At 46.6% G+C, this 551,936-nt stretch overlaps 3 protein-coding genes, 1 long non-coding RNA gene and 3 pseudogenes across 17 annotated transcripts; 3 read left to right on the forward strand and 4 right to left on the reverse strand.

Moving 5' to 3' along the window:
* The first annotated feature begins 32,923 nt into the window (after positions 1-32,923).
* Positions 32,924-321,826, forward strand: SH3RF3 (SH3 domain containing ring finger 3). 4 transcript variants are annotated; one of them, XM_081146033.1, is made up of 10 exons: positions 32,924-33,747; positions 207,967-208,242; positions 230,223-230,318; positions 258,867-259,220; positions 275,756-275,829; positions 286,511-286,681; positions 288,737-288,984; positions 295,012-295,346; positions 310,358-310,686; positions 318,878-321,826. In XM_081146033.1, the coding sequence occupies exons 1-10, from the start codon at positions 33,187-33,189 to the stop codon at positions 319,044-319,046; spliced, it is 2,613 nt and encodes an 870-aa protein (XP_081002159.1). In that variant the 5' UTR covers positions 32,924-33,186; the 3' UTR covers positions 319,047-321,826. The 4 variants fall into 4 exon arrangements, with proteins under 4 accessions (XP_081002159.1, XP_081002161.1, XP_081002160.1 ...); XM_081146035.1 differs by lacking the exon at positions 258,867-259,220; XM_081146034.1 differs by lacking the exon at positions 230,223-230,318.
* Positions 321,827-333,754: 11,928 nt separating this feature from the next.
* On the reverse strand, positions 333,755-334,548 carry LOC308560357 (large ribosomal subunit protein eL8 pseudogene; annotated as a pseudogene). Its single transcript has one exon. The product of its transcript is annotated as a large ribosomal subunit protein eL8 pseudogene (transcript).
* Positions 334,549-355,747: 21,199 nt separating this feature from the next.
* Positions 355,748-404,195, reverse strand: SEPTIN10 (septin 10; the record flags this gene model as incomplete). 8 transcript variants are annotated; one of them, XM_081143849.1, is made up of 13 exons in its annotated part: positions 403,841-404,195; positions 387,438-387,503; positions 383,641-383,761; positions 383,048-383,243; positions 376,809-376,995; positions 372,057-372,218; positions 370,424-370,520; positions 369,178-369,346; positions 363,467-363,599; positions 359,010-359,197; positions 358,385-358,467; positions 357,248-357,314; positions 355,748-355,983 (listed from the first exon to the last, which is right to left on the reverse strand). In XM_081143849.1, exons 1-13 carry the CDS (start codon positions 403,865-403,867, stop codon positions 355,881-355,883), a joined length of 1,599 nt encoding a protein of 532 aa, XP_080999975.1. In that variant the 5' UTR covers positions 403,868-404,195. The 8 variants fall into 8 exon arrangements, with proteins under 8 accessions (XP_080999975.1, XP_080999972.1, XP_080999971.1 ...); XM_081143846.1 differs by lacking the exon at positions 358,385-358,467 and adding an exon at positions 388,137-388,226 and having other exon boundaries at positions 355,748-357,314; positions 403,841-404,176; XM_081143845.1 differs by lacking the exon at positions 358,385-358,467 and adding an exon at positions 388,137-388,231 and having other exon boundaries at positions 355,748-357,314; positions 403,841-404,176.
* LOC308560387 (large ribosomal subunit protein uL4 pseudogene) lies at positions 384,209-385,901 on the reverse strand (annotated as a pseudogene). The gene is made up of 2 exons: positions 385,878-385,901; positions 384,209-385,400 (listed from the first exon to the last, which is right to left on the reverse strand). The product of its transcript is annotated as a large ribosomal subunit protein uL4 pseudogene (transcript).
* A 143-nt stretch (positions 404,196-404,338) lies between the features above and the next one.
* SOWAHC (sosondowah ankyrin repeat domain family member C) lies at positions 404,339-408,745 on the forward strand. The gene has a single exon (XM_081143841.1). It carries the CDS (start codon positions 404,522-404,524, stop codon positions 406,130-406,132), a length of 1,611 nt encoding a protein of 536 aa, XP_080999967.1. The 5' UTR covers positions 404,339-404,521; the 3' UTR covers positions 406,133-408,745.
* An 81,338-nt stretch (positions 408,746-490,083) lies between these two features.
* Positions 490,084-497,693, forward strand: LOC308560158. The gene is made up of 4 exons (XR_013999265.1): positions 490,084-490,136; positions 492,415-492,538; positions 496,166-496,303; positions 497,239-497,693. It is a non-coding gene; the product is annotated as an uncharacterized lncRNA (long non-coding RNA).
* Positions 497,694-511,122: 13,429 nt separating this feature from the next.
* On the reverse strand, positions 511,123-512,292 carry LOC308560985 (small ribosomal subunit protein eS25 pseudogene; annotated as a pseudogene). The gene is made up of 2 exons: positions 512,287-512,292; positions 511,123-511,527 (listed from the first exon to the last, which is right to left on the reverse strand). The product of its transcript is annotated as a small ribosomal subunit protein eS25 pseudogene (transcript).
* Between the last annotated feature and the right edge of the window lie 39,644 nt (positions 512,293-551,936).

Here is a 551,936-nt window from a genome sequence, read left to right on the forward strand (position 1 = left end):
TATCTTTGAGAATGACCCATGTGTATTTGAGAGGAATGTATATTATGCAACTTTGAGGTGAAATGTTCTGTAAATATCAATCAAATCCATCTGATCTAGTATGCCATTTAGAGTCACTGTTTCTATGTTGACTTTTTGTCTGGAAGATCTATGCAGTGAAGTCAGTGGGATGTTTAAAGTCCACAATTATCACTATTTCTGTTGATCACTCCCTTAAAGTCCTTAGGGTTATTATTGATAGGTCTTATTTATTGCCATTTTAATTCTTTATGCCTATGTTTCTCTGTTTCTTCTTATTATTACAGCAGTCCCTTTAACATTTCTTGCAATGCTGGTTTGGTGATGATAAACTCCTTTAGCCTTTTTTTGTCTGGGAAGCTCTTTATTTCACCTTCAATTTTGAATGATAGCCTTGCTGGATAGAGTAGTCTTGGTTTCAGATCCTTGTTTTGCATTACCTTTAATACTTCATGCCATTCCCTTCTGGTCTGTAGAGTTTCTGATGAGAAGTCAGCTGACAGCCTTATGGGGGCTCTTTTGTAGGTAACAGATTGCTTTTCTCTTGCTGCCTTTAAGATTCTCTTTGTCTTGAATTTTTGGCATTTTAATTATAATGTGTCTGGGCTTGGGCCTCTTTGGGTTCTTGCTTGGGACTCTCTGTGCCTCCTGAACTTGTGTGACTTTTTCCTTGACCAAGTTAGGGATGTTTTCTGCCATTATTTCTTCAAACAGTTTCTTTAACCTTTGCTTACTTTTAACCTTCTCTGGCACTTCTATGATGTGAATATTGTTACGTTTCATGTTGCCCCACAGCTTACTTAGACTGTCTTCCTGTTTTTTAATTGTTGTCATTGTTGTTGTTGTTTTTTTTTATCTCTGAGTGATTTTTTTCTACCCTGTCTTCTCATCCACTGATCCGATCCTCAGCTTCCTCTAATCTGCTGTTTATTCCTTCCAATGTATTCTTTGTTTTTGCTATGTTATTCTTAATTTCTCATAGTTTTCATAACTTTCTTCATGCTGTTGAGAACCCTTATAATAAGTATTCTGAACTCTATATCTGATAGATTGCTTATCTCCATTTCATTTAGCTCTTTTCTTGGAGACTTCTCTTGTTCTTTCATTTGGGGCATGTTTTTTTTAATCTCCCCATTTTGGCTGCCTCTTTGGATTTGTTTCTATGTATTAGGTAGCCCTTCTAGGACTCTCAGTCTTTTTGGACGATCTCTGGTGTAGGCTGATGTCAGACACAGTTTGTGACTGGCCGTGAGTACCCTGTTTGGAGCTATTAACAACCATTGGCTTGAGGTCTCCTCTGCTGGGACTGGGTGCATTTGGACAGGACCAAGATGCACACCCAAGTCTGCTTTTCCAAGGCCAGAGTACAGAAGCAGATCAGGCAAAGACTCAGAGGACTGCGAGGTCTGCTTCTGCCTGCAGGCTGATTAATCTGATTCTCTTAATGAGCCTTGGGCTGTAGAAACTCCACATGGTAGGGCAAGAGGTTTTCCAGTAGGTTGGGACAATTGCTTACCCCCCAGGCAAAAGCAGCAAAATGTCTGCCTAAGAAAGACATCCTCTGCAGCATGGGGAATGACTTGGCACAGGAATCCAGAGGAGTGCCCTCTGAGCTCTATCTCCAGAGCCCATAACCCTATATTGTCCTTACACAGCTCCAGTCCACTCTGCCTTCCCTCTGCTGGAGCCCAGGGTGGGTGGCTGCACACCAAACTTTATGTGTTGGCTCTTTAAGGGGGTGCCTGCATTTCCAGCCATCTCTCTCTCGAAGACAGAAACCCTGCTGCTTTTCACAGCCACATGTTATGTGGGCACCTTTCTCAGTTCTGGTGCTCTTGGCTGGGAAGCACAGCCTGGGTTTAGGCCTCAGAGTCCTCAGTGGGAAACCCCCACAGCTGAGATCTCCCTCTGAACCTTCAGCTGCTGCCCGTGGGAGCCCAGCCAGCCCTCTCTTGCTTCCGCACTTCCTGCCTGTCTCTATGTGGCCTCCACTTTTCCTCCTTGGTTGTGAGGGTGCTCTCCAGCTCGTCTTCAGTTGCAGTTGATTATTCAGGATGGTTTTTCTATATTTTAGTTGTAATCCCAGTTTGGTCCAGGGAGAGTATCAGTGTAGCTTCCACTCAGTCCGCCACCATCTTTAATCTCCAGTTTCTTGTGGCTTTTAAGATTCTCTTTTTGTCTTTAACCTTTGCCATTTTCATTATGATGTGTCTTGGTGGGGCCTCTTTGGGTTCATATTGTTTGGGACTCTCTTTGCTTCCTGGGCTTGTGTGTCTTTTTCCTTCTTCGGGTTGGGGACATTGCTGGTCATTATTTCTTCAAATAGGTTCTTCATTCTTTGTTCTCTCTCTTCTCCGTCTGGTACCCCTATGATGTCTCTTTTGTTATATGTCATGTTGTCTCAAACGTCTCTTAAATTGTCCTTATTTTTAAAAATTCTTTGTTCTTTTTGCTACTCTTATTGGCTATTTTTTTCTACCTTGTCTTCCAAATTATTGATTCGATCCTCTGCTTCATCCAACTTACTGTTAATCCTTCCAGTGTATTCTTCATTTCAGATATTGCAGTCTTCATTTTTGCCTGGTCCTTTTATTTGGTTTCTATGTCATTTTTCATGCTGTTGAACATCCTGATAGCCATTATATTGAACTCTATATCTGATAAATTGCTTGCATCCATTTCAATTAACTTTTGTTTGGGAGACTTTTCTATTCTTTTATTTGTGGCTTGTTTCTTTGTCTCCCCATTTTGGCTGCCTCTTTGTGTTTGTTTATATGTATTAGATAGATCTGCTATGACTCCCAGTCTTTGTGGGTTGGCCTTATGTAGTCAGTACCTGGGGATCAAGTAGTGCAGTCTACTTGATCACCTGAGATGGGTGCTCCAGGAATGTGCCTTTTGTGGGTTATGTGGGCCATCGTGTAGTAATTGATTCTGGATTGCAATTGGCCCATTTGTGTGTGACGTCTAACTTCAGGCTGGTTGGCTGTGAGGCTCAGCCCCCCACCATAGCATGTGAGCTGCTGTGCAGGTGGTGACCACATGAAGCAGAATTCACCCCAGCAGGGTTTGGAGCCTTCTGAGGTCTCCCTTTGGATACGCTGCTTGTGAAGCTTATTGGATTCTGCTCTGATGTTGTTTGAAACTCTCCACTGGGTGTGCTGGTTCCGGGTCTCTTGGGAAGGACTCTACTGCAGACAACTGTAAGATGGTGCCTGTGAGTGACCCTGGGGAAGCTATTGGGAGTTATAAGTGATCCATAGTTTGTGGCTACCTCGCTGGCCTGGTGTGTGCTGGAAAGATCAAGCTACACTCCAACACCTACTTTTACCAACACCAGGCCAGGGGCATGTCAACAAAAGTCCCAAGGCACCCCTAGATTTGCCTCTGCCTGCCTCTGCCTGCTGGCTGCCTGTCAGGCTAAGTCACTGAAAGAGCCTCTTGTGGTACTCAAGGTGCATCAGGTAGGTTCACAGTGAGTCACCAGGCAGTGGCCAGTGGTTGTCCAGTGAGGGGGACATGCTGCTCAGGCTTCAAGGAAGGGGGATGTGTGGCCCTGACACCAAAGCCACATAAATCAGTCTGTCTTTCACTTTGCCCAAAGTCGGCAGGGCAGAGCGACTAGGATTTGAGTGGGTGGGGACTCCAGAGCCCTGAAGGTGTGCTTGCCGGAAGCCTGAAAGGTGGTTTTAGTGGATCTCCCATGAGAGGGAAGTCAGGTTTGCAGGAAAGTGGGGGAAATGGTCCCCTCCTCAAAGCCACTCAACTCAGCCACTGACACCCCCAAGTCTGACTAGACCTCTACACCCTGGCCCAGGCAGCTGACTCAACAGGGCATAAGCTCTGCAGAGTGAGTCAAAAGGGAGTTCTGAGGGTGGGGCTTTGCTTTCCTCCAGGCTGATAAAATGCAGAGAAGAGTGCTCCACCCAAGAAAGATGGCATCTGTGGTATGAGAGATTGACTCAGCACAGGGATTCTGGCGTCTATCCCTTTAGATCTCTCCCCAGAACCACAAACCTCAGACTCTCCTCACGTGACTCTAGTCTGTTCCACCCTCCCTCTACTGGAGCTCAGAGGGAGTAGCTCTGAATGAAAGTTTGTGCATTGGCCCTTTAAGAAGGTACCTGTGTCTCTAGCTGACTCCTGTTTCTCCCTGGCAGACAGAAACCTTGCTGCTTTTCACAGCTAGATATTATGTGGGCACCTCTTCCTGGCTCTGGTGCTCTGGGCTGGGGAGCTGCTTTGGGAATTGGAACCCACACTTCTCAGGGATAAATCTTCCAGCTGAGGTATGCCTCTAGAACCTCAGCAACCACCCATAGGAGCAAGGCCAGCTTTTTTCACATCTCTGTCCTTCCAATTAATCTAGATGTGGCTGCTTCTGTGAATCGTTGGTTATGAGGCTCCAACTAGCTGTCAGTTGGTTATTCAGAATGATTGTTCTTTAATTTAGCTGTGATTTCAATTTGGTCATTGAAGGAGGTGAGTGTAGCTTCCACTTATTCTACCACCATCTTGGATTTTCCAAAATAAACTAATTTTCTTTTCTGAATACAATCTTCTGAGGAGTTAGACATTTGTGGTGTGGGTCATAGTTGATTGAAAAATGTATCCATAAGGTTATTTGATTGGAGGCCTCTAGTGATGGGCCAGGGGCTCTGTGTTACTCCTTTCCTGATAATACTTTTCAAACAATAATTTTAAGGAAGACGGGATGCCTTAGAAATTACCCAAAATACAAATCTTGGAGGGATAGCTTATGAGATGGAATATAAAATAAAAATTTCAAGAGTTTAAAAGACAGGAGACTGCCCAGCTGGAGGTGGCTCAGCAGTTGAGCATTGGCCTAGGATCCAGGAGATCGAGGTTCGATTCTCAGTCAAAGCACATGCCTGGGTTGCAGGCTCTATCCCCAGTTGGGAGTATGCAGGAAGCAGCCAATCAATGACAACTCTCTCATCACTGATGTTTCTATCTCTCCCTCTCCGTCTCCCTTCCTCTCTCTGAAATCAATAATGATATATTAAAAATAAATAAATAAAAACAGGAACCTTGAGGCTTAAATAAATAAAATGAAATACAATAGAATTTATATAATGTCTAGCACTTGTATTAAAAAAATGAACTGAACTGAGATGCATGGGTTCAGGAACCCTGATTTATCATTAAGCCATAAGGAAGGGTAGAGTTGACCACAAATCAAACACTAGCAAACACTGTGGTCCTGGCTTCCAACAAAGCCAGTGTTAGGAGGCATCTGCTTAAAGATTATATTCTTGTGTGGGCTCTTGGAAGTCTCTGTTCCTTTAGCATGTGGTTAGCTTATAGCTTAACAGAGATTTTTAAAAAACACTCTCTAAGTCACCCTTTTCTGATTCAACATGCACTTATTTGCTATAAATTTTTGCCTATTTTCCAGAGTTACAACAAAGTTGATCCTGACAGTTTTTGCTCACTTTTTAATGTTGTCTGTGTGTGTGTGTGTGTGTATGTGTGTAGGGGCGGGTCCTATGAGCTGCCAATTCTGCAGTCACTCCCACGCTTGTAGCATTCTATTTAGAATGTAGATGTCAGCCCTGCCTTTCTCCCCAGACAGGCCACATCTGCTGTATCATGTGCAGCCCCAAGTGTTGGGGACCAACTGGAAGTGAGCAAGTTGGTGAAGGGTCAGAAGCTGGTGGTATCTGGTCTGGAAAAAAGGAGATATGGTGGACATATGATGGCTGACACCTGTGTAGTTCCAAAAAATAAGGACCAGGTGGGAAGTTGCAGTGATCTGGGAACTGAGCACAGAAATGGAAATAGCCATCTATGAGGCAGCCTCTGCATCTTGGGAGGTATTTGAACAGGTATCCTGACATTGGTCTGAAATGCTGCTCAGGGATTCCTGCATGCAGAGGCAGAAAAGCGGAGGGAGCCTAAGGTCTTTTACATACCAGGACACTATCATTCTTGTCCACTTTAGTGTTCAGCATCTGTCACCATGTTTTGCTTACCGTTCTTTATTAAAGCCTGCCCAGTCTGACCTATCCTCTCCACCCACATGCTTGATCAGGCAGATCCTTACCAACTTCCATAAAGATTGCCAAAACAGTGCTGCAACTGTCTCCACTGCCTCCCATCCCCCCACCTCCAGTGTTGTGGGAACTGGCTCTACAAAACTCAAATCTGATCCTATTTCCTGCTTAAAAGAAAATGGCACTTGCTTCCTCCTGCTCATGGGATCAATTTCAATTCCACTAGGGAAGGTTGTTTATGACTGGTCCCAGCTGCCTTTACAGACCTGGAGCTGAGCTTGCATGTCCTATCCATGCCCCATTGTCACTCATTCTCTGGGGAAATGGTCAGCCATGTGGTGGGTGCCTATCCTGGGCCAGAGGAGCAGCAAGGGTGGGAAGCTGTGGCCAGAACTTTCGGAGATGCACAAGGAGATGACATTAGAAATGAGCCTTAAAAGAAGGAGGGTCACCAGGTAACAAGGAGAGAGACAGCAATCCCAAAGTGGTTTTTGTTTTTTTAAAAAATTGTTTACTGACCTGTTGTTCCCTCCAGAATAGCAGTTCTCAACCACAGGACATTTGACAATGCCTGGAGACATTTTGGGCTCTCATAACTGGTAGTGAGGTGCTACTGGCATCTTGGTGGTTAGAGGCAATGATGCACAAGAGAGTGCTCTGTACCTTTTCTCCCAAAGAACTATCCACCCAATATATCAACAGTGCTCACACTGGGAAATCCTGATCTATAACATAAGGTCTGTGAGGCCAAGGCTACTTTCCTCCCATTCTGGCCACTGTTATAGCTCTAGCAGCCAGAACAGGGCTTAATAGAAGAGATGCTCAATAAATGTTGAAAGAACATGTAGCAAGTAATAAAAGCTTTTTACTATTCTGACTAACCATGAAATGGAATTAGAATAAAATACACTAACAAACCGATAAAAGGAACTCACATACTTATAGTTTCCTTATAAGCATATTGCAGGCATCAGCAGTTCCATTTCCTGCTTATACAAGAAATAGCCTTGACCACGACTTTGGTTGATGCAGATCACCCAATTGCAGGAATTTGGCTAACAGTGACCAATTCCAGTATGCTAACATTAAGGATATGGGACCAACAAGGACACTGCTGGTCCACAGCCCCTTCTCCTGATTTTTTTGTTGTGTTTTTCCTCTCCTTCCCTATAAAAACCCCTGCCTGCACTGAGATTCTGAGATAGGCTTTGGACAAGAGTCCTCCATCTTCTTGAGATGCCAGCACTTAAATAAACCTATTTCCTTTTTTCACCAGCACCTGTCTCATGAGTTTGGTTTTTGCATCAGCAGGCAGTTGAATCTTGGTTTAGGTCACAAACCGAGACTGACACGTACTCATCAAGTGGTAAATATTAGTTATTATTTCTAATGGGTTTGTGTCGTTTTCATGCCTAAGATGTTCAGAAAAGCCTCTGTCCTTCTGGGCAGTGTAACAAAGTAGGAAGGGTGCTGGACTTGAAGTCAAACAACCCTGCTGGAGCCCCAGCTCAGCCATTCTGAGCTAGTTCTCTCTGGATAAGTCACTTAACCTCTTTGAGATTCATTTTCTCATCCATTGGGTTGGAATAAAATTTGTTTCTCTTTTTATTGATCAAACTGTTGGAGTGAGCCGCTATGAAAATGTCAAAGTACAGGTAAGCACTGAATACCTTTCAATTATTGTCATTATGTGGTGCCTCCTGCAAAATAGAAAAACCAATTGATTTTACCCTGGCTGACAATCTTACATTGATTATGAGGAGCCCATTATTTGGACCCTATTTTTCATAATCCGGGAGAGTTTCCATTTCTGCCCATATGGCACTCCTCCCTTAGATAGGTGACTTGAGAAAAGAAAAGGAGCAGACAGCCATTTAAAATACATTTCATGTATCACATATATTTCACTAAACAGCTTTTGCATGTAAAATTCAGATAGTATGCTCAAAATACTAACAAATTTTCTATTTTGAGTAATTTTCTCAGATATGCACTAAAGGAAAATAATTTTTAAAAAACCTTCAATAACATAGAGATTGTAAAATAAAAGGAGGGGATTGTAAATCAAGGGTCTGGACTTCTAGCTGTTAACAAGGCTGCCTTTGGGTTCAAGTACTCTAGATGTTTGATTTGGACACATGTGTTTTTGCAAAATGATCACACTCTTCTTAAGAATGGAACATCAAAAGACACATGGCCATAGATGCCAGCATGAAATAATGTTGGCAAATGTGTGCCTTGGAGACCAGAAATCTCTGGGTTACTGCTTCCTTTATCATTGGGGAAGCTGTTAGAAGCAAAGCCCCAGGGAGTCCATTCTGCCCTTGGGCAATGAAGGACTGCTCCAGACTGAGAAGACAAGGCCTTTGACTAAAGACCTGCAGCTTCCAAGGGTGAGTAGTGTTGCCTGACCAGCCACCTGGGACATTGTTCCTGAGCATGAATCACAATTGTAGCTTTCTGGCTCAGTGGGGATTAAATCTGAAAGAGCCTTTAGAAAATCTGTTAACAAATAAATGTAAATATTATTTACCTAGCAACAACTCACATTTTTATTTTTTCTACTGCTTTCTTTGCTGCTGCTTCTTTCTCTCTCTCCCCCCCCCCCCCCCTTCTTTCCCTTCTCTCCTTCAGGGAGTAATTCTTTCCTTGAGCCATCAGTTTATTTATTGCTCAACAATTATTTATTGAACCCTTGCTTGTGCTGGGCAATGTTCTAAGTCCCAAGGATCTTGTGGGAAACAAGACAGATAGTACTCTGCCCTCATGGAGCTTTATAATCTAGAGACAACAAGCTGATGAACAAATGGATAAGCAGAGTGTAGTAAGTGTTCTAAAGGGAAGAGACCCGACAGAAAAGGTGATGTTTGCTGGCTTTGGGGCTTGAGTGAGAAAGGGAGCCAGCTCGTAACATGCTGAGCAAGGAGTGCTCAGGGAGAGGGGCCTGAGGTATGAAGGAGTTAGCAGAAAGTAGGCCCAGGGCGTGGAGCAGAGTGAGTGAGGGGAGAGGAGGAAGGGAGGGACTGAAGAGGCAAGAGGGGACAGATGTTTTGGAGCATTGAAGGCCATGCTGTGGAGTGAATTTGGATGTTATTTAAGAGAAAGTGGGAGTTGTTGAAGTATTTTAAGCAGAGGAATGAGATGCTCTGATTTACCTATGAAAAGAGAATGGATTACGGTGGTGGAGGGGGAAGCAGGGAGACTAGCATGGCTATCGCACTGCAGCAGCAAGAGTGGGGGAGGCTTGGATCAGAGTGATTACTGGAGAGATGGGAGCATGGGTTTGAGGTATAGTTTGAGGTAGAGAAACAAACCTTCTTGATAGAATGGTCAGCTGTAATAGAAAGGCAAGTCAGGGATGTTTCCTGGGTTTTTGGCTTAACCAACCAGGTACAGAGAAATATCGAAGGCTGGGAAGGAAATGGGCTTGAGGCATATGTGTGTGCAAGCAACAATTTAGTCTTAGATGTTTGAAGTCAGATGACCACTAGATATCAGCAGGTTGGATAAAAGTTTTGAGTTTGGGGGAGAGGTCAGAGGTAGAAATAAAGAGCCTCTTTGGGTTCATCTTGTTTGCAACTCTCTGCTTCCTGGACATGTGTGTCTTTTTTCTTCACCAGGTTTGGTAAGATTTTAGCTATTATTTCTTCAAATAGGTTTTCAAGCTTTTACTCTTTCTCTTCTCCTTCTGGAATCCTGATGATGCAAATGTTGTTATGCATCATGTTGTCCCAGAGGTCCCTAAGACTATCATCATTTTATAAAATTCTTTTTTGTTTTTGCTGCTCTAACAGAATGTTTTCAGCTACCTGGTCTTTCAAATTGCTGATTTGATTGTTTGCTTCATATAGGCTGCTATTGATTCCTTCTAACGTATTCTTCATTTCAGATATTGTTTTCTTTATTTCTTTCTCTGCCCTCATTGTTTGTTTCTGTCTTTTTTCCTTTATTTTTAATTGAATTTATTGGGGTTACATTGGTTAATAAAATTATATAAGTTCCACATGTACAATTTTATAATGCATCATCTGTATATTGTATTGTATGTTTACCATCCAAAGTCTAGTCTCCTTCCATCACCATTTATCCCCCATTTACCCTCTTTTACCTGCCCCACCTCACTTTCCCTCTGGTAATCACCATATTGTTGTCTGAGTCTATGAGTTTCTGTAGTTGTTTTGGTTAATTGCTTCTCTTTTCTTTATTCTGTCTGTTTCTTTTTTATGGTCTCTATGTCCTTTTTATGTTTATTATCTTTTTTTTTTTAAGTTATTCCTTCCTCCCCTAAGTTCTTTGAGCATCTTTATAACCATTGTTTTGGACTTTGTGTCTGGTAGTTGCTTGTTCCATTTAATTTAGTTCTTTTTCTGAAGATTTCTACTGTTCTTTTATTTGGGGCATGTTTCGTTGTCTCCCTATTTTGGCTGCTTCTCTGTGTTTGTTTTTGTGTATTAGGTACATCTGCTGTGTCTCCCAGTCTTGGTAGGGTGGCCTTATGTTACTACATATGTAGATGGCCTGTGGGACCCAGTGGTGAAGTGCCCCTTTTTACTTGGGCTAGGTGCAACAGGAATGTTTTTTGTGTGTGTTAGGTGAACCCTCCTGTTGTAGCTGGGTTTTGATTGCTGTTTGCTGGTCTGTGCATGAGGTTGCCCCTCCAGCTGGCTATGAGGATTAACCCTGATTGCAATATATTAGCTGCAGTGTGGGGGCTGACTCCATGAAGCAGAATTTGTCCCAGTATTTATGATGCTTGCTGAGATCTGCTTTTGGGTGTGCTATTTGTGGAGCTAATTGGTTTATTTTATGATATTGTCTGAATCCCACCACCAGGTGTGTTGGTTCTGGGCCACTTGGGAGGGACTCCAGTGCTGGTGAATGTCAGGTGCTGTCTGTGACTGGCCCCAGCTGACCTGTTGGAACTACAAAGTGATCCACAGTTTGTGGCTGCAACTGCTGGGAATGAGTGTGCATGGAAGGGGCCAAGTTGCTCACCAAGGATAGTTTCCAGCAGCACCAAGCTTAGGGGCAGTCAGTAAAAGGCCCAAGAGTCCCTCAGATCTGCCTCTGCCAGTCTGCTGTAGGCTCAGTCACTGAGAGTTTCTGGTGGTATATGAGTTGCATGAGATATATTCTCAGTGAGTCTCTAGGTAGATGCACGTAGTTTTCACCAGATTGATACAGATTTCAACCCAGCATCAGTGCTGGGTTGGAGGTCACTCAGCAAGAGTGTCAGGATACACCAAAATCAGCTGCCACTTGCCTGTTGCCCACAGACCTTTGTGGTTGGGCAGGGTTTCAGGAAGTTGTCAGGGTTATGCCAGAAGAGTTGAGCAGGCCCAAACAGATTAAGAAGTGGCCCTGGGAAGGGAGGGATCTGCACAGGAACAGTGGAACTGGTCAGGCCTGTCAGGGAAAATGGCCCTTGCCCCAGAGTCACATAATTCTATTTTCTCCAAAGTCTGCCCAGAGCTCCTGGAGAGCCTTCTATACTGTGAACCAGACTGGCCACAGCCTGCTAGTAATATTGTAGAGAACAAGCTTGGCAGGTGCAGATACCAGTGATACCATTGTAATTAGCTAGTTATTAATAATAAGAAAGGAACAAAAAGAAAGCCACACATTATAGGCATGCCATTTGGGCAGCTTCACCAGGAAGCTGCAATTTCACACTCTCCAGGGAACCACAGATCACTGGGGAAGGGATATAACAAAGGGGAGATAGATGCATTCTCAGTACAGTTGGGATGACATAGAGAAGATGCGTGTCAGTCAAACCTGGGAACAGAGATCATGGGCTAGAGGGGCCAGGGCCAATGCAAGCTCATGAAAATCTGGGAATACATAATCACCTAGACAAAGGAACTCTCTCTCTCAGCTCTCTGGTTCCTTTGGTTTTGCTTCTGCTTCCTTGAATTCACCTGTGTTTCCCCCATAGCCACGTGGCCCTGCAGACCCCACACACAATGGACTGATGGATTACAGCTGGAAACATAAACTAAGCTAGCTTAATGCTGTATTGGACTGTGCAGACATAAAATGGAAACTCCGGACACTGGCTTTGATCTTAGCCCTGCTGAAAGCAAAATGGAACTTTTTACTTTGTGGGACAAAGGGAAATGAGACCTTGGAGACTCAGGGGTGTAATTCCACAGAAATAAAGCTTTCTACCATATCTCATCCTCCCGTGTGAGTCTCAAAAAATTTCTTTTCTCAGAATATTGCAAGAAGCCCACTGATAACACTGGGAGTCTGGAGGGTACCTCTAGTGGTTCTCCTGTTGTGGGGCTAGTGATTCTTAGGAGAATGGGGCACTACTGCTCTGGCCTGTGGGGCATCTCTGCTCCAAAGCACAGCCACATGTCACATTTAAAATCTTACCCCCCACACCTCACATCTCCCATTCACATCTCCCACCTCCCACCTCACATCTCACACCTCATAATGCACATCCCACATTTCACACCTCACATCAAATATCCCACATCCCACAACCACATCTCACACCCAAATCACTCTCCAAATCTCACATCACAACCTTACATTTCATAGCCCACATCTCATATCTCACACTTGTAACCAAACTCGCACATTTCATAACATCTCACATCTCACATCTCACGTCCATCATAGCACACGCCACATCGCACATCTCACTCTCCACGCTCACAACTCACACCCCAAATTTATATCCCATATCTTACATCCCCACATCTTATACCCCATATCTTAAACCCTAAGTCTTACTCCCCACATCTTACATTTCACATCTCAAACCCCACATTGACGCCCCACATCCAATATTCCAAACCTTACATCTCACCTCCATATTCTTTGACCCTACACCTAACATCCCACATCTCACACCACACACCTCACACCCCGCATCTCATAAGCCACATCTTACATGCCACAACCCAATTTAAAATTCCACATCTCACATTTCACATCTCACACCCTATACCTCAAAACCAGTATCTTACACACCACATCTCAAATCCCATGTCTCACACTCCACACCTCATATCCCACACCTCACCTCTCACACTTAACGATCTACATTTCATACCCAACATCTCACATTTTATACTCACATCTCACACAATCATCTCATAGCCCACATTTCACACCCCGCATCTCATATCTCACACCCTACATCTCACATTTTACTCTTCACATCTCACACCCCACACCCCACATGTCACACCCTGCATTTCACATCTTACATCCCACATCTCACATCTGGCAATATGCCCAGTGTAGTTTTTCTGGCATTTATTTTCCTTTGTGTTCTCTGAGCTTCCTGGATCTGTGGATTGGTGTCTGACCTAAGTTAGGGGAAATTCTATCATTGTTTCAAACATTTCTTCTTCTCCTGTCATTCCCGTTACGTGTATGTTACACCTTTCAGAGTTGTCACAGAGGCCTTGGATGTTCTGTTCTGTTTTTTTTTCCCCAGTCTTCATTCTCTTTGCTTTTCAGTTTGGGAGGTTTCCATTGATATATCTTCAGTCTCAGAGATGCTTTCCTCAGCTATGTCCAGTCTACTGATAAGCCCCTCAAAGCACTTTTCATTTGTTAGTGGCTTTTAAAATTCTTTCCCTCTAGGATTTATTTTTTGTTGTTTCTTAGGATTTCTGTCTCTCTGCTCACATTGCCCATCTGTTCTTGCACGTGGTCTACTTTATTCATTAGCGTACTTAGTGTAATAATCATAGCTGCTTTAAATTCCCAGTCAGATAATTTTAACATCTCTGCTATGTCTGCTTCTGATCTTGCTCTGTTTCTTCAGATTGTGTTTTTTGCCTTTCAGTATGCTTTGTCATTTTTTTCCTGGTAGCTCTGTATTATGTATCAGGTAAAAAGAGCTGCTGTAAATAGGCCTTTGCAATGTGGTGGTGAGGTGTGGGGGGAGGGGAAGTGTTATATATTTCTATGATTAGGGCTCAGTCTTCATGCAAGCCTATTCCTCTGGACTGTGGACTTCACAAGTGTTTTCCAGTTCTTTTCTCTCCCTTTAGGTGGGAAAGGGTGGCTAGAGCAGGCTGGAGTTAGGTATTTCTGTTCTCCCATCTGGAAGGTAAAGCTGACTGGAGTTGGGTATTTTCCTTCCCCCAGGTCAGCTGGGCTCTGATAATCCTGCAGGAGGGCAGGCTGTGGTTAGTTCCTCCTTAAGGGTAGGCCTTGTTCAGAAGAGGAGAGTAACTACATCTCTGTTACTGTGCTTTTAATTTTTATCACTTCAGCTTCATTCTTTCTAGTTTCCATCTCTCTGATAAAATTACCCACCTGATGTTGCATATTTCAACTTTTCCATTAGATCCTTTAATATTAATCATACTTATTACAATTATTTGTCTTATTGTTCTAAACTCTGTGGCATATACATTGACTTTTTTATCTTTTGGCAATGTGGATCTTTTCTCTTGCTTTTTAGTATGCCTTGTAGTATTTGTTTAGACAGTAAAGACACAAGCAAACGGATTTTGTGGCTGGAAACGGACGACAGAGCCTTTAGGGTGGGAGTGTTAGTCTAGTCGGGAGTTGTGCTGGGTTTGAGGTTTGTTGTCACTGTGGTCACTCTTAGTGCACCTTGAATTCCTCTGCTGTTATCTGGGCTTGGTTTGCCAGAGGGTTATTATCAGTTTCTACTCCTCCCTCAGCTTTAGGCCTCCCTTCTGGGCTGAGCCTCAGAGTGAGTCTCTCTCTCCACACTCTCACCTCCTCCCTCAAGGCCTGTTTCTGTCATTCAGTGCTTCTGGCCTAGTGGTAGATGGGGGATGGTGCTCTTGGCTCTGATTATGCCTCAGTCTTGGGCATGCACTCTGCTGCTGGGTCTCAGCTGTAGTCCTGGGCCCAGCACGGATTCCTAGCCTTTGTCAGGAGAGGGGGGCTTTTTGCTGTTCCCGTCCTAGATATAATGGGGTTTCATCAGTACCAGAAGGGCAATATACTCTGTTCCCCTAGATGTCAAAGCTTTGGTACTGTAGGGATAGGGAGAGGGATTGGACAGGTTTCTGTGCCTTTCCCTCGGTGGCTGCTGTCCTGTCCTCGGACCTGCCACATAGGGACCCCTTCCTCAGGACTCCTGCAGTCACAGTGCTACAACCCTGTGAGGTGGGTTCAGAGGAGCCTTGGAACAGGGCTGAGGCACGTCTACATCTGTGGGCCCTGCGCAGCCCACACTCGGCCTTCAGCAGTGCGTTGCGCATGTTGGCCAAATTCTTCTTACCTTGTCAGGTGGCATCTGCCCCAGATAAGCAAGTGCGCGTGTCCTTGGAAGTGTGTCTTTCCTGAGATTTCGGGTTAGTTGGCTGCCTTGCAACCTCAAATCTCCGATGGGCTCAGGAAAAGCTGTGAAGTGTGTATTGCCTGGTGGTGGTGTTGTAAAGGTGGGAACTATGCTCTTTCCAGCTTCCAAATCCCAGTTGGAGCAGGGAGTCTATGTCCTTTTTTGCACAGCCCTTTTCTCTTCTTTGGGTTTTAATTTCCATGTTTATGTGTTTAATTATACTTACTCTATATTCTCTTTCAGTTGGCTACTCTATTATCCAAAGTATCGAGAGTTCTAACCCTGCTGTCTTCCCATGACCACTACAATTCTTGGTGCCTGGGTTTTTGAGAATTGCCCCATGCCGTGTAAGTTGTCAATATCATTCCATGTGACGCAATGTTACAAAGATAAAATGAAGATATAGAAGCAGAAATGGTGAAAAAAACAAAAAGGAGAGGTGTGATGTAAAAATAGGGTCAAGATGTAGGAGAAAGGACAGATCAAGCAGTAGAGGCACATTCTAAAGACATCTCGGAGAGAGATGGAGCAGGGTGCTGCTTCCTGATGATAAAACTGGCAAATTCAGGACATATTTGTTTCCCTAGAGTGCTTGAGACTGGCTGAGCCCCGTGTGTATCCAGAAGATGACTCACTGGGTGCTCTCGGAGAGTGCGGCCCTGCCCCACCCAGACGGTGGTCCTCTAGCCCCAGCTGGACGCCTGCAACCCTCAGGTTGACCAGGCTGCAGCCTCCACACTCAATTTCTAAAGACTGTAACAAAAAAGTAAAGTATGTATAGAGTAGCAAAAAAGTGCATAATAATGTGTATTTCTAAAGAATCTTCCTTTAAAAAAAAAATAAATAAAAGCATCTCAAAACGTAACTTAAAAAGACTAACTCTGCCAAGTTCTCCTTAACCTTTAATCCAAATACTTAGATCGTGTAATGAGAAAAGAACAGCACTTAAACACTGTTTTCTCTTGACATGGTCTTCGGTAGTTAGGAATAATAATCTTAAAGCACTAGAGCAATTTTCTCAAAAGCCCATCGCCTATCAAAATGGGCCTGACAAAGCCTGTGGGAGAGGGAGGGTGGGGCATGGAGAGCCCCTGGGCCTGCCAGCGGCTCAGTGCAGGCCGAGCCTCCTCTCTCAGCCAGGCAAGAACTTTACATTTCAGGAGAGACCTAAGTAGCAGGGAATGAGGCAAGCTGCTAGGTACTTGTGAGGCAGCAACAGCATCCCAGTAAATTATTTAATGAATTGCTCTAAAAAAAAAATGTGGGAAGGCGGGATGGTGGGTGATGAGAAGCCAGCTGAAAACGGTGAAGTCTCATAAAATCCTCGGGCGAGAACTGACCCACGGTGCATGAAACGGCTTTGACAGAGAACTCTGCAACGTACTGCATGACTAAAGAGGCAAGGAGACTGACATTTACTGAGCACCGCCTGCGTGCCGGAGCTGTGCCGGCCTGTTGGCACAAGCCCTGGCTGAGGGACAGCCCATAGCTTGAGGCAAAGTCAGGTGGCTTGTGTTCCAGCCTCAGAGGGATCCTAAAACTGATCATGATGGTAATAGTAAGCTCAGGGGTTACATGCAGGGGGAGCTTGCTATTGGCCGTCCTGAGTGCTGTACGCACGTTACCTCATCCGGCCTTCTCAACGCACGCATGAGGAAGGCTCTATCATTACTTCATTTCACACATGAAGGACCATGAGATACTAGCTATGAACACAGGCAAGCCACTTAATTTGGTTCTAGAAATGTACTGTGCCTTTCTACGACTGTGGGTCACAACGCTTCTAGGCAAACCTCCCAAAGTGTCCTCACCAAATACAGTGGCCCACCTGGGGATTCATAGTTACCCATTTGGGGAGCATCTTCTCTTTATTTGTCAACTCAGCCTCCAAAATTAGACACTTTTTCAGGAAAAATCATCCTAATCCCCTCCTCTCTTTCTTACTGCTCCTGTTTATAGTTGATGTTCTGTTAGCCTTCTCCATTTTCTGTAGCTGCCAGAGACTTTTAAAGTTCAAAAACTCAGTGGCCACTGAGAGGGGAGGGCGAAGCGAGGGAGGGCAGGCTAGACCTGCCCTGGGGAACAAAAGCAAAGCCTGGAGTCTGACAGGTGGGGGCGGGGGCCGGAGACACAGCGAAAGGCAGGCAGGGTTGCAGAGCAAACCGGGCTTCTCTCCTGCGTGCTGCGGGGTGTGCAGAGCGGGCCGGAGCGCGGCGCCCAGGCTGCAGTCTTGCTACTTGCAGGATCCCTGGAAGTGCCGCAGTGTCTCTGCCCTGAGGGCGTCTGCTGGCGTGGATCCTGCTTCCTCTCTTTGACCTTTATTCAAACATTACTTTCATTGCTCTTTTCTCTGCATGGGTTAAGCTTATACAGCAATGACCCCAATGGGCCAGTCTCAGGAAGACTGGATCAAAGGGACTCAGCCTGGGCCACAGACAGAAATTTCAACCTACTTTCTGGCCTTTAGTTCCATCAGTGGGATATTGAATCCACAGCAACGATTTAAACATTCCCTCATTCCCATCCCTTCGCACTCAGGGGAACACAGAGCTTGTCATTTAAACCAGAAGGGAGCACAGTAAGAACTGCGCTGAGATGACTGTGTGGGTCAGGGCTCGGGTAGAGAAGCAGAACCCCTGTGAGTGAAGCAGGGTGAGGGAAGCGAGCTGGTGAAGTCTGATCGGAGGCGGCTGCCTCTGCTTCTGGTGTTGGCCTGAGGCTGGGGGGACTGGCGGTTGGGAGGAAAGCTGACGGTCATATAAGAGAGAGCAAGGACAAACTGATCCCTCTCTGTCTCTCACCTGCTCCAACCTCAGCGACAGGGCTGGCCTGCAAGAGAAGCCGTCCACACCACGGTGCATACTGGCCAGGACCCAAGCGGCCGGGCTCTGCCCAACCCCAAGACCAGCTCCCAGATCAGGGTGGGTGTGGGGTGGGGCCTGGCCCTCTCCCCACCCTCACAGCATAGAGGGAGAACCTCTAGTTTGCCTCTGCCTTCCGAATCTTGCCCACATTTGTCTTGTGCCAACCGTAACCTAGAGACACGCAGAATTCCGGGGAGCGGAGCTCCTGCTCAGCTGCGTGGACACAGTGCAAAGCACGGGGGAAACGTGCAGGTAGAGAGTGTCCCGGGCAAACCAGCTGTGTGGTTACCCTCCTGATACACCACAGCTCCTTGCCCCCTTCTCTTCTCAACCCAGGACTCCTGCCTGAGTCTTTACTGACCCATCTCTGGTCCTGCCCTTGCGCAGCCTCTGATTCCTCTCTTCCCTCTATTACAAAGCCAAAGAACTGGCCTGGAAATTCTCATCTGTGAGGGCACTGAGGGGCAGAGCCTGCACCCCGCAGTGGCCAGTGAGAGGGAGAGGCTGGGAAGGGTCATCGTTGGCAATTCCAACCCCCTTATACCGGGTACTACTGGAAAATGCAGGGTAAACGTGCTGCCTAATTCTTACTATATGATGGTACTCTTCAAACTTCTACCAATATTTGATTCTTTCATTTAATACATATCTATTTAGTAGCTCCTCTGTGCTGGGCAGCCTGCTTCCTGTGCTGGAGGGGAGGGGTCCTGTCCTATCGGTGGTGTTCCCCTAGCAACTGCCTGACTGTGCTCAGTCTGTCTCTCCAGTGAGGGAACAAATGAATGAATGAACATAACAGAGGGCTCTTGAAAAGTGGGGACCCCTTTCTGAGGAGGTTCAAATTTTATCAGTGAAGAGTGTGGACTGTTCTGGAACTTAAGAGCATACTCCTCCCGCTCCACCCTGCTGGGCAGGGCAGGGCACTGAGACCTGAGGGAGATGCAGAAAGAGTGGGGGCTCGAACGCTGAATTTTATAGCTAATGTGAATTTAATTCAGGACCTTAATGGCATTTTAAAATGGCTTTTGTATTGAATTATAAATAACATAAGTAAGTGTAGCAAGCAACTACTTAAAGGCAGGCAGACACAGGAAATACAAGAGCGTAATAGGTTTTAATGACCAGCAATTTATTTATTGCAAGCTTAATTAAATTGCTTCCTTCAAATGCAACTCATTGTTGATTAATAAAATATATTTTCTATTTATGTGATAAGAATAATTATTATCCCACTGTACTTTACAGGCAAAATAAGACTTCATAAATGGAGTGCAAATTAGATTTGATTTGTCTCAATAGATTAGAGATTCTACTCCACTAATCCTGATGCCATTAGGTGAACTTAAAAGGACATTGAATCAATTTTCTTTTCCTGAAGACAATGGTCTTGGGATGATTCTTCCATTTCCCTACGGTCCGTATGTTTTTATTGTAAAAAGAACTTTTGATCTTAAATTCTGCCACTCCAGATATGGGGAACTGAGCACATGCATCTCAGTCCTTCTTTCCTCTACTTCTGTGTTCAATGTTCAGAATATGCCCTGGAAATAGAAGCCGGCACTTCCGCCGAGCACACAGCACCTCTCTGCTAAGAGTCTGCAGATCCAGGAGGGCCCTGCATCTGCCTCCCTCTGTCCCTGAGTCTTAGTCGTGACAAGGTGCTGGAAGGTAGAGGAAGGGTGCTGGAGTCTAATACACACAGGGGTTTCTGTACAACAGGCACAAACAAAATTCTCCTTGTCCGGGAATGCCTGGGTATCTGTCGTCCTGGAGAGCTTGGTAAGCAGGATTCGTTGCTTGCCTCTCTGGCCAGTAGCAAGAGCTCTGGGAGTGGGTGGAATTGGGATGCTGGGAATCATGATAAGGCTGGATTGACTCTGGACAACTAACACGGGTTGATGGCATTTAGTATCATTGGAACGTCAATGAGGTGGCAAAGCCACTGTATTTGGGAGACGGGATTTTCACAGTAAAAGGGCTACAGTAATATTTTCAATCCCACATTATCCTCTAAAACCTGACTCCCCTCACCCCCCCGCAGAGGGGGCATGTATTTCCCCAGCTCTTCAATCTTGATAAACTCTTGTGACTACCGCCTGTGGCTGTCTGATGAGTGGGAGGCAGAGAAAGTGATCCTCTGAGTGAGGCTTCGCCTGGCTCAATGTCTGTGTACACTTGCCTTGGGACCCAGGCACATTTGTGCTTTTTTACGCGGCAACATGTAACTGGAACATTTCACTCTGACATCCTGTGACACAGCCTACAAATCCTGCTCCTGTCTGGGTGAGCGCAAGCACGAGACAGAGCTCACACCAGTCAGGCACATGAGATGACTTCCTCGCAAAAAACACCCTGACGAGTCATGATTTCTAATATTTGTAGTCATGTGGTCAGGGATGACACTTGTTCCCAGTTGGTTGGAGAAGGGAAAGTAAAAGTTACTGGAAGGAATTTCCAGGCTGTGGTGCCTGCTGATGAAGCAGACAGAGGCTGGCAGCCATCCTCATGGGCATGTCCATGCAGAGGGTTAGAGCCCCATGCTGCAGGCGCAGGGGTGCCAGGCTGATGGCTGGGTGAGGGGACCTTCTAAACTGGAGTCTGTGATCCTGTACCTGAGTCACCTTGGCTGCCTTCATGAGGCTTTCCTTGGCACACATAAGGCTGTGGCCTGGGTTTTCAAGGAATGTCCAAGGCCCTTCTTTCAATGGTAGGTCTGAGTAAATGCCAGAAACAGTGTGTCAGGCCTGAAGTTTCTGGAAGTGATGCCCGTCGAAGCACATGCAAACTTTCACTATATATTTTATTCTAGAAAGATCTATGTGTTTCACCACATAGAATAAAAACAACTCTTGGCTAATTCACAATTTTAATCTTTCCTCAAAAAGAGGTGAATGTTATCAGTGGAAAGATTCCAGTGCTTTTTCTCATGAGATTGATCTTTCTACCTTAGCTTTATGCCATTCAGAAGGTGGTCCACCTTTCTCTAGCAGGCACACCAGTGTTAGTTATAAGGGAGTCTCCCCTGGGATGACTTAGGGTGCCCTTTTGCCAAGACATGAATTCAGATATTAAGCACTATTCAATGTCGATTAGGCTGTGATTATTCTGAAAGCTTTCTATATTCAGTTTCCATTCATTTTGCTTATGCTGTCATGAGCAAATGAGGGGTTTTCTTTGTTGTGCTAAAAGAGCTGCGGTGCAGAGCTCCAGCTCAATAATGGCGCGAGCACCCAAGTTTGAGCATCTTCCAAGAGCTTGAGCCAAACTAGAATAAAGTGTGTTACATATCCTAAGTGGAGGAGAGAATTTGCTATAATTCTTTTGAAGACTGTGAGAGAAAACATAGACAACTACAGGCTTCGAAATGTTCACGTCGCAATGACACGCAGACCAGTCAGTAAAGACGAGACACTGCATCAGAGGAAAACGTTTGACACTTTAGAATTGAATACATTATGATTCATTGACTTAATTGAATGACCTGTTCCATCAGTTTGAACAAATTCATGTTTAAAATGTTGTTAATGTTCTAGGTAATCAGCCAAGCCCCCACCTAATCGAATTCAGTCCAGAGATTGGTCTTGGGATCTCCTCCTGCCTCATCCTAGTCTGAGGGCTGGCTTTGTTTCCAAGGCATGCAAGGAGAGCTGGAGGGCTTGTGTGCCGGCCCCAGAGCCCTGGCACCTGCTACCATTGCTTCCTGTGGTGGCCCCGCTGGCCCTGGACATTCTGCCGAGCCGCAGTGGCCCTGACCCTGCTGGTCTGTGAGAGAAGGGGTGGACCCAAGTCGATGCCCAGTATGACCCGACCTGTCAGGGCCCTGAGCTTACTCTCTTTTATAACTGGGGCAGTGGTGGACTACCACGAAGCATTCCAGGGGCCAGTCCCTCCCCTCAGGCCACCTTCAGCCAGCGGGCTGTCCAGGTAGTACACAGGCAGCCACTGTGCACTGGGAGGTTGGGGCCGGCAGGTCTTCCAGCCTCAGCCACAAGCTCAGCTGGGTCAACTGTCCCCTGACCACCAATACCTGGGCCATCAGACCGACCTCACTTCTTTCTAGATGGGTGACCACTTGTGCTCCGGATGGCCTCTCCTTCCAGCACACTTTGGTCAAAACAGTATCTTGGTGAAGGGCGCAAAGACAATGGAAACTGACTCAAGCCTCTCAGCTTTACACACCAAGAGGTCCAGGGGAGAGGAACAGAAAATGGTCTTATTGAATGCCCCCCCCCCTCCGGCAGAGGACACCTACCTGTCTCACCTGCCCATAACCAAAGGAGACACTCAGGTATTTGTTCCTGGCACAGAGGAGCCCCGACCAGGGTACCTGAAGCCTCACCTGTACAATAAAGAGGCTGCCGGCTTAGGGGGGCAGCTGGCTCAGGGGAAGGAGTTGACCTTCTCCCAACCGGTGTCGAGTTTCTCAGCATTCAGAAGCCAAGGTGAGCAGTGCGCGCCCCACACTTGCACCAATGAGGCCACAATGTAATTACCTACAGTAGCCGCTCCGAAAAGGACCCTAAGTGCATGGCGTCTATTTTGCGAGCTTGAGAACGCTCCCCTTTCGCCCTCTGTAGCGGGTGTGGCAACATTTGTGTAGCACTGAATGGCAGCTGCAGAGTGTTTCTGGGCCTGCAGATGGAGAGTGTTCTGAGGAACTGAGAGTGGCCGAGGAGACGCCCCTGCAGGCCCCTCCGCTTTCCCCTGGCAGGACGTGGGAGAGTCTCGCCGCAGGTCTGAAGGAAGAAAGGCGCTTAGTCTTCTCACCTGCAGCTTCACCCATCACTGCAGGGAAAATGACGCCTGGAGTCACAGCCCCAGCTCGGATCTGCCCCTGCAGCTCCATTTGAACCACACCCCTGACTTCCACACATCTGCACCTGCCTGGCCTGCTAGCACCTCCAACTCACCTGCCTAAAAGAAAACTTGTTACCTGGCCCTTAAACAGGCCCCTCTGCATCCCCTTTTGCGCCGTGAATCATGCTTCCCCCCTGCTCCTCACTGTGTCTCCTCGGCGAGAAGAGGTGTTCCTCTCTCACGAGGTGTGCTCAGCGCGTGTGAACCGAGTCTGCTGTGGGTACGCGCGTGCTCGCTAGCGGGGAGGACACTAACTTAAATTCAGATCCTCAAGGAGCTTAGAGTCAGGACAGAGAGCCAAAGCACCTATGTTCATGCGACAGACGGGTCAAGTCCAAATGAAAAGAACAGATATGCTTTTGAGGGGAAGCGGAGGGGACCAGCCCTTTGGTGAAGGGGTACATGTTTTGAGCGCCACTCTTTGCTTGGCTTGCACGCTGCTTTCGTTGTGTTTCCCCAGAAACAGCCCCTAAAAGAAGGATTTGAGGACAAGCTGTTGATTTGGGAGGGATCCTAGGAAACATCTGGGGGGGGTGGGGAGACATGGAGAGGGCAAGTCAGCCAATAGAGAGTTGGGTAGGCTAAGCTCAACCTTGAGGGGGACTCAGGGAACCCAAGGGGAAAGAGAGCTGTCCTCTGCCATCGATGAAGGTCACCCCTGGCATTTGGGGCCTTTCCCATGTATGCAAGCAGAGCAGGCTCCAGGTGGACAGAGAAAGCTCCCTGGGGCAGAGACCTCAGGTGCTAGGCGCTGGGTGCTGGGTGCTGGACATGGGCTGAGGAGTGAGGGTTGAGAGCAGATGAGCAGGGTTTTGACAGCCCCACCTGCACCCTTTGTTTCACTGAGCCCCTATCAAAATTGTATGACAGGTTTTTTTCAAAACAGCAGCTTTGGGCAGCACAGTGTAACTTGTACAAAGACAATGACCTGATCATGTTGGAAAGAGGCTTGACCTCTAGACTGGTTGACTGCCAGGGGTGGGGGACATCAGGCCCGAGGGCTGTATATAGGACCCTTGAAATCGTTTGGTCTGGCCCTGCCAAGGCAACCGCAGGAGGGACTTGAAATTCAATAAATCTGGGAGCTTTTTTCATAGCTAATTTTTAAGTTGATAATTTTGTATGGCCTGCTAATGATGTTATAAATATCCAAATAGCCCTTGGCAGAAAAAGGTTCCCCACCCCTGTGTAGACCATGGCCTTGGCTGATAGTACGCTCCTGGAGCTGTGGCAGGCTGCATGGAGGGAGAGGCTCCAGGGGCAGCTGTGAATGTGAGAGACCATCGTGAGGCTGCAGGCGGACGCTGCTGGCACCGGGCACGGCGCTGAGTTAGTAGCACCCTCTCACTGGCCTTTCCTCTGTGTGCGGACCAGAGAGGTGACCGAGTGTCCTAACCGTCCTCTCTAGCTCTTCTCCAACCCTCGTGGCGGGTCCGTCTCAGTGCTCCTCACTGTGGCTTCCCCCGCTCCCCTGAAGCACTGTGCTCCCCGCGGCTCCGCCCGAATGAAAACTTCCTCCCCTGGGGCTGCCCACAGCCTGCGAGCCAAGGGTTTCAAGGGCGCATTTTTAGCTTTCCATGAGCTCCAGGGGTTGGGTGGATAGACTCCGGAGCTCCACCCTTTGGATGCAAATCCTGATTCTTCCACTGACCTTGGGCCAGTTACTTCTACTCTCCCTGCCTCAGTTTCCTCCCCCCTAAGATGGAGATGTCGCCCTCACGCCTACCTCACAGGGCCGGGTGGAGGGTTAGGGAGCCCGGCCCCGCGGAGAGCGAGGGTGTGCCTGGCAGCTGGCGCTCCCTCCACCACTGCTCCAGCTTTGCCACATCTTTCCCGCTGCTCCTTGCACACCCTCCCGCAGGCCAGGTCCTCACTTAGCACCGAGTCCCTACTCCTTTGTTATTTTACTTTTTATGCTTATTTTTAAACTTTGGTAAAATGTACCTAACACAGAATTTGCCTCTTTAACCATTGTAAGTGCTCAGTGGCATTAAATACACTCGCATTTTTGGGCACCCTCCATTATTTTTAACCCAATGAGTTCTAATCCTGTGTCTCCCAAGGACCTCTCCTTGCTCACACAGCATCGCCCAGGTAAGCCTTCCTAACGCACTGCAATGCCCCGGGGAGCCTCTCGGTGGCCCTGCAGGGTCTCCAGGGTTTCGCCAATCCACGCAGCTTCACTGTCTGGCGTGTCTCCTCTATGCCTTTGAGTTACCCTTTGAGCCCATTGCTCCCCGTTCTTCTGCCAGTGAGGTCTCTTCTCTGCCTCTCCTGCTGCACCTTTGACCTTGCAGAAGGTCCTCTCCCTGTCCTGGAGGAAGGCCCTCCTGCCTCCTTCCACCCAGGCAAGCCCAGTCATTCCCCAGGCTGCGCTCGGAGCCCTGCTGGCTGACTCTCATTTTTGCCCTGCACAGTAACACGTTTCAGCCCGCAAACAGACCGCAGATCCTGAAGGTGGGCTGGAAACTTTCTTCCTGCTGATTCTGTGGGGCTGAGGACAGTGCCCTACATGCCAAACAGGTGCTCACATATGTGGATGATGGACTTGAAGGGCTCATTAACCCCGGGTGGGGCTGCTCGTGAGAACAGACACGTAGATGAGAATTTGGGGGGAGGGGCTGCTGAATGGAGGGAAGTCCACGTGCTTTGCAGAGAAGAGAGCTGATGTCAAAAGCTGAGCGTTTGCTGGGAAGGTACTAGGACTGTGGATGGAGTGCTGGGTGTACCTCCCTCCCACCTTCCCTCTCGTTACAGATGCAAACAGTCTAGCACTGGAAACAGTGAGATCCTTAGCTGCCAGGAGTCTTGCTGTTATTACCTCATGCCGCACTTACAATACATACTATGTGAAATTATTTTGAGAACTTTATTCCTTTTTATAAGGAGAAAGTGCACTCGAAAGTCCAGAGCACATACGGTTTTGTAGTGAAAGAGAATTTAGAGGTCAGTGGCTTCAGCATCTTCAAACTCAGTTTTTGTCCAACTCTGCAGATGTTTGTTTGTTAAATGCCTACTATACTCGGGGCATTTATTGATGAGTCTTAAAGACCAATAAAACAGTCTTTGCTCTTGAGGAGTTGGTGGGCTGGCAGGGGCTACAAGATCACTACACAATAAATATAAAGTAAGGCAGACTATGAAAGGTGCAAGGAAAAAAGAGCCGAGGGGATTCCAGAGAGGCAGTCAGGAAGGTTTCCTGGAGGAGGTGGTCTGTGGGCCAGATGCGGTTTCCACAAGGAGCCGGAAGATGCAGCAGAGTTTACACACAGAAGTGGGCCAGGAGGGGCGGGTTTGGGAAGGAGCTTGGAAGATGGAGGAAGTCACAGCCGCCAGAGAAACAGCTGGGGAGCACAGCTGGGCCTGCAGTGAGGAGGAGAGGCTGAGGGGAGGAGCCCTAGACCAGCTAGAGGTGAGAGACAGGGCTGGTAGGTAGGGGAATGAAAATGGGAGGCACCTGGGGGATACCAAGTCTATTATGATGTTAGAAAGCTGCAAAAATCAGTAACTAGGCGTACCTGAGGGACTGGGGGAACGCTTTCAAGGTGGCTTCTGTTCTAAACTTGGGCACCTTGCCAACGATGGGGTCAGAGCAGCCACAAGAAGGTGTGCTTTGGTCAAAATTCATTTGGTTGCAAGTGATAGGAGTCCAGCTCAAACCAGCTTAAGCAAAAGGAGGCTTTTAACAGCTTGGCAATTCAGGCACAGGCGCATCCCCGGATTCAAAGGGTCAGACGCATCACTAGGACCCCCTTGCCTCCTCCCTCTCTTCCTCCTCTCTCTCCCTCCCACTCCCCTGCTCCCCCTCCTCCTCTGCTCTCACCTGTGCTCCAGCTTCTTCACATGGCAGCAGAGGTGGCTACTGAAATCCCAGGGTCTACATCTTCAAGGCCCTGAATGAAAAGGAAGAGAGAACTTTCCTCTCCCTTCAGCATCTATATCTATATGTCAAATCTCAGTTCAGATGCTCATTGGTGCTGCTTAGTGACGTGCCTGCCCCCAACTAATCACCTTAAGGGGGAACCATTCCGATTGGCCAGCTGAGGCCACATGGCTTGTTGGGGACACAGGTATAGGGATGTGATTGGCTCTCTTTGAGAGCCATGTGGACTGGGGATGGAGAGATTCTTAAAAAGAGGGGTGACCAGTACCACACACCCACTACAGAGGTGCTCTGTGGGAGGGGAGAGGAGATGAACATCGATCTTTTACAAGATTCCTACAGACATAACTGTGCTTTCTTCCAGTGATGGGGCTCCTACTCCACATGATGGCCAGGGCTTCGTTGGCCAACTTAGCCTAATAAAAAGCTCTTCTCTATGTTTAGCTGAAATCTGCCTCCTGTAACTTTAATTATAGTTCTCCCACTAATAAGGCAACACAAATATACTTTTCCAATGTCTTATTCAATCTGAGAGATTTCAAGGACCTTCCTCCCGCCTATAAGGAGGTGAAATACGTTCATCTTCCATTTTGCAGATGGTGTAATTGAGGCTGACAGAGGTGGTGTCACTGGCCTGGGTTAGGCCAGCAGGGCGCCTTCATCCCCAGGGACAGGCTCTATGCAGAGGCCACACTGCCTGTCTTGGTCCACAGGCTCTGCCCTCACCAGTGCCTAGCATGTAGGACTCGCTCAGGACCTGTTTGTTGAATGAACCAACAGTGCTCCGAGCGGCTCGCTTTGATTCATTCCCAGCATGAAGCCAAGAGGTGTCGCTGGTCAGCATGGTGACAGCTGTCTCATATTATGGGACTTCACTGGTCTCTGATTGATAATAATGAATGTATCACAGAAACTGATGCTGGCTGATTTAACAAAAAAAGAAACTAATTAAATAAAATGGGAAACCCATAGGATTGAAAAGAAAGCTGGCAAAGCAGCAGGGGCCACAGCCCAGGCTCACCACCCCAGTCATGTCTGGTGACAATAGTCAGCCCCTCTCCCTGGACAGAACTTGGGGGCACCAGACTCTGGGCACTGCTGCTGCAGGCCCTGCCACACCTCCCCACCTGCCCCTGCATCTGGAGCTCCAGGGGCTGTATCTGCCACCGTCAGTCCCCTTCTCCGGGCATGGGGCTGGGGACAGCTGTTGATCGGCTGAGCCTGGGTCACATCCCCACTGCCTAGCTAGAAAAAGACATATGACTTTCCCCAAGTGGAGAATCACCCAAATCTAAGAAGGAGCTCAGACCTTGGGCAGCCAAAACCTTGAGCTACAGCCACCCATCCTGTCTCCTCTGGAAAAACATACTCTCTTCCCCCATCCTCAATTCATGGAGAAGGCCTCTAGACCCCGTACCACCCTTTAATATTTACTCCCAGAATTGAAAGTAATCCCACAAATGAGATCTGATAAGCCTGAGGTTCAGTGAGATTACTTCTTTCCATATCTCTATCCTGAACTTCCACTAATGCATCCTGAGATTTCATTACTTTTCTAGGCACCATACTACATGATGACTCATGTTGGCTGATATTAAGCTTGTGGTCACCTAAATTCCCGAGATCTTCATATGAATGACTGTTAAGCCACATCTTCTCAATCATTTACTTATATGATTGACTTATTGAGCATGTGCAAATTGAGCTGAGTAATAGAAAACTGTATTGTAATATTTTGACTATTCAGTTCACACCCTTAAATTCCTTTATGTGTAGTATTTTACTTGGCAACTTCAACCAGAAATGGCAAACTGGTGGCCTGTGGGCCAATTTGGCCATACATTCATTTTATTTGGCTAATATGGTGTTTTCTGAGAGCTGAATTGATTGCCAATTGTTGAACATCAGAAGATCTCATATAAAAAGCAGGCCTTCCAGCTTCTCTTGAAAAGTAGAAAGATCTGCCGGGCCCTCATTTTCTCACGGCAGCATGTGATAGGCTGGGCTGGAGTAGCACTCACCCCTGTGCAAGGTGCGGGCACAGCTCACTGCAGTCCCCCCTGCCCCGTGGCCTAGCCTCACCCTGCCCAGCCTGCCTGTGGGGGAGCAGGTTAAGGCAGGGGCTAACGGAGGAGAGTGGAAGCAGAAGAGGTCTGAGAAAGGTGGGGTCCAGCAATCCTATGTTTGCTCCTGTGGCCCCAGTTGTAGAGAACAGAGAGAAGCTGAAGGCAGGGTGGTTCGGGCCCCCGACATGGGTATGGGCATCTGCTGTTCTGTCTGCCTCGAATGCCACTGGCTCTGCCAACTCTCACTCCTCCTCTGTGTGACTCCTGAAGGTGCTGGCAGTTTTCAGATGATCCTGCTCCTGTGGCCAGCACACACTGGTCCAGAGAGTGACCAAGCTTGGTTGATAGGGTCTTAAAGCTTCCCGCCCCGTGTCAGGGGAGTGCCTCTGTCAGCCGCTGGAGCCATGGATACAGGGCTCTGCAGCTCTAACCGTGTTTCCTATCATGTGGGCAGAAAGCAGAGCCCACTGGTGCTAGAGAGGGAAGGAGCATATCATCACACAGAGGAGGGTGCGGAGCAAGACACACAGGGGTCATCTGCAGTAATTTGGCCCTCAGCCGGGGGTCCTGGTTCTCAGAATCCATTCTGTTCCTTTGAAAACCTAGCTAAAGTTGGTTTCTGTTGCTCGCAACCAAAAGCACCCAGGACATGTGATCGCAGGTGGCTCTGCTCTCTGCCAGCCTTCCCAGTGTCTGGGGCTCCCCCTTCATACTCCTCCTTGTGTCCTGTGTCCCTGCCACCTGCTCCCCCCCCACAAATATTTTTATTTTTATTTATTTCCAACAAATTAACTTTTTTTTACACACTTTTTAAAAAATTGTTCAAAATATTACAAATGTCCCCTTTTTCCCCCATTGACTCCCTCCATCCTGCACCCACTCCCCTCCCCAGGCCTTCGCCACACTATTGTCTGTGTCCATGGGCTATGCATAGATGCATATAAATTCTCTCCCCACCCACCCCCACCTTCCCTCTGAGATCCCTCAGTCTGTTCCATGCTTCTATGCCACTGAATCTATTTTTTTTTTAAAAAAATATCTTTATTGATTTCAGAGAGAGGAAGAGAGAGAGATAGAAACATCAATGCTGAGAGAGTCATTGATCAAGCCTGCAACCTGGCATGTGCCCTGACCGGGAATCGAACCCCGATTGCCTGGATCCTAGGCCAGTGCTCAACCGCTGAGCCATGCCCGGCTGGGCGACACTGAATCTATTTTGTTCATCAGTTTATTATGCTCTTTAGATTCCACATATGAGTGAAATCATGTGATATTTGTCTTTCTCTACCTGGCTATTTCACTTAGCATAATACTCTCCAGGTCCATCCATACTGTCCCAAAGGGTACAAGATCCTTCTTCTTTACATCTGCATAGTATGGGTTATACATCCTGGGTCTCTAGTAGGCAGTTAAGTAGCAGGTGTGAGCAGAGCAGGAACATGGGCCAGGTGCAGAGGTCACCAGGGCAGAGCTCCGGGTGCCTAGCAACAGGCAAAACTACAAGCCTCCACATGACCACTACCTTAAGCATTAACCTCTGGAGATGACATCTAGGTCTCAGCTGTGTTTCAGCTCCAGGACTTGAAAAGCAAGCAAAATCAGGCTGAGCCACCCCATGGCTGATATGAGGACCACCTGTGATAACTAATGACCCTCTCCCCTGGCACTGACCAATCAGCCGAGACCATGACCAGAGGGGCACACCTGGGAAGCTGATGAATATTCTATTGAGACCCTCCCCTGAGACCTCAGATAAAAGCTCTGAGGATGGAGGACCCACTGTGCTCTCTCTCTGGAGCACTCTGTGCTTTTCCCCACCCCCTTCTATCCCCAGGGTGCGCTCCCCCTCTGGCCCTCTCCTCCCCCCCTCACTTCTTCTACCTCTGTGACTTTCTAAATAAACCTCTTATAATTGGAATCTTGGCTCTGAATTCTTCTCTCAGCCAGAACTCAAGGACTGAGATTGCTGGACTGAGGATGACAGCTGGTGCCGTTTTTCCGCCAACAGGTCCTTTGTAAAATTCCCTTTCTTGTTCCTGAGCCAGGGTGAAAGAGAGAAAGGAGGCGGCTGTGAAGGCGTTTCTGTGCCTCCCTTCCTCTGGCCTTCCTGGGAAGTCCACCGCCAGGCTCGGGTGAGCCAGGCCGCTCCCGGATGCCTTCAGCCTCACAGGGTGGTCAGCGCAGATGTGAACAATACGCAGAGCAACCCACACTACTGAGGGACGTCCACCAGACAGGCTGGGAAGGCTTCCTGCTGCCACCAGTGGCAGAGTTTCCAGGAACCAGTAGCCTGATAGGAGCTCAGGGGACCTGGAATTGAGATGCTGAGATCTGAGTGTTCAAATCACCACCAGGTGAGGGATGATTCTGAGAACTTCTTTCATTAACTCATCAAATATTTATTGATAGCCTACTCTGTGCCCAGGCACTGTCCTAGGCGCTGGGGATATTACAGTGTAAAAATACGTAGCTTATAGGGAGCTCATATTCTAATGGAATGTGATCTTTCCTATGTGTTACGTTCTGGAGATTCAAAAACGAACAAAATTCAGCCCCAGTGATTTCCTAATTATAAGTAAGCCTCACCGTCCTCACATGTACAAGAGGTTAAAATAATTATCTCACAGGGCTGTCTAGAGAATGATATAAACTAATCCATAGGCACGTTCTCGGCATTTAAGCCTCAACTAATATTATTTTCTTCCTGAAAAGTTAAAAAGCAAGTTACACTGAACTTTCCAAACCACAGGTTAGCCTGACTGCCAGGTGGGCCCTGAACGCCCCTTTTGACGGTGGCCCCGCGGCACCCGCTGTGTCCGCGCAGCCCCCGCCCCGGCTCGTGCTGGCCGCGCGGGAACACGAAGCGGCCACGAGGGGGCAGCGCGCTGCCGGGAATCCGGGGCCGGCTCCAGCCCGCGGCGAAACTTCCCGGCGGCTCGGGGCCCTCCGTACGCACTTCCGTTCCTCTGACGCTCGCAGAAGCCGGCGCGGGGCAGGAGGCGCGGGTTTCCCCTCCTCCTCCGAGGAGGAGCTGCGGCGCGGTTCACGGGACGGCGCGGGGCTCCCCCGCACTACGCCGGCCGCGGGAGCGGGCGGGCGGGGGGCGCGGAGTCTGGTGCGCCGCGCGAGGGTGTGGGTCTGGCGGGCAGCCGCCCGGAGGAACCGGAGCCCGCCCCGGGCACCCTTGGCCACCCAAGCGCCTTCCCCTCGTGCTTTGCGGGGCGCCCCTGCACCCACACCTGCAGCTCCGGGGTGTCACTTCTGCGCGCCGTCTGAAAGGGGACCGACCGGGGCGCTCCGGGAGCTGACGTGAACGCCCGGGTGTTGGAAATGTCCCCAAGCTGCTCGCGGGCGCGGGCGGAGACGGCAGACGGGACGACACCTACCAAACTTTCCTCCGCGGCAGCGTCGCGCGGAAACGCCCCTGCCTGAGAGCCGAAGGGAAGCCTCGGAGCGCCCGAGGGGACGAGGCCCGGCCTGCGCAGAAGGGCGCTCGGGTGTCCAGGGGGCTGGAGGCGCCCGAACGGCAGGACTGTTGCGGGCGCGCGCCAGTGCGAAGGGAGGTCCAGCCGGCTCGGCGGCTCCTTTCCGGCGCCGCTCGGGCACCGTGACCTCCGCGCGCTCCCCGCGCACGTGCTTGCGGCCGAGGAAGAGACAGGGTCGGGCCCAACCCGCTGGGCGCTGCGGGTCGCCGGCGGGCCCGGGGCGCATGGAGCGTCGCGGGGGCGGTGCGGCTCTGCAGCGGCGCGGGGAGGCGCGCACGCCGCGACCCCGGGACGGGGCCCGCCGCGCCCCTCGCTTCCCGCCGCGGGGCTCCTGGCCGCCGGAGGCCGCTCGGCGCGGAGGCCGCTGAGTGACGCGCCCTGCGGCTCCCCCGTGGCGCTGCGCCGGCCCGCCCGCCGCCGCAGGTGTAGCGGTTGGCCGCGGGCGCCGCGCTCCGGGGAGCGGGAGGCTCCCTGCGGGAGTTGGCTCCTGGCGTGCGAACTCCAGCCCCCGCCGCGCAGGCCGGTCGCTGTGCCACTCCGCGCCGTGGCGGCCGGAGCCTCGGGCCGCCAGCCCCGGTGAAGGAAACGCTGGCGGAGCCCGGCTGCCCCGCGGCTGCGCGGGCGCCATCCTGATGCCGGCTGCCAGCGGTTGGCCGCGCTCCGGCCGCGGGCCCTAGACAGCTGCGCGGCGCGGCGCCTCCCCCATGCTGCTCGGAGCGTCCTGGCTATGCGCGTCCAAGGCGGCGGCCGCTGCGGCGCAGGGCGAGGGCGACGACGACAGGCCTGGCGAGCGGCGGCCGCGGCAGCGGGCCACGGCCACGGGCGCGGCGGCGGGCGCGGACATGGATGAGTCGTCGCTGCTGGATCTGCTGGAGTGCTCCGTGTGCCTGGAGCGCCTGGACACCACGGCCAAGGTGCTGCCGTGCCAGCACACCTTCTGTCGCCGCTGCCTGGAGAGCATCGTGTGCTCGCGCCACGAGCTGCGCTGCCCCGAGTGCCGCATCCTGGTGGGCTGCGGCGTGGACGAGCTGCCCGCCAACATCCTGCTGGTGCGCCTGCTGGATGGCATCCGCCGGAGGCCCCGCGCTGGCACCAGCCCTGGCGGCAGCCCGCCCGCGCGCCCCGTGCCGGGCTCGGGGGCGGCCTCCGAGCTCTCCGGTGGCGGGGGCAGCGCGGTGGGCAGCGCCCCGGGCTCCCCGGGCTTCCCTGCGGAGGCGGGCAGTCTGCGTGAGCTGGCGACCAGCAGGAGCGCGCCCCTCGCAAAGGTAGGTAGCCTTCGCTGCGCCAAGGTGTGTGCGTGCGGACCAGTGGCGAGGGGCAGGGGAGACCAGAGGTGGCTCTACAATGACCTATTTGCTCTCCTTTCTCCAACTCACTTCCCTCCAGGAACTCTGAGTGTAACCCTTCAAGTTCCACTTGGCAACTTCTGTGCACTGTATCCCCCCATCTACCCCCTTTCCTCTGAACTTCTTGTTAGCACCTGCCTCCCACCATCCTCTCCCTCGGAATCCCCTTCCCCACCAGCTGCACTTGCTCTGTGGCGCCATGTGGTCCCGGGAGCCTTGTTATGTTCATAGGTGTGACAACACTCCGTCTTCCCAAGCGGCGGGCACCTCTGTCTTCTTGTCCCTGCCTCACCTCCAGTCCCTCCACTGGCTGCCGCTTTGTGCACCATTCTCCCCCCCCCCCCTAAATTTTGTTCCCCTTCCATCTTTCCGGAAACAGCCTTCTTTCCCTGGACCTACAGGCTATCCTCCTGCACACCTCCACCTGCCTGGGTAAAGTTAGTGCTTAATGTTTCCCAGGTCCTGGTCCCTGGGAAGACTGGGCCTCCTGCCTGCCTGCGTGGCCAGGGAGGATCGGGCAGAGGGATGTGTGTGACCAGGGCTGGAAGAACACAAATTGAGAACTGTTGAACAGGAGGGAAGCGGTTAACCTGCAGAGGAAGGAATGTTTGGCCCATCTCTTCTTGGACTCAGTCTGTCGCCTATTGGAAGCATTGGTCTTCTCTTTGCCTCTTGGGCAGGGTTGCATTCCCATGTGGCCTTTGAATTTTTTTTGTATGCAACTAAATTGTACAGCACCCGCTGCTTCTATTTTAGTCAGAGACCTTATCTTGAGGGTTTTAGTGATTTGGTTTCAAAATCTACTTAGAATGTGTAATTTCACACCCTCTGCCACCTTGGGAAGGGGGGGGGGATGTCCCGTGGGATGCTGGTGTGAGAAACAAGACTCACATTTTATATTTTCTTTCAATGGGGAAAAGCCCACTTAAAGGAAAAAATACATTGTTGATCTGTTGGGATCATTCATTTTTAGAGAACACAAATGTATTCCTGTACCTTTGACCATTTAAGGAGCTGGTGCATAAACCACTTAAATAATCCTTCCAGTGTGTATAATACTGAGATGCTGGGAACACTCTACCACCTGAATCACTCAGTACTGCAGCATCTCTGAGATTAGGAATTTAAACCCTTGGATGTGGAGCTTTAGAGTTAAATGTCATACTTTACCAAATTGGGTTTTCTTTGTGGATCAGGAAGAATGGGCAGTTAAGAATCGTCAAGGCATATTTATACTTGGGATCACTGCTGAAGAGGAGTTAAATTTTTCTTGGGTCTTGATTGTGATGAAATTCAGTTACAAGTATTGTTACATATTTTCAAACTTTTCCTTTCTGTCCTTGCTGTTTTTATCTAAGGTGTTATAATTAAAGATCAGAGAAGTAAATAATTTTTGGAAGGATGCTTCCAATAAAACATTTTGATGATTATGTGTTTACAGATGTCCTCCCAGTTCCTCTTATGGCAGCTATGTTTGATCAGGAGCTTAGGAGGTAACCTCAGCAATTTGAACTCTGGCGGTATTTGTAGAATTAAAAAAAAAGTGTCAAGGGGTTGAACTTAACTTTTAGTAATGCCACTTAGGAGCAGGAGATTAAATTTTTGTTGAGTGGGTTTTGGGATATTGATTGACTTCATAGGCACATGGAGCTCTCAGCCTATATTTATGCTTTCTGAGCTTTAGGGAACTTGCGGCCACATTTTTCTTTCTTTCATTTGCTGTGTTAAATGTGACCTCCAGTCCTTTCTTCTTTGTGGGTCCACCTCATAGGGATAAGTCTGGGTTCTAAGAAGAGTCTGAATTAAACCTAATCTTATATTTGACCACCTTCAGAGAGAAAAAAGTAAAATTTTTTATTTACTGATTTTTGAGTCAGTAGGAGCCTTCTTGGGCAAGCAGAAGGCCTGCATGGAGTCCTGTACATTAGGCCAGCCTACACGTTTGGCGGGCAGACTTTCACTGAAAACTACTTCCAAACAGGCTCACAGTACTTTACTGCCCACCGGACTTGCTCATAGCAAAGCTGGATGTCGCTGCGTGTTGCTTAATAGATAGGCACTTGTGTTATATTATTCAGCAAATACTGCATATGCCTCAGTAGCAGGTGACTGTAAATACAGGATAGTCCCCCTATTTTCCCAATGAGAAGCTACTTAAACCTTCTTTTGGGCCATTTGGGATATGTAAACTTTTTAGGTATGTATAGAAACAAATATCAACTTAGACTGTTCATTAATTCAGTTACAGTTAGACATTAGGAATGAATTGTATAAAATATATCAATTCCTGTTTGGTTCATGAAACAGTTTTCCCCCCACTGTTCCCTGGCATCTTTCGCATCAGGGTTTTGGTTATCACAGAGTTGCATGGAATCCTCTGACCTGGTTAGCAGAGCCTCTCACTTTCACTTGAGCCATTTGAGATGAGGTGTATTTTCAGTCAGTTAATTACGCTGCCCCTGGAAATTTTATACCAGCTTACAAGTACCCACTGCCTGAGGTTAGGAGTGTTGGTCTCTGCATTTGCCTGCTTGCATACTTGTCATGATGTGTTACTTCTTAAAATAACCTTTAAAAAGCCCTGTTTGAACAGCAGTGCTAAGCATTGCAGTTACTAAAATGTGAGCTAAGTTTCTCAGCCTGTTGTTTTTAGTCTTGCAAGGTCACCCCTTTAATACCTCTAGCATTGATCAAGATGTTTCAGGGCAGCATGTCTTTCTAAAAGGGTTTTGTGGGGCTCCAAATTGAGTAATTCAAAGACTACTTCTAAATATACTTTAATGAGGACCCTAATATAAGAAAATGCCTGTTTTGTTTTTTATTCTGAGTGATTTTTTTTGAAACTCCCTCGCCTTATATTTGGGCATACACAGAATTTACTGGGTACCCACCCTGTGCCAGGCACCATTCTAGGTGAACTGAGTGGCATGGGCTCTCGTTATGGAGCTGACTTTGAGGGTTGGAAGCCATTCTACTTTCTGCTCTCAAGAGGTTCCTGTCAATTGATGTCAATCTGGGACTTTCTGAAGATTAGGAGGAAGGACATTATCACCACTTAAAGAACTATAGGAAGCTTGGGTAATGGTTTTGATGATAAAAAACATAGGCATTAGAGCCTAATTAGCTTGTGTTATGTGTCTTACAGTACTTCAGGACATGTTTAAATTGGAAACGTCTTCTGTTTCTTTCAGCCACTGTGACTGGGACCCAGTAATGGGAAAAGTCAAATGGGAGGACCTTACAAGTGAATCTAGCGAATGTTTTATGACTACACATATATGTATGTATTCATTCACCATTTTCTGTCGACCAATGGTCGTTGTCACCAATTCGGTGCCAACAGGAATTCCCAATTTGATGTGGGATGAGGAAGGAAACTTTATTCAGTGTAAAACAGCTCAGTGGTGATAGTGCACGGCTTTGAAAACAGCGCGGTTGTCAGGCGGTCCCGGGCCAGGCGTCTGTTCAGCCAGCACCCTGCCGGGGCTGCTCCCCCTGTCCCCGGAGCCCTCGCTGTCTCAGCGGCCCCGAGGGAAACAGGGCTGCACTCTTCGGTCTTTGGTAGGAAGGGAGAGTGTGCTCGCTGAGCCAGAGGGGAGCTGACTTATGTAGACAGAAGGCCTGCCCCGGGGCCCTACTGGGTCATTCCTCGTTCAAATGAGGACTCTAACTCCTTGCAGTTTGGCTGGTCCAAAAGGCACTGTCCTCCTTGGTCAGAGTGGAGCTGCTCTGGTTGGTCAGTGAAGATACTGCTGGGGATACAGCCGCACGGATCCCGTGGGAAGGGCAAGCTTCAGGCGTGGCTGACATAGGATTCCGGGCGCTCCTCTGTAAGGGCTGCTCAGCTGCAGGGGCACAGTGCAGGCGGGCAGGCAGAGCAGAGGCAGGGAGTTTAGTGCAGTTTGTGTGAGAGACCATTGTCTAGAAATGTGTGCCAGGCTCTGTTTTTTTGTTTTTGTTTTGAATTTAAGCCCAGTGAAGCCACCAGGAGCTCTTCTTGGTAGGCATCTTCTTTCTCAGGGTCCACAGTTCCAAATTCCCCTTCTAGGTTAAGCTACTGCCACAATTTATGATTTTCTATTTGTTTCTTTCAAATGGACTGAGAACTAAGAATTAAAAAAATTCTGAGTGGGGCACCTTCTAAATTTTACATAATTCTCCCTCAGTGTGTGTGTTTCACAATTTTGTTTATTTTTATTTTTTAAATATATCTTTATTGATTTCAGAGAGAGGAAAGGAGAGGGAGAGAGAGACAGAAACATCAATGATGAGAGAGTCATTGATCGAGCCCACAACCCGGGCATGTGCCCTGACCGGGAATCGAACCCTGATCGCCTGGATCCTAGGTCAGCGCTCAACCGCTGAGCCACGCCCTGCCGGGCTGTTTCACAATTTTAAAGCAGTCTGTTTTTGGTGACTCTTTCCTAAGCAGTCACCATGGTTTTTCAAGGAGTAACCTTTTGCACTCAAGCTTCTTTGGTTTGCATAATATTTAATTCAAGTTTATATTTGCTGTTCTGAGTACACTTGCATAAACATGGTTGGGAATCAAGACAATGGATTTCTGGTAAGCACAGGCCTCCTGGGCAGGAATGATGGCTTGGACAGCAGTTGGCCAGGCTTCAGCCTTCTGTGGGGATGGTCATCTTGTGGAAGAAGTGGAGTGTTGGTTGTCCAGCTGGTCAGCTAGCTGGGGGCCAGTGAAGAGAATATCTGAGGTATCTGGAAGCAAACCAACATGTTCCGTAGTCATCCATAGTTAGCAGCTTATGATTGAGATTTTGTATTTTAACAATTCTGAGTGCCTACCATGTACTCACATTTTGACATATATCGCCTTATTAAAAGGTCACAATAATCCTGTAAAGTGGATGACAGTTACTACTTGGAGACCCTTAGAAATTGATATAGGGACAAAGTGGCAAAGTCAGAGGGCCAGGAAGTGATGGGTGAGGAGGTGTTCTCAGGCTCTGTGCCCTGCCCTTTCTTTTCTGTTTAGCTGTGTCTGGTGTTGTGTTGTGTTTGGCCTTGGAGGCAATAAGGACTCTAGAGTAAGAGACCCAGTGCCTGGAAGCCTTTACAAAAAGCCAGACAGCTCACAGGATAGCAGGCAACTGGTTGACTTGTGGTCACCATGATGACAAGGGGCAGACACTAGCCTTTGGAGACATGACAGATGAGTCATAGCAAAGCACCTTTTAGACCTGTTTTCAAAACGCCCCCAGGGGCTGGAAACAGCACCTCTGACACACTAGCTCTGTGCTTCAATTTGTGGCAGTTAGTGAGTAATCTAAAGTTACCATTGAGTGCCTCCTGTGTGCCAGGGTTGAGTATATCTCACTTAAGTGTATCTCATCCATTCTTTAGCTCATCCAGGTCACATAGGTGGAGAAGCTGAGGCCCCAAGGTGTTCTTGCTCAGGGACAAACAGTTAATAAGGATACACTTGAAAGACAGACTTCAGGTTGACTGGCTAACTGGATTTGTGGTTAGAGGAATCCTCTCACTCTATACCAAATCCATTTAATTAGAGCCCAAGGTCCCAAACTTCAGCAGTACCAACCCCATGGATATAGTCTGGCTCAGGGCTGCAGATGCTCTTCTGGCTTGAGGCTGCCGTCTTATAAATGCAGGCTGAGAGTCTCGGAGCACAGTGGTCCTGAGGAAGGAGCAGCATACCAGGTACGGCTGAGGGCAAGTCCTGGGCAGCCCTGTGCAGGCAACATGCACAGTCCATGTGGATGGCAGTGGGCAGATGGCTTTCAACGTGGTGCCAGTCTGTCCTCAGGAATGCATACTGGTCCATCCTTCTGCTCTGCCACCATGTGGGTCTCACCCTTAGCCACACCCACTGGGTCTCAAGATAGATACAGTGGCCTCAGGCACAACACCCACCAGCAGAGAAAGGAGGGTGGTTTCCCCCGGTGTTCATTCTCCAAGTCGGTGAGCAAACTGTGACTTAACCACCCTCACACACTTCCCTCACACCCCATAGGCCAGTGTTGCATCCCGGGCTGGTGCTGGGACCAGCTGCAGCTTGGCCAGGGACTTGGGACATAGGAGGGGTCTCCCCCGTGCATGTGGTTGCAGACAGAGAAGGTCTCTGGGCTTCTCGGGGGTCCTGTGAGGAAGGAGGGCGAGGGGTGGGGACTTGGGTGGCTAAAGTGGCACAGGGTTGGGAATCCCAGCACAGGTAGTTTTAGTCCCGATTTCCACACTTCCTCACCATATGCTGCTGGGCAGAGGGTTTAGCTTTTCTGAGCTGCCTTATCAGTGAGTTAGGGACTCTCCCTGCCTCACTGGGTGGAGGAGGTAATGTACCTGCGGTGCCAGCACCCATAAGCGGCAATGTTTCAGTGCCTACGACTAATACAAAAATCTGGAATTCTTGCATCACCAATGAGGCACACTTTACAGGGTTCACCCTACTGCTAGTGGGTTCATTTTTACTATAGCCTAGTAGAAGGGGGTGTGTGTGTGTGTGTGTGTGTGTGTGTGTGTGTGTGTGAAATCTGATACTATGCTTTGCCTTTAGATTCAAAGTCGGCCTGTGTTATTGTGACTGGGTTGTTGAGCATTAGTGAGCATCTAAACCAAGTGCTTGAACTTGTTTGTTTCACCTTTTAAATTGCTTCCCAGTTTTATCTTTGTTATTTGATTGCTATAAACTTCATTGAAGTGAAAAAGATGTCCAAACTATCACCTGCCTTAAGAAAGGCAGCGGGAGAGAACAGTCCCGCTCAGCTGCTGATACAGCTGGTTGGAGGCTCTCCTGAGAGCAAGGTGTGGCTCCTCCGTTTGCGGGCACAGGAGCTTGTCTGCAGCTGCCGAGACTGCACTGCTCGGTGGCCTGAGCTGAGCACAGTCACAGCCAGTGGTCCCTTCATTCCGGCTTTTCAGAGCCCACGTGCTTGCTGGAGCGTGGTGAAAGCGGGTCTCAGTTATACATCTGTTTCAAGTGTGTATTTCAGTTCAATCTGTATTTAATCTCTCTTTTCCACAGTTAACACATTCTTTTTTGAGTTATAGTCTTGAAATAAAACATCAGAAGGCTTTAGTTAAGGGGAAAAATCTTCATTCCGTCACTTGAAGAGACCAAGGCAATTTTTTATCAGATTGGATGAATTAGAAATGTGTGCTTGATGTGTATCCTATTGGAATTCTAATTAACCATAAAAGACTAGGGTGTCAAACTGAAGGTGTTGGCAGTGATGAACGTTCAGGAATTGTGCTGGCACCCCAAGCGTGGGGCTCCCTTTTCCCATGAGTGAATTTAGAATTCAGAAGTGCATCGGATGGTAGCACAATTTGGGTTCTACTCACTTATTGCTGCCTTCTTTAAAGTTGCTTTTGGCCCTTGATGGCTTATGGACATTGAGATCAGTGGTCCTTTGGGGGATCAGAAAGGAGTGGCCTGGTGGTTGTTTCTCTCTGCCAGTGTTTCTCTTGTTAACTGTTATGATTCTTATCTGCAAGCAGGAAGATATTTTATTTGCATTTCTGTTTAATAGAATGTGTGCGTAGTGCTCAGGTGAATTGATATGAGTTTAAATGAATTAGGATTTAGGTTAGTAGAGGTAGTGGAATGGCTGTCATCTCTGGAGCCAAGAGTGGTGAGAATGGGGTAGTAAGTTTTCCATATCACCCAGATATGGGAGGCCCAGGGACACCAGGGGTCACAGTCAGGCTGTCACACAGTGGTTTGGGAAATGGGATAGGGAGGCATTCCTTGCCTTTGCTTGACCGAACATATATTTGAGTACTTACTATGTACTCAGTAAGCACTACAATAAGTACTTGAGATTAAAATGATACTGATTTTTAGAAAGTGGCCCAATAGTTGATTGCTACTTTGCCAGCATATGAAGCACCAACCTCATTTAAAAAAAAAGATTTTTAGAGAGAGGAAGGGAGAGGGGGAGAGAGAGAGAGAAACATTGATGTGAGAGCACAACATCGATTGGCTGCCTTCTGAAAATCCCCCAGCAGGGATCGAGCCTGCAACAACCCTTTGGTGTACAGGATGATGCCCAATGAACTGAGCCACCGGCTAGGGCTCCAAGCTCATTTTTAAAACAGCATTGAAATCCTTGTGATAGCAGCCACTGTGCCTTCTGTGACAGCTAAACTCTAAGCCTTCATTTCTCCTGCACACAAAATGGAAGCATCACCACCTTATCTCTTTGGATTCCTTAACTCTTGGTACTTATACTTCAAATTCTACATAACTTAAAAATTGCACCTATTCCCCTTTGCCTGGCCCATCATAACTGAAGCCAGCTGTGTCTGTGTGACGAGGCATGTGGAGTGTCAAGGACAGTGCGGGCCTGCAACCTGTGCTAAATTAACATCACCTCAAACAGCCAGTGGATCCACCTTTAGCTACCATGTCTGTGATGCCTGTGGGTTAGTTTTGTCATGAGCAATGATTGTTGGGACTAAGTTTGTAGTCCACATATGCTCAGGATGAGAGTAGATGCTCCTGAGGAAAGGACAGCCCTCTCGTTCCTTCTATTGTGTGGTTCTAATAGATTTGGGAATTTACCTGGTGTCACCTTGGGACAGATTGTGATAGCCGTTTTTCTGGAGCTAAGTTGTTTCCCCACACATCTCAAATGAGGTGACAGATCTTGGATTCAGAGGAGGACTAGCACCTTTTGTCGCACCTCCTGGTGGAGAACACACCTGGCAGGTGTCAGTAGCCTGTTCAACAGTGGGTTGCAGCTTGTCACCTTCCTGCCCTTCCCTGGCAGGTGACACCAGAGCTGTGTAGAGAGGGCCAGTCAGCTGGCAGCCCCGGCGGGGTTGGATGCATGTGCTTTGCATTCACAGACCTGTGCTGGCTGTTTGTCTCACATACTGCTGCTCGGAAGGAATGGAGTGCTTTATTGAGCAGAGGTAGTGACTCATAAACTGATGAAAGGGTGCCCACCTGGTTCAGAGGTTAGCCTGGGGTGTAGAGCACAGGCTGGGCCTTCCTCCCACTGCCTCTCCAGTGCAGTCGTGGCACCCCTAAGGGCATGCGCTCCTCTGCGCCAGCCTCAGTGTCCGACCCCCTCCCTGTTGTATTTGCCCTTTGTGAACCACAATTCTGTTTAAGATCCTTTTACATACTGATGTTCTCCTGTTTTCACCAAACTCCAGCAATTCCTTGCATTTTTCATTTAGGTATTGTAGGAAACAAAATTTTCTTTTGTTCTTTTCAGCACATGTATCCTACATGGAGTTACTAGCTGGTCTGGGAAGTGAGGTTGATATTAGAAGCATTTCCTCCGTGTCTCCAAACTAATCAGTGTATCAGCATTAGCCAGCTAGCACCTACAGCCTAGTATACCAGTTATACCAGTTTTCTGCTTAATGCTTGTCACAAGCAACCCTTTTTTCTGTAACCCCAGCCTGTCCACCTGGTGCTCTCCATCTGAACAACCCCTGAAATATCCCTGACAACCAGACCCTCTGTGGGTGGTACCAGGGGCCATAGGGACTCATATCTTCCAACCCCTGCCCAGGACATCCGGGGAATTAGGTGGCTTCTGGGTTAGGATGGGCAGCTTGCACTGTTTATATTGCAGGGATCAGTCTATACCAGATTGATGATCCAGGTCCCAGTTGACTTCATCCAGGTGACAACCCACCCATCTAAGCCCAGGTCTTTGCGCAGCCCCTTCTTTTATCTCCTCCGTGAATGTTCTGATTTCATTTTTATTTCTCCAGGCCGCTTTCAGTGTTCTTTCTTCACTGTTCCCTTCTGTGGGTGGTGTGTTTTCCCGACATTATTGCTTTGTTGGCCCTTTAAAGTCTGGATCAGCTGGCTTCCAGGAGGCAGCAGGAAGTCGTCTTGCCTCAGTTGCTCTTCCTCCAGCTTTCTTCAGGATTAGCAGCATCCTTCTGCCACACTGAAGAAGGCTCACAGGAGAGGACTGAGTATTCTACAGCTTGAAAGCACTTGGCCTCCTTCCCGAGTGCCCAGGCCCAGGCTTGGACCCAAGACCTGGGACAGCAGAGATCACTGGTTTGCAACTTGTGAATTTAGGGTGCAGGTCCCTAACACTTGGAGATGATAGTGAACCTTGAGAGAAGAGTTAAACTTCTAAGTCAGCAAAAATGTTCATTCCTTGGCTCAGGGGAACAGGACTCCTGAAGGGGCTGTGGGTGGGCAGGCCCAGAATGTGAAGGAGGGCTCAGAGTGGCCGTCAGGACGTGAGGAGCACGTGCTGGCCAGATAATGCAGCTCAGTGAAGCCACGACCTTATCTCCCATGCTTGCCAGGTGACTCTGAGACTGCCCTGTGGCCTCTCCAGGTGTGCTCACACTAAGGAGAGGGCGTTTTGGTCTTCGCAGGGATACTGCCCTGTGACCGAGGATCCTTTCTGATTGCTCTGACCTCACACAGGTGTTCTCGTGGACAGCGGTTTTTTGTCTTTTGCTGAACAGATACATCTGGTGTCCACAGCTGGAAATGTTCCTGACTGTGGCTTGTGGGGGGCACCCAGCAAGGTCATGCCACCCTGAGAGGTGGCTGTGTGCAGCTAGCTGGCTCTTGTCTCTTCAGGATTCCCAGGTTAGCACCAACCTCGCCTGCTCTCACCAGAAGTCACAGAACTTCCTCTGCCTTGTCACCTCTACCTCCAGGGCCTTGCCAGTTTCTTCTCAAGCTCCTTGAGTCTCCTGAGGTGTCCCAGGTGAGTTCCCCAAGGCCATCTCTGATCCCTTCTGGCCTTTTGCCAGTTCTTCCCAGCCCCCACCCCTTGGCTACCCTCCTGGGAAAGCTGCTGCCTGCTGGGTGCTATTTCCCAGCCTGGCAGGGCCCATTGTGTTCCAAGTCCCACCTAGAGGGACTCGGTGCCTTCAGACTGGGTCACCTGTGCCAGCCCCATTTCTTTGCCAGCTGCCCCCTTCCCAGCCGTACCCTTTCTGCTGATGTTCTTCTCAGGAACAGGTGTTTATTTGTGGTCTTATATTTTCGTCTTAGAAATTCACATGAATGTTATTCTAGAATATGATTCCTTAGATTTTCATATAAAACCGAGTTGATTTCCCAAACCTGGAACCAGATGTGTTTCCCGTGACTTCCCACAGCCCTGGCCCACTCCTGCTCCCCTTAAGAGTTTCCCAGCTTGTCAGGCAGTGCACCCCTGAGCAGAGTGGGGTGTGCTGGCTCACACTAGCAAGAGAGGGCTCCGGTGCAGGATGCCCTCTGAAAAGGAGCTGGCAGTCTCTCCCATAACCCAGCAGTGGTGGTCCCTGAAGGAAGGCCTTAGACACGACTGTCCGTGGGCTCCTCCCATTCCCGGAAGCCTCACTTCGCCCTGGTCATGCCACGTGCCTCCTCCTGCTGGAGTTTGGCCCAGGTTAGGCTGAAACTTATTTTCTGGTAGTTGGTGTTCAACTGGCCTCACCTGCTAAGTAATTGAGATGGTTGAGTGAAGAAAGGTCCATGGGCTTGTCAGTAAATGTGGGGAATGGTGGCTATCATTTTCACTCTTTAAATGTTAGTGGGGACAATTTTGTCAGGTTGAGGAGTTTTCAGGGATGTCACTTTCCAAGATGATAGTTGTTATTTGACAAGTGCAGCGAAAGGGTGTTACAGTGGAGTGCTGAGGACTCAGAAGTGGCATCCTGACTGGTGGAGTGTGGCCTGGCTCAGAAGATTGGGGGGGGGGAGTGCCAGTGGGGTGCTGATGTTCCTGGTAGGGACACAGGCACCCTGTATGGGAGCCCAGCACAGTGGCTGCCAGAGGTCCCAGGGGGTAGCTCGTGACATGCTTTATGTTAATGTCTGTGTTTATTGTAATGCTCTCTTCTATTTATATCAGGTAGTTCCTTTAAAAAAATTATGACAGTTACGTGAAGTTTTATTTGGAAACAAATAAACAGTGAGTCAATTTAAAGAAACCCATTAAGTAAACAGTGTGCAGACAAGACATGGATGACTGTAGTTTGGGTAAAAGCTGCCTGAAGTCACAGAGGTAGCCGACTTTGTTTTCCTGGAGCCCTTGACGTTGGCCTTTCAACCTCTGGCTTCCTGTGTGCGAGATGCATGTGGGGCCTGAGCTGTGGGTGGTGCTGAGGCTTATAAGGTGGAGAGGGTCAGATGAGGTGACTATGAGGGATGGGGCAGCATTTAATGCTTGGAGGCCAACTTTTGGAAAAATTGGTTTTGATTTCAAACCAAATAGCAGGTGTGAGAAACCGGCCTTTAGGATTTGTTTTGGGTGGAAAATATAAAGGGGCAAGAAGGGTTAAGAGTGACATGTATCTCTTGACTCCTTATGCTTACTGAGCTGGGGGTCCGGGCTGGGCTGCCTTCATGCCCCTCTGCAGCTCCTGGGACCACCTGGCATGGAGTCGTGCTCACAGCCATCTAAACAGGTCAGCACCAGGCTGGTACTCGAACTTGGCAAAGTGTGACCACAACAGAACAGTGATGCAAAAGTTCAGAACCAAGAGATAGGAAATGGTAAAAGACAGGGTCAGCCTTTGTCCCTGGAGCCTGAGTGCTCTGGTGTGGGGGTGAGACAGGTGAGCTCTAGGGGTGGCCCAGTGCTCATCTTAGGGCAGTGGCTCTACACTCTGGTTCCCAGTCTAAGAAATTTAGGGCGGTCTTGGGTCACGGCAGGGTGTCTGGATAAGCTGGTGACAGAATGCTGAGCTGTGAAGGCCTGACCTAGTATTGACATCTTTTGGGGCTTGGGGCCATCTCTGATTTTCCCTCATCAGCTATGTCTGTGTCACCAAGTTTTATCATTACTCCCTCTTGGAAGAGACAGTTAACTCCTTCCATTCTGCTCCTGAGACAGCAGCAAGCCCAGCTCCTGCTATGTCCAGCTGCATCCCTCATGGCCGTACTCCCTGCCAGCCGTCTGTGCCCATGGCCTGGACGACCATCCTAAAATGCTGTCTGGTTGTCAGAGCTCCCTGGACTCTGCCTTCAGGACAGGTTCTCAGTCCCACAGACTGGCTGCCACCTAACCCACAGCGGCACGGCCCTATAAACTGGGTGTGCTCTTCTATTCCTGCCGAGCATGCTCGTTCCTTCCATTTGCTCTTTGCTTCCCTCCACCATCCCGATGCCTCCTTCCTCTGTTCTCGGGGTGCTGCGGAGAGGCGTGCTCCCTTGCATACCCTCTGCCCACCAGGCTCTCCCGGGGGCTGTGCTGTACGTATCCCCTTTACCTCTGGCACTGACCGTGGGCTGAATGACCCTCTGCACCACTCTAAGCTGCCTCTTTCTACATTCTCATGTCTAGAGCGCTTCTGTGGAACTCCTTCCCTGAGTGTTTTGGGGGTCTCGGGTTTTTTTCACGTATGCAGGGGGCATCAGGGGCAGGACCGTGCCATCCTCTGAGCTGGTACCCTGTGTGGAAGCAGGGCTTTGGTGACCGTGTTGGTGTTGGGTAGTTGGTTCTCATGTGCTCAGGAGTGTGGTGATCAATGGCGATGTTTCCACAGGTGGACGGAGTGGGAGGGAACAGACGAGCCATGGAGGACTCTGGAGGCCATGGGCAGGTTGGAGCCTGGGGGCCCACATGCCTGGGTGCACGTGCCCCTCTTCATACCCTAGTGGTGTGCCCAAAGGCTAGCATTGGGCACAGGACGTGACCTCAGTGCTGCAGTGTCCTCTCTGTAAGGTGGGGACCAAGAAGAGTACCCAGCACCTCAAAGGATAGCAGGCTGATGAGTTCACACCTGAAAGGCGCTGAGACAAGTACTGCAGAATAGCAGGCATTTAATCGGTCCGGACTGTCGTTCCTATTGCTCTTCTGGAGCTTTACTCTTCCATAATAACAAGTATTATTATGGGCTGGGGCCCTGAGAAGGACGTGGGGGCAGGGCATGTGTTGGGGGGCCCTGCAGAACCTACATCTGAGTGTCTGTTTTGAAGTCCTTCCTTTCCAGAATTTCAGATGTTACTTCTGTCTAGCTCCATGCTACCCGCTGGTGCAAAACACTTTAGGATGTTCAAGGGAAAGTCACATTCTTGTTAGGTTCTGCCACACACATTCCCACCATCACCACCCACATGCTCCCACAGGCCCAGCCCAGAGGGGTCGGCTCTGCTATGTGCTTAGCTAGTGGCCTCTGTCTGAGCCCTGGACAGGGCAGGTGTGTCTCCACAGGAGCTGTGTTGTGGCCCTTTAAGGGTCATGTGATGCTGGCTTGAAGCCTTCTGCAGTGCAGGGGGAGACCCAGTGTTCCCCTCCCAGGCTCTGGAGGTCTTGGGCGGCTGTATGTTCTCTCAGGCCTCCTATGGCCGAGGGTCTCCAGTGCCACTGAGTTAGTTCACCTCCTGTGGTCCTGCTAGATGCCCTCCAGAGACTCCTCCCAAAGACCTGGGCTCAGAGCTTTACTGAGGACCATGGGCACTGGAGAGGCCTCGTGCCACCTCACACCAGCCTTCACAGTCCTTCAGCACCACCACCCTCCCCATCAGTGTCTCCTGGTTCCTCTGCCACAGGGTCCCTGGTCCAGGGAGCCCTCTGCTCTGGCTGTCCCTGCCCTTCTTTCTCCCTCCCCCTCCCCCCTCCTCCGTCTTCCTCCTTTCTTCCCTCCTCTCCCCTCCCCTCTCTCACTCTTCTATGCCATTCTCAAAACTCTATCTTCTCTCCTCCTGGAGTCATCCCTGGGGCCTCATCTTACAACCCAGTGGCCTTTCAGGTTTTCTCCTAAGCAGAGGCTCTCACGTTCCTGACACCTTTTCAAACAAGTTCTTTCCCTCCCTGTCTCTATTCCCTTTCCCCTCGTGGTGACTCTGGAGTGAGTCAGAGAATGGGTTTTCTCTTTGTCCGAGAGAGAGAGGTGTTGGCTGGTACCTTACTAGAGGTGCCTGGAAGAAATGGTCAAAATGCCTCCTTCTTGGGATTCCAACTGTCAGTTGCTCCTGAGGTTTGCTAGAAGGAAAAGGTATGGGGCGGGGCGTTTGTGTGTGTGTGCGCTCCATCAGAGGGCACGTCAGCAGAGCCTGCACACTCTCATGGCCAGTATTGGATCTGTGTGTTGACAAGTAGCCTCGCTGTCCTGAATGTCACTTCAGCATGCTGCTTTCACATAAACACAGCATCTGTGTGTATTTATTGTTTTCCATGTGTTGCTTGGCCAACAGATCTGATAAGAAGCCAGCACTTGAGTGAATTACCCTGCAGCACTAAATGGAATTCTAAACGTAGTCCTGTAAATCATAAACGTAGTCCTGTAGTCCAAATTATGCCTCTTCAGTTATTCAGCAGGGACAGATCTTGGTCACATAGCTTGGCACTGATTCTTATTTCTTTTTAAATGATATATGTGTTAATTGTCCATCAGGTGATTTTTCTCAGTATATTTTTCTGCTCCTAGGTCTTAGAGCACTTGGTTTAGTAATTTGAGTTCCTCTTACCAGTACGCAAAAGTTAATCATCTGCTGTTTAGATAAAATGTTTGGAATTTGGCCTGACCTGTTCATTTTTCACTCAATAATTAATATATTACAATATGTGTAAACACATACACATATATGTATATGTTAACATATAGAAAATATGCGTGTATTTATAGTTTTCACAAATCATGCATTTGCAATTACTAATTTGGTTGGCAATTCATCTCTTTGAATGAAAACTGATTTCTGCTGATCTTTAAGTTTGCTTGAGGTTACTTGGTCCCTCAAACTGTATGGTGTGATGAAAAAGTTGTCTAAGTGGATTGTCGTGTGGTGCCTGAGGGAGTCAAGTTGAGGAAAGGTCCCGCCATGCTGCGCTGTCTTTCCAGTCTTACCTAGGGCCTTTTGAGTTTGTCTCCTCTTAGCCTCTTGCTGTGTGTTGTCCTGAGGGTGCAATCCTGGCTGTCACCTGCTTGCTGTGGGACTTGGGCAAGTTGCTTACCTTCCAGAGTATTCCTTCCCTTTCCTTGTCCTGCCGTGTGCAGAGCATGTGCCGGGACGGACACGGTGTATGTGCTACGCCAGGCGAGGTCAGATTCGTCCCCAGTAGTGTTGCTGTGAGGGGCTCACTCGAAAGCTAGAGGGGGATGGGTTCTTAAAAGATAGTCTCATCATTTTGGAAAAATTGGTCAGATGCTGTGGCTCAAACTGTACAGATTTCTGCATGTGCAGGCTGGTGCTTTTGAAAAATGAAAGAGGGGTTGAGTAATTAGCTCTGGAGAATGTGATTGCTGATTGGGGCCATTCTGATGAGTTGTAGACCCCATTAGATCTCAGTAAAGTGCTCGATGATATATAATTAAAGATGGCATTAGGCAGAAGCCACAGCGTTTAGAAATGTGAAAGGGATAATTTCTAATCCTGAAAAGTACATTCATGACTTAGGAAGCAGAACATAATGGGGGTGCATTTGAATCGTGAAGTCACTAAGACGTGGCTATAGACAGCTGCTTGTTTGGCAGGACACCTGGGGTTCTTTCAAGTTCAGATACTTGTAGTGACAGCAACCCTAGTGCTTCTTAAAGAGTATTTTAGGTGAATTAACAGCTTGTGGAACAGTTCTGATTCTACCAAAAAAAAAAAAAAAATTGTAGTACTATTTTTGTTCTTTGCAGAGTAGTCAGCGCCCGGGTTAGCTTTGGCTCCGCTTTCCCGTTTGCACTTTCTGGCTTTCAATCTCAGAGCCCTTCCTTCCTCCCTCTCTCCCTTCTCTCCTTGTTCCTTTGTTATTTTCCTCACTCAGAAGCTTTGCTGGAGCACCCTGTGCCAGCCAGATCCCCCCCCCCCCAGGCTGTGGGGAGGGAGCAGCAGCCCGGCTCAGCGCTCCCTACAGAGCTCACCCCCAGGGGACAGAAAGCAGGGCACTCGTGCCCTGACAAGGAGCAGCAGTACGTGGTCCTTGGCCTCGCTCACAGCAGGTGCCCACCTGGCTTTATTCAGACTCCCTGTCACACCTGGAGAGTGGTCTCTGTCCCCTTGGGACTGGTGCTCCTGCATGTCCTTGGGCTCTGAACTGAGCTGCCTTTGGCTTGGCTTCAGCTTTTTCACTCCGTTTAATCAAGTCAAGTGTCTGGCAGACAACTTCAGTGATTAATAACACTGCTCTATTATTCACGTGACACACTTTGCACCTCTCAACCTCTTGATCTTAAAGGTTACCCAGCATTTCCTAAACCACAGGTGCAGGGCTGCAGACGCAGGTGCAGGGCCCTCTCCTGCCCTGAGCGGGTGGCTGGCACGCCTGGCACAGGGAAGCCACCGGGAGTTCATTGTTCAACTGAGCAAGTACTAGTAGCCCCTGTGCCGGTCTCTCTGTCTCTGTGCTAGGTGTGCTCGGGCCTGTGTTCCTGTCACCTGCAGTCTGGTGAGAGGAGGACTGCACATCCCATCGAGTGTCTGTGCGGCACCTGTGTTTGCTGGGCACAGTCCTGTGTGCTGCTGCGTCGCAGAGAACAAGGTGAAGTGTGTGGCCTCTGGGAGCTTACCTTCAGTTGGTGTTATGGGGGTGCTGCCAAGAGTCTGTGACTAGAATGCCAATTGAAAGATTTCAGATATAATGGACATGTTTTGTAATGCATGTATTTTTATACTCTAATTGGACTTAGTTATTTTTAAAAAATCAGTGAATTCTCTGCAGATGATAGGTGATATTTTTATCCAGTTGGGAGATTGAGATCATCTTTGAAAATACTGCAGCTGTGTCTTTGTATTAACCCAGTGTTTCTGCACTTGGGCTGCATGTTGAAACCTCCTGAGGAATTTTCCCAAATACTGGAGTGTGGTCTCAGCCCAGAGGTTCTGATGTGACTCTGGGTGCAGCCTGACATTGGCTTGTCAAAGGTCCCCAGGTGGTGCTAATGCTGGGTTTGAGCAGGACCACTGGTCTAAACCACAGAAGGCCTGGAAAAGTTGATGGAGTACAGGAAACTTCGTGGAAGCCCATTCCCAGCTTGCAGAGAAGCGTAAAGGCCTGGAGAATCCTGCCAGACCTGGCCTGGGAGGGACGGAGTAGTCCAACAGAGGGGATAGCAGGCGTGGGGGCCCAGCGCCCTAAGGAGCTTGGAGCAAGTGTGGAGCTGAAAGGAAGTGATTGGGGGCCCAGCGAGGGATCGTGACACCAGCTTGAGTTAAGGTTGGAGAGGGAGGCAGAGACAGATGGTAGAAGACAGTCCTAGGGATTTGGGTCTTTTTTAAAATCCTCACCTGAGGATATTTTTTCCATTGATTTTTTTTCTAGGGAGAGTGGAGGGGAGAGAGGAGGGAGGGAGAGGGAGGGGAGAAAGAGAGAGAGAGAGAAACATTGATGTGAGAGAGACACATTGATGGGTTGCCTCCCACATGTGTCCAACTGGGATCAAGCTTACAACTGAGGTACGTGCCCTTGACCAGGAATCGAACCCTTCACCCTTTGGTCAGTGGGCTGACATTCTAACCACTGAGCCAAACCGCCAGGGAGAGATTTGGGTCTTTTATCTGTTGGCAGTTGGATCATAATACTCTATTTAAGAGCCTAGCACTATCCTGCTCATTAATTCACTTTAAAAGAATTCCTTAGAAAAATAATTTTATGCAAAAAAATAAATTCAGTTCATTAATTCACTTAGCTGTTATAACCACTTAGTGAAATAGGTACTATGATTATCCCCATTTTGCAGATGGGGATAGTGAAGCCCAGAGAAGCCAAGTAGCTTGTCACACAGCTGCTGGGTGGCAGAGTTGGGATCTGAGCACAGACTGACTCTGGTTTTTACTTTGGGCTCCGAATGTTTGTGGGATTGGTGCCGTGAGCCTCATCTCAGTATAGGAAACGAGGGTGTGGGCTGGAATTTGAATTCAGTTACGATCGCCTCAAAGTTCACATTATTTCTTCCTTACCAGGCTGCCCAGACTCAGGGAGAAATTAAAATATTTTGCTATCTTTTACCATATTAAAAAGTGCATGTATAACAATGCAAGTAAATGGGAGAACTTCATAGCTGGACATAAAGAGCATATATAAGAAGAGCTGATGGGAGAAGGGGGGAAGAGGAAGATCCTGTCTTTTCCATCACTGTGATGTTGGTGACTGTGAGCCCTGCTTTTGGGACCTAATGCGGGAAGAGGCTTTCAAAGGTAATCTTGCACCATTGCACAGAAGCCAGTGTGACATGGGGTGTAGAGCTGTACTTGCCCTGTATTTGGGGAGGTTGAGTCCTTGGGTTCTTGCTTATGTTTGGAGGGTTCTTGATTCACACAATGAAATGGACATTATGGGAAACGTGTGCACAGTGAACCAGGATACCCTGAAGTGTTAATGCTATCTTTTGTTAACAGTTTTCTTACACACACAGCTTCTCGCTGCCATCTGAGTCTTCTTCCCTCTGGATTGTTGTTAAAATCAGGCCCAGATGTTCATGGGCTCCACATTTGTGGTCATGGAGACAGACTGAATACAGAATGTTTCCCCCCTGGACAGCTGCGCTTACATGTCTCAAAAACATTTACAAAAAGCGATTCGATCAACACGTGTTCAGACAAATTGTTTTGATGGCTTGAATGCTGAATTTAAAATTTTCTAGTGGCTAAATTACAGAAGGTAAAAAGCATGATGTGAAATTAGTTTTAATATTATACCTTATTTAACTCAATATTTAAGATATTAGCATGTAAGCATTAATCGCTATAAAATCATTAATGTTTTGCGTTTTTTCCATGCCCAGTCTGAAGCCTGGTGTGCCTTCCACACTCACTCCACGTCTCCGTTCTGCTTGCCCATTTCAAGCGTGTGGTCTCTACATGTGGCTGGTGACAGTGTGTTGGACAGGTGGGCTCTGGTGGATCAGAGCACTTAGGTTCTGTGATAAAAGTTCTGATGCTGACATTCTTTTTATGCCTCTAACAGATCTGTATCCACATAATGTACTTTCAGAGGTTTATAGGCACCAACATGAAGTTTGCTGATTCCTGAATTGTCCTTGTGATAGAATCTGCAAACCACTGCGGGAATTTTGGGTCTGAACTTAATGTAGTAACAGCCTGGAGGGCTTACACAAGGCATGCTGAGAGATTGGTCTGAAACCCAGAATGTGCATACTTTTCATACTCAACTGATTATTTAAATTTCCCAGTGGGAAGTTGTTCTCTGACAAATCTCCTCATCAGCAATCTCTTTTCAGTGGTCTTGATGGACGCGGAGTCTAATTTTTTCTCCCAGTCCCTTTTGGAGGGATTGAAATCCAGAGTCTGCATTTATATTCCTTCGTGGAGTGCTCAGTGTTTTAGAAGTAAGTGATTACAAAACTGTCACCCGCCAGGCTGTCCATTTTCTGAGGTGACAGCCAGTAAGGGCAGGTGGGTATTTTCCTGTCGTCATCATCTTAGAGCTTCATGGTTTGGGAATGTGTGTGGGGGTGGCCCACGCTTTCCCTGGAGCATCTGTCATATCCTTCATGCAATGGTTTCGTTAGCTGACACGCATGCTGCAGTGAGTGAGTAATTCTGGGCTCACATCTCAAGTGGGGAGCAAGTGTGTGGAGGCCTGGCGAGCCTAAGTGGCACGGCAGTGCTGGGAGGGGCACAGTGCCGTGTTCGGAAGTTCAGTACAGAGACATTAGGTTTTTGCTTTTTATTATTTACGTTGTGTATTATCAGACATATATTTAAGGCTGTGGGGATTATCATCTCTTTAAATGGTATTGTTTAATAAAGAGGTAGCATTTTATTGGAGATACAGTTGGCAGGTTCTGGCTTGACGTGGGTGTGGGGGATGTGGGGTGTCCCCTAGTGCCCTGTCTAGGCTGCTGGAGGTGCTGTTCACTGTCCCCTGTACAGCCACCTCTCAGTGTTGTATTGCTCATAGCAAATCACCTTGTCTTTCAAAGTTGAAGAGTAAATCTTAGCACATGCTCCCCTTCCTTCCCAATGGAAGCCTAAGCGACCTGTTTAAAGCTTTAATCTCCGGGGTGAAACCCCCTGGCAAAGGTGGCTCTCAAACCTGCACCACTCATCTGATGAAGCGGCTGAGTCTGAGCCCCTGTTGGGCGTAGGCTCTGATGGGCTGGGATAGACACCCACAGACGGCAGTGCAAGGCTCTGTTAGGAAGCCTGTTCCTAGCAGAGAGGAATGTAGCGCTGGGGCTAATGTTTCATAGAACAGAAATAACGTCAGTCAAACCCACGTTAGCCCTCAACCCTGCCTGTGAGTGAGGCCAACAACATTCCTTTCTGATAAAAGAAATGAAATCCATCCTGGATGGTAATGTGGGCGTTTAAGGAGTAACCCAGAATCCATTACTGAGAAAAAGCTAAATTGTATGTTTTTTCTACCTTTTTAGTGATTTTTTATTTTAAATTTTTATACAACAATTTGTATTTTTCCTGGGGTTTAGAAAGGCAATTATACTGATTTTGGCTGAAATTTGGACAGATTGGCTCTGCTGAGAAGGAAATAATGAGGGTATTAAAAGGGCAGAAAATTTCCATTGATTTGTTGAAAGAAATATTAAGGTCATGAGTCGATGAACACTCCACTGAGCCCAGAGTGATACGCTCGGTTAGTTACTTGCCTGCTCCCACAGACTGAGCCAGCCGATGCTGTTTCTGTGTGTATGGAAGTCACTGCAATGCCTGGGCATGTCATAGAAAAAAGTTACCCAAAGGAATGCTTCTGACACACTGCAAATGAATTGTGACTCGACCCCACAGAGCATGTACTTCTCGCTGTGCTTTGATTGGATTGAGCTGTGACTTCCTGCAGACCTGCTCCCTTGGTGCCCCTGCTGATGGGACACTTGCAGATGGGACGACCTACATCATTTGTGGGGCCCAGTGCACAATGAAATTCAGGACCCCTTTTATTAGGAGCGTCATGATGTAACTGCAGAGCAGGTGAAGGGGCCCAGTGCACGGCACCTATGGTTCTGGTGCATACCTGGAGACTCCAGCCTTCTGTGTTGACACATCAAAGAATGGCCGCTGCAGTATGCTGTGGTTCCCACACTGGGATCTCACAGGGATCTGTCTGTTCTTAGGGTTCAGAATGTGTGCCCTGCGTGGGGTGTGGCTGATGGCTCTGGCCAGCTGCACTGCTTACTGGTGTGGGTGGTATGGGTCCCATGCGGTGCTTTCTGTTGTTGCGGGGCTTACCTGGATGACCAGCTTGATCCGAAGGTGGGAATTGTAGGGAACCCGGGACGAGAGTACCCGCACTTTTGCAATAGGGAGGTTGCTGTCGTCCTAGTGGAGGTGGCTTTGGGGATGATTCGGGGCAGGTGGCATAGATGAGGTGGAGAGCGTTTTGCCAGCCCTGCTGCCTCTGTTCTCCAGTGATGAGACAGAGGCGTTGCTGGGCAGGACTCCTGGGGTGGGACCATCAGCTGCTCTTGGGGCTTGAAGGGACAGGGCTTTGAAGGCCCCCTCAGCCGGTTCAAATTCTTCATCAGTGGGAAAGAAGGGCTTGATCTTGAAGTTAGAATTGGCCCTAGGTCACGGCGAGACAGCTCAGCTAAAGCTAGCAGGCTCCAGGGGGACGCCTCCTCTTTGTCTTAGCTCTCCTGGCTTCCGGATGACATTTTTGGCCTCGTGGTTGAGCCACCTAGTGTTTGGACAGGGTCAGCGTGGGACCAGTTGGGGCTGGGCTCTTGCTGAGCAGTAGTAGAGCCCGTCTTTTTGAGCGTAGACTTTACTCCCAGGCTGGGAGCAGCCGCTGAAGCATGGGAATAGATGTGCACTGTGGGACAGTTGTATCACCTGTAGTGGGCAGGGGCTGGTGGGAGGGGGCAGGGCTGCAGGTGGCCCACAATGTCAGTCTTTCAGGGCAAGGGACGATGAGGTTAGCCTCAGCAATGGGGTGAGGCCAGGGGAAGAGAGGTGGGTGGGTCCCAGGAGGCAGGGCTAGCTGGGAGAACTGAGCCTGGGTCTGACAAGGTTGCAGAAGCCTATGAACTTGGAGAGGGATGGAGGGGCAGGTGCCCATGAGCATAAAACGGGGGGCTGTTTCCTTAGAAGGGAAGCTCTTTGAGGCTTCCTGATGTGGTCTTTGCTTTCTCTGCAGTACATCATGGTTAATGCCAGGGAACTGGTTCTTTTGGCCGTGGAATAGCAGTTAAATAACACAGGCAATTGAAAGGCATGGAGATTCTCACCCTCTGAGTCACGGATGAATCCTGGGTGTTCAACTTAGGTGAGTCTTGGCCATGGGGCCGAATGTCAGGACACTGCAGAAGTTAGGAGTATGGGAGGAGCACAGAGGTGGCCCAGCTTCAAGCTCATCTCTCCCACCCGCCACGCCAGCTGTATGACCTGGGAGTGAGTTGCAGCCTCACTGAGCCTCCCTTTCTTTTCTCTCCTGTGGGTTATGAAGCTTCCTAGAGGGGGGTATGAGGATTAGTGCTGTGCATTGGGTGTCACAAGGTGCTTAATGCATAAAAGGTATCAGTAAGTACTGCTCCTGCTCCAGCCCTCTCCCGGGGCTGTATCTTCAAGATGTGGAGGAAATGTATGGATGCTGGTTCAGGATTCTGCTGGCTGTCAGAGATGGGACTGGCATAACAACACCTCTTATTTTTCCTCTACAAATGCCTTTGCTCTAAAGTGGACTTTGGAGGGACCATGGCCATGTGCCCTGGAGCTTGCCTTATGTGTGTACCTAGTCTGGACCCTGAGAAAGAAGAGATCTCCTGAGAGGAGCTCAAGGTGACTAACTGGGCTCAAACTTAAAAGCAGAGCCTAGCAGCTATGTCTAAATAGGGACCTTGCTCACAAGCCCACACCTCATGTGGAAGCCTTCTCTAAACTACCTGCCTCCTGCACTGCCTGCCTGCGCTGCGTTCCTGCCCTGAGCCAGCCCATATAAAGGAGCTCCTGGAGTAGTACTACAGCCAGTAGGACTGAGGCTTTTCCCATCCAGTCAGAGCTGTACAGCTATATCCCTCATCAACATTTTCACTGACCTATCATTTTGGCTTCATTTTGACCAATCAAGACACTGCCTTTTGGACCAGTCAAACTGTGAGGACTTGGAGTCCTCATTTGCATGAGGACAGACCAGTCAGGGACCAGGAGCAGGGACTTCTGTCCATAATTCAGCTTCTCTGTTTCCACTGAAGGCTGTTTCCCTGGCTGGAGCTGTCCCCCCTGGGCAGAGCAGACTGCTGCAGGGCAGAGTAGAACAGAGCTGTCTAGCCAGAGAGGGGCCTTGCCCCAGGGCTGCCTTGCCCCAGGGCCACCCCACAGCCATCCTGTGCTGCTTCATAATTGCACTGTAACACTATTGAGCTGTTTTCGCGGAATATAGTTTTCTTCCTCACCATACGCCAAATTGGGGATTCCTGCTGATGTTGAATTGATGCCATCACCATTGGTCGACACTGGGGACACAGACCATTTCAGCTTAACTGTTAAAAATCTCTGCAAGGTGCTGGCATAAATAAAACTGCAAGAAGTTACTCTGACAACTTAGAAGCACTCACAAAGCTAGGGCCGCTCTCACTTTCCCTCCTGATGACTCTCCTGGCCTTTAGCATGAGAGGACCGGTTAGTTCCTTGACCAGGTCCTTCTTAATTTGGTGCCCATGGACTGCAGACCATTTTAGAAAAAACTTCTTCCTTTGGCATGGTTGTGAGAGCCTCTTGTCTTCCATCTTTTAAGGTGACTGAAGATGTCACCTGTCTTAGAGATTTACAGCCTCTCTTGGACTGAGAGGCTCCTTTGATTTGGAGGGAAAAAGCCCAGGAAACAGAGTGATAGCCAGGGCTTGACACACGGGTTCTGCCAAACAGCAGGCTGAAGTGGAGCACACTGTGGCGGCCACCTTTCTTTCCTTTGGCACTCTGGGTGCATCATGGGGCCCATGGAGTCTGAAGGCCCTGTCACCCTGGAAGCACTGGCAGCTTTGGGTCCAACAGAGTTATTTTTGGTGTGTGATGTGTTGACTTTAGGGCCTTACCTTTGGTTTTTCTCCAGTGGAACAGGTGAAAGAAACAGTGTTGAGAGAAAGAAGTTGCAGTGGATTTGTAAAGGCAATTGGAGGGCAGACGGGCTCTTCCTAGATTCACAAAGCACAGATGTTCTGAAGTTGGAAGTTTTGAGGCTCCTTAGCTGGTGCCTGATACCACAGACCTATCAGATACATAGTCAGCAGCTCAGTGTAAGAATGAAGCATCTTAGTCAATGCTCTGCTTTTTTCCTGAACAATGTGTTTTCTGTGATCTCTCTGGTCTATCACCAACTCTCTGTGATTGGACCAAGTATAAATGAAAAAATGCACTTAGAGTTTGATAGATGGGCTAGGTCTGATTTCAGTTTTGCGATCTGGACATGTTACTTCTCAAAGTTTTCCCCTTACCCCCTGCACCCTCCTTGGGCTTTTAATTTGTTCAATACAATTTGAGGTTCTACGTGATCCTTGTGTTTATACATTTGCCTCCAAGGTGAACCCCCCTGGCTGTGGGTGGATGAGGGATCACTCTTCTTCCATTGGTGTTAAATCCTCAAGGAATTCTTGGTCTGGGACAACTCTTAGGTGCCGCCACCCCTTTATTTATTTTCCATGGACTCTGTGGCCAAACCTGGCTCTTTCCCAGTTTGCTACTAGTGTTCAGTTCTGCCTACCCAGCTTCTTTTCCAGGACCTTCCCAGGCAGTGGTGTGCTGGTCAAGTTTTAAAAACTGAGTCCCTGGGAGGGGAAAAAAAAGAGTACTGATTTGTAGCATTTGCCAATTTTCAAGGTGTAAATACTCTCACCACAGTTAATTTCAAGCTACCAATGTGATGTTTACTGGTTTGTAAAACCTCAGAAAATGTAGCAGCCAGGCCTGGAGCTGGTAGAGGCTGGCTCCAGCACCTTGCTGTGCTAGGACAGAGGTTTCTGTCTTTTTTTCCTTCCCTCCTTTCCTAACTAATATGGTAAGCTACTTTAAGGTTTAAAGGGGTGGACTGATGATGGTCACTACACTGGACCATTGCACATGAAAACAGTAAGCAACGGGAAGACTGTAATTGTTTTTCTTTTCAAAGCCTCCTAGTCAGATCTTCACTGGGGTATAAATGAAATGGCCGGTTCCTTCTGGGATCATTTTCTGTTTCTGTTGGTAGTGGGCCTGCACAGAACTCTGTGTTTCCCTCCTGGGGCTGGGTTCTGGAGTCACTTCGGTGCACCTCACTGCTCCTGCAGGAGAAAATGAGGCCGAGGGAAGGGGCGTAGGAAACAGCCTTAGAACAGGCTGTTGGCCAACTCCAGCCTCCCCCACTCTTCGCTTACTGTCTAGGCTGTTTTCCCATCCCAGAGGGGAGTAGTGGTGACAGGGACGTGGGACCTGCAAAGCCTGGACTATTGACTCTCTGGCCTTTGACAGGAAATGTTGCTGACCTGCCTTAAAACAGCCTTTCTGCGGACTGGGATGGAAACCTCACAAGGGGACCCTGTCTGGCAGGTCTCCCTTGCCCCAGTGACACTGCAGGGTGGGAGTCGTTCACCTCTGGAATGCCCCTGCACAGTCTCTCTTTTACACAAGAACCCTCACCTGTCATGAGAGAGACACACACATTTATTTTAGCACCTTTCTGTGTGTCTGTGACTCATCATAGACATTCAGTGCTTGCACATGTCCCCTTGGCTCGGCGCCTGTGCCATGTTGTTTGAGAAATGGACAGTGACTAGCTTTATGTTTTAGATATCTGACTTTAGCCCTGTCTCCCTTTCCTCTTTTCCTTTATTATTGGGCTACTCATTTCCCTTCCTCCCATTTCCTGCTCATTCTGTATATAAATGCGCGTGCAAGCTCCATAGGCAAGATCGCAGGCTGTTCAGAGCCAAGGCCAGGCACCAAGAACTGGACTAAACACCTTTATCTGGTTGCTTTTGTCCTAAGTTCTAACGTTAAAGGAAAATACACTCTTTTCCTATTATACCGAGTTTGCTTGTAGTGTTAAATTTTCCCCGACTGAGACATCATCACCGTGGCTGAATCCTAGCACAGTCAGGAAGAAAAGATTATTCGGGAGGAAAATTATTCAGAGTACTTATTTTGAGGGAATTCCAGCGGGGGGAGTGAAGGGGAGAAGTCTTGAGCAGGAGGAATTTAGGGAACAAAAAATAAAGAGAAAACCCTTTAATCCTTGCTCAAAGCAATATGGAATGCCTTTTCCCCCTCATCTTATTTCCAAGTGCTGTGAGTTCTGACATGACCTGAGGCTATAGCTTTAGTTTTTAACTATGTATGTTAATTACAAATGAAACTGCACTTCGTCATAAAATAAAACTCTGCCCCTTCATACATGATTTTTAAAAGACTTTTTAAAGCTATAAATTATGCTTAGGGATTATTACTTAAGCAAAAATAACATCACTGTGTTTATGCATTGAAAATGATGTATAAATCTGCCTTCTTGTAAAATCCCTGTTTCCTCAATCTGTTATCAGAGACAAGCGTGGGTGGTCTTTCTCTGTTGCTAGTGGGAGTGGGGTTCTTGGGGTACTGCTGGAAGAAGCATTTCCAGAGGCCCCCCACGGGAGGAAGAAATATGGTAGAAAGCTTTGTTTTTGTGAAAATACATTCTTGGGTTCCCAAAGTCCCATCTCCTTCAGTCCCATTGTAGAAGAAGTGTAGCTGGGGTTTCAGTAGAGCTAGAAACAAAGCCAGTGTCTAGAGTTTTCTTTCCATGTAGAACTGGGTTCACTTTAGCATCAGGCTAGCAGCAGTCCATCAGTCCACTGTGTGTGGGGTCCACATGGCCATGTGGGTGAATACAGGAGAGAGCATCCTAAGCAGTGAGTCCCAAGAACATAAGAGCAAACAAGAGAGTGAACTCTTGTTAAGGGGATTAAATATCCCAAATTTCATGCCCTTGTAGTGGCCATGCCCATTCTGGCCAGTGCCCTCTTCCCAGGTATGACTAACAGGCAAGCACTCTGTCTGTGTCATTTAGACTTAACTGGACATCCGTCTGTCTCCCCCCTGTCCAGTCCCTTCCCCCAGCGATCAGCAGGGAATATACCAGTGGCTCCCTGGGGAGTGTGAAGCTGTAGCTTCCTGGTGAAGCTGCCCAAATGACATGCCTATAATATTTAGCCTTCCCTTTGCTCCTTTCCTGTTATTAATAATTAGGTTAATTACAACGATATCTAATCTAGCCTGCAGCGAGCTGACAGCAGGAGCAGTGCCTGCAGCGCAGTGCCAGGTGCATGGCATCCCATGGAGGCCAGAGTAATCCGGAGTTGAATTAACAGCGGAATTGGGTCTGCAGTAGGTCTGAGTATTCCTGTATAAGGTGGTTCCTGGCATTTGGATTTTATTATCCCACTTTTCTAGAATCAGTGTGGCCTCAAAAAAAGGAGAGAAGCAGCATTGTAGTCTAAAACATGGCTGCCAGTTTATTTAGATACTTAAGAGAAATCACAGGGGCCGGGGCTGGGGGACAGCCATTGACACAAGATGACGTCCCTGCGTTGGCAGCCCATCACATGATTTGAATTATTAGCTGTCTCTAATCTTGTTGCCGGTGGAAATCATGTTTTCGGCATTGTGAGGAAAGCATTCCATGGACCCAGGCATGGGAGATTGTGGTGTGGCAAGACTTATTCAGGTAGAAACAGAAGACTGCCCCTCCAGAGTCCCATTTCCGTCCGGCCCGCCTTGGAAAGTCCAGAGTTTCTGTGTCATGTGAGAGCTGCTCCAGTTCAGCCCTTTCACCACCGGCTGGCTTAGCTTGTGTTCCTTCCTGCAGGCCGTTGCTGAGCTGCGGTATCCAGGCTCCTGCCTGCAGCCTGTGTTTGGAGTCCATGAGTCAGTCGGCCACGTGGCTGCTCAGGCCACATGGTTACTATGGAGAAAATGCATGAACGAGCTGGGCGAGTGTGTGTGGGTGTGTGTGTGTGTGAGAGAGAGAGGAAGAAATCTTCTTTGTTCCCCTGGGGTTATATCATCTCAGGCTTGGGAAAGACCAAGAGTTTTTTCAAAACCAATCAACTTCTCAAGCTTTTGCAGGCTTCTGATGGATCCACCCCTGACCAATCGATTATTTTCCCAGGCTAGGCTGCTAGACCGATGGGCCTCTACGGTCAAGCACCTCCCCCTTCGCCGTTTTCAGTTCTATGGCTCATGTGCTTACCTCTTCCTGCCCCCCCCCCCCCCAATCCAGTATGAAGTGGGGAAGGGAGGGGTGTTAATCCTTGCTGGGGCAATGCTGTGACCCCTGGAGTGCGAAGTTGTAGCTTCCTGCTGAAGCAAACAGGCTCAGTGTCTGAGTCAGCTCCCTACTTGATTATACTTAATAATGTCTGATGCCCTTTGCTTCCTTTTTTCAAGTTAATAACTAGCTACCTACACTAACGATCTTGGCCTATATTTGATTGGATAATATTGTGCAAAGCAGATGGCTTACAGCCTGCTGGGAGGTGGTCCGTGGGTAGGAGGTCCCCGTCTTGCCCTTGCCTGCCTGCTGTCACCTCTGGGCTTCCCCGGCCTGCTCCTGCACATCCGTGGTGCCCCATGTCTGAACTCCCCACTTGACTAAGGAAAGGAGCTGTGGTCTCGTTTATTCTTGTATCTCATATCTGCCGCAGGAACAGTTTTTCCATGGATGAGCACGTACTGCAGGGTGGTCCCTCTAAAACGTGACTGGGGAGAAGCCTTTGCGTTACCGAGCAAGGGCTCACTCCCGATGCACACAGAAGCCAACGCCGTGGCGCCAGCTTTTGAGAAGCAGCTTTATGGCAAGGCCGCTGGCCTGGATGTAGGGGACGTAGCTCAGGTCTGTCTCCTGACCGGGGTCAGACGAAGTTTAAGGGGCCGAGGGGAACGGGCTGGCACGTGGAAGCATTGGTGGGAGTGAATTCCACTTGGAGAGCTTTGGAACTTGGCTACTTATGGTAAGATATAGTCAGGGGCTTTAGCACTGGATCTTTCTGGACAACACACCCCTTCCTTCTGAAGGAGCTCTGTTGTTTAAGCTCTGGTCCTGTCCTGGGCGTTTGGTTCTGTTGGGGAGGGGGCTTGAAACTTTGTTTCCAGGCATTACTGGAGGTCAGACTTTGGTTCCAAGTATTACTAGAGGTCAAACTTTGGTTCCAGATGTTGGAGGTCAAAATTTGGTTCCAGGTGTTATTGGCGGTCAAAATGCTCCCCTCTGCCCACGCTTTGGGTGTGTGTGGTTTTGTTCTGTTGGCCCCCCAAAAACAACTCAGTGTTCTTGTTAGAAACAGGATAGGACCACTTTAAGCTGGGTGTGCAGTTACATCTGTGAGACTTTCATTTGCTAAAATGAAATCATACTACAAACCCAAATAAGATGGGCCTTTTATTTATGCTTAGCATACCTCCTTGTTAGGCTTAAAACGGCTGCTTTCAAGGAGTCAAAACAGTGATAAATACTCTGATTTGCAAACATTCATCACCGGTTACAAATTCAGAGCCTTTCTGGAGGGATTGAAAGTTCATGATTTCACCATCTGGATGTCGGGAAATGACATTCCTGTTCTCACTTTAGTTTTGGCCACTTGGAGGTTGATCTCAGAGCACAGTGCTGGGAAGCGTTGGCCTAGGTTGTCCTGCCTTTGTTTAGAGCCAGCTCTGTGGAGTGACATGAATGGGAGCTTTGCTAATACTGGTAGATCCTAGCACTTGGGAGATGGTTCTGGACAGGAGGGAGGGGGCTCCCTGTTTAGAGGGGACCACCTGCAGTAAATCCTTATGCTTGACTGTCACCTTCTCTCACTGCTGGTGCTTTGTGAGCTTAGCCAGGCCTGACACTCCGAGGTGGGGACGGGTCAGGTGGAGCCCCTTTGTTAGTGTGGCACAGCTGCATCTGAACAGGCTCACGAGAGTCTCTGTGAGGTTGTCCAGACTTTTTTTTTAAAATATATATCTTTATTGATACCAGAGAGAGGAAGGGAGAGGGAGAGAGAGACAGAACATTAATGGTGAGAGAGTCATTGATCAAGCCCACAACCGGGCATGTGCCCTGACCGGGAATCGAACCCTGATCGCTTGGATCCTAGGTTGACGCTCAACCACTGAGCCACGCTCGGCCGGGCCAGTCCAGACTATTTTTTATGATCACTGAATGAAGTTTCCTTCTTCAACACACCCCAAATTGGGGATTCCTGTTGGTATTAAATCGGTGCAAATGACAAATTTTCACATTAAATTTTATAGGTAAGAAGAGTTGATTATAGATCCTTATGAAGATATGTTTAGATTTTATCTCCAGCAAAGATGAGGGTCTGTGCTTTCCAGCCATGGACTGGCAGCTGCTCAAACTGAAACCAGTTAGTTCAGGAGTGAGTTGTCTTTTTTTTTGACTCCCTTCACACATTTTATCCCCTCAACCCCTGCCTCTGATAACCACCAATCTGAATGTATCTCTGACCTTATTTTTTTTGTAAGATTACACATATAAGTGAGATTATATGGTATTTGTCTTTCTCTGCCTGACTCATTTCACTTAGCATAATGTCCTAAAAATCCATCCATGTTGTTGCAGATGGCAAGCATTCATTCTTTTTTAGGGCTGAATAATATTCCATTGTATATATGCACCACAGCTTCTTTATCCATGCATCTGTTGATAGACACTTAGTTTGTTTCTGTATCTTGGCTATTGTGTATAATGCTGCAGTGAGCATGGGGCTACAGATATCTCTTCCAGTTAGTGTTTTCATCTTTTTTCTTAAGCAATACCCAGAAGTGGGATTGCTGGATCATGTGTTAGTTCTATTTAAAAAAATATTTTTACTTATTTTTTTAGAGAGAGGAAGGGAGAGGGAGAGAGAAAGACAAACATTGATGTGAGAGTGTAACATGGATCGGCTGCCTCCTGCATGCCCACCACCAGGGATTGAGCCTGCAACCCTGACATGTGCCCTAAGAATCAAACAGGCAACCTTTCCATGCATGGGAAGATACCAGACCAACTGACCCACACCAGCCAGGACTGGCAGTTCTATTTTTAATTTTTTGAGGAACCTCCATACTGTTTCCATGAGGGTTCCCTTTTCTCCACATCTTTGCCAACACTTACCATGTCTTCTTGAGGACAGCCATTCTAACCAGTGAGAGGTGATATTTCATTGTGGTTTTGATTTGTATTTATCTTATGATTAGTGCTGTTGTGCACCTTTTCAAGTTCGTGTTGTATGTTTCCTTTGGAAAAGTGTCTATTCAGGTCCTCTGCCCTTTTAAAGATCATATTGTTCATTTTTGCTATTAAGTTGTATATGTTCTTTATATTTTTTGGATATTAATCCCTTATCAGATTTATAGTTTACAAATATTTCTTCCATTTGGGAGGTTGCCTTTTCATTTTGTTAATAGTGTCCTTTGCTGTGCAGTGAGTCCCCTTCTTTTTGGCCTGCTGTGACGCCTTTTGGGACTGACTTGATAAGGGCCCATCAGCACCGGAAACCTTCCTCAGGGCCTGCTTCATAGTAGAAATTAGGCCTGGAAAGGGCGGCTCTGTCTTTCCAGTGGGAATGAGCTTTGCCAACAAATGATGCTGGCACACCCTCCTGGGCCCTCAACTGTGTATCTCCAGGGCTCTTTCCCAACCCCAAGCTTCCTCACCTCTTTGAGGGGTCAACAGGGTTTGAGCACCTGGAAAAAGGGCGGTGTGTGAGTCTGTGTAAGGGGACTCTCTCTGAGTCACGGGGGGCTGCTCCTCACCACCTGTGGCCACGGAGGAGCCTGTGCTCAGTCAGCTTTTTCCATGGAGCAACATTGCTGGGACCTCTGCAAATGTGCTATCTAATGATACCAAGTTATAACTTTTTTTAATGATGAAAAATCAGCCGTGGACTATGCTGGTCTGTCTACAAGAATTTAACATCATTTGGGATGTATTTGTACTTACGGGAAGCTAGGTACATTGTTTTTGCTAAGTTTCCTAGTGCCTTCCATTGGTCTGAAATTAATTTCAGGAAGGGTTCCTTTCTTGTGCTGTGGGGACAGTGATGTAGATAATGATGGTGATGATGTAAAGATCAACACAGCCCAGCTCCCTGAAGTGGAGGAAGGGTGTCAGGGAAGGAAGCTGCAGGGGGCTTCCTGTCTGCTCTGTGCTAAACTTGCTCACCAGTCCATTTTCTTTCATGCTTCCTCTGAAGAGTCCAGACTGAAGGCATGAAATTACTTGTGCTGAACAAACTGACCTACCTTTAGGAAGTAGGGCCGCTCTCTGTAAATGTAATAGAGTTGGGAACATGTCTGAACATAGTAGGTGTTTTATTGTTTCTGTGACTCCTCATTTAAGTGGCAAAGTATGTGATTTTCTTGAACTTAGAGACCTTCATGTATTAACTAATCATGAAAGAAACATCATGTACTATTTCCTTGGCGCTATTGAACTTACGCCTTTATTTCCATATAGCCCATAGCTGTCACAGTTTTGATAAACATAGCATTTGGTAAAAACACTTTACTAGCAATTACAGTTCACATGTATCTATTTCCTTCAAACAAATGGGCTGCCAGATATTTCTCCAGCAAAGTAGGATGAATTGGAAACAACAAAGAACTGTAATTTGGGATGTGGTCTAATGGAGAACCACACTCAAGTGCAAAGAACAAAGGAGAGGAAAGTTCTTTATTGAGGAAAAGGGGAGTTCAGAGGGGCTGTTGTAAACAGAGTCCACTGGAGGAAGCTGGGAGTTGAAGTGCAGTGGCTTCTCGTTGGCCGAGCCATTGCCAGACCAGGAGGACATCCCCCCTTCCTGCGGGGGCAGGAGAGTAGAAACGCAGCTCCTGCTGGAGGTGGAGAGCGTGTCTCTTCCTGCGTAGGGTAACTGACAGTGAGGGGTAGGGTGTGAGAGCCCCCCTTACAGGCCCCCACAATGTGGTTTCTGTTTAGTAAACTTCACACATTTTAAAAAGTTTCCTTAGGATATAAGGAGTTCTAGAGTGTGGCTCAGAGATGACAGTGGGGTAAAGCAGGCAGGACTTAATGCAGAACACCTGGATTCTAGGACAGGGTTTGCCATTAACAAGTGTTGTAACTTTAAACACACCTGTTACCATGGCTGGCCCTTACTTTGTTTTCTGCAGATGAGTGGGGTGATATTTTCTGAGGATTGGTCCTGCTCCAAATCGGAGGTAATTCAATAAACAAATAGTTGTTGAGCACTAACTGTGTGTCAGGCACTGGGGTGAAAGAAGTGAAGGTGCCCAACCTGCTGCCCTCAGGAAGTACACATTCAGTTTCCACGTCGGCAGGGAGACGGTGTGTTCCTGCCCTCAGAAGGCTGGCTGGGTCTCCTGTCAAGTTCAGAGAGGAGCGATGAGACGCATTCTCTCGTCAGACCCCAGCCCCTGCCTGCTGTAGCCCACACTGGGTGTGGGGCTCAGAGGCACCCAGACAAACAGCGTGTGCCTCCCAGGATCACTGAGCCTGGGCCACTGATGTCATGTGGTGAGTTCAACAACCTGCCTCAGCTCATTGAAGTCACACTGTTATGTAGCCTGTTTCCTAGTTATCTTTTCCTGAGTTTAAACAGCTCATCAGATTTTTGTTGGTTGCATATTTTTCTGGCTGAATACCTTGTATCTCCTTGCCATATTTATGTCTTGTCTATGGTCTGTTAAGAATTCAGAGTTCTTGTCATTCTTAAACAAAATGATGCAGTTTGCCCTTAGTCATGTGTGTGTGCAGAGAAAATTAGAAGTGTATTGAACTTCATTACTCTTTCCTACCAAAGCTGATTCGCCCATGCTCCATACTGTGCTGCTTGATTTCTGTCTTTTTGATAAGGACACTTTGTGCCTGGGCTTGCGGGCACTGTTGTGCCTGGTGCCCATGGTTGATAGTAAAGTGCATTACTACACAGGATAGATGGTGTCATTTTTTTCTCACCATCTATTTTCTGTACCAAACTGCATGGGAGGTATTTCCTGTTGGGAAATAACATCCAGGGCTCTGCAGGCTTGTTTTGTCTGGGCCCGTGGGAGTTTGGGTCTGGTGATGCCTTCTGCAGGCTCTGCCCTCAGAGTGCCCACCCAGGCTCAGGCCCCTGCCCCCAGATGGCTCTTCAGGGCACCTGGGGCTCAAACACACTCCATATTGGGAGGAAAAGAGTGGATTGCTTGCCTTGAGCTGGCATCTCTCTCACAGAATGGACACATTTTATTCTTGTTTTCTAAGGATTCATTTGTGAAAATCTCGTTTTGTAATCCCATAAAATACATGAACATGCACAGAACTGAATAGTAACTCCTTCCTTTGGTTGTGCCAAAACTGTGCCCTTCCAGGGTGATTTTGAGCTGACTTGCCCCTGTTTCTCAATCAAAGGCAGCATCTAGGACTGTGGGCTTTCTTATGGCCTGATTGCTCGTATGGTTTGCAGCAAGAGGAAAACTTGTTATGGACGGCATTTCCAATGAAATGATTGGAGGCAGAGTTAGGATGGAGAGTGCTTCTCTCCCTCAGCCATCTGGATACGCTGGTGAGTCAGCTGGCAGTTAGTGCCAAGTGGCAGGTTCGCAGGCATCCGAGTTTCTTGAGCACATCTGCTGATGCATTGACTCATCAAACATCTCATCTGCAGGAAAGGCCACTCATGCCACTGTCCTCAGGGCTGGGCATGTGCATTCCTAAAAAACACCTCTCATATGTCCCTCTGATTCAAATTAGCAAACGCGTCCAGCTCCCTGTTCATTATGCACATATCGTAACTGTCCTTTCTTCCTGTTTATGGTGGTCTCTCTCTTGCTGTGACTGTTTGTAACTTAAAAGCATTTAAAAATATTTATTGCAAATCACATGTTTATCTTCCTTGGTGAATGAAATATGTGAAAAATACCTTTACTTGTGTAACTTTCCCCTTCTCCATGTGGATCCTAAGAAAGAAGATACCTACTAAGAAGGACTCTCAATGGCTTAACTCAGCTTAAATTTAAAACACAGAGTCCTAGCAGCTGTTTCTACACAGGGGCCTCTCACACAAGCCACACTTCAGGGCGAAGTCTGCACTGAGCTGCCTGCCTACACTGTGTTCCTGCATCTGAGTCAGTTCTTACAAAGGAGCTCCTGGAATCCCATTTTGACCAATAGGACTGAAGCTTTCCTCATCTGATAGGAGCTGTGCACGTATATCCCCATCAGCATTTTCACTGACCAATCAGAGTGGCTCCATTCTGACCAATCAGAGTTGGGACAGTGCTTTTTGGCCCTATCAAACTGTGAAGATTTGGAGTCCTCATTTGCATGAGGACGGACCAATCAGGGACCAGAGGCAGAGACTTCTGTCTATATAAGTCAACTCCCCTCTGGCTCAGAGAACATAATTTCTCTTTCCACCAAAGATTTAAGACTGTTTCTCTGGCTGGAGCTGAAACACAGAAGATGAAACACCAGAGCTATCTCGTGGAACCAGAGCAGAGAAGAGCAGGCAGAGTGGAGCAGACCTGGCTGGATCAGAGCAGAGCAGATCTGTAACTGGAGAGGGGCCTGGGCCCAGAACCACCTGGGCCCAGAGGATTATAGCCATGCTGTGCTGCTTCATAATTGGGCTGTAACACTCTCGATCTACCCCATAGCCATACTGTTCTCACAGCCATGCTGAATCACAGTCGAGCTGTGTGTACTGAATAAAGTTTCTTTCTTCACTGCACCCCAGATTGGGGATTCCTGTTGGTGTTGAGTTGGTGCCATTGACCATCAGTTGACACTCCCGTCTTAGTGTTATTCTAAATAAGGTGAACTGCTCCACAGCTACTAGAGCGTGTGGATAGGGAAGTAGCCGTTTGGAGTCTGGGGTGGCTTTTCTCCATGCAAAGGCTCTTCCTTTCCTCTCTTTTGCTTGTAATGATGAGGCACATCTGCTCAGGTAATACTCTGGCTGGGGTGCGGGACCACACATGGACTGCAGAGTGGTCTCCTTAGTTTCCTAGTCCCAGCGCTGAACCTTCGTTGGTGTATATTATATAAGAGTACTGCCTTGGGGGAGGCTAGTATTTCTTTTATAAAAATCATGTGCAAATTCAAAGTCATTGCTTGGCTGTGGATATAACTGTGGCTACTGTGCTTGTCATATATAATGTTATGTGTCTCTTTATACACATGTCGGCAAGACTTCACTAAAATGCCATCATCGCTGGTGGTGGGACGTCAGTTGGAAATTATGTGGTAGAGGTCCTTGGGGTTGTGAGATGCAGAGATTACCACTTTGTGCTGCCCTAGATAGGGAATTAAGTGCAATCAGGGTTCCGAGACATGGGGACAACTAAAGTGTCCTTTGATAGGTGATTGGGTAAAGAAGATGTGGTACGTACATACAGTGGAATGCTACTCAGCCATAAGCAAGGATGGAATACTACCATCTGTGACATCATGGATGGATCTTGAGAGTATCATGCTAAGCGAACAAAATGAGTCAGACAGAAAAATTCAAGAACCATCTGATTTCACTCATGTGGGATATAAAACTGAAAGCAACAAGTGAACAAACAGGACAAAAGCTCATAGACACGATGACAGTATGGTGGTTACCAGAGGGGAGAGAGAGAAGGGGGGTAGTAAAGGGTAAAGAGGGTCAAATATATGGTGACGGAAGATTGTTTTACTTTGAATGGTGAGCACACAATGCAATATGCAGATGATGTGTCATAGACTTGTACACTTGAAAACTATATAATTTTATGAACCAATGTCACCGCAATAAATTTAATTTTAAAATCAGGCTTAAAAAAATATAATCAGGGCACTTTTACACAAATTAAGAACATTATTCAAATAATTATATATGGACTATCTAATAAGGAAGTAGACTATGTTGGTCATAGTTGGTCATCCTGGGTGGTAGGATGTAAGTGGAATTTTAGTTTTCTTCTTCATGGTTCTTTGGGGTCTGGTTTAAGTTTCCACAGTGAGCATGTATTACTTTTTGAATTCAGATTTAAAAAATGTTCTGTCAGAGTTGTAGAATTTCTTTTTTCTTCATGGAAATCAAGTACAGATTGAGTCACAGGTTTCAGAATTATAGAATTAATTGTAGAATTATGGAATTATAGGATTGGAAAGAACCCTGAAGATTGCCAAATTTAAAAGCCATAATTCATGTGAGAGGTGGCAGAGCCCACACTTGAATTCTCTCTTTGATTCCAGCTCCTGTGCCCTTTCATCCACTCTTGACCTGGTTATCTGTTTTGTGACTATTTCAGATAAAGGGGCATTATTGTGATTTGGAATAATTTGGACAAATGCCATAGTTCTTCATTTCCTTTACAGTTAAGGCCATACTCACAGAAAATGTTTCAGACCAGAGCTTGGCGAACTAGGGCCCATGGTCCAGCCTCTTGTTTTGGAAATAAAGGTTATTATTTCTGGGACACAGCCACACTCCTTCATCTGTCATCTGTGGCTGCTTTAGGGCTACACAGCAGAGGTTGCTCCAAAGACCAGGTGGCCTGGACAGCTGAAAGTGTTTTACTACCTGGACCTTTCAGGACGGTTTGTGGGTGCCTGTTAAGGCTCATAAGGTAGTAGAATGTTAACCGGAGGCCTGTGACAAGGACCTTAGAAGAAGAAGGGGAAGCTACTCATTGGAGTAAAATTGTCCAGGTAAAAGCTGAGTCGAGTGCTTGCTTGCCTGTGCTGTTTGGGATGATCTCAGTATAGGCCCCCTGATCGGAGGCATGAGATGGGGCTGGGAGGCTACTATAGTCCTTGGGAGTGGATATTAAAGCTCAGCTCTTTTGATCTATTGCTTCATCTGGAGTGTTCTCATTAGAAAAGTGGAGTCTGGCGTGGGCCAGTTCTTATGCCCTTTAAAACAGATGTCAAGTTCAGGCTGAGGGTGCTGAGTACTGGGCTCTGGCATCTGCACTAGAAAATCATTTGGGCCTAATTCAGATGAAATGTCAGAAGAGGCCAAGTAGTGCAGACTGGTAGGTTGTCCCTGCAGTATCCCTACTACCTTCTGCGTGTGCGCTGTGGTCCCAGGCACCCTCAGTGTAGGAGGGCCACGCACGTGGCAGGGCCTCCCAACCAGAGGCTGCTGGATGCGGAGTTCGCCCGGCTATTTTAGCGTTTCCAGCTATTTAGTGTACCTCTGACACGGCAGCCCGGGCAGAGAGAAAGATCAGGTTCCTTTGTTTCAGCAAAGGGAGGAAAAGAGCGAACATTTGGGTCTAGTTCCTGTGGACCAGTCGGGGTGCTGGATATTTTATATTCCATTTCATTCCTTTCTTCAGAGGACCTCATTGCAATTGGTAGCTCATATGGGCTCTTTTAGCTGGGGTGCTGGTGGGGGCAGAGCAGTGTGAGTGGCTTAGCGTGGACTTAACCCAGTCCTGTGGTCTCTCCATCGCATGCCACCTGGAATTCCCCTGTGTGGCAACAATATTCATAACCGGAGGGCAGAGGCCGTGATTAGGAATTGTTTGATCACTGACAGGAAGATGCAATTTATTTGGAAGATAAAATTTTTCCAAGATGGGGGAATTTTAGTGGGATTTTCAGAGGAAAAACCGAGCACTTTGCCTTCCTCTGTAGAATAACTCCCGGGAGACGTGCTGGGCAGACCCTGTGAGGGCAGGGCTCAGAGGGCACGTGTCAGGACTGGCAAGAACATTGGCAAGTTCTCTCTTTCTCACCATGTATTGTGGATTTTCTTTTGGGCTTGTTCAACACTGGTGTCATCTAATGAGTGGGGAGATTCCTTCCACTTGTCTAAAATGGGCTATTTTAGAAGGTGGTTGCAATCTTTTCCCAAAAAACATATTGTGCAGTTGCCTGTAGGTTTCCTTGAGTATGGCAATAAAAACCCAAACTTAAAGTATTGTGAGATGCTGCTAAGAAATGCAATGTGCCTGCTTGTAGTCCTGGTCCCAGTCAATCCTGTTAAAGCCCTGGGACCTATTCACAGTCCAGACTGGGAAACAGAGTGCTCGGTTTCGGAGTAGGCACTGAGGTCAGGGTGGTGCCATGGACTGTGGGACTTCTGTATTGCTTCAGCATTCCACCCCATGCTTGCATTCTACCATCTCCCCTTTCCTCCCTCCTTTTGGCACTCTGATCTTCACACACCTTAATCTTGATGAAATCTCTTGAGGGATATGTATGCCATCCTGTGTCTCGGAAACAAAGAAGGTTAGTTTACTGAGAAGTCAGTGCTGGTGAAGTTAGGCCCCCTTGAAAGCAAATACAGATTTCTTGGCAGTTGTCTCTTTAATCAGGAAACATCATGAATTGGCAGGTGGTTGGTATTTAGTTTGTTTATTTACTCCGCAAGTGTTCACTGAGAGCAAACATGGGTGAACTCATAGCTCCCTTAAAACTAGTCCTGTGACTGTCCTTAGTGAGCAGCGATCTGAAATCTTACGTTATTGCTTTGGTTGAAAAGTGAGATCTGAGCAGAAACTTTGTTTTTAAGGATTCCCAGAATCAGCAAAAGTGCACATTTTGAATTGCCTTTACTAAGGGGTTTTTCTAGGTAGAGTGAACTTAAACCAAATCGAGTAATTTTGAACAGTGGTACCTATCGGCTTTGATAGAAAGATAACCTGAAGTAGGGGATAATTCACTTTTTACTAACTTTAAGCTGTCATGCCAGTAGCAGTAGGTTCATTTTTTAACATGCATTTTAGTTTTGTATTTTAATTATTTATTGAGCTGATTTGTTTTTCTTGGGAGTTCTTTGAAGATTTTATGGTAATGCAGTACTTCATTTATCTGGATCACTTACATTGAAGCCAATCAGAGAGCAAGCAGAAAAGCTTCGTGCGGTCCATGGGATACTCTGTTTATATCCGAGAGAGACCCTCTGTCTTCGCTTTTGGTCAGCATACTGGACGGCTTCACTTAGTCAACCTGCATTTCCTAGGTGCCTGCTCTTTGCTTGGCACAGTGCTAAATGTTGAGAATTCAGAGTAATGGCCAAAATACAACCCAGTGTGTATGGGGGGAAGACAGTACAGTAATTATTTTGTAATGCTTTAGTTAAGTGCTAATTGCAGAGGTTCATAAAATACATGTAAGTCCAAAGAAGAAAGTCAGTTGATTGAAAGGTCATTTGAGAGAGGGCTGGGTGGAGGTCCTTTGAAAGAAAGATGAGTAGCAATGAAAGAGATGCTTCAAATAGAAAGAACACCACTTGCAAAGATGTTATATTTTTAGGAAAGCAATAATTGCTCACAATTTCTGGGTCAACAGACATAGGGGCATAGAAGCAAGAAAGAAGGCATTAGTGGGCAGAAGCCATCCCAGCTGGAATTCTGTTTATGGGGACAGGGCAGTGTCGACTGGCATTTAGCAGAGACTATGTGTATTCAGGGGACACAGATGCCTGTGGCTGGCAGGCGATAGATTTGTTGGGTGAAGCTGGTGGGAGGAGATCGCTTAGGAGGTTTCGTATTCTAATTGAGACACGACAGACTCCACGAAGGTCCTGGAGGGGAAGAGAAGATCAATGAGGACCAGAATTAGGTGTGGTGGACAGAGCCTCTCCTGGGGTCCAGTTTTTCAGGCTGCTGCCAGCTTTGTTGCTCATTTGCCATGTGACCTGGGGGCAGTTATTTTTAAGTGTTCTGAAGTCTGAGATGAAAACTCTGTTTACTGGGAAAGGCCACTCATGTGGTGACGTATTTGTCAGGGATGGTGAGATTAATCTCAAGGAGAGGTCCTTTCCTTAAAGACACACACAGTGTTTTCTCAGATGTAAAAACAGGAGGCGTGATAGCCCTTTGCAGGATTATTTATTATGCAGGAAGACTGAATGCCTAGCCCAGGGCTGGTGTGTGGAAGGGGCCCAATGAATGGTGATTTTCTTTCATATCTATAAAGGATACTTGTGGAACCAATGAATGTAGCCAACCAACCTGCATCCCCCCACCCCTGGCATGAATTAATTGGACATGAACTAGGAGGGTCAGAGATCTGGAGAACAAGGGTCACAAGGTATGTGGAGCGGAGTGGCAGGAGAGATGACTAGATACCTGGATCACTCTGAGATCCTGCTCTTGTACAGGAATCCAAAAACTAGAAATACTCCAGAGGAAGAGTACAGGAATTCCCCTTCCACATGATCCTTTAGTTGGTTTTAGGCGTAAGGAATATCAAAGCCTATCAGGCCAACTTGTTTGATTTATTTCAGTTGACAGCCTGATGACTTGGTCACAAGCAGGTGAGCCTGTGTGTTTAATCCACCCTCCTCCCTTGGGGTAGTATTTCATTACTAGGTTGGAAGTTTCTAGGGAGCAGAAGTCTCACTTGATTTGTCTTTCTATTTCCAAAAGCAGCTAAAATAACTGGAAAGCCAGAAGCCCTAATGACCTAAATCATTTCTTCTGATTGTTCAAGTATGTGTCTATGTTAAAGTGTAAGTCAAATAAATAAGCACATCATAAAACAGAAGAACACTTTGCCTTCCTCTGTCTAAACAAAACGTGTCCGCTGCAGCATGAGTCCAGTGCTTCTCTGGGTGAGAAAAAATACGAGGCACCACTCTGCAAAGCAGAATACCTTCATATGTACTTCTTACATGGCAAAGTCATCTTCTGTAGCTTCTTCAGCAATGTAAGGGCCATGTTTTTACTTTGTCGCTTTAACTTTTAGGGCTATTTATTTATTTACTTTTAAAATATATCTTTATTGATTTCAGAGAGAGGAAAGGAGAGGGAGAGAGAGATAGGAACATCAATGATGAGAGAGCCATTGATCGACTGCCTCCTGCACGCCCCCGACTGGGGATCAAGCCCGCAACCCAGGTATGTGCCCTGCCCGGGAATTGAACCCCGATCGCCTGGATCCTAGGTCGATGCTCAACCGCTGAGCCACGCCCTGCTGGCTTAATTTTTAGGGCTTTTTAAACAATGTTTTCTATTCCAGTTTGAAGGATGCAGATGAGTATGTGGTGCCTGTACTGGGTGTGACCGGCACTGAGCGTGTTGGAGGGATGCCGTGTGCCATCTTCCCTCCGCCTGTTCTGAAGCGGTGGGCTGTGGCTGCGCGAGTCCTGGGTCATCTCTGTAGGGGGTGCTCTAGAGGCATTATGTGTATTATATGCATTCTCTACGTGTATTGCTGCAAATTATGTCAGCATTTAGACCCAAGATCTAATTGGTATTTTTTTAGAATCAAAAGAGTCCGTGGTGAGAGTAAGGCAGAGCTGATGGAGTGACTGTTGGCTTACTTAACATATCATGCTTTTCTCTTTCCCTCCCTAGAATTCACTTTGTTAAATTTCTTGTGCTGTTCACTGGATCTAATTAACATTTTAAATTGGCATGCTGTGTAGTTCCGGAAATCACTTATGAGATTTCATAGGTGTCTCTGGCAGCACAGAGTGTTTAATGAGCAAAATAATTGTGTTACAGTAAAATAAATATGTGCATATTCACTGAATTAATAAATGAATTAAATGATGACTTCATGGAAACCTCCCGAGAAGGTGGTTATGGACTATCTTTTCAGAGTAGGATATTGAAATTGACTTTATATGCTTGGAGATTTTGGAGAAAATAAATGCGCTTTTTGTTTTAGATTGTAATAGTATTGTGTGTGTGCACGTGTGTTTAACTAGAATGGGATTCCGGCCTTTGACTGAACCTCAGGAGAGTCTGTAGAGTGTCTCGGCAGCTGAAAGGAGGTGGGTAGGATGTGCAGGGCCTCTCACCAGGGAAACAGATCTCACAGCTCTGCAGGAATGGAGACAATCAGAATTCGGCTCTCCTTTCCATTACTGGGCAGCCCTTTTCATTCTCTGGAGGTGATGTCCAAGGAGTAGGAAGGGGATGCAAAGGAAAGGTGGGCAAGAGACTTTTAGAGCTGCTGAGACCAAGTCTAAAAGTCTTCCTGCAGCAGATGAAGCAGAATCCTAGAGTCAGGGTCCCTGAGCTGGGGGGAGCCCCAGGTGCTCTTACCACCAGCCCAGAGCCCTCTTGGCTGAACCATGCTGTCTCCTACCCTTCAAAGTATCTCCCACAGGAGGAGAATAGAGGGACCAAGAAATCATGGAAGAAAGAACTAGAACTCTTAAACAAGCCAGAGGCTGGGTCCTTCTGGCACAAAGGTATTTTTAAAAGACTCTTTTCATTGCCAGAACCAGACTCACTTAAATCCCTCAAGTGGTGGGAGCTTATTGTAAGGGTTTCCCTGCACAGGGACCCAGGCACAGCTGGGTCTCATGAGGAGCAGGAACCACAAGAGAGCCTGGCTGAAGGGGCTACGGTTCCACTGGGCTGTGAGGTTCTCTGTTTCGCTGAGCTGGGCCCCATCTGTCAGCTTCCCTCTTTACCTGTCCTACTGCTGATCACTCTCCATCTCTGTTCTGTTCCCTCTGCTTCCTGCCCACAGTCTCTGCTTCTCTCTGCCTCTGGCTTATGTCACCTTTCCTGGTTCGGCAGGTAGTGTCAGTGGCTATCCTTTGTATGTTTCCTGATTCCCATTCAGTAAAGGGACCATCATAATGGCCCCAGAATCATTCCACAACGGGTGCCCCAGAGGCCATTAGCCAGCCAATAAAGTGCTCCTCTGGGGCCAGGTCCATTCAGCTGACAGGGAAGTCCCATGGGCCTTGGTGGCTGAGTGTGTGGCAGGCTTACTGGGAAGGGACTGCAGGGCACATGCCGAGAGCACCTACAGTGGGCTGTGTTACTGGACTCCTCAGGCACGGTTGGTTTCTTTGAGGCAGGCTTCTCAGGTGGACAGAGTTCTAATCCCACTTGTCTCACTATTTGTCCCCTCTTGACAAGGCCCCCCTCTGATGGGTGTCCTGCATGCTCACACTGTGCTCAGTGGGACCCTCCATGGGCATAGGCAGGTGGAGGCAGTGAGAGGGAGGAGGGGGCTCATCTGTTCTCAGTGCTGGACTTGTGTGTCGGATTTTTTTGAATAAACTTGTTATTTTGGAATAATTTTAGATTTATGGAAAGTTAACAAGACAGTGCAGAGAATTCCCTCCGTGTACCCATCACCCAGTTCCCCCTTATGTTTAACATCTTATATTACCATAGTTGCACTTGTCACAACTAAGAAATTGACATGGCTACATCACTGTTAACTAAATTATAGTAGTCGCTCTTTATCCATGGTTTCACTTTTTGTGGTTTCAATTACACAGTCAGTCGTGATCCAAAAATATTAAATGGAAAATTCTAGAAATAAACAATTCATCAGTTTTAAACTGTATACTGTTCTGTGTAGTGTAATGAAATCTTGTGCCTTCTGGCTCCATCCCACCTGGGACGTGAATCATCTCTTTGTCCAGTGTCTCCAGCTGTAAACACTGCCTGCCCAGTTGTGTCTTAGTGGCCTCAGCCACTTAGTAGCATCTCAGTTACCAGATGGACTGTTGTAGTATTGCGGTGCTTGTGTCCAAGTCACCTCTATTTTACTTAATAATGGCCCCAAAGCCATTCATATAACTTTCGTATTGTTATAATTGTTCTATTTTATTATTACTGTTAATTTCATATTCTGCCTAGTTTATAAATGAAACTTTATCATCAGTATGTACGTACGTATATGTATACATAGGGCTCAGGACCATGCCTGGTTTCAGGCATTCACTGAGGGTCTTGGAACGTCTCCCCCACAGATAAGGGGAACTACTGGACAGACTTGATTCCGGTTTCAGCATTTTTTCCACTCATGTATTTTTTCTGTTCCAGGATTCAGTCCAGAATACCACATTACATTCAGCTGTGCAAAATTTTGTTTGAAGAAAGGATTCCACTGCTAAACTCAACACATGTACACACAGACCAGCACCACCAGCCAAGAACCTGAGTCTGTAGCCCTTTGCACTTCCAGCCCATATGATACCACATGCTTTTACTAGGCTCTATTTAGAGTTGCTTTTATTATGTGTCTCTGTGGCTTAGAACCTGCAGTAGATGCCAGGGGCTGAATTCATCAAATCCAAACTCCTCCCCTGGCCACCCCGACCTCCCTTTGTTCCACACCCTTTGATCCACGCTCTCCCCACCTCCTCTTTCTTACCCAAGTGGGGGGTCTGGGATTCCCCCATCCGGCCTCTGTTGTTGCTGCTTGTTTCTTTGCATCCCTGAGCATACTTCCTTCCTGCTGCTTTCTGAAGACCATTTCTCCATGACCTGCAACCCTTCTTTATGTCCTACAGGTATTGACTTTATGTTGGTACATTTTTATATATTCTCTGGTTTTCCTTTTAGATCTTAGTCCAGCTATATTGTTGTGATTGTAAGGGACTTGAGTGGGTCCCCCAAGACCTCCGTGCTTGACAGTGACAGGAACCATGAGCCGGTTCAGTGATGTTCACTCTTTCCCAGGGAAGGAGGAGCCTGATTTTGGATAAAAAAATAATTCTCCATGTGGTAAACATGTATGTGCTGCACGCCAGAATAATGTTTAAAAGTGGGTTGAAAGCCAAACCTGTTGCAGCATGGATAAGTCCAGAAGGTTCTACCTAGTGTCATCTCACATGGCTGGGTGTTTCTCGTGGTTGTGATTGTGACATGAAGGCACAGGGAAATTGCACCGAAATAGGTGTTGAATGAACCAATGAATGAGGGGATGAATGTTTGGATAAATGATGGCACCAGTTAAATTTTAATACTTTAAGACTAGGCTGCTCATCCTTTATATCATCTACCATATTTGTCTAAATATAAAGTGACTCTCAATTTAAATTATTTCCATTTTTTTCTATGTGAAGATTAGAAAAGTGTCAGGCCAACTTGGACATTTGAATTTCTAGGAATTTAAATGAAATACTCAAGCATCTGCTTCTAATATTTAGTGTAATTACTCATATTAAAATCACATACAATTATATTAATTTGAAAATATATTTTTACCCTCATGTTTCATAAAGTAATTTAATTAAAAAATTTCCCATTGGTGGCTTCGTCATCACAGAGGCCCTTTCTGGGTCTCCTAACAGGCCTTGGAGAACATCATCCTTATGCATGATCATGTGGTAGGATGTATTTTACTTTTTAAAAAAAATGAATTTATTTTATTTATAAAACTGCATCCATTTAAAACCTCTGGGAAGTTTGAAAAATAAAATACAAAACAACGATGGAATACAGAAAGACAATGTCAGATTTTATCACCAGTCAAGAACTTCTAATCCGGTGTGATGTCAAGTTAATTAAATGGCTACTCCTTGAGTTATAGCTCTTATACCAGGATGGTACTTTCCAAAAACTGAGACTTTTCATTCTAGTGTTGTAGATCAGTGCTGCCCAAGAGAATTATAATCTAAACCATGAATAAGGGGCATATATATACTTAAAATTTTTCTGGTAGTCACACTTAAAAAAAATAAAAAGAAACAGGAGAAATCAATATTAATGTATTTTATTTAATCCAGTATAGCCAAAATGTTATAATTTCAGCATAGTATCAATGTAAAAATCATTGGGATATTTTCTATTTTTTTTTTTAAAGTAACCTTCAAAATTTGGTGTGTGTTTTGCCCTTCCTTCCCATCTCAGCTGAACTGGCTCGTTCATGTGTGCCAGGTGTGGTGGCTACTGCATGGACAGGGCAGCTCTAGATTTCACTGACGAGCATTTTTGGTTTCAGAGAGACCTGAGTTTGAATACCTGCTCCATCACTTATTTCCTCTGTGATTTTGAATAAGTTACGTCCTGCAGAGCCACCGTGAGACTTAAATGAGATGAGTGACGTGAAAGCGCACCTCTGTGAGCATCTGGCCCTTAGTAGGTGGTCAGTAGATGTTGGTTCTCTCCCCAGCTTTTCAAAATGGATGTGGAGGGTGGGGTGGGAGAAAGGCAGAGGCAAAGGCAGTGGGGAACTTGGCTGGATCTTCTCGCTGCAGGGAGCTGAGCACAGACGCAGGGAGCGGTGCTTAGAGAAGGGGCAGGCGGGACGGGGCGGGCAGCTGGAGGCCTGGCAGGCGTTTCCAGGTGCGCGCTGCATGGCTGCGGGGAAAGCTGGAGCTCCTGTCTTCTCTCTGCTGATCTAGAACCTCAGGCAGCGAAACCCTGGACAGAGTACAGCTATCAACTCAGAGTCATGCCCTGGGAAGAAAGGTTTGAAGGAGGTGGTTATGTTTCCATTGAGAGAGAGAGAGAGAGAGGGAGAGAGGGAGGCAGGGAAGGAGGGAGGCAGGGAGGGAGGGAGGGGAGGCAGAGAGGGAGGGTGGGCTAGAGGAGAGCAGAACATGGTGTTTATCTTTAGATGCAGCTTTGTCTGGCCTTAAGAGGCAGAACTCGTTCTGGCTACAGGAAGGAAGAGTCCAGTTCAACAGGATTGGACTTTCACAGATGTGTTTTGAGTGCGGAATGGGTTGCTTTGTGACATAGTGAGCGTTTGATCAGATGAACTCTCACGGTACCACCCAGTAGGCATGCTGTGAGGAGGGTCAAGTCAGGCCGCTCATGTGACACTGATGCGCTAAATGTCGTTCCATTGCTATGGATGTGAGGTCTGATGAATTCAGTGACCACCTCACACCGGTGTGATAGACCTAGATGAGCTCTGAGGCCCTTTCAGTCCTTAGGGTCTGTAGCTCACTACTGCTCTCTCGGGACTATTGCCAACTGGCCGACACTGGACTCTACACTCCTCTTTAAAGACGTGACACACAAGGACCTTTCTCGTCTTTCCCCGACTCTGTGAACATTACCTACCCAGCGACCACATGACTCACCTTCCTCTCGCCGTGACCTTGTAGCTCCGGCCACACAGGCATCGGCTTGGCTCTGAGAATGCTGGGCCCTGGAGGAGTGGAGTGCTGTCACAGTGTGGGGCCTCACATGTCCATTCAGTACCCCAAGATTCTCACACTGTGGTTCCCAAGGGCCCCTTTCTCCTCTCTTGTCCCTCCTTCTGACCCCATCTTTTCTCATTTCAGCTCCTCAGCTACAGGGGTCTCTGAGGGATCCTGCTCAGGCCCTATTCTCTTCTCTCGCCCCTGTTGTTTCAGCCCTCCTTTCATTCCTGTATCGCTCTCTCCAGCTCAGTTTCCCCCCGTAGCTGCCCACCCAGTGTCCTTACCCAGGTGTCACAGGTGTCTCTCAGCCAGTGTGCCACGCCTGGACTCCCTGTCCCACAAACCTGCCCGCCCTGCTCAGCAGCAAGGGGCCCTATCACCCGCTCAGCTTGGGACACATTCTCTAATCACATCTATCCCAAGCCACAATGGCTCATTCACCCAGCCCTGGGACAGGTAACCTTTTCTTTTAAAATGAGCATTGAAGGGTTGTTTATGTCATCCTGCCATTGGAATCCCCAGCCATTCCTTCCTGGACAATTGCTGACTCTGGTAAGGCCGTCTCTTGGGGTAGTAATTCTCAGAAAGCGCATCCCGAGACCACTGTCCAGGAAGTTACTCTCAGACTTGTGCATTTCCTCCAGATAGGACTTTGGTGTTGCTAATAAAGTAATTGGTAGAGTGCATTGCAATCTGAGAGTCTGGTAGGAAACTGAGGAGGAGGTGGCTCCCTCTTGCTGCCTGGTGATTTTGGAAACAAAGCTTTGGCCTGTATCCAGGCACATAGAGTGGCTCAACTCCCACCTGAACGGTCAGGAAACTGAAGCTGGGGAGGTTGCCATGGCCTTCTGAAGGGTGTGCCTTTGCACGTAAACTGGGACTAGAGCATTTGAGATGTACACCCAAAAGCTCTTCACGTCTCAATCTTACTTTTTTGAAAATAGAAGAACCTAGACATTCACTTCTTCCTATCCTGCCTAGTCATGTAACTCTTTGATTCTGAAAATGTGTAGTTCACCCTCCAAACAAAACCCAAACCTATGCAGCCTCCCAAAACTTTCCCACATGATATATTTGATCCTTACAGCACTCTGTCAGGTCTGGAAGAATTTATCCATTTTACAGATAAGGAGGTAAGGCCCAGAGAGGTTAAATTACATGTCCAAGGTCACACAGCTAATAAAGAGTGGAGTCTAGGGGCCACACTCTCCCTGTGTGGCATCATCGTGAAGAATGTGGGCTCTGGAACCACAGAGCCCTGATTTTTAACCCTAGCTCTCACCTACAAGCTGTAAGTGGGCTCCTCAGCATTTCAAAGCCTCAGTTTTTCTCATCAGTAGAATGCAGATACAGCAGTCCTTAGTGGGGTTAAGTGCCATGTGTGTTTTGAGCCCTGGGTGGAGTCCTGGGGTATCATGATCTCTGTGTGTGTGGTGTGTGTCTGAGGTTGCATGGTGGTATCCCGTGTAAGGCATCAGTCAACTGCTGGGCCTGCCTGCTGGCACCTCACTGGCATTTGGGTAGATCCAAAGCTCCTTCTAGGGTGGTCATTATTTCTGTTCTCTCCCTTGGGAGGTTTGGGCACCTCCTGGATTGATCAAACCATTCTTAAACTCTCTCTCTTGCCCCGTTTTCAAATGGGCTTGTTCAGGTTGTTTATAAAAAACAGACATTTATCACATAAAGGTCTGGAGTTTCCTGGCAGAATGAAACACAGAAAGGTAGTTTTTCAGGGGATGAAGGCAGATAATAGCAGGTGTGGCCTGTGCTGTGGTCAGCAGGCCCCTGAGGGAAGCTATGGTCTCCCATCTGCCCCAGCCCAGGAGCTCCACTCAGAGTCCTGGGGGGCAGAGGTGGGGGTTTTAAACCATCACTAAGCCTTAGGCCCCTCCTTCCTAGGTTGTGTGGACCCCAAGAAAGAAGATGCCTACTAAGAAGGGCTCTGGGTGGCTCATTAGGCAAAAAAAAAAAAAAAGCCTAGGGGCCATTTCTGCACAGGACCCTTTCAAACTGCACTTCAGGGAGAAGCCTGCCTGCCCGCCTGCACTGTGTCCCTGCACCTGAGCAGCCCTTAGAAGGAGTTCCTGGACTCCTGTTTCAGCCTGGAGGGCTCAGGCTTTCCCCATTCATTCTGAGCTGCAGGATATCCCCATCAGCTTCTTCACCAACCAATCAGAGCGGCTCCATTCTAACCAATCAGGACAGTGGCTTTTGGACCAATCACACTGAGAATTTGGAGTCCTCATTTGCATGAGGCCAGACCAATCAGGGACCAGGGGTGGGGCTGCTTTCTCTACAGCCAGCTCCCCTCTGGCTCTGGGAGGGCGCTTTCCTTTCTTACCTGAGGCTGGGTTTTGCTGGCTGGAGCTGAAACACCACAGCTGTCTCGCCAGGGCAGACTGGCAGGGAACAGACTGTACCAAAGCAGAGTGGAGCAGGCAGAGCTGGCAAGCCAGTGAGAGAGAGGCCTGGCCTCGGGGCGGCCTCACAGCCTGCTGTTTTCACAGCCCTGCTGTGTCATAATTGAGCTGTTTTGCACTAAATAAAGTTTTTCCACTTCACCCCAAAATGGAGATTCCTGTTGGCGTTGAACTGGTGCCAATAGTCATCTGCTGACAGTTGTTTGTGCATGTCCACCCCACCCTGGGGGGCTCATGTACCTTCAAAGCAAACATCCCCTTCAGCTCCCAGCCCGCACTGGGATAGGTCCCTCCTGCCACCTGCAGGCACTTTCTTCATCTTTGTTCTTCACTTTCTGGTTGGGGTTTGCAGAGTTGGGGAGTTGGGAAGTTGGGCCGCATTCAAGAGAGTGCAATAAAACCTCAATATAACGGACCAATTCGGGTGAGGGGGCGTCCAGTAAAGCCAAAAGCCTGTTATATAGTAAAGTAGGTTTTCTGAATGAGTCTGTTAAAAAATTGACAAATTAGTTTACCAGTTTTTACTTATGTAGACACATTTGTATAATTAAAATTATGTATGAAAAGTTTAATGTCATAGAAAAGTTTTCTATGTGTATTACAGTAATTTTAAATTTATACTGAATAGGTCTAGTAAATGTGTGTAAACATGCACATGGCTGGGGTGTGGCTTAGCACATGTGGGAACATCGGGAGCAGGAGCTAAAACTGCTGCAGAAAGTCACACCACGTGACAACAGAACCAATTACCACACACGATGCAGTGTGATCACATGCCAATCATTTGCCGAACATTGTTTACAAGCAGCAACTCTTGGATTTAAATATGTAGACTATAGTTGTAGATATGTAATATTTATTAATAAATAAATTAATAAATTTATTAATTTAAATTAATATGGGAAATTACTATGGTGTTTTTTTCCAACATACGATCTATTTGTTAAAATTTGTTAAAAATAAGTAAATTAATAACAACAGCAAAATAACCTGTTAATTTAATTATAAGCAAATCTTGGTTAAAAGCATTATAAAAATAACAGGGTGTTAATTTTCACATATGACATACAGACCAGAAATTTTGTCTGTTAAATCCGAAGTCCATTAAACAGAGGTCCGCAAAAGCAAGGGTTTGCTGTATTTATTACCAAGCCAATGAGGCAGTTGACTGGTTGTCCAGAAACCTGAGCAAAGGTTGATGTTGTCAAGGCGAGTCCCTGGGAGACAATGGCCTCATCAAACAACAGTGAGTATAAGAAAATATTTACATTGTCCATTTATTTCCATTCGGAAAACATGAAGAGAACTGTAGGTGTCTGTGAATCATGCATTGCAGCCATAGTTTGTGCTCCTCCGCGTCCTCTGTTTGGGGCTGAGGTCTGCCTTCTGTATAAGAGGTGATCAGAGCTTCTACCCCGTAGAGTCGAATCTGGAATGTTTTCCTGACTGCTGAAAGTTCCCTCCTGTTGGGGATTTGAAAGCTGATTATTTTTTTGTATATTGACCAGGATAATTTGACAGGAATACATTGTCAGGTAAATGGTTCTGTCCGAATCGATGTGAATAAAATCCCACGTGAGACAAGTTCACCGTGTGTGCATTTTTTTAAAACAATCAAACATTGGATTGTTACTGCTTTGGAGATGAATGAACACATCTGTGTTTGTTTTCTTTGGGAGCTTCAATACACAGTTTTGTTTTAAATCCTTGATCTGAAGAGGCGAATTAATTTAACAGAATAGAGGGAGGACATCACATTTACTTGAGTAGCAAAGCAGGTTGAGAAGTGCAGCGTCATGAGGCAGAGATTGTTGGCTGTGGAGCTTGTCCCCCTCCGTGGCTGGCAGAGAAGCCCAAGCAGGGCCCGGGATGGGACAGCAAGGCTACTCCTAGTAACGCTAGTTCACTGGGCACAGGGCTGTAGGTGGAAAAGACATGTCCTAGACAGGAAGTGGGGAGCTTAATAACTTTTACCCATCTAGGAGTTGATGTGATTTTAGATGATTAAATTGGCACATTAATAATTTTGTGATTAATCTGTACTGCAGTAGGGGAAATGGGGCAATGGTCTCCTGTAATTTCAAGGAATTCTTGTGTCCCTGGAAGTGGCCAAATCACTCATTAGTGTAGATACGGGCTGTTCTGTTGTTCGTCATGGTCCCCACTGGCTTCATTAAGGCTGGCTCGGCGCCCCGTCCTTGGCCAGCATGGCCTGGCCCTGGCTGCTGTTAGCATGTTTCATACCATTCTGTGTGTGGTTTTTATTTCCTCGGTCACTGGGATGGCTCTTTTGTGCACTTAACCCAGTGTTGTTGCCTGTGTTTTACATTCCCAGAGTGACTTGAACGTCAGAAGAGGACAGGTCATGTCTCTGTATCCTTGAAATGCCTCTTTCAGTAATTTTCCTGGTGTTTCAAAATGTCATTACTGATGACTCACATTTTGAGTCATCGCCTCACTGAAAGGAAGATGACTGGAGTGCTTGCTGCATTCTTATATTCTTAGTATTTACACAGATTAAAGTCATATAATCCTCTCAACAACCCTAGAGGTGGTACTGCCAACGTCTCCATCCTGCAGATGAAGATACTGAAGCACAGAGAGGTTTAGTATCTTTGTGAGGTCACACAGGTGGAGCCAGGATTTGAACCCAGGGAGTGAGGCATCAGAGTGCATGCTCTTCAGCACCACACTGGATCACCCTGTGTAAGTTCAAGTTGCATGTAAAGGTATGTAGGGGCAGAAACTCAGACTTTAATTTAGGAACTCATTTGTGTTTCACATTTCCAACAACTGCTAAAACAAATAAAATTTCCCTTGCCCCCAAATGATTCCTGAGCCAGTTTATATTGTGAATGAGGTTTTAAGCTGGGGTAGAGAATCCTATGGTGTCACTGCAGGAGGTCTATCTTCCTGGCCTTTCTCCTGACAAATAACCCCATACATGACTTCTGAGGTGAGCACTTTCCTTCCTGGACACTTGTGAGGACTTAGGAATGTGGGGGAGGGGGAGAGCGAGCCCTGTGAACATGATTTGCAATATATTGGACCTACTACTAATCTTGCATCTGTCTGTCTTTGTAGTTGTTGGGCTGGAGGGTAGTTTCATAGTTGTATATACATGATTCTGTGGGTGTACTTATTTCCCCAGTTTATAACATAAAAGAATGCTATAACTGGGTGGAAACTTAAAAGCCACTTAGTTGCTTCCCTGGTTATGGACCGAGGAAGTTGGCCTGACTCCCTCCCACAGGCCGCGCTGGGCCCTCTCCCTGGGCCCTTGCCCTGGTGCCCGCTCCCCATAGGCCCAGCCTCTCAGATCAGTCACGCACTGTTTGCTGAGCACCATGCCCACACTCTCCTGTCCCTGCAGTGCTCACTACTTTATCATCACATAGACTACTCCCAAAGGCATTTTTACTTTTATTGTCTTAGGTTGAGAGTTTCAAATCTACTTGAAATTCCAGTGGTTTCCCAATTTAAGAAATGCATCATTCTGATTTAACTCAAGTTAGTTGCCTCTGTCTAGACTGACTAGTGAATTTTTTTGTTATAGAGTGTAAAAGATAATCATAGACTTTAAAAAATACAATGTGTTGAAAAACTGGAGATGGTGCTTAAGGCCACACTCAGGTAAGTATATATGTACATATGTTAAATTTATATGTGTGCACACAGCCCACATGCGTGCTGTGCACACAGGCATGCACCAGAGAGGCTTGCTTCACACTTCCCTCTGAGTCTTCCTCCATGGGGACAAGGGCATAGTTCTAGGCTTACTCAGCCTAGAACTTTGTGTGTGCTGCTCTCCCCCTGGCGTGGTTTGCCCAGAACTTCTGTGAATATTAAATCTTTGTAGCCGATGCCTCTTGAGACTCTCATGACCCGTCAGCAAAGCCTGTCTTTCCAAGGTTCTGGCCTATTGCAGTGGAGGTGCAAGGTGGGGACTCCCTTCCCTCTGCTCCCCTCCTTAGGTAGAGATTGCACCCCATGAGGGCAGCGAGTGACCTCCCCTTGCAGCTGTGTGCTGCCTGCAGACTCTAGGGGTCTGAGGGATGGGAAATCAGTACGGATTTGCCACAGTCCAGGGCCCTTTTGAGAGCCAGACTTGCCCCCAGGAAGACTTCCCTGGTGTTAGCATCACAGAGCTCCCACCTGCCACCAGCTGACTTCTGTGCTCTTTTTGGTGTAAGATCTGTAATAGAAAAACTGTTTGATGTGGAGCATGGTTTCCTCTGTGCTCTCTCCTGGAAGGGTCACTGTCTGCTTAGTTCCAAGGGAGCTGCTGCTCTCCCCCAGGGCTGACACCGTGGCCACCCCACTTACACATCAGGGCTGGGCAGCGTATCCTGTGGGGCTTGTGCTCTCACTGTCTGGGTGACAGATCAGGTCCAGAGAAAGAGCTCACTGCTGCGTCTGGAAGGGGAGTCGGGTGGTCCTTTCCCCCCTTGGATAAGTCAGTGTGGAGAGGAGGAAGCCACACCTGCCCTGCTGCCTGGGGAAGGACTGGATGCCCAGGGGTCAGGCCTTCTGGGTTTCTCACCATTGCACTATGTGGTGCTGCTGTCACTGTGACTTCTGTGACCTTCTGAGAGACCATCTTCGCAGAATCAGAACGTCGCAGTTGGGTTATTTATTGACATCCATGAGTAGAATAAAAATGGTTCCTGTTTTCAAGGTTGCTTCTTCAAGTGCAGTTGAAAGGAGACAGTATTTGCTTTTCTGGGGCATTGTACAGCAACTGGTGTTTATTCTGACACTTTTTAAATAACAGAATCTGGAAATGTTTCCAGTGCTCTTTTCAGTCTGAAAACAGAAGCTTCGCCTGAGGAAAGGAGGCAGCTTTATTCCAGGCGGGACATGAGGGAGGTTGTAGGTGGTGACTCTAATAGAGACCTGCGGCTCACCTGGAGCCCCTGGGGGCTCACAGATTTGGGGGGAGATGCTTCCATGTCCCTGTTAGCAGAGGTGGCTGGTGGACTCCGTGACCTCAATGACAGTGTTGTGTTTCTTCTGGGATGGAAAATGCTGCTTACGATACCCCACAGTGATAGAGAAGCCTCAGTGTTGTAAGAAGGACATGGTGTGAATTTGGCCAAGAGCGAGCTGAGTTACCTGTCCTGGGAGAGCCGTGGCAGCAGCTGCTGCTTTTATCATCAGGCTTCATCCGATACCTCGCCACCCAACAGGTGGTGAGTGTATGTGTTCAGTGTTTCTTGCTTTCTGTGTCACACCTCTTAGAGAAAAACGACCATCTCCACCAGCTTATAATTTCTCCCCGCAGAGTTTTAGCAAAATTAAAACACCATGTTATTTATCTCAGTATTCCGTTTTTCATACTCTCCCACCAAAAGACTCCCTAGGCTTACCACAAGTATATACCAACTTGATTTCTTATGTAGTAATCAAAGATGAAATTAAGAACCCAGTAAAAATAGTTTCAATGTTTGCATTGCCGTAGGGTCCTTGTCTGGAGCTTCTAGCAGTTCTGTCTTTTAGGAAGTCCCCAAGAGTTGATATTCACTTTGCAACACTGGTCAGCATTCTTAGGCTGACAGTGACAGAGGTCATGGTGCGAGGCCCATCCAGTGTGGCATAGGCTGGAAGTCATACTCTGTACGTAGGTGCACACTGGAGGCCTCCATGGAGTTGGAAACAAGCTGGTTGTGTGAAATGGTGTCATGGTGTTTCATTGACAAATCTGATCTCTGCTTTTGATGAAGGAAGTTGGCAGAACTAACAAGGAGAGGAGACTTCCAAGTGCTCTTAAGCACGGTAGCCGTTGCTGCCTTAACTTTCCTGTTACCAGGTGGGGTAATTTTGTGTCTGTGAGCTTTAACAAAAACTGTGATGAAAATTGTACCCCCTATTACAATCAGATTGGTGTCTTATTTTTATAGGTTGTAGCTGATGGGTTGTAAACTTCCAAAATGTTGATTCATTTTCCTGTGGGGTTGTATAACACCTGAATGAACAGGTTGTTAATAGAGATGGGAAAATTCCCAAACTCCCATTGTACCTAATTATGTTGAGGTGACTTAGTGCAATTTTTTTTTTTTAATTCTATTTCACAGCCTATATATCCTTAAAACCATCTGCAAATTATTTTTAAAAATCTACTAGGTGTCTGGTTTCTCTTTTCCTTTTCTAGTCAAATGCCCCACACCCATCAGATGGATTAACCAGTGGATGTAAACTCAACACTGACTCTCAAATTAATCACTTTTAAAGAGAGTGTTTGACTTAGAAAACATTTGCTTGAACACTTACAGTATACAAAGCTCTGTGCTTCATATAATGAGAAAATATAAAGAGTAGCATGCAATTTTGCCCATTAGGAGCAAACATTTGTGGGGCGATAACTCCAATTTTAGTGATCGCTTTAATACAGGAGTCAGCAAATCTTTTCTGTAAAAGACCAGATAGTAAATATTTTCAGCCTTGTGGACCACATATAGTCTAATCTCTGTTGTTGTAGCAGGAAAGCAGCCATAGACAATATGAAAACGAATGTGGAAAAAGACAAGGAGAGACTGCACGTGTGGAGGATTCCCTGTGTCCCATTGGCAGGATAGGAGGACAGGTAATGACAGTGCCACTTGAAGGGGAGAATTTATGTGGAACCAAAAATTACCCTGAATAGCCTCAGCAATCTTGAGAAAGAAGAACAAAGTTGGAGGGATCACAATACCGGATATCAAGCTATACTACAAAGTCATAGTAATCAAAACAGCCTGATACTGGCACAAGAACAGGCATATATATCAATGGAACAGAATAGAGAGCCCAGAAATCAACCCAAACCTTTATTATGGTCAGTTAATACTTGACATAGGAGGCAAGAGCATATAATGGAGTAAAAACAGTCTCTTCAATAAACAGTGTTCGGAAATTTGGACAGGTAGGTGCAAAAATATGAAACTAGACCACCAACTTACACCATCCACAAGAATAAACTCAAAATGGATAAAAGACTTTAATGCAAGCCATGCAACCATAAAAATACTAGAAGAAAACATAGGCAATAAAATCTCAGATGTCTTGCATAGCAATATTTTTGCTGATATGTCTCCTATGGCAAGGGAAACAAAAAATAAACAAGTGGGACCACATCAAACTAAAAAGCTTCTGCACAGCAAAAGAAACCATCAACAAAATGAAAAGGGAACCCACTCTATGAGAGAACATATTAGCCAATGATACACCTGATAAGGGGTTAATCTCCAAAATATATAAAGAACTTATACAACTCAACAGCAGGAAGACAAACAGTCCAACTAAAAAATGTACAAAGGACCTGAATAGACACTTCTTTAAAGAGGACATGCAGATGGCCAGTAGACATATGAGAAAATGCTCAAAGTCACTAATCAGAGATGCAAATTAAAACCACGAGGTATCACTTCACACCTGTCAGAATGGCTCGATCAACAAATCAACAAACGGCAAGTGCTGGCGAGGGTGTGGGGAAAGGGGAACCCTGTGCACTCCTGGTGGGAATGCAGACTGGGGCAGCCACTGTGGAAGACAGTATGGAGGTTCCTAAAAAAGTTAAAAATGGACCTGCTTTTTGACCCAGTGGTCCCACATCTGGGAATATATTTTAAGAAACCCGAAACACTAGTCAGAATATATGTGCCCCTATGTTCATAGCAGCACAATTTATAATAGCTAAGATCTGGAAACAGCCCAAGTGCCCATCAGTAGATGAGTGGATAAAAAAGCTGTGGGACATTTACACCATGGAATACTATGCAGCTGTAAAGAAGAAGGATGTTACCCTTTGTGAGAGCATGGAGGGACCTGGAGATTATAATGCTAAGCGAAATAAACCAGTCAGAGAAATACAAATATCACATAATCTCACTTATATGTGGAACCTAATGAACAAAATAAACTGATGAACAAAATAGATCTAGAAGCATGGATACATGGAACAGACAGACCTCAGAGAGGAGAGGTTGGGGCGGACTGGATGAAAAAAGGTGAAGAGATTAGCCAAAGAACATACATACATACATAGCCCATGGACACAGACACAGAATGGTGATGCTGGGGGAGAGGTAGTGGGGGCTGAGGAGCAGTGGGAAAAGTGGGGGAAATGTGAGACAACTGTAATAGTGTCAGCTGTGAAAAAAAGCACCATTGGCCTGGTCTATCCATGCTTTCATTTTGCAAGTGAGGAAACTCATCGACAGGAGTCCAGATGGGTTAATTTTGGACTAAGGGTTCTTATCACCACTCCATATTGGTTCCTGGAGAGTGGTTTGGCAAAGGCACTGACCTGTGTGTTCAATAGGCTACTTAAGTTTTTTATGGTATATCTGTACCTCTAAAGGGAGCCTGTCCCAGGCACTCAGTCACATGGGCATGTTTGGGGAAATCATGCCTTCCTAGACAGTGATTTGAAATGTTTGGATATGAAAGTGAGCTTTTAAAAAAGTCTTTGCTTGGAGCAGACATCATTTAAAAAATGTGGAATATTTGTGGCATATGTTGCCCAGTGGGAAAAAGAGTCTCCATTATTGGGAATTTAATTTTCATTAGCCTAGCACACATTTGTGTTGGATTGGATTAAGTCATTTGAATAGACATTTGGTGATTTCTGCCACTGGCAGCGTGTTTCCAAGTTCGATTTTTATTTTGAAACAGGACATGGAGTCTGTGTGAGACGGGAGGAAAGCCATAACTACCTACAAGAAATGATTCAAATATGCATTCCAGCTGCTGAGCAAGACTTTATGTATTGAACTGTATTTTCTAAGGACTTATGTCAAAATCTGAAAGCTTATTTAATCCCTGGGGCTTTTAGTGCTGCCACCATGATGGAGGTGATGGTGACAGTTGAGCTCAGACTTTGTCAAATATAAATGGACATCAGCATTAATTCAAGTCACCACCTGGTTACCGAGCACCTGCTTATGTTCCCTGGCTTTATGAATCTTGAATTTATGAATTACTTTGGCGAGATGCCAGACCCTACTGAGGTAGCCATGGTTAAATTAGGGCAATCCACAAAAACAAGAGGATGACTCGGAAACGCATAGCCTAGGAAAGTTATAATATAGATCTATTGACATCTAAAATGTCGGTGGGAAAGAATTAATGTGGTTCAAATGTGAATAGAGGTAATAGATTAAATTATGAAGAAAATTGTTTTTTAATTATGTAAACTTCAGGTGTGCAAGATTGTAATTCAACATCTGTATACACTACAAAGTGATCACCCCCAAAAGTCTAGTGTCCATCCATCACCATACTGTTGACTCTTTTCACCTCTTTTGACCACCCCCAACCTCCTCTCTCTCTGATGATCACCAGTCTGTTCTCTGTATCTATAAGTTTGTTTTTGTTTTATTTTTTGTTCATTTTATGTCTGTCTGTCTGTATTTATTTAATCATCATTGATTCTAGAGAGAGAGGAAAGGAGAGGGAGAAAGAGAAACATCAGTCAGTTGTCTCTGTGATTGGGGATCGAACCCACAACCTGGGTGTGTGCCCTGACCAGGAGTTGAGCCTGTGACCCTTCGGCACACAGGATGACGCTCTAACCACTGAGCAACACCAGCCAGGGCCATTTTATTTTTTTTTACATTTCACATGTAAGTGAAATTTCACTGTTTATCTTCCTTTCGTCTTATTTCACTTAGCAGTGTATCCGCAGGGTCCATCCAGGTTGTCGCACTGGAAGGATTTCGTTCTTATGACGGGTGACATTCCATTGTGTGCACGTGGCGCATATTTGTCCTTTCACCCGTTGCGGGGCACTTACGTCGTTTCTGTATCTTGGCTGCTGTAAGTCAGGTGGCAGTGGACATAGCGGTGCAGAGGTCATTTCAGTCAGTTTCTTACCCTTCAGGCAGGTAGCCAGACGTGACAGAGCCGGATCCCGTGGTAGTTCTCTTCTTAATTTTTTGAGGCACCGCCATACTGTTTCTCGTGGCTGCAGCGATTTACATTCCTGCCAGCAATGGATGAGGGCTCCCTTTTCTCCACATTCTCAACAACAGTGGTTACCTCTGGCCTTTTTGATGGTAGCCACTCTGACAGGCGTGAGGTGATAGCTCATCGCGGTTTTGATCTGCATTTTCCTGGTGATTAGTGATGTTCAGCACCTTTGCATGTCTCTCGGCCGTCTGCATGTCCTCTTTGAGAAGTGTCTATTCAGGCCCCTTGCTCATTTTTTAATCAGATCGTGTGTGTGTGTTTTATATTGTTAAGTTCTTATAGATTTTGGCTATTAACTCCTAACTGGATGTATGATCTGCAGATATTTTCTCCTATTCAGTAGGTTGCCTTTTTGTTTTACCAGTGGTTCCCTTCACGGTGCAGAAGCTTTTTAGTTTGATGTAGTCAGTTTGTTTTTGCTTTTGTTTCCCGTGCTTTTGGAGTCAGATCCATGGCTAGACATCTTCCATTGTACGTGTCTGCCACATTTTGTTTATCTGTTTATCCACCGATGGACGTTGGGGCTGTTTCTACCTCTACATTTACTTGTGATGATTGAGTAGGAAGATAGGTATACATTGTTCTTTTCTCACATGTGAAGGAGCTTACCTCCTGTGTTTTCTTCTAGGACTTTTATGATTTTAGTTTAAGTGTTTATGGTCTTAAGTTCAAGTCTTTAATCCATTTTGAGTTAATTTTTGTGTGTGGTATAAGAGAGTGGTCCAGTTTCATTCTTTTGCATGTAGCTGTCCAGTTTTCCAGCACCATTTATTGATGAGACTATCCTTTCCTCACTGCATATTCTTGGCTCCTTTGTCGTTAAATTAATTGACCCTATATGTGTGGGTTTATTTCTGGGCTCTCTATTCTGTTCCATTGATCTGGGAAAAATTTCATAATATTTATAACTATTGGGTTTTGGATCCTGAAGGAAATCCCAGAGGTCTCATATTTTAAGAGAGCTGGAATTAGATTAAACAGTTTGTACTCCCAGGAGGATAAGCTGAGGGAGTGAACAGTGCATTCCTGGTCATTTTATCTACATTTACTTTTTTTTCCTTTTAATAGTTTTATTGAGATAGAATTCACATACCATTCAAAGTGTACAATTCAGTGGTTTTTAGTATACTCACAGACATGTGCAATCATCACCACAGTCAGTGTGAGAACATCTTCATCACCTCAAAAAGCGCATACCCTTTACTGTCACTCCCCCACCCCCACCTTCCACCTCCATCCCTGGGCAACCACTGTGCACTTTATGCCTCCATGAGATGTTCCTCCTCCAGGCTTTCATGGGAATGGGATTGTGAAGGTTGTGGCCTTCTGTGACAGGCTTCTTTCACTCAGCATAATGTTTTCAAAATTTATTCATTATTGTAGCATGAGTTAGTACTCCATCCCTGTTTATGGCTGAGTAATATTCCATTTATGTGTCTACCACATTTTATTTATCTATTCATCTACCGATGGACATTTGGGTTGTGTCTACCTCTACATTTATTTGTGATGATTGTGTAGAAAGATAGATATACACTATACTTTTCTCACATGAGAACTAGCTGGCAGTTAAGGGAAAATATTGGTAAAAAGCTCAGTGCCTTACAGAGACTATTTCCTACAAAGCCCTTCATAAACTACTCACCTGACCCTGGGTTACACAAGGGGTTTGGCAGATTACAGACTTTCCCAGGGGTCCTGGCCTGGGAACGGTGATGGCAGTTTGGAGTCTGAACACCATGCTCCTCTGGTGCACCCCGTGGGCTCAGGTTGATCCTGAAGTGAGCTCTGAAAGTTTTAGAACATTTATTCAGCTTGTGCATCTACACAACATGCCAAATCTCCATGTTAGGATATTCTAATAAAAATTCCCAAGGACACTGGACTCATGGATGGTTGCTGTGATGACTGGTCTGAGAGCTCCCCACTCTCTTGCCAGTTGTTGGAGGAACTTCAAAGTGTGGCTCAAGTGTGTTTGTCACAGAGCACTCTGGGGACTGAACACTGTCCTCCTCTGAGCACGGTGGACACTGAGAGCTGGAGATGCTGGGTCCTGCACTCCTCTCTCCAGGAAGACTTTCTAAGCCCAGGCTCTGGTCACCCTTGCACGTGACCCTTTCCATGTGCCCAGGACCCCGGCCACCCCAGCGGTGGTGACCCTGCTCTACCCCGTGCGCAGGCCCCGGTGAGCCTTCCCCCTGCCGCCCCCTCCTAGCGTGAGGGGCAGGCCACTTGCTTCCCAGTGGTCCGTTCTGGTGCCACCTCAGCTCCCTGCCAGCCCTGGCCGGCTGATGGTGGCGTGTCACAGCTCCCTGTGCTGGAGAAGCCCGTCAACATGCTGGTTCTGTGTGTCTGGAAAGGGGCTTAGCCTCACTGGCCAGGATCCCCGTTTGAAGTTGCCAAGTGTCCCATCGGCAGAGGGGCTGTGCCAGGTGAGGCAGTACCCGGACGCACAGGCGAGGCTGTGTCCTTCCCACCCACCGAAACAGACGTGGGCTTGGCGATTGCTGGAATTGAGGTGTCCTTAGGGCGGGCGATGCGCTTCCTTCCCTCCGCCCGAGACTGCCCGACACGCCTGAGCTCTGCCAGGGTGCACAGCGCCCTCGATGCTAAACGGACACCGTCTAGCTTATTCCAGACTCATTTTTTAAATGCTGGTTGGAAAACAGGAGGAGCCGAAATCCAAGAGAGGGAGAAAGAAGAGGCGCCTGTGGAGTAAGGCTCGTGGCCCACAGATCTGAAGACACAGCTTTTTAGAAGTAGGGGGAAATGAGAATGGGAGGTGATTTGTTAAAGAGACCCTAATATTTTGGCTCCATAACTGAAAAGGAAAGCACTTTATAAATATATTTGCAGCTGGCAGATGGTTAAAAAAAAAAGACTAATGTGATTCTTTCTGAAGTGAGGAAGCTCATTGGAAAGGGGAATGGGTAGGTAACAGCTGTCCTCATGTGCCCACCACCCCAGACCTCAGGAGGCGGGAGGAAGGACATGCTGGTGTCTTCAAGCTGGGGTCCTGGGGCAGCCAGTGGGTGGGGGGCATCCTCCAGGGCCCAGGGAGGGAGGGAGGGAGGGGTGTCAGCCAGGAGAAGGAAGGAGCCAGAGGAGCCAGCCAGGGCTTCCCTGCCCCTTGTCTAGGTGGGGCCCTGAAGACACCAGTGGCTGCTGTTCACTGCGTGTCCCTCCCCCTTTTCAGGCTGTCTAAAGAGCTGCTGGCTTTATTGGGAAACCCAAGTTCCCTGGAGGCCTGTTTAATTAAGTCCTCACTGCACCTAACCCTTGCAAGCCGATGGGTTTCTCTCCTTGGATCTGTTTTTAGGTCATTTTCTGGAGAGATGCCTCTCCCCCCAGGCAGTCTGGCTGGGTGCCAGATAGCTCAGCTTCTGCCTTGTATTTTTCTGAGCACTGACTATTTTTGGGTTTTTTGGTACTACTCACTTGACCTGGACTTCTGATAAGGTGTTTTAAAATAGTCTTTAGTTGGGAAAATTGGACAAGTACATGCAAAAAAATAAAACTAGACCACCAACTTACACTGTACACAAAAATAAACTCAAAATGTATAAAAGACTTAAATGTAAGACATGAAACCATAAAAACCCTAGAAGAAAACGTAGGAAGCAAAATCTCAGACATCTCTCATAGCAATATGTTTGCTGATACATCTCCTAAAACAAGAGAAAGGAGAAAATAAACAAATGGGACTGCATCAAAATAAAAAGCTTCTGCACAGCAAAAGAAACCATCAACAAAATGAAAAGGGAGCCCACTCTATGGGAGAACATATTTGCCAATGACACATCTGATAAGTGGTTAATTTTCAAAATGTATAAGGAACTCATACAACTTAATAAAAGGAAGACAATCTAATTAAAAAATGAGGAAAGGACCTAACTAGACACTTCTCCAAAGAGGACATAGAGATGGCCAAGAGACATGCAAAAATGCTCAAAGTCACTAATCATCAGAGATGCAAATGAAACCACAATGAGGTATCACTTCACACCTGTCAGAATGGCTCCATCAACAAATGACACATGCTGGTGAGGGTGTGGAGAAAGGGGAACCTGGTACACTGCTGGTGGGAATGCAGACTGGTGCAGCCACTATGGAAAGCAGTGTGGAGGTTCCTCAAAAAATTAAAAATTAAACTGCCATATGACCCAGTGATCCCACTCCTAGGAATATATTCTAAGAAACCTGAAACACTAATCAGAAAGAACTTATGCACCCACATGTTCATAGCAGCACAATTTACAATAGCTAAGATCTGGCAACAGCCCAAGTGCCCATCAGTAGATGAGTGGATAAAAAGCTGTGGGACATTTACACCATGGAATACTAGGCAGTGGTAAAAAAGAAAGATCTCTTACCCTTTGGTGCAGCATGGATGGACCTGGAGAGTATTATGCTAAGCGAAATAAGCCCGTCAGAGAAAGACAAGTACCACATGATCTCACTCATATGTGGAATATAATAAACAAAATAAACTGATAAACAGAATAGATCCAGAGACATAGAAGCATGGAACAGACTGAGGGATCTCAGAGGGAAGGGGAGGGTAGGGGAGTGGGTGGGGAGAGATTAATCAAAGAACTTACATGTTTATATGCATAACCCATGGACACAGACATTGGTGTGGGGAAGGCCTGGGGGTGGGGTGGATGTGAGGCGGAGGGGATCAATGGGGGAAAACGGGGGACATCTGTAATACTTTAAACAATAAAGATAATTAAAAAATAAAAATAACAAAACAAAATACAAGAGTCTTTAGACCTCTTGTGAGCTATTGGCCTTTTAAATTCCTCTTCCACTTAAAAATACCAGCTTTTTAGCATTGCTTTTTTCTGAAATGGAGTAAGTCCAGGTATTTGGGAGGTTTCTCTAATTTCCCTTTCGCCTCTGGGTGCTAGGCTGCCTTGTTAGCTCGTACCTGTCCCACAGTGGAAAAGGCAGGGTGACATGCGTGTCTTGAGGCCTTCAGGACCCTGGCGCGGGCCCCTCTGGGTGCCGTGAGTCTCGGTGGCAGGCGCAGGCCCGCCGGGGACAGGGATGCCGTCAGGCTGTCTTGTTCAGCGCCTCTGTGGGATGTGGGACAGAGGCTGCGGGGTTGGGGCTCATTCAGGGTCACTCAAGGTCACACAGCCCGTCAGTTGAGGCCGAATTGGCTCCTGTTCACCCTAGAGGCCGTGTCGGGGCAGCATAAGGGGCATCGAAGTGAGAAAGGGGCTGTTAGGTGGGCAGAAGTCGCGCTTCTGGGGCGGTCAGTCACTGAGACCGTCACGAGGCCACCTCTGTGAGGGCTGATGGTAGAGCCTATCCCAAGGCTGCGGACACCCCCGCTCTTCCTGCACCCAGTGCCTCCCTGATTGCCTGAGCCAGCTCACAGTCTCTGCACCCAGACCTAAACTGCCAGGGTCAGGGAACAGCCTTCAGTCACGCACAGCAACACTCCTGGCGCTTCAAGGCTGGGTGCTCTAAGCAGTGTCTGCATCCGGTCCCACTCTCATACAACTTAATAAAAGGAAGACAAACAGTCTAATTAAAAAATGGGCAAAGGACCTAAATAGACACTTCTCCAAAGAGAACATACAGATGGCCAAGAGGAATACGAAAAAGTGCTCAAAGCAGAGGGCAGGTGGTTGGAAGGCACGGCCAGGCCAGCGTGTTCTCAGTGTTGCCTGTGCCGTCCGCAGGCTCATTGTCCTTGGGCAGGTGGCATAATCGCTCAGACCCTGTTTCTTTATCAGCAAAGGGGAAGATGAGGCACAAATGAGACCCTGCTCACGAAGGTGCCCGTAGGCACAGGCGCTCCTGGAAGCAGAAGCAGCTGCCTGCGGCTGGTGCCTGAGCAGCGGGCCTCGTGGGGACCCTGATGTCTCCTTCAGCTTAAATGCTCAGCAGTTGCTGTCTTAATTGTCTCAATAATCCTATCTTTGATTTATGCTTTTTGTGGTACAGCAGGACAGGGAGTTGGCACCTGGGCTCCCGTGTGGTCCTGCCACCCCAGGATGGCCGTTCCCTGCTGTTGTGGACACCACAGGACCCCTGCCCAAAGACCAAGGGCGGCTGGCACTTTCTAGGCTCTGCACTGGCCCACTCAGATCTCCTGCCCGGGGAAGCCTGGCACGGGGCGGCGAGGAGACACGTTGTGAAGGAAGCGTGAGAGCGCAGAAGGAGGCCGCGGCCTGTTCCTGCTTCTGCACAGACGACTGGCCCTTGGTTTGCTCTGGGTCCCACAGATGATGTAGGTGCCCCAGCTGACAGCCTCCGTTAGGCGGCTGATAGGGAAGGCTGAGGATTTTCGTGGAGTTGGACCTGTACTGAGTGAGGGACAGGTTTCCTAGTGGCTGTGTGAAGCGTAGGTCCCCTGCCCTATTAGCATTCCTGGCAGGCAGGCTGTGGGGGTCAGCGCCCCTCTCAGGGCATGCGCAGGGGTGGGGAGCCCTGTGGCTGTCACTCGTCTCTGTGCCTTGAACAGCACACTTGGAGGTATCTCCCAGATGCCAGGGATGGTCACCTCAGGGACCTTCTGGGACTGAAAATGACATTGACTGCATGTGTTGTGAATGAAAAAATGAAAGCCACCTGTGACGGGCGCCCTGCGCAGTTGCAGCTGGAGGGTAGTGTACCCGGCAGTAAACTGACGGCTCTTAGGAATCAGTTCTCAACAGTGCAAGACGGGGATTACTTTAAACACCGTTGTGACAGATGATCTAAAAATAACACTCAGAGCTAGGGTGTGTGGGAGGAGGGACAAGGTGGGTTGCCTCACAGAGTAGGGGGACCAGCTTTCAGCCTGTTCCCCGGGACGTCTGGCAGGATCAGCAGACAGTCACAGCTAAGAGGGCTGCTGCTGGCATCTAGTGGGTGCTGCTAAGCACCCTGCGGCCCTCAGGACAGCTCCCACCACAGAGAAGTGTCTTCAGAGTAGAGGCTGAGAACCAGTCTCTCTTTGAAGAGACTGCGGGACAGTTGCCCAGGCCAGCTGGGGAGAATGTTACATGTCTCCACGTGCTCTTCAGAGCCCTGTGCATACAGCATTTCCAGTGGGTGAGAGCACCGCGTCTGCAGATGAGCTCTGTGGTCCTGTGAGAGGAGTTGGGGTTTTCAGAAAGACTGCTGGTGGTGTGAGTGGGCTCAGTTAGAGGCCCACAGACACCTATGGCAGAGAACAGTCCGCCTTTCCCCATAGGCCTTTCCTCAAGTGCTGGGGAGCTGGTGAGTGCTTCGCATCACCCGTTACTCCCCCAGCCCCTCCTCTGCCTCTTCCTCCCTCCCTCCTCGCAGTCAGCAGGGATTGTTCTTAGAAATCTGAGCATCCTGGCTATAGAGCCTAGAAAAGGGAGCATGGGGCCAGGCCCTGTGACCCTGGGTCCTGGGCCTTAGGTGAGCATGCTTCCTCCGGGCTCGATATCCCCACGTGCACCAGCCACAGGGCAGCACCTGCTCTGGGCTGCTGAAGGCCCTTTCCAGTGCAGCAGGGCTCTTGCCCCTGCATACGTTCCGGTGAACAGGGGGAGCCCCACTCTGGGGATGTGCCAGATTTTAAGACTGTGTTGCAGAATTCATAGAAATAACAGCTGCTTGGCTCACGAGCACATTTCCTAGTCTTGATAGTATTATTTTAGGGTGTAGTTACGTGGAAGAAATGAGAACACAATTTTACTGTGATGTGTAATGGGCGTCCCATCTTGTCCTACCTGGTGTCTTGGGGGGCACAGACCCTAGCCATAGCCTTGCAGTGATCGCAAAGGAAGAGACTCTGGGCTGCATTACTCTAGTAGGGAGCCCAGTGTCGGGCTCTGTCCCACCCCTGACCCTTTGTGCCCTGATCCTTTCCCCCACTGTGACAGCCAGCGTCTTCTCCAGAGAGTGCCATGTGCCCGCTGACAGACTGAATTTCTTGTTTGAGTACCACTGTTCTAGAACAGTCTCCAAAACTTTGTTTTCCAAGCACTGACCTTTAGAAGACACCAGGTCAGGTGTTTTGTAAAACGCCCCACATTCTGGATTTGTCAGGTTGTCTTCTGGGGGTGTCATTTAACTTGTTTCTCAATCCCCTGTGTTTTCTCTAAACTGGGAGTGGGGGCCAAACTAAAGGCTTTATGATGTCCCAATGAAATAATTTTGGAAGCTTAACATTTAAAATAGAGCAACTTCTGTGACTGTTTTTACTTACAACAAAAATAACTTTTGGGGTTAGAGAAGGGCGAGTTTCTCACCCGTGGGAGGGAGCAGCTGTGGCAGGTGCTGTCGTGAAACCAGCTCTCCTTGGGCTGTCTGGATGGGGCGTGTAGCCTCCTAGGAAGCCCACCTGCGACAGGTGAAATGCTCTGTGTATATGTGTAAAGCTGAAATTTTCCTGTCCTTCCTGTTTTTCCATAAAAAACAACTGTAGGATTATGTATTATTTGTTTACTTAAAAGAAAAAAATAGGTGTGTCTTTCTCTCAGCTCCCTGTAATACTGAGATGATCATGTTTGCTCTTTAGAAAGTGTTTGAAGGCCACGCCATAGGGAGGTTGCCCTTTAGGCCTTTACTGTGGCTCTTTGGGCATTTTATGAACTGCACGTGTGTGAATGGCAGGGCAGGGTAGGTCTTCTCTCTCTGGAGATCATGCTCCATATTGTATATCATTACTGGGTGTTTTAACTTGGGTCACCAGGTAGAGGATTTGTGAAAAGAGGGACCAAGAGTTAGGTAACTCTTGCATGCATTGTCCTAGTAGCAATCACCAAAGTTGACAGATAATTATTAATACCTTTTTTGCTCCCTTCTGGACCACGAGCTTTCGTTTGGGTTAGTTAAGTCTGTTTCATGACTGAAATCCACCTGGGCGCACCTGTACTTGGCTGAGCTCTGCCTTTGCAAGAGCTGAGTTGCCCAACAGCACCCTCAGCAGGAGCTGTCCTAGATCATTTTAGGGAAGGGCGTGGGGGCTCATGCACTGTGAGGGGGGCGGTGACAGAGGATGATAAAGGGGGTTAAGGGTGCAATGGTGAGAAACTGTGACTGCATGCCGTAGTTTATAATTAGGCTGTTATCGGGTGTAAACAGAGAGGTCTGTTTCCAGTGGTTCATGTCTAGGAACTACATTATTATTTCTGGGTAATTCTTGTGTGTGGTAATCATTAGAGTAAGCCGTGTATCTGATTAAATAAGGAATTTGTCTCTAATTTATGCCAATTTAAACATGTCTTCTGTGTTCTCTTTGTCTCTGGGGAAGGGGAAGCAGGTTGCTATGGAGATAGGGTAGGAAAAAGTGACAGGCAAGAAAGCTTAGCAGTTTCGATTTTGAAAATATTTGTGATGTAGGTAATTATTTATGTAATAATGTCATGTAGCAGAGCCATCTGCCTTTGCAAAGCTGTGCATCATGGACTCTTACAGTAAAACAGTGTTTCTATAAGGAACAGAATGCCATTTGTGTGTTACTAGGATATTGAAATTGTAAACAATAAAGATACAATGGAGCCCTAAGATCGTTTCCTGGGTGCAGCTGCTGCATGATATAATGGGTCATGTATAGCATTTGGAAAGGTATTTTCACTTAGAAATAAAATGTTTATATAGTAAGACTTACCTGAGACTAAATTGAGTATGTGATTTTATAAGTAGCTGAAATCAGTTTTGTTGCAGAATTTGGTTAATAACTGATTTTGATCTGTTTAAATGGCACCATTTTCTGTCTTTTTAAAAATTAAACTATATCTCATATTGTTTGGGGAACAATTTAACAAGTTGACACATGGCTGTTTCCCTCTATGGTAATTTTCTCAGGCATTCCAGTTTAGTTTTTCTCTAATTTGAAATTCTTTCTTTTACTCAATACACTTGATAATATCTACATCCCTTCCCACCTCGTCCCTACCCTGGGATTTAAAAGAAAAAGAAACTTTAGAATGGGACTTGTTAGATTTAACAATTCAGCAAGAATTTATTGAGTGCCTGTGCTAGGCACTGTGCTGGCCAATCGGTCAGTCTTTATGGAGCTTATATTCTAAGTGTAAACTCTGCTGAGACATGATGTAACTGGCCTGTGGTTCCTAAGTGACCCAGCAGAGCCCAGATTTTAGTTCACACCTTGCTGTGGTCATGACAGTGCTACCATCTAGAGGTAGGCACATCCCCTTCCCCGAACCTGACTCTGTGGCTGCTTTGACCAATAGATACAGCAGAAGTGATGTGGTACCAGTTTCTGTGCCCAGGCCTTCAGAGATAGGCAGCTTGCACTAACCATCTCTTGGAACACTTGCTGTTGGAACAGCCATCCTGTGAGGAAGCCCAAGCAGCCCTGTGGAGAGGAGCCAACCATCCCAGCCCACAGTGCCAGCTAAGCTTCAGTAGCCAGTATCACCTTGCCTGTCATGTGAGTGAGTTTCTCGGGCCCCAGTTGAGCCACCCAGCTCCACCTGTGCAGTGGAGACACACTGTTCCTGTTCAAATTAGATATTTGTAAGCAAAACTGACTCTTGTAAGCCACTGAGTTTTGGCTGGTTTGTTATGAGGCTGTGGATTACCAGAACACTTAGTTTTTTCTAGCCTCTGTACTGCTGCTCTGGGAATAGCCCTGTCATAGGGAGTGAGGTAAAGGGACATCTGCCAAGGAAGTACACATGTTGGACAGGTGTCCCAAGGATGAGATGCACAGACATCTCTAAGAAAAGAGGAGTTTAGGGTAATGATCTCTTATCAGAAACATTTGCTTTACTGACCTGTTAGAGAAGATTGTTAAAGAGGGCCAGTGCAAGTGGGTGGAGCAGTTCTGTGGTAGAGGTGACTTTGGCAGGGTCTCCCAGGGGGGCCCAGCATTGATGGGGATGCACTCAGAGTGGACATAGCTGACCCTGGCCACACCAGCTTTCCACAGCAGTGAGTGCTCCAGACCAAACCCACAAATATTGCCCATCTTTTTCTCAGTGCTCCAAGTTATCTGAAGCATTTTTATGAGCACTGCCAGTGTTCTCAGTGTGCAAGTCTACGGTTCTGTGTTTACTCAGCCACCTGCTCTGCTCTGCTCTGCACTGACTGTCCTCAGGATGAGCACGTGGGGCCTTTGGTGGCTAATGCATGCAAACACATGAGAGGACACATCATTTCTGTCTTTACCCCTCTGTGCTGTGGTCTGTCTGGCTTTGTAGTTGAATGGCAGACAGTCTGATATCCTACAGAATCACAACATATTTCTAGGCTGTACAAAAACTGAGAGGTTACCAAATTCAGAATTTCCCTCATGCCAGGTCACAGGCAGGTGACTTCAGCAACCATGACCAAGTTTTTTGGCTTTGGTGGTGGTCTCTGAAAAAACAAGCCATGACTGATAACCAATGCCAATTTCTGGAATGTAAATGTTCCCACCATGGCTGATTTCAAGCTGCCGGCATGATGTCACTGATTTGGGAAGATGTTCACGTGGCTCTTTTGAGCTGGCGACTCTGGCCTGGCACAGAGTGGGGGAATGAGAATGGTGTGAAGGGCTTGTGTTTCTGTGTGATGTATTATCTGAGTAAAGGCACCCGCTGTCCTAGGGAAGATTTTCCCTCCTTTTGAGCTTTCTATCTTTTGGGTGTTAAAAGCCTTTCTTTATGCATTGGTGATGAGAGCAGATGGTTGCTGAATTTCTGTGCTTACTTGGTAGAATGACAGATTGGACATGCCAATATTTAAAGAATTTTAAAAATTGTTATTTTTATTGTGTTAAACTATACTTAACATAAAATTTCCCATTTTAGCCATTTTTAAGTGTACAATTCAGTGGGCCTTAAGGTTCCCAATGTTGAGCATCACTACTGTGCATTTCCAGAGCTTCTTTTTCACCCTAAACTTAAGCCCTGTACCCATTCAGTAGTTACTCCCATTCCCTCCTTACCCAGCCCTTGGTAACCTCTATTTTACTGTCTCTGAATTGGACTACTCATATAAGTGGTATCCTATGCCATGTTGTAGCACGTGTCAGAATTTCCTTCATTTCAAGGTTGAATAATATTCCATTGTCTGTATATACCACATTTTGCTTATCCATTCATCCACTGATGGACACGTGGGTTGTTCCCACCCCGTGGCTCCTGGGAACAGTGCTGCTGTGAACGCTGGGCATGCACATGTCTGTTTCAGTCCCTGCTCTCACTTCCTTTGAGTATATACCTAGAAGTAGTATTTCAAGATTTTTAATTTGCCTGGCTCATTAAGTCCAAAGTGGGAAACTACTGGTCTTATTGAAGTTCTTAATTTTGTTGATGGGATTGAGCCTAGAGAGGCTGCATGGTGCTTTCCAAGTTGCCCAGCTAAAGAGTGGCATGGTGGGTGCTAGAGTGCTGCCGCAGGGGTCAGAGTTGGCTGGAGTAACTGGACAATCAGAGCAGGACGTGTGGTGCTTCCCAGAGCTCAGAACAAATGGGGTGGCAGGCAGGCTTTCCTTGGCCCCTGCAGCCATGGCAGGAGGAGACTATGGGCTGTGGCCCAGCCGGGCTGGGCCTGGATATCGTGGAGGTGAGGTCTGGTGGGCTTCTTCCTGGGCAGTGATGGGAGGAAACTGGGTTCTTACAGCAGTTGTCTGAGTTCAGGCAGGAGAGATACTCTAGAGCTTTTGACTGCCTCTGGCAAGAGTCCCTGTTTTTAAAGCATGAATCACTGCAAAACATAATGTTTTACATTTAAAAATCAATTTACAGACCCTAGATGAGAATTTTTGTTTTTTAATTGAAAAGGAAAAAAGCGCCACTATACCCATGGCAGAGTCTTGCTATCATTCCACATCCTGGGTGTCCCCCAGGCTTGGTTGGATGGCAGGGACAGGCGTGAGCACTTTCGACTCAACTCATTCTCCTCTGCCAGGTCGTGGGCACTGCCCACAGCTCCGAGTTGATCTCTTCTGCTCGGGTCTTCTGTAAAGAACACACCTGCTTTGGTGAGCACACCCATTTATGCACATCTGTGAGGCCTCTATAGAAAACAGTACTTGCTGAATTAAATGCAATTAAAGTGACCTGTAGGCTGGTGGGGACAGCTCCGTGGCAGGGGGAAAGCAAGGAGGCAGCCAGAATGATGGCAGTGAGGGAGGAGGGGTGGAAGTACTTCATCGTCGCAGCAGGCATTGGTTACCAGCCTGAGTTTTGTTTAACATCTTCATTAATGATGCTGGAAGCAACAGTAAACAGTGGTTTCAGGAAATTCACAGATGATGCTAAATCAGGAGGTGTCATAAACAGCAGTGAAGACAGAGCGAAGCCCTGGAGGGGTTAGAAATATGGAGAGGAAATGCTGCGGGCTTTGAGAAAAACACAGGGCACAGCTGCAGCGCAGGGAGCCACCCCCTGCACGGGTGTTCATTAGGAGGGCCAAGGGCCCTCTCGGATGAGGTGAGCTGAGCTGCAACACCACAGCCTTCCCCGCCTCTGTTACCTCTTGCTCCAAACCTGAGCATAACTCTGTCACAGTCGGGAGAGAATCCAGTGAGCATGCGCTTTGGTGCACCTGGGCTTTAGAATTTCTAAGAGAAATGACACCTCCCAGGCCTGTGAGCTGCTCTGTATTTGGTGACCGGGTGATTGATATGGATTGTCTGCTGATGGCTCAGAGTCACACCTTTGGGAGGTGCTTTTGTTCAGCTTCTAGCTGATTTTTCAGGGTCCCAGGCTACCAGGGCCCCTGGAATTTTCTTTCCCTTCTCCTTTGTTCCTCACCTTTCTCCAACCCCATGAAGTGAGGCTCGCAGACAGGGCTGAGGATGGTAAAGTGGTTTAATGTGTGTGTGTGTGGGGGGGACAGTTTTCAGTTAGATTCTAATACAAGTTTCCTGGGCGGGGGGGGGGGGGGTTGCTGCTTTGGTTGATTATAGCTGCTTACAAAATCCCATGTGGACAGCATTTCACTTAGGACCCTGTCAAAGAAAACAATACAAAAGTCTCAAAACAAATCCATTTTTTGTGTGGCAGCTTTTGTGGGGCTTGATCACAGCACAGGGGAAGGTGTGTATTGCTTCACAGGCTGGGTGGAGGAATGGGCGCAGCTGACCAGCCTGTGTGGTGTGGCCAGTGTGCCAGGCTAGGCCCTGGATGAACACTGGCAGAGCAGACGCAGTCTCTGACTTCAGGGAGCTTCTGTCTGTCGGTGAAGAAGATGATTGGAATAGAATGTGATAAATGGTAAGACAGACATCTGCCAGGCTTCCTGGAGGAGGCCCTGCCCTGAGAGGAAATAGAAATGGTATTTGAACAGGCAGAGGACACGGCCTGGGAGAGGCTCGCAGAATGTAGGAACACAGTCAAGTAGACGTCATTTGGATGCTTTTGGCTGCAAGTAACAAAACCCAACTGAAAGTGGTTTAAATCACAGGAAATTCATGAACTCATGTGGCAAAAACTCTGGTAGTAAGTGCTTGCAGGGTTGGTCCTGAGCTCAGAGGTGTCATCAAGGATTCAGGCTCTTCCTACCATATGCAGTGTGAGACTGTGCAAGCACCATGTGTTCCAATGACAATGTCCGGTGATCAGAAGCTCTGTCCTTTCATCAGGGAAGAGAATCTTCCCAGAGTGGCCAGCACATTTCCCCTGTACCTCACGGGTGAGAATGTGGCCATAGGATCTGCAAGGCAGTCTGGGAAAGTGAGTATCTGGCATTTTCAGCCTCTGTTATGGGCACCGGGCCTTTCAAGGAAGGCAGACGGGCAGGGGAGGGAATGGGAGTTGGGTGGAGCGGTGACTATAGACTGTGAGTCTGAACAGGCAGGCTGGGGTCAGACCTATGGGGGTCTCATCTACCACGGTTTGGAGACTGGCTTTATCCGTTTTCCTGAGTAGGAAACCATGGGACAGCTTTAAATAGGAACAGGACACGATCCCCTCGGTGACAGTGTGCAGACTGCTTGGAGGGGGCACGGTTGGAGACCTCGGGTCTGGTCAGGAGGGGTTGGTGACGCAGGTGGGTGAAGATGGAGGCGCGTGGGTGGGTAGCAGTGTGGAGGGGCTGCCTGAGCGACCTCTCCGGGAGCTTGGAGCCAGTCCCCGAGGCCAGATTTGGTGAGTGGGTTGACTGTGGAGACCAGGGGAGGCAGGGAGCCTGAGATGAGCCCGTGTTTGTGTTTGAGAACGGGAAATGGGGAGACCAGGAAGGCGGTCGGGTTTGGGGAGGCAGAAGCGGTGTTTTCCGTGAACTGTCCTAAGGCGCCCTTTGTGCCTGCGCTGCATCGAGGTGCCTGCTGTGCGCAGGCTCATGGGCGTAACACGTTCAGATGTGGGCTGGAAACAGCTCTCCCCACAGTACACAGGCGAACCACAGGAGGAGGCGGGGTCACCCAGCGGGCGATGGGGCAGCAGGGGAAGGGCTCGTGTGTCCCCTGGGAGCATCTGCTGTGCTGGTGGGAGAGAGAGAGCCCGGGGAGGGGAGGCCGCGGCTGTGGGCACCAGAAGTGGGCACCCAGAAAGGAGCAAGGCCCCGGGCCAGCGCTCTGGGGAAGCAGTAAGACAAGGCCTGGGCATTCTGTTGACATGAAGTAAAAGGGTGGCCTCATGTTCTTGCTGACACTTTCGTTGCTTCTATGAGCTCCACAGTCAGAAAGCCGGGGTCTGGTTGCAGCTCTGGGACCTTGATACAGTCACTTCATAGTTTGGCTTCCTTCCTCACCTGTCAGAGGAAAGACCTCACGCACTTCAGAGGGTGAGCTCAGGGCTGCTGGGGGCTTTGGGGAGTGTGCAGGCCAGGGGGGAAGACACGCACACTTGAGGGCAGAGGTCCTCTCAGCCAGGGCTCTGGGGCCTGGCTCCGAGGCCCAGGGACCTTGCTTGGTGAGAAGGACAGGTCTCTGAGTCACACATCTCTTCAGTGGGAGAGTGAGACATCAGATAATCTGGGAAATCAGCTTTTGTACTTCTGACTCTAGTAACACTGATCTTTCCAAAAAAGTGAGCAGCATTAAAATTTCAGCTGAGATTATTAGGTTCCATATGTGTCATAATTTACTGTGCTGAACATTCCACGTCTCTCCTCTCTGTCTCCCCTCTCTGTCTCCCCTCCAGCTCTCCCTCTCTCCCAGAGCATGTCTTGCCTTTGTAAGAAAGACCTCTGTAGTTCAACCTCTCGTGGCACCTTCCCCCTAATGCCAGGCATGGAACTGATGGGGGGAGAGAAGGCAGCTTGGGTCATAGGAGAAGGGAGAATGCATATTCATTATACAGTTGTTTTCAAGGTTAAAATTAGGACAGTCCATTTAACAAGGGGGAAGGGAGGTTACTATATCAAGAAGAAATATTTTGACAAAGACCAATGAACCTAGATGACCTGTAAAATGTGCAGCAGGAGGAAAAGGAGCCCAGTGTAGACGGTGTGTGCTCTGAGTTCTGTGCACGGCTCCAGGGGAGAGCTGCCTGCCCTGCGTGCTGGTCCTTTGCCTCTGGTGAGCGCAGCGCTGGGTCAGGCTCTTCCTTGCCGACTGGGTCCCAGCCACTGAGTCTTGCCTGTGGTGTGGTTGTTGGGGTGCTGCTTCTGGAATCACAGCATGAGCCTCACTCTGTTACCCCTTAATCTCACAGGAGACACTGCACACCGTTTCTCAAGACAGAGGGGCAAGCTAGAATCCGCCCCATGTGCCCACTGCCCTAGTTTGTCCCATTGCCTTCTTCTGACACGGAAGTGTGGTCTTAGGAATCCTGAGGGACCTGCAGTGTGGGGTCTACTCACAGCTGCGAATGTAGACGTGGCTCTTACCTTGCCCAGGCCACGTGGGTGTCCCTGCTGGTGACCGAGTGAGTGCTGATTTCCCAGCTTGTTAACTTCCTGCCTAGCACCCTGCAGTCATGGGGGAGGAGGGGAGTTATAGATAGATGCCAGCTAGTCAGTCCCAAGAACCCAGCATGTCATCAGCCCCCTTAGGGTGAGCCTGGAAAGCATTTGGGGTAGTTGGCTGGGCTGCTGTGGCTTAGCAGAGCCAGGTGGGGGAAGAGCTTGCTGCAGCATGGAGGGGGAGCACAAGGTAGAATCCACCAGGCACAGAAGTACCTGCCCCGATTGCATCTGACCCCCAAAAGAGGAATTACTGCTGCTTAACTGCCTCCCTCCAGATCCCTAGCAAATTCCTACAGGGCCAAGTCTAGCCCCATAATATACAGGAAAGGGGATTCTAGGAAGGGGATTCTAGGGAGCCTGGCTCCCAGGTTAAGGAGCCCAACCGGGCACAGCTTTTATAGGCCTCATCATCTGAGCTAATTTAATGCCCAAAGCAGCCCTTTGTGTTAAAATGATTAGATCCACTCTGCAGAGGAACTTGAGTCCCGGGGAGAGTAAGTCACCTGAGGACAGCCTTTGCAGCAGCTCCGGCTCCTCCCTCCTGGGTTGTCCTGACACAGGAAGTCAGAGCAGAAAGGAACCCCAGTGCCTGAGGGCGGTGCCCATTGCAGGGCACTGGAGCTGCCTGACTGCAGGGCTGTGGGAGCCCTGCCCACACATTTCCTGGGGGCAGCCCCGCCCCGGGCAGGTGTCCTCATTGTCCTCACCTGTGGCAGATGTGGGTGAGAGCTGTGGAGTCACACACTTACCTGGTCATGTGTTAGAACTTTATTTAAATTGGCATGAAAATACTTTTTAATTGTAGTAAAATACAAATACCATTTTAACCATTTTTAAGTGTGCAGTTCAGCGGCATTAAGTACATTCATGTTACTGTGCAACCACCACCACCATCATCTCCAGGACTTGTTCATCCTGCAAAACTGAAACTTTCCCATTACACACCAACTTCCCACCCCCTTCCTCTAGAGCCTGGCACCAACCAGCATTCTGCTTTCTGTATCCACGAATTAAGAGCTCTCTAGGGACCCAATATAAGTGGAATGAGTCAGTATTTGTCCTTTTTGATTAGCTTATTTCACTTAGCATAATACCCTCCAGGTTCACCCATGTGTCAGAATTTCCTTCCTCTTTAAGGCTGAATAATATTCCGTTGTAGGCATATGCCACGTTTTATTGATCTACTCCTCTGCTGATGGGTTGCTTTTGCAAAAATATTTTTGTAGAATGTAAACAAATAACTTTTGGTACAATTTTGTCTTTCATGGAAGCTTTTGAGATTGTTTTATTATTTTTAGTATTCAGAGCATCCTTGGGTGGTTGTATCTGTAGATACATCATTGGGTCTGCAGTTACCATGTCATCAGTGAGGAGACACCTTAAGCTCCCATGTGAACATTAGCAGCTGACGTCTCCTAGATTGCTCTCCTGGGACCACTGCCGTGTCCTCAGGGCCTGGCTGCATAGTTGTCCCTGGTCTTGACCCTGGTTTGCTCATCCATTTCTTTCTTCAGCCCAAGCCTTATAGCCGGGATTGAGAAACAGGCTCCCTCCTCATCTTACTAATAGGAGGAGGTCAGCTTGGCCCCCCCAAACCTTGATTACCTTTAGGGTGTCCAGCCTTGGGGCAGGTTTTTCCCTGCTCTGATCTACCCCATCATGTATGTTGGATAGGCAAAATCAGCCCCACAGCAGGGGAAGAAAGGGCCTGAGATGGGAATGAAATGGACCAATACCAGGAGGAAGCTAGTTAGTAGCAAGGAAGCTGGGTAATCCCAGGCCTTTTGGGGGAGGAGGGCTGGTATTTAACACCAAATAGCTATGACATAGCAATAAACAGATGATTCTTCCCACTCTGTTTAACTAATGCCAGCCTTGCTGTGGTGGTAAGGACGGCTGGGCCTATTTATTGGCACCAGTTGTGGAGGGCCCCTGAGCCGACAGTACACCATCTGCAGCTCTAGGTCATGGATTGGACCCTGCAAAGGGAACATGTCCCAACAGGGCCACTAGGCCACTCTTGATGGTTCTGGGCTACAAGTGGAGCCCATGGCTTTAAGAGAAAAGCCTTTATTTTTGGAAGAAAGCCAGCAGCGGCATTCAGCTGGCCAGGGAGTACCCTGGCTGTGCCTGTGTAGCAATCCAGATGAGAAATACTGGATACCTTTTGCTTCCCAGTTCCTTTGAAGTTGCAGTTCTACACATTCCCTAAATGGCTCTAAGTCCCAGTAGACTTCAGGGGAATCTCAGAAGACCCCTTCTTGATGAGGGCATATGCTTTCTATTTTTAGTAAACACATTCAGCCCCTCATTGGGCACCCCATATCCCAGTCTCCCATGGAGGGAGCCCATGTATTGTGAGAAATTAGTACATGATGGCCCAGTGACCCCAAGGAACCCCGACAGGTGCGCCCTTCATCAAGCAAGCTACAAATGCCTCTGTTGGAGCCAGGACCCCAAACTGTCTCATCAAGGTCATCCCAGGGCTACTTTGGTGCCTCTCACTTTGCCCCAACCCATCAGATGATTCTAAAAAGTTCTACCTGTGAGCTAAAGGCCTTCAAAGAGAGCTAAAAAACAACTGGCTGAGCTAGAGAATCAATTGTAAATATCTAAAATGGAACCATGGGAGTAGAAGGCAGGCTGCTCAGGCCCCCTGCTTCTCTCCCCCCACCCAGACTACCTTTCATCCCCACATACTTTTACTCCCCTTTCCTGCCTGTCCTAATGAGGGGGAGAGGTTGGTGTCTTGTGTTATGTCTTCCTTTGTACAGGCTTGGCTCCTAGCCCTCTTGGCTACATCTGTGGGTTCTTGGCCAGCCATTGCGCCTTCACCCCCATCCAACTTTTGTCACTGCAGTGAATCGCAGTTCTAGGTAGCCCTCTGCAGGTGAATGTCCTGCCTGTCACGTGTATGATTAGTGGGGGCAGAGGATGGGTGAGGGCCAGCAGCAGTGTGCTGGGGACAGGAGCCTTTGGACATTTGCCCTTGGGGCCCAGCCTTCCCTTTGGCCTGTTTTGACTTTCTTGAGGATGTGGCTCAGACAGGCTGGGCACTTGCACACATGACTGTTTGAACTTCCTTCTTGGGCTCCTTTGTTTATAGCTTACCTATTTTCCAACTTTGAAGCTTCTTATAGGAGGGGAAATACAATACAAAAGGAAACATAGGAAATTCTGTTTCCATTGAAAGTGGGAGCCTTAGGGTGGCCTTCAGCAGGTACCTTGATTGGATAGAGCAGGTTCAGCACACACGGTTTAATACAGAGGAGGCCCAGTCACTCCAGAATGACCCACCTGTTGTCCCTATGGTCCCAGTGAGGGTGTTGTCAGTGGAAGTGGGGTCCTTGTGGTGTCTCGAGAAAAAGCATTCTTGGGGACCCATGAGTGAGGGTGAGGTCTGGTGGTAAGATTTATTTGGGTGAAAATAGAAGGCTCCTGGGCTTCCAATGTCCCATCTCTGTCCTTCCCACCATGGAAATCAGGGCCAGAAATAGGGCCAGTGTCCAGAGATTCTGTGCCATATTAAAGCTTAGTCCGTTGGAGCCTGTGCAATCTGCTGCGGGCCCACATGGCCACTAGACTTACATGATTGCATGTGTTCCTGAGCAAAAGAGAGACTGCTTTGTTACCCTGGCGTTATATTATCTTGGGCTTGGGAAAGGCCAGGAACTTTTTCAAAATAACCAATCAACTTCCCAAGCTTTCACACAGGCTTCTGATGGGTCCACCCCCTGATCAGTGATCCTGTTCCCAGGTTAGACTGATAGACCTCTATTGCCATATTGGCTTCTATTCCCCCAGTGATCTGAAGGAAACAGACCAGTGGTTTCCTAGGGAGCGTCTAAAGATGTGACTTCCTGGTGAAACAAGCAGGCTCACGCTCCCCAGTTGATTATACTTACTACTGCCTGATTCCTTTTGCTTCCTCCCTTTATTAATATCTAGCTATCTATGTATGCTTTCCCCCTGAAGACCTTGTACCTTGTAATCTTATAAGGGTAAGTGGATAAAGGTCTCATCTTCTGTAGCTGCCTCTTGCTGCCCAAGGCCATGCTCCTGCCTATTCCCAGTCATAGAGGTTGTTCCTATCTTGCCAAAGGAAGAAAGGAGCAAAAGGGAAGGGGAGTCTTCATGTAAGGAAGAGAGATTTTGCAAAGTTCAGGTCAGTTGGTCCTTAGGAAGTGGCATATGCAATGGCTAGAGGATAACGTTGTTGGACAAGCTGTCATACTTGTTGTATTATAGAGGTGACAAATTTGATAAGGTTAAATGATATAGTCCAAAAATGAAGAGAATTATAACAACTAAAGGACTGGTGAGGTAAGAACCAGGTGATAGAGGGAGGGACTAACTTTACAATGTCCCAGATTAGTCTGAAGGAGTGGCTTCCCTGGACAGAGTGTGTCACACCTCTCTGAAGCTCTTTTGTCCACCACACTTAATTCAAATTAGGCTGAGGGGAACATTCTAAGGTTTCTCCCCTGAAGACTTTGACCCTTTTTTGTTTGAACCATCTGGGTAGAAAAGGGAAAGCAGTTTCAAGTGAAGCTGATAGACTGCCTCATGCTTCACTAACTCAACCATCTAGTCCTGACAAGTCCAGCCAGCCAAACTGTTGAGTCTCATTTCAGGAGGCAGTGATGCAGATGGGCTTCTAAAGTGAGGCCTATAGCATGTAAACAAGCAATCAGTTAAATCAAGTCATAGGCATACACCCTATGAAAATAGAAGGAAAAAACACAAAGGTTAATGAACACAGCAAATCATAAACCAGTTTCTGGGTCTGTAAGACTGTCTGTTGAGGGGACTTCCATATTTAAGGCTTTTGGTAGAATGAAATCAAGCAGTGACAATCTGATAGGCCCTCTTTGTCGGTAGTTTGAACATCTTTGGTGATGTCCTCAGGTGCTGAGGTAAATTCTGTATGGCATATACAGACACAGCCTTAGAGAAAAGCTGTAGTTCCCAGTAATTCCTAGTTCAAAGATGGGAGAAAAATGAAATATTAGCTTGGAGGGTTGAAGAAAACTAGGAGAATTCAGGAACGAGTTCAGCCTACAGGTGAAAAACAAAAGTTTGAAGACAATTAACTGCACTAGAGTCCAATATCTATAATTGGGCACTGTGATTTCCATTGAAACACAAATTTTCTCCCTAAAATTACCCTCATTTTTCATCAAACAGACTGCATTAAGTCCGGTTTTAACTTGGCCTGATTATCTGCATAAATATTACAAGAATAGCAATTGATTACATAGGCTCTTTCAAATCTGCTTTGCTGGAATCTCACAAGGAATATTTAAATTGAGGTTTAGTCATCTCCTCAGGGCGTAGAAGCCCAGCCACACAGTTGCCCTCAGGCTTTGATCACAATACTTACAGATTTGGGTAAATTTCTCAAATTCTTGAGGTTCCCAAAAATGTTTTGACATTCCTTCCTTGACATCTTTCAGGAAAGCGACCTTTGTTCCTTACCTGGGAAGACTGCTGCGAACCATGTGCCCAAGGAAGGTACTAGGCTATTTCTGCAGTCAGCTTTTAATAGCTTTGAAAGTCAATTTCAGTTCTTGAGTTCAAGCATGTCTCTTAGACATGACATTCCAGTCAAAGTCTTGATTAATAAAACCACAATTGGAAACTTGTCTTATTGAATTCATGCAAAGAAATGTATTGACATGACTCACTTGTTAAGAATTTCCAAATTCTGGAGGGACAAAAGGAAAATCATTGTCCCTTTAACAGAGTGAAAAGGACAGAACTCCAACTCTGCATTAGCTAAAAGTAGGCAGTTAGCATTCCCTAGATTGGCAGACACATTCTATACTTCTAGAAACATAGACTCCTTTACTGGCAAACACACTTACAGTCTACGAGACATAATGTCCATGAGACAGGTATCATACAGTAAAACACACTGATCCGAAAAGTTTGAACATTTAAAATAGGTTAAATTGATTTGCTCAGATGGCTAAGGTTTTTTGCTCTTGAAAATATTTACCTCCCAGAAATTTGCATTTTAAAAGAGGGTCCAGAGAAGAGTTCTTGGAGACCAGGTATTTGCATTTTAAAAGCAGACTTTGGTTTCATAAAGCCAATTATCTATAAACCGTTTCCTTGAGTAAAATTTCTGCCAGTTCATGAGTATTCACCCTAAAGGGGTCTCTGGAGGCACTGTGGATGGAGACTGTATTGCTTATTGTCTTTAAAGAGAGAAAACTTTTGTCCTCATAAAAGAGGGAGAGCCCTGGCCAGGTGGCTCAGGTGGTTGGAGTGTTGTCCTGTACACCAAAAGGTTTCAGGTTCGATTCCCTCTCAGGACACATACCTAGGTGACAGGTTTGATCTCTGGTCACGGTGGCACAGATGGGAGGCAACCGATCAATGTTTCTTTCTCACATCGATGCTTCTCTCCCTCTCTCTCTCTCTTAAAAAAATAAAATAAAAATCAATAAACATATCCTCGGGTGAGGATTAAAAACAGGAGAAAAAACTTTTGTTCACATAAAAGAGGGAGATATTTGGGTAGCCGAGGGAGGCATGGGCATCTCAGCACTCTCTAGCGCAGCTATTGTGTTGCCAAAGCCTAGATTGACACACAGCCCCCCACTGCTAGTCTCAGTGTCCTGAGGCTGATGTCTCGCCTCTCCCATGCTGGGGGAGAGACTCTAGAAGGTGGCAGTACAGTATGTTCAGGTGTGGAGTCTTAACAGTTAGTGTTGATCCGAACCTGCTTGTTGGGGTTAACTCCACGTGGTTGATTCTGATGGCCTCTGGCCTTAACTAGCCTTATTGCACGTTCCCACCCTCATGTCTGTCTGTACGAGTGGTGCCTACTACCTCTGCTGCCTTGGTTAGAAAAACTCCGCCTATAACTTTGGCCTTTAATAGTGGACTAGTAACCTGTTTCCCTGCCTCTCAGATTTTTAGCAGCTTCGGTCCTTTAAGATGCCTAGTCAGGTTAGGGCAGCCTCCTCCAGGAGGGGAGAGAGCATTCCTGTTAAGCTGCAGGAGATGAACACCTCGGGGTGATTCCTATTAGCCTTCTCTAGAGAGAGATTAACAAACATTTAATTAGTCTCCAGATTAGTTAATATAAACATTCCATTTCTGTGAGGCTTATTTCCTTATTTCGAACCATAGAAGAATCAGTGAGGATTGGGAGTTTCCGCCCCAGGGGTACAGACAAGTAGCTGCATATGCAGCAGGAGCCAAAGCACAGCAGTGGCTACAAGCCCCAGGTGGGAGCTCTGGCTGTGGCAGCAGCTCCCTCTGCCTTAGCAACTCCTGGTTGCTTGGGGTGGTACCTGGGAATGGAGGCTGGGGCCCGAGAGTGCTGCTTTTGGGCCATGCTGCTGAAAGGATCCCAGGACAGGTTGACAAAAAGTGGGCCCTGCCCTCACTGCCTGCTGGTCCATGGATGGCTGCAGCTGGGCCCACTCCACAAAGTTGGGGACGAGGGGAATTCTGGATTTGTGTGTGAAGTGGCAGTGACAGAGGACAGAGAAAAGCCAAGAGAAAGCCCACCCAGGCAGCAGGGGGAGGAGGGAGGGCAGCGAGGGAAGGAGGGATGGACAGAGAGAGAGATGGATGAAGAATAGAACTCCCAGCACAGGGAGGCCTCTTCATCTCTTTTCCAAATTTGAAGCTTTTTACAGGAGGGGAAAATACAATAGAAAAGAAAACATAGGAAATAAAGTTTCCATTGAAAGTGGGAGCCTCAGGATGGCCTTCAGCAGGTACCTTGATTAGATAGAGCAGGCTCAGCACACACGTTAATACAGAGGAGGCCCAGTCACTCCAGAATGACCCACCTGTGGTCCCCATTGTCCCAGTGAGGGAGTGGACATTCCTCCTGGCTGGAGGTCACTCTCTCCCACTCAGGGAGATCTCAGTAGTGGCCTGACACAAGGGAAGCTGCTGGGTGGCTGGAGGCTTTCAAGGGCTGCTCAGCCAGGAACATATACTATGGCCCTTGTCTTCCAGGGTTTCTGCTATTACTCCTGTCACCCGCCTCCCCTGGGGCCTGTGGACTGTGCAGAGAATGAGGTATGAATTAACTTGTGACCATGACTATGGGAGTTGGATTAGAGGTTTTTGGATACTGGGTTGAGACAGAAATTTGCTTTAATCTCCTTTTCTGCCCTAAAAATCAAAACACAGCTTCATCACCTCCCCTCTTAGTCAAAAAACAAACAAACAAAAACTCATCTGGCCTTATCAGCTTTCTGAGGAGCGTGACAAAACCTAGTTTTAATCAGGGATTGTTCATATGACATGGCACAAACAAGGATGTTTCTGTGGTATTTTAAACTTCTTGGCTCTCTTACACTCATTTTTGTTACTTAAGGGAAGGTATGGATTTATTCTTCTTCACTAGAAGTTGTCCCTCTTTTGACTTGAAATATGAGCTTCTGAGTTGCTGCCTGAAATGTTCTAGAAATAGCCTATGAGAGAAAAACTGGGCTTTGATTTCTACTTCCTTTCTGCCATATGAACCTATAAGGTTCTGCTTATTAGGCAGAAACATAAGAGCAGATGAAAGGGTGAATGTTACTGATGCCTTCTGACCACAGAATCAAACAATAGACCTTTTTATCTCCTGGTCAAAACACAGCTTCATCACCTCCCCTCTTAGTCAGAAAGCAACAGAAAACTGCAATTTGGGTGTCGGCGTGGTAGTGCCAGCTGGTAGGGGTGACTAGTGTTTTCTTACTCTCACAGTAGCTGTCTCTAAATGAAAACAAAAAGAGCTACTTACTTGGGTTCTGACTATATTTGTTTTGTGCTTCTCTGTCTGGTAAAAATAAATGAGGTGATTTATTAAAGAAAAACCATGATTAATACAATTAGAAAAATATAGGTGAAGAGATTAGATCACAGAGGAAAACAAGCCCCATGTGCCAGTGAAGAGTTTGGTTAAGATTCTACATGTTTTCTAAATTTCAAGTTTAGAGTTTCTCAGTGTCCAGAGGAAAGGGAGGGATGACAGTCCCAGGGTACCATGTGCCTACCAAGTGGAGGCATACCATCTTCAGCAACAGGAGGATGTGCGGGAGCACTCAGGGTAGAAGGACCATTTCTGTTTTGATCCTATGAGAGCCTGTGGAGTTGGCCACATGGAGGTGTGATCTCCAGTTACATGGAGGAGATGGACACAGGAGCAAGGGAGTGTAGTGCTGATGGCTGGTGGTTCTCAAAGGCCAGCTCTATGCTAAATCCATGGGCATGGCCTCTTCTCAACAATCTTGAGATATAGGGGATGTTTTGTCCCTATATTACACTTGAGAAAATTGAGGTTCAGTGAGATTAAGCAACCTGCCCATGAAGTCACAGTGTAAAACACAGCAGAGATTTTATCCCAGAAACAGCATCCTTTACCTGAGGTTATAGAGCTTGTTTTCACACCTGTAAGCCAGAATGAAAACCCATGCATGTGTGCCCATGTATACCTGTGTATATGCCTGTGTGTGTTCCAAGTGGGGCTTCTCAAATTTGCAGATGCATCAGGATCACCTGGGGTTAAAAATACAGATTGTTGCCCTCCTCCACCCCTGAGTTTCTGAGGCAGCAGTTGGGGTGGGGCCTGGCTGAAACCTGTACTTCAAACAAATTCCAAGTTGCTGGCCCAGGGACCCCACTCTGAGAGCCACTGGTGTGATGTGCCCTCTTTCCTTGGTACCCATTACTCCCCTTCTGTCTTTGTTGGCGTTGTCATGTGTTTTGTGTGTTCTCCTAGATGGGGGTCACTGATACTGACTGACCCTTCCTTTACAGATGGTGGGACTGAGCACCAAGGCAAAAAGGGTTCTGTCCAGAGACACCGGGTGAAAACATGCAGAGCTGGGATAAGTGCCCCAGACCTCTGATTCATGTCCAGGATTCTTACTGAACCACAGTGATCAGGATGTCTTTCTGCTCTGGAAGGAAGTCCTAGCCTCACCTGGGTGCTGTAGGAGCAGGGCATAGTCCACCCAAGGACATAGACAGGCATCAGTAGGGTCCTGCTCACCATAGGCTTTAATTCAGGTCTCATGTCCCACAGCTGTCCATGGTGCCACTATATTGTAGAGCATCGGAGCTCTCCAGGCCTTCACACGCACTGCCTTATTTATCCTCAGAACACTCCTGTGGGTGAGCTGTGTGGGCCAGACGTTAGCCCCACTGTGGACATAAGAAGGCAGAGGTCAGGACGCTGAATGGGAGCTGGGCTCCTGGTTCAGTGCTGTTTTTACTCCAGCTCCTTTCTGTGCATCCTAGGGCCTCCATCCTGGCCTCAGCCTTCCAACTAACCGCTGACCTCCTGAACTTGGCTCCTTCCCCTTCACACTGTTGCCTTCTTGCCCTCCAAGTCTCTCTCTCTTGCGATTACTGCCTGCCCCTGATCATGTTTCTCTGGAGTGTGTCACAGATGAGGGATTGAGGATGGAAAGCAAGGGGGTGTGCCAGGGCCAGGGTGACTAAGGGACAGGAGGGGGGATGGCATGGTCAGAATGTTCATCCTTCACCTGGCCGGGCGTGGCTCAGCGGTTGAGCGTCGACCTAGGATCCAGGCGATCAGGGTTCGATTCCCGGTCAGGGCACATGCCCGGGTTGCGGGCTCGATCAATGACTTTCTCATCATTGATGTTTCTATCTCTCTCTCCCTCTCCTTTCCTCTCTCTGAAATCAATAAAGATATATTTAAAAAAAAGAAAAAAAAGAATGTTCATCCTTCTGGGTGGGAAGGGGCCACATGCCAGCCTCTTCAGAGCCCTGTGTGCTTCCACCTCGTTTATTCCACCAGGACCAGGGGAGAGCTCTGCCTTCTCTGCTGGCTGCTAAACTCATGGACAGTGTCTCTCTTCCTATCTTTCTGGGATTGTGCCCTTTGTGGGAACTGGCCTTTCTTGCTTGGTCAGAGTGCTATTCAGGGCTTGAGTCCCCAGTTAACTGACCTCGATTTGGATGATTTCCAACTTGCCTTCAACTGACATCCCATTGGATGGCCTTGCGGAGTCCCAAGCCCCAGCCTCCCATGTCCCATGCCTCACCCACAGCTGGGCTTTTGGGGGGCACCATCTTCTGGAGAATCAGAGGGCCTTGGGCTTTGGGTGGGGGCTCCTCAAGGATCTAGCAGAGTCGTTATTAGACGTTCGCTTTAGATTAGTATTGGGTTTGGGGTCAATATAATTTCTAAAATGTTTTGTGTAATTGTATTGTTTTCAGCTCTTTATTTTGCCAAGTAAAACATTAAAAACAATTCACCCTCATTTAATAGTGAACACTTTAATATCTAATTTAAAAAGCAGAAAGGAGAGCCATTTCCATTCAACATAGTAATGGCAGTTTTAGAGAAGGCAGGCAAGACAGGGAACTAAGGCACCAGATGGAAAGGAAGACGTAAAATTGACTCTGCTTGCAGATGACCTGACCTTATGGTGGGCAACCTAAAGAAGCCCCAAAGGTGTTTTTAGAGCTAATAAATGAACTCAGCAAGGTTGCAGGATAAATGGGAGAACTCGGTCCAGGGGCCCCTTGACCAGAGTTAAGGTAGTGCGCTTTGATAGGCAGTCCAGGAGCAGGGCCTGTTTCTCACCCTCCACAATGAGATGGTACAGAAGTTGCAGAGTGTGTGGGAACTCTTAGCATACTCGCCTGCCACACGTCCCCGTGTGGGATCCATGGTCTCTGCTTGGGTGGTGATGAGCCGTGGGAGCTGCATGTGAGTTGTGCACAGCACGATAGAGGACTGGTCTCCAACTGCTCAGAAATAAACAGCTTGGCCCTCAGCACAATGAGTTTTCAAAGCCCAAATTCACTGAGCCACAGCGTTAGACCAGGTGTGGTGAGCAAGCCTAGAAAGCAGGCTGTTCCACTTAATTACCGTCAGCTCATATGTCCTTGGAGGGAGCGGTGCTCACTTAGCTATGGAGGTGGGTTGGGCGATGCCCTGCAGATTGGTGCCAGCCTGCAGTCCCTCCCTGTCCCTGGCCTCAGCCTCTGCTCCCATAAACCCCTGGATTAGTTAGATGGGCTCATCTCTTCACATGCTAACATCCTAATGTTTCTGTGGAATTAGGTGACTTTTCCATCTGCTGAAAATCAAAACAAAACACATAACAACGTGTATTTCCCAATTCTCAGCCACAAACTCCATTTTCCCACAACCACATGGCATTCCCCAAAGATGCCTTGGCCTGTGTGTGTCTCCCACTGAGATTCCGCCAGTGGCCCCACAGAACTCCCTGTCAAGGTGTGGAAGATGCTGTGCCCCAGTATAAAGGGAGGCCCTGCTGTGCGGCGTCAGGTCCTGTGAATGTGTCTGTCCCTCCGGCTCTCAGGTGTCCTGATTCTGTGTGTTGGCAGAGGTGGGCACCTGCCCCTTCACCCCTGGTGCCTCTCTGTCCATAACAGCGTGGAAAGAAGTGGCTGGACAGAGGCTGGAGGACGTGGCTGTCACCTCCTTAGCTAAAAGCAGATGTGGCTGTTGCTGGTGAGGATGGTGGATGCTTTGTCCCCCTTTCCTGCCACCCCACACACAGTCACACGTGTCCTTAGGATGCGAGGCTGGCTATGGCTGTCACTTCAGAGCCCTTGAATGCCCTGCCCACTCCCCAGCCCCTGATGAGCAGCCCTGTGGTCTGTTGCCCAGACCCATGAGGTGTGAGGAGCCTGCTGAAGCCGACGCGGCTGGTTTTGACTGAGTTGTGAAGCGCTCTGATTCCCAAGTTGTTTAAGGCAGCCCACTTTGGGGGAGGGGGGGCTGCTCTGGCCAGCCTCTAGGTCAGCAGCTGGACCTGAGCTCTCGGGAGTCTCCTCTCAGCTGCCTGGAGTGGATTTCTGAAGGGAGGGACGAGGTGCATGGGAACAGCTTGATTAAGAGTCTTCAAGGGGCAGGAGCGCACGTGGAGACAACGTGGTTCCCTCTGGGGCTGTCGGGGCTCTGCTGGTCACTGCTGTCCAGCGTGACAGTGTCCCGTGTGCTTGTATGCTTGTTGCTCCTGGTACACAGTGTGCTCAGTACACGTTTGTGCAACAGTAAGATGGAAGTGTGTCAGCTCCCTCATCGATGGATCGAGTGCCAGAGCTGGAGCAGAGCCTGAGCCCAGCCTCTCGTTTCTGCCTTCTGGTTGGCAGGCCAGTTAAAGTGTGTGGGGCCTGTGGGCGGAGCATGGCTAGTAAGAGCAAACTTTGCTGTACAGCTAATAAAATATATCAGACTTACAATATTACTTAGCAAACCAGACTTGTTCAGTAATATTAGTAGTAACACTCTAACTAGATGCCATATATTCAGTAAATAAGGTTTGTAGGCATGCAGCTGGCCTTTGATTGGATGCTGAGTTTAATCCTTTTGACCTGATTTTCTCATGACGTAATGGGGAGCTGAAGCACCTCTTGGAAGCCTGTGCATGTCAGCGATGCCAATGTTCTGTTCCTGCTCTGTCCCTCACAGTAGCCATGAGCCACATAGGGCTTTTGAGCCTGTGAAATGCAGCTACCAACACTTAGGAACTGGATTTTAATTACATTTACTTTCAGTTAAAATTGAAATAGAAGCAGCCACATGTGGGTCAGGCCTATTCTAATGGACAGTTAGGGAATTATAAAATAATCTTGTCTTGTTATTATTGTATTATTTAATCTAGTTTAGAAAGGAAGTTTGTGGATTTAAAGGAAAGATTAGGTCTAAAAAAAGGTAGTGACTCTTAAATATAAATGGATTAAATGCTCCAATCAATAGACATAGGGGAGCTGAATAGATACGAAAACATGAGCATATATGCAGCATATATGCTGTGTACAAGAGACCCACCTCAGAACAAAAGACTCACATAGGCTGAGAAAAAAAAACAACCCAAAACTTCTGGAGGACTTTAAAGGAGAGATCAACAGAAATACAGTCATAGTAGGGGATTTTAACACCCCACTGACTTTACTGGATAGATCTTCCAGACAAAAAATCAACAAGAAAACAATGACTCTAAATGACACACTAGATCAGATGGATTTAATTTACATTTACAGAATATTTCACTCCATAGCTGCAGAATATGCAATCTCCTCAAGTGCACATGGGATATTCTCAAAGATAGACCACGTGTTAGGACACAAAACAAGTCTCTACAAGTTCAAGAAGATTGAAATCATATCAGTCATCTTCTGGGACATTTACACCATGGAATACTATGCAGCTGTAAAAACGAAGGGTCCCTTACCCTTTCAGACAGCATGGTGGGACCTGGAGAGTGTTTTGCTAAGTGAAATAAGCCAGCCAGAGAAAGACAAGTGTCACATGATCTTACTCATATGTGGAATCTAATGAACAAAATAAACTGATGAACAAAGTAGATCCAGAGACATAGAAGCATGGAACAGACTGATGAATCTCAGGGAAGGCGGGGGTGCAGGGGTGGGTGGGGAGAGAAGAACCTAAGAACTTATATGCATATATGGGTAACCCATGGACACAGACAAGTGTGTGGTGGTGATGGCCTGGAAGGGGGGGGTGCAGGGTGAAGGGGATCAATATGGGGGGGAAGGACATTTGTAATACTTTCAACAATAAACATAAATTGAAACAAAATTAAAGAAGGTAGTGACTGAGCTGGGACTTTCTGACACCTGGCCTGGTGCTTCCTCCTTTGTGTCGCCTGCTGTAGCAACTGACTAAGCTGGATGACGTTTGAATAGTCACTTAACTTCTCTGACTTCAGTTTTCTCACGTGTGAAGTGAGGTTCTAAGACTTTTTCTCTTCTGCTTCTGTCTTATCCTATTCTTGGCTACTGGGGATTCAAAGAGCTCTATTTTAATAGTGAAAAAAAAAACACTTGGGGGCTGGGCTGGGTATTCCTTAAGCATTGGACTCGCAGCTGGGCGGAGAGACGGAAAATGAGGACGATTTGAAACTGCAGGCTTTTGGACTCCACCCAGACCCAGCTCGGAAGCAGGAAATCTGCATTTTTACAAGTTTCCCAGCAGTTCTTATACAAACCACTGCCTTTAAACACCCACCCCAGGCCGACCTCCCACCAGGGATCTTGAGGACCGTCCAGCCTGGTCGGTGCAGAAGCCCGCAGTGTGGAGTCTGCCCTGAAAGTCGGGCCAGAGAGTGGTTTTCCATGTGGGGTGCTCCAAGCTCTCGCCGGGACCAGCCAGTGCAACAGCCCAGCTACCTGCCTGCTTGAATTTAGAACATCAGAGATTACTTCTCTCTTTCCTATAAATATTGCAGATGGGATAAGAGCAGGTCTGTGCCTTTGTCCTTGGCTGGACTTCAGTGTTTATGGGCAAGCGTCAAGTGTGCTTTCAAAGAGACCCCGCTCTAACCTGTTGTTGGAGCTCGCCACCGTGAACCACCACACTGTGCTTTTAATATTAGGATATTACTTAGTCCTGGGAAACAGAACTGAACCTGAGTAATGTTGCTGCCAAATAATCTTGTCATTTTCCATTCAGGACAGACCCCTTCTCATTTCTAGGAGGAGGGAGATAAAGCAGGCAGTTGTTCCCAGGTAGCAGCTGTACCTGTTTCCCCGTTTCATTAACCTGACCCCATATTCTGCTTATGAACATCCGCAGAAGGAACTTAGAGTCATAGCAGCTCTTTTGAAATTTTTAACTATAGTAGTTCACGTAAGAGCAGGCATGTAAACAGATCGTTTGGCTCCTTTTAAACACGACCCTGTAGGCAATTTCAAAGCTAATGTCACACTTAGTTACAAATGGGCAATTGCCTGGATGTGCCTGGGGCCTAGAGGGTGGAGCTGCAGGGCCCGCTGTGAGCAGCCCCTGCCGTCCCTGTGGGTAAGTGCCGCCTGTGACATCTGAAGATGCCTCTCAAAACTGCTGCAGCAGTGGCCTCTGTTAAGCCTTTTAAGGTTTAGTTCCTTCTGTCATTTAGGATGATTTAGTGGCTCTGTTTCTTGTAGTTTTTTCTCATTTCTCCTTTTTGTTTTTAATATGGACATATGTTTTATTCTTTTTTTTTTAGTTTATTTTCCATCACTATGTATCCCTTCTGTACCCTCTTCCACCTCCCCTCCCCCTGTAGTCACCACTCTGTTGTCTGTGTCCATGAGTCTTTCTCTTTTTTTTCTTCTTTGCTCACTTCCTCCACCTCACCCAACACCTCCCTACCCCCAACCCCACCAGAGCTGTCTGCCTGCTTTCTGTCTATGAGTCTGTCTCTATTTTGCTTGATAGTTCAGTTTGTTCATTAAACTCCACATATGCATGAGATCATGTGATACTTATCTTTCTCTGACTGGCTTATTTCAGTTAACAAAATATTCTCCAGGTCCATCCATGCTGTCGCAAACGGTAAAATTTTCTTCCTTTTTAGGGCTGAGTAGTATTCCATTGTGTAAATGTACTACAGCTGTTTTATCCACTCATCTACTGATGGAGACACTTGGGCAGCTTTAAAATCTTGGCTATTGTAAATAACGCTGCAATGAACATCAGGGTGCATATATTCTTTCAAATTAGTGTTTCAGGTTTCTTCGGATAAATTCCCAGGAATTGCTGGGTCCTAAGGCAGTTCCATTTTTAATTTTTTGAGGTATCTCCATACTGTTTCCATACTGGCTGCACCAACCTACATTCTCACCAACAGTACACAAGAGTTCCCTTTTCTCCACATCCTCTGTGTGTCTCATGATTTTCTAAGTCCAGGTCTTTTCCATCCTTGGTTAAGTTTATTCCTAGGTATTCCCAGCCCTTGTTGTTTGTTGATTTATTGATGCTGCCATTCTGACAGGTGTGAGGTTATATCTCATTGTAGTTTTAATTTGCATTTCTCAGATAATTAGTGACCTTGAGCATCTTTTCACGTGTCTCTTGGCCATCTGTATGTCCTCTTTGAGGAAGTGTCTATTCAGGTCCTTTGCCCCTTTTTAAAATGGATTGTTTGTTTTTTGTGTGTGTTGATTTTTATAAGTTCTTTAAAAATTTTGGAAATAAACCCCTTATCAGATGTATCATTAGTGAATATGTTCTCCCATTTAGTGGGTTGTCTTTTCATTTTGTTAATGGTTTCCTTTGCTGTGAAAAAACTTTTTAGTTTGATGTAGTCCCATTTGTTTATTTTCTGTTGCCCAAGGAGATATATCAGAAAAAAATATTGCTATAAGAAATGTCCCAGATTTGAATGCCTATGTTTTCTTCTAGGATTTTAATGGTTTTGAGTCTAACATTTAAGTCTTTAATCCAGTTTGAGTTTATTGTTGTGTACAATGTAATAAGGTAGTCTAGTTCCATTATTTCGCACATATCTGTACAGTTTTCCCAGCACCATTTATTGAATAGACTATCTTTAGCCCATTGTATGTTTTTGCCTCCTTTGTCAAATATTAATTGACTATAAAAGCATGGGTTTATTTCTAGGTCCTCTGTTCTGTTCCATTGATCTATGTCTGATTTTATGCCAGTACGATGCTGTTTTGATTACTATGGCCTTCAAGTATAGTTTGATATCAGGTAGGGTAATTCCTTCAACTTTGTTCTTCTTTCTCAAGATTGCTGTGGTTATTCGAGGCCTTTTGTGGTTCCATATAAATTTTAGAATATTTGTTCTAATTTTGTGAAATACACCATTGGTATCTTGATAGGAATTATATTGAATTTGTACATTGCTTTGGGTAGTATGGACGTTTTAATGATCTTAAGTTTTTCTACCCATGAATATGGCATGTGCTTCCACTTTTGTGTATCTTCTTCAACTTCTTTCTTCTGTGTCTCATGATTTTCTAAGTACAGGTCTTTTACATCCTTGGTTAAGTTTATTCCTAGGTATTTTATTCTTTTTGAAGTAATTGTGAATGGGGTTGTTTTTTTAGTTTCCCTTTCTGATAGTTCATTATTGGTGTATAAAAGTGCAACTGATTTCTAGATATTTATTTTGTATCCTGCTACCTTACTGAATTCATTTATCAGTTCTAGTAATTTTTTGGTGGAATCTCTAGGGTTTTCTGTATAGAATATCATGTCATCTGCAAATAATGACAATTTTATTACCTCTTTCCAATGTTGATGCCTTTTATTTATTCTTTTTGTCTGATTGTTGTGGCTAGTACTTTAAATACTATGTTGAATAAGACAGTGGGCAACCCTATCTTATTTCTGATCTTAAGGGGAATGCTTGTAGTTTTTGCCCATTGAGTATGATGTTGGCTGTAGGTTTGTCTTATATGGCCTTTATTACATTGAGGTACGTTTCCTCTTTTCCCACTTTCCTGAGGGTTTTTATCATAAATGGGTGCTGGATTTTATTAAATGCTTTTTCTTCATCTATTGATATGATCATGGTTTTTGTGTGTGTGTGTGTTTTTAAATAATATGTCTTTATTGATTTCAGAGAGAGGAAGGGAAAGGGATAGAGAGATAGAAACATCAGTGATGAGAGAGAGTCATTGGTCAGCTGCCCCCTGCACGCCCCCTGCTGGGGATCAAGCCCGAAACCCAGGCATGTGCCCTGACCGGGAATCGAACCTCGATCTCCTGGATCATAGGTTGAAACTCAACTGCTGAGCCACGCCGGCCAAGTGATCATATGGTTTTTATCCTTTATTTTGTTTAAGTGCTGTATCACATTTTTTGTTTTGCAAATATTGTACTAACCTTGCATCCCTAAAATGAACCCCACTTGATCCTGGTGTATGATCTTTTTAATGTATTGCTGGATTTGGTTTGCTAATATTTTGTTGAGGATTTTAGCATCTGTGTTCATCAGGGATATTGGCCTATGATTTTCTTGAATCAGTGCTCTTCCCTGAGTCTCCTCCATCTCCCACTATGCTTCTCCTCACTCAGAGGCTCCATACTATCCTGGGTGATTGTAGGATTTGCCACATGGAAGGCATTATACTGGTTCTTTGGGGACACTCAGATGTACATGACATTACTTTGGGAGTTTATGGCCTAGTAAGAGAAATAGTTGGCTATAGAAATGAACCATGAGTCTTACAGTTATAAGAGATAGAAAATCTAACTTGAACCAGCCCAGATGAAGAAGGAGCCCTGGCTGGTTTGGCTCAGTGGTTAGAGCACCAGCCTGTGGACTGAAGGGTTGCAGGTTCAAGTCCTGGTCAAGGGCACATACCTGGGTTGCAGGCTTGATCTCCAGCCCTGGTTGGGGTGCGTGCAGGAGGCAGCCAATTGATGTGTCTCTCTCATGGTGATGTTTCTCTCTCTCTCTGTCTCTCCCCCTCCCTTTCACTCTCTCTTAAAAGCAAAAAAAATCAATGGAAAAAAATTGGGTAAAGATTAACAAAAAAACAAAAAAAAGAAGAAAGAAAGAAAGAAGGCGAGATAGTGGGTTAGGTGACTGGACGCCCTGAGGTAGGTGGCCTCTGTTGGGGCTGGATTTGTGGCCCAGATGATGCCATCAGGACCTGCTTTCTGTCCAACACTGGGCCTCCCCCAAGGCGGCTCCGGGGTCACCCTCCCGGGAGTGGATCGCGCAGGGTCTTCATCTTTTTTCTGGAAGTCTTTCTGGAGTTTCTTCTGGCAGCGTCTGCAGAGCATGTGAATTCACTGGGTTGCTTGTGAACTGGTGGTGTGGCGGCAGGTGGCTTAGTCTTACGTCCTGCGCTCCCTCTGCAGTCGGGGATTCCATCCAGGCCTCAGGAATGACAGTGGGAGAGGAGTGGGTAAGAGAAAACTGGTCACTGTTGCCAGAAAGAGGTGAGTGAATGCAGGCTGGTGCATCACACACATCCACTCCAGGAAATTACTATAGTAAGAACTTTGAACGAGTTACAAGTCAAGTAAAAAACAAATGTAATGGAAGCACCAAGGTTGGAGATGGGGAGAACTCGGGGACTATTTAACATGGGGGTTCCTGGGTTGGACCGGCCCCTGACCTTCATCCATACTTGTTTTCCTGGGAAACCACTTACAGTTCAGGACCATCTCTATGTGGGAGAGCCCCCTTAAGCTAGCCTGGCTGTGCCTTCCAGCTCCGTGGCCTGCTCCGTGGCCTGCTCCATTGCACGCTCCAGCAGCTCCTCCTCTCACCCCACACTGCCCTCCCTGCCTGTCACACTGTTCAGTCCTCTACAGACGTCAGAACTTTACACAGTTCTTCAAGGTCCCGCTGCAACGGCCCTTCTTCTGGGAAGATCATCCCACCTGGGCCAGCTGAAGTCCGCGCTTCCTTCCCTGAATTCCTGCTCACTCTCGGTGGTCACCCTGGCCCTCCCTGTATCTCTTCCTTGAGTCCAGTTATCTGGAAGCTCTCATGGGTGGTGACCTTCACTTGTGATGCTCCTCCAGTTACTCCCCAGGCCAGAGTACAGTGGGCACTGGTTAAATGTTAGTGCTGTCCTGGCTCAGGGGGCATGTGTGGTGGGTGGATAGAGAGTGGGCAGCAGCTCCATGTTGCCCTTTCCTGTAAGAAGGTGGTGTCTGGACACTGGTGTGTGTATCTAGTTTAATACTTAGGCCCCTTCCTGATTTATACAGGTGTCTCTGATGGTTAAAGTTTCATGCTGCGGATTACATACTTGCACCATTTGGCAAACATTGCACCACTTGTTGTGCAGTGTTTGCACAGCAACTGTCAGAAAGTGAATCTTCCACCTTCACAGTCTCCAGAATGTGCCTGGTGGCAGTTGTTACATTGTGCATGTCTGTCCCTCAGGGGCTCTTGTTGTCTCATGAAGGAGCGGGTACAGTGAATTCTGTTGTAGACAGCATGTCCGCTAGTCTGGAGATGTTTGGGATGTATTTTATCTCCATGTGCCACCTCTTTCCTTCCTTTTTGATAACCTCTTTATTTTAGAATATTTGCGAATATCGTAGAGACTTCTTATATACCCCACTTCCCCTACGAACACCTCACATTTCTAAAAAATATGTTTTTATTGATTTTAGAGAAGAAGGGAGAACAATAGATAGAAACATCGATGAGAACCATTGATCAGCTGCGTCCTGCATGCCCCTTCCTGGGGATTGACCCCGCAACCTGGGCATGTGTCCTGACCGGGCATTGAACTGGGCACCTCTTGGTGTGTGATACATTTGACACCATATTATTAACTAACATCTGTACTCCTTTGGATTTCTTTAGCTTTCCCCTAATGTCCTTTTTCTGACCTAGGATCCCATCCAGGAGGCCTCCTTACATTACATTTAGTCATCATATCTCCTTAGGTTCGTTATGGCTGATAGTTTTTCAGACACTCCTTGTTGTTGATGACTTTGATAGTTTTGAGGAGTGTTGGCCAGGTGTTTTGTAGACCGCCCCTCAACTGGGTATGTCTGATGTTTTTTTCATGATTAGACTGGGATTATGGGTTTTGGGGAGGAAGACCACAGAGATGAAGTGTCCTTCTCACCACATGATCTTAGGGTGTGTGCTGTCTTCCTTTTGTTTATTTATTTATTTTTATTTAAAAATATACATACATGTAACATTTACCATTTTAATGATGTTTAGGTGTCCAGTTCAGACATTAAGCGCTTTCACGTGGTTGTGCAACCATTCCCACCATCCATCTCCAAAACTTTTTCATATCCTTACTGAAACTCTGTCCCCAGAAAATATTACCCACCCCCTACCCACTCCCCCAGCCCCTGGCAGCCACCATGCTTTCTTTCTCTATGAATTTGACTGTCCTACTGTTTTAACATAGGTTTTATTATTCTTCATATATAACTTCATATAACTTCCATTGAAAAGGTAGTGTGTTCCAGTTTTCAAAAGGAGGGGGCACCCCAGGCACGGGGGCCACACAGGGTTAGTCAGGAGGCAGAAGCCGTGCGGAGAAGTGAGCAAGAGGCTTGGTTGTGGTTTCCTATGAAGGAGCAACTGAGACGGGTTCAGCAGGCTTAGGACTTTAGTGTGAATGATTTCAGTGGGCTCTGGGTGTAGGACTGTCCCTGGTTGCCTGGTACCTGCCATGGTGTGGTCAGGGCAGGTGGATAGTGGTCCATAGTGTGAGAGCCCCACAGAGGAGGCGGTTGGGGTGTGGACACTGGGTCACACTCATGGGCGAGTTGTGTTCTACCTCTAGACCTTGGCTCACTCTGCAAGGGGCAGTGCCTCCAGGATCAGCAAGGCCCCAGAGGCCAGCTCATCAGAACATAGAAAATAAGACATGGCTAATGCAAGTAGCATAGCACAACTATAACTAGAATCATTCAACGTTTGGCCTTTGGTGTCTGGCTTATTTCACATAGCATAATGTCTTCAGTGTTCATTGTGTTGTGAGCATGTTTTTCCTTTTTAAGGCTGAATAATATTCCATTACATGTCTATACCGCACATTTTATTTAATATATTTACTTTTAAAGAAGATAAGTTCCATTCTCATTTCTAAGTCCCCTGGGAATTTACTCCGTGTGAGGGCTTCTCCCATCTTGGCTACAGGATAGTGCACGCGGAGAGCAGGGACGGTCACAGCCTTCGTGGGGGAGCTGGGCTGAGAGTGCGGGACCGAAGTGCACTGTGCCGTGTCGTTAATCCTCCCATTCCTGACCCTCGGCATTCAGACAGAGCGGGAGAGATGGCTCCTGGGTGCAATTACCGCCCCCGCCCCTGCGCACAGAGAGGCCCCGGGTGGCCTGTCTGTCCCCCGCAGGAGTGGTCTCTCAGAGCGTCTTTGCAGAAGTTTGGGATGGACTGTCAGGCTAGCGCGGCTTTTCATCCAGGGGCTGTTTCTGCTCTAATTACTGCTCTTTCCTGCCCAGCCGAGGAGCTGGTGGGCGGGCACGGGGGAGGCAGGCTGCTGTGATGACACCTGCCACGCGTGTTCCAGTAAGTGGGGCTCCCGGGGGAGGCGGTCAGTGCAGCCATCAGCCGCGGACACCGGCGTCCTTCGCTTTGCTTCTCGTTGGGGCACTAAGCTTTTCTCTCCTCCTGCAGACCAAATCCCGCTGCCATTCCCACATCTAGTGCTTGAATCCTTTTTCCAGAAACATCGATTAGGGGTGAATATCATTATCTGTTCATAGATTTTTCCACGGGGGGTGGGGTTCCTGCTGTATTCCTTTCTCCTGCGGGAGGCTTCTCCTTTCTGCATACGGGTGAAGAAGCTGCTTCCCTCTGCTCTCAGCAGACATGTGGATCAAGAGAGCACATTAATTTCAACATCAGCCTAAGTGAAAATGTAATTAGCATTTTTAGTCTGCTTCCAAATTAAATCTTACCATGTATTCTAGAGGCACCTACAGAGCATTTGGGATTCATTTGTTGTGGTGGATCATCTATTCCTTGTTCCCCTCTTACTAATTTTTAGCAATGTAGAATTTACTGTTGCGGGGATAGGCATGTACCATTTTGAGAAACAGCCTTATTAACATATAATTCATATACCATATAATATGCCCACTTGCACTGCATGATCCAGTGGCTTTTAAGGTATTCACAGAACTGTGCATCGATTGCCATCATCAGTTTTAGAACATTCTTTCTTTTTATCGCCAAATGATATTCCAGTGTATGAATGTACCATATTTTACTCACCCATTCATTAGATGATGGACGTTGGAACTGTGTTTGCTTTTCTGACCATTGTCAATGCTGCTGCTGTGAACGTTCATGCACAAGAGTCTGTATGGACTTAGGTTTTCACTTTTCTTGGGTGTATACTTAGTGGAGTTGCTGGATCATATGATAACTGTTTAGTCGTTTGAAGAACTGGCAGACTGTTTTTCAGATGGCTGTGTCATTTTCCATCCCCGGCAATGCAGGAGAATTCAAATTTTTGCACACCTTCGCCAACACATATTATCTGTCTTGTCGTTTATAGCCATCCCCGTGGTATCATATTTTAGCCTTGGAAAATAATGTAGAGTTGCTAGAAGTATAGACACAGGTTCAAGTTACTGTCCCACTTAGAAGCTGTGTAATCTGGGCGAGTTGCCTAATTTCCCTGAAGCCTCGTCTGCCTGTCTGTAACTAGGAGATAGTTGTCCCCACCTCCCAGTGTGCTTGTGGACCCTGACAGAGGGAACACGGAACAGCGTGGCGCCTCGCATCTGGACACTCAGTAAATGTGAGCCTGTATCGCTGGGCATGACATGATGCCAGCTATGGGCCACTACCCTTTCCTTTTGCTCTGCCTGTCCCTTCTTTCTGGAATGGGCTGATTAACTAACAGTGTGTTTTAGAGAAATGTGGGATCATCCTGGCTGAACAGAGATGAATCGATTGAATATACCGAGGTGATGGAAACGAAGGGCTCTGAGAGCTATTCTGGAATTTTCCTTGATGCTTAAAGGGGTCACTTAATCATATCTGGCCCTTCATTTTATACATGAAACTAAGTTAATAGTGCAGCCTTATTGGGGTTTAACTTATGTATAGTAATTCATACTTTTTGGTTTATAGATCTGTGAGTTTTTTATTTTTTGTTTTTTTTTTAATATATCTTTATTGATTTCAGAGAGAGGAAGGGAGGAGAGAGAGAGAAACATCAGTGATGAGAGAGTCGTCATTGATCGGCTGCCTCCTGCACACCCCATACTAGGGATCGAGCCCGCAACCCGGGCATGTGCCCTGACCGGGAATTGAACCCCGATCGCCTGGATCCTAGGTTGAAGCTCAGCCGCTGAGCCACGCCCGGCCGGGCAGATCTGTGAGTTTTTACAGACACTTGCAGTCAGGAGATCACCACCACAGTCAAGATATAAAATACAAGGTCTATCAACTCCAAACATCTTTCCTGCTGTGTTGTCATATGTTCCCTCCCACCCCCAGCCCTTGTCAGTCGCCAATTTCCTGTTCCTATAGTTTTTATGTTCTGGAATATCATATAAAGGAGATCACATAGTCTGGCTTCTCTCACTTAGCAGGCCACATTTGTAATTATGCATGTTCTTGTGTCTATTTGTTAGCCAGTAAAAAGTTGGTTACTTTTCATTGCTGAATGGTGCTCCACTGTGCAGATGTACCATAGTAGAATGTCCATTTAACACTGAAGGGCATTTGAATTCTTTCTAGCTTTTGACAATTATTAATAAAGTCACAGTAAGCATTAATATAAAAAATTTTGTGTAAACATAACTTTCCATTTCACTTGGATAAAAATTTAGGAGAGGGATCATACAGCAAATGTATTTAATTTTATAAGAAATTGCTGGGTTGTTTTCCAGAGTAGCTATACCATAAAGTTAATATTTTAACGAGGCCGAGGAAACCTCTGAATTGATTACTGATTGGTTACTAAGAATACGCTCCTATCTTGATATCATATATATTTTTCCAAAGTGACTAGAGTTGTGGTTCTCAGGCTGTTGGTAGGTAAGTTGTGAAATGTGTGTTCCATGGACAGATTCAAGCAGGAAAACTTTAGGTTAAATAAAGTTAAACTCTATATTGCAGGATATTTAGTACCTAAACCTTGCGGTGTTTTGGGAGGGAGATGAATAGACAGTTTTTCTAAGTTTATTTGATGACATACGTCTTATGGAGCCCCTGTTCTTTGGAACCAATTTTGGGAAGCACTGGCTGGAGCACGTAAGGCCTCCTCAGTGCAGTTTTATCCGAATGATCTCTGTGGGGTCAGGGTTGGCTCCGCAGTGTTGCGATAACAAACCAACCTTTTCCTCAGCTGCTTCACGCAGTAAAGGCTGATTTCTCACTCAGGCTCTAGGTTTATGTCAGAAGATGAGGGGCTCGATTCCTGTTTCTGTCCCTCAGGGTCAGGCTGCTGAGGGGAAGATGGCAGATAGCACTGCGGCTCTTGGAGTGACACATGCCGTGTCCACTGGAACCACACCTGACCTCCTGGGGAAGGTCACCCCGACGTGTTGCTGGAAGGAGGAATCCTGTTGAGCAGTCCTGTTAGCAGTTCAGATCCTAAAGGGCACGAGGCGAAACGGCCTTGTTCTGCTTTATGTATTTGTGTGATTGAGGAGTTGGTTGCGTGCCCTCCCTCAGCGCCTGTGGTCTCGTGATCCCGAAGCTTCTGAGGCTCTCGGTGTGTGCCTGGCACCCGTGGACGCGCCCAAATTCCTGTAGGCCAGCAGGCCAGCCTTAGGAGGCAGCGCTTTAACCCCAGACCACAGAGTGGTTCAGTTTTGGGGGGTCCCTTGGAGTGTAGCCTGTTATTCCCAAGCACATGCAGCAGGAGAAACCTTTCTTCACGTTCAAGTGACAGCTTATAAGGAAAAACAGAAAAAGAGCGGCTCTGGGAGAAGAGAGGTTGAGAGCACCAAGAACCCTCCCCTCGTTTGCTCTTTCCCCTCCCCCTCCTTGCCCACCCCAGTGCTCCCTGGAGGCCCCAGAGAAGCCAGATTGAGAGACCCAAACCTTCTCCAACCCTTTATCTGGTATCCGAGTAGGGTATGTACCATACAAATCAGGACTCATGCTAGTATTACAGGTGTACATGGTCACCTGGAAATGAGCAGTTAGGCTAGAAGTGACTGGCAGGAGGGCCCACGTGGCATGTGAGAGATGCATTGGGCACCGAGCCCCCAAGGCTATTGTTTGCTTTTGCTGTTTTGTGATGTCAGCAGAGGGTGGGTGGACGTGTCTGCCACTGTAAGGACATAAGCCCTGCAGTTCAGGTGTGCCTGTGGGGAGGGTGAGCTTTGATGGCCACATTTATAAGACCCTTCACCATGCATCTCCCTCTCTATTAATATTGAATCTTCGCATTCACCCTGCCACTGCCTCCTCCCCCATCCACTTGACCTCATTAACCTCTTAGCATGCAGAATTACACTGCACAGAGGAGGGCCTCCGACGTTCACACCCTTACTTTTGGGAGGCTGTGGGGTTTTACTTTGACCTGCAATAATATGCATAAGACCTTATTTAAGCTTTAAACCTCTCCATGATTACTGGTTTGTTTCTAGGGGACATTTTTCAAACTGTTAGGTACTCTGCCACAAAGAAAAATCTCCTCTGGAAGTGGAAACTGGCTTCCACTGACAAGTAACCTTCTAAAAGGTTACTCTGGACCTTTCTTTAATGACCAAACTCCCCTGGGCTGGAGGGTTTGGGTATTTCTGCAGTCATGGGGTGGGTGGGAGGGTTAGGGGGCTGGAGTGGGGGTGTGATGCCTCAGGAAGGTGCCTGCTTTCCCAGCAAAGCTCTCTGGGGACATTCTCTGATGTTCTTTCCTCTTGGTAGCAGGAAGAACCACCAATAAAGAAACCACTTCCCACACCATTCGTGTAAATTGCCCATTACCCTCACTCTCCTCCTCTCTGACATATACCACAGACACGTGCATGTGTGTGTGTGCGTGTGCGTGTGCGTGTGTGTGTTTCTCTAGTCTCTGGAATCTTTCTATTCTGCTTGGTCTCAGCACCAGTGTTTTCAGGGGCTGCCCTCACAGTTGTTTGGCTCTCCACAGTACCCTTGAGCAATTAGACAGAGACTAGAGGATTCCATTTCCCCCTATTTCCTCCAGCAAGTGGCTGACTTTGTATAAAAAGGGGTGTCATATGTAGCCTGTTAAGTGGATGGTTCATTACTCTCTTTCCTTTTAATGTTATTTCTCTTTCCTTCCATTCCCCTAGGCATACACTGCTCCCAGACAGAATCAGTTCTCTCATCCGTGTTGCTGTCCTATCTTGTATGTCCCCTTGTCCTGGTGTTCTCAACTTTGGCAGCAAGTTGGAATTACCTGGGGGAGCTTCAGAAACCCTAGGCCTAGTCACCCAGGAATTTTTCTGTTATTGGTCTGGGGGAAGCTGGACTTGGGTAGTCTGAACGCTCCTAGGTTAGTGGGTTGGCAGCAGTGCTGAGAGCCCCCTCCTGGTGTCTCCCTGTAATGTGGATTGTCACATACATGGTGCGTGTCTGTTTCGGGGTCCTGACCTGTGGACATCAGGAATGCCACCAGGCCTACTGCTTTACAGAGCCCAGTACTGGAAACTGAGTGGTCACTGGGAAAATAGGAGTTAATGGAAATGAGTCCAAGAGAGGAAGTCTGTGTTTAGACATCCAAGTAAAGATGGTAAATAGTCAATTAGTTATACAAACTAGAGACAGCTGTTGGAGTCAGTGGCATTTGGGAAGAGTGGTGTGTGTTAAAGGACCCCTTGCCCTCTCTGCACTCCTGGCTTGCTGTCGTTCATATCACCATCCTTCGCAGAGATGTGTTAATGCCACGGGGCCAGAGTGGTCACTGGAGAGATGATACAAATAAATGCACATGGAGCCTGGGGCACTTCACGTAGATGCAGGAGGAGACTGGGAGCCGCCACTGGGGCCAAGAGGAGGGGGGGTCATCTGAGCCAACAGGGGAGTGTGCTGGAAAAGAGTGGTCATGTGTGAGAGGGCGTGAGGACACACAGGTGACCACTGCAGGATGGTCCCGGGGGTGGGGGAGGTGGACACCCTCGTGGGCTGAGCTGAGGAGTTTGAAGGTGCGATGAACTTGGGGCATCCTCCCTGTTTCCCCGCTTTTCAGACCAAATTCATACCTGTTCTTAAGCAGCTAAGTTAAATGTTACCTCTGGAAGCTTACTTCGGGTTCCAACAATGAGCGGGCTGGAACTGATTGCCCTGGTGTGTTGCCACAGCCCTTTGTTCATGACTTTCATGCGACAGTGCTTTATCGCTCCTGGTGTCTGGTCGGTGTGCTTCACGATGTCTCTTGCTTCACCAGAAGCCCCCCGAGGGTAGGGACTGTTTCTTTTCCACCCCTCTGAGCCCCAGCCTCTCACAGTTCAGCAGCCCTACCAGACATTTGAGAAATGTTGAATGGTTGAGTGAACGGATTTGTGGATGAATGAACGAGTAAATGGATGAGTGAATGTGTGGTTGGATGAGCGAGTGAGCGAGTGAGTGAATGAGCCAGTGAGGGATGGATGAGCGAATGAGTGAACGGGTTAGAACCCAGGAGAGTTGGTACCAAGTACACACGTAACATAACAGCTCTGGGCAGATGGAAGTTCTGTTTTCTCTGCCCAGCTCATTTGTTCATGAGCAAAAGCTTCTGCTGTCAGCAGTGACCTTAAACACTGCAATGGAAAATTGTGCAGAGAGTGTTTTCTATTTGGTTGGTCCTATGCTGCCTATATTCTGTGGAAATAATAGTTACCATGAATTGAAAGTTTAGCCAGTTCTCTTTAGGTATTTTTCGGGTTTCCTTGTACTGTTTGAAGGATATATTTATGGACTTTAAAACAATAGCTTGTAACCTGAACTAGAAATAAAACGTAAGGGGAGTATAAAACATTCAATAAGCACAAATGAATGACAACGGAGTATTATGCAAAAGCTTTCTCAGGAAGTTGTGCATTTAGGGGCAGTCTGCAAAGTGCCATGAAGGTGATTTGTTGTAATACATATACCTCTGGTAGTATTAAGAAAATAAGTATTATGTTAAGTTTTTAGGCAAAGCCATCAGTACTGGTTTTCACCCATGAATGCAATTTTGTCTTCCTGATGTGTTGGAAATACCCCCAAACCAATGCCAAGTGTGATTGAAAATTAAATTTATAGGGCCCTACACTGTATGGAGCTGTTTTTGAGATGAGAACAGTTTGACTGAATAGTTGTTTTAGGACTCACCTGGCAAAATGAGGACAACCCAGGAATGCCAGTTAGTAAGAGATGTTATCAGTATTTCTGTCAGGCAAATACAGGGAGAAAGTCTGGGAATGGAGTTAACTATAGCCCTGAAAACCACAGCCTCCAGAAACTGGAGTCACACAAAGCCTCGACACCAAGGCCCTTGACACCTGTGGCCCAGACAACCCCCTCCCTGCCACTGGCCTCGACGGGGCCTGAGAACAGCCCTCCCAGTTCCCTGTGGTGTCAACACAAAGTCAGAACCAGAACTAAGGTGGTCAGCCCCGGCCCACCCCAGGGTTTCAGTCCTCAGGCAATACCCGCTGGTATGTCTAAGAAAATGAGCACCTTTCTCGCTGTCCTTGCTGCTTGAAGGTGTCCCTTGTTGTCCTGGGCCACCTTCTGCTGAGGGGCGCACTGCCCAGGCACTCAGCATGCCAGGGCAGGGGGGTCTCTGCCTCCCTTGCTACATGCTCCCATTGCCAGGGCACAGTTGCGTGTTAAGGCAGGGTGTCTGCACTCTTGTGGGACCTATACACCCTGGCTTTCTGAGGGTCAGCTTGCTGCTACTCTGAAATTTTCAGACACAAAGATGGTGAGCAGAGCTGCCCCGGCCATGGTCAGAGTGAGGCCTATGCTAGTGGTCACTCCTGTCCCCAGCTCACGGCCAGCATCAGCTCTGCTGTAGCTGGACTCCCTGCTTGGCGCCAGGTATAATTTTGTTTCCTGTGGTGGTTTCAGTCTGGCTACTCAGACCTGCAGCATCTGCCAGAATAACTTGCACATTAGCTCCTCATATGAAAATCAGTAATTTTCTTTTCCAAGGGTCGGCTGGAAATTGAAAGTAAATTAGTTTTGATTTTTCTTGGACAAGCTGCACCTTTAACTGGCGTGTTAGCACAGGAAATTGGGTTTTGAGAGAGACCCATGTGAGGCTCTCTGTAAAATAGCGTCAGGATTTCTGCGCTTGCTTCTTACCCCTTGAACTGAGTCCAGATTCATCAAGAGTTTTCTTTGAAAGTCTCCACAATAAATATACTAACCAATTCAGGAAGTTCATCGGAAATCATTGTTTTTGCTATAATTCCTTGACCTTCAGATTTTTCAGGTAAAGTTGCCTTAAGGGACTCTCAGATCTTTAATGCACTTTACAAACTTCTGATGCTGCGGGCTCTTAGGCTGGAGATCTAGAGCACGGGACATTCCTTACTGGACTCAGGGAGTCTTTGGGGGAGCATAAAAATATGCCCCTATAATGAAAGTTGCTGTTGCACAAAGCGTCCACTTAAAGCCCCATGATGAAGTGAGTTTTGAAATCAGGACACCTGGGGTCAAAGCTGTTTTACACCTAGGACTGCGACAACGTTGGACAAGTCACATGTTCTTCGAGCTTCTGTTTCCTCATTTGTAAGAGGAGGTGATGCCTACTTTGCAAGGTGGTTGTGAGGTCGAAATAGGGCTGACATGCCTCACAGGGCGGCTGGTGTGAACAGACGCTCCGCCACTGTTGTCCCCTCCTCCCCCCTTGCCACGTGAGCAGCTGCAGGTGTCTCATTGAAACTGGCGGAGCTGGCATGGAAGTGCTTTGGCTAACCTCCCAGCCCAGTGCCTGGGGTAGGCCGCCTGGCAGGGCCTCGCTGCTGCTTGTTTCTGTTGTAAACATGGACCTGGGCTCTGATCTGCATGTGTAGGTTCTGACTGTCAGCAGTCCCGTGAGGTCTGTTCCATGTGGTGAGTGACACATGTTCGAGGGCGAGGACAGGAAGCATTGACGTCGGGCAGACTTTCCAGGTCCCCTCTGACTTCCAGTTCCAGGTGAACAGGTGACCGATCGCTGCAGCAGCACCAGAGGAAGGCTCTTCAGGGGATGTGAGGACCATGTTAAAGTTGGTTAGTTTCTTGCTAGTTAGACTTGCCACTGTTTAAGGTGAGGTGACATCTTACCTGGAAGGACAACTACGTTCAACTGTAATACTCGTTTACTTTTTCATTTCCCATTTTTGGAGAGGGCGTCTAAAATTCCATGAGTGCATGGATATTATCCAGAGGCATGACTTGGGGTTTGCGTTGCAGGGGATGAGGGAGCAAGCGGTGGTGAGATAACAGAATAGAGTAGTCACAGCCCCCCCCCCCCATTAAGTGTTGCAGATTTCCCTTTAGTGCCTGGTAGCCAGTGGCATGTCAAGGATGGCTTTGGAGAGCTTTGTCCCTCCCTTTCCCTGCATCTTCTATTAGTCTTCAAATAAGCTTTCCTCCTAAGGAAAGCCAGTGACCTCGCGGGGCCACCTGAGCTCCTCACCCAGCACCTCCTGCGTCTGGCCCTTCCTGCGGGGACCCTTTTGGAAGTGTCAGTGCTAAGACTGGTCCTGCTAGAACAGCAGGGCCCTTGAGGTTCAGTGTCTTTGTGCCTCCAGGCAGAAGCCCTCCCCAGCTGCACTCCCTCCCTCTCCCTTCCTAAGCGCGTGCGTGGTGTCCCCAGCTCCTCTGTCTTGACGGGCTGGCGGCTTAGTCAGCTTTTCATCAGACTCCCCTTTGTGGTCTAGTTTTATTTTCCATATTAGCAAACTGAGCTTTTAGTTACTCTTCATATGTACTTAAAATTTTTAAATCGTGAAATACAGGGTGGGACAAAAGTAAGTTTACAGTTGTGTATGCGAAACACAGAGTTTACTCTTGTATTATTATTTATCAATTATTTTATTTTCCATACAAACAACTGTAAACCTACTTTTGCCCACCCTGTAGAGCATATAACAAAAACACATACAATATTCTGCTAAGTGAAAGAAACCAGTCACAGAAGACTGTCTATTCTATGATCCTATTTATATGAAATGTCCAAAATTAGGAGCCCTTAGGGAGAGAGAGAAGATGGGTGGCTGTTTGGACTGGGGCTGGGGGTGGGGAAGGCCGGGGGGACAGCGAAAGGGTGCCAGGATTCTTTCTGAGGTGATGAAATGTTCCGAAGTTGACGAGGGTGGTGGCTTCACCGCCCGTGACCCACAAAACACTCAGAGTCGCTTCACCGGTGCTTTGTGTGGTCTGTAAACTCTGTCAGTATAAAGCTGTGAAAATGATGGGAAAATGAAGATATTTTATGATAAATGAAAAAGCATACATACAGTTAAGGGACAGTAGTCATATGAACACCATGTACTCACCAGCCAGAACCAAGTGGACCATTGCACAACCCAGAAGTCTCTGGAGCCCGCCCTGGTCTCCGCTGTCGTCCACATGTGTTAAAGGCAGTGTGTCTGTATCTGTCCCTGGCCCAGGTGTAGCTTAGGCAGTGTGTATGTATCTGTCCCCGGCCCAGGTGTAGCTTACTTCCACCTACCGATGGGTTTGTGCCGGGCTCATGCATACAGTGCGACCGTGTGCTTCCAGGCAGGGCTGTGTGGCTCTGTGCTGCGGGGACTGTTCGCACGGCGCTGCGTGGGCCGGCTGTGTGCGTGGCCCCGTCACGCGCCCGGTCCACCACTGCTGGCGGCGGCTCCTGCGCTCTTTGGGGCCGATGTGGCCACTGCTGACATGGACATGATGACATTTACTGCTTGGCGCGCACGTGCAAGGGTTTCCCTGGAAATCCCTTAGTAGCAGAGTTGCTAGTGTAGAGTCTCCCATTTTCATCATTGTTAGATACAACCAATGGTTTTTTTCAAGGAGATGTACCAATTTACGCCCCAGCGGCACGGGTGCGAGTTACAGGCGGTCCGCAGCTTCCACGACGCCCGCTGTTCTTTAGTTACTAATTTCCGCCAGTGTGCGGGTGCGAAGCGTATCCCAGCAGGTGCATTTCCTGGCTGCCGATGAGGTGAAACACCTTTTGTCTGGTTTTCTCTGTCAGTTAGTGTTTGCTGCATAACAAGCCCCTCCAGAATGCAGAAGCTTCAATAACACCCACTGTATTTAGTGACAGCCCTGTGTGTTGGCTGGGATTAAGGGGCCGCTTCCCACGTGACTTGTATCCTCTAGAAGGCCACCCTGGCCTCTGCACGTGGTGGGCTAAGGGCTTTCTAACAAGCAGCAAGTGCAGGCTCTTTTTAAACCTCTGCAAGTCACATGGCCACCAAGGCTGGAGTCAGTGTGGGGCAGAATTACCAGGGGCCTGGGTCCAGGCAGAGGTGAGCCAGCGGGGGGTGGGGGGGAGGCCATTACTGCACAGCCCACCTAGCGGCCGCTGCCCACTTTTCTTCTGCGTTGCTGGTCTTGTATGTTGATCGGTAGCAGTTCTTTATTCTGGATACTGATTCTTTGATAGTTATGTGTGTTGATTTTGGATCAATAAAAGTTCTTAATTTTAATAAATGAGATCAACAAAATAATTATAATAATGATATGTTTTCTGGGCTAAATTTAGAAAACTTTACATTGGTAGAGCAAACATAGAAAACTTTTATAGCAAAGGAGGAAGTGGGAACAAACTACTGAAACTTAGTGTTCAAATAAGAGCAACTCTTAAAATTTCCCTTAAAAACTTTTTAAATTCACCTTGTTTGTTTAGGAATATACCTTGTATTCTGTATAACTTGGTTTTCTTTATAAAATTATGTTTTAATATAGAATTTTATATACTCAGAAAATACGAAATTTCTAAATGCTTTTAAAAATATGTTGAGGTGCTAAGAGGACGACATTAAGATTTTAGATTTGACTTCTCTTTATTCTTAAATAGGCAAAATATACCACCCCCACACACCCCAAAGCAAGGTAAGTATTTCAACATTATAATAAAACAGGATGTTTGGGCTTAATTTAGAAATTTCATAGTGTCCAACAGAAGCAGAGCTTATTTCTTCCAAACGTACTGAATTTAATATTTGCATCTGAAATGATTTGCTTGTGTTCATTTTTGGAGCTTTCACCGTGGCTGCTTTGCCTTCTAGCAAGGCTTCGGCTTTGAGTCCTTCATAGGATTGTGACAGGGACAGGGACAGGGACAGGGACAGGGGCCAGCCCGGAGCGGGCCCGCCTCAGGCTGGTCTGTGGTGTGTGGGTCCTTGACTTCGTGTAGGAAAGACTTCGCAACAGGAGTCCAGATGCACCTGAGAGTATGTTTATTAAGCTGCGGACAGTGAGACAAAGGAAGTCATTAGGGGAGAAGAAACAACAGGGGAGAGCCCAGGCGGTGCTCTGTTTTGTCTCCCTAGAAATGTTACAGGAAAGACGTGAGCCAGGGTGGGGCTGCAGCTAGCTCACTGGAAGTGAAGGTCACAGTGACAGATGTGAGCCAGGGTGGGGCTGCTTTAGCTCACTGAAAAGTCAGAGAAAAAGGGGGCCTTGGAGACAGGACCAGGGGGTAAGCCTGGGTGGAGCTGCAGCTGCCCACCGCTCCCCTAGCTGCAGGTCTCCTGGAGACCCTTAGAAATAAAAAGTTCATGCCCGGGAAGGGGCCTGGGCGTTCTCTAGAGCGAGCCCACATTGAGTCTTTGTCCTGAGGGTTTTTCCCCCCCTTTTTTTTCCCCTGCAGGTGAGAATCTTAGGGGAGGGTTTCAGTTGAATAGTCATCAGCTTTCCAGGTGCATTTTTAATATGCTGGTGCATTAACATGAGTGTATAGGGGAGTTTTGGATTAGTCTTTGGCCTGTTCTGTGTGTGTTTTTTAATCTTAGGTCTGTCTGGTGTTAATGGGGTTTTTGTTATTTATTCTCCAACTTCATCTGTCCTTGGGTTTAGCTGGCACGAATGGCATTAATTGAGCCTTTGCTCTCTATTTTCCAGGCCAAGGTGATTTAAGCTGTGTGTTCTCTGGTTGGAGAGGAGGGTATGAACCATTTGCTTTCAAGTGTCCTTGGTTGGGGAAGATAAGGTCCTGTGATTCACAAGCTGGCTGCAAGCTGCCAACATACTGTTTGGCCTTGTTAATTTTCTGGTCTCAGTTTCCCCATTCCACTTGCCCAGGGATTTTTCTAGTCTTACTGTCCTGCTACAGAATGACCAACCTTTCCAGCTTGCCCGGAACTGAGCAGCTCCCTGGGACACAGGTGCTAAAATTGGCAACATACATACTGGGGCAAACTGCAACTAGGTGGTTACCCTTTTCTACAGGAATTAAAAAAAGACAAAATTCATTGGTTCAGGTTTATACTCATATTTCTGGCCTTTAAATTTGCTTAACTTACTACTTTGATTGATTTGTTGCAAGACACAAATCATTCCTGCCGGCCGCAGGGGTGTTTAGGAAGAAAGAGGCCCAGGATTGGTTCTGTGGAGGTAGTATCAGGCGGGAGGGTGCTGCTTTCCTGGGCGGCCTGGTGAAGGCTGCTTTCCTGGGCCATCTGATAAAGGCTGCTTTCCTGGGCAGCCTGGTGAAGGCTGCTTTCCTGGGCCTTCTGATGAAGGCTGCTTTCCTGGGCAGTCTGGGAAGGCTGCTTTCCTGGGCCATCTGATGAAGGCTGCTTTCCTGGGCAGTCTGGGAAGGCTGCTTTCCTGGGCGGCCTGGTGAAGGCTGCTTTCCTGGGCAGTCTGGTGAAGGCTGCTTTTCTGGGCAGTCTGGTGAAGGCATGCCTTGCCCAACATGTTCTCCGATCCACAGCACAGCAGCATTGCTGACATCCCTGCTTTCCACTGTAGGTCTAAGATTTTGAGGCAGAATGTTCTGACTCTTCTCATTTATTTAATAGCCTCTTGGTGTAGATTCTACTTAGTGTTTTGATAAAAACTGGTCATGTCTGGGTCATTGGAAAGGAATTTGTCTGGAAAATAGAACATAGAACAAGTGGTTACTAAACTATCAGGCCAAATTGGAGGTCATGGTTTCTCTCTGATTTAGATGCAAATATTGCTATGTGGGCTGACATATAAAGATTTATAATACGTAATTTAAGAAAATAATTATTCAGGAAGGAGAGACCTTCAGGAAGTAATATATGAGCATTGTTTCTTACCCTGCATTTTCTTCACTGTGAAACCATCATGTCTCTTAACTCCCTTCCCACAGCTCCTGGGGTAGCCAGGTGAGGTTGTGCAGGCCGTTTACTATACAACTACTTGGAGGTGGGGCATTCCCATTATATTTACCCTAGATTTGTCTGCAGAAAGGGTTGCTGTTTTTGATTGCACAAGCACGCTCCTGGGAAAGTGGAAGCCAGTCTGACTTCTTCCCCCACCCTCCCAGCAAAGGCACTTAAGAGAAACACAGGGAGGAAATCAAGTTTTCTACTGCAACCATTTCGAAGTCTTCCCTACCCCCATTCCAGACCTTCACATCTCTGACCTGAGACACCTGTGTTTCTAGTTGTATTTTTGAAAGAATTACAGATGTCCCCCATTTTTCCCCATTGGCTCCTCCTACCCTGTACCCATCCCCTGCTCCAGTCCTTCACCACACTATTGTCTGTTTCCAGTTTTTAACACACAGTGGCATGGCGGAGGGCACAGACCCAGGAACCAGTGTCATGATCTTCTACCTGCAGAATTCAGGGGACATGACTTGCCCTCTCTCCATGCCTCAGTTTCCTCATCTGTAAAATTAGAGTGGTATTTTTCTCTTTGGGCTATTGACAGGGTCAAATGAACTGAGAGAGTAAAGAGCTCAGGACTGTGGCTGATACATCGTGTGTAAATGCCACCAGCCTGGTTCAGCTTGGTATCCAACAACACCACATCTGAAGCACAAAGCAACCTTTGATTCCATAAGAAGATGGCCAGGTAAACAGTCAGTATCTTGGTCTACTTTCTTCTGGATTGTTCTCCTCCCTGTCCCAGCAGCTCCCCACCTGCTGTGTTACAATCTGTTTCCGTGCCAGCCTCTCTCATGAGGTGGGCCCTCTCCGTGGTGAGAGCTCTGGTTCTCAGCACTTCCCCCAGCACATAGCAGGGCTCTGGGATGTCCAGGTTCAGGGCATGGTCTGGCCCTCCCAGGCTTGGGGAGCACTGCCTCCTCAGGGCGACATTCCCCCTCTGTAAGAGTCACATCCTTGTAGGCAGGCTCGGTGAGCAGCACTCACCCCAGGCCCCATTCCTGTCTCAAAATCCAGAAAAGTGCTCTGGAGTGACACTGCATGCCCACCCAGAGCTCTGTGGTTCTGTTTAGATTAGGTGGTGAGCATCGTTCCCACCAGAGCAGAGAGGGCAGTTATGACCCTGTGTCAGAGCTGAGACCTAAACAGAAGAGGAGATGGGATCTCTGCGACGGGTCCTCGTGAAAGCTCATGGTCCTCGTGAGGCTGAGAGTATGTGTGACCCCTTCACTGTGTGGGATTTTAAAGGTTGGGAGGGGGGTGTGCATGCAGGAGTCTACCTGCCCTTGGGAAGTAGGCTCCTTCTCAGGACTGACTTTCTGATTCAGGCTGAGGGAAGAACCTGGCACTCATCTGGCCAAATGCTAGAAACACTAAAGAGCTAGTGACTGATAAGACGCTTGTCTATCAACCTACACTTATGTAAGAATAAATTTACCTTAATAACCTCTAGAAATAAATGCCTAGGGGCAAGATTTCCAGGAGTCATTTGTAGGGAATGAAACACATATTTATTAGTGAGGACATTGTGCCCTGCTCCCATTTTTGGAGAGTAAGCCGAGGACTTGGGTTTTTGTGTTGTATCCACAAACTCTATGTTGTTGTGGACAAGCTGCTAAACTTCCATGGAGCTTGGTGTTTTCATCTGTAAAGTGGGCACGGAGACATCTTTCGTGTAATGTGCTTAACCAAAGGAGGTGATTGTGGATGAGAGCTGATGGGTCATCTCAGGCCCCAAGAAGCATGCGGGAGAAGCTGCCTGCAGCCTCCCAGAGGGAGGAGAGTGGACTTTTGATCATGTACCATAGTCCCATCTGACCGTCCCAGTGAAAGAATGAACTTAAGCTTCAGGTGATCTTACACTGAGTTTGAACAATGTGCCTAAGTACATGGTCAGAGGGAGGGGCTTTTTTTCTCCTCTCAGAGAACACTGAAGGGAAACGGACTCCACCAGATGGCAGGATGCCTTCCCAGCCCCAACCTGTCTAGCTCTGTGATAGGAAGGTTTGCTTGTGGCTTCCTGAGGCCGGCCCGTGGCCCTCCCGTTAGAGAGTCTGGGCTGCAGGGAGGAGCGCACAGCAGAGGATTGCCTGAAGTGGCTTATCCGTGTCCCCTTTTCTGCCAAGGTGGCCTCCGATGCCCAGTAGCCCCGCACAGGGAGCTAGTTAGTAATCCACTGTGCAGGCCTGTATCCAGGTCCGGTTTAATCAAGCCCAGGCAGCAGCCTTCCATTCGTGGTGGCTCAGATGTGAGGAGAAAACCCCGCAGCTGATGGCTTTTCCTGCCATGTAAACAAAGCATTGATGAGGAGATTGTCCCCTCCCGGGGCCGGGCAGCCTCCCTCCTCCCCTGTGCACACCCACAGCAGGGCGCTGATCCGTCCTGAAAACGGCATCTTGTTGGTTTTCGCTGTGATGACAGCAGAGCAGTGAAAGGTGCTGCCTGTGGACGTGACCTGGCAGAACGCACAGCCAGCGCAGTGACGACGGATGGTCAGGACAAGGGCAATGCCAAGGAAGGGGCACGTCCCGGCTTTGGGAATGTCAGAGGCTGTAAACGTGGTGCTTGTGAGAGATCTTCAGTTGACCACACCCCTGCCTCGCTGCCCTGCGCGTCCCTCGTTGCAGTACCCAGATGCCTCCCAGCCGCCACTGAAGCCGCGAGACACCAACAGGTGTGTTCATGGGGCTGCGAGAAGTCCTGCCTGCTCCGTGACCCTCTCATACTCCGGCTGTGACAGTGTGGTGACAGTGTGCAGAGCCCCTGAGGACACGGCAAGGTTAGGCCCCTGCTGGGTAGACAGGACGCCGTTGCAGCTTCCCTTACTCTACCCACGGCGGGGCCCTGCGCCCCCTTCCCGCCTGCTCCGTGCGGAGGTGCGGGCCGCCCAGGCTGGCTGTGCGGACGTGCGAGGCCCTCACGGGCAGAGAGGGGCTGCTGCGCGTTCAGCCTGTACTCGAGAGTCACGTCTGTGCTGTTGGCTCCACGCCACTGACTGAAACGCACGCCACTTCACGCCGACCTGTGCTGCCCAGGAAACCTGGTGAGGAGGGGGCAGCCCCACTTTGAGCCAATGATGACAGAGCAAGGAAAACACATACCACTGGACAGGGTGGACCCTCCATCCAGGGCCCAGACCAGCTTCTGCGTGGCGGGCACAGAGCGGGCCTGGGTCACGGATGACACCCCTGCGGATACTGTGGAGTGGAATAGGCCTAGGGGCCTGTGGCCTGCCCCACAGGGACCTGCACAGATGTCTCCTGGGGTCGCCACCCTGGCATTCAAGGGACACCCAGAGAGCAGCGGGGGGTCTCTGGTGCCCTATGACAGATACGCAGCATGTTTCCAGGCTGTGCGAGCAGGGCCAGGGGCTGCAGTGGGTTCGGTGCTGGTGAAGTTGTGTGTGGGGCTCATGTTTTAGGTCCATCTGTCACCCTCTTGTGGGGCCGCAGTGAGAGTTTCACGTCTGTGGTGAGAACTGGTGACCACTCTCCTCACACACTCTACCCACCAGCATCTAAATGTTCCCGTAGTGTCCTCTGGCCACCAGCATCTGAATGTTCCCATAGTGTCCTCTGTCTTCCACTGCATCTTTAGAAACCTGCATGGCAGGCAGGTGAACGACCCTGTCCTGGATTGGGGCAGGAGGAGGGGGGCTCCTGGCCTCAGTGTGTGAGGGAGGGGCCTGGGGCTCAGAACAGAGCTAAGATGCTGTGGAAATAAGAAAACAAGACAGAACTGCAAGCTCTATAACTTCATCTGTAAACTCTCCCTGTCCAGCCACTCTTTTGTAATTATCTCCCTGTTAAGTGCCATACTTACTAACTGGGTAATTCAATTTGTCAATGCAAATAAACGACCTTGTGACGTCTGTACTGTTTACTCCGTGACAGTTTAAGTTCTCAAGTATTTACATCCTATTTCTTCCCTTGATTTTAATTGGAAGGCACAGAGAGTTGCCCCCTGCATGTTGAAATCCCCTGAACACTAATGTGATTCTGTTGCTGCCCTGCCTGGAAATTGCCTGGAGCGGATGACAGATCTCACTTTTATGAAAGTACATGCCTTTCGTGCATTTATTAGTTACCAGTCTTGTTGAATGGGCATGTATTTAAAGTTTGGCTCGTTGAGAATTGGTGCAAATGGCAGGCATTTCCAGGCCTTCATCGAGGACTCATACAGTGTTTGGGAGCTGGGGACACCATGTAGACAGTTATGCCAGCCCTTCACTTTGCGCGGAGAGACTGAGGCCCTGGAGGGCCACCTGCCTGCACTTTGTTAAATGTCTCTCTACTCTGCTAACACAAGAGACATTCTGATGATTAAATATCATGTGTATTAAAAATACTTCAATGGATATACAGCATTTTACTTTATTAGATCAGGAGGAAAAGCTAAAGGGTGCTACAAAATCAAGAATCCTAGCAGGACCGGGAAGAGGCCAGCTGGTGAGCCACCCTGACAGGCTAAGGGCACACAAGGCCACAGGGGCCTCTGGGCCTCGGAGCAGGAGATGCCTGGGAGACCACAGCTATGGCTGGGGTCTTTCCACTAGGTTACAGTTGTACTTTTCTAAGGAAGTACTATTTTAGGAGGACAGGCATTAAGACTCTGTGTTTAGACATCTGAGGCTTCTAAGCTTGCAGAGAATCACTTGGCTAATTGGTTTTGTAAATATGAGAGAAATGTCTCAGGTGACCATAATTCAAAAGCAACAGATGACATTATAATGAGAACCTGGAGCTCCTCACACTGCACCGCTGCCAGCCCAGCCTGACTGCAGAAGCTGGGTCACCACCTTCAAACCCTGCTTTTGATGCCCTGGAGGCCTCTCATGGCACCCTGGGGGACCCCAGGCCCAGAGGGCAGCATGTAGGAGTCCCACTGTCTGCAGACAGGTAAACCTGCCCAGGCCCTTCTCTTGCAGCCTGGGCTTGGAGGCTGACTCATGTCTCATTCCTCAGAGATTTATAAAGAGTAAGTAATTATGTGGTTGGAATATGGAAACTTTTAAAAAGTGTCGTGTGGGTCAGGACATGGAAGCGTGGAGAGATCATTCTCTGCGTTTTAGTCATGAGGGGACAGGCAGAAAATTTGCTCAGGATTTTCATTACCTGAGCAAGTCCAACAGATGAACTTATCCCATGGAAGACCCTCTTGAAGGAGACAGCACTGGAGATGGGTATGAGCTGTGACAGGTCAGTGTCCCTGATTGGGAGCATTTAGGACCTTTGTGATCTGTGAGTGCTCCCTGTCCACCTCATTATGGTCATCCCCTGACTCTGTGATTGCTCCCTGTCCCCCTCAACATGATCATCCCCTGAGTCTGTGAGTGCTCCCTGTCCCCCTCAACATGATCATCCCCCGAGTCTGTGAGTGTTCTCCATCTATCTCGGGTGACCACACTGGCTTGTCCTCACACAGTGTCCCAGGATCTGTGAGAACTTGGAATCTTGCGGTTGTATGTGGTGGTTGACACACACGCTGGCCTTAAACAGTTACCCACTTTGAAGTGTGAGGGGAGTTTTGGGCACCCCTTGTCAGGAAAAAACAGCTTGAAAGAGACTAATCCCAGGTTTTGTTTTCCCTGGAACCTTCTCATAGATCTGTCAGTCTTCCCCGCAGCTTGCTGGTTTATAGCACTGCAGACACTGCAGACTCTCTGCAGCTGCACCGTCTCCTAGGGTGGTCAAGAGGGGTGATCAGTCAGCGACTGCACTAGGGGACCCAGAATGTAGGGCCTTCCTCTCTCCTCCTGGCTATCCAAATAAAAACAAACAGCAGCCTTTAGAGGGCAGCAGGTCCAGCTCTCATCCCCTTCACACTCATCTCCTGCCCCAGGGAAACGAAAGTTCTTATCACTGTTCAAAACAGCTAAACACAAGGCCCTAGGGTTTGGTTGTAAAGAAATCTGATCCTTTTTGGACTACCTTGAGGTTAGTTTTATTTTTATTTTAGTGTGTGTTCTGGTTTGCTTAAATGAGCAGGGCTGTTTCGAGGGTGATAAGTTGTAAAATATCTATGTGGCCCCCAGAGAGAGAAGAATGAGGGTTCCTGGGTGGGAGGTGGAGGTTCATGTCTGCAAGTTGGGGTGAGCATCAAGGTCGTTGCACACACATACACACGCCCCTCTTCTGCTCAGCCACTTTGGACGATCCCCCTGGGCGTATACCTCAGCCCTCAGCATGAGTCTCCCTTGCCCTGTTAGGCCCCTGAGCTCAGGTACCTGTGATGCTATCCGAACCCCCAGGCTTTCATTGTCAGAGTGGTGACTCCTTGCCCTTCTTCCAGCATCAGTGGTCACCGTTGGACGAGGCCCTGTCCTGCAACAGTAGGCTCTGAGCATGAGGTGGGGGTTGTGTGGTAGGAGGAGAGACTTCCTGGGCAGAGGTCATGGCCAGCCCACCCACAGGAGCCTCTGCCTATGGGATCAGGAGTCCAAAGAGCACTCCTTAGTGGGCCCCTCCCCGTGTGATCACAGCCAGCCCAGCCCAGCCGCAGTTCTAGCCCTTCGATCCCTTCCCTCTCCCCAGTGGGGATGGGCTTAGTGACCTCAGACTGCCCACACAGACGGCATCTCTAGACCCATTTATCCCCTTTAAGCTACTGGAAGAAATTAAAAGAGGAAGAGAAAATGGTTACTTTTTAAAAATTGGTGTTAATTTTACCAATGGAATAGAGACTGAGACAATGCCCAACAGAAGTTGTCTAATGAGTATTAGGGTTAAAGGATTATTAGCCCGGCCGGGCGTGGCTCAGCGGTTGAACATCGACCTAGGATCCAGGAGATCACGGTTTGATTCCTGGTCAGGGCACATGCCCGGGTTCCAGGCTCAATCCCCAGCACGGGGCGTGTGGGAGGCAGCCGATCGATGACTCTCTCATCATTGATGTTTCTGTCTCTCTCCCCCCTCCCTTCCTCTCTCTGAAATCAATAAAGATATATTTTTTTAAAAAAAGGATTATTAGTTTTTGGTGACTTAGGACAAGTTTTAACATATCTTTTATGAAACACAGAGGCCCTATCCGTCAACCAGCAAGGTCAGAGGCTTGTTCTGAGCATTATTCCTTGCTTGCTTTTACTTGTTGCCAGTAGATGGGCTGGGGATGGCCGGGCACATGTGTCCCTGTAGACAGCATGGCCAGGTGGGCATGGGGTTCTTGAGCCAGAGGCTTTCCCTGGCCTGTTTGGGAGGAGTGTGTCCCTCGGGCAGCCCAGGTGCCATCAATGAAGGAAAGTCCTGAACCACAGATGAGGAGGAACAAGATCATAAAGGGGACGTATGGATCCGTGTCTACCCCTGAGAGGCACATAGGTGCATTGAGAGCCTACGGGATATGCCATTAAAAGAATAGGCTCATGCAGCCCACGCATTGAGCGTGCTCAGTGAATGCATGTGCCGGGCACTTGCTGGTGGGGCAGACACAGGTCCCTGCTCTCCTGGAGCTGATGGTTTCATAGTGATGACAATATCATACATATGCAACAACTGACAGGGATGCTTAAGATCTGTAATGTTGTAGAGTAGACTATCACATTTAGTCATAGATTTTCCTTTTATGTAATGACAGAGGACTGTGGGTTGTGACTTAAGTCCAAAATACTGCCAGAGACTAGGCTCAATATAAATACCTATTACTTATAGGTGGGTTGCTTTACATGGTATGAAAAAAATAGCCTATTAATTTAGAATCTGGGCTCTGGAGTGGTGGGGCTGGGTTTGGGCTGGGTAGGACTGGCTTCATGATTTGTCCATGGAAGTGGGAATAGTGATAGTACTGGCACGTACAATGCTGAGCATAGAGCTTGACTTATAGTGTCAGCTATTTTCTATGTATTATTATTACTATTGTTGTTTTTGTTTTATTGAGTAAAATTGCCATGGTACTGTACCAAAAGCAGTCTTGTAAACCTAGAAATCTAGGACCCTGATTATTAGTTGAAAATTCACCATCCCTGGGAACAAACATTGCATGTTCAAGATCTCAAGTTTATTAGTCCTAATCATATTACAACAGTGGGTATTTTGTATGTCAAAAGCTGTTTCTAGCAATTCCACTTCTAGGTATATGCCCCAAAGAATTGAAAACAGGTGGCCAAACAAATACTTATTCAGCCACGTTCATAGTAGCACTAATCACAGTAGTTAAAAGGTAAAAACAACCCAGTGTCCATCAATGGGTGGATGCATACACTAACCACATATACATACATGGACTGTTCTTCAGCCATGACGAGAAATGGAGTGCTGATACGTGCTACAACTTGGATGAACCTTGAAAACATTATGCTCAAAAAAACCAGTCACAAAAGATCTCATGTCGTGGATTCCATTTGCATGAAATTCCAGAATAGATATCCATGGAAATAGAATGCAGGCTGGTGGTTGCCAGGCGATGGTGGGAAGGAGGGAATGGAGAGTAACTGCTTACTGGGTGTGTGATCTATTTTGGGGTGAAGAAAATGTTTTGGAACTACATATATGTGGTGATTGTACAACACTGTGAATACCTATAATTGTTACCTTTAAAATGGTTAACTTTATGTTAAGTGAATTTCACTTCAATAAAAAGGCTAGTTCTGAGCACCACTTGCATTATAATCATTGTAGATTACCCTGATACCTCCTTTATATAACTTCAACCTTTACAAATAATGAAATATTGCTCTCTCTGAATATCTCACTCAGAAAAACTTCCATCATTAAAAAAAAAGTGTTCTATGTTTGTCTGCCTTTTTCCACCAACAGAAAGGAGCCCGAGTTCAGTCTTTCATGAAGCTCAGAATAATCATCATGAATATGTTTAACACACTTGGCTGCAGTGGGGTGAGGCTGCAGGGGCTGCCAAGTGAGGTGTTCACCCGGCCCTTTCTTCTGACCCCAAATAGGAGAGACCTGTGGCATCCCAGGGAAAATCTGATAACCAGGCTTCACTTTACGTGTTTGTGGTAATGTTGGTAGATTACGTAGAACCAAGCCTTAGGGACAGCGCCCCCTGTGCTTGTTAATGGGATCTGAGGAGGGTCCTGGGACCTTCCATTCAGTTCAGCAGTGAATCTGCTGTGGCCTAGGGACTGTGAGGGGCTGGAACCATGAAGAAATCAACGGCCCTGCCCTCTGGGCTTTCCTGTCCGTGGGCTGTGGGGCAGCAGTTTGCTCACTGATTTGGGTGCTGTTTGTTAATTTTGGGGTTGTAGGTTGTTCCAAATGATTGAGGTGACTAGAGATCTTAATAATAAAGCGTAAATCAGCTGGTAAGTGCTCGAAGTGTATCCTGCACCACCCGGCCCCCATCCTCTCTTCTCTTGTCCGTGGGATATTGCTATTTCCAGGCCCGGGGATTAGCCAAGGTTATCTGTGCACTTGATTAGCAGAGGCATTTTTGCAGACATCCATACTTCATTTCACTTTCTGTTGGCCCCCCTTCCTCTCCAATATCACCGCCTACCTGCTTCCCCTCTACAGAGTTTATGGAGTGAGGCCCCAGTTAGAAGGGTCTCAGGGGTTTAGGGGGAACTAGTAATAGGAGCTAGGCTTTTTCCTTCAAGGTCCATTGGTTTTTCAAGTTCACTCTCAGTTTATGGAGAGTAAAATTCATTATAATCTGACATTCTTTGGCTGCAGTTATGGGATGGATTTATAGCCCGTGTCAGTTACAGCTGGGTTCAGTAAGACAAAGCATACTCCCGTGAGCCTGGTGGCGGGACTCAGTGTTTTCATGCCAGGGGGGACTTCAGGGTTGGGCTATCAGAAAGGACCAAACAGTCGCTAGTTTCCATAGCAGTTGCTCACCCCAGGGGCTGAGTGACTCTGATCTGGAGATGGCTGAGGCCACCCTTTGATTGGACCTGCCAAGGGTTAGGGTTAGGAAGCCCTTTACTCTCCAGGGTCAGCTTCTGACTCTGTAGCTGCAGGCATTCGACCAAAAATCAGAGGAAGCACAAACATTCTCCCGCGTCACCACACGCGCAAGTCTGCGTGTTTTTGGAGGTGGTGAAACTTTCATATCTGGGAAGAATAAAAAGTCATTTGCTCTAGAAAAGGGTCATGGTTAGCCTGCTATGGCATCAGATCTTTGGGACGAGTGGCATTGACAGCAAACATGCATCCCTCAACAAACACAGCGGCTATTGTTGGGCCAAGCCCAGGGGCAGTGGCCTGAGAGTGACCCAGTCAGGGCCCAGGCACATCTGAAGAATCTAAGTGCCCTCCAGGACAGAGAGGGCATGAAGCCTTGGTCCTGTCCTCACTCCATCAGGGCCTTGCTCCAGCCACTTAGTGCTTTATTTTCTTCATCTGTAAAATGGATGCAGGACCTGAAGAAAACTTGCATTTCACACGTATGTTGTGAGGCTAAAGGATACAATTACTATTGTTAGGGCGTGAGAGCTTTGAGCTAAGGTGCTGGATGGGTCAGAGCTGTTACCAGGCAAATAGTCTAAGTCAGAGAGGGCATGCCTTACAAACCTCCTTTAGTCCAGTATCATCGACGTATCAGCTTCCTTGGTGGTTTTGTGTCTAGAGGCCTCAGTTTTTATTTATTTACATCTACCCTACCCTACCCTATAGAAATAATACAGTTAAGCAACAAAGAGTAGAGGTGAAGTATGAAACATTTGGCCAACCTGGGTGTTTGACGCAGAGTTGAAGACGTCATCCAACAGTCTTTAATTGAGCACCCGTCAGGTGCCAATCAAGCTAGATGCTGGAATAAACGAGAAGCAGCTCCACACGGGCTGTCCCTTATCCGCTCTGAACCCACAGGACCTGAGTAGGGGCTGGTAGGACAGGCCTTCGGCATGTCTTTATTTAGTCAGAAATGGATCCCAGGATTTTAGCTACATTGGGGCCAGGTGTGGTCTGCCATCCTGGATTTTTCACACTGGCCTCTTCCTCGTTTGTGCGGTAATCTAAATGTGATCCTGGCATTGGTATCGATGTTTTCAGGTAATGCTTGAAGTGGATTTTGAGATGATTCTTTTCCTAGTGTCCCTTAATTTTAGTCTGTTTATGTGACCCACAGCTTGGCTATGAGAATGACCTTCATGCTAATTGAGATGACTAGTGACTGTAATTTCGTAAGATTATGATCCTCTTTGAGGAGCCCTACTCCCCTTAGGGCCTTTGGCACACGCCGCACCTCTGAGCAGTCCATGGAATGCGAGGAATGGGCTTTGGTTCGGCTGACGCCCCCCCGAGGCCTGCCGTGTGCACTGGCCGTATTTATTGCCCAAGCTCCTCCACACAGAGGTGAGGATTACGTTTGGATGAAGCAGGCAATGCTGGGGTTGGAACTCCATCTCTCCTACTCAGGGCACCTCCCGTGTATGAAGAGCCCCCGCTGTATCATTGTGACAACAGGAACATTGACCCCAAGTGTAACTATGGATGGATGTGTAGATTTGGGGAAATGATTACTGGCAAAATTGCATTCTTCTTCTGCCTGACAATCTTACATCTTGAAAGTGGAGAAACAGGGCCCAGATAATTTAGACCCTTCCGTCTTGAAAATGCATTACAAAGGCATTTCTTTTGCTAGCAGCGGCTCAGTAATCCGGCTCACCGGTTTTGTCTGCACTCATTTGTGGGGGCTGTTTCCTCCAGTCCCTGGAGGACTTGGTGCTGGCAGGGCAGCTGCTCCAGCCACCCTGATGTTCATGCAGAGCAGGAACCCATGGCCCCTGAGCCCCAGGAGCTTCCGGTAGGGGCTTTTCAATTTGCAGAGGGGGTGACACTTCTTCTGCCTTGCTGTTCGGTGCTCTCTGCTCAACTAAAAGAAATAAAATAAACCCGAGGAACAAAGGTGGACAATGAAGCATGTAGATTTGACAGTGAGGAAGGCTGACCATGTGATTGCAGGATGCGAGACACTCTCAGCCAGCCAGTGCCCCAGTAACGCAACCTAACAACCCACTCCAGAGTGCACAGCACACGGCAGTGAGCATGTGCTGCTTACTCACACTAGTGAGTCTTGGCTGACATATACCTGTCTTGGCGTCAAGCTGTGGCTGGGTCCAGGTCTGGTGCCTTTGACTTGTGCTTTCTTCAAACCAGCAGCCTCCTGAAAAATGTTCTCATGACAGAAGACAGGGCCTCAAGACAGCAAGCCCACCTGTGCCCAACTCGGACACTTTTCAGGCCTTTGCCTGTGTTCCATCCACAGTATCCCACTGGCAATGCAAGTCCTGTGGCTAAGCCAAAGTCAGGAGTGGGGGGAAGGGGTGTTTGCTGAGTAATCTACCCAGGACTGTGTGAGTATGTAGTGTCAGCAGGAAAGAAAAGACCAGCCCGGCCGGGCGTGGCTCAGCGGTTGAGCATCGACCTAGGGTCCCGGCGATCGGGGTTCGACTCCCGGTCAGGGCACATGCCCCAGTTGTGGGCTAGGCAGCCAATCAATGACTCTCTCATCATTGATGTTTCTATCTCTCTCTTCCCTCCTCCTTTCCTCTCTCTGAAATCAATAACGATATATTTAAAAAAAAAAAAAGACTAATATATTTTGGCTTGTAGACTTCTTCATCCCAAAGTTGGTGGGCATGTGCTTGACTCTGAGGTGATTTTTCTACTTGGATGTAACTGCTCTGGCCGTTCATTTCATGACAAAGGCATTTAACTGAGAAAATTGTCCATGTGGCCTTGAGAGGCAGACTAAGATCCGTGGTCCAGACTCCACTCTTGCATTCTGGGAAGAGGCTTAGCTGCTTTTTGCTAACTAGCTTGCTGAGAGATCTGTTCACTTCTGAAGGAGGTGACTGAACCCCATCCCTTTCTACCACGTCCACTGCTGATCAGAGCTGACACCGTGACAGGATTCAGTGGCCAGTGAGGGGCTAGTGAGGCTGTGAGGACACTGACAGCAAGGTATCACCCAACCGTAGGCTTCCACTGCTCTCCTGCCCTGCCTTCGGAGTCTTCTCCAGCCTGCTGGGATGCTGGGGAGGTCGCCTCCACTCCCTTTTGCTCACTGACATTCTGTAGGCCCAGGGCTGGGGTGAGAATCACACACAGTTGCCAATCTGGTGGGATTTCAAGGACATAGGATACATTCCTTTCCCAGCCCCTCACCTTCCCCAGAAGTGTCCTCACCACTCTTCCCTTTTGGATCCTATCATTGGGGTTTCCCGCTTTCACAGCTCTTGTTGGCTTGTTTCCTTTGACCCCACACCCTTGGGAGCAGTGATGTCAAAACACTGCAGACGTTGACCTGCTTGCCAGCTCTCTGGCTCCTCAGATGGATTTCAACCTAATACGGTGTAGAGCCAGGCCCAGTGAGAAGGGGCAGGGGAGGATTGCTTTTGAGAGGGAGGGTTAGGGATTGTGTATCAGGAGTGTGGGGTACTGGCAGGGCCTGTGGGAATTGGGGTGTGGGCCTTTGGATGCTACTGGGCAGCTGGGGAGTGAGAGGGCACAGGAAATGAGGGGCACCAATATAACGCCTCCCCAGGCCATGGGTTCTCTCGGGCTGTGCTGCTTTGGGGAAGGAGTGACAGAGGTTTGAGACTTCAGAATGCTAAACAGGCTCTCCCCTTTCTTCTTTCCCTTTTTATACCAGAATACAGCACAGTTCTTTTTCATGTGCTTTTCAGGGGCTCCTCCTTGCTGCCCTGCTCAGAGTCATAAACAGCTCGGGTATCGCAGTTACTCGAATGATCTGCACCAGTGAGGAGATAAAAGCCACGTGCAACACAGAACACTGGTAACTGAGGGTTCAGCACAAAAGCCTAGCACGCTAGCACTGGGAGAGGACCCCTTAGTTTACATACAAGGAAACGGAGGCCCAGGAAGTGGGGAGGACCTGCCTGGGGTCCCACAGCCGGGACTGCAGCCTTCCTGCCTGCTGCTGCTCCTGTCCTGTCAAGCACATTCTGGGCTGGGTGGGGTTGGGGGTCATCAGAGAACCAGCATGGTCACAGTGAGGACTGGGGAAGGGGGAAGCAGAACAACAGGGAATCCCTTCCTGGGGGGTTGTTGAGATTGGGGATTGACTGGGGTGATAGTGCAATTCTAGCCCCAGTAGGAAAGAAACGCAAGCATCCAGTTTCAGTCCTTGAAAGCATTACTTAAGGAGTTTCTAAGCTCAAAAACTTCACACCAGTAGACCAATAGACAAGTTGGGCAATTAAACAACTTTTCTGCTATTAAGCATCAAAAGATGAGTGCCTACATGATGTATCTGGATGAGCTGAAATGAAGTTCACCCCACATGAGTCCGTGAGTTAAAGTGTTGTGGATTTTATTTAGACAAGGACCCTATTTTTCTCTCCACTCATTGAGCACCTGTGTGGTCGGCTGCCCTCTGCCCACTATACGTGTCGCATCCTGGATACAACACGCCTTTGCAGGCAGCTGACGTTATCCTCATTGCAGAGGCGGGACAAAGTGCTGGGCCATTGGGAGCTTGCACAGGGTCACATAGGTGGAGGTGGTGAAGCAGATTTAAACTCAGATCTTCACAGCTGCAGACCCTCAGGCCCTAACTCCTGAGCCCCACTGTCCCCAGAGAGGGAGAGGGAGACGGAGGGGCAGAAGTAGAAGGAAGGGTGGTGGGAGAGGGAGGGGACTGATTATTGAGAGATAGGAATGGGTCACCTATGTGATAAGAAAGGCCAAAGGAGCAAGGTGCAGGTCTCCATCAAGATGGGACAGTCTATTTCTGTGTCCTCAATCTCAGCACCTGGATGGGGCTAGGGTGGGGCTGGAGGCAGTGCCCCTGCCCCTGGGCAGGACAAGTCAGAGGGGGTCCTGACCTAATGGCAGGAGTCAGGTGAGTCCCTAAGGGTCCTGAGGGAAGGTGTGTGGAGACACAGTGTATCCAAGGGGACAGTTTGGGACGCATTTGTGCAGCTCGCTGAGCCCCGGGTTCCTCGTATGCAGGAGGGGGTAAGGGCAGCTGCTGTGCGGGGGTTGAATGAGGGTTACACAGAGCTGTGCTCGCGCAGACAGAAGCCAAGGCTCAGCCCAGGACCGGTTCAGGGCAGCAGCCTTGACGGCAGCAGGATGGTAAATTCTGAAGGATACCTGGAGACACCTAGTTTCCACAGAAGATGCCTGGGCTGTGGCCCAGCTCTGCCCCCACTCCTGGCCAGGCCGGGCAGGGCCACTTAGTTGTGGATCTCTCAGGGCAGCTCCACTGGGTGGTCGTGCACGTTCTCAGAGAAAGAGAGAGAGAGATTGATTTAAAATTACCTGAGGACCAAGTAGGATGCTGCTCCTGAATAAAGGGAATTTAAAAGACCCATGCTGGGCTCATGTGCTTTCCTGATGACAGTGTTTGAGAACGTCATGAGAGAGATGTTCGGGTCTCACAACATCAAAAGTAAACTCCAGCTTATCATCTAACACCAGCCCTGAAAGAACCCTGGCGACAGGCGGGGTTGTATGCCAGGCATTCTGGCCTGAGGAGCATGCCACCCCGGCCATGCACTGGGAGTGCCATCCTTGTGGAGCTGAGCCGCCCAAGAGCTCTGGAGGGGCAGCAGTCATATCAGTGCTAACAGCTGGTGAAGCCAGACTTTCCAGGGCAGTGGCACCATTGGCTGTCCGGTGGCTTTGCTGTGCTGTGTTAGCACATGGAAGTGTGTTAGTAGTGTGTACGTGGGCACCGGACTCCAGGATCCCTGAGCGCTGGCAGAGGGAGCACAGTGTGCTGGGGACTCAGCCTTGTTCTGGCCATGCCCTGCCGTTGTCATGTGGAGCCAGAGCCTGCTGTGTCTCCCTCAGTGCTCTCTGAGAGTCTCTGGGACAGGGGCTCCACTGTGGCTTCTGGGAGCTTGTTTTTGCATATGGGGGACCCCTGGTCCAGAGTGAGGAAGCTGACTCCTCTGGGCTCCCGCAGTGCGTGAGTCTGAGGGTTACAGAGGGTCTCCTTCCCTGTCCTCGCCTCGCCAGCTGCATACTTGATCATGGACCCAGGCTCGGTGTGGCTCAGAGCCCTGAGCTCTTCTCCCCAAGCACATTTGCATATCTTCTGTTGTGTTCCCATATCTCTCTTCCGTTACGTGCCCAGATTTTCTTCCTTCTGCTCTGGGTTCTCAGGTTCTGTGGTCTGCAAGATCGTTTGCCTGAATAAGCTGTGATATTTAAGTAAGGTCTTGGTAGAAATCTGGCCTCATGCTTACGAATAAAATGATGTTTCTGCCACTGAGAGGTGGACATCTAGCCAAGCATCATTCAGGGGCAGAAAGGGAAAGTATGTGGCAATCAGAGCCCTGGAGCCCTGATCCCTGTCTCTCTAGATTTGCAAAGTACCTTAATCCTAGTGTTTTATTTCACTTTCAATTCTTACAGTAAAGAAAGGGTGGGCAGAAGGCTGGGACAGATTTCCAAGCTGCTGAGGGAGAAAATGTGAGTAAAACATAGATTGATGACTAAGACATGGGGTTGGGGATGTTTTCCATTTTCCTGGAAAGAATTGGGGGTGTCCTCTGCCTGGCCCTGTCCGTGCTGAACCACAGCCCTTGGAGTGAGTAGGAGGATGCAAGCCCGACTGGAAGACTGGCAGTGAAGGGGGTGGGCCTCGAGGTATCCTGTGATGTTCACACTGTCAAGAACCATCTCTCGCCCTCTGGCAGGGATCCCGCGGGCGATCCGTTCCTATCTCCCAAGTGGTGCATGGTGCCAGTGAACTAACAAAACCGGGGCCGAGTCCTTGCTTTCTCAAGGGCAGTTCTGGAACTGGGACTGGGCCCTTGGGGCCCTGCAGAGTCCAGGCTTCCTCACAGCTCCGCCCCCAGATAGCCACCAGGGCTGGGCACTGAACACGGGCTGGCCCACTGCAGTCCTGCATGGAGAGGCCCTGGATTAGAGCACGCAGGGAGCCCTGCCCGTGGCCCTTCACTGACAACTCTAAAACCCATGAAGCTCTGAGGACTGAAAAGTTATGGCCCCTACGTTTGGCACAAACTCATCCGACAGAAAGACTTGAACCATGCTGTCATGGGTCTGATAACAGTGGCCCCACAGAAATGCTCTGCATGGCAAGCCCAACAGGGCGGATGTGGAACATGGGCGAGGTACGAGTCTACCTTGCAAAGTCTGAGGTTTCCCAGCTTCTGAGCCCATGGTCCCGAGCGATGCAGGCAGTGGTGGCTTGCACCTGAAAGCATGAGCAAGTAGTTACGGCCACCCAGTGTGGGCACACTGGGAGATGTGACATTGCTGACCAGCTGCCCCGATTCCTGTCGCCTGGCCTGCACCCATGTGTGCTCTTTCTTGGTCTCTATAACCTACTGATGCGCTCAGGTCATGACAGTGGCACCCTCTCCCTGGGTTGTCGGAGATTAAAAAGGAGTGGTGATAACATGACACAGAATTTTACATTTTTAAAATTTCTCCAAGGGACTGGCTTCTGGTGGGTCCGCTGGGCCTCCTGTGAGTGTATGGTAGTCCCCAAACCTTCCCGGTGATCACAGTTCCCTGATCCCTCATACCCTGTAGGAAGGCCATGCCAGTGTCTGCACACCTTCTGGACTCCAAACCACAGCTATCAGTAGATGGACTTGTCAAGAACATAAAAAATTTATTCTTCTGCTGTGTGCAGGCATCTTGAGGCTGTCCTGGAGTCTCAGAGCACCGAGCAGCTTCCACTTGGCCCTGCAGAGCCCCTCTCCCCCTTGGTACTGTGGGTGCCCAGGAGGCTGAGACATCTGGACCACATCCTGGGCACATGGTCAGATGTGCCCCCTAGGAAGCAGGTTCCAGAGGAGGAAGCACAGAGCAGGATATTTACCTTCGCTGCTCCTCCCACAGAGGCCACTGCTCCGGTCGCAGGCCCTCTGCATGCCGCTGCTTCCCAAGTTCTGTGAACCTGTTTCTCTGGTTCCCCTCTGGGCCCAAGATGCTCAATGCATCCCCCTGTTGCTAGTTGTAGGCATTGTGCTGCCTGTGATGCAATCTGCACACACGGTAAATTTCCTTTTTACAGATTCCCCTGTTACCAGGGTGAGTGTGCCATCTCTCTTGTTCCAGGACCTGCCTGATACAACTACCAAACCAAAAGGATGGACCCCTTGTTGGTGTGGGCGTTGCAGTGACTGCCTGTCGCAGCGGGTTGAGTGGCCCCGGCATAGCACGCTAGGTGCCTTTGCCTCATTCCCATGCCCCTGAGCTACCTTGTTTGCCCAAAGATGAGGCCACCAAGAAAACACTTTGAACTTCTGCTTCCAGGAAGAACTTGGGAAACCTAGACACCCCTCATTTGCAACTATTCAGAAAAGGCAACAGAGTCCAAATCCTGGGTCTCAGAAGAAAAGGAAGTTAAAAATCAGATGGCTGCCATCAGCTGAGGTTGCTTTTGTGTAAGTCCAGCTGCATTGGAGAGGCTTGGCACAGCCGGTTGCCTCAGTTTTTGACATATTAGAGTTTATGAACACTCACAGGTATGATCGTCTACAGACCAGTTCACAAAGAAGGCATTTCAATGAGAATATGCCAGCTGTTCAGATTGGATGAAGCCAGAAAATAGGGATAGTCTATAGAGATGTCATTAAAGAAATTGCTTCCTCCCTACATTATCAGGCACCTCAGGTGACCTCCCAGAACAGAATCTTTATCATGTAGGCCTAATGTCACCTCAGCCCCCTTCCTGTTGAGGGCTAGTCTGCATTTCCTGGCAGCACACTGGGAGTTCTGCAAGGCAAAGAATTGTCACCAAAGGAGATTGACTTACTTTCACTCCTTGCTACCACTTTTTGTTTGCATGATATCATCCTGCCAGGAGCCTGGAAGACCGCTGTCCTTGGTCCTTGCCTGTGGTCATGGGGATGAGATGCCAGATGGATATAGAGCTATCACAGGATGACTGACATCACTACATTATTTGGTAGCTCTGGAAATCTGGATGCCCATGTGGTAGAAAAGCAGATGGAGATACCTAAAGACAGTGGTGCCGGGGTGTGCAGAGCATCAGAGAATGCATCTCGACTCCAAACCACAGCTATGAATAAACTGAGAGATATTTGTGGGCTCACCAAGGACGGAAAGCAATCATTCTGGCTGGCAAACGAAATGCACTGTGTGGCTCGCCCACATTCTTTGTCAACTGTTCTTGGAATAGGTGTTAAATTACAAGGGAGGAGCTGGTGTTAGAAAGCCGAACTGGGATTTTCTAAGCTGTCAAACACAAAGAAAATTATTAACTATCTCTTTCTCCATGCTTCCTCTATCTCCGCAAAAAAAGAGCCCTTTGTCTGCCGTCCCACGACTTGGACTGCATGCTCTGTGTACAGTGTTGATGCCACATGATCACCAGCTGGCTGGAGATAGTTCTTCTTATTGTTTATTCCCAGCCGGAGTAGGATTTCAGATTCGTTGCTTCTACACAAAGGAGTCTTAAAAACAACCAACTCAGTATGTACTTACTATACTGTAGAGAAGTTGTGGTTTGTACATGAGTTTGTAGTTTCTTGATGATGTGTATCTCAGCTCAACAAGAGATACGTCTAGGAGGTGCCACCCCTACAGGAAGTACCACTGGGCACAGCGGGAATCTGGAAGGTCGCAGTAGTTATGGGTACCATGGTGTGGCACTTTTCATGATCTTGCCCCTAGGTGACCTCGTCTTTGGTTTGGGGCACATGGAAAACTCTGTGATTTTTTCATCCCTTCTGTGACTCTCTCCTCCGAGTGGCCCAGGTGTGGTGGCTTCATGTTACAAAATGCAGCTTGAAGAGTGGCAGGCACATGACCCTTGGGAAAGCATGCTGAAGACATCGTGAGATCGTGAAATAACATGTTGTTGAGGGTGTGTGTGTGGGGGGGCTAAAACTAAGTGACAATGAAATCTTAAAAACTGGAAAGTCAGTTAACTTTTTCAGCCTTTGGTTTCCTCATCTAGCACATTGTGGGGTTGAGCTAGGTGATTCTGAGGTTCCTTTCAGCTCTGCTTAGAATTCTTGGGTTCTAAGCTTTGGGGCCCTTTCACTTGGTTCAGTGCTTCTTTAAGGTGCTAAGAGACCACTGGGGAGTCTTGTTAAAATGCAAATTCTGATTCTAGAGGTCCAAGAAGCTCTCCGGTGGTACTGACGCTGCTGGCCGTGGCCACACTCTGAGTGCCATGGACGTAGATGGCCAATGTCACGTGGTCCTGGGTGACACACACCCTTTCTTTGCCTGCTTCAGGTTTTTAGAGCTCTTCACGGTATTTTTTATCTCTGGCAGGAACAAGAAACAAGGAGGGCAAAGTGAGAACTGTTTCTGGCACTCTGGTGAGCTGCACCTAGGCACACAATCAGTGTTTACTGCACTAGTTGAGTGGGAGGAGAAACGAGGTATTCAAGCATGAAACACTGAGGTTTCACGCCTGGGATGTTTCTCTGACTAAAATGTCTTTTCACCTCCCCAAAGCCTATTATTTTTCTAAATCACCTCAAGTCCTCACTCCTCCGTAAGCCTCTGCCTCCCTTCCCGTTCCACCCCTGGGCTTTGGGAGCAGAGCAGACCCCTGGCTGGCGTTGCCCCTGCCCATCTGCGCGCATGCTTCCTGGCCTCAGGACGGGCTTCGGGCTCCTTCACAACACGGTGCTCTTGGCAGCCTCTGACAACTGTCTGAAATGCCTTTTCCATCTGGGTTAGGGCTTGAATATTCTCTTTGTTCTTCATATATGCATTTTCTGCCTCTTTTGCCTGATGCTAAATGTGTTGAGAAAGGAGACCGTGCATTTGGCTACTCCCTCTGTTGCTGTTTCCCTGGTGTGCCTGGCAGAGTGCTGGGTGCAGAACAGGCGCCCAGCGAATGACGACTGTGCTGCCTGAAGCCCCTCGGGGTCCCACCTTCTCATTTGGTTCCCGAGAGAGCCCATAATTCCCGTGACCTGGGAAGTGTCCAGAACTGGTCACTGAATGGGTCTGATGCCACCTAATCAGAGACCCTGTTCTCCTGACTCGGATGGGAAGGAGGGTACAATTTAACACAATTTTTCTGAAAATGCTGTCAAGATAATGTGGAGAAATGCCAGAAAAGCAACAACAGAAGGCTGTCAGGAGAAAAAAGAGACGAGAAATTTCTATTTTTGCATTGTGCTCGAGGGGGTGGGAAGTTGTTTTGATTTTTCATGATCTGCCTGCAGTTGCCTCTCTCATTGGGTGGGACGAGGCTCTCTGCCTGGGGGGTGAGTGGGGGTGCTTTGCCTACGATGCTGGGAGTGCAGGGCGGTTGGTGGGTGCGAGGATGGGGCTCAGGTCCCGTGGCTCCCGGGCAGGTGCTTCAGAGAAGCACCACTTCGTCCTGGGGCTCTAGGAGGATGCTGCTGTCCCTTCTGTCTGCTGACCTCAGGCAGCTCCTGTGTGCTGGGGAGAAGCTGAGAGGAATTTGGGGGCATAGCCCCCACCTGCCCCCACCAGTCCCCTGTTGCTCCCAAACTCCTCCCGGGCTCCAGGTTCACCCCCAGACTTCAGAGTCAGGACCTTAAACTTGGCAAGGTTGTCGTTTCATCCTGTGTCTCTGGTCTGTGCAGGAGCTGCCAGAAGCTGGGCCATGCTCCATGTCTCTTCAGTGTAAAAATAATATGTGTTTTAGGATGTTTTCTTCCAATGAAAAACATTACTTATGCTGAGTACAGAAAATGTCAAATGTATAAATATATAAAAATAACGTTTAAAGAAGGAAATGGAATTTGCCCTTTCCATGATCCAGAGGATACCTTGGGAATATTTCGGTGCCCTGCATGTGTGTTTGTTTCCCAACCATGATTGGGATCATGTCAAACATGAAGTTCTGTATCCTGGTCTTTTCACTTAATGCTCTTTTTAGTTTGAACATTTTTACTTCATTAACTGTTTTTAAAATTGTATATTTAATAGCTGTGAAATCGTGACAAATATTTCCCATAATCTATGTAACTATTTACCTATCGGACATTTAAGGTTTTCCCACTATTTTAAAGAATATTGTACCCCATTGTTTCAGAACACATTTCCTGATTTCTACTTTGGACATTTTTCTCACGTATCCGTTTTTTCTTTCCCTTTTGCCAGTTTTTTAATCCTTGCTGGAACAGCGGTCTTGTTGAGCTGGCGGGAGGGAAGGCATTCCTGCCTGCTTTATGTGAGGCGTGTCTGGCCTTTGCGTGGACCGTGTCAGCCCCTCAGTTACAGATAGGAAGCCCGGCCTTGCACCGGACACAGCAAAGGGAAGTGGGTGGAAAGAAGGCTGCACCACGTGTCCCGCAGTCCCCTGCTTTGTGGCCAAGCTCTGAGACGCAGCATTGGTCAGGCCTCCCAACAGCCTGCGCTGAGATGCACCTCAATTTCTGCTGCCTCGAGGTTGGCACCATAAGGAAGGAAGATACAAATTTTTCTTTTAAAAATACCCAGCACTGCAGTGCAGAGACGCGGGTCCACGCAGCTCACCTCACTCGGCAGGACTCCGCCCTGTTCTGTCAGAGGCCACCAGCATCTGGCTGGTGGCTGCTGCCCTGCCTGCTTTTTTGACTGACCTGCGTATTGGGAGTGTTGCCAGTCACTGACCACCCAGGGAGCAGAAAGGTGAGAGGGCTGGCCACAGAAGGGGCTAAGGACAGCTCCCCCCCCCCCACCCACACAGCGGGTGGAAGTCAGCTCTCCCAGGTCGGACGGGCATCCTCGCCAAGCCCACTGACCACTAGACGACGAAGGGCACGAAGACCTTGCCAACCTGGGGAACCCTTTCGCAAATTAAATCCCAGTTTCCCAGACTCGTTTAGTTCTTGGAGCAGTGCCCTCTCAAGGTGGGAGTGAGTGACACCAAAGAATCAGTGTCCTTTCTTGTTATGCCTGTCTGGCGATCGGCCCTCCTGAAGCACCTGCACAGATTCGAGGAGAAAGCAGAACTCTCTCCCAGGTCTGGGCAGAACGCTTGTGTTTATGTTCAGACCCAGAGTCAGGAGAAGCAGTGTCATGGCCCAGGGAACTCACTCCCTGCCCAGATTTTCTTGCCATAACATGGCTGTAACTTGAGTCTCCCTGATTCTTCCCCAGTGGCCCCTGCCCTCGGTGTCCTCCAGGAACTGCCTGCACTGCGGTTGTGTCAAGGGGCATGGGTTGGCCAAGTGGCTGGTCATGTCATGTCCCTCCTTGTCATGGTCCTTCCTCTACTGAAACGTGACTATGGGTTCTTCCTTCTGCTCCACTAGGAGGGAGCTGTGTGTGACGTGTGATCGCTCCTTGGGCCCCTTGAGACAGGGTTTCTTTCAGTGTTTCAGAGAGGAGCCTGTGGGTCAGATAAAGTTTCTTGATAGGAGATTTTGCATCATTACTTCCTTCACCTGATTGTCAAATGTTTGAGCATCTACTGTGTGGCCTGGGACTCAGCTGGGAAGCAGACAGGACAGCCGCTGCAGGGCATGCCCAGGGCATGTGGGCATCACAACCCAAGGGAGGACTGCTCCGAGGTGACCCCTGCTGGAGGAGCCGACTCTGCAGGGAACAGAGTGAGCCCAGACGGTGTGCTCAGAAGAGGTGCTGACCAGGGAGAAGGAAGGCTTAGGAGGGAGGGGGAGAGCGTTCAGTAGTGAACACGGCACAGCGTTTTCTCATTTGTTATTCTCGCTAATATTTGTTGAGTGCTGATTATGTTTAGGCTGCAGTATGGATGGCCTAGGCCTGGGAGCCTATGGTAAGCCTAGGCCTGGGAGCCTACCATAAGGCCCAGCCATTCATGCGCTTCCTCAGTCACCTGCTGGGCCCCTGCTGTGCGCCAGTCCTGAGTGCGTGGTGCGGGGCGATGCAGATCAGACTCTGCTCGCAGGGAGCCAGGCAGGAGGTAAACGCCCGAGTGCATGTCTGCACGGAGCGATGAGTGCCGAGCAAAGTGAGCAGGAACAGCGAGGAAGAGAAGCGTGGGTGGCATCTGCATGGCGCGGGTGGCCAGGCAATGTCTCGAGGAGCTGATTTCCCGGGAGGAGTTTGCCATTGATCTGCCCCATCTGCAGAAATGTGCAGGGTGTCGGGCAGCATCGGGGGAAGGAGGAAGGTATGAGATGTTGGAAGTCAGTGTGAAGAAGTCACCAAATAGATGAAAGAAGGAAAGGAGAGAGGCAGAGAGGGTGGGGGATGCTCAGTCTTAGTCATTTTCCCACTGAGAGGGGACTGCGTGGGGTAAGATGGAGGTGGCAGGAAGCGATCTGTCCATGTGGGTCTCACACCTGGTCGGATTTCCACATGGTCAGCAGAGGCATGGTGGCTGCCCCGGACCCCGTGGTCTATGGGCCTCAGAAGGCGGGTCTTTCTCAGGCCATTTCTGAGGATAGGCTGAGCAGGAGATGTGTAGGTCCCTTTTCTCTGGGGCAGTGAGCCCCACTTGGGCCTTGGCCACCTGCTCTGTATGAGGCCTGGTGGAGAATGAGCCCAGATGGTGGAGCAGGGGCTTTAGTCAGATGCTCCTCCCAGGATCCCAGTCCAGTGCCGCAGCTCTCCTCCCCTGAGACAGGCCATCATGGAGGCCAGTGACTGTGGAGGCATCCCAGGTCCCTCTTGTCCCTTACCCTGCACTGGAACACCTGTCAGCTCTCCCCGCAAAACACCCACAGTTCTACCTCCTCTGGCCCTGACCGCTACCTCTTCTTCCCTGGAGCCGCCTCCTGACTCTCTCTTACTTATTCCCTGACCTCTGTGTGTATTTTCCACACAGTGGCCAGAGCAATTCTGTTAAAACAGAAGTCAGGTGATGCCAGTCCTAGACTCTAACCCATCCCCCAGTGCCTCCCATCACAGTCAGAGAAAGAGCCAGGACCTGTGAAAGGGCCTATGAGGGCCTGTACCACCCACCCCACTGCCAGAGCCTCTTCTCTCACTTCTCCCCTGACCATGCCCCTCTTCCCGCTACAACTCCCCAGGCAGGCTCCCACCTCAGGACATTTGCACATGCTGTTCCCAGCCTTGAATGCCTACCCCCACGCCTCCTTCTCAGGGGCCTTCCCTGATCACTCTACTTAAAATTACACCCCTGCCTCCACCAAACACTTCTTGTTTCCTCCCCTTGACTTTTTCCAGAGGACTTCTTATCATTTAGACTTCTCTGTATTTTATTTGTATTTTTTATTACCGTCTCTTGCTGCCCACTAATATTTGAGGAACCGTAGAGCACAGAGTTTCCCATTTTGGTCACTGCTTAACCTGTATGTGCAGGAATGGTGCTTGCACATAAGGTCCTCCACACATGAGAGGTTGCCCACAAGGCCACCCTAGGGGATCCTGCTTTCTCTGTGATTCACCCCCAGGCCTTTGACCTTGTGTCCCCCAGGACAGGAGGCCATCTCCACAGGGGAAGCTCTGAGAATCACCAGGGGTGAAGGTGCCTTTCATTTCCTACATTTCCCTCGTGGAGCTCGCAGGAAACCCGGAGTTACAAGGTGCTTCTTTTTCCCTGTACTCAAGGAATCTAAAAGCTTGTTCTATCTGGAATATTCTAAATAATGGGGGTAAGAAGTGAATCCTCCAGCAGTCTTTTCTTGGCTCACTCGCTCTGTTGTCAGCAGCAGATGGAGGACATGGCTGTGGTGTGGGCTCATTTATTTATTGATTAAAATGCTGACAAAACCCAGCATGTACAGCCAGGCCGAACGTTCAATTAGAAAGCCTGAAAGGAACATTTAGAACTGCTGAATGGCAGGAGGGTGTGCAGAGCCAACTCAGAAAGGAATGAAATGGGACAGCATGAAGCAGGCAGGGACTCGTTCTGCGTGTTCCCTCTGCGCCAGCACTCAGGCCAGTGAATGCCCGTGGGCCCGGGAGCTGGCGCGGTGCTGGTGGCCCGCTGCTTGGGGGGTGAGCCTGCGATAGAGGGAAACTCCTGCGTGGGCCCGGTACATGTGTCTGTGCCACAGGGATGGGGTGCCCCTGAGGAATGCTGTAGAGGTGTTAGCATGAGTTTTTGTGCCTCATTGGCCCATGTGAGAGAAGACATGGCTGCAGGCTGCAGGCTGCAGGTGTGCCAGTCCATCTCCACAGTGGGCAGCTAGGGGCGATCGGTGAAGAGCCTTCGGGAAACTGTCCCTCCTCCCTGCATTGCCCTTCACCTGCCCGCAAGCTGAGTGGACCGCAGACTCTCCAGGTGACGGGACTTCGCTGGGCGCTGTCCGCATCCCCTTTCTCACAAGTGAGTGTGTGATCTATGAGCCCTCAGTGTTCCTTATGTTCCCTGCTCCTGCTAGATTGGAACAGCTCTCAAAAGAGGCATCGAGCCCTGGTCTCCACTCCTCCCCGTAACCCTTGCGGGCTGCTGGGTCAGGGTCAGTGCGAGTGAAGGACAGCGGCCAGCCCAGCCACCTCCTGGCTCTGCCGCCTCCCGCTTCCCCTGCCCCTCCTGTGCAGGTGGCCGTTGCTGCTGTCATCATGGTGCCTTAGGTGAGGCCGATTTTCGGAGAAAGGGGGCATGGGTGGAGCAGTTGTCTTCCATATAGTTACTGTCTTGACCCAGACTTAAAATCTGCTTCCTAACCGTGTTGCTCACGCTCATTAGCAGTCTTGCCACCTCCCTCCCCAACACCAGTGGCAGGATTGCATAGAGGAGATCTGAATGAGGGCTTGGATCAGCTTGCCAAGGGTGCTCAGACCATAAAACAAGCATTCAGCTAGATTTGTTTGAGTCCTTTGAACCAATAGGGACTAGAGAGACCTCGCCCACAGGGGGGGAATTCTGCTACTGGGCCAGTGCCCTGAGGATATCAGGGTAAATATCAAGCTGGCAGATGTGAAGGGCTGAACTCCAGCCTGAATCTCCAGGTTTCTTTTGTGACCTGCTTGACCTCCCTCAGAGCAAGGCATTTTGTCACCTCCCCACTCAGCCCCACACTTGCGAATAATGACAGGCAGACCTGCTGTTCAGAGAGTATGCAGGGGACCACTCTGCCAGCAGGTGCATTCTGTTTCACCTGCGGTGCAAGGGTGGCCGAGCTGGAGAGGGTCACTGCAGGTGCTGCCCACAGAGCCAATGCAAGCAGATACTGGACACCTCCACCCCCAGCCCAGTGCAGCTGCAAATTGGTCGATGCTGGTGAAGAGAAGCCGCCCAGAGCAATCTTAGGAGACCCAGGAAGCTAGTGAGCTGCCCAGCTGGTTTCAGTCCTGTCTGTAAGAACAGCATCAGCTTAGAAAAGGAGCCTGTGGTCTGTTAATTTCCTGATTTATCAAGATATCTGTTCGCTTGGGAACTTCTCCACTGGATTTTTCTCCATGAGCGGGGTCTGGGAGCTTGCAGTGAAATTGCACCTACGATATTTTTTATTACTTTGATAGCATCAGTCTCTTAGGAAGGAGTACAAAGTGTGTGTGTGTGTGTGTGTGGTTGGAGCGTTGTTGAGCCATGACATGTGTGGACTGCTGCTTTTTCTTAAGTTTGGTGAGTTATAAAGGGGAAGCCTTCTGACTGAGGTTCACTGTAGAATCTCCTAGAGGATTGGATGGAGCACCTCTTTTGTTCACTGTTCATGGGGGGCATTATTGCCCCTAAACTTGTGTTTTCCCATCAGTCTCCCTCTTCATGGGGACTGGTGAACATTTGCAAGCCAATCAATAGAACAGAAAGGATGTTGATCTCCTGGGATTGCCCAGATGAGCTGTGCAAGGCACTCCTTCCTCCTCCCAACCTGCTGCTCCAGTGCATCCAGGCTAACAGTAGAGGGTGGAGCAGCAAGCCCTGGCAGGCCCGATGCGCCCACCTGCATGCAGGCTTTCCTCGGTGCCATTCCTTCTTGCGCAGCATGTAGCTGAGACTGGGGAGGACTCACACTCCAGGCAGCGTCCTCTGAGAAGTGGTCTCAGAGGCGGGGTCCTGGGTGGCTCTCAGATGAGTGCATGTGACAGGATAGAAAGAAATCCACATGGGGCCTCAGGTACTCCGGGCGCTCTGAGCTCTGCCCTTCAGGCTGCTTCCCAGCCTTTGCTCTTTGCTTATTGGGTATAGTATTTATTGAGCTCTCACTAGGTCAAGGCAGTTCAGACTGAAGGGTGACTGGGAGGGTGGCTTGCTGCCTCTGACAGGCTCACACCAGCCACAGTGGGAAGTGGATACAGAAAGTAGTTATCACATTGTCTATATATCACCTACAGAGAGAAGCCACATTGGCAGGATCCACAAAAGTGGTTGAGGCAGACCACCTCTCAGAGGAGATGCAGTGGGCCAAGCACAGTCTCCAGGAGTATCAGGTGTGGGCCGGGACGGGGGAGCTTGGAGGGTGCCCTGTTCATGGGCTTGCAGCAGTCCTGGGACACTTTTCTACTGCCTTGTGCCATCGGGTCCCTTGCAGGACTATGCCCCACCCTGAGAAGTCCATGCTCTGGCAGCAGGAGGGAGAGCTCAGTGACTCCTTGTGGGAGCCTCCCAAGGCATCCACTTCCACTCCTGCAGCAGGAGGTGGAGGGCAGAGCAGAATGAAAGCAGTTTCAGGAAAAACGTTCTCAGAGAGAAGCCAACAGGAAACTTTTTCACATGTCATCAGGCGCCTTCAGACTCCAGGTGGTGAGATGAAGGGGCCATGCTGCTGATCAGACGGCTGTTCTCTGCACCCTGATGGTGTGACACAGCAGGGACGTAATAGACAGCTGGGTGCCTGGAGACGCATTTCTCCAACGGGGGCCCTGGGCCCTGTCCCCCCACCAGGGCCAGGACCTCTGTGATGGCTCAGCCCTTGAGATGATGCACTATGGTTTTAGTGTGCATCCACCGACAGGAGGCAGCAGGGCCAGCAGATGCCTTTGTCTCCCATGGCCCATGGAGGGAGGGAGGAAGGTTTCTGCCCATGCATCCTGGACCTGCCCTGTGCATGTGCTGTCTGACTTGGTAGAGTAGCTGGCACTGTTCTTCAAGCAGAAAGCCACATGCACTGACCATGACCCTTTGTGATTAGTCTCAGAATGACTTCAGAGTTACCAGTTGACTCCAAATGCATCCAGTAACCTAGGACGCTATTTAAGACAAATCCTCCCAGAAATGGCATGATAGCATTTCCTACTGTTCGGAGACCCCTTTAAGGGATGGCCCGGGGCCATCGATAGATTGGTTGATACTATGTCCACCTGAATTGCCGCAGTTGGGGTGTATGAGCAGCAGGAGAGCTGAAGCTCGGGGCCCGTGTGCAGTGTGCCCTGCACAGCACACCTGGCCGTGGGATGTGGCCACAGGAATCCTTTGCTCAGTCATTTGTCATTTAGTACATACCATTTATGTAACATAATTGAAGGCGGCCACAGTTATTACAGTGCATTTTAGTTTATAAATGGGATTTCTAATGTGTATTTCTTGATTCTCTACGTAATCAACAGAAGTTCTGTATTTCTCTCTTATAGTAGCTAGTAACAGAGAGATATTTGTGCCTGTCATTGTTGATCAAGTCATATTCCCACTTACTTTCCATTGCCGAGAGATGCTTATTTGGAACTTGAATATATATAAATATCTTTTCACAAAAAACTTTTCACAAGAAAGCTTAATACCTTGAACTTTTATGTAGCCAAATTGATTTAATTCTTGTTTTTCTTTTTTACCACTCCAAGTCAAGTCTCCTTCCATCGCCATTTATCCCCCCTTTACCCCCATCTACCTCCTCAGACCCCTTCCCCCTGGCAGTCACCAAACTGTTGTCTGTGTCCATGAGTCTTTCTTTCTTTCTTTGCTTAATCCCTCCACCCATCTCACCCAGCCCCCAACCCCGTCCCCTCTGAGAGCTGTCCATCTGTTCTCTCTATCCATGAGTCTGTCTCTACTTTGTTAGTTTATTTTATTCGAAGTGATGAAAAACAAAGACCTACAACCAAGACGACTTTACCCAGCAAGGCTCTCATTTAAAATTGGAGGAGAGATAAAGAGCTTCCCAGAGAAGAGAAAAACTAGAGGGGTTTGTTACCACCAAACCAGTGTTACAACAACAAGAAGAAACAACAGAGGAACATACGTATAAAGAATAAAATGGCAATAAATACATACTTATCAATAATCACTTTACATTTAAATGGTTTAAATGCTCCAATCAAAAAAATATAGGGTAGCTGAATAGGTAAGAAAACAAGACCCATGTATATGCTGCCTCCAGGAGGCCCACCTCAGACTGAAAGATACACAGAATAAAAGTAAAGGGGTGGATGGGAAAAGGTATTTCATGCAAATGGAGGGAATCTTTTTTGAAGTGGCTTTTCCAGTAAACAAAATTTCCAGGTGGTAGGGTATATATTTTGCATTTTTCATTTCCTGGAGTACACTGTGAAAAGATTGTTCTACCAAAGCGTAATTATTTTTAATAGAGGCAATTAAGCCTTTACAATACTGAAGTGTGTCTCCTGTACTGACTGTGGATCCAAAGAAGCAGGAGCCAAATGCATGAGGTGTCCTGCAATCATTTTCACCATCTGTGTCCCAAAGGGGTAGACCTGAGATTTAGAAGGACTAACAGCAGTGTTTTTGGCCAAGGTATTTGAAAAGTTTCTACAAATTTTTCCCATTGAATCATAATAATCCCATTAGTATGTTCAACTAAACCTAAGATTGAGGGTGGTAAACACTGAAAATGCTGTAGAACTGGCCAAACAGCACAGACTTATACCACTTGACCAGTAAAATGGGTTCCTGGCTCACTGTGGAGTTTGAGAGGTGTTTCCCAGGTAGGAATAATCTTCTTACCACTATAGAGGCATTAGCTTGTCTACATGGCAGAACTCCAGTCCAGTGAGAAAGCGTACACATCGTGACGAAAATATACTGATATCCACGAAGTGGGGGACACTGTATAAAATCCATTGGCCAAACTTCAAATGGTCCATTAGTTTTAGGTTCACGGCAAAATTGAGGGGAAGGTAGAGAGACTAACCCTATACCTCCCGCCCCCACATGCACAGCCTCCCTGTTGTCAGCATCCCTACCACAGAGGGACATTCTTACCGTGGATGAACCTACAGTGACGTATAACATCACCAGGGTCCACAGTGCGCAGCACGGCTCACTCCTCTGTTCTTCATCCGCTCTGTGGGTTTGGACGGATGTGTCCATCACTGTCGCATCCTACAGAGTAGTTTCACTGCCCTAAAAATCCTCTGTGCTGTCGATTCAGCCTGTTTCATAGTTTTGTCTTTTTCAGAGTGACATAAAATTGGAACCCTCCAGTGTGGAGCCTTTTCAGATGGATTTCCTTCACGTAGCGATGCGTGTGTAAGGTTCCTTCGTGCGTTCTCCTGGCATCACAGCTCGTTTGTTTTCACTGCTGGGTGGTAATACTCCATCATGTGGGTGCCCCTTTAGCCATCACCGACTGGGGACATCTCGCTTCGCTTGCTTCTGAGTTTGAAGAAGTGGGAGTAAAGCTGCCTTGGACACCCATGTGCCGCTTTTGTGGGGACTCAGGTTTTAATTCGTTGGGACTCTGCGGGCTTCATGGGGCCCCAGCTGCGCTGCTCGCCTGGCTGCGCCCGAGTGGCGGGCTCTTTCCGAGCCGATGGGGGTGTCGTGTCGGCTCCTGCCCGTGGTCAGCATTCTTGACCCTGACTCCTCTCCCAGCCTGGGGGTTAATTCAGGAGAGAAGGGGCAGAGGGGGAGAGCCCAGTTCTTACTCTTTCGTGTATTGGGCCGCAGTGAGGACACTCTGTGCCCCAATCCTTGGGACACCCCCACCCCCGCCCCCGCCCTCCCCGCTCACGGGGTCAGAGGGAAGTGTGCGTGTGGCTGCGGTAAGTGGGCCAGGTCACCGTGAGGACTCGGCTCGGGCCCAGTTTCTGCTGGGCTTTGACGCCTCTGTTCTGGTGCTCCCTCTAAGGTACAGGGCCCTCAGAAAGTCCTCTTTGGCTCCTGTGAATTGCTGTCCCTGGGACGAGAACTAATGACTTCCGATTCGTATTAGTTACAGTGTTAAAAGAAGAGGGATGCCTGCGCTTTGAGAAGAATCGTTTCCCCCAGTGTAACTGCTTATGAGGCCTTCATGCTGCCCCGGTGGTCACCGCGGCGGGGCCGGGGGATCCTGGGCACGTCTGTCTGGGTTTAGACTTCTAATGGAGGCTAATTACTAGAGTCCGGGTCCAGAGGAAAGGTGCCAACGGTCAGTTGCAACTCCTAGGCCTGAGACCCGAGGACCGTGGGCAGCTTTGCCACCTTTACCGACCACAGCCGCAGAGCAGGTGAGGGAGGGTGAGGGCTGCGTCTGAACCGAAACAGGGATCGCCAGTGGCTGCTACCAGCCCTCCCAGTCCCAGTCCACGAAAGCGGGCGCAGTCTGGATTTCTTTCTGCAAAAAAGCTTTATTTAGCAGAAAATCCACTGTGCTGATCCTGAGGGTGAAAGTTGAAATCCTTGTCTAATTTCAGATTAAGCAAAACATGAGCGTTTGGCAAATGCCGAGACTGAAGTTTGCCAGCAGGGGAGTCACTTGGAAACGGGAAGCTCAGCCCCCGATGTTCGGCAGTATTTCCACGATGGTTCCTCCCAGTGTGACTGCGGGATACCTCCCAGATGCGACCCCCCCGCCCAAACGCCCGGCGAACTTCTACTCAGCTTTCAAAACCCAAAGTGGCCCCTGCCCTGTGAAGGTGCCTTTGCCTTGCCAGGCAGTTTAACTGTTTCCCTGTCTGCCCTCCCTTCAAGGCTGGCTCCTGGTCCTGTCTCTGAAGACACTGGCCGTGCCGTCCGGCCTCTCTCGTGGGGTTGGGTGACGACGAGTGCATGTTGCTGCGAGCCCCTGAGCATAGCGGGGGCGCGCTCATGTCTGTGATGAAGGTGACGCTCTGCTCAGTTTCCGTGACTGTTACTGGTCGTGCCCGCCCTGCCCTCGGGGCTGCCCCTGGAGGGTGGTCCTTGTTGGGAGGGATTGGAACCCTGCGCCGTGTCCGAGGCCTCTGCTGTGGAGTCCACCCGGCTCATACTTGGTCTCTTCCTTTCCTGCCGCCTCCTGTTTTTCCCAGCATCACTGTCTTTTCCAAAGAACTCAGCCTTGATGTTCCTGAAGCAGAACAGCTTCAGTTGTATCATCTTTGTCCCCAGCAATGTTTCAGGCTTCATTTGCTCCAAGACCCACTCGTTCATCTTTCTGGCGATACGCGTAGAGCTCCCCTTCAACACATATTTCTAATGAGTCTACAGGAGCAGAGCGGGGCTGTTGAGGACAAGACATTGTGGTGTCACTCATTCAGAGTCACCGTGAGTCAGAGCTGACGCAACAGCACGTAACGACAAAGTGTCAACACAGAGGCCAGTGGCGCAGGTGAATCAGCTGTGTCATGCAAGTGAGTTTATTCTGGAGGGGAAGCTGGTCTTCAGGCACAGTGCTTGCTGGGCATATGTGGAGAGGCAGAGAGTGGGGTGACGGGGGCTTGGTGCCAGACCCATATTCAGATCCCTGCCCTACTCCTTTTCATCTGTGTGACTCTATACAATTTTCTTAATGTTCCTGAGCCACAAACCCTTGACCTGTAAAATAAAGATACTATCACTTATCTTGCATGTTTTTTAAAATGAGGATTAGAATGTATGCAAAGCATCTAAGATTGTTTCATAGGAGCTCAAAAGTGGCTGCTATTAATAAGTTATAGCAATGTAAGTAATGATTATTACCAATAAGTGTTACTAACAAGAAATAGTCCTCATGGAGAACAGACACCTGGACACACAAGATGCCAAGGGGCATGCACATACCTCCGGATCTCTTCTTTGTGTTCTTAGTGCGCTTTGAGGTGTGCAGTAATGGGACTCAAACCTTATGTCCTCACATTCATTTTTTAAAAAAATTCTTTATTGTTGAAAATATTACAGATATCACCTCCCCCCCCCCTTCCACCCTGCTCCCGTCCCCTCCCCAGGACTTCTCCACACTGTCTGTCCATGGGCTATGCATATGTGCATATAAGTTCATTGGGTAATCTCTTCCTGACCCCCCCTTCTCTCCAAAATAGGTCAGTTTGTTGCATCCTTCAATGTCTCTGGATCTTTTTTTTTCTTGTCAGTTTTATTCATTAGATTCCACATATACATGAGATCATGTGATACTTGTCTTTCTCTGACTGGTTTTTCCCTTAGCATAGTACTCTCCAGGTCCCTCCATGTTGTCTCAAAGAGTAAAAGATCCTTCTTTTTTATAGCTGCATAGTATTCCATGGTGTAAATGTAGTTTTTAAATCCACTCATCTACTGGGCACTTGGGCTGTTTCCAGATCTTAGCTATTGTAAACAATGCTGCTATGAACATAGGGGCGCATATATTCTTTCTGATTGGTGTTTCTTGCTTCTTAGGATATATTCCCAGAAGTGGAATCACTGGGTCAAACGGCAGTTCCATTTTTAATTTTTTGAGGAACCTCCACACTACTTTCCATAGTGGCTGCACCAGTCTGCATTCCCTCCAGCAGTGTACTGGGGTGCCCTTTTCCCCATATCCTCGCCAGTACTTGTTTATTGATTTATTAATGGTAGCCGTTCTATAAGGGGTTAATTTCCAAACTATATAAAGTACTCATACAACTCAGCAAAAGGAAGACAAACCACCCAATTAAAAAAAGGGCAAAGAACCTGAATAGACACTTCTCCAAAGAAGACATACAGATGGCCAAGAGACATATGAAAAAATGCTCAAAGTCACTAATCATCAGAGAGATGCAAATTAAAATGACAATGAGGCACCACCTGACATTCATTTTTAATTAGACTCCCCTCATGAAAATGCCATTCCTTTACTGCTTTGGCACTTAACTTAGTAATTGGTATAGCAAATGTGGCATGCAAATTGCCTCTTCCTCGCTTCAGAACGTCCTTCAGTGCCCAAGCCAGCCTGGGTTAGAGGCATCTGCAGTGGAAGGTATTTGAGTCAGGGTAGACGCTGTAGAATTCTGATTTTCTGCATACAATATTTTAAACATTATTTTATGCTTTGTTTCCATTTAACAAAGGAAGGTAAATGGTGGTGGTGTTTTTATTAAAGTAGAGATTTTCACTTTCCAATGGCTAGACAGATTATAGAAGATGAGACTAATTGCTAGAGGGTTGAATTTCACCAAAGCCAATTTAGGAATCTTGTCTAGATAAAACCCTCCAGTAGCAGAGTAGATATGATAAATATGAGTGGACGTATAGCAGATGTCAACCCTGGCCACTTGTCACGCAACTGAAGGAAAGACCGATTTCTAGAGAGGAGAATGCTTGAAGTTGGCATCAAAGAGTGGCCATGAAAATCCCAAAGTTCGGACCACACTGTAAGGGATGGCCACTGCTTGCCTACAGTCTGGGCGTGGTGACTTCAGGACTCCTCCAGAGTGGAGATGGGACCTGAGGTAGGCAGGTCTCAGCTCTGAGGATCCTCAGTCCTGATAATCCAGTGCAAGTGCTGCGTTCCAAGGAGTAGATGGCTTAAAATAACTACCGTGACAACTGAAAGGCACAGCTGGGAACGAGAGAGGGGAGGGCGATAAGGGGTGAAGGACAGAGAGGAGAAAGAAAGAGATGGAGAAAGGGTGCAGGAGAGACAGACAGACAAACAGAATAGCTGGCTTGCCTCCTAAGAGCCGGAACCCCCAAGTAATCTTCGTCCCTCGTCTCATTTTTAGTAGGACTTTGTGTATTTTGCATTTCCTGTTCGGGTCCTAAATTCAGATCCTCCTCTGTAAGCCCACAGGGTCTGCGGGCACCAGGCCAGGCCGAGGGAAAGCAGAACCTGTGACGTGGTTCCCAAGGGGGCCTTGACAGTTGAAAGGTATGGCCGGAGCCCCGGACGCTGAGCCAGAGCTGTAAGCGCTCCTTGCCTTAGAGGTGAGCTCAAGTCACCAATAAAATCGTCAATCTTGAGGAAGCTTAGACTTCTAAATAGGGCTGGAAATAATTCACAAATGGGGCCTGTGCTGCATAACAGCCTGTGCTGAATTTTTAGAGCTACTGAAAAAATAAATTGGCTGAATAACTAAATCTGCGGCAGTTGCCAGTCAAATGTGAAAGAATGGTCCAATGCAGAAAAATCCTTTTAAAAAGGATGCATTAACTGAGCACAAAGAGTATTCATGTAATGATTTCTAATTCATTAAGTTCATTCTTCGGCATTTCAGCAGATATGAATTCAAACAAGGCCCCTCCTCCCACCTGGGAGCCAGGCTCCTGGCATCCGTGTCTCACCATTAGGACGGGCAGGCGGCTTTACTGGCCTCAGTTAGAGCTCCACGGACAACCTCGTCATGTCAAGATGAGGCCCAGATGTGGCTCTTCCCTGGCTGGGCTGGAATTGAATGAGACTAGGCAGACAGCGTTTTTTAAAAAAGCTGTGTATGGGATGTGAGCACAGCTGTTCAGCTGTGATACAGAGGGATTTTCTTGTACTGTGTCTGTGTCCTTACCTTCCTACTCCCGAGGTTGGTGCATTAAACACTGTAGCAGACACGGAGGAACTGCGCGTGTTTTGCTGCTTTGGGCTTTGCTAGCTGTCATTGGGCTCCCAGCACACACTCCAGAGGACAATGCAAGGGGAGGAAAGGGGAAGTGTGTCCTTGTGAAGTGGGGAGAAGAGCCAGGGGGCCACTGGGACCCTCTGGCTCATCAGGTCTTGGTCTGGAGGTCATCAGGTATTCCACAAGGGCCGACAGGTGATACAGAGAAAGATGCAGTGAAGAGGCCTTGAGACTGCAGCTACAGGGTCTGCATTTGCCTCCTGAATGGGACTCGTGAATAAGAAATCACAAATGCACACACAGAAACACAAATACACATGCCATCCCAAAGAATGTTCAGGGACATTTAAACCAACAAACAATCCAAGTGCCTTCTCTGCTAGTATTTGTAGCTCCCAGCTGCCCCGCCTCTCTCTCCAGGAAGAACATTCTAAGTGGTGGTGGGTGGGGCCTGCTTTTTAGGTCCCCGACCTGGCCTCCCGTGATTGCACTCCTGCACCAGAGCAGCGGCTGCTGGACGCTATGGGTTGCTGCCCTCCAGCAGCAACCAGAGGAAGCAAGGAAAATGATGATGCGGGCCTTCCTCCCGCCTGCACGTGGCTGTAAAGTTCAGAAGAGACCATCGGCATGAAGACACTTCTAAGCGGCAGCCTCTTTTATAGATGCTCATAACTGTTAGTTTAGGTCCTCAAATATCTCACAGTACTAATCTTTTAGTTTTTTAAAGTTTATATTTGGTCTTTTTAAAGTGGTTTTTAGTCTAGTCACAAAATTGTGCAGCCACCACCATCTAATTCCAAAATATTGTCATCATTCCAAAAAGTAGCCCCACTGCCAATAACAGCCACCCCCTGTTCTCCTGTCCTCCAGCCCTGGAAACTACTAATCTGCTTTCTGTGTCTCTGGATTTGTCTATGGATTTCGTGAGAACGGAATCAGATAACGTGTGTTTACTTTTGTCTGATTTCTTTCACTTAGCGGAATGTTTTCGAAGTTCACGCTGGTGGTCACACATACCAACACTGCATTCCTTTATGGCTGAGTAAAATGCATTTGTTTATCCCTTCATCTGCTGGTAGACATTTGGGTTGTCCTCACTCAGACAATTGTGGATAGTCCTGCTATGAATATTCACTTACAGACTGTGTGTGGACGTATGTTGCCACCCGCCGAGGAGTAGAGTTGCTGGATCCATTTTCCATTCCCACCAGCAAAGCATAAGTGTTCCAGTCGGTGCTCGTTGCTGTCGACACTTACTGTCTGTCTTTGTGGCTATAGCCATCCTTGTGGGTAGGAAGTGGTTTTGATGAATCTTTTAGATTTAAAATAATAATGAAGGTTACCGTCACTACTTACCTGGGAAGGAAAACCATGTTGATTATCTCTCAACTAGTACGTGCAATGTGCTAATGAGTTCTTTAAAAGTAGTATTTTAATAAGAAGGCAAAGTTGCTCCTTTATTCTGGAACCCCTGCTCAGAAGCTGGTGATGCCTTCTGGCAGTTAAGTTGATGAAAATGGTGATCACTGTACAAGCGTGGAGTGATCCTGAGGAGGCACAGATGAGAGCAGTGCCCTCCTGGGAGCCTGCTCCTGGGCCCAGGCCCCGTGCGGGGCTTCCTTGCTCCGCAGGGTGCCTGAATCTCTACCCCGGCTGTGCCTGTGCATATGTTGGCACATCGCCTCCTTGAGCACCAGTGAAGATGTTGCTTCCCCAAACCCTCTCCTGTTGCCTTTTCTGAATAGTAAATGACTGATATAGACAAATGCAATCATAGTTTTGGCAAGGAAAAGTCTGTTGCGGGACTGGCCCTTGGCTTGTGTTAAGAATCGTGTGTGTGTATGTTTCATGTTCTGTTTTCCTAGAGGCTGGAAGGGTTGATGTGTCCCTCAAGGTCAGTGCGTGGATTCTTGGCCACATTTCTCTGCCATGCTCAGAAGCAACACACTAGTCTTTAATTTTCTCTGAAGATCAGTGCCTTACTCCACCCCTCCAGCTGGCAGTGTGGAGTCAGGGTGGGTTGGTTTACACCAAGCAGGCCAAGAAGTCATAGTGTCTTGGGGCTGAGGTACATCTCAGGGACCACCTACTCTGTTTACTTTCTAGAGTTTGTCCTACCCCCACCCCGATGGCTCAGCCCCGAAGTGGCTGTTCTGAGTCTCTGTGAGGCTCACAGAACTCACCACCTCCAGAGGCAGTCCATTCATGCTCAGCTCTGACTGCTAGAAGGTTCTTTTCTACATGGATTCCAAGTCTGCTGCCTAGTGGTCTGGGCTCCATCCTATGGGCCACTCTGCACATATTTGTCCCAACCTTTTGCATGGCGGCACTTTAAAGTGTTTTTAAAAACAGCCTGTTCCTCCACCCCCACTAACATGGTTCCCAGGCCAGTCGCTACTCTGAGTCTCTTGCAGACTGCAGGTCGAACAGTGTGTAGGGACTGTGTTCCCACTGCTGTCCCTCACCACTGTCCATCGCAATGGTGCTGCTTCCAATATGGATTTCATAGGCTTTCATTCAAATCACTCTGGGAAGAAAGCTCACAGAGGGTTAAACGTGTGCGTGGTGATTGGGTTAGAAGTGAATAGCCTTTACACTTTAGTTTTAGCAATACTTTTTATTGTGAGACATATAACCAAGGCCTATAAAACCTATAGGCACAGTTTAAAGAATGGTAATATAACAAGAACCAGCGTGTCTCACATTCAGCCTGAAAGCTTCAGGACCCAGAGGCCCTTCAGGTGGCTCTACCTGCTGTCTTAATATCTCCTTTGCTTTTCTTAGAGTGTAAAGTCATTTGAGGACACATACGTATGTGTTGGTGTATACTGGTTGATTTAGTTTTATTTAGCTTCGCCTGGTGCTGAGTATTAGACTTAGAATCAGTGTGTTCTCTTGTAACTCCCTCCTTCCACTCAGCGAAGACTCAGCCGTGTTCCAGGAGGTGCATCGGCTTTGCAGTTGATGGGCATTTCGGGCGTGTCTGCTTTGGTGCACGCATAGACTTGCACTCTCACTCTAGAGAACACTAGGTTGTGTTTTTTGGAATTGAATAGCTAGTGACAGACACTTTGTTCTAACCCTGGCCAACGCTTGCTATTGTCAGACTTTTTAATTTCTGCTAGTCTGGTGGGTATGAAATGGCGTCTCCTTGTGGCTTAATTAGCAAATCCGTGGTTACCAAAGCTGTGTTGAGTAACTCTTCGTGGATTGAGCGACCACTTGTATTTGTCTTTTCCACAGTGCCTGTTGGAATTACTTACCTTTTTCTTGAAGACAGACAGTGTTTATCTAGTATTTATTGCCACTGTTCTAAGTAGTTTTGGATATATTAAGTTTTAATCCTTCCCAATAGATTAGGTTTTATTCCAGTGATGGCTGCCTCAGAGGTGAGGGACCTGAGGGGCAGACAAAGTATCTTATCAAGTAATTCAAAATTCTGTTGAGATTTACATTGGAAATGCATTTGAACTATACATCAATTTGAGAGAAAATTACAGCTTTTCTGAATCTTTATACTCAAAAATAATATTTCTTTCTATGTATTTAGGTCATTTTTAATATCTTTCAATGATGTTTCATAATATCCTCCATAAAGGGAATGCACATTTATTATTAAATTTATTCCTAGTACCATTTATCATAACAACAAAGATATTTTTAATATTCTTGTGCTTTGTAATAGAGTCTTTTTTAAGTATTATATACTCTAACTTCTTGTGGTTGTATAGGAAAAACAGTTGACTTTGTATAGTGGTAGTTGTATCCCATAACCTTGCCAAATTCTTACTAATTCTAAACATTCCTGGGTGGTATTTGGGGGTTTTGCGTGGATGATCACATCTACAACTGACTGTATTTGTTTCTTCCTCTCCAGCCTGTCCACTTGCTGTTTCTCTTCTGTGTAAGGGCCTCACGGTGCAGTGCTGACGTGGGGTGGCGGCAGAAGCATCCTCGCCTGGTCCCTGATCTTAAAGGTCATGTGTGCAAGACTTCCCCACTAAGGCTGATGTTTGTTGGGGTTTTTCGTTGATATTCTTTATTAGGTTAAGAAAAGTGCCTTCAGTTTCAGTTTACTAAGAGGCTATTTTTTAAAAATATATATATCCTTATTGATTTCAGAGAGAGGAAGGAAGAGGGAGAGAGTTAAACATCAATGATGAGAGAGTCATTGATCGGTTGCCTCCTGCACGCCCCCTACTGGGGATTGAGCTCGCAGCCCAGGCATGTGCCCTGACCAGGAATCGAACCTCAATCTCCTGGATTGCTCAACTGCTGGGCTGGGCACTAAGAGGCTATTTTTAAATTAAAAGTGAATTTTGAATTTTATCAAATTATTTTTCTTTTAACTTTCGAGATCATGTGGTGTTTCTCTTTCAGTCTTCAATGTAACAAATGAGTAATTTCCTAATATTAAACCAACCTTATATTCCTGGGATACCCGAATTAGACACAACGTGTTATGAGTTTTTACGCCTTGGTGGAGTCAGCTGGCAAAGCCTGTGTTAGGAGATTGGTCCTCAGTGCAGCCGGCCGGCATCATTCTCATTTTTGCTTCCACTAAGGGTGCAGCCTGTTTGAAACCAAACTTTCTTAGGTAGCCATTAGTAGACTCCCCATTGTAAAGGGGCCTGAGGCTTCACTGCCTACCCTGCTGCCAGTGCCACAATGGCTCAGCAGAAACCTTATGATAAAAATGGCAGTGGTGCTCGCTTCCTACTTTTAGCTTGGTATAATCCTTCCTTTCTTGTCAGCTCAGTAATGTATTTCTATTTCTTGTTATTATGGATACTTTAAAACATACACAATAATCTAGGGTCTCGTGTCATGACCCTGTCCATAATGCATCCAGCATCAACAGTTATCATTATTTGCCAATCTTATTTTATATCTCCCTCCACTTTTTTGGGGAAGGGGGGATCTTTTAAAGCAAATTCCAAACACTGTGTTATTTCACCTGTAAATACATATATATCTCTGACAGATGGAGTATTGAAAAAAAATCACAATATCAACATCTTTCAAAATTATCAACAATTCCCTAACATCAGTCAATGTGCAGGTTTCCCTGCTAGTCTCTGGATCATCTTTCCACGGTTTGTGCTTGTTTGAAATAAGGTCCACACATGGGACTGGGTTATGTCTCTTCCATTTCTTTTCATCTCTCGCAGTTCCCACTGCCTCTTCCTGCCAGGGATTTGTTGAAGAATCCCAGTCATTGTCCTGTAGAACCCCCATAGTCTTGACTGCGAGGGTGACATCCCGTGTGTGTGTGTGTGTGTGTTAGGCACCATGCTCCTTCAGCCTCTGTATTTCCTGTGAACTGACTGGATTAGATTTGTTTGGTTTTCTGAGAACACTTCCCAGGTGGTGCTGTGAACCTCCAGTTTCAGCAATGCCTTTCAGAGGCCGTCTGTGTACTTTTCAACCTGGCATTCTAGCTGTATCAGTGAGGAAGGCTGTCCTGGGTGCCGGGACCTGGCGCTGATAGAAGCAAAAGTCCAGAAATAGCTGTTGCTGAAGTGACTGGCCTCCGTGTCAGGCTCCTTCTTGCACACGGTTCTCCTCATCCCCAAACCCATGCATGTGACCCAGACAGAATCGTGATCACTTTGATGGCAGGGATGTGACAGCACCTCACATGAGCATGAAATGTCACCCAGATTTGGAATGTGTGGACATCAAACACGTGGATTCCCAGTTCACTTCTCTGCCCTCAGACCTGGGACTGTGAGCTGAGCTTCCCTCGGCTGTTAGCGCAGCAGTATTGACGAGCCCCTGCCAGTCCCTGCCACATCCTGGCTGGCCCTGTGGTCTTCTTGGAGATTTGGTCATGTGTCCACAAAGACAGTCGTCTTAATACAGTGACCTGGAGTCTTTCTCACATTTCTTCTCATAAGACTTTGAATTTCTCTCCTCTCGAAAGGCTTCTCCTTTCTCCTGCTCCAGTCTCTTTGATGTGGCTGCCTCTACACATTTCTTTGGTATTTTACCCCAATTTGGTCCTTTCTCCATGCTGCTGACTTCTAAGCCCAGTCACTGATGAGACTCCACCAAGCTTAGTGGATTATCTGTAAATCTTTCTGTCTGAGAACCATCCTGAAGACTTCTGAGGAGAGAATAACTCAGGGTGAAAAGAGCACTTGCACTGAGAGCAGGGCCCGTGAATAATACTTCTGGGCCCCAAATTAGCTTGATCTGCAGAAGGTTCTTCACCAAGGCTTTTTCAGTGACTATAAATCATTAAGTTCTTTGCCTCGAGAGAAAAAAACAGATAGTTTCAGAGGTCATGGCTAGAACCAGTGCCATCCCTCGGGCATGTTTCTGAGATGGATGGTCGATTCCTGTGAGCCTGGAGCTGACAGGCCTCCCCCAGTGGAGGAAGCTGCAGTAGAGTTGTTGGCAGAGGCAAGGAGAGCACCAGGTGTTAGACAGGTGGGGTCAGACTGGACCTTGGTTCAGCAACCTCCGTAGTTGAGTTAGGGCTAAGAAAGAATTTGGAGCCAAGACTCAAATACAAGCAAAAGTTTATTTAGAAAGTCACAGAAGTAGAGGAAGTGAATTCTAGAAGAAATAGGCTCAGAAAACAAGTTACAGAGGCAAACGAAGGGCCCTTGGAGTTTAGAAAGAGAGAGGCAAGGAAAACGCACCTTGGGGAAGGGGTGGGGAAGGACACGGGTGTGCTCCACAGAGAGTGCCACACTGGGTCCTCGTCTTGACGGTATTTATCTCGAGGTCTCGGGAGGATGCTGATAGAATAGTCATTACACATTTCCAGGTGTGTCCTTTTAGGGTCATGGTCTCTGCTGATAGATAGGCGCGGTGCTAGGTGCCTGGGAATTTCTGCCCTGTGACATTTCATACCTGGCCTCCTGTCCTGCTCTGCTCACCCCTGTTTGAGTGCCTGCGATAGAGAGGCTTACGCACCTCCCAGGGCTGTATGAGGGCAGCACCCAGCTGGATTTAGAGCCAAGAAGCAAGAAAGCAGAAAGGGAGGTAAAATAAGTGCAAGAGCCTCATACAAACAAGGCAATAGATGTTTTTTCTTTCTTACCGTAGGCCCAGCCTCCATCTTCAGCCCACCTGTTCTGCCATCCTTAGGTAGTTTGCAATGTCTGGAGCTGAAAAAAAAAAGAATATTATATGATGGAGTGGTTTCTGGAAGTCTCTCTGGAGAACCCTTCAGCTTTGATCCAGATAAAACACATCATTTCCAGTGAGTTCTTGGATCACCAGTCACTGAACTGGGCTTTGAGAAGGGGACACCATGAGACAATGTTTCTATCCCTTAAGAAATGTTTAATTTATTACCAGAAGAAGAAATGGTTAAAACATTTAAAAAGCTGCATGCATAATGGAACATCTCGTAGCCTGTCATCTCCTGCTCTGGTGGCCATGGAGGTGCACTGAGGATGTGCTTTGCCCAGCGTCTGTCGTGTTGGGATGTGTGTGGTAAATCTACCTTTTCCTCAGTTATGGTTTGCATTTCAAAAGCTATTGCAAAACTAAAGAAAAGTGACAGACTTTCTCCTTTTGCTCACCTCTCTCTTACTTATTTAGTTTTCTCATCTTGGCATATCTCAGAAGTATCTGAGACTTTTATCCTGTGGATTTTTAAAGTCACACATGTTCTGTATATTCTACACAGAGAAGTGTTAACGCAAGAAACATTCAAACCTGTGAAGAGTTTTTGAGTTTGTTTCAGCCAAACTGTTGACACATGCCGGGAAGCAGAATCTCAACGAATTGAGATGCTCCGGAGAGTGGCAGTTTTGCACCTTGTTTTATAGATTACAATCAAAAGAGGAGACATAAGTGGGTGACATGAAATCCATTGGTGATAGATTAGGGAGGTGGGAGCAAGCAAAGTGGGGAAACCTCTGAGATTGGATAAAAAGTAAAATGATAGACACACACTTCTTTTACTTAGGTGGGTGCAGGATAGTTAACAGTCAACAATTAACTGAATAGCAATGAGGGGATTTGTGGTCTCCGCGGAGTGGTGCCTGTGCTTTGAGGGGTCTGGAAAAAGGAAAGTAGTTTGACATTCCAAAGATATGTTATCATAGATACCCCCCCGGACCCTCTTCCTCCTTCACTGGGGATGCTGGGCTCACCCCTGCCCAGAACCCGAGGCTCAGAACTGATAGGGAGCTCAGTGCTGTTTGTCTCCCTCCTGGCCCTGTCCCCATCTGCCCTGTGACTTCTCTGTGGCCAGGAACATTCCCTCCTTGTCTGTGGTGTCCCCAGCACCTGGCATGGTGGCCCCCACCTTGACATGGTGAACTGTTATACTCCCATAAAACAGGAGGGACTGGGCACGAAGGAGAATAGGAGTGGTCCTCGAGGTGCTCTGCTCATGAGTTCATCTTCAGGGCTTCTCCCTGCCAAAGGGATGGGTGGCATTAGAGCATGTGGTGCACCTTTAAGAAATATACCATTCTGTAAACGGGAGAACTTTTTTTATAACTGACTCTATAAGTGACTGATATAGTGTGATCAAGTTTATTTTGCTGAGGTCTATTGTTTTTTGTTTGTACAGAACTTGTCTGTCTATAGGTTGTGTGGTGTGTGAAGGAGGTGACTTTAGTAAACATGTGTTATGCTTCTTTCTGGTTGGTTTTGCAGTGGGCAGTTATTTAACACTAACCAGAGCCATAGAATACCTGGCAGTCATTGTGTGTCACACACTGGTAGATATCAACTTGTTTAAGCTCACAGATACCTGGGAGAGAGGCACTTTATGATGCCCATCATGCAGGTGGGGAGACTGAGTCACAAAGTGGCCAGTATGTGGTGAAGTCAGGGTCTCAAACACGTTGCTGCATGGACACTGTCAAATGCCTCAAGGGCCTGGGGCCTGGTTCTAACTTGGGTATCCTTTCTTTGCCCTTAGAGCAGTGTTCTCAGGGAAACTTTTTTTAAAAAATTTGTTTTATTGTTGAGAGTATTAAAGATGTCCCCCATTCCCCCCGCCCCCCTTTGCCCTCCTCCACCCATCTTCCACCCCATCCCACGCCTTCACCTGCCTATTGTCTGTGTCCATGGGCTGTGACTAATTTGGTACTTCTAAATCCCTTCACCTTTTTCACCCATCCCTCCAACCCCCCTCCCATCTGGCAGCCGTCAAAATGTTCTCTGTGTCTATGAGTCTGTTTCTGTTCTGCTTATTTTTATTTTTAGATTCAATTGTTCATAGATATGCATTTATTGAAATTTCATTGTTCCTATTCTCAATCTTTTTTTTCTTCTTCTTAAAGAAGACTCTTTAACATTTCATGTAGTACTGGTTTGGTGGTGATGAACTGCTTTAGCTTTTTCTTTTCTGGGAAGCTCTTTATCTGACCTTCAATTCTAAATGATAGCTTTGCAGGATAGAGTAATCTTGGTTGTAGGTTCTTGCTATTCATCATTTTGAATATTTCTTGCCACTCCCTTCTGGCCTGCAAAGTTTCTGTTGAGAAATCAGCTGACAGTCGTATGGGAGCTCCCTTGTAGGTAACTAACTGCTTTTCTCTTGCTGCTTTTAAGATTCTCTCTTTGCCTTTAAGCTTTGGTATTTTAATTATGATGTGTCTTGGTGTGGGCCTCTTTAGGTTCATCTTGTTTGAGACTCTCTCTGCTTCCTGGACTTGTGAGTCTATTTCTTTCACCAGGTTAGGGAAGTTTTCTGTCATTTTTTCTAATAGGTTTTCAATTTCTTTCTCCCTCTATTCTCCTTCTGGTATCCCCATGATGTGAATGTTGGTGTGCTTGAAGTTGTCCCAGAGGCTCCTTACACTATCTTCATATTTCTGGATTCTTTTTTCTTTTTGCTCTTCTGATTGGGTGTTTTTTGCTTCCTCATATTCCAAATTGATGATTTTATTTCTTGGCATCCTCCATTCTACCATTGATTCTCTGTAAATTATTCTTCATTTCAGTTAGTGTATCCTTCGTTTCTGATTGGTCCTTTTTTATGTTGTTGATGTTCTCACTAATTTCCTTGAAGTTCTCACTAGGTTCCTTGAAGCTCTCAGTAAGTTCCTTGAGCATTCTTATAACCATTGTTTTGAACTCTGTGTATGGTAGTTTGCTTGGTTCCATTTCATTTAGTTCTTTTTCTGGAGATTTCTCCTGTTCTTTCATTTGTGACATGTTTCTTTGTCTCTGCATTTTGGCTATTTCCCTGTGCTTATTTCTATGTATTAGGTAGATCTGCTATGTATCCTGGACTTGGTAGAGTGGTCTTGTGTAGTAGGTGTCCTGTAGGGCCCAGTGGCTGAGCCTCTCCAGTCACCTAGGTGGGCACTCCAGGTGCACCTCTGTGTGGGCTGTGTGCACTGTCCTATTGTAGTTGAGCCTTGGTTGATGTTGGCGTCACTGGGAGGTATGGACCACCCCCAGGCTGGTCTGTTGCAAGGATCGGCTGAGACTGAAGTGGAGGAGCTGTTGTATAGCAGTGGACCCTATGGAACAGGACTTGCTTCAGTGGGGCTTTGGTGCTCACAAAGTCTGCCCCTTGTGTGTGTAACTCATGGAGGTGGTAGAGTTGTAATCCAGCATGGTCAAAGCTAATCACTGGGTGCACTGGCTCTGGAGCCTCCTGGGAGGCATAAAGTTAGCCACTGCCTGTGCCCTGCCTGGGGCCACCCAGCATGAGCTACAAAGCAATATGAAGATGGCTGCTACTTATGTTGGGCTTAGAGCTGCCCAGGAGAGGCCAAGCTATGAACCAAGTTGGACAACCACTAGTGCCAGGCCTAGAGCCTCTTATTGAGAGGTATAGGACATGCTGAGGCCAACTGCTGCTTGTTTGAGAGATTTTAGAAAAGTCCAAAGCATGAGGCAAGAGAGGCCAGTTGTATGGAAGGCCACTGGAAATGGCTTAAATGAGCCTGCAAGTAGGGAGGGGCGAGGTCTCAGGGAATCACCAGGGTGGGGTATAAACTGTGAGCCAAGTTGATGAAGAGTAGATATGGTGCCTCACCTGCTTGCTCTGTGGTAGGGCAGCCTCAGCAAAGGAACAATGACCTCTGTCAGCACTTCCGCCTGGGAGAAATCTGATCTCCCAGCTCTTTCCTTGATTTCAGGCAAGTTCGTTCCTCCCCAAATGTCCCAGGTTCCTTTCAAGCTGCTGCCCCAGGGCTGGGCTCAGAGCAAGTGAGTATGAGTGAGTCCTTGCAAGTCCATGCACAGGCCCTTTAAGAGGAGCTGCCTGGGCCAGCAGCCTCAGCCTCCCTTGGCCACAATCCCCACTGGTTTTTACAGCAGGAAGTTGTGGGGACTTCTTTTCCCGGCACTGGAACCCTGGGCTGTGGGGCCTGATGTGGGGCTGGGACCCCTCACTCTCAGGGAAACCTCGACAGCCAAGTTATCCCTCCTGATTTTAAACCACCCCATATGAATGTGGGACCAGCCCGTTCCACAATTCCGTCCCACATCTCTGCCCCTCCTACTGGTCTCAATGCACTTCTTAAATTCCCTCATTGTAGGACTTCTGTTCAGCTAGATTCCAGGTAGTTCTGAATGATGGTTGTCCTGTATTTCAGTTGTAATTTTGACGTGTTTGTGGGAGGTGGCGAGTCCCGCTTTTACCTACTCTGCCATCTTGACCAGAACCCAGGGGGAAACTTAATTTTTTACATGGGTATTTACAGATATTTTATTTTTTCCTTACCTTCTTGTATGTATTACCTTTTTCTTTTCTCTTTTTGAAGCATCAAAAAAATGCTATAAAAAAAAAAAAAAAAAAGATGACGTGGTGGTTGGTTGGGTTGAAACAAGGACTTGGTTGGAGCCATCTGCACTACCTTCCTTCCTGGAAAAGAGCAGGTGCTGCCAAGAAGCCACTGCTCTCATCCTGACCCCTGGCCTCCCAAGGTGCTTGGACACCGTGATGCCCAGTGTGAGGTCCTAAAGGAGCCCAGGAAGAAGGTGCTGGACAGCAGACTGGCCCAGGTATCCAGGATTCAGGCCTACACAGTGCCTGGCGCAGGGGCTGTGGGTTCCCTGGGAGGCGGCCCAGGAACAGTAAGCTATAAGACAGGGACCACCTTGTCAAGGTTCAGACCATGGTCCCTACACTAATATGTGCTGGTGACTCGGTCACATGCTTCTCTGGGCAGCCGTGGCTAAGGACGTGTCTAGGAACATCTCTGCATCAGTTCCCAGAAAGTGGAAAAACAAGCACTTCTCCAAACTGGATAAATGCAGACAAAGATCTGGATCCTTCTGTCCTAACGGCTCATTGGCCCACACCTTTCCTCTTCATTCCATATTAAACAGGCAGGCGTTAGAGCTCCACGGCCCCTCCTGGTTTGGGGGAGCGAGGAGGCAAGCCAGAGATTAAGAGCTGATAGCTAGTCCCCTCTTACAAGTCCCATTACATCAAGGAACTTACTTGCCTCTCTTAAGTCTTGTCACTTATAAGATGGCAAAAGCAGTCCCCACTCCACAGGATTCCTGTGAGCCATGATTGAGCGTCTGGAGCATCTGGCCTGGAGAAGAGGCTAAATAAGGGGTCACATCCACTGTTTTTCTTAGGAGGCAGCACAGGGGCAGGTTGGCTGTCGGCTTAGAAGGCAGACCACCTGGCTCTGGGCCTGGTCTGCAGTGTCCTCCCACCCCGGACCTTGGGCAAGGCTCTGAACTTCATTACGCCCCAGTTTCCTGTCTGAAATGAGTCAGTAATGGAAGACCAACCTCAGAGGGTTGCTGTGAGGACTTGTGGGGTCACAGGAGAGTGCAGGAAGCAGCACATGGCACATCCTGGGAGCTAAGGAGAGAGCGGTCAGTCCTCACGAAGGGTGACAGAGTGTGGACGTCAGACTGAAAAGCAGCCCTTTGGCAGCTGGGTGGTAAGTACCCCCGGAGCCTGAGTCAGTCCACACAAACCTGTGAGAGGTGAAGGGGATATCACACCACGCATTACACACTAGCCTGGGCTCATCTTTTCTCACCTGGTGCGTTACTGCGCAGTGTGTGCAGGGCACGGCTCGCCCTCACCTGCCTGCGTGCGGTTAGAGTCATCGTTGGCCATGGGGTACACTGAGAAACGTCTCTTTCTCTAGTGCCACATCCAGGCTCCTGCAGCATGAGTTTACCTCAGCAAAGAGCCCACGGTAATGGTTTTTATAGCACCTTCTCCATTAGGAGACAAAGGCTTGTCACATATCAGTTTTACTCTCCTGATGTTACCGGGAGATGTGGGAGGGCAGGTTTGATGATCTCCAGCGTATGGAAAAACCTAGCATCTGAGGAGTGTGGTGCTTTGTCCAGTGGCATGTTGCAAGGCTACCACCCGGCCAGGGCATCTCTGAGTCCCTAGTCCTTGCTTAGACACTAGGAGTGGCGGGGCTGCTCATCAAAGCAGCACACACTTGACTGATACGGGTCCCACAGCTGCCGCCTCGCCCCGGAGTGAGAGGGAACTGTGCCAGCGCCTGACCTGGGTCCGTCACCAACCCTGACATTCAGGAGTTGCCGGCCCTTTCTGTGAAGGGCCAGAGAGCAGATGTGTTGGCTTCTTGTTCCCTGTGGTCACTGCTGTCGTGAATATGGATGGGCAGCTAAGACGGGAAGCAGGGTGGGTGTGGTCCAGGGCCGTGGTCTGCCAGCTCCTGTCTTTTGTGTCATCTTCCCTTTCTCCTCACTGACTTCAGAACAATATACCTGGTGTGTGGTGGGCGGTTATGTTTGAGACAGTCTGTGTGTGTGTGTGTGTGTGTGTGTGTGCGCGCGCGCGAATGCACACATGTGCATGCGTATTTGAAAGGTGGGTCCGAGGAGCCTGAACTGGGCATTCTGGTCTCTAAACAAATACTTAGCGTCCTTGCTAACAACCTAGATGTGGGACTAACAGCCACAGGGGTCACACTCCTTCAGGCAGTTCTGATTACTTTGACTTGATTTCCTTTTGAAGCAGATGTTAGAGGGCACTGTTCACACCTTAGGGAGGTCAGGAAGTGAGGCACAGGCCCCTGGGCCAGCACAGGGCCCAAGCCGCAGGGACCTCCGAGAGGTGACAGGTGAGCCTGGTGTGGTTCCCGGGTGGCAGGGCAGGGAGCAGGAGCCTGCGGGAGTTCACTGGGTCTGACGGAACCCAGGTGTGCACAGCGGAGCAGGAAAGTGCCTGGAGCTCAGCCCCCTCCATTAGCCTTTGAACCTCTCGCGCTCTCAGGAAGGTGTGCTGCGAAATGAAATGAAGGGGGGCAGAATGGAGCGGGAGAGTGGGGTGCCCGGCTCCACAGCCATCTGGAGAGTTTGGAAACCAAGGTGCTGTGGTAACGCTTGGCTCCTCCTACAGGGGTCCCTGCACCCATACATAGACCACTTTCTGGGTCAAGTTCTGCCTCTCCCAGCCAAGGGCAGAGGGCAGGTTCTTCTTTGACTTCAGAGACTGGGCGTCACAGTTTGACTTCAGTGAGAGGATGCCACTCTGCGCCTCCTTTCCCGCTGCAGCTCCTGCTGGTCACCCTGCTCTGAGAGGTGCCCTGCGGGGTGCCACACACAGCCCTGGCTCAGGGCATCTGCGGGCTTCCCGACAGAGGGCCTCAGCGCTCTGTGCTCTCTGCTCTCTGAGTCATGGAGCCGCCTCATTTTCATCCTGACTCTGGGCTGTTCCACTGCTGCTTTTCCTTGGGTTGGGAGGAGAGAGAGGAGGTAGGATGTTATCAAATGCTAACAGCTCAGCAAGCTGAGTGTCCAAGGCCATTTGAGGGACACAGGTAGGAAGTTAACTTAGGAAGGCTGAGAGGATGTTAACATTTAACGCCGGGAAGTTCGAGGCTGTCTGTCCTCCACTCGCCCCTACAGTGAGGGTGATCCAAAAGCTTCTCCCAGGCCATCTTTATCTTTGCAAACCAGAGACAGAGGTTGCTGGTCGCCAGAGGACTCTGTGAAGCGTGACTTCCCCAGAAGGCAGCGGTGTGTTGGAGCTGTCCTATGGAGATGGTCACACCAGTGCTCACGAAAACCTGGTGCTCAGAAATGCAATTGTGCGTTGTCAGGAGCTGTCTAGACTATGCAGCTGCGTGGGTCCCAAAGGGAGAAGGGCACACATACCAGTATGCACACCTGAGGCCCAGGCTGGGCTGACAGGCAGCACAGAGCAGGGCCAGTGGGGGCTTGGGCTGGGGTCAGCTGGGTCTCTCATTGTTTGGTGACTTCAGGGTTCCATCTACTTCTCTTGTCATTAGTAGTCAAAGGTGAGCTCCTGGTCTCGGCCAGGGCAAGAGTGCTGCGGCCTCTGGGCATCCTTGCTCTGAGCACGCAGGCAGCCAGCTGCTCTCCCCAGGACAGGGCGTTGCCTGGGAGCCTGTCAATGTAATTTCAGGGCCAAGGCCTAGCTCATGAATATGCACATGCATTGCACAGAATTATCTTCATTCTCAGTGGTGTTGATTGCAAATATCTCCCCAAACAGAAAAAACAACAACAAAGGGAAAACCTCCTAACTGAACTATTCCCTTGTCAAGAGCAACTTTTCCTGAGAATGGTTTCCTCAGTATGTTTTCAGATCACATGTAGGATCTCGCCTTCTCGCATCACATCTCGGATCTTGACTCTAGTCTCTCCTCTTTCCATGTGAGTGACTTAGAAGTTGCCTTTTTATCCTTAGAAGGGTGAATTAGGTTTTTTAAACATAAATTCTTTGAAGAGGAGAGTGCTGTTTTGAAAATGGTTTATTCCTTTGACATAATGGTTTATTTTAAAGGTGTATTGGCTAATCTGAGACGAGGCTGGAAGAGCCACAGCCCATACATGCAGAGCAGCGACGTGCTCTTCACGGCCCCGTTCCCTGGGAGGAACCCAAGGGCTTCACTCACATACGGATGTCTCCATCCAGCCCAGGGCAAGAGATGTTTCTAAGGCGAAACTAGCCTTCCTTAAACCCCATTTCTCCCAACAGTTCAGAATGGGAAGTTTAGCCCTCCCAGCTTCTAGCAAAACACCACTAACAGCAGATTCACTGCCAAAGTGCATGGAGCAGTAGGTGAACTTGAGAAGAGGACCTTTGACAATATCTGGGAAAATAAAAACAAGGAAGTAAAAGAAAGGCACACTTGCTTTTCAATCCTCCCGAATCTTGCTGAAATAACAGACTCAGCTGAAGGCAGCCCGTGGCTGCACACGGCTGTGTCTTCATGGTTGCATCGTGCACCTGCAGTTTAGTGGCGTGTGCATCCCGCCTGCATCTGGGGCACATTGCGCATCTGTCTCCCTTTCAATGTATTTTTCAGTGACCTTCTCAATAAAAGGTGTCTCACTCCCCGTGTCCTTGAGCCTGGCGTGGATCCTACGTGTCACAATGTTCCGTAAATTCTTGGAAGAATGCGTGTGCAAATCTGGGGAAGGGAAAACCATCAGAATAAAATCGGGGAGGAAACAAAAGGCCAAAAGGTAGCTTTTAATGAGAAAAGGTGGAGAAGGAACTTGAAATATAACAGCTTAACACGGAAACCTGGGAACCTCCTAACTGGAGTCCTAGCGACGTGGTCACAGATTAGTTTATAGAGCAGGAGATGGCGACATTCTGATGACAGGCATCATTTAGCACAGTGAGGCCACGAAGCCACGCCTTCCCATGTCAGTCTGGGTCCTGGAGGGCTCGTGTGATAAGCACTGTTCTAAAGGGAAAGCGCTGCATGCTGACCTCCACAGCGGTGCGACGCACTTCGGCTTGAAGGTGGTTTATGAGCTAAAGAAACCGTGAACCTGACCTCGGACCCCCTGAAATCTGACCTGAGACCCCTGAGTTAGTCGGGATACAGACTAAGCTGCTGATAAGAAGACCCCCAAACTTGGTGCCTCAGATAACATAAGGTTTCTTTTTTCTCGAGTCACAGTCCAGGGCTCTCTTCTCCAAGGTTATCTAAGGACCAAGGTTCTTTCCACCTTTCGCTGTGAGTGTCATCTTTGTGTGGAAGAAGTTGCCTCCCCCACCACTGCCATCCAGTCCATGGGAGGGAGGGGCAGGAAGTGGAATTTCCTCACAAATGTCATTATAAACATGGTCCAGGTCCAGAATTTGCACAAATCACTTTCACTTGCATTCCACCAACTAAGATTTTGATACATGGCATGGCGCCCTGCAAGTGAGGTGGGACAGATAAGTTGTTAGCTAGGTGACCTTGACCCCAACTGAAACTTGGAATATTCTCACTGACAGCAAGATGGAGCAAGTGGATCCTGGGGGGCAGGTGGCTGTCTGCCACCTTCATAGACCCTGCAGTGCTTGGTTTGTTTGAAGTTGGGCAGTGTCCCTTCTGTGGCCTGCTCACTGCCCCTGGCACTCTCCAGGTTCATTTCTCCAACCTGTCAATTCTCATATGTTCTGTGTGAAGCCAGCTGGTGTCTGCCTCCAACTCTGTGCTTTTGCCCAGGCTGCACCCTCCAGCTGTTTTTTCAGCTCCTCGTGGAGCAATGATTAAGATTTCCCCATTCATCGGGTCCAGCCACTGTTAGCAACAGGGTTTGTGGCTGCATGGACCCTGGGGAAAATAATATGCAGGCAAAGCTCTTCCAGCCAGTGGCCCTTAGTCCAGGCCCTAACTTCAGGGAGTTTGGTCTTCGAGGCCAAATAGTCACTCATTCAGCAGGTATTTTGAACACACGGCCTCTGTCAAGCCAGGGGTGGGATGCAGCATGGAACAGAAGCAGGCACAGTATCTGTCCTGGTGGGCGCAATAGTCTGGGTGAGGCAGGATAGTAAGAAGCTAGGAAAATTCCTTGGCAAGTGAAATAGCTGAACAAACTGGCCGAGCAATTTATAGCAGACACAGAAGGTCACCTCCCTAGAGATGACATCTAGGCTTCAGTTGTATTCCAGCTCCAGGCTCAGAAAAACAGCAAAACCAGGTGGGCGACACCAGGACCAGCGGAAATGACTAATGACCCCCTGCCCTGGCACTGACCAATCAGTGGAGACCACAACTCTGAAAGGACACACCTGGAAAGCTGATGAGTATTCTATTGAGACCTCCCCTAAACTCCCAGCCTTTAAAAACCCTTAAAACAAGAACCTAGAGCATGCTGTGCCTCCCAGGAGCACGCCCGTGCCATTCCGTTCCCCTTTTTCTGTCCCCACAGGCATGCACCCTCTAAACTCTAAGAGTGCCCATAGATTTGCAACCAGGGGAGCAGTGGACAGTGGCAGCTCGCACCAGGCTAACAAGGCCCCTGAACCTGTCTCCAGGGCCCTCTTTCCTCTGACTTCCCATTGAGCTAACAGCAGCCCCCCGAGGTCTCTCCTGCTGCTGCTTGTGTGCTAAGCCCTTCCTTGTTTCACTGTCCACAGGTTTAATAAATGTACTCTGCAACTCACCTGGACTCGTCTTGTGAAATCTTTCCTACACGAAGTCAAGAACCCACACCACCAGCTGGCCCGAGGCCGACCCGCTCAGAGCCTGGTCCCCTTTGGTAACACCGGGGCCTCCAGGCCAGCTCTGGCGCCTGCCCTCACTCCCAGGGGAGCCAGCACCGCTTAGCAGGGGCAGCGTGGAAGGGCAGCTCTTTTGTTAAATCCCACTGCTGCGATGATCTCAGTAAAAGACAGAACTGGTGCCGCCATGCACGCTCCAGCACCCACACCTCCGCGGGGAGGACATTAAGCCCCTAGCAGTATTCGTGTGCTACATCTGAGTAATGAGCCATAAAATTGTCATTAAAGGTTTAATTATTATTAATGCCTTGCAGGGGTGGCTGGTGTTAATTATCCTGTAGGCATCCCAGATGTATTTCCCTTTTCCTTTCATTTCTTTTCCTTAAAGTCATGAGCTCACATAATATAATGGTGGCTTGGTGGCAAAATTTCAAGTCAGTTCCTCCAAAGTTCAGCGTACACAAGTGAGAGAGGTTATGAGGACAGCCAGGGGGCAGAAAGGAAGTGGCTGCAGAAAAACTCGCTCAGTTTCTTTAGGTGGGCTGGGGAGGCTGGAATTTCAGAGTTCCTTTCAGTTGCTCCCCTCACCCCATAGTACTAGCTTACCCGCCCATGGGCCCTAGTCATGGACTAGCTGGTTAATCTTATAACAGCTCTGCAGTGAAAGGTGCTGGGGCAGTGCTGAGCATCACCATTTCTGAGCATTTCCTAACAGAAATAGGTCCTGATCCCTGGATAAACTGCTTTTCAGCATCATCTCTGACTTTGATATTTTTGCCCTCCAAAATGTTTCCTGCATCTTAAAAAAGTTTACTGCCCTCTGTTTTGCTCTGTTAGATGCTGATCTTGGCATTTCGGCAGGATTTAGTGAGGTACGGTGTCTCCCTCTCTCTCCACCCTTCCCACCAGAGGCAGCTGAAGAGCATGGCTGTTTCACCAGACATGACTGGAGCCAATGAGGTTGCTTGCTCCCAGCCCTGCCCTCTGACCTCCGGCCCAGGGCTGGGAGCCCTGTCCCGGCTGCCCTAGGAGCCACAGTGAGGGCCACGTGCAGCCCACTGCCACCCCTGCTTCTGTTGCTTCAGAGCCTGGACTGGTCCTTCCATGGTTCACGTGCTAGAACACCTGCCCTTACGCTCTCTGCGCAGAGCTGGGACTAGCACCCTTTTCTTGAATCTGTGTGCAACATGCTGGTTTACAGAGTCGCCACATCAGATAAGTCACTTCTAACTTTTCCCACACCCCCACACCCCACCCTATGTCAGGAATAACCTGAGCACATTTGAATTAACAAGCATATGTTGGGCACCAACCATGTGACAGGAACTCTCCTTGGTCCTGGGTTGTCAGGAAAACACAGCACAATCCTGTTCTGGGGCCTTGGCGGAATAGGTCTAATGCAGTGTGGGGAGTGATGGACAAGAGGCTCCCAGGAGGAGGAGAGCACAGCCTGGGATGCTGACCACTGTGGCTGGACACAGACAGTGGGGAGGACTGCTGAGGGCTGTGGCTGGCAGCTGTGCCGAGGTTGGCGTGGAGAGCCTTGGGTTCTATGCTACCCCTCTCTGGGGGCAGTAGGTAGGTAGGTAGGCAGCAAGACGGTAAGGTCAGTTCTGCATTTGGGCTTCTAGCCTCATGCTGAGGCCCTGCTGGTGGAGGTTTGCAATGGTTTAGGTAGGAGAGATGAAGGGCAGGGCAATGGGAGTAGAAGCATGACCAGGATCTCTTGGTGAGAATTTAGATGTGGAACCAATAGGGGTTGAGGCTGAACACTGAGGCTGAGAGAAAAGGTGGGCTCAGGAAAAACAGAGGGTGCTTGCTTAGTGGTGGGTGGGGATTCCATGGCTAGAATGAGGAAATCCATGAGGAGGGGCGCAGTTTGAGGGACAGACACAATGACTTCATTGAACTCTGGCACCTTCAGGCAGTTAGACTGACATAAGTCCAGTAAACCAGAGGTCATTGGCACTAATCAGTGCCAATAGGAATCCCAAATTTGGAGTGCGGTGAAGAAGGAAACTTTTGTCAGTGCAAAACAGCTTAGTTGTGATACAGCACAGGTGTGAAAATAGCAAGGCTATAAAGGCAGCCCTATCGCTGGGACCCTCTCTGGCTATAGAGCGCAGCTCTGCCCAGTGGTCTGCTTTGCACTGCGCTGGTCTGCTCTGCTCTGGTGAGACATTTTTGGTGTTTCAGCTCAGCTAGGGAGACCCAGCCTCCAGTGGAAAGGGAACGTGCACTCCCCAAGCCAAGGGGAGTGTCTGATATAGACAAGAGACCCTCCCTGGTCCCTGATTGGCCCATCTTCAGCCAAATGGGGACTCCAAATCCTTGCAATTTTATTGGCCCAAAAGGCACTGTCCTGATTGGTCAGAATAGAGTCACTCTGACTGGCCAGAGCTGCTCACTCTGATTGGATGAGGAAAGCCTCAGTCCTATTGGTTGAATAGGATTCCAGGGACTCCTTTATAAGGGCTGGCTCAGCCGGCAGAAAGGTCTTGCAGGCAAGCACCTCAGTATAGGCTTCTCTGTGAAGTACAGTTTGTAGTGAGGCCCCTGTGCAGAAATGGCTGCTCGGCTCTGTTTTTAAAATTTTAGCTCAGTTAGCCACCAGGAGCCCTTCTTAGTAGGGGTCTTTTTTTTTTTTTCTTCAGGGTTCACAGCCTACTGCTCAGAAGGGAAGTTGGAAGCACAGAGAATTTAGAGTCACAGCATAGAAGCAGTTAGAGACAGGGACTGTGAAAGTGGTCATGCTGGCCAGGGAGGCATGGGGGCCACAGTACTCAGACAGCTGTGGCCATGCCCATTCTGGAGAATCAATGAAAGATTGAATCCCCCAAACATCAGGATTGTGTGCCTCACAGGAACAGGGAAGAACCAGCCCTGCCGCAAGGCAGTGCCTGGGTGTCTCACTACACCCAGGTCCTTCCCAGCCACTATGGGCAAGTTGGGCCAGGATTGTACAACATGCGTGTAAGTGGTGCTTTCCAGTGTCCTCTGTGTCAACAGAGCTAGTGAGCTGGTGGTGGGAAGACCAGAGTGGCAGTGCCACTGTGCCCTCCACATGGGGTGAGCAGAAGTGTGCGTGTTGAAATGGCATGAAAGTGCACAGAGGGAGGCAGAGCATCGAAACAAAAGGGCACACTGGCCATTCCTGCTCGCCCATGTTGTCCATAATGCCAAAGGGACCACATAGCCTCAGAGCTGATGGGTCTTACAAGACTGCTTTTGAGCACAGCCCTCTTAGTCTGCGGACCAAAGGAAATGGAGTCTGTCTGTGACAAAGTGATGTTTTCTTTAGTGCACCTGGTTGAGGCCAGTTTTCAAGATTAAGCAAGTTCTTTTTTTCTACCCTTTAACACATCTTAGCTCGATGGGAATATCAACTTCTCCACGTGGTCACTAACAAAAATACTTCCATCACAGAAATAAATGTTATATTTAATTTTTAGAGTTTTGATACACAGAGTTCAAATAGAACAAGAAAGATAATCTGTCATTTTGCAAATTTAACCCAACGGCTGCAGCAGGCTTTCCCAGCCTTAGAGCTGTTAATGTTCTTTGTCAGGTAATGCTTGGGGGAGGGGGGACTACTGTGCATTGTAGGCTGTTTTAGCAGCATCCCTGGTGTCTACACATTAGATGCCAATAGCCCCTATTTCCCAGTTGTCTTCAGACATTGCCAAATGTCTCCTGGGGGACAAAATTGTCCCTGATTTGGAACCCCTGGGCTGGGGGCTGACTGGCTCTTATGCAGCCCCCAGCCTCTTCCATTCTTTTCTGATCACAGCCCTTGGATTGTAGTTACCGCTGTGCCCCAGTTCTCTAAAACTGAGGCCTGTTACAGCCTATTGTGCACAGTGCAAAGCCTGCCAGGAAGAGTGCTGCGGGAAGCAAACTGGTGTTTTTCCTCATTGAGCTCTGCAAATCCTCATGTGTTCCATTTAATTGGTTAGTGGAGGCTGTTTGTCAGTTTGCCAGCAGGTTCTCTTAGCTCCTGTCGTTTGACGTTGCTGAAACACAAACGCAGGGAGACTGAGTTGCCGACATGCTATTAAGTCCTTCACACAGAGCTTTTCCATGTACTCCTGCTTCGGGCACTTGTGCCTGTATTGACTGATTCAAAGACTAAAGAAATCCTTGGCATGGGCGGCCCTAGGGAGAAAATGCAGCTCTGTTAGGAAAATTGTTGCACGTTCACACGGGACAGTAGTAGGTTTTTGTTTGATTTTCCCTGGCATAGAATTGGCCTTTGGCAAAGCTTACACAGTTGAATGGGTGTTGGCCAGCAGTAAAGAAGACAAAGAGAAACCCAGGTGGCCACTGGCCTTTATGAAACAGGTCCAGCTAAGTGAGAGGAGCCCAGGAAGTAGACAGTGACATCAAGTTTCAGGTAGTTTGACAATCTTCTTAATGCTAAAATGCATAACATTGCCAAGAATTCAGAGCTAGTCACTGTCTGAGACCAAAGATGGCAAATCACCTTTGGAAGGTTAGCTAACCTTTGACAGGGTAACAGGAACATCCTGTGACATTAAGAGGATAGTTTTATGCTCTGCAAGTTGTACTTCAGGACCAGGCTGCCGTAGGCATAAAAAACTATGAATCATGGTCGAGAGGTCTGTGACAGCCGGGGACCACTTGTTAGAACTTCCGGTGCACTGAGGACCGCTGAGGGGTGGCCTCCGCCTCCTCCAGCGGCTGTCCCTGGGGCTGTGCACCATAGTCGTGTAGCATGAGTGGGAAGGGCACAGTAGTCTGTGCAAGCCTCTTGCCTCAACTTGAAACCCCCTTGAGGCGTGTTCTGAGTTGCTGTGAAGTTTCGGGGATTAAGTAAGGAGAATTTTGTTGGAAGATAACTGTTGGAAATCTGACAGGTAGAAGTAGCACCCAATGGAGATCCATTCGGCCCAGAGCGGATGAGGGCATTCTGGAGTCCAAGCCCAGGAAGGAATCCTGCCCTACCCTCACAGGCATGGGGCTTCTGGCCAGCGACCATCCCTCTCTCCGTGCCTTAGATCCCTCACCTGCAAATGAAGATCATTTAGCTCCTGCTTCGGGGTCCTTTTCCATGGAGTGAGCTGGGGCACCCTAGGCCGGGCAGTGCCTGGCCCCTGCCACACATGATCGGAGAAGGAATGGCCATCATGGGCACCTCTCGTGGACCCACCCTCTTGTCCGTGGGCTTGCGTGTTCCTGTGATGGGGGTCCGCTCCTTTGAAATACTCCCCGCTCCAGGGCATTCTGCACGTGCCCAGGACACGGGAGCCCCAGGCTCCGGGCCACCCAGGCGGCAGGAAGGCCGGCTGAGTAACCAGTGCTGTGTTTCGCTTTCAGAATCCTGCCCAGCTTCCTTACGGCAAAGCCCTGTACAGCTATGAGGGGAAAGAGCCCGGCGACCTCAAGTTCAGCAAGGGGGATGTCATCGTCCTGCGGCGCAGGGTGGACGAGCACTGGTTCCACGGGGAGCTGCGCGGCGCCCACGGCTTCCTGCCCGCCAGCTACGTGCAGTGCCTCCGGCCGCTGCCGCCGGCGCCTCCCCAGGGCAAAGCCCTGTATGACTTTGAGATGAAAGACCGAGACCAGGACCAGGACTGCCTGACCTTCACCAAGGTAAGGGGGCTTCTTGGGCACAGTCATCGCCCAGAGCCCGGGCCCTCCTGTGATTTGAATCGCGCTTTGCCCAGGGTCTGCGGCCTGCTGGGCCCCCCTAAGTGGGAGTGGAATTGTGTCCGCCCCCCGAGGAGATTCTGTTGGCTGGAATGAGATGGCTCACAGCCCAAAACATGCGGCTCCAGGAGTGACAGGGCGCTCTCGGAGCAGGACTTTCGTCACCCGAGTCCTGTGTCTAAGTGGTAACTCAGGTGCAGAGGAAGGAGGTTTTCCCAGGTTCCCAGCCCCTGAGAGAGGGCTCATCGAAGATCCCCTTCAGGTCACAGTCTGGGTGACCTGCATGTCACCCTCTCATCTTCTGGAGCACCAGGGGGAGGGTGGACAGGAGTGCTTGCATCCCAGCCTTGCCAAGAGGGACCCTGGCTAGTGAATGCTGAACAGTGTTTACCAGTGGAGTTGTCCTAGGAGAGCAAGTGAAAGGCCTTGCAGATTATAAAGCATCAGAGGAGAGTGACAGCTCTCCTCTCCATTCTCCTTCCTATCCATTCTCACCCGCGGGCTCCACTTTCCTTGTTTCCAGGGGAGGGTGGCAGGGGGCCCTGGAAGCTTCTACTCATATCTGGCGACAATGAAGCAGTGTCCATAGGTTTGTCACCTGTGCTGGGGCTTTATCTTCCCAACCACAAGGTTCCGAGGGAAGTGATTGGAGCCTGTTGTCCACCTAAGAAACATCCAGGCTGTAGAGAATTTTTGTAAGAGTTTATTTGAGCCAAAAGGAGGTCATATGCCAGGAGCAAGGCCTTAGATGCTTCGCAGAGTAACAGCTTTGAGGTTTACTGTATGCACTTGAAATTAAGGAGAGAACATAAGGGAGGCTACATGGAGGTGGAAGAAAGCAGGCGGGGACTGGATTACAGGACAGTTCACAAGATTACGTGCTCTCTCCAGGGTGGTCACAGTTTATTCAAAGGTGTATTATTGCAGATGCACAAAAACCATGCACAGTGCTGGCTGCAGGCAAAGTGAGGCCTTTTAGTAAATTAAAGAAGTGATATGCGCGGGGTGTGACCTGCCAGTTAGGAATTTCTGCCCAGATCACCCTGTGAGGTTACTTTCCATAGAACCCCTTTTCCCATCGTCAGTCTCCCTGACTTATGCGGGGCGGGTAGCTCGGGCCCCTCCCTCCCCCTGCGTCTCCTCCTCCCCTCCCTCCCCTCCATCCCCCCCATAAGGCTGTAAATAGCGGCTGGAATCCTAACTCACCTCTGGCTTGAATGCCCACATCCTTCCCACTTCTGGGAGGACATTGTGTCTGTCTGTCTGTCTCCATCTGCACAGTGCGCAGTGCGACTGTGGCACTGAGCTCTCTGTGCGGCTGCTGGGGCACCGCACGCTCACTTCTGAGCAAAACTGGCATGTCCAGCACATGGCCGCTATTTGTCTTGTTCCATTGTTTAGCCTGACAGTGAATAATCTGTTTTTCATTCGGCACTCACCTCTTCCTTCCTTCCTTTCGTCAAGGTGTTCTGAGGCTGATTCCAGTCGTCCTCTGGCTGATGCAGCCTCCCAGGAAGCCAGCACACAGCCCTCCCCCCAGCTCTCTCTTCCCCCCTCTCTCCTCTCCCTTCTCCTCTCTCCCCTCTCCCTCTCCCCTTCCCCTCTCCTTCTTTCTCAGTCTGAGGTGAAGGCTGCCCAGTGTCAGGCAGACAGAAGCCCTGTGGTGCTCACTTCTCTGACCAGTGACCTCTCCAGAGCGGCCCCGAAGATGAACCCTCTGGGAGCCCGATGCTCTGTGCTGTCACTGTGACCAAGAGCAGGGACCCCCAACGACCCCTCAGGGTCTGCACAGGCCCCTCCTAGCCTGCGTCCAGGCTCCAGAATTTCATTATTAGAGAGCTGACTGAGAGTGGGCAGCTGCCAGAGGCCTCGCCTGCCCCTCCCCTCCCCAGGGTGCCAAGGCTGGCGCTTCCTACGCTGTATCGTCCATTCTTTCAGCCTCTTCCTGGGACTCTCAGCTGCAGGGTAAAGACCAGAGCCCACTGGACACGAGGACAGAGGGGCACTGTCTACTTCACAGAAGTGTAACAGGCCCTGCCCTGCTGGGAGCTGTGCTGCATCGGGAGGGTGCAGACCACTCACTGTTCCCAGAGCCTGAAGTCTAATGGGAGAGACAGACAACAGCAAGTCAAGGAAGAAGTGATCAGAAGACAGTTTCAGAGAATCGTGAGACACGCTGGTCACCCAGGAGGCAGACCTGGTGTGTGGTCAGTGCTCTAAAATATTCAGGGATAGAATTTAATATTTGATACTTAAAAACCACATTAAAGTATTCCTCCTGGGAAACTAGAACTGGTTGGTGGTGTTTTTACTTTGAATTATGTTGGCGGGGGGTTGCTTTGTGCTGGTCTCAGCCTATCAATAACCAATGCTGTAGCTGGACCAGCCCCTGTGGTTCTTACTGTGATTACAAGTTACCCTTCAGCAACAACCATCAGGAAACTGACGAGACAAGGCTCAGTATACACAGTGAGGTCTTAGGTGAGAGGGAGCGCATAGGCCTGGGTCCTGCCCTTGGTTAGGTCAGGGGTGGGGGCCTAGGGCTTTGAGGGCTCACTCTTTAATGGTGAATTTAAAACTTAAGAGTGGAAATATTAAATCATGGGAAGAAAAAAACCCCAAGTAGCCCAAATGGTCAGTGTGGAAATCACCTAAGGCCTCTGAGACAGGGGAGCGCCACGGGGAGGCAGCCTGGCTCCCATCAGGGCTGTGATGCCCTCAGAGCAGGCGGCCTTCCTGGAAGCGGGTGCCTGGGCAGTCACTCTGAAGTCAGGACGTGCGTCAGCAAAGGAGAAAGCAGGGCTTACGCTGCACCTCCGCTGGGCTGAGTGACCATCACTGTCCCGGTGGGGTGTGGTCAGGAGGCCCTTTGGGGAGGTGGCATTGGAGTTGCGGTTGAGGGCAGAGCAGCAGCCCTGAGAGCACCGGGGGGGTCTCCTGTTTCCACAGGTGGACAGGGACACATCTCAGGATGTTCTGAAGGACTTTCTTTTCTTGAATCCTGGAGATAAATGTGGAGAGTTAGAGACTGTTGGGCATGATCCCCAATGTAAATCGTGCTGATACGCCTGCTGTTTGCATATAACCTTCCCGCCAACACTCACTCTCACCCCGTCTAGGGTAGAGCACAGCACCCCACCAGGCACATGCTCTGTCTGATCTCTTACCTCCAAACATCTCCAAAGTGTCCTGAGAGCAAGGCTAACTGGTCACTACTCTTCTGCCCCGATTCAGTTTCTGTCTCCTGTTGCGGGCACTGCCGCCTGCAGTTTTCCTGCCACGGGCACCTGAGCCCGCTTTGCCCCATGCTTGGAATGCTGGTTCTGTTTATGTCACACCTCAAGTGACCACATGGTTCTCATGCTTTGGCATTGCTGGGTCAAGCCAGGGGTGCTTTCTTTGGCCAGTATCTTGTTTGGGTATGTCCCTCTGAGTCAGCAAGGAAAGAGGGGTCTCAGACATCCACAGAGAGGCCCAGATTGCTTCTAAAAGACATTGTTGTGGTGGGATTGATTGAGTTTTAAAAGGCATGAACCGGGGATCAAAGTAAGATTTTTACCTTCGGTGTTGAGTTTTGAACTGTCCTGTTAAAATGCGTTCATTAAGTTACTCTAAAACCAAAGCTTTGATTCATTTAAGAAGAGAATGAATAGTTACTTTTTATAAAGCATCTATTAAAAGCATATTTTCTAGCTTCCCGCTCCCAAAAGCTGAGATGTGCCAATGAAGACTAAAGAACAGAGGTGCCCTGTCCCCAGGCTCTGTCATGGGTTCCGGGAGCTCTCACTGAGCCCTTGAGATGTGTTGCCCTCCACATTCCCAGGAGGGACCCACGTGTGACCTCAGCTGTGTGGCCTTAGGAAAACACTTAATGCTGCTGGGCCACCAGCTCCTCGTCTTCAAGGGCAGGACACTGACACCTGCCCTGGGGTGTAAAGAGCTGAGCTTAGGGCTGGACATACCAGCCAGGACCTTGGGTTCCATTCCTGTTGTGGCAGCTCACTCCATGTTATCATATCTTCACTCAACTGCAGGATTCAGCAAGTATTTGTTGAGCCCTGACGCTGTACCTTTCAGTGCATGAGGCCGCTGTCCTCACCTTGCCGAGAGCTGTGCTGGATGTGAGGGCCTGAGGCTGCCCTGTGGTGAATTCACTCGGTGATGCTGGGGCATCCTCAAGGGCCCTGAGGCTGTCTCAGGCAATGTCTGGGCCATCTCAAGCTTCGCATGCAGCTTTCAGTGGGGACCTGAATCTTATCCCCTGGGCCTCCCATCGTCCTGCTTGCCACATGCAAAAACTACAGGACTCATGCACTCAGGGAGAATCCTTTCTAATCACCATCTCACCCCCTCCCTCCCCCACCCAGTGCCACAGGGATGCTTTGAGTTGGCAGAAGCCCTTTTAAAATAACCACCTCAATTTGTCTGACCTGTGCCAGCCAGACTCTTCTCCTGTTGGTGTCACAAGACGCTTCCAGACGATCTTACACTGCTGGGTGTTTAATTATCGTTTCCAGCATGTGGGAATTCTCTCCTCTGTAGTCAACCCACCATTGATCCCACATGATGCTCTTTTCTGATCCAGGGGACAGACGTAGGTAAAATCATGTAGGCAGAGTTTGGGCTCCAGAGTCAGAAAGACACAGGTTCATATTGTGATACTTTTTATTATTAAATAGGGACATTGGGATATTTACTTAGTCTTTGAGTCTCTTTTTAAACTACAAAGTGGAGTTGAAAATAGGATTTAATGAGCAATAGCATTTAGAACTGAGCTCAAAATTGGCATTCAATAAATATTTGCTTTCTACCCCTCTGCTTTCTTCCTTTTTCAGAAAAACTGCCACTCTGTCAGATCCATGTCACTTGTGTCAGCCCAGTGCTGCCACAAAGAAACAAACACCCTTCCTGAGGCACACACGCGTGGAGAGCTGAGCCTTCGGGGGGGCTGGTCCACTGCACCCTCACTTCCCTGGTGTCTGGTCTCAGGGGAGTTGCCCAGGAGTGGGAATCCCTTCAGCCCTGTGTCAAGGCCATTGTCCCCATCACTGGGCACCCCGGGGGCCACTGTGCCATTGCTGCTGCTTCCTGAGGGGCAGCAGGGCCACTTCAGGGCTGGGAACACTCAGGGACCGTGACCACACACCACGACCAATGAGCCCAGGAAAGTCCGAGTCCCGCTCCTTCTCTTCCTTGGCTCTACCTTCTGCTCAGGCTGCTTCACCCTGAAATAGCCATGTAAGAAACTCAGTCACCTTCTTGCCTGTTAGATCCTGGATCCCCCCTTCCAGCAGGGCCGCAGCTCTGCAGCCGCCTCTGAGTGCCACCTGGCCTGTGTGGAGGAGGCGTCTTTACTAAGGTGATCAATTCAGAGGCACCAGGGACCAAGGAACAGTGTTCAGAGGCAGCCTGGGGGGCAGCTGAAGACTGTCCTTGCCCACCTTCTTTGGACATCAAGGTGAGGGTCAGACAGGCCTGGGATCCATGTGGATTTGTAGACAAAATCAAGATAGATCTGAAGCTTGGTCAGAAAACATTTCAAACCTATTCAGAGCGTGAGCTCTTCTCCCAGGACAGGCCTCTCGCCAGTGTGGCCTCCCCCCACTATCTCCCTGGCTCAGGGTGGGTGCCCCCACCCATTCCCCCTCAGCACCTGGAGCTCAGAGCCTTTCACCCTGTGTCAGATGGTACCCACCTCTCCTCAGAAGCCCCCCTGGCTTTTCTTCCTGCTCAGAATCAGCATCAAAGTCTGTGCTGCCCACATGACCCTCCCTGACCCAGTGCCTGACCCTCCCAGGCCCTTCTCTCTCCAGCCTGGACTGCGGACTCCCCCAGGACTCTGCAGCTGCCTCCATAGGCCCGGTCACCCCCATCTGTCCTCATGTTCCGCAGAGTACCCTGACCCTGTGTGACCCCTGACCCCGTGGGGTGAAGCCCCTTACCCAGCACTCCACATTCCCATTCATTCCTCCCAAGAAGATATTTACGTTTACAGGACAGTTGTCTGTGTCCTGGCTGGAATGCAGGCTCCAGGCTCTTCCCAGTCCTGTGAGGGGCACACAGGACTCTGAATTCCTCTTTGACAGTGAAGCTGACAGGGCAGGCTGCCTTGGCCTGGACAGGGGCCTAGCTAAGCTTACTACAGAGAGTACACTTGTACTCTCCTCCAGCCTTGCCCCCTCATTCATTCTAAATACATTTGTTAGCCCTGAATGGTGTTCCAGGTTCGGGGTAGGTGCCAGGTGGGTGGGTGGGCACAGAGTCCCACTCTTAGGTGCTCAGAGCCCGCAGTGAGCAGACCAAGAGAGGAATCTTCATGGCCCCTGAGACCCCACCCTTCAGGAGGGGGTGTGTGCATGTGCGTGCATGTGCTGTGTATATGTGTGCAGTGCATGAGTCAGTGTGTGTGTCTGTAGTGGGGAGAGCTCTGAGCCCTGAGAAGGGTGTGCCATCTGCCCCCCGACCTCTCCACTTCCCCTGGGCCTGCCCCGTGGCTCCCCTCAGCACTGGCAGGTCTGCCTCCCTCAGGAAGTGTTACCTTTGAGCACTTCCAGGCCCTGGCGGCCTGTGGAATCCACACCAGACAACAGGAAACCCCTGGGCTTCAGGAGGGTCAGCTTCCGGAGGCCCCAGCAGGACAGCAGGGATAAGTGGCAGCTCTGATTCCATAAGAGCCTCACCTAGAACTGCCCACAGTTGTCAGAGGAGTGGACAGTTTTGTGTCATTTCTGCAACAAAAGGTTGATGGGATATTTGAGCTTTCCCCTTTTAAGTTTTCCCTTCTTTCCATAGAACAGAATGAGCTGGGAGCTCTGTTGGTGGCTGGCTTGTGTTCCTACAGGCAGCGCTGTTGGTGACCAGGCCAGGTCCCTGGTCACACTGTAAGGAGCGGAGCTGTGGCCACGGGCCAGCCGAGCAGGCTGCAGCACAGCTGAGCCCTCAAGGGGCCGTCTCTGTCCCCTGCCAGGGCCTCGGTGCCTCTGGGGGACCGCTCACTGCAGATGGAGGAGGAGCGTGGGTGGCTGAGTGGCAGCCAGGAGAGCCATTTGCTTCCCCTCCCTGGCTTTCTGGGGACCGTTTCTAGGTGTTTCATATGTGACATTGCCACAGGGCTCATTTAGGAGGGTAAAACATTGGGCCCTCAGAGCTTAGTTTATCTGGAGCTGCTGAAGGAGCTCTCCATGGTTTTCAGTGAACTGAATGTGGTCTCAGGCTGAGCCCTTGATCCGTGAGCTGTGACATTTACTGAGACGTGCAGAGAGGCGGGATTGAAGGACAGCGTGCTGGACCAGCACCTTCGGCAGCACTGGAGGCCGCCGTGGGGACGGCCGCACCAGCCCCCCAGCTCGGGAAGGCCCGGCATCAGTGCTCTGCTCCACAGCTTCTGCCTGCAGTCCATCTGTTTATAGGCCTGCTTTCCCAGGTGGGGGCGAAAGCACACTCTTCAGGAGTTAGGTGGTGAATGACAAACACAGTGTGAAGGCCCGTTCATGTGGTGAGACCGCTGTGGCGCCCGAGTCCTTCGCAGATGCATCACCCACTGAGCCTGGGGAGGAAAGGCTGTGTTCTCTTTAATAACCACATTATGTGCATGGCCCAGACTTGTGGTCATTTTGGACCACCCTGAGGCCACCTGTATACAAAGGAGAGCCACTGCCATATGGCAGTGCCATTTGGTGTGTTTTCAAAGCTTGGGAATTTCAGGGAATAGGGCAAACAGCATATGGAAGTCTACCGACCCACAGCACGTAATGAACAGTTTGCATGAACCTTTAAAAGAAATCAAATCATGCATTTGAGAGTGAAATGATGTCCTGCAAACAACCTTCATTCATAAAATCCTAATGCTGCCATATTGGCCCAGAAACACATCTGCCCCTCCCCACTATCCGTGGTGTCTGTGGTGTCCACTTAGATTGTATCTGCTCGTCCACACTGAGCAAGGCTTGGTCATCTAGGGCTTGCAAGCCAGACCTGCCCGCCAGCTGCTATCTTTGTAAATAAAGTTTCATTGACCCACAGCCAGGCTCCTGCATTTTCGTGCCCTCTCTGGTGGCTTTCACACTAAAACAGCAGAGTTGACTATGTGACAGGGACAGCATGGCCTACAGATCCTGAAATATTGACTGTCTGGCTCTTTCTAGAAGGTTTGCTGACCTGTGACATAGAGCACAGCGCTGTGCAGGCCAAGTCTGTGGTGTTTCCTTGCACGTCCACTTGTTTCTGGGAAACAGGACTTTGTCCTGAGGCGGCCTGGGGCCCTCCACATTGTGGCTGCAGGGGCCGCCATTCTCTGTGAAGCAGCAACTGGAAACTCGTGGCCACAGCGGGCCTGCCACTGTCATAGAGAAAGCCCACGAGTGTCTGAGAGAGTATTCCCCCACATAGCAAAGAGGCTGCAGAGCAGGTCTTTCCCCTTCCCGTGTTCCAAAAGCACTGGCTGCAGGTTTCTGAGACCTGAGGTGTTCCAGCTATAAAACCAGTTGTTTGCCAGGTCCTGCATTGGTGGCAGGAGAAGTCATTGCTCTTTCCAGAACACACCAGATTTCATGCTGGGAGCTCTGACACGCTAGAGTGAACCTTCTCGCTGCCCAGCACTCAAATGGTCCTCATTGGAGGCTGTCTCCATGGCCTGAGTTTGGGTTAGAGGCAGAGCTGTGGGAAACCTTCCTCAAAGCTCTTGGGCCAAGTTAGTTCCTGATTGGTGTGTATGGAGAGTGACTGGCTCCCCGCATCCAGTAATCTCCCTGCCCCATCTCTCAAAAAAATGTGTGCCGGCTAAATAGGAGCACTCTAGACCATGCCACTGTCCTGAAGTTCCAGCCAGCATGACCCAGAATGTTTCCCTTCAGTATTTGAGCCAGATCAGACATCTGCCACCAGGTGCCACCAAACCCCACTGAGCCTACACTGGCTTTGCGTCTGATAGGCAGACGGGGCTGTGCAGATTCCACCTGCTCGGTTCCCCAACCTCACAGTAGCACGTTTGACATGATTGGATTTGGAGCCCCTCCGATTGCATTATAATGGGATTTTACTGCAGTTGCATTGGATTGGATGATGGCCCTGTGTTTATGATTGGGCCTTTCCCACCCAGCACTGAGCCCTCCCTGTGGAGGGGACATTTCCTCCTCATGCCTGGCACTAAGGGGGGCACTGCCTATCACTTGGAGTGATGACAAATTCCCTGGCCTAAGACGACACTCGGTTTTCGACAGCTGCCCCTCATGTGCTAATCCCTCATAAAGAGGAGCTAATTCCACCCTCTGGGTCACCCACAATGAGAGCTCTTCAGTGTGGCAGTGACTCCAGAGCAGAGAGACGGTAACCGTGCCCACCCCAGCTTTCTCACGCTCAGGCTCGGCGATGCCGCTTGCTTCTCTTGCTTTCTGTGACTGGGTTTCAGGTTGCTCACAGAATGGCTGGCTTCCTCAGCATGCGATGATGTCCCTTTAGAGATGCGTTAGGACCAATGCAGTATTCAAGGTGTGCCATGACTTTTCCACCATTACCTTTTATTTTAGGAAAAAACCCTTTTATCAAACTGTAGCATAATATACTCGCATGTTCACTAATCAGAATTATGCCCCTGATGCTACCTGGTGCAACAATGGTGGGATGCCAGCGCCCGGTGCCTCCACCCTTCCCCCCTCCCATGTCTTCAGCACCATAGGTGAGTTGTGCCTGATCTTGAACTTCAAATAAATGGATCATGCAGAACATACTTTTGTGTCCAATTCTGTTTTCTCTCAGCATCATGTTTGTGAGCTACACCTGTATTGTTGTAGGGTCTTCAGCTGTCCATTTCACCACTCTCTCATGCTATTAGCTGGGTTTTTTAATAGACTTATTTGTAGAGCAGTTTTAGGTTCACCCCTGGATTGAGCAGAAGGGACAGAGATTCCCATGTGCCTCCTGCCTCCACATACACACAGCCGCCCCCATGGCCAACATCCCCACCAGAGAGGTGCATTTGTTAAGACCGATGAAGCTACAGTGATGCATCCTATCGTCCAGAGGCCAGGTTTGCATGAGGCTTCCCTTGGGGGTGTACATTCTGTGGGTACATGTATAAAAACGTCTATTAACTTTATAGTATCACGCAGAGCAATTTCAACAGTTCTTTATCAGATACATCTTTTGCAAATATTTACATGAGTCTTCGGCCTGTCTTTTTATTTCCTTGACAGTATCTTTTGCAGAGCAGACATTTTAAATTTTAATGAAGTCCAGCTTATCAATTCTTTCTTTCAAGGACTGACCTTTGGCGTTGTGTCCAAAAAGTCATCCCCAAATCCGAGGCTTAGATTTTCTCCGTGTTAGTTTCTAAGAGTTTCATAGTTTTGTGTTTTTCATTTTGAGTTAATTTTCGAGTTAATTTTTCTGAAGGGTATAAAGTCTTGGTCTAGATTTATTCTTTACATGTGGGTGTCTAATTGTTTCAGCACCATTTGTTGAGGAAACTGTCTTTTCTCCATTATATTGTCCTTGCTCCTTTGTCAAAGATCAGGTGACTATATTTATGTGGGTCTATTTCTAGATGCTCTGTTATGTTCTGTTGATCTATTTTCATATCCTATCACCAACACCACACTGTCTTTAGTACTGTAGCTTTATAGTAAGTCTTGAAGTCAAATAGCGTCAGTCCTTGTTCCTCTATTTCAGTGCTATGTTGGCTATTCTGGGTCTTTTGCCTCTCCATAGAAACTTTACAATTTGTCAGTATCCACAAAATAACTTGCTGGGATTTTGATTGTGACTGCACTGAATGTAGGGTTCAGAAAAACTGATATTATGTCAATATTGAGGCTTTCAGCCGATGAACATATATGTCTCTCTGTTCTTTAATTTCACTTATCAGAGTTTTGATGTTTCTCTCATATAGCTATTTGTACTTATTTTGTTAGATTTATACCTATTTCAGTGTTTCGATGCTAACGTAAACAGTATTGTGATTTTAATGTCAAATTCCACTCGTTCGTTGCTACTATAGGCATGCCTCACTTTATTGTGCTTCACTTTATTGCACTTCACAAATATTGTTAATTGTAGCAATTGAAGGCAAGACCCTCCACCAACGGGATTATGACGTGCTTTATTGCAGTGGTCTGGGTCTCAACCCCTAGGCCTGCGTGCGTATAGAAAAGTGTTTAACTTTTGTATATTAATCTTCTATCCTGCAACCTTGCTATAGTGGCTCATTAGGTCCAGGAGTATTTTTTATTGGTTCTTTCAGATTTTCTTTTTTTAAATTAAATTTATTGGGGCAACATTTGTTAATAACAGTCTATAAATTTTAGGTGTATAACAAAATAATACAATGTCTGTATACCCTGTTGTGTACTTACCACCTGAAGCCTAGTGTCCTTCTGTCACCTCGTATTTGACCCTTTTTGCTTCCTCCCCCAGCTCCTTTCCCTTTGGTTACCATCATTCTGTTTTCTGTGTCTGTGAGGGTTTGTTGTTGTTGTTCATTTGTTGCTTTTTGTATACTGTCCCACATATGAGTAAAATACTGTGGATCTTGTATTTTTCCATCTGAATTATTTCACTTAGCATAATACTCTCAAAATCCATTCATGTTGTCACAAATGATAATATTTTATCTTTTTCACGGCTGAGTAGTATTCCATCATGTATATGCATGACTTCTTAATCCAATCATCTATCAAATGATACTAGGTTGTTTCCATGTCTTGGCTGTTGTGAGTCATGCTGCAATGAACATAAGGGTATATATGTCTTTACGAATAAGTGTTCTCAAAATTTGGGGGTAGATACCCAGAAGCAGGATTGCTGGGTCCTATGGTAGCTCTGTTTTTAATTTTTTGAGAAACCCCCATACTGTTTTCCATAGGATCTGCACCAATTTACAGCCCCACCAGCAGTGTACAAGGGCTCCTTTTTCTCCACATCCTCTCTAACACTTATTTCTTGCCTTACTGATAGTAGCCATTCTGACATACATGAGGCAGTGTCTCACTGTGGTATTGATTTGCATTTCCCTTATAGCTGGTGATGCTGAGCATTTTTTTCCGATATTTGTTGGCCATCTCTGTGACTTCCTTGGAAAAGTGTCTATTCAGGTCCTCTGCCCATTTTCTAATGGCATTGTTTTTGTTGTTGAGTTGTATGAGTTCTTTTTTATGATTTTTAATTATATTTTCCACTCCATATTATTTTTTTATTAGTTTCAGGTACATAGGATAGTGGTTCCCCCAAATATTTCCAGTACCCATCTGCACCATACGTAATTATTACATTATTATTACAGTATTATTGACTGTATTCCTTATGCTGTACTTTGCATCCCCATGACTATTTTGTAACTGCCAGTTTGTACTTCTTAACTGCTTCACTCTTTCACCCTGTGCTACACCCCACTCCCAATCTGGCAACCATCAGTCTGCTCTCTCTGAGTCTGTTTCTGTTTTGTTTGTTCATTTATATTGGTCTTTAGATTCCACATATAAGTGAAATCATATGGTATTTGTTTTTCTTTGACTGACTTATTTCACTGAGCATAATACCCTCTAGGTCAATCCATGCTATTGCAAATAGTAAGAATTCATTCTTTTTTATGGCTGAGTAATATCCATTGTATATTTGTACCACTGCTTTTTTATCCACTTGTCTATTAATGAGTACTTGGGGGGCTTCAATATCTTGGCTATTGTAAATAACGCTGCAATGAATTTAGGGGTGCATGTATTCTTTCAAATTCATGTTTTGGTTTTCTTCAAATATACACGTAGAAGTGAAATCGCAAGATTATAAGGCAGTTCTATTTTTAATTTTTGAGGACCCTCCACATTGTTTTCCATAGCGGCTGCACCAGTCTGCATTCCCACCAACAGTGCACAAGGGTTCCCCTTTCTCCACACCCTCTCTAACGTTTATTGTTTATGGATTTATTGATGGCAGCCATTATGACAGGTGTGAGATGATATCTAATTGTGGTTTTAATTTGCATTTCTCTAATGATTAGTGACATTGAGCGTCTTTTCATATGTCTCTTGGCCATCTGTATGTCCTCTTTGAAGAAGTGTCTATTCAGTCTTCTGCCCATTTTTGAAATGGATTGTTTCTTTTTTAGGTCCTGAGTTATATGAGTTCTTTGGGTATTAACCCCTTACCAGATGTATCATTGGCAATTATGTTCTCACATTCAGTAGGTTGTCTTTTCATTTTGTTGATTGTTTCCTTGCTGTGTGAAAACATTTTAGTTTGCTGTAGTCCCATTTACTTATTTTTTGTTTGTTTCTCTTGCCCGATGAGATATAATAGAAAAAAATGTCAGAGATATATCAGATATTTTACTGCATATGTTTTCTTTTAGGATTTTTTGGTTTTGAGTCTTTAAGTTTTTAATCCATTTTGAGTTTATTCCTATATATAGTGTAAGAAGTTGGTCTAGTTTCTTTTTTTTGTATTTGTTTAATTTTCCCAGTATGTTATTGAACAGAGTGTCTTTACCCCTTTGTATGTTCTTGCCATCTTTGTCAAATGTAGGTGTGGGTTTATTTCTGGGCTCTCTATTCTATTCCATTAATCTATATGTCTGTTTTTATGCCAGCACCATGCTGTTTTGATTACTATGGCCTTGTAGTATAGTTTGATATCAGGTAGCGTGATTCCTCCAACTTTGTTCTTCTTTCTCAAGATTGCTGTGGCTATTTGGGGTCTTTTGTGTTTCCATATAAATTTTTGGATTAATTATACTAGTTCTGTGAAATACAGCATTGCTATTTTGATAAGAATTACATTGTATCTATAGACTGCTTTGAGTAGTATGGATATTTTAATGATGTTAATTCTTCCTCTTCTTGAAAATGGTATATGCTTTCATTAATTTGTATCTTCTTCAGTTTCCTTTTTCAGTGTCTTTTCATTTTCAGAATACAGGTCTTTTACATCCTTGGTTAAATTTATTCCTAGGTATTTTATTTTTAACTCTAATTGTGAATGGGATTGTTTTCTTAGTTTCCCTTTCTGATAGTTCATTATTGGTGTATTAAAATACAACCAATTTCTGAATATTTATTTTGTATCCTACTACCTTACTGAATTCATATATCAGTTCTAGTAGTTTTGGGGTGGAATCTTTAGGGCTCTCTCTATATAGTATTATGTCATCTGCAAATAATGACAGTTTTCCTTTCCTTTTCCAATTTGGATATCTTCTAATTATTTTTGTCTGATATATCTGGCTAGGACTTCCAGTACTATTTTGAATAAGAGTGGCGAAAACAGATATCCCTGTTCCTGATCTTAAGGGAAACACTTTTCATGAGTACAGGGTTAGCTGTGGGTTTACCATATATGGCCTTTATTATGTTGAGTTCTGTAACCTCAATTTCCACTTTTCTAAGAGTTTTTATCATAAATGGGTGCTGGATTTTATCAAATGCTTTCTCTGCATCTATTGATATGACCATATTATTTTTGTCCTTCATTTTTGTTTATGTGGTGTATCTGTGCATCCTAGGAGTGATTCCTACTTGATTGTGGTATATGATCTTTTTAATGTATTGCTGGATCTAGTATGCTAATACTGTGTTGAGGAATTTTGCATCTATGTTCTTCAGGGATATTGGCCTATAGTTTTCTTTGTAGTGTCTTTATCTTGTTTTGAAATTGGGACAATGCTGGCCTTGTAAAATGAGCTTGGGAGTCTTCTGTCCTCTCACTTTTTTGGAATAGTTTGAGAAGAATAGGTGTAGATCTTCTTTGAATGTTTGCTAACATTCACCTGTGAAGCCATCCACTCCAGGACTTGTTTTGGGATTTTTTAAATTACTGCTTCCTATTCATTAGTTGTAATTGGTTTGTTGAGATTTCCTGTTTCTTCTTGATTCAGTTTTGGAAGATTGTATGTTTCTAGGAATTTATACATTTCTTCCAGGTTGTTTAATTTGCTGGCATATAGTTGTTTGTAATATTTTCTCACACTCTTTTGTATTTCTGTAGTGTCAGCTATTACTTCTCTTTCATACTTGATTTTATTTCTTTGGGTCCTATCTTTGTCTTGATGCATCTAGTTAAAGGTTTATCAATCTTATTTATCTTTTCAAAGAAACAGCTCTCAGTTTCATTGACTTTTTGAATTTTATTTTATAATAATTTTATTTTTTCTGCTATGATCTTTGTTATTTTTTTTCTTCTACTCAATTTGGGCTTTGTTTGTTGTTCTTTTTCTAGTTCCTTTAAGTATAAGTTTAGATTGTTTATTTGAGATTTTTCTTGTTTCTTGGGGTAGGCCTGTAATGCTATAAATTTTCATCTTTGGACAGCTTTGTGTCCCATAAATTTAGGATTGTTGTGTTCTCATTTTTTTATTTGTCTCAAGGTATCCTTTGATTTCTCTCTTGATCTTATTGTTAACCCATTGATTGTTTAGTAACATGTTATTTAGCCTCCATGCGTTTGTGTGTTATTTAAATTTTTTTTTCCCGAATGATTTTTAATTTCATATCATCATGGTCAGAGACGATGCTTGATATTATTTCATTTTTCTTAAACTTATTGAGACTTGTTTTGTGTCCTAACATGTGGTCTATCCTAGAAAATGTTCCATGTGCAATTGAAAAGAATGCTACTTTGGGGTGAAATGCTCTAAAAATATCAATGAAATCAATCTGATCTAATGTCATTTAAGGTTACTGTTTCCATGTTGATTTTCTGTCTGGAAGATCTTTCCATTCATGGTAATGTGGCGTTAAAATTCCCTACTATGACTGTATTACTGTCAATCTCTCCCTTTAAGTCCATCAAGATTTCCTTCATATACTTAGGTGCTACTATGTTGGGTGCATAAATGTTTACAAGGGTTGCCCTGGCTGGTGTGGCTTAATTGGTTGGGTGTTGTCCCACATACTAAAAGGTTTCCGGTTTGATTCCCATTCAGGGCACATGCCTGGTTGTGGGCTTGATCCTGGTATGGGGTGTGCAGGGGGCAGCCAATTGCTGTTTCACTCTCACATTGATGTTTCTCTCTCTCCCTTTCCCTCTACAAATCAATTTAAAAAATTAAAAAATTAATTTAAAACAGGGTTATATCCTCTTGTTTTATCTATTCCTTTATCATTATGTAGTATCCTTTGACTTTCACTATATAGCTTTTGTTTTAAAATTTATTTTGTCTGATATAAGTATTGCTACCCAAGCTTTTTTTTTCATATTAATTTGCATAAGATTTATTTTTCCAACTTTTTACTTTTAGTCTGTGTATATCTTTCGTTCTGAGGTGTGTCTCTTGTTGACAGCATATATATATATATATATGGGTCTCGTTTTCTTGTCCATTCAGCTACCCTATGTATTTTGATTGGAACATTTAATCCATTTACATTTAAAGTGATTATAGATAGGTACGTGTTGCTTGCCATTGTATTCTTTTTAACTATGTTCCTCTTTTTTCCTTCTTCTTCTTAAAGAAGACCCTTGAACAATTTTTGTAATATTGATTTAGTGGTAATGAACTCCTTTAGCTTGTTCTTTTATGGGAAGCTCTTTATTTCACCTTCAATTTTAAATGATAGCCTTGCTGGGTAAAGTAGTATCAGTTGTAGGTCCTTGTGTATCATCATCTGAATAGTTTGTGCCAGTCCCCTCGGGCCTGAAATGTTTCTGTTGATAAATCAGCTGACAGTCTTATGGGAGATCCCTTGTAAATAACTGTCTTTCTCTTGCTGCTTTTAAGATTTTCTCTCTTTCTTTAACCTTTGCCCATTTGATTATGATGTGTTTTGGTGGGGGCCTCTTTGGATTCATCTTTGGTACTCTCTGCACTTCCTGGACTTGTGTGTCTTTTTCGTTCACTAGGTTAGCTAAGTTTTCAGTCATTATTTCTTCAAATAGTTTCTCTATTATTTGCACTCTCTCTTCTTGCGGACATTGTCATGTTTCAAGTTGTCCCTGAGGTTCCTTAAACTATCCTCATTTTAATTTTTATATTTTTATATTTTAAATATATTTTTTATTGATTTCAGAGAGGAAGGGAGAGAGAGGAGAGATGGAAACATCAATGATGAGAGAGACTCATTGATCGGCTCCTTCCCACATGCCCCCCACTTGGGATCCAGCCCTCAAGCCAGGTATGTGCCCTGACCAGGAACCGAACCTCAATCGCCTGGATCCTAGGTTGATGCTCAACTGCTGAGCCATGGCAGCCGGGCACTATTCTCATTTTTAATTTTTCTTTTGCTGCTTTTATTGAGTGTTTTTCTGCCACTTTGTCTTTTAAGTTGCTGATTTGATCCTCTGCTTCACCTAATCTGCTGTTGTTTCTTTCTAGTGTATTCTTCATTTCTGACTGATTCTTTTTATGGTTTCTATGTTCTTTTATATGCTGGCTATCTCTTTGTTGTAGTTCTTAGTAACCCCTTTAGCATCCTTATAACCATTGTTTTGAGCTCTATATATGGTAGATTGCTTGCCTCCAGTTTATTTAGTACTTTTTTTCTGGGCCTCTCAGCTTTCTTTACCAGGCTCTGCCAGGATGGGTGGGTCTATGGAGGCAATTTCATTACCTGTGGCTCTGCCCCTCTTCCAGTAATGGTTGTGGGCAGTGCTGCGTTGTTTTAAGCTTTCCAGACACCTCTATCCGGGTCTGCAATAATGGGGACGGGTGGAGTGAAATGATTTTTCTCAGGGGTCACTGTTTCTGCCCGTCTTACAATCCAGGTGTAGTATGAGGGCTGCAGTTTGACTTCTCTCCCACTACTGTGCTTTTTGGAGTCACTGTGGGTGTTGAACTATGTCTTAGCAATTTTCCCTGTCCTTGTTCTTGACGTTATTGTGTCAAATATTTCTTCTCTTGGTGTTCCCCATGATATACCAGGTAAAGGGAGCTGCTGTAAATAGGCCTTTAATAATAGGGTAGTTTGGCAAGAGGGGAAGTGTTCTATAGTTCTATGATCCTATTATTAGATCTCAGTCTTCTTTTAAGGATACTTGTACCTGTAGATTATGAACTTCACTGGTGGGTCTCCATTTTCCCCCTCATCCTTCGGTCAGACAGAACGGCTGAGTGGGCTGGAGTTTGGAATGGTATTGGTAGACAGCACCATAATTTATTTAACTAATCATCTTTTGCTGTGCATTTGTCTCTAGTTTTTCTCTAATCGAGCAGACATTGTAGTGAACATCCTCAGAGCTAAATCTCTTTGCATATCTTTGATTTTTTTAGGAGAGTCTCCAAAAGTATTGTTGTTAGATCAGTGGGTATGCAAGCTTTGATGTTTGATAGGCGTTGGCTAACTGCTTGCCATAAATTTATATCCCCACCAAGAATGATAAAGTGCCTCTTCTTTTCATGATGGCCAACACCACTGTGAGTTGGCTTTATATTAATCTATGCTAATTTGGTAGGCCAAAAAGAACAAAGATAAAAAGTAATCTGTTTGTTTAAAACTGTATATTTTCATTATTAGTCAAGTGTTGATTTTTTTAATGTGTTTATTGGCAATTAGCTATTTTTTTGTGTGCGAGTTGCCTGATTTTTGCCCTTGGCCTATTTTTCTTTTGTTATTTGTCTTTTTCCTTTACTGCCTCTTTCAGTTTTTATATAGTAAAAATATTAAGTTTTTGTCTCTTCTATAGTCTGCAAGTATTTTACTAGTTTATTTGCCTTTTTGTTTTTTCTGTTTTTTAACATAGAGAATTTTATTTTTCTGTAGCCAAATTTTTGTTATCATACTTCAAAAGACCTTTCCCAACTCAAGATTAAACATCTATTCATAGTTTCTTCTTGAACATTCAAGTATTTTTTTACCATTTAAATCTTTAGTCTTTATAGAATCAATTTTGGGATATACATGAATTAGAGAACTAACTTTTTAAAAATGATTAGCCAATTTTAATCCATTTTCTAACTGATTATTCCTGGTAAATGGGAAAAATCAATGATTTTTATGTATTTATTTTTAGATTAGCAGCTATTCTGTATTTCTTACTTATTCTAATTTTTAGTTGATACTCTGTTTTTTCAAGTAGAAAATTACATACTTATTTCCAATACTTATAGTTCTGGTTTTATTTTCTATTATTATTTTGGTTCCAATTTTTAGACCAGCCTTAAATAATAGTGTGGATATTATGGTGTTTTCTCTTTTTAACCAAAATGAATCTGGTATTTTGTTTTTAATTTTTAATTTTACAAAATTAAATGTTCTTTTTGTGTTATTTTGTTATTGCAAAAACTCTGACTTGTAGGAAGCCTTCAGTTACCTTTCCATTTGCATGATCAGTGAAGCCTGCTGGCCTTTCATTGGCTGGATCTGAATTGAGTTCATCAGAGGCTCAGGACTCTGCTGGTTGAGAACTTGTGAGGTGAGGAAGGCATGGAAGTTAGAGGCATTCTCTCTACGTCTGTCTTCAAGCCAGCCAGCCACTTTGGCCCTAGCAGTTATTAGAAGAGCTCCCACAATCTAATGACTGAGCATATTTGCTAGAAGGAAACCCTTATAAATATCATCCTGTAGCCCAAGAACCATCTATCCTAAAATATGTGAAATATGATTTCCTTATACCTATTTCATTTTTCTGGCCTGATACGGTTGAGAAAAGAAATATTCTTAAGTCACAAGTCATTTTGTTATGTGGTATTTTTAAAGGTGGAGAATTGGGGATGGGGACAGGGAAAACAAGGGCTTGCCCCTGAACTCTACCCTGTATTCTTAGTAGAGGAGAGGTTTGAAAGAGACCTTGGAGGGACTTCCAAGCACAACACTCACCCTTGCTTTTCTCTCTGTGTTCTCTGAAAGGCATATTCTGCTCCCATGAGCTCATTCCTACCTTGCCCTAGATGAACAGCCCAAAATTGTGTCCCTCCACTTACAGTGAAGAGCTTCTGTGGTAATTCCATGAAGTCTGCTGGCCTGAAATGTCCCTCTGACCTTGAGAGAGGCCTACAAGTCCCATATTACTGCTTCCCGTTAAAGTACCGAAGTCTCATTGAAAAGGCAGATGTTGCATTCAAATCCAATAGGGGTTACCCCAATAGGCTGCTCTTGGTCATCAACAGCACATTAGAGTTCAGATGGGCCAATTGCTCTTGTAGCAGATTCTTGAGCAACAAACAACCAGGGGGTCTTTATGTGGCATGGTGGGGGGCTGGTGGGTAGTTAAGCAGACAGTCCTTGGGAGTTCCATTTTATACCCTGAGTACTGGAAGAAGGATGGTTATTGGAGAGGGAACAGAAACTAGTCACAGACCCCTTGTGTAGGTGCCAGTTTTGCCCATGGCGTCCCTATCTGGTCATCTTAACACTTGCTGCAGCCTGAGGTGTCTCTCTCCTCCCAGTGTCCTCCCTGCTTTCCCTATCATCTTTTCTCTCTCCCACCCTGCTTTGCACACTCCCCTGTCGTTTGTCTCTGTAGCTGCTGGCATCCATGAAGGCATCCTGGGCACTTCCTTCTTCACCGCTGCTTGTATGCAGTCCCCCCAGAAAGCTCGTCTTTCCTTCTTGCTCAAGCCTCTTCCTTTTTCTTTCTACCTGTTTCTGCTTTGTGCATCTGCAGTTGATTCTGTCTGGCATGCCAAAGAATTTAAGAAAGCCTTTCCAAGCTTTATGTACCCATCACTCCAAATAGAGTTGAGTTGGGTCATTTTTTTTTGTTCTTTGATGGAGCCAGAAACTTAAAGTTTTATACTTAGCTGAATTTATATTTATTTAAAATATTTTTATTTCATTAAATAACTGGAACATGAATTTTAATATAAAAACTACAGTAGTCCCTTCTTACCTGTGGGGTGTATACATTCTAAGACCTCCAGTGGATGCCCAGAACCACGATAGTATAGAACCCAATATTCACTATGTTTTTTCCTCTATATACACACAGTTTATAGCTTCTCTTTGTAATACCTGAGTTGCCAGCATCACTATTCTTGTGCTTTGGGGCCATTATTAAGTAAAGTAAGGGTGACTTGAGTACAAGCACTGTAATTCCACAATAGTTGATCTGGTAACCTAGACCAGTGTACCATAAGAATTTTTAAAAGCTGCAGTACCTGACTATTTAGTCAGGGGCACTGACCTCTTTTCCCTTAGCTTGTCAAATTTAAAAATGACAACAGCCAACACAGCTGTCCAGTGTGAATTCCCTGTCTTGAACCATAAATATATAGGTCATATAATAGAGTTGCATCTTATTGGCCATGTTGTATAAGGTTGAGTTTGATTAGTTAATTCTTGGTATCAGAAATCCTTATATACAAGTATAGGCACCTGATTTTTTAAAAAGTCACTTTGGAGCAAAAAGGGTAGGTAATTACTATTATTATTTTTTGCATGTCAATAAAAATTATACCTATTTTTTGTCAAATCAGCAAAAAACTATATTTTTTGGTGTGCCACAGAATTTTAGTAATTAGTTTATGTGCCATGAGATGAAAAAGGTTGAAAATCGCTGATCCAGGTGGCTACCAAGTAACTAATGGGGGGGTGGGGGTGCATACAGTGTGGCTGTGCTGGATCGAGGGGTGATTCACATCCTGGGTGGGATGGTGTGAGGTTTCATCGTACTACTCAGAATGCCATGCAGTTGAAATCTTACGGATTGTTTATTTCTGGAATTTTCCATTTAATATTTTCAGACCACAGTGATCATAGGTAACTGAAAATGTGGAAAGCAAAACCAAGGATGAGGAGAGACTCCTGCATATTGTAAATGGAAAACATTTGAGACTCTGTAGCTGTAATCACTACATAAAAGAGAGAGAGAGAGATCCTGGGTGAACATGTAAGGGTTGACTGTTTTCACATGTCAGCTCTCGCTCAGACTGGATAACAAACCCTTCTTTGAATCGTTGCTTAGAATCTCTTCTTGGCTTGAGCAGCACTAACGGGTCTCTTGTTTTCTTCTTTGTTGTGTGTATGTCCATGTGGTGTACACACCGTGGGCTCTGGCAATCCCAGGATGAAATCCTGACTGTGATCAGAAGAGTGGATGACAACTGGGCAGAGGGAATGCTGGGAGACAAGATTGGAATCTTCCCCCTCCTGTACGTGGAGGTAAGGCCGCACTCTCCCAGGCCCACTTCCTCTTCTTCCCCTCATGTTTATTTCACCAGACCAGGTATAACCTGGAGCCCCCTTTTCTAAGAGAGAAAGAGGCTACTCCACAATCAAGTAGGGTTTTTATTCCCCGTGTCAGTGCTATGAGAAGTGCTCTGGTCAGGTTTGAGTGGTCTGTCCAGGCCTGGCTTGAACCATCTCACTCTCTGGGCAGCAAAGGAGGGCTTCCGTGTGGACATTCCCCAGTGTTCATTGGAAGCCTGTGCCTGGCACCCATGAGTCTGAGACTCTCATAAATATTGTTTCTCTTGCCTCCCCAACCCCAGAGGAGAGCTCATACAGAGCTGGAGGGAACATTGCCAGACTATTTGCAATGTCTTCCTGGGACTCTGGAGTATCGGGCAAGATTATCCAACTGCAAGTCCCTAAGCGAAGATGATCTGAGGCTAATTGGAGGCCTATTGATTTCCTGTCTCTCCTCTGTAACTCTGAGGCACTAGGTTTCCAGCGAGTAAGATGTGGCTGCTGCTGAGTGGGGAGCGTCTTAGAATGCATGGCTTCTGAAGCCAGTCACCACTGTGAGTGCAGGAGTGCTTGCTGTGTGTGCCCCATTTATCAGTGCACGTCCACGTGTGTATTCATGAGCCAACCACGTGCGTCATCCTGTGACCACTGGCGTCTTCCCTGGTGAGAGTGGAGCTGGGACTTGAACACAGGGTGTTTGCACTCACTTATCCCTTCACTCCCCGGCCCCCTACTGGCCACAGTTCAACTCCACTTAGTAGATGACCCAGCCAGCTTTGCCACATCTCCCTGGCGGTGTGTGGGTGCCAGTAGGTGTTTGTTAAACACATCTGGTGATTCCCTTTGCTTTCAGGACAAAGTCCACTTAATTTAGCATCGCATTCAAGGCCTTTTGCAGTTCGATCCTAAACTATTTTTCCAGCCTCATCTCTTATCATTTCCTCCCCCTTCCCTAAATTTTCTGGTCCTCTCACATTTATTTTGGATAAGCTGATCAGGACTTCTGAGACTCTCCCAGAACAATAACAATAAGTACACACACGTGCGGACGTGCGGGCACACACACACACACACACCCTCTGTAGTGCACCTATAAGATTCACAATTTCCCTAATACCGTGTAAGCTTCTATTTGTACATTTACTCCAGTTCCCAGGAGTGTTGTCTTTTTCATCCTGCCGCTTAAAATAAAATAACTTAATGCGTGGAAACCACTGTGGTGCCATTGAGAAGTAAAAACATCTGTGTCCCCAGACATTTCAGCTAGTAGAAATCTCTTCCCAGGCAGACTCTCCCGTGGGTACTCAAAGGCATATGCAAGTGTTCCTAGAATCTTGACTATGATGGCTGCAAGCTAGAAACAATTCAAATGTCTGCCAGCAGTGATCTGGATGAATAATGCATGGTACGTCCATGCAACGGAATACTACCCAGCAGTGAAAATGGGCAGAAAACCACTACACTGGAAAGTGTGGATGACTCTCACAGAAAAACTTTTGAAAGAAGCCACACACAAAAGCATATGCTGTATGATTTTTTAAAGGAAGTTCAAAAGCAGGCAGAACTCGTCCAAGGTCATAGAAGTCAGAGCAGGGGTGACTCTGGGGGAAGACTGACAGGAAGAGGCGAGAGGGTGACTTCCAGGCATGGAGATGTTTTATACCTCGGTCCTGGGAGTGGTTACCCAGATGGAGCCCCTGTGGAATGGCGCACAGTTAATATTTGTGCACTTTTCTTTAGACTGCAATTTAAGAAGCTTGGAGAAAACCTTGTAGGAGCCTTGCAGGGAGGGAGGTAGAGCGCTGTTGCCCAGGACTGGGAAACCAACAGCTGGTCTGCGGACATAAGCAAAGGCCAAGCTACTGAGTCACTCATCTGTGCCTTCCCTGTGTCTGCCTCCCTAGCCACTGGGGACATTCCTTTCAAATACTCCTCCCTCTAGGATGTGAGGGAGGCTCCTTCATCTTTCTGTCCCTGTGGCCCTTCATGCCCACACCCCCACTCATAGGCCTCCTCAGGCCCTTTTGTGTGTCCTCAGAAAGGACATGCCCATGGCCCTTGAAGCTCAGGGCCTGGGGCCTCCTCCCAGGAGCAAGGGTGGGCACACCTGAGGCAGCCCTAGGTAGGGGCCTGGCTCCTCCCTGGGCTGGACCTTCCTGGGCTGGACTGCGTCTGGGCAGCCTGGCCCCATCCCAGCACCCTAGGTGCCCCGGACGCAGCCATGGCATGGCCAAGATACTCTGAGACAGACTCTTGGTTTCTCAGCACCACCAAAGACAAGACACCCCCAGCAGGCAGTTCCTGAGACTATTTTATTGTTTTTCTGTCAGTTACCTGTGGAGACACTTGTATGGAGTAAAAGCCCAATGTGACTCTTGCTTCTTATGGAGCCTTGGGCTGGAGCCAGGTGGGTTAGAAGGTTCACAGTTTAGCCCACTGTCTTCCTCTGTGAGGCCGAGTGGGCATTGGAGAATTAGAGTGATTGAGCCTGGGTCCTTCTCAGAGTTTGCACCTGAGCCAGCCTGGCACCCAGGAGGGAGCCTCAACTTTTGTTTTTGGCTCCTGATCAGGCAGATGGCACAGTTTGGAGCGGTTTATCCCTGAAGATGAGCCTGGTGCTCATGAGGAGATGTGGCTGGACTCACGCCCCTCACAGGAGTGAATTACAAAGTGCCGGCCCCCAGCCCTGCAGCTGCACTTTGGAGCCTGGCGCAGGCCCCACACAGGCTGTGGGCAGGAGCCCACGGGGGGCGGTGTGCTGAGGGGCTCCCCTCACCTGGGCTTCCCATCAATGCGTTCAGGCCGCGATGCTTGACCCAAGTGGGTCTTTAAGAAATAAACGAGAACGTTTGCTCCGTAGACTGTGTCGTCCTCTTCCGACTGGCTTCATTTCTTCGCCCTGGACTTGCTGGGCAGGTACTGTGGACACACAGTATAAAACCAGCCTGGAGCTGGCCTGACCTGGCGCTGCGGCAGCCTGTTTGCTGAGACGGCAGCCCGTCTCCAGAGCCCCTGTGATTCCCTGCGGGCTGTGGGAATAATCTCACCTGTCGTCGGCACAGCCCCTGGCACCAGCTGCCAGCTGCACCTGCGCCCGTGGCCTGCGCCCGCTGCTTACTGGCACTGTCTGCCTGCACCTTGCTCCCTTGCCCAGGCTCTTCCTCACCGCGCCCCTGAACTTTCACTCCCCAGGCCTCTGACCCTCCTCACCCCAGTGATTTCAGCCCTACTCCCTGACTCCGGGCCCCCAGCCTGCACTCTTGAACCTGCCCCCTCGTGGTTTTCTCCCCACTGATTTGGTGGACCGTCCCCATCAGGGGCCATCTCCACACGGGGACTCATGGCTTGTTTCACACACACCAGCCGGTTTGCCTGATGACTGCTGGGCAAGGTGTGCTCACCTGTGGCCTGGGCCGACCCCACAGTGGTGACCACTCAGGTCAGAGAGAGGGCCAGGCTCTCCCCTTCAGGGAACAAACCCAAAGGCGAGACAGGGCCACCCTCTACGCCCTCTGTGTCCCTAGTCCTGGAGGAGCGGAGTAGTTGTCAGCATTTGGTTCTTCAGAACGCACTGTTCTAGTGGGCGTGAGAATGATCTGCCAGGAGGGAATCTCTCAGGCCAAGGGCGGGAGGGCCCTCTCCTCAGGTGTGAGGGCCACAGTGCCACCCGAGGGCCCACTGTGTGGCGGGCTGGCGGCAGCATGCCCGGCATGGCTGGACTGGTCTGGCTCTGGTGCCCTACCCCCCCTTGGCTTGAGCGCCCAACCTGCGGAGCTAGCCTCATTCTTCTTTCCCACGGTCTCCACCATGGCACACTGGGGGTCTGCCCACGTGCCATCAGGCTGCGCCCTGAGAGCAGGGCCTGCATCTCACGGGCAACATCAGCCCCAATGGCAGGACCGTGAGTGGGTGGTGGGGCAGCTCAGAGCACCCTGGGCTCCAGAGGTGGAGCCAACAGGGCTCAACACCGGGCACTAGATGACCTTTGGCACCCTCCTAAAACTGCCTGAGCCTTCATTTTCTCTCTCAAACGAGGGCAACCACATGGACCTCACAGGGTAGTTGTGAGGCTTAAAGACAGTAACGGGGAGCACAGACGTGGCCTGGCACCCAGCAGGAGCAGGAGGGCTGCTCTGTTTGGGTTTGTTGGATGAATAGCTGCTCGGTGGTCTATTTGCTTGTTTATTGGAGATCTTCCTGTCTTCCTGGGCGTTGGCCATACTTGGCCTGTATGGCTATTTTCTCACAAGTGCTCATTTTTGCTCCCCAGGGGGGTGGGGGCTCTGTGCAGGCACGACAGCCCCTGCATGGTTTCCTGAGCTGAGTGCTGTTTGCAGTTGGGTGACGCCAACCAGGCAGGCGCACAGAAATTCCTGTGTGGCAGGACAGGAGGGGAGCTTGCTCAAATGCTGTCCTCGGGAGCGTTGCTGGGAGACATCAAGAGGGACACAGCTGCGCTGGGCCTGGTCCATCTGCGTCTCAGTGGGGAGCCTGCATGGAGACTCATGGGCACATGAGCAAATTTGCCTGTGGTGCTTGTCTGAGAGGAAAACCTCTCCGTGGGGCCAGAATTAAGACACCAAAGACGGCAGTGGGCTGGAAACACAGTTGAAAAGAATGACAAAACGCAAGATATATAAATGTCAAGTTCACCTTCACGTTCAGATCAGCTGGTCAAGCATGCAATGGGGAGACCTAGCTCACCAGCAGTGATGGGGAGACCTAGCTCACCAGCAGTGATGGGGACCCCTACCTCACCAGCAGTGATGGGGAGACCTAGCTCACCAGCAGTGATGGGGAGACCTAGCTCACCAGCAGTAATGGGGACTCCTAGCTCACCAGCAGTGATGGGGAGACCTAGCTCACCAGCAGTGATGGGGAGACCTAGCTCAGCAGCAGTGATGGGGACCCCTACCTCACCAGCAGTGATGGGGAGACCTACCTCACCAGCAGTGATGGGGAGACCTAGCTCACCAGCATATTTCTTGGCAGTATGATGGTGCTTTATTTATACTGAGTAGGATATTTAAAAATTCGCTGCTCTGTGTGGTGGTTGTTTGTGGGTGGTTGCCTAGGTGACACAGCCACGTAGGGTACAAGGGTACACCCTGGTGTATGCTCAGACCCCTCCACGTACACATAAGCAGCCCCCACCACCTCCTCTCTGGCAGCAAATGGGGGGGCTGAGGAGGTGGGAATCCCTTCCTCCCTGCCCCTAACTGTCCATGGTGAAGAGGTGAAGGGTGGCTATTCTGAGCCTGGGATGGACCCGAGTCTGGTGTGAGGACAGGCAGAGACAGTGAGGGACACCGCCCAGGCTGCTCTTCTGTTCAGGGGAGAGCCCCTTGGCATCCCAGGAGCCTCTGCTGCCTTTGGACCTGACTTGGAAGAAGAGGTCACCGGCCACCTCACCGACTAGTGTTCAGTTAGAGCTTGACTGTTTAGTACCAGTGTTTTCATTCATTGTCTGCTCTTGCTAGCGCAGCTTCTCAGGGGTGTTATTGGGCAGAGAGCATCCTCCCCATTTGGCTGATGAGGAATGTGAAGCCCAGCGCACTGGGGCTCGGCCACCGGCCCCAGCCCGGGCTCTTTCCCCGACGGGCATGCGGGCATCAAAGAGGAGGGGAGTGTTCTGGACTCCCAAGGGAGGCACGGCTTGGTGCATGGGAGCCTCAGGCTCTTCTGGAAATAAAGTGTTTCAGGGAAAACTCTTGTGAGTGAAGCAGGGCCCTGCGTAGCCCAGCGTGCGTATGTGTACGTCTGCACACCCAGACAAGCAGAGGGGTGGCCTGAGATGGCAGAGGCTGAGGCGGGGGAGAGATGGGTCAGGGACAGCCTCTGCTGGATCGGGAGTGTGGAGCAGGAATCGGCATAGCCGGATCGGTGGGCTGCTGGCGCCGTACAAAAGCTACTAACACGGAGAAGCCACCGCGGCTTCAGTGGCCTCAGCGAGATCATCGGGGTCCACAGAGAGGAGCTGATGGTCTTCTCTGGCTTTCGGTGACCTGGCTGTGTGACCACAAGGTGCCCAGGTTGTCACAGACATGGGTCCCTCAACCTCTCTCCCCCCAGTTGCTACATGTAGAGATTCAGAAGTTTCTAGGTTTCCTCTCTGTGGCTGGTCAGCTTCCTTGCTTTCGGGTCGAAGCAAAGCAGACAGAATCCCGGCCTGGTGAAGCCTGCTCTGCTCCTGGCCGCGGGACATGGCGAGGTGTGAGGCCCGAGGAAACGGCCTTGGCTGTTGTTGCAGCAGTGGCCAGGTCTTGGGTAGGGATGGGCACACATTCCCAGGGGCCTCCTATGTGGTAGTGACCACAGTTGAGAGGAATCCTGAGGCTTGGCAGGAATTTTCAAAAGTGTGTGCAGCAACCACTCTTCCGACTGCCCAGCCCCACATCTGGCGCGTGTGTGCCCTGCGTGGGCTCTGGAGGGCAGAGCTGTGGCGGAGCCGGGGCTGTGTTCATTTCCCCATGGAGTGCCCTGGCGTTGGGGCCAGGAGAGGCGGGGACTCCCAGGAAGTTCCCCCAAAACCACCCCAGGCCTGCGGCTCCTGTGACTGACACTCCAGCCCCCACTGCTCCGAGCTGCAGGCTCAAGTCTGGGGTGAACTAACGAGGGACTAAGTAAGACTCCCGGTGTCTCCAGCCCCTCAGCTCTCACAGCCAGTCCGGCATTTCCTATTCCCTGCTGCTCCCTTCTCAACTCCTCCACACCCACCGCACTGACAGTGCCCCTTGGGATCCCAGACCAAAGCCTGGGTTCTCTTCAATCTGCTTTTCTCCCTCACTTCATAAAACTGGTCTGCTATTGCTTCTCATCAGTTCTGTCTCAGAAGTCCTCCTCAAATTAACAAATATATATAAAACATAATTTAATATACACCGCACAGCCCAGGGCACTACATGTCAGGCACTGGTCTTACCACTGACACCAGTAAACAAACAAAAAAAACCCCTTCCTTGTGGAACTCACTTTCTAGTGTAGGGGACAGACAACAAATCAGATACATACATCAGTCATATAAACATGTTAGAAAGTGATAACTGCACTGAAGAAAAAAGAAATCAGAGGTAGAGAGAGTGTGTTGGGTGAGTGTTACAGACAGGGAACAGCTAATGCAAAGGTCCTGGGGCAAGAATGGGCCGGTCTGTTTGAGGAACAACAAGAAGAATTGAGAGGCTGAAACCAAGGGGGCAAGGGGGGCAAGGGGGCAAGTAGTTGGAGTTGAGGTGGGTAAGGTAAAGAGGGTGGAATCATGTAGGCCCTTGAAGGCTTTTTTGGAATTTTGGCTTTTGTTTGGGTGAAATAGGAAACCATTGAAGAGCTTTTGAACTTGATGATCTAACTTAAGTTTTAAGTGGGTCACTTTAAGTGGATCAGTCTATGTTGAGCATAGATAGATGGGGCTAAGAGTGAAAGTAGGTAGTGACGCTATTACACTGTTCTAGGTAATAGGTGAGGCTGGCTCAGGCCAGGGGGTGGCCGTGCAGGTGGCAAAAATCATCCGATGCTCTGCTGGTAGAACCCACCACAAGTGCTGATGGGTTGGTTGTGAGGTGCAAGGACAGCAAAAGGCGTCGTAGGTTTTCCCCGTGGTTTTCCCTGAGCAACTAGAGGAGTGAAATTGCCATCAGCTGAGGTGGGGCTGGAGCGTGGAGAGGGTGGGGCGGGCCGAGCCCAGGCGGCCAGTTCTGGGCTGACTGAACGTGGGAGGCCTGTTAAGCAGCTGGGAGGGTGTCAGATGGGCAGGCGGATGTACGGGACAGAGGTCTGCGCTGGAACTGTTCATGTGGCGTCTTTGGCATGAAGTTGGATCAACTTCGCCAGCCTGTACTGGAGCACCAGGAACACGGGTGCAGACTGGGAACATCCAAGAGGGGAGCCCTCCCCTAGTTTGGTTCTTCATGTCTGTATCCTGATGTCCCATTAGAGTGATTCCTGCCCCTGACACCAGCCTCCCCCACACTAGTCTGTCCTTCTCACTGTAACTGAAGTTTTGTTTCTCTCAAATCTGCCTTGCTCGGCCCTCCCTCCAAGCCCCAGCCTCCCTCCCTCCTAACTGAGGCACCTACCACCTCCAGGGTGCTGATGTCAGAGTCTGCCCTGAGATGCAGAGATCCCAGCACACAGCTTCCCGCCTAGGCCCCTGCACTCCCTGTCCCTCCCCATGCACCTTAGATTCCAGCCACCCCCAACTTCGCTTCCTCTCAAACTCAGGGCCTCTGTGCAAGGACGCACAGAGCTCCTTCTCACTCTCCTAAACCCAGCTCAGATGGTGCCAGTTGCTGAGCGAAGACCCTGTCCATGGTGAGGGCAGGGCTCCTCACGTTTCTCAACCTCTTTCCCCCTCAGACTGTGGTCCTCCCAGCCAGGGACCATCTCCTATTTATTTTTAATATCCCTAGTGCTTAGCACAGTGACTGCACACAGTGGGTGCTTAATAAATACTAGACTGAGGAGTGACAGCTTGTCAAGAGATCAGCAGTCCAAGAGCGATCCTGGAGCCACTTTTTGGATTCAGCAAAACACAGTGATTGTGCAGAGCCAGTGGCTCTCTGGGGACTTGAAAGTGTAGCCTTGGGGAGCAGGGTGTAAGGGAGAATTGCTGTTGGACTAGTGTTTAACTTTAAAGAAAAGAAGCCTGAAGTTCAGAGGGCAGCTGTCTGGAAGCAGCAGGAAGGAGGCAGTCGCCTTGTCCCAGGTGTTGGAGTTGGCACAGACACTGTCAGCACCGTCTGGCGGCCTTGCTGCCTGAGCTCTTTTCTGAGCCTCACTTCCCCAGGACTCCGCAGCACACAGAGGTCCCTTCCCAGTGGTGAACTGAGATGAGGAGTTTGGTGGCCTGGGGCCAGTGCCCTCCAGTCTGTAGACAGTGCTTGAGGAGGGGTGGAGACCCCATGGTCTCACTTTTGGACCTTCATTCATGTGGCTCCTGTGGCTGGAGCCCTCACATGGCTCACTCAGCCCCTATGCTCCTCTGAGAAAAGGCCCATCCCGTCCCTGCCCCTGCAGGGGCCATAACTTCCCTGTTCCCACTGAGCCCTGGACTCACTCAGGTGCAGGGAGAGGGACTACGTTGACTCCGGAGCCCTGGGTGGTTTTCTGGGACCCACCCCCCCAACACCCAAGGTGAAGCAGCGGATCCTGGGAGACTGAGCCTGGAGAAGTCAGTGCCTGAAGGAAAGGTGTGGAGGAGAGAGGGGACCCTCTGAAGAGGCTTACAAGCTTAATCACTGAGGTAACACTGCCACTGTGACACCCTTGGCTCTACCACGGGAGAGGTTGAGGGTGGAAGAGCTGGGCCTCACATGGGCATTGAGGAAACTCCGCTGGGGGCGCTGCCATCTTTGGCACACAGGACTGAGGGTGAAGTGAGGTCAGGCCTGGTCGTGGGGATTGCCATCACCCACAGGCCACAGCCAGACTCAGCCGTGTGTCTGCCAGGGCAAGGCGGCCGGGAGCCCGGGCGAGCCGCGTGCTCAGGAGGAGGGAGCCAGGCTCTGCCACGGCCGGGCTGGAGAGAGTGACCCTCAGAACAGGTGCCACTCATTTGGGTCTCTTTGGTTAATTGTAACCAGCCTGTGTTTTCTTAGCACTGAGAAGGAAGTGACATGAAATGACAGCCTTGTTCAGAGGACCAGAGGAAAATACCCCTCTGTTGAAGACTTCTTCCCCCACCAACCTGTGGCAGGTGTTCGATTGCGCAGGTGACTAAAGATGAACCCGAGGGACGGGCGTGGAGAAGTGAGCTCTGACGAAGGGCGAGGAAGGAACGAGTCCTGAGAGGCTACGGAGTTGAGGGAGCAGTGTGCTCAGCTTGTCGGGTGGGGCAGCCCAAAGGAGGAAGAGGGAGAAGCTGACAGAGGGGACAGAGGGGACCAAGGGTAACTAGCTCTTGGAGAAGAGACAGGGGAGAGGAGGGGAGGAGAGGAGAGGAGGAGGGAGAGGAGAGGAGGGCCCCCCTTGACGGCAGGAAGAGGAACCAGCTCTTTGGAGGGAGGAGCTCAGTGGGGAACCTACTGAAACGCCGAGGATCGGGCATGTGGAGAGCTCATGCCAAGTTGTCCTGACCTCAGCTACGTGGTGGAGACTTTTGTTGAGAATGATGAGGTTCGGGACTTGAGAACAGAGGCTGTTTGGGGGATTCACCACTGGGAGGATGAGAGAGGCTTTGAGCTGTGAGAGATGCAGGGAGCTGCGGGAGGAAGGCAAGCACGGGCGAAGGGTCCTGGGTTGGGGCCCAGCAGTATAGAAATGCTAGAATGAGGGTGCACGGCTGCAGGCGCTGGTTGAAGTCACCAGCCACCGGCTGCCAGGCGGGAATGGTGGTCAGTGAGGGTGGATTGGAAAGAAGAGATGGGCCAGAGGAAAGAAGATGCCGGGACTATAGGCTACAATGGGAGAAAGCCCAGGTGCAAATGGGTGTGAAGGGCTGGCAGGTAAGGCCTGTGATGGAGGGTGGTCCCTCTGAGCAGCCTGCTGGGTGGCAGAAACCAGGGGTTCCGTCTTCTCTCTCTGGCGGTCAGATCCATCAGACAGCTGGCATTTTCCACTCCGCACTTAGCTGATGCATCTGGCACAGCTGCTGCAGAAAGAAAGCCTGTTTCCCAAACCTGAGCTGAGGCATGGCCACAGGTGGGTCTGCCCTCTGACCCTGTTGCCCCAGGACAGCTCTGCCCCCTCCTGTCTCCTCCCCTCTACTGCTCCTTGGAATGCCAGTGACCTGAATCTTCAGGGCCTCCCACAAACATGCCTGGTCCTTACCTGTCTGAGGGAGAGAACACGTAGGGACCCCATGTCCTGGGGACACTGGGGGCCTGGAACACCTGCAGGCATGTCTCAGGGAGGCTGTATTCTGGATGGTGAGAGAGATGGGGAGGAGGGGTGGGCTCCAGTGGAGGGAAACCGCATCCCAGGGCCAGTGGGAGCCTAGAGGAGTCTGACTGAGAGCAGATCCCAGCCCTTGTCTGTCACAGTCAGTACGCATTTGCCTCAGTTTTGGTGTTGAACAAATCCTATGTGATGTGAGGGGAAACTGTTGATGCAATGTTATGGAAAAAATGAATTAATATTTATGGGGAAATGATGGAGGCAAAAGCTAAAATCCTGATTTAACCAAATAAATGTAATTCCAAAAACAGTAGTGGCAGTTAATAATGACAAGAGTTTCCCATTAGGAGTCCTCATTGTCAGCTCTGCCCCCTCCTGTCTCCTCCCCTCTGCTGCTCCTTGGAATGCCAGTGACCTGAATCCTCAGGGCCTCCCTGAATCCTCGTGACTATAGTTGTGTTGTTAGACAGTTTTGCTCCGAGCCTCATTTGATTGCAAGGTTGAACTCAGTTGGTCTTGCTCACGGAGAACGCTGTCTTCCCATTGCTTTGTTTTTTACAAAAGCAGAAGGCTATTTTGAACCTGTTCTCTAAGTATGGTATTAGAGCATTTGGTAATAACCTGCAGGCACAGCTGAGAGTTTTTTATTGGGAACAAATCATCCTGAAGTTAGCGGTGTGTACTCTGTCCTGTTTTGAACCTGTGAGCAGCCTTCCACACGTTGGATTTGCCATTCCCAGTGCAAGGCAGAAACTGCTTCTTATCTCTTCACCTTTGTCTTGGCTTTTCAGCTCCTCGACTGAGGCAGGGAGTGGGTTTTCAGGGAGGGAGACGAGGAGGGGCTGTGGCATCTAACAGGATGCCCAGGCCCTTTCTCCCCCTCAGCGCCCTCCAAGGACCCCACCTTTTCACTGGTCCTGTGGGCAGGTGTGCGGGTGTGTGCCTGGTTAAGGGGAGCTCATTCTCAGTTGCCAGACCTGGTCTCTGCTTTTCCATCCTTCCAAGGACCCCTTCAGCTCTTCAAAGAGAAATTCAACATGTCAGGAATCAATATGGGGGTGGGAATAGGGGGCTCTAGCTTTCTGCTCCCAATTGACCTTCTGCCCCTCCCCCATTTGGGAACACTGATAGGGAAGGTGTTGAAAGGCCTGTTTTTCTTGGTCTTGACTCTGGAACCAGAGGCTACACGGGCTTTATCAAGCTATTTGTTGCTTCTGTGTTGAATTTCTCCCTGTACAGAGTGTGGATAGCACCACAGCAGAAGGTCGTATTGAGATCTATGAGGTAATAGGCACAGGCCCGGGTGGGTGGTCCAGCATCACACAAACAGAGCGTAACGGTTTTGCAGCCACTGCATCTGCGTACAGGTGCTTCTCGGGGTGACAGAGGCGTCTGGAGGATGCTGGAGGGTTCTTGACAGCCACCAAGGGACACAGCCAGCCATTCCCCACACTCCCCAGCCCAGCGAGCGGGGCAGCAGTTACTAGCTGAAGGGGCTCTCTTGGATAAAGGACATCTTCCAGTCACTTCTTTTCTTTTACCACCTTTTACTGCCTTCTAAAGTGTCAGAGGAGTTCACCCTGCTGCTAACATGGGATGGATTGCATCTCCCCAGCTCACTCCTCTGCAGGGGTTCCCTTCAGGACTGACAGCTTCAGAGAGTGTGTGTGCAGACAGACAGTGTCTGGAAAGGGTGACGCTGCTACCAGGTGGTCAGTGGGGAGCCACGGAGACCCTCACACGTCAGCTTGGTGGCCTGACCAGACTTTAATAACAATTCACCCTGATGCAGTTTTAAAGCCAATGACCTGCAGCCACATCTCCGGGTGTTCCTGTGAGGCAATGAAGCAAGTGCACATGACTGCAGCTGCTCCCCACAGCTCTCCCAGCTCGGGCCAAGTCGATGTGGTGGGGACAGGTGGGCAGGCCTGGCCCTGCCGCCTTCTAAGAGGCAGCACATCATCCCTGTGGAATCACCCACTGTACCGTGGGGGTGAAGGATGGGACTATTTTTTCACCTACCTCGAGCTCCCTGCTCTGGATGCTTCTTGACTCCGAGTGTTTCTGTGCTCACACGCCCTCCCCTCAGGGAGCTGGATGCCTCAGGCCCATCCTCCACAGCCCCTCCCTCCCCCATGGCTACAACACATGCCTGACTCACCCCATTTCCACATTCTAGCCTTTTGATTCCTACCTTTTCTGTTAGAGGGGTTGGTCAGACACTTTAGTGAGCATCAGAATCCCTGGAAATCTCTGGGCCCCAAAAGCCCAGTACAGGGGGTCTAGGTGGGCCCATGTCTAAGAAAGGAGTTGCAGAGGAAATGTGTTTTGTCAGGTTCCACTTGGCCCCAAGGGTGCACCTTGGCCATCCACCTGGGCAGAGACCTGCCCATGAGGCCCCCTTGGGCAGGCCTGGTGGTGGGAGCTTTTTCAGGTGTGAAAGTGAATGCATATTCAGCCATAGAGAGGTTTGGCTCTGGGTGTTTATAAGGTGACAGCAGAGTATTTCCCGGCTGAGCTTCAGGGCCTGTGTTTAGTGTAGGAGGAATGATGTGTCCCATTGTGGAACTGGAACCAAACACGCCCATCCGGAGGCCCGGGGAGCTCTGGGCGTCTCCCCTCCAGACCAGGCACCTGTGGAGTCCCGGGTGCTGCATCCCTGTTCTAAACCTTGACAATGGAGTACTGCCCCGAGCCCCACCCCCCGAGCCAGCTGGGAAAATGTCTCACCCGGCATGGAGCTGCCCCCATCACCGTGTATTAATGCTTCTTGCTTGGAAAGGAGGGTGTCCAGTTGTTGGTGGCCGGAGTCATTTGTTTCTTCTCAACCTTGTCAGAGAGACTCAAAGCTCTTCTCTGTTGCTTTTATTTCCTTCAGATCCTCAAAGTGAGAGCAATTAAGAATTATAGTTGGAGGCTATGGAGGATGCTGTCAGGAGCAGAGGGAAAACCTTGTTGTCAAACCACACTTTTCCAAAGGTCTCTGTTGTCGTGACTTTCCTACCACCACCCCCCCCCACCCCCCAGTGGCTCAAGGCAAAGCGGGCTCTCTGGGAAGCTGGGTTAATGAGGGTCTGGAGGCTGACAAGTTGCCACAAACACTTGCACTCAGAACCAGTCCCCTGTCCATGCCAGGTGTCACTAAGGAGAACAAATGTAGCCACATTCAGTCTTCTCGCTTCCAGCTGTAAAATAGAAACACACCTGCCGCTGGAGGTGTTGTAAGCAGCTGGGCGACGTGATTGTTTCTTCTGCTCTAGGTTTCTGTTCACGAATCTTAGCCCTCGACTGAAGGAGCAGATTTCCACCACTGTGGTGTTCTCCAGACTGTACCTTCTAGGCCACCATTCAGTTTTTCGCTCATCTGTCCCTCCCTCCCTCCCTCCCTCCCTCCCTCCCTCCCTCCCTCCCTCCCTCCCTCCCTCCCTCCCTCCCTCCCTCCCTCCCTCCCTCCCTCTCTCCCTCCTTCCTTGAGCACCCATTATGTGCCAGGCCTGGGGATGCACTCGTGAACACAGCAGAAGAGGATGACCTTGAAACCCTCATTCTCCTGGGAGGCGACAGAGAACAGGAATAAATTCCACATGGTAGTATATTCTCTGTGGAGGATAGTAAAGCTGGGAAGGGGACTATTATCTTAATTAGTGTGCTTTGAAGGCCCCACTGAGCAAGGAAGTGAAGGTGGTACAGGATCCAGGTGGTGGCCCTGAGCTGGCTGTGGCTGAGGAACAGTGGAGGCCAGGTGACTGAGCGGCTGAATGGTGAATCTGGGTTTGGGGGTCAGACCCTCCCCTGCTCAGTGCACACGAACTTTGTCCCTGTGTCCACTGACTCCTCCCTGACCATGTCCTTGTCATTTCTAAGCCCACTTCTGCTTTTGCCTGGGGGCAGGGGCAGTTTAGGAGGCTGATAGTGTAAAATGATTATAAAAAGAATCTACTAGAATAAAAGTTTTCCAGATGTGGTGGTCAGAAACCCACCTGGTCTTGGGCCCCTTCGGATGCGGTCGAAGACGTCAGGACAGCCCCAGCCAGGCCAGTTTTATCTGTCAGCACTCTCCCAGCCAGCCTGTCACCCCATCTCCTGTCTGTAGTCCATTCCCACACAGCCACCCGAACCTTCTCTACAAAGATAACGGGCTGCCTCACTTCCACTTACAGCCTCCAGCAGGGCACACTGCTCTTAGAATAAGTCCAGGCTCCTCACCGCAGCCTAAGGCCCTGGGATCCACCTGGATCACTCGCCTGCCCACCTGCCCACCACCCTGCTCACTGCCCCCACCTTGCTGGCTGGCCTGCCTCTGCCCCCCTAACAGGCCGGGCTCCTCCCTGCCTTGGCATGGAGCAGGGGGCTAGCTCAAGCACCAATCCATCGGGCTCCGGCCCGGCTCTGTCACGCCCCGTACCTTGTTGCAAAATAATCCTACTGCTAGTATGTTGTTTTTGAGTCTGTGGTATGAATGTGGAAAAAGAACTGCAGTCCTTTGAGAAAGCAATTTGGAGTTGTCATCTGTTTCATTTGGAGTGAAGGGAAGCAGCCATTTGGAGAATGAGTATCCATGAAGCATGTAGGGCAAGGGGACCTGGTCCAAAATCATCCAGCTTTCAGAAGAGGGGTGACCCATGTCATGCGAGGGCCAGAGCCTGAGGTCTGGATGGCAGTGTGGGAGAGGCGGGGGCGAGGCCAGCCCAGGCTCTCAGGGGGCCTGCAGTTTCTGCTGAGGGTGCAGGGGGCTGGGCTGGAGAAGCCCTATGTTGGAGCCCAGCGCTGAGGCTCAGTGGCAGGCTCGGGCTGCGAGCCACGTGCTGAGCCAGGGCTGAGGCCAGGCCCAAGGCCAGGTACAGAGGACTAGCCCCAGGAATAATCCCAGGGGGTCAGTTTATGCCTCTGTAAACTTTTTTGTACTGAAAAGGGGACGAATGTGTGTTGAAACTCTTCTCTTGTTTGTATTTCTTATCTTAAATTTGTAACACAGTTTATATGTTAACATCTTAAATATGTAAGTTTTAGGGAAAATTTATTGGGTTGTCATTGGGTTTTTTTTAGTCATAGTAAGTCTTCATACCCTGTTCTTAGATCTAGCTGAGAAAAAGATGAATATCTGAGAGATAGAAACTGAAATGCTAACTTTATTATTGATAAATTTCAGTGGCAGAATGTAGATCAGATTTGGAAGCAAAGAAACTTGCTAGTTCCTCCCCCTCAAGCATAGACCCTAGGACCCCCCCCACACACACACACACAGAGTGGAGCCAGCAAACCTGCCCCTTGCCTGGAGCTAGGGAGCTGGGGGAGCGGAGAAGAAAGGGAGCCCAGGGCCCCAGCTCTGCTCAGTGCAGGTGGCCCAGTGACAGCCACACCCTGTCTGTCAGATGGCACGCCGAGCCTCACAGGTGGAATGGTGCGTTTCTGCCATTTGCGTTAACACACTGCGAGGAACAGCGGAGGGGCACGCAGGGGATGAGACAGAAGGCAGTGGCGGTGGCTGCTGAGGGGTGATGGGTGCATCTTCCTACTTCGGGTCTGTTACACAAAGTAAAAAGGATTCTGTCAGACCTTCTGCCCAGCAACAGCTGCCTGGCAGGGAGGCGATGAGAGGGGAGGAGCGGCCTTGCTGCCAGCGCAGGGTCAGCCCGCCTCATTTCACAGCCCCGCCTGTGTGAAATGGGCTCCGTGCCCTCCCCGCTGCCCGGAGCGGCCTGGGCGCCCAGCCTGTGGGTGCCCCTCCTCTGCTCAGCTCTTTGAATTCCACTTTGCTGCCCTTTGGGCCTGGTGGGGTCCTTTCCGCCTCTGAGTTCTCGGGTGCCCCGTGGCAGCCCCGTGGGAGCGTGATGCCAGGGAAGGCCCCGCACGATCTGCGGTCCCCCCGAGGAGTGGCACCGCTCAGCCGGGCGGGAGGAGGAAGCCTTTGCCAGACCTTCCCTGAGACCTCGTGCTCTTAAAAGTGACTGCAGCTCACTAACCTGGAAAACACTGGAGTCTCCAAGATGCCTCACACTTCGCACAAAATGGAAAAATCTATCCCTGCCATGACTCGGGTCTCCCCAGAGATTGGCAGATACCCCAGGCTAATGTGGTCCTTTGTTTTGTTGTTTATGACTTTCTGATTATAAAAATAATAGCTGGCTCTTGGTCAAAATGAGGAAATTCAAAAAAGTGTGAAGAAGAAACTGAAAATCACCTGTAATCCTACTAGTGAATATATGTGTAAGAAAAGAATGAAATGAAATGTTAGCGTATTGTTTTCTTTACTCTCTTCTATGTATAAATTTACATATATTTTGAACAAATTTGGGATTGTGCTGCGTAAGTACTTCTATCTTGCTTTTTCCATTAAATTGTGAGAATTTCCAGTGACATTGTCACATTAGCTTCACAGCCTCAGAACCTATAGCCTGTCCTCAGCTGAGTGGTCAGGGGACCATGGTGAGGTGTCAGATGTCCCTGACCACCCACCTCAGAGCAAAGGACTCTCCAGGGCCCTGGCCCGGCTGCTCCCCATCACCTCTGACCCCATCTCCACCCAGGACACTGTCCCCGTCACTCTGCCTCCGTGAGATGATTGTTGGCGAGGGGAAGGAGGCAGCTGTAATTTTCAGAACTCTGAGATCTTGACTGTCTTGTCACAGGGGCTGCCCTGAGGTCTCAGAGAGACAGAGAGACAGGGAAGGAGGGGAGGAGACAGAGAGAGTGGGAGACAGAGGGAAAAGGAGAGGGAGGGAGGGAGGGAGGGAGGGAGGGAGGGAGGAAATGCTTGCTGTCTGGAGGCGTTCCAAGTGTTTGTTTAAAATTAAGTGGCGATGAAGCAGGTTAGAATGTCAAGCATTTCTCTGTCCCTTGGCCACAAAGGAAGCCGGCCACAGGCAGTGTCCTGGGCCTTGTGGACACATAGGTCTTGCCTCCTGACCTTGGGAATTGATTTCCTGCCCGAGAGAGGCTCCAGATGCACAAATGTCCCATCCTCTCACAGGTGCCCAGGGCCTGTGAGGACAGATGGGACTGTGAACACAAGCTAGTAGTCAGACACCCCTGCGCAGCTGGCCGCGTGTTCAAGCCTGGGCTTCCCCAGACGGGGAAGGGCTGGCTGCATTCAGAGGAGAAGGGTGCCCTCTGCAGGGAGGCGGGGCCCCGGAGAGGCTCCTGGCTGCCAGATGAGGGTGCCACGCAGTGCGCCAGGGCGCTACTCCCTGCACCGGACGCTCACACGTGTGCAGACGGGAAGGGGAGGGCTCTTTACTTCTTACCCGGCAAATGTCTCTCTTCCCCCCGAATGCCAATGGCTTTCCGTCTTTCTGGATTGTGACACATAATGAGAAATGCATTTATATCCCAACCAAGGGCATACACAGCGGTGTCTATGTGGAGCTGACCCAGCATTTCCTGGAACTGCTTTTAGCCTGCGAACACCGATGGGTTCTGATATTTTCTCTTCTAATCTGGGGTATTTTTTTAAAGCTGCTGGTCAGGACCCACTAAATTGACAGTATGAAAACCATTGGTCTTACTAGAGATCTCCAAAGTGGGACGTGTACAGTTTTGTGAGTAAGGGAAGGAAATAATACAGCTTCTATTCGATTTACAATTTAGTTTTTTTTACTTAAACAGCTTTAATTTTTGATAGTGTGCGTGTTTTATATGGATATAATATAATGGCATACTAGGAAACATATGTGATATGCAGGAGGTGTGCCCAGAAAGGCTTTACTGGTGGAGGTACACAATCACTGAAAAGGTTAGAGGCCCCTGGACTGTGTCAATGGTGGTGGCCTGGCCCTGGGACCCATGGGTGAAGCTGCCACCTGTCTTCTGAATTCTGAATTCTGACAGTCATATATTTTTACTGTGCACCCTCCTCTTCCTTAGCTCCCTAAGATCTGCACCTTGTAGGGAGAAGGACCCTGTGAGGCTGTTCACATCAGTCCTCTGGTTAGAAGTGGTCCCCTGCATGGCGAGCACAGCGGAAAGCGGGCATCTCCCGGGACTGCAGCATCTCTGTGGGAGCCAGATGCCCCCTGCCACTGCCGTCTGAGGTCTGCCACCTTCCCGGCAGAGGTGTCCCGACTTCTCACAGGAAATGGAAAATAAGTGGTCCTCCTCTTATTCCTCTCCTTGGCTGAAAAACCACCATTTTGTCTGTTTAAGTTTATGTTCAAGCAAAATAGTTGCAAGGTCCTTATACTAATCACAAGACTTCTAATAAGTGGTTCTGATTACAGGACACACCTGCTAAGGTGCTACTCACAGCTTATTGCTCATGGGCCTCTGCCGATGTTCACACCTTCTTAGCAAATGAGGGAAGTCTTCTGTTTTCTTTTTTTTTTAAAATGATTTTGAGAGAGGGAGAGAGAGAAACATCGATTTGTTGCTCCAGTTATTTATGCATTCATTGGTTGCTTCTTGTATGCCCTGACTGGGATTGAACTCCCAATCTTAGTGTATTGGGACAACACTCTAACCAACTGAGCTACCCAGCCAGGGGCTCTATTTTCTAATTTTCATTTATATCAGCGTCTTTGTGAAATCTCCCTGCTCATGGGCCTTCACTCTGATATGAGAGCATGATTGCTGGCACAGGAAAGGAACATTGCCCAGTATTAAGAGGCTGAACTCAAGGAATGGGTTCATAGTAATTGGGATGAGTGCCCAGGAAGTAAGGGTTGGCCATTTTGAACAGGGGCTGGAGAGAGGGAATGCAGTGTATTTTCTGGCTGGTGGAGGGATGCCCTCACCAAGTAAGGACATGCTGATGGTGATGGCATCGAGGTCATTTTCTGGGCTCATGGCCATGTTGCAGGTGTAAGTAGAGGACCAGAGTGCCTGTCTGATTCTCAGCGCCAACAGCAGGTCACACAGGTTACATGTGAACGCTGCTGTCATCTGCAGGAGGACAAGAGGTGGGGGCAGATTCACATAGCTGTTGCAAACTGCCCCCCAGAGCTGCTGACACCTTAGAGGCAAGTGAAACTACATGTGCCCTCCACATGTTTCCAAGGGCTGCTGGAATGACACAGTCCTCATAGGAGGCACCTGGCTGCTTCCAAGTTGGGTCTCTTTGTCTAGTCTATGAAAACAGGATGCTAAAATGAATAGCATCTCTCCCTGTTCCTACTTTAATTTTTAGACATCATTACTTTTTTAAATTGAATTTATTGGGGTGACATTAGTTAATAACATTATATAGGTTTCAGGTGTACAGTTCTATAATACATCATCTGTATATTGTATTTTGTGTTCACTACCCCAAGCCAAGTCTCCTTCCATCACCATTTATTCCCCCTTTACTTTCTACCTCCCCCTAACCCCTATCCCTCTGACATTCATCATACTGTTGTTTGTCTAGGAGGTGTTTTTTTTCCTTAATCCGTTTACCTTTTCACCCAGCCCCACTACACCATCCCCTCTGACAGCTGTCAGTCTGTTCTCTGTGTCTAAGAGTCTGTTTCTATTTTGTTTCTTTGTTTATTTTGTTTATTAGATTCTACATATAGGTGCAATCACATGGCATTTGTCTTTCTCTGACTACCATACTTCACTTAGCATAATATTCCCCAGGTCCACCCATGCTCTCAAAAAAAATAAGATTTCCTCCTTTTTTATGGCCTAGTAGTATTCCATTGTGTAAATGTATCACAGCTTTTTTATCCACTCATCTAAAATCCACTTGGGCTACCTCCAAATCTTGGCTTTTGTAAACAATACTGCAATCAACATAGAGGTGCATATATTCTTTCAAATTAGTGTTTCAGGTTTCTTTGGATATATTCCTAGAAGTGGAATGGCTGGGTCATAAGGCAGTTCCATTTTTAATTTTTTGAGGTATCTCCATACTGCTTTCCACAGTGACTGCACCAGTCTGCATTCCCACCAACACTGCATGAGGGTTCCCTTTTCTCCACATCCTGGCCAGCACTTACTGTTTGTTGGTTTATTGATAATAACCATTCTGACAGGTGTGAGGTGGTATCTCATTGTGGTTTTGATTTGCATCTCTCATGATTAGTGATGTTGAGCATCCTTTCATATGCCTATTGGCCATCTGTATGTCCTCTTTCAAGTGTCTATTCACGTCCTTTGCCCATTTTTAAATTGGAGTGCTTGTTTTTTTGCTGTTGAGTTTTATAAGTTCTTTATAAATTTTGGATATTAACCCCTTACTGGATATACCATTAGGGAATATGTTCTCCTAGTTAGTGGGTTGTCTTTTTGTTTTGTTGATGGTTACCTTGCTGTGCAAGAACTCTGTAGTTTGATGTAGTCCCATTTGTTTATTTTTCTTTTGTTTCCCTTGCTTGAAGTGATAGATCATAAAAAATTTGGCTACAAGAAATGTCTGAGACTTTACTGCCTATGTTTTTCTTCTAGGATTTTTATGGTTTCAAGTCTTTTGAGTTTATTCTTGTGTATGGTGTTAGAAGGTGGTCTAGTTTCATCATTTTGCCAGTATCAGTCCAATTTTCCCAGCACCATTTATTGAATAGACTGTCTTTACACCATTGTATGTTCCTGTCTTCTTTGTCAAATGCTAATTGACCGTGGAGCCATGGGTGTATTTCTGGGCTCTGTTCTGTTCCATTGATCTATATGTCTGTTTTTAGGCTAATACCAGGCTGTTTTGATTACTATAGCCGTGTAGTATACTTTGATATCAGGTAGTGTGATTCCTCCCACTTTGTTCTTCTTTCTCCAGATTGCTGTGGCTATTTGGGGCCTTTTGTGATTCCATATGAATTTTTGGATTAATTGTTCTAGTTCTGTGAAATATGCCATTGGTATTTTGATAGGAATTGTACTGAATCTATAGACTGCTTTGGGTAGTACGGACATTTTAATGATGTTAATTCTTCTTATCCATGAACACTGTATATGCTTCCACTTATTTATATCTTCTTTTAAAAAATATATACATATATTTTTATTGATTTCAGAGAGAGGAAGGGAGAGGGAGAGAGAGATGGAAACATCAATGATGAGAGAGTCATTGATTGGCTTCCTCCTGCACACCCCACATTGGGGATAAAGCCCACAACTTGGGCAGTGCCCTGACTGGGAATTGAACCGTAATGTCCTGGATCATAGGTCGATGCTCAGCCACTGAGCCAGGCCAGCAGGGCTTTTCTTCAGTGTCATATAATTTTTTGTGTACTGGTCTTTTACATCCTTGGTTAAAATTATTCCTAGGTATTTTATGTTTTTTTGATACAATTGTAAATGGGATTGTTTTCTTAATGTCCCTTCCTGATATTTCATTATTGGTGTATAGAAATACAATTGATTTCTGGATATTTATTTTATATCCTGCTACTTTACTGCATTCATTTATCAGTTCTAGCAGTTTTTTTGGTGGAATCTTTAAGGTTCCCTATATATAGTATCATGTGATCTACAAATAATGACAGTTTTACTTCTTTCTTTCCAATTTGAATGACTTTTATTTCTTCTTCTTGTCTGATATCTCTGGCTAGGACCTTCAGTACTGTCTTGAATAAGAATGGTGAAAGCAGACATCCCTGTCTTGTTCTGATCTTAAGGGAAACGTGTACTTTTTGCCCATTGAGCATGATGTTGGCTGTGCTTTTGTCACATATGGCCCTTATTGTGTCAAGATATGTTCCTTTATTCCTATTTTGCTGACAGCTTTTATCATAAATGGGTGCTGGGTTTTATCAAATGCTTTTTCTGCATTCATTGATATGATGATGTGATTTGTTTATTCATTTATTGTGCTCTTTAGATTCCCCATGTAAATTAAATCATATGGTATTTGTCTTTCTCTGTCTGACTTCATTAGCATAATACCCTCTGGGACCATTCATATTGTTGCAGATGGCAAGATTCTATTCTTTTTTATGGCTGAGTAATATTCCATTGAATATATGTACCACCACTTATTTATCCATTCATCTACTGATGGACACTTGGGTTGCTTTCATATCTTTTTGAAATAGTGTTTTGATTTCTTTGGATAAATACCCAGAAATGAGAATGGTGGGTCATATGGTAGTTTTATTTTTTATTTTTTTGAGGAACCTCCGTACTGTTTTCCATAGTGGCTACACAAATTTGCATTCCTGCCAGTAGTGCATGAGAGTTCCCTTTTCTCCACATCCTAACAAACACTTGTTGTTTACTGATTTATTGCTGAGAGCCATTCTGGAAGGTGTGAAGTGATATCTTATTAGAGCTTTAATTTGCATTTTTCTGATGATTAGTGACATTGAGCATCTTTTCATATGTCTGTTGGCCATCTGTATGTCCTCTTTGGAGAAGTGTCTATTCAGATCTTCTTCCATTTTTTGATCATATTTTATGTGTTTTTGGTGTTAAGGTGTATGAATTCCTCATGTATTTTGGAGATTAACCACTTGTTGGATTTGTCATTGGCAAATACCCTCTTCCATTCAGTAGGTTGCCTTTTAGTTTAATTGATGGTTTTCTTTGCTGTGCAAAAACTTTTTAATTGGATGTGGTCCCATTTGGTTTTTTGTTTGTTTGTTTATTTCCCTTGCCCAAGGAGATATATCCAAAAAAATATTGCTAAGAACAACATCTAAGAGTTTATTGCCTATGTTTTCTGTTAGGGGTGCCATGGTTTCTGCTCTTATAGTTAAGTCTTTAATCTGTTTTGAGGTTTGTTTTTATATGGTGTAAGGAAGTGGTTTAGCTTCATTTTTTGCATGTATCTGTCCAGTTTTCCCAGCATCATTTATTGAAGAGACTATCTTTACCCCTTTGCATGTTCTTGCCTCCCTTTGTCATAGATTAATTGACCATATTAGTGTAGGTTTATATCTGGGCTATCATTATTTGTTGATCTGTTTTTATGCCAGTATCATGCTGTTTTGATTACTACCGCTCTGTAGTATAGTTTCGTAGCAGATAGTGTGATGCCTCTAACTTTGTGTGTCTGATTTTCCAGTCGTATTCCTTTTTTAAAAAATTTCTCCTACACACTTTCAGTTTAAGTCCTCTCAACAGAACTAGTGGTTTCTCGGTAACCATGCTCTGCACAGCCCCCCCGGTGGCACTTTCCCAGACCACGTGTCAAAATCCCATGTTGGCCTCAGAGTTCGGGAGGAGTTTCATGGCTCCTGTAAGTTGCTGTGGAGACCCTTCTTTATTCAACCTGGTTCCCAATTCAGGTGCAGCCAGGATGCTACAGCCAACTCTAACGGACCACTTGTGGAACCAGTTAAACAATGGAAAGAAGGAACTCTTCAGTTCTTCTGACTTTTTTAGATGTTCCTATGGTTGGAGGAAAAGGGTGGCTGTGTGTGGAGGAATATCACAGCTGAACTAATAAAGTTGGTGAGACAGAATCTTGAAAAGAGGGTCATGTCAATGTAAGAAACATTCAAACCTATAGAGAATTTTTGTGAGCTTATTTGAGCCAAACTTTCAACAATTTCCGGGAAGCAAAACCTCAAGGGATTGAGAAAATGTTCCAGAGATGGCAGTTTTGCACCCTATTTTATAGATTACAATCAAAAGAGAAGATGCAAGTGGGTTACATGAAATGCATTGGTGATAAATTAGGGAGGCGGGAGAAAGCAAAGCGGGGAAGCCTCTGGGATTGAATGAAAAGTAAAATGATAGACACACACTTCTTTTAGATAGGTGGGTACTCAGTGCAGAGCAGAGCCATCTGGTTCCCCCAGTTGGAGTAGGAGGAAATGGGAAGTTATGGCTGCTCTGAACAGTCCTGATGCAGGAGCCACTGTCCCGGGCAGATGCTGGTAGCTGCAGGTGCCCTGCAACAATGGGCCCATGCGGTGTGGACATGTGCACCTTGAGAGAAGTTTTCCAACTTGGACAGTGTTGGCGGTGCCAGTTGCCAGGCCCATCCCTGAGCTGCGTGGCTTAGGCGGTGGCCAGCACTGCCAGCTCCTGGCGCTGTGCTCAGCTCCGTGTGGTACCGTGCATGCTGGACGTGCACACACCTGACCTGTTGGTGCCTGGATTTCCTGATCTTGAAAATGGAATATGCAATACTGACTTAATGGAGCAACAGTGGAACTAAGCGCGACAGTCGGGTCTGCTACTTTGGAAGAAGGGAATTCTTTTAGCCCAGCCTCAGGCATATTATTTCTGTATAATAACCTTCCAAGTGGAGACACGTTGGCGGGGAGTGTTTAGACCATATCCCGATGCCCATAAATGAGGGCCATTGTGCCCTCCTGCTCTTCTGTTTCGCACTTGGCCCTGCAGGGTGGGTGCAGAGTACTGGGCCCTGAGGGCCCACTCTGGAGAGCCCTGCGCAGAGCTGTGGGAGGGAACAGGAGCTTTAGTGACTTCGAGGTAGGACTGTTGAGGAAGCAAGTGACTAAAAGACAAAATAGAGCAGAGCAGCTGAGCCTGTTGGAGGAAGCATTTCAAAGTAAATAATCCTAGATTTAGATCACATGTGTGATGGCCTGGAGTAAGTTTTTCGTAACCTCCCTCTGAAAGCTGGGTATTTGTAGTGAAAATGCTGATGGCCCAGCAAGGACTGTGTGTATAGGATTTGCCTGGCCTTGCAGAAGGGAAGTGTCTGTGCTCCCACTGCTGCAATTCAGCGGAGCTTTGTCTTTTAAAAAATGTTTTAACTTATCAAGTCTCAAGCCGTGGCACACAGACCCTAGCAGTGACCCTGAATAAGAGCCTCAGTGTCTCCTGACCAATGCCAGACTCCTCTGTGTGGTGGTGTGTCCTTCCCGGCCTGGCCCCCGCTGGCTCCAGCCCACTTTCCAGCTCAAGGACATGGGTGTGACTCCTGCACAGGGTGACAGGCAGGTGCAAAGCTGACTTCAGTTTGCCTTTACCTGCCTGCAAGGACCTCCTGCCTTTGTGCATTTCCCTGCCACATTTGCTCTCTCTGCTCCCATCTGAACCCTATGCCTCATTCCGGACTCTGCTCAGTCCATTCCCCAAGCTTGAAAATGCCCCCGCAGTGGCCTCTGTTGATTCACCCTTCTCTCAACTGGCTCTTGGGTTGTGCCTTTCCTGCAATATTAAACTCTGCACTGTTCGGTCTTTGCTTTCGCTTCCTTTGGCCCTCTCTGTGCCCCCAACCCCCACCCCACCCCGGCTTGCAGATGTGCTGTGTTCCAGCAGGGCCCTGTGCCTTCCTCTTCCCTAGTCACTTAGGCAGGGGCTGGCCCTGGCAGTGAGTGCTGAAGGAGGGGTCTCTGCCTCCAGGGAGGGAGTTGCTGACCTGGAGAACCCGCCTGACCTGCCTGCCCCTCCAGCAGCCAGAGGCCTTTCCATCTGCAGTGGCCTCCGTGCAGGGGAAGCTGAGCCCGCTGGAAGCAGGAAGCATGCAGGGCATTGGCTCGCCGGGCACTCCCTTGCTTCCTGACCAGCACAGCTTGGCCAAAGCAGGAAGAAGGGAGACTTATCTTTGGTGAACCTCACTGTCCCTCACCACTGGCCTTGGCGGTCCCTCCCCTGGACACTCCATGCCACAGTCCTACCCTGTAGAAGAGACTGTGGGTGTACAGTGGTGACCAAGCTGACTCCTGACCCATGCCCTAAGCAGGGGGACTGACTCCAGGGCCACTTCTGACCCCATTGTACTTGTGTGAGACTGGCTTGGGGATGGCACGTGGTGGTTGGCTCTGCCTGGACACCCTGACACTCTGGGTCTCTGGTGTTAAGACTGGCTCAGCTCTGCTAACCCCGGCCTTTGGTCTGTGGTAGGAATATCTCTGCCCCCACATCCTGGCAGGACCATGGAGGTGCTCTGCTGTGGGCACTTGGAATCCGCACTCCTCAGGACCCCTCAGGAGTGTGCTGCTCTTCCCACCCTGTGTGGCTGGGACAACATGCAGGAAAGCATCCGTCAACATGTCTGGGCTGCGGATGGCCAGCTACCTTAGACCTTGCTCTGCAGGCCTCTTGAGGAAAGGAAGACACAGCTGTGCTTCCCTCTGGTCATAGGAAACTGTGGCCAAGGCCCACATCTGGAAGTAAATTCAAGGAAAACAGGTGCTGCTTCAGAGTGGGAGGACTTTCCACCTTTGAGCCCATGGAGAAGAAATCACCTGGGACTGGGGACATCCCTGTCCACCCACAGGCTCCTGGCTATTCTCACCTGTTCTGGGTCAGGTCAGGGAGAGCCCCAGGCTTCTCTATTGACTGCATTCAGAAAGCAGAGCTGGAATCAGAGCCAGCAGTGACCTCTCAGGGCAAGCTTTCCCCTGGGGACCACACAGTGCTCTGACCAAAGGCTAGACATTTGGGAATGTGGCGTCTGGAAGGAGAAAAGATGAGCTGGGGACAGAACCTCAGCCAGCCTTGGGAACCCATCCCGCACTCTGCCAGGCTCTGCTCGTGGCCACAGTGGGCTCTGGCTGCATGCCGGCCCCATCAGGAGGCTGGTGGAGGTGTCGCTGTGGCTGCTGCGTCCCTGCACCAGCCGGGCCTAGTCTGCAGACGGGCATGTGCCCAGCCTGCCCCACCGTGGCTCCCACGCCCTGCCTGTCAGGTGAGGAGAGAGCAGAAGCAGCGGCTAAGTTCCCTCTTGTTCCCAGGGCAGGTCCTAGGGGCTAACTGGCATCAACTCAGTTTCTTCTGCAACTTCTGAAAAGAGGGGAGGAAAAGAAAAAGAATAGAATTCTGCCAACATTTATCTAGCATACAGGCGTTTATGTAACCCATCTTGTGGAGCTGGTCCCGAGCTTGTTTTCACAGCACATTTTCCTGGCCGCACTGAACATGCAGAACCCGGCTCCCTCTGCGTCACTCCTTCCATCGCTGCAGGTCCCACCTCTAGGTGAACTGAGGTGGAGCCAGTGCAGCCTCAGAGGGAAGGGGCTCCCCTGGACGCCTTGGATGAAAAACTTGCTCCAGGCAGAGGAGCCGGGTGCACGCTCTGGCTCCTAGACAATGACCTGACCCTTCACCTAACCTGAGGCCCCGCCAGACCCCGAGCAGAACAGGGCACCTCTCCTCCCAGAGCCCCGAGGCTCCAGGCACTGCCTGTGTGGCCCCCGGAGCACTGGTGCCCAGTTACCACAGGCTGTCAGGGACTTGAGCCCGTCCTGCCTTCCTTGATAAGCGCCACCAGGATCAAGCTCTCCCTGTAAAGGCGCCACTGTTTTGTGAGTAGACAGGAGAGCAGGGAAGGAGCTGTTTCCCGCATCCTTGCTGAGTGGCTAGAAAACTGCAGCATTGACTCCTCCCGGACCAGGGTCACATCAGCTCGCGGTCCTGACAGCCTGAGACAGGCTGGAGAACATCCACGGCTCCTGTTCACCGGCTGCACTTTCATGCCACCTGCAGCCACCACTGGTTAGAAAGTACCTTCTGGTCACATGCCTTGAAATCTCCTACCAGGGTGACCAGATTTGCAAGGCAGGCCAGGAACCCGTTGTCATGGTGACTGTCAGGTGATGGCTGGGAGTTCCTTGCTCCTCTCTCTCCGGTCCCTCAGAAGTGGGCAGCCCAGGAAAAGATGGGGCTACATGGGGGCAGATGTGGTAGCCAGCCCCTGGGAAACAGCTGCTGTAGAAACTTTTCAATAGATGCTCAGGTTGCACTCGGCCTTCGCTGTGTTTTCTCTGCACCATTCATACCAGATGCCCTGTTAGAAGGATCGGACCAGTCTGAACACATTGTCAGTTTTAAATGTGAATGCAGGCTGGGAGATCTCAGGAAGCGGGGTGTGACGTGTGATTGCTGTTTAATGAAGCCCCTCTCCCCTTTCTCACTTAGCTCAACGACTCTGCCAAGCAGCTTATTGAGATGGACAAGCTCTGCCCAGCTGCTGTGTCTGGCTGCCATGCCTCGTTGCCCTCTGACCCCAGCGCGGTGGCCAGTGCGGCCCCAGGTCCCACTTTAAGCAGCACAGGGGCAGTCAGTGCCTTTCAACAGCGTGTGGACGGCAAGAAGAATGCCAAGAAACGCCACTCCTTCACCGCGTTCAGCGTGACACACAGGTCCTCTCAGGCCACCAGCCACAGGCATTCCATGGAAATTAGTGCTCCGGTTCTGATCAGCTCCAGTGACCCCCGGGCCGCAGCCAGGATCGGGGACCTGGCTCATCTGTCCTGCAGTGCTCCCGCCCAGGTAACGTCCTTGGGGCGTGCACAGGGAGGCGCTGGGCACCCTCCCTGGGTCTGGAGGCTCCATCCTCAGCTCAGAGCTCAGCATCTGTCCCCTGAACTAGCATGGAGGAGGTGAAGCAGCACCCCACGGGGGTGAATTGGGATTCCCTTCTCACTGCCTGGTCTCAGGGACCCCCAAAACTTGGTGGGTATGTCTCCTTGTCATTACCAGGCTAAATATGTGACTGGCACTCTCAGCATCCAGTGAGGTGCTTTCAACAGCCTTTGAATAGTATTATCCCATCTCAGTTTGCATTCAGTCTACCTGGTGGTGCTGGGATGCTTTTAGCATCTCTTTAACACTTGCCAACTCCTTTCCCTTTCAACAGAGTGAAAGGGCCAGAGCTCAGAACTGGATTGACCACATTGTTTAGTAATTTTATTATTATTCTTACAAATACCTTCTATTTCTAGACACAGCATTGGCTCTACTTCCAAGAGTAAGATAAAGGAGGGGGAGGGAGGAAGGGAAGGGGGACCTTATTTCAATTAACCAGCCAGCGCTGTCAGAGTATCTGGTTCACTGCTCACCACCCTCAGTGTTCACTTGTTCTAAAACGAGCGAGTGAGCCCATGGGTGCTAGCAGTCCATGGCTCTGCAGTCTGGCTCTACTAAGACAGCCCCCAGAGCAGGAGGAAACAGATTTTTAAAAATTTGTGCCCACTTTGTTCCATAAGTATTAAGTGCTGCATTAGCTCCTTTTAGAGATGACTGAGACCCTGAAACCCATTTCCTGTCAGTTTGACTTGAAGTGAAAGTTGTAGCCAGGACTTTAACGAAGGTCACTCAAAGGGCAAGAGGTCAAGCAGAGCAGTTTTCACCTTCGCCCTGTCCCAACTTAATTCAGTTGTTGGGAGAAGTAAGGGATGTGCTGAGCTGCCGGGAGTTAGGATGACCTGCCCTGTGCTGTTTCCCACGGGCCCCAGAGTGCTGCCTGTGGTCAGGCTGCCCCAGAGACCAGCCCCTGGCTCTGCCCCTGCTCCCGCACTGCCTTCCTGGTTAAGTGCCGCTTTGCTGCCTCGTGCGTCACACTGGGATGCCCATCCCCTGGCTGGCCCAGGGACTTACCAGGGCTGCAGGGGATGCTGAACAACAGGTCCTGCATGGCCACAGTGCCTCACTGATCCTCACCACCAGGCTGGACTTGCTCTGGGAGGGGGACCTAGTTTCAGGGCTCTGTGCTTGGGGGTCAGAGGTGGGCTCTGTGGTCACACATCTGGAAGAACCCAGCACTATTGCAGGCATGCCTTCATCCACAAGCAGAGGCCCCCACATGCCAGGCTGGCATTGTGGGGACGGGCTCTGGGCTGGCAGAACGGGAGCACCCAGGCTCCTCAGTGCCGAGGGACATGGAGCGATGCCAGCTCCAGCAAGTGTCCAGCCAGCCCCTGTCATCCCCAGGCCTCTCAAGACTTGGTGTGTCCATCCAGGTTGTGACACAGAATGTCTTCACTGGTAGGATGAATTTTTGGCCCCTGCGAGATGACAAGGCTGGTCACCGAGAACCCAGACCAGCTCTCTCTACTCTTGGTCAGCCCTTGCCTGCTCACCCAGGACTTCCCCGGCCACGAGGGGCAGAGGTTTTGTGAAACCTGGGTCATAGGTTCTAGCAAGTTTTCTCTGGAGCATAAGGGTGGCTGTTGTCATTGATAACTATTGAACTCTCACTGAACATTGCACAGGATTAGGTAGAAAGTTCTGAGCAGCTGGCTTGTCTGCCCTGGAAGAGCTGCCTGCTGGAGTGGAGACAGGGCAGCTGGACAGGCCGCCCTGTGTGCCTGCTCCCAGCCAGGGGGCGTGCGAGGCAGAGTCCACCTGTAAGACCCTTGTGTGCCAGCGACTGCAGATCAGAAAGGGCCGCCCAACATGAGATGGTCCTGCAGCCATTTAACTGGCTTGATTCTGAAACCGTGTGGAGGAATGTGAACCAAATAAAAGCAAATACACTCTTACTTGGGCCACACACACAGAGCATGGGCGCGGCTGAGTCATGCCGGTGAGCTACCTGGACAAGGAAGCCCCTCGGTGGCAGAGCTAGGGCTCCTCAACATCACTGATTCTTCTGGCTCTCCTTTGTGTTCCTTTAAAATGGAAAAAATGTGTGGAGGTGTGGTTTCTGTAGAAATGGCCCTAAAATATGGTCGCTGTGACGGAATGCTCAGGGTCCTAGCAGCAGCAGCAGTGAGCCTCTGGGGTACACCTCTGGCCTCTGCTGCTCTCCCTCCCCTGCCAGGGCTTCCGCCAGGGGCACAGCTCACCCAGGGAGAACCAGTAGCTTTCATTCTTTTCATTCACAGATGAGCAAGATGGAGCCAGGTGGTGTGAGTCACAGCTCAGGGCCTGCTCATCCCTCCTGCCCCTGGCTCCCGTCAGGAGTGGTCTGGACGAGTCCACTGTACCTTACTTTTTTGTAAAATGTTCAGGGCTGACGTCAAGCCAGAGAAGAGGAAGCAGGAGAATGCCTGCCAGTCCTTGCAGAGAGCGCTGGCACTCCGGGAAGGCCAGTCTGGGACCTGGCACAGGGCAGTGGAGGGCAGAGGCCCCTGCTCACTAGCTGTGCCACCTGGAGAGGTGCCGAACCTCTCTGAGCCTGTAGAGTTGCCATTGAGAGCCAGGTCCAACACTGTCCTTGCACCTCATGACCAGAAAAGCTGTCCACTCTCTTCTGGAGCCTCTGTGTCCTTGTCTGTTAAATGGGCAGTTGTGGTGCCTCCTGGCTGGCTTGCTGTTAAATGGAGCAGTCTCAGTGCCTCCTGACCGGCTTGCTGTCAGGGTGGAGTGAACAGACACAGGCGGCCTCCTCAGGTGAGCATGTCAGTGTTGTCTGTAGTGGTTCTTTCTGCTGCTCAGAGAATCAGGGAACAAGTCGTGAGCCCCAAGATGTCAGCTACGACAGCCAGGGCACCTCGTCTGTCCAGCCATCTCTCTCTGTTCCAAGTGCCTCTCTCTGCTGTTGTGCAAGCTGAAGGTTCTGGAAGGCTGGTGGTGGGTCAGGGGCAGGTGTGCTGGGATTGCCTGTAGTCATAGATCTGTCACAGGAGCCTGGGCTCAGCTAGCCTCCCCATGGGCCTATGTCTGCTCCCGACTGTCAGCGCTTACTGGTCTGTCCCAGTGACAGGCGGTGTAGTATGGTGCCCCAGCCTCCTGCATCTACCTCCAGAGAATTCGGAGGCCCCATCTGGAATGCACTGCACACCGTTATCACCTGGAGGACAGAACAGCCTCAGCCACCTGGTGCCCCCAGCACAGCCCTGCCTGCTCATGTGCCTCTGACAGTGGGGGCACTGACGCTGCTCCATTTAACAGAGGAGAGAACTGAGGCTTTAGGAGAGGAGATTGGGCAGTGTTTCTGGGTCACTGACATGATTGGTCTGTGGTGTGGCCTGGGCCTAGGGACTTTAGAGCCCCTCCCACCCCGTGAGTGATGCAGCCAGATGGAGACTACCCCTTCTCTCCTGCTCCAGGCTGTGCCACAGGTCCTGATTGAACCCAGGCTAAAGTCCATGAAAATGGTCCCATGTTGTGATGTACCCAGGACTGAGGGGTTCTCCGGGGCCCAGGACTTCAGTGCACACACCAGACAGTCCTGGGCCCAGCAGGACCCAGAGCATCTCCGCTCTTCACTGGGCTCCAAAGGGAGGTGGCTGAGGATTTCCCAGAAATGTGACATGGTTCTCTCCAGATAGGGTCCATGCTGGGTACCAGAGATACCAAATCAGGGAAGTGTGAAGCTGGGGCTGTCATCCGGCTACCTAGACTCCTCTGTGGTGTGGGGCACACCACCAGGGAGGCCTTTCAAACTTCCAGATCCCAGGGGCTACCCCATCAATGAAACCGAGTAGAGAGGGAGGGAGGGTGTGATGTATTGCCAGGCCTGTGTGCAGGGATCCTGGGTGACAGACAGCAGCAGGGCCAGGAGCTGTGCTGGGCTCCCAGTCCAGCCAGGTCCAGGTGTGTTCCGTGGGCCTCATTCTGATGCCCAGGCCAGAGGGGCACTGGCTCCCAGACTTAGGGAGTTTGCCTCATTCCTCGAGGCCCAGACCTGGGACCAGATGCTGTCCCAGCAGTAGACAGGGGGCCTGCACTCTTGAAGCAGGAGGGGGAGAGAGGGGAGGGAGGAGGGAGGGAGCCCTGCTAAAGGGCGATTGTCAGAGCTCTCCAGCTGGTGCTGCCCCCAGGACACCGTGCAAAACATGGCCTGTGGGACTGTTTTCATACAACTCTTGCACCAAGAATGATTTTTTATGTTTTAAGGGTTGTTTTAAAAAAGGCGGGGGATTGGGACAAAAAAGCATGGGTAGGAGAAGGAAAGGAAGAAATTAAAGAAGAAAAGGAAAGGAAGGTGCAATGAAACACAGAGCCTACGTATCGATTCTCTGGCCCTTTACAAAAAGGGCTTGAGCTGAAGCTGTGGAGAAGCCATGGTGGAAAATAAAGGAGCAAAGTGGCAACTGTGTGAGGTCAGCTGAGGGGCCGGTGGGGAGCAGGGGTCCCACAGCAGAAACGGAAGAGCGCTCTGCTTGGGGCCTGAGGCTGAAAGGTGCCTGGAGCTTGTCTGTAGGGGTGACGGGAGGTGGAAAGTGTGGGAGAGTCTGGAATGTGTGCTCCTCTCTCCTTTGGGTGTATACTGTGCAACGCAGCCCAAGTCCCAGCAAGGCCTCTGTGCACCAAATAGACATCGGGGAAAACCCTACAGGCTCTAGGCTCCGGGTCCCAGTGCTTTGTCCTGAGAGCCAGGGGCACAGGGAAGCAGGGGATAGAAGGAAGGTGGCGAGTGCTGCCTCTGCCTGAGCGCAGCTGTCCCTCCCGAGAGGGTGCCATGGGCACGGAGCTGTCCCTTCCCCCTCAGCATTGCCTTCTCCCCACGCTGCTGCTGGGGGCCCCGTTGCATTCTTCCCTCTGCCACTAACTCTTCCACTTTCACACGTTGGACATGCTTCACTCTGCAGTCCGACTCTACTTCCACCCCTGCTGCCAAAACCCAGCTGGCCAAGGTCCCCCCGGTGCCCAGGCCCGGCGTCCTTGCTCCGTTCTCCCGCTCCGTGACGGCTCATCAGCCTGGGCACTGAGGACAGGGCTTCCTCCCTGAGCCCCCTGCCCTTGCTTCCAAAACCCTCCTCTCCTGGTGCTGAGCACGTGCCTTGTCCCTTTCCCAGATCCTCTTCCTGTGACCCTCAGGAACATCAGTGCCGCCTTCCCCTCCTTCGCACTCTCCCATGGGGTTCTCTTCCAACAAGCTGCTGAACCCTAAACAGTCTTAATTCTGCCCTTTAAGGCCTTTCCTAAACTGTAGGTTTTTTACTGCCTGGTCGCGTCACCTGGAGAGGCACCTCAGTTTCAGTATGTCAGAGAATAGCTACGGTCCTCTTTCCTCAAACCTGTCTCCCCTTCTTTATTCTATTTTCTCACAAATTCCTGAACCTAAAACCCTGCAAGTTCCGAACTCTACTCTCCCAGGCACCTCTGCCATCCAGTTGGGTCTGGGCCCTAATTCCAAAGCTGTTCTGTGATTGTAATTGTCAGGATGGAAGTCATGTGCTGTAATGATCGATCCCAGACCCCAGTGTGGCTGGACATAGTGAACATCCGTCCTGTGCTTGTGAAGTGGGTCCGGTGGCCCTCCTGAGTGACATGCTCCAGCAGGGACTGGCACCCCACCTGCTTCCTTTTGTAGCTGTGCCATCTTCAGCATGTGGCCTCCAACTCAATGGGGGCACAGAGGGGGCATTTAACTCTCTCAGCTTAGAGATGATACCGTCTCCTCTTTTCTGATCAGCCAGAACTGGTCACCTGGCCCCAGCGTAACTGTCAGCACCCTGGGCCCTGTGGAGCACACGTGCACATCATAGCCAGGTGTCCCTTCTTGGGTGGCACCTGCCCTGCCTTGTTCAGGCTTCTCTCTGTCCTCACTGAGGTGGCACCAACTGACTCCCTCCTAACTCCCTGCTTCTGGGGTCCCCTCATGAATCCGCCTGAATGAGGTTTATGCACCCATCAATGCTTCTGAAGATGCCCCGCTGCCTTAGGATAAACTCCAAGCTCCTTAGCTTGGCTTGCAGAGGCCTTCAGAGTTAGCCCCAGCTTGTCTTTGCAGCCTTCCCACCATCCCTGTCTCCTTCCATGCCGCCTGCACAGACCCACTCGCTGTCTGTGTCCCCACACTCTGGCTCTGGCTCTGACTCTGGCTCTGGCTCTGGCTCTGGCTCTGGCTCTGGCTCTGGCTCTGGCTCTGGCCCTGGCTCTGGCTCTGGCTCTAGCTCTGGCTCTGGCTCACCCTCACCAAGATTGTGGCATCTAATCCTTTGTCCAGACTGTTCCTGCTCCCTGCTCCCTCTCCTCCCTCCCCCGCCCACTGTGCAGCACACGGAAGACCATCCTGCCTGCAAACGCCTGCTCCCCTTCCAGCCATCTGAAATGTTCACTTCCCTCTGTGGCCTTTGTGGCTCCAGGTCATTTTCCATCAATCACATTAACTCCTCCATTATCTCTGTGCCTGCAGGACTTTCTCCATACATTTTTCATGGATTGTGGTGCCTTCATCATTATGTATGTGGTTATGCCCCTGAGACTTCAAGGTCCTTCAGGACCTGGGTGTCCTGGCTCTCAGTGGAGTTCATACCTATTCAGTTTCTTCTCGGGTGGGCATGGGACTGTGTCTGCCTCACTGAGAATCAAACAGTCTTACACATGAAACCACACGATTTCAGAAATGCCACATGGCTCACTCACCATCACCAGCTCCCTGAGGTCTCGGGGTCCGAGCTGATGGCTACCGAGGGGCACAGCTGCTAGGTGACCAGTTGAGAGGCTCCCAGGAGTGTGGTGAGCTGAGCCTCAGGTGGCCCACCCTGCTCATATTTGCACCTTATGAGTGATTTCTTCCTGCCATTTGGAGAGGTCAGAGGGTCAGCTCAGTACCTCATGAATAATGGAGCAGCACCCACATGTCACTTTTTTGCAGGGGGAGGGAGGATTATTGGAAGAGAGGAGAGGGAAAGAGGCTATTTAAGCTGACTGCAGTTTTAAAAATCCGATTATTTGTTTATAATAGTCATTGGATCAAATTAGGAAATGATTACTTATATTTTAGAATAGTTCCACCATAAATAAGAAACCAAACAGGTGACTAAAGTCATCACCAAACTGCCTGAGGAACCTTGGTAGGTGCATGTAGCTCTGGAACACCCTGTATCGGTCAGTGTGGGCCAGGTTATGCTATGATAACAAGTAGCCCCAAACCCTCAGAGGCTTGCTTCTCACTTGTTCTGCATGTCTATCGTGGGCAGCTGAGGGCCTGCTCCACAGTGCCCTCTCCCAGGATATCAGCACACCTTCAGGCCAAGTCTGTCCCATTACCTCTTTTGGTAAATGAAGTTTTATTGGAACACAGCTGCACCTATTCATTTATACATTGTCTGTAGCCATTTTCAGGCCCCAACAGAGGAGATGCCTAGTTATAACAGAGATCATATGCCCCACAGAGCCTAAAATATTCTATTTTCTGGCCCTGTACAGAGAATACTTGCTGACCTCAGGTGCAGAGAGGTGGGAAATGTGGCAACTAGTATAATGGCTCCTAAAGGCTTCTGCATGCAGGTGGCCCATGTCACTCCTACTCATGTTCCATACACCACAGCAAGTGCCCCAGCCCTGCTCCAGCAGGTGCCCATGAGGAGGAGAACCTGAATGTTGGTGAGCAACCCCCTGTAGCACCGTTTCCCCAGAGTCTCTCTGTCCAGATTTTCACTCCTTCACACGGAGGCCCGAAACTGGAAGAGGTGAATCGCTGTCCACAGGCAGCGGCTATAGAAGAGCCAACATTTGAAGACTGAGGCTCGAGTTTCCGTGCCAGTTGCCCTGGACTCACTGTGCGGGGCACGCGGGTTCTGTGGGATCTGGGATCAAGCGCCTGCATCTGAGAAAGGCTCCCCACAGGCTCAGGGCACTGCCTGTGAAGTGACTGGGCCAGGAACAGACTCTGTCCCAGCCCTTGGGAGGTTCTTGGCTTCAGAGCCCAATGGCTTACAAATCAAGACTAGGAAAGTGCCCTTTAAAATCAGTGGGAGGGGAAGTGTTTGAAATTCAGCGGGGAAAGTATCAAAGGAGAACGCTTCTCCATGGCTTCCCTGTGTCTGAGAAGTAGGTGAGGAGAGCTCTGCCTGCGAGCTCCCAGGGTGTGGTTAGGATGCTCGCCCCTGCCCTGCCGCTGGGGAGCCTGTCCCAGGTGTGGGGCGCAGTGTCTGCCTCAGTGCTGCGGTTTGCCCTGACCCGTCTGCAGGAGGGCGTGCGGGGAACTGCTGAGGGACTGACAGGCCGCTGCTCATCTGCCCTGCAGCCCGCAGACTGCTGCTTGGTACAGAACCAGCGCTTGCTTTTGGCACTTTGAGAAAGTTACAAATTTCATGCCATGTCTTATTAGGAGGAGAAAAGAGACAAGTGAACGTGGGGTGAATAAAAATACCTCATCCTGCAGACCTTATGCAGGAGACTTTTCTTTGGCAAATCTGGGAGTTGCTGAGCCCCCGTGACTCAGCAGCCTGCCTCTAAGGTGAGGACAGAGAGTTCTGGCTGCCTGTGGCCTGGCTCTGCTTTGATTGGTGGCCAGGCTTTTTGTTCATAGTGTTAGGTGTGAGCTGTGTTTCTTTTGCTGCTCTGACAAGACAGGAACAACGTCCACAGGTTTCTGCCATCACTGGCAGACGGCAGTGAATTTGTGGGTGATGCTGAGTGTAGGTGATGCTGAGGAGGCTGTATGGGGCCAAATTTGATCTTCGGGCGAGTCTATGCACTCCTAAGCCAAGCACAGGCCTCCACAAATATGTCTTTGATTAATGAAAAACAGACCACTGCTCATTTGAGTGAGGGGCCTGTTTGCACAACCCTGGGGGCAGCAGCCCAGGTGCTCCAGCGTCAGGACTGTGAGCAACTGTGGAGAGCTCGCCGGAGGAGAGTGGGCAGTGGGCAGCGTGCAGACTGAGCTCAGGCCTCCTCGCTGCCTTCTTCTTAGGTGGCTGGCCAGCTTTCCCAAGGCCTGAAGGAAGAGCCGTGCAGGTTAAGTCGGCACGAAGCACAGCCCCCCTGTCCTGGGACAAGCCGTCTGGTCAGGCTCCTCGGCCTCTGTCCTCCAGCACCACAGGCCCTACCCATCCTCACCCTGGCGATCCCCCCAGGCCCTCTGCCCCGCCAGCTGTTTGCTGTTCTTTTGGAGCCAAGCAGAGACTCAGGCCCCCCAGTGTTTTGTGGTTTTCTTTGGAAACGCGTTCTGAGACTCTGACTTGCACTGTGTATGGAGTGGCCGTGAGGAGGAAAGTAGGCTTATTTAACTGCCCTCTGGGGTGATGACAGTGCTTTCTGAACTCATATTAAAGTTGAACTGAGAAGATGTTTCTTCTTAGGGTCTCAGTCTGCCACTGTGTCAAGGAAAGCAAGTTGAAGCCCCCTTTCAGCTCGCCAACCCACAGACCCCCTATTCCTTCGTATTGATCCCGATAGGAAAAGAAAATGGCCTGGTTCCCAGCTACTGCTCAGGGGCTGCATTAAAACACAGCAGCAAGGTCTTCAGCTTCTGGTAACAGCCTGACAGCTTAGAATCAGGGTCCGAGGCCACAGCACTGCAGCCAGACCACTGAGGCCAGCATATTCCGAGGAGGCATGCAGGTCACTGTAAGGAATGATGGCCGGATTCTCACTTACTACCTGGACCAGGGCTGTGTGAACCCTGCAATCTCATTGTCTGCCTTTCATTGGTGGGAAAAGGAGGCCTGGAGGTGAGCAGCTGCCCAGTCCACGGATCAAGGAGCCTCCTGTCCTGCGCCTATGCTTGCAGGGCAGTGGGAGGCACCAGGGAGCAGCATTACTCGGCTCCCACCCTGGCTTTTCCTCTGCTTGCTGGCACCATGGGAGTTTAATTTTATGAAGGCATCACCTCTGACCCGTAGCCTGAACAGCTGACCCCTTTTGCATGTTTAGCTTGTGTTAAATGCTTGTAGGCTGATTTTGCACATTTGGCCCAATGGGATTGCTGGAGTTGTCCATTCTATGGGGTCAGTAGCTCTGAGGACCAAGGCTTCAGCATCCCCGAGCTACTGGCTAGTGTCCCCAGGTCAGGGAGTGCTCACCTGCCTGGGATGAACCCCAGCGTGGGTCTGCTATAGGGTCATCTGAGAAAAGAAGGTGATGAGAACCTGCCTATCACAGGCAAAAACCTTCCTGTGCTGGACCAGAGGCACAACTTTGTCCACCTGGGCTGGGCTGGGCTGGGCTGGGCTGGACTTTGAGCGGAGGGATCTCAGAGACAGCTCAGGGATCTCAGGAAAATATCTGCTTTGAGTCTACATTCCCGATTATTTTTATCCAAAAGCAGCTAGAGCCCCTTCCCCTTCCTCATTTTTATCCCTGCCTGATTTGCCTCACTCCTACCAGATTGTCATCAATCCCTTAAGGCCCAGAATCACTTCAAATTAAGCCTTTAAACATTAAAGCAGTGTCAGTGGTGTGGTTCTTAGGAATGAACGGGCTCCAGGGGACCCAGGGCTCAGGAGGCCCTGTCCAGCTTGATCAGAGCTGGAGGGTAAGGGACTCAGGAAGCTGTTGCATTGCCTTCGTCTGAAAACAAGATTTTTCTTGTCCGGTGTGACCTCAGAGTGTTTCATTCAGGGGGAAGGGCCTCCGGGCAGTGAGATGCTGATTTAGGAGCCTGTGGCTGCATTGTGCTTTCAAATTTCTAATCAAAATCACTTAAAGGAGAGTTGTGTTTTGTTCTGAGACACCTGCCCAGAGTTAGCAGGGCACTGCTGCCTCTCAGAAGGCCCCAGGATCCATCAGTTGCCTTCTGCTCAGTTGTCACTGGGGATACCCCTCCACTCATCGCCTCATATGGGTAATGACAGAAATGGACACCTGACTCACAGGAGGGTGGATAGGAACCCTGTCTACTTCAGGAAGTCACACTCTGTTTTCCCTTTGGGCTTTGCACTACCCTGCACAGGGGCAAGACAGGACCACACGCTCAGCCTGGCATCAGTTCTAGATACTGTCCATCTTGACCTTCAGGAAAAAAATATTTTCACAAGTGTGACCTCTCTCTACTCCTCCATTCCAGCTTTAAATAATAGTCTGCTGTGAAATCCCACATATTTGCTTTGTAGTATTTGTCCTATAAAGTGTCAGCTGAGGGCCAGGTTTCCAGCTAAGCTGCCAGAATGCCCCGCCCCGTGCTTTCTATAGGTGCAACCCTGTCATCCTGTGCCTGGGCAGCCCCTCCCCCACCCTAGTCCGGCCTGGCCCTCCTGACACCCTGCCATGGGGAGTGTTGTGCATTCGGCTCACACAGTGGAGTTGGCAGATGCTGGCAAAGATAAATTCTTGAGCTTTAGTGTCGAATGCTCCAGCCAGTCCACAGTCAGCCGGTCTCTTCCTCTGCCCGACAGATGAGGGTCAGTCTCCCCTGACTGCCCTGGCCACAGGCGTTATTGCCTCCTACTGAGTATGACTTGAGTGGCTGGAGAACACTGGGAGGTGGAGGCCCCACACAAGGCCTTCTGGTCACAGCAAGATGCAGAGCAGTCCCTGCTGCTCTGCGTGTGCTGAGCTGGTTTGGGTTGGGTGGGCTGTTTCAGGGGAGTTATTTGGACAGGTCATGGGTTTGAGGTTCACATGAGCCAGTCATCTTGTGTATCTGCTCTGTTTGGTGCCCAGACAACTGCCACTGCCTGCATGCTGCCAACAGTCACCTAGACTTGGTCAACAGAGTGGCCGATCCTCAGGGTCACGCATGGTCTTCTCCTGCCGCCCCTGGCATCCCCACAAAGATGGCACATGTGGGATCTAGGAAAGGGATCACTACCGACCAGAGCTTGATCTTGAAACAGGTCTCAAATCACTTACCCTTCTTTTTATTACTTTGACAATGTATCAGAAAACCATTCTTGCTTGTTGGTATTAAAATGATGAAAAATTTGAACACAGATTTAAGAAAAATTATCCGCAATCCTAACTCCCTTCAGTACCAATGTTTGGTATATATCATTTTGTATATAAATTTCCAGACCTTTTTCCCAGGGAGAGACATGATCTGTTACAGAAGCGAGGTAACCATACGTGCCCAATTCTCTAGCCGCCTTTCCGCTTGGTACTTCACACAGCCCCCCCGGCTCTCGGTGACTTCCCTTCAGGGCCGCGCTGTGCATGGCACCATCTGCCATCGAACCTTCTGTCGTGGGGCATCGGGCTGCTCCAGGCTTTCCACGTTATAAATAGTATTGCGGTGGGATCCTCATCTGAACCTTCACGACTGCCTTGTTCGCTTATTTTAGGTTCATTGTTAACAAGAATTGCTAGCCCCCGTGAGTGTGTGGTACGTGTCTGCCCTCCTCCCCCCGAATCGAAGGCTCCTCTGCCTTCTTCCTCTTGCCTGACTTTCCGCAGCATTCAGCGTGGTTGACAACTGCTTCCCTTGGAAACTGCTGCTCCCGTGGACCCAGAGACACTACTTGCTCTTTTTCTGTCCCCTTTGCCGGTTCCTCGGCGGGGTTGGTGGTCCACAGGCCGTCTCAGGATGTCCTCTCTCCTTGCGCCACACTCTCCCTCAGGCCATTTCACCTGCCTCCCACCCTGGCTTCACAACAGCCAGCATTTGTTGAGGGCTTAAATTAAACTATCTCATTTAACATTCCAACTAACATAGAAGGTGGGAGCCTTTATGACCCCATTTTCTCATTTCTCGGGCATATCCATCTGTCCTTTATTAATTTTCAAAATTTTGGGAACCATTGATTCACATATTTGGCCTGGTTTTTCACCTTTTTTAGGTGGGAGGGTAAATTCAGTCCCTGTTGCCACACTGTAGTTGCGAGGAGAAGTCCCCAACTCCTGTCTTAAACGTGAGCCACTGAGGCTCCGTGCCATTGCTTGTCCAAGGTCACACAGACACAGGCTCGCACACTTGAGCACCAAGGACTTAATTGTTAGGCTGCACTGCTGTGTAGACAGGCTATATGCTAACGATCCCCATGTCTACACCTCCAGGCCAGTCCCCTCGGCTCAGCTGGTTGGCATGACCACTGCCCTCATTGTCACCGTCTCCAGGCATGTCAGTCTCAACATGTCCAACCCTGATGCCTCCCCCAGACCTCATGCTCCCCATCTCCTCAAATGGCATCTCCACCTGGCCAGCTGCTAAGGAGAAACGGCTCCTTCTCCTCCCTCGTGCCCTTCAGCTCACGACCCCCCTAGTCCTGCTGGTGGAGGAGGTAGCATCGGGCTCCCAAATGCACCCCGTCCTGATCCCAGAAGATGCGAATGTGCCACTTTACTTGGCAAAAGAGGCAAGGAACCCGAGCTGGGGAGATTGTTCTGGATTACCCAGTGGTCCCAGGGTAATCACAGGGTCTTTATAAGAGGGAGGCGAGAGGTTAAGAGTCAGAGGGAAGATGAGATGATGGAAGCAGAGGCCGGAGAGAGATCTGAAAGTGGTGCGTTGCCGGCTTTCAGTGTGGAGGCAGAGGCCACAAGCCAAGGAACGGAGGTGCGGATAGAGCTTTACGAGGCCAGGCATGGATTTTGCCCCAGGACCTCCAGAAGGAGCACAGCCCTGCCAACACCTAGCTTTGGGATGTCTGGCTTTCAGAACTGTCAGTATATCTGTGTTGTTTCGAGTCGCTAAGTTTGTCATAATCTGTTGCAGCAGCTGTGAGAAACTCACAGACGGCCTGATGAGTAGGCACATGGCCCCCAGTCTCAGACGGCCTGAGTCCAGGCCCAGCCACGGCCATGCACTGGCTCTGTGAATGTGAGCCACTCACCTAACTTTCCGTCCGCTCTCCCTCTCCATCCCCACGCCCCTGAGCCAGACCTGACCTTCCTCAGTGCTTCCTCTGTAAGTGCCGGGTCTGGTCCTACCTCTGTCTTTCTCCTACCAGCCTTCCAGGGCATCTCTGCCCTCAAGGCGAAGACCAGACCCTCCCAGGAGGCCTCTCATGGGCTGGCTCTTCACCACTCTGAGCACTTTCCCTCATCACTCATTCTAACTTTCTTTCAGTTTCTTCAAAGTTGCTGAACTTGCCTTTGCCAGCCCTTGCTGGGCAAACTACTCTGCTCCTCCTTCACCTATCCCGACCCTCACCACCTCACCCAACAGCCCACCCCCTGCTCACCAAAGCCCTCCCTGGCCATGCCCTCAGGTGAGGCCCCTGTTGTGTATTCCTGTGGCCCTGCCCTTACTCAGACACCCCTGTCTATAATGACATGAGTAATGCTTGTCCTCCCCCCGTGCAAGCCCCACACTGGGCCCAGAGGCTGTGTCTGTGCCCCTGCCAGTCCTGACAGGTGGTCAGCAGACATCGGTGAGGACCCAGAACATGCCTCATGCAGGCAGACAGCCCTGTAGCTCAATTGACTGGCACACTGCCTTCTTGCTTGTGTGGAGGCCGAGGGGGGCATTTCTTATCCGCTCACTGACCAGGTCTGACCTTGCTCAGGTGATGAGCAGCACAGTGGGTGCTCTCGGACCTCTGCTGCCACCTCCAGCTTGGCACCACCTGCCCAAGCCTGAGTGAGTGAGCGAAGGAACCTGACGTCCTGCCCACACCTTCTCCAGGGACCATCCAAGGAGAGAGAGCTGTGGGAAAACCAGCACTAGGGCTGCTTGCCCATACCCCAGGGGAGCAAGGGTCTGGAACCAGGTGCCCACCCCTACCTGCAGCCTGTGGAAGATGGTCCCTGGCTGGTTGTGGTGAACTCCACCAGCTACCACCTCGAAGGAAAACAATCCCAAGCTTTGGTGGTGAATGCCTGCTGGTCTCTGTCTCCCCTCTTAGGTTTGGCAGGTGTGATGAACAGACAGAAATCCCCCAAATCTATCAGCAGAAGGAATGTCCCCAGCTTTTAGCCCAGTTCCCACACAGCACTCCAGGAAACGGCATCTGTGCACCAGCCATGGGATGAGATTGGTGAGGGGGCTGCTTTGGGAAAGCAGACTTCCTCTCACAGGTGTCGGATTGGGTGGGAGGTCCTAAGAGACTTTGAGGGATCTTGGAGAAATGAGGGAAGTTACACTTCTGTGTTGCATGTTCCCGTTCTGCCAGGTACTTCGTTGTTTAAAAAAGAAGAAATAGCATTTCTAACTTCTTAGAGGTCGTGACTGAGCTGTGGTGTCTGGCACCTTTCAGGATCCCTGGTGGAGGAGGGAGATAGACCACCGGGGAGGGGTTGGGAGGCTGCCTCCGCATGCGGAGCTCCCCAGCTAAGCAGGCCAGACTGCTCAGGGAGTTGAGCTGTGTTAGTTCCCTGGGGCTGCTGTAACAGTACCACAAATTTGGTGCCTCGAAGCAGCAGGGAGCTACCCTGTCACAGTTCTGGGACCCAGAAGTCCAAAATCAAGGTGTTGGCAGGCAGGCCTGGTTGCTTCTGGAGGCTGAGGGAGAATCTGTCCCAGGCCTCTCTCCCAGCTTCTGGTGGTGCCAGCAATCCTTGGTGTTCCTGGGCTTGTAGACACGTGTCTCCCCTCTCTGCCCCCATCTTCACATAGCTTCCCCTCCCCTCCCCTCGAGTGTCTCTGTTCTCCTTTCCTCTCTTATAAGATTTAGGGCCCATTGTAATCAAGGGTAATCTCATTTTAGGATCCTTACCTGATCTCTACAAAGACCCTTATTCCAATAAGGTCACCTTCACAGCCACCAGGAGCTACAACTTGGACATACCGTTTGGGGGACACAGTTCAACTCATTTTGCCATCTGAACCAGAAGGCAGGGTGCTGCCCCAGGGATGACTGGGGCTGCATGAGTGAGGAGATTTGGGGATAGTGCTGTCCCTCGTGTGTGGCGTCTGCAGGAACTGCTTCAGCGAGATTGTCACACAGCCCAGATCTCTCTGCTTGGTTCTTAACCACCTCCCTCCACCCACATAGCATGCACCTGATATAAAGAACCATCTGGAAGCAGCCGTTCCTCCAGTCGTCTCCCCACACAACAGACCCTGAGGCTTTGAGCACCCCTGGGGCTGAGGGGAGATGCGGTGCTCTGTCAGTGTTGCCCTACAGCCTGCCCCTGTCCACAGCCAAGGACCAGTTTTCTGTAGAGATTAACCTTCAGTTCCTGGGAGTGCAGTTTTTAAATATGCCCAGGCTTTGTAGTATGAAAAGTTTTGTCTGGATTTTCTTTTTACAAACACAAGAATAATTCTTTCAATTTCTGAGAATAAAGATGGGCTTCCAGAAACTTCCTTTCCCCATGTTCAATGCAGTGTGGCTCTGACTAACCCAGGTGCAGGCTACGGACATGTTCTGAGTGGCTGCTCCGGGAGGGCTTGGACAGCTACATGGTCCCCAGGTCACTGGCCCCCAAGCTCTCTCCAATATATTGAAAAAACATTATTAACAACCCAAGCAAGTAGACCCTAAAGAGAGGACATGTGCCTCTGGACTCAGGTGCGACTTTCTCTCTCTCCTCCCTGGGCAAAGCCTCCTTTCAGCTCACTGTCTTTTCTTGTCTGTTCACAGGATTCCTCTGCCGGATCCGACCCAGCAGCTGAACAGCAGGGCGTGGCTCCCAAGGTCCAGCTGCCTCTCAACGTGTGAGCCGCTGTTTATGTTTTGGGGCCCCACCCCTTCAGCATCTCCCTCCCACCCCTGCTGGCATGGAAATGTAGGGTTTCCATGGGGGGTCTCATTTGTTACCAGTTGGTCAGTTTAGTTATGTGCATCTAACAATACTGCTGACAGGAAAGTGCAGAAAAGTCTAGCAGGTTTTTAAATGTTTTTATCCCCAGGACACTTATTATAAGCAGGGGACATAATCAAAATATTTGATGACACAGGCATTGCCAACCATAGCACAGAGAACACCTCACGGGCCCCTGATAAAGTCTGGGCTGCAGGCCCTGGAGCTGGGAGGATGCTGGAGCCGTGGGTGGTCTTGAATCTTCGTGGCGGCTAGTTACCAGCTGCTCAGAGTAGCTCAGCATCTAAACATCTGTAATGGCCATACTCATGCACAGCAGCTGTGTCACAGCCAAATACACCCCGATGAGTCATTGCTGGAAGTGACATGCGCGTCTTGCTTAGAACCTGCTCTTGTTAAATTACAGTTCTTAAAAGACGCGTGCAATTTAAAATCTCCCACTTAAATAGCATCCTGAAGAATTAGAATGCCTTCTACTCTTGTTTGGCAGTGAGTCAGGTACTTAAATGAACGTTTCAAGGTGGAAAGTAAAGTGGGGAGGGGGGAGGTTGCACAGGCACTATGCAGGTCAGAGGGACACTTAGAATCTGTGCTGCTGCAGAAAAGAATGCATTGCAAGCAAGCTGCCTTTTGAAAAAGCAACTTGGCAAGCTCCAGAGGTTTCCCAGAAGTAGCTTGAATAGCCCGGTACATGCCTCCCTGCCTCTCTAAGCCTAGTGGAGATGTTTGCCGCTGTCTGGTGGCAGGTAGGAAATCATGAACATCCTCCCTTTTTTTGCCCACAGTGCTGAGATTAGGTTATTACCACATCCAGCTAACGGAAGGAAATCGAGGCTTACCTCTATTTAACCTAGCTTCCTGAGGGGAGCATGGATTAGTACACACCTTCTAGACGTCTTTAGGCTGAAATTCAGGTTTTCCCTGATGCTGGACAGAAAGCGCTGCCTCCCGCCTGGGCCTCCTGGATAAGCTCCAGCGGTTCCCTCAGCTGGGGCGAGGGGGAGCGTGGGGAGGGATGGTGCTGGTGGTGGTCCTGCTCTTCTAGCACTGGGCTTCCTTTCCCTGAGGAAATAGATGTTCACCCACAGGAGACCCTTGGGTCCTAGTGGACTTCCCCAAATGAGAGGCAGGAACCATGAGCTCGTCAAGCACAAGGCCCAGGTGTTTCATTTTTGGGTCCCAGAATGAATGCCAAGCACACAGGTTCTCAAGAGATGTTTACTTGTTCAGTGAGTCATAGCCTTACCTCTCCTGGGGGCAGAGGACTCCTGGTGTTGGCCCGAAGTCCCCAGCTCTTATGCATCAAATCAGCCACTCGAGAAGGCTGCTGTCTCTGAGACCCAAAAGGTAGTACAGTTCCAAGAACATCACTCCCAGGAGATGTGAATACATTCTGGAGTCTCGACCACGCACAGACCTCCTATATCACTTGGGCTTTTTAATTTGGTGCAGAGTGTGGAGAGACCTCTCCTCCCACCCCACCCCACCCCACCCCACCCCACTTTGCCATTAGGGTCCCCATCCCCTCTGCTCTCCCCTCTGTCTCACTGCCAGAGCATGGCTCTCCGTATTTGGGTGGAGGCTTTCATTTGGGTAATCGAAGCGAGACTTCTGTGTCAAATAATGTCCTGGGAACAATACTAAGCATTTTGGCAGGACTGTGTCCACCAGTCACAGTGGTCAGCTGAGTAGCCGACAGATCATGGCCACATGCCTGTGATTGGCCATTGTAAATTCAATGTGTGCTTTGCATGGCTACTTGTACCGAGTACTAAGCACCATGGTGAGTAATATCGCATACATTAAAGCACTATGCACAATCCACTTTGAGGACACGACCTTTGAAATCATGGTTTTCATTTTATTGCTAGGGAGAAAAAGGTCCAGTTGACCTCATTAGTTTATCAGATTAGCCTGCCCACTCATCTGTCCTTTTTAGCTCTAAGAAGTTAGTGGCCCCATGCATGCTGGTGACAGGCATGTAGGGTGGGAGTGTGGTTGCTCTTTGTCTGGCTGTTCTTCCCAAAACAGGAGCCATAGTCACGTTCAAGGTGGTCTGAGACTGTGCGTGAGAGGGCCACCCGCACAGACAAGTACAGCAGCGAGCTGCCATGAGCCGGGGAGCCTGAGGCTCCCATGCCGACCAGGCTGGCGGCAGGTTGGGGAGGGAGTGACTCCAGGAGGCTGTTCTCGGGCATCCTTGTTTCTGCGTGGGTTTGCCTTCTGCAGGCCAAGTCCTGTGCTTTGAAATGTGAGCCCATATGATTGAAAGGCCTGATCGCTCGGGTCAGCCATTGATCGAAGGGCGTTCTTACCCCCTTCTTCTAGCATGTAAAATTTCCATGGGCACTGCCTTCCTAAGGCTTTGGTTGTCCTGAAACACAAGAGGGGGTCTCAGTGTGCTCACCCAGCGCAGGAAGCGGCTGCTCACCTTTCCAGCTATTGACGCACTTAGACCTGCAGAAGCCGACACCACCACAGTCCAATTGCTGGCCCAGGCAGAACTGTCTGGTCCTGGCGGCCACACTTTGGGGCAGAGACAGCCTGTCTGGATGGGTTGGTAGAGAACACTTGTGACTAGGTTACCGCTTGGGCTGAGAGTGAATTCTCACCTCCACTTCTTCGTGGGTTTCTCAGAGCCAAGTGAGGGGAGTGAAGGACCTGTGGGGACAGGAAGAGGGCCAGGAGGTTGCCAAGCCACCTTCTAATGCCTACACGTCCCCCATATCCTGTGATGTTGGGAAAGGGACAGGTGACTTGACCATGCCTCACACCGGAAAGGGTCTCTTCTACCACAAACCCATAACCCGGGGGCCAGGTCTGCAATGGACTCGATCAACATGAGCTCAGTATTCTAAGACCCAGTAACATTCAGTGTCTGCTGAGACCCAGGCAAGGACCAGGGAGGTGAGCGCACAGCCCAGCCTTCTCTGCCAGCGCCTGGCCTGTGGTAAGCGCCTCCAGAGTCACGGTACCTGCCCTCCTGCACCGTTGTGCTGATCATCAGGGAGAGCAGAACAAGGCCCCGCTGGGAGGCAGTGGAGAATGCACGTGGGAAGAGCAGAGAAATCACCCTGAGCAGAGTGGAGAGTCTGGCGGGCAGAGCTCGGACATTTGTAATGGTGCCAGCAGGGCTGACAGCAGTGGCCAGAAAGCCAGCCTCGAGCCCTGCAGGTGGTGGCGGGTCCTTGGCAGCACCAGTATTGTCTCAGTCATGTTTCCTGGAAATAGACCTGAGGCTGCATGCATGGAGGGCTGCCGAGTGTGGGGGCTGCCGTGGATGGAGGGTCACCACAGGAGGAGTGGAGGGCTGCCATCAGAGTCAGGCCTGTGAAGGAGCGAGGCACTGAGCTGTGGTTGATGGAAGCCCAGCTGGGCCTTAGAGACTCTGGAGCCCAGATGGCACTCAGCTTCCCCAACTGAAGAGAGCCCTGTGGGCTTCAGGCAGCAAAGTCCGGTGAATCTGCGCCTTGCAGGAGCTTCCTATCCAGGATCACTGCAACCATCAGCAGCCCCAGCCCACTCTGGGGGACAGAGCTATGGACCTGGGTCAGGCACCACCAGACGCCACATAGAGGTGTGTCTTAACTTTGGATGCAGCAGAAATCCCTGGAGAGCTGTGGAAACAGATCGCTGGGTTTTACCCCCCGTAGGCCTGGGAGAGGCCCCAGAATGTGCATCTCTTCCCAGGAGATGCTAATGTTCCTGGCCCAGGAGCATCTGTTGGGGGTCATTGCACTATAGCCTCCCACAGGCAAGTTTCCCAGGAGCTGGCTCACAGCCACACCTCCCCAGCTCCTTCCTTCCCTGGGCTCCCAGCATGTGTTCCTCCTGGGAGAGCCTTGTTTGAACTAGGGCTGGCTGCATGTGGGTTCCTGGGAAATCAGGACCTACAGAAAAATTGGGGGCACTGGCGCAGTGGCTCAAGTGGTTGGAGTGTCGTCCCATACACCAAAAGGTTGCGGGTTCGATTCCCAGTCAGGGCACATACCTAGATTGTGGGTTCAATCCCTGGTCAGGGCACGTACAGGAGGCAACCGATCACTATTTCTCTCAGATTGATGTTTCTCTCTCTCCCTTCCTCTCTCTTAAAAAAAAAAAAAATCAGTAAAAACATATCCTTAGGTGAGGGTAAAAAAAAAGATTGGGTGAGGGGTGCGCCACTCCATGACCACACAACAGTTCCCTAAGCGCTCCTCTGTTCTCTCCCTGGGTGTCTGCCCTCAGTCCCGTCTCAGCACCTCGTCACTCACAGCTCCCCCAGCTCAGCTGCTCCCTCCTTCTGAGGACTTACCTGGCCTGCCGGTCATGGCCAGCACCCTCCCTCCCAGGCCCTGGGCATCCTGCGTAGATCCTGACAGGACACCCGTGCTGTCTGTCTTCCCTCCCCGAGCAGGCGCTCCTGGAGGCTCCCCCGGGGCTGCACCTGGCTGTCATTGGGTGGACATCTATTGAACTGAACAATCATGAGTGGGCACGTCTTGCTAATTTGAGCTGTGTGGCCCTGGCAACCAGAGGAACAGGAGTAGAATTCGCAGGAGTAATAGAAAATGGTCCTTCGCCAGAAACACAAGCGAGCCATCAAATAGAGGAGAGAGGGTGGAATTAACAAGGGCACTAAAGCACTTTCACTCTCTCCTTGATTAAAGTGGAAGGGAAATCTGTAGACAGTTAACAGCAGCAAATGAAGCTCTTGCTATAGAAATGAGCAGTGACACGGTGCGTGACTGCAGTGCTCGGAGACATCCGACAGGCTGCTTGTAACAGATAATACAAGATGCCCAGCCCAGTGGTCACACCTGCTGGGCATGTCCGTGTGCCCACGTCTGACCAAAGGCCAAGGGCGGTGGGGTGGGGGCCTGGTTGTTCCGCTCCTGACTCACCGCAGGGCTGCTGCTGCCTGGAGGAGGAGGGGCACCTTTTGCTAACTGGCACGAATGCCCCTATAGGCTATAGGGCAGTGGGAAAGAAGGCTGTCTGACCAGATTTTCCTACTGTTGCCCTAAATGATTTTTAATACCAATCTTTGTGTGTGAATCGCAGAGGTGAATTCTGGGCCTGGAGGGGCAGCCTCTGTCTAGTCTATGTGTCCTGGAGGCCTGCAGAGCTGCCACGGCCTCTTGATGGAATAAAAAGTGGGAGTTGGAGCCCTGGGAACCAAGGGGATACAAACCTCTTGCAGCAGGCGCTGCCTTATCCTCCCCATTTCACACCAGGCCCGGCTGTGGTCCTGCAGGCTCCGTGAGGACCAGCTCAGCTCTGAGCACCGTGGGTGCCATCCAGCTCCCATCATCCAGCTGCCAGAGGCTGGCAGCACACGCAGCTCTGCAAGGAGCAGCCAAGGGGACATGAGTAGGAAGGGAGTAAAGAGAAGGCACCCCTGTGACTGTCACTTGGAACCTAAACCAAGTGGCCCAGAGCACAAATCTGGCACCAGGAGAGCTGCAGGCATCAGGCGGAGAGTGGGCTGGTCCATCCTGCATTCCAGTGTGGTCCATGATGCCTTTTCTTGGATCATTCTGAAGGGGAAGCAGAAGCCAATGACGTGTTTCTGCCCCAGGCCAGTGCCCGCCCCAGCACAGGACTGCAGATGCCACATGCAGAGAAGTGACCCGGCGGGTCCGTCTGTGCTGATTTCCCATCTGAGGCATCCGAAGGAAAAGTAAGAAGGGCAGAGACTTCAAGGTGAAGTCAGATTTATTTACATTTCAGTTCCCCAGCAACACACACCAGAGGCTGAACTTGAAATAGTGAGACCAGAAGAGGGATTACTCATCCACAGAATAAATTTAAAATAAAGATGAGAAGAGCAGTCATGTCAGTGCCCAGTGCACCTGGAGGCAGCGTCGCACAGCAGTGGGCCATGTGGACGTCCACCTTCAGAACCAGTTTCACCCGGGCCAACTGTAGCCTGGCCTCCAGCCTCTTCTGCAGCCCCTTCTAGTGCTCTGCCTGGTCCTGGGGCCACCGAACTCAGCCTGCCTCCAACTCGTTGTGTGAACACAGATTCTCAGTGATTTTGAGTCTCAGTTTCCTCAGCTGTGAAATGGGGGGATCGACCCAGCCTCAGAGCTTACGTGGGGTTTAGGTGGGACTGTGTGATAGGTTGGCACATGGCAAATGCCAGTTTTCTGCCCTTCCACCCTTTTTCTGCCTCAGCCCTTGGCCCATGGCTCCTGTGATGGGGGTAGAGCTCTGCATGACTATTGTCAGGGCCCTCAGGTAGCAGCTGCTTATAGGAAAGGTGAAGTCAGAGCTTTTGATCTGATGACTTTTAGACCTGTGTTGTGAGGGGTGTGTTGTCCCTCAGGAGCAATGGCATCCTTAGAAATGACACCTCTCTGCACTGCTCCTTGTTAAGCGCCAGAGGGTGTCTATGTGACTGGGCATCTCATAATCAGAATAGCTGGCCCTGCGAGAGAATTGGCACCTTCTCCTTGTTAAAGATTCCGGTTTCCATGTGAATAGGCACAATGCAGCATGAAACCCAAGCCTGCCTCTGCAAACTAGCTGGGGACAGGGCGTCCATCTCAGCAGACCGTGTGTAGAAAACTCCCCTTTATGCTGAGAAGTGAATGCAAAGTCTTTGTCCCAGTAAATCACATGGGAACCCTAAAATGTTGAATAAAAGACAATCAGCTTATTCCGAAAACACAGTTAATGTCCAGTGGTTTGATGGTCACTCCCCCAGGATCACAACATGACTGTCCAGTGACTCGAGTGACTCCCGAGTATTTACCACAACTGCTAGTGCTGCCCGTTTCCTAAGTCTGGACTGTGGATTCCCTGCTGTGGAGGCTGGATGCTAATGGACACTGAGCCCAACGTGGGCAGGTGCAGTGCCTGGGCCTCGGGCTGCTGAGCCAGCATGGACTGTGTACACTTGTCACCAGGGGCCTGTCCTCTCTAGCAGGGACAGCTCCTGATTCCATAGCGTCACACTCCACGAGCAGGTGGACAGTGCAGGTGGCCCACTGCAGTCCCCCAGCTTCCAGAGCCTGGGAGGGTAGGTGGGGGGCCAGGAAGGAGGCCCTAGTCACAGAGACCCTTTCTGTAGGCTCCCGGTGCCCTGGCCAGAGAGCCTTAATACCTCCTGGGCTGATTGGGTACTTCTGCTGAAAAAGCTTTTGCCGCTCAGGTTTCTCCCCACTCTCACTCCCCTCCCTCCCTTCAGGGGCCTAAGTTCTGCCCTGTCTTCCCCCACCTGCCGCCTTCGCCGCTTCCTTCCCTCTGCCTGAGCCTTCCCGGCCAGCTCGGCTCCCTCCTGGACAGATGCCTGTTTCTCCTGCTCTCCTGTCCCTCCTTTCATCCTCTGCTCCCCCGCTCCATCTCCTCTCCTTCCTTTATGGAGATGGGCAGCCTGCAGCCCCTCTGCATTGTCTTTTATGGTTCCATGAGCGTGACCCTGTGGCTCCCTTCTCCACACTTTCCTTTGGAGGAGAACCCCGCCTTGTTTGCTCTGTGCTCATTTTCACATTCAAGGTCAGCCGGTGGCCCGTGGAGCAGTACGAAGCAGTTCCCAGTACGTGCGCACATGCGCGTGCACAGGCACATGTGTGTGCACAGGCACACATGCACACACACGTGCACACGCACATGCACACATTTTTTTCAGCAACCATAATCTTAGTCTCAAAACCGGAACCCCTATTTTATTTGTCTTTCAATAATCTTTATTGAGAACCAGCTACAAGCCACATGCTATTCTAGATAGTGGGGATAGAGCAATGAACAAAACATAAAAACCTGCACCTTGTGGGTCACAATGTAGTGGGGGGTGCAGGGCAGGCAGGGGTGAGAGCTGAGAGGTCCAGCTCGAGGGGCAAGGAATTGCAAAGGTCTTGAGGCGGGAACATGGTTAGTGTGTCCAGGGAACACCTTGCAGTGGAGCCTCCCTGAGCCAAGGTTTGCTGGGTCCCCTCAGCTAGAGACCTATACAAGTGGCCCCCTTCTGGGCTAGACTTTGGTTTCCCTCCAGATTGTCACTCAGTTCTCCTCAGGACGTGGATGTGGCCACAGATTAGCAAGTGGCTGCCTCCTGCCCAAATCCTCACTGAGGATCGGATGCCTGGTCACTGGTGCTTAAAATCCTTCAGGTCCCACAGGAACGTGGTGAGAGGGGGAGGAGCAGGGAGTTTAAACCCAGCCCAGCACCCGTCGGAGGAGGCTGGCCCTTCGCGAACCTCCGCATGTGGAAGGGGCCGCTGGGGAGGCGTCTTCAATTCGGCAGAGCCCCCCTGCAGAGGGGGCCCTGCTCTGTGACCTGAGGGACAGCTCAGGCCATCGGCCAGGGAGGGTGTGCGGGAGCCCGGGAGCCCACGGACTCAGGCTCGTTCCCTTGCGCCGGGGGCTGGAGGAGCGGGGCTGGCGGAGGAGGCCGCCGGGGCCACACGCCGCTGGGCTGCGTGCCCGCCAGGCTCTGCCAGGCCCTGCCAGGCTCTGCCGGGACCAGCAGGGAGCGGAAGGGAACCTTGGGCCCAGCCTGTTTAAGAGCCAGAGGAGGAGGGCCCTAGGGGGGCAAAGGCGGCACGTGGCTGCCCGTCCGTGGCGAGGAAACGTGACTGTTTGGGGAGGACTGTGCTGTACACGTGCACACCCCAAGGAGGGTCACCCCAAGGAGGGTCACCCTGCCTGCGTTTTCACTAGCCACAGAATCAAAACGACTGTCCTCCACCGTGAAGAGGCAAAATGAGCACACTTAGCTAGGCCTCTGGCTTCGGCTTCGGTTACACCCCTTCAGAGCAGGCAGAGCCTCGAGCCGTTTTCATCAGTTTACAAGCCTCCCTCGGATCTGTCTCTCTGCCTCTGGTTTCCCGCTCCCCTGCGGGAGCCTGAGCCGTGTGGGGGCCCCACCGCCTCCCACCTGAGGCAGCCCGAGGGGTAACAGGGCACCCCCGCCCGCCCTCGTCAGTGAGTACAAATGCCGTTTCCTCGGGACTTTTCCGTTTGCACTGATCCCTCTGTTGCCATCCAAGAGCTCCCAGAAAGTCACCAGATGTGCAGACAGGGAGCTCACACCCACATTCTCTCTGTCACCTGGGCATCCTGCGACGTGAAGTCCCTCTCTACGCCCGGGACAAGCTGGGCTCCTGCGCCGGCTTGCTTCCTCCTCACTGCAGCCTGGAGTCCTTCCTAAGGGAAGGACAGTATTTGCCTTTTCAAACAGGAATCTGGACATGAGCCCTCTGTCGTCCCACAGATGCCCTTGAGGGAGGGGTGTGAGTAGTGGGAAACCTGTAAGCAGAGAAAATAAACAAGGTTTCATTAATCAAAGAGAGGTACTTGGGGGCTCTAAGATTAGGATGTTGGAAAGGCACGACAGATTTTTTCTTTTGTCTTATTTTACTTTATTTTAAAGCCAAGAAACTTCTACTCTCTGTAAGGATTTCCATTCTGTTCTAGCATGTTCCTCATGAGGCCTCCTTCTCGCCTGAACCCTACAGTCATGTCACATTTCTGTGCTCATCTACTAAGAAGGCCCCTGCCAGGGTCAGGGCTGCCTGGGGGGGCTCTGAGCCTCCTCAGTCCCGGAGACCTGCTGCTCCAGAGCCCACGGCCCTGGAAGGGTCAGCTAACCTCTTTGGTCTGTGACTGAACTGAAGCCCCTGTCAGCTTTCCTGCCTGAGTCTTGTGAGCAAATACAGTTGCCTGACACAGTTCTCACTATCAGCTCACAACTAGCCATTCTTCAAACCCCAAAGTAGCAAAGAACTTTGCTGTGTTTCCCAGTCCTCACAAGTACCCTAGGCTGAGGGTCTAGGGTCATTAGGTATTTTACAAGAGGGGTTTGCCATGGTTCATGGGCAACAAAGAGGCTCACCTTCTGGGCCCTCAGCTGGGCTTTTTACCACTAAGTTTATTCTTTCCCTGTCTTCAAATAAGCTTTCAAAAAAGGTTGAATTTAAATAATTAGTCCTGGTACAAATACTGGAAGGAAGAATGCAGCCAAGTCCCCTAACTAGACTGCCTGCTCTTTACTAGGGGCCTCGGAGGCCTCTTGCAGGTCACACCGATTGGCTCAGCCAGGGCCTTGGGAGACCAAATGAGGAAGACCCATCCCAACTTGTTAACTTGCTCTCGGTTTTCCCTAAAGGTTTCTCTTGCCCAGAGCATCCAGTTATAGACAGTGTAGAGAAACAAACAAACAAAATTGGCGAGGCCCAAAGACCCGGCCCCCAGACCTGCGTCTGACAAGCCCAGGGCCTCCCACGGGTCACAGAGCCTCCCTGAGCTGTCATGTCAGAGAGGTGCTGCTGCGTGCACACTTGCTGGGTAAACGCAGGGCTGGGGCCTGACCTTGGGCTCTAGGGTCTCAGGGCACAGCTCTACCCCTTCCCTGCATGTGCCTCCCCGGACCTAGCAGTGCTGGGAACTCCCCCTCCCCCAGCCCCTCATTGATTTATTAGGAAGAGCAGGTCACATGCTGTGTGTGCCTGGCCCCCAGAGGCATCAGCTACTCTTTTTAGGTTGAGTTCACCCAAAGAAGAGCTCACACGTGCCCCGGGTGACACAGTGGCCCTATGCATGCCCTGCCTTCCTCTCCTGACTTTTGGCCCTGCTTCTCCTGCCTGCAGGTACCTGGCGCTCTACCCCTACAAGCCACAGAAGAGTGACGAGCTGGAGCTGCGCAAGGGCGAGATGTACCGTGTCCTTGAGAAGTGTCAGGACGGCTGGTTCAAGGGCACATCCCTGAGGTCTGGGCTCTCTGGGGTGTTCCCAGGAAACTATGTGACGCCTGCTTCCAGGTGAGGTCATAGTCGCTGCCTGGGAGAGGAGGGAGGACGCCCCCACATTCTCCTGCAGCTGTTGTCACTGGCTGGAGGTCATGCTGTGTCTGGGCCACCCGAAAACACAATTTAGAAGGCAGCCAGGACACCCCTGCCTGTGGGGTTCGGCCCTATGAGCTCAGTGTCCCCTTGAACAAGGGTTCTAGGTGGCAAGCTTGTCCCCTTGTGAATTAGGTTTGCTTGTCTCTCCCCGAGCAGACACTGGCTGCCCAGCGAGAGGATGGACCGGAATGAGCTGTCGTCAGGGCATTAGCACTAAGTGGGGACAAAAAGTCACCAAGGAAGGAGAGATCTCAAGGGTGTGGCTGTGGCTGTGTGGGGGTGGGGGTGTCTGTGCACAGTGCAAGTATGGTGGGCGCATATGTGATCACGTGGACCTGCTCCATGTAAAACAGTCACACATGCCTTTGGGCAAAGGAAATGATGCCCTCCCGAAAGTCAGCAACTGTGATTAAGTGGTAGCATCATAGATAAAAGTGTTTCTTCCTTGCGCTTTCCTGTGTTTTACAAAATTCCTGTTACATTATTTTTACAAAAGCAGAGCAATTTAAAAAATTCACTCAAAGTGTTATCCAGAGTTGTCTGAGAATTTCCCATTGAGATGAGGGCCGCTGCTTGATCTTATTTCAGTCCATCTCGCTCATGGGAACCCTTTATGGATACAGAGCTGTGTCAACATCCAGGGCACACAAATAACCGGGAGACGTGGCCCTTGGGGCTATGCTCTCTTTGAAACGACTGCTGTGAGAAAAATCAAACTGTGCTCACACCTCTCATTGGTGGCTAGACTGGTCCACGCTTCTAAGCGCCTGAGGGCACCGGCGGACTAGAGGCAGGCTTGCACCTCACGCCCTCCCATGGCCTTTCTTGGGAAGGGCCCACTTTATTTAATTTTTAAAAGTTTCCTAGGGTAAAAGTGAGTTCAGAAGGTAGTCAGTGTGATTAAAATGATGTCATGGTTTTGGCTGGCCAGCCAACACATTCCTGCTGGAAGCGAATTTCAGGGCAGCTCTATGGGCTGATGAAGGAAGGTGCTTCCTGTGGTCCCGGACCTCGGAGGCTTTCCTAGGGGCCTTTTCCACAGCTGTTCTGCAGAGCCTGACTCCATGCTGCACAGGCTTTTCCATTTGAAGTCAGACCCAATGGTACCAAGTCACACAGAGAGGGGCCCCTCTGACCTGGTCCAGGAGCCACCGGCCCAGCAGTGCCTGTTCTCTCCCAGGCGTGGCTTCTGGTGTCTCGTAACAGAGATCCCAAGAGGATGAAAGGGAGTTTACTGAGCTCCTGGACAAATGGAAGACATTCCAATCCCCTGAAACTAAACCCCTAGAAGCTTGCAAGACCCAACTGCCCTATCCTGCACCCCCACAGCCAGTGCAGACATGCACAGTGCACAAGGGTGGAGAGCCCCTCTTCCAAGCTGCTGTATTTCTGAAACACTCCACACTGGTTTCATTTGGAAACCCCGGGGTGAAAGAGCATCTGTTTTCTAGTATGAAGCTGCTCCCTGACATCTCTTAGGAAGACATGGTCTGTTGGTGCCCTTCCCAGAGGCTCGCAGAGCAAGGCATTGGCCATGTCCGGAGGGAGTGGGCCCTGCCACTGCTTCCCGCCACGTGCCAAATGTGTCCAAGCCTCGTGGGCTGTGACTGAGTCATCCGCTTTTTCTGGATGTGTTTAGGGACACGGCTGTTTGTTAGAATGAGTCAAAACAGTAGCTCTGGTACAAAATATTTTATTGATTGGAATCATTCCTCTGTTTTAGGGTTCTTTTGCTGTTCCTTGAATATTTGCACTGAGAGGTAGCCCCACGAAGGTTTATGAAGGGTGCCCTCTCAGCTGGAGCTCTGGGCACGGTTTGCCTACAAGGGCTATCCTGGTGTTGTTTTCGGATTTGTCTCCTGGGCTGCATGGCCTTCATCCCAGAGCCAGTGTGGGAGAGCAGGCCTTTTCAGTGTCCCGTGTGGTGTTGCCTGCACTGTCACCTGAATGCATTCTACTTTGTTTCCTCAGGGCTCCCTTAGGAGGGGCTGGGCCACTCCGGAATAATGTGGTTGGAGGGTCTCCACTGGCAAAAGGAATGGCCACAACCATCCAGCCAGGCGGTGGAAGTCTGAGCAGCCCTGCCACTGCCATGAGACCAGCCCTTCCCCTCACCATGCCCCAGGCCCAGCACCAGGCAGCCTCTCCCCCTGTGGGCAGTTGTCTGTGGCACTCAGCTCTGCCAGCAGCCAGCCAAGCCCGGAGCACTCTCCCCACAGGTATGTACCAGTCTTTCTGGGACCTCACTCTCCAGAAAATTTGACAAGGGTCTCGGGTCTCGGGGACACACATCATAGGAACATTTCGGCCTGGGTCTCAAGCAGTTCACAGTAGGAATGGGGTGCGGGGCAGGTTGTATTGGTTTGTCATAATCACCAACCCCTGCTGATGTCCAGGAAATGTACAGACTCACCCTGTCCTGGCAGCTGAAACGGATGAGAGGATTTACCAATGTTAATGCATTTCACTGTGGCATTAATAAGATTCACAGTGCGCTTTGGGATCCCCATGAGGCTGTGAGGTGGCTGTGGGTAGCCTCCCAGGCCTGCCATGTGCCAGGCACTGAAGGGTTTGCCATTGGGCAGCACCTCCCAGCAAAGAACTGGTTGAGACACAGACCAGAGTGTCCCTGCCTGAGATGCTCTGAAGCCAGAAGGAGGGATGGGCACCGACCCTTTACCCCCATGTCAGCGTTACCAGTAGACAGGCTGACAAAGTGTATGGAAGCACTGGTTTGCTCCCGGGATGGTGTGAAGTGAAGAGAAAGGATGGGGCAGGTCTCATGGGCATAAAGAAGGTAAACACAGCTCGTTTGGAAACTTAGCTTCAAGCTAATGAGAACTGCCTGGGCTTGTCCCGTGACACTCCCAGGAGCCCACACCAGTCACCTGAAGCCACAGAGCCAGCAGCACCGTTGCCATGCAGTGAACAAAACCCGGGACAGAGAGACAGAACTCTGAATTTCACTTACAGGACACAGAATTCCTTTCCCACCCCAGCCTCACTCTCTCAGAAGTCATGCCTCTTCTCCAAGTAAGGCTTAAAAGACAGAAGAATGGGGACCCTGGAGTGTTCAAGTACACTGCCTTTAGAAGCTAGTGACCAGGAGACGAGCCATTACTGTTCCAGAAAGCAGCCACTCGGGGGTGAAGAGTCCAGATAATCCTTAGCGCAGCAGGGCCAGATTTCCTCCTGGGGCACAGCTGATGGGACAAAGGGTGGGAGGTAGATGTCATCTCGCCACCCCACCCTACCCCCGTTACTCTTTAGGAAGGTGATCTGCACATTCCCACGCTGATGCCAAGCTGGGTGGCAGGCGGCACCCCTGAACATGATATGAACCAGCTGGAGTCAGCGTGCCCCCTAACAGCAGGCTGCATGCCTGCTCTCCGCTCCCACAGGCAACTGCCAGTGGGCAGCGCTGGCCAGGAGGCTCTGATTCGGGGCACCGTGATGGGGCAGGGAGAGTGGGAAAGGCTCCTCTGAAGAGTCCGTCCCCGAAGGAGCAGCAAAGTAGCACTCAGGTAGGGGAGCAGAGAAGGGTGCCCGCTGAAGCAGCGGGAAAGGAACAGTTAAATCGAAGTGGGAGAAGGCACGGTCTCACTCAGCCAGCAGCAAGAAGCTCATAGAGACAGAGCTGACGGAGGCCTGGGTGAGGGCGTGACTTGGGAGGCGGGCAGACTGGTTTGAATGCGGGGCTACAGTTACTGCTGGGGCCCCAGTGTCTTCCTCTGAAAGATGGACACTGTGCGGGCACCTACGTGGCATACACAGCATGTGTGCATACTCGACAGCTATCTTAGTGTTCCACTGGAGAATAAGAATATTAGTGGAGTACTCAACGCATGAGAGTCAAAAGTGTAAACATGAAAGTTGCCACAGGACCTGGGGGCTGAATTCTCTCTTGGAGGCAGTGGGGACCCACCATGGGATTTGAAGCAGAGGGCGGACACTTTAGCAGCTATCAGCAGGCACGGCAGGGAGAGGGGGTGGGGTGGGCAGCCTGCGGCCGGGAGCCAGGGGAAAGGTGTTGCTCTGCTGGCTGAGAGGTGACGAGGGCCTGGCCCAGTGAGTGGGGCCGCGGCACTGGGACAAGGCAAGGAGTGATTTAGGAGGCAGAACATTATGACTTGGAGATGGTCCGAATGGAAGTGCTCAGGCGTGTGAGGAACCGGTCCCAGTTTCTAGGTTTCTGGAACCATCGGACTGGGAGTATGACAGTGGCATCCCCTGACTTAGAGGAGACAGAGGGTACTTGTTTATGAAGGGAGGTGATGACATGTGTCTTTGAGGGGTGCGGGGGGGCTGGTCACACTGTGGCCTTCTGGCTGATTTGGAGCCCCCCCCAAGAGAGGTTCCCATCCGTGTATGAGTCCTGCCTGCACAGTAGGAGGTGCTCCCTCAGCCTGCCCTTCAGGTCAGGTGCAGACACACCACCTGAACTTGGCACGTGTCCTCCACTCAGATGGCAAAAACGAGAGGCCACCTGGATCCCTTTGGGGGGATGCTGGTGGTGGTGAAACCACCCCTGGCTTTTGAGGGGCAGCAGGTGGAGCTGTGGTGTGCAGCGCCCGGTCACCACTGGGTGTGGGTGGACTTTGGAAAGGCCGTGTCTGGAATGCTGGGTGGGATCTGGCCCAGGGAAGCCTCATGGACGGACTTGGCACTTCCCTGGCCAGAGAGCCTCCAAGGCTGACCCTGCTGTCCCAGAGACTCTGTAAGTGCCTAGTAGTCTTTCACATGTAATTTTTTTTCTTAAATTAGCCAAGAGTGAGTTCTGTGTTTTGGCAGCTTTGGCCTCTGGGGGCCTGGAAAGAACTAGCAGCCATATCATCTGATGCCAGCCCTCTTAGCCCCAACCATCACCTTCTGATTAGCTGGGCTTCTAACGTGGCTTCAGTTCAGCGGATGCTGTTTAGTGGGAGCCTCCAGCTGAGGACACAGCCCTTTTAGTAGCCGGGTGATCAAGTGAACCCACAGGGGAGCTTCCTGACTGGCAAGGGGCTCTACACCAAATCCTGATCTCCTTGGCCCTTGGAGTACCTGGGCAGGATTCAGGGCACCTAAAGTCTCAGACCAGGTCCCTGCTGGTTATAAACATACTGTCCATTCACCCTGCATGCCATACAAATGTCCCTCTGTGCGTCACCACAGCCCTGCCGCTCCCTGCGAGCACACGTCCCAGCACGGCAGCCCGGGTTATCCACACAAACTGCCAGTGTAGCAGCCTTTCCGTGCCATGTTTGCTAACTACTCTCCAATTCAAAGCAGAAAATGAGACCTGCCAGTCATTTCTCCCTCTGCTAAATAACAAGCGGAATCCAAGGAAGCTGGCGTGGCGAGGGGCAGTACAACACCGTGTCTCAGTCATCGATCGCCATAGTGACTACCACGATGGGACAGGCATTCTCTTCCCTCGGTTTGATTGTACACACGGAGGAGTGACGCACAGGGTGGTTAAAATGGCTTCCCCAGTGCATTCCAAACCGAGTACTTGTCCCCATATTATTGCTGTCACCTCCAGGTTAAAGAATGGCTCCTACCACATCCTATCGTAAATTAAATGCCACTGAGTTCCCACAGCACTTTCCACTTTGACAGTACAAGTAATGGGTTGTTTGGGGCTGTAATTGCCCATTGCAGCCGCTCCCAACCCAGGCGGTGAGAGGCATGTCATTAATGCTCTCATCTGGAGCCAGTGTCGGGCAGTTTGACAAAAGTTTAATTGCATTGGCCATAGCATCCAATATGATTTGTTCTACATAATTAATGCCACTCCTTGTTTTAAAGGCAGCCCCCCCGCCCCCCGTAAAGTACAGTGTCCACACAGCCTCATATCAGTGCTCAGCAGGGGCAAGAGCCCAGTACAGCCGTGTATTCATCAGCAGAAAGCACTGAAAGAAAGCTTTGTGCACACAAGGCGCTCTGCTAGGGCCTGGAAATGCAGGGAATATTCAGGTAGACCCCATTTCTACCCCCAATTAGAGAGAAGGGCAAGGAAACAAGCTCTTTCAGTAGATTTTGAGAAACACTGACAGAGGGAAACGTAGGGTATTCAGAAAGCATGGAGGAGAGAGAATGTACTCAGATTGGGAGGCAAGTAGGAGAGTGGTGGGAGAGGTTTATGGAAAGTTTTCAAGAGGAAGTGATACTGCTTTGAGTTAAAGCAGAGAGAGAGAGTTCTGGCCAAAGGACTAACAAGGGCACAGTCATGGCAGAGTCCCTATTGCGGGTAACCTCATTTAGTTTGATGTGCCTGAAACAAAAAGCATGGAAGGAGAATGATAGTAAATTTCTCTGTTGAGGCACAATTTACTTGTAGATCCTAAAGATGAGTAGAACTTAGCATGCAATGGTGGGTGAGGTGAGAGAGGCTAGTGCAGGACTGGAGCCTTTGAGAACTAAAACCAGGTCAGTGGGGAGGAACAGGGGAAGCAAGAGGATGAGTGCCCTGTGGTGACGCTGAGCGGGTGTGCAGGGCAGACCATGCAGGTTCTTCTAGGTGACGTCTAGGTGAATTTCAACTTCTATCCTAAGGGCAAAGGAGCATCTTAGAGGGTTTTAAATAATAGATATAATCATATTTCTGTATCTGAAGGATAAAGCTAGACTTTTTTCAATTTTATTTTATTTATTTATTTATTTATTTATTTATTTATTTATTTATTTATTAAAGAGTTGAAATACAGTATATTTTTTCAAGAGTACAACATAGTTATTCGACATTTATATATCATACAGAGGAGCAGGAAAATATGATTGTCAGCAAAGAGATAAATCAATCAACCTAAACTGACCCAGAACCAATGTACATGTTAGAATTAGCAAAGACATTTAAGACAGATATTATAATTACATTCCATGTGCTTAGAAAGTTGAGACTTAGTAGGTATTTATAAGACCCAATCAAACTTTTAGAAATGAAAACTATAGTATGTGAGGTCAAGAATATACTTGATGGAATTAATGAGAAATTAAACACTGCTGAAGAAAATATTACTGAACTTGAAGGTATAGCAATAAAAATTATGAAAAATGAAACAGAGATAAAAGAGAATTTTAAAAAATGAAAACAGCATCAGTGAGCAATGGGACAACTTCAAGTAGCTTAATATACATGTGATTGGAGTCCCCAAATTAGAGGAGAAAAAAGTGAGACAGAAAAATTATTTGAAAAAGTAATAACCCAAATTGTTCTAAACATGATGAAAACTAAAGACTCATAGATTAATGATAGCTGGTGAACCCCAAGCATAAGAAACATAGAAAACTACACCAACACAAAATCTAATATTGTTAAGCTGTTTATTCTCCCAAAATTGACCTATAGATTCAATGGAGTCCCAATTAAGACCCCACCCAACTTGTGAATAGAAATTGACAGTCTGGATCTCAAATTCATATAAGCATGCAAAGGACCTAGAATAGTCAAAAACTATTGAAAAGAGCAATAAACTTTGAAGGCTAACACTGATTTCAAGACTTATAAAGACTATTATAATAGACTTTCAAGACTATTATAAAACTACAGTAATCAAGTCAGTGTGATACTGTTGTAAAGACAAACAACTAGATCAACTGATACTTTTTTTGAGAACAGGTAGCGGGGGATTCATTTTAACAGGGTGCTGTGTTTGGAGGGACCTGCCTTTTCAAACGATAGATTTCTACAGATATTTTCCTTTAGAGACCTAGCATCTTTAGGCAAGGGGAGGTTCCTGGCTGTGAGGCTCCTGTTGTGTGAATGGGGAAACTGAGGCTGCAGTGCGCAAGTGGAAAAGAGGGAGGCATGCTCCCTGGGCTGCGGGGGTGGAGAGGGACATACAAGCCGCTTTGTCCTGCGATGGGCACAGTTCAGCCAGGCCAAGTACCAAGTGTCAGGAACACAGCACTGGCACTGCAGTCCAGGGAGCTGCTGGCAGGACGCCTCGCATGCAGGCTCCTTCAGGACTCTCCTTCAGACTTCGCTTTATGGACACTCTAACAGGGTGTGTGCATTCGCCCATCGCAGCAGAGAAGGCTGATCAAAGACTCAGTAGGAAACTGGTGGTGAGGCAGGAAGTGGTGTCCCAGTCCTGAAGGCCCGCAGTCTGCGTGCATTCTTGGGGTGCTGGGCCTTGGGCTCTCCCTGTGATGTGTGCCAGGTGTACAGAGACTGGGTGGACTGTCCCATTGCAATTGCATGATTGCATGGCAGGTTGCAAACTAACCTTTCAACCCACTGTGTCTCCCACCCTGTGCCCCAGCTGCCCACTCCTCTACTCAGGCTCAGGATCGACCAACCGCCGCGGTGTCACCCCTGCGTACCCAGAACTCCCCATCCCGCCTGCCCACCACCAGCCTCAGGCCCCACTCCATGGTGTCCCCGCAGCACCTCCACCAGCCCCCAATGCAGACCGTCCCTGGGGCCCAGTGCCCCCGGCCAGCCATCCCACTCACGTCAGCAGCATCGGCCATCACGCCTCCCAACGTCACTGCCGCCAACCTCAACGGGGAGGCCGGAGTGGGGCCTGGCAGTGGCCTGTCTACGTCCAGCCCCACCAACATGGGATGCAAACTAGACGAGAAGAAAACTGAAAAGGTAAGTGGCCCATCCTGGGTGAGCCTGAACCCGAACCCTGGCCCTGGCCTAGCTGGTTATTGTAGCTCTTTGGCATCAAACACCAGATGTTTTGTCAATTAAGGCTTGAAGGTGGGCACCAGGCTCATGACAGACAAGGAGGCCAGCCCAGCACAGCAGCCCCTTGCTGTCTCTTCTCTCTCTCTTCAGTTAACTGTTCCCCATGCAGCGACTCTCCCGCTGGGCCTGACTTCCTGTGACGCTCTCCTGCTGTTTACGTGCCCACAAGGCACTTGCCCTTTCCTGTGACCTTGGAGGCAGCATCTTTCCAACCATGTGTTTGAAAATGACTCATTCATGGGCCACAAGACCAATGTAGTATATGTGAACTAACATTTTTATTCAGATGGAACAGGACACATAGGGTGAAATAGACTAGATGAGCCTGCGTGGCACACAGTGGGGCAGGTGGTTGTAACTCCTGTTGTTGAGTGTGCTGAGTCCTGCTATAAACTCATTTCAAAACAGCCTCGGAGCCCTGAGGGTGCTTTGCTCATAGGAAGCATCTAGTGATATTTGTAGACTAAAGAGAGTTGGAAAAACTGCCAATGAGCTGTCACTGACATGGCCAATGAGAATGTCTTTATAGGTCCTGCTTAGGGAGGAGATAGTTTCAGTTTCATAAAATAATAGAATGTTGGCACTGGAAAGAGCCACTGAAGATCTGTTCATTAAACTCCTCATTTTCAGTGATGCTCCTGAGGCTCAGAAATGTTGAGAGACTTGTCTGGGGTCACACAGCATTGGCAGTGGAACCAGCATAAGAACCCCCGTTTCCCAGCTCCTAAGTCAGTGCTGTCCGGGCTTCATTCAGTGTGCTGACTGTGGCAGCCTCTCCAGCATACCTGAGCCTGTGACCTCAGCAAGTGTGCTTGGCTTGTTCAGGAGTTCTGGCAGGAGGCAGTGCACTCAGTTCTGAAAAGGAGAGCGTGCCTGAGTGTCTGTCTGCCTTCTGGTCTTACCTTGGACTCCACTGCAAGTGGAGCCCCTGTGACCGTGAACCTCTTGACCACATCCAGGTGAATGGCATGACCCTTATAGTTAAGGCTTTGGGAAGACCTCACAGGATGACCCATAACAACAATACGTTAGCCTGGCCCGATACAGGGACATTATGGGAAATGTGTTTGCAGAAAACTTGTTCTTTATTATATCCACTCACCCATTTAAAAAGTGTGTGTGCCCATATGATAGGTGATAAAAAGACATATATATAGGATTATGATTATATTTTTAATGAAAACCCAGGAATGTGCAGTCTAAAGGAATCTTGAGAATGAGCTCTTCAGAACAGCCTGCAGCATTCTCTAAGTATAGAGTCACTGGTATATGCACCTCCCATTGGGGCTCACCACAGTGAGCAAGGCTGCACTTGCCCTGCTCAGAAATGTGGTCTGGGAAGGGGCTGCTAGAGGCTCTTCGCCAGCACCATGGTGCTACCAGAGTGTTTCCAGTTTGGAGACAGGAGATGCCTTTGCCTCCTAAGCTAGTCCTGAGTCCCCAGGCCCGGCCAGTGGGGAGGTGTCCTGCCGCATCTATTGACTTTGAGTGGGAGATGGGAATAGGCCGAGTCTGACCTCACCACTATTGAATTCCCTGTCCTCACACTGACCTCTTGAGAGAATACTTGCCCCTGACTTGCTTGCAAGCATGCAGACCTTGGAGCAGTGCTGCATCTCACGTGTGACGCCAGCAGATGAGGATGACTCATGAAGCATGCTAAGCCCGCAGGCCCAAGTGGCACATCCTGGTGGGCTTTGGGAAACCTGTCTGCCCTGTGAATGAGTCACTGTGGAGTCTGGCAGTCAGCTGGTCAGCTGTGGGCCATGGAAGCCACTTCCTGCCAGGGACACTCATGCTGGGCAGCTCTGCCTGCACCTGGCTCGAAGTGGGCACTCTGGCTAACAGCCCTTCTCCTCACCTCCCTCTATATATCAAATTCAGAAGAATTGACATTTTGGCAATATTCTGTCTTCCTATCCATGAATATGGAATATCTCTCTGTTTATTAGTTCTTTTTTTAATTTCATCAGAACTTTGAAATTTTTCTCAGACAGACCTTGTACATATTTTTTTAGATTTATACCTAGTATTTCATTTTAGAAAATGAAAATTAATCTATGGTGAGAGAAAGCAGAACTGTGGTTTCCTGGGGCTGGGCAGAAGCAGCAAAGGCCTGCAGGGGGCAGGAGTGAGCATCTGGGGTCAGGAGATTGTGCTCTCCTGATGGTGCTGTGGTGCAGGGGTATGAGTGTGTCGGAACTTCCCAAAGCTATATAAAGGAAGTTAAGACAACACTATTTTAAAAAGAACTCACTTTATTTTTGTGAAAATATACTCTTAACAGCCTGAAGAAAAACAGCATGATTTGCATGTTTGTTCCAGAAACAGTACATCCCCTGTGATCTGATTCTACCATTCGCTTTCCCTCCGGCACTGACTGCTCGTTGCACAGCTGTCGCTGTGTCCACCCACCGCACTGGGCTGTGCTCTGCTGGAGGCGAAAATCCCACGGAAGCTTCTGTGAGGGGAGTTCCTTTCTTATGCAAATCTGTCCTTTGCAATTTGGCTGAAGTAGTGAATCCAGGTCCTCTCATCCCAGGACCCAGGCTGATGACCTGCCTCCACATGTCACCGCTGCTGGTGCTGAGGCGGAGGGAAGGAGCCTGGGAGGCTTCCATGAGCCGTGAAGTGCTTTAGCCTGAAGTGACATGCACCACATCTGCCCACACATTTTCCCACAGCTTTTTGCTCAGAACTAGATGCATGGCCCCGCCCAACCCCATGGGGCCAGGAAGGAAGATGCTATGCCAGGATGGGGTCTGAGGGCCTTCCTTTTCCACTGACCCCCACCATCTGAGACTCCACATCCCCAGTTACAGATGGGGCCAAGAGTCAGGTCATGGAAGATAAACGTACCCATAACCCCTGGGTCACTTACCCGGCTCTGTTGCAGGGAGGCTTCTTGTTAAACTTTCCCATGTTCTCCTTTGCTGAGACTTGGCCACGGGGACAGTAGGTGCCTGCCAGTTCTCCAGGTCGGAGCTGTGTGCACTGCCAGCCGGGTAACGGGGCCTGGAGGTGTGCCATCGTCCTCCACGAGCAGATAGGCAATTCAGGGAAGAAAGAGACGAGGGTAGGGCCCGGGGCTGGGCAGACCTGCAGAACCGAGCTCGCCTGGATTCTCACATCTCCGCTCCTTTCAAATTCCCATTCTCTCCTGGTCATTTTGATGTGATAACAACCACACAGGACTGCATGATGGTGGCTCCTTACAGAAATCTAGGAGCCGCTGCCAAAGTAAGATTGGACATGGATGAAAGCCCAGCTCGGGACCCGTGTTCAGGGAGTGCTGCCTGGCAGGGCCTGGCTGTGCCAGCGGGGCAGTGGCAGGAGCGGGCCCAGCGGCCGCCGCCTGTGCCTGCGTCTCTGAGGCCGTCCGCGGGCTGGGCGTGCACCTCACGTTTTCGGGAAGCAGTCTGTCTGTCTGAAGAAGCACACGAATAGAAGAGAATCCAAGCCACCCCACGGGGCCGGTGGGCTGCCTGTGGGTGCCTGGCATGCGGTCAGCCGCCATGTGCTAAGGGAAATGATGGCTTTGATTATTACTGAGCCCAGAGCTCGGCATCCGCTCAAGGAAGCAGGCTGCTCCCCTGGGCGCCTCTCAGCGACCTGCCGCTGCCCTTCTGGTGGGTGCAGTGGATTCTCTCCATCGGCTTTGTTTTTAAAATTCAGAAGTGCGTGAGCCCCGCATACCTGAGTAAATAATAAAGTGTTTAATCCTTCTTGTTCTGTTCCAGAAACCCTTCAGAAGGGTGCCAGAGTTTACAAAGACCGTCTTATGCATTTCGTTTCATCCGATCATTTGTGGTAGCATGTGTTTGTTCTGCAGAAAAGCCAGAGGCCTGTTGGGAATCCAAGCGCGAGGCAAAGTTATCCTAATGGGACAAAGCGGTTGCACAGCCTGGGCTTCCTGACAGGGAGCAGGGCTGCTCTGGCTTCTTATTTCCTCCCTTCTGCCTTTTGACCTAATCTCCTCTGAAGCAATTTTAAAGGGATTAATGTTATACTATAAATACTACTGGGTTAGCAGGGTCTTCCTATTCAATGAAAAGATGATGGCATTGAGGCTGAGGTGGCAGGAGAGCAGGGTCACGCATTTCTACAGCTTTTTGGGTGCTGAGTCCAGAAAAATTTCTGAAGAATTGAAACCTCAGCACTTTAACCCTCCCTCACTGAACAATATTCAACCCAGTTAACTCTGCCTCAGCCCTGTGATAGTTTGCCTAAGGAAGGCAGCTTCTCTCCTGGAAGAAATATGAGTGCCGCAAGAGGCCTGGTCTGGTCCCCATTCTGTGTCCAGGCCCCTCTGAGGACTTGGAGGTGAGAACTGACCCTGGTGGAGGGAGCAGCTGTGCACTGGGCAGGTGCAAGTTGGTGCACTGGGCGCACGGCCACTTGTCAGAGCGGGCCAGAGTGAGCCTGTCTGAGAGGCCCCTGAGCACCCAGGCTCCCCGGGTCTCTTTCCAGGGATCTCCTAACTGTCTCTCATGCTCAATCTCATCGGTAGCTCACCTTATCCTGGGGTAACCAGTCCCTCACACCCACACCGCCCCCAGTTAGGGTCAGCAGTGCTGGAGGTCAGGGACTGGGAGACCCTCCCGTGCCTGTGTAGGGGAGACACATTCAAACTTGCAGAGTTTGAATTCCCCGGCTATCTGAAGAATGTCTTCGAAGTAAAACCTTCCACCTCCATTCCCAGTTATGCCTTAAAATCAGGACAGGACCTTCTAGTTTCTGAACTCTTCATCAGTGGGAAATGTGATTTGTTGGTTTCTACAACCTGGCTATTTGGTTTGCTTGGTTATCTCGGAGCCTTAATGCTACAGGAAGTTCAGGAATGGCATCCTTCCTTGCAGAACTCTTTGCATCCATTATTTGATTTGCCTCTCAGTGGTACAAGTTTCCAATAGTTCTGTAAACTTTTTCATACAAATCTGTTGGGATGTGCTTTCATTTTTCCATCCCACATTTGTTTATCAAAAATACAATATGTGTGCATATGTGTGTGTGTGTCTGTGCATGTGTGTATGTGTGTTTGTGTTTCTGTGCATGTGTGTGTGCGTGTTTGTGTTTATGTGTGTGCACATGTGTTTATGTGTGTGTTTGTATTTGTGTGAGTGTGTGCACGTGTGTGTGTGCACATATGTGTGTAAAGCTCATGGAAGAGCTTCATGCGCTAACAGGTCATCACAGCCTGGGAGTAAGGTGGGCTCAGCCTTGTGCCTGTGAGGACCACTGCTTCAGAAGGAAAGACAAGAGCCTGGAGCTTTTCCTGTGGCTGACAGTGCTCCTTTCTTTTCCAGTGTAGTAAAAGCAACTGTGGAGCAACAGCAGAGAAGTGCTAGACCAGGGCTTCCCCTTGCAGAAAGCAGGCACGATGCTCAGTGTCTCCATGGTCCTGAGCACCTGCGTTGTAACCGCATGGACAAGAATGGTGATGGCGAGAGCAAACAGATGTGGCATTTCCGAGGTGTCAGGCATAATGTATCATTTCATTTTATCCCCACAATAGCTCTCTGAGTCAGGCACTGCTGTTACCTCCATTTCTCAGATAAGGAAACTGAGGCATGGGAACTTTGAGTCACTTACTCAGGGCACGTGCTTGGTAAGTAGTGGAAGCCAGATGAGAACCCAGGCCACGTGCTCCCACCCACCGTGGCGTTGCATCGTCTCTGCTCTCCTTAGCTGCCTAAGGCCTTAGTCTGCTCTCTGGGCTTCAGGACGAGCACCCCAGCACCCTGTGTGCCCAGCGCACACCCTAACAACCTCCATCACGTCTTCTGAGCCGTGCTCATCCCTCCCTCACTCAGCACCCACGATGGTGGGCTGCCCTGTTGTGGCCTTTGAGACACCGCCCAAGGCCCCATGATCGTGTGGAGTGACAGCACTGGGGGGCTTGCAGAAGCTGGGCATGCAGCTGGGACAGGCCCACCAGGCTCTGGTCCCACTTGTTCAGAGCCTTCTTGGAGTGTTGGCCCTGGCTGGGCCAGGACACGTTGCCTGCAGCCCAGGTCTGCCCTGAGGAAGGCTCTGGTGGCCTGCGGGTCTGAGAGGAAAAGAAGTATGAGGGAGGAATTGGGGGTGCTAGCGATCCATTCCTCTGAGGGATCAAAGGCCACAAGGGAGGTGGCCCAGTTGCCCTGCTCAGACCAGCACCCAATGTCTGCCACTAAGAACGCTTCACTCTGCTGGAGGCTGACCGCTAGCCTCAGTCACCCCAGGGTCCTCATTGAACACCTGGTGACTATTGGTCCGAAAGGGAGGCATACAGACGCTGTCTGCTGTCGAGTCAGAGAAAGGGGTGGCCATGTGGGCACAGCAACTGGCTCGGGACCCTCCCAGCCACTCTGCTGGAAGCTTGCTGTGCCAGGCACTTGCAAGGTGCTCTGCATGTCGTCATCACTGGCCATCCCGGCAGCACTGAGGGCGGCTCTCAGGTCTCGTCTTGAAGCAGCCCAGGGGCGCGAGTGCAGCCTGTGCCACCAGAAGGACATGGGACCGGCCAGCCCCCTGTCCTGCCATCGCGCAGTCCCTACCAAAGTCCCGTCGTCGTCATTCTGTGTAAATCCCCCAGTGCCCTTCTGTGACATGACTCAAATGAAAATCTGAGCGGTGCCTCATGAGGTGGCTACCAGCCATTGAACGCCGTGCTGGGTTGCGTGGCTTGTGTCATTCAGTTCTCAGCACAAAGCAGTAGAGCTGCAGTCGAAATCTGAAATTCAGTTCTGGGTTCAAATCCAGATTGTGCAGCTTACTAGTTAGTTACCCCGTGTCTGTTTTAAGAGTGTATTGAGCTAATGTGTATGCAAGACTTAAAACAGTGCCTGGCTCTGTTTTTAAGAAAGTTTCTAGGATAATTAGTTGTGTGTGTGTATGAGTGGAGTGTGTGTGTGTGAGTGGAGTGTATGTATGAGTGTGAGTGTGTGTGTATGAGTGGAGTGTGTGTATGAGTGTGAGTGTGTGTGTATGAGTGGAGTGTGTGTATGAGTGTGAGTGTGTGTATGAGTGGAGTGTGTGTGCCCCCCAGCAGCACAGCCCCGGGGCACCTATCTCCCCACGTCCTGCCTGCAGCTGGCAGGAGCTGACACTGCCTTCCCTCTGAACAGCCATTAATGTCTCCACCGCCGCCAGGGCCCCACTGTGCCCCCCAGGCTCCTCGGGAGCACAGCCACCTCGCAGTCCCTCACTGCGCTGTTCCCACCACCTGCCTCCAGCGCAGCTCCTGGCAGCTCCCCGTCTCCCAGGCAGGCTCCAAGCTCCTCCCTGGCCCTTAAGGCCACCAAGATGTGCTGCCCGCCACCTTCCTCACCTCACCAGGCGCCACACACTTCCTCTGGCTAGACTCGCTCCTTCCACACCTTCTCATTCTTCACCCTGACACGCCCCCAGCCCCCCCTTGTCTCCAGGCCAGCCCAGGGCCCCCAGAGGGCCACCCCTTCTCTGTAATCTAATGAATAGCAAAGGTTCTCTCTCTCCATCATGTCTAGTACCACTGTGTTCAATGCACAGGTTTCAACTTTTTCCTTTATGTTTCCTCTCAAATGAAAAAGAAACACATTTGACATAATAAACCAAATAATACAAAAGTGCATAGTAACAAAAGCTAAATCCTGCCCCAGCCTCCCTGCTCCCCCTGCTTGCCCGTGACAGGCCTGGGGGGAGCGTTTCTATGTGCTCCTGCAGGTGCGCCGAGGTCACTGAGTTTGGACACAGGAGCTGAGCATGACTGTGACCACTCTCTTGGGCCTCAGCTCACGCAAATGTCACTTCATGCACCTGGCAGAGTGAAAATGTGCGATTGTGTGTGGCCCTTTGTTCTCAGAGATGCCTTGTCCTCAGCCAGCCCCCTGACACTGGGAAAGGCTGTGCCATCCACGCGTGCAGTCAGCGTGGATTCTGCAGGCTGAGGTTCCCCTGCTCATCCAGGCCCAGTCTTGCAAATTGACTTCTTGTCCACACATCTGTCTGGCGTTCAGTGTGTGCCCAGCCATGATTGTAAACATTGCCCTGGGCAAAAAGAGTTAAGAAGGCAAACCGGTTTAACAGAAGTGGTGCAGGGCCACCTCCTCTAGCACGGAGACAACCAGATAAAAATGTGGCACTTGTAGTCACATTTACAGGCTTATTTCACTTTAATGAAGTCAACTGTGTCCCTGAAAAATTTAATAACACATGTTACAAATAAAATTATATTATTTTTGGCTTCTTATCATTTCAGACACCATTTTCCATAATTTCCTGTTGACTTAACCGGCAACAGTTCTTAATTTAAGATTTAAATTTCTTTTTTTCCCTGGCCAAGTTTTTATATTAATGTTGCATACAACAACGAAGGCCTCAGAAAAACTATTATTTTGTCATTTGTAAAATGCTTTGCAGTTTTCCTGTAATGAATGGACACCTTCAACCATCTCTTTTTTTAATATTAGATTTCTTTCAAAGTAGGATATGACTTTACTTCAGGGTGTGTGTGTGCATGTGCAAATGCATAGCTTTTTCTTAATGTAACTCATAAGCTCCTGTTCTCCAACATGACGTTCCATCTGTATGCTGACGGCGGCTTTCAGATCTATGAGAGCTTGAGAGCTGGAACTTCTGGGGTGGCCTCGCCTCCCCCTGCAGTCCTGAGCCTGCTGAGCTCCCCCTCCATCGGCCCTTCCCACTCAGTGCAGCCAGGGAGGCGCCCGCCTGGGAGCTGGCCAGTCAGCTCAGAGGACAGGTGAGAATCCGCACTCCAGAGCACCCTGCGATCTAACACACTTCTTGAAAACCATACCTGTCCCCTGAGCTGGGGCACCAAGTAGGTACTCAGTAGACCTTGCTTCCTTCTTTTAGCATCATCCCTGGAAGCTGGTCCCTTCTCTGTGTTTTACCGTCTCTGTCTGCAGTCCTCGGGAATCACGCACCAGGCTGCACAGATGAGCACTGGCTTCTACCTGACTACCTGCTGGGTTCGGTATCAGAGTCATTTTTCTTTGGTCCCTGTTTCACACCTGCTGAATCAGAATCTTGGAGGGTGGGGCCCAAAATTTACTTTTTTGCTAATTCCCAGGTTAGTTCTTTGTTCACAAAGTGGGAGAGCCACGAGCCCCTGCATGTCCCATGTGCGTTCCCAGGACAAAACAAGGGTTAATGGCGAGACACCGAGTGGTGGGGATGAAATCCATTTTATTCGTTTGAGCAAAAATGTATTGGGAGCTAACTAGGCCTTAGGTATTTTGCAAAAACTGAAAAATATCTAAACACATCATAAAAACAGCAATTTAATTTGTGAGCTGCTTTCATAGTTTAAAAAGCACTCTTATATCTGTCATCTCAACAACTCTATGAGCAAACAGTGTCCAGGGAGCTGGGCCTCGTGCACCAGCTGGGGCTCCTCCTGTGCCCCTAGCCCACCATCCCTGCTGGTGTAAGCTGGTGGCGATCACGGGTGGGTAACTGCCTGGGGAGCTGGGGAGGGCTTTCTGGAGGGAGGCTCGTCTCTGCTGGGTGGCAGCACCCTATCACTCATTTGGAGGCAGAGGGAGAGTGAGTCTCTGCAGTCACATCTCCCTCCCACAGCAGGGTTTGTGGGGGGCATTTTGTTCCCACAGGGCAAACTGTTTGGGGTCCCCACCAAGGCTGAAAAGTGATTCCCCCTCAGGAGGGGGATTTGAGCCACAGCTGGAGACAGCAGAGTGCTGATGAGAAGGCTGTGAGTAAAGCAATGACCCCAAAACCTACAGCGACATCATACTGTGCAGCTCCCTGGGCCCGTGAAAAGCCCTAATTTAGTCCTGGTCCTGGGAGGAACCCCAGCAAATCTTTCTTTAACAGAAACTTGTAGCCCAGCGCGGCCCTAAGTTGCATCCACTAAAGCCTCTAATTCTCGCCTGACGTTGCCCCTGAAATTGGGCGGTGAGGCGCCTCCCAGCGCCTGCTAAGCGCGCGTGAGCTGGTTCTTACCCGCGTCGCAGAGAAGAGAGGCCCAGGGAAGGCCCGCAGCGTCCTGCGTCTGTGTGCCCTGAGCTCTGTGCTCGGTGACTGCCAGGACACCCAATCCCACGGCAGTTTGTAATCACGGGATGCTTAAGGAAGGCACTGCCGGAGCTCTGTCATGGACAGTTCTCCAGCCATGGCATCGGTGTTTACCAAAATCAAATTAACAAAGTTCTGTCGTGGACAGTTCTCCAGCCATGGTATAGGTGTTTACCAAGATCAAATTAAGAAAGTTCTGTCGTGGACAGTTCTCCAGCCTTGGTATCGGTGTTTACCAAAATCAAATTAAGAAAGTTCTGTCGTGGACAGTTCTCCAGCCATGGCATCGGTGTTTACCAAGATCAAATTAAGAAAGTTCTGTCGTGGACAGTTCTCCAGCCTTGGTATCGGTGTTTACCAAGATCAAATTAAGAAAGTTCTGTCGTGGACAGTTCTCCAGCCATGGCATCGGTGTTTACCAAGATCAAATTAAGAAAGTTCTGTCGTGGACAGTTCTCCAGCCATGGCATCGGTGTTTACCAAGATCAAATTAAGAAAGTTCTGTCGTGGACAGTTCTCCAGCCATGGTATAGGTGTTTACCAAAATCAAATTAACAAAGTTCTGTCGTGGACAGTTCTCCAGCCTTGGTATCGGTGTTTACCAAGATCAAATTATGAAAGTGACCTGTCACGTTTAGTCACGGAGAACTGAGACAGGGAAACTACCCGTCGCAATTACCTATCCCTTTCCAAACACACCGCTGAGGCTGGACCTCACTGCAAACATGCTGAGTGGCCCAGTGGCCCTGTCTCCTGTCAGCTCGCCGCGCACCCGTGAGGCATGGCTGTGCTGCCAGGGCCTTCGTCCTGCCGCGGGCCTGGCAGACAAGCGTGTGTTGATGGAGCCTGTTCTCTGCTCATGAGGCAGAAGTGCAGCCACGAAGGGGCCACGGGCGGTGTCGCGCTGGCCGAGCTCACTTCACCCAGCAGTCACCGAGCGCCTGTGTTCTAGGCAGCCTTCTAGGCACTGGGGATACTGTGACAAACCAGAAATGCAGCCCCTGCCCCCAGCATATTCTAGAGGGGAGCCTGGCAGGGAGTGAAAAGCAACCTAGGCCTCCTGGAAGAAAAGGAAGGAAAGGAGGGCAGGGAAAGGCTTGGGGGGGGCATGCTGGCAGGAAGCCAAGGCCGGGCCTTGAGGGTTGGGGGCTCTGACCGCTGGGCCCAGAGGGTTATGGACCATCAGATGCCACCCCCACGTCCATGCTGTGTCCTCGCAGCTCCGATGCCCTCTCCTAATGGCCTCAGGTCATGCAGAGCCAGACACCGCTGCCAGCTGCCAGTAGTCTCAGGAGTGGTGCATCCTCTGAGCCAGCTGCAGGATGCCCCCTGGTGGCTGAGTTACTGAAACTCAAGTGTGCCCAAGCACGTCTCCCTCAAAGATGCAGAAACAGGGCAAGGAGCAGACAGGGCTGCACCCACCTGCTCCCACCAGGCCTGGGGCTCACCCATGCCAGCCTTTCATCATCATGGACAGTATTTAGGACATCTGTTTCCATCCTTCCTTTTTTTAAAAAAATTTTATTTTTGTTTAAAATATTACAGATGTCCCTTTTTCTCCCCAATGACCCGTTCCACCCCTTTCCTTTCCCCTTCCCCTCCCCAGTCCCTCTTCCCAGCATTGTCCTGTCCTTGGGTTGTGCATATATGCATATAAATTCTTTAGTTACTCTCTCCCCCTCCACCCACCCACCCTCCTCCATCCCTCTGACATTCGTCAGTCTGATCCATGCTTCCACGTCATTGAATCTATTCTGTTCATCGGTTTATTAAGTTCTTTAGATTCCACGTATAAGTGAGATCATGTGATGTTTGTCTTTCGCTGCCTGGATTATTTCACTTAGCATAATTTTCTCCAGGTCCTTCCATACTGTCCCAAAGGGTACGAGATTCTTCTTCTTCACAGCTGCATAGTATTCCATGGTGTAAATGTCCCACAGCTTTTTTACCCACTCATCTACTGATGGGCACGTGGGCTGTTTCCAGATCTTAGCTATTGTAAACTGTGCTGCTATGAACATCGGGGAGCATATATCCTTTCTGATTAGTGTTTCAGGATTCTTAGGATACATTCCTAGGAGTGGAATCTCTGGGTCAAAAGGCAGCTCCATTTCTAATTTTTTGAGGAAACTCCATACTGTTTTCCAGAGTGGCTGCCCCAGTCTGCATTCCCACCAGCAGTGCACAGGGTTCCCCTTTCTCCACACCCTCGCCAGCACGTCGTTTGTTGATTTGTTGATGGAGCCATTCTGACAGGTGTGAAGTGATACCTCATTGTGGTTTTAATTTGCATCTCCCTGATGATTAGCAATGTTGAGCATTTTCTCATGTGTCTCTTGGCCATCTGTGTGTCCTCTTTGGAGAAGTGTCTATTCAAGTCCTTTGCCCATTTCTTAATTGGGTTGTCTTCCTCTTGCTGAGTAATATGAGTTCTTTGTACATTTTGGAAATTAGCCCCTTATCAGATACATCTTTGGCAAATATGTTTTCCCAGACTGTGGGGTTCCTTTGTATTTTGAGGCTGTTTTCTTTTGCTGTGCAGAAGCTTTTTAGTTTGATGTAGTCCCATATGTTTATTTTTTCTCTTGTTTCCCTTGCCCTAGGAGATGTATCAGTGAAAATTCCACTACATGGGATGTCTGTGACTTTACTGCCTATGTTTTCTTCCAGGATTTTTATGGTTTTGTGACTTACATTTAAGTCTTTTATCCAGTTTGAGTTTATTTTTGTGTATGATGAAAGTTGGTGGCCTAGTTTCATTCTTTTGCATGTACCTGTCCAATTTTCCCAGCACCACTTACTGAAGAGACTGTCTTTACTCCATTGGATACTCTTACCTCCTTTGTCAATATTATGGTCCATAATGGTCCAATATTAATTGATCATAATGGCATGGGTCTATTTCTGGGGTCTCTGTTCTGTTCCATTGATCTATACGCCTGTTGTTGTACCAATACCAGGCTGTTTTGATTACAGTGGCTTTGTAATACAGTTTGAAGTCTGGTAATGTGATCCCTCCCACTCTGTTCTTTTTTCTCGAGATGGCTGCAGGTATTCGGGGTCTTTTTTGGTTCCATATAAATTTTTGAAATGTTTGTTCTAGCTCTGTGAAATATGCTGTTGGTATTTTCATAGGAATTGCATTGAATTTATAAGTGGCTTTGGGTAGTATGGACATTTTAATGATATTAATTCCATCCTTTCTTTTAATATCAGTGCTAGAAGTAGAGAAAACATGTGACGTGTTCATACTAAAGTGTTAATGACTTGGCTTAAGAATATGCACATTACCAGATATGTGTGTTTTAAGGAAGTCTCAACACACTGACTCCCCCAGTAGCTTCTAACCACGTAGGCAATGAAATAGGAAATCTCGCATCTGCCCACCTCAGCATCTGATGAGCTAGGACCAAAGCAGACTTTTGGTGGCCATCACTGACCCATTGGTATAGATTCGGACTTCTGTGCACTGCCACCCTTTTATACCATATCCCTATATCTGCCTGTCACCTAACTTCCATTGGACATTAGAAAACTAGATTCCAATAAAGCCTTGCGAATGTCCAAATTCCAAGGCAGGCCGATCATTCTAAAAGCACCTCTCTGTGTGTCCACCCTCTCTTTTCCCTCGCATGTGCACACTCACGCATACCCACACACGTGGCACAGCCTCGGGAGGACACGGTTCTTCTCTCCCACACCTGGAATAGCCTCAGTGTCAGTGGCAGCATTATCGCACTCCACGTGCTCTGCACCAGCACTGCCCAGGGAGGCCGAGGCCAGACACCGCTCATGCCAGCGCTGCCAAGTTCAGGACAAATAGAAGCGCAGACAGGACAACTGTGCCAGGCCACCCAGGGACACTGTCTGGGTCCTTGTCTGGGCTGGTGTCACCTCCACAGCCTGGCTCTCAGGCATCTGTGGAAAGCATCTCAAAACCCACACAGCACGAGAGGAAGGGGGAAGCTCCTGCAGAGCCAAGAGTCCTAGCAAAGCCTTGCTGGGTGTCCCCCCCGGCACGAGGCCTCAGGGTGGGTGCCAGGGGTCATCTGTCAGAACTGGAATGAGTTCTAGACCTGGAGGGCGGTCTGGGCATCCTCATGGGATGACGCTGAGATGGGCCTCATTTTTCTAAGGCAAATCTTTCCAATTATGTCATTGGCTTTGTACGTGAGGAACCATGTCCTGAATGGTGTCACATCCCTGAAGGTAGGAGAGCCGCCTGCTGGGTAAGGAGGTTTCCCCAGGATATTCACCAGTGCAGGAATCCAGGGCATGGAGAGAAGTCACCCTCACTAGGGGCCATCCTCAGCTCTGGGACGGCAGGTGGCTGTCCCAGAGAATGTATGAGGTACACACGGGTACACATGTGCACGCACTGTAGGTGTCCTGTGTGGTACAGGTCCTGTGCACAGAGGAAAGTTTGAAAGGGTGCTGTGTCTGGGACCCCTTGGCTGAGGGAGCTCATCTCAGGAAGCGTGAGGCAGAATAATTAACCCCAGCTACAAGGTCCCTTAGAAAAACCGGGCGAGGAGAAACCAAATTAGCAGCTGCTGGTGCCCTGGCACAGCACAGGACGTGCTAGGCTGGACGGGCCCTGCGCCAGCGTGTGGCCGTGTTGGGAATAGCCCCCTGCGCACCCCTCCTGGGCACCGTGCCTTCCCTCCTGCCCAGGGCCTCCTGGGGCTGTGTGCGCCCCTTGTGCCAGGTTTGGGGAAAGGAAGGAAAACAGGAGTTGAGAAAGCTTTCCATTTTAGCTTTGATTTTCTTACTCTAACCAGCTTTACCAGATTATGTTTAAAGTTTCCAAAAGGATTATACGCCCCCTCTCTCGCTAACCAAGGGCGCGAAGAAGCATTCCCCCACTGGGTTCAATGTTGTGTGTCTTCCAGAAAGAGAAGAAGAGTGGGCTGCTGAAACTTCTAGCCGGGGCCTCTGCCAAGAAGAAGTCTCGCTCCCCGCCGTCCATCTCTCCCACCCACGACCCCCAGGCGGCAGTGGACACCTCACTCCAAGGCGCGATGGGGCCCGAAGTGTCCTCACTATCCCTCCATGGCCGGGCAGGGTCCTGCCCCATAGAGAGCGAGATTCAGGGGGCGATGGGAATGGAACCACTGCACAGGAAGGCGGGCTCCTTGGACCTGAACTTCTCCTCCCCTTCCAGGCAAGCCCCTTTCTCCACAGCCGCCCGCCCCGAGCCCAAGCCGCTGCCCCGAGAGAGGTAAGGCTGAGGTCAGCTTGCATCCTCCAGGACCTCCGTGCGGGGTGACCTGTGAACCTTGCAGCCACTCTGGGGAGCAGGGACAGCGGGGGTTTCCTGAGGGTTAAATTGACGAGACACCCCTCACTAGCCACACCTACATGGATCCTGATCTTGGAGGTGAACATCAGATAAAACAAGTTGGGAATAAGTGGGAGTGTGTTGCATGTTCTGAATCCATCTGGGTCCTGAGTTTGGGATTTACAAGGGACTCATTAGGAAATTTTTCAGTACCGATGAGATACTGAGCCAACTGAGATACTGAGATACTGTGTCCCTCAACCGTGGGGAACCCCTAGAGTGGGCCACTGGGCTCAGTCCCCACTGGCCTGTGCCTCCACCCAGGAAGCAGTTTCTTTTTTGAAGCTTAGCCCACTCTGACATCTCAGAATTAATAAAGTTTCCCCCAAATTGGCTTCAGTGTATATGCATACTCTGTTGGGTTGAACCACATGAAATTGCTGACATTCTCTCTTTTTTTTTAAACCAAAACCAGCAATTTCATAGAGTTCAGCCTAGAGTTTTAGGAAACTGAGTCTGTTTGAGGGGACGTGGCCCACTGAGGCCTTGGCTGTGGGGCTGCAGGTGCTTGAATTTTACAAGGGGTCAGAGGCTGGTGTCTTGCTCAGTGGATCAGCCCCAGATAAGGGCTGGATGGTGCTGTGGAAAGAGGGGATGGCATCAGATCAGGATAATGGTGAGATACTTTCTATTCTGGGTCTCTTCTCGTTGGAGCACTGCTTAAATAGCAAAGACGAGAAAACAATCCTGGCATTGCTGTCACAATTTGCCCCATGTGGCCACACTGACACGGCCAGCTATTCCACGTACCTCCAGCACCTGCAGCCCACCCTGAGCCTCCAAGCACCTCTGGAGGCAGTTAGGGCTGGTCGAGGATCCATGTAGGTCAGGTTAGTGCACCTTTCTGTCGAGGTTCAGGTAGTATTGCAGGCGTCGCAGGTCACAGTCTCTGTTGCAGTGTTCGCCTCACACGCCTGCATAAAGGTGCTGTGGACCGTACGGAATATGGGGATGGGGTGGGGCTTCCAGTAGACTCTACTTACGGGCCCTGAAATTTAAATTCCATGCATTTTTCTTGTGTCATAAAATATAACTCTTCTTTTGATTTTTTTCCCAACCTTTCCAAAATGTAACAATAGTCTTAGTTCTTAGGCCACACAAGTTAGGCACAGGCCACAGTTGGCCAACCCTGGTCTTGATGAAGGGATTTAGGGCTGAGCATTGGGGTGGCATGAGACCCTGGGCCTCTTAGAACAAGTCTCTCTCCAGGGTGGTGGGGGAACAGCATGGCCAGCGATTGTTGACTTCTGATAAACAGTGACTGGGTAGAATAACAGCTTTAGAATAACAGCTGGATTTACAGAATGTTCTGCACAGGGTGATACTCAGAACATTTAACCATTGGTATGGATCCCAGCCATAAACACCCAGGACAGCCATGCTGTGCACGCAGCTTAACCCCTGCCAGCATCTCAGTCAATCCTCCCAGAACCCTGTGAATGCAGTAACCCCATTTTACAGATGAGAAAACTGAGGTTTAGTACAAGGCTTAGTACCTTGCTCAAGATCACACAGCGAATCAGCAGTGGAGCCAGAGACTGAATTGAGGCTTTGCAACCACAGAGCCCAGGCTCCGAACCACCCCACGCTGTGTGGTGCAGTCAGCAGCCTCCCCTGCTCACCTGGGCCACAGGGGCATCCGGATGTCTTCAGCTATAAACAGTTCACACATGTCACAGGGTGTCAGCCTCTGCTCTGGGTCCTGCTCATTGGATCACCTCCCTTGCCCCCCGCCCCCGTCTGCCAAGGTGCACCCACATCCCCACCACTCAGCAGGACGCATGCTGCTAAGCGCCTTCCCACCCCAAGCCCCCAGGCCCCTTAGAACTGGATTCACACACCACACACCGCACACCACACCACCACACAAGCACAAGCACCACACAAGCATACACCACACCACCACACAAGCATACAACACACAAACACACAACACATAAACAACACCCCCATACAAACAACAGACCACACAAGCACACACCCCACATAAACAACACATAAACAACAGACACAACTTCGGGCAGCTCTTCCCTGTCAGGACCTCCCTCCTTCCACGGGACCAACCCCCAGCTGCCTCTGATTTCTGAATGTGGGTCCTCACTCTCCTCCCCGGATCACCAAGTTGGTGGCTCTTGCAAATGACAAGCTCTAGATATTTGAAGCAGCTCTCACGTCTCCCCTAGGTTTCTGTTCTTTCCCAGACCCCTCCACTCCCAGACGGCTCAAAAAGTCTTCAAAGACCTTGTTCTAAAAACTCACGGAAGCCTGATTAACTAGACAACTCAGAGGATTCTTCCCGTTCTCCGAATCCCAGTGAACACCCTCTTGGTGCCCCCTCGTCCCCAGCACTCTGCACAGCTCATTAGCGACGAGACTTTTCAAAATACAGCCTGAAACCAAAGTGCTGCCTAATGAGCCCCCAACCCGCCCGCCCTCCTCCCGAGGCTGCTTGGTGCTGAGGAGCCCTGGCGGGTGCGAGCTGAGGACATGGAACAGCAATGACACCTCTCCGGCGAGGCCCCCCCCAAAGCACTGGGACAGCCCTGCAGCCTGTGACAAGAGCCCTGCCATGGGGACCCCGGGGAGTCCCCGCTGTGTGCAAGGCCACCCTATGATCACGGCGGGGGGACAGGTCGAGAGCAGGCTGGGGCTCAGATCGGGGTGGAACCACCAGCACGCGTGGAGGGGCGCCCTCTTCCGCCGGGCACCACCAGGCTCCGTGCGGCTGTCCTGCTGCCCGCTGGTCTCGGGTGCCTCCCCAGGACAAGCACGCTGCTCTGCCACCTCTGCTGTCCCCGCTGCCCCAGAGGAAGGCCGTGCAGGCGGGCGGGAGCTGCGGACGAGGCCGCCCAGGAGCACAGCCGCGCAGTGCTCCGGCCAGGGCAGGGCTGGCGTGGAGGCGGCCCCCGCTCCAAGGACCCCTGCGAGCGCCACACCCACAGGCCTGTGCAAACCACAGGGCCAGTTCCCAGCCCTTCCCGGGGAGCCTCGCTTTCGGGATACCTGGACATGCTCAGCCCTGTGGACAGTGTGCACAGGCAGCCACGTTTCCGGAAGTTGCTTGGGGAAATCGCACTGGGGGTGTAGTTGCGTGGCTAACACCCTGTCTCCCCGGCAGGGGTGCGCCAACCCTGGACAGGTCTGGCTGAGCTCTCGGGCAGCCACCTCGGCCCCTCCTCCTCTGCACGCTTGCCTCCTGGCTCTCTTGGACCTTGGTGATATTGCAGAGCGACGTAGAGCAACAGGCACACTGGCCACTTATTGGCCATTTCACTCCAAATAAGGGGTTTTGTTTTTTTGAGTCGCAGCTCCCTCGTATATAAAATGGGGGTAATAATACCTACCTGATAGTTACAAAATTTGTAAAACACCTAGATTAATACCTGGAAAATTATGAGCGCAAAAGAACCACAATAGTAATATGTGAAATGACATATATAATACTATTCTATCATGTGGCACAATCCCTCTGGGGCTGCCTGGCATACCCGCTTCCATTCCTCATTGCCACCATCTCTCTTCCCCATATGTTCACACAGTCTATTCAGCCTCAGCTCTCAGGCCTGTAAGTAGTTCGGCTTTGTTAGGATGTGAAAGTTCTTGGCTTTGATGTATTGTGTGTCATTTTAGGCAGAAGAGTGGCTCTCAAAGATGTCTATGCCCTAGTTCCCCCAAGCCATGACAATGTGACCTCACATGGCAAAGAGGAATTAATGTTGCAGAGGGAATGAAGGTTCCAAATATGGAGATTACTCCACGTTATCTGAGTGGGCCTAGTGGGACCACAAGAGTCCTTATAACTGGAAGGCAGAGGCAAAAAAGAAGGTCAAGGTGACCTGATGGGGGAAGGACTCTCTTGTCCTTGCTGTCCTTGAAGATGGGGGAAGGGGCCTATGGCCCAGGCATGCAGGCAGCTCCAAGGAGCTGGAGAAGGCCGGAGGTACAGTCTCCTCTGGAGCCTCCAGAGGAGCCGGCCCTGCTGAGACCTTGATTTTACCCGTGATACTGTGTGGGATGACTTAAAAGAATTGTGAGCTAAGAAACTTGTGTTTTATTATCCACTAAGTTTACGGAAATTTGTTATAGCAGCAATAGGCAACTGAAACACATGTTGATATTAGAAGTGGTGTCCAGGGTATGGATGTGTCCTTAACATTACCAAGTTCCTAGCAGGACACTGCTCTGTGATGACAATCCAGTGACTCGGGGGCCACATGTCCTCCGTAGTGCTGATGCAACTGCTCCAAAAAGCCTGCCAGGGGAGGGCCCCCTTGTGGCCCCTGTTGTCAGGGAGGAGAGCAGATGCCATGGGGAGGACATTCCAAACCTCACACATAAGGTGAATTGCAATATGCACTGGTGAGAATTCATTCTGATTTTAAATATTTTGATTCCCTGAGTCTTATGTCCAGAAACCAGCTGGGGTTAACATAACCTCATCTCAGCACAGGACAGCCTCTCCTTGATTTATGATGCCGTGATCATGGCCCGGGAGTAGTTGTTCTCCTCAAGTGTCCTTTGGTGTCTATGACAGGAAATGCCAATTACTTTTATGCAGCAGGAAGAATAGCTGAGAGTCTTGGACTGACCTGGACAGAAACATTAAGTGCTTGTCTCATATATATTCAGCCCACATCATTCATCTAGGCTCATTAAATCATTTAATTGCTCAGGAGCACCAAATTACTTTTTTTTCCCCTAACAGATTACATTTTTTAATTTGCTTGTTTGTTTCACATCTGGCAGTTGAGGCAAAAACCAAAACTTTTGTTCAGAGTCTGAGAAATCATCTCACTCTTTGCCTTTCTTTTCCTTGGGGAACTGAGAGACGAAGGCTGGTGTTTGGAAAGGAGGCGAGGACAGTAGAAAGCCCCAGGGAGGACCGTGGCTGGTCTTGGTGTGGCACACACAGCCCAAGTGCCTGAGCCTGGGATGGCACAGTCTGTGTGCAGAGCTGGCTGATCTCTCAGGCCACTGATGCCTCCTGGCGGCCTCCCTGCAGCCATCTGTCCTGCTCCAGGGAGTGGCCTGGCAGGCAGTGGTTTGCGTCAGTGGCCTTGGGGGAGGGTGGGACTTACATTCTGCTCTCTCTCGTCCTGCACATCCCAAAATCCAGCTTTTGGCCCCTGGGGGCAGCAGGAGAAACTGGCCCAGCCCTCCTGCACCTGCCGCCATTCCAAGGCCCGCAATGCACCCGGCTGGCCTGCTCCCTCAGCAGCAGGAACTTGCACGCCTGGCAAGTTAGCCCCAGGAGCCACCTTCCTCTCTGCCCTCAGCTCACCTGCCCGGAACAGACGGGGCTTTGTGGGCAGGGGCTGCAGCACCAAGGCTGGGCCTGGGTCCCCTCCGCTTGTGCGCCATCCGGCGGAGCCCAAAGCCAGCTCCTGCTGCCCTGGCCATGGCTTCTCTGCTCCAGCCAGACGGGCCGGTGCCCAGGCCCTGCGAGCAGGTGGGGCTGAGGGAAGACAGGTCTTCTCGGTATTTTCTTACACAGCACCTTGATTCTCAGACATTCATATGCAAACACCCCACCTAGAATTTGTTGAAAATCCACATTCCCTGCTCCATCCCCCCAGCGTCTCAGCAGGTAGGTACAGGATGGATGCTGCAATCTGGGCTGAGGTCCTGACCTCTGTGGGCCACTCTGAGAAAGGCTGACTTGGGATCTTTTGTTTTATAATGAATGTCCTGGTTTCATAAAGACCAGAATATACCAGGTGAAAGGCTCCACATAGAACCCTCAGGACAGCCTGCTGCCAGGACACCTGTGTGACTGTGGCCAAAGGGTTAGGCTGGGACAACAGTGGGGGGAAGCTTTATAACTGGCCCACAGCCCTAGGAAGATTGAGGGTAAAAAAGTCTCCCACCATTCCCCACCCAATCAGTGGGCCCCAACCATGGCCCAGGCAAGGCAAGGGAGGAGAGAACAGCAGGGCGGTGTCTCCTCAGAGTGGCCCCTCTCATCCGGGTCAGGCCCTGGCCTCTGAGGTCACCACTACCATGCAGATCACCAGGATCCTTCACTGCAGCCTTCTTCAGGAGAAGGGGGAGACACCAGGGCCCTGAGCAAGGACACAGTTTGGCGGTGCAGCGGACAGCAATAGGGTGCATGTCGTCTGTGTCACTCCAGACTCAGGGAAAGGGCCCAGGGCCCTGAGGGTTGGGCACACCACCCTGAGCAGGCCTGGAGTGGAGGCAGGTGGGAGCAGGCCTCAGCCCCTGGGCCTCTGCAGCAGCACAGCCCACTCCCCCACCCAGCCCCACACAGGCTTCCACCCACCGTCCTTTATTGCACACAGAGGGGTGTCGCTGGGCCTGGTCAGCTGTGACTGTGAGCTGAGGGGGTAGGAGCTGTCTGCTGGGAGGCTGCTGTGGATGGGCTGCAGGTCCTGCTGGCCCCACCGCCCAGCCTCTCCCTCCACCAGCAGCAGAAGCTCTGGGCCCTCAGCTGGCCGTCACCCAGCTCCTCCCTCTCTGCCCCTCCACTCCCCCAGCAGCTTCACTCTTCAATCCACCAGTCCCCTCGGCATGGACCAGCAGTGCAGCAACCCGAGAGTGACCCATGGAGACCACAGCGAGGTCACGGGGAGCCTGTGGCCTAGAGCGACTGGATGCGTGCCCTCCCGGGCGGCCTGGCTCAGCCCTCGGGATGGTCCTGGTCAGTGGAGGAAGGATTACTGAGCACCTTGGCCTGGCGGGCCGAGTGCCCCCCAGTGCCTCAGCCTACCCCTGTCTGGAGCAACTTTCAGCAAGGGGTTTTCAGGGACTGAGAGTGGCTACCAAACCCATGCCCATTTAGTACTTGGTCTCTGTCCAGGAGCCCAGCTTCCATGCCCAGCAGGGCGGGCAGGCTCCTCTCAGCACAGCCTGCACATTGCCACCAGCGGGGCAGGTTGAGGGGGTAGGACACAGTTGATGTCAGGGCACACACACCTCTGTGAGTCCCCTGAGGGTCAAGGAAGGTACAGGTGACTGGAGTGGTGGGGACAGGGCAGTTTCTGTCAGGCTGGGGCAGTGAGCGCTGCGGGCACAAGGGCGCAGGCTGGCTGGTCCTTGGTGTTTTAGAAGAAGGCGGGTCCTCAGAGCGAGCATGGCTTCTTTTCCGCCTTCCTCCCCCTCTGGGGCTATGGGACAGCTGTGGGGGGGTGCGAGACCCACCCCATGCTGACACCAGGGCTCTTGGCAAGATGCCAGAGAGGGTCAGATCCTTGTCTCAGATCCAGGAAGCTGTGGGGGCCAGCTCTCAGGGACAGCACCCGGTGTCCACCCACCCCCTGCACCTGCTAAGGCCCTTGGGGCCCTCGGGGGTCTGTGCTTGGTTTCCTCGGAGCTCAGGCCCACAGCATCCCTTCCAGGTGACCAGCAGGTCATGTTACCCCTGGGATCATATGTCACGTTGGTCTGAAAATGAAGGGTACAGAGTTCGGAGGCTGCAGGGGGTGCCCAGGTTCTGCAGGAATGAGGTGTATGAAAAATAGGGCCTCTGTGATGTGATCTCAGCCAGTTCAGGTGCTATGGCCACAACATCTAATGGTTTGGGAGCACATTTTAAAAGAACGGCCATTTTCCAACACTGTTCAGAGCATCTTTCACACCTCCGGTGGGCACCTGCCTGAGAGGCGTCCCCCACCCGCCCACTCTTCAGAGGAGCTGACCCTCTGAAGAGGGAGCTGAGGGCACCGGGTCAGGGTCCTGTGCCAGGATGGGGCAGAAGACGGGACACAGCCACGTGCGCCCCTGCCAGGTGCCTGCCTTTCTCCATCCCTGCCCTCGGAGGCCGCAGCCGGAGGTGGCCTGAGGGAGGGTGTGACACGGAGGGGCTGCATCTGGGCGGAAGCATCCCAGCTGCACAGATCAGGGTCTGAAAGGTATCACAGGGAAAGGCTACTGTCAAATTTTTAATAAAAATGAAAAATTTTTTAAGTGGGAAAAGTAGCCCCAAATTACAGCAATTTGCACCAGAGGGGAAGGAGGAAAAGATAAGAGAGATCTTCCCCCAGACGGTGGGCCAGACCCTGGGTCATCCTCCGGCCGCCGGGTCACTCACCCACGGCGGCGTCTGTCCCCCCAGGTACCGGGTGGTGGTCTCGTACCCGCCGCAGAGCGAGGCGGAGATAGAGCTGAAGGAAGGTGACGTCGTCTTTGTGCACAAGAAACGGGAGGACGGCTGGTACAAGGGGACCCTGCAGAGGAACGGCCGCACGGGCCTCTTCCCAGGCAGCTTCGTCGAGAGCTTCTGAGGATGAGCCCCCCACACCCGCTCACCAGGGAGACAGCCCGGCCCCCGAGGACTCGGGGCCCTTCCAGGGCCCCTGGTAGGTGGCACCGTGGCCTGGGGTGGGGGCCCAGGGGTGTGGAGGTCGTGCCTTCACCCCCAGCCCCTGGCCGAGAGCACACCCTGGGCTTGTTCCTGGACAGACGTCTGTCCCCCCCGCCCCCCGTGTGGACCGAGGAAGATGCCTCTGCGGGGACACAGCCTCGCTGCTGGGACGCTGTGCGCGGCGTCTGCCTGCACGGGGCTGCGGGCCGGCGTTCGCGGGCCATCTTCACAGGTTGGCCGGGCTGCAGGGGGTCCAGATTGCTCCATCACCTCCTCTATACCTCAGTCGCCTGCCACCTGCCTGGCCCTGGGAAAGCCGGGCCACGCAGCTCCCGGGGGCTCCGGCAGCTCCTTCGGCTGGTCCCTCCAGCATTAGGAACAACGCTTCTGTCGGCCACCGCTGTCCCTTCATCGCTTCTTTCTTACATCTTTATAATGTAAAGCTATGACTTTATATATTTCTAATCGGTCATACATTGCCTATTTTTCATACATCTGGTGCTGCCTTTTTGTAATGACTTGGTTGAGTTTGAAAGAAGAAATGTCTGAGGAGACGTCAAATGGGCAGAATTTTTATATTTACTGTATGAATTTTGGAGAACTCTGGAAAAGCCCACGTTCTCAACACCACGGTGTCAGCGGCTGCTCCACGGGACAAGGGGGAGTCCATTAGGGGGTTGGAGAGAGTTTGGAAAAAGCCAATTTCTATCAGCCCTTGCTCTGTCTAGACAGTGATAATTATTATTATTCAGGAGCAGGAAGCATTTTGGGGAAAAGTTGCTATAGTTGCCTTTTGTGAGGCAGTAAGAAGGACATGAAGGTCTACCCCGGCCTAAAAAAGTGCAATTTCCCTTTCATTGCTTTAGCAAGAGTGACTGCAATTTGCTTATCAAAAATGACTTCTCGCTATTAAAATGTGCAGTTTTCACCACAGTTTAGAGGTAAACCTTCACAGTTTACAAGACCTGGTGAGGTTCTGCATTTTTTAAACACATAAATGCTCCCGTCAGGCAGTGCACACCTTGGTCTAGAGACTGGAGGTCCATGAGGGTGACAGGAATGAGTCCTCTCTGCAGGCTGGGGGGGGGGGGGGACAGTGCTGGGGCAGAGGGAGAGGAGGAGGGCAGCTCTGATCCTGGGGCCCCACAGGGGGTCCAGGACCCATACCCATGAGTCCCACAGCTCACTGCCTGCAGGAGCCCTGTCACGAGGCAGTCTTGTTTCCAAGAGATTCACACCTTAGGAATACATTCTTATCTGTTCAAAGTCACAACTTGTAAACCCTCTCTCTATTTTTACAAGATCACTCAGGTTTAAATTAGGCTGAATAAATTAGCCTTTGGTAACGTAAGATCTCCCTGATTTTTAGGGATGCAACAAAATCCAGAAACCTGTTCCCTCGCCTGGCGCGATGCCTTTGAAATACACACGCTTATTTTCAGAGTCCCTATTTGGGGACATGACTTGGATATTTGCTACTGCCGGGTGGCTACCATGCTGGTGGCATCGCATCTAAAGAAAGACTCATTTCCTCACTCATAATAGACTTGAGAAATTTGTTCTGAATCAAAGACAGAAATGCAGTTTAAACATAGGGAGCCCTGTGCCCATATGAATGACAACCATCAGTTGCCAACTTAATTGCCCACCTTGCGCAACAGTTGTGTGCATGTTTAAAATCATGTCAACACCAAAAACATGCTGACTGAGACAGGTGTTCTCCACTGAAACCAGAATTAACTCAGATTCCCACGTAATAAGAAAAGGCATTAAAATAAACCTGGGAGCAGTTACCAAGCAACCGAATAGACTAACTTGGACCTTCTTTCCTTTCCTGGCCACCACCTACACGATGCTCCTGGCAGATGGAAGCCTGAGCGGCTCAGTGGCTGTGGAGGCAGCAGCCACAGGCCAGCACCCCTCACGGCAGAGTGGGCCGGTGTCCCGTGTGTGTGCGAGGCATCAGCTGGCCTCGCTCGTGGCAGAGTCAGGGGCAGCCATTGGAACTGGCCTGGGAAGGAAAGCGATGCCATAGGCCCAGCCAGCCATGCATCCTCTCAGGAGGGGCTCCCAGGGCACATGCCAGGCACCCAGAGGGCAGGCGGGTCCACAGTAGGCACCATGCTTTAGGCTGAGTATTTTCAAGCAAGCTCAGGCAGACCAGACCCATTGGCCTTCATGACCCTTCAACCCATGGAAAAGCGCAGGAGCAGGCTTAGACCCTCCCTTCAGGCCATCTTGCCTCGAAGGACGCACTCATTTTGTTTTCTAAGGTGAAGCAGCACCTTGTCTGAAACCCTCACACCCATCCTGGCCCAGGGACTTACACATCTTGGGTGTGCAGTGGCATTTGGCGGCCAAGACGACCTGCTTTGAGGAACACAGTGGAGTCCACGGCCACCATTGAGGGAGGTCCATGGGCACCGAGGTGATAGGGACATGGAGCCACCAGAGGACCATGGAAGGGATGTGGGGAGACAGAGCCAGGGAAGAGCTCCCCTGACTCTGGTGCCCCAAATAAGTTCAGCGGCCCGGCTGGGGATGTCCTTGTACTTTGCACAGTTCACACACACACACACACACACACACCAATGTTTTTGTTATATACAAATGTCAGTGTGTGACTTTGGAAGAATTTACAGTGATGACAAACTATGATGCCTGTGTTTCTGAGTCTTTAAATAAAAACGAACATTGAGAGGTCTTGTGTCTGGGTGACGGGAACAGTGAGGGTGGGGCAGGGCCAAGAGGGCCTGAGCAGAAACACCCAGCTCTGCAGAAGCAGAACTGAGCAGACATCGCCCATGACCCACTGGCCCCTGCTGGCACACACTCCTGTCACATCAGAGTGCTCCCTTGTTGGGGATATGGGGTCTGTGTCAGGGTGGGGGCCACTGGGAAGACAGGATGTCAGCCGACCCAGCACACACAAGAGACCCACTGGCTCGGGGGCAAGAATCGCACCACAGGCTGGTCAAAAAGGACCCCTAGCTCCCCCAGGGCCCCGTTTGCCTGAAAGGTCTGCTCCTTTGACTTTCTGCAAATGATTCATGTTCCTTTCTTGTGGGAAAGCTTTTTGTGTCAGGAGTTATTCAGGTTCCTGGTAACCAGGAGTGGCTGGTATTAACCTCTGAGACCAGCACTCTCATTGCTCTGCTCTTGTTCGGCTGCCCTTGGGGTGCCCTGGATGTTTTCTGGATCACAGAGTAGAGGGTGCCTCGAAGCCACCAACAGGAGGGACTTGAGTTGACTGCCAACCTCCAGAAGGGTGGGCCTGACTCTAATCATCCAGACAGCCCTCTGCCCTAGCAGCCGACACATAAGGTGTTTTCTGAAATAGACTCTCATGGCTTTCTTGGGCAACATGATGCCTATATTTTTTGACTATGACTATCATATATATATGCTTGAGCTAGAAAGCAGCTTAGCAAAGAACCACTTCACTCTTCTGTAAAAATTAAATGAACCTGTACAAGATCAGATAACATATCATGAGTTATTGGTGGGGAGACAGTGAGGGCCCAGCACTCCAGTAAGGAAGTGTATCATGGGCTTACACACTCTTCCCTCAGGGCTGGTGAAAGATGCTCTTATCCTCACTTACTACGTGAGCAATCAGGGTTAGAAGAGGTTGAATTAATTGCTCCAAATCACATAGCTCATGGGACTCAAATTCAAGTCTACTTCTCCAAGTCCAAAGCTGGGTGCTAACCCTATGCCTCTGTAGCTGTAATGTATAAAGCATGGGAGCATGGAAAGAGCAGGGCCAGAGGATACGTGGACAGTGCCCAGGACATGTGGACAGTGCCCACCACAGTCTGTCAGGACGGGGTGCCCGGCAGGCCAGCCCAGTGAGTCTGACTGTACAGATGGACATGGCAGCCCCTCAGGGCCTGGTGCCTTTTTACATTCAAATCCCATAACACTCCCCGTGTTCTGAATCCATACTAAAGAAACAAACAGGACTGATTTCCACTGGGAGAGCAGCATGCTCATTGGGGCAGCTCAACCGCTCAGCCCAAAGCAGAGACATTTCCCATCACCCACCAGTGACCTGGGGCTTCAGTGAGGCCTCTGTCCCCGGGAACTTCGTAAGCAAAGGTTGCATCTCCGCCTGTAACTAACACCAACCAGGGGGCACATTTTCCCTGAGGGAGCACTGGGTCTTCTCTCCCAGGGGAGAAACTCAGTGGGCCAGCCCTTCATCTAAACTTCCCCACAAGGGGCCACACTGGGTGCTGCAGGGCCAACGACGAGGGGTGAGAGCAGTCAGTTCCCCCAGAGCTGTGAGGACAACACACATGACTGTGAATGGGATAGGCCAGTGTGGGAGAGACGCCTGAACAGTCCCATAAGGATTCACAGGAGACGGAGTGAGGCCCCTGGGAGCCCTCTCCTTAGGGTCTACTTTTGGGGGACAGGCAGGGACTGGGTTTTTCCAAATGGAGGGTCTGAGATACTATCCAAAATCTTTTATTTATAAAGCATCTTCACAAACATTATCCCACTGTGTCCTTGCACATGGCCATTTTGTAAATGAAGAAGTAGACTTGGTAGGGTTATCTCATGAGCTCCGCGTTAAATGAGTGGCAGAGCCAGGACATCTGGCTTTTTCTTGAACGCAGCAGAAACCCTGAAAGGACTGTGGCAGCCACCACTTCCTCTCTGTCTGCACTAACCAGCCCCTGAGTTCCCCAGATGGAGAAACAGAGGAGCACGGTGCTGGGTGCCTGGTGTATGGCCACCTCGGGATGAGGTGGTACACAGGGGCCTGGCCGCCAGGGGGCTGTGCTGTGTCACACAGGCAGGGGCACTGTGGGGGGCTATTAGCCAGGAGTGGCCTGCTCGGAGCTGTACCCGAGGGAGTATACCTAGGCCTATATAGGGCAAGGGGAGCGAGAGCATCCCGAGATCCCTTCTGAGACAGAGATAAACGCCTCTCCTCCTGCTCAGACATACATGTAGAGGCAGAACCCAGACCCTCCGAAAGCCTGCCCTGCTCAGAGGAAGTGCTGAGGCCCTGGCCCTTCCCTCCCCAAGCCAGTGCCAGCCCCGGCTGGTCTCACTGTCCCCGGCACCATCACTGTGGGTCTTGTCAGGATCCTTATTGATTGAGTTGGTGGAGTTATCTTCTCATTTTCACTTGCTGTTACACTTCCAAGTGATCCTCTTAACCTCTCAGAGGAGCCACACTCACCCATGGGAGAGTGAATCTTGGTCCTGTGAGTTGGAGGTGCCTGATTCAGGTCAAATTGGTGTCACCCGACTCCAAAGCTGGCCCAGCAATGCAGAGGCCTGTCCCCAGTGCTGTTTTCTAGGACCAGAATCTGGCAATGCTCCATTGGTCCATGTTACTGGGTGTCTGTGTCGCCACTGGCTCCTCTGAGCCAGTTCTGTGCTCTGATGGGCTACATCATGATCAACTGGCATGCTAAGGGCTGAGTCACAGGCACAAGACTGACAGAGTGTTAATAATGCAGGTCCTTTCACTTGAAAATGTCAGAAAACAGCTGGAATAAGTAAAATGAGATTCTTGACTCAATAATTGAAAAGCCAAGGGTAGTTACCTGAGATGTGCGGAAGTGGTGGAGGGGGTTCAGGTTGTTATGATGACTGGAGAAACTACCCACATTTTGCTGGTGGGAACCGGAAATGTTGAACATTTTGCAAAGTGTACAACAGTCCACACACTGAAGAATGCCCTGCCCACATGCCAGTGGTGCATCTGTTAGAAACTGGTTCTGGTGAATCCAGGTGCTCATATGCAGCTCTCAGGTATCTCTTGTCTTTGCTGTCCCCCCTGTTGGCTCCTTTCTCAGGCAGGCCATCCCCACATCACAGTAATATTGTCACCAGCACCTTTAGGATGACTAAGAGCTTAGCTGTCCCTACAGAAAAGAGTTCCTTTTCCCAGTGGTCCCAAGTCAAAATCCTGGGATTGATCCCCACGACTTCCATCTGAGTTCATGCTGACCTCCCAGGGCAGCAACATGCTGGCTGATGGGGCCTTAGATAAAGGCTGTTCCTGAGCTGTCACCCACCCAGACCACATGAACTGAGGGTGGAGATGAGAGGGTGCCTTGTAGAGCTAGGAGCAAAACTGGAGGAAACTGACTGGCCAGGTAAAAGCAGCAGATGCCCACCCACAGGGCCACCTCCCCTCAATGGCACTGCCCCAGAAATCCCCCAGCAAATTCGGAGAAGATGGATCACCAGAGGTTCAATCACCAGAGGTTCACTGGACCATACCTATGAAAATGAGATATAAAAACTGGATCTAGAAAGAGCCCCACAGGTAATACCAACAGACTTGAACATAATTATGAATGCAGAGAAAAAGTCTGAGTTTGGAGGAAGTCATGTCCTTAATGTCCTAAAAAATAGAACCAGATAAAAGCCAAGATACAGCAAGGAACCATCATGGAGTAAATCCACGTACCCACACTTCACCAAATGCTCCAGTCTGCATCCCTCCGCACGTGGGAGAACACACACTGATAGGGCACCCACGGGGCCACGCTGGACCTAGAGATGGGGGAGGAAGGACAGAGTTTAGATCGGAGGGGAAGGCCACTGCAGGACAAGTAACTGCAAACAGGAAGACGACAGGCTTTGGAAGCACACGGCAGAGGGATCCAGCCCACTCAAGGACAAGATCTGAGCTGCTTCCTGCCTGGAAATTCTTGACAAAAGTGGGCAATGTCCACACAGCCAGCCAGGAGCTCACTCTTGCCCAGGAAAGGGGCAAGTGCATTTCTGCCAGGAGAAACCTGGGCATGTGGCCCATTGTATCAAGGTCATGTTAGGATGTTCACTCTACTCGGTGTGCCTTCTCTCCTCCCCTCCCACTTCTGTTCATTTATTCACTAGCTGTTTCCTGAGGTTCCTTGTGCCAGGCTCCAGGATCACAGAGATGAATGGAGATGAAATGGCCCTACAGAGGTGCAGGCCTCTCTGGAGCTTCTCCTGGCAGGGCCCTAGCAGGCCCGTCAGAGGATTCTGTCTTTGGGGCTATGGGAACACAGGTGAACCAACCCGTGCTACCTGTGCCAGTCTGCTAGGGCTGCCATAACCAAGTGCCACAGCCCGGGTGCACAAACAGCAGACGTTTATGTCTGAACAGTTGGAGGCTGGAAACCTGAGATCGGGCGCCTGCAAGGGGTTTATTCTGAGGCTTCTCTGCTTGGCTGGTAGGTAGGTGGTCATCTTCTCCCTGTGTCTTCTCTCCAGTATGCATGTGTGCCATTTTCCCTCTTCTTATGAGAACACCAGTCATATTGAATTAGGACCCACTCGCAATGACCTCATTTTAACTTAATTACTTTTATAAGGACCCAATCTCCAAGTACAGTCACGTTCGGAGATATGGGGACTAGGACGTCAGCATATGAATTTGGGGGGACCCAACTCAGCCATAACAGTGCCTATCTCATGGACAACACATTGTAATGAAGATGCCAAAAGCTAAATTAAAGATCTAGACAGTGGCTTCTATGCAAATGATTACAGTGCAAGGTAAGAAGAGGTCACAGCGAATCTCATCCAGGTGTGGAGGGCAGCACAGCGGGTCGCTTGCAGAGAGGGAACAGTATATGCAAGAACCCAGGGGGGCTGGAGGAAGCTTGGCTAAAACTGGGAGATCAGGAATGGGAGGAGGGGAGGGATGGGCAGCTAAGCAGGGGCATCCTTCTAGGCCGAGGGCAAAAGGAAACCCTTAAAGAGCTCTAAGAGGGAAGGTGACGCAACCCCCTGTGTTTCAGAGCTCCCTGTGTAGGGAATACAGAGAGTGGCTGTGGGGAAGCCAGTGAGGACGCGGCTGCGAGGCCCAGGGAGGCGGCGAGGCCTGGAGGCATGGGCAGACCTGAAGGGCCCCAGGATAAGCCAGTGTGGGGGCCCAGATGCCTGAGAGGGAGTCTGTGTGAGATGGTGGAGGGAGGGCAGGGGAGCAGGGGGGTGCGGAAAGCCCAGGGAGGCTCCCAGCTGTGAGCCTATGAATCAGCCAGTGTTCTCCAGAGAAACAGAACCAACGGTAAATATATGGATAAGTGAGGAAATTTAATGTGGGAATTAGTTCATACGGAGGCCGAGAAGTCCCCCAATCTGCCATGTGCACGCTGGAAACTCAGGAAAGCCCAGGTGAGATTCAGTCTGAGTGCAGAGGCCCAAGACCCAGGCCCTTCGATGTCTGAGGCAGGCTGTGGACATTGCAGCACAAGAAGAGGGAGTCACCTTCCTTTACCTCTTTCTATCTGATCGCAGGGGATGGATGAGGCCACTGGGGAGGCCGAGTTTGCTTACTCAGTCTACTGACTCAAATGCTCACCTCTTCCAGAAACGCCCTCACAGTCACACCCAGAAATAATGTGCTGTCAGCTATGTGGGCGTCCCTTAGCCCAGTGGAGCTGACACATAAATTAACCATCGCAGCTATCATAGCCCATCAGGATCCCGGGTTTAGCAGGCCCCAGGGGACCATAGGGTTGCCTGTGACCAGAGGATGCTCTGGTGAGAGACTTGCTCCTTTACTGAAATGAGAGGCCACCCCCATCCTCACCTTCTGCTACTCGGCACAGCTCATCTGGGTCACACTTTGGCCCAGATCCAGATGGTGGTCAAGGGCTTCATTTCTTTTTCTGGCTAAACCAGAGGTCCTGAGCCATCCTTTGGAAACAAAGCAACCAGCACGGCCTACACAGTGGCCCCTGCGGTGTCGTGTGTGGCACTCTCCCCACCATCCCAGCCTTCCCAGCTGACCAGGAGCTGGGCTCCTCTACCAAGATCAGTAAGGGGCAGAAGTTTGTCCCACAGGTGAGCCAAAGGGGCTCCATACTGATTGCACAACCATGTGAACTGAATGCAGACAGAGTGAGACAGTGGCAGTGGGGGACGCAGAGCAATGGAGAACGGCTGGATGTGAAAGGCATGCGTCCCCAGCCCTGGAATCCTGCAGCGTCCATGCCGACGGCAGGTGCGTGAAGCAGTGAGCTCTACTCTGCTCAGCCCGGGCTCAGGGCTCCACCCACAGCGTCTCACTGTCTTCGCATCGGTCTTATGAGGGAAAAACTGTTACCATGCTCATTTCACAGATGGGGAAACCGAGGCAGAGAGCCCTTAAGCATGCCCATCTACTGTCTGATTGGCACAAGGTGTGCATACCCATCCCAGCACAGCCTTGAGACCAGCCAGAGTGGCTGAAGCCTTGTGACCACTAATGTCACCAGAACACCAGGCAGGAAGCTCCTAGAGGCTGCCCAGGCCCTGGCTGTGACATAGGACAGAATCTAAGTCCTCAGAAGCCAAGGGCTGAGGGAAGAACTGAACCTGTTCCAGGCAGCACACCTTGATCTGAAGCCGATTCATGAACCGTTTCATTGCCATGGCCACGCTGACCTGACTCGCTGCCAAGCCCGGCTGACACAAACGGGAAGGCTCTGGGGAACGCATGACCCTTGAGCTGCTCAGCCCGCCTGCCCGTCCACCTCCTGGCCATGAGAGCCTGCACCTGCCCACACCTCCGGAAGGAACCATCAGACGTGATGATAAACTGGGGCACCATCGGCATACGAACCAATTTTAGGTGAGGTTGTCCTGCCCTCTATCTGCTGCTCTGCGGCATTTGGCTCCATTGGGTGCTCCCTCATTCTCAGACAGAGGACTCTCTGCTCCTCCTGCAGCTGGGCTCGTCTGCCCGCATGAGCCCCGCAGCTGGGCTCGTCTGCCCGCATGAGCCCCGCAGCTGGGCTCCTCTGCCCGCATGAGCCCCGCAGCTGGGCTCCTCTGCCCGCATGAGCCCCGCAGCTGGGCTCCTCTCCCCGCATGAGCCCCGCAGCTGGGCTCCTCTCCCCGCATGAGCCCCGCAGCTGGCTCCTCTCCCCGCATGAGCCCCGCAGCTGGCTCCTCTGCCTGCCCCTGCCCTGATGGCTTCATGCTCTCCTGCAGCTTGAACTGCCTCCTGTGGCTGACGGACTCCCACACAGGGGCCTCTGCCTCCCTTGCCCTGAGCCGAGACGCAGAATCTGACTGCTGGCTGGACACATCCACTCCACCTGCCACAGGCACCCCTGCACTCCCCGAGGTGAACATCCCTCCAAAACCCCTGTGTCTCAGCTGGTGGGACCCCGGCAGAGCCAGGGAGCACCCTCTACTCGTCCTTTGCCCTCCCTAATATCCAGCCAGCCTCCACCTTCTACCCCACGCCCCGCCCCCTTCTGACTGCGGGGTCCAGGTCAGGTGGGTTTCTCCTGGCTGAGGACTCACCGCTGCCCTGCTGGGCCTCCTGGGCGCAGCAGGCGCCCTCCGCCCAGTGTTCTGGTCCTCACCGCATCTCCTCACCCCCCAAGTGGTTTGCAAGAGTCCTTGCCCGAGGGCTGCGCTGCGCTGAGGCAGGAGCCGGTGCACTGGGCTCGGAGGGCGACCAGTTGGCTGCAGAGCAGTTAAGAAGCAGGAGGAAGCTGGCCCCGTGGAAGCCTGTGGGTTGGGTGCCCAAGGAGCCTCAGGCCCCCTCTAACACCCCAGCGCCTGGGTGCACCCATCTCCCTGAGGACCTCCACCCACGGATACCCCTGAGACCCCTGACCCCATCCCTGCCTGTTCCTGAGCCACCGGCAGGGAGGGCGGCTGCTCCCTGAAAGCTAACTAACCTTCTGTGTCTGCCCTCGAATCTTCTAGGCCCACCTTTACTTCAGCTGTTGCCATGGCAGCCAATTTTAGTGTCTGCCACCTGACTGCCCTTCCCTTTGGCTGCACCTTTGTGTCCTCTGACTTTTCTGTCACCCCAGCCAGGCAAGCCTGCGGCCTGCACAGCACTGCTCCTCAGAAAGGCTGCAGCTGCCTCAGGACACCTGGATGAATGCCCTTGGGATGAAGGGGTAGGCACCACTCTCTTTCTGTGGGGCAATTCTCAGACCTCCCCCCTTCCCTAGTGGGCCAACACACACACACTCACACTCACACACAAACCCCTTCACACCTTCACACACACACAGCCCTCCACACACACTCACCCCTTCTCACACACACACTCACACACACACACACACGCACCCCTTCTCATACACACACCCCTTCACACACTCACACACATACCCCTTCTCACACACACACCCCTTCTCACACATACACACACCCACTCCTTCACACACACACACACCCTCACACACTCCCACATACCCCCTCATCCCCCCCTCCCCCCCAGCACTCCTATATTGGATGAGGCTTAAGAGGAGCAGGACCACAGTGGAGGGGAGAGAGGCAGGGCCACCACGAAAGTTGCCGTCTGTGCCCCTGCCCTGCCCAGGGCCAGCCTGGAGCCACCAGGAAGTGGGCATCATAGCAGACCAAGCCCTCACACATGGCACATCGCTCCTCAGCCCGTAGGTCCGCAGACCCTTCCATTCTGGCCAATGAGCAAACCCTAGAGGAGCAAGCTGCTCACCCAGAAGCCTGGCCACCTCCCAGCCTGAGGGCCATCCTGTGCCCAGCGAGCTTCAGCCGTGGTCAGCTCTCGCCACCTGGAGAGAGAACAAGAGAAGGGCCTTAGAATGGACACATCCTCATGCCCCCAGGAAGGCAGGAAGCCCAGTTTCTGTCTCCTTGATCCAAGCGCACTCTCAGCTCTGAGCCTGTTTGAAATGTGAGCTCCTCATCAAGTTCCCGGGCTGGATTCCGAGCTTCTGCATGACCCTGGGAATGTCCACATGCTGGGCCAGTGCTGGCTGGCTGCTCCCAGGAGCTTATTACAATTCACAGCTTGGTTATGGATGTGGCGTGTTGGTGCAGCTCTGAGCTGGTGCAGGAGAAGCACCCTCCTTGGCTTCAGAAAACTACCATATGAAACACAGACTGGCTATTGAGAGAAGTGCAGCTCCAGGTGTGCAAGCTGCCCTCCTTGCAGTTTGATTCCTGGTCAGGGCACATGCCTGGGTTGAGGGCGCAATCCCTGGTAGGGGGCATGTAGGACGCAGCCAATCTGTTGCTCTCACATTGATGTTTCTCTCTCTCTCCCTCTCTCTTCTTCTCTCTCTAAAAATTAATTAAAATATTAAGTAGAAAAAAGATCATACACCATGATCAAGTGGGATTTATTCTGGGGATGCAAGGTTGGTACAATATCCTCAAGTCAATAAATGTGATGCAACACTTAAACAAAATGAAGGATAAAAATCATATGATCATATCAATAGATGCAGAAAAGGCATTTGACAAAATCCAGCACCCATTTATGATAAAAACTCTCAGCAAAGTGAAATAGAGGGAGCATACCTCAACATAATAGAGGCCGTATGTGGCAAATGCACAGATAACACCATACTTAGTGGGGTAAAACTAAAAGCATTTCCCTTAAGATCAGAAACAAGACAGGTGTATCCACTTTCACCACTCTTATTCACCATAGTACTGAAAGTCTTAGCCACAGCAACCAGACAAGAAAAAGCAGTAAAACTCCTTATTTGCAAATGACATGATACTGTACATACAGAACCAAAAAGATCCCACCAAAAACCTACCAGAACTGATAAATGAGTTCAGTAAAGTAGCAGACTACAAAATATATATTCACAAATCAGATGCACTTTTATACACCAAAAATAAACTATCAAAAAGAGAAAGTAAAAAAAACCCCATTTACAATTGCATCAAAAAAACCCCAAAAACCAACAACATAAAATACCAAGGAATAATTTTAACCGAGGATGTAAAAGACCTGTACTCAGAAAATTATAAGACACTGAAGACAGAAATAGAATAAGATACAAATAAATAGAAGTATATACCATGTTCATGGATTGGAAGAATTAGCATCATTAAAATGTCCATAGTACCCAAAGCAGTCTACAGATTCAATGCAATTCCTATAAAAATACCTATGGTGTATTTTCAGAACTAGAACAATTAATCCCAAAACTTATATGGAACCACAAAAGACCCAAATAGCCACAACAATCTTGAGAAAGAAGAACAAAGTTGGAGGAATCATGTGACCTGATATCAAACTATATTACAAAGCCATAGTAATCAAAACAGCATGGTACTGGCATAAAAACAGACATATAGATGAATGGAACAGAAAAAAGAGCCCAGAAATAAACTGACACCACTATGGTCGATTAATATTTGACAAAGAAGGCAAGAACATATAATGGTGTAAAGACAGCCTATTCAATAAATGGTATTAGGAAAATTGGACAGATAAGTGCATAATAGGATAAATTCAAAATAGATTGAAGATTTAAATGTTAGACTCAAAACCATAAAAACCCTAGAAGAAAACATAGGCAGTATAATCTTGGACATTTCTTGTAGCAACATTTCTTCTGATATGTCACCTCAGGCAAGGGAAACAAAAGAAAAAATAAACAAATGGGTTTACATCAAACTAAAGTTTTTGCATAGCAAAGGAAACCATCAACAAAACAAAAAGACAACCTACTGAATGGGAGGACATATTTGCCAATGATACATCTGGCAAGGGGTTAATATCTAAAATTTGTAATAAACTCAGACAACTCAACACCAAAAAAACAAACAGCCCAATTAGAACATGGGCAGAGGACCTGAATAGACATTCTCCAAAGAGCACATACAGATGGCCAATAAGCACATGAAAAGTCTCTCATCATCACTAATCATCAGAAAGATGCAAATTAAAACCATGGGGAGATACCACCTCACACCTGTCAGGATGACTATCATCAATAAATCAACAAACAACAAGTGTTGGTGAGGATGTGGGGAAAAGGGAACCCTCATGCACTGTTGGTGGGAATACAGATTGGTGCAGCCACTATGGAAAACAGTAGAGGTTCCTCAAAAAGTTAAAAATGGAACTGCCTCATGACCCAGAGATTCCTCTTCTGGGAATATATCCGAAGAAACCCAAAACACTAATTTGAAAGAATATGGGATTCCTTATGTTCATAATTTTGTTATTCATAGGAGCCAAGATATGGAAGCAGCCCAAGTGTCCATCAATAGACAAGTAGATGAAAAAGTTGTGATACTTATGTACAATGGCCTATTACTCAGCTATAAAAAAGAATGAAATCTTACCATTTGCAACAGCATGGATGCACCTGGAGGATATTATGCTAAGTGAAATAAGTCGGTCACAGAACAACAAACCATATCATTTCACTTATATGTGGAATCTAAAGAACAATATAAACAAACAAAACAAACACACTCATAGACAGAGAACAGGCAGAATGCAGGGAGTTTGGGGGACAGGTGAAAAGGTGAAGGGATAGAAGGATACAGGTTAGTAGTTACAGAACAGTCACAGGGATGCAAAGTACAGCATAGGAAATATAGTCAATAATATTGTAATAACTATGTATGGTGCAAGGTGCATACTAGAAATATTGTGGGGACCACTATGTAAAGTATATGATTGTTTAATCACAACACTGTACACATGAAACTAATACAAAATAATATTGAATGTAAAAAATTATATATAAATATATATATGGCAAAAGTAGGTTTGCAGTTGTGAGTATGTCAGACAGGCTTTATTCTTGTATTATTGTTTATTAATCATTGTATTATTTTCCCTACAAATAACCTGTAAATATACTTTTTTTTAGATGTTTTGTTAGTTTTACATACAGAAAACTCAACAGTGCACACTTAGCCCAGCTTGGAGGCCAGTTCCTTAGCCTTGGCCTTTTCCAGCTTGGCAATGCAAGCCACCAACTTTGGACCTGGGACGCTGCCTCCCCAACGGCAGCGGATCTCATCATTCCTGTCATCATAATTGATCCAGAGAGCTTCCACCAGCTTAGCCAGAGCTCCTTTGTGTCCCGAGTTAGCCTGTGTGAAGGTGATGGTGGTGCAGGTCTTCTGTGGACTGGACGCCCAGCCTGGCCTTCCCCTTGATGAGCAGTAGGGAACGCCCACCTTCCAGCACAGGGCAGGCTGGAAGACCACCAGCTGGACGGGACCCAAGCCGTGTGCAGTCACCACCAGCCGAGGCTTCCTGTTCTCCAGGGTGGCGACAGTGTTAACCCCTGCTCGAAGGACAGGTGGCGTCTTGGTGGGGTCTTCCCCTTTGCCCGCAGCTTCTTTCTCAGCCCCGGGGCCAGCACCCTCCGCTGCTTCTCTTGCTTGGTCTCTGGTCTGTCCTGTGGGCCAGCGTAAGCAGCTGAGCAGCTGTGTGGCCGCCCGAGGCCCGGGTGAACTGGTTAATGGCAGGAGACACCTTCAGGCACTTGTAGAGAATAGCCCTTTGCCGCTGCAGCCGAATGTAGCAGGGCCACTTGACAAAGCGGGTGAGGTCCCTTTGGGGCTGGGTGTCCTATCCAATGGAAAATTCTTGGGCCTTTTCTCAAACAGGGGATTGAGCACCTTCTTGGCCTCTTGTTTCTTCATGACAGCAGGGCCCAGGCCACCGTTGTCCCCTTTGCCTTCCTTCCTTTTGGCATCTTGGGTGGCAGGAGGAGAGAGTATAAATATGCTTTTGATTAAAAAAAAAAACACTGAAAAAGGTCACATATTCTATGGTTCACTTATAGAACATTCTTGAAATTATATAATTATGGAGATGGAGAATAGCCTAGTAGTTGCAAGGGGTGAGGGGTGGTTTGAAGAAGGGAAGTGGTGAGACTACAACAGGGCAGCAGGAGGGGGCCTTGTGGTGATGGGACTGTTCTGCATCTTGGTGGTGGTCACACGAATCTACACATGGGATGAAATCTCATAGAACAAAATGTAAGCACACACTCACACAAGCACATGTACAACTGGTGAAATCTGAACAAGGCCATGCATGTATCAGTGCCAGTTTCATGGCCACGATATGGTACTAGGGTCTTGTAAGATGCTACCACTGGGGGAGGCTTGATGAAGGGCATATGGAAAAAAAATACGTCTTTATTGATTTCAGAGAGAGGAAAGGAGAGGAAAAGAGAGAAAGAGAAACATCAATGATGAGAGAGTCACTGATCGGCTGCCTCCGGCAGGCCTCCTACTGGGGATCGAACAGGCAACCTGGGCATGTGCCCTGACCAGGAATCGAACCATGATCTCCTGGATCCTAGGTCAATGCTCAACCACTGAGCAACACCGGCTAGGCTCTCTTTATTAGTTCTAAAAATTTCATGTGAATCCACAATTATCCCCCCCCCAAAAAAAATGTTAAGGGGGAGAAGTCAGAGCTGAGTTTAGAGCTTTAAAAAGATGAGTTTAAAGCAAAAAGGTGAGTGGGGGACAAGGGGCCTGCTTAAGAATTATAATGTTAAAGATGACAGATTGGAGGTAGGTAGGTGGATGCTCTTGTTAACTTAAAAAGGAAAAGACCTATCAGCGTGAGAGGCAACAAACATTTATTGAGATCAATAAGAATAGCTATTCAGGAATCGTTAATTCAGGCAAAAGCCCCAATAATCTGGTCAGGAGACAAAGGCAATGGGTATTTAGAGGAAAGGAACAGTTACATCAATAGAAAGAAGCCATTTCTACTGGTGCAGATAATATGACAGTGATGCTAATTCTAAAAAATATTTTAAGTTTTCAGTCCAGTAGTCATTAGTTCAATAGTCATAATTACTGCTTTCTTAGTATCTTTGCACACAGTTCTTTGGGACACACTGTTGCCCTGGGCCCAGTCCAAGGTTAACTTGCCCAGTTTTAACATTCCAAGGATTTGAGACACGCACAGCAGTTCATCTGGGTTGCAGCTCAGGCTCCATTTTTAAAGTGGCTCCATTTATGTTATTGTTTACAGCTTAACAGCTCAACACCAACTTTGCATTGTCTTCTCCATCAAGGAGAAAGATTTTCAGATGGGACAGGTGCCACCAAGAGGGCTAGCTGTGCAGTGGTGTGTTGGGTGTGATGGTGAAGTCCCACCACAGTCACCTGCTGTCCCGTGGGCCTCCTATGCCCAATGTGGATGTAATGTGCTCGGGGAAGTCCAGGATTTCCTCAGCCTCTTTGGCAGCAATATTTAGTCTGGGCATGGCTGCCAGCTGGGGCCGGGCATCCCTGCCCTTGGAAAAGTCCAGGGAGAGGCAGGGACGCTGAGTCAGCCTCCAGGGACTGCTTACTCTCTAATAATTTAACTCTCACTTAAGTCTATTGGGTTCTATTCTGTTCTATACATTTCCACCCCTTCTATTTGTCTTGACTTCTTTGACAATCAAAAGAAATTACTGGCTGGAAGTCACCTGAAAACACCTTTCAAAGAGAAAGTGGCTTACAGCCCAAGAAATGAGGTGGTGTACTGGCAACAGGCCAGGCGGCAGCTGATCTCCACAGGAGCCCCTGCTGGTAACACTTTCAGTACAGATTTAATCAGCGCATCCTAATTACCTCGATTAGTACCTGTTAGAGTGCCTACATTAGAGGTGACTTTTCTCCAGGGCCAGGGCCAGGGCCAGGGCAGGGCCAGGTGTGTTCGCAGCTGCTGCTCTGCCTTTTGATGAGCTGGCTGCAGACCCCCAGGTCCAGCCCAGCTGTGACCCGGTACTGCTTAGGCTGGCTGCTCCCACTCTGAGGTGGCAGCATTGCACAGTTCAACAGTTAAAGTTCTGATGGAAATTTTCTTCAAAATTTAATTTAAAAAAAACTGCTGAATGAACATATGCAAATTGAATCAAGTCTCTTCACAGGTGAGATCAGTAAAAAGTTAGCACAGTAAGTTTTCAGGGGCATCTCCACTTCTCTAGCTGTCTGGACTTGTGGTCCTCAGCCCCAGTCAAGTTTGAGCTGCCCTGGGGAAAACTACCAGTGTCCAGTTCCACACCAAAGACACGGGCCGATAGGCCCACAGTCAGTCCGGGAGTCACTGTCCTCTACAAGCTTGCCAGGGATGTTAAATGCCACCAAGCTTAAGAAGCATTGCTCGCTCTTCATTCCAGGAAACAGCGCTTCCATCAGCATTGCCTGCACCAGGGCAGCTGACACCGCCTGGTGACATGGAGGAGAGGAGGAGCACTATAAGGGAGCTGCGTGGATCCGAGCTCCAGTTATGAATTGCAGGTTGCTGATTTAGAGTAAGTGCTAATAGGAACACACATGTAGGTGTAAACCAGCTGTCACTGAGGCTTTTGTTATAATTGACCTACACCCCTCGGACGTTTGCTTGGTTAACATCTTCTCAACGACCAGCTGCCCTGGGTTGTTTTATGGCTGCTCCTTCTAGCTTCTTCAGCCTCTATTTTTTACAAAGCTTTATTGAGCATCTCGTCTGGGCACAGCGCTGGAGGCTCACCATATGTAAAATGCCATCTGTCCCTATAGTGCCTGGACTGGGGCTCTCTCAGGCTCTGTGTGCTGACCCTGCCACCTGAGCACCAGGCCTCCCCTGAGCGCCTCACTGGGCCCCATCGTGAGCAAGATATAAGGGGGCTGTCATCTGAGAGATTCCCCTGCATCTTGCAGAACTGTAGCCCTGACCAGGCCTCTGGGAGAGACTGAGGCAGGAGGCCAAGCTGGCAAGAGTGGCTTAGGGACTGTCAGGAGCTGCCCTCCACAGGGCACCGAATCACAGCAATTTTACCTTTTAGGGGGAGACTTTAGAATTCAACAAAATGTACCAAGAGCCTTGAAGCCTTCATTCTCTTTGTTCCTTTGGGAAATCTAATCAAGAAAATAATCAGAAATGCGAAAAAAAATTACATCCAAGGGTACTTACTGGGCTTTCCTGTCAAGACAGCGAAGCAGATAAATGCTGTGCTCATCTCCTCTTGTGACCACAGCAAAATGACAGCTAAGCTACAGAACAGCCACATTTGAGAACCACCTGAAGACTAGCTGAACAGAACTCTTGTAACTAGGGATACACAGAAGAGACCCCATGGAGATGGTAGGAGAGGCAGAGACTTGAACAGGACTGTTTCCACACCCACATGTGCTGATAAAGAATCAAGGAGGATGTCTCAGCTGCAGAGGTGCCCCTGAGGAGAGAGGGTTCCCACCCCACACTGGGTTCCCCATCCCAGAGCACCAGTGCCAGGAAGAGGAGTCCCCACAACAGTGAAAATCAGCAGGGACTCAGTCCGAGCAAGATGGAGGGCTGCTGATCCAGGCGTCCTCTTAGAGGGCCCAAGCACAAACTCACTCACTCACAAACACTCGCCTTAAGCTCCAGAACTGGAGCAGCAGCTCAAAAGTGCCAGGGACCTATGGGGAGGCACTGAATTGTCTGGCTAGACACTGAAATGCTGGCAGGTGTCTCCATTCACCTGGCTAACACCGTTTGTTCAATCCAGCTCACAAACCCACTCAAATTTCTTTCACTGTCTATTCCACACAGTGGGTGGACACAGTGGCCTTGGCCCATGCTTCTGACTTTCCTAAAATCCCTCAAATGTTCTCAAGCCCCAAAGAAGCAGTGGCTGGTTTTGGTGAACCTTGTACCTCTTGCTAAGGGGCAAAAACCAGCACTAGTGGCAGCTGGCCTTGGTTCACAGTATAACCACTTCCAGGTGCCTCCAAGCCCAGCACAGACAGCTACCAACTGCACGTCACTTTGTAGCTCATATGGGGGTGGCCCTGAGCCAGGTACAGACAGCAGCTAACCTGGGCCTACACTGGAGTCCCTCCAAAGAGATCTCACAATCAACTAACCTGGTGGCCAGCTTCAGACCACACCAGAATACCACCCAATTAGTGCCACAAATGTCACACCCAAAGGGTGGATTCAGAAGACACCAGAGACTTGATGAAGCAAATCCCACTCCAAGGGGGCATCTCCCACACAACAGCTTGTTCACTTGTAGACACAGCCAGTCCTCACAGCCAGTCAGCCTGAGGGGTCAATCTCACCCACTGACCAAGGAAGTAAAACACCTGTACTCGGAAAAATATAAGATATTGAAGAAAGAAAGTGAAGGAGGTACAAATAAATGGAAGCATATACCATGTTCGTGGATAGGAAGAATCAACATCATTAACATTTCCATGCTACCCAAAGAGATCTACAGATTCAATGCCATCCATATCAAATAAACAATGACATTTTTGCAGAGCTAGAACAAATAATCCTAAAATATGTACGGAACAATGAAAGACCTTGAATAACCACAGCAATCTTGAGAAAGGAAAGCAAAGTTGGAGGTATCATCCCACCTGATATCAAACAATATTACAAGGCTACAGTAATAAAAACAGCCTGGTACTGGTATAAAAACAGACACGTAGATCAGTGGAACAGAACAGAGAACCTAAACATAAATCCACAACTGTATGATCAATTAATCTATGAAAAAGAAGACAAGCATACAATAGGGTAAAGAGAGTCTCTTCAATAAATGGTGTTTAGAAAATTGGAAAATACATTAAAAAAAATGAAATTAGACCACTTCTTTATTCTTATATAAGAATAAACTCAAATGGATTAAAGACTTAAATATAAGACCCCAAACCATAAAACTCCTAGAATAAAACATAAGCAGGGAACTCTTAGCAATATTGTTTTGGATATGTCTCCTCAAGCAAGTGAAACAAACAAAAACTGAATTAGGAGATTCTAAGATGGTAGTGTATTAAGTGGGAGCTATACTGACACTCTCCCAGAACCAAACTGGAATTACAACTAAAATATAGAAAAACCATACTAAATAATCAACTGAAGACTAGCTGGAGAGAACCCTTATAACCAAGGATGTAAAGTGGAGACCACACAGAGCAGGTTGTGGGGAATGTCTGGTCTGTGAAATCATTTGGTCTGTCCCTGCCAGGAAACCACACACAGCATTTGAAATTCAATAGATCTAGGAGCTTTTTTCACAGCTAATTTTTAAGTTGATAATTTTGTATGGCCCATGAATGATGTTATAAATATCCAAATGGCCTATGGCAGGAAAAAGGTTCCCCACCCCCGGCATAGAAACTGGTAGGAAGTGTAGAGGTGCAAGAGGGCTGACTGGGCTCCCACAGGCAACAGTTGAAGGTCTGGAGGGATATCTCAGCATGGGGGTTTCCCACTGAGAACTCTGGGGTCTAAACCCCAAGCTGGGTTCCCCAGCCCAGGGCACCAGAACTGAGAAAAGTGCCCACATAACATCTGGTTGTGTGAAAAGCAGCAGGGTTTCTGTCTGCCAGGGAGAGGTGGCTGGAAATGTAAGCACCCTCTTTAAAGGCCAACACACAAAGTTTTGTGTGCAGCCACTTACCTTGGGCTCCAGCAGAGAGAGGGCAGAGTGGAATGGAGCTGTGTGAGGAGAATCCAAGGTTGAGGACTCTGGAGATAGAGCTTAGAGGGCACCCATTTGGACTCCTGTATTGGGTCATTCCCCCATATGGCAGAGGCCATCTTTCTCAGGTACACATTTACTATCCAAGTAGCTTTTTCCTAGAGAGAAAGCAATTTTCCCACTCTGTTGGAAAACCTCTTGCCGCACCCTATGGAGTTTCTACAGCCTGAGGCTCATCAAGAGGCTGAATAAGAGCCTCTGGACGCTTTAAATCTTTCCCTGATTTGCTTCTGGACCCAGACCTTGGTAAAGCAGACTTTGGTGTGCATCTTAGTCCTTTCCAAACACAACAAGCCTCAGCAGAGGGAGTCATAAGCTGTGGATTGTGGAAAGCTTCAAACAGGGTTCTCAAGGCCAGTCACAAACAGTATCTGACATTGGCCTGCACCAGAGATCAGTCAAAAGACTGGGAATCCTAGCAGATCTACCTAATACATAAAAACAAGCCCCAAAAGGCAGCTAAAAAACAAAACAAAACCCCAAACAAAAGAACAAGAGAAGTCTTCAGAAGAAGAGCTAAATGAAATGGAGATAAGCAATCTATCAGAAATAGAGTTCAGAATACTGTCAAAGGGATGCTCAACAGCATGAGAAAAGATATGAAAACTATGAAGGAAATTAAGTATGACATAGTAGAAATAAAGAATACATTGGAAGGAATAAACAGCAGATTAGGGGAAGCTGAGGATCAGATCAGTGAATTAGAAGCCAGGGTCAAAAAAACAACAACCTCAATCACAGAACCAAAAAGAAAAAACAATTAAAAAACAGGACATATTAAGGGAGCTGTGGGAGAACATGAAATGTAACAATATTTGCATCATAAGAATGCCAGAAGTGAAGAAAGTAAGCAAGGGATAGAGAACCTGTTGGAGAAATAATGGCAGAAAACTTCCTTAACCTGGTCAAGGAAAAAGTCACACAAGTTCAAGAAGCACGGAGAGCCCCAAGCAAGAAGAACCTAAAAAGGCCCACGCCAAGACACATCATAATTAAAATGCCAAAATTTCAAGAAAAAGAGAGAATCTTAAAGGCAGCAAGAGAAAAGCAATCTGTTACCTACAAAGGAGCTCCCATAAGGCTGTCAGCTGACTTCTCATCAGAAACTCTACAGGCCAGAAGGGAATGGCATGAAGTATTCAAGGTAATGAAAATCAAGGATCTGAAACCAAGACTACTCTATCTAGCACGGCTATCATTAAAAATAAATGGTGAAATAAAGAACTTCCAAAACAAAGGGAAAAAAAGCGAAAGGAGTTTATCACCACCAAACCAGCATTGCAAGAAATGTTAAAGGGACTGCTGTAATAAGAAGTAGAAATATATATAGAGAGAAACATAGGCATAAAGAATTAAAAGGGTAATAGATAAGTACCTATCAATAATAACCTTAAATGTAAATGGGTTAAATGCTCCAATCAATAGACATAGGGTACCTGAATGGATAAGAAAACATGACCCAAATATATGCTGTCTACAAGAGATCCACCTCAGAAAAAAAGGCTCACACAGGCTGGGAAAAAAAACTTCTGGAGGACTTTAAGGGAGATGTTGACAGCAATACAGTCATAGTAGGGGATATTAACACCCCACTGACTTTCCTCGTTAGATCTTCCAGACAAAAATCAACAAGGAAACAGTGACTCTAAATGACACAGTTGATCAGGTGGATTTAATTGACATTTACAAAACATTCCACCCCAAAGCTGCAGAATAAGCATTCTCCTCAAGTGCACATGGGACATTCTCAAAGATAGACCACATGTTAGGACACAAAACAAGTCCCTACAAGTTCAAGAAGACTGAAATCATATCAAGCATCTTCTTGGATATTTACCCCATAGAATCTTATACAGCTGTAAAAATGAAGGACCCCTTACCCTAAGTGACCTGGAGAGTATTATGCTAAGTGAAATAAGCCAGCCAGAGAAAGACAAATATCACGTAATCTTACTCATATGTTGAATCTTATGAACAAAATAAATCGATGAACAAAATAGATCCAGAAACACAGAAGCATGGAACAGACTGATGAACCTCAGAGGGAAGGCAAGGGTGGGTGGGTAAGATTAACCTAAGAACTTATATGCATATATGAGTAACTCATGGACACAGACAATAGTGTGGTGAAGGCCTGGACGAGGAGCGGTGCAGGGTGGTGAGGATCAACAGGGAGGGAAATTGGACATCTCTAATACTTTCAACACTAAATATAATTTTTTTTAAAAAAAGAATAAGCACATTGGACTACATAAAACTACAAAGTTTTTGCACAGCAAGGGAAACGATCAACAAAACAAAAAGATAACATACTGAATGGAAGAACACATTCACCAATGATACATTTTATAAGGGGTTAATACCCCAAATTTATAAAAAACTCAGACAGCTCAACATCAGAAAAACAACCCAATTAGAAAGTGGGCAAAAGACCTGAATAGACATTTCTCCAAGGAAGACGTACAGATGGCCAATAGAGATATGAAAAAAATGCTCAACATCACTAATCATCAGAGAGATGCTAATTAAAACCACAATGAGATACCACCTCACACCTGTCAGAATGGCACCATCAACAAATCAACAAACAAGTGCTAGAGAGGATGTGGAAAAAAGGGAACCCTTGTGCACTGTTGGTGGGGCTGTAGACTGGTGCAGCCGCTGTGGAAAACAGTATGAAGCCTGGCCAGCATGGCTCAGTGGTTGAGCGTTGACCTAGGATCCAAGAGATTGCAGTTTGATTCCCAGTCAGGGCACATGCCCAGGCTGTGGGCTCAACCCCCAGTAGGGGGCGTGTAGGAGGCAGCTGATCAATGACTCTCTCATCATTGATGTTTCTCTCTCTCTCTCCCTCTCCCTTCCTCTCTCTGAAATCAATAAAGACATACTAAAAAAATAAATAAAAAAGAAAGAAAACAGTATGGAGTTTTCTCAAAAAATAAGAAATAAAACAGCTGTATGACCAAGCGATTCCACTTCTGGGTATACATTTGAAGAATCCCGAAACACTAATTTGACAGAATATATGCACTCCTATGTTCATTGCAGTGTTATTTACAAAAGCCAAGGTATGGAAGTAAACTAAGTGCCCATCAATAGATGAGGCAATAAAAATGTTATGATACATATATACAATGGAATATTACTTGGCCACAACCATCATGAGGGACCCAGAGGGTATTATGCTGAGTGAAATAACTCTGACAGAGAAAGACAAGTGATTTCATTTATATGTGGAATCTAAAAAAACAAAATAAATGAACAAACAAAATAGAAGTAAACTCATAGATACAGAGAACTAACTAATGGTTGCCAGAGGGGAGGGAGTGAGGGACTAGGTGAAAAAGTGAAGGGATTAAGAAGTACAAATTGGCAGTTACAAAATAGTCATGGGGATGTGAAGTACAGCACAAGAAATACAGTCAACAACATTGTAATAACTATACGGTGCCAGGTGGGCACCAGCGTTATTGGAGGGATCACCTCGTAAGTTGTATAAATGTCTCACTCTATGCTGTACACCTGAAACTGATATAATATTGAATGTCCACCGTAATTAGAAGAAAAATTTTAAGGATATTTGCTGAACCATTACCTGTAATAATGAAAAATGATAAGGAATTTAACTGCCCAACCACAGGAAATTGTTTATCTCTTCTGTGGGGTTTGTGTGCGACTACCAGGCAGCGGCTGAGCACGGTGTCTGTGGGGCGAGGCTCAAGATCTAGTCGTCGGTGAACAAACAGGAAAACTGATTTGCCGACAGAAAAATCCTGTTTACAGAGTAATAAATGGAAGGCAGACGTCAAAATTTTCCCTGTGGACTTGGGGAGTACTTGTGGTTTTCAGTTTTCTCTTGATGGTGTTTACTTATTTTCTGGGATGAGTTCTTCCCTGAATGTGAAACCCTTCGCAATCATAAAAGTAAAAGGTGTCTACCGAGTGTGGTGGTTAAACTTGGCCAGTGGACGAGCCTGTGCAGACACTGGCTCCTTGCGCCTGCTGGTGGCATGGAGTCAAGTGCAGGTCAGCTCAGGGGCATCAGGGCCACACCTCCTGCTGCCAGCGGGTGAGCTGCTGGTCCTAACTTAGCTAGTGAGGGGCTTTTCACTTAGAAAACCTTCAGGCAACCCGACAATGCAGCGATGATACTCTGTTTCTTGCTCTGAGGAGCGGGAGTAAGGAGTGTGAGCCAGTCCCAGGACACACCCTGTGCCGTTCCCTCCCACCCCAGCCTGGGGCTCTCCTACTGGGACATCAGCAAAGGTCCTGAGAGCAGAGGTTGAGAAGTGTTTGCGCCTTAGTAGTTGCCCATCTCGCTGCTGCAACCCAGTCTGCTGCCTGGGGACACAGGCCCTGACAAGCAGGTGACAGTCCCTGCATGGAGGACCTCAGGGCCAGCAGCAGAACTGCTGGCCGAGTCCACGATGCAGACTCGGGAGCACATACATGCATCTGGAGCGGTTTGCTATGGAGCAGTAGACAACCGAGCAGGAAATCGTAGCCTGACCCAGTCCCGCCACTTGTTAGTCTGTGTGAGGCTTCGATGCTGAGCCTCTGCACGTGTGGAGCCCAGACCCCAGAGGCCAGGGAGACAGGGCAGGTGGCCATGAAGCTTGTCTCACTTCGAAGGCAGGAGCCAGCCCCAGACTCTGGAGGGTGAGGACCTGCAGTGCCCCTCCCACCACCACAACCCCGCTCACCTCGTCCCCACCCCTGCCAGTCAGCAGCAGTGATGGGACAGCACCAGCAGGCAGGCTGGGAGCCACAGCCAGTGACAGATGCTGGCTCAGTAGAAACCTCTACAGGTAAGGCAGTTAGGGCTGTGAGGTGCAAACAGAATCTGAACTGGGTAAATCTCAGCAGAATGGGAGCTTACGTCCCAGTCCCTGAGGCATTAGCCACATGTGAGTGACGTCTATGCTTGCCAGCCCTCTGGGAACGTGCCCAGACTGCTCGGGAGGCTGGAGGGCCAAGAGGCAGCCACCCACGGCTTCCAGCCCCAGCTCAGCCTGGGCGCTGGGGAGGACAGGAGGCCACGTGGAGGCGGTTTCTACCCCACAGGTTACTCTAAAGAGTTAATGAGTTGATGGTTGTAAGGTGCCTGGCACGGAGAAAGCAGCACATTGGAGAAATCTATGGAATACTGGGCATCTACGTGGCATACTTCCTAAGAGACAGCCTGTGCACAGCCTGGCAGGTGTGGTCTGTGACCCTGAGGGGGGCAGGAGTGGGCATGGGTGCCATTCTGTGGACCAGGTTCCCTCCTGAGACAGGCCTTGCCTCTGCTAGTCCCAGAGGACCCATCAGGCTGTATACATGGGGCTGAGTGCCCACACCCCTGTCCACATTCCCTCTGGGACACGGCCCCCCAGCACCTCACCTGTATTGCCTGCCTCTCTTGTCCCTACTTGCCCATGACACCTCCCAGGAGGCATTTTCTGATCAAGATGCTGAGGAATATCCTCACCACAGAAGAATGAACTGGCACAACGGCCTCGGGCCACATGCCAGCCAGATGGAGGGAGAACCCCAGGCCTCACCAGGTAGTCCTACCTGTGGGCCTCCTCATTCCTGCATGAGAAACACTCCCCAAAGCCCCACCACCGGGGAGCACGCCCACCCAGCTGCTCCACCTTCCTGTGCTGGCTCTACGCCCCCCAGCGTCTTCACAGGCTGGCGGTGACGCAGCCTGGCTGTGCGGTTCTTCCAGCCTGGAGGGCTCCCCAGGGCCTTCCAAAGACCAGGGTGGGACACCACGTGTACTGCTCCTCTCGCAGAGATGCTGGCTTCAGTCACACTGAATTCGCAGCCCTCCCACCTCCAGCTCTCGGTACCCTGGGCCACCTCAGGTTAATCCTGAGAAATGCCCTTTTAGGGCGGCAGTGAAATAACGAGGCCCTGTCTCTCCCGCTCAGGTAGGCCTGTGCTCCTGGAGCGAGAGGCAGCCTGTGCGGACTCAGTGTCTCATCTCAGCACTAGGAGGTGTCTCTCATCAGCCCCCTGAGCTTCTGTCTCCTTCTCACTGCTCGTCTCACCAGGCTTGACCTCCCCACACCACCCCCACCGCACCCACGCGCCCTGGGAGCAGAGCATCTGAGCTGGCTGTGGAGTGACAAGTGTATGCTGGCAACAGTCCCTGGACCTCACGGCCCCCCAAGTGCAGGCTCCTGATGACGCACCACGCTCAGGACATTCGGGCACCTGGTCTTCAGTGGTCTGAGGGAGGAGCATCCTCAGGAACCCCTTGGCCACCCTCCAGGGTAGCTCAGGGCAGTCTGCTCAGAGCCCAAGAGTCATGAAATGCCAGGATCACGTGACCCACGGGCCTCTGCTCATATCCTAGTGTGAAAAGGGGACTCTACTTCTAAAACCTAAGCGCTCTCCCCTCACCAGCCTGCCTGCCTGACACCACCAATCTTAAACAGACTCTTCCAAAAAACTGAAAAGGAGGGGATATTTCCCAACTCATGAGGCTAGCATAACACTGATACCAAAACCAAACAAAGACTTTGGAAGGAAAGAAAACTACAGACCAAAGATGCAAAAAATATTGTTAAAATTTAGCAAAACAAATAGAGCGGTGTATAAAAAGAATAGTACATCATGATCAGGTGGAGTTTATTCTAGGAATGCAAGGTTTGACATTCAAAAAGCAATGTTATTCACCCTTTAATAAATAGGTAAATATTCACCATATAATAAACTATAGGTGTGAGTCACCTAGTACCACGGCAGCGTAAGACATTCCCTTGTGTCCCCCCTTTTTAAACAACAAAGTAAAAATCCACCCATTAACACAAACCCCTTTGTGAAGTGTGGGATACAGCACATATGCTGGGGGGGTCTCCTTGACCTGTGTGCATGGTAATAGGCAGACAGGCCTTGGTTTGGATGGCAAAATCAGAGGAGCCGGCAAACCTACCTAAACCCCTCTCCCCGTTGTTGGGGGAAAAAAACCTGGAGCGTGCTCACCTGGACAGGTAGCCAGAAATGAGAGAGAAGTTGCAGAAGTCCAACCTTCCAGAGAGGAGATTCCATCCAGCATGCCAATGGAGAAAATATCTATATGGTTGGTTGGAGTGGAGATAGTAAGAGGAATTTTCTTAGCACTGCCCTCCCATGCCACACCCCTCCCCTCAGCCAAGGCCACACTGAACCTCAGCTCACTCTCCTGAGGGAAGCTGGGGGGGGGGGGAGAAGAGGGGAGTGAGTGCCTGGCTGCCTCAGCTGTGCAGAAAGCAGCTGGAGACACCTGTTTCTCTCCAACAGCACTCAGGAGTATTGAGGTGGGGCTCCCATGACTGGGGGCAGGGAGGAGATCAGCAAAGAGGCAGATCATATCAGAGCGCCCTGGTGGGGTGACTCAGTTGGTTGAGCGTCATCCTATACACCAAAAGGTTGCAAGTTTGATCCCCAGTGGGGGTGCCTTGGGAGGCAATCGATTGATGTTTTTCTCTCACATTGATGTTTCTCTCTCACATTGATGTTTCTCTCTCTCTCTCTCTCTCTTCCTTCCTCTCTCTCTAAAATCAATAAAAAACATACCCTCGGGTGAGGTAAAAAAGGATATCAAAGGGCATTGGAGGAATGCAGTTCCTGCTGACTCTACTCAGCACTTTAGCAAGACGTCTGCCCATGATGTTCTGGAAGCCCCTCACCCCTATTCCCCAGGTCTGCAGGTACCACCAGTACCTGAAATGTTAAACCAAACCCCCCACCACTCTGCAGCTGGCCCCTTGTACACCCTCCCAAGCACAGTGGTAACAGCCAGTACAATAAGTAAATGCTATCAGGAGAACAGACCAGGATCTTTGGGCAAAAAAGAAACCACAAAATTAGGCTGTAGTGCCACCGTCTGGGAAACCCAGAAGGTAGGGGGGAAACGACATCTGAAGGCCACTAGTAAAGATTTAAGGAGGTGACTGCTACTTCAAATGAAAAAGCAACAATGTAAAATCAAGGAAGAATGTCCTTACCAAAAGGAAACAATTCTCCAATAATCAGGCTCAGAGGCATAGAATTTTGCAATGTAGCCGATAATTCAAAATACATGTTTTGAAGAAACTCAATGTGTTGCTCAGCGGTTAGAGCGTCAGCCTGCAAACCAAATGGTTGCGGGTTTGATTCCCAGTCAAGGGCACATACCTGGGTTGCAGGTTTGATGTCCAGCTCCGCTTGGGGTGCCTGTGGGAGGCAACCAATTGATGTGTTTTTTTCACATCAATGTTCCTCTCTCTCCCCTTCCCTCCCTCCCTCCCTCCCTCCCTCCCTCCCTCCCTCCCTCCCTCCCTCCCTCCCTCTCTCCCTCCCTCCCCTTCCACTCTCTCTAAAAAAAAATCAGTGGGGGAAAAATATCCTCAGGTGAGGATTAAAAAACAAACAAACTCAGAAAGACAGCTCATTGAGATTAGGAAGATGAGAAGAAGACACACGAACAAAATGAGATATTTATCAAAGAGACAGAAATCGTAAAAAGGAACCAAACAGAAATTCTGGAGCTGAGGAGTTCAACAGATGAAACTTTTTAAATGCCATAGAGAGCATGTGCAGCAGAGGCAGCAAACGGAAGACAGAATAAGTGAGCCGAAGGACAACGTTCTGAAATAACCCAGTTAGAGCGAAACAAAGAACAAAGGATGAAACAGAATGAAGAGGGCCTTACACGATCTATGGGATTTCATCAAAAGAACAAATATCAGCATAATCTGAGTTCCACAAGGAGAAGACAAAGAAGCATGACAAAGAAAGAACAGACATCCAAATTGGAAAGAAAAGAGTAGAACTGTCATTGTTTGTAAAGGATGTGATCTTATTTATAGAAAATTGTAAAGATTCAACCAAAACATTGGTGGAACTAATGGACAAGCTCTGTAAAGTGGCAAAACATAAAATCGACATGCAGAAATCAGCTGCGTTTCTACACACTAACGAAGAAACAGCTAAAAAAGAAATTAAAAAACTGTCCCACTCACAATAGCATCAAAAACAACAAGTGCTAGGAATAAATGTACCCGAAAAAGTGAAAGAGGGGAATCGAATGACGTTGAGGGGAGGAGGAATTGGATAAAGGTAGTGAGAAGGTACAAACTTCTAGTCATAAGGTAAAGAAGTACTGGGGATGAAGTGTGTACCTAACACAAGTTGCCAAGAGAGTAAAATCTAAGCATTTTCAACACACAGAAAAAGACCATTTTTTCCTTTCTTGTTTTATATGTCTATGAAATGATAAATGTTAAACTTAGCGTGGTAATCATTTTACAATACATGAAAGTCAAGTCATTATGCTGAATCCCCTAAACTTACACCATGCTGTATGTGTAAGTTTGTTTTGTTTGTTTGTTTTTGTTTTTTGGCAGTCCTCACCCGAGGATATTTTTCCATTACTTTTTCGGAGAGAGTGGACGGGAGAGGGAGGGGGAGAGAGAGAAACATCGATGTGAGAGGCTTAAAAATAAGACCTGATACCATAAAACACACAGGAGAAAACCCAGTGAGGAAGCTCTTTGACGTCAGTCTAGGCAATGTTTTTGTTTCTTTGTTTGTTTTTTGATGTGGCACCAAAGCACAAGCAACAAAGGCAAAAATCAACTAGTGGGACATCAAACTAAAACACTTCGGCACAGCCAAATAACCAACCCCCAAAAGAGTGAAAGCGCCATCTACGGAATGGGAGAAAATATTCGCAAACCATACATTGGATAAGAGGTTAATATCCAAAGTAGATAAATAACTCCTACAACTCAATAACCAAAAAAACCCCAATCTAGTTACAATATGGGAAACATAACTAAATGGACTTTTTTTTAAAGAAGACACACGGATGGCCAACAGGACATGAAAAGATGCTCAACATCACTAATCATCAGGGAAACGCAAATCAAAACCGTGACATATCACCTCACACCTGTTAGAACGGCGGCGATGACACTAGACACAAGTGCAGGTGAGGACGGGGCGTAAAGGAACATTTGTGCGCTGCGGGTGGGAGTGTAAATTTGCGTCCTCGCTATGAAAAGCAGTCTGGAGGTTCCTCAAGTAACTAAAAAGAGAACTGCCGCCTGACCCCGCAGCTCCACTCTGGGTATCTAGTCAAAGGAGGTGAAAAGGGGGCGCGGAAGAGGTGTCTGCACTCCCGTGGTTCCCGCAGCGCTATTCGCAGCAGCCACGATGTGGAGACGGCCTAAGTGTGTCTGCGGAAACGAAGAAAATAACACACACACACCACCCACACGCACACCACACACACACACGCTGGAATACTATCCAGCCGTGAGAAAGAAGGAAGTTCTGCCATTTGCAACAACATGGATAGACCTGTGGGGCATTAAGCTGAGATAAGTCGGGCAGAGAAAGACAAAGGCTGCAGGATACCATTTACATGTGGAATTTAAAAAAGCTGGACTCATATAAACAGAAGGCAGAGTGATGGTTACCAGGGGCTGGGGGTTGGGGGAATCGGAAATATATTGTTTTAGGATAAAGCCTGTGCGTCCTGAAGCCTGATGCACAGCAAGAGGTTACAGAGAAGCACGCTGTATAATAAACATCAGATCTGCTAAGAGGCCAGGTCTTATCTGGTCCCACCGCAGGCAGAAGCGGTCGTGGTGATGTGACTGAGGTGTGAGGTGACCTAAAGTGGCACCGTATTGCAGCATTGAGTGTATCACATCGACATGCTGTGCACCTTCGTCTTACACAATGTCATATGTTAATTCTATCTCAATAGAAATAAATTTTAAGAAAGCATTTGACAAAATCCAGCATCGAGTCCTAACTAAAAACAAAAACAAACTCAAAAGCTAGGACTGGAAGGGAATTCCCTCAACCTGGGCACCTGTGAAACCCCAGCTGACACACTCGCTGGTGAAAAGCGAAGGCCTCCTCCTCAGGTGGAGGCAAAGCAAGGGTTCTGCTCTCACCACACTGTCCTGCGTGTCCTAACAGGCCTTAAAGAGAAGTGACAGGCAGGCCACGGAGGACAACGCGCCCATAATACGCTGGTGACCTGGCACGTGCCCAGGTGGGCAGGGCTGCTGCAGCTGGTCTTCCCCCCAGCTCCTCGGGCACTCCCGGCCCTTCCGCCCCATCCCCAGGTCTCGTTTCCTTCCTGCTGGTCCAATGTCTGCTCATTCACTCTGCAAAACGCTAGCTGGCCAGGTGTGTGACCTCCCTGGGACAGAGGTGAGCGTGGCCCCAGGGTCTGTCTCCAGAGTCGGTCACTGTGGAGACACATGGACATGTGAGGAAGCCGTCACTGCGAGAGGGCAGCTGGAGGGGCCTCAGGAGCGGGGCTCAGCACAGGGCAACGGCTGCGACAGGCAGCTGGACTAGAGGAAGCCGCCAGCCCAGGGAGCTGGGAAGCGGGGGACTGCGGTCAGACGGCCCCGGGCTGCTGTGTGAATGGGTCAGCAGAGGGCAGCGGCGAGCAGAGGGGCCATGCAGTGCCTGCGGTGGACAGACGACAACGTGGCCACGAAGCCACGCTCCCACGATGCCACTACGCCCCCTCCTCTTCCCGTGGCTCTGCAGCGCCCATCCGAGGTGGGCTCTCTCCTCGCCGTGGGCCTGGCCACAGCAGCGCAGTGGGGGGCGGTTTGCCAGAGGCGCCTGGGCTGCAGAGGCCTCGCACGCGGCCTCCGGCTCCCTCGGCCCTGCCTTCCCCGGAGAACAAGCTCGGGCTCTCCTGACGGGCGGGGCCTGGGGAGCAGCTGACTGACTGCGGACACAGGATGCTGGGCCCAGCCCTGCGCAGGGAGCCTGGCCTGGAGCAGCAGAACTGTCTAGCTGATCTGAGAACTTGCGAGAAATAACACACTGTGTTGTTTTACACATTTTGGGGGGACATTACTTAGCAATGATGATCACTGCCTTCTTTCTCTTCCCTGTCAGAGCCAACCTTCTTAGAAAAGTCTATCTCCCGGCCACCATCTCAGTCCAACTTCTGCCCTCCAGGGAACATCTGTCTTACTGCTGTCCTGGTGGCCAGTGACATTGCTGAGAAATCCAAGCTCTATGTGTCTTTCTGGCACCCTTGGCAGTACCTGGCTCCACTCGTCTGCTCTCTCTTCGCTCCGGATGCCCCTCCTGGCTTTCCTCCCCCTCCCTGCTGCTCCTGTCTGCCCCGTTGCAGGGCCCTCTTCCCGTCCCTACATAAGTTGTTCCTCTGGCTTTGGTGGGGGCACTTTCCTCTCTCGGGTGTGCAGGTGATCTCACACTCTCCTCCAATCCCACCCACACCGTATCTGCCCTTCCTGGGCCTCGCGCTTGGCTCTCCAGTCACTGTCTCTTCAAGCCGCAATCTTCCCTGGCTGCCATGCCCCAGTCGTATCGCAACCATGTGCCCAGATGAACAAGCCAGAAGTCCAGGCAGCTGTCTTTGGTGCCCTCCCACTTGTCACCCTTACGTCCTAGCAGGCCCATCCCACAGTCCCGTCTCCCAGGACCCCTCTAATATATCTCCTCTCCCCATTCTCCTCTGGGCCCTGCCCACACTCTTTCCACCGCTGTGAGCCCTCCAGCCAGGTGGTCCACTCCCCTCCCCACCCCCATCTCCCACCTGCAATTCAGGATTCCACAGGGACTTCTTCCCAAAACACAGGGTCTGTGCTCCCCGGTGACTGCGCTGCCTGCAGCACAGCCCCACTCTCTCTGGCCGTCCCAGCGTCCTGTAGGCCTGGCAGACGTCAACCCTCTGGAAAGCTCCTCGGGGCCCCAGCACTCCAGACTGGGCGCGCCATCCTGAGCCCCCCACCAGGGGACCTCTGCCCTGTGCCCGCTGGCCCACCACTGGGCTGGGACCTCAGCTCACTGGTGGGGCCGCCACAGACATGTGGAGGCTGGCTGGCTGGATAAATGGAGCGATAGGCTAAGCTTTACGAAAGTGTTCCTCCAAGCAGACATGAAAAGAAAAACATAATTAGGAGACGTACACTTCCTATGCGGGCTCGTTTAGAACGTCTGCTCTGCCAAACTCGAAACCAAAAAGAGACGGTAAGCTTTATAGTAAAAACACTGGACAGGGTAGCTAAGTTTTAAGCTCTCAGGAACCTTACAGGGGAAGCAGGGACATAACTGTACTAGGAACTGAGGAGGAGCTAATTACTTTTATTAGGCACTAAATTGAACTCCAAATTTATCAGCCGACCGCCCCACTGGTGGTCAAGCCCGCAACCTGGGCACGTGCCCTGACCAGGAATCAAACCGCAATCTCCTGGATCCTAGGTGGATGCTCAACCACTGAGCCATGCCTGGCAGGGCAGTAACTTAATTTTTAAAAAGAATTTATCATTTCTTTTATATTTTTAAATGTCTTGAAATTTCAATGTCTACAGGATTTGTAGTGATGTTTTTTTTCATCTCCATTGTTTTTGCCTTTTAACTTTTACTTTTTAAGGAAAAAAAAGGCCAGGCTTTTTGAGGTATAATTTACATTTAGTAAAAAATTTTCTGGGTGTATAGTTGCTTAAGTTTTTACAAATGTATGTAGCCATGTAACCACCACCACAGCAAAGATTTGGACTATTCCACCACTCCAACAGCTTTCCTTGTGTGCCTTGGAATCCATGTGCCCCTCCGCCCTGCCACAGGCCTGGCGACCACAGCTGATTTCTGTCCCTCTAGTTTTGCTTTGACAAAAATGTCACATAAGTAGAAGTCACATAGTCCATAGCCTTTTGAGTCTGGCTCAGCTTAGCACACTACTCGGATTTATTCATGTTCTGCACGTATCAGCGGTCTGTCCTTTATTGTATGATGAACTACAACGTGCTTATGCGTTCACCAGTTGATGGGACATTTGGGTTGTTTCAAGTTGGAAGGTTATGAAAAAAACCTGCTATAAACATTTAAGTACAGGTCCTTGTATTGAGAAACATTTTCTTTTTTCTTTTTTTAAATATATTTTTATTGATTTCAGAAAGAGGAAAGGAGAGGGAGAGAGAGATAGAAACATTAATGCTGAGAGAGTCATTGACCGACCCCCGAACCGGGCATGTGCCCTCACCGGGAATCGAACCCTGATCGCCTGGATCCTAGGTCGACGCTCAACTGCTGAGCCATGCCCGGCCAGGCGAGAAACATTTTCATTTATCTTCAGTGCACTTTTTAGAACTGGAATTGCTGGACGGTATGGCATGACTGGCAGAACCATGTGCCCCGGGAGATCTTAATCTCTGGAGCCTCTGGATGCTAGGTTTCGTGGGAAGGGGAATTAAGGTTGCTAATCAGCAGGCAGGGAGATGCTGCTGCTGGGCCCAGAAAGTGGGACAGCAAGAAAGGGGACAGTCAGACTGACGCAATGACAGCCACTCTCCCGACAGGCCACTGCAGTGCTGTATTTTAGTTCTTTCTATATTTCTAACCATGAGACATACTGTTTTAGTCATTATTTAGATTTATCCATGTAACAACCACTTCCATTACTATATACTCCTTTCTGCATCAGTATTTTTTTCAACACAACTTAGGGCATTTTCTTCTATACTGTGTTAAGAACTACTGGCCTACACTGTAGTCTCTCCTGAGTCGCCTGCTCCCTGCAGTTTCTCCCCCAGTACGTCTTCCCCATGAGCTCTGGAGAAACAGCTGGCCGTGTGAGGTCAGGTCCTCCCAGGGCTCCAGTGCCTGCTGGACTGGTCTTTACAAACCCTCTTACCTGTTCCCTACCGACTTCTAAGCCCTCACCTTCCTCACCCTCTGTTCATACCTGGCTACCTTCCAGAGTACAGATTTTATCAAAAACATGCTATTCCTTGTGCCAGGGTTGCCCTTCTCCATTCCTACATTTGAAAACTTACTCCCAATGTTTCAAGACTCGGTCACTTCCCTGGATGCTTCCTGCGCTCCAGGGGTAGAGGCAGGGCCCCTCGGAGTAGATCTGCTGTCGTTACTACCGTGGCTGCTGCACAAGGGCAAGGTAGCCTCCCAGCCCCAGGGGAACATGGGCCTCAACTGAGTCATCTTCCAAATGGGGAATAGTAATGCCTGCGTCCTTCCCTTTTGTGTTGATCTGAAGCTGAATCACAGGCTGTGAAAGGCTTTAAAACCCAGGGCAGTGTGTACAAAGATTAATGACTGGCAGCGAGGCAATTCTGCTTCATGTGCCTTATGGAAAAAGTATCAACCCAACACGTCCAGCTTTATTTTGTTTCCAGGAAATTTACCAATATAAGCATCAGGGGATAACAACTCACTTTGTAAGGAGAATATGAACGTTATGGTGCAATTGTTTTTAAGCTTTTTTCTTTGCAGTGCAACCCTTTTAAAATAAGGTAGTACAAGGAATCCCAAATACATGGACCATGTGAGATCCACGTCGTGGCCAAGCACGCCGCATCTTCCACAGCGAGTCACGAGTCTCGGGCAGCTTTCCAAAACCTTCTCAACTGGAAACTTGAATAACTTTCAACATGCCAACCACCAATCTGGCATTTAAAAGTAATTTTATTCAAATTTAGAACAGCTGTTTTATACAGAGTTTGATATAATATGGCTACAAACAACAGCACGCATGTGACGTCACTGAGCCTCTGGACGGCACGCTCCTTTGCTCACGCTTAGTGCTGTGGCATTGGCTGGCCTCTGCATGGCAGGCCACCTGCCCGCAGGGACTCCCCGACTCTCCTGCTCCCACCTTCCAGAAGCTGGACATTACTGATCCTGAGAAGAAAGTTCAGAGCTTTTTCTGTGATACTTATAACTTACTTTACTACAATTTAAAAAGGTGAAGAGATATCTGTGAATTTCAAATGTAAAAATGGAAAGTAAAGTATTTGTCCATAAAAATTGTGCTAGAAAATGAAAGGTCTTATTTGCAACTTACACAACTTCATTTAAAAAAAGCACTGTTCAGAATCTAACATAGGCTAAGTTAAACATTTTGTTGTCTAAAAAATACTGGTAATACACCTGCTTTAAAATAATTCAAACATAAAATTAAATGAACTAACTTTGATAAAATGTTCCTTAAGATGACAGTTTGTAAACAGAAAATTTAATGTAATTTAAACACATTATAGTAAATATACAGATATATTTCATTTGTCAAGAGTAAATGTCAGCATTATTTAGAATATTTAGGTACAAAAAATAAAAAATTATATACCTATGACTGTTAAGAAAAAGTTAATTGTTCTGAGAATACTAAGGCACTGATATGAATTATATAAATTGTTTTATCTTCAATAATCAGATGTTCATAGCTATTTTCTTAAGAAATATTTTTAGTAAGGTAATTCAGTCTTATTTCCCCCCCCGCAAGACAGAGTTCTAAGCAACATATATGTAATACATCCTAATAAAAATACTGTGATAACACCCAGGTTCAAAAGTACTTAGAAAAAAGGTTTATATACTTGCATGTTTTTACTTTTAAACATGTTTTTTTTTTTCCCCATCACAATAATACACCAACCGCAAGGTGTACTGAAGCATGGAAGGCTATCATGATATATAAAATTTGATACCAAAGCTTAGGATCACGCTAGCAACTGGATAATTATATAAAAAATGAAAAAGTTCTATAAAACTATTGAGAGGTTAGAGTTTCAGTACATAATACATTTTAAAACATATTCCCCAAATTTTACTGTTAGTGTGTACAAAACAAAAGGTTCCTCTTAGAAAAGTGATCAGAGCCTAACGTGAGCTCTGCACATCAAGGCAGTGGCACTGCCCTGCGGTAACGCTCTGCAAAGTGAGAGCAGGTCGGCAGCAGAGCAATGACCCTGATTCATCACAAACCAGCCACCTAAACACTTCTGACAACAGTGGACACAGGTTCTATAACTCAGTCTGGCTTATGAATTTACCTTATACTTAAAAGTATTTTTCTATAAATGGCAGTAACTGTGGCCATTTGCCAGATACAAAATAACTGATACAGCAAATAAAAAGAGCAAGAAAATCACAGCATGCTTCTAACATTTTAATAACTTTTGCTTGTGATGACCTTCTGTGATCTGGAACCTTTGTTTTACATAAAATTGGAGCTGGAAAGAGAAAAAAAAAACCCCTTTGATTGGTACAATATAAAACATATGGAAATAAAAATTACTAGAGTCATTAGTTTTACAAGGCTTTTCCAGGAAAAGCAAATACACATCTATTATGTACAGGTTATCTAGCTATGGAACTTTCGAAAGAAAGGAAAAAACAAAAACCCCACCAAACTCTATTTTCTTGAGGATGAATTCTGGGCTCTCAAAAAACTCTGGGCTTGGCCCTGATTTTGTCATCAACAGCTCATACCAATGGCTCTCAAGTGGAGCAGAGTGATAATTTGCACAGGGTATGTGTAAATTGTATTTCATATAGGAAATAACTATGGGAAATCCAATTTTAGTAATATTGGATTCAGATAAAAAGATAAGGTAAAAGGTCTCGTAGCTGTGTAATAAAAACCATAATTATATAAGCACAGCTACAATACATCATATTACTCTTCTGACAAATAACTGAAACTCGCTATGCCCGATGCACTGTTCCAGGCCCTGGGGATGGATACTTCCACGGACAAAACAGATCCATGACTTCGTGGAGCTTATGTTCGTTCATACATGGGAATTCCTCTTTCTTCCCCCAAAAGTCATAAAATCCGTATGTCAACTAAATACACGGAAACCCTGTGGATTTACTTCACCATAGTTCAAAAATAGAAAGCTACCATGGACCAGCATCATGTTTTCCTAACTATTCTGAAGCGGAGTTACAATGATCTGAAAACGCTGGGTCTGAGATCAGATGTGGTGATAACATGAAACCAGAAGTGTTGCTCTGTGAGGACATGAGGAGGACTGATGCTGCCAGAGCAGAGACAGTCGGAGAAACTGAGGCAAAGAGCACAAAGCAGTGTTCTCAATAGGACAGTCAAAGGCAAACTGACAAGGACATTTTAAGTGGGAGAAATAAAATGAAGGACACAAAGTACAAAAGAGGAATAAACCCTTATTTTCTAAAACTTTGGTAATTTCGATGGTAACACATACCCCAAACCTACAAGCCTTGAGAGTATCATCCACATGCTACTCATGCAGCCCCATTGTACTGGGACCCTCTCTACCTTCCTCCGCATCATTGCGTCCACCATTGGCTTCATAAGCTCTGACATCAAAGCACAGGAGTTCGAATCGATAGCCTGGTTCCCTTATTAAAATAAAAATTCTCACAAAATCATTATCAATAGAATTTGTTAAAGTGAACCTAAGAATTAGTATTTTTAAATCAAGTATTATTTTACACTTATGATTCCACAAGAAAGTATATAGCTTCCAATTAGACATAAATGAAATTCTACGTAACTAAGGGTAGGTCAGCAGCTATTAGATGTATGAGAGCCACAGGCTTGGCTACAAAATAAGAGCAGCCGACCTTTCCCTAGGTGACTGACGGATTTTACATTGTGATGTACTTTTTACATAGTGATATATTTTCACTTAGTTCATTCATTCATTCTGCTAAATAGGTAATGAGCACCTAGTACGTGCCAGGTGCTGCTGCAGCTGCTAGGGATGCAGCCGTGAACAAGAGACAAGGTCTCTGCTCTCAAGAAGCTGACAATTTAGCCACAGCAGCCAGACAAGGAACCAGGAAACAGACAGTGAGAAGCACGACAAACACCAAACAGGGCAACAAGACGGAAAGGGAAGGGGGGGGCCACCACAGGCGGGTGGCTGGAGATGGCTTACTTCTTACGGTCCCTGTCCTTCTTCGGGTTGCTGCCCATTGCCATAAAGGGCTGGCTCTGGTATATCTCGGAGGTAGCTTTCCTTTTAGAGAAAGAGATTATTTCTTCTTCCAAAAGTCTTCTCTTCTCCTCGAGCTTCATTCTCTCTTCTTGGTGAACTCTCTTGAGGTGCTCGAACTTGGCTTGCAGCTGTGAAACAAAGATGCAATTCTCAGCAGGGACACAGGTGGCAGCAGATGCACAGAGATGCCCTCCTGCCCAGAACACACTGCTAACTAACACTAAGGGCCACAGTAATCCACACAAGCTTCCCGGTGCCTCAAAGTTCACGCTTCAGGAAAAATTTACATATGAATTTGCCTTAGTAACTTTAATTTTAAATAAGTACCCATGCAAAAAATGCATTAACAAAATAAAATAAAAAACCATAGCCTCATGAACCTCAGTGTTTTAAAACATGACCTTTTCTTGAAGTTTTTATTTTCTTGTTCTACAGAAAAGAGGCTTTATTTGAAGCTTCTTCAAATAAAGTTTCTAAAATCTATGATCAGTAAAAGTGAGGGACACAAATTACGGAAGTTATCAGAAAGGAAAAAGAAACCCCTATTTTCCAAATAAAGTTATCATTTATAGTGAAACAGTCATTGAAAGTTATACTAAAAAATCTGTTTGGAAAACAAGTGTCATATGTCAATTAAAATCAAGAACCTTAAAAAGCTATCATATTTTTCCACAGTCATGGCTTCTTGAAATTTAAACTAAATCAAGAAATCCTAAATCGAGGGGAAAAAATGCTGTAGAATATACCCCACAATGAAAAAACATAGCTTGTGTCTAATAGAAAAATAAAGTAAAAACATAAATTTATGCTGACTACATTCCATGCAGACATTAAAATGAGTTTTATAAAAGTTTATAACATTACAACATGAGATTTCCCTGGTTAATTGTGGTTTATCTGAAAACAGATCAGGGGAACTTCAGTGGGCTCCACATGAATCGTGTGTCATGAAAATAAGCACAACATCCTAAATCTAGATTTTAAAAAAAAGGTACCTTTTTTCTCCCTAATTACACAAATGTTAAACAAATGTTAAATTAGTAGTTACACAAAATAGCCTGGTTATACAAATGTTAAATTAGTATTTTCAGTTTTAGGCAGCAACTGAGCATTCATGCAAAAAGTAAAACTTGGCTTCCAGAAAAGATAGCATATAACAGTTGAGGAAATACTTCACTAACAATCAGAGGCTGAGGGTAGAAACTGGAGGGAGCTAAACTCCACCCTACTAAAAATGAAATGCCCCAAATATGAAATAGGTGCCTAGTGAGCCAGTGAACCCCTGGCAGCACTGAAATGGAGACAGAAGGCGGCTGAAACAGGCTGACTGAGGCCCCGCTACACCAAGGTCCTTTCTGAGGGTGCCGTTTCAGAGAAGCACCAGTTCCGTAGTATTTGGTTCCCGCTTCTATGAAGTCCTGGCTGGCACGCTCAGTGGTTAGAGCGTCAGCCTGCTCACAGAAGGCTCGTGGGTTTGACTCTGCTCAAGGGCACATACCTGGGTTGCAGGTCCGATCCCTGGCCCTGCTCCGGGGCATGTGGGAGAGGCAACCAATCAATGTGTCTCTCTCACATCCATGCTTCCCTCTCTCTCCCCCCTCCCTTTCACTCTCTGAAAAATCAATGGAAAAAATATCCCTGGATAAGGATTAACAACAACAAAAGATGTGTGTTTTGTGTGTGTGTGTGTGTGTGTGTTTCCAGGGTGGAATCATCCAGCTGCCATTCACATCAGGGTATAAACCTACAGCTCTCTGAGCATGTGTGCATCCCCTATAAATCTGGGAGAGAAGTGGCACAGAGGCTAAAACCTAGAAACGGAGGATATAGGGGCAGATTCATATTATGTGAATAGAGATACAGATCTCGGATTACTTAAATGTGTACTTTATATGCATGCATAAATATCTTGAAAGGTTATAGAGTACTTCATATTTCATTCATGAGGTTGATAGAAATTCCAGAAAAACTATAAAGAGAAAAATGTTTTAAAGAGGGAGAGTGGCAAAGGCATGAATGTGACTATTACTCATATCATGTGGATTCGCAGCTTTTGAGAGCAACAATCTATTTCACATATTGGAGGACTCACTTGTGGTCTCATTACTCACTGCAAAAGGCATTTAATTCAAATGTATTTTCAAACACTGATCAAAAAGTTAAAAACACTACACCTTTTGTGCTATTGATAACTACTCATCAATGCTCTTAAGACTATCACCAATGGTACATCGCTGTATCTTTTGTAAACACTACTTCTTCAATGATCTTCTTAAACGTATCAATTTTTTAGAAACAAATGCTAGAGACAGCATTCCTCCTTTATGGAACTAGATGACCTTTAATCTGAGTTTTGTACCTCCCTGTGGCCCCTTTCCGCCTTGCCTGCCTGCGAGGCAAGCTGCCTGTGCTCACTGAAAAGTCACCTTGGCCTCGGCTCTCGGCTGCATCTATGGGCAAACCCCTCCCTTCCTGCCTGTATTATAAGGCCCCTGTACTCTCATTTTCAGGATTGTAATGCAGCTGTACTTTTACTGAGAATCATATGGAATACTTTTGAAAATAGGAGAGGCATAAATTAAATATTAACGACGGAATAGACACACATTTAAATGGGGGAGTAGTAAATGATTTAATGATGGTTATATGCTTCATTTGAGGGATAAATATAAACTACCTTTTCTAGTAGTGGGGGAAGGGGAATGGGAAATCTGTGTGTCATATATAACACACTTCATTGTAAATTTAGAATGACGTAATAAAGATGTAGAACATTCAGATTATTTTGAGATAACATTTGTTCTGTGCATCTCCCTACTCTAGTTATCTATCTAATGTTCACAACATTTTCAACTAATTATATAATAAAATCCAGTTTTATACAAAAGATAAATTAAGAGGTTATTTGTTTTATAACAACATTGGCAAGAATATTTTAAGTAACAAGGTCCCCTAATACAGAATTAAGTAATGTTTTGGGTTAACAAAATTATCTTTTTATTAGTGATTGCCAGTATCTTAGTGAAATAACTAACTTTAAAATGTTAGCAACCAAGTACTGGGACCAAATATCCCAGTTTACCCTGAAGATACCTGGTTTACACCTATCTATTGCCCCAGCGTAATTATTATTAAGCCTCCTTTCCCTCTAAAGCTACTGTAATTAAGGCAATAGCAGACCCTGTATTCCTGTCCTTCTGTAGATGATTCTGGTCTCACAAGTGATGATGGCTGACTAGGTGCCCTCCTCCAGTGGACTGGCCCTGACAGCAGTGGCTTGACAGCATGAAAACTGGCCACGAGGCACCTTGCAATACGGAGGCAGCAGGCCAGGAATCTACTGCCTCTAAGGCTATATAATTAAAAGTTTAGAACTCCTGTGACAACTCTGCTTGTTGGTGCCTTAGTTTCAAATCAACTTTTTCATTAGTTTAATACATATCTTAAGCACTTGAATCACAAAAATAAAACTCTACAAAGCACCTACTGACAAGCAGTATTCCTCTTTTCCTTTCACTTGGTAATCTGAATTTTTTATTTCCTTTTAAATAATATACATTTAAGCAAAATATTCTTAGGTAGAATTTTAAAAATTAAAACTCATCTATAAACCACTTCTACAACTTCTCTCCTCACTGGAGAAACTAGGAATCATGACATATGAGAGAGAAACTCTGAAAAGAATTTTACTCTACTACCACTGTAAAGATGAATCCACTAATTAAAAGAAAAACCAGTATCCTTATTTTTTACTCATCACAACTCCTTCCTCAATATTTATATTTTAAAACAACTACACACCAGGGACTAGCTTAAAAGAAAATAAAAGAGACTGAAGAAACAGAACGCCCAAATGCAATATGAGACCTGTGATTTAATTCTGGTTCAAAATAAAAAAAAATCACCAAACAAAAAGAAACAATTTAATCTTGAGGCAACTGGGGAAATTTGAACGTGGCCTGGAGATTAGGTGAGATAATCTCCTATTAATCTTCCTATTAATATTCTTAGGTGCAATACTGGTACTATGGTTATGAAGAAAAATACACCTAAGTTTCAGGAATGCATGCTGGTGTGCCTAGAGATAAAGTGCCACAATGTCTACAACCAGCTTTCAGATGACCAGGGCAAAACACACACGTGCGTACACACACACACACACACACACACACACACACACGTAAAATGAAGATGGCAGAATGTTCACTGCTAAATCTAGATACGGGGAGGGACACGGGTATACTCTGTACTTTTTTAAAAGAGCAGGTGTTAAAATAGCTAGTTTTTAAAGAATAACAAGTAGTCTCCAAATGCATCTCAACTAAATTCTTGAGATAAATTCCCCAAATTAACAGAACACCTAAAAAAAGCAAATCCCATGAGACTAGTGTACTTGCCTCTCTTTCAGCTTCTTTCAGGATGGCTTCTTTCTCCTTCACCCGCTGCACAAATATCTGCTTCATTTCTTCTTCCTTCCTCTGACGTTCCCCATAAAATTCATGTCTTTTGGTTTCGTAGGTCTCTTGAAGACTAACAAGTTTTTATAGTATTCTCTTGTTAAAAACAGTGTAACAAATTTGCAAAAACTCAAATATCTCAGGTTAAGTCTCATAACTATAACATGTGCCAACATCCACCCACATAAAGCTACCCAAAACATGAGATTTCCTATAGCAAGAGACAATACAAATCCACAGTGCTACACTGACTTTTTATTTTTATTTTTTGAGAGAGGGAGGGAGGGAGGGAGGGAGGGAGGGAGGGAGGGAGGGAGGGAGGGAGGGAGGGAAACATCGATGTGAGAGAGACACATTGATTGGTTGCCTCCCACACTCACCCGACTGGGAAAGGGGATCGAACCTGCAACGCAGGTATACGCCCTTGACCGGGAATCAAACCCATGACCCTTAGGTCCAAGGGCCCAAGCTCTAACTACTGAGGCAAACAGGCCAGGGCTAAATCCAGACAACAGTATGGTGATTACTAGAGAGGGGAAGGGCAGTGGGGCAGGGAGACGAAGTAAAGGGGGGACAAATGGTGATGGAAAGAGACTTGACTTTGGGTGGTGAACACACAATATACAGATGATGTATTATAGAATTATATACCTGAAACCTATAATTTTATTAACCAATGTCACTCCAATAAATTCAGTAAAAATTTTAAAAAGAGCAAAGCTTATAAATGTATAAAATGCTCTAGACAATCACATAAATGCTTCAAATTCAAGGAGGCATTTTACTTTTTCCCAGGTTTCTTGTTTTTCTGTTTGTTTGAGTCTTATTTTAAAGAAGCCTCTAAATCTATCTAGTTACTTTCACCATTTTCAGAAACCTCACCACATTCTGCTGGTCCTACACTGGGTCTGCAGTCTTTAATGACAAACTTGGTTTAAATAACGTCTTGAATTCATATCAAATGTAAGTTTTAAAAAGTTCTCATTAATCTATTTATATAAGCACTCGAGTTGCTTAGGAGGAAAAGAAATCTACCCAGCAAAAAGACCTAACATCTGTTAAATAGCTGCTAGTAGCAAGATACTTTTCCAGGCTCCTTTCACTACCTAATTCCGTGGCAACTAAGGGCAACCTGAGAATGTGTATCAATACTCGGCTTTACAGGTAAGAAAACTAGAGCTTAGAGTCAAGTAATCTGCCCAAAGTGACACAGCTGGTAAGTTAAAAGCTGGGATACGACCCAGATCAGACCTGCTCAAAAGTCATATTTCCAGCCACAATGAACAGGCTATGCTGTAGCGAGGTCTCAGCAAAAGATAAAGTGATGGCTGCTCTGCTATTTCCACCCCGCCACAGTGGAGACAACGTAATCATAAAGCTAACTGCAAGTTCAGGAATCTGCACTGTCTTTCAAAAGGTGGCAAAGAAACCCTTAGATTGGAAAGGAAATGGTTTATATAGTTAGTGTTGTAAAACTAATGCAACCGTTGTTTACTATCATGGGTTTATTTTTCAAACAAGAATGAAAAATCATTTTCTAGCTGTACTACTCTCTTTTCTAGTATAAAAGTAGCTTGCTGTCATGAATGTTTAATGTAACATATTACTATAGTTGCAAATATCGCCAATTTAAAGCAAAGTTGAAAGCCAAAAAGGAAGAAAAAGAATTCTCAGGTGCTCGTGTTCACCAAGAAAACCACTGCAGTCCCTGCACTCAGTGTTTCATGTCCGTTCTCATAGTCCTGGTGGACCTTTTCCATTTCTACTATAGACTAAATGCTTAGAAGTTAACTATTTATTTACTGATACTTTCAAAGACACAAAATTTTATGACACAAAAAATTATGTCAAACACTTAAGCAACTCTAAAATACTACAAAAACCTTCCATTCAAACTTTAGGCCCCCAGCACCTCAAGGACAGTGATTTGTACTCACATGTTAAAGGTGACTGACTGTGGGAACAAGACTGGTTAGGTTAATCTAAAATAACTTGGGGTTTAAGTAAAAGCATGTTTCATACATCTTAAATAATTGACGATCAGTTAATTAAGACGATAACATAATGCCAATTACTTAAACTTCATGATAAGCAGATGATCAGTGCTGACAGATTAGAACACTAAGTATGACCTGGCAGAAACACTCAATAAAATGTAAATGGAAAACAAGCTGAAGGACTGGCCATGAAAAGGGCTGTGCAGTAAAGAGAAAGAAAGGCCATACTAACAGGTTCATGTATCTATTTTTTTTATTCATATATAGATATAATATTGAGAGAGAGGCTTATATGCCAACCAAATTATAGTAACTATTGTTATATATACTCCAAATTAAATGGGAAAGATTCCCCAGAAAATGGAATGTAACTTCTTCAAAGTACAAAAGTAATACCTTCCTAAGACAACAGGCTGTAATGAACTATGGAAGCTTTATCAGATAATTTATCCACAAGTGAAAAGAGACATTCTGCTGACCCTGACCTGAGAAATCCAGCACAAAATGCCTTCTGTCTTAAGGAGAGCAGGCCTGGAAAGGACAGAGCCTCCCTCACATTGACATCTAGTTCCCTATTTTTCTTGCTTGTCCCCTGCAAGCAATCTACACTCACTGCCCGGTACCAATCTCTGTAACCTGGCCTAAATTGAAGAAACCTTCTCCCCCAATTTTCCATTCTTCATATGACCAGTAAGCAGATAAAATGCATCCCAAACTGATGAAATGCTCGAAAAACAGATGGTCTGAGCAGTCACTGACTCCGCCTGCCCACCATCTGCATATGGCCTTTCCGTACTATTACTCTGGTTTCCTTTTGGAGCACTACCTCTCTGCCATAGGATACAGTCTGGTGGAACAAGTAATCAGGTTCATCCCACCCGTGGCCAAAACATGGGTACATGTCCTAAGCTGGGCCTACTGAACACTTCATAGTCTATTCCTGGGCTATGAACTGTTGAGCAGAGAACAAAAAGGCTGGAAATAGTTTCAGTTCATTCACTCCACTCAGCACTAGAATAAAACTGGTGTCTACTTGTTCTACACATTCCCTTTGAATCTGTAAGTCTTGGCCTATGTAGTAGTCCAACTATTGTTCTTTTGTTTTAGATGGAGTGGTCTTCATTATTTTCAAAGAACCGAAAGGAAGCAACTGGCCTGGACTCACTGCTGTACTTCCACAGCAAAATCTGAGCCTCAACCTCAACACAGCTGGCCTCCTTTTTCCTTGAAACCCTCTTCACTTGGTAGTTTCCCTCCTTCCTCTACCCAAGGTTTCTCAATCTCTTCTGTTTCTCCAGTTGACAACTATTAGAGAAACTCACGGCTGTTTCCAAGGCACCTTCCTTTTCAGATGTACTTCTCTCTCCAAGCAATCTCATCCATACTCATATATTCAACTGACCATCTTAAGTTTATTTAGCCTAGCCCTCTCCTCTGAACTTCAGGTAAATATCCAAAGTGCCATCTGACATTGTCACTTGGGTGTTTCAGAGGAAAACTCAAAGTCAACAGGTCCAAAACTCAGCTTATGATTTCCATCATGCTAGTTACTGCTGCCCCCCCTCCCCCCAAAAATGCTAGTCTTCCTCCAGAGACACCTATCTTGATGAATGGTACAACCATCTACCTAGCCAATGAAACCATAAATACAGGAGACTAGAGATCTTCCTCTAGCATCTTCTGGCATCTCTTATTTATCTTTTTTCTAAACAATCACCAAGTTCTTTCAGTTTCATCTTTTAGATATCTCTCAAGTGTGACCAGTTCTATTTTCATTGCTGTTACTTTAGTCCCAGCAACACTCTCCTAACTGGTCTCTCCTAAGCATCTTTGTACAGGCCTTTTATACCTTCTTTACATTATAGCTAGGAGTTATTTTTTAAATGCAAACATAATAGCACTCCTTCACTGGCTTTGCCTTTCCCTTAGGACAAAGACCAACATCCTCACCAGGGCCAGAATGTATTCCTCCCCCTCCCACCTCAGAAGCTCTACAAGGACAAGGTCTCTTTTAATCCCAGAGTACATATATGCCCAGCGATGCTGGGCAGACAGCAGACAAACAGTAAATATCTGCTAAATTACTGAACTTGGAATATTACTTTAAATGTACATCCTTGGGCTTCATCCCTAGAAATTCTGAGCCTGCATTTTTTTCTTTACATTTTCTAAAAAATATATTTTTATGGATTTCAGAGAGAGAGAGAGGGAGAGGGAGGGACAGAGAGAGAAACAACAATGATGGTAGAGTCATTGATCGGCTGACTCCTGCACGCTCTCGCTGGGGATTGAGCCAGCAACCCGGGCATGTGCCCTGAATGGGAATCGAACCCTGATCTCCTGGATCCTAGTTCGATGCTCAGCCACAGAGCTACACCCAGCCGGGCGAACCTGCACTTCTTTATCATCCACAGGATGACTGATCTGCCAGGCAACTTGACTCTCGATTCTCAAGAGTCCTTCCAGGCTGTCCCACTTGCTCTCACTCAGGATCCATCTCTCACTAATGCACACAGAGAACTCTGAATTGACCCTGAGACTTGAAAGAATGAGAGGCGAAGCCTCCTCTGGGAAACATTAGAGGAGTCAACTCTAGATGACTGATCTTCAATAGAGAACCTAATCATTTTACCAGAATTGGCCCATAACTGGAAGCATAGTATTCCTGTATAGGTGAAGAGGGATTAAGTACATATAATTAATTTATTATGCTTCCAGAGCTAAAACACCAATTAAATCCACAAAATTTTTTCATTTTGTTTAAAATTTAACCTCATCTATCAAATCTTCCCAAAGGTCATTTGCAACAGCAGCAGCAACTTACTGTCCTCCTCTTCCTTCCTTTTACGTTCACTATGGTGCCAATGCAACAGCCAGGAAAATGACTGAAATGCAAATCATCTAATGGAGAAGGGATCCTTAGTTCCTAACAGAGTTTAAGACACTTTAAAGACCTCATGCTTTCCTCCATGCAAGAATTGCTCTGGAATGCTCTGTCACATCTGACTTAGTGTGTTAAGGATTAGAGTTTCAGGTTTACATATCTTAATAAAAATAAGAGGAATGTAGCAGCATAAAAAATTACCAAGCAAGTTTATAACATTTAATGTTCATAAGGTCATCAGGTTTTAAAATTCTTATAACTATATTGCAATACTTAAGAAACAGTCTAATTACTGACTCCCTACAAGAACTTTCATTCTTTCTTTATATTTTCCTAAATTTAAGTCATTCTAAAACATTCACCAGGATAAAAAACAAAAGTTTTTAAATTTATTTAATATGATTCACATTTCAACTTTCTTTTATAGTAATAGATAAATATGCTTTCATTGGTTTTCAGATAAATAAAAAACAAAACCAAATTAAAAGAGTCTTCCTCTAGTTATCCATTTCAGCACACGGTGAAAGCGCAAGCTTCCACTGTATGTCCTTCCTTCTACGTAAGTCCTTGGGTCAGATGAGGACTCGGACACCCTCAAAAGCAATAGGCTCCAACGAACTGAGAGCACAATAATTAATCATTATCAAATGGTCCTACTTCACACTGGGAGATTTCTGAAAAAAGACATCTTCCATCCTTGCGGATATATAAAAAAGTACAACCCTCTCTAACTCCCTCTGGGGTTAATTCTCAGAGCAATCCCCACTCACCTGAGCGGCTTATTCTCTGGGCCCACATCAGTAAAGCCCATCTCCTCCAGCTTGCAACGCCTGTACAGTTCATAGTGCCTGGTGTGGGTCTGTTCTCGCAGATCCTCCATGTTTGTACAAATGAGCATTTCCCGGAGCTTTACGAAGTCACAGTGGTTTTCATTTTCCACTAGCCAGAAAAACAAGAAACAGCAACACCAGTTTTTTAATTCCTGACACACAATTAGTATTTGAATGAATGAGTAAATGAAAATATCTGAAATAACAAAAGCAAAATGCTAAGTCTGATTAACAGCTCCGATTATTCTATACAAGTAATCAATAACTCTAGCATAATACACACTGAATTATAGGCAACATTAATTATCAGGCTGGGAAATTTGCTTTAAATTTAGCAGCCAATGGATACACAGGAAATAGGAAAGAAATGCACTGTATTATGTTATCATGTGCTCCAGTTATTTCACTAATACAGTGCTAGCAGTTTACAAACCATCTTCAGGATACTTTACATAGTGTTTTAAAATATATATAACATTATTCCACTTCAAAGTATATTCTGCACACTCAAGCATCCCATCTGTGCACACTGTAACTATCAAATTCTTTTTATAGAATGCCACATTTACAACTAGTTAATAAATTTACATGGTCCTCCTATGTTTATAGTGACCAGAAGACCACAAATAAGTATGTTACTGTTGAAGTACAATTGTTTTTTAATATTTTTATACATTAAAAATGTTAAATTTTTCAATAGTTTTCATTCATTATAAAATTTGTCAATTTTTAAAAAGCAGCATTGGGAAACCATACTAGCAATTACCATCACAAGTAAATGAACCAGATAGTACTAATTACTTACTCATTATAATGCTAAATAAATCCTAACATATTTTAGTTGGCTTACTGGTTTATTTTGGAAATAGTTGGCAATACTTTGTAGTAAAAAATACTACTGTACCCTAGAATTACCTAGTAATTATGTTTACACAGTTATTTACTCTCAAATTTTGTTCAAAGTTCCCAACCAGTGTGTCCCACCTTCCGCATGTCCTGATGCACCTGAGCAGGGAATGGGGAGGCTCTGCGTAGCCTCTACAGTCCTGGCTAAAATAGAACCCCGCCAACTTTTCTGACAATGAGTCATAATAAAAAATGAGCATCACTTCAAAGAATGCATTAAGTGCAACTTTGAGACTCTTGGGTGACATAAATATTTCTAGTCATCGTTTATCTCACTTACCTTGTACAATACCCCAAGGGTACTGGCGAGCTTTGACCATCTTATTTCCAACTTTTACCTCATCCATACTTCCTACAACAGCAAATGGCAAATGTCCCTGGAAAGAAACCATGATATCAATCACATCTCATACCAACGTGATAAATACTAAAACAGTTTTATAAAAGTAACAGAAAATTAATTAAATAGCAAATTTATTAAAATCAAATGATCTACTATGGCTCTGATTTTAAAACTTGACAGTGAATATGTGCCACCTCTACTACAAGAGTCATTTCCAGGTCCTATAAAGAAAATCACTTACTGAGCATCTCCCACATGCAAGGCATTATGTTACAGAAATACAAAAAAGAAAAAAATTCTACTATAGGTATCATTTCCCTCAATATTATTTTTGCCTTAAAAGACAATGTTGAGGAAATCACACATACACTTACACACCCACTATACACACACACATACGCAGACATATATATAACTAGAGTAAATGTGTATCTATATTTAGTGTGTGCATATATACTACTAATATAAAATAATATTTAAGTCGCAAACTAATGCCAAATACAGTAAATGTTACAGAAACTTAGAGAAGTGAGCGATCACTGTAAGCAAAAAGATACAACTCAAACTAAAGATGAATTAAGCAGAGTGGAGAACTAGCTTAGGTAAGGAGAAAAAATTTTTGAAGAATAGTTTATTGATTTTTAGAGAGAGAAGGGAGAGGGGGAGAGAGGGAAAAAAAAAAAATCGATGTGAGGAGTGCAACATCGATAGGTGCATCTTGACGTCCCCTACTAGGGATGGAGCCTGCAATCTGGGCAAGTGCCCTTGACAGGGAATCAAACTGGCAACCTCCTTGTGTACAGGGCGATAAGGAGAAAAATTCTGAACACATATACAAAAGGTAAATTCAGAGTCAATGAACAGACTGTCTGAAGCTGAGGATTAACACAGGGAAAAGTCTAATGTAAAAAATATTAAGTATTATGTTTAACATTTAATAACTGACATTATTAGTCTCTTAGTTGTGCCTTTCTGAAAAATTATTCCAGATGGACATAGAAATAAAATTAGACATAGAGATAATGACACATACGAATTAAGGTCACTTACATTTATATGTCATTTAAATTAATCAGCTTTTTATATATTTAGTTTTAAGTACCATAAAATAAACGGGAGTATAAAAAGTCAGAAAAGGGAAAAAAGAGAAACTGAATGAACAGTTACTGAATGTCACCATGTTCGGTAGTGCACATAAGTTGTATCCTCTTAACAACCCTTAAGATAGGTATTATTAATCCAACTTTGTAGATAAGTTAACAATAACTTCCACAAGAACATATGGTTAAATCTGTCCGACTCCAAAACTCATGATCCTTCAAAATATAAGCCGATATTTTAAAGAATTGGTAGCCCGAAGAAAGTAACACAAAAAACTTGGCCATCTTCAATCAGGGTAAACTAAAAGTTATAGGGATGTGTAACACGCACAGGTGGCACTGCACGGGAGAATGAGCTTAAATACCAGATTAGGAAGATATCCTTAAAGAGTTTAAGATTCGAAAGTATCCAAAGGAGGCCATAAAGTCTTCATACGTAAAACAGAAGTAATATTCAGTTAGGAGCTCACATTCATCGAAGCATTGATTTTAGCAACAGTTTCATCATCTGTTGGGAACTGGTATATCTGGACTCCATTGCTGACCAATTCACTCATGAGCTTGATCTTAAACTTCTGCAACTCAGTTTTAGAAATTGCATCTGCTTTGGCAATCACTGGTATAATGTTCACCTATTAAGAATAAAGAAAGACAAAATCTCATAATTGAAGATTTATTTTTTAATCTTGCAGTTTCTGCATTCAAAACCATTAAGTCTCTGGCAAATTTCCTTAACCTGTGTCAGGGGATAGGCAAACTACAGTCTAACTTACTGTCTGTTTACAGAAATAAAGACTTATTGATTGCCCTGGCTGGTACGCTTAGTGGTTAGGCCGTCGGCCATGCACCAAAGGGCCTCGGGAGCATGCAGAAGGCAACCGATGGATGTCTCTCTCTCACATCCATCTTTTTCCTTCTCTCCCCCCCATCGCCCGCCCCTAAAAATTAGTGGAAAAATATCCTTGGGTGAGGAATAAAAAAGATAGACAGACAGACTTACTGGAACACAACTAGGTCCATCATTTTCATACTGTCTACGGCTGCTTCCCTGCTACAGCAGCAGAGGCGAGTAGTTACATCAGAAATAAGTGGCCTGAGAAACCTAAAGTATTTACTACCTGGCCCTTCACGGAAAAAGCTTGCCAACCCTGACCTAGATAACCACTAGCTGTCATCCTTACCCTACATCCCCACACCACCGTTCCCTACAGATGCTGGCCTTTCCATAAATAACTGCTTTTGAAAACCAGCGTTTTTGTAATATTAATCTTTCATCTGAATTTCGGTTTAGAAATCTCACATTTTCTTCTCTCAAAGTCTCTAACAGTCCTTTCATACACAAATAAGGAAAATGTAACATTAAGTAGAAACCCTGTGGAGTCACTAATTTTTTATCTCTTTTTTTTAATCTTCACCCGAGGACAGTCCATTGCTTTTCAGAGAGTGAAAGGAGCACGAGGAAAAAGCACCGATGTGAGAGAGACACAGCGACTGGTTGCTCTTGCAAGTGCCGGATGGGGCCTGCAACCGGGGCACGTGCCCTTGGTGGGAATTAAACCCAGGACCCTTCAGTCTTGGGGCGACACTCTAACCACTGAGCAAACCGGCTAGGGCTAATTTTTTATTTCTTAATCATCTAAGCACTAAAGTAATTAGGATGATTGATTCTCACAAAACTGTGAGAAACATGCTAAGTTTCTCTTTCTGCCTCTCATTTCAGCAGGTCCCCTTTCCCCAAAGAATCCATCCAATCTGTGTCCCATCGTCAGTAACTCCTACACCTAGACGTTGAAGGAAATTTTATGACCAACTGAAAGTGTTTATAACTCAAAGGAATAACTTTCTCAATATTATCTGAAGTCCTATCACCAGGCAGAGAGAAAGAGATTTGGGGTCATGAAGGCCAACAAATTTGTAAAGCTAATTCTATAAGGTTAATGTCCCCATAAAAGATTGATGTCTACACAAATTTAGGGGTTTATAGGTTTTTTTAGTTTTGGTTATCTAGTTTGCGAATAGTGAAAAACTTCAGGTTAACTAGTCATATGTGTTAAGAGACTGAGATATCAATGTAATTTTCAGAATGAAAAGTAAAAACAATAATTTCTATTCTATTCTTAAATTTCTTTCTCCTCTCCAATTTCACAATGACTTATTGGTGTATTTTGATTTATTAGTCTTAAATATGCTCCAATGGCAGTAAGATTTTATGGATATAAAATAAATGACAGAAAACTTTCCAACAATTGTGGGTAAACAGCTTTTACGTTAAATTAGTCAGTACAGTACATAAAAAGTTGATGCCAAGTTCAATATTATGTACTTGAATATTTAGTAAATTATGCCAAGTTCGTAACTTGTAATTGGATCCACAATAGCAGCAGGAAGCAGGCTGTAGCAAAGTGCCTGGCATTAAGCCTTTGATTGCCAAGGTATCCATTTCAAAGACATCAAACTTGAATAAATTTTGCCAGGTATATGATAAAGCTACTAGCAAAACACTAGTAAGGAACCAGACTGCCCCCACCCACGAAGTCCAGTTCCCCCATGTAGAAAGCCTGAGCAACCTAAAGAACTGACCCACACCTCCCTTCCCACACACTAATTCCCACTCTAATGCTTTAAATTCACCAACAGAGTAAATCCACAAAACCCGAGACACCCCTCCCTTGACCTCTAGCAAAAGCAGGGCCCCAGGTTCATATTCCCTTCCTTTCTCTCTTCTCCTGACCTCCCTGTGTGGTCCTGGGGTTTGCTGAATACCCTCCAGGGATCTGTGAGTAACAAATCTTGTTCTTCTGAGTTCCCTGATGGTTTCTTGCTGAAGTGCATCCTGGGATCATAATAAGAACCACAAGAGCTGGCCCAGCCAGGCCACTGACACTGGTGATGGGGGTGGCAGGGGCTGGGGGATGTCTGTGGGGCTCACACTATGAGTAAAAATAGTCAAGGGAGTACCTTGGAATTCCTAGCCAAGAGCATCACTATCAATAGGCTGGAGGACCCAACATAGACTGAAAGATAAACACTATGAGTATTTGGCCCCGGCTGGTTTGGCTCAATGGTTAGAGTGTCAACCTGTGGACTGAAGGGGTCCCAGGTTCGATTATGGCCAAGGGCATGTACCTTGGTTGTAGGCTTGATCCCTGGCCCCAGTCAGAGCTCGTGTGGGAGGCAATCAATTGATGTGTCTCTCTCACATTGATGTTTCTCTCTCTCTCTCCCCCCCCTTCCTCTCTCTCTGAAAAGCAATGGAAAAAATATCCTTAGGTGAGGATTAAAAAACCACCACCATAATGAGTATTTGTGTATCAGGGGAAGAGAAAGTAATAGGTGTTTCACCCTGATGGTAAGACAAGGTAACTTTCCACGTGAAGCAGGGCCTCTTTTTAAAACTCCCTAGCTTTTATTCTAAAGGTGAAGAAACTGAGGCTCAGAGGGCTAAAGAAACTTGCCAAAGAACATATAGCTATTAAGTGACAGAGTTAATATTTAAAACCAGCCTTTACAGACACTAAATTCTATAATCTTTATACAAACTACATCATGTGGCTTCTGTCTAGCTAAGACAAAGTTGTACACTCTTGCTTTTATGTTCCATTAATAAATCTGAACTTCCATATAATCAGACTAAACAATGAAAATAACTGGCTAAATGGTTAGAAAATCTGGTCAGATGAAAAGGCTCTCAAATAAGCTTTATCTAGTTTTTGCTAAAGCCAGGAGACTGCAACTAGGCAAAAGTCAACCAATCTATGCACCAAGACTTCACTGGTAGGCCTTCATGCTTTCCACTCTGATGTCTATATAGAAAGTAGTTAATGACCAGAATGATTTTGCTTTCGGAATACTATCTCATAAAATTATTAGCCAGGATAATGAAAGCTGAATATCTCATAACATCAGAGGTTATAAAAAAACTTCTAGGTTTTTTTTTAGTATAAAATAGTAGTCTTTAACCAACTTTTAAGCAAAAAATACAAAGTGAGTTAATTTGTGAATAACATTTTGTATAGCTCCTTAAATTTATATATACATCTCCTTGGCTCAGAAATTCAAAAATAGGTTTTCTTGGTATAGTTCACAATAAAACACAAGTTACTATTAACATATGACAAAACAATACATCTTAATCTTTGTCAAAGAACTTCTTCTCACTTAATAGTGTCATAAAGTAAAATTAGTGTCAAGTAAATTGCACATTTAAAAATGTAAAGGGCCCTTCCACCATGTGAGGATACAATGAAAAGTCTGCAACTAGAAAGATGGCCATCACACAACCACACTGGCACCCTGATCTCAAACTTCCAGCCTCCAAAACTAAATTCCACCAGGACCCTGGGCCCTAGGATTTTCACTATACAAGAGAAACGACCAGTCCTGGATATACCCCGTCCATCTACACACTGGCTTATAAAGTACCAATGGCACGAAGATTCGAAAAAGAAGTTTTCAAGTGTTATTAACCAAATGTGAAATGGGATTTTCTGTCCTGTGTGCACGCTGTTTTTCCTCTACCCCAATTATTTTTTAACATGATAAGGCCCTAGAAGTTATGTCATCAAACAATTTTAGCAAGAGAAAAATGTTCTACTTGTGGATGCATTTGCAAGCCAAGGAGAAAGGTCTCAGGAAAAAACACACCTGATGACACCTTGATTTCAGACTTCTACCTTCCAAAACTGTGAGAAAATTAACTTCTGTTATTTAAGACTCCCAGTGTGTCATATTTTGTTATAGCAGCTCTAGCAAACAAACTAATACACTGTGTGTCCCAGTAATTTCACTCCTAGGTATACGCCAAGGGAACTGAAAACATGTGACCATGCAAAAATGTGTTCATGAATGTCCACAGCAGCATTATTCATAGAAGCAAAAACCAAATGTCCAACTGATGAATACAGAAAATAAGACATATCCATACAACAGAATATCATTCAGTAATTAATTAAAAGGAATGGAGTACTAATAGTTTTAAAGAAAATGTAAATGAATTCTCATTCTGACATGCAATTTAATCATTAAAAAAATTTATGTTAATGTTTTTTCTTTGTATCTCATCTTCCGAATTGAGTTTCTTTGTCAAATAACCTAAGAGTGAAACTTATCAAATGTTTTAAAAATGCACAGAATACAAGTTATACCTATATTATCACAGATATATTTTAATAATTCAAAATAAACATTAAAGCAGAAGAAGTTGATTCCTTTTCCAAACCCACCTTGCTGTCCAGGCTCTTCATGGCTAAGAGATCAAGTGTCTTCAGAGAGTGGCCTGTTGGTGAGATGAAGTAGAGGCACACATGGATGCGAGAATCGTGGTAGTTAAAGAGAGAACGCTTAATCTTTAGTTCTTCTTGGAGATAGGCCTCAAACTGAGCATCTATGTAGTCAACTATTGGTTGGTAGCTGAAAAAATAATTATTTAAATATTGAATACAACCTATTCATGCTACCTTAATAAGATATTTCTAAATCTACAGCTCGAAATCTATATTTTCATCAATTAATAAACACTTAATATCTATGCAAAACAGAAAACTTTAGTAATAAATTGTATAAAATATGCATGTACAAAGGTAGTACTTTAAAACCATCAGGACAATCTGTGCTTTAAACTGTTTTATAGAAATGATGTTGAATTTACATTGATTCATTTTCACATTCATTCATACAACAGACTCCTTTCTGACAGTTCTCACGCTTACTTGCCTGCATGATGATGTGATACCTTCACTTGATGTGTGCCTTCCCTCCTTAATATGTTAATGATTTCCATGCCTTACAAATCTTATTTAAGAAGAAGTCACAAAATTTGACTTTAGTTTCTTTTAAGTTACTGATACCTCATGTCTTTTCTCAGTTACATAATATGTCATGTCCATAGTAATTTGCCCTAGGTTTCCATTTCCAGTAAATTGCAGGACCACTCTTCTAATGAAATGAAAGACACTGGCTTAAAATAGAAAAATCACCTCTTAGAATATCAAAGTACTCATAAAGTGGTAAGGAATTAACCAGGTCAGGACTGAAGAGAGTATATGCCCTGGCTGGTGTGGCTCAAGTTGGCTGAGCGTCATCCCATGCACTGAGAGGTTGCGAGTTCAATTCCCGGTCAGGGCATATGCCCAAGCTGGGAGCTTGATCCCTAGTAGGGGGCATGCAAGAGGTAACCAATCAATGTTTCTCTCTCATTGACGTTTCTTTTCCCTCTCCCTTCCTCTCTCTAAAAATAAAAATAAAAAATTTTTCTTAAAAATTGAAGAGTGTGGAAACAGAGCGGTAAGCAGAGGAAGGGTCAGTAAGTGGGCCAAATCCAGCCTGATGCCTGTTTTTGTAAGTAAAGTTTTATTGAAACACAGTCACATTCACTTGTTTATGTACTGTCTCTGGCTGCTTTTGTACTACAGTGGAATGGCTGAGTAGTGTAGACAGAAACTATAAGTCCTTCAAAGCTTGAAATGTCTACTATCTGGAAGTTTACTAATCCCTACACTAAAAGCACCAGTGCTAGTTTTGTCCTGAGGTAATTTGTCAATCTAATTCTTGGGCTTTGCTTCTAGGAGGACTTACAAGATGAGAAGACTCAAAGTCCAAGGCCCACACAAGATGGAAATCTATTGAGACTAACTTCCCACATTGAGCTGAGATCCTAAAAGCCTAAACCTTCAGGGTAAGAATGAATTAGAAGTAAATCTACAATTCCTACCATCTCCCCAAGAATCTGCAGGGAAGGCTGCCTGACACTACATGAAGTAAGAAAAATAAAAGGAAAGGAGAAAAAGACCCATTGCTGAGAACTTGTGGCCACAGGGTAAGTCCTTGCACATATCTGCAGCACGGGTGCACACTGTCTCTTTGATTCTGGGAACCTCAAAGAGACAGGTTTAGGGAACCTCAGAATATTAATGCCCAGAGAGGCCTAACATAAGCAAACCCAAATCTATTCAAAGCAAGATATTGTCACCTTAGACCTCAAAGTATCTCTGCAAGTGACTTTTCAAAGGCCATTAATTACAATAAAAAATAACCAAGCACATGAGAAAATAAAAAGCACAATGAATGAGAACCAAAGGAAAAAATAAACATCAGTAAAATAACTACAGATTTTAATATATTGGAATTATAAGATATAAGTGGAGATAAAAGAAATAGAAATAAAAGGTATATTTAAACATATGTGCTGGAATTAGTAAAGTATAACACGTGATTCTACAGATAGAAATATGAACCATGCAGAAGGTACACTTGAAAAATATAATAACCAAAATATAAAACTCAATGGATTAGTTTAATAGTATATATCAGACAAAGCTACAGAGAGAATTAGTATACTGGAAGATAGATAAAAAAATAATTATTGAGAAAGCAATGTAGAGAGGGGGAAAAAAGATAAAAATATGGAAGAGATATTAAGAGACATGAATGACATAATGGGAAGGTCTAACGTATTTTATTTCATCAGTTTCAGAAGGAAAGGAGACATAGTAAGGGCAGAAGCAATATTCAAAGATGATGTCTCGGAGTATTTTAAAGAACTGGTGGCACTATTCAGACTCAGGAAGTTAAACAAATCACTGAAAAATAAAATTAGAAATAAATAAAAATTCAGATATTATGGTAAAACTGGAGAATAGCAAAAAGAGATCTGAAAGGCACTGGAGGAAAAAAAGGAGAGTATTCTAAAGGGGAAGCCAGACCAACAGCTGACTTCTCAACAGTAAAAATAAAATTCATGGGACAAGTGGAATCTATCTTCACTGGGAGAAAATAATTGCCCACCAAAAATTGTATACCCAAGTAAAATTTCAATTATGAAAGCAAAACAAAATTTTGGTTAAGAGGGTAATAAATATTGGCCACATAAAATAATAATGTCTGTATGGTTAAGAAAAAAAAGAGCCCGGCCGGGTGTGGCTCAGCATCAACCTAGGATCCAGGAGATCGAGGTTCGATTCCCGGTAAGGGCACATGCCCGAGTTGCAGGCTCGATCTCCAATGACTCTCTCATCATTGGTGTTTCTATTTCTCTCCCTCTGCTGCCCTCTCTCTGAAGTCAATAAAGATACAAAAATAAATAAATAAATAAAAAGAGAGATGTAAAACACATGCCATGATAAGTCAGAAGGGGGGGGTAATGGTGTTTAACTGGTCAAAATTCCATTTTATTGTTTATTTGTATCATCAGGGACAAGTACAAGTATAATTGATCTTAAACTTTGATTAGGTTAGAGGTTATATTTTATAAAATTTCTAGAGTAACAACTGTAGGAATAGAAATCAAGTAAGAAAGAATAAAGAAATATGGAACTGGCAGGACAAACAAAAACACAAAATAAGATGGTAAATTTAATCATAAATATATCAGTAACTACATTAACTGAATGGACTAAATGAACAAGTAAAAGGTAACACTGTTTGAGTAGAGTAAGTTTAAATTTATATACATAAATATGTATATGTATATATGACAACATAGACTTACATAAGCATTACAAGAGAAAAAGTCACTACGTAATAATAAAAATTTCAAGTCTTTAGGATGAAAAAGTAGAAATTAAAAATTAACTGAAATTGGAAATACTATACATCAAATTTTGTGGGATCCAGTTAAAGCCATGCTTAGAGGATAACTTATAATCATAAATGCAGAAGGCTGAGAATCAATGAAAAATTAGAGTAAATTAGGTCAAAATCCAAAGAAAAGTAATTAAAGTATAAGAGCAGAAATTAATAAAATAGGAAAAACCAAAAGTATAAAAATTGAAAGGATCAATAAAACCAAAATTTGAAAAGACCAAATAAACCAACAATGCTCTGTTGCAACTGATCAAGGAGAAAAGAAAACGAGTACAAATAACCAATATCAGGAAAGAAAATGCAGGTATCGTTACAGATTATGTATATTTGGGGTATATTACCAATATTTTAAAATAAATATATTTGAAAATTTGGATAAAGTGGACAGACCTGGATAATTGTAACTTATTATAACCGTCCTTCTGTAAAACAACCCTAAATTGTCCTAATAATTATCAAAGAAAATTAATTAGTAACTCAAAATCTCAGCAAACTCCAGGCCCAGATAGTAGAGGGATACTGTGATTTTTAAAAAAAGAAAGTATAAGAGGAAAATACAGGTTGAAAACCTCACTTATAAACATAAAATGTAAAAATACTAAAAGAAAAAAAGCAAATATAGCATAGTAGAAAAAGAATACCAATGATATCCAAGATTACAAGGCTAATTTACTAACAGAAAGTCAGTTTCTGTAATTTACCTTATTAAAGATTAAGAACAGAAATTACAATCTTCTCCACAGAATGCAAAAAAAAACCTGATAATATATATTCATGAGAAAAAAATATTCACAACTCTTATAATATAGAGAAACTCCCCTATTGTAACTGAAAGAAGAAAGGAAGAAGGGAAGGGAGGGGGGAGGGGGAGGGGAAGGGGAAGGGGAAGGAGGAGAAGGGGAAGGAAAGGGAAGGGAGGGGGGACGGGAGGGGGGAAGGGAAGGGAGGAGGGAAGGGAATGGGAGGGAGGGTTAGGGAGGGAAGGGGAGGGGGAGAGTAAGGAAGGGGAAGGGGAGGGGGAAGGAGAGGGGAGGGGGGCAGGGAGGGAGCAGGGAGAGGAGGGGAGAAGGGAAGGCAGAAAGAGACAGAAAGACAAAAAACAGAGAGAGAAAGAGAGGGGGTGGAGAAAGAAGGAAAAGGAAAAGGGAAGGAAAAGGAAAAGGAAAGGAAGGACAGCGTTAAAAAAAGAGCTTTCCCTTTGGAGTTAGGACAAGGCAAGGATGCCCACTATCACCACTGACTATCCAACAAAATACTGCAAGTCCTACAGAGTGCAGTCAGGTATTAAAAATGAAAGAAAGAAAAATAAAGACTACTGTCTTCAGCCACGATGGCGTAACTGGGACTGGATTTACCCTACCACCTTAAACAACTAGAAACTTGGAAAAAATATATGAACAAAGGTTTTCAGACAATAGATAATAGGCAGTATAAAACTGTAATCACAGAGAAGGGAAATAAATGAAGAGAGCTCTACAATTTCCCCAAATTACTGCCTGGAGACGAGTTTCCAGGACATAGCACAAAAGAGAGGGCAGAGCTTGGCTGGCCTGTGAGTTGAGGAGATATAGATCAGTGAGGCCAAAACAACTAGAATTTGTAGGCAAGAACATTGGGGAAAAAGGAGATGCACCAATAGAAAGCACTGGCTTTGGCGAAGCACTGACCTACATGTGTACATGGCGGTGGTTACAAATCTATACATTTGTCAAATTAACTGAATTTTACAGTGAAAAAAATCAGTGCATTTTTTCTATGTAGATTATACATCAATAAAACATTTAAAAAGAAAACAAAAAGGACCGGAAATATAAATGTCATTATTTGCAGATATTATTACATACATAGGAAATCTAAACAATATTAGAGATGAATTGTTGGAACTAATCAAGAGAATTTACAAAAGTTGCTATATGTAAAATTGATATTTCTACACAATATTTCTATAGACAATGAAACACTTTTGAAAGGTACCATGTATGAGATCATCAATAATGCTAAATATCTAATGATAAATTTAAGTAAAGCAATATAAGATCTCTATATAGAGAATTATTTTAAAAACAAATACAATTTAAAGCAACATGTCTCAGGCCTTTGCCTCTGCCACTAATCTGCTTCTTCCAAAAAGCGCAAACAAATCATTTCTTGAAATTTAAAGCAGAACACACAAATGTGCTGAAAAGGCTAACATAAATTACGTAAAGAGTCAATTATGCAAAATATTTTCTCTCTAAAGCAAACCTTAGAAAAGTAGGAAATTACCTCTAATACTGAAAATACATATATTTCAAAAAAGGAAAGAGAACAAAAGTTATTGCTTTACCCAATCTATTTCCCCCTTTCTTAGTTTAAATTTCATACTTAATCTATAATCAATCTTTATAATAACATAGGAAAAATAATGACATAATATAAAATAGAAATTTCATTATCAAACCTTTCTGTAATGCGTAATAATGTACCTGGCTAATTTGGTTAGAATTTCACACAAAAATTCATGCACCATGGATTTGGCCGTTTATATTTGCCATTGTATGTCTTATTGTGTTTTCTTCCTCCTCACTGAAATAAGTCTTGCCTGAAAGTTAGTACAAATCACTTAAAATACACTAAATTGGCATATCAGGAAATAATTAAAATTGTTTTTGCTGAAACAGACAATTTTAATAATGTAATTCAAATTATTCTAAAGAAATTAGAATATAAAAAATGTCAATTGGAAGTGAGAACAAAATATTGCTTAATGATTTAAAAAATTAAAAGTCTGGGAGGATAGGTATGGATTTCCAAAGTAGAAAATCAAATCATAGTTCATGCGCAAGAATGCAAATGTCCTGAATAAAGAAAAATTTGTTTTATTACAAGAAGAAACATGTACCTCTCTTCTTTGTTTATTTGGTCACCAAATCCCACTGTATTCACAATGGTCAATTTCAATCGAACGTTACTTTCTTGAAGTTCATATGTCTGAGCTTTAAGTCGAACATGTGGGCAAAAATGTGAGGATTCATGGTCTTCAAAATTAGTATTAAACAATGTATCAATCAGCGTTGATTTTCCAATTCCAGTCTCCCCTGAAAGAAACAAAGGTAGTCTTTACAGGTGCACAGGATGAATGAGAAAAAACAGAAGTGTAAACTCTTAGAGTGGTTTCAAGGATCCCAAATATTTCAAATATTTCAAAGGCTGAGCTGTCTGTGAAAGAAATAGACGTTAAGTAATTAGCAAAGTATAAAAATGAGTATGTATGCTAAGTTACTCAGAACTCTGAAGAAAGTACTGAAATGTTTAAAGTTAGAGCAAAAAGTTAAAGCAGTACAGCTAAAAACAACAAACTCATAGAATTAAATAATTGAAAAATATCTGTGATCATGATCTCAAGTTGGTGACAGAAGCACCATACAGCTTACAAGAATGTAGTAAGCACAGGAAAGATGAAAGAACGATTTAGACGAAGAGTCTGGCACTTACCAACACAGAGGATATTAAAACAGAAGCCTTGCTGAATGGATCTGTTGACCAGCTGATCAGGCAAACTCTCAAACCCAACATGGCCAGACATAGTTAAAGAACGAATGTTTTCTCTTTTCTGCTGAAGAAAAATAAAACAGCAATGATAAAAATAAAATTTTACTAAAATAGGATATAAGCAAATTTGAAAGAATATATCAAAGAAATTAAACATTTTATGATCATTATACCCCCCCCAAGATACAACTGATTAAGTAAATTTGTGAGAAATGTGTCAACCCTCAAAACATGTATTTCTTCTCTTCATATGATGAGAATCCAGCACTATTTATAACATTGAAATATTTGATTTCCAAAAGAGGGACACACCCAAGTAAACTATGGCATATTCACCCAAGTAAACTATGGCATATTCACTTATAAAACAGAATGTTTAAAGTCATGAAAGATGTTTGTGATATATTTTAAATAACATTTTAATTTATTTTTTTTTTGCCTTTGATCAGGCTATTATTCAAAATTAGCTGCCCAAAGTGATTTGACTTTTATGAAATAAACAAATTTAAGTTTATGTTGCAGGGTTTTCTTCTGTGGTGGGTTTCTTTTCTGCAGGCTTCTTCTCAGCTGCTGGTTTCCTGGTAGCTGCAGTCTTAGTTCCCACCAAAGGTTTCTCCTGCTTCCTAACACCCACACCTTTTTCCCTTCCTTCCCTACTACAGGCTTCTTGTCTGCAACCCCCTTCTCATCAGATTTGGCTTCTAGTGCTCCTGCTGCTTTATCCACCTGGGGCCTATGGTTCTCAGCCTGACAAACACTGGTGTTCCGGCTTGTGCATGGTCTTTGCATGTGCGGCTTCAACATGACTCTCAGGTTCTTCAGGGGGTTCTTCTTCAGGACCCTATGATGAATCTTGCTGTATGGTGCTCAGAGGGCTGTTTGGATCTCTGTGCTTTTCAAGATTCTTCTCAGGTCTGTATTGAGCATTGTGGGCATGGAAAGGTTGTGGTTACTCTTAACGGAGGCAGCTTTACGCCAGGTGCCATGCAGATCATATAACTTGCAGAAGGAACTTCCAGTCTAAATGTAGAAATGTCCACATGCCAACCAGGTACAAGATTCAAAATGTTCAGGTTGGTTTCATTATGCAGAGTGATTCCAGGAATGTTTCTGAAGGCTTTGATGATACTGTTGTCCTCATTATAGATGACGCAAGGTCCCCTGCACCAGGTACACGACGGTTTCTCATTTTGCCCTTGCCAGCTCTCATTAGGCATAGTCTGTTTTAACATCATTCCAGCCTTAAGTTTCTCAAGAAGCAAATCAGCCTCCTTGGTCTTCTTGTAGCCTTCAACTTTATCTTCAACCACCAAAGGAAGTCAGGAACTTTCTCAATGCGATGACTTTTAGACATGACCAGTGCTGGTAAGGCCAAGGCAGCCAGGGGAGAGCAGATGGCATATCACTTCTATGCTGTGTTCACTCTGCAGTGCCAATGGTGTCAGGTTTGGCCCCCACAACACACATTTCCACAAGCACTCTGGGCAGGATGATGAGTCCCACCACCCTGAACTCTGGGAATTCCAGCCAGTGCTGCCAGCACCCTAAGACTCAGCCCTGATTTGATGACCTACCGCTTCACTGAAAGCACAGGGCTGTCTATTGCTTTTCTGTAAGCTGGTGTGAACAAAGTCCATAATATCTGGTTGAAGGGGAGCCCTGAACACAGCAGGTAAAGTGACATTTTTGCCAGGTGATTCCCCCTTTTTGGATTACACTGAGCACATGGAGAGAAGGCCATGCTCCTCTCAACCTGGTGGTTCCCACAAGAAAAGGAACATTTTAATTCTTATGTTAGAATGTTAAGTGAAAAAAGTACAATACAAAATTATAGATACAGTTCTAGCACCCAGTAATGGCAGAATAACTTATGTTGCACTAATAATCATAATCAATTTTTTCAAGGTACGGGAGTGTAACCAAAGGCTGACAGACACTGGAAGGGAGACTCTTGAGACAAGGAAACTATATAAAGTGAGATGGTATGTACTAGCTTTTCACTAAGGGTACTTACTCCCCAGTCACTGCTATACAAAGAAGATAGAGCTCAACATGCAAGTGGCAGTCTTACTGGGCTGATAAGTCAGTTGAGATAAGGGTATGCAAATCAGCTGAAAACTGTAGGAGAAAATTCCAGAAAGGATGGATCCAAAATCAGCAAATACACTTCCCTCAAATACTTGGCTGACTGCTGAACTGCACATGTACGGGAGGAATACAAGAGCCTAGGCAGGGGAGAAACGGGAATGGGAAAAAAGCTACGTAGAGTGTTCACGAGAGCCATCCTGGGAAGCTTGAATTTAAGCCTGTAAATTAAAGGGGCTCAGTAAACATTTCAAGTCTTTCCACTAAAAACCTATATGGGTCACATGTTAGGAATAAGAATCACACCCCAGGAGTCAGAAATGCTCCACAGTATAGAAGCACAACAGAAGTAGACCTGCTCTAACAATGCCCATAACCAAGGTTCAACATAACCAATGTGACTCGCTAGTAATTTGCTTGCTAGAACAAAGGTCAACACTCTTCAGGAGAAGAAAATAGAATCCAGCATCTCCACAATATATCATTCACAATATCTCCTATACAGTCAAAAACTACTGCCCTAGTCGGTTTTGCTCAGTGGTTACAGCATCGGCCCACAGACTCAAGGGTCCTGGGTTCGATTCCGGCCAAGGGCACGTACCTCAGTTGCAGGCTCAGCCCTCACTGATCAGGGCGTATGCAGGAGGCAGCCAATCAATGTGTCTTTCTCCCATCGGTGTTTCTCTCTCTCCCTTCTACTCTCTCTAAAAAGCAATGGAAAAAATATTCTCGAGTGAGGATTAAAAGAAAAAGAGTAATTCATGCCTGGCCAGTGCTGCTCAGTGGTTGAGCTGGTTCGATTCCTGGTCAGGGCACATGCCTGGGTTGTGGGTTTGATCCCTGGTTGGGGGCCTGTGGGAGGCAGCTGATCGATGTTTCTCTCTCATTGATGTTTCTACCTCTCTCTCCCTCTCTCTCTAAAATCAGTGAAAAAAAACACATTAAAAACCAAAAGAGTAATTCAAAGTCTTTGAGGTGATAAAATAAAGGTGAAATATACTATTACCAGTGAGAGAAAAAAACTAAAAAGGATGGCAGTTTGGTGATCTGATTATGAGATATCACAACCATGAGGACATTAGAATGGGTGAAGAAAGAAGGAAAAATAAGAAGAGACTTAAATGGAACACAGAATGAAAGTAAATTATTTAATCTTATTGAATTACTCATGCTTGTATTTGCAATTTTCTTTTTTAAAAAACTGACAAATCCTCTCTTTCACCAAGTTAAATTTCTCCCTCTTCTTAAATATAAATTTTAATTTAATTACCTTAACATATCACAGCTAAACGGCACATTTAGGACCCTGGAAATATTAAGGTCTGACTTCGCACTCAGGAAGGCATCTGACAGGGCCATACAGGGACTTCCTACACTCTAGAGTTCTCCACATCCACCAAGTTCTGCAAGTATGCCCAGCAAAAGCAGTGCTGGTCTTCAGGTAGAATTTTAATTTGCTTAATGTCAAGTAGGTAGAGACACTGGACATGCAATAATTATTCAATCCATCATTAACTTTTAACTTGAATCAACATAAAAGTTAATCCACATTCAAGGTAAGTACAGACAAAAGTTTTTCAGGCCTCTGAATCATTATCTTGACATCATAGAGATATCTGGAGTACTATATGGATCTATTTGAAAGATGTACTCACTCTCTGTTCATCATCGAACACTTGGGAGGGCATACAAGATTTTGCTGCCATGTGAGACTGAAAGAGCTGAAAAAAATTAAAATACAGATATTACTCCAAAAAACCTATATTTAAATAATGTATTTACATTAAAAAGAAATTCTCATATTTTCATTATTACCAAATTTTGACTTGTAAACTATAAGAGTGACTCATGTTTAAAACTTTTCTTGCTAGGTATCTGCATAAGTAAATAATATATAATGTTCAACATATAATACACATTAATGCACTTACCCACACATAATTAAAAAAATAGCAAACGCTCATTTACATAAAGGAAAACAAAGAACATTACTTTTTATTTGAAAGATTTTATGGGATTAAATAAGGAAATTAAGCTATTTCACTTAAAAAATACTCTAGTAGCCAAGAGGCACTCAAAATTCAGTATATTCCACTGTAGGATGCCAGGGGAAATAGATATATTAATTCTCCAATTTCAGTATAGTTGGGAAAGCAGGGATTTTAAAATGTGAACATGTCCCTAAGTTATCCAATTAAAACAGAAGTAATTATCATTTATAAAACTATTATGTGCCCATCACTATGCTAGTTTATTATATGCATTTTCTTATTTAAACCTTACAACAGATATGAGCTATACATTCCCACAGCCTGCATGAGAAAACTACGATTCAGAAAGGTTAAATAACTTACCCCGAATCATACAGGCCAGTAAGCCAGGTCTGATCTGACTGCAAAGCTGTTCCTTCTACTGTCCCAAGTTGTAAACCAAATACATATTCACTGTGCTTGCAACAGTCAGGAATGGGAGAAGAGAGGTGTGAAAGAAGCTGTGTGAATTTCAAAGCAATGCTGCCTCAGAATGCACTACTATTCTGAGTATAGCACAAGACGCTAAGGAAATGCGTGCATTGTTAAAAAGTAATATTAATATGGGTGTAAGAAAACATGCAAACAGTGCCCATGAGAATACAGCGCACAATAAGCTTCCTTCCTACCTTGAATTCCCCTAGTATCACAACAATTCTGCTCCCCAGAGGCTACCAGCTTCTTATGCCTCCTTCCAGAGACAGACCATGCATGGAGAAACATACATGAATATGCAGGTCTCTTTTGTTTACAGGAGCAGCCCATTGTTCTGTATTGTTTTTTGTTGTTTTGTTTGTTTTGGGTTTTTTGCTTAATCTATCCAGTACCCAGATCTACCTCATTGTTTCTATAGTGTAGCATTCTGTTCTGCATACTACAGTATATATAGATGTCCTATCTTTATTTAAGCAGTCCCCTGGTCTTTAATTACAATGAACTATGCTGCAGTGATGAAAGGGAGAGCCTTACCACTGGAGCAAGGGAGTGGTGTTTCTACACCTCACCCGCTCATCCCATCCCATCCCATCCCATCCCATCCCATCCCATCCCATCCCATCCCATCCCATCCCATCCCATCCCATCCCATCCCACCCCACTCCACCCCATCCCATCCTCCCCCTCCCCGGTGTGAATGCAATCCCCCCCACCACACACACACACAGGTATACTTCACGACTGGATATTATGGAATGCTAACAACCACCTTTTTCTGGACCATATGGGTAATCAAAGCTTTTGAAGGCTATCCTTGTTAAATAACCACTACACATACAGTGTTTCCAAATCCTAAGTAGCTAACTGAACACATTGTTCCAACATGAAATGACTCTTATCAGTTGGAAAATGCCACTGTATGAAAGTACACCTACTGGCTGTGTTTCACAATTTTAAAAGTAAGAAGCGCATAATGATACAAAGCACATCAGACTGGCCTGAAGTTTGTTTTTCGTTTTTAACTATACAAATACTTCACCTTACTCCCTCCAGTCAGCCCCCTGCCATTCTAATAAGCCCCCTCAACTCTAGTCACTGTGTGGATGGACATAAGCAGATTGCATCCCTCTCCTACACCAGGACAGAAAAGAGGGTGGTAGTTATGGAGATTTGGAGAAAGGAAATCACTAAAAGCCAGAGCAGTTTCCAGGAAGACAAGGATAATGAACTGAGTCAGAAAGTGATATAAGCATCAGATAAGGTGGCATTTAAGGTAGGAAAAAACCCTGAGCACCAGAAGGAGGCAGAATTTTGTATATGGAGAAAGTAAACAGTGGTTATTGAGTTTGGTGAGAAAAGAAAGGGTTCATTGGTCTCCTGCTGCAAAGTTATGACTGAGGTTGATAAACTGATTAGGGACACTACAGATCAGTATCTGAGGAAGTTTGAAGCGTCCATCTAAAGAGTCTGACTTGTGGTAAAGGCAAAACAGTGCCACAGAAAATATCTTTTTAGGGGCCCTGTTCAGAACCTCGCATTACATAAACTGAATAAGAGAGCAGAACACTGCAGACTCAGTGTTACTTCCTAATGTAACGTACTATTTGCACATATAAGTGAAGGAAGTGAGGTGTCACACACCTAACTTACTGAAGACTGTTATTTCCCCTTATCTATATAGAACTTTAATTAAAACCAAACTTTTTAAAAATTACAGTAAGAGAGTAGTTGTCAGTTTTTAATATAATGGATAGCATATGACTAGATTTTTGTGAAATGCTGCTCAGTAAGCAGTTTGGTTGGTAAGTAAAATTTGCTTAGAAAACAAGATTGATTTTGTACTCATTTGTCATTAAACTTTGACTAATAAAACCTGGGTTACATTTCTGTCATTTATGTAAATTCATATCAAATATCTGCTTTTGTTTATTCATTTCCTGTGTTTCTGAATACTTGCCAAAAAAGCCTATTTAAAATCTCTGTGGATAAATGTTTGATCAGGAAGTAAGAATGAGTCACATAAAAGTATTATAAATAGTTGTTTTTAATATTTTCCATTATTACTAATTTACTAGCCAACTTTCCAAAGCAACTTTTAGAATGAAAACAGTTTTTAATAAATGAACAGGACATTACTGGAAGTAAACAATAAGGGGACCAGAGTTGACCCAGTCCTTCTAGTGGTGAGCCCTGAATTAACAACCTGAAGTGGAATTTCATCTGCTCTTTACTGACCATGCACTTACTATATGCAAATCACTATGCTGGGCACTGGGGTCTCGGGAGGAGGAAGAGATGGCCCTTGACCTTAAGAAGTTATCTCAGAGAAACACAAACTCATAGCAGACAATCATAATCGCATTCCAAGGAAAAAGGAAGACTAACAAAATCACTACGCCTGCACTTGACTACACACACAAGTTTGCTTTTTTTAATATTTTTTATTTTAAATACATATATATATCATACATATAGAAACACACATAGATTTAAATTTATATACTTACCACCTAGAAGGAAAAATATTAAATAGTACCTTTAACACCTAGCAAAATCTAACACATTTATTTACTTATGTATTCACTTTTAAAAGTTGTAGTATATAATGAGTCATAGAAAAAAGTGCCAGAACATTCTGGGGTAGCTGGAGGAAAATCAAGTTCTCCCTCTTCTTCAACATCTCAGTGTGGGCAGTATGGACAATACAACAGAGGTGGTACAGAACTTGTCCTGGGGCCCTTTGGGAGACATGTAGAGGGCCTTTTTCCTATCAGTCAATTATGGGAAAATACGTGGTGATTCTTTCACAATAGGACCCTAGATAACTTTCCTTAGCCTACTTGGAAACATTCCTTAGAGACTGCCTTACAGCCTCTCTAGGTATAACAATCAGCCCTGGGGGAATAGAATTCTGACTTGACCTTTAAAATAGCTTCATTTTAACTTCACTGTCTCACAATTTTTATCTTTATAAAGTTAATCAGAGTAATAGAACCAACTTTTCAAATTGCCCCCTGGTGTTTCTTGGAGTCTTAAGACCAAAAATAAATAAATAAAAATCTGGGCCTATTTAATGAGTTTTGAGAGGACAAGGCTCTTTGGCTTAAAACAGTAATGTAAAAGATTACACAAACTCATTCTTTAAAATCATTTTTTTATATCTTCAGGTAAAGAAAACTTTAAAAGAAAGTTAATGGTGCTGATCTAAAATTTTCCTAAAAATCAATAGTGATATTACCTTATTCAAATTATGCAGACGATGACTCTACAAGTAGATGCTAATTACAACACAGGGAAAAGAGAATTCAACTGAAATCAGTAAGACTTGGTAATACAAGGCAGAGCAACACACTGGCCTCTCGTGTGCATGTCCCGCGTGTATCTCCCCCAGGAGAGTCTCAGTCTAGGGCAGCTTAGGGTAGTCCAAGACCCATCAATGTATCAATTTTGCCTCAATTTTACCACCATCTCCAATAAATACAAAACTTAAATGATAACTAAACAGACTAATAGTCAGCCTCAAAATATCAAGCCAAGGAAGTTCTTGATAGTTGTTCATGTAAAAGAGTTAGGGGTTTCAAGCTTAACAAAAGCTTCCAGTATTATATGGCTGCTTAAAATACAAATGCAAGCTTATTTTGAAATTGCTCGCCCCCCTTAACTAGAAAAAGAGTATTTCATGTTTATTATAGGAAAAAATTACTGTTTCTAATTATGTCATTTTAATAACACTGCAATAAATGTTCCTCTTGTAGCAGCCAAAGAGGTCCTCCACTCAGATCTCCCTTCCAGCAAGAACTTGCCCTTTGGCTATGGAGAATGCAGTTAGTTAGCTGATAGCCTCCAGCTGCAGTGCCTTCAGGTCAGCACAGTATTCAATCCCAGACCAGCTCTTCCAAGGAAGCCCCTATCTAAAGACCAAGCACAGTGACAGTGTCAGGACCTGACCCCTTCTGCCCTAAGCAGGCAACCTAACAAGCAGTGAAAGCTCTCCACTGGGTTGGCCCAGACTTTGCCAGACTTGCAAGATCTCTGAGGCTCTTTCTGCCCAATTCTGCTTCCTAACCTCTTTCCTTTTACAGACGTCGAAATCTGCACCAAGGCCTGATCGCTTTTCCTCTATAGCCTTGCTTCCTCCCTTTCTCTTTCACAGGCATTACCTCTCCTCCCCACCTTCCACCCTCAATCAATCTCTAACACTCCTAATTCTTTAACATCTGCTTCCCTGAGGATCCATAGGGACTCTCCTGTATAAGCATCTGTTAATTTCCTCATAATAAATTCCTAGAATGTAATAAAGGTCAAAGGTATAAATATATTGCCAAACTGACCCTCAAAAAGGCTGTGCCTGCTTATTTTCCAAAATTAATATATAAAAGAGGTGTCCATTTCATCATATAGTCATTAAATAGGATATTAACAATTTTTATGTGTCAATTTGATAGGCAAAAATAAGTTAATTTGCCTTCTCGTATTTTGAACATTTTATTTCAAGTTACTGCCCTGAAAAGTGTATGGTATGTTTTCATAAATTACCAGTTCATGTTTTTCCCCACTTCTCTATCAGAGTAATCCTTTTTTGTTTCTCTATGAGCTGCTGGATATAATTGTAAGGTTGTTATGTGTATTGCAAATAGCTTTTCCTGATTTGTCACTGATCTTTTCAATTTTCAGAGTCCAATCTATCAACCTTTTCCTTTATAGTTTCTTCCATAAATGTACAGCTTAGAAAATCTTTCTCCACCCTGAGGTTTTTATTTATTTTATTTATTTATTTTTAAAAGGTTGGTTTTTTTTAATATATCTTTATTGATTTCAGAGAGAGGAGAGGAGAGGGAGAGAGAGAGATAGAAACATCAATGATGAGAGAGTCACTGATCGGCTGCAGCCCGCAACCCGGGCATGTGCCCTGACCGGGAATCGAACCCCGATCGCCTGGATCCTAGGTCGATGCTCAACCGCTGAGCCACGCCCGGCTGGGCCACCCTGAGGTTTTTTAAAAAAATGTATCTAAATGTTTTTCAAGTTGTTTTATGATCTCATGTCTTACACATAAGTTTTTAAGCCTTCTAAAAATTACATTCTAGTAATTTGTGAGTTAAGGAAATCTGACTTTCCCCAACATTGCTAGCCTACTGCACCATCAAGAAACAGCAAAGTGTACTCAAACATCTAGAGTCAGTCTTAAGAAATGAATCTTTCAAGGGAAAAACAAGGACCCATGAATGGACCAGAGGCAGATTTGACACAATAAAAAGAAATTACTAAAGGACTAGACTGTCTAACACGCATGGAATGGGCTGCCCCATGAAGGATTCAGTTGCTGGCCATGGCTAGGGGGCTTCAAACAGGTGACACAGTCATCATCGACTGGGAGGCACACTGGAGAGCTGATTTCTGTAGAGTGGGAAGCAAAATAATGTTTCTAAAGTCTCCTTCATCTCAGATGTTATGACTGAACACCTCTGAGCAAGCACTGAGGAAAAGTCTGTGATACGATGGAGAATGAAGAACGAGTCATGGAAACACCACGTACAGAGAAGGCGGATTAAGGAAAGATAAGAAATTGCACTTCTCAGAACTAAATCTCAAGGCTTATATAAGTGAAAAACAGAAAGCTAGAATTCCTGGGAGAGAGCATGTTCCATGCAGAGTAAGCAATAAAACAGCCAACCAAATCTTAGAAGTGATTTATTTAATCCAGGAAAAGCAAATGGGACAGAGCTGAAAAAAGAGGGAGGCAGAAGAAACTCATTAAAAGGTCATAAAATTGACAAGGAACATTTGGGGGGGAAATACTGAGGAGTTAGCATGAAGCCTATCAATGCACATTGCTTTTCATTTATTCTACAAATACACACAATATTTACTAAAAGGCCGTATATTTTCAGGACAGAATAACAGACCCCAGCCACTGAGGATCAAAGGTGAGTAAGCCAAAATCCTTGCAATTTAAATTTCCGTACAGGTGCAAGACATGAATCCAACTTACGGACAAGACACAGCAATAGCTTGGGGTATAATGAACCCTGCACGGTCAGATAAAGGACAGCCAAGAAAAGGCTTGAGTTGAGACTTGAAGGAGAAATAGTTTTCCTAGCAAATGAGAAAAGAAGGTAGGGGAATCAATGTACGCAAAAGCATGCAAGTATACTTGGTATGGCTGCAAAACTGCAGTAAGCTCATTACTGTTTAAGCCTAAGGAGGCTTAAGTTCAAGTGCAAGAACAGCAGGTGATGTGAGGCTGGAGTAGGTAACAGGGGGCTTGGCATCCACTCTGCCTTAGAGTGAGGCCATGGGTGCCTTAGAATGTCTTAAACTAATTTGATAGATGTTACAGTGAAGCAGGGGGGGAAAAAGATAAATCAGCACGGGTTTGAAGCAATTTTGGAAACACTGAGTTTAAGGTTCCTATGAGCACCTTAGGTCCCTCAAGGAGTGTCCACCTAATCATCTGAACTTTTAAAGTCAAGTGTATCGTTAATCTAGGGTAATTTTTACACGATCATTAAACATAAACACAGTGGTAATTCCATTACTCTTGCAGTTTCCACTGATCCCACAGGCTTGAACTCTTCCACACTGATAAGAGCACTTTTAAAAACTGAGCCCAACTCACTAAGCCTGTCAGGCTGACTCTTTAGACTGAACATAGTTAATACTATACTACTGGCAACAGGCTGAAGATTAAAAGGTATTATCTTACTTTAAAAAGTGAGAATATACATCAGATAAATTTCTAATTTTCATTTTATGTTAAATCAATCTTCAAAGGAAAAAAGTTGCATATACTAAAAGTCTATATAAAATACTGACTATGGAGAATATTACTACAAAGATTAGAAGCAACAATTATGAAAATAAAGAGGAATGATATAATGTGATATTAAGTGACAAAAGAACATAAGACTACTGACACCATGGTTAAAATTATTTATGCATACAAGGGAGCATATACAAAGTATGATTCTTGGGAGAGTAGAATAAATATTTCCTTTTCTTCTTTATATCCATTAATGTCCTCACTTACATAAATTTAACAAAGACTAAAGTAAAAAAATATATCTTCTTCAAATATCTGTAAAAAATGCATTTATTCAGATATGTATTGAGTGTCTACTATGTTCCATGAACTGTACTAGGCACTGGGAATGCATCACTTAAAATAAAAAAGAATCCCTGCCATTACAGAGCTTCCAGTCCAGTTAGGGTAAGACAGGCAAAAATCAAAGTAAAGCATATGCTATGATATGATAATAGAGAATAAATACAATAATAAAAAAGGAAAGGATAGAAATGTGGAGATGGAAGGGGTGCGGGTGCCATTTTGAACCAGGTGGCTAGGGAAAGCCTAACTGAAAAGACCTGCGGGGTTAAAGGCACCGAGCTATGCAAAGGATGTCTGCAGGAAGAGCATTCCAGGCAGAGATCCTGAGGCAGGTGTGCGCTGCCGTGTTTGAGGAATAGCAATGAGATCAAGCAGCTGCAGCGGAGAGAGGGAGAGGCAGAGTGGCCAGAGAGAAATGCAGCGCCAGAACATGCAGGGTTCTTGCGGCTTATTGTAAGGATTTGGCTTTGAAGGTTTTTGTATAAGGGGGATGTGATTTTTCTTTGTCCTAAAAGGTTCACTAAAGTTCCTATGTAGAAAGCAGACTGAAGAATGGCAAGGCAGAAACAAGACTAGTTAAGAGAATACTGCATTAATCCAGGAAGACATCATGGCAGAATGTTAGTGTAGAAGAGGTAAGATGTGTTCAAATCACCTACCTTGAAGGTAGAACCAAGAGAACTTGCTGAAGGCTCAATGTGGGATGTGAGGAGATACGGAGAATGGTCCCAAAGTGTTTGGCTTGAGCAATAAGGAGTAGGGAGCTTCCATTTACTGGAACTGGGAAGACTGGAGGAGGAGGATTGGGGAAGACCAGGAGCTCTCTTTGGAACATGTTAAATTGGAGATGCCTATTAGATAGAGTGAAGTACTGAGTATGTAGTTGGATAAACAAGTTGTGTGTGCAGAGATATCTGGACTGAAGAAAACAATTCTGAAGTCATCGATACGTGGCTAGTACTTAATGCTGTGGGATGAGATGAAATCACCCAGGGATTGTAGGTATTCAGAAAAGAGAAGGGATCACAGAATTGAGCCCCGGAGGAATCCCACATCTAAAGGTTGGAGAACTGAGGAGCAACCAGTCCAAATGGATGAGAAGGAGGGTGAAAGAAATCCAGAAAAGTGTAGAGTCCTAGAAGACAGGTAAAAACAGTCCTTTAGGGAGGAAAGAAGAATTTGCCACTACCATTCCTTTACATATCGTGTGTGGCTGCTTTCAGAACACAACAGCACTGCATAATTGACAAAGACCTCATGGCTCACAACGCTGAAAATATTTACTATTTGACCCTTAAAGTGTTTGCTAACCCTTGATCTAGAAAAATAAGAGGGTGAATGAATGAGGAAAATGCAGTACAATTTTTGGGCAGCCTCTTGAGTTTAGTGATGATGATGTTAAAGTAAAACCACTCTGCATGATTTTCCTCCATCATATTTAGCTGTTCGGGTGCAAGAGCAGAGTCCAGGGACAGTTTAAGTGTGTGGGGGGTTTGCAAGGGGAGAATGAAGGAGCAAGAGGGGAAACTGGGATGGGCAAGAAAATAATTATACATGTTACAAGGATGGACTTAAAGCTGGCAAAAGAGGACAAGAGGGCATGAAGGATATGAAGAAAAGGGGAAAGCTAGTAGGATCAAGAGGTTAGGTCACAGACCTGTGGGACTTGTAGTTACCTGAGGGCGTAAACAGGCGAAGTAGGAAGTGTGGTCAGAGTGGAATGCCTGAAACTGAGATCAGGAGGCGGTGCAGTTACTGGGTAATGACAAGGTCAAGGTATAAACTAAAACAAGGAGGTTAAAGCAGGATATTTTAGGAGAGGAGGTCAAAACTGAAAGGCAGGGTACTGAAAGGATAATCTATGTGGATACTGAACTCACCCAGAATTACAACAGGTCTAATGTTAGAGAATTACAGAAAGCCAGTCGCAACACCATCGAGCACAGGGGAAGGTAGGATTTCAGAGATGACTCTGAACAAAGAAAGGTGGTGAGTACATAGTGTGAGAGCTAAGTGAGAATCAAAATTGGGAATACTTAGGCAGAGAATGATCTGGAACTGGCATTGAGAAGTAAAGTTGTGAACAACCATTCCTCCAGGAGAGTGATGGCAGGGGTAGATTTTTCAACAAGGTGCTGAAAGGACAGTGTTGTTTTAAAATGGTGCTGGAGCCCGGCCGGGCGTGGCTCAGCGGCTGAGCGTCGACCTAGGATCCAGGCGATCGGGGTTCGATTCCCGGTCAGGGCACATGCCCAGGTTGCGGGCTGCAGCCGATCAGTGACTCTCTCATCATTGATGTTTCTATCTCTCTCTCCCTCTCCTTTCCTCTGTCTGAAATCAATAAAGATATATTAAAAATAAAATAGTGCTGGAACAATTGGACTCTCAAATTAAAAAAGAAAAAAGAAAAAAAAGAAAAGAATCTCAATTCATATTTTCATACCTTGAACCACACACAAAAATTAGCTCAAAATGAATCACAGACCTAATAGAAGAAAAGGTATAAAAAAATCTTTGTGGCCTTACGTTAAGCAAAGATTTCTTAGCTATAACACCAAAAGCATGATCCATAAAGAAAAAATGATAAATTAAACCTAACAAACTAAAAAGCTGCTCTTTAAAACACTGTTAAGAGAATAAAAAACACACAAGACACCTACTTGGATAAAACACTGGTAAATCATTTATCTCATAAAGGACTTATACAATATATATATTTTAAAAACTTGTATAACTCAATAACAATTAGACAATAACTCAATTTAAAAAAATGGGAAAAGATCTGAACAGACACTTCACCAAGGGCACAGGATGCCAAATAAGCACATACAAGGCTCAATAACATTAGTCATTAGATAAATGAAAATTAAATGAGATTAATTTTAGAAATAAGTGATAGATTTTTATATTATTTGTTTTATAATTATTCTGCATGAAACGTGAATTATTTTTATAATGTTAATAAGTATAGAGATAAAAATCCAAAAAAAAACAATCATGAGATATCACTATATATGTATCAGAATTTTTTTAAATATATCTTTATTGATTTCAGAGAGAGGAAAGGAGAGGGAGAGAGAGCTAGAAACATCAATGATAAGAGAGTCATTGATCAGCCGCCTCCTGCACGCCCCCGACTGGGGATCGGGCCCGCAACCAGGGCATGTGCCCTGACCTGGAATCGAACCCTGATCGCCTGGATCCTAGGTTGACACTCAACCACTGAGCCACGCCCAGCTGGGCCAGAATTACTCTTAAAAAATTGAAAATACTGGCAAGGATGCAGACAACAGGAATTCTCAGTCTTTACTGCTAGGAATGCAAACTGGAACAAACATTTGCAAAAGAGTTTTTGCAAAAGAGTTTGGTAGTTTCTTAAGTTAAACACACAGTAATCCTACTCCTAGATATCACCCCAATTGAAATGAAAACTTATATTCACATAAAAACCTGCATGTGAATATATACATTTAACTTTACTCGAAACTCTTAAAAACTGCTAACAGCCCAAATATTCTTCAACTGGAGAAAGGATGAACAAAATAGTGTGGCACATCTATGCAATGGAATACTAGTCAACAATAAAACGGAACATGCAGCAACATGGACAAACCTCAAAAGCATCACGCTTAGTTAAGGAAGCCAGCTCAAAGGCTATAATAATTCCATACATATGAAATTCTGATAAAGGCAAAACAATAGGACCACAAAACTGATCAGTAATTGTCAGAGATTAGGAGGGGGACTACAAAGAAGCACAAAGGAATTTGGGGAGAGGGACTGATGGAACTGTTCTGTATGTTTGCGGTTGTGGTTACACAACTGTATACATTCACCAAACCTCATGAAACTCTATATACTAAAAAAGAGTAAATTTTACTGTACATAAATTGTAACTCATTAAAAAAGTTAATTCATAAAGATATAACAAAACTTTCTAACTAAAAGTAAGTAATCAATACATGGTAAAGTAGTAGCTCACAAAAACCTGGACTGAGGATAAACAAAATGATTAAGACAATATATGCATTATTTCATAAACAGCAACTAAAAGAAAATATACAGCAAAATATGCAAATACAAAATGAGATTTAAGTATTTTCTCCAATTGTTCAAATTACAATGCAGTATTAGGCTCTTTGGGCCCTCACTATGCAGAAACTATAGATTATAATTCTTTTCTTTTTTAATCTTCACCCAAGGATATTTCTTACCATTGCTTTTCAGAGAGAGTGGAAGGGGGAGGGGGGAGGGGGGAGAAGGAGAGGGAGGGAGATCTCGATGTGAGAGACACATCGATTGGGTGCCTCCCACATGCACCTCACCTGGGGCCGGGGATCGAGCCTGCAGCCAAGGTACATGCCCTTGGCCAAAATCAAACCCAGGACCCTTCTGTTCTCGGGCTGACATCTAACCACTGAGCAAAACTGGCTAAGGCTGTAATTCTTTACTATGCAACAAAATCTATTACTATATGACAAGCAGCCTATTTTCTCCCAAAACAGGGATCTCCTAGAATTATTTCAACGACCCATCTCACAACAGAAAAGAGAACATGACCTGTCAGTATAAACGTATGACTTAAGAAGGTTGTTGGAATTAACTGCTTATGAGTGGCAATAGATGCAAACTGCTGGTGCACTAAGTAACTGCCAAAGCCAGGGATGTGGACCTGGGGCAAGGAGGTACAATGACAACAGGAACAAAATAAGAGACAGTTTGTTCAACAAAGTTTGAGAAAGATAATCCTCACCCCTCCACCCCCAAATGGAGACAGTACTTAGCTCATGGGGCTGGGAGTATATATGTAATAATGCAAGCACTCTAATCCTTGCCATAGTGAATACACCCAGTGGATGTATTCAAAGCAGCAAAGAATAAATCCATATAAAAATATACCTTGAATACTTTAATGTTTGCAAAGATCTTTAGAGGTTACTAGACCACTAAAAAAGCAAAAATATGTCCAAAGAACTTAAAATGTCTAAAGTTCCCTTTAGTTTTAAATATATGTACATTAAAGAAAATTTTAAAGCTATTTTTTTCATGATTGCTAAATACAATTGAAAGGCATCTCATATTATTTTAGACTGAGTATATAGACAGTTTACAACTGCTAAAAAAAATGAAATAGGTGTACAATAGTTACTCCTTTATCTGTGGTTTTGCCCCATGGTTTCAGTTCCCACGGTGAACCACAGTTTGAACATATTAAATGGAAAATTACAGAAATAATTCATAAGTTTTACATTACGAGCTGTTTTGAGTAACTTTATGAAATCTCACACCATCCCATTCCATCGTCGGGGAAGTGAATCATCCCTATGTCCAGCATATCCACACTATATAAGCTTCCCACCAATAACTCACTTAGTAGTGTCTCCGTTATAAGACTGACAGTATTGCAGTGCTGTGTTCAGTAACCCTTATTTTACTTAATAATGGCCCCAAAACTCAAGAGTAGTGATGCTGGCAACTTGAATATGCCAAAGAAAAGCCATAAAATGCTTCCTTTTTAAGTGGAAAGGGTGTATGTACTAGGCAAATGGGAGAACTCTTGTAAATATAACAAAACATATGCAGGGCTTGTATGCTGAAAACTACATAATGCTGATGAAAGAAATCAAAGAAAATATAAAAAATGGGGAGAAATACTGTGTCCATAAGTTGGAAGACTCAACATAATAGAGATACCAATTCTCCCTAAACTGATATACAGACTTAATGTAATTCCTATAAAAATCCCAGCAACATTCTTTGTGATATAGATAAAACTAATCCAAAATTTATAATTAAAGGCAAAGGAACTAGCATAGACAAAACATTTTTGAAAAATAGAATAAAATGAGAGGAATCAGTCTGCTTTATTGCAAAATTTATTATTTAAATGAAGTAAGACTGTGCTAATAGAAAATCCAGAAATAGTTCCACACAAATATGCTCAACTGATTTCTGACAAAAGTGCAAAAGCAATTCAATAGAGGACAGACAGCTTTTTTGACAAATGGTGCTGGAGCATCCCTAGGCCAAAAAAATAACCCTTGCACTAAGTCTCGCACCTTATATAAAAATTAACTCAAAATGGGTGACAGGCTTAAATGTAAACCACAGACTGGAAAACTTTTGGAAGAAAAAATAAGAGACTACTTTTGGGATCTAGGGTTAGGTAAAGAATTCTCAGACTTAAAAAAAAGTACAATCCACAAGAGGAAAAATTGAAAAAAAGGATTTTATAAAAATTAAAAACTTCTGCTCTGCAAAAGGCTCTATTAAGATATGAAAAAACTACAAACTTGAGAGAAAACATCTGCAAATCATATATCAAGGAAGGACTAGTATCCAGAATATATTTTTTAAAAAACACACCTCTAAAAACAATTAAAAAAACCCAATTAGAAAATGGGCAAAAGACTTTCACTGAACAGAATATGCAGATGGCAAATAAACCCATGAAAAGATGTTTAACATCATTAGTCATTATGGAAACGCAAGTTAAAACCAATCATTACATACCTATCAGAATGTCTAAATAAAAAATAGAAACACCAAATGCTGGTGAGGAAGTGGAGAACCCGATCTCTCTAACATTGCTGCTGGGTATGGAAAATGTTCAAAAACACTAGAAAACAGTTTAGCAGTTTCTTACAAATCTTTAAACCCAGTTACCATGTGATCCAGCAACTGTACTCTTGGGAATTTATCCCAGAAAACTGAAGAGTTATGTTTTCGTTATTTTACATTATGTGTTACTGTGCATCAGTGTTCATAGCAACTTTATTCATAATAGCCCAACAATGGCAACAACCTAGATGTCCTTCAAACAAAGTGTGGTACATCCATACCACAGAATACTACTCAGCAAGTAAAAGGAACAAACTAATGATACACGCAACGACCTGGATGAATCTCCAGAGAATTCTGCTGAGTGAAAAAAGCCCAATCCCAAAAGGTTAAGTACTATGTGATTCTGTTAACAGTCATGAAATAACAAAATTACAGAAATGGGGAAAAAGTTAGTGGTTGCTAGAGATTAAGGAGCTGGGGTGGAAATGAGGTGGGTGTGGGCATAAAAGGGATCCTTCTGGTGATGGAAAGTTATCTTCACAGTATCAATGTTAATGTCCTGGTCGTGGCCTTGTGCTATGGTTTTGCAAATGTTGTTATTGAAGAAAGCTGGATAAAGGGTACGGGGATTTCTATTGCATGTGAATCTACAATGATCTCAAAATGAAAAGTTTAATTAGAAAATAAAGGTAGCCTTATTGCTGTATTGCAAAATAAGTGCAGCAATTGATAAGAAATCCAACACCAAGAAAATGAAGTGCTCTCTTCTGCCCAAGTTTAATTCTGATTACTACGAACCAGAGTTTATAAAACACATTTTTTCTCACCCACACATGCACACAAACACAACTGTAAAAGGCATAGTCCAGGTAGAAAAACAAGACTTCTCTAAGTACATCCTAGGGCAGAAAGAAAGCTGCCTGAATCAGGGCTGTCCAGGTGCCACCAAAGAAACCGGCTGTATAACTTTGGACACATCACCTAACCTCTCAGGCTACAATCTGAACTCTGTTCCTGCAACAGAAACTTCTAACTCAGGAGATTGCTTAGATCAGTTCTCAAATTCTTTGGTCTCAGGCCCCCAGAGAGCTTTTGTTTGCATAGTTTACATTTGTAGTATTAGAAATTAAAACAAAAGATTTGAAAGACAAGTATGCACGGAGACACATTCCATCGCCCTCGGAAGGTGAGGTCCCCATGACGTCGCCTCCGGAAAACTCCACGTGCCCTCACAAGGGAAGGAGTGTGAGAAAGGCGAGTAATAGCTCGGGATTGCTAGGAAAATAATTGTGAGCACACTTGGAGAACCGCTGGCTTACTAGCAAATGAGATGAAAATATATAACTGATTTGAAAGGTGTAAGACACCGGACAAATTAGTCACGTGTTACTTTAAAACACGAAGGTGCCAAGCGCCCCAAAAAAGGCGGGGAGAGGAGGCTCATCTCGCAGCAGCCCCGGCGGTTAGACGACAGGGGGCGGGCGCCGGGACCCCGCGAGTCGAGTCGGGCCCAGGCCACAGCCGTGAAGACCACTCCCGACGGCCCGTCGGCTCGGCGCGCCCGAAACCGTTACACGCGAGGGACCCTCCATCCCTGCTCCAGGTTTAACTTTCGGCAAAGACGGGAAGCCCTGCAAAAACCTGAGGCGCTGCCGCCGGCGCGGAGAGCTGGGGGGCGGGCGCGCCCGGGGCGGGCCCCCCGACGCCCCGCGGGCAGCGGGCGAGGATCCCGTTCCCGCCAGGGCGGGCGGGCGGCCCGCAGCCGAGCCCGCGAGGACCGCGGAGGGCGGGACCCGCCACCGCCCGCCGGGGCGGCGGGATGGGCTGCCCGCCGGCGCGGCGGGAGGAAGTTACGTTGGGACCCCGGGAAAGGCAGGGCGGCGACCCCGGAGTCAGGCCCTGGGGAGGGTCCCGGACTCACCAGGCGCCGCGTCTCCTCAGAGGTCATGGGTGCGGGCGGGCGCTAAGCGGGGCCGGCGGAGGGCGAGCGGGGCGGAGGTCTCAGCCCGCGCCCGGAGCAGCTGGTCCGGCGGAGGGAGCAGGGGGCGGGGGCGGGGGCGGACTCGGCGCGCGGGGCGCGGGCCGCGGGCCGGAGGCGGTGCTACCGCAGAGCCGGCCTCCGGGGTCCAGGGAAGGGGCGGGGCCAAGCCGGTGGCCTCAGTGACGCGGGCGGGAGCCAGCCTGTCACAGAGGGCCCCAGGATGCCTCACAGGACGAGTCACCGCTGGGGAACGTGGCCGCCGGGCGCTGGGGACGAGCGGGGGAGAAATGGGGCAGGACCCCTCGGCCAGGGGCGGTGGTCGGCGAGAGCGCGACTGCCGCCCGCGCGGGGGCCGGAAGTGGGCGGGGGCACGGGGACCCTGTCCGCGGGCGGCCCGCGGGAGCCGAGATTGCGGGCAGCGCGGGGACCGGAAGTGGGCGGGGCGGGGCGGGGCCGGCGGGGGCGTGTTCGCGCGGGGCGCGGCCCTGTGAGCTGGTGGCGGCTCCTCGCGGCGCAGACGGGAGGTTTGGAGCCCGAGGAGCGCGCGCCTGGGAGCCGACGGCGATGGGGCCGGGTTGAGTCTCCAGCCCGCCCGTCGTCGAGCCAGCGGCGCGACCGCGGATGGAGGGCCCGGCGGAGCTCGGCCCCGAGGCGGTGCTGCGCTTCCTCTCGGAGCGCGGGGGCCGGGCGGGACACGCCGAGCTGGTGAAACACTTCAGGGGCGCCCTGGGCGGCGACCCCGAGCGGCGCGCCCTCTTCAAGGAGCTGGTCAACGCCGTGGCCACCGTGCGCACCGACCCCGCCGACGGCTCCAAGTACGTGCACCTCAAGAGGAGGTTCTACGAAGGCCCCCCGTCGCCCAAGGCCGCGCCCCCCCGGGACCTGCCGCGCATCTCGGTGACCGCGGAGCCCGAGGCCCGCGACGGCGCGGAGGAGCCAGATGACCCGGCCAAGAGCGGGGAGAGCGGCCTGTGCCCCGAGGCGGCCTCCCCCGTAGCGCCCCCGGGTCCGGACTGCGGACCTGGCGATGGGCAATCCGCCGCCGCCGCGCTTGGGCCGCCCAGCCTGGCGGGCGACGGCCAGAGAGAGCCTTCCCCAAACGGCGGGGCCCGGAGGAAGAACTCGCGGCGCGACGCGCAGCCTCCGGCCCGAGCACCGGCCCCCGCGCCCGGCGAGGACCTGGACTCCCAGCCCCACGGCTGCGAGGAGGCGGGCGGGGGGAGCTCTCCCGGGGTCGCGACCACCCCGCGGTCTACTCGCCAGAACCTCCGGGACCTGGTGATGGGCAGCTCCCCGCAGCTGAAGAGGAGCGTCTGCACTGGCGGCAACAGCCCCGGGGGCTTCTCTGGGGGAGGACGCGGCAAAGGCGGGGGCGACTCGGACAGCGCTTCCGTTGCTTCGTCGTCGGCAGAAGAGGAGAGCAGCAGCGGGGGCTCGGTGACGCTGGACCCCTTGGAGCACGCCTGGATGCTCTCGGCCTCGGACGGCAAGTGGGACAGCCTGGAAGCGCTGCTCAGCTGCGAGCCCGGCCTGCTGGCCAAGCGGGACTTCATCACCGGCTACACTTGCCTGCACTGGGCCGCCAAGCACGGCCGGCAGGAGCTCCTGGCCATGCTGGTCAACTTCGCCAACAAACACCAGCTGCCGGTGAACATCAACGCCAGGACGAGTGGAGGCTACACCGCCCTGCACTTGGCAGCCATCCACGGGCACGTGGAGGTGGTGAAGTTGCTGGTGGGGGCCTACGACGCAGACGTGGAGGTCAGGGACTACAGTGGGAAAAAGGCGTCGCAGTACCTGAGTCAGAGCATCGCCGAGGAGATCAAAAACCTGGTGGGAGCCCTGGACGACGACGAGGGCGAGATCTCCGCCGGCAGCGGGGGTGGGCGCTGGAGGCTTTCAAAGGTACTCCCCTCGCACCTCATCACCTACAAACTCTCGCATGTCCTGGAGGATGGAGGGGACCACCACCACCACCACCACCACCACCTGGCTGAGGGATGGGCAGGAGGCAAAGCAAAGGACCCAGGTCGCAAAGCCTCAGGCAGCTCTAGTGGGCGGATAAAACCCAGACTCAACAAAATCCACTTCCGAACCCAGATCATCCACACCACACCCTCTTTCAGAGACCCGGAGCACCCTCTGGAGGAGGGAGAGCAGGAAGAAGACCGGTCTCTTAAAGGCCACTTACCCTCATTCAAATTGAGACCAAAGTCCAATGTATTTGGGTAAAAGTAATTTTTTCAGAAAATTCTAATGTTTATTTGTCGACCGAAATACAATACTAGATGTAGGCAAGTAAGTGAGACCAGAAAAGACAGGCTAAATTATGCATTCTTTGGGGGCTTGGGATGGGGGGGCGGGGGAGGGAGTTTCCCCTAGTATTCTGGGTGAGGTGGAAAGCTTTCCAAGTGACTCGTCAAACCTTGACCTAGGCCCCCTTTCCCCATGCCATCCCTCTGCCCTGGAGTCCCTGTTTGTGAGGACTAGATATGTATCTAAATTGGGGATACAGAATTGACCACTGAGGGTTCCTTTGATTTAACTATTATTGAATGCTATGCCAAGTGAGGAATATTGCATGTTTATGACTGTTTTTTTAAAAGTGGTTACCCTTCCAAAAACAACAAGATATGCAAATTGTAATGAAACTGGTAATATTTGTTAGGTGTGAACAAAAACTACATACTGCCCTATATTTTTTACTAATTGCATTTGCTTTTTAAGATGCTACAGGAAGGACAGGTAAGAGTTGAAATGCAAAAATACTAATTAGAGAATAATGGGAATAAAAATGGGAATCCGGTTGGTATCCTGTTGTATAGTAAGTGCTCAACTATTTTTTAAAAAGCAACTTCAGCTTTAAACACTGAACTAAAGAAACAGGCAACATTCACTTTTGAGTTAACCTGTACTATGCTTCCTCTTAACTGTCTCATCACTGCAATAACTACACAAATTATTATTTAAAGAAAACACCTTTAACAAACATACGGTACTTTTAAGTAAAATGTTGCCTGTGGGCTCTGTTTCTCTGATTCTCACTACCTTGTTTTGTTATTCTAAAAGTAAAATTTTCTGAAGTTTTTATTCTGGGTTTATATAACCATTGGTTCTATTTGACATGACCCTGGTCTGATGGTGCTTGAGTTGAATTGCCTACAGAAACTCTGGTTTAGATGATTAGCAAAAATTGGCATAAGTGTAAGTGAGCCTATGCTTCTGTGAAGTAATTTTTAAATCAACTTATGGTACACTTTTTGTTTTACTAATAAAACAGGCTCATAGTCAATGCTTTGTAGCAGTATTTTGCAAATGTTTAAAATACTAAATTCTTTCAATTTTCCATTGTTTCCTTGAATCTAATAGACATACAGTGAAGTTATTGAGAAGCTGGATAGTAAATCTACCCAGTTAAAATAGCACTTTATAAAAGGGAAAAGGGAAGAGATGGTACTAATTTCTATATTTAAATGCTGCTGGCTATTGAATTCCTTTGCATATAAATGAAAAATACCTTTCATTAAAATTAAAGACTTACATGTGGTTCTTAATTACATTCCATTCAAATATATCAGTGTGACTGTTTTATAATTATTGTAAGTTTAACTCAAAAGCATATTAAATCTATTTGTAATAAAATTCAAAACGACTTTTGTGGGAGACTTAATTCCAACAAGTCCTTCTCTTAGTCTTTTTGGTCTCATTGCTGAAACAAATACCTGCAGCCTGTAGAGATTAAGGAGTGAGTTAACTTGCAGAGTGAATGAACCAATATATGAATTGCACACCACTGCAGTCTTTAGAGATCTTAGATCTTTAATTTCCTAAGTCACAGAAATTTGTAACAAGTTTGTCACACCTCTCTAGATTGAATTTGTTTAAATGTTAATGAAAAATATTCACATAAAATGTATAGACTATTATCCATTTATGTGCCTTTATTTTTATTTTAGGATTATGGAAATAGGTCATGTACTTTTGAGAAGCACTTTTTGCATACATGTAGGTGAAAAACAATCTAATTTTGTATAAATTAAAAGTAGATTCCTTGAAGGTGAAAGTAACCATTTGCTCTGAATTTTATACACACTACCTGTATCTAGTGCAGAATAAGCTATAACTTCCCACTGAGGAATCTTACCTTTCATTGCTTGTAAAGCTAAAGTTGAACTATAAGGAGTAGACACTTCAGATCCATCTAAACATTCTATTGAATAGTCAGTATTAAGCTCTTAAATGCGTATGTTACTAATTAACTGCACAAACATCTATAATTTGCTAAATCTTTGGAGATTGAGCCAATAGTTCATTTAACTTGCTTTTCACATTAGAGATTTTAACTTTCCTGATAAAATTTACTTTAAATTTTCAAAAATCATTCCTGAGGGGAAACTACATGTAGCATTCCTTGTCATGATGTGCTTGTATAGCATTTTCAGCTACTTAACTCTACATTCCTTTTACTTTTCAATTTCCCAGTTGAGATTATAAAGAGCTAATGATTTGTGTAATTTGATATTTGTAGAGTTGTAAATGGAAATGATGTCAGTTACTTAGATGTTTGTTGATGTGAAACTGTGTGGTTAGAAAACTCAAGAATGTCCATGTGTTTTGTATAGGTACATTTGAAACTAATGAATGTATGCCACAGTTCTCTTCACTTTTATGGTATTTAAAATGCAACTAGCTTATATAACTTGAATATCTGGTACTATTTCATTCATGCCTGAAATCTTGGAGTCCAAGATGCCTTGTCTTTTATTTTTTAAATAAGTAAAACTTTGGGAGTTTAGAATGTCAAATTTGTAGTTTGTTTTGTCAAAATAAAAGGTTCACAATGGATTTTTTTTCTCTGAATTGTCTAAATCTCTCTAGTCCTTTATCATGTTTTATGGTTCACACAATGCTTTTTGAAGTTTCATTTTATTTGACCTCTTCCTATCCCTTAAAGCTACTGGCCATATATCCCTAATTTACAGATAAGGAAATGAAGGTCGATTGCTGTTCAGGGTCATGAAGTAAATGGCAGTAAGATCTTAAGATTGGATGTTTTTTCACATTATCTTTTCTACACTTCAGATGGCCAAAATTTGACAGAACTGCTGTAGTTTGGCACCAGTGATAGGCAAATCAACTATTGCCTCTGCCACTATCTTTTAAAAAAAGCCTATGTCTCCTGCATACACCGTCTGCCTACCATGAACCCTCCCCACCCAGACTGACTCTTCAGAAAGGTATGGGGAATGCCTTTTTCTGTTTTCTTCAGCATCCATCAAGAATTGGACATTAATGATTTCACTTTCTCACCAAGGCTGCCTTTGATCTTTATTTTAACAAAATTGACCTCTATCAGATGGCAGAGGACGATCCTATTATGATTGGTGCTGGGTTTTTTTGTTATTGCTGTTGATTTATGACAACTTAAAAACTTTTTTCACTATAACTGAAGTACTATGTAAATATAGTCTCCATTTCTAAAATGACTGTTTTCCTTAGAAGTGTGTTTCTTGAAAGGATTCATTGAGCAGTCCAATTGAACATATTTTTATAATTTTTCCTAGTGGAAAATTATTTTTTTATTTTGCTAAATAAATGGCATTATTTAGAGCTTTTTGTAAGTTCATCTCAAAAGTGCATACTCTGCAAACCATTGTTCCTTCAATGATGAGCCAAATTTTCGTGAAATGCTTAGTGTTAGAGGACTGGAATGGAACACGTGAGCTTATTTTTCAAGACACAGCACTGAGCTCTTTGCATCACTATCTGCTTTTTTCCTCTGAAGGAGCATCACTTTCATGTTACCATACTTTTTTCTCATCTTCTCTTTTAAATGTCAGTTTCCTCTCAGGAAGTGGCTTCCCCATTCAGTTAATGCCTATTCCACATTTACTGATGAGTATGTGACAAGTGCTGCCACTCTTGCACAGTGCCTGGCATCTTGAAGGTACTCAATAAGTGTGTTTTTCTTTTAATGGAAAACACTATAAAGAAGCATTTTGTAATGTTGCGTTATATGGGTAATTTCAGCAATGTGCATTCATACCAAGTAAATAGAGGTATATTTCATACAATATGGCTCCTAACTGCCAGACAACCACTTTATCTGCAGTCCAGCCAAAAGAACAATCTACTCCAATCCTGGAGGTAAAATCGACTTTATTGGGATTTTGTGAGCAATTTAAGAGATTTTTAAGAGTAAATTTGATATTAAAAAGTTTTACCTTATAATCGACTCAAGTACATAATCCCTAGGGAGAGTCTTTAACTCTACATTCTTATTTTTCAATTTCCAAATTAAGATTATAAAGAGCAAGTAATTTGTGTTATTTGTGGAGTTGTATTTATTGTTAATTGAAATTATGTCAGTCATTTAGATGTTGGTTTATATGGATATGTGGTTAGAAAACCCAAGTTTTCTGGCTTTAAATATTATCAGTATACAACAGACTACTTATTTAGTGGAACTCCAAAGAGCAAAATAGGAGATGAAGTTTAGTTTGGCCTAGAGAACTTTCTAATCGTCATTTAAAACATGCCATGGACTATCTCATGAGGTAGAGCACTCAACCTCTGGAAAGAATTGGTCAGAAGCTATGTGAGCACCTGAAAAGTTAAAATCAATTATGTAAAGCACCCTTGTAACTGATTGGGTCTTGAGAAACTGCTCTGGGCTATTTCCATTCTGACCAAAGATTTATTCAAAACTGGCCTGACTTAGAATGAAGTTAACCAGAGAAGTAGAGTCATTTAAGTTCTGTGCTTTTTTTAATGCAGTTTTATGCTGTTCTGATCAGCAAACCTGGAAATGCCCGTTTGAATACTCTTCTAGGTCTCTAAGAAACTTGGAGCTTAATAGTCTACAAATATAATTGAGCATCCTTGAAATTTGTCCAGAATTTTCAGATATTGATAAATGTGATCTTCAAGTTTCGTTTAGTCCATTTGGGCTGCTATAATAGAGTACCATAGACTAGGTGACTTATAAACAACAGAAATTGATTTCTCAGTTACGAGGCTGGGAAATCCAAGATCCGTTGTCTGATAAGGGCCTGCTTCCTGGTTCACAAACATGCGCCTATTTGCTGTGTCCTCACATAGCAGAAGGAGCAAGTGAGTTCTCTGGGGCCTCTTTATAACGGTGCTACCTTCATGACAAAATCACCTCCAAAGGCCCTACCTCATAATACCATCACTTTGACGATTAGGTTTCAACATACGAATTTGCCAGTGACACAAACATTCAGTTGTTGATGAAAAGGGGCCACATGCTAAGCTGACAAGCTCAGGGGTGGCCTGCATGGTGGCCTTGCAAACTCAGAGACCTAAAGTGACCACATAGGATGGTCTGAAGTTAAAACTTTTTTACCAAAAGCAGTCTATGGTGGGTAGTCACGTCCTAAGGCAGTATTTCTCCCTAACGAAGGTTAATCTTCACCTTAACTAAGCCTGTCTATCCATCTGTGATAACATAACTGATTAACATGCCTTTGTGAAAACAAAGTAATTTTCCTTTTTCTGGACCCCTCAAAGCACTACCACAAATCCCCACATTATCATCGTTATCATGTTAATTGTTGACTGTTAACTATCCTGCACCCACTTAAGAAGTGTGTGTCTATCATTTTACTTTTTATCCAATCCCAGAGATTCCCCTCCCCCATTTGCTTTCTCCCGCCTCCCTAATCTATCCCCAATGGATTTCATGTAACCCACTTACATCTCCTCTTTTGATTGTAACTTATAAAACAAGGTGCAAAACTGCCATTCTCTGGAGCATAATTTCAATCCATTGAGATTCTGCTTCCCCGATGTGTGGACAGTTTGGCTCAAATAAACTCACAAGAATTCTTCACAGGTTTGAATGTTTCTTACGTTAATATAATGTTGACACAGTCCGTAAACAGTCTGCACTCAGAGGCAGTTAAATTTGGTTGTCAGCAGCTCAGTGCTATGGCTGCATGCTGAGCCCTCTCTAAGGAGATTCTAAACCTGGCTGAGGGTTTTCTTTGGCTGTTTGAAAACAGTTACTACTCCCAGGAAGCTTACTATGTATGCCAGTTAAGGCTTAAAGCACTTTATAAAAGGTAAGCTGTTTAATTCTCCCAACTCCCCTCCCCACTCAATTCTGTTATCTCCACTTTATTGGTGGGGATATGAAGTGTAGAAACTGGCTGCTTGTCCAAACTCACAAAGCTAGCGGCTGGCAGAGCTGGCCTTGAACTATGGGTTTGTGGTAAGCACTAGGCTATGCCACTTCTCTGGGAACATAAGATACAGTCAACTGGCAGTAAGCTTATGTCAAGTAAGACACATTGAGATAATGCTCAGAATGGCAGTTTTGCACCTTGTTTTATACATTACAATCAAAAAAGATTTAAGTGGGTTCCATGAAATCCATTGGTGATAGACTGGGGAGGTGGGAGAAAGCAAAGTGGGGAAACCCCTGGGATTGGATGAAAAGTAAAATATACATTTTGTGCATAGGTGGATATAGGATAGTTAATAGTCAACAAATAACATGATAAAAATGAGAAGATTTGTAGTCTCTGCTCTGGTGCATTGGTTGTGCCCTGAGGGGTCTGGGAAAAGGGGAGTTACCCTGATATTCCAAAGGAATGTTATTTAGATGCAAAAGATAATAACCAGGCTCAGTTAAAGTAAGGATTGACTTTTATCAGGGAAGATTCTAGTCCAGGACCTGACTACCTGCCATAAACTTCTTTTAGTTAAGTTTTAACTTCAGACCATCCTTTGTGGTTACTTTAGGTTTCTGAGTTTGCAAGGCCACCACCCAGGCCTTGCCTGAGCTTGTTGGGTTAATGTGTGGACCCTTTTCATCCACACTTATAAGGCCACCACCTAGTGATGCAGAAATGGTGTAGAAAATTCATAGTCTATAAGAAACCAAACAAAAACCACAAGCAAGCATTAGTGGTTGGGACAGACACACAGGAATAGATTAGAACTGGAATTTTAGGTGTTTGGTTTTTTTCCATCTCACTTAGAATAAAATTCATTTGGGTTGGGAAAGAATATTTTCTTAGCTCAGAATGATGCAGTTGCTAAAATGTATAGGATGTTTCTATTTTTTAGGCTCACCATCCCTCTCCCCAGCTCCACCCACCATGTCTCAGCACTTAATAGAAGCATTAATAGAAGGACTCAGGCCTCCTTCCATGTAACCATGAGACTGAAGGTCAACCTGAAAGAAAACCAGCAACACAGGATCCATTTTCCTTATATAGATTTATAAATTTGTAACACTAAATCTGAATTTTGGTAACTCATTTTGGAATAGGCAGGAGCTTACCTTCACTCTATTACTGTGAAATTTAAATGTTTTTTTCTTTTCCCTTTTTTTTTTTTTTTAATCCTCACCGGGGGATATTTTTTCCATTGATTTTTAGAGACAGTGGAAGAGAGGGAGGGAGGGGGAGAGAGAGAGAAACATCGATGTGAGAGAGACAAACTGGTTGCCTGAGAGTACCCTGACTGGGGGCAGGGATGGAACCTGCAACCCAGGTATGTGCCCTTGACTGGGAATCGAACCTGTGACCCTTAATGTTTTTAAGAGCAAAATCTTTAAAGGCATTGGCTCATTGTTTGTTAACTATGCATGTACAGTATACTTCAAATGAACAAAAAATTTAATTTATTATTAAATTATTAAATTTATTATTAAATTAAATTTTCAGTATTTTTATATAAAAAGGTATGTTCATGGATTTAAACAAATGATGGAATAGAAACAGGGTGAAAAGTAAAAACTCATTTCTCCTCTATTTACTTGCCCCAGCTTAACTCCAGCTAATGGTTCCTTCTATACTTCAGATTATTTGATGTTTCTTTAATTCAGGCTGGCCTATCTCCTTGATTTAAAATAATTTATTCCATTTTTACTGGGTTATACCTTATGGGGAGACTGAAGACGTAAGAAACAGCTAGTGTTTAGAGTCTCATCCGAAGGACACCTTAACTCTAAGGCTTCAGAGGTGGAAGTGGGGCTCGTTATGGTTCGGGTTCCCCAGGAAGCTTCACTCGGGCCCTGGCTCCATCTCAGCGTTTCCCTGCCCGTCCACTGCGTCCTTCCCAGGGCGATCTGCAAATGGACAGCTGACCATGCCATCCCTGGCCCTGGGCTAAGGAGAAGGCTTCGCCTCTGTCCTTCTGGCTTCAATTCCCCTCACTTGCTTCCCACCCCCTCACCCTGTGCCGTGCTTTGGACACACCAAGCTCCTCGAGGTTCACAGAACACAGCGCCCTTTCCAGCCTCTGTGCCCTTTGCCAAGCTGCGTGGGTGGGGATGGCTGGAAGTTGTGTTCCTTCATAGCCTGGATGTCCCTGGTCCCCTCCTCCTTGGTTACCACCCCCACAACTCCCACCAGCCGACAGTGTTCTCTGTGCTTTGCCAAGTCCCTGAATGTCCCTGTCTCACTGACCCCTGGTTTTCCTGCCCACCGTCTGGTCTCATGCCAGCCACCCCGAGGTGTGCCCTTCTTGCCAGCCGCCTCTCCCCACAGTCTGCACTTTGCCCCACAGCTTTTAGATCTCTAAGAAGAGACACATCCAGAGCTGCTTTTGCTCAAACCTAGAGTGGCCCCCGTGGACAGCTGGCAGGTGAGCCTGGTATCTGTATGGGGCGATGTTATTTGTTTAAAAGCCACCCAACCCTGATGACCTTCCCCAGTGTCATACCTCAGAAGCCCATGTGTTCCTGGGTTAAGGTCCCCTCCTGTATGGACACTGTGGGAAAGTTCCTTCCAAGTGAGGTAATCAACCACTATAAATACCATCTTTGAAGCCAAAATCAATCTCCCAGAAAACTTCATAAACGAGATTGGTAAGTTTGGGGTGGAGGGAGGAGAGGAGAAGACACAAGGACAGCCTAGGTGGGGTCTGGACAAAAAGGGAAGCCCTTCAAGGTCCCAGGCAGCACTGCAAAGGAAAGGGCTGGACAGGTTTCTTCTTCGGTGTCATCTTTGTGCCAGTTTAATTCTACAAAAATGAGATGGTTGCCCTTCTGAGCACTGCAGGGCTAGGAATGCCCTGTCAGCCTGCAGGCTCCACGAGGGCAGGGCTGGGCCGCCTTGTCACAGTCTCCACCCAGTGCTCTGCACATGGGCATTGCTCAGTCAAAATGTGTTCAGAGGAGGCCATGGGAACATGGTCTGAGGCTAAGACAAAAATAAACGCCATGGTCCAGCCCATCATACAAAACTGTTTTGAGATAACGTCCACTGTGGGGATGCTCCAGGGAGGGTTGGTAGGAGACAAGCCTGAGAGCAGGTAGGGACCATCTCTTAGAAGGTTTTGAATGCCAGGCTGAGAAGTTTATCCACACTCCAGTGAGTTTTTCAGCAGGACAGCAACATGATACATACTATATTTTAAGAAAATTGATCTCTCACAATCAATTGCTTTTCTTATTCTGAGCAACATTCTGGAACATGATATATGCTTTCAACCAACCTTGCCCATTTCATAAGCATGATGTCAGCCTCTTAAACTGCTTCAGGTTCCATGTGATGCCATCTGTGAGTGTCTGGGTAATGTTTCTGGAGGTCTGCTCTTCTTTTCCTTCCTCGTGGGGAGGGAATAAGTATCTTCTAGATGTGTGTGATGATGATTGCAGCCGATTCTCTCTTCCTGTTTCCTCCACTTCTCTCACTGCCTCCTGGTTACACACAGAAAATCTACCTATTCACATTTGGGCTACATTGAAATTAAGCTCTTAGCTAATTATGAAGAGATATTTTGGTAAGCAAATGAACAGAATAAAGGAGTATTTAAGCAAAACATTGCTAAGTGAGGACTTGAAACCACTGCAACATGCCTTTCATTCCAGGCTAACGCTGCCATTCTTATGGAATAGTGAAGAGAGAGTTCCTGACCTGAGGGAAAGTCGGCGGGATAAACTTTGAGGTCATTTTAAGTGGAATATTCTGTGACGTAGATGCTGATACTCATGCCCCAGGAACCTGGCTGCAGGTCACTCTCAGCATTCATTAACTCTGGAACCTATGATGAAGCAAATATTTGTCAACCCAGTTTAGAGGTGCACTTGTAACTCTAAACTGGAAGTGGAAATTAGTTGCACTTGTAACATCTTATAATTCAAAAGTTTCATAAATTCATGTTGATCTGACCCCCAATCAGTACTAATTATAGTATTTAAAGAGATTTATTTAGGTATAATTGACTCTTGCAAAATGTAGATTCTTTATTTTCTCCTTGAAAGTGACCACTGTCTCTGGATCACTGGAAAATTGACCTGCCATTTATATGCCGTTTAAACTGAAGCACACTGTGTATTTTGAGCTTCAATAGTTCATGTATAAATTGAAGATAATATGTGTATCCTGTACAGCCCATCACACACAGTTGTTTTGATATTCAAAAGATATATCATGTGGATGGTTTAAAATACTGTAAACATGTAGAATTAAAGAAGTCCGGTGTCAAAATTCCTTTTTCTTTTTCTCTCAGCACGTCAGACTGCTTCCTCTTCTAAAATCATGGTTATACATCCAGAGCTTCCTCTGGGTAAAATTAAATGCTTGCAGATTTTAATAAAAAGAAAATAAATCAAAACATAATATTTAAAATGCCTTTCAGAAACTTATAGATTGTGCATTCCAAATACTAAAAAGAATGTAGACTGCCTGGATAACTAAGTAAGCTACTTAATCAATATATTTATAAGTGAACCCTGTACCTAACAAATTGTGAATGTGTTTCTTTGCTACTACACATAGAAAATTTTGTAAACATTAACCATTTACAGGTCACAATGGAGGTTTCAATAAATTTTTAAAAAGCAAGATTATACAAATGATTCCACTTACCAAAGTGCAACTAAATTAGATCAACAGTAAAGCCCTGCCAGTGTTGCTAAGTGGTTAGAGTATTGCCCTGTGCACTAAAGGGCCACTGGTTCTATTTCCAAGGGTACGTACCTGGGTTTCAAGTTCAATCCCGTGCAAAAGGCAACCAACTGGTGTGTCTCTCTCACATCGATGTTTCTCTCTCTTTCTCTCCCCCTCCCTCCCTCCCTCCCACTCTCTAAAAATAATCAATGAAAAAAATATCCTCGGGTGAGAATTTAACAAAGATATAAATAAATAAATAAATAAATAAATAAATAAATAAATAGGATCGACAATAATAGTTTTTTTCTAAAAAATAATTTATTTGGAACTTTAAAATTGTGTTTCTAAAATGCTAATGAGTTTTTAAAATCGCATCTGAAGAGACAACATGCTGGACCTAGAAGTGAATTACACTGAAAGGAGTATCTACACTATATCAAGAGTTGTATGATGTATCTAAAGTGATATTTGAGCCAAATTGATTGCCTTAAAGATATTCATTTTAAAAAGATTAAAAAGAAGTAGGTTAATCACTTAAACCAAAAATAAAAAAATATGGTAAACTTACAAATGGAGGTAAAAAATACAAAAACAATACAGCAACTTTTAGTAACAATTTGAAACTAATATTAAATAGGTAATGGTTTAGGGAAAAAAAAGACTCGAAATAGAAAATCTTTAAAAACCAAATGACCATTAAAGAAATTCAATTACTAATTAAAAGTCACCTGTTCTAGCCCGGTCGGGCGTGGCTCAGCGGTTGAGCGTCGACCTAGGATCCAGGCGATCCGGGTTCGATTCCTGGTCAGGGCACATGCCCGGGTTGCGGGCTCGATCCCCAGTCGGGGGTGTGCAGGAGGCAGCCGATCAGTGACACTCTCATCATTGATGTTTCTCTCTCTGTCTCTCCCTCTCCCTTCCTCTCTCTGAAATCAATAGAGATATATATTTTTTAAAAACCTCATGTATTCTCAACACTATGCTCTCTCAAAACAAAACACACCACAAACCGATAATTCCTGTCACAGGCTACTACTTCAGAGAATATAAAAAGAAACACTCATTTTTCAAGTTTAATGTACTCTTGACACACAAATCAGACTGGTAAAATACAAGAAAAGAAAATTATAGACCGATCTCACTTATTAACCTTAATAATAGCATATCAAATTCAGCAAATTCAAGTAAGGTTCTTTCCCCAGCAATGGAAAGATGATTCAGAATCAGAAAATCTGCTTAATATAGCCCTCTACATTCAGGTATGGAAAAAAACTGTACAATCATCTAAATAACTTGAATTCTTATAATACCAAATGTTGGTGGAAATGGGAACAAAGGGAGTTCTCATATGCAGAAAAAGTGTAAACTGGAGTAATTTGGAAAAATGTGATGAAGTTGAAAATACAGATGCCCTTTAACCCAGCAACTCCGCTTCATGGTACACATCCTACTCAGAAGGTAGCCTTTGGACCAACATCTGCAACACTCTGAAGCTTTTTTTTCCAACCACAGTTTACATTCAGTATCATTCTGCACCAGTTTCAGATGTACAGCAAAGTGGCCAGAAAACCATGCACTCCACAGAGTGGTCCCCCGACTGCCTCAAGCACCCATAGGCCCATACCCCATTACCTAGTGATCAGTGCCTATTTCCCATGCTGGAAGCCACATCTCCGTGGCTCTTCCGCAACTACCAACTTGCACTGCTTAATCCTCTCACCTTTTCACCAGCTCCCCAGCACCCCCTCTGTCAGTCTGCTCTCTCTATGAATCTCTTTCTATTTTCTTTGTTAGTTTATTTTGTCCATTAGATTCCACATATAAGTGACATCATATGGTATTTGTCTTTCTCTGACTGGCTTATTTCACTTAAGCGTATACCCTCTAGGGCCATTCATGCTGTCACAAAAGGTAAGATTTCCCCCTGGCTGGTTTGACTCAGTGGCTAGAGCGTCGGCCTGCGGACTGAAGGGCCCTGGGTTCGATTCCAGCCAAGGGCACATACTCGGTTGCAGGTTCGATCCCCAGCCCCAGTTGGGGCAAGTGCAGGAGGCAAACAATCAATGTGTCTCTCTCACGTGGATATTTCTCCCTCTCTTGCTGAAAAGCAATGGGAAAAATATCCTCATGTGAGGATTAAAAATATATATATTACGTATCATTATTGTCCATGTCTAAACCTAAAAAAAAAGGTAAGGTTTCCTTCTTTTCTATGACTGAGTAGTATTTCACTGTGAAAACACACCACAGCTTTTTTATCCACTCATCTACTGATAGGCACTTTGGTTGCTTCCAAATCTTGGCCATTGTAAAGAACGCTACAATGAGCATAGGGGTGCATATATTCTTTTGAATTAGTGTTTCAGGTTTCTTAGGATATATTCTCAAAGGGGGATCACTGGACCTAAGGCAATTCCATTTAAAAATTTTTAAGGAATGTCCACACTGTCTTCCTTAGCAGCTGCACCATCTGCATTCCCACCAACAGTGCAGAGGGTTCCCTTTTCTCCACACCCTCACCAACACTTGCTGATGTATTGATGGAGCCATTCTGACAGGTGTGAGGTGATATCTCACTGGTGTTTTCATTTGCATCTCTCTGATGATTAGTGATCTTGAGCAACCTTTCATATGTCTATTGGCCACCTGTTTGTCTTCCTTGGAGAAGTGTCTATTCAGGTATTATGCCCACTTTTTAATTGGGTTGTTTGTTTTTCTGATGTTGAGTTGTCTCAGTTCTTTATAAATTTTGGAGATTAACCCCTTGTTAGATATATCGTTGGTGTATATCCCATACAGTGGGTTGTCTTTTAATTGTATTGATGGTTTTCTTTGCTGTACAAAAACTTTTTAGTTTGATGTAGTCCTGATATTGTTGTAATAGCTCATTTATAAATTAATTAACAAGAATGGAGTAAAGGGAAGGCCAGATAATATAGGCATGCCATTTGTGTCAGGAAGATGCAGGTTAACACTCTCCAGGTCTGTTCCCCCCAGATCCACGGGGGAAGGGACTGGACAATAGACACATGCCCAGTAAGGTCTGGATGATGTGGGAAAGTGCTTGCTTGTCACTCACACCTGGGAGCAGGGCATTGGCCAGAATAGGCATGGCCGCTGCAAGGGCTCAAATTTGAGATACATAAGCTCCTAAACTAAGGAGTCTTCTCTCTCTCCCTCCCTCTCCCTCTCTCTGCCCCCTCTCTCCCCTTCTCTCCCTCCCTCTCCCTCCCTCTCCCTCTCTCTCTCCCTCTCTCTTTCTCTCTCTCCCCCCTCTCACCCTCCCTCTCCCTCTCTCCCCCCTTTCTCCCCCTCTCTCCCCCTCCCTCTCCCCCCTCTCTCCCCCTCTCTCCCCCTCTCTCTCCCTCCCTCTCCCCCCTCTCTCTCCCTCTCTCCCCCTCTCTCTCCCTCTCTCTCCCTCTCTCCCCCTCTCTCTCCCTCTCTCTGTGTCTCTCTCTGTCTTTCTCTCTCCCCCCCCTCTCTCCCTCTCTCTCCCTCTCTCTCCCTCTCTCCCCCTCTCAGCCTTCTTGTTCTCTTGGGACTCTTGTTGCAGGGGCGCGCTCTCATGCTCTGCACTCGCTCACATGGGTCACGGCTGTGTGGACCCCACACGGTGAACTGATGGACTGTGACTAGCCTGATGCTGTGCCCGGCTCAGCTCCACCAGGGAATGGAAACTTTGGACCCTGGATTTAGTTCTGGCTCTGCTGAGGCCCCAGCTGCCCATTTTTCAGGACTGGTTTAAGGGAAATAGGACTTTGGAAACCCAGGGATATAATTTCATGCAAATAAAAATCATTCTCCCATGCGAGTCTTAGAAAATTCTTGTTCCCAAGATATCGCAAGAACTTGACCCCCAGCTCCCAGTGGGGAAAGGGATCCCCCACTCCCACTAGCGATGGAGGCATTTCACCCATGCAATGCTCCGATAACAGTCCCATTAGTTCGTGTTTTCTTTTGTTTCCCTTGCCCAAGGAGAACCTATAGAAATTCCTTCTATTCCTGTAATTGTTCCCCTTCCCTTTCTCATAAATCCCCCTTCCTTCCCCCTCCTAATCAGAACCCTATTGGATTTCTGTCTGAATCAGTGCTTCCAGAATAGCTATTCTTTTGCATTTCAAGTAAATGTTGTTGCCTCTCACTTTTTGGCCATTTATTTTTAGGTTAACAGGATCCACTCAGGTCTTACCTATGTGTCTACTTAACAATAAAACCATATTTATATGTATAACCACTTCCATGTGAGGACAGACTGTGGAGCACTCTGCCCTCAGCTTTCCGGCCGGTGCTAACTCCAGGCGGCTAGTGTTAGAACTGAATCGCAGTGCACCCAGCTGGTGTGAGACCGTTTGGGTGGAAACAGAATATCATATCGTATATTTAATACTGGGTGTCCAGGATGAAATACACAACGATCATTTTAAATTTCTTTCTCTTCAAATTCCTTTCAGCTCCTAAATCGTATACGTTGCCGTAAATGTTGTTACTCCCTTTTTACTGTACTTATGCTCTATGGAAAACGGTTTTGCAGAGCTGTTAGGCAGGGTCTTGACGGGAAATAGAAGGCACATACGGCTGGAATTTTTAAAAAAGACTTTCGGATGAAGAAACAATTTTGGAAAGAATAGATAGGACTAAGGGGACCAGCAGGGAAGACTGAGCCCCAGGGAAGCTGTTACTGCCCTGACGGAGCTGGGCAGAAGGGGCTGTGCAACAAGGCCTGTCTTCCCAGAAGGACGCAGCCACTCTGGAACCACAGCACACGGGAACAGCAACACTCATCTCTCCCTCCTCCGTTGCCCCTCAGCAGTCGGATGGAACTGAAAGCAAGATTAAAAAGGAAAACCAGATGATTTGTCTCCCAGGTAAAGAGTGAGTCTTGGGTACCATGGATGACATCTCCCACAGAAAATGAATGACAGACTCAAAATAAGGATTGCTAGATTCAAGGATTGTCACAGACTGGTTGATTTTCAAAAAGCCAGTGGACATTCGTTTTCTCATGTAGCACATTTAATGCTCTTAAAAATCTAGTTTGTGCAAAAGCTGGTATCATATACATGTTATTGCCCAAGAGAAATATGGATTAACTGGTGATTTCACTTACAATTAGTAGCTAGTCATTTTCTCCATGAAGCCTTTGATGATTTGGCTACATCTGCATGCTGTGTTCTCTGCTCATCTCCCCTATGCTATTGTACTTTAATTTTCTCCCTACCTATTTTCTGTACCAGATGGTTATCTTTTCCAGGGCATGGATTTTCTCAGATTCCTTTCTGAGCATAAAATTGTAAGCAAGTAACAAGAGACTGCAAGTTGAATAAGCTTATTTGAAAAATAATTAAACAAAGCTCCCATAAACAAATGTATAGTAATTAAAAATTAAAACAAACAAATTTAATGGGCAGCCTTACTCCAGATTAGACATCTCAGAAGAGAGAAAAACACCAACCGGAACATTCATTTGAATAAATTATCTAGAATGTAGCTCAGAGAGACGGATTGTTCTTTTTAATGTAAACAGGAAGACATGCAAGATAGAATGAGATCAAACATACATGCATCTGGGATTCTAGTAGGAGAACATAGGAAGGAGGGATGCAATATTCATAACCCCTGGGAATTTCCCCCAACTGATGAAAAATACCAATCATTGGTCAGGAAGTCCAACAAATCACAAGCAGAATAAATGAATAGAAGCTGGCGCTGAGATATATCTAGATATATCATACTTGGACTGAAGAATGCCAAATACAAAGAGAAGAAGTTAAAATAAGCCCAAGGGAAAAGACAGATTATCTCCAAAAAATGGATGATTAGGCTGAGCGCTAAACTCTTAACAGCAGCAATAACAGCTGAGAGGGGCGGGGAGGCAGGAATGGCTTTGTGGGTGAAACAGGGCTACATACTAAACCTGACAAGCTCAGGGAAGGCCTGCCAGGCTTTACAAACTCAGAGACTTACAGCAACCACATTTAGTTAGGAAATTAAAACTTCCTTAGTAAAATGCAGTCATGGTGTAGTCATGTCCCAGGTCATTTCTTCTTTGACAGAGGTCAATCTTTACCCTAACTGAGCCTGTCTGTTGTCTTTTTTGCATCTAGGATAACATACCTTTGGATTGTCAGAGTGATCCCCTTTTTCCAGACCCCTCAGGGCACAACCTCCCACCAGAGCTCAGACCACAGAGCCCTTCAGTGTTATATTGTTCCCTCCACGTGCTATAAATGTTAACTAGCCTGTACCCACCAATGTAAAAGAACTTTGTGTCTACTGGTTTTACTTTTTATCCAGTCTCAGAGGTTTCCCCTCTTTGCTTTCTCCAGCCTCCCTAATCTACCACCAATGGATGCCGTGTAACCCACTGACACCTCCTTTGATTCTGATGTATAAAACAAACTACAAAACTGCCATTCTCTGCAGCATTTTCTCAGGCCGTTGAGATTTTGCTGGCAATTGTCACCAGTTTGGCTCAAATAAACTCACAAAAATTCTCTACAGGTTTGGATCTTTCTTATGTTGACATTAAGCTCTAGTCTCTTAGCAAGATTGAGTATTATAACGCGATATTGCTGTCTTATATTTTTAAACGGCTCACTCATGAGGGCTTGATCTCAGCTGCTAGCACTAGTAAAAACCCTTAAACTGTTCAAAACTGTAAAAAGCCACTAAAACTGTTTAAAAAAACCACACACACCAAAACAGTTTCCAATGCTTAGAAAACTGCACTGTTGAGACGATTCTCTTGTAAGTTCTTCGGCCAACCCCCTGTGGTGATGTTTCTTGAAATAAATAAAAGTTGAGGACCTTATCCTGTCTCCAGTGAAGTTCTGACCACGCTCCAAAGCTAAGCCTGTACTTAGCAGATGTTCCGCGGGCCAGGCCCCTTTCTGGCAGACACGGGAGCATCTGAGAGACGCCACCTGCTTCCTCTGTCTCATATTCTCGGAAAGAAGGGGCGAGTTGCCTGATGCACGGAATGCTTTTTGTTATGTGGACCTTTCCCATGTAAGGTAGTCTCACCTGCAGCGTTCCCTGAGTTTCAGAGATTCATTCAGTTTTTCCAAGTGCTCTCACTCTCTCCCTTCTGAAGTGAGAATGTTAGTCAGTGACAGATTTAAGCCTTAGGTCAAATCTATGTCAGAAAATAAAGCAGATGATTCTCCATCTCACTAAATGTTGTAGCAAAGATTCTTCTGCATACTCTCATTAAGTAGTTATTTGCTTCTAGAACTCATGTGAGGAAATCGGTGGTAATGTAGAGGCTTTGACCTGCCTGTTGCACAAGGTTATTACCAGGTCATTCATGTTTTCCGATGGGGTTGGACTAAGAGTAATGAGAACCGGAGGAACTTCCTGCTTGGTATGGACTGGCAATTTTCTTTCATTTTTCTGCCTTCTGTTTCTTTTTTCCAAAAGAGTGCATTAAGTGTAACGGAGAATTCACATGAATGCTTAGGAAGTATATGATCGCTTTTGTTTCCAAAGTCTGAATTTTCTTTAAAATTTAATCTTTCCTTGTAATAGCTCTGAACAGTAAGCATATATTACAGGATCCTTTTTCTCAAAGCAAGTAAACTAAGCCGGGGCAGAGATGATGAGTCTGAGGGCCACAGCCATGCTTCATCCTCAGAGCATGTCCTGACAGTTTTCCACTGCAGGCTGCTGGCTTCCCGCTGCTGCTGGGAATCACAGTCTCATTCAGCCCTTCTGGATGGCAGGCTCAGACTCCTGGGTTCTGTTTTCATCCTGTCTGACTGTTGTTTACTGAACAGTGGTTCCAAATCCTCAGGCCTAGAGACTGGAGCATCTGTTAATCTACATCAGGCCCAGGTGCAGCAGGAAGGACTGGGTCAGCTGGCTGAGTGCCCATCCACACCCACCTGGTTCCGGCTTCCAAATCAACTCTGGAAATCTTCTGACACTTAGAGGCTGTTACTTTTATGTGGGGCTTACCAAAGGCGAGAAATTGAGGTAAATGTTCTAGAATTACTTTAAAAGGTAAATCGTGGAAGAAGGAAAATATTCAGGATGCCTAAGAAGTGTAACTGCAAATAATGGCTCCTGATAATGGGTTGTGCTGGGTTTGTATACCCCAAAGAATTAAAAATGGGAACTTGAATAGATATCTATGCACCAATGTTAATAGCAGCACTATTCACAATAGACAAAAAGTTGAAAGAGCCCACATGGCACTGATGGATGAATGGATACACAAGATGTGCTGTATCCACACAATGGAGTATCATTCAGCCTAAAAAGGAATGAAATTCTGACACCTACTACAACATGGCTTAATCTGGAAGACATTATGCTAAGTGAAATAAGCCAGACACAAAAGGCCAAGTACTGTAAGATTCTACTAATGTGAGATATTTAGAGTAGTCAAATTCAAAGACAGAAAGTGGGCGGTGGGTGTCTGGGGATGGGGGGCAGGGAATGGGGAATTAGTTTTTAACAGATACCGAGTTTCAATTTTGCAAGATAAAAAAGCTCAGGAAGAATGGGAGGTAAATTACAGTGAAGTCTTCTCCGTTGCCTCTGAGCATGGTGGCTGAGATCGAGGGCTCTGCAGGCAAACTGTCTGGGCGTGGGTGCTGTGCTCACACCCAGACAGCCTTTCGGCGCCTTGGTGTTTTCATCTGCAGCAGTGGCGTTGATATCCGACAGTATCTCAATGTTCTTATGTGAACTAAACAAGTTAATAAAACATGGTAAAGACTCAGTAACCTCGCTAGTCACATAACAAAGCCCTCAGGAAGCTGGGGGAAAAAGATTTGCTGTATATATGTAGGTGCTCCAGTGTTGGGTACATAAATGTTTACAAGGGTTACATCCTCTTGTTGGATGGCTCCCTTATTATGGTTAAGTGTCCTCTTTTATTTCTTATTATGGCCTTCGTTTGAAAGCCTATTTTTTCAGATATAAGTATTGCTACCCCAGCTTTTTAAATTTCCATTTGCATGAAATATCTTTTCCATCCTTTTGTTTTCTTACCCATTCAGCTGCCCTGTCTTTTGAGTGGAGCATTTTATCCACTTACATTTATTGATAGGTGCAGATTTATTGTGATTTTACTTTTTGTAACTATTTTCCTCTGTTCTTCTTCTTCTTAAAAAAAGATCCTTTAATGTTTCTTTTAATGCTGGTTTGGTGGTAATGAACTCCTTTAGCTTTCTCTCGTCTGGGAAGCTCTTTTCTTTTTTTTTTAATTGAATTCTTAACCCATTTTTTTAATATGTCTTTATTGATTTCAGAGAGGTGGAGGGAGAGGGAGAGAGAGAGAGATCAATGATGAGAGAGTCATTGACCGGTTGCCCCCTGTGCACGCCCCACTGGGGACTGAGCCCCCAACCTAGGCATGTGCCCTGACCGGGAATCGAACCTCGATCTCCTGGGTCATAGATCAATGCTGAACTGCTGAGCCACACAAATCGGGCTCTCCTTCAATTTTAAATGATAGCTTTGCTGGGTTAAATAGTCTTGGTTATAGGTCCTTGCTTTTCATCACTTTGAATATTTCTTGCCACTCCCTTCTGGCCTAAAGTGTTTCTGTTGAGAAACCAGCTGACAGACTTGTGGCAGCTCCCTTGTAGGTAACTAACTGCTTTTCTCTTGCTGCCTTTAAGATTCTCTTTGTATTTAACCTTTGGCATTTTAATTATGATGTATCTTGGTGTGGGCCTCTTTGGTTCCTCTTGTTTGGGACTCTCTGCGCTTCCTGGACTTGCATGTCTATTTCCTTCACCAGGTTAGGGAAGTTTTCAGTCATTATTTCTTCAAATAGGTTCTTGATATTTTCCTTCTGGTACCCCAATGTTATTATGTTTCATGTTGTCCCACAGGTCCCTTAAACTATCCTCATTTTTTAAAATTATTTTTTTCTGCTCTGATTGGGTGTTTTCTGCTACCTTGTCTTCCAAATCACTGATTCAGTCCTCTGCTTTATTCAACCTACTGTTGATTCCTTCTAGTGTACTCTTCATTTCAGATACTTATTCTTCATTTCTGTCTGGTTCTTTTTATTGTTTCTATGTTTTTTTTAATGCTTGCAATGTCTTTGTTGAAGTTCTCACTAAGTTCCTTGGGTATCCCTATAACCATTGTTTTGAACTCTGTATTTGGTAAATTGCATGTCTCTATTTTGTTTAGATATTTTTTCTGGAGATTTCTCCTATTCTTTCATTTGGGGCCTGTTTTTTTTGTCTCTCCATTTTGGCTGTCTCTTTGTGTTTGTTTCTATGTATTAGGTAGATGTGCTGTGTCCCACAGTCTTGGTAGGGTGGCCTTATGTAGTACGTGTCCTGTGAGACCCAGTATCTCAGTCTCCTTGATCACCTGAGCTGCGTGTGCCAGAAATGTCCCTTCTGTGGGTAATGTGAGTCCTCTTGTTGTAACTGAGTCTTGATTGTTATTGGCCTGTTCGTCATGGGATCAACCCTCAGGCTGGCTGACTGAGAGGATCCACCCATGCCTCAATGTACGAGCCACTGTGCAGGTGCTAACCACAGTAAGAGGAATTTTCCTTAGCAGAGTCTGGCGCCTGCTGAGATCTCCCTTTGGATGTGCAGACTGTGAGGCTAATTGGGTCCTGCTCTAATGTTATCTGAAGCTGGCCATTGGGTGTGTTGGTTCTGGGGCCTTTTGGGAGGGATTCTGGTGGTTGTCACTGCCTGTGACTGGCCCTGGGCAATCTGTAGGGAGCTACAAAGCTATCCACAGTTTGTGGCTGCCTTTACTGGGCCTGGTTGTGTGTGGGAAGATATAGCTATGCACCAAGGCCAGCTTCTGCCAGCATCAAGCCTAGTGGTAGGCCAGCAAAAGGCCCAAAGAACCCTAAGATCCTCCTCTGCCTGCCTCTGCCTGCCAGCTTCCTGTTAAACTCAGTCACTGAAAGAGCCTCTGGTGGTACTTAAGTTGCATGAGGAAAGTTCTCAGTGAGTCACCAGGTAGGAGTGAGTGGTATTCACCAGATTGATACAGGTTGAAACTCAGTGCCAGGGCTGAGCCTGAGGCCATTCAGTGAAAGTTCTTGGGTATACCAAGGCTAGCTGCTATCCACCAGGTGCCTGCAGACCTTCGTGGTGGGGTGGCATCTGAGGGAATCATCAGGGTGAGGATAGCAGAGTTTATCAGACCCAAACAGACCAAGATTAGGCTGTGTGAATGGAAGATGTGCACCGGCCTGGCATGTGAGGGAAAACTGGCCCTGTCCTAGAGCCACACAACTCCGTCTTTCCCAGATTTTGTCAAAAGCCTGACTTTAGCAGGCAGGGCCTCTAAGAGTCGGGAGGGTGGGGCTACTAGATCTCCTGCAAAAGGGAGGCGCTGGTCAGGCTTGAAGGAAGGTGAGAGGGGCAGGCCTTGTCCCAGACCACACAATTCAGTCTGTCCCAGGGTTTTACCAGACTTCCTTTCCACAGAGGGGCCACCAAGAGTCTGGAGGGTGGGGCTAGAGGATTTCAAGTTCTTGAGAAAGTAAGAGGAGTGGCCCCTGCCCCAAAGCCACACAACTGAGTCATTGACACCCCCAAGTCTGCCCGGACTTCTGCTCCCTGACCCGGACAGCTGACTCCTTAGCAGGGTATGACCTCTTCAAGGTAGGATGACAGGGAGACCAGAGTGTGGGGCTATTGCATTCCCCCAGGTTGATGCCATAAGGAGGGGAGTGCTCCATCCAAGATAAATTGGGTCTGTGGTGTGGGGAAGGGACTCAGCACAAGGACCCTGGCAACTGACCTTTCAGTTCTCTCCCCAGAGCCACAAACCCAAATCTCTTCTTACACAACTCTATTCCACTCCGCCCTCCTTCTGTGAGAGCCCAGGGTGAGTTGATGTGAATGAGATCCTGTGCATTGGCCTTTTACGAGAGTGCCAATGCAGCCTCTCATCTCTCTCTAGGGGACAAAATCCCCACTGATTTTCACAGCCACATGTTATATGGGTGCCTCTTCCTGGATCTAGTGCTCTGAGATGGGGAGCCCAGTATGGGGTTGAGAGCCTGCACTTCTCAGGGGGAACCCTGTGCGATATCCCTCCAGAATCTCAGCCACCTGTGAGACTGGGGCCAGCCCCCTTTGCATCTCCACTCTTCCTACCAGTCTCGATGTGGCTTCTTTTGTAAGATTTCTTTTTTTTTTTTTTTTTAATATATCTTTATTGGTTTCAGAGAGAGGAAAGGAGAGGGAGAGAGAGAGATAGAAACATCAATGATGAGAAAGTCATCGATCGAGCCCGCAACCTGGGCATGTGTCCCGACCGGGAATCGAACCCGATCGCTTGGATCCTAGGTCGATGCTTAACCGCTGAGCCACGCTCGGCCAGGCTTCTTTTGTAAGATTTCTGTTCAGGTGGTTTTCAGTTGGTTATCCAGGTTGATTATTTATATTTTAGTTGTAATTCTAGTTTGATCCTGGGAGATGAGTGCAGCTTCCAACTATTCCACCACCGTCTGGCTTCTTTTTGTTTGTTTTTTAGATTCTAAGTGTGAGATCAAATGGTCTTTCTCTGACATATATTACTTTAGCATAATGCCCTTAAAGCCCATCAATGTTGTCATTGAATTCAAGATCTCCTTCTTTTTTTGTTGATCTTCACCTGAAGATATGTTTTCCCCATTGATTCCTTTTTTTAAGGAGAAGAGAGAGAGAGAGCTGTGAGAGAGACAAATCGATTAGTTGCCTTCTGCACACACCCTGACCAGGGCCAGGGATCGCACCTGCAACCCAGGTACGTGCCCTTGACTGAACTGAACCTGCAACCCTTTGGTGTATGGGCCAACACTCTAACCACTGAGCCACATCACTCAGGGCAAGAGTTTGAGAGGATTGGTATTAATTATTCTTTAAATGTTTGGTAGAATTCCCCAATGAAGCTGCCTGGTCCTGGCCTTTCACTTTTGGAGAGGTTTTTGATTACTAATCCAATCTCCTTACTAGTAATTGGTCTACTCAGATTTTCCGTTTCTTTACAGTTCAGTTTTAGAAGATTGTGTCTTTGTAGGAATTTGCTCATTTCTTCTAGGTTGTTCGATTTGTTGTAGAATTGTTCATAGTAATTCTTATGATCCTTTGTATCCCTATAGTATCAAATGTAACATCTCTTTCATTTCTGATTTTATTTATTTAAATCCTCTCTCTTTTTCTCTTGCTAAAGCTTTGCCAATTTTGTTTATCTTTTAAAAGAACCATCTTGACCTTTTCTATTGTGTTGTTAGTCTCTACTTCATTTATTTCTGCTTTGTTATTTGTATTTCCTTCTATCAACTTTAGTGCTTTGTTTGTTCTTGTTTCTAGCTCCAGGAGGAGTAAAGTTAAGTAGTTTATTTGGAATATTTCTTATTTTGTGAGGTAGGCATTTATTACTATGAACTCTTTTAGAACTGCTTTTGTTCCTTCATACCATAGATTTTGGTATGTTGTATTTCCAATTTTGTTTGTCTCAATGTACTTTTTAAATTTCTCTTTTGATTTTTATCAGTTACCCCTGGTTGTTCAGTAGCATGTTATTTAATCTCCACATATTTGTAAATTTTTCAGTTTTTTTCTTGTAATTGATTTCTAATATCATAACACTGTGGTTGGAAATTATGCTTGATATGATTTCAACTTTTTAAAATTTATTAAGACCTGTTTTGTGGTATAATATATGATTTATTCCAGAGAATGTTCCACTTGCACTTGAGAAAAATGTGTATTTTGCTGCTTTTGGATGGAATGTTCCGTAGATATCTATTAAGTTCACTGGTCATTTAAAGTAATTGTTTACTCATTGATATTCTGTCTGGACGATCTATCCATTGATGTAAGTGGAGTAAGAAAGTCCCTTATTATTATTTTATTTCTGTCTATTTCTTCCTTTAGGTTTGTTAATATTTGCATTATATATTTAGGTACTTCTCTTGTTTGGTCTTAGAACAATTACACATGAGCCCTTATATGCTATTGGAAGGCAACAGTATCAAAGTCCAGTCTGTTCCCTTTCAAAACATTACCTTCTCCTGTTGATACACACAGGATAAATACGATGTCCCCCCAAATATATACACACTTAAATAGCTGTTAAATGAAAATGAAATGTATTTTAATAAACACTGCCTTTATAATTACTCAAAGTGTATGTACACATTTTTAGGGGATGCCCTGTATAATAATAGGGGTCATGCGAAGAGTTTCATCAACCTATATATTTTTGGAGTGTGGCCTGCAGTAGATGGATGGGTGCTGATGGTTAAGAAGACACTAAAGCTAAAAAGAACTATTTCAGCATCTGTCAGTACCTACCTACTAAACCTGGGACCATCAGATCCCCCCATCCTCAACTTCTTGCTGACCAAAGATCTTTTGAAAATTGTTTCTTAAACTCTTAGCACACAAAAGATTTCATTTCATCATTGTCTTAAAATGTTTAAAAAATAACTGGCCCCCTCCTAGAAAGACCAAGTTTTCAATCTTTGCTTATGCCATGAAGTAGCTGTCATTTTCTCTTTAACAGAGAAGGTAAAATTCAATACAACATCTGGCAAAGCCCTTTTCTGGAAGAGCACTCTGGCCCAGGAGTTCAGCATGGAGCAAAGTGCTGGTAGGGTGGAGGCAGCGAGAAAGAGATGCAAGTCAAGGTCAAGAACCCATCTCTGTGTGACACCCACTCAGTGTCTGACCCAGCAGTGAGACAGGTGGCCGGTGACTTTGGATACCCATCTTCATGTCTCTATTCTTATCCCTTGTCTTCAACCAGTCCCAATTAATCATTCTGCTCCAGTTCTCCAACTTACCATGTAGATTCTGGGTTTGAATTGCCAAGTAAAATTCTCGCAGGATCTTTAAAATTATAGCACCATTTAATTAACTTTGGCTTGAAGGAATTCTGAATTGTAAGCTATTTAAAAATAAGTAAGACTCTTGAACCCATAGATCAGCCATAGCTTCACTAAAACTGGGGCTACAGACATGATACCTTCTGATATGATATTATAGGAAGTTTTCATCACCACCTATGTACTATTCTTGCAATAACAACGACAAAAAAAGGAGCCCAGCTGGGCGTGGCTCAGCAGTTGAGCATCAACCTAGGTTCCAGGAGACTGTGGTTCGATTCCCAGTCAGGGCACATGCTTGGGTTTCGGGCTCGATCCCCAGTTGGGGGCATGTAGGAGGCAGCCGATTGGTGACTCTCTCATCATTGATGTTTCTATCTCTCTCTCCTTCTCCCTGCCTCTGTCTGAAATAAATAAAGGTTTATTTAAAAAAAAAAAAAGGAGCCTAAATTTAATCAAGCCTATAGAACTAGCTACCATCTTATAGGAAACAGCAGGGGACAGTGAAACAATTTAAATGACACCATAAGGATGTCATCAATCAATCCAGAATGTGGAAAACATCACAATACAAGGGACCAGGTCCCCCCCCAAAATTAAGGGCATAAAAAGGGAGGGAAAGGATGGTTATAAAAGAGGCTTATGGGACAAATTAACCAAGTCCAATATGTGAAATTTGTTTCAATATTGATTCTGTCAAAGCAATTGTAAAAATGGAGTTTAAGGATCATATGTACAATACAAAAAGATTATTGTTAATTGTGTTGGATATGATAATAGCATGATGGTTATGTTTCTTAAAAATTCCTTATTTGTTACAGATGCATACTGCAGTATTTGCAGATTAAAAATGACATGATAAAAGAGATTTGCTTTAAAATATCTGAGCCCGGCTGGGTGTGGCTCAGCCATTGAGCATCAACCTAGGATCCAGGAGATCACAGTTGGATTCCCTGTCAGGGCACATGCCTGGGATGCAGGAGGCAGTAGATCAATGAAGACTCTCTCATCATTGATGTTTTTATCTCTCTCTCTCCTTCTCCCTTCCTCTCCCTGAAATCAATAAAGATATACTTTAAATATATATATATATCTGAAACAAAACAGAATACCAGTGTTTGTGGGAGAAAAGATAAAAATAATATGAGCAAAATGCTGATAATTTTTGAAGCTGGGTTATAGGTATATGATGATTTATTATATTATTCTCTCTACTTTTTATATGCTTGAAACTTTCCATAATAAAATGCTTTGGGGAGGGCAGCTTTCACAATATATACAGGTGAGAGGCAAAGAGGCCTGTACTCTTTGAACCAGAGTTCTACTTGTGAAGTGGTGAGAACTGAATGACTTTGGGATATAATTTGGAGGATTAGAGAACTGTTTTTTAGTGGTTCTAGAAGAAACCAATTGTGATTCCTAAGTTTTTGGCTTTAAGTGACTGGGAAGATAGACATGAACTTGCTGAGAAACTGAAGGAGGCAGAAACTGGGAGAGGTAAGCAGAGCTGAGAAGCTCCATTTTCGCCATGCTAAGTGTGACATGGCAGTTAGAAATGTCACCCTACAGATGGACGTGCAGCTCTGGACTCCGGCAGGATGTTGGAGCTGACAATATACATTTAGGTGTCATCAGCCAATAGCTAAGATTTAAAACCATGGGATCAAATAAAGTCTCTAAGGAAGAGAGTGTGGGTAAAGAAAAGTAGTGTGTGTTAGAATTAGAATTTTCCAGAAGCTAGGATGACTGCTAGGAAATCATCTGAAACATTTCTCCAAAGCAGATTAAGAAGTCAGCCTTTCGCAATAACCACATTCAAACTACAGGAGCTGTGAACTGGCTCCTGTTGTCTCTTTGCCCCCAAGGGCCCCTAGAAGCCTGTTGCTGGGGGTGCAACACTGCCTGGATGCAGCCCTGGCCTGGAAGGTAAGTGTGGGCCAGCACTCCACCTTCCAGAGAAGCGGAGCTGTCATTGAAACCTGGACCTCGTGTCCTGCCCTGCTTCCCTGGCTGCTTGTCAATATTTGATTTCCAGATCACAGGACCCCGTCCATTGCCAAGCCGCAAGGCCTGTCAAAACAAACAAAAGAGGAAGTCAACAGAAACTGGTCTGGTCAAACCATTTATTTTTAAGGATTTTTTCCTAGTTCGCTTGTTCCTGGCCCCCTCCCCCAGGATAGCAAGGCAGTGCTGATTCTAAGGAGCTTTTGTTTGCTTCCCCGACCGTGTGGCCTCAAATGACAATGACACATTCAGAAGCCTAAATGTCAGTAGAAAGCCAGCAGCAGGGTTACTCTTCAATCTGTCAGGAAAATTCCCCCACCATATTTTATTTCAAATGCACACCTGCATGGGCCCTGAGGACTGTCGCTTGCCTGCTGCCTTTGAGCCTTAACTGCCAGCAGAGCGCAGGGGCCACAGTACAGTGTAAAAGGTCAGCTTGCGGGAAGGAGGGGGGCGGGACTCACAGCAAATCCTCTCCAATTTAGTTAGTAATTTCAGCTACTTCTTCTAGAGCAACAGGTAGTCTGTGAACTGGCAGTGGGCACCCAGCCCCTTCTGACTTGAGATTCATGCTTTCGGCCTGAGATTTTGTTCTCAGTGTGAAATCAGTACCTTATTAAAAGAACTGCAGGTCCTCCCAAGTCTGTATCTGAGAGGTGAGGGTGGCAGGCTAAGGCCCAGGGGTGGCGCCCCAAGGGGTGGGAGAGCACAGTGGCTCTGGGCCGGGAGTCTCAAGCCAGCTGCCTGGATTGGTGTGCCTGAAGCATCACGTCTGCGGGACCAACCTGGAGAAGATTAGCCTCCCTCCGCCACAGCTCCCTACCTCAGCAGTCCAAGGATGCTGACGGTGTACAGCTTACAAAGCCGTTGGGAAGTTTGAGTTCATTGCCATAGGTAAGCCCCCTAGAGCTGTGCGTGCGCGTAGTAAGCGCAGGGTGAGTGTTAGCACAATTATTTGGTGATGGCTGTCACCCCGTGCCGGCTCCAGAGGCGCACTCTTCCTGTGGCAAGCATTCTGCTCCAAGTATGGACTTGTGGACGAAAAGGGGCCACATGCTCACCTGACAAGCTCAGGGGAGGCCTGCATGGCGGCCTTGCAAACTCAGAGGCCTAAAGTAACCACAAGGATGGTCTGAAATTAAAACTTTTTTAACTAAAAGCAGTCTATGGTAAGTAGTCACATCCTAAGGCAGCATTTTTGTCAAAAAAAGGTTAATGTCCACCTTAACTAAGCCTGTCTTGTCTTTTTGCATGCATGATAACATATCATTGGAATGTCAACGTAGTTTTCCTTTTTCCAGACCCCTCAAAGCACAGATACCACTCTGCGGAGACCACAGATCCCCTCATTGCTATTCAGTTCATTGTTAACTGTTAACTATGCTGCACCCAGTGAAGTAAAAGAAGTGTGTGTCCATAATTTTACCTTTTATCCAACCCCAGAGGTTTCCCCACTTTGCTTCTTCCCTCCTCCCTAATCTATCACCAGTGGACTTCATGGAACCCACTTATATCTCCTCTTTTGATTGTAATCTATAAAACAAGGTGCAAAACTGCTACTCTCTGGAGCATTACTTCAGTCCTTTGAGGTTTTGGCTTCTCGGCAATAGTTGACAGTGTGGCTCAAATAAATTCACAAAAATTCTTCGCAGGTTTGAATAATTTCTTATGTTAACATTGCTTGAAAAAAAAATTGTGTGGACGAAAAGGGGCCACATGCTAAACCTGACAAGCTCAGGGAAGGCCTGCACGGCTGCCTTGGAAACTCAGAGACCTAAAGTAACCACAAGGATGGTCTGAAAATTAACCCATGTGGCCCCTTTTCATCCACAGATTGAACTTACCTCCTCTTAGCACAGCCAAGAAATAGTCACAAAAGTTTAACTAAGATACAAGGTAGAACCAAAGGGAACTAACAACAAAGTTAATCTGAAGCCTGACACCAGCTGGGTAGCTGTAGGTAGTTACCCATCCAGGCTGCTTCCTACTCCTTGATCACTGACCTTCCTCCTCAGGCACCTCGGTCCTAGGTTATTTTCTGTTACTTCGTCATATTTCCCGTCTCCCTCCAGTTGACTGACCCCTTCACTCAGGGAACAGGATGAGGCAACTGAGACACTCACCTCGGTGCAGCATGTAAGGGGGGCGGTGCCAGAAAACTCAGTCATCTGGATAAATAATATTTTGATGTAATATTTTAAAAAAACAAGTGAATGCAAAAAGTCCACAATAAATAAAGTTAAAATTTTAAATGGACACAGACTCTGGCAGCACTATGCTGAACCATACAGGAGCCTGAGGCCAGAGCAATAATGGGCTCCCTCGTATTCACGTTTTTATGCATTTTTAAATGGCTAACGATTTTGATAAAATATTATTAAAGTGGTTGCTTCCATCAAAGTCTGGAAAGTAAAATGATAATAAATTCTGGTTTTGGTATAAGTACAACATTTAAACTTAAAATAATACTGTGAGTTTCAAGGAACCTACTGAAGGATTCAGAGCAGGCTCCCCCAGGTCTGCCACTCTGGCATGTGAATTATTTTGAGCTGAAGGCAATCAAGACCCTGCAGGCTCCAAAGACACTTACTTCTCCTTTAAAGAATTTAAACTAGGGGCTTTGCCCATGATAAGAGGTTTTTAGAGCTAACTTTTTATTGCCTATATACAGGGCCAAGAAAACTCCTAATTACTGAACATCTGCTCCTCACATTGTCCTTCGAATGACCTCCCCCCCGTGAAGCCCCAGGCACCTAGCTCATCCTCAGCTCAGAGTGCCAGGAACACCATTTTACCTTTCTGTCTCTGATTCCATGTGCGTGGGGTTGCCATATGTACATATGTATTTAAATGTGGTTATTTTCTCTTGTTAATGTCTTTCATGCCCATGTCATTATTAGACCAGCTGAAAGAATCTAGAAGGGTAGAGGACAGTTTTCTTCCTTCCCTTCACTACGTTTAACATTTTCAATATTTTAAAAACTACTTTAATGTTCTGGGGGAAAAAATCCTTAAAAGACACATAAACATCTGTAGCAGGCATGCACTTTTTCATCTTTGCCTCAGGCTCCAATGTGGCCGCACAATAGGGCACTGGGCTCGCTGTCAGCCTAGTGATCTGCAGGTGTGCACCCTTTTGGAGGCATTGGCCCAGCTAATAACTCCTTATTTAAACACTGTTCCTTTGCCCCCCAATGACAGTCTCTGCAGGTGACATCTGTTTAATGTGACCCTCCTGAGCACATCTGACTGAACACTTGACCCAGGCTGCACCAAACAGAGTAGATCTCTTTAGAGAATTGGGAACTGAGGCCAGAGAAGCTTGCCTGTGTGCCGCTGCTAACTTGAGGCAAGGGGAGAGCTGGGGCTGCTCACATAAATGGTCTTCAAAGATAGAATATGAGTGATGTTCCGATGGAAATGGAGACGAGTGGTCATGTGGCTCAGGAGTAGGGCTTGGAAACAACTTTGTAAGCCCTGGGTATTTCCTCAAGAGGTTGCCTTGAGATCCATGATCTACATCATGTCTTTATAAACAATCCCTTTTTCCCTTTAAGCTGGCATAAATAGATATCTATTACTTAGAATAAAAAAAAATCAGAGGCAAATTTGCTGAGTCCAATAGGAGCGTGGAGGCTTAATAACATGGCTACAATTTATAAGGTGGTCCTTGGCAATGACTATATATTCATGAAGACAATGTATGAAAGTGTGAACTTACCAATTAGGTACAAATCAATGCATGGCAGTGCCTGCAGTGGCTCTTCAAGCAAATGCAAAAAGCCCGGTTGGCTAACCTTTAAGTTTCAGTTTAGCGATTCCTCAGGGAATCCTTTCCTCACCCCCAGACTTAAATGAGTCGTCCGAAAATTATGTAATCAAATATTTGCAAGAATTCTTTAGTATCTGTCTTCTCTGCTAGAATGTAAACTCCCCGAAGGTAGGGATCTGCGCCTGTTTGCCCACCATTCTTTCCCCAGTACCTAGTTCAGGGGGTGACAACGTCAGGTATTAATATAAACAAACAAATACTTTGGGTCAGAGAGTCTCCCTGTGCTGTCATGACCCCAGGGCAGTCTAGAAGTTAGAAATTACAAATGCATTCTTCACAAATGAATATTTGTTCTTAGCATCAATTGTCACAACTAATGCTTATGTGATACTTGTTCTGCACAAGTTCCATTATCAGCACTCACACAACTTACCATTTTTATCCGACAGCAGCTCTAAGTGGCAGTCAGTGCAGGGCTGGGGTTTCAATCAGCCCTCCAGCCTCAGGGCTACCCTTTCTCTTTAATGAAATGAATGAGTCAGATGAATGAATGCTGAAACACAAATTTTCCAGTTTTAGTGTCATTAGTCATTCATACCTTATTATAAATAGAGCACCTGAGAAAATAAAGCAAGGAGACCAGAAGAGAATTAGGAGACCTTGGCCCCTGGAGCAAGGGGGCATAGAGATATAGAAGTCACTTGCACAGAAAGCAAAGAACTAAAGATACAATATTTATCATCACCATCCCATTTTAAAGATGGGAAAGCTGAGACACAAAGAAGTTATTTAAAACATAAGTGGCAGAACCAGGGTCCAAACTCAGGCAGCCTGTCAGAAAAGCCAGCACACGGCATCAATTTCTGTCTGGTTTCAAGAGTTAGGTTCCAAGTCATTTAACATAACATTCTAATATTTCTAGACAGTCCCTCATAGAAATATTAATATATAACAATCTCAGAGAACATTAAAATAAACATTGAAAATGTAACATACATACAAGTAGGTGCAATATACAGAAATACAAAGAGTAACATACAAATGTAAGGTAATATTAATACCAATATATTTAAAACTAGGCAAGGTGATACCCTTGGGCTTGTCTGCTTTTCTGTCATGAGAGTAGAGGGTGAGCTATATGGCTGCTCAGTGAGTGACCACAAAGCAAACACATTTGTAACCACTGCCCAGACCAAGAAAGAAAACATCACCTGCTGCCAGAGCTCCCATGCCCCTCGCAGTCCCTGCCACACCCTCCACAAAGGGAGCCACTGCCCAGCTTACTTACAACGTTGGTTAATTGCATCTGGCTTGAATCATGGAGTGTGCTGTTAAAAAACTATGATTCCCAGTTTCTGGCTTGAACAACTTGGTGGCATTATTGAGATGAAGAACCAGTGGGAGGAGCAAGTTTCAGGGGAAAACTGGAGGTTACATTTTTGGATGGATTAAGTTTGGGATTCGAGCAAGATATCTAAGTAGAAAGGTGAGGCAGCCCATTGGAGATAGAGACTTTAGGAGATGTCTGGTCTGGCCCAAGAGCTCACAGATCATGGAAAAGCCAGGCGAGCTCTTCTGGCCCAGATTGCAAAAGCCTCCAGCCTCACTCTCCTGCCCTCCTGCCCTCCTCTGAAGTAACTCAGGTGGCCAGGCTGGTGGAATGGGTAGGTGAGCTTCTGTTCTAAGCAGCATCAAACATCACTGGCAATAGCTGCATGTCACCATGCAAATGCCTGCATGAGTCAGGTTCTCACCATTTCCTGGAGGTAGGATGGGTGTGTTCCCAAGGAAAGCCTGAGAACTCGGGGATATATGTGAGCCCACTTCTGTAGGGTGGCTGTTACGCTGACTGGAGCATCCTCTCCATCTTCGACGAGGGTTTCCCTTCCTGTAGCCAACCCCAAACATACTAGTGGATAAGTAATGGTTATGACCATGTGTGTTAACAAACAGTAAAGGAACATACCAACTGGAGACTGTTAGGTGGCCTTTAGCTTCAAGTTCCAAAATATCTCAACCAAATTGTCTTAGAAAAAATATTTGTTATCTCTCTTTAGATGACATTCTAGAGGTGTGATGGCCACTCCAAGGACCCAGGTTCTTTCCATCTCTATGCTCTGCCATCCTCAGACTGCTGCTAACTCCCTTCAGGGCTGCAAAATCTGGGCCCCCATCACAGCCAGACACTGAAACAGCTGTGGAAGAAGACCCAGTTTCTCTCAGCTTCCTTTTAAGAGTGAGAGAATCTTTGCCAAAGACCCCAGCCCACCTCACCTTCCCCACTTGTCTCAGCCAGAACTGGGCCAGTGGGTCCTAGTGAGGGAAGGGGGTTGAACACATGTGCATAAAAGTCATTGTGAATTGTGAAAGAAGGACCCAGAGCGAAGTCTTCTGACCTCAACTACCCAGTCAACCAGGCCTGGACATCTGCCTGTTTAGGGGCTGAGGCTGTCTGCTTAAATTGAAGGGCCCGATGTTGAGACATCTCAGGAAGCCCCTTTAGGTTCAGTCCATTTTTCTGCCCATTCTTCCCGCCAGGGCCATGGGAGATCATCACACAGAGGGAAGAGCACTTTTCCCATGTGCTGAGAGAGTAAATGTGGGATTCCGCACCTGGGTGTCCTGCGCCTGCATGCCTGTGACTGCCCACAACAGGTGACTGGCTCTTGGTCGTCAGGGGCAGAACCAAAGAAGAGGAACCAGAAACACTGCTGATATCCCTCCTCCTCCTGCCCCTCCTAGGCTCCAGGATTGATGATTAGCTGGTTCCTGGTCCCGGGACTTGGAGAACACCATTCACTTGACCAGAAGGATGAGCACTGCCTCCTCCATATGTGGGTCCAGCAGGAAACGCCCCACCTCTGAGGCAGCAGGCTCCTGCCTCTCCAGAGCACAGCAGCCAGGGAGGCAGCGGGCCCAGGTGGGTGCGCGGCGGGGGGAACGTGGGCCTCAACCTTCCCTCCCATGCCCTTGCCTCTCCTCTGCACCTCTTGGCTGGCGCAGAAGTGCACAGGGTGAGACCTTGACATGTGAGGGCCTCTCTCTGCAGGAGCTGTGGGGACCCCTTCCCATGCACAGAGCCTCATCCCAGGCAGGCACAGGAACCCACCATTTGGGAAGGTGACCTTTGCCCAGTGTAGAAATATTGGTCAGTCTTAGCCCATCACCGGGACCCATTATTTTGCCAGGCAGTGGCCAGCAACTGATCCTGGCTGGTGAGGTGTGTGAGAAAATCTGCTGGAGGGCGTGAGAAGGGCCCTCACTCTTGCAGGAAGGAGCTGGGAACAGGGCCACCTGCCCAGGGCCTTGTGGAGAGGAAGCAGGAGGAAAGGGGTGTCCTCCGCAGCTGGTCTTCATGCTTGCAGCGTAGGGGAGAAGAGACACCTGACTCGAAATAGGCCTGTGCCCTCACTGTCCCCAGTTGCTACCGCAGGTGTGCCTGTGTCCCTCGGGGACCAGAGCTGTCCTCTGCTCTTCCTTCAGAGCCAGGACTTGCCTGAGAAGGTCAGGACTGGAACGCAGACTCACATCTTGACAGTCTGTGCCCTTACAACCATTTTGACTTTTTCATTGCTTTAGTAAAAATCTCTACACCAGAGAGCAGTGCTTCTCAAAGTTGGCCATGAATGTGAATTACTGGGAAATCTTGTCGACATTGGGATGGTGACTCAGTAGAGTAAGCCTGGGATGGAGTAAGAGACTGTGTTCCTAACCAGTGCCCAGGTGATGCTGGCTCACAAAGCAAGTATAAAGCCACCAGGCCAGCTAACCTTGGGCCTGCACCCCATCTCCACCTTATTTAGAGCTACAGTGCTTGTTAATGACCCACAAAGAAGGTAAGACACAGTGCTCACTATTAAAGCATCTGATTAATTCATCATTTATCTGTTTTAAAATTCCAAGTTTTTTATATTCCACTTTCTTAACATCTGCTTTCCAGAACACAACTTTCCTTTAAGAGACTCCCCTCCTTTGTGTGCTGAAGAGGAAAGAGTGATCACTTTCTCTGCCTGGCTTATTTTGCTTAGCATAATATTCTCCAGGTTCCTCCATACTGTCCCCAAAGGGTCCGAGATCCTTCTTCTTTACAGCTGCATAGTATTCCATGGTGTGAATGTCCAACAGCTTTTTCATCCACTCATCTACTGATGGGCACTTGGGCTGTTTCCAGATCTTGGCTATTGTAAATTGCGCCACTATGAACATAAGGGTGCATATGTTCTTTCTGGCTGGTGTTTCAGGATTCTTAGGATATATTCCTAGAAGTGGGATCACTGGGTCAAATGGCAGTTCCATTTTCAATTTTTTGAGGAACCTCCATACTGTTTTGCATAGTGGCTGCACCAGTCTGCATTCCCACCAGCAGTGTACCTGGTTCCCCTTTCTCCACACCCTCGCCAGCACGTTCCATTTGTTGATTTGTTGATGGAGCCATTCTGACAGGTGTGAAGTGAGAATTTATATGCATATATGCATAACCCATGGACACAAACAATAGTGTGGTGAAGGTCTGAGTGCAGGGTCAATGGGGAAAAAAGGGGACATCTGTAATATTTTCAAAAATAAAGATAAATTAAAAAAAAAAAGAAGAGTGATACTTAGAGAACTGGGAGTGTGATCACAAAGACAGTCCACTGGAGGCCACAGGTCGTTCCTCCACAGCATGTCATAGTAGATGTGATGAAATGACAGATTTAGAATGCAACCATTTGTTTCAAAACAGTTGTGACCTTTAGAGGGCAAGACTGCACTGATCCCAACATTTCCCATAATAATCTCAGTTCTGAATGTTTATTCCCGGGCACTGTGTGTAACTTTGGTTTTTCAATTGATTCACAAACATCTGTGCTCATTTAGATTTTGTAGGAAACAAAGGTCAGGGAGACGATTTGACATTCATAAGGCTTATCACAGTACATTCTGGTGATGGGACAGCACACAGAGCAGTAGCCAGGCTCAGGAAATAGAGCCTCAACCATGATGATGAACAGCGGGAATTCAATCTGGGCAATTAGGAGTGTGTGTCAGGAAGCCTACAGAGCACAGTGGCAGGCGCCGTATCCCAGACATTAGTAAATGCAGACGGCCACAAAGAGGGGAAGTGGAGCCAGGTGTCCAGAGCCAGGACCCCCGTGTGAGCTGGGGCCTCAGAGGCTGCCCGGCTGGGGCCGGGGCTGTGGGGGACGAGTCGTCCAGCCAGAGATGAAGCATAGAGGAGACACGGCCAAGACACAGCAAGAGCAGGGAGAACGGGGAGGGAGTACCCTGTTTCTCTCCTTTTCCTCTCTGCCAGTCTCTTGCCAGTACCTCCCATTGGCCAATCCTAACTGGAAGCTGGCAGACGAGTCTGGGAAATGCAGCCTCATGGGGCAGAGCAAGGGGAGGGCTGAGAAGGTATCTGAGAGCAAATGGCAAATAATTACTCCTTTTGTGGCTCAGTGTCTATTCTCATATATCTATTCACATTTAACTCCCATTCAATAACTTCACTCACCCAACTACCAGGATTAGCTCTTCTTAATGTACCCTCTCCCTCCAAGCTCTAGATCCATCTCAGAGCCCGGGATCTCTGGTGATACACAATACCCTCTGTCAGATCCAGATGTGGCTTCAGGCCTATGTGCTACCCTGGTTAATTATTGCCAACTGTCCTCATACCAAAAATAGGAAGCAGGTAACATGGAAATATAGGTATATAATTTACAAACTTATTTAGGTATTATATTTTATATTTATGTATATATTTTTTCATTATATTTTATTACTTAAATCTATGACAGTTCTCATTTCTGTAACTGTTATGAGGTTGATACCAACACTTTTTTTCTTAGGACCCATTTCAAGTTCTTGTCTCCATCGTGTGGTGGGGTGACACAACCTTTGTTTCTGAGTGGTTCGACTCCTCAGTGGTCCAGCCTTTAATGGGCAGCTGTAGTTTTCCATTAGATTTTACTTTGGACATGGAAGTACTAAGAAGAGTCCACTAAATTCCCTGGGTGCCAAACCCGGTCCTCCCCTGTCTCCACTGCATAGTGCCAACCCAGTGTCCTCTTGCAAATCCGGATGTATTACCCAGTCAGCTTAGCAAGCCCCCTTCTCCATCTGCCTGTTAGTTCAGTGTTACAAGGAGGCCCCAAATAGTCGGGTCTCAGCATGTAAGTCACCGGGAATCGCTGCATTCCCTGGTGAAGCATTCTGCCCTGACAACGGACGTGAAACCTCCAGAACAAGTTTTCAAGGATGGAAGTGGCTTCCCCGGTCCTGGGGAGAGGGCTCACTGCCATTTCCACCCCTGACCCCAGGACCGTGGATTTCTGCTGTGAAAGGAGGCAGCATATATTGCCCTGGTGCTTCAACCTTGCTTCCCTGCGGGTCCCTCACTGACCGTGTCTGGGCCTGGGCTCAAGCAGATCCAGAGCTACAGAGCGCCGTGAGGCCTCCCTCCCTCCCTCACCCCAAACCCAAGGCCTGGGGAAGCTCCTTAAGACAATCTGAGAGGGGCATATGAACTTGGGTCTGGTTTACAGCTCCATCCCCACAGCGTGCTGGCCCAGCAAGGGCTGGACTGCTGTTGCAGCGAGTCCCTTTCCAGAGTGGCCCTGAAGGCAGCGGTGAAGGGGAAGCCTCCGGGTGTGCAACACTGAGCGCTGGGGAGAGTCAGCGGGAGGGGTCTGCCTGGCTCACACACAGTGGCCAAGGGTTTGTCTGGTTGGTTGGGAGCTTAGAACAAATGGGAAGATTTATGACAAAAAAGCCTAGGAAAGAGGTCTGACCTCTCACAATGGGCAGAGCACAATGATGTTTGTGTCCCATACGATTGTGTCCCAACGGTACCCACTGCAGAGGAGGCCTTCAAAGGCCAGTGTACACTATGATAGTAATACGTGGATATCAGCTTTTCCCCTCAGTTTGCTCACTGGGCCACTTTCCTCACCAAGTGGCCACAGCACCAAGGATGGTGGCTGTGCATGGGTTCAGCAGCATGGACCCCTCACTGCCTACTGCTGCTGCTGAGCACCCAGCCTGCTGGTGGCAAAGCCAACACTTCTTTCCCTATAGGGCACCTTTTCCAAGAGTTGGGTGGTGAGAGGCCAGATACAGGGTGGTAGGTTGACTACATTAGAACCCTTTCCATCTTGGAGCGGGAGGCCATTTGTCCTACCTACAAAAGTCAGCTGTTCTGGTGTGAGCTTGCCTTCCCTGCCTCAATGTCTCCGCTAGCCCCCTACCCATGGACCCAGAGAATGTGCCTTCCCTGCCTCAATGCCTCTGCTGGTCCCCTACCCATGGACTCAGAGAATGTGCCTTCCCTGCCTGCAGTGCCTCTGCTAGCTCCCTACCCATGGACCCAGAGAATGTGCCTTTCCTGCCTCAATGCCTCTGCTGGCCCCCTACCCAAGGACCCAGAGAATGTGCCTTCCCTGCCTGCAGTGCCTCTGCTGGCCCCCTACCCAAGGACCCAGAGAATGCGCCTTCTCTGCCTGCAGTGCCTCTGCTGGCCCCCTACCCTTGGACTCAGAGAATGTTTTATTTATTGTCACAGTGTCCTGCAAAATCTTATTCTGACCCGGCAAAGAAAGTAAGACGTTCTTCCCTTTATGATGGATGCCCACTGTGCATGCACAGCCGCTTGGCTTGGTGGGTCAGAGAGCACCCGGTTCATGATGGCAACCTGATTTGCCTGTTGATCTGGGGTCCGATGTCAACCTTTCAGCCTCTACTGGGGCCTAGCAGGAGATCAGAGCTATTTCTCAAAAGCAACATTACAGTTACCTATAGAATAAAATATACTACAGAATAATATTTGCTCTGAATTATAGAACACAGGAATGTTCTGGCTTTCCAGAGTTAACGTCAGTATGTATTCAGTGCTTAATAAGTGCTCAAAGTCTCACTGCTTCCCTTTCTCAGATGCACGGTCGGTCACCCTGGGAAATGACCTCAAGTCCCTTTGGGGAGGGCTTACCGTTTATTATATTTTTGACAGTGCTCAAGTTTCCTTCCTAAGGAAATTGGTTTTCTCTTCATCAAGAGGTTGGGGCTCCTGTGAGCTGGCAAAGGTCTGGGAATCGAAAGAGAAATAACCTCCTTTTGGTTACTCAAGTCACGTTTCTGCTGACTGAGAGATTTTTGATTACATACATTCATGCTTTGGTAGGGTGCCCATTTGTTTTGTTTCAAAGGTGACTGTGAGCCCTGTAGTTCAAGCTGAAGACAATCTTTACCCCTTTTGCACACTGCAGCGATTGTACGCACACCGTCTGCTGGTTAAGCACTGTCAGCGGACTGATTGCTCCAGGCCCCATCATTCCCACGGAATCAGAAGGCCCATTCTCATGGAGAGTCTCCCACTGTCATTCCCACAGGGCTTTTCAAGGCTGCTGGTCCTCGCTCACAAAGCATTTCTCAAACATGGATAAAGGGGGGTCTCCGCACCATCCCGGGGAGCAGTCAGGTTGTGGGCAGGGGAGCTGCACAAAATAATTTCCTCTCAACTTTTTCATACGCCTAAGTCTTTGGGTTCCTCCCCTGCCATCATCCCAGGGAAGTTTTGGCCTCTCACTTTGTTAGATGTAGACTGCTATTGGGCCCAGGTTTCAGTCAAACAACCATCCAAATTGTTAGCTAGCACATGAAGTCCAAAATCTTGATAATAGTCCCTGTATCAATAAACATACTCCAGTCCAATATTTTATTTTATCTCAGTTTTTGTGGATATAAATTTAGCAAAATCTTGCAGTTGTTTTGGCATATAAGCCATCTCATTCAGAAATAGGCCTCAGATGCATGGGTCTGACTCTAACAATGGGTTTGGAAGTTGTGAACCCTGAGAAAGAAGACAGTTTCTAAGAAGGGTGCCTGGTGGCTAACTGGACTCAAAATTTGAAAAGCACTGCCTAGCAGCCATTTCTACACAGGGGCCTGTCACCCAAACCGCACTTCAGGGAGAAGCCTCCACTGAACTGCCTGCCTGCACTGTGCTCCTGCAGCTCCTGGAATTCCTTTATAAGGGCTGCCACTGAGCAGCCCTTATAAAGGAGCTCCTGGGACCCTATTTCAACCAGTAGGACTGAGGCTTTCCCACCCATTTTGAGCTACATAGCTCTGACCAACCAGAGTGGCTCCATTCTGACCAATCAAGACAGTGCCTTTTGGACCAATCAAAATGGGAGGATTTGGGATCCTCAACTGCAGGAAGACAGACCAATCGGGGAGTAGAGCCAGGGTCCATATAAACCAGCTCCCCTCCAGCTCTGAGAGTGCACCTTCCCTTTCCATGGAAGACTGAAGGCAGCTCGCCAGAGCGTAGCGGAGCAGACCTGCACAGAGTGGAGCCCCGCTGAGCTGCCTGGCCCCGGCTGCCTCACAGCTGTGCTGCATCACTGCTGAAGTGGTCCTTGAGCTGCATGCACTGAATAAAGTTTCCACACCCCAAGTTGGGTATTTTTGCTGAATTGGTGCCAATGACCTTTGGCTGACAAAGTAATGAGCAAAGGTGATGGTAAGTCTTCAGAAAACTAGGCATTTCCTTGAAAGGCAATGCTCTCAAGTTAGTGGTCTCAGATGGTGTGAAAACAGATGTTTCTGCTAGTAAGAGAGTCTCTGTGGATTTGGGGTGCAGGTTCTCAGCTGCTTAAAAGCCCATCCAAATGTCCTCATCTCAATCTCAAGGTCCCGTGAGTCATGCTAATACTTTCCTAACATTAGTATAAGTGACAATGACATGGCTGAAGGTTGAACTTGTCTTGTAATTTGGACGCTTGCAAACTATATTTTGGGTCTAGTCCTCAGCTTGTGATATAAAAATGAGGTACCCTGTTAAGGCAGCTTTGGAAGTTCTTAGTTTCTTTGACTATGCCTTGACTTGAGCTAAGCGTTTAAAGGCCTGAGATTAGTGCTTTTTTCTCCTTGCGAGCTCTCTAGGGCCAGTCCTTCATTACTACTGTGACAGTCAGTGCTGCCGTAAGTACTAGCATGACCATCATTACTACCGTATCAAGTGCAGTAGCTATTTCATGTTCCAAAACCTTGCTTTCAAGAGGCCCTCACCTCACGTCAGCACAGATGATAACTTAAGTCACGTGATTTCATGAAATTGGCAGAGCTTCTGACTGCTTTCAAGCTCCAATAGGGAAGCAACCTCAGAATTCTTGTCTTGTAATTCCTGGACCACTTCTAGGATCAGCCAGCAACCAATCAGAGCAGGAAATGCATCCGAGGCCTAACAACTTTCTGGCACATAATGGGCTGCAGAGTTTGCACTTGACTTACTGGCTGTGTGACCTTTGGAATGCTGTGTGCTCTCTCTAGGAGTGCACTCATTCGTAAAGTCGAGGTGACATTATTTCTCATTCCTACCACACTTTGCCAAGTGGCCATGAACTGTATATCTACTCCCACTGTTTCCAGCCACAGTTTTTTGGAACTTGGACCAGCAGCTTATAAACGACTGGCAATGAAGGGTGCTGCCCAGATAGAAAAACAGCTCCAATCAAGTGTCTCATTTGAGAATTAAAATAGATAAAGCCTGGAAGCTCCTTGGGTTTGGAAAAGTTTTGTGGCCATGGATAAGCTAAAGAAACAGAAATAACTCAAGTCATAGGAAGGGAAAAATGGAAAGGAGAAGAGCAAGCTGGGGGGGGGGGGGCAGATGCTGTGAGGAGACTGAGGGCCTTCATCTGGTGCCATCACCTACCCGCAGTGTGCATGCGGTTCTGCCCTGGCTACTCACTCAGGTTTTAGAGGCCCTTATAGCTTTATTTAAAAATAGAAACAAACAAGCAAAAGCAAAATCAACAAAACAAACCCTCCCTTTCACCTAAGCTGTTTATATGGTCTGTCTTCCTTAAAGCCAAGGCATCCTGGCTTGGGGGAAAAAAGAGAACATCTTTAATACATTGTTGTGAGTATTAAATGAGGTAATTTGTGCAAAAGTCAAGGTGTACTGGAAAAAAACAACAACTTGTTTTCAGAATCAGATGCTCAGGGCCTAAAATTCTGGGCCTTCCACTTCTTAGCATGGCCTTGGGTGGCTTACTGTCCCTGCACTTCAGCCAAGTCAACTGTAAAGGAAGAGAAATTCCATTTGGAATGCCCTCCCCGACCTATCCATTTCCATTCACAAATCCATTTTTCAAAGTCTAGTTCAAGTGACATTTCCACAAGTCCTTCCTAAGTCCCTCGGGGTCACCTTCCTTCTCTGCCTCAGTAGGTTGAGCCTATTCTGCCTCGTATACCACTAATTTACCGACCTGCCTCATCTCTGCTACCATGCCGAGCATCCTGCAGTTAGGAGCCCTGCCCAGCCGCCCTTTGACCCCTGCAGGACACAGCAGGAAGGAGGTGCAGAATAAATGTTTGTTGAATGAGTGAAGCCTTTACCATCCATTAGAATCACATTCTTTCTTTTCATTTTCAGCTCCTTTTCTTAAAAAGAAAATTCCAAATGCAGCCCATCTTCATTGATCAGGGTGCTTATTATATATAATTATTTCATATGAGATATGAAATATATCTCATGTGATAATCAGCAATTACAAAATTATTTTCCCTTTTGGCATCCATGTTATATGAGTATTCTGAGTTTTCTTCAGCTAAAACTGTACTGAATGCAGAATGAGGCCCCAAGGGAATAGTAAGAGATAAAACAGGGTCTGCTATGATTCTGTTAAGATAATGGAAATAATTTAGAAAAGTAGGAAGATTCCGAGGAAAACTCAAGATCCCCAATGGGGGGCGGGGGAGACAATTGGTCAAAATTAACTACAGGATGGGGAGGATTTTGTGACCAATTATTTCAATAATGGGGCCAAGAAAATCTATGATATGGTTTGAAAGATGAAGTCATTGCGGATAAGTGAGAAACAACCTCTGGATCCCCTGCTTTCCTAAATGGCGCAAACCTAGACATTACTTAACTGCTAGGCGGTTGGGGAGGATGCTGTCAGGACACGCAGACATCCCTGCATTTCAACATGCTGAACAGTTGTTAAGTAGAACTGGGACACGCCCAGCCATGCTTTCTATATTCCGAAAGAAAGAAAAGAATACATGTGTGCAGAGGAAAGTCCAACTTGAAAAAAATATTTAAGTTGTTACAAGTTCATGCTCGGTTGTGGTCAACTATTGAGAGTGGTGTCTGTAGAGAGGGGAGGAAGAATCCATTCTCAGAATGGCATCTGAGTTCACCGAAAGCTTCCAGGGTATGAATTAGCTGAATTTGTCATTGGTTGCTTGATATGAAGGTCCTACCCTGAGTTCATAACTTTGAAATGATCGCAAATCAGAGTTCATGGTATATAAGCTAATTTTTCATTTTTCCTGAATAAAATTATTTCCTTCTTAACAAACATAAATCAGAACCATGCCACCCCTTCTTTAAACAGATCAGCATGGTATCTAGTGATAAGGTCCTTTATAACAAGGTTGAGTCATAGTGAAATAGTCCTGACACTATTCAAAGATTGACAAATGACATCAGTAATATTCCAAGAAGGAAATAGATGAAATCAAATAAGCTCAAATAACAGCACTTCAGTGACCTTGGCTCCATTTTAAATGTTGGTGAATATCAATCAGAATGCTGTCTTCTAATGGGACCTGTTCTGTGATTTACTCCGGGATAATGGTGAGCATGGCCATGGCCTTGCAGCTAGACAGGCTCAGGCTGGCCGGAGGGGTGGGGCACAGCTTCTGCAGCAGGTACTGAGTGCCTGGCAGAAAAAGTGTGAAAGCCCAGGGCCCAGGGTTAGAAAAGGCACCAGCAGGGGCTCCAAATGAGGTGGAGGGGCTCTGAGGCAAGGGGAAGCTGAGGAACCAGGAAGCCTGAAGGGCTAATCTGCAGGGTCCCAGTCATTACTTCAGAGAACAACGGAGAAAAGCTCCAGTCTGAGTGGGAACTGGTTGTCTAGGCAGGTTGGTTGGACAGGGCTCTTGGGGCCAGGAGGCCAGACGATAGCCTAGTTATGAGAACTGAGGCACAAGGTAGGGGCACAGAATGGGTAGCAGGAGCTTAGCTCTCGTCTCAGGTCAGGGTTGGTCCTGGGAAATCAAAAGGCAGCAAGAGCTGAGCCTACAGGGAGGGGTCAAGCAGTCCCCAGGGCAGGAGGCCGCGGGGCGCTGAAGCTTGAGTGGTCAGCGGGCAGGGTGGCGGAGCCTGTAGAGGGCCCGACAGCAGGGCGCTGGGTCTGGCTCTGCACCCAAACAACTTTAGGCCAATCTCGCAACCTCACCTTCCTCTTCTGAGAAAGGGTGGCAATAACACCATCCTCTCATAACGGCCTGGGTTAAGATGTCCTTTCCCTTTCCTGGTTCCTGGTCATTCACCTGGTCCTTGGAAGTACAGAAGATGTTAGTGTCAGTCTTCAGCTTTCTTCTCTCATTCTATACTCTCTCCCTGTAGTCCCTCATTTACTGCTACAGCTACATCTTCAGCCTTGGCCTCTTTCTTGGACCTCAGTGGACGACTAATGATGGTTCATTAGGTCAGTTAGGGCTGGCATGTCTGCTTTAATAAATAGATATATGATAAGTAAGTAATGGCCTAAATACAATAGAAATGTATTTCTTGCTCAAGTAAGCAGCCCAAGGCCATGGTAGGAGGGTGGAATGACTGTTCCATGCAGTCAGGGACCCAGGTTGATGGAGGCTCTGCCGCCTTTGACATGAAGCTTCATGGTTGTTCTGTGAGAGCTGCTAGTGGAAGGGAAAGGGGCAGGAGGGAGCATGTGAAGAAAGTTTTAGTAGCTAGGAATAAAAGTGACACACACTTCTGCTTATATTCCACTGTTTAGAACTCGGTCACATGCCTACACCTAACTGCAAGGAAGGCTGGGAAATATAGACTGGCGGTGAGCCCAGAAAGTAGGGACACAGGGCTTAGGGAGCAGCTATAAGTCTCTGCCACGTTCACCCTTGATTTCCAACTATCTTCAGGATCTATCCCTGCCCCACAGGAACCTTAAACTATACCTGTTCAATGTCAAACTCATTAATGTCCCCAATAAAACATGCTCCTTCTGCTATATTTCTTCCTCTGTTAGTTAATGGTATTATTCATTCAGATGCTCACCTGTAAACCTCTGAGTAAGCTTCATTTCACCCTCTCTCAGCAAGTTTTGGTGGTGGCCATGAAAATGCACAGCTCGTGTCTCCTGCTTTGGGGAGCGTGATTGACTAAGGCCCCAGCTGTTGAGCACCCCTCTGTGCTCCTGGGCCCCTGGGCCCATCTCTGTGCTTGCACTGAGACCACACTTCCCAAGGGCTCCTCCCAGCCTGTGAATGCACATGCACAGCCCTCCCTGCAAGATGTGGGGCTCCTTCAGAGGGAGACTTGGCCTTGAGGACTCCCCACCAGCCTGGCAGAAACTTTCCCCTCCCCAGGGCTCCTTGCTTTTCTCTTCGCAGAGATCAGACCTGCTTTGTGGTCTGAAGGCTCCCCTCACCTTTATCTTTTACAGGTGTTCCCCCAGTAAATCTCTCAGAGAGAAGCTTAGCGCATGTTGGCATCTGCTTTTCAGAGGACCCGGACTAAAGCAGTTCCAAAGTTTACCTCTCTCGTCCCCACCGTCACTGCCCTAGTTCAGGTGTGATCTCCTCCCTCGTGCTGTTTCAAAAGCTCCTAATGATCTTTCTGCCCCCAGTCTAGTTCTTTTTAAACAGAGCAGCTATACTGCCATGGAGTTCCACTCCCAAAATATAGATGTTAACACGGCACTCCTCTGATCAGACGCCTTCAATCGTTTCCACCTGCCACCTACGGAATCCACTGAATTTCTTAGAACATGGTTCAGAAACCCTTCAGTCTCTCCTGCACCTTCCACCCTCCCACTACCCTTCCCTCACTTGGGACACGTGCCTTTCCCTGAGCTATACGGCTCCCTCTTTGTCTGGGCTCCTCCGTCTACCTGAAGTGGTTTCCACTCATTTTCCATTCTATCAAAATCTTGTTCATTAGAGCCCAGCTCAAAACCCTTCCTAATTCTCAAAGACCTATTTCTTCCCTCTTCTAGATTCTCACAGCATTTTGCATATATCTTTTAATTTGCTGGAAATCCTTGAAGGCAAAGATGGTGTTTTCTTTATTTATTCATTCAGCAAATAGTTTTTGAATACCTACTGTACCCTAGATCCTGACCTGTGTATTGGGGATAAATCAACAAAAGATTTTTAAAATTTCTATTCCTATGGAGTTTTATTCTAGCATATACCCAGTGTTGAGTGGTGCTCAACATGTAACGAGTGTCTCACTGCTTGTTAATCCTGAAAAGGAAATCATCACTTAAAATACTGTCCCAACCAAACATATAGCTAATGGCAATGCTGAAACTCACATCTATCTTAGGAGGAAAAATGGAATTACAGCTTGTAATATCTGCAGAAGTTGCAGAACTACACAAGCAAAAGTGTGATGAGCCACAAATTTAGGCCAATTTTAGCTTGAGGCAAAAGGTAGGGAGGTTTATAAAACATCAAATCAAAGGGAACAGCCTCTGTGTTAAAGCTAACAAGAATCCACATGTTGGCAGAGACCAGACTTGTCCATGAATTATTTCCAGAAATGACTCCTCCTCTAGTTGGCTTTGGGGAACATGCTCTTGTGACATGGAGATGCTTTGCAAATGTCACTGGGCAGCAGCTAACCTGAAGCATAGTCATGGACGCAGACACAAATTTTAACTCTGAAGGATGGAAGACACACAAGGTGGAGAATTCCTCAAAGAGGACCCTTCATATTTTGCTTGCACACTGCCAAAGTGAGGACACTAGTCTTTTGTAAAGCAGGCTGGTCTGTTCCGCTGCCGGGCAGCCCTCGTTACATGTATTCCTCTTCTGCTACATCTTGGCTTTTGCCCATGCTTCCTGTTGAACAAGCTCTCTGCTTGTAGCCAAATGCCTTCATTATATTTCTGTAGAAATGATGCATACATTATAGAAATGAAAGCAGCAGTACAAAGAACATTTAAAATCACCCCAAACCCCACCACCCAGAAAGAACCTTCATGAATATTTAGTGAACATCTTTATAGAAATCTCTCAATGATATACCTACATAAATATAACAAAAATTAAAAGTAATTATAGCAAAATGAGATACCACAGTTCTACTTTTAGGTTTTAATTTTAATAACTTTGTTTTGAAGTATAGCATACATACAGAAAAGGGAACAAATCTAAACTGAAAATGCAATGAATTATCACAAAATAAATACATTTATGTAATTCCATATAGGTCAAGAACTGGAACATTACCAGTATCCCAAAAGCTCCACTCCTGCCTCCCCCATAAGAGTCCTGCTAGAACAACTACCCTGTGACCAGCAATCCCACTTCTGGGTATTTATCTGAAGAAAACAAAAACACTAACTCAAAAAGACATATGCACCCCTATGTTTATTGCAGCATTCTTTACAATAGCCAAGGATACAGAAGCAATGAATGTTATTCAGCCATAAAAAATGAAATTTTGTCAGTCGAAAGGAAAATAAAAAAGAGTCCTTCTAATCACTATTCTCTCCTAAGTTCTAGTATCTTGACTTCTAATGCCATAGATTAGTTTTGCCTTTTTTTTGTAACCTTCTATAAGATAAATCATATATTAGGCATTATTTTGTACCTGGCTTCTTTGACTCAAAATTGTGAGATTCACCAATGCCATTGCATATATCTGTACTTCATTTTTCATTGTTGTATAGTATCCCACTACATTGCACAATTTAGGTATGCATTCAGCTGTCCATGGGCATTTGGTTTACTTCAGTTTGGAGTTATTACAAATAATGCTGCTATAGAAATTCCTTTTAATGTTCTGACACACATGTGTACACGTTTCTGTTAGATATTACTCAGGAGTAGAACTGTTGGGTCGTGGAGCATGAATATGCTCAACTTTAACCAGGAAAGTCCAAACAGTTTTACAAGGTAGTAGTATCAGTTTACCATTACACACAGTGCATGAGAATTCCAGGGATCCCAGCCTTGTCTATATTTGACACTGGCGTGTGTGTTTTTCTTTATTTTAGCTATTCTGGGAGTAATGCAGTGGTTCATTGTGGTTTTAATCTGCATTTCTCTGACTACTGATGAGGTTGAGCACCTTTCAATATATTTATTGCCCATTTGGGGTTTCTGTTTTGTGAAGTGCCTGTACAAATCTTTTGCCCAATTCTACTGGGTTGTCTGCCTTTTTCTCATTACTTTGTTAGGATTATGTTGCAAATGCCTTCTCAGGCCCAGTGAAAGAATGAAATAACTTTCACTCTCTTAATGATGTCTTGATGACAGCTTTTCACTGTCAGTCTTTATTTGACAGTTAATGCATACATCTGTTTTAAACAATAAATACTGAGTGTAATTTTACTTGAATTTAACAGAAAAAAAATCTGAAGTATAATTGAAGAAATTGCTGAATTTCAGATAAATGTTTCCTCACCATAAAATTTACTAGTTTCTAAAATACTTATGAAAAGCATTAACAGGTAGCAGTTATTTTTCATTATGTTCTAACTTTAATTAGTATCAAAAACTCCTTGTTATGTATAAGGAAATCAACATTCTTACATTTCCCCTTCCCTTCTCTCCCAAGCTCCTGTCAAGATTTACCTTTTATCCTAAAACATACCAAAACATACCTTCTACCGCTGTACGATCTCCACTTGTTCTTGCAGTCACCCCTCTCTACCGGTCTTTTTACCATGGCTTCCCCTTCCCTTCCCTTTAAATGTTGATTCATCTCTTGATTGGCTAGACTTCATTTGCAACTTCAAAATCTGCTAATTTCCTCAGATACTAAAGAACGTTACCTTCCAACTCGAAGCACAACTTGGCAAAACTGAAAATAGTTGAGCAAGGCCCATAGGCAAGATCATCCATACACCTCCTACAGCATTCTGCTCTGCAAGTCCAGGGAGCGTGAATTCATTCCCAATGGCAACCCTCTCCTTGGTGCTCTGAGTTCCCAAGCTCCTGGAATCAATAAGCAGAAGTCAGGCCCTGAGCCGAGAAAGGAGCCCAGTGGCTCAGTGTTAACCCCGGGCCTCCCTGCCTGCTCTCCTTGCCACTCCTTACCAAGGTTGAATCTGTTTGAAAGCTGTATAGTAAAGCAACTCTAGGTGGATTACTGGTCCTAGATGAGACCTGCTTTCAAACCCTGGGATCTGTGAGGACGCAAAGAGCCGTTGATGTTTCACTGTGACATGAACTGTTTGGCTCCTATGGGAAAGGGGCATGTGTGTGGATCAGTGAGATCACAACGGCCACTGAGGAGCGTCGACTTTATTTACCCAAGCCACCCGCGCCTGCATCCCTTCAGCACACATTTACATGTGGACGGTTCCTCCAGTGTGGCACCTACCACAGTCTTGCTTTGTGTATGAAGTGCTCAAGAGAAGTCTTTTCCGACAAGCTGGAAGGACCGGAGCCAAATAGCACTGTCACCCTTCCTGACTCTTGGCCCCCACCGGGAGGCACTGCCTGGCACTCTGCTTTCTTATTTCCACTCCTAGGGCCCAGGAAGGCACGGGTGAGAACGGGAGCCAGGTTTCCCTTAGCAAGGCCACCGCCCATTGAAGGGCAGCCTTTCCCAGGGTCAGTCCCCACCACCAATAGGCCATGCTCTCGCTCGCCCTTCCTCTCCACCGACGGAACAAGTCACTCACTTTGCTGAGTTCAATTTAATTGTACTTCTTGAAAGAATCAGCGAATCCTGCAGACAGGCATGTGCAGACACATTGAACACACCCATTGCCCAGAGTTGGGCTGTACAACATTGTCAAGCCCACTTTCAACCTATTCAGCACTGCCAGGTGGGAAGGAAGTGCCAATTTTGCTCTAAGCACTGAGATTACCTTCATCAGAGCAGAAGCCACAGGGCTGACATGACATGACAGGCTCAGGAAATTCCAGCTGAAGGAGGGGCCTTCCCATGAAAGAAAGGGAAGCTTTTTTCCTCCCCTAAATGAGAAGGCAAGCAAGATATTAACAACCCAAGCACTTTGCAAACTCTGACTTAGGAAGGCAGGATAGCACAGTGTGTTCATTTTACAGGGTGGTTGAATTCTGGGAACACTGGGCATGTGCACAATCAGAGGCTGGTCTCAGGTGGTCTGTGATACACACGTGGGTTTTCTTTGGTGTCTGTTTCTCTATCATCTTTCTAGTATTTACCTATCTATCTACTGATCATCTATCTATCATCTATCTATCTATCTATCTACCTACCTATCTTATCATCTATCTGTCTGTCTGTCTGTCTGTCTTCTATTTACCTACCTACCTACCTACCTACCTACCATCTACCTATCTATCATCAATCATCTATCATTTATCTACCTCTGGACATAGTGACTCTTGAAGGTAGACAGGGCCATACTCATGAGATGTGAGTTTGAGAGAAACATGTAGTTGTTTTTCAGGAGCTAAGATGCCCTCTCAGGTTTTCCACCTCTGCCCTACTCCTTACTGAGTGTGGCGCCCTCACTTTATGGCGAATTCTCCATTTCCTGAGGTGTGCTCCCTTTGCTTTTGCGCATGCCCCTTCTCCTCTGCACCGACCCATGTGTCCTCCTTCAGAAGTTCTCTTGGGAGTCATCCTCTGGGCACCTTTCTCTGACTCTCCTCCCCTTACCTGTGTTATAGGAAAGCCTGGTGTTGGCCAAGTTCCCACCACTCCTTAAGGTCTGGATAGGGCTGACTGAGGTCCTCTTACCCAGCTTCTGGGACTGGAAGTGAGTGCCCATGCCAATATTGCTCTGAATTGTGTGTATGTGTGTTTGTGTGTGTGTGGTGGGGGGCTGTGTACTCAAGGTCACAAGTGTGCCCATTTCCAGCTTTGGCCAAACTGTTTGATCATTTCTGTATGTGTTGTGGCTTCTTATCTCTGTCCGGACTCAGTAAGAGTCAAGGCCCTTTCTCTTTGATCTTTCCCTTCACAGTAAAAGTGAACTGAATCTGCTCGGAGCAGCAGGATATTTATTGAAGGTTTATGGGTCATGGGGAGTGCTTTTAAAAGCAAAGAACTTACAATCCACATTGCTCTTTAAAGTTGGCCTCCAGCTAGGATTTCTCATAGCCCGGCTGCCAGTCTTCTCCCTTCCTTCTCTCCCCTTCTTTATCAGGAACTCCCACCCTTGCTACTCTTTCCAGCGACGCAGTCTCTCGTGTGCCAAATCCTGACCCAGAGGTTTCTCAGACAAAGCCAGTTCCCTCTCACTGAAGAACTCTAGTGTTGATTGTTTAGATAAAACTGTTTTTGATTTCCTTATACTAGCAACTACCACACTATAGCATAATCATTTGTTTTTGTTATCTCTCTAAATCCAGGCTGCACTTTCACTGAAGGCCTCATCTTTTTTCCTTTTTAATCCTTGCCTCAGGATATTTTTTCCACTGTTTTTCAGAAGAATTTCCAGAGAGAGTGGAAGGGAGGGAGAGAGAGAGAGAGAAATGTCAATGTGAGAGAGACACATCAATTGGTTGCCTCCTGCACTCGCCCTGACCAGGGCCCGGTAATGAGCCTTCAACCTAAGTATGTGTTCTTGGCCTGAATCGAACCCAGGACCCTTCAGTCTGCAGAGATAACAAAAATAAATTATTGTGCTATAGTGTAGTAGTTGCTGGTATACGGAAATAAGAAACGGTTTTATCTAAACAATCAATACTAGAGTTCTTCATTGAGAGGGAACTGGCTTTGTTTGATAAACTTACAAATAGGTAAGATCTTTTCTTTTGTCTCAACTCAAAATAGAAATTTTAAAAAGAACACAAGGGCAAAAATATTGAGAATCTAAATATTCATACCCAAGAATCTATTTCATCAGAATGTTAACTGGGTCAGAGGGACATTGAGAGGATTTCCAAGAGCCTACAAGCTGTCTTTTGTTCCCTGAAGGGACAAGTTCAGTTAGCTGTGGCCAGCAACCGAGTCTCTCCTGCCAGCTCAGAGGTAGGGCTCGCTCACTTGGAACGCCCTAAACCAGGGTGGGCTGGTAACCAAGGACAGAAATGCCTCTGAATGGGATTCGCATTTCCCTATTAGCTCAGCTTAACCCAGGAAGAAGAAATTCAGATTTATTGTCTGAAATCTAGAAAACCGTTGTATGAATGTAAGTTTCTTGAAATATGTGCGCTGAAAACTTGCCCATGAGTCAAGTAGTCATAGTAATGAAGCAAGTTTCCCTCTGTGCCAGAGAATGCACATACACTCCCTGGCTGTTTTTCTTTTTTTTGCTTTTTTTCTAGCTTCCACAAAGGGAAGCTGGTGAGGTTCTGGAATCTGGATCCAGGTTGTGGAGTGTGGCTGAAGGAGGGCTCCTCTCAAGTTTCTGTGGGCTCAGGAAAGGCCCCACAGCCTGATACCATGGAGCCAGCAACTCACCGAGAGTGGTGATCTCCAAGTAGTACTCGGCAAATAGTAGGGACACAGTAAGTGAGTAAATCACAGCCTTCACCAACACCTGTGCTGGCACAGGCTCTGCAAAGGCAGAAAAGTGCTCCCCACGCTCAGAGCACAGTCTGACCAGGAGCCAGGCAGTTGAGCTGCCTCTGCCCGGCCTCACAGCTTTCCCCAGGAGTTCTGTTCTAAAACATCACAGGGAACACCGAATTATCAAATACTGAGTCATGGCCCCTAAGGGACGTACAAGGCTAGGTCCTGTTGCTGTCTGTGGAAACTGTTCTCTCGTAGGATCACGAGAAAAGCATTCCAAGGACCCATGCATGGGAGACTGTGGTATGGCAAGATTTACTTGGGTGGAAATAGAAGGCTGCCCCTGGGTTTTCAGTGTCCCATTTCCCTCTGTCCCGCCATGGAAAAAGTCCAATCTTGTTTTCATCAAGGCAAAAACAAAGGCCAGTGTCCAGAGTCTGTTTCATATTAAAGCTTAGAGCCTCTGTGGTCTGCTGCAGGCCCCAGTTGGCTGCTGGACCCTCATGGTCGAGTGTACAGAGCTCTTCTTGGTTCCCCTGGGGTCATGTTATCTGGGGCTTGGAAAAGACCAGGAGCTCTTCCAAAATAATCAATCAACTTCCCCAGCTTTTGTGTGCTTCTGATGGGTTGTCGTTCCCTCCCCCAACCAATCTGTTTTCCTTTTCCAGGCTAGAGGACAGGCCTCTACTGTTGCATACCTCATAGAAGCACTTCCCCTGCACCATTCTCACTTTTATTGCACATGTGCTTACTTCCCTCTTTGTTCTTTCCCTTCCTCCAGCGATCTGTGGGAAACAGGCCAGTGCTTCCCTGGGGAGTGGGTGAAGCTGTAATTTCCTGGTGAGGCAAAGAGGCTCATGCTCCCCAGCTCATTAGGCTCAGCAATGCCCGAATTTTGCTTCCTTCTTCATTAATATATAGCTAACTTGCCCCGGCCAGTTTGGCTCAGTGGTTAGAGCCTCAGTCCGCGGACTGAAGGGTCTTGAGTTCGATTCTGGTCAAGGGCAAGTTCCTAGGTTGCAGACTTGATCCCCAGCCCCAGTCTGGGTGAGTGCCGGAGGCAACCAGTCGATGTGTCTCTCTCACATCAATATTTCTGCCCCCCTCCCTCTCTCTCCCTTCCACTCTCTTTGAAAAAGCAATGGAAAAAATATCCTCAGGTGGGGCTTCATTAAAATATATATGTAGCTAACTACCTACACTAACATTTCCCCCCCTGAAGGCTTTGGGCCTTGTAATTTTACAAGGGTAAATAGATGAAGGTCTCACCCTTTGTAACTGCTTCTTGCTGTCAAGGGGCACAGTCCTGCCTATCCCCCAGTCCCAGAGGTTCTACCTATCTGCCAAAGGAAGAAATGAGCAAAAGGGCAGGGGAGTCTTTCTGCAGGGAAGGGAGATTTTGCAAAGTTCAGGTCAGTCAGGTATTCAGGAGAGGCAGCATATGTGATGTCCAGAGGATGGCGGTGTCTAGAGGATGACGTTGGATAACCTGGCATTCTTGTTGTGTTCTACAGGTGACAGATATGATAAGGTTAAAAGGCATAATCCAAAACTGAGAAGAATTATAGCAACTAGAGATGTGGTGAGAAGTAAAAACTAGGTGATAGAGGGAAGACTAACTTTACAATGTCCCAGATTAAGTTGGAGGAGTCTCTTCCTTGGAAATGGTGTGTCACACCTCTCTGAAGGTCTTTTGTCCACCACACTTAACTCAAATTAGGCTGAGGGGAACATTCTAAGGTTTTCTCCCTGAAGACCTTTGGGCCTCTTTCATCTGAGCCATTTGGTCAGAAAAGGGAAAGCAGTTTCAAGTGAAGCTGATAGACTGCCCCATTCTTCACTAACTCAACCGTCTACTCCTGACAAGTCCATCCAGCCAAACTGTTGAGTCTCATTTCAGGAGGCAGTGATGCAGATGGGCTTCTAAAGTGAGGCCTATAGCATGTAAACAAGCAATCAGCAAATAAGGTCATAGGCGTATATCCTATGAAAACAGAAGGAAAAACACAAAGGTTAATGAACACAGCAAATCATAAACCAGTTTCTGGGTCTGTAAGACTGTCTGTCTAGGAGACTTCCATATTTAAGGCTTTTGCTGGAATGAAATCAAGCAGTGACAATCTGATAGGCCCTCTTTGTTGGTAGTTTGAACATCTTTGGTGATGTCATCAGGTGCTGAGGTAAATTCTGTATGGCATATACAGACACAGCCTTAGAGCAAAGCTGTAGTTCCCAATAATTCCTAGTTCAAAGATGGGAGAAAAATGAAATATTAGCTTGGAGGGTTGAAGAAAACTAGGAGAATTCAGGAACGAGTTCAGTTCACAAAATTTTGAAGACAATTAGCTGCACTAGAGTTCAATATCCATAATTGGACATTGTAATTTCCATTAAAACACATTTTTTCTTCCTAAGATTACCATCAATTTTCATCAAAGAGGCTGCATTAAGTCCAGTTTTAATTTGATCTGATTATTTGCATAAACACAACAAAAATAGAAATTGGTCATACAAGCTCTCTTAAGTCTGCTTTGCTGGAATATTATAGGAATCTTCAGATTGAGCTTTCATCAGCCCCTTAATGCAAAGAAGCAAAGCCACATAGTTGCCATCAGGCTTTGCCTGCAATACCTATAGGTTTGGGTAAATTCCTCAGGCTCCTGAGGTTACCAAAGTGTCTTGAGGTTTCTTCCTTGCCATATCTCAGGAAAGCAGCCTTTGTTCCTTACCTGGAAAGACTGCCATGAACCACGAGACCAAGCAAACTAACAGGCCATTTCTTTAATGGGCTTTTATTTGCTTCAAAAGTCCATCTCAATTCCTTAAAGCTTTCCGTGACATCCAGAGTCCAGGCATGTCTCTCTCAGTCAAAGTCTTGGTTAATAAAACCACAATTGGAAATTTGTTTTATTGCATTTATACAAACAAATGTATTACCATGACTCACTCATTGAGAATTGCCAAATTCTGGAGGGATGAGGTAGGGAGAAAAATATAAAACAAAAGGGAAAATCTTTGTCCTTTTAACAGAGTGAAAAGTATAAGGTCCTTGGCAACCCGAGTCCCTGGCAACCTGACTCCAAAACTCCCATCTTGGTACAAGCAGTCACAGAAGCAGGAACTTGGCAACCCACACGGATGAGGGAACTTGGCACCCTACAAACCACAAAGTGACCACAAGCCCCTGCCACACCACAAACGACCAGTGAGAACACCCGTACCTGACTCCAGGAATGACGGAAAGGACACAGAAAGAACAAACAAGATTGATTTCCTACCCAGCTCCCCACTCCCCAGTCCCCCTCCCGTCCCACTAAGCCCTGTATAAGACAGCCTCTACCCCTCGGGGGTGGTGACTGCCCACTGAGCCGCACCCCACCTGCAGGTGGTTTTCAATAAATCTGTTTTTAACTCTCAACAAGCCCCTTGGCAAATCCCCCTAACAAGGAGGATTCCAACTCTGCATTAGACAGCTAAAAGGTAAGCAAGTATTCTTTAGATTGGCAAACACATTTTATAACTTCTAGAAACATAGGCTCCTGTATCGGCAAACACACTTACACTTTTGAGAGACATACTTCCATGAGACAGGTATTATACAGCAACACTCACCTATCTAGAAAGTTTGAACATTTAAAATAGGCTAAATTGATTTGCTCAGAAGGCTAAGGGTTTTCTCTGTTGATAAGATTTACCTCCTAGAAATTTGCATCTTAAAAATGGCCTAGAGAAGAGTTCTTGGAGACCAGGTATTTGCATTTCAAAGGCAGACTTTGGCTTCATAAAGCCAATTATCTTGAGGATAAACCCTTTTCTTGAGGGATACAGAGTAAAATTTCTGCCAGTTGGTGACTATGCACTCTAAAAGGTTTCTTGAGGCACTGTGGATGGAGACTGTATTGCCTATTGTCTTCAGGGAGAGAAAACTGTCATCCTCATAAAAGAGGGAGAAAAAAACCTTCATCGTAAAAGAGGGAGATACTGGGTAGCTCAGGACACTGAGGCTGGCAGTCGTGGGACGTTCACAGTTTCCCCTAGCTTCTTCATTAACATCTAGCTAACTACCTATGCTAACACTGTGAGCACATCATTTTCATCAGCTGATCAACATAGAACCTTGTTTTATGTATGTTTCTGTTTAAAGACACCTTATTTAGTACAAATTATTGATTCATTAACATTGAACTCTTGCCAACAGCACTCTGACTCAGACTTGCATAAAGCTCATCTAACACATACATCTCCCTACAGCACAGCCCAGCCCAGCCTTCCTGCCTTAGGAGCACCAGAGAGCACGTCGGTGTGATGCTTGGGCCGTTGTCAGTGGGGAAATCACCCGCAACGAGCAGAAAATGCGAAAACTAGACCGTGAGGACACGTTTACATTGCGAGGGCTGAAACAAAAAATAGAGCCTCACTTAGTTGACCTCAGCTGGGAAAGTGTGACATGGGAAGCTCAAATTGTCCTCTTCTCTGGGTTTGTTTCTTTATAGATGAGCATGAAAGCACTGCAGGGATTGATTTTGGAGTTACAGTAAGCTTTAGAGAGCAGGTGAATTCATGAATACAGAAACTGAGATAATGAGGATGAACTCTGTCTGTGTATGTGTGTACATGGCATCATCTATCAAAGTTGAGCACCCATAACACCCACATGCATATATATGTAGGTATTTAAAAATAAAGTGTAGACTCATCTTACCCACCCACTTCTCTAGGAGATAGCATGACCCTCGAGGCACCCGACATCAATGCTACCTCCCGTAGGTGACTGAAGCAATCTTCTGGTTTCTTGGTTTCAAAACCCTTTAGGGTAGAAGCTTCCAAATCGAACAGCCTCACACCATCTCAATCAGACTAGCCCTGCTTGTATATTCCCAGGGCACCTTTTTAAAACTGTGTGTTCGTGGGTCCTAACCACATTCCTGACCTACTGACACAGTCTGGGATAAGAGAGGACTGGAGCCAAACATGAATCTGTATTTTATACAGTTTACAAAGCTCACAACTCAAATCTGAGAATCCCTGTGAAGAGGTTTCCAGCCAGTTAGAAAAGTCAGCCCTTGAAACTTTTCATCTAATCTCAGGGCAAGAGGCAAATTGCAGACCCTTATTTGCCCCCTAACCCTAGCCCTTTGTGAACAGATGAAAGCAAACTAAATTTAATCTCAAGGAGAAAAAAATGCTATCTGGCTTGTGGGTAGTTCCATTTAAAGTTGGGAGACCTACGGAAGGTCATTTAACTTCTCTATGTCTCCTCTGAAAAGTGAGGGTAATAGTAGTTATCTCTTAAGGTTGTCCTAGAATTAAGGGTATTAACACACATAGATCGTGAACAACAGTGCTTACTATTATCATTAACTCTTTTTGCTGGGACTTCAGTTAGATCCCTCTAGCCAGGCAACACCCCTTTCCCCATGCTCACTTTTCAGCCACGTGAATCTCACCTTTTTTTCAAACCTTTCCTATTTTAGTCTGGATGTTTCTGTTTTAAATGATTGCTTTTCAAAACAATTTATTTAAAAGAAAAGTAGGACTACATATCCAGTTGGATGGCTGAAGAAAAAAAAAGGACAATACCTAGTGTTGTTAAGGATACACAGAGAAAGTGGAATTTTCAAACCTTGCTGTTGGCGATATAAATTGGTTCAGTCACTTTGGGAAACTTCTGACATAATATTAGAGTTGAACATGCACATGAACTGTGACCCAGCAATTCCACTTCTAAAGGTATAGGGACAGTGAGAAAGAAAATTTTTTCATTTGTCCTACTGGGTTCTGTGACTGGGCCTGAGAATTCAACTGACATAGGACAGATTAACAGGAGAAAAGCATACACATTTTACTTAATATATTTATGTTCATATTGGAGCCTTCATAGGAAAAATAAGACCCAAAATAGAAGGGAGGCCTGAGAGCTTTTTAACAAAGAACAATGAATTGAATTTCAGATAAACAACAAATAATATTTTACTATAAGTACATGATATGCACAACCTGCAGTGTAGGTGGAGGTGTAGGAAGACAGATATTCTCACACACTGTTGGGAGAGTAAATGGGAACATTGTTTGGAGGGCATTTTGATAATATCTACAAACATTGAAAATAAACACACACTGTGACCTAGTTTCCTGGTAGGAATTCACCATACAGAATAATCCTAAAGTTTGTAGAAAGATATTTACTGCAGAGTTGGGTTTACTAGTAAAAAAGCCAGAAATGAAAAATCTAAATGTCCATCAACAGGGGAATGATTAAAGAGTGACCATTAAAAAGAACGAGCTAAGTCTGATATACTGACAGGGAAAGATCTGGGTACAAACGGCCTCATCTCGTTATACAATCACGATCTCACTTCCTCACCAATTGGAAGAGCTGGGGTGTGTGCTTTACGTGTGTGTGTGTGTGTGTGTGTGTGTGTGTGTGTGTGTGAGATGGTGATAGAGCCAGCCGATGGAAGAGTTCACACTTTGACTTGGGGCTGGGTGGAAGCGCAGGTTTTCCAGGAAGGAGAACCAGAGGGGACCGAGGGCCTGTCTGCAGTGCCAGCCTGTGCCAAGCCCGATCACCAGCAAGGCTGAACCTAGTGTTTGTGGGGGGATGCTGAGGTCTCCCCACATGGGACTGAGATAAACTCTGCTCCCTACTCTCAGGCTCTTAAAGGCTGGAACCTTCATGCTGGACTGCAGACACAGAGCAGGGACAGAGAGGGACCCACCAAGGGACCACAGGGACAGGAAAAACCAAGGTCGTGTGGTGTGAGGAGAGCGCTCAGGGCGAGCCTAGCCAGCAGCGATTCCCGACTCCTGTTGGCAGCAATGCTGGCCATGCAGCTGCGCCATGAGGCCCTCATAACTCTCATCTGGGGAAGCCATGCCATCTCGTTGTCCTTGGCACACTTGCCTCTGATTGTGACAATGGACAAACCATCCGTTTTCTTTATTTCCTCTACTTCAATAAGAAGCAAACAACTCTTTCTCTTAAAATACCCCTTTAAGGGTTACCCAGAACTCACATGTCTAAAAATCCTCACTGGGTGATCTCAGTGAGAGTAGCTGACCCTGGCTTTTGGATGTTGATGATCAGGAAGCAGAAATTAAATTATTCAATCATTCAAAAAGTGTTGAGTGAGAATCTAATAGGTGCTGGAGAAGACACGCCACCAAAGTAGAATAATACTTAGTCCCAGCCCTCAAAAGCCTTATAATTTGTTAGGAAAAGAAAACTAAACTGCATAATGGTATTAGAGTAATTAAAGGTAAAACTGTGTAATACTACTAATTAGAACCCCTAAGTGGGGGTTGGGAGAGCTAGAGGAGGAGAAGGCTTTGGAAGAAGGTAGGGCTTGAGTTAGATGCTGAGGGGCACAGGGCTGGGCCAGGAGGGAGGTGTAAGGAGCATGCGCTGAAGCAAGTTGACCCAGAGAAGGAGCCTGAGGGGAGGACAGTGGGGGTCAGCCTGAAGGGCCACAGTAGGGGTGAGGTAGGCTGGGGAGTGTGGCCAGGATATGGAAGACCTTGAAGGTCCAGAAAACCCAGGAGCAATAAGCACGTTCAAACACTGGCTCATGACCCTGAGTCACAAGGAAGACTTCTGTCACTCTTGTCATTTCTCCGGCAACTCCCTCCCTCCGGCTGACTACGTAACTATGTCATAAGCTAAGAGTGGCACAATCTGACCTGACACAGAAGAAATCTTACTTCCAGACATAGGCTAAGTCACTTCTTTTGTTCCTGTTAAGCTGTTCGCCTCGAATCCTTCGGTCAATGACTAGCCTCACAAAAATGCTGGTATATTGAGCGGTAAAGGCGTGGTGTTCCAGGGTAAAATTCACCACCACCTGGCTGCAAGTCTACTGACATTTGCCCAGAGCACTCCCAGTGGCCTTCTGCACCGCGGCTGGGCATGACCTGCTTGTCCTCCTAGGCCCCATTCCTCCCTGACCCCTCAGTATTGTTATGGGGAACGGGTGGGGTGGGGTGGTCACATTGGATCTCACTGTACCCTCCCTGGTACTGTTTGCTAACATCATCTGCTCATTTCCACTCTGAGTAGAGCCACTTTGTGTTCTTCTTTTGTTCCTCCCAAGGAATAAACATAGTGCCAGGCCCACAGTGGGTTAAAATTCAAAAACACTTTCATTTCCTCCAAGTTCATTAGAGACAAAAACTATGCATATTTTAAAATATTTTATTTTTTAGAATAAACAGAATTCCAAAAGTATAAAAGGGAAAAGCAAAATTTCCTCTCCCTTTTGCCTTTCAGTCCATATAATTACCTTCAGGGCAAACATTTGTAGGCTCCTTGGGATCCTATGTGAAATATGTTATATGAACATTTGTGAATGTGTATTGTAGTTTTCACACAAATGGCAACATGCTATAGTCATCCTTCTGCATGTGGCTGGGTCACGTACCATTGTATCTTGTATTTCCCACGTCAATACACGTAGACCTGACTCTCCCTGTTTAAATAGCTGCGTACTATTCCATCGTGTGGGCATGCACGTGATTTATTTAACCAGGTCACCACTGATGACAGAGACAGAGCGCGTTGCAGGGGAATTGCTTAGAAACATAACTTCGTAATCATTCCAGTATAACTGTAGGATGATTACTGGAGAGTATGTAGATTTCAAATTTGGGTAATGATTGACAAATTGTCTTTGTACAGGTTGTAACAAGTTACACAGTGACAAGCAATATGTGAGATATAGTTCCCATACTCTCAGAAACCTACCCTGTTTTTTAATCTTGAGGCAAAAACTACTTTCTGAGCCCTCAGTCTATGTGGAGCACTCTGCTTGGTGACTACAGGGAAAGCTGTCCTGGACCTTGTCACCGGGCAGAACAGCCTCATGATGAGATTAGCAACTGAAACGTCACCCAAGCTCGCAGAGGGCCTGTCAGCCTGGGCGGTGCTGGGTTGCTGCGGTTCTGGCTGGTTTTGAAATGGCTGTCATTGGGTGGGAAGGGTTGCCTTAGGGTTACAAAATGTGAGGCCGTGGCTCCGAGGGTAAGGAAGGGACGGTGACAGGGTGAGAAAGGTCAGAATGGTGGAATGACGCCTGCAGTTCTCAGGTGCTGGAGAGTGGGGAGGAGCGGGGACAGATCGGGTTTGGGAGACAAAAGGGGAATCTGGGTTTAAAAAAATTCCTGGGGATTTTTACAGAAAAATAATTTAGAGGTATTTGTGGTTAATTTGGTAAATTTTGTGATTTCCTCACTGCCAGCCTCTGGTCTGCACACTGCAGTACCTTTTTCATTGAGTTGGTCTCACCATTTTCGCTCAGTCACTTGGTGACTGGATCCCAGTGTCCTGGGGACCACTGGCGGTGTTAGGGGCAGCTTTTGAGAAGGGTTTGAGAGGGCCTCCTGGATTTTTGCTGAAGCAAGGCAAGGCCCTGCCCCAGCGAGCTGAGGAGAGGAGAGGAGAGGAGAGGAGAGGAGAGGAGAGGAGAGGAGAGGAGAGGAGAGGAGAGGAGAGGAGAGGAGAGGAGAGGAGAGGAGAGGAGAGGAGAGGAGAGGAGAGGAGAGGAGAGGAGAGGAGAGGAGAGGAGAGGAGAGGAGAGGAGAGGAGAGGAGAGGAGAGGAGGCTGCCTGTGTTGCCGAGGAAGTGGAGCACCGGCCTCAACTCCTACCTAAGCAAACTGGTTCGGTACTTAAATCTCAACCCATTACAGGCGTGATAAATGCATGGAAAGTCGTTTACATTTCCCATCCAAAACTGGCTGGTTTGAGCAGGAAGAGCTTATATCTTCAATATGCCTATCTAAAGGGAAAGTTGCTCACAGAACCATAAATGTTTTACAAAAGCTATTGACCCTTTAAACCAGCCTCAGAAGTACTTCAGTTGTACAGCCACGGTGCACTCACACTGCTGGCCCGCGTGCCGGGCGCTCGTTAGGCTCAATGCCTTCGATGAGGTTGCTTATTGACTTCTGTTTATATCAGTATGGACTTAAGAATACTTATTGTATATGGGGGGGGGGGTTAATGCTGTGTAATCATCGTTGCTATTGTTGCTCGCACTGTCCCAGCATCGACCACCAGCAGTTCCTTCAAGGTGTCCCCCGCGTGGATGTCCCCATTTGACCTCCTGAGCTTCCTTACTTTTTGGCAGTACAGGATGTTTGGGCTCATCTTGTATAAGCCTTTTCCCGTCTCTGGAATCAATCCCTTTTCCAAGGAACCCTTTCTTTTCTTGGAGACTAGTAGCTGGGAGCTGCGTGTGCTCAGGGCTAGGAGGGTGTCACTGTTTCTAGACCTTATCATTAAAAAACTAGAAAATACATGTATGTTTTATATATATATATATATTTAAAACCATGGTTTGATAGCAGCACCTTGATGTCAGCTGCACACCCCAGGTTCATTGTCGCTTCATTTGCTTTCTTTCAACAGTGAGAACCCGGCTCTCCGTCCCCACGTTGCCGTATTTGTTCACCCCCACGGCCCGTACAAGGTGATTCCAGAATCACGGACCCTTCCCTGCGGGAGGAACTGCTCTCTGTCGAGTCCAGTTCGTTTTGCCTTTAGCCCGACATATCCATCCAGTCACAACACCCTTCCCAGCAGGTCAGAGAAGTTTGTTTCCGCAGATGATACAAATGATGCAGGAAACAGGACGGTGGTTGGGAGCCTGGTGTGGGAGAGGGGCAGTGTGCAGAAGAACGCCGAGCACTGCCCATGGCCCGGGGGCTGCTCCGAATCTGCGGCTGCACCACGTCTTGTGGTCTTGTTGGAGCAGAGGGCAGGTGTTCGCGGCTCAGTCCCACGTACAGAGGGAGAGTTGTGTGAGTATTTGTGGCATCACAGGAAAGCTCTTCCTTTAGGCCTGGTGCCCCGTAGTGTGGGCGATTCAGGGCAGGCCGGGCCTTTGCAGACCGTTCTTGGGACAATCTGGTGCGTGGACTCTGCTCAGGCCTCGCAGGATGCCCCAGGCCCTCATATGGCTTCACATTCTGTTCTGTTCTGTGCAGACTCTTTTTTTGAAAATGTTTTGCAATTTTACTTTCTTTGTGAAGGCTCTTGAATGAGCACTAGTTCCTCTTGGAGCACCAGGAGGCTCCTGGCACCCCCTGTACTTCTTTCAGAAGTGTGACCCCTGCAGTTCCCTGGGGAGAGGTAAAAATTAACAATGGGGGGGGGGGAAGAGTTTTAATAAGCCTGCTAAGAGAGTCACTTAAAATAGAGCCAGGAGGCTCTTAGGAAAGTGGGGCCCATCACGTCTTGTGCTTTAATTTTCAGAGCTGTTAAGTTGCTAAACCTGTTGTTAAGCTCAGCTCAAAGCATCCTGGAGCTGCCCTGGCCTGTAGCTCAGTTGGTTAGAGAGTCCCCCCCCCTCCCGGGGGTTCTCCCTTGCTCTCTCTCAAAAATCAATAACTAAAGATTTTAAAAAAAAACACCCAAAACCATCCCAGATCCATAAACATCCTGGAATAACTGCTGCTTGGAGACATGTGGACTGGACCTCCTCTCTGTAGCTTTCGCTGCCCTGCTTACCTAGCATCCTTCATTTGCATGAAAGAATTTCACTTTGTGGTTTTTGCCTTTATAGATCCTGCCTTTCTTTGTTCTCTTCAAAGAATAGTTTGGGTTGCTACCCGAATGGGAGTCTTCAAGATTCAAATCCTTGCTGGGCCAGGGTGGCTCAGCGGTTGCACATAGACCTAGGATCCAGGAGATGGCAGTTTGATTTCTGATCAGGGCATATGCCTGGGTTATGGGCTCGATCCCCAGCCAGGGGCCTGGGCATGCAGGAGGCAGCCGATCAGTGATGACACATCACAGATTCAAATCTTTAAGACTCCAAAATACACTTTATTTTATTATTTTTAATCCTCACATGAGCATATATTTTTTTCCATTGCTTTTCAGAGAGTGGAAGAGAGAGAGAGAGATTGATTGGTTGCTTTCCTCATGCACAGGGGCCGGGGATTGAGCCTGCGACCAAGGCGCAGGCTCTTGGCTGGAATCGAGCCTGGAACCTTCAGTCTGCAGGCTGACATTCTAACCACTGAGCCAACCCAGCTAGGGCCCAAAATAAACTTTTAAGTTATTTTACAGCTTCAGGTCTTTATTGGTTAAAAAAATAGATCTAGTTGGATCTCCACTTCCTCATTTAGAATAAAAATGAAAATGTTTCCTCCTACTCCACCTGTGTCCATATCTTCATTTCCTGGCTGACATTCTGTAGGAACTTGTTACCTCCCTCCCCTAAATCTGGTAGTTAGGAACAGCCTCGGGAGCTCAAGATGGGCTGGCAGAATGACCAGGCAGAATGCTTGGGAAACAGGGGGAGCTCAAGCTTGCAAAATAGGTGCAGCTTGGTTGGGGAGCAGGAGCCTTTTCTCAGCCTCTGGGAAGCACCTCTGCAGCCTCAGCGGCCCTGGCATTTCTTTTCAAATCCCTTTTGGATAAAGCAACAGGGTAGAATCTAAATTTAAATGCAAAAGTAAACATCTTTAGCTTTCAGTAAATTTGGGGTCAGTAGGCATGGAGGAGGGAAAGGGTCAGCAGGAAATGATTCGTGGAGAGATTTTCAACTATCTGTAACATATTTTCAATACCTACTTCTCATTAGCAATGACAAAATCCAGCCACGCCTCAGACTCCGAAAAATTGCCTTTTTCCTCTCCTACACTCTGACTCAGTAAACTCTGAAATTCCTTCTGCCAACCTCTCTCTTCTCCCCTCCCCCATCTCCGCTCTATTTCTAAAAGCATGTTCAAGCACTTACCAGGAAATCTGATCCGTATGGTTTGGATTATCTACATTTAACTCACAAAAGCTGCTTTTTTATAAGAGCTATTTCATTGCCAAGTGTCTAAGAACAATAAAATGTTTTTCTAAGAAAAAATGATAACTGAATTCCCAAAATTATCTGCACACACTCCCTCCCTTACCTAAAATTTCATTCCGTTTCACCGGCATTTATGAAATTTTAAAATATGTGTCAGGTACATGTTGGGGTAGGTGCCTAGGGGTTCAAAGATAAAGCTATCCAGTTCCTGCTCTCCAGCAGTTATTAGTGTAATGAGGGAACTAGAAATGCAGGTGAAGATACTATTATCAAGTCCTTAGCATGTTCCTGGCTCACATGACCAAAGAAGCCACCAGGCGCAGAGGAACTTGAGTCAGTTGAGACCACGTGAAGTGTCAGGGCCCCGCCGTGAGTCAGAGGCTGAGCCACCCCTGAAGCCTGGCTGCCCTCACATCCACTACTGCTGGCCGTCAGCGAGCACGCAGTGCACCGGGGAGCCACCGCGGTGGCCTAAGAACATTGCCGGACCCACCCAGGCCTGACTTTGTTTTTCTGGTCACCCTGCCTTCTTCCTTCTTGCACTTAGTCATCAGAATTCCGGACATTGCCCTCCTGACTATCCCCTCCCAGTGCTGGCTTTGCTCTGCTTCTCTTACCACTGGGGCACCTCATCAGGTCAGGTGACATCTGGTTCCACAGGTTTTAGAATCATCAAGCCAGAGCAATCAGCTCTGTCCTGCTGCCAGGCAGGCTCTTTACAAATGACAGAGCAGAGGCCGTGGGTCTCTCCCAGCCCTGCAAAACTTGGGCTAAAAATATGAAGGAATGATGGGAAGTGTTTACAATAGCCCTGCCAGAAGCCCAGCAAATGTGTTTAAGGAAAAACACACCAACTTTCAAGTAACAGAACCACCGTAGGCAGCTGTCGATGATTGCGAGAGAAACTTCCCGTAAACAACAGGTTTTTAGTGGATACTACAGAACAGGGGTGGTTTCGGCCTAAACAAGGGGATTTGATGGGGAGCCGCCCAGAGACACAGATCAGTTACTTGCACTGGTTGGGCATAAAGCTCTGCTGAGCTGTTCCTGAGGAACTTGGGGCCTGGAGGAGCTGGTCTCTGGGTTCACCTAGGTGTTTCCAGAGCTGTGCTCTGAGCTGGATCAAAGCAGTAATGCCCAGAATGATCTGGCATCTGGCTTGAGCTACTTAGCCTCAGGGCCATTCTAGGTTCGGAACAGGCTTCACAGAGCACTCTGCAAGTTCTGCAGCCCTCCAGAGGGGGACTTAGAGCTGCTTCAGATGACCTTCTGGGTCCTAGGCTCTTGCTCCTCTACCTTCCCCTGCCCCTTGGGGCGTAAGGGTGCACATAGGGATAGACAGGCAGCCAGAAAGAAAATCCATTCAGTAAAACTGAAACCTTCGTGGATGTGCTGGGCATACACAGCCCCGTTTTCCCTTCCAGTTATAAGCATCCTGAGAAGTTTGTGATCAGTTCTCAATTTCTGTCGATCAAACCCAAATCCACCTCTGCAAGTGTATTGCCTGCCTGGGCAGACTGGCACCGATGGTCTGGATCAGGTGCTGGTCAAATATGTCAGCAGAAAGAGGCCAGACACAAAAGGCCTATGGTTTATGGTGCCATGTATATGAACTGTCCAAAATAGGCAAAAATAGAGACAGAAAGTAGATTCATAGCAAAGAGGTCCCAGGGAGGCGTGGGGATCGGGGGTCATGAAAAAGGATGTTAGTTATCTTCTTGGAGTAATAAAAATGTTCTAAATTTGATTATATAGTGGTAGTGGCTGAGACACTGTGGGCGTAGACTAGAAAGTGCTGAATTATACACTTTAAATGGCTGAGTTTTATGGTATGTAAATTATATGTCAATAAAAAATAAATGTGACAGCAGAATCGAGAGAAACAAAATTGAAGCCAAGAGGCCTCATGCCTCTCTCCTCATTAGGAAAGTCCCTGGAGGAGCTGGTTTTCTGTTTGTTTTTGGCAGCCAGAGGCTACAGGCTCTGTGGGAGGAAAACCTAAGACACGCGAGAGATGGCCTCCTTTTCCCTGCACTGGCATTGCCGCTTCTTCTTTCCTTCAGCCAGGTTTTCAAGGAAGCTACTAAATGATTGCTTGAATTAATTCACCTCCCGAATTGCAGAGTAGTGCATCCATATGTGTCTCATTCGACGTCTTTTTTTATTGTTGACACAATTACAGCTGCCCCCTATTCCCCCCCCCCCCCCCACCGCCTTTGCTTACCCCCATCCAGCCCCTGCCACCCCTCCCCTGGTCTTCACCACTCTGTTGTCTGTGTCCCTGGGCTATGTATATATGTTTGGCTGCTCTCTTCCCCTTATTTTATCCAGCCCCCCTCCCCTGTTCCATGTATCCATGCCTCTGGTTCTATTTTGTTCGTCAGTTTACTTTGTTCATTAGATTCCACATATGAGTGAGATCATGTGATGTTTGTCTTTCGCTGCCTGGCTTATTTCACTTAGCATAATTTTCTCCAGATCCATCCATGCTGTCCCAAAGGGTAAGAGATTCTTCTTTTTTACAGCTGCATAGTGTTCCATGGTGTAAATGTCCCACAGCTTTTTATCCACTCATCTACTGATAGGCACTTGGGCTGTTTCCAGATCTTAGCTATTGTAAAAAATGCTGCAAGGAACATAGGGGTGCATACATTCTTTCTGATTAGTGTTTTAGGATTCTTAGGATACATGGCAGTTCTATTTTTAATTTTTTGAGGAACCTCCACACTGTTTTCCACAGTGGCTGCCCCAGTCTGCATTCCCACCAGCAGTGTACTAGGGCTCCGCTTTCTCCACACCCTCACCAGCACTTGTTGTTTGTTGATTTGTTGATGGAGCCATTCTGGCAGGTGTGAGGCGATACCTCATTGTGGTTTTAATTTCCATCTCTCTGATGATTAATGACCTTGAGCATTTTTCATATGTCTGTTGGCCATTTGTATGTCTTTTTTAGAGAAGTGTTTATTCAGGTCTTTTGCCCATTTTTAAGTTGGATTATCTTCCTGATGTTGAGCTGTGTAAGTTCTTTATATATTTTGGAAATTAACCCCTTATCAGATGTGTCTTTGGCAAATATGTCTCCCATACAATGTGTTTCCTTTTCATCTTGTTGATGGTTTCTTTTGTTGTGCATAAGCTTTTTAGTTTGATGTAGTCCCATTTGTTTATTTTTTCCTTTCTTTCCCTAGGGTAGGTATAGGTATAGGTAAAAATACTGCTACATGCCCTGGCCAGTGTTGCTCAGTGGTTAGAGCACCAGCCTGTGCAACAAAGTGTCGCAGGTTAAATTCCCGGTCAAGAGCACATACTGGGATTGCAGGTTCAATCCTCAGCCCCAATCAGGGCATGTTCAGGAGGCAACCAATCTCCCTCCCTCTCTCTTTCTCTCTCTCCCTCTCTCTCTCTCTCCCCCCTACCTTCCACTCTCTCTCTAAAAATTAATGGAAAAAATATCCTCGGGTAAGAATTAAATACACACACACACACACACACGCATATTGCTATGCAAGATGTCTGAGGTTTTATTGCTTATGTTTTCTTCTAGAATTTTGATGGTTTCACATCTTACATGTAAGTCTTCTATCCATTCCGAGTTTAATCTTGTGTATGGTGTAAGTTGGTGGTCTAGTTTCATTTTTTTGAATGTATGTGTCCAATTTTCCCAACACCACTTATTAAAAAGACTGTTTTTACTCCATTGTATGCTCTTGCCTCCTTTGTCAAATATTACTTGTACATTAAAATGTGGGTTGATTTCTGGGCTCTCTGTTCTGTTCCATTGATCTATATGCCTGTCTTGTGCCAGCACCAGGCTGTTTTGATTACAGTGGCTTTACGATATAGTTTGATATTGGTACTGTGATCCCTCCAACTTTATTCTTCTTTCTCAAAATTGCTGAGGCTATTTGAGGTCTTTTTGGGGACCATATAACTTTTTGGAATATTTGTCCTAAATCTATGAAATCTGCCATTGGTATTTTAATAGGAATTGCGTTGAATCTATAGATTGCTTTGGGTAGTATGGACATTTTTATGATTAATTCTTCTAATCTATGAGCAAGGTATATACCTCCACTTGTTTGTATCTTCCCCTATTTCTTTCTTCAATGTCCTATAGTTTCCTGAATACAGGTCTTTTACCTTCATGGTTAAGTTTATACCTAGGTACCTTGTTTTTTGTTGTTGTTGCAATGGTAAATGGGATTATTTTCTTCGTTTCTCTTTCTGAAAGTTCATTATTGGTGTATAATAATGCCGCCAATTTCTGGATATTAATTTTGTATACTGCTACTTTGCTGAATTCACTTATTAGGTCTCGTAGTTCTTAGGTGGAGTCTTGAGGGTTTTCTATATACAGTATCATGTCATCTGCAAATAATGACATTTTTACTTTCTCCTTTCCAACCTGGATGCCTTTTATTTCTTTCTCATGTCTGATCGCTGTGGCTAAGACTTCTAGTACTAAGTTGAATGTAAGTGGTGAAAGCCCACATCCCTGCCTTGTTCCTGATCTTAAGGGAAATGCTTTTAGTTTTTGCCCATTGAATATGATGTTTGCTATAGGTTTTTCATATGTGGCTTTTATTATGTTCAGGTATGATCTCTCTATTCCCACTTCGCTGAGAGTTTTTATCAAAAATGGGTGCTGAATTTTATTGAATGCTTTTTTTCTGTATCTATTGATATGATCATGATTTTATCTTTCATTTTGTCTGTGTGATGTATTACATTTATTGATTTGTGAGTATCGTACCAACCTTGCATCCCTGGTAATAAATTTCACTTGGTCATGGTGTATGATCTTTTTAATTTATTGCTGGATCAGACTTGCTAATATTTTGTTGAGGATCTTAGCATCTATGTTCCTCAGGGATAATAGCCTGTAATTTTCTTTCTTTGCAGTGTCTTGATCTGGTTTTAGAATTAGGATAATGGTGACCTTGTAAAGAAGCTTGGAAGTCTTCCCTCCTTTTGAACTTTTTGGAATAGTTTGAATAGAATAGGTGTTAGTTCTTCTTTGAATGTTTGGTAAAACTCCCCTGTGAAGCCATCTGGTCCCGGACTTTTGTTTTTTGGGAGTTTTTAAATTACTGCTTCGATTTCATTAGTTATTATTAGTCTATTTAGGCTTTCTGATTCTTCCTAATTGTGTCTTAGAAGATTGTATGTTTCTAGGAATTTGTCCATTTCACCCAGATGGTCCAATTTGTTGACATGTAGTTGTTCATAGTGTTCACTTCTTATCCTGTGTATTTCTGTGATGTCAGTTGTTGCTTCTGCTCTGTCATTTCTGATTTTATTTATTTGGGTCCTCTCTCTCTGTTTCTTGAGGAATCTGGCTAAAGTTTCATCAATCTTGTTTATCTTTTCAAAGAACCAGCTCTTGGTTTCATTGATCTTTTGTATTGTTTTTCTTCCGTCTCTATGCCATTTATTTCTACTCTGATCTTTATTATTTTCTTCCTTCTACTTCTTCTGAGTTTTGTTTGTTGTTCTTTTTCTGGTTCGTTTAATTGTAGGGTTAGATTGTTTATTTGAAAATTTTTTCTGTTTCTTGAGGTAGGCCTGTAATGCTATGAACTTCCCTCTCAGGACTGCTTTCACTGTGTCCCATAGGTTTTGGGTTGTTGTGAGTTCATTTTCATTTGTTTCCAAGTAATTTTTTATTTCTTCTTTGACCTCATTGGTAACCTATTTGTTGTTTAATAACATGCCATTTAGCCTCCATGTATTTGAGTATTTTTGAGTTTTTTATAGTGGTTGATTTCTAATTTCATGCCATTGTGATCCAAGAAGATGCTTGAGATGATTTCAATCTTCTTGAACTTTAGAGACTTGTTTTGTGACCTAACATGTGGCCTGTCTTTGAGAATGTCCCGTGTGCACTTGAGAAGAATGTATATTCTGCAGCTTTAGGGTGAAATGTTCTGTAAATGTCAATTAAATCCATCAGATCTAGTGTGCCATTTAAGGTCTCTGTTTCCTTGCTGATTTTTTTGTCTGGAAAATCTAGCCAGTGATGTCAGCGGGGTGTTAAAGTCTCCTGCTATGATTGTATTGCTGTCAGTCTCTCCCTTAAAGTTCACCAACAGTTTTTTAAAAATATATTTAGGTGCTCCTATATTGGGTGCATATATGTTTACAGGTTATATTTTTTTGTCAAATCCATCCCTTTAATATTATGTAGTGACGGTTTTGGGCTCTTTTATGGCCTTTGCTTTGAAGTCTATTTCATCAGATATGAGTATTGCTACCCCACTTTTTTCATTTCCACTTTCATGGAATATTTTTTTTACATCCCTTCACTTTCAGTCTGTGTGGATCTTTTTTTCTGAGGTGGATCTCCTGTAGACAGTACATATATGTGGGCCATGTTTTCTTATCCATTCATCTACCCTGTGTCTTTTGATTGGAGCATTTAACCCATTTGCATTTAAAGTGATTATTGATAGGTACGAATTTATTGCCAATTTATTCCTTTTTTTAAATATGTCTTTATTGATTTCAGAGAGAGAATGGGAGAAGGAGAGAGATAGAAACATCAATGATGAGAGGGTCATTGATCGGCTGCCTCCTGCACGCCCCCTACTGGGGATCCCGAGCCCCCAACCCAGGCATGTGCCCTGATGGGGAATTTCTGGGGTCCTGGACGGAAAGGAGATATCAGGTAAAACCTGGGAAATCCAGACAGCGTGGGCTTTCATTAATTGTAAGAATGTATCTTAGTAACAGGAGACGTTTACCAATGAGGGAACCTGGTGGAGGACACTCTTGGCAAATTAATCTTGGTAAACTTTCTGCAAATCTAAAACTCTCCCAAAAATATTTAAAAACTTTGTGAAGATAAAATACGTAAATAAATGATGAGGAAACACTGTTTGAGGGGTATCCATTAGCAGAGATCCCGCACTGAGCAGCTGAGGACCACAGGGATGGCTTAGGTACAAGTTCCCAGGTCTAGGGCCCTGAGAGGTGATCAGAGAAGGGGTCCCACCCAATGCTCATGGTACAGAAAACTGTCAGAAGTCAGTACACGCACTGGCCCCCAGCAGGACAGGATGCTTATGTGCATGGACATGGGGGTCCAAAGGGGTGGGACAGGCACCAGGGCTGGTCCTGTCTGAAATTCTCTAATGCTGCACTTGATTGACTTATCAACACTCAGTCAGCTGAGGGCCCTGTCCCTGGTGTGGTCTGCAGGTGAGGCCCCCCACTCTCACCTGCCTCCATGGCAGTTTGAGGGCACAGTTAGCGGCTCTCACAGTGGCTTATCCCATGGGGGCAGTGCTTTCTCACCCATCACCATCCAAATGGGGCAAGTCCCACTGGCAGGTCATCTCCACCAGCCATTCGGGGGACCTGGCTCTTCCCTCTCGTCTCCAAAACCAGTAAGGATGTTCCAGACAACGGGACAATGAAGGGGCATGGAGGTCCCTCCCGGAGATCTGGGCCCTTCCTTGAAGGGGTACATGGGGTCTCTGCTTCGTGTTCACTGCCCGGTGTCAGTCACAGGGCCACAGCTCCCTGCAGGGAAGGTTTGGGAAAGGAGCCCTCAGGGCCTAGGGAGAAAAGGAGCTGCTTGTGGGCCCTGGGCCACTTCAGCCTTTTTTTCCTTGGTTCCCCGCCCACAGAAGTGAGGCTGGTCCACCTTAAGGAAGGCATCTCTCAACACCTTCACCTCCCAGTCCCATTAGTGGAACCCAGCACCTCTCTTCCCGAGCTCCTGAGTTAAGTCTATCTAAGAGCTTTGTAAAGAATTGTCCTAATGAGTCTTTCTTGTGTTGGGTAACTTTGAGCATTTCAAACATTATAGCCAATTATCTAAAATGGCATTTTCACCCTGCTCCGTGGAGGAGGGATGACTCCCTGTTTGGGGGTTGGGGGACCACCCTGCATTTGGGGCCCTTAGCAGGAGCCCTGGCCTCTACCCACTGGGTGCCAGCAGCACTCCCTCCCCAATCTGTGATGCGGGAAATGTGTGTGGCCATTGCCAAATATCCCCTAAAGGGCAGAATAGACCCACTTGAGAGCCACTTATCTGAAGTGCACTTCTGGGTAAATTGCAGGTGAGAAACAATTTTGAAGCCACTAACCAGAAAGTGAGGACAGACAGAAAATGGGACGCACAGACAAAAGGCGGCCTGGACTTTCTGCTGAGGATGGATCGACTGCCACATTTAAGGCTGTTGTCACCTGCCTGCTCCCCAAGGGGGCCTCTGCTGGGCTGGAGTCAGTGAGAGTCAGGAACAGGAAATGGGTCTGAGCACGCTGACCGGTGAGACTCTGCAGGAGACAAGGGCAGGGCGCCTCAGGAGTGGGGGTCCCCAGACCTGGCCCCACCCCCGGGCAGTGTAGCCCCTTGCATCTCCCTCCAGCCTCTGGGGGTTGGAATTCCACCTGCTCCTTCCCCAGGCACCTTTCTCTGTGCATCAGGAACGCCCCAAACACCCTGCAGTGCAGCCAGACGCCACGAACCCTTGGGCATTAATTTTCAAATTAAAAATGAAATGAAATTTCAAATCATTTGCACTGTTGTATCCCAACATGACAGTAAGCTCCAAAGGAAGGATTTTAATATTCACTTAATTTTAGACCCCAGGAAACCGAAGAGCAAAGGATCTAGGACTTCCTCTGGGTCACACAATGATGACTGGGTCCTGACTCCGGGCGACTCTCTGATTCTGCGGGGCCGCATGCTGTCTCCTGGCGCACGTGGGGAGCACTTGGGGAGCTCAGGGGGAACTCTTGGGGAGCACGTGGGGAGCTCGTGGTGTCTCTTTTTCACTGGCAAGTTTCCCAGAGAACGAGCTCTGGTGTCTCTCTGCCAGCAAGGACACCAGTCCTGTAGGATCACGGCCCCACCCCACGGCCTCATTTAACCTGAGGCCTCGTCTGCACAGATGGTCACAGTTGGTGTCAGGACATCAACATGCATTTTTTGGGGGTGGAGACACAATTCAGTCCGTGTAAATGACCTTTGCTGAGTCACATACTGGTCCCTGCAGAACGTGTCCCCATGCTTCCCGTCTTCTTCCGGAGAGTCCGCGTCTGTCCCTGAGGTGGAACACGGGGACCAGTCCGCCCGGGGAGGCCTGCTCGCCCAGCTCTAAGACCGAGCCCGAGGCCGTCTCGCTCAGGGGCGATGCTAACCAGCCAGCGATAATTTTCTCTCTGCACTAAATTCTTGTCCCATGGCCTTAATAGGAGTGATTATCCACCAGTATTAAAGCGTCAAGTTCATTATATTCTAATAATCGTAATAAAATATTAAATCTCATTACACGATTGGCTGGGGATTTGTGGCCGCCATCTGTGAACCCAGGTAAGCGGCTCGTCTCCCACGGGGCTGCGCAGGCCCACGGGTGGGGATACCACCCCCCAGGGACCCAGCCGCAGAGTCCGGAGGGGCCTGTGTGGTCTCAGGGGTGGAGGGGAGGAGGCCTGGGGACAGCCATGCTCTTCTTTGACACTTTGCCCTGGCCAGGGGGTGTCCTGCTCTCCTGGGGGTTGACCAGGCAGCTCCCTGGGCTCTTGGTGGCAGCAGACTTGCAGTGGTCATTCATTCCCTCCCTCCTTTCCTCCCTCCCTCATTCAGAGTGCAGCCCCTAAGTGTCCACTTATCATCTGCGGTGCATCCTGTGTCACCAGGTTTTCAGACGCTAGAGTGTCATCTAAATACAAGATTATTATCAACACTATCATATATTTCTGGAAACAAAACTGCTACCATGAAACCATATCTCCTACCGGTGAATGAGGAAACTCGGAGCTCTCTGATGGACCTGGGCATGTTTCTCGTTTTCCAGTAGGACTGAAAACAGCCGTTTAGGAGAGACCTGAGCAGTGAACTCTGGCAGCTCCATCTCTGTGTATGGGGGACCCACGCGCGTACGCAGGTGCTAACCCATCCTGGCTCCCGAGGACTTTCCTCATCTCCGTGGTGTCCTGATGAACAGCACACAGGGCCCCTCTGAGTAAGTCTCCCCCCAGCTCAGAGCAGGAGCCAGCCTCCCAGGCGGTGGGCTCAGCTTTAGACCAGATGCAAATGGCAGGGGTGGGGTGGGGATGGGGGGGTGGCCACAGTTTCCTGGAGCAGATGGAGAGCTGGTAATAACTCAGTTGTGGCCGTGGGGAGGGCCAGCTCCTTGGAACAGACCCACGGCTGAGCCCCAGGAGCACATGGTGGGCGGGAAATGGGCTTGTCACAGGATAGTGGGCAGCAAGCAGCAAGAAGGTTGCGCCCCGTGGGCTCTACTTGCCCTGGGAGTGCTGGAGGGATGGAGGCTGTGGAGAGCGGGGCTCCGGCGCTCACAGCCTCCGGGGTGAGCCTCGCCCATAACCCACTTCAGAATAAGGGGGACACACAGAAAGAGAGGACATGCAGAGTCCTCATCGGAAATCCAGCTGCCTCTAGGTCTTCACGGGCAGTTTGAAGCAATTGGTGGTATGCCCTGGGGGGCCCCGGGGGGCGTGAGTGTGGGCGCGTAGTGTCCTGTGAGTGAGGAACAGGGGCACTGGGCCCACAGGCTGCTGGCAGTGGGAGAGTGCAGCGGGAACAGAGGCGGAGGTGAACTTGCCCACGGTGACAGCCCTGTGTGGGAGACGTTCCCCAGAGCCCCACGGCCACTCACGGTCCACAGGAGTGAGTTACAGGAAGACACTTTACCCAGAAGACACTTTACTCACCATCTGGCAAACTGCAGCCCTCCCTGTGGGACTGGGTCAGAGCAGAACAAGGACATCGCTGAGGCAGTGCTCAGGGACTCTGAGTGAGGGGTGACACGGCCGTCCCTCTGCACACGGGGCCTGCGTGTCACCTCCACCCATCCCCTCTGCAGCCAGGGGTGTGAACCTTCCCCAAATCCGACTTGCACCTGCTCCCTGGGACCCCTGCTTGCCCTCCGCAGGACTCTCAGGCTGGAAATCTGACATCCCCGGAGGCTCTGGCTGGGACTGACCTCCACCTTCGGCTGGGGCTCTGGAGATGTCACCTATGTCCTCCTGGCTCCACTGTCTGTCCCGCGGCCTTGGGTCAGTGTGAACGTGGAGGGAACTCCTGTGAGTCTGCGTTGCTGCAGTGGGCTGTGGTGGCACCGGTGCCTCCATCTCGAACAGCACCCAGCAGATACACAGAGGCCAGCGGGTGCTACTGGACAGCAGGCCTGCGTCTCTGCTCTCCTCCCCAGCTCACGAGTTCACAGCGTCCTTGACCCAGGAACCACACCTGCCTGTGTGTTTCCAGGGCTCCAATCACCAATGCCCCAAGGTCCTTCTCCCCAAACTGGTGAAGGGGCATCTGCCCCTCTGATTCATGAAGAAGTGCCACCTCACTCCCACCCCTGGGTTAGGCTCCACCAGGAAGCTGCATGTGCCAGGAAAGAAGCGGTTATGTGGATGATTCCTGGTGCATTTTCACGGCACCATTACAAAGAGAGAAATGGATCTCTCCCCTTTAGGGAAGCCCAAATGTAGCCCAGTGGGTAGTGCCTGCAGAAAAGGTCACTGGACTCTCATAAGCAGAGAAAATCCCTGACTGTTTACGGTAAAGTTTAGCTAATTGTGCAGGGAGGGAGATTTTAGGCTGTTCGAGGAATGAACAGATTGCCGCCCATCCTGTGTGTGTGTGTGTGTGTGGGAAGTGCCTATGCTGGGCAATCATGTTTTTTATCATAAGATAGTTTCTGCAATGGTTATGACTCTTTTAAATATCAAGTTCTCGAAATAGCGGATGGCGAACCACGTTAAGCATCCTATGTTATCAAAATATTGCTTTAAAAAATCTGTGTGTTTACAGTTTTTGGCAATCATTTTCTACTTTTTGATCTCCCAATACCATGAAGTACTCAGTAGCAAATTTCAGTCCCATAACTAGGAGAGTAGTCTGTGATAATCGTGGTGTATTATCAACCACTAAAGTAGACACAATCTTTGGAGAACTACTGAATAACATTATGATTTTTATGTTGGATTCAGAGATTTTTTTTTTAATTTCAGTTTTTATATTTCTACTCCAGAATTTTTATTTGATTATTTTTATTAGTTTCTTTCTCCTTCTTAATACAGTCAAACCTCGGTTCTCGAACGCCTCCCATCTCAATTTGTTTCTCCACCTGACAACCCTTTCATGCTGACACCTGTGTGATTAGTCTCACATCTCTCAGGTGACAGACAAAGGAGAGAATGTGAAAGTATGAGTCAGTTTACAGCTAGACCTCATGTTAACATCTCAGGAAATTGTGCTGTGAATATTTTCATGGTTTTTTTTGCCTTTGTTGTTGCTTATTATTATTAATTTTTCACTTTTTACTATACATTTTATTTCCTTCTTGTTAAATTTTCATTTATGTTTCATGTCCTTTCTGTTTTTAAACTATTTATAGATTAAACAGTACATTAGACATGTACTATATATAAGAAAAGTTAAAGTAGGGAATCATTTGGGCAGCTGGAATGGATTAATTCAGTTTACATTGTTTCTAATGGGAAAAAAAAATGATTAGGCTTTCAAACAGCTTTCCAGAACAGATTAAATTCAAGAACCGAGGTTCCACTATATTCTGTATTTGGTGACATGTAATTCTCATGCTTTTATTTTTATTTTTTTAGAAAGGTTTCCATTAGTGTTTCAAACATATTTATAATAGCTGGTTTAAAGTCTTTGTTCAGTAAGTCCAATGTCTGGGCTTCTTCAGGAGCAGTGTCTATTAACTGGTCCCCCCACCCAATGTATGGACTATAATTTCCTATTTCTTTTGCAGTCTCATATTTTTGTTGTTGTTGTTGTTGAAAACTGGAAAGTTTAAATAATGTAATTTAGCAAGTCTGGAAATCATATTCCTCCCTCTCCCTCCCCTCCACCCAGAGTTTGTTATGTTTGCTATGTGCTTATTTAGTGACTTTTCTGGGCTAACACTTTAGAGTCTATATTCTTTCTTTTGTGTGACCTCTGAAGTCTTTGCTTGGTTAGCTTAGAGATCGGCTAATAATCAGACAGATTTTCTAATGTCCTTGAACCAATGTCTCCCAGATTTTTTGAGGGCCCCAGTATGTTAGTTGGGCACACCTCTAATGATTAGGCAGGTGGTTGACCACCCTGCCTTAGCCTTCTCTTCCTGCTGTGCTGATCCTCCAGGTATGCCAGAGGTGAGCTATTAGGGCTTTCCCAGTTCTTCTTGGGCATCAGTACAGCCTGGCAAGTGTATCTAGTCTTCTAGATTCCCAGGAGTATGTTGGAGCTTTTCAAATCCCCCTACAGGCATCTCATCACAGTTTTCCATTTTTACGTTTTTGACCAGTCTCATTAGCCCCAACTGATGTCACTGCCTCAGGCAACTGCCATGTTAAGACAACTGTTGATGATTGTTTTCAACAAATGTGCCAGACACGGGCTGTTTGCACAGACCGAGCTCTGAGTCAGGTCCAATGTAGACCAGTCTCTAGAATGCAGCTTTTCAGGGCATTAGCAGACAGATCAAATAATTACAATTTTCTGGAGAGGGGGACTTTGAAGCTTCAAGCCCATGTCGTCCTTAGTGGCCACCAGGTTGCTGGTTTTCACAGTGACCATAGTTGTGCGGCTGTTGGTTTTCCACACTACCAAAAAGAGGAGGGTGGGATTAAATTAAAATGCCTCAAAATTCACAGTTTCCCCAAACTTTAACCAATTTTTTTGAATAAATACTAAGTAGTATGTGGAGTATCAGTAGCAAAGCCAGAATGACAATCAGGGTCATCACAGGGGATCACCAATAAGTCCTGGTCTCCCTAGGAGTAGACATGGGCTTTTTGCATATGTGTTGCTCCATTTATATAAAAAATGAAAATGAGATGTCACCGGCAGACGATGATGTTGGTCCCCACAATGGAAAACAATGATCCCTCCATGAGAATATATCTCTAAGTCAGTTCCTGGGTCCAGAACCAGCTGATGGAAGGGGAGTCTGCCCTGCAGGATGGATCCAAATGCCCCCTGCAGGCATGCATGGTAAGAACTTTCCTGGTGTTCCCCCAAAGTTCCTGCAAACACTTGCCAGGATATTTCTGCACCAAAGAGAAAAATCCCCATTCTCTTTGAGTCTGCTAATGGCAGAGTCAAGTTTAGACAAATGTGAGAGGATTTGAACTGTCACTCATTATTATTGTCTTCCAGCAGTAGTGGGCATTAGGTGGCTCCCATATGAAATGGGGTTTGGTACAATTCCAGCTCATGGTGGCTCAGTGCACCATCGGGCCATACTTCCTAACTTGTCCTATGGGAAAGAGTGGGAGAAATAGTGTTAGCTCCGTGAACGTAGTTCCATTGGCTTCATGACTTGCAGAATGAAGACTATTAGAATAGGATGTACCTAGTGGGAAGCTTCGTGACTGTTCCCGCCTCTAACCAATACACCCATGTGAGTACTAGTTAGTCCTAGTACTAACTACAAAAATACACGTCCTCCCAGGAGGCCCACTGAGATTAGAGCCACCCCCAAAGTTCCCCATTCAGTCACTGTTGTCTGCTGCAGCTGACAGATCACAGTTGCATCATAAACTCAACCAAACAACAGTCCCCATTGTAGAGCTTCCCCATCAGCTTTATTTACCGGAGCCATCAAACCTTCCCCAGCGCTCGGTATATATTTTTACAGCCATGCACAACCTCTTCTCCAGGGACCTAACTGTGTGCCGACATACACTGGGCACTTGCTGTGTGGCTAAAGATTAGGGAAATATGCCTTTTCTCCCCAATCTTCCAGAGTAGGAAGGATCAAAACAGTTTTTCTTTACTGGACACATTGGTATTTTGTCCTGTGTGGGGTTATGCTCACTTCCTTGCTTTCTGAAGGGACTTTGTTCCCTTGGATGACCCAGAGAACAGCACCTTGCACCTTGACAGTTACATCACGTGAGGTAGATCTGGAGAATGGCGTGTGACACCCCCCCTTGAGCCCTGCTTGGTCACAATGTATCATTATTATGGATACATTTATTGATGCTAATTTTAAATGGAATTCGTCATCTATGCACATACATGATATTGGTAGTGCTGATAATGTTGCTATGTTTTTATTCAATTTTGTTTTTAGAACTATGTAATTACATAAAATTCCAAGGAGAGTTTAAAAAAATGCTTTATATGTTCTGGGATATTTTAAATGATGTGAATTAACCTGTTTTTACTTCAGTAGATTTGATGAAATTCAGTTGAATGCATCTATCCTGGTGGCTTTTTTCAATGGTAAATCTTTAATTAGTCTTCCAATCTTTTTTTCGTTTGTATCTTTTAAAATTTATCTTTATTGTTGAAAGTAATACAGATGTCCCCTTTTTTCCCTCTTGGATCTCCTCCACCCCACATCGACCCCACCCCCAGGCCTTCTTCACACCAATGTCTTTGCTATGCTTATAAACATATAAGTTCTTTGATTAATCTCTCTTCACCCACTGCCCTATCCCCGCTTTCCCTATGAGATCCTTTAGTCGGTTCCATGCTTCTATGTCTCTGGATCTATTTTGTTCAACAGTTCATTTTATTCATTACATTCCACATATGAGTGAGATCATGTGGTACTTGTCTTTCTCTGACTAGCTTATTTCACTTAGCATAGTACTCTCCAGTTCCCTCCATGCTGTCCCAAAGGATAAGAGATCCCTCCTTTTTACAGCTGCATAGTATTCCATGATGTAAATGTACCACAGCTTTTTTATCCACTCATCTACCAATGGGCACTTGGGTTATTTCCAGATCTTAGCTATTGTAAATTGCACTGCTCTGAACATCCATGTGTTTGAATGTTTTTTAGTGTTTTTATTGTAGTTGATTTCTAATTTCATGCCATTGTGGTCCAAGAAGATGCTTGATATGATTTCAAGCTTCTTGAACTTGTAGAGACTTGTTTTGTGTCCTAACATGGGCTCTGTCTTTGAGAATATCCCATGTGCACTTGAAAAGAGTGTATATTCTGCAGCTTTGGGGTGGAATGTTCTGTAAATGTCAATTAAACCCATCTGACCTAGTGTGTCATTTAGGGTCACTGTTTCTTTGTTGATTTTATGTCTGGAATACCTATGCAGTGAAGTCAGTGGGGTGTTAAAGTCTCCTAGTATGACTATACTGCTGTCAATGTCTCCCTTAAACTTCTCTAGAAGTTTTTTTTATAAATTTAGGTGGCCCTATATTGGGTGCTTATATGTTTATCAGGGTTATATTCTCTTGTTGGATCAATCCCTTTACTATTATGTAGTGACATTTCTTGTCTCTCGTTATTGTTTTCATTTTGAAGTTTATTTTGTCCCATATGAGTATTGCTACCTCAGCTTTTTTTTTTTTTTTTTCATTTCCATTTGCCTGGAAAAAAATTTTTCCATCCCTTCACTCTCATCCTGTGTGAATCTTTTGTTTTGAGGTGGGTCTATTGTAGACACTATATATTTGGGTCATGTTTTCTTATCCATTCAGCCACCCTATGTCTTTTTCTTGGAGCATTTAATCTATTTACATTAAGGTTAGTATTGATAGATACTTATCTATTCCCATTTTAATTCTTTATGGCTATGTTTCTAGTCCTACTTCTAATTACAACAGTTCCTTTAACATTTCCTGCAATGCTGGTTTGGTGTTGATAAACTCTTTTAGCCTTTTTTTTTTTGTCTGGAAAGCTCTTCATTTCATCATCTATCTTGAATAATAGTCTTGCTGGAGCAGTCTTGGTTTCAGATCCTTGTTTTGCATTACCTTGAATAAATCATGCCATTTCCTTCTGGCCTGTAGAGTTTCTGATGAGAAGTCATCTGACAGCCTTATGGGAGCTCCTTTGTAGGTAACAGATTGCTTTTCTCTAGCTGCCTTTAATATTCTCCGTCTTGAATTTTTGGCATTTTAATTATGATGTGTCTGGGCATGGGCTTCTTTAGATTCTTCTTGCTTGGGTCTCTCTGTGCCTCCTGAACTTGTGTGACTTTTTCCTTGACCAGGTTAGGGAAGTTCTCTGCCATTATTTCTTCAAACAGGTTCTATAACCCTTGCTTACTTTCAAACTCCTCTGGCACTCCTATAATGTGCATATTGTTACCTTTCATGTTGTCCCACAGCTTCCTTAGATTGTCCTCCTGTCTTTTAATTGTTTTTTCTTTTTGGCTCTCTCATTGAGTGATTTTCTTCTACCCTGTCTTTAATTCACTGACCCTATCCTCAGCTTCCTCTAATTTGCTGTTTATTCCTTCCAGTGTTTTTTTAATTTCTGCTATGTCATTCTTAATTTCCTTCATAGTTTCCATATCTTTTTTCATGCTGTTGAGCATCCTTACAATCAGTGTTCTGAATTCTATATCTGATAGAATACTTGTCTCCATTTCATTTGGCTCTTTTTCTAGAGACTTCTTCTGTTCTTTCATGTGGGGCTTTTTTGTCTCCCCATTTTGGCTGCCTGTTTGGGTTTGTTTCTATGTATTAGGTAGATCTGCTAGGACTCTCAGTCTTTTTGGAGGGTCTCTGGTGCAGACCAATGTCAGACACAGTTTTTGACTGGCCCTGAGTACCGTGTTTGGAGCTATCAACAACCCTTGGCTTGAGGTCTCCTCTGCTGGGGCTGGGTGTCATTGGATAGGACCAAGATGCACACCAAAGTCTGCTTTTCCAAGGTCCAGGCCCAGAAGCAGATCAGGCAAAACTCAAAGCACTGTGAAAGTCTGCCTCTGCCTGCAGGCTGATTAATCTGATTCTCTTAATGAGCCTCAGGCTGTAGAAACTTCACAGGGTAGGGGAAGAGGTTTTCCAGCAGGGTAGGGCAATTGCTTCTCCCTTAGGCAAAAGCTGCTTGGAAGGTAAATGTCTATCTCTGCAGTATGGAGGAATAACTCTGCACAGGAGTCCAGAGGGGTGCCCTCTGAGCTCTATTTCCAGGGCCCACAACTCTAGATTCTCCTCCAGTCCACTCTGCCCTCCCTCTGCTGGAGACCAAGGTGAGTGGCTGCACATGAAACTCTGTGTATTGATTCTGTAAGAGGGTGCCTGCCTTTCCAGCCATTTCTCCCTGGCAGACAGAAAGCCAGTGGCTTTTCACAGCCAGATGTTATGTGGGGACCTTTCTCAGTTCTGGTGCTCTGGGCTGGGAACCCCAGCCTGGGGTTTAGGCCTCAGAGTCCTCAGTGGGAACCCCCAAAGCTGAGATATCCCTCCTGACCTTCAACTGCTGCCTGTGGGAGCCTAGCCAGCCCTCTGGTGCCTCCACACTTCCTACCAGTCCCTATGTGGTCTCCACTTTTCCTCCTCAGTTATGAGGGTGCTGTGCAGTTCATCTTTCATTGCAGTTGATTATTCAGGATGTTTTTTCTCTATTTTGGTTGTAATTCCAGTTTTGTCCTAGGAGAGTGTCAGTGTAGGTTCCACTCAGTTCACCACCCTCTTTAATTTCAGGATCTGCAAACTTAACTGTAGGTCCACTGAGTTCATCCAGTTTGAGGCAAAGATAGAAACAAACGATGAAGAAAAGTGAACAAAGACTAGGAGACCAATGGCTGACCATCAAGCACACCAACCAATGTACAACACAGATCTCAGAAGGTGAGGAGAAAGAAGAATTAAGACATTGCAAGATTTAAAAAATACAAAACAAAAACTGAGGGAGTATATCACTCTCAGATCATTCCTAGCAGAAATCTTAAAGGGAGTTTTTCAGGCTGAATTTGTATTGCCTAGGACACTGGGCAGTAACTCAAATCCAGTAAAGGTAAACATGTAAGTAAATGTAAAAAACTATATACATGTAATTTTTGTTTGTAACACTTTTTTCTCCTGATTTAAAGGACAATTGCATAAAGCAGTAATTGTAAATCTTTGTTTAATTATAAATTATTATAAGTTGGTGTAAGAAGATGGAACCTGTCTGACTGTAGAAGCACCCTCGGGGGGGGGGGGTGTGTGTGCAGAAGATATCTCACAAGAGCAAAAACTTTTTAATACCTCTGAAATGAACTTGGGGCATTCCAAGCTACATTCATATAAGACAAGATATTAACTGTAAACCCAGGGCAACAGCTAAGACAATAATTTAGAACACATAGTGAGAGAAATGACAGGGAAATTAAAATGGCATGTGAGAAATATTTAACACCCAAGAGGGCAGGAATAAAGGAATAGGGCAAAAACGACCTCAAACATAGAGAAAATGAATGGCCAAGGTCCAGTATGTGCTCTTTGCAGGAGACACTCCTCATACACACAGCTGCAAGCAGATTGAATGAGGAAGATGGGAATACTGTGCAGCCAGCCTAGAGCTGGACCAGCTATCCTGATAACAAATAAAATAGACTTTAAGAGAAAATTTGTTTCTAGACACAAAGAAATACATTTTGTAAGACAAAGAGTGAATCCATCCAGAAGACATAAAAACTATAAACATACATGAATCTAAAAAGAGAGCCCTTCGAATACCTGAAGCACAAATTGACAAAATTGAACAGAGAAATACACAATTCAACAAGAATAGTTGGAGACTTTAATATCCCACTTATATAAATGGGTGGAACAACTAGACAAAGATCAACAGGAAATAGAAAACGTGAAAACCATATAATCAGCTGAATCTAGCAGACATCTGTAGAACACTCTACTCAATCAAAGCAGAACATACAAATATGCATTTTTTTCAAGTCCATGGGACATTTTCCAGCACAGACCACATGCTAGGCATAAAACAAGCCTGAGTACATGGATTAGAATCATACAAAGTATGTTTTTCAGCCATAATGGGATAAAATTAGAAATTGATAACTTAAAAAAAAAATGGGAAATTATAAATCTGTTTAAATTAAACAATACATCCCGAAATATCCAATGGTTCAAAGAAGGAATCATGAATGAAATCAGAAAATATTTTAAGGTAAATAAAAACAAAAACTCAACATACTGAAATGGCTGGAATGCAGATTGTGTCTTCAAAGAAGCCAGCCGAGATTGGGCAGGTACCTCAGCATTTAGAGGGAAATTCATAGCTGTAAACACCTTCATTAAGAAGAAGAAAGATCTCAAGTCAATACCCTAATCTCCCACTTTAATATCAGGTATGGCTAAAGGTATAGGGAGGATAAATAGTGATGGAAAATATAAAATAAAGAAACTAATCTAAAAAAAGAAAAATAATATTAGAGAGGAAACAAATGAAATAGGGAATTTTTAAAAAATGGAGAAAATTAATGAAGCCAAATCCCTGCCAACTGATTCAATTTCTATCAATCTCAGCTGGCTTCTTTGAAGAAATAAGTAAGCTGATTCTAAAATTCATATTAAAATTCAACTGATCTAGAATAGCCCAGTCAATCTGGACAGAGAAGAACAAAGTTGGAGGTCTCAAACCTCCCAATTTCTAAACTCACAACCCTGGGATGTGCCCTGACTGGAATCAAACCGGCAGCCTCCTGGTGCATGAGTCAAAGCTCAACCACTGAGTCACACATGCCAGGCCATCATGTCCTTTAATCACTGGAGAACACAAGTAAGCATTTCTCTGAGTCTGTGAGCTCTTCTAGCAAATAATCAAGTCCCAGGGGGTGTGAATGAGGCAGCCAATCAATGTTTCTCTTTTACTGAGATAGAAGGTTTCCTTTAACATAAAAGCTTTCGGGGAAAAAATAAATCAACTGAAGGGAAAAAGTGTGCACACAATTGTGTGAGGGAGAAGCCGAGATGTGGGCACGAGTGCCATGTGTGTGCGTGGCTCTGCTGGGCCCCTGGGACAGGTGTCCCTGGCCACTAATTGAGCTCTCTTCTGTGAGAGGTTGTCCGAGAGAATCTAATTAAATACTAAAGGATTCATACCCCAAAATGCCTGTTTTTGTTTTAGATTAATTGGACTCAGACCTTTGTTTCTGACAGCAATTAGAGTGCAGACCAGCTGAATTCCAGGATGGCTCTCATTAGTGACAATGACACTGAGCTGTCAGCCCACAGGACAGTGCGGTCCTCAGGTAATTACCACGTCAGCCACCTCTGCGTGGCAGAATGGTCCTCTGGCAGTGCAAGGGTGGGGACTGGAGGCAGGGGCCCTGCCCAGGGTCTGCTGAGAACTGAGGGGTTCTCACCTGGCTATTTGCTGGAACATTTTCACATTTGATCACTGATTTTGTGCTAATTCCCCATCCCCCAATAATGTTAATTATAATCCCTTTTGGATTTCAAGTGTCCTACAATTTGCAATGTGATTTATGAGTGAAAAAAATCACAGTGAGCCCTGGCCAGTGTTGCTCAGTGGTTATATTTGATACATAACTTTCCCAAATTAGCCAACAAAAACCCTTTTAACTTATACCTGAAGAACAGAAGTATGAAACCTAGCCACTGTGTGTAACAGTGTTTCTGAGAGAAGGGACACTTTCAGCTCTACCTTCTGGAAGGTCAGAAGCACAGTTTTACCCTAACCCACGTAGAGCTGGCAGTAAAACAGGAACTTACCCTCCTCCTGCCTCCCAGTGGGAGCCAGAGGTCTCCTTCTCTGGTCTTCTGGCCTGGGGTTGGGAGTTGGGGGTTCAGGAAAGGAGACAGAACAGTGGTAGGGAAGCTGTGACTTTTCTTAAGTCTCTGGGGATCCCAAAGTTCACAAATGGGTTCTGGGGGCCTATTTAGTTCATTCAACTGAGGCAACTTTTATTTGGTCTCCAGAAGTCTTATAATGCTTTTTGTTGTTGACTAAAAGCAAAGATTACACATAAAAATCTGGGTTTCCAATGTCTCTTGACGAAGAGCTGACCGAGAGGCCCTTTTAGGCAGGGATGTGCTCTTGCACTGATTCCATTTGTTTGCACTTGGCGGTCTGTTTACTCGTTTATGCTGTCTCCTCGGGGCCAAGACTTTTGAGTTTGGCACCCCTGTTTCCTTTTCCATGAGCTGAAGTCTGAGATGGGTGCTTCAGAGCCAGCAAGCCAGATGACAACTAACTGGAATGTGCTGCAGATGTCATCTGGGAGGGGTAGGAAAGGAATGGGGGTTTGGGTGAGATAAAGAAGAGCTGGAAACTGTTTAGAGGGAAGTCATGGTTTACTTTTTAACCTTTCCTCCATTCCCTTTCCTTACATATGATAGTGAGGAGACTATTTTAGGGTGGGGATGATCCATGTTGGTAGGTTAAGCCATTTGGGGTAAGAAAGAAGCAGCAGCAGGGGTCTTTTCAATACCTTCATTACTTTGTACTATTTCCCCTCTCCTGAGGGAAGGAATGGGATTTGGAGAAAGGGCTTACGGTTCCCATGGTGACTGGTTCAGCACACCCGTCCGCTCTCCCACCACTGTGGCCTGGTCTGTCTCCCAAGCTGCTGCAGGCGTCCTTTGATGAATGGGAAAGGAGGAAGGGACGGACAGACAGGCGCAGGAGCAGAGGGAAATCCTTAGTGGTTTCCGTGGGAAGAAAAGGAGAGGTCCCGCAGTTGCCTAGCTGGGGCTGCTGTGCTATGTAACACCTTCTGGCATAAGTCAGCAAAGCGCTGTTCTGATGCATGAAAAGCTTGAATTCTTTCTTTTGAAAGTCTAATATGAAAACAGGCTTTGATCTTTTTCTTAAATTATAATGACTTAATTTCTGCACTTTATTTTTTTTATAGTAATCTAAAGAAACCAAAGAGCAGACTTTACAATTCTCCTAAAAGAAACTGCAGGTTTTGTGTTAAATTTAAGCATATAGCTAATGTGAATGAATTTAATAGAATTAGCAGATTACTCACTGTTATTAGCACATTTGTTAATGGGCTGAAAAACTTCCACACTAGGCTATTTGTTTTGCATTTGTACCTCTTTCTGTTTATTTTGCATTTGTTAAATTGACTGCAGCAAACTCTTATCCATAGTGCATTTTATTGGGTCTCTAGGAAAGAGTTTATGGTGGGTAGAACCACAAAACTGAACATCTGTTTTGTTCTTTCTGTATAACATGAAGTAGAAAAACTATAATATAAATTACATATATATATGTATATGTCCTTTTCCTGATATATCTGCTATCCTACAATAGAGACATATCTTTCAGGTCACTGAAAAGGCTTTCACTAACTTAAAAATGAGTGGGCCTCAAGTTCCCAGGCATCCTATAAATGCCTGAAATAATATGTGAAATTATGTGTGTAAATGTTTGTCCTGGGTATGGTAATAAATGCATTTTTCTCAGTGGAGACTCTATAGAGGACCTTTTATGCTAGTGTGAAAGTAATCTCATGTGTGTCCAAAATCTGACCGTTCTACATACAATTCCACATGGGGAGGAAAGTGCGCTTTCTTATCACCTTGGACTAGACCTGGTAAAAATTAGTCAGGAAAGGGAAAGATTAAGTGAACAAAAAGACGTATTGTCCATAATAAATGAAAACTTAAGAGCTAAAGGTTGAAAAAAGAGCGAAATGTTGGTGGCAGTGATAGAGTAACATTGGGTTTTGTCAGATGCACTGTTACAGATACTGGTCTAATATTAGAACATGTCTTTGCACATTTGTGGGATACATTTCTGGAAATGAACCTTTTCATTCAAAGGATATGAACATTTACCATTTTCATGGAAAGAGCCAAATTGCCTTAACTTCTCCTTTTTAAAAAACACTTTGCTATGGGAAACTGAAGCAGTCTCTGACATGGGGATTCAGAGAACCCCCATGAATCCATTACTCAGCTTCAGCAGTGGTCAGCTCCTGGCCAGCCTTGTTTAATCTATGCCCTTACTCATTTCCACCTTTTTGAATTATTTGGAAACAAGTCCCACATATCATTTAAAATAATTTAATATATATCTCTAAAAGATAAGGATTTCATAAAGCCATAACCACAGTAATATTCTTATACTTTAAAAAATTGAGTTTTTGTATCATTAAATTAGTCACTGTTTAAATTTTAATTGACTCATAAATGCCATTATTTTTATTTTTAGTAGTACATTTGTTTGAATCAACGTTTACATAAGGTCTGCACATTGCAATTGGCTGATACTTCCTTTTCATCTTTTTAAATTTAAAGTTTTCAATCCATCTTTTTATCTCTCCCCCTTACAATGCATTTGTTCAAGAAACCAGGTTTTTGGTTTATAGTTTTAAAGCTGTATTTTGCTAATTGTATACCTCTGGAGTAATTAACATGTTAGAGTCTTCTGTATTTTCTGTAAATTTGTAGTTGTATCTAGAGCTTAACTGGATTCAGGTTTATAGGTGGTGGTGTGTTCTTCAGTCTGGAAGCATACAGTGTCTGGCTGACTTTTTTATAAGGTTAGCCATTAAGATGCTCAAGGCTTAGATTCATTAACTCTGAAGGCTGTAGATGGTGATATTCTAATTTATCTTTCCATTTTTACTTAGAAACTGGATTCCTTTTATAAAGCTAAATTCCCCCTCCTCTCTTATTTCACAGTGGTATAGGTCATATAGGGAAAAGATAAAGGCTTGATTCTATTTACCTAATAATTTTCAAAATAATGAATTGGCTCACTAGCATCCTCCAGTGTGGCGACCAGCCAGTTCCAGTCCGTTATCAACACTCAAACTGTCCCATCTTTGGGCAGAGAATCTCTGAAGCTGACTCTTAAGCCCACTGAGAAGATTTGAACATCCCTGCTGTTGTTACACCAGGTGTTTCAGGCTCACCTTGTAAGTTGTCTCCCAGACCTGCAGTCAGCCGTTGGTCCTTAGGAGCCCCGGTTCCCGGCACCTTTATCCTTGGATCGAGCTAATCCATTGTCTTCATGATAAGACTTCATACAAATCAAGGTAAATTTAAGATTTATAATTAATCCTTATATCTCTAATGCAAAGTATAAGGCCCCTAGACAAGAAATTTGTAGTTTTGAAGTGGGTACATCCAGGTACACTCAGCTGGCCACCTGCAGCGGCCTCTGCTCGGAAGTGCATCTCCCAGTGTAACTATTGGCTTTTCTGCGGCCCAAGGGGCTTGGCAAGTGTGTGGGATTCGATGATGAGGCTTCCCTCTGTGAAAAGGACCGCAGGCTCCCCGGAGCGCAGATAGCTGATCGGAAAGCTGCGAAGTCTGTTGATACAGATTGACTGCAGAATGAGGTCGGTGCTAAAGGAATTTGTTCATGAGGTTTTCACATCTCTTATCACCTCTCCACGTCACCAGTGTCATATGGAACTACCTACCTACACTCTATAGAACTGTGACCAGAGTCATGTAATTCATTTAAAATCTAAATTAAAATCATATAGTACAGTGATGTTCGACCCTTTTCATTTCATGACACACATACACTAGTTACTAAAACTATGTCGCCCCCCCAAAAATATATTCTGTCTTTTGCTGATCTGACCCCCCAAAATAGGTATAATTTTGCTTCACTCACACTGGACAGCTATTGTTGTGTTGGCTGTTGTCATTTTTTTATTTGACAAAATAAGGGAAAAGAGAGCAGTGCCCCTAAGTAGTCAGGTATTGCATGTTTTAAAAATTCTTGGGACACAAGGGTTGAAAATCACTGATACAGTGGCATATTTCACTGATACTGTGAATCAGATATCTCAAATTTTTTCTGTTGCTGAAGAATATCTGGATACGAATTATTACAAAAGATACAGATGCCCAAACTTGCTTCTATATATAATCTCTTTATTTAACATTTGCAGTATTATTAGTGTTATCTTTACCAAAAAGTTATGACTGTAAAAAAAATATAATTTTGTCGCAGCAGGAACTTTGTCTGACTTGTTCACTTGCTCTGAAAATTGGAGCAGTGCAGGACACAAAGGAAGTACAGTGGTCAGTCAACACCAGTTGGAGGATCTATCACAGTTTCTGTGCTTTATCCCTCTGCCTTCAAATGTAGTGACCTTCGGTTGCATTTAGTTGGACTAAATTCACCTGACATTCTATTTATAAAGAAACACAATTTTATAATCCTGTTATTAATTCATCTGTTTAGTAAGCTTTGGCAGGGGTAAGGAGGTGGGAGTGTAGAGGCTGCCAGATGCTGTGCGACACACTGGGATACAAAAATGGAAAAGACAGACTCTCTGTCCTCAAGAAGTGATGAGTCTAATAAAAGAGACCCAAAGATGAAAGATATTCTGCAGTGTGCGCTGTGCTACGTGCAGACCGGCTGGGCGGTTGAGAGCGCAGATCCTGGTGTCAGGCTCTGGTTTTGCAGCTCAGATCTGCCGGTACAACTTTGGGCAAGCTATTTAATTTCTCTGTGCCTTAATTTCCTCATCTGTGTTATGTTGTAGGAAATGAAAGAACTAATTTGGAGGGGTACATTTTGGGGAAAGGTTCCCAAAGCAATAACATTTGAGCTGAGTTTTAAATTATTAAAGAACCTAAAATGTTTTCTCTTTCTCACTCCCGTCCTGTAGGTCACCTTAAACACTGCTTGTTGGCGAATTTTGCCTCTGTGTCCCCCCAACTTCCGCGCCCAGCTCACTTAAGGCTCCTGCCCTGCTCCCGTTTCCCTCTCTGCTTTGTCTTTTTATTACTCGGGTGTAATTTTTCAGTTTCCTTCTTCTGTGCTAGTCTGCCAGGTTCATCACTGTTCCTCTAGTTGCCACGTTGTTCCTGATCTCTGTTAGATGATCGTGCAAGTCAGACAAGAAATGGGAGCCCAGCCCTGGGAGCCCAGGGAGGAGCCCTCGCCGCGCAGAGCTGGGCGGGGCTGGCCTAGCGCAGGAAGGGGGAGCGGCGGGAGGGCGGCCGAGGGGCGCTCAGGGCAGGCTGTGGGCTGTCAGAAGGAGGAGTGCTGAAAGTGATTTTAGAAAATGTCTGTGGTGATGCCTGTTTTGTTTTGTTTTTTAATGGTGGTTTGGGGCTGGCTTAGATCAGAATTAATGCTAAGAATTTATCTTTTAAAAAAGAAAAGAAACAATTGCATTGCAGTCTATTTTAGTGAAAAGCCTAGTTTTTTAGTTTGGATAAAAAATAAATTTCTTCAGAAACTGTTTCACTGAAGTTCAAAGACTTTGGCTTTTATTCTGTCCTTAGAACTGAGATTTTAAGCAGATAATTATGCTCAGCTTTATTTTTAGGAAGATCTCTACTTAGCAGGGTCTCCCAGGCTGAACACTATTGGCCTTTGGGCCATGAGAAGTCCTTGTTTTAGGGGCTGTCCTGGGCTTTGTGTGCTGTTGGACAGGATCCTTAGCCTCCATCCACAGGAGGCCAGTCACACCCCAGCTGTGACAACCAAAATGACTCCAGACATCACCAAATAACCCCTTGTGGCAACAGTGCCCTGGTTGAGAGCCACTGCTGTGCAGCTGTGTCAAGCGTGGGTCTGAGTATAAGATGCTGCAGGCAGGAAACCAGTTAATAGGAGACTAGCGCTATATAACCCAGGTGAGGCAAGGTGGTCGGAATTCAAACACTTGCAGATTTAAGGGATACTTGTGAGAATCAACAAGACTTGATCTTGAAGGGAGGGCATCTGAAATGATTCTTAGGCTTTTTTCTTAGTTGGCTCTTTCTAGAATAACACAAAGAATTTTTCCTTAGGGTTTGGCCCAAGGATTATTGGGCCTGGAGGAAGCAATTCTTGGACGCTGGAGTCTGAAAACTACTATTATAGATGCCTAGGCTGGCAGAATGTTAGGACTGGAAAGAATTTTCGAAGACATTTGATCCACTTTTTAGGTGAGATTGAGAAGGGTCACCTATATGCTGAAGGCTAAGAGCAGAACCTGCTCCAGGGCACAGGCCTCCCGACCCTCAGGTCTGGTTTGGTTTTTACTGACACTACTCCTGCCTTCAAGCAGACATTCTCTTTATACACTCCCCACCTTTTCTGGGTTTCTTAAGCTAAGGATGCTGAATATATTTAAAAGGTATGTGTAACTAAAAGATATGTGTAACTAAAGCTTTGCCTTTCTTTTCCTAGAGATTATCTAAAGGAACTATGGAAATCTGGGTTTTTGAGATGTCACTGCCAGTAGCTTAGTGTGACGTGTGTGTGTTAGTGGTGCTCCAGATGTCACACAACAGCGCTGCCAGCCCCCCTCCAATACCTCAGGGCGCAACTGTAGTTAAAGGAGCTGTGTTCCCATCGCCAGTGCCTTAACCTGTGACCGTGCGATCATTATTGTCTTTTCATAGCACTTTAAAATAGTAAATGTTAATTTTAGAAGACTGCTTGATAACACACTGGTATATGTCATAAACTGCACAGACGACAGGAGTTGAAATATGCAACTTCCTGGCCACGATGCTGAAAACTTGCTCGTGCATCCTTGTTCGGACGATGCCGTGGAAGTAACGGCCACTAGGAACCCCCCCCTCCTGTCGTCGGCTCCCTCTCGCTCCCCTTTCCCTTTCCTTGTTGTCAACGGGAACTCATTGGACGTTTTTAATCTTGAGGGTAAAGAACAGTGGCCATTGGAGACAGTATGCGTCCGGTTGCAACACTCCGCTCTCGGTGTCTTCCAAGGAATGGGCGTCCTCCCGGCACAGCGACCACCGTCGCACCACGTGCACAGGCAGAGAGGGACAAGGCGCCTTTCGCTTTCCCAGCCCGCCGGCCGCAGGTCCCCTCCCTCTCCTCTCCACTGAGACGGGGACAAGGGACACCCGTCCCTCGGTGTCCGCAAGACGTGTGGAACTAAAGCTTTGGCTCTGTAAAGAATGAGAAGGGGGAAAATTCCTCCTAGAAATTCAGAGCCCGTTTAAATTCTAAATATTTGATTTATATTATTTATACAGTTGGGATGGGATAGGGAAAATGTGCGTATGTTTGGAATAAACCATTTCTTTTTTTTCTTTTTTTTAAATATGTCTTTATTGATTTCAGAGAGAGGAAAGGAGAGGGAGAGAGAGAGATAGAAACATCAATGATGAGAGAGTCATTGATCGGCCACAGCCCGCAACCCGGGCATGTGCCCTGACCGGGAATCGAACCCCGATCGCCTGGATCCCAGGTCGAAGCTCAACCCCTGAGCCACGCCCGGCTGGGCTGGAATAAACCATTTCATCCCATTACCTCCTTAAAGCATGTGCACATGTGCACACACACACACGTACACACACAGCTAACATTTTTCCATAAAGGCCTTCGCATCCCCTGGCAGGCCCCAGTCACATCATGGACTCCATGTGCACTACCAGAAATTATGTTTGAAAACCCTTGATGGATGTTACCGGGCAAAACTTTAAACAGAAGCTACTGCCAAATGTGTGGTGAAACCCTGCTCCCCGGTGCTGTTGTACATAACAGCACTTGGAACTGCTGGAGAAGGCAGAAGCTCTCCTATAGGATCTCTCTAGCACATGTTTTTTTTCTATGTGTTAACCATGGAACCTAAGGGTCAGAATTTATAAACAAGACTACATGGTGTTTTCTTTTGCCCTAAAATACTGAAATTTTTGGAAGCAGCTTTACAAAAAAAAAAAAAAAAATTGAAAAACTCTTTTGATAATGCACTTGGCAATTATGATGTTGGGATTTAAAAGAACCATCAAATCCTGTTCTCAAATCAAGATGTTTAAATTATGTTATGTTTTCATTGGGTGTAAATGAATATGTCCAAATGTAGACTATGTTTGCTAAATGTGAACAGTTTACACACCAACACATTCTAAAATTATTTCCATGTAACAAATTATGATATCTTAAAATGGTTATAGACTATTTGTTAGTTCAGACATAGACAACTTGGCCCACATGTGAGTATACTATAGGCATTTAAAAAACATGAACATTTTGGTTTCATACTTCAATAGTTTGTATGTTTGTATGTTTTTGTTTTTATTTCTGAATTTACTATGTGCTTTATTATTTGTTTAAAAATATTTATCATTTAGGAAGTTTGGAAGATACTGCTTCCCAGAATAGCTATTTCAAAGGGATCTGATAGTTAGACTTTTAAATATGTTTGTATTTGTATTTAACTTGTTTAATAAATAACTTTTTAAATGGATCACTCTGCCATTGTATTTTTTTTACATCTCTTGTCAGTTTTCTTTGTTTGTACATAGAATACCTATTCACAAGGTTTGTGGAGAGCTTCGTGGGCAGGTGGGATTTGCGCTGGCCCTTTTAGGAAGATTGATTTCGGTAGGCAGAGATGGGGTAAAGCTCTCTGAGCAGAAGAAATGATGTTTTCAAAAGTATGGAAGAAAGCAAGGACGTATTTTAGGAACTGTAAACCAGCAGTTTACAGTGACTCCTGACTGTTAGTCTCTGCATATCAAATGAACAAAATTCTAATGAAGGAGTGAGGTTTAATAAAGCTCATTCCACTTCAAGTACCGTCTCTTACTTTGACAGTAGGTATGGCTGCCCTAGTTGCTTGGTGTTCAAAGGTCCTGTTATGAAATGATGACAGTGGTAGGTGCTTGGTTGGTTGGTTGGTGGTTGTTATGACTGTCATCTTAATGTTCCTACTTGACAAGGTCAAAGTGGGTAATCCTTGAATTCCCCAAGTCTAGCAAGCACTGCCGTCAGTCCTTTGTCAACATAGCTTGTGTCTTTATGGGCTGTATCTTCTGCTCTCTCACCCTAGGGGGTGAAGTTAAGTCGGTAATCCTCTGCTCGTTTTATGGTTGAGCAAACAGACTTGGGGCCCTGTGTTCTACATTTTCCATCAATGGAATACAGGCTTGTCCCGGCATTGATTAAAAATCTGCTCTCCAGATACCCCTGTGCACAGTGCTGACATGCATAAGGTTATTATACATGAGGTCACCAGACCTCACATGTTCCTTACATCTTACAAATATGGAACCAAGTTCTTTCATGCGGGAGGGGAGACATCATTCTTTAAATATTGTGGTTTTAATTAGGAATGGTAAATTTTTTCAACTGAAAAACAGAGATGTCTACTTTCCTGGAGGAAGCTCCTAACAACTTTTGACTGTCTTGCTCTGAGGGGACACTTCGCACATCGGGTTTTGATTCTCACACAGTTGTTTCCCGTTCCAAGGGGAGCCAACCATTATCTGAAGAGGCCAGTATTTGGTTTCCATGCTTAATCAAACAGTCGAGTTTCACGGCTATTTTTCTATGAAACAGAGTTTTTTGTTAAATACAGATGTCCTTGGGCTGATCCGAAGTCTCAGCAGAAGAGCTGGCTACTCCTTTCTTCTTTGCCCACCACTGATCCCTGCGGGCTCCAGCCGAGGCACACACACCTCAGCAGATCTGTGAAGGGGGACGTGTGAATCTTACGCAGAGCACAAAATGTGAGTCAGGAGCGAGGGGACCCTTTATCCACCCAGTTGTCCTATTGACCCTTTACGTTGTTACTGGTTAGGCTTTGGATCCACAAGGCTGCCTTTGAACCTGTCTCTCGTACAGAAACTGCGTGAGTCGGGGTAAACTGTTTAACCTCTCCATTTACACAATGAAACAGCTCGCATCTCTTGGCCTTAGATGATGCCAGACTGTGTTAAGTGCTAAGCATGAATTCTCTCAGTTCCTCCAGCCCCATGAAGTAGCGTGGCAGGCACTGTGTAAGTGCCCCCCAATAATACTCATTCCCTCCACCCTTGCTTGTAGAGCCCAGTTTTGTGTGGATGAAAATGTGTCTCCTACATATTTACTTCTCAGGCTTCCTGACAGCTCAAGTGCCCACATTTGACAGAGTTCTGGCCGTGGGGACACAGGCAGAAATCCCGGGGTTCTGCCTCAGCTTTCCCAATCAAGAGGATCCTTGTGGCTGGTTTTTACCCTCTTCTGTTGTTTTTTACCCTAAACACTGACATGATGTCTGGCGCTGCAGCAGCTGTCTTGAGCTCCTGAAGAAAATGCTGAAAGAATCAGACACCAGCCGTGGCATAGTTGAAATGCTAAGGCACCTCGGGTCTAACATTTAGGAGGTTCACTCTCTCTGTATGTGGAGCGGGGAAGATGAGGGTGGAGGAGACAGGTCAGCCTGGAGGCAGTTGCGATAGTCCAGGTGGGAGGTGATGGCAGCGTGGACCACAGAGGATGGGGCACGATGGAGGTGGGCCGGCTTGCCCGATGAACTGTCCGGCTGACCTGGTGCATCTTAGGACCAGCGTTTGCTAGACGTGTGGTCTTGGACGTAATGACTGTACCCCCTCCTTTCCTCATGTACACACCCACAGGAAGCCCTCGGCCAGGGCCTGGCAATTAAATGCTTAACAAAAGTTCGTGTTGCTATTCGATAGAGTGCTCACAACTAGTTTCGCGTGAAGCTGGAAGGTTCCCCATCATCCTGAGGAAGTCCACCACTGGACTTCGGGTCCCTGTGTGTGTGTGTATGTGTGCGTGCGTGTGTGTGTGTGCATGTGTGCCTGTGTGTGCGGACACTGCTTCTAAGACATGAAGAAGAGGAGCCGGAGGGGAGGCCTGGACAAGGTCTTAATTCATGATTTGAAGTATGGGATGGACTGTGGCAGGACACACTCTTCCCTTTAGCCCGATGCTGTTTCTCAGGAGCATCTATTTTGCCTTAAGCCTGGGGTCCCTTCAGGGAACCCTTTGAAAGGAAGTTGATCTTTGCCTGGCACAGGAGCTCCGCCTCCTGGGAGCACCAATGTAGCGGGAATGAGCGTGGACAGCTGAATGGCTGTCAGGGGGGAACAGCTTTCCATCAGTTCAAATCTAGAACTAACGCCCTGGGATTAAAATGCACCCTGTCTCTGGCCGGATAGAGCATGATGTTTGCCAATGCAGTTTTCAGCCTGTTGCTCGGGTGGGTTTTATATTGACCCTTCTCTAGAGCGTCAAACGCTCTATGAGTATCTGCTGGGGCCAGTATGGTTTGGATTAAATGATATTCACAATTCAGGGGAAACGTGGTCCTGACATCCACACAGTGTGGGCTTTCAGTACCTAAAAGGCCATGCTTTTGTAGAGTGTCCACTCAGTCAATTCAGGACCTTGGCAATTGCAAATCAGTCACTGATAATTAAATAGTTTTTGGTGTGCTTAAGGGCGGGAGCGGCATGGTTTGATGGTAAGAAGGTGGGCGATGTAGCCAGAAGGACAGATTTCAGCTCTCTGCTTTCCGGGTGTGACTTCAGCAAGTCACTGAAGCCCTTCAAACTCTCTTTCTTCATCTGTGAAATGGGCAGAATATTTCCTACTCAGGGCAGGCCTGTTGGGAGATTTGAACTGCATAGTGGGTGTTGGATACTTAGCTCAGTGTCTGGGAATTAGCAGATGCTCTTAATACCAGATAGGCCTCTTCCGCTCTCTCAATGGCCTTGTGCAAAAGTAATGAATCACATTTGTCCAGCCTGAGTCAGCAGTGCATGCGTTAGATGTCTTCAGTTCAAGGGTAGACATCGTTAATAGTTTTCTCATCACATAGCAAGTGCTGGGAGGCAAATCCCCCAGAGAACTGAGGGTATTGCCTTTTTCACTTGCCACAGCCTTCCAGTGATTGGTGATATTCTGCTCTGGGAAAATGCAAACTAGAAAACAACAAAGAAAATCAATAACCAGTGACACCAAACAAATCAAGCCTGAGTTGCAATTTAGTGGATAGACATGGGATAGGAGACCACTGCAGGGTGAGCTAAGCCTCCTGAGAAACTCTGAGAGTTAAGAAAGGCAAGTTTGAGATTCCTGGACAGAGGGAAGAAAGGCCAGAGGGCCAGGCACAGTGGCTGCTCAGGGTGACTGGGACCCAGACTGCCTGGAGGATCACAGTGCCAGGCCCCGAGAGACCCGGCGTGGGCTCTGTGTTCACCTGCTCTGCCTGATGGGGTGGCACCGCCTGGATTTATGCACAGGTGTCTCCCCAGCTATTGAGCTCAGCCCCCAGTTGTCTCCCCCCTCCCCCTGCTGAAATGCTCACACTTGCCTTGGTCATCCGCCTTTCCTTTGCATGAAGGTGTTTTCCTGAGCCGGCCACTTTTATCTCTTCCCCCATTAAACTAAAAATACATTTGTGGGAGAGAAGAGTTTCTTGGTTTTTACCTCCTTTACTGTGTTAAATTGCTGGTTTCCAGGGAGACAACAGAGGGCAAGGATGCCTTTTTCATGTTTTTTTATTGTTGCGTCTATTACAGGTGTCCCCCATTGACCCTCTCCATCCTGCCTCTGCCCCCTAGCCTTTCACCACATTATCGTCTGTGTCCATAGGTTATGTATATATGCATATATTGGATATCCCCCCCAAAATATATACACACCTTTGAATAATTATAAAGGCAGTGTTTATTAAAATACTTTTCATTTTCAAAATTGAGCTATCAGCTGTTAAAGTGTGTGTACATATTTTTGGGACACACTGTATATTCTTTGGTTGGTCTCTTCCTGTTCTCTTCACCCTCCTCTCCGCTGAGATCTGTCAGCCTGTTCCATGTATCTGCTTCTGGTTCTATTTTGTTCATCAGTTAATTTTGTTCATCAGATTCCACATATAAGTGAAATCATATGGTATTTGTCTTTCTCTGACTGGCTTATTTCACTTAACGTAATAATCTCCAGGTCCATCCATTCTGTTGCGAAATGTGACAGCTCCTTCTTTTTTACAGGTGCGTAGTATTCCACTGTGTAAATGTCCCACGAGATGCCTTCTGAAAGAGGAAGATGTGGTGTCAAGCACCCTATCCTGGCAGAAAGCATGCTCTGAGTACCCACATCACAATCCTACTTTAACTGCTTATTAAAAATTCATATTTCTGTGCTCCTGAATGAGTATTTCAGCAGTGAGATCTGGAAATCAAGCATTTAACAAACACTTGGGATGATTTGATCACAGTTTAGAGAGCCCCTGCTCTAGTGGAGAGACCTGCAGTGAACCATATGTAGTTTTAAACAGCCAAGTAGATGATGATTTGCTTATATGGTTGCCACTGAAGATGGAATCCATCTACTGTACCCAGCGTTTTGCTGGAGCGCATGCTGGCACTTCTTTGCTGCGTGGGGAATGCCTGCATCAGTGGGCTGGGATGGAGGTGGGAGCAGAGGGAAGGGTGCATTTTCTTATCACCTCAACACCCACTCCTTATTCTGCACTCACAACGGCATCGCTCTGAAATAGGAATACACATGTTCTCGGATCCCAAGTATGTTCAGTGGAGCCCACTCTGAGCATAGCTGCCATTGCTTTGTTTGGAGAATCAAGGAGGAGAGAAAAGGCACTGAGCAGCTTCCTAGGAGATCACCAAGACTTGATAAAAAGACCTCCAGTGATGAAGTGTTCCATATCTGCGGTAGCCCAGCAACACATCTGGGTCCAGCCTCCTGGGACCCGTTTGGGTGTTCCGCACATTCTGTGGCAACCTTGCGTTGTTTTGGCAGAGCTGAAGGAGAACTATACTGGGGTTGTTTTCCACACTTTTACCATAAATCTTTATTTTCCCACCAGGAAAGAAAAAGAGCAATAAATTGAATGTTTTGTTCTTCGGAAAGACACCCCACCCCCCCTTCCCCAGCAGGGAGGAAGGAAACTCGCAGGCTCTTAATGACATCATTTACAAAAGAAAGTCCTTAGAAACCCTGAGCACTGCCAGTTGGACTCGACTGGTTAGTGTCTGAAGGAAATTCACTAATTCTTGTTTTTGCGTGAGAGGAAAAAGGGAATTAGACACAATGAATGTTGGCTTTCACCTTGAGGCCTGGACTTTAACCATGCAAACATAAATAAATGCCTTGTAGTATTTTCTGAGTAGTTTAACAGGGAAAGTAGTTTAACTAAGTAAAGGGGATAGCTCCTGGTTTTCATTTCTGGCTGGAAAGGAAGGATTTTTGTATCTTTAAACATTTTTTTAAAAGTGGCAATATATGAATGCTGAGATTTGCATTGTGTAACTGCGTATGAAGAGTTTCCATGATGTCTTTATACATGGTGAGGTTTCTTAGAGTTTGTGCCTCTATTTTTCATGTTAGTCAAATCAAGATTGTATCAAGGGCTATACATTTAAGGTATAAGTGTATAGAGCATTTACTTTATGCATTTTACTAAACCTTTGCAAGTCTGATCTTGTAAGAGATCAGAGAGGTAGGTACTCTGATTTTCATTTTATAGCTAGAGAAACTAAAGCTTGGAGATGCCTAAAGTTAATAAAAAAAAGGTAGTGGAAGATTTGTGATTTGAACCTAGATCATCTGATTCCAAAGTCCGTGGAGTTAATGCTACCCTAAGCTTGTAGTTTTCTACAGTGCTTTGCTGTGTACGCACAGACATACATACATTAGCACACACGTGCACACACACAGAAGTGTGATTATTCCTTAGGGACAAAATATTCCTGTATTTCATTTTATAGGGACCAGGTTCAGGATAGAGACAGAGGATACTGGAGGAAAGAAACATAAAACCCAGAAAGATGATGGCACTTGGAAAAATAGGTCAGGACTGGCAGGACCCTGATTCAACTCATTTTGGCTTTGCATTTTAGTTTTGTTCCTTTGCTAACTTTGTGTGTTCTTATGGGCAAGTGGTAATGTCCTTGACTCTGTGTTTTGAGTATATAATGCACGGTTCTTGTTTTCAAGAAACTTGCAGGCTCTAGGCAGGTGTGAAATACAAGCAATGCCTGATGCAAATAGAAGTTCAAGTGCACAGTAAAGTGTCTCTTAGATGGTCATGGAATCATAGTTAAATGAACCTTAAAGACTGTAAGGGAAGTGAAGAGATGACATAACCTTAGTGTCATCAGAAAAGGTTTCCCAGGGGGATAAAACTGAAGCTAGGCTTACAAAAATTAAAAAAAAAAAAAATTAGACTGAAAAAAAGTTTATAAGGTGAATCTGTGCTCTTTGTAATGAGCCAAATATTACAGGAATGGGTGAAATTGATGGAGAGCTGGAAAAGGTAAGAAAAAAAATGCGAGCCTTTCACTACCCCAGCTGGGGTTTTCATTTTGCTGTTTGCCCTTTGACATTTCGCACACACTGTAGCTAACTTCATGTCGCATCATTGCCATTCACTCGGGGCACTTTTTAATCAATTCCTCAGCTCTCAAGGTGGGCCGATTTCCTTAGGCCTTGGATGTTGACTCTTAAATTTCCTCCATTAGCCTGGCCCGACGTGGCTCAGCAGTTGAGTGTCGACCTAGGATCCAGGCGATCAGGGTTCAATTCCTGGTCAGGGCACATGCCCGGGTTGTGGGCTCGATCCCCAGTTGGGGGCGTGCAGGAGGCAGCCGATCGATGACTCTCTCATCATTGATATTTCTCTCTCTCTCTCTCTCTCCCCCTCTCCTTTCCTCTCTCTGAAATCAATAAAGATATATTTAAAAGAAAAAAAAAAAAATTCCTCCATTGTCCCAGCATCTTGTAAGGCTATATATAAGAGGCTAAGATCACTTCCTGACTTTTGAGTAGAAGTGTATCTAATTCTAGAAGGACCCAGAACATGCATGAAAACAATATGAGTGCTGGTTGCCATCACAGACTACACAAGAATGCAAATGGAAATGCTGGCCTGAGACTGAGGGGAAAATGGGAGAAGAGATTGAAAGAAAACCAGCTGGTCTTTTCATTCCCATTTATCACCTCCTGGAGAAATAAGCATGGGAAGACTAGGCTCTTGGTGGTTTCATTTTAAAATTAGTTAATTAATTTGTTTGACAAACAAAAGGAGTGTTTACAATGTCTGAGGCAATGTGCTAAGCTCTGAGAGACGCCAGAGACTTACTATTTGTATAAATCTGAGATAATATGAAGAACTGTATGAGACTATTAGGGCTGCCATAGCCAAGTACCACAGCCTGGGTGGCTTAAACAAAACATTTATTTTTTTTCACAGTACTAGAGGCTAGAAACCAAGACCAAGGTGTCATCAGGGTTGATCCTTCTGAAACCTCTCTCCTTGGCTCACAAATGGCTGCCTTCTCCATATGTCATCTGGTCTTTCCTCTGTGTGTGTCTGTGTCCTACTTTATTTTTCTTATCAGGACACCTGTCGTATTAAATTAGGGCTCATTGATATGACCTCATTTTACCTTAATTACCTTTTTAAAGGCCCTATCTCTAAATATAGTCACATCTTGAGGCAGAAAGGTTAGGACTTCAACATAAATTTTGAGAGGACACAGATCACCCATAACACGAAGCTCCACACTTTCAGCCTCAATTTAGGAAGGGGAGAGGCTTCGGTGTGTTTCTTTATTAAAGTTTACCTTCAATAGGTAAATAAACATATGTTCTTCTGGCAAATTGAAAACCAGCCTGAAAAAGCCAAAGCATTAAAGTTTTCCATTCACTCAGGATTTCGTTGTTTGATAAAGATGGTTATTTTTCTATTTTTGGCACTAAGCTCTGTTAACCACCCTGCTTTGTTTATTAAGTCCTTGGTTACAGCCTAGAGTTGACATAGAATGTCTGTCTCTGGAAATGTGTACACATTATACAAGCTCTAAAAGAGGAAAAACATGATACTGTGCTGGCCTGAGCCTGAGTTTTAGTATCAAGGAGGATTTCAAGGGTGTTAAAAGAGGGGATAGATGATGCTGAAAACTTTATTCCAGTGGACAGAGATGAATTGTTTAGACTTGGATAAGAGGAAACATTTTGGCTTGGGATCAAGGGGAATAACATGACATTAAGATTGTTGGTTATGCTTATCAACAAGAACATCTATGCTTGTTAAATCACCTGTTTCCATAGAGGACATTTTCATTTGTGACCTTAATCATGGCCTACAAGAGCCCATGCAAAATAATAAAAGATATGCAAAATTCCATCTCTGAGCCAATATTATTATTATTATTATCACAGGGTGGTAAGTTTTTTAAAAAACACCATCCTTATTCTGTACATGGAGCACTAGATTGGGGCTATTTTGAATAGTACAACCTATAGATTTAAAATCTAATCAAGTTATTAGCTTGATTTTTTTCCATCAAGAAAGAATAATTTTGCATAAATCATTCATAGACTAGTTGAGCTCTGAGATATTCTAAGACACCTTGCTCAACTCCCTTGTCTTACAGATGAAGAACCTGAGGTAGCCAATGTTGCGTATCTCTTGCGGTCATCAACCCAAAGGAATTCAACGTTTCCCAAATCCCTATTTAGGGCGTGTTCTAGCCATAGAGTCGCAGAGCAATTGTGCTAAACAAGACCTTAGGGGACATTGAGTTCAACACTCTTGTTATAATTAATTAATTAGTTGTAATTAGTTATGTTGTTAAGGACTTTGCAGCCCACAGAGGTGAGGCAGCCTGCTGAGGTCACAGGGAACTGCAGGCAGCGCCGGGAAGCGGAACCTACACCATTCTCCAGCTGCCTGGGAGCCGTCCTCCAGGATTTCCCCCAGGGCGCAGGTCTGGGGGAGGGGTCCTGACTGCCTTACAGGGGAAGGCAGCCTGGAGCCCGGTGCTCCCCTTCACGGAGCCTTCGCCTTTCTCCTGCACAGAAGGAATGTGGGCCAGGGCCTAGGGATTCCAACAAGCACCTAGCCAAAGTTCCAGTTGAAGAGTATGTTTATGAATTGGTCAAACTATTGAGCACCTGCTGGTGTTGAAGGATGAAAAATAAAGACAACAGAAAAATGAAGACTCTTTCTGTGCTTTCTGTCTCACCCATGTAGGGAAACTAGCTATAAAGACTCTAAAACATACTAAAAATACATGATGCACAGAACTTTTCTATTCACATATGAGGTATTCCCTTTTATTTTTTTAATGAAATCTTATTTCAAAAGGTACAGCTGGTGGGACCTGTTGTTCACGCATCTTCACCAGCACCTCCGCCCTTGGTGTTTCTGGCATAAATTACTTGAGCTCTGTGCTTTGAAACTAGTTTAATAAGTTCTTTACTAAGGAGCTCCTGGAGGGCTGCCCTGGCCAAGGGGCTGCGGATCTTCAGTCCCTTGGAGACAACGGCTAGGGTTATGAGCTTATAGTTGGGAGTTTCCTTACAGAGTTTGTCCTATGTTGCTTTGTCAAACAAGACTAGGTTATTGAGCTTGTTCCACACTTTACTTTTGGACCGCTTCTTTTTGGCCTTGTCTCTAGATTTGCTCACTGGGTCTTTATATTTCTTGGCTGACTTTCCTGCATCTTTCTTCTTCTTGTCCTTGGGCAGCAGAGCTTGAAAAGCAGCTGGTACTGCGGCAGCCTCACTGAGATGCTGGAGAAAGGGGGGTGGGGAGAGAGAAAGAGAGAGAAAGAAAACCAGACACTTTCTTTATTGTAGTCTCATGGACATGTCTCTCTCCCCTTCTAAATTGAAACTTCCTTGAAGCAAGACTGTCTCTTAGTCCTTCCTATCTGCAGTACTTAGCATATCCAATACCAATTTAACTGAAATTAATTCACATTCAACAATAAAAGATGTCATAATACACAAGATGTCATGAGGCTCCTACATTGGTTAGAATTAAGTGCGGCTATGGGGGACAGGAAATGAAGGCAGTAGCTTAAACAAGTAGAAATGGTTGCTACCCCACATTCACGCTGCCTGGAGGCAGAAGCCGGGGCTTAATGGTGCAAGTGATTCAGACACCTTCTTTCTCCTTGCACTGCTGAGTATGGCTTCCAATCCAGATCCTGTTGATGGACTGTGCTGTTTATTTCCTCTATATCATTGTCGATTTCCTATTTAGTAATTCTATCAACTTCTGAGCGTGGGATGTCAAAGTCTCCAATTATAATTGTGTACTTGATCTCTCGGTTTTTACTTTTCTTAGTGTTTTGAGGCTCTGCTGTTTGGAGCACGCACCTTTAGGATTGTTATGTCTTCCTGGCAGGTTGATTCTTTTATCGTTATGTAATGTTCTTTATTTCTAGTAATTCTTTTTGGCTCAAAAGTCTACTTTATTTGATATTAACATAGCTGCTCTTGATGCTTAAAAAGTAATATCTGCATGTTATATTACTTTCCACTTACCTCCATTGTATTTGATTGAGTTTCCTGTAGAAGCATGTTATTGGATCATGTTTTTAATCCACTTTACAAGTCTTTGCCTTTTCATTGGTGTATTCGCACCATTTATATTTGAGGTGATTATAGATATTTTAGGACTTAAGCCTGTCATTTTATTATTTGCTTTTAGTTTGTTTCCTCTTGTTTTTTGTACCTTGTTCCTCTTTACCTACCTTCAGGTGGGTTACTTCAACTTTTTGGGAGGGCGGGATTCCATCTTGCTTTATTTGCTGTGTTTTTAGTGTATTGCTTTGTATAGTTTTCTTAGTGGTTGCTTTGCATATTGGTATATATCTCTGCCTTTAAAATATAATTCCCTCGCCAGGCCAGGCGTGGCTCAGCGGTTGAGCTTCGACCTGGGACCCAGGCGATCAGGGTTCGATTCCCGGTCAGGGCACATGCCCGGGTTGCGGGCTCAATCAATGACTCTCTCATCATTGATGTTTCTATCTCTCTCTCTCTCTCTCTCTTTTCCTCTCTCTGAAATCAATAAAGATATGTTTTAAATAAATAAACAAATAAAATATAATTCCCTGAAATATTTTCTCTGCACCTTGAATACCACATCAGGTGGTATTATAATTTTTGCTTCAGCTAATAAATATGTTTAAGAAACTCATGAGAAGTAGGACAGCCTATTGTATTTATCCATTTCCAATGATTGTCTTTCATTTCTGAAGTTCCAGGCCTTCTCTTGTTATCATTTCCTTTCTTTTTAGAGAATTTTCTTCAGTCGTTCTCTAAGGGTAAATTTGTTAACAACAAATTATTTTTAATTTTCCGTTATCTGTGAATAGTTTTATTTCCTCTTTATTTCTGAAGTCATGACTGACAAATCTTTCAGCGTTTGGAAAATATACCACTTCCTTCTGGCACTTATAGTTTCATATGAGAAATATGCTATCGTATGAATTGGTGTTCCATTATTAATAATGTCTCATTTCTCTTTGGCTGCTTTCAATATTTTTTCTTTGCTTTTAGTTTTTGTAAGTTTAGTTATAATGTGTCCTGCTATAGGTTTCTTTCCACTTACACTATTTGGGATTTTATCAGTTTCTTTAATGTGTAGTCTTATAATTTTTGCCAAATTTATCAAGTTTTGGGCCATTATTTCTTTAAATATTTTTCAGTCCCATGCTCTCCCTTTTCTGTCTGGGACTCCAGGGGTAGGAATGTTAGCTCTTTTGTTGTTGTCCTACAGCTCCTTGAGGCTGCTCTTTTTCTTTTTTTCTTTTTTAATCTGTTGCTCAGATTGGTTAAATTCTTCTAATATGTTCTCAAGCTCTCTGAGTCTATCCTCTCACCTCTGCTTTACTGCTGAGTCCATTCAGTGAATTTTAGAATTTCATTTACTATATTTTTAACTTCTATACTTTTCATTTTGTTCTTTTAAAAATGTATTTCTTTGCTGAAATTTTTCTATTTTTTCATTTAAGAGAATTGCTATGTAAAAGATCAATAAAACATGTGTGGGTTCATTTCTGGACTTTTTTTCCTGTTCCCTTTATCTATAGGTCTATTTTTATGACAGTTTTAGTCTTGGCTACTTTAGTTTTGCAGTCTTAAGATAAGGTAGCACAATTTATCTATCTTCGTTCTTTTTAAAACTTGTTTTGGCTATTATAGGTCCTTTGCACTTTCATACAATTTCAGGACTAAAAAGAACCTACTGAGATTTGATTGGAAGTGTGAATCAGTTCCAATCTATAGATCAATTAGGGGAGAACTGATGTTTTAACAATAGTTAGTGTTGTGATTCATGAACATGGTATACTTCTCCATTTATATAAGTCTTTAGATATTTCTCTGTGATGTTTTGTAGTGTTCAGTGTATGAAACTCACTTTTGTTTGATTTTTTTCCTAAGCACTGTATTCTGTGCCAATATAAAAGGTTGTTTTTTTTTCCCCCTTGAATTTAAACTTCTAAATGTTTGTTGCTAGAATATGGCAATACAGTTAATTTTTATATAATGACCTTGTATCCTGTGGCCTTGCTAAACTCGTTTTATTAGTTTTTTTCTGTATACATTTTTTGAAATGTTTTACTTGTACAATCATGCAATCTGCAAACACAGACGTACCTACTTCTACCCCTTTAATTTTTCTTTCTTTTCTTCACCTTATTGTACTAGCTAGGACCTTTAGTGCAATATTCATTAAAAGTGGTGAGAGCACACATCTTTGCCATATTATTTATTTTAGGAAGGAAAGCATTTATTCTTTCACTATTAAATAAGATGCTAACTCTAAATTTTTTGTACATGTCTTTTATTAGGTTGAGGAAGTTCCCTTCAACTACTCATTTGCTGAGTTTATTTCATGAATGGGTATTGAATGTTTTCAATTTTTTTTCACATCTAAACATATGTGTGTTTTTCTTAGTTTAATATGGTAAATTACATTAATTGATTTTTGAATGTTATACCAACCCTGCATTTCTAGTATAAACCTCACTTGGTCATGATACACATTGCTGGTTTGATTTGCTAAGATTTTGTTAAATATTTTTACAGATATTTCCATGAGGATTACTGGTCTGTAATTTTCTTTTCTTTTAAAATCTTTGTCTGGTCTTAGTATCAATGCCTCATTGATCTTGTTGTCAAATGTTTTGGTATCAAAACTTTGGCCTGATAAAATTTTTCATAAGGATTAACTCCTCCTCTATTTTCTGGAAGCACTGGTGGAGAATTGATATTATTTCCTCCTACAGAATTTGCTAGAATTCACCAATAAAATCATCAGGGTTTGAACTTCTCTTGGTGCAATGTCTTTATCTGCAGATTCAGTATTCAAAATAGATACAAAGCTTTTCAGCATATCTACTTTTTCTTGAGTGAGCTTTGGTATTTGTGTCTTTCAAACAATATGTCCATTCCATCTAAATGTCAAGCTTATTGGAATAAACTTGTTTATGATATTTCTTTATTATCATTTTAATGTCTATAGAATCTGTAGTGATAACTTCCCTACCATTTTTAATATTAGTAATTTTTGTATTTTTTATTTTGTTTTCTTGATCTGTCTGGTTAGATGTTTTTCTACACTATTGGCATATTAGCTGTACCTTTTTTAGTGTTTGTTTTAGGGTTTGCAGTGTACATTTTTTAACTCATTGCAGTCAACCCTCAAATAATGTTATATAACTTTATGTATAGTGCAAGAACCTTACAACGTTATGTTTCCATTTCCCCCTCCTGTCCTTTGGCTATTTCTTTTCCCATTCATTTTGCTGCTATATATCTTATCACTTCCATAAAACAGTGTTGTTATTTTTGTTTCGAGCATCCAGTTATCATTTAAAGATATTTTAAAATGAAAACAAAAAGTGTGGTTTTCTTTATGTTTCATTTGCTTAGGTTTTGTTGAGGTTTTTGCATTGCTGAATTTGCAATTTCCATCAGATTTGCAAGAATTTTGGCCATGATTTCTTCAAATATTATTTAGCCTCCCCGCAACTTCTCTCTTTCTGTGACTCAATTATACATTAAGCAGTTAGACTGCTTATTCTTGTCCAAAGGTCAGTGATGGTCTTTTGACTCTTTTCAGTCATTTTTTTCTCTTTGTGTTTCACTTTGGATGTATTACTATGTCTTTAACTAAATTTTAAACTGCTGTTAATCTTGCCCAGTGTATTTGTTCAGTTTAAACATTGTATTTTTCATCTCTAAATGTTTCATGTGTGTCTTTTAAATATATCATTTCTTTCTGTCCTCATAATGCTTTCCTTTAGATCATTGAAAACATTTATACTCTTTATAGTTGCTGTTTTAAGGTTCTCATGTGCTAATTCCACCATCTGTGTTAATTTGGATTTGTTTGTATCAATTGAGATTTGCTTGTGTTCATTTCTTTTTTGTATTAATTTGAATTTTACATTGTTTGATGCTGGATTTCTTTGTGCTCATTTTAGAGCATTGCACTTTGTTTGGCAAGCAGTTAAGTTTTATGTAGATGTTTTTATGGGTTGATTTGAAAGCTTTGTTTAGGTGGGTGTAAGGCAGCCTTTGTTCTAGAGTCATTTTAACTCCACTACCAAGGCATGACTTTTCTGAGGACTTGGCCTGAGTGAGTCCTCACAGTTGTGTCCAACTACAATTCCTGGCGGCTCCTCTCATGCCTTGTGGACTTTTGTTTTATGCAGCTAGTTAGTTCTCAAAGATTCAAGGGGACTCCTACAGATCCCTGAAGCACTCTTTCTCTGCAGTCTTTCTTTTTTAATACCCTGTTCCATACACTCTAGTTGCCTTGGCCTCCCCAATGTATAATCTTTTCTTTCCACTCAGTGAGTCCTCTGGGATCTCTCTAGGTTCCCTTGCCCTGTGCTTCAGCCTGGCCACTCCCTTCAGGAAGCAAGCTGAGGCAATTGCAGGGCATATCTTGTTTGTTTCTCTTCTCTTAGGGATGGATTTCCTGCATTACCCATTGTTCCATCTCTAAAAATAGCCTTTCATTTGTTTTATTTGTTTTATTTGTTTTATTTGTTTTCTAGTTTTATGGCAGGAAGATAATTCCTAGAGTGATCTTTCACGGGTGGAAGGAAATATTCTGAATAATTTTATATTGTTACTATTATATTATTTAAAAAGCTCTAACCAGCCTGGCTGGTGTGGCTCAGTGGCTGAGCATCAACCTATGATCCAGGAGATAGTGGTTCATTTCCCGGTCAAGGCACATACCCGGGTTGAGGACTCGATCCCCGGTGGGGAACATGCATGAGGCAGCCGAACAATGACTCTCTCATCATTGATATTTCTATCTCTTTCTCTCCCTCTCCCTTCTGCTCTCTGAAATCAATAAAGATATATATATTTTTAAAACCCTCTAACCAAAACAAAAAATCTCATAAACTTAAAGTTCGACAGCATTCACTGTCTAGAATATTTTGTAACAAATTCAAGATGTAAGTAAAAACATTTATTATGATGCTTGCAACCTAGTGTGAGTACCTGGCAATCTATAGGGGATGTTATAGAGATTAATTTCTGTTTGTACATCCTGTGAAAATAGAACACTTCTGTATTTAAATGTAGTTATGACTAAGAAGGACATGATAAGCAGAAAAGGTAAGGACAGTCTCCTCAGTGCTGAAAGTGAGCAGCCATAGTTAGAGGACAGATGCTAGAGGAGATGGTAAAAGAGCAAATCAGAAGGTGGGATAGGGCGAAAGCCAGAGTCTAGGGAAAGTCAGGAAAAGGGGAATTGGTGAGTCATAGAAACTTCAAAACCAACAACCAGATAGGTTCGACCCCACAACTCTGTGTGACTGAGAGCAAGCAGTGGGACCCAAGGTGCAGGAGCCAAGTTCTCAGGAGCGTGGGCCTGGCCTCAGCATTGCCATGAACTTTGCAGAAAGAGATGAAGGCCTGAAAAAGCAGCCACCTTCTGCAGTCAGAGTACAGCAAATAAGCCTGGTCCCACAAGGGTCTCCACATCCATGAGATGTTGTTGTTTTATACAAGGAAAATCAGGAAACTTTTATTTTCTCTCATAAAGGCCTTACCTTTGGTTTCTAAAACAAATGTTTTAAATTGGAACCTTTACTTGTGGTAACTGGAAATGTATAGCTGTTTCCTTTCTTTCTTTTAGGAAATCCAAAGTCCGACTGGCCCCGAGCATCTAGGCGATCCTTCTGTTTTATTAATGACTAACTTCTGTGCTATTTCACATCACACCTTTGAACAGCCTTCTGTGGAGGCAAAGTCAGCAGTCACTTAATGGGTTTGGTCTGGGGGTGCTAGGAAGGGTCACCCGCCCAGAATGCTGCCTCCACATGCCTGTCCCGGTGCCAGAGTCCTGCCATGGATGTCCCGGGAGGGAGACCACCAGCTGGCCGCCCCGCAGGCACGTTCAGTGAGATGTTGTGTGTTAGCCTGGCATCCTCCTGAGGAATCTCTGAGACCAGGCTGCGGAGAAATCCCCACTGGGTGAGTGGTAAAGAAAGGAGTGCAACTTGGAACATGAGAAGTTCTCTGCACAGACACGCATGGAGTGTTCGAGAACTCGGGCTGGAGAGTATTAAAGGAGATCGAAGAGTGGAAGCAAAGACAGAACAAACTCCACCGGTACGTTTGCTGGGGGCAGACCTTGGGCCAGTGTTTCATTCTCGCTCCCTGGTTTGCACTCACAGATTTTCAGTTTAACTTACTGGCTCCATGGGCTGAACTGCCACTAATTCACCTGGAGGCCTGGCCAAGGACACTGTGCCACCTGGCTATGCAAACACTGTCTGCGTTCACCCCGGCCCCTCTCCCGCTTCTCACTCAAGGATGACAGATCCCCAGCCACACAGTGGGCTTGCCCTCCCTACACAGAGACAATTCATTTTGGAGACTCCTTCCCCCTTGTGCCGGCCTTCACATCCCCTGACCGCTGAGTTTTGTGTGACCTTGTGGAAGTTCTTGTCAGTAAAACATGGGAGGGTGTACATTGCTCAATGGTTCCAGAAAGTGCTAGGCTGAAGTTCATGACCAGCTTATTTCCCAGATCTTTCCCTCTCTCAAGCCTACATTTTGGGGGTTCTAAATCAGTCACTCTTTATTACAGCTGTGTCATAGGTATACTGGCTTTTCTGGTGTTACGTGGAATGACAACAGAGGTGTGGCTAGTTAGGGGAGGCCTTTGCTCCCCTGTGAGTATGCTCACCACATTCCCATCCACACCCTGACCTCAGGCAGGCTGGCACAGCAGTCATGCACAAGACTAGCAAACAACAGTGATCAGAGTTGGAGGTGAGGCTAGGAGTAACTTGTACAGAGCGGCTGCCATTCTGAGCAGAGGGCTCTGGGGACTGTGGGTGGTTAATGTGAAGGTTAACAAAAGAGAATCATTTCAGAGCTAAATTAATAGAAATAGTTACATTTTAATCTAGCAACATTGGTACTAATTAAGACCCAAATGTTTATAACAGTTGCCCAGGCATGAACTTGCTGAGCTCCCGTGTTGAGATTAGTCAGTTAATGTGGGCAACTGCTGGGGTCTGAGTTGTAAGCATCTTATGTCGCATTCTGAGCTGATCTGGGGAAACAGCACCGAGCCCTTTGAGCCATGCCTGTCACCGTGCCTGTCACATTCGCCCGTACCACCTGCGTACACAGGGTGGTGGCCTGTTTTTCTTTTCTCCAGGTCCCTGTTTTGCCTTGTGGTTGGCTGTTAGAGTATGTTCCTAGTGGAATCTTCCTCCTTTACTCCTCCCCCTCCTCTCCCGTCTCACACAGTCAGGATGAAATTCCTACAACACCCCCTGGCCAATGTCCTCACCCTGCTCAAAAACATGTGGGCTCCTAATTACCTGTTGGTTAAGTCCGAGCCACATACTTGGCCACTTTTGCATCAGACTGATGATCACTGTGACTAGCAGAGCAAACGTCCTCCACTGGGGCTCTTGCTGTGACACGTGCTGGAGCTGCAGCCAGTTCTCCCACAGTCTTGTCCTCACTGCTCCCACAAATCCGTTTTTCAGGGACTCTACCCAGGCTGAGGGCAGCGGGTCGAAGAGCAGACCTGCCTACAGTCTGTTGGCCCAGGGGTAGGAGCTAGGCTATCAGATCCGTCGGGTGGTCTCTCCCACACATTTGGAAGTGAGCTCAGAAACCCGGGTTAGTCTGTGTTGACACTTGAACTGAGCGGCTAGGCAGCCCCGTTGACCACCCATGTGTCACACGGCACAGAGGACTTCCTGCGGAGAGAAAACAATAGAGCGGACATCAGAAAGTCAATGACAGAAATAGCGACGATTCAGCGTAAATCCGAACTTACACAGGCTGCTCAAGGCCCTCTAGGAACTATAAAAACGCACAATGAAGCAATCATTTTCTGCCAATCAGACTAGCAGATAAAAACAAAATGGAATATAAGCGGAGAGGGTGGCGGACAGGAAGGAGGCTGAGAAGCCAGAGAAAGGGCTGCGGGGGCTTTCCTGCTGCTTGGGGCGATGCTCCCGCTGGGTCCCGCGTGCACGGGTCTTTAGGGTGCGGTTCCCGCGGCTCCAGGCTCACGCTCTGACCCTGCAGCTCCCAGAGCTCCCATCCGTGCTCAGCCACCATTCTCTAAAGCACAGACCCGACCAGGGTGGCTGGGGCCTGGGCGTGAGCCTGGCACCCTGCAGACCCTGGTGGCATTGTGTGGCACCATTTCCATGCCTCACCTTCCCTAGGACTGAGGCAGAGCCACTCAGGTCCAGCAAGCTTTTCCAAATTTGAATTGGGGGGCAGGAGTTAAAGTCTCTGTTCAAATTTGTAAAGTGGAAACCCTAACATCAGTCCCCTGTGAAAAATAACACTGCTCCACCTGCCCCTTCTCAGGTGGAGGTGACCCAGCTGCCGGAGTAAACAAATCAATAACCGGAGCCTCCGTGCCATCCTGGGTCCCTCCTCCTCAGACTCATCCCCAGATCATTAGATTATTCTTCCAAATGTCTGAAAACTGACACACTGGTGGGAGCTGCTGTCACCTGGGTGACGCTGTGGCCTCCTGGCTGCCCCGCCCCTGCCCCTGCCCCTGCCCCTTCCCCTGCCCCTGCCCCTGCCCCTGCCCCCGCCCCTGCCCCTGCCCCTGCTCCCAGACATAAATCAGCCAGGCCACCCTTCTCTCAGACTCAGCACCGGTGCCCATTTCACTCAGATCAGGAGCTAAAGTCTTATGGAAGGAACGTTCACGTGGCTTCTCAATGCCACTTCTGCTCCAGCAGGCTGGTCCTGCTGGTCTTGGGAGATGCCAGTCATAGCCTTGCCTCAGGGGTTTTGCACTGGCTGTTCCCTCTGCTTGGAATTGCTTCTTCAGAAACCCGTATCTCTGCTTCCTTCCCTCCTGGAAGGCTTGGTTCCAGTTTCATCTACTACTAAGGCCTTGACCACCCACGGTCCCCAACACCTCTGCTACAGAGCCCTATGCCCTCCTCTGCTTCTCCCCATATTTTTAAAATATATCTTTATTGATTTCAGAGAAAGGAAGGGAGAGGGAAAGAGAGATAGAAACATCAATGATGAGAGAGTCGTCATTGATCGCTGCCTCCTGCATGTGTCTGACCAGAGAGGGAGCCCGCAACCCGGGCATGTGCCCTGACTGGGAATCGAACTGCGATCTCCTGGACCCTAAGCCGATCCTCAACCACTGAGCCGCACCCAGCTGGGCATTGCTGCCCTTCTAATGCAGTACATGATTCTGTTATTTATGATGTGTATTTTCTGCCCCCCCTTCCTAGCTTCATGAGGGCAAAGATCTTCACTGAGGGATTGGAGCAGTGCTTGGCACACAGTAGGCACCCAATAAATGTTGGTTGAATGAATGAATGAATGAATGATTGATTACCTCTGTCACTTGTTACAAACGGTTGCTGCCTTAGATACGAGTCACTAAGACGGGCTGGCACTAAGCGGTGGAGATGGACTTCACTGAAGGATGCCCAGGTCAGACTCCACCACGAAAGGCACGTGCACATACAGGTGTGCAATTCCTCCAAAGACACTGAATAGGCGCTTACACCCACCTGCTCACAGCACTTCTGTGGAGAGTGTGCTGGAGGGACAAAGAGGGGCTTCTTTTTTGACTCTATATAGTTTTGAGTTGATGGAATTTTTTATATTTAAGCAATTTACATTTGTAATTAAATAACTTTTCATTTGTTTAGAAACTAAAGTTGATCTTCAGAGAGAAGCAGAGTGAGAGACCATGGGGACTGTAGACTGGCAGGCCATCTGGGGGCCCGTCCTGGAGGCTCCCAGTCCCCTGTTCCAACCCCTTTGCAGTCAGGCTGCATTTCCTGCCTGTGACCAATGAAATGCTCCAAGGAACAGGTGCAAGCAACAGAAATGACTGGCTGATTCAAAGAGAAAATGAATTTTCAAAAGGACCATCGTAGATTCAGGCTTGGAAAGAGGGCAGGGCAACCAGAAGTTGACCTGACAGGAGCTGCATCAGAAGCTGTGCTGCGGACCTACTGTGCTCCTGACCCAGCACCCTGCCTCGGGGGGCTGGCTGCTCCCCAGCTGCTGCTTCCACCCCGGACACTGAGTGTTGCTGCCCTTACCACCCTCCCCAAAGGATTCGCTCATCCCCGCGCCCTTCCATCGCTGGCTCTTGGTTCAAATCCTGGAGCGGGTGCGTCTGATTGGCCCACTGGCTGCCCATCCTCTAGCAGCAAGCGAAGCTGGGAAAGTACCTGGTTCTTTTCAGCTCCCCCAGTAGAGGATTCTCCAAATAGAAAAGGGGTTCAGAAACTAGGCAGTCAAAAAAATCCCACAGATACCTGTGAGCAACAGGTTTCCATTGTGAGAATCAATCCTGTCAGATTCAATCAACAACTCCTGACTCAGAGAGAGAGAAATTTGGGGTGGGTTTAAAGGGTAATTTGTTGGGAAATTCGCCTTTAAGGAAAATGTCCTACCATGGTGGGAAGGCCCTGGTTTTGTAGCTTGCCAAGGGAATGTTCCGTCTCCACAGGAACTTTTTGAAACCTCTCTGGGTGGTGGAGGGATGTGGGCCAGGCGACTGGACTGTGTGGGCCTCTGTGGGGGCTCTGGTGGGGCAGACAGTGCTGGACCTGCAGATGGGGACAGGGTGCCTCAGAGCCAAGGACAGGCTGGCTTTAGCCTCAGGAGAAAAGAGAATGACAGAACCAGGGAAGGCACTCAGAGGTGGGGGAAAGGCAGGCCGGCTGTAGGTGGGAGATGGGGACCAAGAGGAGCTCTGTGGGCCCCGCAGGCAGGTCTTTTAGTTCCTTGGTCCCTCCAAGTGACCAAATGGGATACGAAGGCCCTTGTGCTGGGAGCTATATATCCCATCCCACCTGACCCTCCCACTGATTGCTCCTGGACAGGTCAGGAGCACCCCTGACCCTGAGCTTTGTTTCAGATCTTTGCCTCTGACCCATGTCCCTGTCCTCAGCTTTCACTCCCTTATTTCCTGGTTTCCTTCAGAGTCCAGCTTCCTGCTGATCCCTCGCCCATGTTTCCACACAGTCTCCCCCAAAGTGGTCATCTACTCCCCTGAGCAGCTCTGGGACCTGACTTGGGTTCAACTAAGGTCTCTTCCACACTTGTTGCCCTCATTTTCTTCCCCCCACCCCTGGGGCCACTTTGTCAAGACCTGTCACTAGGAGTCTGCAGTTGGGGTGCATGTCAACAGGGGAATTCAATTGAGCAGTGAGTTGCACAGTGGAAAAAGCCCACAGGGACCTGGGAGCACAGAGTGGGGTCACCTCTCCCGAATGGAGCTGGAAGGTGTTAGGGAAGGTTCAGGTTCTTACCTGAATATTAAAAAATAAATTTCAAGCCTGGTAAGTGTGGCTCAGTGGTTGAGTGTCGACCTAGGATCCAGGAGATCGTGGTTCGATTCCCATCAGGGCACATGCCTGGGTTGCGGGTTCGATCCACAGTGAGGGACGTGCAGGAGGCAGCTGATCAATGACTCTCACATCGCTGATGTTTTTATCTCTCTCTACCTCTCCCTTCCTCTCTCTGAAATCATTAAAAAAACAAAACATTTTTTAAAAAAGAATAAATTTCAAGACAGATTTGGAGTTGTTCAGAGATTGAACATGGCCAGTAAAGGACAAGGAAGTGCAGGAAATGCCCTTGTGTTTTTCACCCCACCTCAAACACAAGGAGAGAAGGGCAGGACCTGCATTTTGTGCCGCGTTTGTCTCCCCGCAAGCCTGTGCGCCGCCCTCCCAGCCCAGCACACTCATGGTCATGACCATTTGCTGGGATTGTCCACAGCTCATTTCTGTAAACACATTTTTAACTTGAAAACTGCTGCTCAGTAACCCTTGCAGGAAACTGGTGTTTTCCTAACCAGTGACATGTTTTGGAGGGTTTTCTTAAAGTTAAATCCACATATTAAAGCCACTTAGAGGAGGTAACACAACTGCTTTTAAAAAACCCCAACTGGTTCTTTTCTTGCCTTCTCTCCTCTATGACTTATATCTGCTTCCACTTAGACTTGACACGGCACTTGCATGGACACTTCCTAAATAAACCGAAGGGGAGATTAAGAACCTGTTTGAAGACACTCTATCTGAATATTCCCCTCAGCTAGACTGACATTCAGCTAGTAGGTACCACTGGGCCAAATGGATTGTAAAATATTGACAGTCAGCCGTGGGAGGTATTTCACTGTGGCTCCCGAGTCTTTCAGCTGCTCCTCCTCTCTCCATGACCCACCCATGAAAGGGGGAATGGCTGCCCCAGCAGATCAATGCTGTGGGATGGGACACCAGGCCAGCACCCATTCTGTTCTGATTGGCCAGTGTCCATATCTGTGCTGGTTGTTAAATAATTTGAATAGCCCCCTGCCATTTAAATACCCTTTTCTGCTGAAATTCAAAGCTCTATAGTCTCCTACTTTTCTCTGTCAACCGCACTGTTTTAAAGTGTTGAATAAATACCTAAATGTTTAGGTGTAAATAAAGCAAACAAAAACTCCTTGGTTTGAAACTCTCAGACAAGCCAGGGCTCCCTGTGGCTCCATGCAACAGCAGAGCTCAGCTGGTATGTCCCACAGGAAGTGGACACTGAACCACCTGGGGAAGGTGTCAGAGGGTGGGCACTGGGCATCTGGTACCAGCAGTGTGATGCAGTCTTGTGCAAAGAAGCATTGGTCTGGGCTTAGGAAAACCTCCTTAGCATCAGTTCTGAGAAACCCTTTCATTGTGTCTCCAAAGCAAGACTTCCACCTCCCTAATTCCTGAGTGACTGGACACCCATTCACCTAGAGACTGAGTTTACACCTGGCCTCTTGGTTCAATTACTAAGAGCACCCCTCTCAGTCTAAAAAGTACCCTAGTTGAGGTAAAAATTTTATAGTCATTCTATTCATTCCTCACTGCCTCTCTGGGTCCAGAGGAGACAGTCACTGCTGATATGGCCAAGTGCTTTGATGGTAAAAAAAAAAAGGTTTATTACACGCCTCTGGTTCAGCACACCAACCTTGAGAATGCACAGATGTCTCCAGGTTGCTTGCCTAGCCAGCAGGACCACTGAAGCAGTGGGTAAGTGGGGCAGGAGACCGGTGATCCATGCTCACTGCCACAAAGTAGACTGTGGACTTCTGGCTCTTGGTCCTCTGTTTAGAACCACCCCCCTCGCCATCCCTAACCCCTACTAAATGGCCCCTTAGCACCACCAGCAAGTGGAATGAAAAAAAAAAAGATATTTTTTAAACCTTTTGTTTTTTTTCTGGAAAGCAAAATAAGACAAAAACTGTGCTACAGCAAATAAATTAGAACAGGGATAAAAGAAAAAATATGTTAATAATACTCCATAATTTACACTCTACTAGACAGTTGTCCTGGAATTTTCCAAAAGTCACTCTCATGAAAAAGTGAAATGATTGTTTCTAGATTGAAAAAGATGAAAGATTACATAGCAACAAAATGTAATGCATAAACTCTGATTGAGCCATGGATTAAAAAAAAAAATCAGGTAGAAAAGAATTTGGGGAGGACGTTTTGAATATGGGTAGATAAGTGATATTATGGGGTTATTGTTAATTTCCTTAAATATGTTAGTGGAACAAAAAAGTGCACACACACATACATACACACAAACGCACAAACAAAGCAAATACAGTGTTAACTAGTGGTGAATCTGGTCAAAGATCATATGGGTATTCATCATTTTATTTTTTTAACATTTTTTTCTTATTTGACAAATTTTAAAATAAAAAGTTGGAGCTGTATTTACCCATAATCATTCTACTGAAAGGTAGCCACTGTTAACATCATTTGTCTAGATTTACATACATCACAAATACATGTTTTAAGTAAAATTCAGTGACATATACACAATTGCTCATTTAGAGCAATATACTTACATTTTATTTTTAAATTATTTAGAAAATGAAATTGAGTAACACAATTTTGCAATCTCTTATTCTGATTCTTTATTTTGAACATTTTCAGCCATTAAATATCCATAGCAAACGTAACTATCAATGCTGCCTAATATTCTACCATGTGACTATATCATAAGCTACTTAACAGTTTTCTGATGTAGTTGGCTTTCACACTAATAAATACATGAATCTTTGTTTTTATGTATAGTCTGTACTTGACAAAATATCTTACACATGCAGGTAGCCATAAGCTTTTCCAAATCCATGCTGGGGGTGCCTTGACTGAGATGCAGTGGCTTGCTCTGCCCTTGGACAGTTAGTCAAGGGTCAGTAAAGGAAATGCCCTAAGACAGCTGGGTGTGCATTTGTTGACACGTGTGGTGGAAACATCATCAATACTGCTTCCAGGTCATTCCATTGTCTAAGTATTTCTGATGAATCTCTTCAGGAACCTGTTAACAAGAAAATGTTAGTCCTCACTGAATAACATTGATGGGTGTCTTCCTCCTAGCAGTGCTTTTCTGAGACTCTGATTTTCTATTTCTATTTCTATAACATTTAGACTGTAAATGGAATAAATGGTCCATAGCCTCAGCATTGGGCCTAAATGGACTCACATGAAGAAAATAAGCTAACTCTAAAAGGGCCTTAAAATGCAATTTAAGCTTTTACTGAAGTCTCCCAAAGAATTGCACACAAAATGATGCTCCTCAGATGCCCTCCACCTCTGTCCCCACATCTCTCAGGTATGGTTGAGGCCCTACCCTTCCCAGAATTCCTTCAACCTCTTTTGGGCTGAATTTCCCCATTCTCCCCTCTTTTCCCTCACACTTGAGTCCTCACCACTTTCAGAATTGATTGTCTTCTTCTGTGAGTGACTTCCTGTCCTTCGTGATGAAACCAGCTAGCCTCTACTGATGCTTCTAACTTTTTTCTTTGCTTCCTACATGGACCCTTCACCCATGGAGGCCTCAAAGCCAAGCTGGACAAGAGAACCCAGGATAAGTGTGGAGGAGATTTAAATATTCTATTTTTATACTTGTCTTGTCGAAGTCATGTCACTTATACAAACTTTCTCAAACACTATCTGAAAAGGCAGAATCATTCATTCTATCCATACTTATTGGTGCCATGCTCTGCTCCAGCTGGGGGTATTGGGTAAGTAAATGCACACGTGGGTTCACCTTCTGGGGTTGTAGAAAAAGATACCAAACCTAGAGTGAGAAATGCTCCACCATGGAGCAGAACTTTCTCTCATTTTTATATCACAGGACACATAGAAAAATATCATATTTGTACTAAAATAAAGATTATATATGTGAGTGTATGTACATCTACCTATAAAAGATTTTCTTCTGTTCTAACAAGATAATGATTTAAAAATTCTTAAAAGCCAATCTAGAGGGGCAGAGTCAAGATGGCAGCATAGGAAAATTCTGGGCTCACCTCCTCCCATAGACACACCAAAAGGACAACTACATACAGAGCAACTCTCTCTGGAAGGGGTGTGGAGACTAGTAGAACAGCTATTCCACAATTAAGGGAAAAAATAGAAAGCCATAGCAAGATGGATAGAAGGGACAGATGCAAGGTCTTACCAGGATCCACACTCCTGGGGCTCAACCCACAAGCAGGAGAAATATTACAAATGGGCAACAAGTTCCTGAGGAATGAGGGGTTTGAGCCCCTCATCAGGCACCCCCGACTGGAAGATGTGCACAAGGAAGATGAGTCCCCATTGTATCTGTCTTTGATACCAGTGCAGCTTATGTCCAGGAGAACCAAGGGGCTATAGAAAACAGTGACTCTGCCCTTAAATGCACAGACACATCTGCAGCCCCAGGACAGAGGTGGCAGTTCTGAAAAGCACCTGGGTCATATGTAAAGGAGATTCATTGACTAATCTTAGGGCATGTGATGGAGGGGCAGAGGTCTATTGAAGCCACCTTTGAGGATGGAGGTGGGTGCCATTTGTTTGCTCTCATTCTACCTTGTTAGCCTGGTGCCGGTGGGTGCCATTTTGGGGGACTCTCCATCTACTTTTCTGACACCTGTGGGTCCCACCCCAGTGTTACCCTGTGGTCCTGCTCTGACTGGTATACCTCCATAGCAGTGTCCTTCTGGTGCTCTACTACTATGAGTTTCATTTTGCCACTCCTGGTGGGGGGGCGCTAAGCCAATGCTGGTAACCTTCCTTTGCAGCCCATGCCCCACCAGAGGGTGTGCATACTTCACACAGGAGTCACCTTTTGTACACCTGACACTGATGATCAGGGGGCTTGTGTTTCTGAGCTCCATAAGACTAAAACAAGCAGAAAGACAGTTAGGAACAAGCTACCTTACCATCCCCAGGGCACTACACAGACAACAGACTAAAAAACTCCCCAGTCATCCAGTGAGCTCTCCTTCAAGACTGGGATAGACAGATGTTTCATCTAATACATAGAAAAAGCACAGAGATCAAGCAAAATGAGGAAGCAAAGGAATATGTTCCAAAAAGAACAAGATAAAACCTCGGGGGAGGGGGGGGAGAAGAAATGGAGATATGTAATCTAACTGATAAAGAGTTAAAAGTAATGGTCATAAACTATCCCACTGACCTTGGGAGAAGAATGAATAAACACATAGGAAACCTCAATAAAGGGATAGAAAAATGTAAGAAAATTCCAAACAGAAGTCACAGAACTGAAGAATGCAAGACTTGAACTGATGAATACACTAGAGGGCTCAATAGCTGACTGCATGAAGCAGGAGAATGGATCAGTGAGCTCAAAGACAGATCACTGGAACTCACACAAACAGCAGCAAAAGGAAAAGAGAACTAAAAGAAGTGAAGATGGCTTGGGTAGCTATGGAATAACATGAAGCAGATTAATTTTTCATTATAGGGATTCCAGAAGAAAATAGAAAGGGGTAGAAAACTTATTTAAAGAAATAATGGCTAAAAACTTCCTCAACCTGGGGAAAGAAACAGACATCCAAATCCAGTAAGCCAGAGAGTCCCACATTATGACACATTATAATTTAAATGTCAAAGGTTAAAAATAGAGATTCTTAAAAGCAGCTATAGAAAAGCAACTTCTTACATACAAGGGAAACTTGTATGTAAGGCTAACGGTAGATTTTTTTGAAAAATATATCTTTATTGATTTCAGAGAGAGGAAGGAAGAGGGAGAGAGAGAGATAGAAACATAATTGATGAGAGAGTCATTAATTGGCTGCCTCCTGCACGACCCCAACTGGGGATCGAGCCCACAACGTGGGCGTGTGCCCTGACCGGGAATCAAACCCCAATCACCTGGATCCTAGGTCAACACTCAACCGCTGAGTCACGCCTGGCTGGGCAATAGCAGATTTTTTTAAATAGAAACATTGCAGGCCAGAATGAAATGGCATGACATATTCAAAGTTTAAAGGGGGAAAAACTTCCAACCAAGAATACTCTGTCCAGCAAGGTTATCATTCAGAATTGAAGGAGTTTTTCAAACAAGCAAAAGCTGAAAGAGTTCATCACCACTAAAATGGCCTTACAAGAAATATTAGAGCTGTCTTTAAGATGAAAGAAACGGCACTAAACAATAAGAAAACATATGAAAGTAAAAATCTCACTGGTAAAGATAAATCTATAGTAAAAGTAGTAAATCACTTTTAAAGTTAGTATGAAGGTTAAATGATAAAGTAATAAAATTAGCCCAGCCGGGCATGGCTCAGCGGTTGAGCATCAACCTAGGATCCAGGCGATCAGGGTTCGATTCCCGGTCAGGGCACATGCCTGGGTTGCAGGCTCGATCAACGACTCTCTCATCATTGATGTTTCTCTCTCTCCCCCTCTCCTTTCCTCTCTCTGAAATCAATAAAGGTATATTTAAATAATAATAATAATAATAAAGTAATAAAATTAACTAAATCTTTAATAATTACTTAAAGGATACATAAAATAAAAAGATGTTAAAATGACAAAAATTTTAAATGTGGTGGGGGAAAATGTAAAGTTTTGGAATGTATTCAAATTTAATTTACTATAAACTTAAAATAGAGTGTCATATATATATAGGATGTTATATGTGAACCTCATGGTAACCACAAAGCAAAAACTTATAGAAGACAGAATAAAGAAAATGAGAATGGAATCTAAACATAACACTAAAGAAATTATCAAACCACAAGGGAAGAGAGTGAAAAAAGAAGAAAGAAACAGAGGAACTACAAAAACATCCAGAAACAATTAGCAAACTGACAATAAGTACATACCTATCAATAATTATTGTAGAAGTAAATGGTATAATCCTCCACTCAAGACACACAGAGTGACTTAATGGATATAAAAACAAAACTCACCTCTGTGCTGCCTATGAGAGATTCACTTCTTCAGACACACACGGACTGAAAGTGAAGGGATGGAATATGATATTCCATGCAAATGGGAATAAAAAGAAAGCTGATGCTCATATAAGATAAAATAGACCTTAAAACAGAAAGCTATGTTCATATAAGATAAAACAGACCTTAAAACAGAGACTGTAATAAAAGACAAAGAAGGGCATACACAATTATAAAGGGATAAATCAAGCAAGAAGATAAAACATTTGTAAATATATATGCACTCAACATAGGAGCACCAAATGATAAAAGTAAATATTAACAGACCAAAAATGAAAATTTGAAAGCAATATGATAATAGTAGGGGACCCTAAGACTCCACCTACATCAACGGATAGATCAACAAAAAACCAAAGGAGAAGTTAAAAAATACCTTAAGATAAATGAAAATGGACTACAACATTACAAAATTTATGGGATGTAGCAAAACCAGTTGTAAGAAGGATGTTCAAAGGGATAAATGCTGACCTCAAGAAATAAGAAAAATCTTAAATAAACAATGTAACATTATACCTTTAGGAACTAGAAAAGAAGAAAAAATAAAGCCCCAAATTAGTAGAAGGAAGGCAAGGTCAGAATAGAAATAAATAAAATAGAGCCTGAAAAAAAAAAAATAGAAAAGATCAATGAAACTAAGAGCTTTGAAAAAATAAACCAAATTGGCAGACCTATAGCTAGATTCAGTAAGAAAGAAGAGACAAGACTCAAATTTAAGAAGTCAGAAATGAAAGAAAAGAAGTTACAACTGATATCATAGAAATACAAAAGATTTATGAAAGATTATTATAAACAATGATACTACTATAAACAAGAGATAAATTCTTAGAAATATACAATTTTGCCTGGTTGGTGTGGCTCAGTGGTTGAGCATCGATCTATGATCCAGGAGACTGAGGTTCTATTCCCAGTCAGGGCACATGCCCGGGTTGCTGGCTCCATCCCCAGTGGGGGGCAGGGAGGCAGTTGATCAATGATGTTTCTCTCTCTCTCTCTCCCTCTCCCTTCCTCTCTCTGAAATCAATAAAGACATTTTTAAAAAAAAAAAAAAAGAAATATTCAATTTTCTAAGACTTAACCATGAAGAAATAGTAAATCTGAATAGACCAATAACTAGCAAGGAGATTGAATCAGTAACAACAACAAAAAAATTAAGCAATGTGATAAACCTTATTAACAAAATGAAGGATAAAAATCATACAATCATCTCAATAGATGCAAAAATAATGTAACAAAGTTCAACACTTATTTATGATTAAAAAAAACACACCTCTCAACAAAGTGAGTATAGAGGAAATGGACCTCAATATAAGAAATGCCATATACTACAATCCCACAGCTAAGATCACACTCAAGGTGAAAACCTGAAAGCTTTCCCTCTAAGGTCAGGAACAAGACTAGGATGTCCACTGTTACCAATGTTATTCAACATATTATTGGAAGTCCTACCGACAGAAATTAGGCAAGAAAAAGAAAGGCTTCAAATTTGGAAAGGGAGAAGTGAAACTGTCACTATCTGCCGATGACATGATACTGTATATAGAAAATCCTCTACTAGATTTATTGTGGTGATCACTTCATGAGGTGTATAAATGTTGAACCACTATGTTGTCACCTGAAACTAATACAATATTGTATGTCAAATCTACTATCAGAGAAATTAAATCAATCTCATTTACAATTTCCTCAAAAACAATAAAATGCTTACGAATAAATTTAACTAAGGAAGTAAAAGACTTGTACACTGAAAATTATATTATTGAAAAAAAAAATTGAGGAAGACACAAATAAATGGAAAACATTCAAGACATTTTTTGTTCATGATTAGAAGAGTTAATACAATTAAATGCCCATATGCTCAATGCAATCTACAAATTCAATGTCATCCTTATCAAAATTCCAATGGCATTTTTCACAGAACTAGAATAAATAATTCTAAACTTGTATGGAATCACAAAAGACCCCAAATAGTAACAGCAATAGTGAGAAAGAAGTCCAAAGCTAGAGGTATCATGCTCCCTTATTTCAAACTATACTACAAAGCTATAGCAATCAAAACTGTGGTATTGACATAAAACCAAACAAACAAATCATTGGAACATATTAAAAAGTCCATAAATAAACCCACACATATACATACACTTGATCTTAGCCAAAGGCCAAGAAGTGGTCCCTTACATATATATAATAATTTATGACAAAGGTGCTAAGAATATACAATGGGGAAAGGACAGCCTCTTCAATAAATAGTACTGGGGAAACTGAACAGCCACGTGCAAAAGAATGAAACTAGACCACTATATTACACCATACACAAAATTAACTCAAAATGGACTAAAACCTTGAATGTGAGACCTGAAACCATAAAATTCTTAGAAGAAAACATAGGCAGGGAGTTCCTTAACATCAGTTATAGCAATGTTTTTTCAGATATGACTCCAAAAGCAATGAAAACAAAACATAAATAAACAAATGGAACTATAGCAAACTTCACTCTCTGAACAGTGAAGAAAATCACCAACAAAATAAAAAAGCAACCTATAGAATGGGAGATAATATTTGCAAATGATATACTTGATAAGGAGCTAATATACAAAATATGTGAACACACACAACCCAATGACATAAAAACAAATAACTTGGTTTAAAAAATGGGCAGAAGGTCTGTATTTATTTTTCCAAAGAAGATATACAGATGGCCAACAGGCACATGAAAAAATGTTCAACATCACTCACTAATAATCAGGGAAATGCAAATCAAAATCACAATGATATTTTACCTAATAACTGATAGAATAGATATTATCAAAGAGAAGAAATACGTGTTGGCAATAATATAGAGAAAAGGGAACCTTCATACATTGTTGGTGGAATTATAAATTGGTGCAGCCACTGTGAAAAACAATATGGAGTATCCTCCAAAAATTAAGAATAGAACTACCCTAACCCAGCAATCTGACTTCTGGGTATTTATTTAAAGAATACAAAAGCACTAATTTGAAAAGTCATATGCACCCCTATGTTCATTGCAGCATTATTTACAAGAGCCAAGATATGGAAACAACCTAAATGTCCATCAATAAATGAATGGATAAAGAAAATGTGGTATATATACACAATGAAATGATAGTCAGCCATAAAAAAGAAGAAAATTCTGCCAGGATATTATGCTAAGTGAAATAAATAAGACAAAAAAAGATAAATGCTATTTGATTTTACTCATGAGTGGAATCTAAAAAAATAAAGACAAAATATACAAACAAATAAAACAAAACAAAACAAAAACAAACTCATAGATACAGAGGACAGACTGGTGGTTACCCAGGGGAAGGGCAAAAAAGGCGAAGGGGAGCAATTGTATGGTGATAGATGGTGACTAGACTTACAGTGGTAAACACTATGTAGTGAATTACGATGTTGCAAACCTAAAATATATATATAATCTTCTAACCAATTTTATCATAATAAAAATGCCAATCTTAAAAACAATACAATCATAAAAAAATAAAATAAAATAAAAAATTAGCCCCCTAGATTTAAAAAATTTATAAAAGAAGCTAATTGAGAAAGCTTAAATTATCAGAACTTTATAGAGAGAAAAACAATTATTTTACACATGAGTAAATTAAATTTCAATTTTGGTCAGTAAACAAAGAATTTTAATTATTCATTTTTGAAAGTTTTGATTGTTAAAGAAAATGTAAATAAAAGGAAAAACATCCCATGTTCATGGATCAGAAGACCTGACATTGTTGAGATGGTAATATTTGCTAAGTTGATCTGCAGGTTTAATGTGGCCTCTTTCACATTCCCAGCTGACCTCTTTGTAGAAATGGGCAAGCCGATTCTAGATTACATATGGAATGCAAGGGTCCCAGGATGTGAGGATATGGGAAGTCTGCAGCTTGAGAGAGGGCCCTCACCTGCTCATGCTGGCAGCCTGATTCCAGCTTCCAGAACTGTGAGAAATAAACTTGTTTATAAGCCACCATGGAACTGTGTTATAGCAGCCCAAACAGAGTAAACAAAAATGTTTTAATATTGACTGTAGGTGATGGCTGCACAACCCCGTGAAATAAAAACCATTGAAGTGCATTCACTTGAATGCGTGATTGTATGGTATGTGAAGTATATCTCCATCAAGTTGTTAAAAATTGGCAGGGGTGAGGAGAATGTGTAGTTACAACCAATTCTTTAATGGGTCTGGTGTCCAAAAAAGACCTTTTCAGAAGCACTGTCCCAGGCAGATCTCCACCAGGAGTTTCAAGGTCTGGTCACAGGGATGATTATTCTTTGAACAAAATTTTTTTTCCCCTCTCACTTGACAGACATTTACCTAGATAAAAATTTGATGATGTCACCCTCCAAGCTGGCAGGAACAGGAAGAAATGAGCAGCTAGAAGATGCTGTTCTGAGGGACAAATGATTCATTACACCTGGCTGGATTGTAGCCCTTCACTGTGCACACTCACCAGTCAGCTTTGACGTGTCAAAAGTCAGCAGCCACTTGTGATGGGCATACATTTTATTTGACCTTTATACTGACTTCAGAACCCTCTGGCAATAGAACAAGCCACTTTATATTTCATCAATATGAACTACTGAGCTTCCTCCCCATTAGTGGTTCTCAACTTGGGCTACAATTTAGAATCATCTCAGGAGCTTTTTAAAACCAGCAATGCCTGGCCTCTGGTAGATTGAAACCAAATCACTTTTAGGGGTAAGACCCGGGTATCTGAGTCTTTTACAAGCCCCACAGGTGATTCTGAAACACCGTGAGGGCTGAGGATCACTCTGCCCAGGCAGTAAGATAATGCAGTTCCACCTCTAAACTGAAGATCTAAAAGAACTTGACATCCAAGTGTAAATCCTCAAACCAGGGATCCAGACACCAAATAATGCCATTATTGTTCTGATGCTGTTATTTAATACAGTTTCTTTAGTTTTCAGATGTATAAAGAACCCCCAAGGTGTGTGGTTCTTGCCAAGGCTTCCTGATTTTCTCTTGTCCCCAGATTTGGGAGTTCTCTCTAGCTGGATTCTGAAGAGGGTCCTGTGATCCCTTCCCTTGACTGTCACTGGCCCAGCCCCAAAGCAGGTGGCTACTCCAGAAGAGTTCAGGAAAGCACTGCCTTTCCAGCTCTGCCTCTCCTCGCCTAACTCTGAAGCCTTGTTGAATCTGATAAACACTGTCAGGTTAGACAGTGGCCTGGGGGTCTAATGCTGCTGCGACGAGACTGCAGGAGACGGGCCACTCTGATCAGAAGGTCAGCTGACCCAAAACTGACTGGGGGTGACCGAAACTCTAGAATAAATGCCTGAAATATTAATGGGTTACTAAAAGCTCCTTCGTGAAGACTTTGAGTGGACACTGGATGGTATTTAAAGGGATATTAAAATAATTCTGTGGAAACGTAAACTTTCTTTCCTGTACTCACTTCAGCTTTTTTCCTTTGATCCCCCCTCCAAAAAAGGTGAAGTGGAACATGTTTGCTCAGCAGCTAAGAGCTGTCATACCAGCAATTCCACCCCATCAGGCTTACAGAGCACGGAGCATGTGATTCGTTTCCAAAGCAGCAGACTCATCAAAGCCAAAGGTTGTGCGAAAGTACGCGGGCGCCTGTAATGGATAAGAGCAGGGCACTGCCGCGGGCAGCCCTTAGAGCGAAGAACCAACGCCAGGGGGGCTGCGCTGGGAGTCCTCCAGAGGGCACCGTCCCTAGCCTGCTGTCCTTGGGGCCCGCTGCAAGCAGAAAGTGCTGCTGTTTTCAGCCCCACCCCGCGTTTTCCTCACGAATATCAATCCACCTCATTTTTATTCTCAGTTGGTTTCACTACATAGTTTACTTTATATATAAAATATGTTGCTCTCAGTGGTATGTGCTGGGTGTCTGCCGGTGTCCCCTAGTCATAGAGAAAATGACAGTCTCATGGATACAGAAAATGTGGGTGGCTGGTAGAACTAAGGGTATCCTTGGCAGACAGCTGCCCAGCTCCAGGTCCTGCCAGAGAAGATGGCCAGCTGGCTGGTCCCAAATCCAGCGCTTCTCTTGGGGACATCTCTCACCATGCAACCCACCCAAACTCAAGAATGCTGTGCAGCCAGCTAGCTCACTTAGTGGCCGAGGCAACACACTTACTGTACAGGGGTGCGGGGAAGTCCTATTGCTCACGGTCAGATGTTCTACAGCAGCTCTGTGAGGGGTGTGTGAAGCGGATGGCAGGTACAGAGACCATTAAGCCTAATGTTAATGCTGGGTGAGCTGGGAAGCCTGCAGCCAGGCTGTGAGGAGCAGAACTTGGGGGCCCTGCGGGGTCACTCATCTGTATGTTAGAGCACACCCCAAACAACCTTTTGGAGAGACTCGTGATCCTCCTTGCTGGATGCCTCCTCTTTCATAGGGGAATTAACTATGCCAAGGCCAGTGGCTACGGGTCAGATGCAGCCAGGGGCAGAACCTGGAACCGCCCCTTGGCTCGGTGCCTGTTCATAGCTGGAATGGCGAGCACGTGGTCCACCAGCCCTCGCTCCCATCTCCGCGCTGCTCCCAAGGTCAGCACATTCCCATCGGTCCTTTTCTTGTTGGGTGCGGTCATTCCCACACGTGAGGGCCACAGGTAGGGGAGCACAAACCTGAGGGCACTTGGCACTGGCGCAGGCCCTGCACACTTTTGGGAAAGCCAAGGCCCAGGAGAGCGCCCTGTGCCCCAGCACTGACCTAAGCCTGGGCCCGGGATCGAGCAGCGGTGCACCTGCAGCAAGATAAGACCTTGAAACTCTAAATGCCTGTTTTTCTCCCCAGCACTTGCTGACCCTCCTCCTGGAAGCTCCGCGGCAGCCAGCCTGCTTCCAAAAGAATCAGGGTCACTGCAGAAGAAGCTCAAAGAGGGCAAGACTGGCAAGACTCCAAAAGGAGCAGGGCATGGAGTTATGCCGGGAAAGGCAGATGGCTCTGGGGATGTTGTCCCAAAAGGGGTCCACGGAGTGGGCTAAGAAGATAGAGTGTTAGGCACGACCTTGGGGTGGGTGAGGGGGAAATTAGAGCGGGTGGCCGGGGAGAAAGGGGGGGAAGAAGGGCTGAGGATGCCTTGGTGGCCAGCATCTGAGAACCAGACAGCCTGGAGACCACCCACCCAACTCATTCACTCACTCGGTAAATATTTGTTGAGTGACTGTCATGTGCAAGGCTCTGTTCTAGGCCCCGGGCACTCGGCTGTGGACAAAACCGACCAAAGCTTTGGCTCTCAGAGGCTTACATTTTAGGGGGTGGGGGGAGACGACAAGCACAGCCGAGGTTTTGCTCTCATACCCGCTCCCCTTGGTTGAGGGACTTCCTGGAAGGCTCTCTGTCCCTCACTGAGTAAGAGGAGGTCCTCCAACCTAAGTCCAGAGGCCTCTGGGGGTCCGGGGCAACCCCAGCATGCCTGTGAGCGCCACCTCCATCCCACAGAGTGAGGGACTCGGTGCCAGAAAGTGCTGGGGGGTGAAAGAGGAGGTGCCAGTGCCTGGTGGCAGGGCCTCTTGATACAGAGCCTGCTCCCCTCACCACCTTCGATGATTACTTTATCCAAACTGTGCCTCGGCACTGTGCCATCACCTTTTGTTTAATGAGAAGATGAACACTCCCTGTGGGCTGCTGTGCCTGCAGCACTCCTGCCGTCTCTGAGGCTCTAGGCGAGGCCCTGTGGTATATTTAGAAGGGACCAATGCAGGACCTTGACCACTTGACTGTAATTTCTCCTTCTGAGGAATTTCCCCATCCAATCAGAGCTGCGCAGCCTCTGACCAACCCCAAGGGCTTTATTCCGATCAATCAGGACAGTGCATTTTGGACCAAACTGCCAGGACCAGGGGCGGGCCTTCTGTCCACAGAAGCCAGCTAGCTCCCCTCTGGCTGTGGGAGCGCACTCTCCCTTTCTACCTAGGACTGAAGGTGGCATCCCTGGCTGAGCTGAAACACCACACCGATGATGTCCCCAGGAGCAGGGAAGACCTTCGAAGGTCAGAGCAGCCTGGCATAGCATGGAGACCAAAGCACAGAGGGGCAGAGCAGAGCTGTCAGCTGGGGAGGAGCCTGACCCAGGCCCGCCATTCAGGCGCGCTGTGTCACCACTGAGCTGTGTCACCACTGAGCTGTGTCACCACTGAGCTGTCCACAGCTGGGCTGTATCACAGTGGAGCTGTATGCACGAATAAAGATTCCTTCTTCACCACACTCTAAATTGGTGATTCCTGTTGGCATCAAATTGGTGTCAACGATCATCGGTTGGCACCTTACTATTGAAGACATGCGGAAGCTCATACCTGTAAATGCAGACTTCGCTTTTAAGTATAGTAATTATGAGATTAACACGGAAGAAGGAAAAGGGGGTGGATGCCAGGAAGGGAACGAGGGGAAGGAAGGGGCTCAAGGGCTGTTCCAGCAGCTGAAGTTCATTAATAAGAGCTGAAATCTATTCTATGCCAAACCCCGTGTGAAATTCTTGACTCACACGAGATTAAGCCTGATATTCATTTTACAGATGTGGAAACTGAGGTTAGGCAATTTTGAGGAGTCTGCCTGAGATGTTAGACAGGAGAGATTCAGGGCAGTGGGTACAGAGGCAAGCTGATTGGACCAAGAACTCCCTGCGGTCTCCCACGGTGGCACACAGGGAGATGTCCTGGGGAGAAGCTGGAGAGGGCGCAGAAGGCCCCTTGGGGTGGAAGCCAGAGGAGCCGGGAGTCCCTAAGAAAGCCAGTGTCAGAAGGCGACTCTGGACAGTCCACTGCCGGCGGGAACGTGAGACTGGTGGATGGGCACAGCGGCAAGGGCGCGGGAGCAGGTCAGAGGGAGCAGGGAGCCACCCGCAGCCATCAGGCCCAGGAGGGCCCCGGAGAGGCTGACCGCCAGGCCGATTTCAGGCCACTTCCACTCACTTTTGGTTCAAGGCGTGGCTTTTTCTCAGCAGGAAATTCAGAGCCCTGCCTGTCTCAGGGACAAATACAAAAAAAGGCAGCAAATAAGAAAACCCAGCTTTGCTTCTGGTTGGGTCTCATGTCCAACGTGGGGCAGGGAATTCCAATCCTGGGGGCCCCACCGGCCTGGGAGTAGCTGGAGAGGCGCTGGGTGTCAGCTGGGTCCAGGGGCTGTCCAGGGCCTCCCCAGGCTTGGTGTGCGTGGGCTGGCGCCTGGTGGTGGCCCTCTGGTGGCGAAGGACTGGCAGAGGAGAGGCAGTGCTGGAACCAGGGGAGGTTTTTCATGGTTGCTTCAATTTCCTCACTGTTTATCAGTCTATTTAGATTTTCCAAGCCTTCATGATTCAGTGTAGGAAAGTTATATATGTCTAGGAACTGACCCATTTCCTCCAGTTTATTGAGTTTGGCAGCATATGGTCTTTCATAGTATTCTTGCATGTCTGTGTGTCTTTCATTTCTGATTTTGTTTATATGGGTTTTTCTCTGTTTTCCTTAGTGAGTCTAGCAAGGGGTCTGTCAATTTTATTAATCTTTTCAAAGAACCAGCTCTTTGTTTTATTAATTTTTTGTATAGTCTTTTTGTTCTCTTTCCATTCAATTCTGTCTAATTTTTATGAACTCCTTTCTCCTGCTGACTTCGGGTTGCTTTTGTTCTTTTTCCAGTTCTTTAAGATGTGATGTTAAGTCGTTTACTTGGGATTTCTCTTGTTCCTTGAGATAGGCCTCTTCTTACTGTTTCCCCTGCATCCCAGAGGTTTTGATGTGTGGCATTGCCATTCTCATTTGTCTCTATGTATCTTTTTATCTCACCTTTTGTTTTTTCTTCGACCAAGGTCATTTTTTTTAGTAGCATGTTCTTTAATCTCCACATATTTGTGGGTTTCTTAACTTCTTTTTTGCAGTTGATTTCTAATTTCAAGGCATCGTGGTCAGAGAATATGCTCAGTATGATTTCAATCTTCTTGAATTTGTGGAGGCTACTTCTGTGACCCAGCATATGGTCTATCCTTGGGAATGTTTTGTGTGCACTGGGGAAGAGTGTATAATCTGATGTCCTGGGATAAATGTCTCTAAATATCAGTTATGTCCATTTGGTCTAGTGTGTCATTTAAGGCCGATATTTCTTTATTGATTTTCTTTTTGGTTAATCTATCTACAGCTGTCAATGGAGAATTAAGGTCCCCAACTATGATTGTGTTTTTGTTTGTTTTTCCCTTTAGTTCTGCTAGTACTTGCTTTACATATTTCGGTGCTCCCTGGTTGGGTGCATATATATTAAGAAGTGTTATGTCTTCTTAATATGTAGTGTCCCTCTTATCATTATTAAATGTCCATCTTTGTCTTTTGTTACCTTTGTTATCTTGAAATCTGTTTTGGCCGATATAAGTATGGCTACACCCGCTTTTCGGTAGATGTTATTTGCTTAGAGAATCATTTTCTACCCTTTCACTTTGAGGATATTGTTTTACAGTCATCTGGCTTCACCTTGAGAGGTCCTCTCTCAGTCTAATCATTAGTCCTTCAAAAATAATGTCTTAGCTCTCTAGCTACTTTTGAAATCTTTTTTATGTCTTTGATGATTTGTAGATTCCTTAGGATGTGTCCAGTTGTAGAATTTTTAACTTTTTTATTTTGCTTGAGAGTATTGTATTTCCTTATTCTGAGGATTTGGATCTTTCATCAATTCTGGAAAATTCGTAGCCATTATCTCTTATCCTTTCCCCATTCTATTATCTCTCTGAAAACCTGATTAAATTTATGTTAGACTATCTCTATGTCCTTTGATTTTTTTCATTTTTCTATACTTATCTCTCTATCTTATTTCTATTTAGTACCTTCAGATCTACCTTCCAGTTCACTAATTTTCTCCTAGGCTGTGTCTAATCTGTTGTTTAGCACATCTATTGAGTTAACTTTAATTTATCATCATATTTTATTTATTTTTCAAATATACCTGGTTTTGATAGTATCTTTTCCTTTACTTGTGTATTAAATATCTTTATTTTAAAAATTCTTTTATAATAGGCATTAGTTGTTTTATAAAGTTGATAATTACAATATCTGGACTCCTTGGGGTTTGAATTCTGATGATTGTTGTTTTATTGACTTTTTCTCTTGGTGTTTTAGTCTGTATTGGTCTAATTTTGGATTGTGAACTCAATTTGGCTCATCTCAATCTGTGGGAACTTTGAGGATCCTAGATTAAAGATTAAAGTGTGCTCCATCAGAAGGGATTTACTTTTTTCTTTTCTCAAATATTGTATTACTTTCTTATTGCTGCTGTAACAATTTACTGCAATGTAGTGGCTTAAAACAATGCAACTTTATTATCTTATAGTTCTAAGGTCAGAAGTCTGAAATGGGCCTCAAGTTGCTAAACTCAAAGTGTTGACTGTCTTCATTCCTTGGCTGAAGGCCCGTCTTCCGTATTCAGATTTGACAAAGCCAGTTGAGTCTTTCTAACATAACATCAGTGTGACATAGGTCTTCTGCCTCTCATTATTTACTTGAAAGGGCTCTGGTGATTACATTGATTATATCCAGATCATCAAACATAATCTTCCTATTTTAAGGTCAGTGGATTAGCAACCTAATTCTCCCTTGCTATGTAACAGCATATTCACAGGTTCTAAGGATTAGGATTTTGGGGGGGGGGGCATAATTCTGCCTACACAGGCACCCTGCCCTGATTTCTATCCAAGACCACTAAAAATTAATTTACTGGCTTGCACAAGTATGTTCCACTCAGGCAATATAAATAAAAACCTCAGAGATGTGTTAGAGTTATTCAAATCCTTAGGACGAACCTTTGTTTTTCACCTAGAACCAAGGCCAACACAGGCAAATATCTTCTTATCTTCTGATAACGATATACTTCTTCACTGGGGGGGAAACCCTTTGGGGTTCCTGGCTTTATGCAGGGTCTCATTATCAAATCCTCAACTTGTGTATGTGTTAAGGTCTCATCTTCTTCTGGTCTCCAGAGGGGCAGTTAGAACCCTATGCTTGTGTTATCAAATGCCCTTGGTGCTGCTGTGGCTTCAGTGATCACTTGCCATTTCGAATTCCCATTTCCTCTTTATTTTTGGCATCAGAAGATTTTCCTTACTTTCTTGTGAGCGAAGCTGTAAAAGGTTGTGTATTATCCAAAATTTTAAGCGTTTTTTTAGTAGCAACTTTTTTGTTTTGAAAAATCTAGTCTATATGTTGCTAGAAGCAGAAGTCTCTAATTAATGCTAACTATTGTTTTTGAATATCATTATGACCTCACAGCTCATTAACAAACTCAATTATAGCAGTTTTGATTATACATGCTTATTATTGAAAATTATTATATTTACTGATTCTCAAATTGTCAAAACTTTAACACAGATTCTTTCAGGTGGTACTTTTATCCTTTTAACATTGTGCCTGGGATTTTAAAAGTATCTTTGCTTTCTAGTAATAGCAGAATGTTTCAGACCTATCCAGATTCTTTTTTCTCTCACAGCATGGAATCGGCTACCACACCTCCCAACAAGGAGTCCTGATTATTTTTAGTGGAAAGCAGCATCTGGGTTGCAAGAGGGACAGATGAAAATTGTTGATTAAAACTTCTGGTCAAGATGGTGGAGTAGGTAAATGCTGTGCTCATCTCCTCTCATGAGCACACAAAAGTTATAACTAAATTATAGAACAACCATCATTGAGAATTACATGAAGACAAGGTGAGCACAAGTCCTATAACTAAAGGTGCAAAGAAAGTCCATGAGGACACTGGTAGGAGAGGCAGAGACTCAAAATGGGCTGGTCCACACCCTCAGCTGTGGAGGTCCCCTCCCACCCTGCCACTGAGGATCATGGGGTCCCAGCCCTACACCAGGCTCCCCAGCCCGGAGCACCAGTGCTGCAAAGAGGAGCCCCCATAAAGTCTGGCTGTGAAACCAGTGGGGGTTGCCTCCAAGAAAGACAGTGGGCTGCTAAAGACCGAGACATGCTCCTCTTAAAGTACAGCCAAGCAAACGCACTTGCTCATAAACTCACTCTCTCTAAGCTCCGGATCAGGGGCAGCAGCTCAACAAGTGCCAGGGACATATGAGGAGGAAATAAATTGACTGACTTCAGAGCAAGGGCTGGAGGGGCAGGGGCCAAGGCCACGCTCTCCAAGGATGGAAGCACTGACAGGTGCCACTGTTCTTTGATGATCTCTGTTCCCATCCACCTGGCCTGGTATAGGTGGGAACCAAATCTGAGGTCTCCATTAACCTGGCTAACACCGTTCACCCCGCCTTACTGATTTCCTGAGAACCTGCCCTGCCCAACTTGCTCACCAGGTCCAGATCTCTTCCAGCAGCTCCTCCACAGGAGCAGCCTGCCTTGGCTTCTGCTGCAGATTCACTCAAATGACCACAAACTGCACACAAGTGGTGGCTGCTCTAGGCTTGCACTGCAGACTCTCTCAAAAGTCTTCAAATCTCACACCCATGGTGGCTACCCTCTACTTGCACTACAGACTTTCTCAAAGGCCAACAAACCTCAAACAAGCAGCTGCTAGCTTTCGCTTACATTGTAGCTCCTGCCAAGTGGCCCCAAGCCCAGCACAAGTGGCTACTGGTTTCAACCTGCTTTATAACTCCCATCAGGTGGCCTCAAGCCTGGAAATAGTTGCAGCCAGTTTTGATCTGTAATGTAGCTTTCAACTAAGTGGCCATAAACTTGGCACAAGTGGTGGTTGGCCTCAACTTGCATCATGGTGCCCACCAGAGGGGCCCAAGCACTAGACAAGTGGCATCCAGTGCCAGTTCACAAAATAGCCTCTCCCAAGTGCCTCCAAGCCCAGCATAAGTGAAAACCAACTGCAAGTGAGTTTGTAGCTCCTACCAAGAGGTCCCAAGCCCAGCACAAGCTGCAGCTGACCTTAGCCTGCACTGGAACCCCCCCAAAGAGGGTCCAGAACTAACACACATGGCTGACCTCAGCCCACACAGCCAGTCAACCTGAGGATCAACCCTACCCACTGAAATGCCAAAACGAATTGAGGATCAACTATAACAGGAGGGCACACACAACCCACACAGGGCTACCCCTGGAGCACTTGGCTCAGATAATAAGGGACACTGTGCCACTGGGACCCACAGAGCACCTTCTACATAAGGCCACTCTTTCAAGACCAGGAGATATAGCAGATCTAACTAATACATATAAACAAACGTGGAGGCAGCCAAATGAGCAGACCAGAAAAACCATGCCTCAAATGAAAGAAGAGAACAAAACTCCAGAAACAGAACTAAATGAAATAAAGACAAGCATTCTACCAGATGCAGAATTCAAAACACTGCTTATAAGGGTGTTCAATAAACAGGGAAGAATAGATGAGCTCAGTGAGGACTTCAACAGAGAGGTCGTACACGTAAATATACAGATACAAAATATAAAAAACCAGATTGAAATGAAGAATACAACAACTGAAATGAAGACCACATTAGATTACAGCTGATTAGATGAAGCAATGGATCAAATCAGCAATCTGGAAGTCAGGGTCATAGAAAACACCTACTGGACACAGGAAAACTAATAAAAATTAATGAGGCCAGGTTAAGGGACCTCTGGGACAACATCAAGCGTATTGACATTTGCATCATAGGGGAACCAGAAAGAGCAGAGAGACACAAGGGATTGAAAACCCATTTGAAGAAATAATGACTGAAAACTTTCCTAACCTGGTGAAGAAAATAGACACACAAGTCCAGAAAGCACAGAGTGCCAAATAGATAAACCCAAAGAGACCCACATCAAAATACATCATAATTAAAATGCCAAAGGTTAAGGACATAGAGAGAACCTTAAAAGCAAGACAAAAGCAATTAGTTATCTACAAGGGAGCTCACATAAGACTGTCAGCTTATTTCTCAACAAAAACTTTGCAGATCATTTACACTACTTTGCCTGTAAAAATTGGGTTGTAAATGCTCATATCCAAGTTATAAATATATATATAAAGTTCAGTGGCATAAGGTCTAACATGTTACTGAACTTTTTACCTTTCTCTTATATCCAATAACTTAATATATATATACAAATGTTCATATCCAAGTTGATAGTCCAATAATGAGTCAAAATAGATTCATCCCTCTATTTCAGGACTGTATAGTTTCTTTTAACTTTAATCTTATTTTCAGTACAGTTGGCATGGGCTATGGAAGTAGATAACATCAGTCATGTAATTATATGTAAGAGCTTATGAATTTTTCTCTTCAGGCCAGTGAAAGAAGAAACTGTACTTGGGAAGGGTTAGGGTGTAACCAATAAGCCCTGAGAAAATCTTGCTTCTCAGTGAGAGGCTCACATTTGCCCTCTATGACACTTGTGTCTGTTGGGTTGCAGCCAGAGAATATCAGAGCCTACCTGCCTATACAATTAGCTGTTGTTTGCAAGGAACACTAAGGCTTATGTCACTGAGCTGAATAGCAGGTAGTTGTTGGGTAGAAAGAGTACCTTTATCTTTTTCTACTTTTGGCTAACTCTTTTGTAAAACCATTTTACTTGATGGTGCTAACAACTAATAGTCAACCAACCAAGATCCATGACATTTTTTCACAATGGGAAAGACCTGGTAGTGGTTTCTTTCCCTCTTTCTTTCTTCTTCCTTTCTTCCTTTCTTCCTTCCTTCCTTCCTTCCTTCCTTCCTTCCTTCCTTCCTTCCTTCCTTCCTTCCTTCCTTCCTTCCTTCCTTCCTTCCTTCCTTCCGTTTTTCTTCTTCACTATAGTAGATCTTAAATAGGAGACAGCAAGAGGGAGAAAGGGAATGAGAGTCCCTTTGGTAGTCAGCTCCCTTGTTAATATCATCTCCCCCCCCCCACACACACACACACATACTGTTTCGTGACAGGGATGATTTCCAAGCCATGAATAATAATAATAACGCTGATCACACCACAATAAAGACTGAATTATCTTCCTATTGTCTCTAAGAGGTAAATTGTTACAAAAAGAGCCTGGTCTATAACATGCATTCATAAAATGCAGACCAAAAAATGTATTATGGTAGTGTGTTGGGTAGTTAATTTATATAAATGTTACTCTTCCAGACATGTTGTATTTGTGGTATTTTTTTTAGCTTTTTAAAATTTGTAGTTGTGATTTATGTTTTTCATTCTAAATATTTACTTTTGTTCTTTCTTTTGGATTGGTAATTTTTATGTGTTTTCTTAGAGAAATATAAAAAATCATATTAGTCTCAGGCCTTGTCCTGAGTAAGTGCTATTCTGCCCATTTTACAGATGAGAAAACTGAAGCCAAAGAACTTTTTCATTCACACAGTGGCTAAGTAGTGAGCTGATATTTGATCCTCTGCAGCAGGCTCTGGAGCCATATTTTGAACCACTACGCTGTACTACCTACTCCATAGGACAAGAAAGACACAGACCACTGAAAGTTACAGGAAGCCAGATGTTCGTGCATGACGCCTGGATTGACAGGCTGCACAAGGTCAGGGAAGCTTCCTGATAGGATGGCACTTGAGTTCAGTGTGAGAGGAGGAATAGTTGGGATTCAATGAATAATTAAGAGCCTGAGATATATAATAAATAAGTATATATTATATACAATACATAATTTTTGAGAGAGAGAATTTCAGAGACTTAGCCTTCTTTTGGGAGTCTTTGAATAATTTTTTACAATAAGAATTCATTATTTTTTAATGTTATTTTTGTGAGATATAATAACACATAACAAAAAAGTACACCAAACCTAAATGTGCAGATCAATGAATGACTACTAAGTAGACAGTCGTGAAAATAAACAGTAGGTGAATAAGTTAAACCTTTCCAGTGCTCCAGATGCTGTGCTCAAGCACTTTCTAGTTATTTGCCTTCTTCTTCCTCAAGATGTCTGCTACCCTGGTTTCTAACACTGGAGATTAGTATTTTTTGTTTACGAAGTATATGTTAATGAAATGATAAAGCATATATATAGGGTGCCCCCAAAAATGTACACACACCTTGAATGATTATAAAGTCAGTGTTTATTGACATACAGTTCATGTTCAAAATTTAAAAGAATCTACAGAAATGAATACGTTTTTGGTCAATGCCTGTTTTCAAATTGATGAGCGTTCCGGTTCAGGCACTGCTGATAATGAGAAGCAAACATCAAGAATCATTGGGTTCGGTACTTGTGTGCTCTCAATTTGTCAACTGCTGTTGGTTTTTTACTGTAAACTTTATCCTTTATGTATCCCCATGAAAAAGTCTAGTGGACAAATTTTCTTTGTTCAAAGCTTAGTGTGGCTTCACCCATTATTTCAAATCAGTTAAACCTGAAAATTAAGTGATTCATCAGCTGTTAAAGTGTCCGTACATTTTTGGGAGCACACCCTGTATTTATCTCTTAAGTCCGTTGGTCCAATATAGAGTTCAATTCCAACATTTTCTTGTTGATTTTGTGTCTGGATGATCTACCCATTGCTAAAAGTGGGATATCAAAGTTCCCGACTATTATTGCCTTATTTACTTTTTCTCTCTTCAAATGTGTTTGTATTTGCTTAATATAATTAGATGCTCCAACATTGGATGTGTATATATTGATGATTGCTATAAGTTCTTAATGTATTGAACCATTTATCACTACATAATGACCTTCTTTGTATCTTGTTACCATTTTCATCTTGAAGTCTATTTTGTCTGATATAAGTATAGCTACCTTCAGTTTCTTTTGGTGTCCACTTGTGTGGAATCTTCTTCCGCTCCTCGACTTTGAGCCTATTTATATCTTTAGAGCTAAATGATTCCCTTATAGACAGCATATAGTTGGGTCTTGTTTACATTCATTGAGACAGTCTGTGTTGTTGGAGTGATGAATTCAATCTATTTAATTTTAGAATGATTGTTGATATGTAAGGACTTAATATTGCCATTATTATTTACTTTCTGGTTGCTTTGTATTTGTTTTTTTATTTTTTTATTGAATTTCTTGGGGTGACATTGGTTAATAAAATTATATAGTTTTCAGGTGTACAATTCTATAACACATCATCTGCATATTGTATTGTGTTTTCACTACCCCAAGTCAAGTCTTCTTCCATCACCATTTATCCCCTTATACCTTCTTCTACCTCCCTCCACCCTCCTTTCCCTTTGGTGATCACCATACTGTTGTTTATGTCTATGAGTTTGTTGTGTATGTGTGTGTGTGTGTGTGTTTTGCTTAATCCCGTCACCTTTTTCACCCAACCTGCAATCCCCCCCCCCGACAGCTGTCAGTTCTCTATCAGTCTGTTTCTATTTTGTTTGTTAGTTTATTTTGTTTATTAGATTCCACATATGAGATAAATCAGAAGGTACTTGTATTTCTCTGACTGGCTTATTTCACTTAGCATAATGCTCCCAGGGTCGATCCATGCTGTTGCAAAGGGTAAGATTTCCTCTTTTTTATGACCAAGTAGTACTCCATTGTGCAAATGTACCGTAGTTGCTTTATCCACTCATCCATCTACTGATGGACACTTGGGCTGCTCCCAAATCTTGGCTATTGTAAATAGCCAAGCATGTATTTTTTCGAATTACTGTTTTGGGTTTCTTAGGATATATTCCTAAAAGTAGAATCGCTGAGTCATAAGGCAGTTCCATTTTTAATTTTTTGAGGTAACTCCATACTGCTTTCCACAGTGGCTGCACCAGTCTGCATTCCCACCCACAGTGCAGGAGGGTTCCCTTTTCTCTACCTTCTCACCACCACTTGTTCTTTGTTGATTTACTGATGGTAGCCATTCTAACAGGTGTGAGGTGATATCTCTTTGGGGTTTTAATTTGCATTTCTCTGATGATTATTGACATTGGCATCTTTTCATATGTGCTCTTTGAAGAAGTGTCTATTCAGGTCCTTTGCCCATTGTTTTTTTGGTGTTGAGTTTTGTAAGTTCTTTATAAATTTTGAATATTAATCCCTTATCAGATGTATCATTAGTGAATATGTTCTCCCATTCAGTGGGTTGTCTTTTCATTTTGTTGATGGTTTCCTTTGTTGTTCAAAAACTTTATAGTTTGATGTAGCCTCATTTTTTATTTTTTCCCTTGCCCTAGACTATATATCAGAAAAAATATTGCTACGAGAAATGTCTGAGATTTTACTGCCTATGTTTTCTTATAGGATTTTTATGGTTTTGAGTCTAATTTTTAAATATCTGTAATTCATTTTGAGTTTATTCTTGTCTATGATATAAGAAGGTGGTACAGTTTCATTTTTTTTCGCATGTATCTGTCCAGTTTTCTCAACACCATTTTTTTTTCTTATTATTATTATTTTTAATATATCTTTATTGATTTCAGAGAGAGGAAAGGAGAGGGAGAGAGAGAGATAGAAACATCAATGATGAGAGAGAGTCATTGATCGAGCCCGCAACCCGGGCATGTGCCCTGACCGGGAATCGAACCCTGATCGCCTGGATCCTAGGTCGATGCTCAACTGCTGAGCCATGCCTGGCCGGGCTCAACATCATTTATTGAATAGACTATATTTGCTCCATTGTGTGTTTTTACCTCTTTTGTCAAATATTGAGTATAAAAGCATGGGTTTATTTCTGGGCTCTCTATTCTGTTCCCTTGATCTATATGTCTTTTTATGCCAGTATCATGCTGTTTTGATTACTATGGTCTTGTAGTGTAGTTTGATATCAGGTAGCATGATTACTCCACCTTTGTTCTTTCTCAAGACTGCTGTGGCTATTCAGGGTCTTTTGTGACTCCATATGAATTTTTGGAATATTTGTTATAGTTCTGTGAAATATGCCATTGGTATCTTGATGGGATTGCATTGAATCTATAGATTGGTTTGGGTAGTATGGACATTTTAATAATATTAATTCTTCCTATCCATGATCATGCTATATGCTTCCACTTATTTGTATTTTCTTCAATTTCTTTCTTCAGTGTCTTATAATTTTCCAACTACAGGTTTTTACATCCTTGGTTAAATTTATTCCTAGGTTTGTTTTTTTGGTGTGTTTTTTTTGAAGCAATTTAAATGGAATTGTTTCCTTAGTTTCCCTTTATGACAGTTCATATTGGTGTATAGAAATGCAACTTATTTCTGGATATTTATTTTGTATCCTGTTACTTTACTGAATTCATTGATCAGTTTTAGTAGTTTAAGGTGGAATCTTTAGAGTTCTCTATATACATATCATGCCATTTGCAAATAATGACAGTTTTACTTCCTCCTTTCCAATTTGGATGCCCTTTCTGTCTTCTTTTCTGATCGCTGTGGCTATGACTTCCAGTACTATGATGAGTAACAGTGGTGAAAGTGGACACCCCAATCTTGTTTCCAATATTAAAGGAAATGCTATGCTTATAGTTTTTGCCCAGTGAGTTTGATGTTGGCTCTAGTTTTGTCATATATGGCCTTAATTATATTGAGGTATGTTCCCTCTATTCCCACTTTGCTGAGAGTTTTTATCACCTATTTTATCAAATAGGTGCTGGATTTTGTGAAATGCTTTTTCTGTATCTATTGATATGATCATGTGGTTTTTATCTTTTGTTTATTTTATGTGGTATATCAAGTTAACTGATGTGTGGATATTGTACCACTCTCGCATCCCAGGAATAAATCCCACTTGATCATGGTATCTGATCTTTTTAATGTTTGCTTGATTCTGTTTACCAGTGTTTTGCTGAGGATTTTAGTATCTGTGTTCATCAGAGATATTGGCCTATAAATTCTTTGTTGTGTCTTTATCTGGTTTTGGAATTAGGATAATGCTGGCTTTGTAACATGAGCTTGGGAGTGTTCCCTCCTCTTGAAGTTTTTGGAATATTTTGAGAAGAATAGGTATTAGTTCTTCTTTGAATATTTAGTATAATTTATCTATGAAGCCATCTGGTCCAGGACTTTTGTTTGTTGGGAGTTTTATTATTATTATTATTATTATTATTACTGCTTCAATTTCACTAGTTTGAATCCGTCTATTCAAATTCTTTGATTCTTCCTGATTCAGTTTTGGAACATTGTATGTTTCTAGGAATTTATTAATTTCATTTAGATTATCCAATTTGTTGGCATATTTTGTTCATAATATTTTCTTACAATTGTTTATATTCCTTTGGTGACATTTGTTACTTCTCTTTCATTTCTGATGTTATTTATTTGGGTCCTCTCTTGTCTTGATGAGTCAAAAAATGTTTATCAGATGTTTGTCAATCCTATTTATCTTTTCAAAGAGCCAGCTTTTGGTTTTATTGATCTTTTCATTTTTAGACTCTATTTTATTTATTTCTGCTTTGATCTTTATTATTTCCTTCTTCCTACTCACTTTGGGCTTTGTTTGCTATTTGTTTTTTCAAGTTCCTTTACGTGTACAGTTAGATTATTTATTTGATACGTTATTCTTGTTTCTTGAGTTAGGACTATAATGCTATGAATTTCCTTTTTAGGACTGCTTTGGCTGTGTCCCATAGATTTTGGGTT

The sequence above is a fragment of the Miniopterus schreibersii genome (assembly GCF_964146895.1).
Source record: "Miniopterus schreibersii genome assembly, chromosome: 8".
Lineage (NCBI taxonomy): Eukaryota > Metazoa > Chordata > Mammalia > Chiroptera > Miniopteridae > Miniopterus > Miniopterus schreibersii.

Bases quoted from the DNA above. Each gene is read 5' to 3' on its own strand.
- SH3RF3 (XM_081146033.1), top strand. From the start codon at position 33,187: ATGCTGCTCGGAGCGTCCTGGCTATGCGCGTCCAAGGCGGCGGCCGCT. The intron at 208,243-230,222 runs GTAAGGGGGCTT...TGGCAATCCCAG, and splicing joins ACTGCCTGACCTTCACCAAG to GATGAAATCCTGACTGTGAT. The intron at 275,830-286,510 runs GTGAGCCGCTGT...TCCTGCCTGCAG, and splicing joins GTCCAGCTGCCTCTCAACGT to GTACCTGGCGCTCTACCCCT.
- SOWAHC (XM_081143841.1), top strand. From the start codon at position 404,522: ATGGAGGGCCCGGCGGAGCTCGGCCCCGAGGCGGTGCTGCGCTTCCTC.